The sequence below is a fragment of the Bombus fervidus genome, chromosome 13 (assembly GCF_041682495.2).
Source record: "Bombus fervidus isolate BK054 chromosome 13, iyBomFerv1, whole genome shotgun sequence".
Classification (NCBI taxonomy): domain Eukaryota; kingdom Metazoa; phylum Arthropoda; class Insecta; order Hymenoptera; family Apidae; genus Bombus; species Bombus fervidus.
Genome location: NC_091529.1, coordinates 9,416,672 through 9,993,387, shown reverse-complemented (window position 1 = coordinate 9,993,387; position 576,716 = coordinate 9,416,672). Strand labels below are relative to the sequence as shown.

The following is a 576,716-nucleotide window of genomic DNA, read 5'->3' as shown; positions in this document are numbered from 1 at the left end:
TTCAACATCGTTTTTCTTACGATTCTCATCAGTTCGCATCTTACGTACCTTGTGTACTCTATATCATTATAAAGGTACAAATTTTAAGCGGAAAGTATGAAAAATCGAATCAAGCAACACGATCGTTAAACTAGCCAAAAACTGCGTTAACGAACGGCAACGTGGAACGCGTTTCGGCCGTGTATCGCAACCAAGAAAAAGGAACAAAAAATAAAGAAAAAGCATCATCGGGAAACAAGTACTCGTGGAAAAACACGCCACCGACGGAACGTTAAACGTGGCCGTCTCGGACGTACCAGCGGGACCGGCAAAAAATCGCGGCGGAAAATTCGGAAAGCTCCGTAAAACTTTCCGCCGCTAACTTCGAGGAAACTACGTTTTTACGCTCACCCTCTAACGCACATATACACGCGCGCGCGCATACGAAAAAGGAACGTTTTTCGTGTCGGAAGGGAAAGGGAAGAAAAAACAAAATCAACAGAGCACGAGAGAAGGAATTGGGAGCGGAGTGAAAGAAAGGGACGGAAAGTAGGAGGTGAAAAGAGATGGAACGTGGCTCGCGAACCGCGTAAAACCCGGCTTCGGGTAATCGAAGCCACTCTCGCGGCCGTTTCGTTTCTCGCTGATCGGGACGGGCGAAAAAGCGAGCGTTGGGCGGCGACGGGGGGATAGCGCGGGGGGATCATCGATTTTCAACAGGCGTTCGACGCCAGAAAGGGCGGGAGAGAGAGAGAGAGAGAGAGAGAGAGAGAGAGAGAGAGAGAGAGAGAGAAAGAGAGAGGGAGGCAGAGGAAGGCAGAAAAAGGAGAACAAAGAGAGAGAAAGAGCGAGAGAGAGAGAGAGAGCGGTAGCGCGCGCGGTGGCGCCGCGAAAGAAGCCGGCGCACGGACATTTAAATCTAAAAACGAGCGGACGAAACTCGGCCCTGGGGTAATTGGAGGGTCGCGGAATTTGTTGCCCCGCCGACGTGGTGTGAGGCCGACCAAGAGACGGCCGACGAAATACGAGCGACGGTTAAGCGCGCGGCTCTCGGCTGACCGTGTCGTGGGAGAGAGAGGCCGATACGGCGAAACCACATCGAGGAGAGGGAGACGAGAGTGGTCGGTTAGAAAGAGAAGAAGCGAGATACTGGTGGGTGCGAGAAAGAGAGAGAGAGTGACCGCGCGCGGCTACGAACGAAGGAGAAAAAGGGACAAGTGTACGAGAGGAATTGTGCCGGGTCGTGTAGGAAAGAGGGAGCCTGGCTAGCAGCACCATGGTTGCCGGAGAGGAACTCGGAAAAGAAGGGGGGGAGGCGGTCGGATAATCGGGGCGTACCGCAAATCCGCGTGCGTGTAAGCGAGTTAGAATACAAGTAAACCAAGACGGGCGGAAGTGACGGTGGAAAGAAGAGACGAAGGGTAAGGGAATGGGAGAGAGGAGAAAAGAGAAAGAGGAAGAGAAATAGAGGAGAGAAAAAAAGAAGGACGAGAAAGCCGGAGAAAGAAGCCGTATGGACCCGAGACCACCGACCCTGTGCGCCGTCGTTGGCCTGCTCGCGGAACGAGGCAAAAAAGTCACGGATAAAAACGCTGCGGTGTCAGGCAGGCAACAGCCGGAGCGTGAGATAGAGACGGCCGAACAAAGAGAAAAAGACGGCGCGAGGTAATGGGTCGTAGGTGCGAGGTTTGCGTGTAATTGGATTCATCCCCTAGCTACACGTTTCACCTCTTTCTTTACAGACACAACGCGTTCTCACCCGCCCCTAAGCCAACGTGTGTCCCTCTCAACCGAATTAACCCGCGCACAATCACGAGAGGCAGACGAAACCGGAGTCGACGGTGTGCGCGCCGCTGTGACTGTGGCTGTAACACGGTACGGCGTCGACGATGTGTATCGTGAAATGGTGTGCATCGGTCGAGAAGAGGAGACGCGGTCGCTTGCCGGTGCCCGCTTCGCGCCTCCGCTCTCTTATCTTCCTAACTTTTCCGTACTCGCTGACGTCAGTTCCCTCCCCTTGCCTATCCCCTTCCATGCGATCCGCCGACGGTCGTAGTCGGATCTCCTCCTCCTCCTCCTCCTCCTCCTCTGGCCAACTCCGTGTATAGCGCCGCACACACCGACATAAAGACTCTGCTCGACGGCTTCTCTCGACGACGCGACGGTAGCTACTACCGGCACCGCCAACCCCGTCCCACGTCCCACGTCCCGTGGCTTCGGGCCACCCTACGTGCGAAATTTCAAACTTCCAGCGTGCGGCAGCGGCGGATCGTAAAACTTGAGGTGGCTGTGGGAGCCCGACGACGAGCGCGACAACGATCACCGAACGAGACCGGGGTCGAGGGGCGGAGGCACTCTCGTAACATGTAGCGCGCCGCGGTGGGATCGTTTGTTCGTTCGTGTGTGTGTGTGTGTGTGGGTGTGTAGGCGTCGTGGCGCCGGCTCGCTGTGTGTGTAACGGCGGCGACGACGACGGCGACGACAACGACGACGGAGACCGCGCGCACCGGACCGGAGCGGATGTAAAAGGTTAGAGTGGGGCCCGCCTTGGAATTGCTCGTACTGCACTCTTTTAACGTGGGCGCGTAATGCAGCGATCCGTGAATCCATTGCGCGGCCACCGTGGAATGGACTGCTGAATTTTTTTTCTTTTTACCTCCTTTCCCCGCAGTTTTTTCACCGTTCACCACCTTTTTTACAGCCCGTCTTCCTTCTTGCTCTCGTTTCTTCTCTTGTTAGCGTTTCCTTTTTTGTTGCCTGACTTTTATTGCGCGGCCGTGAGAGCGGCGGGGAAAGGCGGCGCGAGGTTCGTTCCAGCGGTTTCTTCGTGGCGTGCACGTATAGGTGGGCTCGAATGGGACGGAGAAGGGAGGCATCGATAGGCGGCGTGATGAAGTGACGAGTTTTTTGCCGGCACGGTCAATTAAGATCGTTCGCAATAAAGCAGCACGCTCGTAAACGTCCGGCTCGGAGATCCGTCGCCGCCAATAAGCCGCGCGTCCGGGAAAATCCCAACTGGCAGACGGGTGAGAAGGTGTAAAGCGTGCCAAGAGGCGATATGTACCGATTACCAAGACGTTCGCGAATCTCGCGCATCCCGTTACCAGATGGACCGAGTTACCGTTCCGAAACCTCGACGCCGGCCTTTTCAACTCGGCCGTCGTCGTTCGATTCTCTCTGCGGCGGCGAAACGGACAGCTGCGAAGAAAGAATAAACGAACAAAAGAGACGGCAGAGAGAGAGAGAGAGAGAGCGAGAGAGAGAGAGAGAGAGAGAGAAAAGGACAAAAAGATAGGATAGAACGAGTGAAAGTAAGCGTCGGATGATGACGCCGTGGTCTCGAAAGTCGGGGTGGGCCGATCGGTTGGAACAGTTTCCGAACGATCGATTCGGAGGCTGCACACAGTGCAACGAACGCGGCCCTCGGGGTCACCCGGTATAAACGTCGCCGCTTGCGGGATCGTGGCTTCGGGCGTTTAGCAGCCCGCAATCGGCCGACTGGTGTGTTGATTCCCCGTGCCAGCGATACATTGCCAAGCCGGGTGAGAGGCAGGGAGACAGCGCACGAGAGTCAGAGCTGGGGAACACGGGGGGGAAAGCGGGATCCGACCGACCGACAGGCAGAAGCAGGCAGGCAGACAGACAGACGGAGAAAGAACACCGCGCAAGAGACATAGTCAGCCAGAGTTGGTGCGAGAGAGAGAGAGCGTGCGCGCAAGAGCGACACAGAAATAGTGCGCAAGAGAGATAACAACGAGGGTGAAGCAGAGTGGGAGAAACAGAGGTTGGAGCTTGGCCCGGCGTTGCGCAGCTTGGCTTTGCTTGGCCCGACTCGGACTCGTGCTGTGCTCGACCCTGCCTGGCCTCCGTTGCCGCCTGTTTCTCCGCCGACTCCTCTTCCTCCACCTCCTCCACCCTTGGCAGCCGAACGCAAACGTCTGGTTAATGAGGCGCACGCACACACGCTCGCGCGCACGCGCAACGTACGTGTCCCCTCAACGGCGACGCCCTCCTCTTGCACCACCACGCCGCGTACAGTCCTCCTCATCCTCCTTTCTTTCCTCTCCGCCGGCCTCCAACACAATGCGCCACGTCGCGCTGCCTAGGCGTCACGGTAATGACATACTCCCACATGCACGTTATGTCCGATATCGTGCCGCCTAGCAGTAGCGGCTATGCTGCCACCAGTCTCACCGCACTACCACTACCACCCACCATCGCCGTTTACAGTGACACCGACTCCGACACCGACACCAATACCAATACCAATACCGAAGCGCGCGACGTCCTCCTCTCTCGACGCGACCGACCGGTAGCACCAGTAACAGCAACACCGTCGGCGACAACGTCGTCGTCGACGTCAACGACGCGATGCGATGGCAGCAGCTGGGACATAGCGGCTGTCCGGTCAGGAAGCCACCCCGTACAAACTATCCGATATGCGCGACCGTAATTGAACAGGCCGCGAAATTGTCAAGAATTATTTTTGCATGAGCGAATCTTCGGCTCTCTCGCTGCTGCTCTTCGCATGGCCTTGCGTCGCGCGATCGATATCGACAACGAATCCGATGCTCTCCGACGGTATATCGGTCCGATCGTTGAATACGATGATAGTTCTATCGGTTCGATTCTCGTTCGAACAATTCGTTGGATTCGTGGAGAGAAGATGTTCTTACGTTAGATTTTGTTCAAGTCTGGCCGAAACGAGATGCAAAGACCAGAGGAATCTTTTTATTATTAATTTTAAAGAGAGTCACGTTATTTTGCTATTTGTCTGATCGTACGAGGTAGCGTCTCGTGGGTAATTTTCATATTTTTCTATATTTTCGAAGAACATAGGCGAAAGACTGCGTCGCACCCAAAGAAGCGAGAGTAGAACGCGCGGAGTCATGGGCGTGGAGAGATCACATGATTCGAAACGACATTGACGACTCTATCCTGTGTGACAGCTGTGATCGCGATAGAATGATTTAGAAATAGTTATCTAGCCGGTTAACTAATGCTTTACTGCCATCTCGACTTGCGAATCACACCCACCACTCTGCGTTCGCAAAGCTGCGTATAAAACTCTAAACAAAATGTGTCCCGTCTGGCGAATCGTCGGTAGACGCACAGTCGAATCGCCGCAACGCGAATCACTGATACAACCTCTCCTCGTCGTTCACTTTTTCTCTTTCTTACCGGGAAGCCAACGGAGCGCATATTCTAAATTGCGAGCCAGATAATGTTAACGCTGGTACACGAGGGGGCAGAGCGGGAAGCATTTAAAATCCATCCGGCAGCGCGTCGTTACCGGCACGCACCGATGTAAAGCCGGCCCACGGTCCATGGAGATTAATATTCCCACATGCAATCAGAGAACGTGGTACCCGGCAACAACTACAGAGCCGGTGATTACCGTATCGATGCGGCTGATTGCTCGGTGAGGGAGGGGAAAACCGACGTCGTCGAATCTTACCGCCACCGACGGAACCGTGGAAATTCGTAGAAACGCGAGCGTAACGCGAGTGGAAAAGCACCGTTGTTCCGTCTCTTTTCGGTGCTCGTTGTTGCATCCTCGGGATGTGCCATCCCGATAGCTTCGTAATTTCGACAGCGCCGCGTCGTGACGCGCCGAGATTCATGACGGATGCGGCTTCGTGAATTTTTGAGATGTTACGCTCCTACCTTTTTCGCGTTTTCCTTCTTCGTTTTTTCTGTCGCAGTTTCGGTGGCGGAGGTTTATGATTTACGTCATGGAAACTTTTCACGAAATTGTAGAATATACAAGGTGCGAAAGAAAGAGTCGGAAATTTGAAGAATTTGCAACGTTCGTTCAACTAAGATTCTGATCTGCTCGCGAAAGTTTCGCAAATCTCTCGGCGTCGTATTCAGACGTCGATATAATTTGTAATCAAGTTAATTATTTATTATAAATCTGTATAATCCATGGTGGATTACATTTATGCAGATTTTAATACGTGGATTAGTTTGTACGTATTCCTACAGTTTACTTTTTTGATTAGAATTTCGCATCATTTTGCACGATTGTTAAACGAATCGAACCGCTGACTCGTTATATTTAATAACGTAGTGAAGAAGTGGCATAGAAATAGATTTTATCGGACTTTATCTTTATATCTCTGCGAATAGGTGACATTAACGGAATCGTTTCCATGTAGCTGAAACGTTCAAATAAATATTCTGGTTGCACCGAAAATACGAGTTTCGCGTTATAGTCCATGATTTTCGAGAGTCATAGTTTTTTTACTGCAACGAAAGTATCACATATATAAAATTTTATCTACTACAAATTACTACATATTGCATGGACAAAGAATATCGTCGAAAAATTCCGAACCCTTTGCGTATTTCTCAGTTTTTCGAAAATCCCGCAACCTCCTGATCGTCATATTCAGCAGACTGTAATTCACGGAAATCGTTCGAAGCCTTCCGCGCGCGAGCTCCGCCCGATCTATCTCAAAGGAGAAACAAAAAAGTCGGGGGGGAAAAAGAGGCAGGAAGAGACGAAGATACACGGCACGAAAGAGGAGAGAGGCGAAAAAAGAATACATAGAAAAGAGGAAACGCTATTTCCACGATGTTCAGAAAATGCGCCGGAAATTCCTCCTGGGACGGCTTTCCGGCGTATCAATTTTCTTCGTCGCCCGCTTATTCCACGTCTCCATCGGAACAATTTCATTCAAACGCGGCAGTGGAGTGTCGTTTGTTCGTTCGCTCGCTCGTTCCTCTTCTCCTCTTGCCGGGCTGAAAATCGCGCGCGCTCCCGGAAAGTGTTTTAACGCGTTCCTTTTTCTGAGAGACCGCGCGCGGCTCGCCGCTTCCTCGAGCTTCGCGGTAAGAGATTAATTCTGCCGGCGCGGCGGCATGGCGCGGCGCTCCACTCGTCTTCCTCCTTTTTCCCGTATCTACCTCTTCCGCCTCTCTGCCCCCAGCTTCCCGCCGCCACCGTTTCTTCCTGCTTCTCTCTTCCTACGCGTCTCGCGGCCAGGCATTTTCCCCGAGGAAAAAAGAAAGAGATCCGACCGGAGGAATCCCCCGTTCATTACGTCGCGTTGATCCCCGCCTGAACCTGCACGTTCCAACGAGCAGCCGAGAGCCACGATCTCTCGCTATTCACCGCCGTCGCCCCGTTTCTAGGTTATCGTTCCAGGTACGCGCGTTCCGCTGCTCGTCCAAGATTACGCGAAAGTACGTATTGCGCGCGTGAAAAATCGCGGCTTCTTCAACCACGTTTACGTAGAGGATACGGGCAGGATCTGTGCAACGGAAAAGGCTGGAACCAAGTTCGCATTGGTCAAACATTTTGCGTTGACACACGTAATATCAAGATATTTCTGTTTCTTACAAGACACCTAATTGAATGTTTATTTAGTGTACTTTGTGCACGACAAAATTGCAGATGCGACATTCGCGCTACGTTTTGTAGTTCTGTGAATAAATATCTAGAGCCAGGTAAATCTTGTCCTTACGTACGAAACGAGAATAACAAGGAGGAGGTGTGCGTAAAAGTTAACAAGACTATGCGAATAAAGTCATCGGACTAGAATTCTCGTTTTCACTCGCTCTACTTGTCTCCCTGCAAATAAAATCTACGTGCTTGATACGTGCATTCGGAAAAAGATATTAAGTTTCGTTAGAATTTTAAGAAACCTTGGTACGCCTTCTCTTTGCAATAACCATCTGTGAAATGGAGTAGTTCTCCTTACGGAGTAAGTCAATTTCACCGGACAACATACGCGAATCAGGTCTCGCAGATGTATCTTTTCTCCCAGGAATCGTTTCCTTCCGCTGTAGTTCGCAGAAAACGATCAAAAATCGAGTTTCAAGTACGATAACTTTTACTTCGAAAGTTACAGAACGTTTCCTCCGAAAGCAATTTCGACCGCGGACTCTGCATTTGCTTAAAAATCTAAGAAACGATAGATAGAGCGAGTCTGCTCGAGAACCTTTTCGAGCATCGACGTCGTTCGTTCGTTTCTTGTTGTTGGAAAATCAATGAAAAACGAAAGTGCACGATAATGATCGACCATCGACGAGAAAGTGATTACGGTTAAAGAGATTGCGTATGTATCTAAATAGGCCTAAAGATCGGTTTAGAAAGATCGCGAGATTCGAAAATTGTGAAGAAAAATTCCTGCGAGAAGCTTTCATTGGAAAAGAGTTAACGGAAATCGGTACGTGGCACGGCGAAAAGTTGTCGAAGCGGAGCCGTTCGCAACGGGTCGACGACGGGAAGTGAGAAAAAAGAATCGTCGGGACAAGAGCGGCGGAAGGAGCAGCGCGTGAGGAACGCGAGAAGATAGACGCGATGGATCCTGAAGTGGGATGGGCTGGAGTGGAACGGATGAACGGCTGGATGGATAGCGCGATGAAACCTTTCAAGAGGAAGCATGCGTACTGCCGCACCGCGCTGTGCAGTGGCGGTCGTTGCCGCGCCTTTTACGTTTTCCACGCGGAGCCTCGTAGCTTTTTCGAGTCACGCGCAAAACCCGCTTCGATACTTACGATTCAAACGTAATCGTATACTTTGACGATTTCCTTCGACCGTTTCTAAATTCTATAGAAACGGTTGGCATCGCGAAAATCGGGTTACAGTCTGCTTTTTTTTCTTTCCTCGGTGCAATCTAATAACGCAGCATTTTTTGATCAATTTCAGAAAGTGACACAAGCGAACCGTTAGATTTGAACTTGCGAAAAAGAGAGAAAGCGAGAAAGCGACATCCGACAAGATACGCACAACTCGTGACGTGATCTATGGGAAAAACTTCAGCCTTATTTCGCATAATTATCAATTGATCGTGGCATTTTCGGTTTTGCCGAGCTCGATCCGGTTTAGTTACGAAATTCGGTCGAAATTTCATTTTCATTTTCATTTTCGCATTTCGTGCGTTCACGTTTGCGATTCATTGTTTTGAAATTCTATCGAAATTCAATTTTCATTTTCATTTTCGCGTTTTATGCGTGCACATTTGGGATTCGCTGTTAAAGCGAGGTTGCCAATTGCTATTTTGGCTTTCAAACATTTCGATATAGCGTTTCTACGATAATTTCTGTTGCAATTATCGTTCGTCATATCCGACGAGGTATCGTTCGAGCGCGCAACGGCCCGCGTAACCGTAGAAGGGTCCGCCGTCGAATTAATTTGCGAGTTCGGAGATCAAATTCGCGAGAGTAAGAAACGATCTGTAGAAACTCGTGAGAAGCAGTCGCTGAAAACACCATCGATTACACCGATTCGTTTCATTATCGCATAGAGCAAGTCATCTCGCCTTTTCGAGGCATCATCCACCTTCGCGCTACGCCGACTAAACACTTTCGATTCAGCCAACCGTTGCGTCGCGTCACTTCGATGCAAAACGATATCCGTTTAAACGCAAAAAGAAGAAGAACTGCTTCCACCATTCTAGACATCTCGATCGATTAAAAAGGTCAACTTTCCTCCGCTCTTTCCACGAAACTCCCACACGTTCCATCAACCTCTCCGCCTACTCGACGCGCCGCGCAACCCTTTTTCTTCCTCTTGTCGATGTACGGCCGGCATCGAGCTTCAAGTCGCATCTGCTTCCCGGCTGCATTTCTCGAAATTGCTGCAGGTCGGGCTAGGCAGAGATCCGGTCGGTTTTATCGTGAGGGCGGCCGGCTGGTCGTTCGTCATTCGGCCGCGGGCCCGTATCCAGGCGAAAAAGAGGGTTCGATCGATCCCTCGCGCCGATCCTAAATGCCCGTCTAATAATTCACGTAGTCGAAGGCGGGATCAGCCGGAATCACACTTGAGAGGGTCCAGATTACACGAGCGACGCGCGATCGAAATGGAAGAGCGCGGAGGCGTCCAGGGGTGGATAGCAAGGGTGAAATGGTGGTAGCGGCGAATTCGAAGCGACGGGGTTCGATGCGTGACACGGTAACGCAAACAGAAATCCGACACGCCAGCCAGACGAAGAGCGAGAGGGAGGTAAAAAGGACGAGGAATGGAGCGAGAGAAAGACAGGCAGAGGGTTGGACGGGACAGACCGGGCCGGAACAGGGGTGGGCTTATGCCGTTCGTGTTGACTCGACTGTGGATCGTGCTCTCTACCCCCGTGGCCCCTGACTTCCCGTGTCACCGTACGAGGGTGGAAACGCGAATTCGTCCCACAATGGAAGTCTTTTTTCACCGTACGGCAGCCGTGCACGCGCCAGCAAGAATTTACGAAGGACAGAAGCACGGACGCTTTCGTGGTCGTTCTCTCTCTCTCTCTCTCTCTTTGCCTGTTTCTTTGTTGACGAATACGAAAAATTGGAATTTAACGGAGAATTACAGCGGAGGATACGTTTATATGAATATAATTATGACTAATTTTGCCCTCGTTGTTGCAAGTATCGAACGTACTTAATGGAATTTTGAATCTGTTCAAAGAGGGAATTATTTGTGAAATTTCGTATCTTTTTAACTAATCACGCTCTCGCGTCGTGAACGATCGACTTATATTAACGAGTTAATCGAACTCTACCGAGCTTTAAGCAAGGAATCTGACAACATCGACCATCACGAATGGTAACCAGATAAAAATTTGTGGATCCTTTCGGAGGAACCGCTTTAGCTACATGGACTTACGCACAGTTTTTTGAGGGTTTCTGAGGAGAAGATCGGATACGACGATCCAAAAAGCGACGCAAGTAGGAAACAAGCGACAATAGTTGGGAGAGTAGTAGCAATATCCTGACAGACATTAGAATTACGTTGGTAAAACGCGAACGGAATCGAAGGAAACACTTCCACGCCACGAGTCACCTTAATTCCACCTGCAATCATCAGACAGGACTACGTTTCAAAATCGTTCTACGTTTACTCTCTTGAAAAGGAGAAGGACAGATTTCGAAATACCATTGCACAATCTTCGTACTCATAACCATAAAAACAGGTCTAGCAAACTGGTCAACTAAGAAAGACGAGTTAACTCGTCACCTCGATGGCCAATATCTTGAACGTGGTAATTTATTTAACTGGAGATATTCTGGTTTTCAATGCATCTGTACATTTCCATTTACATCTGCAAAGATTGAAATTGACGTAATCGAAATAGTTTTGCCTGTGTCTATGACTAAAAGAGTTGAAGTTGTAAAGAGTTATAAGGTGTATAAAATGTGCGCCCATTTTTTTATAATTTACCTGACAATTAACGATTAACCAACTCGCAATTGATCTATAGCTAGCAATAAAGTAAAGACCTTTATCGAAGGATTGAAATAAAAATATGGGACGAAATCGTAATGCAACGCGGATATACGCACTTTTATATTTCACTGGTACGAGTTTGCAACGTTGCTACAGAGAAATGAACAAACGAACGAGCTCGTTTACTCGAATCTGTTCGCCAAGTCTGACAGATTCCCGAGTACCAAAAATGGCATCGTAACATCGACGGTTGTAGAACGTCGACGCTGTACTACTAGCAATTAAGTAAACGGAGGATTAGAAATCCAAAAGTTTCCTCCTTTGACAGGTTTCAGCCTTCGGCGTTGGATCGCAGACCCAGAAGCAACGACGCGGCGGTAGAAAAGGCAGGAATTGCACGACTCGCCGCGGTTTCTCTTTTCTCGAGCGTTCCTTGGTGCTCGTCCAACATCGCGAATCGTTTCTTGCCAGAATTGGTTTAAGAGTTCGCGACCTTTTCCGCCACGAGATGACCCTACCGCGAATCGTTCGTTTGAGCAATCTTGCCTTTCTTCTTTGGCAAGATTGAAACATCCCCGGCCCCTTTCCCAGTGCCGTTTAGCCGCCTCGAGCAACAAAATTGCGTTTACCGTCGCGTCGATCGAGAATTAAATCCTTGGGATTAATTTCGCCCTTTTCGCTCGCCCCAACTTTCCGAAATACCGGTAGGCATACTTTCTCGGACCCTTGGCAGATTTTTGGAAGGTTCCAACTACGAGGTATGATTAAATTTTAAGCGAGAAGAAGCCCAGTTTACGCCGTAGTTGATAAACTCCGTGTTAACAAAAAAGAAGAACAAAAAAAAAAAAAAAGAAAAGAAAGAGATAAAGCGGAGTTCGGAAATTTTGCGACAACAGGTATGTGGGATAACCTGTATACGTTCGATTGTAAATGAACTGTTGGCAGTTCGATGAAGCCTGTTGAATTATGGATTTTGTAAAATGGTTTTAGCAGATCCATGAACGTATCGTAAACAATTTTCGTTTCATCCCAACAGGTTTTTAAACGCAGTAATACATACTCCATCCCCGATTCTTTATCACGAAATTTCAATTATTTGTCGTGAAAAAGGAAAGGGTTAGAAGAGCGTTTGTAAATGTTCGCGGGTGTTCACGCGCGAAGAAAACGAAAGCTTTCCAACGAAACGGATGGAAAATTCGTCGATGGTAAATTTAATCGCGTAAACTATTTCGTGCCGATTAGTAGTTTCATTATCAAGCATCTTTAATTCCATCGATCGCAAAAAAGAACATTCTCAACGTGCCGGTATCATTTATTTCGCGATATTCACAATGACACCATTATACCGTCCAATCGATACAAAAATCTCAACGAACATTCTCAAAAGGATCTTACACTGAAAAGAATTGCATCCTAGAAATTCAACCGTCTCCCTTAATCGCCCCTTTCAACCGCGGCACGATTGCAACCGCGCCACCTATTTTCACGGAACATTTTCTCCGCGCCGTGAGTTCCCGGCACGCCTTTCTTCGCGTTCGAGGAACTCCGTGCCACGAATTCTCGGCGTTCGAGTATAAAACATAAAGGAAAAAAAGAAGAAAGGAAAGGAAAGGAAAGGAAAGGAAGAAAAAGTAAAGAACCGACAAACGGGGAGAGAGAGAGAGAGAGAGAGGAAGAGAGAGGAAGAGAGAGAAAGAGAGAAAGGCAAGAGCCGGCGAGACGGGTCTCTCTACCGGTCCCGTGCAGAGTCGGCACGGCACGGCACGGCACGAAAATGCTACCGGGTTCCTCTCCGGTCCGGATTCGGTAGCTCTCAAGCACGACGTACGCCTTTCCCCGTGCCCCGTGCCCCGTCAGCGATTCCACATTTTTTTCTTCGGCCACGGAGCCGTTCCGTTCGACTCGGCCGCGCGCGGCTCTAGCGTGTATACTTTTTAGCGTTGATCTTTACGGGACAGCCGTGCCCTCCCCCTGCTCTCTCCCCTTCGCGTTTGCGGCTCTCTGCACGCGCTACCTCTTTCTTCGTCCTGGTTCGGTCGCTCTATCCTACTGCTGCCTCTCGTCTCGTTATCTCTATCTCGTTCCAGCCATCGGTACCCTGTCTTCGTCCGTCTCCGTCTCTCCCATGTCCGGTATAATGCGCGGCGGCGGTAAGCCGGCTGGCAGCTGCCTTCCGTGCAACCAACAAGCCCGGTCTGCCCCGTTCCACGACTCTCCATGCGTGGAATCTCCGGAGATTCCTCTTGCCCCTGTGCTCTGCTGCCGCTCCTCAATCTCACCCTTACTCTCTTCCCACCGTCGTCGTTGACTCCAACACCGAACGATCGCCTCTAGTAGGTTGCTCCTCGTCCCACGCGTGTCTTCCCTCTTCGTTGGTCGTTCGGTTGGCTCGTTCGCTCGGCAAGTCTCACCGTATTTCGTTCTTCGTCTTTCTCTTTCGTCCGTCTATTCGTCTCGCTTGCCGCTGGCTTCCAGTCTGACGCAGACACCGTCTCTCTGTCGGCCCCGTTCGCTGTTCGCGTTCTCGCTCTGTCTTCGTCCGACTCGCGTCGGCTCGACTTGTCTTTGTCAGGCAACCGCGCGCGCGGCAAGCGGCTTCGAGCCGTCGCGCACGATGGAACGGGACGCGCGCGGCGGTGCTTGTACGCGACCGACGAGGACGGAGAACAAACGAACGGCTCGGAGAGTCAGAGGATGCCGAAGTTTTGTCCTTCGCGGACAGGCCAAGTATTGTCCGAATCCCGTCCCGCTCCGGGCTCAGGGGTCCCGTTCGAAGCCGCGGCGGCAACGACGGCCGAGGGAACGACGACGAACCAGGCCTTCCAGTCAGATATGAATCTTCGTGCCTGGAGGGCGGCCCGCGCTCCACGCTTAACGGCAGGGGGGCATCCAGGAGGGCATCCAGGAGGCCGATGGGATGGGATGGGATGGGACGGGACGGGTCGAGGGACGAGGATGCTAGCGTCGGCGACGGCGGTAACGACGACGACATCGACGACGACGACAACGACGACGACGACGACGACGACCAAGGAGCCTGCGTAATAATTTATTCGGTTTAGCCTCGCTGTCGGGTCTCTTCGACGGCGGATCACCGGAACTCTCTCCCCTTGTGACGTATAGCGTCGTGTCGTGGTTCGTCAAGGACGTACACGATGTACGACGTACCGGCTGCTCCGTTACATTGCTCGATCGCACGCACGTGCATCGACTTTTTCTACCTTTTATGCCATTTATGATTCGTTTTTCCTTTTTATCGTCATGGACGTCACACAGATTTCTCTTTGATCTCGGGTCACCGACGTTGTTACGCTGTAACGTCGTACTTGCGCCGAGGATAAAAATGCGCCGGCAATGGAACTTTGTAGAAAAGCGATTGATCACGCGATCGAAATGGAACGCGTAAATCTAAGAATCAGAGATTGGAAATTTTGTATAATCGAGCTTAGGGTCCTAGAGTTTGCTTCTGGCAAAGACGGAAGCGCCTTCTAACTAGCTCCGCAATTACCTCCAGTGACTATAGACTTTCGACATCGACGCGAAAACAAAGCCTCTGTCGGCAAGGTTTCCACTTCTTTATATTCGTAAAAGTATGAATTTGCGTAAACGTTCGCAGGCTAGAAATAAGATTAGACTTTTTCTTACGTCGAATTGTAAGTTGTTCATCGTCCCGCAAATGACATATTTTAGTTTGCTTGGTGTAATTTTTCCTAAACTCTTGATAGAACCACGCATCGTGTGTTGTACTGAGAATACGCTAGTCCTTACGATCGTTCAGTTCCTCGAAGCAATCTTCGCGGAAAAACCGATTTTAATAATTCATTATTTGGATAATATCCTTGAGCGATTTATTTACAATCGGCTTCGTCTATTTATACGATTTACGCCAAGTATAAAAAGTTTACTTGTCGTGTGATCCTGTATGACTTTTTAATGAAAAAGTTGCCTTGGGCTAAATAGTTCAAGTTAGGAGATCTGATTTGCGTTTAAAATCAACGTTTAGATTTATAAATATGGTAAAATCAATTATTCATGAACGAAGAATTTTTCTCGCGCAATTTTATAGAGACGTATCTCTTCTTATAGCCAATGCTTTACGTAAATTACAAATTTATTCCTCCTTTTTCCTTTCGCCTTACGACTGCGTGTCTAAGGTATCGAGCCAAAGGTATCTCCGATTTTCTCAAAACTTTGAAAATCTATCGATACGTAGGGAGTATCCTTTGTCGTCGTACAAAATCTCGTTCGACGAAAAAAACCTTCCCCGTTCCTCGATCGTGAAAAACCTTTCGTAGCTGTTGAAATTGCGGCAAGGTATCCCCGGTAGAGCAACAGGACACTCGTCTCGACTGAGCCGAGCTCGACGGCCATAAATCTGGAAATCAATCCTAGCCGCGCGACGGTAGAAGTGCCGTAAAACGTCCGGCGTGTCGATAATGAACGCGGACAGGCCGGAATACGTTTCCGCGGTATCTTGATAACGGCACGGACGTGCAGGGCGGGGCAGGCAGGCGTAGTGGGAGCAGCCGGAGGTTCCGGTTTTCCGGGATCGGCGTTGCAGACATGCCGGACGCGGCTTTTCGGATGATTGGCCGGCCAGTGCGGCCGACACGATCGGTTTCCGGTCACGGGCCGTCGGATTCCAGGTCGCCGCCTCGCTCGCTGTGAGTCGACCGAGCGCCGCCGGTCCCTTATCGATTCGCGCCTCGTCGTTAGCGATCCATGAGAGGGAAACAGAAAGAGAGAGGGAGAGAGACAAAGAGAGAGAGAGAGTCGACGACTCCAACGACCACGAACGACCGGCACCAAGAGGAACAACCGTAGGAAGGGAGAGATCCGAGATCCGTGACTTTTTACGAGCGAATCGACGCCGCCTGGAGGATGGGAAAGGCCTTAGCGCGATTGTAACTGCAGCGGAGAATGGCTTGGGTTTACGCGAAAACGACACCGAGAGTCGACGGGCTTCGGTGGTGAACCTCGTGGGTTTGGCATGGAATCGCGGCAATGCATCGGGGCTATCGATTCGAGCAGAATTTGATCGGTGATTGCAGCGTAATTTGGAATTGCTGCATTGGTCAAGGTCACCGACAGCTATTCCCCGGGTCAGCTTTTTTTTCAATAGGCAGTTGGTTTTGCAGATTCGCACTGAAACGTGATGTTTACAATACGACACATTTGACAGAAATTCACGCAAGGCTTGTTTGTTTTATTCCATTTTTTATTCGGTCGTTGTCGTATAAATACTAAATAGCATCGATCGTTACGAATCACGACGATCTCTGTCGTCCAAAGAACAGTCTGAACGATCCGATGCCTCTTTATCGTCCGTCTTTCAACCTCCGCTCTAATCACATTGCGCTGTATCTGGCTGCCCACGCACACCAGTTCTCTTTATCCGAAGATAATACGTTCGTCATTCGCTCGAACTTTCGACGAACCTTCCCCCGTCTCACGGATAGGCACTCGACTGCAATTCGTAGCGCCCCGTTGTTACCGTAGGCGCGGAGTAAATCGTTAAAATGAACGAACCTGAGGGTTTTCGGTGGCGCTTCGTAACAACCCGGAAAGGAGGGGGCGTCTATGTCGTTCGGGGCTTCCTAAGTATCTAACGCGAAGGAGGAGGTGTCGAGCGGAGGATGGCCTTGCTGCCGATAAAACCGCGCGATTTGCGACTCAGGCGGAGGCGACGCGCAAAAAACCCTTGGGAACTGACGGTGAATCCGACCGTAGTGCGAGCATCTCTCTTTTTCGAGCATCTGTCTCTCTGCCGTCCCTCGGTCCACGCTGTCGCTTGGTCCGCGATGAAACGACTCGCGAAAGGAATTCCGCCTTTTTCTCTCCTTTTTCCTCTTTTCCTGTTTTTCGTTTCGTTTCCAGCCAGAAGATAAAATTTTAAGTAATACCGTAAGTAACGGGGCCTCAAAGAAGAGAGGCAGAGAAAGAGAGAGGCAAAGGGAGGAGAGAGTGAGACGTAGTATGTTGAGTATCTAAAGCGTCTCGAGGATCGATAATCGGGCGGAAAGGTAACGAAGCGCGTTCCGCTATAAATAAAACAGCAGTTCCTCCGTGAGATCGCCTGCGAAAAATGCTGGAAAGTTGCGCCGAATTAGCGAACCACCGTGCCAAGCTATAACGACTTCCTGGAAAAGTTCCGGGTCGCCTGGGGATTTTTAAGCGAGCCACCGCGATGCGGTTCGTCCTGGATGAATAAGATCAGCGCTCACGGCAAAAGTCCACGAGTCCCCTCTTGTTTTTTAATTAGGTCGATCTCACTGGTAATTTTCGCGTATACGAGTTACTCTTCTTCCGACGTTTTTCAACGTTCTTTAACTTTTGTTACGTGCAAAACGAACGGACTGCAAGAAACGAACTTTGATTTTGTTCTTTTTTCCCACATTGTGGCTGTCGATCTCTATTCGCTACGATACTTGGCTCGCTTCGATTCGCGATCGATCTTCGTCCTATCTTATCGCCATATTCCTTTACAAACCTCCCACGTTTAACGAATCCACGCTTTATTTTGACTGCGTACGATAAAATGTCTTTGTTATCGGTCTACTTGGTCGCAAGAGTCGTTTCAGTCGCATAAGCTGAAATTTTTGTTGGCGGTATCGGACCGTGAAAATTAATATCTGGTTTAATCGTTGCTCCACTTTCGATACATCGTACGAGTGGAGAGTCGCTTGGTATTTTCATACGCTGGCTGGCACCCTCCTCGAACGAGCAATTTCGCCATCTCATCTTTGTTTCGTCTCGAGCAATCGTGGTATTTTCTATAGATTCTCGCGTAGTTAAATCAGCCTCGACGAAAGTTTCGTATCTCTGGAGAGGAATGGATATAAGCGTGGAGGAAGGGCAGGTTTCCGGCAAAGAATTCCCAAGATACGGTGTTCGGTTAAAAAGCGTCTGATTAGCGGGAGGAGCAATTTCGCGAATAACGCAGAGAGCGTTTTCTCGTAGCGAGGCCGCTTTACGAGAACATTCTTCGAAATTCCAGCGGTTCGTGAACAACTGAATACTCTCGCGTCCAAGGGTCTGTAAATGCCACGAGCCCGCAGGAAAGTCGATACCACCACCTCGGACTTCCGCCGGTCAGCTCGTAAAAGAAACACCGCCACGAGAAACAAGATCACCGACTGCTACGAGCCGCTTGAAAAACGGAGCCCGTTCCGAGAGCTTTCTCAGGCGATGCTCCTCTTCGGTCGGTCTTTCGTAGCTTGGCTGAAATCGCAGGCCGATCTAACCGTTAAATTTTTCTGCGCGGCAGAAGCCGAAGCTTAGAGTGTGAGAGCCAATTTGTTAAAAATTCTCAATAGGCGCGCTATTCTATCTTTCTACGAGAACAACGTTATATAATCGATATTTGCATTTGAATATTACCGGAGCATAGATCTTGATCTCCAGTGTTGTCTGTCACTTTGTCGCGTCCCAACAAGCGACGGTCGTAAATCCAGCGCTGACGAGATATTTCGAAACAGGGGCAATCGCGTAAATTCTACGAGATCGAACGATGTCTTTGTAACGTTGCAGGATTTCGGTTACGAAAGTAAATTGAGAATCGAGGGAAATTAAATGAATTGAAAGAGATTAAACGTTGCTCGGTTGAACGAAGCCAGCAAAAATAAATCGTTGTACAGCGAGAAAATCGCATTACCAATTTACCCTATCGGAGCTCGCACCCCATCGCCACCCGCTCTCGCGCTTGCCATTGAAAGCCAGGCAAACGTAAGACAGACTAAACGCCGTCTCCGCGAATTCGGTGAGAAGAATCACAGAGGCAATCGGCGACGGCAGACGTCGCGTCGGTGGGCTCCGAGGCAAGATCAACAAATATCGACTGCGAACGCGAGACGCAGGGCGGAGCGCGGAGGGTTTGGTCAAATAAACGAGAACGCGAAAGTAGGATCCGCAACTGAGAGACTCTTTGTTCCGTCACCGAAACCCAAACACTTTTTCAGGCTACGACCGCTACGAGTCTCGTGGTATGATCTCGTATGGTGCGCCTTCGTGTTCTTCGCCGACTTCTAGGCAGCAGCCTGTGACCGTCTGGAAGCGTGTCAGTCCTTTTCTCCTCTCTCCTTTTTCTCCACGCGTGCATACGTCCGTCTTCGTTGCTCGTTTTTCGTCGCACGGGTATACTTGTTTCCGTGGCGGCGTCCCGCGGCACTCAACGGGGGCCGGGTCGTTTATCTAAATGGCTACTGGGTGGCCTGGCTCCCAGCGCCCTGTCCCGTCGGACGAAAACTAACCCGAGTCGGTCAGAAGAAAGGAGCCGGGATCCGAAAAACAAACGTCGATATAGTTGGGGCTCCGATAGATCCAGGTGTATATACATGCACTCTCTACGTTCCGACGTGGGTCCGCTCCTTTCGGGCCTGTTCCACCTTTCTTCCTCCTTTTTCCTTTTCTTTTTTTCCTTTTTTTTTTTTTTCGAGAAACATTCTCCGAGGGAAAAGCAAGCGTTTCAGCGTCGCTCGAAACTCCTCGCCGCGGTAACGAGCTTCGATTATAGCGCACGACGTGGTAGAACCGCGATACTACGTGGGAAACGAGTACTTGGACGTAACACGCGTAGTACACAGAGATGCAACAGGAAGGAACAATGCAAAACTTATTTGGAAAGGAGAGAGTGTTGGCTGGCGGCGGTTGTACGCTGATCCAGCGAACCTGGACATATCGTGGCTTCGTTTCATTTTCGTTTCACTTCGTTCTCTACGTGGAACTTCCTGGCTAGCTTGATTAGGAAAAAAGTAATTCGCAAACGAAACTGCGGTATCGATTCTAACCTTTCGTCCTCTCTTACGTCTGCCTCCCACGAACAACGCTGCGAAATATGTAACGTTTCCATTCGTCTGACGAACTTTGCGCCCTAGCCATCCGCTGTCCGCTATTACTGGCCACCGATGGTTCGCATTGGCACGGAACCCGTTAAGCGGCATGAAGAAACGAGGAGGGTAGAAGAGGCAAAGAGAGAGAAAGAGGCAGTTCCGAGTATACTCCTCGCGGGCTCTTTCCTGAACGGCCCAGTCGTGTCGTTCCTTCACGTAATGGAGGTAATCCGACCTCGTTGAGAATATTTAACGGCCGGCCGCAATGATACCGTGCCACTTTCGCGCCGCTTCCTAGTATCGTTGTTATGCAACGGACACGCCGCCACCTCAGGACCGTTTCAATGGCTACGGTTGCCCGTTAGAGAAGCCGCCGCGCTGCCTCGCCTAGATCCGCTCGTCCAGCGCGATGCGTGCCAGGACAGCGCGTTACGCGCGTATACTATTTTCAGAACGTTTCCCGAACTTCTTGACGTCAGCCGGCGGCCGCTCGCTTGCGTCATCGAGTCAGTCGGCGAGTCTGCCGGATGGTCGTGTTGCCAGACCGAGATTTTTCGGTTTGGAGCGGAGCATCGGAGATGCTTTTGAGCAACGTCTCAGGCTCGTGACTCGCGAATGGAAGCAACGGATTTCCTTCCACGCCCGCGTATCCTCTTCCTCCGAATGTAGATACACATTGGTCGACTACTTTAAAATTTAATCGAGAACCGTAACGAAACAGCGGCATGGAAAGTGGCGTGGTCGTTTCGTTGGTCGGAGAGGTACAAACGTCGGAATAGGAATTGTAATCGACGCGCAGAACGTTCGTCGGCGTCACGGTCGTCGTTACACGCGTATACACGAATTGCGAAAGCACTTGACGCCGGTGCAGCGCGAGTTACGTAATCCAAAGTTACCGAAACGACGCCACGGTAACGATACTCCGCGGTAAGTTTCTTGCCGGCGCTTCGTTAACCCTACTCGGTTCTTCGGGGATCTCGACCGATCCCCACGCATTTCTGCCTTACTTATAACTTACTTCGCTTCGTTCAACTATTAATTGTTCCGGCAACTTGCGAATCGTTAGCCGACGCGATCGCTCCCTGGCTGACCGACTTTTCGTTGTTCTACTCTGGATGCGGTAAAACCGTGCGCGTGTCCTATCTATCGACCATTCTTCTTAAACGACTTACGCAGTTTCTTTTTGATCTTTCCGCTTGACTGTCAATTTCTCCAACTATCTTCCTTTCTTTTTTTTTCTTTTTCTTTTTTACTTCTTTGCAAGAAATATCACACGTTCCAACGGAGCTACATAGTTGTGCGCGTGATAATGCTAAGGATCGTCGTAAAGGGACAACCGCAACGCGGAATATCTGGTTCGAAAATGCCGAACGGTTAATAGACGATAAAAACGAATATCCTGTTTATTCGATTGTCCGTGCGACCGAGGCGTGGAGCGCTATTCACGGATTGTCTCGGTTTTCCAGCGCGGCCGATTCGTTCAAAGTTCGATGCGATTCAAGCCCCGTGTTATACCGAAGGGGAACGGCTGTAATTCGATTTCGGGGGAATTTGAAACTCGTTCGAAACGGGCCACCCGTTAGCCGATTCCTCGGCCGCCCGTCCACGCACGTTTCACGCGCGTCTCGATGCCCGCGAGTCCCCCGTGAATTTTTTTTAATCCGATTCTCGTCGCCGCGCGTTTGCGTGGCGGCCGCGCGTTGTTTTCTGCCCCCGTGTCCCTGCCCGTTCCTCGCCAAACCGGACGACCGGTCGTTCGTTTAAAATGCAAACTCGCGGTCCGTGGGGTTTTAAAACACCCGCTATACCCGGATTTCGTTGAGCCGCAAACTTGGCCCGTGCCGCGCCTCCTACGGATTTATGCCGTCACCGACTCGCTTCTATTCTCGAGCTCCGTCGCCAGACATTTTCCGGCCTGCTTCCCCATACCTTTTTCACGCGCATACCTACGCATAACGACGTGCTCGTTCAACGCGTTCTGCGAACATCAAATCACGTGGAAGGGGTTGAAGAGGTAGTCGACGATAATAGAGATGGAATGCGGATCGATGCTTCGATTAGAATCCGGTCCATATCGCTAGCGATATGTAGAGTCGGTCGTTTACTTTCAATTATTCAGCCGTGATTTAACACTTTCGTTGCTATTGGCATTTCATTTTCCTTTTGCACGCGCGATGCCTATAGCTACGCGATACGATACACGAAAACAAAAACGCAATTTAGCACGAGCGGAAGCGTTAATCTGGATTTATGGCGATGAGATGTTGTTGGTTGTTTGCGTCGTTTCGCCCTTAAGGAGATTTTAACATCTTCGACTTGTAGAGAGAGAGAGAGACTTTTCGAAAGTTACGAAAATCAGAGAAAACCAACGTTTGGTTTCTATGAAAAAGCTAAAACTTGATAGCCTATCAGTGTCAGTAAACGGAACAGCGTCGATTCGCAGATTTGCAGATATTCAGATTCGCAGATTTGCAGATATTCAGATTCGCCGCTACGTCACTCACGCCGCTCGATCGAGTTCGATCCAAACTATTATCAATTTATCTCGAGCTGAAACTTCTCCGTTCGATGAAAATTCCTGCAAGCTGGTATGCAACCGCGCCAAGAAGACGCTCGAAGGTCCAACGTCGGCGCTCTAACGGAAAACAAAGCACGAACATTCGCGTTCCGCTTTGTATTAAACATTAAAACAGCTCTTAGAACGACTGGCTCAAAGTGGCATACATATTCAACATCGACGCGTTTCCAGACACATCTCCGCCCGTGGAGGCATGCGGCGGCAGACCGTGGACTCTCGTTATATGCCAATACGCACTGCGTGACACGACGGCCATCCACAGGCGACAGAATGCCGAGCTCTCTCTCTCTCTCTCTCTCTCTCTCTCTCTCTCGCCCTCTATTTCTCCTTGTCCGTTGCTCGGCCGTATTCAGCCATGAAACTCACCCCCGTGTGCGTTTACATAAGCGGACGCAAGACACATACACTCCCTCAAGTAGGTTAATCTCCGCCCGTTTCGATCGAACACAGGCTATCTCGACGGGGGTGGACTCCGGACGTTGTCTGACCCCGGTACTCTGCTGGATCATCGACGATTATATTGGGGTTTCAAGGGATCGGGATCGCGGTCTCTTGACGCTTACTGCATGAAATTTCTGGTTGTCGAGAAATTTAGGGACGCGGCTATCTGCTTGGTTTATGGAGTAGCAAGAACGACGATAGGCGGCGAACTAATTTTCACATTGAGTCGCGCACCTTCGAAACTCACGATTTTCAAAAGTTTCGTTAGATTAGAAAGTAGAGCGGGTAAAATAAGCGAGTACCTGTAAAGAGATCTGGTCATCGTACAAATATTTGCGTATCGCGCAACATTATCGGAGATTTTATCCGCCTACGCAAACGATCCGATATCCAAAACCTTTCGTCCGAAATTCCTTTCGTTAACCTAAATTTACCTCTATCGCTACGTTCGTTCATCGCAACACGAGCTATCTGCGTTGCGAATTCAAACGATTGTAAAACATCTAGCACGATTACCACGTATTCATACTTTCGCTCAAGAATTCCGTATTCGAATTCAACCGATTCGTCCAAAAATATTTTTTCACGATTTGATATCAGAGCCAGTCGCGTCTGCACACCAGAGACGTGTTTATTTTCAGAGTAACCCGCTGGCGATAGCGCGAAATATTTCAGTATTATAATATCCCGATAAAATCGGTCGTCGGATCGAACGCGGTCTGCTCCGTTTTAATCCACCTCCGTTCGGTTGGCCGCTTAAAATTGAATGATCGCGTCGCCCTGATATTTGCGAAAGCATCGATTTCCGTTGGCAGCCCGACGAAGAAGAGACGCGCGGGATCGTCGCCACGATTACGTCCAATTACAGCGGAGGCGGAGGAAAACGGAGGGAGAGACGGGGGCGGTCCGTGGTCGTTCGATCGGGCGCACCGCGTGTTATCTTAAGGCGGCGGTCACCTAGATATCGGCATTGTTATCCCGCCTGACCGCAGCCACTTAACCGAGTCGTAAACCCCCCACGAGTTCAACTTTACCCTTCAACAGGTGTTTAGGGAAATACAATAATGTCGCGCATGCGCCCGTAACTTCTTAAGGTCGGAAAGTTCGTCCGAACAATCTGACCGCGGCCATGCCCGCGGACCGTCACGCCACCCGCGTCCCGCGGTTAATCGAGTTTCCGAGGTAGTTGGAATTTTTTCTCTCAACCCTCGATTCCATCGTTTCGATACGAAAACGCACGACGTATTCGTAGAATGCTAGGTATCTCCATGTTGTTTGTCGTAAGTCAGATCAGTTGAGAAGCCGATCGTTAGGATTTTTCAGGCAATTTTAGTTTGTAAAAATCGAACACGCCGTTTATCTGTTTTTTCGACATGAATTGACAAGTTTCAGCCTCTAGATATTAGATAACGCGAAAGGTCGGAGAAACGTCTGTACGACGATTTCCCAAAGTTGCTTAACGTCTTTTAACGAAATTAGGTATTTGCGAAGAGGTGTTATAACGATCTCGAGTCAAGAGATTGGATCCTATAGGAATCTGCATTACCGACGACAGAGTTGGCAAACGCGACGTTGCCAAACTTACCGACCATAGCAAAGCGTGAACATCCGTCGGTAAAGGAACCGTAGATATCTAGCGTGCATCTGACACGAAGGTAGAGACCTTCTTCGTACTTGCTGCGCAGTTACACCCATTTACTTAGATGGCATCGAAGCGCGCAAACATAGAAGACGATCGTCGAATTAAACAGATATTTCGAAATTATAAAGGGAGACATATCCTGTACGATGAAATTTCATGCAGAATGCGTTTGTTCTTTGTTTAAGTTTATCATAGAAACTAATCGATCAAATGGAAAGTGTAATTCTACTTTAATTGGCAGGTGTCGCGAAGTTTAATAAGTTGGTAACAACAAGCATTAATGCGACGTATTCTAATAAATCCCCGCAACTGATCGTCCGTCTTTTTTCTATCTACTCGACTATTTAAAAGTTAGATTGAATTTTTAACTATGTCATACGTTGGTTTCAGACGTTAAACGGCGCCGAGGGTACCGTTCCACCCGGAAGAGTGTACAAGAAAGTCGCGATCGTGGAGAACTTCTTCGACATTATTCATGCTGTCCATGTTGACCTTGAGGGTCGTCCGGGGAAGCATGCCGGTCAAAAGAGAACGTACAGGACGGTAAGTTTCAAACAGGAATATCTACTCGTTACTTTCCCGTAGACTTGATGCGCTTGGATATTAAGCGGTACATCTACCTTCGAAGAGCTCGCGGACTTCCCGTGCAATGCAGTGAAAAAAACATACCCTTACGAGGATTAATCGACTGCGCGAAGGAACAAAATCTTGCGATTCTATCGCATTGGACGTACCGAACAAAAGACCAAACGATCAAAAAATCTCAAAGTCTCTGGCTAATCACGTTCCTGGTTAACCTCGCGGAAGGAAAAAAGAAAACATCGTACCCTTGGAAGAAACAATATTTTTCTCTGCGCTGTCCGATGCGATTTAAATTCAATCGACGAGCAGATCTCCCTAGAGAACGGATATATCGGTACGGGCGGCGATGACCCCGAATCCGTTCGGGATCGTGCGAGCCGAATTCTTGCATGGCCGACCGCGACACGCGATATTTACCGTTCCCGGGGGAGAAGGTATCGAGGCATTCAAGCGTCGAACACTCGATACCACACGTCATCTCACGTGTTCCGGCGCGCGTTTGCGTAAACCTCTCTCCGGAGTATCATATCTGTTCCGTGACACCGTCCTCCGCCCGCGACCCGATCGGTTCGTCCTCTTTCTCCGCTTGTCCGTTCCTCTTTCTCTCGTTCGCAACCCCTCCGACCTTCCCACCCTCGCCACCCACCCTCAACCGCCACCCTATCCCATTCGAGTCGCGTCGCTGTCCTCTTTCTCTCTCTCGACCACCGCGATCTGCTTGTGATTCAAAACCTCAGGACACTTGTTGCATTGCCTGCTTACTGGTGCACCCACACGCGGCCGCGCGCACACGCACGCACGCGTGCACCGCCGGCCAGCCTAGAACCGCGACCCTGCAACCGTTTTAACGTTTAAGTCGCTGTTACAAGGCGCGATTCATCGGCTCGCGGCAACTCACCCTCCGCGGTATCGCGCGCCGTCACGCTTCGCCTCGTCTCGTCTCGTCTCGTCTTGTCTCGTCTCGCGATTCACCCTTCCCGGAAGGATGCTGTTTTAACGTCGAAATATTCGCTCAGTCGATACCCGTTTATCAAATTAACCAGATAGCGGTCTTTCCGAACTCGTTGCTCCTTTTAATTTCAATGCTCCTCTATCGTACGTACTTTATTCTTTCGGCAGGAAATGTTTGAAAAATGAGAAGAATTATAAGGACGTTGATTAATCGAGACATCGACTGGACACGCGTTTGACGAGCATACTACCGAATTATCCTCGTTTAATAGCAAAATTTGACGTTAAAATTAACGTTACAAGAGCTTTTTCTTCCACGTAACGTGTGTGCGGTAACAAGCAATAAAAATCACGTTCCACCAGCGACGTTTATTAATCTCTGTTCGTTTTCCTCGCGGCGAAAGATCTAATCGACTCACGCAAAAGTTCTTGCACGCTATTAAAGCTTAAAATTCACAACCTAACGTGTAATTTTCAATTAACAACAACAATACCTTCAGGCACATATGAAAAATTACATAGGTAAGAAACAGGTGAAACGTTATTTCTCCACTCGTTTCTGTTTTTCCAAGCCGTTTTACTTCCGTTGATGTTCGGAAAGAGTTCGAATTGCGATCGCTGTCTACCGGTCTCATGATCTTCGTCGGTATGTCACGTCGATCCAGAAGCCATTATCCCTGTTTCTTACTTACGGCTCTTTTCTTCGCCTTTTAGACGAGCCTCGAGTAAATCTTATCGAATTACCTCAGCGTGTCGTGCACCTTCACCCAGCCACACGTACATACAGACACATATACGTCTAGTTTGCACACGTGTATGCGGGTCGACCATTGCCTTTCTCGGCTCGCAGTCTCCCATCCTTGATTAAGTTATGCCGCTCCTCCACCTCCTTAGAGAGAAACGTTTCCTATTAAGAGGCAGAGAACATCCCTCCGGCTAAATACCTTCTCGCAAAGACATCAAAGTTCCGTTACTGCTCATGAATTTTCCCTAGTGGGCGTTCCGCGTGAAACGGCTCCACGTGACGCTGACGTTTGACAGCGGAACGAAAGGGGTCACTCACGTTGTTCACGACGAGAGTGCAGGCCCGTGCTTTCTAATCCTGCCTGTATCGCGGCAGGGAACGACGCGTAACGTTTCTCGTACCGATTTCGAGGAAACTAGGACGCTGAATTTCGGCACGAGAAACACTACGGGCGAGATTGCAACGCCAAGAGATTTCGAGATATTTAAGTTTAATAGAATTCCATTCCTTCGTTCGAACGGATCATCTTCTTCTCACTAACGCAAAACGTTCTATCTCGTTTCAGATCACCGAAACGTACGCGTTTCTTCCCCGAGAGGCTGTAACGCGATTTCTTTTGGGATGTACGGAATGCCAACGACGCCCGCGGACCCCGAGCCCGACGAATTTATCCAATCAACCACAGCCCACGTCGGCGACACCGTTGGCGACGACGACGCTAACGTCTACGACGACGCCATTAAGCCCAAATGCCCTCTCAACCACGTCGACGACGGTGCAAAGCAGTCCCAAGCTGCGCGAGGGAAATCACGGCGGTGAGGGCAAGCCTCTGTACAGTTATAGGCACCAAAGGCATCAGAAGGGCAACGCCGTACCATCGACGACGGAGAAAACCGAAAAGGAGAAAGAGGAGAAGTACAATCCCTTGAGTATCACGAATCTGCTGAAGAAGGAACCAGTAACCGGTAGCTTTTTGCCGAGCGCGGACAGTCTACCGGACTCGAGAAGAACCCCGGAATCGGACCGGGCGAGCTCGAGAAGTTCGGCCTCGTCCAAGAGGAAAAGGATGCTGCCAGAGGGTCGAACTCCGTCCCCTCAGCCCAGCCAACCGTTGCCAAGGCCGTGGAGCCCTGGACTCGATCCCAAGAACACGCCCATCGACTACAGTCTTCCCATCACTACCTCGTACCTGAAGCATCAGCAGAGGCTACTGCAGCAGGCGGAGAAGAACAAGGCTGCAGCGATCAAGGAGACCGAGCTCGAGCAGAAAGTGACCGTTTTGCCGGCGGACGAGATCGCCGACACCGTCGAGAGGGACAGATACTCCCCAGCTACCGGATTGATCGACACCAATCTCAATCTATTGGCCACTATTCAGCACCTGCATTGCCAAGTGATGCTGGCCCTCACGGAAAGACTCAGACCGTCGATAACCATGCCAAGCCCGCTCGTTTTGCCCACGGCGGCCAACGTGCTGACCAATGGGATGATGATAGGCCCCGAGGTGTCGGTACAAACCGGCGAGAATCGTACGTGAAAGAAAGGACACTATTCGCAAAAGATATGGAAGAATCCTCGAGCGTTCTATTGACTCCTCCCCTTGTTGGAAACTTCTGTTGCGAACGAGTTTTTGTTACAGCCGTCGCAGCCGAGGGAATGATACGATGGATATATTGTTCTAATCGGACGTTGAGTATACAAAGTATAGTTTTCTATTATATTCCGTTAGGTGGTTTAAGAATGAAAACGTGACAGGGGAAGGAGTCATAAACAGACTCGAGCGATACTAATCTTAATCTCGTCACTACCGTACACCGAATTCCATTAACGAAAATACAGCTTTACGTTCAAGTTTCAGATTTCACGATCTCTTAAGAGACTTTTGAACCATCTCATCAGCTTTGTAAATCCTTGAGACACGGTGGCTTTATTTTACTTCGAATATACTTGATAGAAATGATTGTTGAAAACTTTACGGAATAAATTTCTAACGTATTCGGTATACCTGATAATCAGACCTAACATCCACCGATCCAGCGCTCACGTTCTTCTACGAGAGAGAACGTTAACGCGGCCAATATCCGATCCTAGCTGCCATTCAAACTATCGGCTAACGCGATCATCTATTAAACCGGATAAGATCAATTACTTGGTCGGCGTCGTGGCGTCAACGTCAGTTAAAGTCGGGACCGAGGCTGGATCGGATCTCGTTTCGTGCGCTCGATATAGACGGCGAAACGAGACGAATTATTCGTGAGTCTGTCAAAATATGGGTCGACTCTGTCGCACGTTGTCGATTTATGGAGGGAACGACCGCAAGCCGAGTACCACAGGCCCTTCTATCGCGCAATCGAGTTCGATATTTTGAGATCCGAGTGGAACGCGATCCGCTCGTTAGACAGAGGTCCCCGAAATGGACGGCGGTTTCGACAGGAGCTAGAAGGATAGCTTCTGAATATTTAACCGTCGAACAAGATCGATGATGACCTCTGACTCGTTGACCCGCGGCACTTTTCGGCCTTTCGTTTTATCGTCGGACAAAGTTCGACGAATATGCGATAATTTGGCACGGGAACACAAACGATCTCGTCCAACTCCGAGTTTAGATATCTGATAACAAATATTCACCATCTGTATTGCGATATACGAGTATGTTTATTTCGATTTCACGTTCTTCGTTTTAATCGTTCGTTGACATTTTCAGTTTTCGAACGCGAGACTCGTCATCGATTCTTTGGATACGCGAGACGCACAATTACGTTCAATTCGCAGAAATCCGATTCCTCGTGATGACGATTACGACGAAATTGTGATTATATTCAGAAGAGTAGATTAATATTAAAGGACGAACAAATATAATCTTCGTGTAATCGGGACCTCACTTAGCGCGAACGAATATTATACCAAAGGCATTGTAAAAGGCCACGACGAGAATCTCCTTTTCTTAGGAAATTCCATCGAATCGTTGATCGATGTTTGAGCTATATCGTCGAGAACAAGAGTGGTTCCACGGATGTGACTCGTACGACGCTAAACATTTTCGTATTTGACCGTGTAGACTAGCCTTGTGTATGATATTAAGAAAAAAAAAAAAGTATAGAAGGTAGTTTCTTCGTGTATTATACTATCTTGTCGTTAAAGACGCCGCGCAGGCGTGAACGTGTGATGACACGCGAACGTGTCTGTACTAGGAGTTTGATAATCGTTGTGAAAGTAGAGACAGACGTTTGAAGAAAATAATGTAACGTAAGAGGAGGAATCGTCGAAAATGTTGAATAATACCGAAACTATTATTTTGTATATAATCGTTGTAACATAGCGCAGTTAGTCGTTAAGGGGTAAAAAAAAAGAGCGCGCGGCTCTATTATTATGAATATTATTCCTATTATTATTATTATTATTATTATTATTATTATTATTAATATTATTATTATTACCGTGTCAGTTATCATCATTATAATTAATAATAATTAATTATTATTATTTTATTATATTTAAATTGCACACGAACAAGATGGGAAAATATATAAAATCACAAAATTCGAACGAACAGCGTTTTCATTTTTCCTTCTTCGCATTCATATTTCGTTAGTTTTGCCAAGAGACGAATGCTTATCCAGATTTTTCCAAAAATAATATAAACTTTACTATATCGTTGGTGCCGTGTCAAGTCCGCGCTCGAAAATTAAAGATCCCACGAATGATCGTCGTCTTGGATATGCGTGACGCGATCCATACGAAGATACGCGCAACCTTTCATCCGTCAATATAATCTTTTCACGAGACAAACTGTGGAAAGCCCGTGGAAAGATCCGTCGATCTTACGCTCTATGAACGAACAATGAACGCAATTGACACTTCTGGCTGTGGAACCGAGTATAGTCGAATCGACGGCGCCTTGACGTACTTTAATATCACGAACAAAGAGGATAGAATGATCGAGTCCCCTTTAACAAAGAAGGAAAGGGCAGAGGGGCAAGTTACTCGCTCTCTCTCCTTTTCTTCCTCTATCGCTCTAGGTAAGGATCGTTTCTTCGAGGCACCACAGGTAATGCAGCCTTTTCCCATCTGGCTGTTGCCAACGTTGTAGCGGCCTCGTTCCATCAACCGGTCCTGTCTCTCTCTCTAAGTCCCCCTTTTCTCTCTACCCCTCCTTCTTCGCTCCTCGCCACCTGTCTCTTCCGTTCCTATCCCTCTGCCCTTAGGAAAACTCACCTCCCTCTCCACGATTCCAATAAGGCTGCCTCGCACCACGCTTTCCACCCTCTCTCTTTCTGCCTGTTACTGCTCTTCTGGTTCCCTCTTTCTCTTCCCCTTTCTGTCCTCTCCTAACTCTCTCTCTCACACACACCCTCTTTCTCTCTCTGCCGTATTCCGCTCGTTGTCTCACCCTCGTTCGTTGGCTCCCTCTACCTACCCTCTAGCACACGGCTCAGAGAGTTCCCCTTTCCTCGGTGCCCCTTCATCCTCACGCGAGCCGAGGCCTCGTGCTTTTGCCACAGCATTGTTGCTATCGATTCGGCTCTGGAAACGTGTTTTTCTTCGGATATTTCGTGGCTTTCCCCGGCCACGGTCGGCTCTGCTCGTCTGGAATAACGAGAATTCTAAGAAACCCGAGTGTCCCTCCTTTTCCCGATTCGTCTTCCTCCATGTTACTTTCTTTCTTTCTCTTATCATCCCGCGAGGTCTTATCCGCTGCCCGAGGGCAACGGCGATCCCGTTTGTCGCGATCCTTCCTTCCGAATGTTGACGCCTGCTCGATTGCCGAGGAAGGTAAACTCCGGTTCAAGCAACGAGTCTTTCTTATTTCAATTTCTTTTTCTTTTTCCGTATAGTTTCGTTCGTACGAAGCTCGATCCTATAAGAGTTCATTAGGACGGATAGAATGTGATCCGAAAATATACGTTCGACAGAATTTGAGATTAGTTTTAGAAATTAATTTCTCGTTTGTACTTTTCGTTTTCCACGTCGCTGGAAAACTACTTTTCATTTATGACAACGCGTTGATGATACTTTTGTGTTTCTGTCAAACCATAATCGCTTTCATGAAAAATCTGTCATAAATTCTTGATGACCAATCCAAGGATCTAATATTCACGATCGTCCTTCACGAAAATACTAAATTTTCTATTCGGTTTATTCCCCTCCTTCGACACGATTTCCATTCACGTGTTATCGTAAAATACGATCGTCTTATTCGATGATTTTCGGTAAACGACTGACGAAGCTCTATAATCTGACTAATTTTGCATGGTTGCACGAATGAGAAATCGCCATTATATTCGACGATTACGAGAGGAGTTTCTTCAAAAGTAGATTCAGGCCATTGCGCTGATTGTTCGAACGAGATCCCTACTGATTTGTCTTCAATTATATACCGTAAAAGTCATTATGTAACACGGCAAGTTTGCGGGTGCGACGGTTCTTCGTTCGCCGCTGGCAACGCGATCGATAGAGGATAAGTATCGAAATTGAAGGTGATTTCAACGAACGGACATCTCTCTATTCGCCATCTAACGCTATTAAATCAACAACTATTATTACTACGTTTACGTTGCAGCTAGGAATTTGACTTTTTCATTAAATGATCCTTTAAGAATATAGAACTGAAGCGTTAAGAAATGACGGACGGATGCGCTGATCTAAAAGGAACAGCAACTTTCTACATTAACGAGATGATCGATTAAAATCAAATGCTTGGTAGTATAATATCAAAGTCAACTGTACGAAAGTGTCAAATAATACCAAATTAACGAATAAAAATCTTTCAACAAATAAAAAGAAGAAATCTTCTTAAGATATCAAATTGAATCTGATTTATCGCGTCTTTTCTTTAAACATTTCGACTTAAAATATAAACTTTGGTAGAAAAAGATTCCTATCGCAAATCTTTCAGACTGTTTTATTCACCACCCCTACTTTCCAAAATATTCGTTATCGCGAATAGCTTCCGCGATCTTTGCTTGACGCAATAAGCTCGACGAGCGTCGTATTCTGCGGCAAGAAATTTAAGAAGCGCCGAAACTCAGCCGGAGATTTCAACGAACGGTTACACTTTCCCCGCGGGTAGTACGCGGTCGTCGTACGTTTTCCCGCGGCATTGCGCGGAATCCGTTGCGAACTCGTGATCGAAGCCTATCAGCTCGCCTCCCACCCGTTCTGCACGTTTCTATACGTTCACCCGCAGTACCCGACTTTCGTTTTCAATGGTTCGGTAGACTGATTAAGGCGTCCCTAACACGGTGACTATATTATCGGAGCTTAAGTGGCGTAACTCGATCGGCCAGTGATTTAACATTCTCCTCTCCACCCTCTCTCTCTCTCTCTCTCTCTTTCTCTCTCTCTCTCACGAGCATGCCACGAGTCGTGCGTGACGTCCATTGTTCTTCGTGGAACTCCTCGTGATCTCCTCGTGTCACGGGCTTCCTCCGGCGGGGGAAAAATGTAAATTGCGCCATCGCTCGACAATGCCTGCTTCGATTCGTTCGTCACCGCGGATGTCCATTAGGCTTCGGGGGTATTAAATATCGATATCGAGTCGGCGCCACCGACGATCGACCCATGACAAATCGTAGGGTTTGAAGCCATTCTTCACCCACATTATTGTGGGTGTAACGGGACAGTTCTGCCCATTTCTTTTTAGGTTTACCTGTGACGAGGTTCGATTAGCGCCGTGTGATATTATCTCGAATAAATTTCATCCGAGTTTTTCTTCGTTTCGCGTGTGCATGTGTCATCTATGAGTAGCACGTAGTGCGAAAGATGAAAATAAAGTGTTAAAAGTTTCGTTGCTGCTAATAGTGCTTGTAGAAATTAATCTACATATCGTGTCATTGATCGATATACAACAAATTTCGGAAAAAATTTACGATAAGCAGATGTAAGAAACAATTGTAACTGATATTAAAAGTTGGTAGCTGTTCGAGGTTGAAAAAGGATAAATAGCTCTTTACGAAGGTATAATTTTCAGGAGCGCGAGTTCTCAATCAGCGATTCTGAGCGACTCTAAAAATCAAATTGCCGAGAACTCTTTCACGAATGTTTCGTTTCTTTTTTTTTTTTCTAAAATTATAAAAATAATATCGAGATAAAGTTGGCTAAATATATATCCAGGATATTTCATAGTGAAAAGCATTTTTCTTCTTTTCTATGTCAAGCAGTAAACTATTCGTTTATTTCACTAAAAAATATTCGTACACCCTGTAGATTCGCAAGAGGGAATCCGACCCAAGTTCCCGTGCGCAAACTTGGACGGCTCAAAGCCGACGCACTTTCGCCGGGTGCAAACCTAGTTATTAACAAATACCCAGACCGGGCTGCATATCGCGCAACTCCATTTACCAGTGATCGTAGCGAGCACCAGGCTGATCACGATCTAGCAACGGCTGGTCGTTTTAAAATTCCGACTACCGCGACACGGCTCAAATTGTGTAAGAAACCAAGAGAACTGGTGGCGAAGAGCAGGTCGCACGGAGAAGCAGAGGGCAGGGGGGACGAGGGTGAACGTAGGTCGCCGCCACCCCCGCCGGCCATTGTAATTCGTATCGCGAGTCGTGCGGGAAGATCTCTTATTTTCCCGTAGTATCCAGTATACCTACCTATATCCCGGCTAGTGTCTACCCTCGTTTCAACCTTCCTATCCCTCCTTTTCCCGTCGTTCCCTCGTTCCCCTTTCAGCCTCGTCGACGACGTCCGACTCCGCTCGCTTCTATCCTCTATGGAGGATAGCGCGCCGAGCTCTAGAATGTAAGGGATGATTTTGGAGATAGCTCGAGGGTCGCTCGGTACGTAGGAGTTGTAGGTTGGTGGGTGGGTGGTTGGACGGGGGCGGATGGTCGGGTCGAGACGAGTAGCGTAGCGAGAGAGTACGGCTGCGAGGGTGAACGAGAGAGGGTGAGAGAATGAGAGAGATAGAAGGCGAGGAACGGAAAGAGAGGCGCAGAGAGTGGAGCTAGATCAGAGAGGCAGCACGAGCGAGAGAATGAATCGTAAAACCGGTAGGTGAAAGAGAGAAGGCGGAAAGGAGGTTGGAGGATGTGGAGGAGGGTGGTGTAGGTTTGCGAAACGGGGGCTGCCATTGGGATGCTTCGCCCGCGGGGTGGTTGAAAGGGTGTATGGAAGGGGGATGGAGGTGAGTCTGCAGAGTCTCAGGAGGGTGAGTTCGGCGCCGAGGTGTCGGCCTTTCTCTCTGCTTGTATGTACGCTACGTATGTACGCTATGTGTGTCTAGCTCCGTGGCTGGCTTGTTTAAATCTAAATAAATAATTTCGTCGGTGCCACGGCGTGACGTTGATCTCGCCGATCGGTGTGATGTTTCATGGTTTAGGTAATGCGCGTCTTCGACACCAGCCTGCCGTACGCCAACGGCCGGATCGACGCGTTTTCGCTCGGAGGACAGCTCGTGCAACTCGTGAAATTTTAATCACGCGTGATTTCTCCGCCGATCGAACGCTCCACGTCGATCGCTTTATTTGACTTTTGCATCGTGAGAACCGCTGGCTTGGTCGTGTTATCGGTTAAAACGCGTGATCTATAGGAAATGACAAGATGTGGGTGTTTAATCGTAGTATGAATATTCAGAGAGAGAGAGACGGCTGAGAAACCAAAAGATAATTTACGAGAGGGTCAATTTAAGAAAACAGTTTCGAATAATTCTTATTTATAAATTCAAGAAATTTTTGAAATTGAATTTCACAATTCAAATTTCAGACGTAGAACGGCGGATTGCGGAAATACGTTTTCGTTTTTACACACGATATCCTCGGAAAATAAGAACCAGCGGTACGTTTCAATTATAAATGATTTCCGGCTCGAAGTAAATTTCATCGGGTTTAAAAGTCGACTTAAAGTTCGTCTGGCGTTAGTCGGTGTGATGCAACGATAGAAAAGGCAGACGCGACCAGCGAGATAACAGGGTCAGGGAGCAGCGAAGACGAAGAGGGTGGACGAGGAAACGGAGAGGGGAAACGAAATGGGGTTACTAATTCCCGAATAATGAAGGGATGAATCGCTAACCCCTCTCCGGACGATAAAGGGGTCGGCACTTGGTGCATTGTTGGAGTTTTACCGTGTTTTTTCAACCACATGTCACGCATTAACCGAAACAATGTGGCTTAAATGAATGGTCCTTTGCTCCCACGGCCACGTTCTCGTTGTTAAAACGTCCCTGGTATTTGTCACGCATTTATTTCCCAAGGATCCTTGCTTTTCTTACTGCTCGCCACCCCTGCCATTGCTCGCCACTTTAAATTCACGTGTTCGCGAGGCAGGGAATTCTTGATGCAGCCGCGGATGAAAATTTGCGACGAGATTTTCAGTTTTTCCGGCGCCGAGTAACTAAGCCCCTATTTGCATCGCGCGCGTCGTGATTTTTTCTCTTCTTCTCTCTCCCACTTCTGTTTTTCTAAATTAAGAAGAACTGTCGATGATGGAATCGCCGGAGTAAATTATATTTGCACATGGGAGTACGTAATTTATTCCGTTTAAATAGTTAGAGTTAAACAGTAATATTAAATAGCCAATGATATTTAAATTCCTGGTATTCCGACAAAAGGAACGATTATCTCGTAAACAGACGTTTTCGATTACTTTGCTAAACAATTTGTTAGATTAGATAATCAGACGAATTCTTCGAAACAGTTGAATAGCTACATTTTTAGATGCACATTTAAATTTCTTGAATGCATTCTCTTTTATTCTCGATGCATAACAAGAATGCATAAACTTACTTGAGTTATATTGACTGAATAACGAAAGAACGAATAAGCAAGTAATGAATTCGTGTCGATTTGCATACGTTGAAATATACAAAATACGATATTCACGGAATAAAAATTAAATTTACTTGATATCTTCGAGGGTCTGATTACCCATAAGAAAAGAAATATTCGTCGGAAGAAATCATCTAAAAATTTCTAATATTTTAATCTTGTTATTATCATCAAATTAAAAATAGAAAAATTATACGATAATACGGCTATACATATGTAGGTATATCATTGAAAATTTCGATGGGGAAATAGCGAGAGGTTTTTTCAAGCGACAAGGGCTAAAATACGTTTTAAACAAACGCGACCTTTTTTCGAAGTAACTTTCGTCGGGGTGAGTGAATTCCGTGAGGACTGTTTGCATGGCTCTTTATTCTTCTACCTCCAGGGGTTTTCGCCCCTCCAGGCTCATACTCTCGACGCCTACTTATATTGTTATGTAATTTATCTTGACTACCCCTTGTGCGAAGGAATGCTCACCCTTGGACCGCGGCATTAGCGACACCAAAGGGTGTCTTTACTTTTCACTTTTGCTAATTTCACTTTAGTCATCGGCGCTAGGGGAGAAGGGGCGGCCTATATCGTTATACATCTTGCCAAGCGAGACGATTTATTCTAAACTTTGGAAAATGTTAGGCGAAGATCCAAATGCGTTCGTTACGTTTCGAATGTCATGTCTTTACAAGAAAATTGTTCACGCTATTACGCGAACCTATTATACCTCGACCTATTATTTTTGTCTTACGTATATCGAAGCTTTTAATGTACGTGTACAGTGTGCATACATATATACAGTCGTCAATTTCTAGTATAGTTCTCTCGGAGGAAGCCATACTTATTTAAGAGACGAAGCTATACTTTTTCGTCTTTATAAGATCCTTTTATATCCGTTTTTATAAACGGAATTACGTTCAGCGTTGTATAAAATACGACAGAAATATATACAGGACACGAAAAATAGTAAAAAAGATACTGATTTTTTTCCTAAGCCAAAATAATAATAAAACCTATATCCCATTACGTCACGATAATTAAAATTTCCCGCTGTTGAATTGTTTAACAAGCATAAGGCAAACTTTTCTAGGTACTATAATTACCGGTTCCCCGTCACGTAAGTATCTTGAGATTCAAAATTCTACTTCAATTTTCTTGTTTGCCCTAACAGCCAAGAGAACGCTAGCGTGCAACGCTGTTATTAATATTTAATAGACTTCCAGCTGCACGGTGTCCTAAAAAATATTCGTTACACCTTTCGTTGTAACAACGGAACGGTTCGCGAATACTTGGCAAAGAGAAGTAGGAAACCCAATATTTTAAAGATTGCATGACGATAACAAAAGGTAATATTAAATTTCTTTTCTTATCATAACAAAGAAGGCAATGTTTACTATAAAGTAGGATCCCTGACCAAAGAAATGGGTTACGGTTTTCAAGCTTCTATCGTTATACAGACTGTGGTAATACCCAAACGTGGTAACCGAGTAGGAAGAGATTCTACTCGACAAAATTGTAAACCAAAAATTTAAAATAAAATATCATCGTGCAAGGTTTTTTCTATCGTCTCTTGCTTTTCTTTTTCCTTGTGGCATTCGCAGGGCCTCTGGAACGGCGACGGAAATCTCGTTTTTACACGCGTTACGTGTACACACGAGGTCACGGTGACATTCTCGCATCATTTAGAAGTTATCAAAGAGCTCGGTACCAACTTAACATTACGTTCGTACGGTTTATCGTGGTGGTAGGTTCGCATAAGAACGCGGCTCCACTACGCAAACCTCTCTTACTCACATTTTTCTCGCCGCGGGCAAGGAAACCTATATCTATGCGTCATCCACTCTCAAGTTACCATCTCGACTTTCCACTACCTCAGCTGGTTCCTTCGCATTTTTCCCCTGGATTTTGCTTGCCATGGAATAACCCCGTCTTCGGTGATAATGCGTATGGGGATTCGAGCTGACGTGCAAACTACACCACTGCACAGGGGTTTAGTAATATTTTTTAACTTATTAGTTTTCTTTCTTCTTTTATCCTCAACTTTTCGAAAAAGCGTGGGTTAGTGGCGCTTGTTATGATTTTGTATTTAATGCGATGAAGCGGATTTATGTTATTAAGTTTACAAATTTTGTGATATATATTACGCACTCTGCGGATTAAATATATAGACTGATAAAAGTAATACGAAATAAGAATCTTATCAGCTGTTTAAAAGTTTCTAAATTTTCTGATCAACTTTATATTTTTTCCTATCTATACTCGTTCTTAATTAAAAGATAGCATCATCAATTAGTGAGATCTCCAGTTTCATAAATCTATAGGTCATATAGGTAAATCAAAACGAATCTCATTTGTCCGTCAGATAGTATGCCCACATAAATTATAACAACGATAAGATTACATTTATTATTGTACGTATGTGTTCAACTTCCGTGTCGCACTCTACTTGCGTTTAATGAATGAATTTAACGTAATACACTCCATATATGCGTAATGTTCCAGAATTACAAATTTAATTCATTAATAGAATTATGTATTACAAGAAACACAAAAAATGTTATTTAATTTTAGAGTATCTCGTTTCAGTTTGTTCTTTCTGCTTCGCCTATCGCGTAAAGTACAGAGTACAAATTGATATAACGTTAAATTGATATTATTCCAATGTCGAATAGTCCAACTCGTTTATAATTCATACTAATCCCACTAGAACTCAAAGATACCAGCAAGGAGTTAAAAATATCTCCGTCTCATTACCAAAAGCTCCCTTAAAAAACGAAGAGAACCGTTTATATTCTAACCTTGACTAGACCGCGTATCTACGTAGCCTTATTAAAATCTTTTCATAAGTTCTATCGACTATATCTAACTCTCGGGCGTTTATTTCTGAAATACGCCTCGTATATGCAGATACCTTTTACTCACTTCGCCTTTGAACGAAAGGGGAAAAGAAAAAGACCGTCACTCGTTAGACGTTTTCATTTCTCCTTACGAGTGCTGTTTACCACGCAAGTTCATCCTCCTTGATGCCCAAGCAAAGTTTTGCCCTATTAGTAATTTTCAGGCACCTCGCGATTCAATTTGCAAGCATTGAAGAGGAGAAAGCTGGGCGGAAATGCAAGAACAACGCGCGGAGACACGAAAGGATCGAAACAATTATCTCCGGCAGTTTTTGCGGGGCGTGAGACGGTGGTTGAGGCGGAGGGGCAGCGGGTGCAGGAAGGTATCTTTCCCCGAGCACATGCCATCCGTGCGCAACATAATTCGCCAAAGTATCCGTTAATGAGCATCCAACGGTAATTCATTACATAGTTATTCTCGCGATGGCTGGCAGTCTTGTTCGTCAGAGCAACAAAGCTGGCCCCCTATCCACGCAATGCATTCCCCTCGAGAATGCATCGCGTCGTGCACCTGTGCTGCTGCTGCTGCTGCTGCTGCTACTACTACTGCTGAGACTGCGGCACCGTAAAGCGTGGAAACAGAGAACGAGAGAGAAAAGACGGTGGGCAAACGAATGGGGGAGAGAAAGAGGCGGAGGAGTCGGAGCAGCGGTAGTACCGGTGGAGGAGGAGGAAAAAGAGGAAGAGAACGGACGATCCCATGCGGAGTAGCACGGGAAAAGGGAAAAATAGAGAAGGTGAGAGAGAAAGAGAGAGAGAAAGAGAAAGAGAGAGAGAGAGAAAGAGAGAGAAATGGAGTGAAAGAGGACGTGCGAAGGGTAGAGAGGATAGGAAGGCTTCACGTAGCACTTTTCCTTGTATTACTTAGCCCAGGATATAACCCACCGCGGCGTCGGTGGTGCCTATATCTCAGCCGAGGAAAACCACCCTCCGTGCGCGTATCTCTCTCCCCTGCCTTCCCGCCCCATTCCACCTTCTCTATGCCACACTCTCTCTCCATCCACCTTCTGGCAGCCCGTTCTCCCTCTGAGCTGCACGTCCCCTCGCCCCCGTCAGCTATCCACCCTCCTAGTCCCCGACACACTCTATGTTCTCCTCTGTTCTCCCCCGATTCCACCCACCAACACCCACTACCATCCACCCGTTTTCCTTCCTCTCCTCCTCCTCGCCTTGCACTCTCTCTCTACCCACATCCACCCACCCTCCTCACCTCTGCCTTCATCCGTCGTTCCAACTCACCCCAACACACCCCCTGCTGAAGGTGGGTGCGCCCTACTGGCGCCTGAATCATCCCGCCCGAGGCCACGACCAGGGTGAGCGGACTGCGGAGGACGGGGGAAGGGAACGTAAAAGAGAAAGAGAGACAGAGACGGAGATAGAGTGTACCGGGGGTGGCTGACTGAGCTAGGGTTTTGGCGGTAGAACGGTGGTGGTGGCGGCTGCTGCTGCTGCTCAGGAGGGTGGCTCAAGAGAGGAGGCGGTGTGGAGGAGTAGATGGAGGCCGGGGGTGGAACAGGAGGAGGTAGGAAAGGAGGGTAGCGGAGTTAGAGTCCGTGGGGGGTGAGGAGGGTGATTCGTTGGTTGGTTGGGTTGGCAGGGAAACGGGGGGCAAGGGAACGAGCGAAGAGAGAGAGAATTCGAGCGCAAGGTACGTACCCGTGGGGTTGAAAGGGGGCGTCGAGTCGCCGTCGTCGTCGTCGTCGCCGTCGTCGTCGTCGTAGTCGACGTCGTAGTCGTCGTAACCGTAGGAGGGAGAATATAGTCGGCAAGGGGAGTGCGACGGAGGTGGGAGCTAGAGGAGGCCGTCAGGGTGGCTGGCAGAGGGGTGTAAGGCTTCACTAATTATTTTTTGTCGGTCGCACGACAGGGGTGCGACTGCCAGCAATGACTGAAATTAAATGAATGAGCACCCGGCAGCGTTTCACGGGTGTACGAAGAAACGAGGCCGACGGAGAGAGACGCAGAAAGAGAGAATCCAGAGAGGGTGGGAGATCTGTAGATCGCTTTTGGCGGGTTTTCGGTGGGAGGACGGAACCCCGTCAAGGGAAAGGATTATGAATAGACTGTTCATTTTTCTCAAGTGTGAAATTATTAAAGATGGCGGTTCGTTGAAGAAGAACTTCGATCTCCTTTTTACTGACTGTCCCCAGTGTGCGCTTTTACAGGTATCGCGCCAACTTTTGTCCAGTTTCAAGCAAACGATCTCTTTGTTTGTCTACCTGTTTCTCGGTTGCCTTCCGATCTTAGTTTCGGTCGTTTCTTACGATCGAAAACGTGTCGTGTGCTATTGCTACTAATATCGCTACTATCGCGTCCGTTGCTATTATTATTAGTGTCGATGAAAAAACTTTGGTTATTTTAAAATGTAACGGCAGAAAAATACCATTAATCTTCCTTAAAATAAAAACTTAATGTCGACGTTATGCTTTCGATACGAATAAGGTTAGTCTTATGTTGTACTTTTTGATCTATTCGTAATACATGAACTCAACTATAACTGTATATTCGCTTCCAACATTGCACGATATATGTAGAACTGCTATTTTTTCGGAATGAAGGAAAAATCGTGAATTTGCCAACTTTATCAAGGAAATTTCCAGAAGAGGGTATTTCTGTATGTGACAGCGATCGTGTTTCGATATTTCGTGGAAAAGCCGAATATGTAGGATGACTTGGATATAGGGAAAAGCTGAGTCAAATACTAAGAGTATATCGCATCGCCTACTCGGTGCTTGTCACGAACTAACGAGAGTTTCGTGAAAGAAATTTCTTTCCCTGTTCCATAGAACAAGCGATCGCAGAACGAGGTTTAAAGTGGTTGCAAGTGAAGGGGGTGGTAGTCGCAATTCGTGTTTCAACGAGTGCTACAATGAAAGAGAGGATTCGAATTATCTTTCCTATCCTTGATGCGATAAAAGACTACATACTATCATTTCGGAGATTAATATTTTGTCTATATGTTTAGTATTATTTATTATTATTATATTAGTTATATTACTAGCACTAGTTTGGTAGAAGTAATTCGATAAATGTATTAGTAGTGGAAGATTAGCGCTGTTTTCAATAAATTAGATATTTAAAATAAAAATGAAAGCTTTTAGAATGTCTTAGGCATGTTTTATCCGAAACGAAGATAAAATTCGATCGGATGCATAATCTTATATCCTTATAGCTTTTACTTCGTTCCTGCGATAGTACAAGGGGCTAAGATTTTAACAGATTTTAATTTGTAATTATTATTAAAAGCAACGAATATATTTTTTATTTACCGAAATTTCGTGCGTTTTTATTTTCATATGTACAGACTATTAAATGTTTTGCTGCTTTTCAGACCTATCAATCTATGTTTAGTGTTAGCTCGAAAGCTGTCGTTGATCACTGTAAAAATACTATTTGCAGATATCGATAAATTTTTCTATTGACATTTACGTAACTATACGATCGATTATTTTTAACCATGCTTTAGTTATATTTACATTACAGACGCGGTAGACACGAAATGTGTGTACCGCAAATTAGCTCAGCTGAATGTGTTATCAAAGCAAATTTTCGAAAATATAAAAGCAGTGTTCAAAATTTGTTGCTATCTGTCGCGAAATTTCTTCTTGCATATAAAACTTAATAGTATCCAAACTTTAATATTTCTTGTACAAAAAGAATTAGTAGCAGCATGAACTTCAGTAGCATCGTATCTTGAATTGTACTTAAATTCGTAATACAAAAATCAAACAATTAAATTATGCGAACTATTACCATGAAATACAAGATGGAAATAACAATTATTAATAATTTTATTGCTTTTATTATTGTGCGATCATTGTAATTTTTATTGCTCAGCTATTCTCAGCTATTAGATGCTCAATTGAAATCTTTTCATATTTCTATGAATATTTGATTTCTGCAAATATCCATTTTGGATACACTTGAATTTAAAAAATGTAACTTTGATATATTTCCAACCACAGATATACAAGCAAATTACCGATACTATATCATTCATGCTAATTCAACATTATATTTACATTACCGATATAAAATGTTAATCATCAATGTTATGTTACGAATATAAAAAAAAAAAAACTCGTTGGGCAAAAGGACCTACTTGAGCTATATAAATAATACACAGAGCGAGGAAATATTACTATTCATAAATATAAAAGATACCCCCGATTATTATGCTTGCAAAAAGTTCTACGTAATACAATTCATGTTGATTCGGTCCTTTCGTCCTACGACATGATTGTGTGAATGGAGGGATAAAAAAAATATGCGACTCACAATGCGGAGAAATTCGTCATCGTCATCGATGCTGCAATAGCCCAGGAGCGGCCATAACAGAAGTCATCGAGGAAGAATTATCGGACTTCATGGTAGAAATGAAGACAATGAAAAACCTTTAACAGAACGTATGATATTATAATTTGTTCATAAAGATAGAGTTTGGTATTTGGAAATTTAAAAAAAATAAAAAAATGATATTTATCAAACATAAAACTTTGATAATGAAAACAAGGATTGAAATTCTAATAACAATCTCTAATGTAATAGTTTGAAATCTAAAAATTAAAACTAATAACAATCTGAAGCATAGTTATATATTTTCGTTTTCTAATCCAATATTGAGGCTTTAAGTTAGTTATTTGAAATAAAAGGAAATACAAGGAATAGAATTAATTGAAATACAATATGCAAAGATACTTACACTCTTCGCTTTTAAAGCACCATCAGATTCAGAGAACAGGGAGAAGCCGAGGTAGTGTAAAACCTTTAACAAATTATAAAATATTACAATTTATTCTCAAAAACATACAGTGTTGTTTATTTGAAAAGTTGAAGATAATGAAAAATGGAACTAATGATTACATGAACCACGTTTGCATTCATCTTATAATTCAATATTAATCTTTGAGATTTTAATTCAATAGAAATTCTAATAATAATAATAAAATAAATTGGGCTACAATATAAAAAGTACTTACATTGTTAAGGTTGTGGAGAGGTTGTATTCTGTTGAGCACTGACTCTAATGCCGAAAATGTAAATTTAAAAAATGTATATACAAAAAACGAAAAATAAAAGACTACATGCTCGTTTATGTAATAATCGGCGAACAAACACTGACTCTAATTTCGCGTATGATTATTATAATTAGATTATACAGACCGCATTGCGCGCGGTCACGATCACAAACATTTACTAAAAAAAAAAGCTGTAGTAGTAGAAAAAAGAGTACTATATTTTATTTTTATATTTCACTATATTCATATTAGCTTTTGTAAAGAGAAATGATTGTTGTTTACATGTATTATTTCGAAGTATCATAACCAATATCACGAAAATGGAATATGTCTGGGACAAATGGGATATGAATATTAGAAAATAGATATGAATATTAGAAAATATCTTAAATATTTAAAAACACTGTAAATACAATGTAACTAATTTTTTTACCAAACTTTTCTAACAAATAAAAGTTGCTCGGTTAAACTTATTCGAAAAGCACGATAATATAACGCGTCAAAAGTTAAACATGTTTGTAATGGCGTCGCATTATAGAAATAATAAAAGTTATTGAAAAAAGTCAGGAGATGACGCTACTATAGAGAATTCGCGCGGGAAGTACAGCAAGATATTATTCATAACCTACTATGACTATACAGAGATCTATTTCAGAATAATGAATTGAAACAATAAAATAATCCGTTTAATTTATTTGGAATAAAGAAGTAATTCAATATATTCTAATTTATTAAAGTTAATATATTAAAATCTTTTCTAATTTCAACAAATTGTCTAAGAAAAGGTAGTAGAAGCATATATATATATAAGAGTATTTTCGTTATAATAAACGAAACATTCTAAATCATTTATGAATTAAAACGAAACGATAAACAAACTCAAAACCTATTTTAAAAGTAAATAATAGAAGCTATCGGCAAGGTTAACGGTCAAATATACGTCAAAAAAGAAAGCACAAACAAAAATTGAAAAAGTTATTTAATTTTATCATAATAGTCTTTAATAAACGAATAAGTGAATGTGTGATAATTAAACAAACCTAATAATAGCGTATAAAGGCAGCGAACTAGCGATGGAACAAATTTTGATGCAGTTAATAAGTTTTGCGACGCGAAATGATACATCTCACCGCTACGACTTTCGACAACTGAATGGTTCTCCATGTTACGTTTCGTCATGCGAAACAGTGGTGGGAATGTTTTGCTCGGTGTTAAGTCAAGCGTGTCGGAATACGAATCGGTAAATTCTTCAAAACACTTTACGAGAAAGGTTTTCTAACAGTGAACAGTACGGAAGACAAAAGTAAATGAGCGAGTTCGAAATTATGGGCATATTAGGAGAAAGATATATGTACGTTTATTAATTTCATTTGGCCAAATAAAATTCAACGAGGAATATGGAGAATGAAATGAAGGTATATTTTTGATATATATATTACTTGACCTATGGTGTATTAATTTATTATTTATACTGCTTTTAATAATTGCGACCAACAAAAATATTGCATAACGTAAAGAATGTTTTAGAGAAGATAATAATTATAGCAATACCATAAATCTCAAACGTACGAATTAAACATATATGTATATGTATAATAGATGAATATATATATACGTATTGTAGAACAGATGAAACGAAGGGTAGCTGTGACATGTAATTCCTTTTCTTGTCACACGATTTCGTAATTTATGTCACTAATAGAATAATTTTATGCAAATATCTCAGTTACTTTAACACTAATATGTACAGAATAATGTATATGGGTTTCTTAATGAAGTGGCTTCAAATATTTGAATTAACAGATCCAACCACTCAAATGTACGTTAGTATAGCATTATTTAATATGATTGCATCACTACAAAGAATAATGCAATAGTATCGTCGTTGAGATTTTTGAAAAAATTTGTTATATTTAAGATTCCGTCCCATAATTTTATTGCTAATAACTCTGCGCTATTTACACACTGCATTATTACCTCACGCTATTGAATTCTCCAATTTTAGTCTTATACTATTAATTGTTTCACAAAAAATATAATGACTAATCACATACACGTTGCACCACCTGTCGCAGAATAAAAGACGACGCTGCGTTTTGACACTTGTGGCGCTGTGATCGTATCGATGAGTGATACATCGCGCAGAGAATCGATATTTGAATCCGTACGTTTACGAGTTTTTGGAGATAGTACTTTTATTATTTGTGTATAAATTAATTTTTGATTAGTTGGAATTTTATAACGGATTTCATAAATTTATTGTAGTGGTGTAGTAGCAGTGTGTGTTGTACGATGTAAAAGTGACGCTTCAAGATCTATAACCACCATTTATATCCGACGCCTGATAACCCTCTTTTATGGATTTTTGGAAAAAATTCAACGTGTAAAAAGGTAAGGGTAAAAATGATTGAAATATATTTTCGTATTAATTGTACACACATACACAATGACTTTTATACATGATAATTTTATATGCGTATATAGCAATGATACAATGCTTATTAACAAGTATCATATAACATTTTTCTTTTGGTTGGATAAACCTAACCAAAAAGTTTCCATCGTTATTATAATGTTAAAATTAGAAGGCAATATAAAAATAAGTTGCATCTACGTATTTTAATTTTATAAAAGGTTAAACGATAAATCATCCAATTAATTACCTACTGACGTCCTTCGATACTTTAAACAACTTCCTTTTCATGTTAAACTACAAAATATTTTGTCCTTATTAAATCAATTTTATGTTCTTATTACATATTTCATAATGTCAGTTGACTTAGCAATTTACGTTGCCTAGTACTAGGTAGAAATCAGAAACGGATCGTTCAAAGTCATAATTCTTCGTGTCTTGTAAGACACGTACCGCTACGTAAATTACGGCTAGTTTACAAGCCTGTAAGAAGGATAAAAAGAAAGAAGCGAATGTCCTCGTAATTGCTATCGACGTAGCTGCATATGCTCCGATCACACGGCTCGATCGCTCGCAAGTACGTGCTCCTACAAAATTTAGTGACTAGCGGTTTCCGCGACGATCTCAATTAATTTCCACGCAATTAACTTCCAATGCCTGGAGCGAGTCTCTACGCGTGAACTTCTCGTCGGTAAATCACAGCGATCATGCAGTGCGTGTATGCGTTATCCCCGTGGCTCCGTAGGTGAAAAGCCGTAGGTCGAAGGTGTAAGTGTTCCGCGAGGATGCGGATACACGGGGGTGAGAGAGGATTTAAAGCTCGTGCAAACACGCCGGATCTCTGTGCTAGCATAAATACGAGGAACAAGGTGGCAAATGGCACGAGGGTAGCTCGTTCCTTTCTCCCGTGTCCCATACCAACCCCCGGATCTTCTCTTGTTTCCGTGTACGAGGCGCGGACAACTTTAGTCTGTTCGGAAAAGTAAATGTCGAGAGGTTTATTCTGGCCGTTGTTTTGTTGGAAATTTCGAGCGTGAACGTGTTGATGGGGCATTTAATTAAACCGGCAAACCTTCTCGCTATCTTGTTAATAGGTTATTAATTATTAGACGAAGCAATGTGTTTTGGGTTTAATGTTAATGTTAGGAGTTTATCAACTTTTGCGCACCGCATTTGAACATTTTCTAAATAAGATTTTCTTTAGCGCTATAAATCGTACTAGAATTTCGAAAATCTTGAAAATACATGATTTAAGAATATTTCAAAGCGGGAAAAATGTCTATCTACTCGTTTGAAGTCATACTCATTTTACTTAACTGTCTGAGAATCATATTATATTCCTTGGAATAACTTCATTTTATCGTTATGACGAAGAGAAACATTTTAGACGAGAACGTTAGGAGGCTCACCCCGTACATCGTTAAGCGTATTCATGAACTTGGGACGGGATGGCTGATGGAAGGGAATTAAAATCACCCTACTTATTGTCGGCATGCGGCTTTTCGGCCATTCGGTGACGCACGTTGCTGGAAGATCAACTGATTTGATCGTACACGAGGGGTCGTGCTTTGTCATACATGGACCTAATATTTCTGAGAGGGTCGGTACGCCGCGATGGGTGACGCAAATTAGGTGAACCCGTTTGACTTGGATTTTAGTGGGGTGTCGACCGATCGCTGGTTAATTTAATTATACCGCACGAATACCGTTAGTCTTGTGTTTGTCACATTGCTACAAAAAATATTTCGTACAGGGAATAACGGAAATCGCGATGATTTCTCGTTTTAAATTCGTTATATACTGCTAATGCGATACACTTATCGGGTGTGAAATCGAATTTTACGTTACGTTTGAGTTTCCTGGTATCTTAAGCTTAATTATTTCTTGTTTCACTTAATGAATCGTAATAATTTCCTGTAACTACCGATAGAACGATTTAGATAATGGGTTATACCGTAGGTTTCGATCGTAAATACTTTCAATCGATAGTTCCGTGTTTGTAGCTTGCTATCTTATCTTTTCGTTAAATTTTTATTCCTTTCTAAAAAGAACCGTTTTACAGGGACAAGCGAGTAAACGAGTTATTAGTAAATGTTGTACTATAATGGCAAGATCCGTGTTATCCGATCCAGATAACGCGTAGAAAAGTTAAAAAGCATATCGGTACTTTTATTTCGAAAGGAATCGGACGTTGCTTAGAAGACCAATTGAATGCCATGTCCTATCAGCTGACATTTCCATTTCTTTTATAAACGAGTCTTTTCTACGGGTACGTTCGATCTCCTTAAATCCCCGGAAATCGCCAGGTTCGTCGAGCTCGCCGAAAAACAGCGATTCTCTCTTCTGTGGCCATTCAGCGGACATTTCTTCAAGGTGGAACAAGGCACCGGTTTTTTCCCGAATCACATTCTGCCTAGGTCAGCCGGATCTTCTCTCTTTCCCTGCCCTCGTCTCAGGGATCCTGTCCCTCCGATCCTACGCGGAACGACGATCCACCTCCGAGAAAACATCCCTTATGTAAGAATCGATACGCGTAGGAGAGGAGGATGTGCAGAGGGCAAACGAGGTGGCTGCAGAGATGGCGAGGGTGAAAGACAGAGAGAAAGAGAGAAGGAGGAATGGAAAGGGAAAAGGAAAGAGAGAGGGCGGGAAGTAGCACCGTTTCAGAGTTCCCTTAGCGATCTTACTCGAGCGCCGGAAACATCCCTTATCCTCGAGGTACCTCGAGATTCTTCTTCGCGTTTGAACTCTGCCACGTGAAACGTACCTCCTACCACTGGCGCGTACCGTTCTCCTCTCTCTCGACCTCCTCCTCTTTTCTTTCGGCCGCCGGTGGCGTTGTCGGTGTCGGTGCTTCTTCCTCTTCTTCCTTATTTTCTCTTCCCGGTCCGCCCACCCCGGAAGAGTCGGTAGATCGTCCCAGAGACGACCTACGCGTCCCGTGACGCGTACGTAGAACCTCGAGCTTGCAAGGATGCTCGAAGGTTGGGCCACCGTGGAGCGCAGATGGAGGACGAGGGATGGGGTTGGCGGAAAGGAGGTTGGAGATGACGGTACGGAGTTGAGCCAGGAGGGTGGTTGGCAGGCGCGGGGTTGGAAACGTGGTGTTTGTTCGGGACGATAGTGTAAGACGGTGACGTGCACATCCCCTGCCAGCCTGCCAGTCTGCCAGGCAGAGTCTGCTTGCCTCTGCCTTGGCTGCCACTGGAAATGGAGGGTGGTTTCAACCCTTAGGTCGGGCGTAGCGCTGGGGTGGGTGAATGTGGGAGGTGGTGAAGGCGAGGAGAAACGATGGTACACGACGTGGAAGGAGGAAAGGCGGCAAGCAGGAGAGTTTCAGTCCACAGGGGTGGAGGAGGGTAACGAAGAGAACGAGGGAGAAAGAGAATAACAGACTCGCCTGTATGGCGTAGTAGCCAGGGGCCGAGAAGTACTTTCGAGGTCGGCAGGGCCGCCTTAATTATCGTCGCGTTTCGTGAAAGCTTCCACTTTATTTCGTCGTTCTTCTTCTGATCGTATGCCGTACGACCTCTTGGAACCCGTTATTTTTACACGAGCAACGTTTGAATTTTTCTCCTCGCTATACCAGCGCATTTTCCTACGATTTCATATAATTTTTAGAGTATAATTATCAGTAAGATATTTTTTATGATCGTAACGGGTGTTATCACGACGTTTATCAACCGTTATATCGTTTCGTAATGGACGCCGATTATACGGATAAGCGAAACGTCAAAAATGAATGCAATGGGATGTTTGGTTTGGTGTTGTTGATTGCGTTAGGTCCATCGTCCCATTGAAATGCATTATCCTGTCTTTCTTTCTCCTCTTTCCACGCAACCATCCCTCTTTCTTCTCTACCTGTTAGAGAATCGCGCACTTATTGATAGAACTATTTTGCGATCGGCGCTGAAAAGAGTTCGCATATCGAATGACTAATTCCATTCGATAATCGATCGTCGAAACTTGTTAGATTAATAGAGTAAAAGATGGAATGAAGACACAAGAAATTCTTTTCTTCGAGCGTTCCGCTCGAAGAGTTCGCCGCTCTATTGAAATTATTAATCTTCCGCGTAATTACGTCGGTACTTTCATCGACGTGACTGTACTACTTTGTCGTCGCTGCCATCGTTACTCGAGACTCTAAAAAATGCCCGGAATTTCCAAGAGGGGTCGCTTAACCCTAGGAAGTTCCGTGCAAAAGTTCCGCTTCGGTCCTTTCCTCGGTTTCGCGGAAAGAAGGGGAAAGAGAAGTGGAACAGGCAGGATGGACGGAGACGGAGCTAACAGAGAGGAGACGGAGAAGTATACCGGGGAAACGGATGAAGAAACGCGCGGAAAGAAGAGCAACTAGGCGAGCTTCTCTGGATTTTGGAATTTTACAGCCACATCGTGCGTCCCTGAAGCAAGGAGAAGGCATAGGAACGTACGGTGTTGGACGAGGGTGGTGGACGGAGTAGGGGGTGATGCTCGTAAGGGTGTGGATTGGGGGAGAGAGCAAGGAAGAGAGAGGAAGACAGAGATAGAGAGTCGTACAGGCAGATGGCAAGAGGTACGTGAGAGGAAACGAGACAGAGGGAGACAACTGGAGTTCTGGCGATGCTCTACGGCGGTGGAGGGTGAGTTACCGAGGACTCGGGGACCTAACCCTCTTTTCTGGACTCACACTCCCGCATCTCGACTCTCTGCCCCAACCACCTGCAACATCTCCTCGCTCCACCGCGTTCTACCTACTACTGCCTTTCCTGCCTCTGCTGCCACTTCAACCCCTTTCCACCCCGAACGCCAGACACGGCACATTGCCCGGAGTGTTGCGTTGTTGCCTTCCGAGGCACCCCGACGTTCAATTTTGTATAACTATCCGGCGTGCATTACGAAAGTTGCCGCGAAACTTTTCCTTCCCTTCGCGCTAGCCTGCAATGCCACCCCCTCCCCCTTACGATCCTCCAGCTCTTTCTCCTCCTAACTCCTCTTCACCCCGTACGCGAACGGTCGAGACCGTTCGATTAACTCTCCCGCGCTTCCCGCGATTCATTGAAATTGTTTTTCACTCCTACGCCGCTTCCCTTCCGCCGCTCCACGTTGTATTGCCTGTTTGCGTTTTGATTTGAATCCGTTTGGCGCCACTTTCGCCGCTACGAATATGAGGTTTCGCGAAGTTAGTTGCTCGTTGTTCATTCTGCTGGCGAATTTCCGACCAAATCAAGTTTATTTTTGACGTTACGTATTCTTTTTTTGACTGTTATTTCGGCGCTTGCCAGGTACGTCGAACGATCGCGTCACGTTGACCCAGTTAATACCGGGAACGTCGATCAACGGGTTATCGTACAAGTTGCCCGAAGTTATTCGTTTCTTTTTCGACCGCTTAGCAGCTTCGAATGTAGTTGTTTGAGACTGCACTCTGGGTATTGGAATTCCGCAGCTGGCTCTGATCATTGATCTTGTAGACAAGAATTAATATCTTAGTTGGAGGTGCATGGAGGAACGTTTTCGTAGTTGAATCGGACAATTTAGAAGGATACGACGATACATTTAAGGTAGACCAATCGATACTTTGTTTATAAATTTTCGCCAAACAAACTGATAAGATGGGAACGCGTAATTCTACGATTTCTGATCTAAAAATTCTTTCAAACCGGAGCGTGAAGGACATATATACGGATGGTTAGAGAATCCGCTATTTCTTCATCGGGGTTTCCGTGTCGCGTAAATAAACGCGCCAACAGGCAGCGATATATCGGTCAACGGGATACGGATGCATCGAAAGGTTAATTGTGGCCTTAAAGCAAACTGGCGACTCCTCGAGCATCAACGCATCGCATCGACATCGCCGCTAGATACCCTCCCATTCTCTCTCGTTCTCCCTCTCTGTTTCTCTCTCTTTTGCCCATCAACCCTATCCACCTAGCAAGAGATGAACCCTTTCACGAGAGCCTTAACCCTTCGGAATCAGCTCCATATCCGTACTCCGTAGCAACCCCTTTCTCGCGGTGCCCCTGCAACCGTCGATGCACATCATCTCCCTTGGTGCACGCACGTGCGCCCCTTCGTGTCTATATGTTCGCTTAAACGCACCCTCGCAGCAACATCAGCGACGCTGTCGGTGATAGCAACAGCGACAGTAGCAGCGCAACGCGGTAGCGGTAACAGCAACAGCAGCATGAGCTTCCTCGCTGCCAGTGGAGGGTCTTCTGACAGCAAATCGATTGAACGGTATAATTTATACCACCCCCTACTCATCTCACCCCTCGGTTGCCCACCTACGCTGGCATATACACCCCTGCTGCCGCCGCCGCCGCCGCCGCCACCGCTGCCTCTGCTGCCACCATCAACCCCCTCGTCTCCCACCTTTCTCTCACTCCGATGTACCCATGCCTGTACGCCCCACTCCCCTGCTAGTTTCCCTGAATAGTCATCATGCGAGTATTCTGCCTGTTGGCGGGCGAGTGGGCGAGTGGATAATGGGGAAACCGGCGCTGCTGGAGGGCCCCTGAGTGTGTCACCGTGCACGCCGTGCTGTGTGCGTGCTCGATTATAAGTATTTATAGCGTAGATGTGTAGTGGTGTTCATGAATACCGGCCTGTACCAGAGCCGGAGCACAGATATTGCCGCATGCTTTACGTGTGTGCGGACACCGACGTGCTCGTGTTTGCGGCCGGGGCCGCTCTATAATGAGGACTGTCCACGCACCTGTGCGTGTGCGTGCGCGTCGACACACGTGTCTAGGTGGGCACAGCCGAGCTGCTGGGGCTGCGGTCAGAAGCACCGTGAGTGCGGCGGCCTGCGTCGTCGTCACACTTGACCGAACCCGGCCCCCCACGGCCGTGCATACGTGCGTGCACGCATCCTACTTCGCCGCGAGAACCGTTGATTGCGGTCAACGCCGGGACTGGTCGAGAAAAAACGCGCCACCCCTGTTGCCTCCTCTCCCTCCCCCCTCTATCTTTCCTCTTTTTTTTTCTCCATGCACGCGAGAACACGCCCCAAGATTATATACCCTCTCGACGAGCTCCTCGCTGAAATTGCCCGCGATAGCTTTCAATCGTTCCTCGACCTCCGATCGTTCGGTATTTCGCGGCTCGTCGAACGACCAGCCTGAAAGATGTCACTGTCCGAACACCGTGATCGAAAAGATCGATGTCAGGCGTACGAATGTTCTTTCCATTGTCACGCGCCTTGCGCTATAAACAGGCATTTGTGGAGACGAGACGATTAAAGGAAAAAGAATTTCTATAAAATTTTGATATAATTCCTCATCCTACTCGAATAACACGCAGAAGCACTTGAAGAAGTCGAACGAAACTTTTCCGAATCTTCAAACGAATATCGGACTATTATTACCGTCGTAAATAATCGCGTGCCAGAGACAAATATTTATAATGGCGACGATAGCGGCCGTTTGACGTTTCAGATTTATTATTTCGCTGTGGGTTCGCGTACACACTGTATGCGCGTCCGCGTGCGGATCGTTATTATTTGTAATACCCCGGCCTGCAATGTGTTATCAAGTGCTCGCGCGGCCACCTGTACACGCACGCTCGAGAGCCGGGGCCACGCAGAAAATCAACCTGAAAAACGTTACAGCGACTAAACTGCGAAATGCACGGGAATCTCGTGTGTTTTATTACGCGGAGAACCGCATCGACCTCTCGTTGACTGTCAGCCTGACTGATGACCGATCGAAACTGCGCAACGATACATGTGCCGATTATGAATCTTGATTGCGAGCTGTCCCATTACGTGCACGTGCACGAAACGTTTCCCTTCGAATGTTTCGCACACTCCATGTCGCATACTTTGAATAAATAAACACACTTTTTGACCCAGTTTCTCGCAAGCGCCACGAAAACACAGCAGTTGGCGCACGTGCTTATTTCGACGAGGGTAAACGCTTATTTTTTGGTCGCCTTGGGATTTAGGTGAACTTCAGAAACTTTGTTTTCCCAGGCCCTCTGTTTCTCGACTTGTACGTTCGCTGATCGGTGCGGTGTTCAAATAGGTTTCGAATAATTTTAGAAATTTTTTAAATACGTCCCGTTCCTGAGAATTTCGAAAAGCGTAGAAATTTCTAAAAATTATTTCCAAGAGTTACAACAAAATTACGATTCAACGACTATGTGTTGGCTTCTCTGCGATCGGTTATAATTTTGTTCTTTAAAAGGAAAAATAATACATTTTAATTAATATCAAAGTACTTGTTAAATATGAAATCCACTTGGAAAGTATAGGAGATTTATGAAAAAACATCGTTCAAAAAAAAAAAAAAGAAAAATGCTTTTCTTTTTTCTACTCCATAATCACTAAATATTCAGCGTACTTCTTATTCATCGAATACAGCTATTAACGCGGCTTTGAACGCCCAAGAGCTATGCAACGAATGGAATTCATAATTCTATAGCTGATGCAGTACCATTGCATTTCACGTTGTTGCTGTAAGATAAAATAGGTAACTGGGAATACAAAAATCGATCAGCCATAAGCACTCAAGTCTGGGAAAATTAAAGGTGAAACTCTCGAGCTTCGAACTTTCCCCATTGCAAGCTAATATTCTTTCTATTTAACGAATGGTTAGAAAGCTTGTCGTTATTTTTAATATCGTAATTATTTATAATTAACGTTGATTGCTCGTTACGTTTTGTAGCTTCGCAGAATACGAAACAATGCTCGCGCATTAAAAACTTGTTGCTTCTAATCAATCGTAGTAAATCCAACACAACTGTTCCTCAAGTATAGTGTCAAACATTTTGACAAGTGTAGGTCGATCTAACAGAGAGTGGTAGACTATCTAACATATTTTTAGTAATTTTCTAGTGTAAGATAAAAGGACCTCTTTATTAAAAGACACAAATCAAAGCGCATCACAGTGTACGATTGTAATAGAGTTTAACAATCAATGCTTTACCACAAAATGAAAATGCTTTCTTTCGATTAATTATTTTCAAACTGTTTTGAGTTAGTTTCGTTTCGTATTTGGTATCGTATCTAGAAGAGTACAGTAATTATGTTATTAAGTACTGCTAAAATTTAAATGTTAAAGCGAAGTAGTATAATCTGCGTACTGTGCAATTTATTATTCAAAACTGTACTGAAACCACCAGGGAACGGCCGTAATACGGCTGGTGCTCGTTCACAGGCGCCAAAAAGCTGCATTTTTAAGGCATTTTCGTTATTAAAATATAATGCTACTTGTCGGATACGAAACATTTCTTTCGCTCCGATCCGATTTTCTTCTATTCGTTCTATCCGCAATTACGAAACACCCTATGTATCGTACATATCTATTTCGTTTGAATTTAAGTCTCGAAAATCAATATGCAGAAATATACTTTATAATCCTCCGCATTTATCCTCTTTTGCTCGTTGTACCGAATTCAAATTGCAAAGTTTAGAGCTGGCGAATTGCGAGGTTCCGCGTAACAGGAACCGAGTGGCGAATTCGAGTTTCAGCTGTCGAAAAATTTGTTGATCGTTTCGAAAACGTCACTTGACAGGACGATATCGATCCCGCCGGCACGAATGACGTCAAACAACGCAAAATGTTCGCCAGGCTTTTTGCAACGAACGTTGTTCGCCCTTCCGATCCGTTGGTGTGCCTGGCCCACCCGGTACATGCGTGACGCACATAGGTGAATTCACACGTGCGGCAGTCAGCGGTCGGGCGTAATTCAGATCATCTTTTGTGGGCTTGTGGCACACGTGTGCGTGTTCGTCCGTCGACGTGTATACGTGCGTGGGTGTGTTTGCCACTGCGTGAACGGATGGACGTCGACTGGAACGGGAGGATAGGGATGGCTCTACTGTCTAAAGGGGTTCTCAATCCTTTCCTGCTGGATGATCGTAAGGGACTCGATTCTGGTCCATTTGATTCCATTAAAGAGGTAGTTACGATTACGTTCTTGAGTAAAGTGTGCAAAATCTGTCTACGCATGGTAAGTACACGACTGTGATTCTTGTCGGTGACAGTGGCCTTCCGAGATTCTTTGTTCGCTTCGATGTTCGTGGCCTGGATGCTTAATTCCGTAAGAATGTACAATTTCGTTTCGATGTTTACGACAGCAGAGATAGGAAGATAAATTGTTATTTAAAGTTAAATGTAATTGATATTTGAATTTTTTTTACGTCGAATTTGCTACAGCTATTGGCACCTTTATAGGAAATTGTATTATCCAATATCATGTGACAGCCTCACTGGGGAACATGTGACGTTTGATACCGATCTAGTCCAAATTTTGCAAGTGATTAGTTATACATTGCGTATAGTAATACACCGGATGCGTAGAATATATCGCTTAACGTTCCAAGGGGAAATCGTTTGTAAATATTTGTACTTGCAGTATCTGTATTTACATATATCGAAATACACGCCTTCAATTTACCTGTATTAAGACACTAATTACACTTCTTTTTTAATTCGTTTAACACTTTATCAGACAATTTATCCCTTTGCGTTTCATGCAAGGAGCAAATCGGATACATCCATCCGTCTACGAATCAATCCAAAATAACGACTACAGTCGACGCTCCCCAAGAGAGGGATGGTTGGTTGGAATAATTATTCCACGACGTTGGGCGTCCCGATCGTGCGGCAGGTTCGGGTAGTGACACTTTATGTTTGGCACAGATCTCGACTTTGAGTCGTAGTCGCGAGAACGAAACCGTTGAAGATGAGATTTACGGGGCGTTAATAATTAAAGGAAATTGTAACCCGGAACGTGTTGCGTGTCCGTATTTGCCTCTCATATACGCCGTTATAACAATCTAATAGCCGTAACGTGGCGCTTTGGAATCGCCTGTCTGTTGCCATAAGGGCAACTGTAAAATGTTGCCTAGCTTCCCTCTGTCCGTTCGCTGAAGATTTGTTTGTCGCGTCAATAGCTTTATTGGGTAAATGTTACGCCCGCCGCGGTATCATACGTCAGGTAAATATCCCCTCGCGTTTTCCGGAAGCTGTTATTTCTGTGCTTTACACCGTTTTGTTGGTGTGTAATATTGAACTTGAAATACGACGGGATCGGATAAAGTGGCCGCGGTTCTTGAAGATGTCGAGCCAGTGCATCTCCAGTGTAAAGGTTCTGCTAAGTTAATAACGTTACCGGTAAATACCGATAATACCACAATATTATTGATTGTTCGATGTATCGATAATATCGTTAACGTATTAATGTCAATAAGTATGTCGATACGTAGGTAGCGATGATTTATCGATATTTATTCACGCGCGAATGGTCATCCGATATCATTATTCGAAGATTTTTCTACTTTTAGCCCATTTTTGTAATTTATTCGGTCAACTGCTATATTCTGTTATCTTACATTACATACATGGTAATGCGATTGTACTTTCGTGCGACGAGTGAGTTTTCTCGAATTGAATATTTTTCCTTGGTTTGTTAGTTATTTATTTAGGTCAATGAGTCGCGCCAAGTTGCTGAATTTTTAATGAAACGTTTAAAACAGAAATCGTTAGAGCGCGAAGTTTGGAAGAATATGAGATTTTTCTGGTTAGAGGGGATAATTGACGTAACCTAGTTACACGATAGTAATCCGAATTCTAACGTCGAGGATAGATAGAATAGATCCATTGCGCCAAATAAGTTAGAAATTAGGACACGCTTGTACGAGAAAGAATTTATACATAGTATTTTTTTAGAAAATTACTTTAGCGATTATTCCATGAATTACTAGCTTATACCGGCTAGTTTATACAACTGGGAAAAGCTATATTTTTTAAACGATTAAAGATTTCGGCAAATGAAATTAAAGATTTCACAAATTTCAGCGCAGCATTAAGTATCTGTAATATGAAATATCGATTCTCTTATACAGAGACTTGCTCAAAATCAGATTTCGATGTATTTTATTCGAATTTAAAGCGGCAACGTGTCGACTCACCGTGTTTCGAAATAATTGTACGAAGATACTTAATAACGATACCGAAGTGTTAAAGCTCGAAGTGGACGGAAAATCTCGACAGATTGATTGACCCAAACGTGACAGGATCAGAATGATTCCAATGTTAAACGTTGAGTGAAAATTAATAAAATAACCAGTCGAACTTTGTTACACACTCATAGATACAACGTCCACTCTAACGAGTATTCGTATTTAAATTGATTCAATTTTTCAGCAATATTGCAACTACGATGTATGAACGATCCATCCGTTCTTGCGGCTTTTGCGTGTCGTCTTTATCAAATCAATAACAGTAAACTGTACAAATCAATCTTTGCTCGCTGGCTTCTTATTTCGAATTGTTTTTCTGATTTCGTTTCCGTCATCGAATAATTTTTTATAAGTTATACGGTGCGTTCTTTGATAGAATTCTTTGTTTAGCAGCACGTCGTCATAATTTACCGTTGTTAATTAATTTTCACCGATATAAATTTCATCGTATCGAAATATTCCGATAGCTGTGTTTCTTTCATTCTTCCGGAAGCGAAGCAATTTCAGTTCCCTATACAAAACTTGTAGTAACTTATACAACAGACACTATAAACTATACTTTGTATAAACAGACGCTATAGTTCGAAAATTATCAAATTTAAGCATTTAACGTAGAGATCAAATTTTCCCTAGTCATAGTTTTCAATAGTCGTGTTTACTTTTTTATTGAAAAATAACGGTCTCGTACGTTTACGACACTATTGTATCCCGTGACATAATCCAACCTCTGTCACCTCGTAGACAGATCTATACCTGGAAAAGGACTAGAGAACAGTATTTTTTATACCGACTTTGAACAATGCCAAATGGAAAAATCTAGTTAGGGTAAAAGTACCCCTAACGATGGACGCAATACATTGCTGGAGTTTCCCTACCATTTTGATTCCATCGTCAGCTAATAATCTCTTCAGAGATCCACCCCTGCGAAGCCAGGTGAAACCAGCTGGTGTGAGGGCGCTGTAATTATGAATATAAATCGGCGGGCAACGCTGGTAACAGCGAGAGGGGCTAGCGAGGGTGGTGACGAGGGTTGGCGGGCAGGACGAAGGGCGTGGATGGAAACTGTGAGGCCCAGGGTGGCGCGGCAGGGGATGAAAATGACGCGGTGAATCCGACGTTTGCCGTCTTTTAATTTTAATTAAGGGGAGGTCCGGGCCCTCGCCCACGCCTCCGTCCTCATTCCCGCACGATACGACGAGGGGTTTCGTTCATGAAAAAACAGTTGCGTGGCATTACGTGCAAGGGTTGAACGGCTGCGCTTCTCCTTTTTCTTCGATTTCCTGTCGGGCCAGCGTTCTCCGCGATGGAAATAATTGCAACAGCTTTACGATTCATTTAAGCGACTTCTGCTCCTGTGCGGCGTATGTTAAGCAATTACTGTTTGTAGTCGCGTTTGCGTTTTTCGTAGACAAACTGCAGCAAAGCGTGGTTTTCCTGTTACATCGAAAATCTATTTGACTTTAACGATAGCGGAAGTTGATAAATTTCTTAATTGAACTGCTACTCTTTAATGGATACGCGGATCCCAAATAATTTACATAACGGTGGAATAAGATCATAGAAAGCAGTTTTCTATGAATTTCTAACCGTAACCTGAAACTGTACAAAAACTGTCCGTGCAACAGACGCGCGTAACCTGTAGCTTGTCAATTTATTAATTCTATTAGTTGGTAAATTGTTACGCAAGAATGTAATGGCGATGAATTTCGCAGTCAGAGTACAAATCGGTGAATTTTCTAATTTCAAAGCCGGACAACATTTCTCTGACCGTCTTCCGACGTTAAGTTGGCTCGCAACTGCCGTTATCGCTAACACGGCTACAGTTGGACGGTATGCAGCTTCTAGGATCGTCCCTGGTCATTGCAACCCCCCGAAGGAACAGCCGGGGGTCGAATGCACCCTCCGCAATGACAAACCCCTTGGCTCGAGCAGGTCGATATGCGGTACGTGCACGCGGAGGTGCAGCGCTGCTAGCTGAAGCAAAATTTTACGTTGAAAACGAAACGTACGTTTTTGTTGGATAAACTAAATATTTCATTTGCGATATAAATATTCCGTATGCGAAAATACCAAAAGAAAATAGAATTATCGTTGATAATTTTCTTGCATCGCGCCGATATTTTATACTCTCGATATTCCTTTTGATCTTTGCGGATGGTTTTATTTTGGCTTGTTGTGCTTCCTCTCCCCTGCTTTTTTGTTTCCTGATTGTGCTGTACTTACCAAGTACCTATCTACTTTTCGAACCACATTTTCAACGATTTCGTTGCATCGCGAGTGAATTATAAATAAATTTAACACGTCCAAATACAAGCTTCGAAATGCTTCTATCGCGAACGGCCATATTTGGACGATTGGAAGTTTTATTTTTAATTTATAGTTTCAATTTGAATTCCCCTTTGTCCGCGCCCATACCCGTATTGATTTTCCCTGGTTAATATCTTTTATCGCGCTGTTCTGTAACAATATTCTCCACATAATATTTCCACAATATATGACGTCTACAATGGTACATCTTAAAGACCTAAATCCTTATTATTCTCCTTCCTTTTTACCTTTCTTCCTCTTTCCAAGAATGAAACTCGAACCATTCTTTACGAAACAACACGCGCCCGCGCGCGCCTTCTTTCCCCGTTCTTTTTATTTTAACCTTCTCGTCTTAATATCGAAGCTAGCGTTAGCTATTCATTGCTATAATACCTTGTCAAATACGTGTCAAATATAAAATACCAGAATATAATACGTAATTACGTATTCATAGTTGAAAAAATCGAAGCCGAAGTTGAAGTTGAGACTAAATTTTCGTAGAAATACAATCTACCGTGCGTAATTCGATTTCATAAAACGAAGGATTAATCGTTCTCAACGAGAAAAAGAGGAGAGTACAAATTGCTTTGGAAAGGAATCGATGAAAATGTAGTTTTGATGGGAAAAGATCAGCGGGAACGAGGCGACCGAACTTAACCTCAAACGCAACTCGAACCAGGTCAAACTGGGAAGCAGCAAGAGATAAATGAAATGCTCAAAAATGCATCGCGCCATTCGCGTACACCTGTTCTTGTTCGGTGTTCTCGTAAAACTCGACGGGATCATCCGCTATAAATCCGCAAGAAGGAGCTTCCAGCACCGATGTCGGCGTACTCAATTTCGTTCCGCCCGCGCCGTTCACCGTCCGCGGCAGATACGTTTGGCGAAGGGCGTACGGCTCGTGTAAAAGATAAGTACTAAATTTCCTTGAAACACCGCCTCCTAACGTCGCTCCGCGAGAGTTTCATTCAATTTACCAAGTTTGACATCTGCTTTTGTGCCGATGCGCCGCGCAGAAACGGAAGCGTGAAGCAGAGACGAAAGCGGGACAGAAAAAGAGAGAGAGAGAGAGAGAGAGAGAGAGAGAGAGAGAGAGAGGGAGAAATGCAGACAGAGAACGCTATGCTTTGTGAACGCACAACGACAAATTTTTCGTCAGACGGAGAATTTAATTTTACAATGATAATCCGAGCGATAATCTACGATACGTCCAGTCGGTCTCTGATATTTCGACTTTCGTATATTTGAATAATTTCAATGCTGAAATTTGACGTTCAATAATGTTTCATACAATCCGGTCCTTTGATCCGCCAGGACAAGGCAAAGGGAAGATTATTGCACTTATATTTCGAGGCAATTTGAGCGAGTACATGGTTTGGTTTCCAGTTTCGCTCACTGGCCTTTCTGGATTTTAATAACGGTATCTAGCCAGCGTGTGCGATTGAACCGGGAAGAACCATTCTTGATTTCGCCTACCGGACTCGTTCATCCACTGGGAGATGGAAAATTTACGATGAGCAAGATCGCGTAAAAATTGAAGGAATTTTAAACGCTTGATTAATGTCGATGCGTGGCGTAAAAGAGTGATCCACGGCCGAAAGAATTAATAACGTTCATTCAAGACCCGTCTTCGATCGAGGAACATCGATATGTCAAGCCGGTGGTTAACGCGTTAAATACAGTCTCTCGATACGCCAGATACCATCGGTTGGGAAAATATACGAATCTTCACCGTCTCCATCGTTCATCTCACCACTTGTTCGATCTCGATCCCCGATCTATCGCGTTCCGTTAAACACGAGCGCTGATTTCGTTGGGATAATTCGAACATAAATAGCGCGTCAAGTAGCGGGTAAAGAATCACGCGATTCCAAAGGAACGAGGAAGGAAGTCAGGGAGTCGTTTTCAACCCCTATCACGAAGCATTTAATCCGTAACTTTGGCGCTCGGTGTTCCCTCGGGGAAAGCGTTCTCTTTGGTTTTCCGCGCGCAACAATAAGTTTTCCCCCGATGCAGGCCTGTCAACGACGCACAATTGGCGGCACCGTGGTTGGTGGTGGTCGGGTGAGCCTCGTCATCCCCTGCCTCCGCCGCTGGCCTCCGTTCCCCTGTACCGTCACCGTCCGACCACCCCTGTTCCTCCTCTCTTCGGCTCGATCTCATCCCATTCTCTGTATGCCGTGATTGCACGGCCCGGGGGCGATATTGGGGTGCGTATGGATCGGCACAAGGGGATGCGCCTGTTCACCCTGCGTCTCCCTCTCTCGCAATTCAGTCGCCTGTGCGCTCTTGCTATCTACCACCCGCTCTCGCCGTCGCTCTCACGCTCTCTCTCTCTCTCTCTCTCTCTCTCTCTCTCCCTTCCTCCCTTTCTCTCTCTCTTTCTCTCTCTCTCTCTCGCACACAGCCACATCCGGTGCGTCTATGCTTCTGTCCTTCTCCTAGTTGAACCTTTCTACTGGCCCCACACCGTTCTCGCGTCCTCTCTCCCCGTGTACTATTCGGTCCGCTCGTTCCTTCTGCACGATGGAGACGAGAGAAACGCTTTATGGACGAGGGTGACCCGAGAAACTTCGTGAAACTGCCACGGAGAAATTACTGATATTGGGCAACAGCGTACCGCCACGGATATCTTGCTCCTCCGGATCTTACCTCGCTCCAAGTCACTGAGATCACCTGGTTTCGGGGATGATTAAAAGACACTTGTATCGATGGAACGTTCGTTTTACTATCCATGGGACTGATGAATTTTGAAAGTAGAATCGTTGATCGAATGTAAAAATATTTTTGGCATACGAAGTATTAATAACGGTGAAGCAGTACGATAATATAGACATTTTTATTCGAGATATCGAATATACGTGTACGTGTACGTGTTTGGATTTTATGCGTAGTAGAATCATAGCCACAATTTTTGTAATTTACGTGTTCTTTTCTATAAAAATAAAACTTGGAGATGATAGCATCTTCCTCAAAGGATTAGCAAGATACCGTACCGTTACTTCGAAAATTTTTGCTAGCAAGAAGGCTCGTTAAGGAGAACTTTAATCCCTTCAAGACAACGATCCCCTTCTTTCCATTTAACTTGTTTTTGAAGGAAACAGAACCTAGTGTAGAAAACAAAAAAGGACTTCACTTTTTGTCATCGCCGTCTGTGTATCCTCTATTTTTTTTAATAAAACTTGCCCGTCTTTCTTGCTTTCTACTCCATCTGTACGTTCTTTTAACGAAGCTAAAGGACACTTCGCGTAATTGAATCCAGTTTCGAGATCATTTGGCAATTTATTTTTTTACATAAATTCTACAAACCTTTTCTCTACGATGAATATGAATTTAATCGCATTAATAATTCTCAAGTATCGTTCTGGCCAGCTATTAAAGTATCTAAGAAATCCGTTTTCGTGAAAGATTTGGATCGATATTTGGATGTTTATGACTCTGAACTCTATTTTCGGGAATATTTCGTGGTTGGCGAGAAAAAGAGAAAGATAATCGACATTTCGTGCGTGAACTGCAAAGATTTCAGGAAATTTACTACGGGAACATGGGATCGCGTCAGTCGTCAATTATTTCACAGCGGTGTAGTTTCCTTCTCAAAGGGTTGCACTCACGGTTCAAACATATAATGATTCGATACTTCCTTCAAATGACTAGTTGCTCTCTCAGGCGGCAGTACGTGCAATGGGCCTCAATCGTTCTTTCCAGCCGACATGCACAGCGGGGACAATACATTATCCAGAAGCCCCTTTTCGACTTGTACTCATAATCCCCTTACACGCAAACCCAACTACGAAGATGGAAAACGAAAGGGAGTCAGCGCGAGCGATTAGATTTTCCCTTCCTACTGGACGATAAACATATCTCAGTAATTACTGATATTGGATATTTGCGGATGGACACGCCAGTTATGCAGCGAAATCAAATTTTGCTGCGATTATTATTTCCTTTTTATTGCCTTCCTTTATTGGAAATTATCTGTAGCGAATTTCCATAGATAATACGTAGGCAATTAGCACATTTTTGGTTCGAATTTCTACTGAAAATTACTAATTGAATTTTAAATAAAAATTCAAATCCCAAAGGATAAAATTTCACGGGACAATACGGCGTCATAAAGCATAAAAACTATGTGGCAGACGCAATGAATACGTCACGTGATCCTTGGAAATAAAGAAGAACGGAGATCCTAAATCCTTTTCCCATTATCCAGACGAAGGCCGCAACCTGGACCGGACATCAGTGATATTGTACATCAGCAGTTCCTGCTGGACGTGCAATTTAATCGTTTACTCGGTGACAAAGGGCACTCGCAGCCGCCTCAGGACGCATTCCTGGTTACGTTTACGGCTACGACTACGAAATCATTTGCCAGACACGAGACACAAGCATGGATACAAGTGTACAGATCTGTACACTTGCGGTCCGGTTTCATTTTGACCTAACTGAACCTTGAAACCATCGGCCTCTAACTATCTGCACTTTATGAAGGAAGAGGCGTGACTGAAGAAACCAGACGAAGATGCCTAGAAATACGTAGAACATATTTAGGTGTTGAGTCATGTAATTTATATAATTTTATGATGATCTTTTATTAGTATCTTGCGTTATAAAACGGAGTATTCAAATTGCGTATTCCGTTATTCGACTGCTTTTGTAACGTATATCATTTGATATTTAAATAGGAATATCATTCATGGTTATGATCATAGCACGTATTACGCGATTTATTGTCAACGCAGGATCGTAATTACTCACACAGTGTCGTCGTATGATATACAAGCAGCTAGAGGTTAATATAATAAAATATTTTTCAATTGACAATATTCACGGTTTCATCGATAACGGTATCGTATCGATATCGATAGTGTCCTAAATTATGAAACATCGATATGAAATATCAACGTCTTTCTTTTTTTTAATTTTATTAAATATTTCAAAATACAAACGCGCGTTTTCGCGATTGCACTTTTCTATTAATATTTCGTTATTCACGTTGTTTAAGCACTCGGCGAGAGTAGACCGATGGTCGACTTCGTGCGGACAATTCTTATTTATAGAATCTATATGAGAAAATCGATTTGCAGCTCGTTATTGATTTGCATTAAAATGTTACTTTGCTTGATGCTGTGTCAGATTCTGTTTTGATCGTGCATAGCTTCTTAAAATAGGTATTTCCATACCGAAATCCGTGTCTGTTAATGCGGTTAACTAGTTTAGACCTGTATATGTATCATTACTCGACACGAGCGAATTCACACATACGGGCGTTAGTGTGTCATCTGTGGCTCTCTTGGTGGACCGTAGGACGACCGAGATAGCTCGAACGTAATTATGTCAAATTTCCAGGTAACATGGGCATCTGTGATTTCGGGTAATAATTAAGATAATCGATAATTCTGCATTTGATTATATAAGGTACCATTGAAACATGAACATAGGGTATATCATAGTAAATATCATTAAAAAGTAAATTAAATTTAGCAAAAACTATTTACACTAAACGTGATGTTACTAGTACCGCATCGATTGTTAATTTCCATATTCGTAGGTTAAATGAAGCGACGATCTATTACGATTCTTTTCTTCCATAAGCTAGTAACATTCTAACTATAGAGTACATAGTTTAAAAAAAAAAAGCATCGATCATTCTGCGGTAAGAACGTTTCGAGAAAGTAACGTGCGTTCCCAATAAATAAATACTTAGCGAAATCAGATCATGGCCGCGCGTTTCCTTAACGTACCTACGCGTGTAGATATTCGTACACTTGTGGTCCGTTTCCATTCTAACCCAACCACCCCCTGAAACCATCAACCCCTAACAGTCCGCACTTTATGTGCCGTCAAGGGGGTGAGAAGTGGGCGAGGGGTTGGCGGAGGGGCGGTAGAAGGGCGCCAGGCAACCCTCCTAACTCTCTGGCCTCGGGGGTGAACGTGGGCTGGCTCATGGCTCTAGGACGGGTGGATGAAGAAGGGGAGGTGAGGTGGGGAGAGAGAGAGAGAGAGAGTTGGAAGCAGGAGGGCTAGGGATATTACGGACAGGACGCCGAGATATCCACCCCCTCGTCCGACCTTCTCGAGGGGCGAGTGTTCGGGGGTGGAAAGGCGCCCGAGAGACGGCTGAGGGTAGCGACAGATATAACCGTGACGCACACACGTGTTCAAGAAACGAAGTTGCGGCTCGAATTCCGAGTTGTACGGCGCCGAGTGCAGAGGGTGGGGCTTCATGGAAGGTATTAGCTTTCCTTCTCGTTATTAATAAACGGTTCACGCGAGCCTTGATAACGAGTGTAATGGAACGAGGGTGGGTTGCCCTTATTACCACCCCCCGTGGCCCTTTGAGTAACACAGCGCGATGGCCTGTTTCTGATCGCGTTTCGTTCACCGTACGAAACCACCAGTGCACGTGCTAGCGAAACATGTTTTCTCGGGCCTTTCGTGTAATTGAATTAATATTACTAGTAGAATTTTTCGAGTCACGAGTTCTACGTTATCAGAATCAGTGTAATTTCGTTGTATGATTATAACAAGCGTAGCGATAAAATAAGCGAAGGTCTAGATATACGAATAACAAGTCTGCCGATTTTCTTATTTCATATAAAATACGAAGATTGGAAAAATTATTTGGCTAGCCGAATTCCGTAACCTACAATTTGCAATTTTTCTTACGATGATTTACTAGACGAGAAGGTCCTAATTAATATTATCGGATTGCTGAAACTTACAAATAGAATATGACTTCTGCTAGTAAAATTTTGGTTAACTCTTGGTTAAAACGTTTGTTAGAAATCGACAAATGTTTCTATCAAATATATAGTATGAATTTGATGTTTTAGTTATTTATTTATTTAGTTCACGTGGTTTCTAAATTATTTTTAACTAACGTCCGGAGGTATAGGGAGATTTTGCAGCAGAATCGCAGGTTCATACCCTTTCCTGGGTTGGCAACAGAGTAGAGTGATGCGGTGTTCCGAAATTCCGTGGTCCTCTTCGTCTTCCAAACACCCTGCCACCCTATAGTTCGCATCCACACGAACGCACACAAACGCGCATCGCTCTGACGTGCAGCTCGGTTTTAGCTCAAGATGGAATGCTCGTACCATTTCTCCGTGAGCACACTCAGGGAGGGTGAAAATGTTTTCTGTCCTTCCTTCTGGTCGAGTGATGTCTTCGTCATCGTATAAATATGGATTTTTTTTCCTTCATTGGTAAATGATACCTTCGACGTGATCCCCCGTATGTATAGTACCTGGTCGGTTACTACAATGCAGTTAGAATGTTTCGAAAATTCCGTGAAATGAAGTCTAGTGGATTATGTGCATTTTGTAGCAAGGGAAATTAAGAATGGATTATTTCTATAACTTAGCTGATCGAAGATACAAATACAATTTGTGCAATTAAGATTGGCGAAACTAGGGTAAAACCGAGTATGTAATATATTTTTTGTGTTAATAAAAAGTCACAGGACGAAATATACTGGCGGTTTTAAGTAAAGTTTACACTATCAGAAAGTGAAATTTTTCTTTAAATTATTTGGCTATTAAGGAGAATGTACATACCCGGAGAGTTGTATATAATATATTATTATATAACATACATTTCGTAGCATTTAAAGATATTTCTAATTTAAAGGTATTTTATTTCCATATTATTCGAGTTATTGCTTTAACCTAATCTTATTCTCCACTTATCGAACGATATATTTTGTGCCGTTTCTTTGTACTTTCAAGGCTATAATCTTAGTGTTAATCGCACGTTGAATTTTATTTTGGAAAATTTTTTTAAGATTATCGAGATCTCCTATGGACATCAAAATAATTATTATACCATTGTACGTCACATTGTGTTGCACTTTTCATTTAAAAGAAAGCACGCGTTTATTTGCCATGAACTTAATGTCCCTTAAATTAAGCAGAGTAGCGACGAAGTTTTCGCGGCAACTAAAGTCCTCTCTTACCACTTCAACCCTTCGCTTCGTTGAAATCCCCAATGGTGCCTTGGTGTGCCTAATCATTCTTTAAAGTTTCACTCTGACGCTAATTACCTGAAGAGCCGAAGTAAGAAACTAAGAAGATTAAAAAATCCCTGGGGGAAGTTTACCTGACAATCCTTGTACAGCCTGTATCATTTATCCATATTGTCATCACCTAAGTAAGATAGCCGAAAACATAGGTTGGTCAAAAATTGATTTCCAATCTCTTTATCGTACATCGTTTCCTTTGAAATTCGTTCTGTACAATTCAATCTATTCTTCCGTATTTAATTCAGATTCAATTTTCTATATAAATATAAATTTGGTGAAATTGTTTCAAAGCACCAAGAACGTTAGGTCTTTAACGATGATGCATACGGCGAATCGTTTAAATATTTTACGCGGAAATTTTATTTACGTAAAATTTCCTGCAATTGATCCAAGGATCGATTGACTCGAACGGGAACAGCGGCAAAAAAAGGTTCCCTCCAATTGCTTGGTTGGATTGCGCGGATAAGTAAGCAATCGAAGAAGAACACCGCATTGTGACCGCTAATGGGGCAACGCACGGTCCTTATTAATTTTGACACTTTCGATCTCTTCCCCCTGTGCACGTTGGCGCACAAACCGCAGTCGTCCTTGTTATCGACAGTGGCTGCTGCATCGACCCTGTTCCTTTTTCTTCTTCATCCCCGGTAACTTTGAGCGGTCGGACAGCAAAGAAGATCGCGACGACCCGATGCAAAGCCGTGGAGTGAAAGAGAGAAAGAGTCTCTCGGCGAAAATACATCGTCGTTGTATATCTTCCTTGACCGTCAGGGGCATAACTCCAGGATGAATCAGTGCTTCTTGGACCGCACTGGACCCACCCTCGGTCTTCTTCCACCTCTATGCTCGACCCTGCCACCGACTTTGCCGCCCTCTTCTCACCCACCACCCCCTCGAGCCATCAGAGTAGAAGAGCGGAGCAACCCTCTGGCCTGAACCTTCATCAACGGATCTACCGACCCCACCTTTATCAAGAACCCCCAGTTCTAGAACCCTTTTCGTTCTCCCCTCCCTCCCTCCCTCCCTCCCTAACTCCCAACACCCACTGCTTCTCCCTACTATCACTTTCCGTCGTCTTTGTCGCTCTCACGGCCCTTTACCCGCACTCTTTCTCTCTCTGACAACTTCCCGTTTCCCTTGGTTCCTCTTTCGCTGTCAGATCCTCCGCTTTGCGCCTTCTCTCTCTCACTCTTTCTCTCCTTCTCTCTTTCTCTCTCTCTCTCTCTCTCTCTATATATATATATATCTTTCTCCGCTCGACTCGCCGTTTCAACTCGCATCGTGCTCGCTTTTGCTTCTCCATCAAACCCCTCTGCCGTGTTCCATCCCACGGACCCTAGATTAACGGAACCCTTGCTCTACCGGGAAAAGGGAGTTACCTCGACACACCTAGCACGAAGGTGTCGTCACACGGATGGCAAGATAAAGTACAAGGTAGAGGAACAGCTGAATATAGATACATCGCGTACACCTGTTAATTTTTTAATCCCCTTTAGGGGACGAGCGTCGTCGGTGTAATCTCGGCTAACGAAGTTGGTAAAGTTCGAGGCGCGCCCCGGCCTGGTTCTCCACCGTACATCCGGTACGATGTTAGAAATAGTACGTCCTCCCCTTTCTTTCTTTTTTCTTTCTGTCCTTTGCTCCGTACTGCTCCTGCTTCAGTTTCACGGAACGAGCGGACTTATCCACTTATGGTGAGTTGAAATTTGTTGAAGGAGTAACGTTAACACCGAGTATAACGTTGTCTGTTAAACAAATTCCTTTATGAGGATCGATTCATCGACTCATTAGCAAGTGTTATTCGTTATTCGCGTAAAACGAAGGCAAAAGGGAAATATATTTGCGAGAAGCAATATTCCAAGATGTCATAAAAATACAGGATAGCCAACGTAATCGATAACAGAAGTGAATAACAACGATTTAACGGAAGGAACGAAACACAGATATCCGGGCTCATGAATCCCGGAAGCTCGCAGATCCATGCGCGCTGCTGCATTCAGCCGATGTTTCGTACATTTATCTGGAATTTAAAAGAGCACCCGCTCGCATAGTAACGAACGGTTACTTTTACAATAACGGCATCGGTAATTAGTTACGTTTCACGTGGAATGCGCGCGACCGCACGTATGCGGGGGTGGTATCGGTTTATCGTGCGCATGATACACCCGTGTGTGCGCCAGATCGGCAGCGAGTGCAAAGGGAATTTCAACCAGACCGCCGGATCGATTGCCTCGAAATTGGAAAAGAATATTAGGTTTCTGATTGAAACGACCCTTCCGAAAATGTGTCGGCACGTCGTTGCACTTTTGCCTGTAAATGGCGTTAAAAGCGTTCGCGAATCTGTTCCCGTCTCTGTTACCCGATCCTCCAGCCGTCTTATTGTAATGCTGGTGGTTTCTCATTGCTCACCGATGTCTTTTTTAGTCAGCTGAGTTACGATACGCAACGAGAAAAAGTATTGCGTGCACGACGAACGATCGAATTTCGTTCGTTCGACTTTGTTCAACGACGGAAGAATGCATTCGGTGGAGTTGCGTTACTGTTCGATGAAATTTTTTGATATCGGAGTAGTTAAACTGTTTTATCTAGCGTCTTGAGATTACTAAATCACGAAATACTATTTCTATGTATTTCTATCGAAACAGCGGTTAATTTGTTGTAGCACGAAACATATGTTAGGTATTTATATATCGTATCGTATCCTATCAGCGAATGCTATAAACTCGCAAAGTCTACGACCTAGTTCTCAACACCCTGTGAACGTAATTATCGTTATTTGATCTCAGGTTCATTCCGTAGCATAGGTTTGGAAGGATTGTTTTAACGTGGCATTTGAGGGGTAATTAATTACAGCGAGTCTTCAAATATTTACGAAAGTATTCGGCTCTCTGCTCGGTCAGTACCACCAATGATCACCGATGTTTGCGCGACCTGTTCCCGCTCGGTTGTATGCTTAAAATATGAATAGTGAAATTTTAAATATCGTCGCACGGTGTTTGCAAGCAGGCGTGCAGTTATGCGCGCGTAACGCGCGCAAAAAGAGGCTCAGCCTGGTTTAGCAGATACTCGGAAATAAATTTGCTCAGCTGACCACGCGGCAACCTAGGGTGTTTTATTCGCGAAACCGGCAAAAACCAAGCCTTAAATTACACCTGGCTCGATTAACACGCTGGAAATTGCACCCCTAAGGGCTGATTATAGTCATCGGGTCGAGGAAGACGATATCAAATTCTTGAAATTCCCAGAAGCGCTTGTTATGTACTCTTAAGAACCTTTAATATCTTTTTGATGAAATATAGAAATACGATGGAAATATTTTTTACGAGAGCCATTACGGAGTACAGCGCGCGTGAGTCGATTTTGAGAAGAATTAAAGTAATATTTCATACAGATTGAAAATTATCTTCGAGCCAATGTATCAACGTACTGATTAACTTTTATCACGTTCGACGACGACGATCACGGAGTTCATAGAAAGTCGGTTACGTCCACTCGAAGATTCGAATTCCATCGCACTTGATCGCACTTCATCAGATTTTATCGATACAAAATACGAACATCATTCAGTACTTAACAAAGAGATACCGAGAAGCGTGTACCTTTTTCAAGAGCGACAAACCCTGCGGTTTATTCGCAAATAACCGCTTGTTATTCCCCTTTGAAACGCAAAGCATGCAGTTCGATTCCTAAATAGTAAACGCGCGAGCAAGTAGACACCGGTGGACGAGCAACAGCGTCCACGTTTCTTCCACCTGTATCCTTCGTCGGCGCTAATAAGAACGAGTAGTTGCGACATTTTCACGATCCGCCAATCACGTGGACGTCAATCAGCGAGAGGGCAGAGAGCGACAAAAACGGGTAGCTCTCATCCCGGCGAGCAACCGTTGCCACCAGCGTCTCGTCACGACCGCGACCCGCCCTAAGCTCGCCTCACGGCCCATTAAAATTCCAACGACACACGCGTGACACACACACACATACAAGCAGCAGAGAATAGAGGGTTGGCATGAGCGCGCGCGCCTGCGATCCCGCGCTTACGGTTTCGACCTATATTCGTAGGCGGTGGATTATCGAGAACGACGCGGAGCAGAGGTTGGCGCGTACACGGCTCGACGCGGCGCGGAATAGAGCGGCGTAAAGCGACGCGGCGAAGCAACATCAGGAGAACTCGGTGAAGCTGTGTCGTGTGTCCGGCGAACCGTGACCATATTTCAAAGTCCCTTTAGGGTTGCCAGAGTCCTGGACAGGGGCCCAATTTCATGGCGATGCATCGCTACCTATGATTATCAGCGCGTACCCGTGTTCCCCCGTGGTTGTAGACCGGAGCCCAATTCTGCGTTTACAATCAGCCCAGTCGACGATACCAGCCGGCCTCTCCCTTGCTCGGTATCTGTGGCCGCGCACACACCACGACGTTACGTGTCCTACGTAGGTGAGCCGCGTGTGCATTCACCGACGCCGAGTGCCGCGCGCCGCACATATGCGTCCACGCGTTATAACAGATACCGGGGAGGCGTGCTATCACGCACACACGTCCATTCTACCTCGGCTGGACACGAGGTCGAGCGTGCGGGTGTATTCCGTCGCCGCGTACGCGTATCTATATCTACCGCTGTATCTACCACTATATCTACCACTGTAGCTCCGCGCGTCCATTTTGATACCATACTCGCCTATATACCAGACGCGTATGTAACCGAGGTACATGGGACTACATGGACGTATGTAGAACCGTGCGCGGGTACGTCGGTAGATAGGGTCGGCTGTAGAGTGGTTAGAGGGTTCAGAGGGATGGAGGTCGCTCGAGGGTGGTGTAGGTAGGGTAGGCGGTGTAGGTAGGTGGCGAGGTCGGTCGACGAGGGTGAAATAGAGGGGAAGGTGGTGAACGTTCCACGAGGGTGGGTAGAGGTGTGGTTGCTTTAGAGGTGCGTTGAACCCAACCAACGCAGGTAGGTTGACATCAGCGTGCCTTGTTCCATTGAAACGTGCGAAATCCATGCGAAATTCACCCCCTGCGTTCCTGCTTTCCCTTCCTGTTCCCTTCGTCGACCACGAACAGAAGAGAAGAAAAGAAAAGAGAAGAGAAAAGAAGAGAACAGAATAGAAGAGAAGAGAAGAGAAGAGAAGAGTAGAGTAGAGTATAGTAGAGTATAGTAGAGTAGAGAAGAGAAGAGAAGAGTAGGAAGAGAAGAGAAAAAAAGGGAAGAGAAGAGAAGAGAAAAGAAGAGGAGAGAAGAGAAGAGAAGAGAAGAGAAGAGAAGAGGTTTGCCTCGACGTAGCTCCGCTCCGCCAGCTGACAAGAAGAGTAACGATGCGTATCGCTTCCACGGAAAGGTCTACCAGGAAAAAGAAAAGCTTGATCTTGATGGAAAAGCCGGCTCTCGCCCGCTAAACGTGAAACGAACGATACGCCGCTGAATTTCTACGCGAGGAAACGCCGACTGACCTTTACGGAATGACGTATAGCGTGCAGCGGCTATGGTATTACTGGCTTTTCCGTCGTTCACACTCGTTTCCGTACCCAGGTGTCGTCGGTCTTTTTATACCTCTGCTGAATATGTTATTTATACCCCGGTCTACAGTTTCCACGATGATTCGACGATTTATCCGTGTTACCGAGATATTCGAATTACCTCCGCCTTTTATTATTGATATTATTCGATTCGAAGTCTCCGTTCATCTCGAGGATTAAATGCATGTATATTAGTATTAACGTAATGGAAGTTGGATTTTTGTTTTAGATGATATATAATTTTGCATTTGTTGGTACTCGTTTTAATGCCGACTTTTATGTCGGATGATTTAAGCTAGTCGAATGAAATTTTTTCAATATTTTACTTTGGTCAGATTCGCGTTTCGAAAATTTCTTTTTACATACGTGTTTAATAATCCATTTGTTCTATATCATTATGCTTTCCTTAAAAGTTTCACGTGCTTCTTCGTTTGTTAAAAAATCTCAGAGAATCCTATCGCCAATATAGCAGAAATAAATTTTTCCTGTACGATGTATTCGCGAATTTTTTCTTCATTCACCGTATAGCATGCTATTAACCGTATAGCAGGCAATATTTCAGAAATATCGATTTTCTGTCTACATATGCCTAAAACACACGGTTCATAATTATCATTTAACTCGTGATTTAATACATCAACGTTAATACATTTGCACGATACACCAATTATATTTTTACCACATAATCAACCATTTAATTTTATTTATGAATATTTCACGGGAATCGATTAACTTCGCTTATCGCGGGTAAAAGCTCTTTTTTTACATAGGCCAGAGAGAAAATGTTCACCTGTTTCCTTATAATTTTCCAAGCGTTTCACATGCCACCCTAATTCCACACCGGCATTGGGGTGCGTAATTCAACTGTACCTACCGCTGGCAAGGGTTGGCCTCTGCGTGGATGTGTGTATAGGGTTGAAGAGCGATGTGGGGTGAATTGACGAGCAAAGATATCGAGATAAGTGCAAAGTGCTTTTTCCAATTGACGTGCATTGTATTTTATTTCGTTTAAGCGTCCCGGCACGAATTACTCGCTTTCCACCGACTCGCTCGTTTCCGATTCGCAAAATGTAGAAAAAAGGGGGCAAAAAAAAAAAAAAAGATAAAGTTGATGCATCAAAAGGTCGCATGAATTTCAATGCGGTATTTGCCTCGTTATAGAGGAGTTTGAAAAAAGCGCCGTGAATCGTGCAGTTTCATCTTCATAATTTTCCGTTTTCCGAATTTACTCGGTTTCGCGAACGCTTCAAAGTGCGTGATTCAGCCGCAGGTTGAATCTAATCGTTGATTCGAGACAGCCCTCGCATGGATAAATTCACGATGGTCGCTGATAGGTCGTTTGATGAAACGCGTTGCGAAATATTCGCTAAAAACCGAGATGCACCGACGTGCGCTTTTTTTTTTTTTTTTTTTTTTCAAACATAAGTATCACCGTTAGGCGATTTGAAAACGATTCAAAATTTGTTATCCGTTAAATTATACCTTTACTACCTTACAACCCTATTTGCCTCACCCTCTTGCGAGTTTCTTTGTAAAAATACGAACTTCGACTCTCGAAACTCGACGCGACGACGTCCTCCGTGGGAGTTTGCTCGCCTTTGCTCGACCGCGAGATCGATCGGCGGCCGATCGAACTCTACGAACTTTCGCTCTCCATCTGTTGTCCGCGAGATCCAGCGACCCGTGCTCGCGATTACAGCATGTACAGTCGCAACTTCGAAACAACTAGCACCACCGCGCGTTTCTCGAACACCGGTACCAACCACTGGGAAAGCTCCGGTGGTTTTCTTCATAATTTTCTACACTCGATTCTCTGTCTCGCTCGCGATGTGTAATTCAGCTGTACCTATCGCTGGTTAGGGGTGGCGGGCTAGGACGGGTGGGTTTCACGGGGTGGCCTGGCTGGGCAGAGTCGAAGGAGGGTGGTTGGACAGTGTGGACGAAGGGTGGAGAGGATCGCAGGAGGTGGAGGTGGTTCCGTTGTTTGTGTGTCAGCCGCGTTGGGACCCTCTGCCCATCCTCGCTTCGACCCCTCGCAGCCCCGTTTCCCACCCAACTACCCCTGTACGCTAGTATTCCGTGGGTGTAGTATCGATGCGCGCGTGTGTATGCGCCAAGGTAAACGTGTGCGACCGTATGTACGTCGTAGCCTATGTATTACACCTTACAAACATTCCTTCCATGTACTGTGCTAGGCTATGTGCCGGATACGTGGCTAATACATAGAGAATATTGTAGCCCTTTCTCACCCTTGTCTTCGGCCTTCTCGAAGCACGCATTGCGAGAGTTGGCGCGCGATTTCGTATGCGTGCGTGTACGTGAGCTCGTGCGCGCATAGATTTTCTCCGTCTTTTGTTTCTCGCCTTTTTCTTCCACGAGGATAGATGCCTGAAATGATTTTTATTAGGTGTTATCGGAATTCGAAATACTTTGAAGTTTTCGGAATCTTGGGGATCGTTAGCATGGCAAGAGGGCTTGAGGATTTTAAAATTGCGCAAGATATTGGATCGCCCCGCTAGACTGGCTTGCGAGCCTCGCGAGTATGTGACGTAACGTGTAAACAAGTAATAAATGTAACGAAGCTGTTATCATGCATGCGTACGGAAGTTACGTTATGTATGCAGGTATGTTTTGAGTTGAATAATAAGCTTGATCGCGTCCCTTTAAATCCTGCGTTAAAGATTTAAGTTACTTTTATATGAAATTTATTTAACGAGCACCGATCTTTTTAGAGAATAGAAACTCGGACACCTACACAGAATCGATGGTAAATTTGTATTATTAATTGGAATAATCGTATTTAAGTTTGAGGTGAGATTAATAAACGAAGATATTCGAGATCGGCGTGTCATAAAACATTCGTCGTTTTCAAGGTACTTATGTTTATTAAGGCGGGACTTCAGTTTCTGAAGATTTTCAAGGGCTCCTAATTTACAATAATACGTAAAGTAATCGAGTTGCTGGGAAATTTTCAAGACGGTAGAACGGAACGGCTGTCGCTGAACTATCGCATATTTCCGCTACGTTAAAGTTCCCGAACAAACTCCATTGTCTCGATTCTTCCAAGACTTTGAAAAACTTCGACAACTACCACCACGGTGACTCCGCGAGTCGCTAAATATTTTCAATTACGTTTAATCATCCAATTATCTAAATCCAAAACTATCGTATATTTCTGCGATGTAAAATTCCATCGCTCGCGCGATTACCATCGAAAACTTTCGAATTTATTAAATCCTTCACGGTTTCTCAGCTTTTTAACGATATTTATCTGCAATCCCTTTCCACTACTAAATTACTCGGCTATCTGCAAATCTACGCTGCGTCGAGTAACAGACGAAGACGGAGCGACAGAGAACGAACAGAACGCCCTCCATCTCTCCGACACACTGTCACATCCCACCCTCCCGTTCGGCCTTGTAGCCTGACTATTCCGTCGTTGTCGCTCCGTCTCCTATTCTGGCCGCCCTCACGGGGGTGGCTCGACGCAAGGTGGGGCTTAGGGGTTACGACGTACACACAGGGAATACAGTTTACGGAGACAGGTATTCTCCGCGACATGCACACGGTAGCGGGTAACGGGTACCGGTTGCGTAAGTACGGTGAACCGGAAGGGGTGCGCAGAAAGGGCTGCACTACGCGCTTGAACGATACCGTTAAACGCACATATACGTAGGTTTCCACGTGTGTATTGGTTTACAGAAGGATAGACAGGAGGACGTGTAGCGTACGTAAGTCGTCGGTTGGCTTTGATCGATACCGATCGAATCGTCGTCCTATCCTATACGTATTTCCACGATCGCGTGTCCCCGCTTGACACTTCGTAGTGCTTGATAGTCCCGAACGAGCTTGCGAAATTATTACGCAAGAATCGCGTCGCTACGGCGTGCCACGCGGAAACGTTGAATTCACCGGGGGCTGTGCCAGCTCGCTCTTTACTTAATTACGCAAATGAGCGATTATTAACGCGCCGCACCGCAACGGCTAGATCGCCGTGGAACCCGAGGGCTTCACGTGTTGTTTGTCCGCTACCGACGCGAAACAGAGACACACGCAAAAAATTTGTTTGCATAAAATAATAAGGAATATAGAGTGAAACGGCTGACGCCGCCGCACAGCACTAAATAGAAACTAGCGCCGCCGGTAATGATAAAGATAACACGGCAACTTCGTCGGTCGGGGACACGCAATGCGCGGCCTAGTGCTAAGAGCACGGAGGGAAAAAATGCGAATGTAATCACCGTCTGCGGAGACGACCCGCGAAATACCCCTTTTACCCTTTTACGGCCACGGACACTGCTCGCGCTCAAAAGAGTAGGTAATAATACTATAACTAGGTAAACGTGCGTCGAGGAACGTACAGAGAATATGAATGTTAATGAACAAATGTTCTGCTAAAAATGCCTTTGCGAAGAACAACTAGTAAATCGTGGAGAGTAAACGATTTCGTTTTTCATAGAAGAGAGTGTGGTGAAGTTTTGTATCGTTCGATCTACGTTTCGATTCTATATCTGATTGAATCGTCCGAATGTGAAATAAAACAAAGAATATTTAATTTATATCTTTTACAAAGATATTTATTTCGTTATGTATCGTTCACGATAAAGGCCTGTATTAATATATCGATGTTTCGAAGAAAAGAAACGAGTATTTTACTGCTAGTTATTTTTCCAAGTATTTTGCTTTTATTCGAGTAGTAGAAATTCTGGAATATATTCTATATTTTAAAGGTCCGGTCTAGCGGAAAAGCGGACACCAAGTATAATCGACCGCGTGGATAAGTTTAGAGTTTCCCGCATACCTGTCCGTCGTAGCGGGCACCGGTTTCGTCGGGAAATCCGAGAATTATTCATTGAATGATAAATGCGCGGCCGACAAAGAAATACGGGCCACCGTCTAGATGCAAGTGTCCTCTGGATTTTCCACTGCAGCTAACGACACAAACGCTTTCGCTCGGGGTAGGCGAGCAAACCTTTCGACTAATTAAGAAACCGATCGCTTCGATGATCGAATAAACATTCCTCCGACGGCCAGTTATCAACGACCACTCGATGACACTCGACGAACTTTTTATCGGCCACAACCATCCCCCGCGAACCCATCCTTAACGTAGATCATAGCGAAATCAAGACGAAACGCAGTCGATCGGTGAAATATTCGATCTGCGACTAAACTTCGATTTGGTTGACCGATAGAACGAACGAACTGAGACGAGGCTCGGATATCAAGGGCATGTAAAGTCGAAAGTTAGATGCCTTCGATTATTTTATCAGTTATGCGTTTTACTATGTTCGGTTGAGAGGGAATGGCAACGTCAGTGGTAGAAGGAAGAACAGAAGGGTGTTGGAGGGGGCGAGAGCGAGCAGAGTAGCGAGAGAAACGGCAAGGAAAAGAGGATGAGGACGAGGACGAGGCGGCGGTGGCAGTGGCGGTGGTGCGGTGGTGCGCGCAGAGGGCTGAAGCAAGACACTCTTCCCTCTGAAAGGTGGAAGGCATTTCAGCCGGAGAGCACGTTGGCTCAGCTGTGTTTTCTGTTCGGGGGTGGTTGCGGCGTAGCGGGCAAGCCTGTGTGCCATGGGATGGGGCGTAAAGGGAGCAGAGTGTAGGTGGTTGGTAGCGTAGTTGGGGTTGTAGGTGGGTAGGATGGGTGGTTAGGTTAGGTGGATGGCTGGCTGGCAGGCAGGCAGGCAGGCAGCCAGGCAGCCAGGCAGGCAGGCAGGCACGCAAGGGTACGTCGAGCTACTGCGAGGGGGTGGTTGGTAGATGGGTGGTTAGAGAGAGGCTGGGGGTGTCGAGGGGCTGCGGGAAGAGTAGCAGGGTGGTGGGCTGCTTTGAACTAAGCCGGGCTAGAGGTGGAGTACGCTCAGTGGTTGGCGAAGGGCAAAAGGGGACAGAGGAGGGTGGATGGTTGGCTGGCATGGGGGCAGAAGGGCGGCTACGAGGGGAGAGGGTGGTTGAACACCGGCCTCAGCCGGTGGTGTGGGGTGGCAAAGGTAGGGTGGATATGGGGTGGTAGTCCTGGACACCGCAGCCCACCTAACTACAACGTGGCTAGTATCCACTGTTCTAAATAATTCCGCGGTACGATTGCTGCGGGCTTCGGTGCTCCACCTGCTGGCGAATCCAAAATCCATGTCCTCCTGTGTGCGCTACCGAGCGGGACGAGTCTGCCTCGCAGGGCTCTATCCGCTGTAGAGGAAAAGACCGCGAGAAACTGTCGCGTTGCCGTCCACGGAGTTACAGGCGAAACTGTTTTTAACTATTGGGATCTGCGGATTACCGAGAGGATGGCTGCCTCTAAGTGCTCGCCAAGAGTGTATTTAGCAGCGGCTGACGCGCGAGAAGAATGGCGAAAGAGTTTACCGTGAACAGCCTCGCTTTTTGCTTCCTTTGTAACTGACATACTATTTATTAAGACGAAGAACTACGATTTCGTGGATAATATTTTCGAGAACGCGTCGAGCGGTATCGCGTTTCGCAACCTAATTAACAGTGCCGTTCCGCTAGTCTCTGTATTTGCTTTATCTCTTCTTTTAGTTAGGTTCGTGTCAAAGGTTTGCATAATTAGAGAATTTCAAAGCATACGCGATAGATACGTTTCACGGATTAACTTCGAGATCATTAAACGATAATGTGCTTTCTTGCTGGTTTCCATTACAGCCTATAACGAAATCAGTAGGAGAAGTTACACCGAATCTAAGTCGATATGAATTCGTATTAATAAAACATCGTAAAACTTCCATAATGGTTTTAGATTTAGTTAGAACATTAAAACTTTCAAGCAAAGTTACCTTTGTAATGCCTTCGCTTCATCCGCATCTCCGACTCGATATTTTATTCGTACAGTTAAGTTCGAATTCCATCTCTAAATCAAGCCAATCTACTTGAAAACCATCGTTAACTCAAACTCACTCATGACACAAATTTTTCATCGCTTGCTCCCTCCTCGACGATCAAATCATCTAATTGATAGCAAAGAGGAGTTCGCTTCATCGCGTTCCCAAGTACCGTAGATATTCTCTGCGTTTCGATCGAATTGCTTGCGACTCTCCTATTTTCCGCACATGGACTAGGTAACGAGCCAAGCGATAAATTCTCCTACGTACCCTCTTTCCCCTAACCCTTTCCTACACAAACGTATCTACACGTACACGAAATACAAGAACTAACGATTTGTGGAAGCCGTTGCGTTTGTTTCTGGTTCGCTGTTTAAGTTGGCAGCCGGAATTCACTTCCGGCGCGTTACTCTTCCGCGATTTCCAAATTAACGACAGTCCATGGGTGTGACAAAATACGGAAAAATGGGTCAGTGTGTCGTCGCTTATTTTCAAGGTCGTTGGAGATCGATGCGAGCTCCGGTTTTTAGGGTGTAGCCATGTCGCCACGTTTTTCACCGATTGCTCGCCGCGTCTTCTCGCGACGGAATTCGCCGAGCATCTGTCGTGCGTGTCACCCTTAATTCCTTCGTTGCTCAACCCTTTTCGCATCGTCCCAAGCTCCGCCCTGAGTGCACGCGACTTACGAACAATAAGCCAGCTCGGTGGAGAGAGGCTTTTTGCAGATTGAATACGCCGCGAGAAAATAATATATGGTCTCACGTGTTTTTCTTTCTTCTCGCCTTCTTTTTGCTCTGCTTTCAGGAGGGGCAGGAAGGGGTTGCTGCGAGGTGGTGCGGCACTTTTAGCGATTCTTGTTACTCTGGATGTGCGTTTCAACGGATGTTGTTGCCTTTTTCTGCTTTCCCTTTTTACTCAGTTTTTTGCGTTTCTAACTACTTTTCTTTTTTTCCTGTTTTTTATTGTCTCGCGTGGGGAAATATTAGCGAGCGTAAAACGTTTCGTTATGCGTTAACAGGTAAAGGGCGTAAGAGCGTCTCATCGAAATACGCGATATTTGGACATTGATCAAACCCGAGGATGCGTTTATAAGAAATAGATTTTGCGTAAGAACATCGCGTACATTTGCGTGTAACACGGTAGATAGTGAAACTTCGATCGGTAGAATACACCGAAGTTGACGCGTTAAGCGATGGATCGGATAGCATTTCTGTAAGCGTTGTTGGTTACAGTGGACAGTTACATTGGACGATACGAAAATGCAAACCAATCGATCTTATTCGTTTCGCAAAGTTGATTAAAATAATTAAAGAAAAGAAGAGGAAATGGAGTGATGAAATATCTGACGGCGTATAGAAGAGTTACGTCTTTCGTATTAAACGGACGGCAAAGGACTATTACGCGCGTATGGCTAGCGTGGCGTTCTAGCGTAGACACCCGTGTACACAAAGAACAGAGCAAACGATTTCGCCAACTTTACGCGTTCGTACATGCAAGAGGGCCGCGTATGTAGGCGGCAAGTTGCGCGCAATGCCCGGAATGGTTCGGAGAATAACGTACGTATACGTTCACGTAGAGTTGGAAAGGGAACGGAAACGGGAACAGGAACGGGGAGTGAGTTAAGGGGGAGAAGCATGTTATATATGGTTGCAGACAGCCTTGGTCCAGAGGATATTTCGCAGAGGAGTTGGTCCAGGTCGAATCCTGAGGGTTGCTCGTTCTCAACCCCTCGGAATCCCTCGTGCTTGCCCCCCTCCGCGACGGCTCCAAGGCAAAAGCTTCTCCTTTACTCGAGCTTCGCAGGAACAAGCCTGCAACTCGAACGAGATCCTCTCTCTGTTCCTAGTTATCCTGGCTCCGAGTCTTCGGTGAAAGGTAGAAGCCTGCTCTGTACGTGTTCAACGACCGAATCTGTCGCTTTCCCTTTGAGGCGCGACCGAGCGCTACTGGGACTCGATGTTTGCGCTCGCCCGTCGTTGCACAGCACCGGCAGCAGATGAGAGCAGCGTTTTGCGCAAATTATGGATCATGCGTCTTGCGCGCAAGGATGCAGTTTGCGTCGGCGAGGAAATGATAGATGCAGGTCCGTGAGAGCCGCTTAAACGTGTTCGTCCCTAATCGAATTTCTACTATACGTCAACGAATGACTTTTGCGAAAGATTTATCATTCATTCAGTCTGTAGCTTCTCGTAGAACAAAAGTATTTGGCTGACTGGCTGGAAAATTCGATACTAACGTTCTAAGAATGTTCTTTTAGAAATTTCAATCCTTCGTATTGATTTCATCGGCTTTACGATCTTCGAACGTTTTATAGTTTCTGCAGGGACTTTACATAATCTTGCTGTAAGAAGTATAATCCCGATAGTCTCTATAATATCGCTATAAAGGACCTAATCTCGTGCAGTCACGAAACCTCTATAATCTCTATAGTCCCTGCAGTTTGGCTACCGTCGATAGGCATTCCATTTGTCTTCGTGGTTCACAAAATTTTTAAACTTTTGTCTACATTTTCCTACAAATCTAACCTATTTCCTATGACACTTTTTCTTTTTCCTTTTTTTTTTTTTTTTTTTTTTTTAATGAAAATATACTACCTACTTTAAGCGTAGAATTACACGTGGTTATAGTCCGTTTTCCTGTACAGCCGGAAGTGCTGCTCCCACTCGAATCCCCGGGCACAACATTTACTGATTGACTCGCGTCCCCGCGGCGTAAGCATCGTGCAGCCAGTGAACTGAAATTAGCCGAAATGAAGTTAGAAACTACGATACAACCGCACCTATGTTGCGTGTTTGTCGCTGGCGAGCGTTTATGGCTGGTCAGGGATGGCCTCCGAAAAAAAACGAATGAAGCGAAAAAGAAAATAATGGGAAAAGAAAATGAAAGAAAGGATAAATATTAATGTTCTCACTGATGGGACTCGAACGCGTTTAACGAAGGGACAATTTGCACGAAATGAAGCGAACGTCTGCGTGTAGTTCCCCCTCTTTATTAATCTCTTGATTGTTCGTCGTTTTATAAACGGCGAAATACGCCGGAGAGAACAGAGTACGAGCAGCAGAAGGCAGAGTGGAACACTGTCGTTCCGTCACACCCACGAATAGCGTGCGTTGTACACATTATCTGCATCATGTGCAAAAGCACGTACAGAACGCACACAGCACAGGGACGGTACACACTGGTTTGTGATTATGGTTATACACGGAGGAACGGAATATCTGGCCCGGAACTCGTTGGTTGAATTAAAAAGGACACGGTGGCCGAGAATAAGACGCGCGAGGATGCACCCTGCCGCTCGTGTTTCGCGACTTCTTCCTATCTTTTTAACGAAAACCGGACGAGTGAATGTAGTTCCGGTGGAAATGTCGCAGATTTTGCGTCGGTCAAGATATTTACACGAATTATCGAAGTTCCGAGAAAATTAAAGTTGCGATACATTAAACTACGGATACATAGTTGCAACGTACAATTGACGTAACGTAGTCTGTGCTATGTGAGAACTCGTTTACCTGAACGCGGTGATACGTGGCAAAAATTTCACAAATTTTTCAAATTCAACGTGTAATTCAAAAATCGGCGACAAACGGTCTTCTTTCAAAGTACCTTTTTACATAAACTCAATCTGCTCCTTTTCTACCCGATCGTTTACAAAGATCGTCGATGCTGAGCGAGGGAAGTCCGTGAATGAGATTTTGTCGAACTTCAATTATCGTCCTTTCTTGGAAAGGCCGGCATTGCACGGACAATTTCCTTATTTAAACACCGTCGAATTATCTAGACTTTTTAAATTGTACCCTCCTGCTGCCTTTGATAACAGAGATATCCGGCACAACACTCGCCGGCTAGCTTCCGCTTCGACGTTGAATGCGGGTAGGAAAGTTCACGGGGTCGCCAGCCGGATGAAAATATGAACGCCGTTGGACTCCGCGGCAAATTTAATATATCACGGCGCAACGTATCATATTTTAACGCGGTCATGATACACCGTAATACACTATTACCTGTACGCTGCCAAAAATAACGCGGCTACGCGCAGAAAGCCCTACGTATGTTTCGTGCAGACCAGAACGTTCAACCGCAAATATTATCATATAGCATCGTTATGGCCATTCTGCGTACCGATCTCGATTACCATTGTTCGATTCTTCGCGGTATTATCTTCCAGCATAACGAAATACCATCGACGATGAGTGCCGTGATTCCAAAAGCTTGCCAAACGATACTGGAATTGCTGTTCTTAGTAATCGGTATTAGCACGAGAATAGGTTGAAATTCTGCATCTTGTGGTAAACTCTTTGAGATATTCTTAAATACAAAACTAATATTAGGACTAGGATCGAGATTAAAGTTTCGAATCTGCTTTTCACGCGGCAAAAACTGCATCGCCGAAAGAATTAATTCGTATTAAAGTTATTCTCTATGTAAAACGTAGGAAATCTAATAAATATGGAAAAGTCTAAAATTTCGCGTAGTTTTCAAAAGGATCGACACGATCAGGCATCAATGAGAGCATGAAAATGTACATTAGCTCGAACGGCTTCTCGAGCCGCGTATAAAATATTTCCCATAGAGGGAAATAGGGTGTGTTGCTGAAAAAGAAAAAAGGAAAAGCGAGGAAAAAAAAAAGAGGGAGAAATTGTTGCCGCTCCGTTGTAACGGAGCTATTGTAAACAGCGCGTTATGTTACAAGCAGCGAGGTTGCGATGGTCTTATTTACTTTCTAAGCATGTAGGTAGGTACAGTACAGGGCGTTAATTATGGGGACGTCGAAAGAAGCTTGAAAGACCGGATGATTATTATAAATATAGCTAGAGAAGTTACACGCTCTAAAGATGTTAAATGTAAAGTAAAAATCGCTTTGAAACGCGCTACACGAAAGTTAAAATTTAAACGAACGGTGATACTCGTTGACACAAAACAGTTATAACGTATTTTGTGGTACCTTTATTTCTTTCTTCGTACTTTTAATCGTTTCTATTTGGGATAAAGAGAACGAAGGGGAAAACGGAGTTGCCGTTGCTTTATAAACCATCGTTAAAGTAAAAACTTTAAATAATCAACGAATATCGATTGTCGTTTCATATCCATTAGCACTTTTTTCATAATATCTTTCAGATGTACACCGGTACGTTTAAAAAGTTATTGCGCGATGAATTACCTTTTTCAACTGCAACGCAACGCCATCAATGTACCACGTAGGTCATTGAACTCACTTCAAAGGGTACTGTATAATGACAAGGAAAATGTAGTAAATCACATATGTATATGCGCGTGTACAATGACGCTGAACCTTCCGACTATACTTCGTCATAGTCAATCCGAAGAATAAATTAAATAGAAATTCAAATGTCGTTGTTTTATCCGGCAAAAGTTTGAAAGTAGCGAATTTATTTTAAATCTCTGCTCTTGCATCGGTCGTATGACTCGTTCGAGGTACGTTTCCCACTTTGCAGCCATCCTTACCTATCCATGCCAAAAGTTCCATTGCAACGCGATATGCACCTACGGTTACGTGCCACAGGTTCGAAGATCCAAGTAAATCACGGCGATCTACTCGGTAACGGAGTGTCATCCAGGCCGTGGCCTTTAGTCACCATTAACGCGTAACAAGGCGGGTTGGTTTCTATCCGACGGCCGTGCAGCCCCTCCGCGTCCATCGAGTGTAGTCTGATAAGTTCACGAGGTCGCAGGGTGGCTTCTCGGTGACCAACAGCTCGGTCGTCGGACGAAAATATGAGCACCGCTGGGTTCGCCATGTTGGCTACCATGCCGTTGGTTGAGCTCGGGACGGAGCTGTTTCCGGTACTGGAGGGCAGACCAGGTATATCTATATGCCATATGTACTATGTGTACATATATACCACGCGTATGTACAGGCATATATACACATATACTACAACTTGCAGGCCTTCACCCTCGTTCAACCCACCTCAGCCACCCCCTGGATCTCCCCTTTCGTACACTACTACGCTCTAGGGGCCGTTAGAGGGTTGTGCGGGGTGTAGAACCCGGAGGGGTCGAGAGGGAGGGGGGAGGGAGCAGCGAGAGGGAAAGAGAGAGAGAGAGAGAGGGAGAGTGTGAGAGTCAGGCAGCGAGGAGGGTGAGAGAACGGGCAAAATGGCCGCTCCCGACCTCTAGGTGGATCATGGTATCACGGAGGACCTTCTGTACTTCTACTTCCCTCACCCTCCTCCTTCTTCTCCACCTTCGCCTTCTATTCCTCTTACCCGTTCCTTCGTTCCTGGACTTAAGCTCTCTCTCGCAGCAGCGACGAGAAGCTTCAAGGACATCGACTTGCGACATGATTTCGCACGAGTCGCACAGCCCGCTGTCCGAGAGGTATCGAGAACCTGTTGTACGGAACAGTAGATACTTGTCGAACCGGGCCAACTTCCGGCCAAGAATCTACAGCATCCTACGATCTATGGCGAGTCGATCGGTGAAACTGTACCGAGTCCTGTTTCGAGTAGCTCGCTTAATCCGAACTCCGGAAGGAGCCAACGTTTCGCTCGGTTGCACGGAACTCGACGGATCATTCGATGATAGAGTGTCGTTCGGTGTCGCTGCCTCGTTCCTTTTCACGTGGTTTTAACCACCGAAGAACGTACAAGTTTCGCGTTGCTTCCTGCTTATTGACAAGGTTTACTGGTTCCCGAGACTCGGGCTGAATTCGATAAATATTTCACGCAGCGATGATCTTTTTTGCAAATGAAACTGCCAGAGCGATCGGAATCCGCGTCCGAAGATGCGTTTCGATTACTTCGAACATGTAAAATAGTCTTTTACATTTTTGCAGACATTCTTTAGATACTTTCGAGACACGGCAAACGCGAAACATAATTTTCTTCAATTTCACGAGTTTACGCTCAAGTAGATTCAACGACAGACGTTTCCATTCGACGTAATTTCCATAAAGTCGCAAGGTTCCCGTAATTAATCCTGACCGATAGCCACGAGCCTAATTACGAATTCGGATCTAATCGAAACCAGCTGAGAGATACCGGCTGTCTATAACATGAAACAATTACGAGATCAGTAGCCACCCCCTCGAGCATCGCGAAGATGTTAAATAACCAATAATCGAGCCACGCTCGTAAAATCTTCATTACACGCCGCCGCTCTAATAAAATCATCCACGCACTAATTTCCAGCCGCTCATCTCGATTTACTCCATTTTCGCCGAAGGGGGTGGTTCGCCCCTCGGCTTCCCGCTAGAACGAAACGGGCGAAACAGGAGGAGGAAAACAATCGTGTTACCATATTGTTCGAGGCTGTCTCGTTATGACCGTCGACCTTCCGGCGAGCAATTAAACGATGACTTTTGTCCAGCGCTCGATATCGTTTAATGCGTCTCAGGAAAGAAATTAATGGCGATTAGCGGTTTGTTCGATGGCCTGAAATTACTCGAGACGATCCACTCGAGTAAATACAGTAGATTGAGAAAGTAGCTTTCGTATGCAACGTTGTAAGTTGTTATCCTAGTGTCCTGTCAAATTTCTGTATGGATAATTTTTTAATTACTTTCCTGCGGCGTATCCGTTCCACGTTTGCAAAATGTCCATTAATTGTAAGCTAATAGTAACTTTTTCTTTGTCGCTGGAAAAATAATTGGGATACTCTGGGTCAATACTAGAACATCAAAGAGTATTCGTTCTGTTTTGTCGTCGTTTGTTCAAAATGAAACAAATTTTATTCAGAGTTTTATAGTAAAAATGGTATTTTGAATTCGAATTTTATACGCCTTTGTATCTTCCAATCGCAGCAGTATTTTCAACAGGTACATATGATATCGCTACAGACTTATTTCGAGCGATAGATAAAGTCACGGTTTCGTGTCCTTGTTGATACAAATACTTGATGTTTTAAAAATAATTTCAAACACGGATATTTTCGATCATCGTGATTTGCCATTTACGTTTTTTAACACCATCGATACCACGACCGTTGTTAAAAATAGCCGAGTTATATTTCCTGACACACTTGTCTATACTTATCGCGTCTCTATTTCTGCTCTAATCGCAAAGCTTTGAACGGGAGTATGCAGCATCCCGAATCGATTTTCGCATATTTGCAGTCCTTCTTTCTCTCTCTCTCTCTCTCTCTCTCTCTCTCTCTCTCTCTCTTATTGCTTGTGTTGTTTTGCTTTTGATCGTTATAATCGTGTCGCGAGGAGAAGGTGAGGCAGTTTGATAAATGCAGGAAACATAAAAGTTGGTAGCATATGGCGAAGTGGGTTTAGTGGCATCGTGTGTCTAAATTTAAGTCTCGAGGTTTCCGTGCCAAGAAACTGCTTCGAGCACATCATATTGTATACACCTTTTGCAAATCGATTTAAAATCGCTCGATAGACGGATGGCAGAAAGTTTCTGCGTCCATGATATTTTGCAACCAGCGTCGAGACGAACATAGATCACCGACTCTAGCGATTTGCTTAAGCGACCGAACTTGCTGCTCGATCTTCTATTATTATTTGTCGTTGCATTTTCATTTTAACGAGTCAAGAAACGTTAGCACGATTAACAAAATTTTCAGGAAAAAATTTGCTTGTTTTATTTCCACGTTAAATTCACGTTATGATACCGGTGGAAAAAAAATCCCTTGATTTTCAGCAGATTTAATCGTGATATTAATATTCATAAACTTGTATTTTTATCGTGTTCAATTTTTATGATAGTGTATTTAACACACCGCACAAACTGACAAGTCTGGCACAGCGATGAAACGGTATTTTTTTCAACTAAAGTACAATTGACGCGAAATGTCATTGTTTCAAACTCCTGATGCGGTGCCAGTTTCGCGCCTCTCCATCCGCCCTTTGTTATTCGTTTCATATGTACGTCAATAAACTCAAATCAACGATCTCATTACTCAACTGCCGTCACAGGGCGATACGAAATAATCATAAAATAGAAAGAAAAGTATCAGAACTTTCGATTCAGTAATCGCGTTATTTCTTTTACAGAAGTTCGAGTTATTTATTGAAATTTATTTAAACAGTTTAAAAATCAAAAGTAAAAAGACAATTTTAACAACACGGAGTTGCTTGATATCGCAATGTAATTTTACGATTGTTTCCCTGTGAAGGATAAAAAATACGATTTATCGCGCTCTTGCTCTTTTCACTTTTACGATCTTCGATTGCTAATCACTCGGTAACTTTTACTCATTTGGAAGCCAAATTTTCCAATTCCACTTCTGACATCGTTTGCCCTATGTATCCTGTGCCATTAATCGAACTTTCATCCATCGAAAATGTTCTCCAACCCCGTAACAAGGTGTCGCCGTTCGTAACATGCTGCTCTTTTCAAAACACCTTTTCCTTCGTTGGTAATTGGAAGTTTCCGAGTCCCCTTGCTCATGGGGGTACGTGCGCGATTCTCTCGTCCAGTGGCCTGCAACCCTCTCTCCGCCATTCCATCCACCCTCATTTCGTACGCTAGCTCGTTAGCAGAGTTTCCTGGAGGTTAAATAATTAACATTTTGGTCAGAGTGTACTCCCACCAGGTTCATTCTTCTCTCTCGCCCTTAGAAGTCCCAACCCCCGCCATCGTTTCTCGCCCTCCAACCCCCCGGCGAGCATATACACTACGGTCAGGAAGTTTGGTCACAGGGTAATTTTTGAAGAGGCGCGTTTGCTTGATTTCAATGTAGATAATGGGAGACAATTGGGAATCGTTTGGGGGATCTTTTCAATGCGCGATGAAACGGAGTGGAAACGTCGAGTCGGATTTCGCGAATCTTTGAAAGTATACTAATTCGTGATCGAATGAAACCAAAGTCGGGGAACGTAAATTTTGATACAGTCGTTTGAACGTAGAAATAAACGAACTAATGAACCGAATGGGGAATATAAATAGATTTGAAATAAAAAAGAGACACGTAACCCGAAACGAAAAGGTATCGCGTTTAAAGAATTCGAAGGAATCACGCTTTCTCGATAGCGTAGCGCGAGCCTCGATATCAAAATTTGGTGTGCATCCGTGTTTGCAGGTCGATGTTTGGAGTGGAAACACATGCTGTAGATTTTCAGCTGTTTATCGCCTTCACGAGCAACTGCTCCGAAAACTTTCTGACGATGGTATAGGTGCGCGCAAAGTCGCCTCTCTGGAGCGTAACACGAGCCCCAGTTAGTCCACCGGTCTGTCCACTATAGCGCGCACTAAACCCACCCTCTCTGTTCTCTGGCCACCCTCTTTCCTCTCTTGGCCCCTGCACTTCGAGGCTTCGAGCACTATAGCTGCACTCTCTACGGTGTGCATATTGCACGCTGTACTGTAACCATGCCCGTAGTCCTGAAATATACAACCCGCTGGAAACGCGTACGTGTGCGAGGCATCCGCACGCGCGTGTTCAACCGACTACAGTTTGCTTCATAAAACGTAGTCGCTGCTTCCAACCTGGATGATAATTGATCAAAGTGATACGACCGGACCTTACGGCCTAGTTCTTACCTGCTGTTACGTCGTCTCCAATCGTTACATGCTTTTGTCTAATTTAATCGTGCGACTGATTTCATTTCGTTGTTTATGAGCTCGTGAAATATCGGCGACGACTATCTCGAGTATATTGCTGTACAGTATTTTGTAAATACGCGATGAACTTGGGCGATGAAGTTGTTTAACGGAGTCTGTTAATCTGGTTATAATTTTACGATGGTTTACGTTTGGCAAGCGGCGTTGCAAGTTACTTTCGGGCTATTTTTGGTAAATCGTGATAGGTTCGGAATAATTCGAGTCGTTTAATTCTATACGACGAACTGCAACTTTTTTACAAGCGTTCGGCTTTCAATATTTTCAGTGAAATACTTAGTTGTTGTTTGGATGTGGTGTATCGGTGAAATAAAGCAATCGTTATTTTTATCATACGATCATTCAGTTACCACGGTAATTACCATAATCTATTGATCCTCATTTATAACTAGTAATTTCAGCTCGTTACACCGACCACTGTAAGTTATTAATAGTTCGCGTCATAAAACATTATTGCCTTTCCCATTGTGTTTATAAATGCTACCAATGTTGATGTTGTTGTTACGAAACGTTTAATGGGCTCTCGCAATAAAAATTGTACATGTTCTGCCTTAAGGTTCTTTCTAGCGTAGATGACTACCAACGTGTCTAACAACTTAAATCCCAGGGCGTTTTAAAGGTCAAGGTTAGTAAGGGGTATATCCGGTCCAAGGACGATTAAGCTGAAAAAATTGAATTTTGTTTCTTTCTACCATACGTTGAAATACTCGAAAAATCAGAATTGAAATTTCACGTGCCACGTTCCATGCATATCGAAGTGAAATCCACCTTGAAGCATCGACAAGCGGATTATGAAACAGACTGTACGCGCGGCCACGGCCCGCTACGACAGAGATAAAGAGCGGTGGGGAGTCGATGGGGGTGCGGACGAGTGAGAGAAAGGGTGGCCACCCCTCTTTGCGCGTCACCACGCTGAAAGGTATACAAAGATAGGCGGACGCGGCCGTAGCGGGCGTCTGTGTATGCGGGCGCGCACGTGCACCTATAGATGTACCCAGGCACGGGCATGTATCGCCGGTGTATCGCGTTAATGTACGTAGTAATGCATTATTAAATAATGTCCGGCCGTGTACGCGCGAAGAACGTTCACCTCGACCAGAGAGACGAGTCCAGTCGTGCGATCGAAGTGGCCTGCGTTCACGGTTTCGATCGGCGCCGATCCACCTGGTGAACCACTGTTGGCCGAGTTCGGCTTGCACCGCCGCGCCGCGACCTGATCGATTTCCACGCCACGGCCGCGGCCGTTTCCTCGATTCGGTGGAGCCGCGATCCACCGACCACACACCGGGTGTTTCGGAAGTAGCGCTTCCAGCTTTGCTCCACCAATTCGGGTTTCGATGCGTGAAATCGTCGATCCACTTGCAGCAGTTTCTTCCATCTTCTTGGATTATTGCCTCGGTCCGCATTGCAGCGAGTTGGCGGAGGTGGTGGTGTCGGATAGGTAACGTGTTTCGAAACAACAGGTTTTAAATAGATTGATATTTTCAATGGTAATGCTTTCAGACAGACGGCTGAAGATCAGAGATTCTATTTAGCTATTCGTTCTATTTATCTTATCGTTCGAGAAGATTATTTTGGGGGATGATGGGTATTAATGTCGGAGTGGTAGCATTGAAACAATAAAATAGGAAGAATGTATGTTTGAGAAATAGAATATTAATTTTCAAGATAGATTATAACCGAGAAGAAGGATTACGTGGAACACGGAATTTACAAACTGAAGTATTCTTCTCAAAATTATAACTATCCCTGTGTGGTGGTATTTCGTAAGGACATCTGATAAAAGCAGCCTTACGTTAGTCGAAGAAACATGGTCAATTGAGAAGTCTGGATACCTGGAACAATTCAACTACCGGAGAGTTTCTTGACAATAACTGTAGGGTGTCCTGCTTTAATCAATGCCTTGAAATCTCCACTTCTGCCTAACTGTGCACCGAACCTCTATTATAACGCCGCAGAACGTGCCATTATTTTCTTAGTTTAGTGAAGATTTACTCGTAAGCTGACAGCGTATGTCGTTCTTCGTAAAGATATCTTTAAACATTCTCATGTAATACGAGTTAGACGTTATCTTGACGGGAAATTGTAGATTTGTAATAACTGTCTCTGCATAAAAATTCTATAACTTGCTATACGTCGAGTCGACGACGTTATTAGTTGATAAATTATCGTCCAAGGAAATCCAGCTACTAGATCACTAAACAAAGGAGTAGTAAAAGCAATAAATCCGTAAAAATTATTCAAAATGTACGAATTTACAATTCAAATCTCAACATTCGGTCAGTAAATCATGAAACCATCAATCACGTTCCGAAACTTCGACTCTCGAACGCTATGACGCCTACGTACAAAGGATATAGAAAAGCGTGGCGAGTCGATTTTTCACGCGATATCGAGCACCGACGAAATATCGTCTCGTTTAACGGGTATTCCCTCTATTAACGTTGGGGAAGCCGATTTTTAAATTCGTACATTATCTTTAACCACGTAAGATCGCGAGGATGTGTTCCACGACTTTGTAATTCTACGTACATTACAGCTTGAATTATCGAAGAAACGTCCATCTCGTTTTAAAGTCGAATAATTGCAAGTAACAGCGTTTCGATTACGACGAGTGGAAGTTTACTTGGGACGCGCGAATCGCTGGATGTTCTTTGATTTTCGAAGCTGGGACGTCGGATTTGAGGGGGTGTGATCTTCTTTCTGGGCGCTCGGCTTTAATCGGTTGCGCGGAGATGGTGACTCGGCCGGCTTTGAGCGCTTGGAGCTTCTACTTGAAACGACGACATGCTCGGTTTTGTCATTTTTCTTTTCTTTTTTTTTTTTTCTTTTTTTTAGGACAAATTACAGAGAGATTGTTTTGCACGATGAGTCGATGACAGAGTTCTACGAATAGGTATGAATAATTTGTTTCTTTCCCTGTTCAAGATCCTATAGAAGCGCTATAGAAGTTCAGTCGATAATTAGCGGTAAATAACAGTAACCGATCTTTAATTTTGGTAACATCGAGTTCGAAAGTACATCGTAGCGAAAGAATTGTTGTTGTAGTTTTATAAATTGCAGATTGCCACCATCTTCGCAAACTTCTCGTCGACACATGGCCACGTCGAAGCGTGCGTGCAGGGTAGCTAAAAATTCATTCAGTAAAGTATCACGCGATAAAAGGGGGATCGCGAAAGAGCTAATAACCATTGTCCCGTAATCAAGTTCACGCGGATACACGTCGTACCGAACAATCGTACCATCGTCAGTGAGAGGCAACGTTCGGAGGGGAACGCCTGCTGTCACCCCTCGAATCGAAAACCTCCGACACCCTGTGTTTCGCTCTACCTCCCTACGCCTCGGTGTCTGTCGTTGGAGCAATCGAAGCAAAGTGGCCGCACTCTGTCGTGTACTTCGAGGTTGATTTAATCTTCAAACAATTCGACTCGCGGCCCAGCCTCGAGTCCGGTCGGTTTGTTTGTCGAGTCACGGTTGTTTGCACCCCTCGCTACCTTACTCCCTCTCTTGGCGACCGCCGCCTACGCCGTCAGCCCCTTCCGAGTCGGCAAGCACATGCCTATAGCAACTTAGGAGTCGCCAGTGAGTCTGGACCCTAACAAGAAACTTACCCTTCCGCCCAACCTCCCTTTCTTGGCTCCACGGACGTCCTTCCTTCGTTCCTGCTGAGAGAACGAGCCCGATGGCAACATGGCGGCGAGGGGTTCAGAGGGGCGCGGTGGGCGGCTCGTTCGTTGGATGGAAACCGGGAGTTTTGGTCTGCGAAGGGTGGAGAGATCGAAATTGCGGGGGTCTCGACGTTCGAGTCCACGGGGTGGCAGCCACGATGGCATTACCTAAGGGTCTAATACGAAGGCAAAGAGGGAGGGACAGGAATAGGGAACAGGAAGGCGGGGAGGGGTCAGAAAGAGAGGTTTTCTTGCAAAAAGACAAGACCGGAGGACAAAGGGGTACGGACAGACCGGACTGGCGACTTTGGCTCGAACGAACAAAAGGAACGTTTAATCCCGACGTGTTACCCTGAAGAAACCATTCGAGCCCGGTCATCCGGCATTGTTCCTCGTCCCTTCTTTTGTCCTACTTTCTTTTCTTTTTCTCCTGTACAATTAGTCGTATGTGTCTTCGTTCGATGGAAGGTCGACGATGTTGGTCGCGATGACTTTTGGCGTTCTCATGCTTCTCCAATGATAAGGCGTCCCTTGGGACCGATATATCGGTCCAGAGGTTTCCTTTTTGGTTTCGCGAAATCGCCCGGGGTTGTGGGTAATTGAGCGTGTAAAGTGGACGGTGGGCGAACCGGCTTGCGAGGGGTGATTAACGGAATACCGATTAGGATGGATGATCCGTTTCGAAAAATCGTTTGTATCATCGTGTAGGACTGCGAGTAGCAACTACTCGATTCGCGAATCTATGCGTTCGTTCGTAATTTATTTGGTCGATCGTGGTCGTATAAATTCGCGGAGCATTTATTTCGAACTAACCCAAATTAAAATTACGATTTCAAAACTACTAAAATTCCAATCCCAATAATTTAGGAATTACGTCGAAGCGTAACGATCGTACGTTCACGGATATTATTTAAACGTCGGTTTACACCTTTCAGACGCGTCACGTCAAATTCCAACGATTAACTTCACAGGGGCGAGGAAAAAGGTCGAGAGGGTGGTATTGTTCGACAAATTGAATATCCCTGGTAATTAATCCGTTTAAGGGGTCGTCCAAAATTCAAAAGTTACCTTAATACATGTTTTTCGATGTACGATGACGAGGGTCAACCGGCGGAGCCGCAGAACGAGGGGGATCCGGGATCATGATCGAGGGCCACTTTCTATAAGGCTCGCCGAACCGTTTGGTGGAAGCCTGAAAAATATCTTTCCATATCAACCCTCATCCTTCGATACCTTCTAACCCATGCGTGCCTTTTTGCATTCTTCCCTGACGTGCTTCGTCCTTTGTCCACGACTTCGAAAATATCGAAGAGAATTTACTGGCAGGCCAAGGGGGAAAGAAAAAAGAAAAAAAAAAAAAAAAAAAGAAAACCTTATGGATTTCCCCTGTTTCGAACAGGTGTTCCGTTCTTACGGGGGTTGTTCTATTTCTCTATAAAATATTACGAAGAACGATATCGCGTTGTCGTAATATATTTTCTATTCCCTTCGATGATAATCGAATAACATTCTAATAATTCTATAATATTATAGTACTGTAATCGTTGTTTTAATAATATTTTAGCTATGAAATATGAGTAATGGGAGGGGAGGATTAGCGAACGTAGACTGTAATTGGAATGCTGCAAAGGTTGTGTTTGCAAATTAACGTTTCCAACATACATAATCTGACGTTAAATTGATGTTAATTAGATATAACTGTGTCGATCGGAGATAAAATATACGCGAAATATAGTTGAGTTAAAGTTCTACTACTGATAGATTACAGAACGTATATACTATGTAATGTACTATGTAAGGTATAAACACTTTCGGTTGATTTTTCGGTTTTCCACTGTAGCATTTATAAGAAATATTATTTCGTTCTCGTGTTTCATTTTACAACGTTTCAATCTGTTACAACGGTATCTTCGAATTTCATATTATTAATTTTCTAACGATTTTTTTACACCCAGCCGGTGAACTGAAATTCGAACCATTAACGATACGTCAAGTAAAAATAGAATATTCGGCAATGATTTTCCATCCGCGGTTCCGCCAACATCTACCAACGTAATACACGCACACGCACGCTCTTTAATAATACGCGTACACTCTCCTCGACCACTACCATCATGACGAAAACTGCAACACAAGTAGCGATAAATCTGGAAAAATCATTGAAAAACGATTCACGCGGAAACCTCAACATCCCGTCGCGAAATCACGGTGGTATCGTTCACGTCGCAAAAGCGTCACCGCTCAAACGTTATCGCGCGGCCCGGTATTGATTTTCCGCGCGATATCGAGCAGGGACGAAAAATCATCGTCCCGGAGCTCTCGAAAAATAACTCTCTCCACCTTCATCCACTGGTACAGACCGCCACCCTATTCCGCCCCCCGTTCCCTGTGCTCTTCCCCCGTTCGCCCACCCCTGACCGTACAGCTCGGTGCCTGGCAGGGGCTGGCAGGTTTTTTGCCTTGGGCGATTCGAAAGGGAGAAGACTAGGGACCGTGAGGGGGAGGGAAACGGAAACCCAACCTAAGAGACTCGATCCCGAGAAGCACGGCAAAGGCTAGAGAGAGAATAAGGGTGGCACAGAAGCCGGCGGGGTGGCAGAAGATGAAATGGGGGTAAAGATACGAAAGGAGAACTCAGCCCTAGGATCCACGGGGACCACCTAAGGTATAAAGGACGACGTTAGGTCTTTCTACCCCCATATTTGTCCCTTCCACCTTCTTTCCTCCGTATATTCGTGCGCGCGTGTATATAAGTACGTAGGTGTATGTGCGATCGTAAGAGTGGATGAGCCGGTGTATGTACGAGCGCTTTCATAGCCGGTGCTGTATGTACGTTGTATCCGCAGCTAGATCGACGAAGGATCTATGATAAGAATGACTGCAAGAAAAATTGCGGATTAAAGCATCGCGAGGGGCTAATCAATTTTAGTTAACGCGTGATTAATGTTTGAACGGCCGCGGATGAAAACCGCCGACTCTCTTCACGGTCGGACAGACTTTGCGCTCGTGTTTCTGAACGTGCCTGTACGCCTGTTTTGCGGAATTTGTTAGAGGATTTTGTGTACGAGGTGTTTTTGGCAAGGATGGAATAAATTTGTATTACTCGACCAGAGTTTGTTTACTTTCAGTGCTGGTTTTATGGTGGCAATTTCAATTTACCGTCATATAATTAATACCGTCAAATATTTGACGGTATTAATCTCGATTTATCGTGATTATCACGTCGATACAATCTTTTTCATAATATCGAGAAGTTTCACGGGGGAAGAGTTTTAGGGATGACGCAACGACAGCTCTAACACGAATTTTCGGATTGTACGAGAGTAAACGTGCACGTGACTGACTTTCATGAATTTTCTTAGAAAAAATACATCGTGAATTTTGCTTATCGCACGCTGTAATACTTTATTAGTGTTACACGATCGTGATAGCGTCACGTCAGTACATTTCGTGGCGTGTACTTCATTTCGCGTGAAGTTTAGAAGCACCTCGATATATATAAAATATTAAGAGCATAATGCAACCACGCTAAAGTTCTGTCCAAATCTTGCATTTCGTCGTATTAATTTTGATTCGCCTTAATCTCTTAAACGAATTCGTACTTTGGTCGTATAATATTAATGGCAAAATAGCAGTAACCTGCTTTTTCCATAGAACAAGATTAAATTCAGCCAGAATCTTCTCGAATTTAAAGATCCTCTCGTCCGTACCATCTACCTTATAATTCCCTCGTATGTCAGCATCGTCGATCAATTCTATTCAGCAACAGCGTGATCCCACGAACCAAAGATTCCCCTCGTGACGCGTATACAATTTAGCCGGTCCGTGTGGTATTACGCAGCCCAAGATTCGACGATATTTCCGCGATACATCAAGCCTCGGTGCCAGGTCCGTGACACGGTTCTTCGCCAGCACTTGGCGAAGAAGCTCCGCGGCGCAAAAAGGATGACTAGTTGGGTTGAAAAGGAGCGAAGGCAGAGAAGAAGCCGGCTAACGGCAAAAAGAAGAGGAAAATTCTGCAGAGGCGGTAGTACAGCGACGTCGACGGCAGTGGTGGCGGCGGTGGCGGCGGCGGCGGCGGCGGCGGCGGTAGTGACTGCTGGAAGGGGAACATTGGAAGACTACACCGAGAACATATCCCTGCTTGAGAACTTCTCCACGCCACTTTCCGCCTCTATTGTGATTTATGCGCGCGATGAGGGTGGCTACGGGCCACTATACGGGTTTTAGACTTCGGGATCTAGCGGCAGCCGCCGGATGGCCCGCGATCGTCTTCAACGAGATTACAAAGGATCCTCGACTCGCCGGTCCATACCAAGCACCAGAGTCTCTCTGAATCCTTTTGAAATGCTCCACATTCCGACTTCCACCGATGCTAGTCTGCTTTAGAGACAGCGAGATTTCGTGTCCTCGGTGATGACGCGGAGGCTCGCGTCGTTCGCTCGAATAAAGTGAGATAATGCGAATGATCGATGATGATTTTTGTGGGTTAGTTTGAAAGATAGGTGGCGAGGCAACGGTTTGGAAAAAGAGAAAGAGTACGAGAATATAATTTGAGAAAGTAGTTTGTGGCGAGATCGGACAGTTATAAATAGTTTTTAAATCTCGAATACCGCGTTAAAATATTAATATTTTATGAACGAAAATGTTGGAGGTTTTAAGATTCCAAAATCCTTATATCTTTTAACGTTATTCTGGCGCTTTAAGTCGTTTAAACGTTTCGTCGCGTCTTTTAAAGGTTCGTACAGAATAGAAAATGGGAATCCCGTTTTCTACGTGTGGATTATTCGCGTTTCTGTTTTTTCCTTTTACTATCGATCACGAGCAAATCGCATATTCTTCCAGTAATATCCTAAAAATTATCTTTATATCTCTATCAGATTTGTCGACTAGTCGCTCACTCTGATATGCATTACGCAAATTACACCTGTCGTTGGAACTTCAATGCTTCGATTCGATAATGGCGCTAGATAATCAGCTCGTAAACCGCAGGTCAAATCCGTTACAACCGATCGGTCCTATATTTCTTCCCGCTTGAACAAAGTCCGATCTTATCGATCAGTCTGTTTGTGTAGCCGACGACACGTGTTGAAACGAGCCTATCGGCCCAAAGTAACGTTAAATGGGTCATTTAGCGATTTCTTAACTGTTCCAAAACTCACAGATCGTTTAGATTGTGTCGTATTAATATGTTATACAACAGCGTAATGGTTTTAAACGTACACCAACCTCGGTTTCACCATTATATCCGATACTTTAGTCGTTCATAGTCATTTAAGAAGCTTTAAAAATACGTAAAATTAGACTTATTGGATTTTAACAGAGGAGGAGTCATTATTAATGTCATTCATATTTAAATTCGTTCCAGTCGATCTATTCGAGATTGATTTCAGGGATTCGGTTATTTTTATTTGAAAATTTAGCTTCCATTGATAAATCATTTGCCTGACTTAAATAAGAACAAAGTCTCGTGCAAGACTAATAAATGAAAAAAGGGAAAAGGGAGCGTAAAAAATAGGATATAATTTATTTATCGCGTATTGTTGACAGCGACAGAAATTATTAAATATAACTTATCCAACTCTAACGTATCTTCGAAAGCGAAAAGAATTTCCACGTGTAGCGTATTCCGAAATAATAAATTCTGTTAAACGAAGTAAATTGAAATCTTTCGAGCAGAGAGCTATAATTATTCGATCATCGAGATATTAATAATTGACGAAAAATGGGAGCATAAAATATTTAATTTCAATAGTAAAATCAAAGGAAGATTATCTCGTTGTCGGCGCACGCGTAATAACCTCGAAATGGAAATGAAATAAATTGAAACGTAGTTAAGAACACGCAAGGAGCTAGCAAAGTTCAAAATTCAGTTCGGACTAAAAAATTTTACACAAGTAGAACTCGAAGAAACGAGGGAGAAAATTATTATTTTAACTTAGCCGTACTGATCAACTCGATCGAGAGAAATCGTTCGGCTTCCTAAAAATTCCCGATCGATCTTTTTGTGCCAAAATTTAGAAATTCTTAAAACGTTTCGTTTGTTAGCTCGACTTACGCGCGGCTGAAATAATAACCGGGTGGCCAGTTCTGAAATACTATCTACCTGCTCGGTAAACTACGTACAATACTAGAAAACACGGTACGATATATACTTCATCGAAACACAACTGCGAGTACTCATCAAGCTAGCTACATGGTACAGCGCCACGCCTAATGGCAAACCATCAGCTCCTAATCGCAGGCCACCCTTCACCGAACACGTTGGAATTTCAAGGAAATCCTGGGTTCCCCGAATCCTCTGTGCTCCCACGCGTTGTATATCTTTGCCGCTCTCAGAACAAACAGACCATCACACTTGTCCACCGTTGTGATCCAGGCTACGGAAGGAAAGGACGGCTACCTGCACATGGGATTTTCCATTCAGACCTGGCAATCTACGTGAAACTACCACAAGCAACGAGCCTTGCAGCCAGCAACGAAGCGGAGAAGCTACCTGCGAAGGGACAGATAGGGAGCTTGGTAGAAGAGCCAGGGAAAAGGGGGACAAAGGGGTCGAAGCGCGAGGGCGACACGAAGGACAGGGGTTGGGAAGTTGGCGTCAGTTTGAAATGACCGCCGAAAGTCGCAACTCGGAGCGTTCTTGCGCGCGGGATCACGAGGGGCCTGGCACAGTCGCAGCGGAAAGGTACTTACGTAGACGAAAGCCCTTGCAGAGAAATTAATATCGCCTAGCGGCGGCGTTCACCTATACTGTGTGTTTGCGCGTGTATCGGTGTGTACTGCATCGTGTGCACTGTACACGCACGCACGTGTATCATATAGACATGTACCACTCGGTGTACACGTATCCTTATACAGGGTGATTCCTGTATTTTGATCAGCGAAGGTGTTTGGAGGAGTTGATGCGAAGTTTGTTTGTCTGGAATTGGAGAGTGTAAGATCGGAGAGGCAGGATCGGTGAGTATAATTTAATTGAATCAGCATATCGTACGCGAATTGCAAGATTACGTTACGTTTCGCCAGTTACGTATACCCTTTGGAAAAAGATCTGCATAACTTGAAATCTTAATTACATTCCACACTTAAAATGCTAATATCATAAACGCGCACAGAAGGCAGTTTACTTGACCTATTTACGAGAAACCGCATATCGCTTCAACGTAACTAGAATATGACAACACACGGATACCGGTAACAATATACAGAATTCTCTAGCCAAGTTTTTCCAACTTAAACTTTGATTTTCAAAGTTGAAATAATTACAAATGTAAATCTACGTAGGAAATACATTTGCAAAATGAAAACTTGTCGTTACACGCGTGCCTCGAGAGAACGGAGGAATAGGGAAAAGAGGGAAAAGGAGATAAAAGAGAAGAGAAAGCTGGAACGTTCATAAACAGCAGCGTTGACAGAAAATATTTCTTCGTTCGGTAGGAAGTAACGACGTCCTCCGCTATGCTGGAGCCGAGGTCAAAATCACCGGATATATTCATCGTGATCATGATATACCGAGCACCCAGTATAGGGATGCTCCTCGGACACGTTTCTCTCTGGCCGTGTCCTTCTACCTTCTCTGCACCGATGTACCCGTCCCGTTTCCCGCCCGTCCCGACCGCCCCCGCGCCCTCGATTCAACCCCAAAGGACTCCCTTACTCTTCTCGACAGGGCATAGCGAGAGCGAAGGGAAACGGGGCTGAGAGGCGAGGGGCTAGCCGAGCGAGAGAGTCGAGGTAGCAGAGAAGTTGGGTTTCATCTCGAGGGCTCGAGGGATGAGGCAGCCGAGTCGTGAGGGGACCCGGGGGCAGGGTTGGCCAGGATAGAGGGTGAGACTTCGTAATATAGGATGGCCTGTGTGCGCTGGAACGAGTCTCGCAGCTTCGTTCTCTCTGTATTCGAGCATCTCTCTCCCTCTGCCGAGGTTTCATCGTCGCCACCCTTCTCCCTCGCTTCTGCTACCCTCTTTTCTCGTTCCACCACACTCTCACAAGTTCTCTACGTTCTCTACGTTCGCGCGCTTCTCACGTACGTACCCATGGCTGCCAGGTTTTTGCTTGTGGTGGCCAATGCTCCCTCTTTCTCCCTCTATCCCTATCTCTCACTCTGTCTGTCTGTCTGTCTGTCTCTCTCTCTCTCTCTCTCGTTCCCTTTACGGCAACGAGGACGTACTCTTCGTTAAAAGGAGAGGGTTGCCGCCCCTCTGCTTCAAGGGAGAAGCGGAACGGGGGCAACGGGCGGCGAGGGAGATACGATTTTACCCAGCTGCCGTGGCCGAGACATTTTTTCCCTATCTAGGGATAACCTCGAAACTGGAGTAGCCCCGTAGCTCCACAGAGGAAATCCACCCTCCCGCCTCTTCTTCTCCCGTTCCTTGGATCCCTTTTTGCCTCCCCGTGCTCGTTGCGGCCGGAAAAGGGCGAAGACCTTCTCTCTCTCTGTTTGGTCGTAGTGATTTTTGCGCTTCCTGCAGTACCGCGCGCCAGTCTTCGCGGATATTAGCGAGGGGGAGGGGTGGCGAAGATAGGGAACACAGATACGCGGGGAATTGGTATTGTTTGATGGGAATAGTTGACGTGTTGGAGATTCTAAAGGGGATAATTGCGGAATGCTAATGGATACAGTGGGTCGGAAATGTTGTTGTTGGAAAACTCCGATGCGCTTAGGGCTGTTTCGGTGTTCCGTGTAACGCGGCACACAATTCGAGATTGCATTCGGTTATACTTCGAAGCAAAACGTTTTATTTCGAACCGGGTTCGATGGCGTGAAAATCGTTACGAATAGGGCGGACAGGTTTTACGATTGATCGTGACATTGTTTCGAGTAGATTTATTCGCGTTCATCGTTGCGATAGTGTTAATCGTTTTAAGTTTATACAATGGCGCAGTAACTTGTAACTGTGGTTTAACAAACTGCATATTCGAATATACATATATATACACACATATGTAATAATAATATTACATCGTATATATTTCAACATAGACTCGGATGTACTTCTATTTATAATATGAATTCTGGTTCCACAACGAGCTTTTATGGACCTTATTGAGGGATCTCAAGAGAAACTACGTATTGTGTCGAGGGCGGAAAAGGACTATTGCCACTGAAATAATGGCGGTAACTTTGCGATTGTCTACGAATTTACCCACAAAAACATTTACATTTAACCTACACCGTTGTTCGTAATATTAGCTTTCTACGTTCCTAGTTAGAACGTTACAAGAAAATTGCGCGGAATTTTATAAACAGTAGAAAAATTCGTCCATCTAACCTAACACGATTTTTTCGTCAAAACAATATCATTATCCTACTACGTATTTAGTAGACGCCAAAACGATGTATCAGTTTCTATCGAATCCTATTATCCAAATTCAACTCCTATGTTCTTCGACGTTTCCAAATTTTCAAACTGCACGAACAACTCTTTCGTATCTTCCGACCCGTATCGTCTGTAAGTTCGTGGGAGCGTCTTGACCGAGATAAGGGGTGAAGGCAGGCAGCCGTATCGGTTCCCTCCGAGAAAAAAAACGCTTTAGGAGAACGTCTTAGCGGTGGCAGGATGACTGGCTGGTGCCTGGCTGTCGCGCAATAAAAAAATACCCTCTGGCTTGGTGGCTGAACGATCATCAGGGGTGGGGCTCGTGCTAGGAACGAGATAGGGTAGTAGAGGGAGACCTTCTTCCCTTTGCAGCCCTTTGCACGCACCAGAAATTCTACGACCAGTTTGTTGTTACAAATTGTTATCCTGGATCCTCGTATCCAACTGCAAACAAACCTCGATGCTCGGCTCCGACCTGTTTATTTGCGCGACTGTATATCTTGGCCAAAAATGCCCTGTCGGTTCCTTGGAAGAGCGCTTCGCGTTCCACTGCGAAAATACTGTTGCGCAACGCTCGCATATGTTTTCTCGCGGATGTGTATGTGTGGCTGAAGATGGGGAAATGGGTTTGAAGATTTTTCGACATTACAGTTTATTATCGTAGTCTTCCTATTTTTTCTTCTTTTCCGAATTTTTCCATTATTAGAGAATACTCGAACATTCGAATATTCGTTTTATACCATTATATACCTGTTTGGAACTTGCTTTTTGAAAATTCAAGCTTTTGAAGAGTATTACAACGAATCGTTCAAAGTAGACTAAAGAATAAAACATGTACGTGTATTATGTTCAAATACGATCGTGTCTCGAGTTCGTACATATACGAAGAATAACGCGCTATTACGAATTGATGGAGTTAGGGAACTGTGATTTATATTAATCGTTCTTTATGTTATTCATGGGTGAACACAAAGGCAGAGGGGTTCGTAAACTTATCCTTTCCCCTCTTCGAAATTCAACAAGAGTCAGAATCGAAAATCAAAACGAGTGAAAGTTCCGTTGTACGAACTTTTGCATTTGTTTCAACGCGTGCGATCTAACCAACGTTTTGAAACGCTCTGTACACACATGTTTTCCTTCTTCGGCGACCTATCGCCCGAAGACTGCCTTGTCTATTTCACGTCCGCTTCCGGCTGTACAGTATCAGTCTGTCGACTGCCGCCATCGACCGGATTCCAACAGTTACAGCTCTTTTTATCGCAACGGCACCGTAGTCCCGATGTTTACCGGTCCTTCTCCCTTTCTCCTTTCGTCGAAATCCCGACGACTATTCCGCAGGAGCAGCCAACACGCCGTGGATAACAGATTCGAGGCGTTCTGCTATCTGTCCTGGTCCGGTAGCAAACACCCTTTCGTGCCGGAAGTGGGCGTGAAAGGTGTCCACGTCCCTATCTTCGGCCAGCTCCGTGCCAGCTATTTCGTATCGGACCCCGGTGAAGTGCACGTAGGTGGCGACGTGTGTGGCTCTGGGTTGCACGCGGACGCAATTTTACCCGCTTATCTACAATTCTGACGATTTCTTGGGCGACGGAGAACGATGCACGTTCCAGCCAAGTTACAAAGCGTGCGTTTGTCGGCCACGCTTTTCCCTTTTCCTGGAAACGAGCAGCTTCTTTTTTGCGGAGGTGTTCTACGAAGCTTCGGTCGATCGAGGTAGAATGGAGATTATCGGAGGGGTCGTTGGAGGGTGTTTAACTGAATCGAATCGATTTTGAATTATGCCGAGTGGGATTGGATAAATTTTGTTACGGTGATGGAGTACGATTGGAATTTGTGTGGGTATTTTAGAAGAGAATAATATTTCTTGATAGAGCCAGTGAAGTATACAGGATGCTTCAGATTTTACCGAACAAACCTAGGTATATTACCTGTGTGAAGAGATTTTATTAATTGAAGGTACATGGAAAAACATGTATCGTTATGGTGCGTGTAGTAATTCTAGTAGAAAGTATTTCCAATTTCTAACTCTTTGTATAATCGTTCTAAGCCCTCGAACAGAGTTTATCTTCTGAAATGATTAACGACGTACGATTTGACTCGCATTTACGACTACGCATTACGCGTAACTCATTTTATGCAACAACGTTGGTCCTGATTCTGGCTGGCTAGAGTTCAAAATATAACGCGTCCTTATGAATCGAGTCTCCATTGTTGCCTACGTTATTGCATAGAATGTGTAGCTTTATTGCCCGAAAGTACATAACCGTATAAAGATGCATTTACGAAGTTTTATTAACCTATTTATTACCTATTTTATACGTTCCTGTCGTATACAAAATGTCGTAATTACAAAATTCTTCTGATCAACTTTCGCGGATGCGTTCGATCCTAATAAGCTCGCTGCATCGTCGTTGGATCGATAAATGCGATACGCAGCTCTATTCTTTCATAATCGCACCGCGTTATGGTTAGTATCGTACATTGGATTTTTGCGCGCAAATTATCTTTACACGTAATGCGTGCGTGACCATATTCGCCGGAAATTCAGCATGAGATCGGATTGGTATTTCAGGTTTAGAGCAGGTTTGAACAAGGCTCTCCTAATTTCATGTATTTGACCCTAACATGCATTAATTTCCCAATGACCTCGATTCAGACGGCACCACCTAGGGCATCTCACTGTCTTATCGATTCCTGTTTGATTGCATTGCGTTTGATATAACATTTAGCAAGGATAAACACCGCTCGAAGATGAAACGCAACATTCAAGACATCTTCCAACTCGTTTCCGCGATTGAATTAATTCCATGACCGTATTAACGTACGGAATTTTTAAATAAATACCCGCCAGATATTACTCGAAATTTATCGATACTCCCATTTTATCCAATTTCCCTATACGGCAGAAACTTGGCGAGATCGATGTAGCATTATTATCGAAATTTTACAAATTACAAAGCTTCGAGTTACCAGCCCGTATTCGGAAACTGCTGCGCATAGCAGGAACAGAATTCTACTCGCATCGATGTCGATTCTCCGCCAACAGCGAACGATCCGCCACAAAATTCTACCCTTCGTACTTCAAAGAAACACCTTCCATCTACAATTTCGTACCGCACTTGCACCTCGATTTTTATCCCACGGTATGCTATCGCGGCGATGCAGGTGTACATTCGCGAGCATAGGCGAACAACTTCTTTCCTATCTTCCTAATTCAGTGGCGATGGTTTCTAGAGTAGAAGAAGCATCGATAATGGGAGAGATCGTAGCGGGTGAATGGTGGCAAAGGTGCAACAACAGGACGTATAAATTACTGGACCTATTTTAAGATTTTAAGACGAGTTTATGCTGCCATTAGTCGAGCTCGGCGAGACGGCACGTTCGCAAGACGCGTTCAATCTCCTCCGCTACACTTTCGCGATTTTCGTTTTTTTCTAGCCTAGCGCGCGAAGTGGTCTCTCGCGATATAAACTGGACTGGGAATATAAATTGTGGCAGTTGCGCGCGTGCCAGCCTCCTTTAAACTCTGCCTCACCTAGCGAGGGTGGAAAGCCGGTCAACGAGAGCCGTATTGGCACGCGGCAGTTCGTAATTCAACCCCCTCGCGAGCACCCGTGCATTCTACGTTCCTTTGTCTTATTATTTTTTACGTTTCTCTGTTTCCTACTGCGGAAGATGTTAATCCTCCGTTTTACTAATTCGTTCTCTTCGCGATTCTATCAACGAACGTTGATCGTTCGGGTTATTTTTGATCGTTTTAACGTACAGAGCAACATCTTATCGCGTTATTACGATATTTTTGTATTTATCGTAGTAATAATAGTAATATCGTTGTTGTGGAGAAGGAAGAATCGATCGGTCAATGAATGAACCAATAATATACGTTAAGTAATAGTTTCGTTAATTTCCTCTTTATTTTGTTGCGTATAATTATCTCCTTGTTAAAACAGGAAAAATAATGCTACCGAATTTGATGACAAACAAGTACATATTTACATAGCTTATTTTGTACATGAATTTCCGAGCGTAGTAGGAGCGTGGAAATCTCTATTTGATCAATTTGCATTTGTTTGCGTACAACTTTTACGTCTTTATCTGCGTTTAGATTGTACATCTTTCAGCGTTTATCATTACTCATCGCTACTTATTACGTGAAAGATAATATTTATTTATTCGTCGCTTATTTGATTATTCGAGAGAAAAGAGGATTAGAGTGTTTGAAGATGGTATTTAGACTTCTCTTCTTTGGAATTCTCTTCTACATCTATTTCGTAAATAATTTTCACAGTCGTATCCCTTGCACGTGTAAATTAGCAATTTAATTGAAATTGAAAATACGATGGTTTAAGTTTACCAGTATGTTCGATGTTTTACAACGAAAATACATATTTTACGCAAACATGTAACGGACCTAAACGTAAAAAATGTACAATCTAATCTAAAAGAAGTAATCTCCACTTCTATTATACGTATACAACCCTATGTTATCCTTTTCTTACATCACCCTCTACCGAGAAACCGCAAACTCTTAAGCAACCTTTCCTTATCATTCTCGTAAAATTTCACCTAAATTTCGAACATTAAAGTCGCGCGCGCTTCCCGTCCGTCGTAACGCGACTAAACAAACAAGCTGGTCAAACGAAGCGACGCGAAATCGACCGTAGAACAGCCGTCCTCGGTTTTTTTTCGCCCCGTGACGCACCCCCGGATTTCACGCTAATAGTCACGTATCGAATTAACCGATTCGCTAATTAAACCTTCAGTGGTGGCATCGGTGAGCCGCAGCGCTCCAAGCTACGCATACCTCTACACCGTAGGCTGCGACACGTTCCTATCCGCGAACGGAGAGCCAGCAGAGAGAGCCAGGCAGAGGGCCGAAGGGGGTTGGAAGGGGAGAAGCGTGTACACACGCGCGCCCGGCCAAGTGAAACGTCGAGCGACGCGGAGAGAAAGGGTGGAAGAGGGAAGCGAAATGGATAGAAGCAGGCGAGGGTCGTGCGCTAGGAAATCGTCGCTCGAGGGGGTGATGTTTTTAGAAAAATGTAGGTCGAAATTGTGCAACTGATTCCATCAACCCTTTGATTTTCAGCCATAAAAGGGGTGTGGTTTCATAAATATACAAACATTGGCGAAGGTTAAAAGGGAAACGCGTGGAGAGTCACGGTCTGCGCGCGGACGATTCCTTTTTCTTCTTTTTTTTTTTCTTTTTTGTTTTTGGAGAAAGAAAAATGACGGCAGGATTTTGAGGGAACCAAGAGAAGACGGAAAAATAAAAGTTAGTTTCAAACGAAGGACTCGAGTAGAAGCGAATAACTTTGATTCAACTAGGAAAGACTTTTCGGTATCGCGGTCTCGACCAAAATATCCGTGGCAGCAATTTTAAAACGATGAGAAATTCAGTTCTTCGTCATTTTTGGTATCGCTAAATCTCGTCCTAATTCGATTAAAGCCTATATCGCTGCGTTCTGTTGGTATTTCAGTCGAGGATCGAACCTGGATTTATCGGAAAGGTTGAAATCATCATTCGAAATTTTTAATCTGCTGACATTTTCATGTGTGTTTGGCAAATATTTTCAATTGTATTTGCCGCGGTATTTTCTTTTTTGAATTTATGCAACGTACAATGTTGCGAATGGACTTCGCTCGCGTTCATCAGCGCGTGTCAAACGTCCAATTTAATTTTTTTTAAAAAACATTCTTTCAATGGCACAATGAAAAATTTATATACAGCGAAGAGTACGACGGAAGCAAAAGCGACGCGTTTTATAGAAATTATTGGTTATCGTTGTATACGGTATTCGATAATAGAACGATTACACACGCTATTAGACATCCAAGTTCATTTCTATTATCGCGAGTATATTTCTCGAAATCTATTTGCACGTTTTCTTCATCGTCTTTGCCTCGAGCAAGTTGTTCGCAACGACTATCGATAATTTTTATTTTCCAGATCAAGCATAGAAAAAAAAAAAAAAAAAAGAAAAGAAATGACGATTTAAAGAAGATCGACTCATCGTTCTACGCTCCTCCGAATGAAATACCTCTACGATCTTATAGCCCTTTTTTTAAACGCTGTACGAAGTACATCGAATACGTGGTGGGTATCAGGTTTCGCAGGGGTGGCGATGGTACACGCGTATCCAGCAGGCCGCGGTCCGCGGTTATTTCGACGATTGGTTTTATCGCGTTGGCAACAGTGTGTGCTGGTCCCTGCGACGTCAGGCCGGGCCGGCTGTCGCATTCCCGCGCCGCTTGTATTCGTCCGGACGTTCTGGCGTGGGACGTATAGACGGCCGCGCGTGAATGTGCATACAAATTCGTCAAATACTGGCCCGCGTATCGGTGGCCTTCGCTGGCTCGCCTGGTGGAACGATGAAAATGGGACGCGGTCGTTCCGTGTGCCTTCCCGCGAGCTGTTTGTCCACGATGACGCCGTGCCCTTTTTCCCCACCTCCTCTGACCGTCCGCCCTGCGCTGCTGCCCGCGCTATCGATTTTCCTTTTCCGTTTTTGCCCACGACGAAATGCTACTGTTTTTGGCGTCGCGCTGCGTTGCAGCTTTAATGCGATCCGACCGGTTGGCATATCGTTTCTATCGCGTGTCTCGTCGCGTGTTACGCCTCGAACGATAGTAAGTACCTGCTTGATAAATATCGTGGTTTGGCGAGGTTAATTGTTTTTAACCCTTAACCGCCACGGTGGAACGGAACATCTGTGTTAACTCTTTCATGGTTTCCAGGAATACCCAATGAAAAATTTAAGTTTCAAGTTACAATTACGATCGTAAAGCTCCAGCTAACCTTTTCACGCTCGATGCGACGCGTATCTGTCGCAGTTAGTTACGTAACGATTACACGCCGACGAAAAATCGAAATGATTTTTGAATAACCGAACGATTATATATATACTTCAGGGTGAATTGGAACACCGGAAAAGCAAAAGTACGAAAAATTGCAGTTTCATCATCGAGGAATCTTGGCGATTCTTTTATCCCTCTGCGGAAAGCGAGTTCGTGAACTGTTGAATTTTGAAGCAGCTTTTTGGGGGGAAACTTCGAATACTTCGTTCCCTGACCAGTCGCATCATGCCCCAAAACGCAAATGCACCTCGAAAGTGGAGCGTACGTACTTTTCACCCTTTGCGCAGTGCGGTAGAGCTTGCTTGGTTTGTGTCATCGCCGCTTTTGCAAGGAAGACGCTACCTTTCCGCCACTTTTCTCAAATCGCCAAAGTAACTTTTCTCTTAGCGATGTTAAGTCATCAGGAATGTCGTTCTAGGTAGAGAGTTCTTCGGCTACACTTTTAGGATTATCACATGTGGCAGCAGATAAACCGAATTTGAAATTCTACTTTTAAACGTCTTTAGAGTTCTCGAGTATTTTCAGATTTTCGACAAAAAAAAAAAAAAAAAAAAAAAAAGAAAAAATACTAACTTCACTGAAATATCATATATTCCGCCAAAACGATGTTTACGGCGAGTAGCAAATGGACAACGAGTAAATCGAATTTACTCGTTATCATTTTATCCGTAATTCGATACAAGCGTTGCCCAACGTTGCGATATATGCACATTTTGCAAAATTTTCATACGCTCCTCGCCTTTCATTAGCAGGCGGTTCGAAAAGCTGGATAACCAGCAATGAGCAGGGCGATTCGACGAATTCTGACAGATTACATCAGTACTGGGCTTATTAATGCCGTCGTAAATGCTGCTCCTGACAGATTTACGAACGGCAAGGCGGCCCTTCGCGCGTGCAATCGTTTATGGTGGTCCGCGGAGAGTGCATTCTCGGTGCAGCACTCGGATGCACCACGCTGCAGTGCATCGTTGCACGCACGATGTAACACACGCGTACATGCACCGAGCCCGCTTCAACAGCCTGGCTAGATCACTCCACGTTAAGGTACGTTGTACCCTCTGCCTGTGACCGCTTGATTAAATTTCACTTTTTCATTGTTTTTGCGCCTGCTCGTAGAAGACGTTCCGACTCTAGTTTTACGGTCAATTAAACGGCCGACTTTCTTCTTGTTGTTCCATGATTTTAGGTAAAACGGTGATATCGGTAGTGGGAACGCGATGAACCGAATCAAAAATACCTTACACTTCGATCACCTTTCAGAGTTATTCGTCCACGTACTCGTTTAGTCCGCTTATCTCGGTTGAAACGATATCAGCGCTAGAATTATCGAATCCGTCGGAACGATGCTTTAATCACTAAGAACACGTAGGTGTTTTCGACAAGCACGAATCGTCGATCTACGGCGTATTAATTAAGTACGCGTTGGAACGTCGATCTTACGTTTGGAAGAACGGGCAATTGTTCGAAATCAGCTACTCTTGGAAAAATTATCGCGTTCGACTGACATAGAAAAGATATTTATACGTGATCGAGGATTAAACGCAGAGGCCTAGAGTGGCAGAAGTTGCGGAGAAAAAAGTACGTTCTAAATAACCAACGAGCGATTTTCACGGACTGAAACTAAAAACCATGTCGTTCCAGATCTATATAACCGAGACGTTGGAACATCTTGCCTGTGATTTGGATAGCTGTTGCCAGCGTAGCGTGGCAGTGGCGACGGCGACTCCCATTCGCAGCAATTGAACGTTCCAGCTAAGCCGTTTATGCCGGTCCACGGAGTGCATTCTCCGTACGGTTCGGGATGTAGCGCGGTGCATCGTGTGCAACGCGTTCGTGTGCAAGAACGTGGCCATTGCCCGGTTGCCTGTACTAAAGGGGAGTCGCGGCTCTGGCCGGTGGCTTTACGTTTAGTGGGTGGTACCATCGCACACTGCGTTGCACGATGCACACGCGCAACGGACACGCACACGACGCACACATTGGCGCGTGCACGCACGCGGCAACGCACGCGTGTCATCGAGGACACGCCAGCGTGTTTCGCGTCCCTCTCTACGCCGCGCCGATCGAGTAAACCGAGGCGACGTTTTGCGATAAGCTGGATTCCCGGCGGGACTCGCCGCGCGGAGACGCACTCTCGATTCGACCCGGTGTATAAAAAAGATGGAATCGAGTATACTCGTCCTCGAAGCGGAATTTTATGAACCGACGCGGTACGACAAAGTCTCAAATTGAAGCATCGAATATTTCCATACGAAATGTACTGTTATACGTACACTCGCGATTGCGAGTAATAATTTAAATTTTCCATACTCAGCGAGGTTGTCTGTTCGATCACCCAAACGATTTACTCCGCGAAAAATGCAAACAATTTAATACGATATATCTTTTGGAAACGAAACATCCAACAACGAGTTTTTAGCGTGGCCAAATATCTAACAGCAACGCGATCTAACGCGTTTGTTAGAGTCGCTGCTTCGCTGCCAAACAGTTCATCGATATCGCAAACATATATCTTGCGACGTCTCCGCCGGTGTTCACGATAATACCACAATTTTTCGGAATAATAATGACGATCGCATTAATGATCACCGCGAAATATACGAGAACGAACCAGTGGCCGCAGCGTAATATAATTAATGGTCAAGTTTCGAGGTATTAATTATAGAAATAATTACGTGTGATACTACCGCCTAACGGTGGATAGAATAAACTCATACGCATCCGTAAATCTTACGCGCGATGAAACATTTCCATTTGCCGATAATTTCACTTTTTAATGGGCCACGATGCGACTAATCGTTAAAACGTATGATATTTAATGACATCAATGGAGAGGTATCTGATGAAATTGATCAATGAATTGTGATGAAAATGTGATGGAAATTGGCGATTCGAGTAATTTGAATTGATACGAGGAAGGGAAATGATTTTCTGTTTCTATATATTCCGTTTCCTGTTTTTTTTTCTTTTTTTTTTTACATCAACAATCTAACATTTTTCGTGATTTATTTATTTCTTACTATCTCTTTTTGCCTTTGTCGTATTTGCGAGATTTTTTCTATAAATCTTCTACTCGTGTTGCACGTAATCAGCAAACGTTGACGATAACTTCAGGAACCAGTAACTTTTCTAAAGGAACGCTTCACCCTTCGCATTACTCTGTACTCTGTATAACGGTGCTTCCTTTTGTCCCTTAAGAAAAAAAAAAAAAAAAAAAAAGCAGTAGCAATCGAGTAGTAATTCGCGTGTGACCGAGATCGCCGGTAAAAGCTAGCAATTGCAGACCACGTCACGCATCCGATCACCGAAACGCCTTCGTCCAAGCAATCGTCCCCGGAATCTCTGTCCACACGGATCCAGATCTATCCGGCTGTACGGTCGCCGTCTAATTGAGAACAATGAGCAACTCGTCCTCTTGTTTGCCACGGATATCTTCGTCCAGTGGACAACTTTAGGTATTCCCACGACGCGTCGACCACACGGATGGACAGAGACGTGGAATTCGACGGTGCGTCAAATTGTTCCTTGATACAAACTTCACCTCGGCACGGGATACGTTTATGAAAATCATGGAACTTCACCGCTCTCCAGGGGATCAGGAAGAGAGACACTGTGCAAACGACGGCCTCGTTATCTACTCGTTTGCTTCGTGCATAGGGTATTAATTACGGTGGACGCCGTTAGGTTTAATCGAGTATCGGGACATGAAACGGATGCTGTTCGAGGTACAGGTTCAGCTACAGAGGAATAAGCAAATATCTAGATTTTGGTCGTAAAATTTTATTCTCTCGTTACAAAGAAACTCGAATTGCATTATATTCCACAAATATCGCACAGATCTGATTCGACGAGTATTTCGTATAAGATCAATGATTTATGGACGAGAGCGAATAACCACGATCCAAAATTGTTGCTAATCTTCCTACGTAAGACCGATACCATCGAGACCGATCGAAACCATTTCGAAAGCCAAATCCACAACGCTAATGTCTACATCTGGTTTAAAACTGGGCCATGTATTCCCAGCTCGAGCCACCGGCCCTCGAAACCACCGGCCTCCGTGAACCTTCCTAATTTCCCAAGAAACCTCAAAGTCCAGCCACGTCTAACTACCGAGTCTAACGGTAAGAGAGAGAGAGGAACGAGCAACGGAAGGACAAAGGGTCTCTCTAAGCAAGACACAAAAGACATCCATAAAATCAACGGAGAAAAAGTGGCGTGAGTTGAAAGTCATCCCGGTGTGGCTCTCTGTCACACGCGCGCTCGTGCGCTCTCGTGAAAGCTGCGGATCCTGTTCTAGCACTATTAAAAGAAGCCTCTCACCCCCGAGAGAGGTAAGACAACGCGAAACGTGTCCGCAAGGCGGACAGAGACGGGTGTACGCCGGCTTGGACCTCGTCTTTGCACGTGTGATGGAGACAGAACGGCCTCGGTGAGCCTTCCTCGGGTATTAACGCCGGGGAATACATTAGAGGTGGAGGCGAGCCGTGCGCCGAGGAGGCGGCAACGTGGCCACCATGTGTGATGGCAAAGCTGAACGTTTCTTTCTCGGCTCGTAGCCGGACATATATCTGCGCCCCGCCACGTCCTGCATATAAGAGAGGGACTACGCAGCCGGAGATGCTTCTGCCGGCTGACTCGTACCTGGCCACGGAGACCACGGATACGCTTCTCTTCTTCTTCTTCTTCTTCCTCCTCTTTTTCGTCTTCTTCTTCTTCTTCTTCTTTTTCTCTTTTCTTTTTCTCTCTTTGTGTGCGCTGCTTTATGGTTTTTGAAAGAACCGGCCAGGAATTTCAGACGATGAGACAACATTCGCTCGTGGCGATGGAACCGTTTAGAAAACCGTGGCGCGGCCAGCTTCTGGCAATGGGGGTGGGTGAAAATTTTGGACGGTTTTGTATGTTTTTGTTCTTTTCTCTCTCTCTCTCTCTCTCTCTCTTTCTTTCTTATTCTTATCGGAATTTGAATACGAGCTAATTGATCGTGTAGGGTAATTAATGGAAAGGTACGAGATCGAAAAAGTCTCAAAGAAATGGAAATATCTGAAAAGAATACAATTATATAGTAAGTAAAGGGGTAGAGGGGTAATTATATTCTAACGTTATAAAAGGGACTTATGATCATCTTTTATTATAATATAAAAGTAATCTTTTAGATTAAAGAAAAAAAAAAAAAATAGAGGGGAAGAAGATAAAATAGAGGTTTGGAAAGGGCAGGAAATTGTGAAATTAGATAATTTAATATCCGTAACAATTTTATATCCATTCAAGATTCATTTGTAGGTGTAATAAAATGCTTAAGAGGTAAAAAAATGAACAGGAAAAAATGCCGTCGGTTCTCTACATGACAGCAACGCGCGAATAATTGGACAACGTAACGGAGAATGGGCAAACAAAAATATTTGACGAAGCAAAGGGTGAAACACAGCCACCGCTCGACCTTTTTTTCAATAGAGGGGAGATACAGGAATAAAACGAGAAAAATTGGAACGGAAGAAGAAAGGGCAGAGAAATTGTACGACTCCTTGCATCGATATAATTCGAGGTCGTAAGATAGGAACGATTGAAAAGCGGATATGCTTAAGGAGACAAAAGTGAAACGGAAAAATCGTACGATCCCTTTGCCTCTATCCCTGTACGTTGCTCTGTTCAATAACAAACAATTCGTCAAATGTATTCACGATTCCGAAACCATCGCAAATTGCTGATTAAAAAGAATTCGTCCAATTATCATGCAAAGAACAAATTTCTGGTGCATAGCACGCATAAGGGAATTGCCGACAAAATGAACGAATATGCCATTCGTTAGAGCCATTACGCGAAACAAGATTCCAAATGCGTGAAGAAAATGAATTTTCATTCCCATTTTTCGCAAGATATCACGACGCACGACCAACAAAAATTCCGTTAGCAAATCACCATCGAAACGCGAACATCTACGCGAAAATCCAATGCACTCGTAACTATGCATCCTTCTGTGTTATTTTTCAACATAGTTCCCTCTTAATGCAATGCGTAATCCATCGTTGTACGAGTTTTACTACATCCTTTACCGTACTCTGAAAATAAAATGCTCTCAGTTGAGAGATAAGCCAGGTACGCGCCGCTGCCTACGGTTGCTCATCGATGGAAAATCATCCACTTTCGAACTTGTTGATCCATTCATGGATACTGTTCCACAATAGCGTACTTCCATACTGTGCTGCGAAGCCGACCTGTGTAACTTGAATTTTCTGAACGTTCCTCTTATCGGAGCTAATAAGAAACAAAGGGAATTGCTAGTGAATCATCGAAAGCATTCGGTTTGAGTCGGATTTCGGAGTTGTCCTGCCATGCCCGTCGTGTTCGAATAAACGGAATTCTATCGTACAATGTACATACGCGTTCACGACGAGCTTGGAACGTCGATGAAGTTGTGATCGAATGATCGACGTGTCGATAGTTCCCGCGAAGCTAACTCGAAAACTGCAGGACGAGGGAGGGCGAAAAAAGAGACCGCTTTGTTAAAAGCTAGTAACACGACGGGACAGTTAAACACGCCTCATAGATCGCATCGGCAACGCGAAACAGCCATCGAAAGTAATCGCGTATCTCATTTTTTTTCCCGCGTAAATGGAACAAGGTAATAAGAGGCAAAGGGAGTGGTTGGGATCGAGACGAGAGCGTTGCATCGCACGCGAATCGCACCGCGTCACGTCCACGATAATTTACCAACGCGTTGGCTTTTACCAGCGTAAAACGTGTCTATCCTGCTGCTGATTCTTCGTCGATTTTAATGGGATTATCCGATTAAATGCCGATTCGTCTTAACGGTACGAAGTAATGCGTTTAGCCGGCGTCCGATCTTCTGACACGCGATCCCGTTACGAATATCATCGATACCTCAGATCGATACAATGCTACCGAGGCCGTTCGTGAACCAGTTTCCGCCTCCCTTTTCCGCGACAACCCGTGAAACTTCTCGTTCGGGAATTAGAATGTCCGGGATCATGCCGATGCGGTGTTTTACGATCAAGAATGCTTCTTTTGTCAGCTGCGAGAATCGCAGGTTGGACGAGCAACGTGTCTTGGAATGTTCGACGCAGGTCTGCGTGTATGTTGCGTGTTCGATAGCAAAGTTAAATATTAGCACCGTGGATAAGCGTAATTATCTTTGAATATAGCAAGGACTCGTTTGCTGGTGATTTGTGTTGTGCCAAGCGGTTAAGCGTTTTTGGGCGTAACGATGGTGAAGTTTGAAGTGGGATTACGATTTTTAAAGTAGTTTCATCGTAATGCTATCGTGTAACTGAAGCGAGTGTATCATTATAATTTGAATACTTAATGTAAAAAGGTTGTTGCGATTTATCAACTTTAAGATGTCTTCGATTTGACGATACTTGTGAGGCATACGATCTAATTTTAGTTGCTTGCGCGTATAAAAGAAGATGGTGTGCTCATTTTTTAGTCTTATTCGTCGACTCTTAATACATTCTAAATGATCATTAGGAGTCAATTACGCTAAAAAACAAAAAAAAAAAAAAACGATTAAATTAATGCTGTCGTTGGTAATAAAAATCTCACGTTCGCATATGTGGAGTCATTAATAAGGAACCGAAGCCTGTTCCCCTTTCTTCCGTACGAAGTTATGACAAGAATTATAACGCAAGAGGGGAATAAGTCATTAAGCATACGCGGAGAAAAAAACAACGGAACGACTTTATGAATATGCGAATCCGATTAAGCGGTTTCATTCGATTCAACTCCGATGATCTCGCTTCTCCCTTTCGAACTTGAGATATTTTAATCGGCGTGACGGACAGGCGTGAAACGGCGGCATTTTCGACTTATTTCTGTCGAGATTGTTGAAAATTCACAAAAGATCCGACGGCCGATCTTTGAACGCGCGATACGTGGTTACCATTTAATTCCCTTTTTAATCAAATTACTAGAATCGCGTCATCGCTATTATTACCATCGCCCACTCCGTCAACGTTATTATTATTTACGATAGGACGCTTCGTAACACAATAACACAAGCCCCTGGTTTCCCTGTACGATCACGCAGTTCATTTGCCACCGATATCGCACAACGTAGCGAACACCCCGTGCTCGTGGCCACCGTGTAGAACCGAGAACATTCTCCCACAGAGAGAAGAGACGAGTTCTCCGGTGGAACGAGCGACTCCTCGAGTCATCGACTGACGTAGGTTGAGAGTCACTACCCAAGAGGCCGAAAGACAGGCAGCGAGAGAGAAGGAACGTCAGAGTGTCAGCGTAACTCAGATAGAGGGACGGAGAAAAAAAGAAACCGTCGGAGAAAGCGAGAAAGAGCAGGAAAGGGAGCCAAGAGAGAACAGAACGATCAGACCAAGGTATAGAGCATGATGAGACTTGGCTTGGAAGAGGGACAGAAACGGGAACGGAGGAAGGGGGAGCAGTGGAGCGGCGCTCGGCGGGGGAGAGCGGCGGAGGCGAAGGAGGAACGACGTACGATGGGAAGAGGGTAAAAGAAGGCGAAGGGAGAAACCCCCCGTTGCGCCTACACTGGACTTGGGTTTTTTGTGAAGGAGCAGCGTGCTGGCGAGCGAGGGGGACGCAGGAGGGACGGGGGCGACCGTGAGCCGTGAGGAGCGGCAGACCCATCAGAGAGAACAGGGGGCGGCGGACGGACGAGGGGACAGAGCAGGAAGGCGGCAAGGGGGATCAGCCGGGGGCTGTGGGGGCGGCAGAGGGGGAGAGACAGAACTGGCAGCAAGCAGGGGCTGCTCTAGGGAACGAGAAACATAGATAGAGGATGGAAGGGGTCGAGCCACAGAGAGAGTAAGAGAGAGAGAGAGAGAGAGAGAGAGAGAGAGAGAAAGAGTGAGGGAGGGTTAGGGTGAAGGCGGTGAAGGTGGATGGTGGTCGAGAGAGGAAGGAGGGTCGTTGCGCTCAGGGGGGAAGGTTGTGGGTCGGGTGGAGAGAGATACATAGGGGTGCTGGCAAAGGGTAGGGGACTACCGCCCAAGGCTTCAGAAACCAAGGGTGTCTAATGCCGAGTGGACTTTGTTCGCTCGCGAGATGACACACTGTGTACACACAAGCGCGCATGGAGCCAACACACGCGAAAGACAGCACGACACGGACGTGTAAGTACACACGGGGACACGAACAGGCAGGTTGCACGCGTCGCGTACACGCGCGTGTTCCATGTATACCGTGCTCGTGTACTACGTGTGTGCATGGAACGTTGCGCGAAATGCACGCGCGTATCTTGCGTCGATAGCAGCGTAAATGGATCCAGTACATGGTGCCACGAGCCACCGCTGTATTAGGTACGAGTACCGACCAAACGTCAGGCCGGCGTTGCATTATGGTCGCATCGGAAAACGGGACACACGTATACACGCGCGCGGCTCTAAGGGGGATGGCGGCCGGGTCTGGGTATTATAGATCTAATTCGACCGCTTTCAGACACGGACGGGACGTAGTTTTTTGCCGTGGACGAAGGGAGTAGCAGGGCGAGGAAGGCGGCGTGGTTCGACGCTTCTGAAAGTGTGCGGGGGTGTGCGACGGGTCGAGTGGTCTTTGTTCCCTCGTGGGATGACACGTTGCGAGGGCGCGAGCGCGAGCGCGCCGCTTGCATCGCGATTGCGGATATGTACGTGTACACACGTATACGTCTCTGCTAGACTGAGAAGCGAAGCTCCTCGTGGCTTTTTGCGTCTTGAGAAAGTTCGTTTGGCGTGCTGCCTGGTTGACTCGTTCCGCTCCTAACTGCGTCTTGCTATTCCTTAGAACGCCAGAAACACGAAGACTCACGGAAGCTTTTGCAAATGAAGATATTTGATGGGAGATTGAAACTGGTCGTCGGAGTCACGAGACGTTTGGAATGAAAATGGATGAAACGAGACGTGGACACGTTGAAACTAATGTACAGAGCGCATAAACGTTGTATCTTCGTTCGTACAAGTCGAAACTAGGAAAGATCTTACCTCGCACGTTTTAACCTGACTTTTCTTTACCTATAGCGAGTATTACGCGTTACAAATTATCATGTTACATCGTACTCGAGAATTTTCGGCCCTTCTTAACGATTCTATCGACGTTGTACATTCGGTCCGCGAACGATTCGTAAGAAGTACGACGAGAGAAGGCTCTCTCGCCATTCTATCTCGTTCTTATGGAGCGCTGTCAGAAGTTTTGGGAGATCGAATATTCCGATATGCGTTTATTTTTAGAGACACGCTGCGATTCATTACTGTATAGGAGCCTTACGTTACTTACGACCAGAACGAAGCAATATATCGGTGCAATTGCGAAAACGATACAACCGTATCGCGATCCGCTGATCTATAAAAACACTCTAATATCAAATTCGTAACAGTACTGTTCTTGTATATATAATAGTTTCGTTTCTGCTGCAAGACTAGCTTCCTTTCGATGTAATATTTCCATGGAAGAAACTCCTCTCCGGATGTACGAACACTTCAATTTCAATGATCACGACAAAGTAGCGCAACCATCCAACTTTTTGTATTCCAAGTTTCTCTCTTTTATTACCTACACGTCGTGTTACAGTGTATGCGCTCGATTTCCCGAAATCTTCCCAACCCTCGGAAAATCCGGAACATCGGAACGAAGAAACATAAAAGCAATCGCGTAAAACAATCGATGAACCGCGGTATCGAGGAAGCGAACTAAAGCGCAAAAAGCGGTCGATCGAACGCGGAATCTCTTGTACGTACGCATCATGACCTAGCGGCAGGGTGGTGTCGCCCCTCACCCTCCCCCCACCGACAGCGGCGGCAGTCGAATCGAAAGCGGAAGATCGCACTTTCACCGGAAAGTTTCGAGGTTTTTTATGCGCCGCCGTGTCCCGAAGTTTTCCGCCCCCGCGGCAAACTGTTGCTTAGATCGTTATCGCGTGTACGGCCGCGGCCGATAAGCCTCCCCTCCGCCCCTATCGACGGAGGTCGGAAGAATTAGAAACAATCTCGCCACCGACGTGGGGTCGCGGCTTTATTCCCCTTCCATTCGCTCCCGCGACTTTTCAATTCGCCGGTTAATGAGCGCCGTTTAAAAAGGGTACCGCAGACACGCTTTAATCTGATTACCGATATAAAGAGACGGGCCTCCGTTTCGTCGAGATCGTCGCGAATGAAATATGAACTCGCTAATAAAACGGTGGATGCCCTTTCGGAGCGAAACGGACAGCCCCATAGCGAAACGTCGGCCGATGTAACGCGTAAAAAGGGGCGTAAATCGAGCTTCGGACTCGATTGGTTTCATCGGTTGAAACGGAATGAAAGGAGTAATAATTTTTGCGGTTCGTTAGATTTTTGATCGGACGTAGGTGGCATCCGTTCGACGCTTCTGCTCTCTGTCCAGGAGGTAGGAGATTATAAAAATAACCGACGGTAGAACTTTTCGGTCAGGTGTGAATTTTCGATGCGAGTATGCCAAATAGATTATAGACCGTAAACATGCTCGACTCTAAGCGTAGAATCACAGACATGTTACGTGTTGACAAGAAATATGTCAAGTTTCTATGAACTGCCACTTGCTATGCTACATATTTCACGTTGGTACTCCGATATGCTAGGATCTCGATAAGAGAAGTACGCGAGAATAAAGAAAATTATACGTGTTACTACAATCGAGGCTACTGCTAGAAGCAGTTTGTTAGTAGTTTCTTAGTTTCTTTCTATGTTTGCAAAATTATTTCTAATATGTAGGTAAACCTACGAGGAGTAGAACTATCCACATCCGCTTGATCGATACCGATTCAAACGTTGAAAACATCGTAGCTGGAATAGGACGAGCTCTTATTTACGACGACGCTACGTAACGTTCCATCGAATCGTTTTTACGGCAATTCCTAATGAAAACGTCGTACACGCGTAAGGGACGGAACTATAGAATAGCTCACAGTCTCTCTCTGGCGATTCTAAGAAGCATGCATTTTCTACATATTCCAGGCATCGAGGCTCGAGACTCGAGACACGAGACGAGGCACCGAGAACAAAGTCTCTGTTGTAAAATCGTTGGTTGGACGTTAGCCGTGACCAATGTTCCTAGAGTCAAAGCAGGACACCCTCTCGATCGTATCCTCCCTTATCAACCCGCAGGTGGTCGACGAGAAGGCCGTTAGCTTGGCCGGCTAATAACTCGAAAAACGTACCATTAAAGAGCCGTGGTGGAACACGCACTCGAGACGCGCCTCTCGGATGACTCGTCATCATCAACGACGTGCGTGTAAGTCGCGGTGCGCGCACACACGAGGAGAGCGGAACCGCGCGCAACGATATCGCACACAACGGTGTGCCACGAGAGAGCAAGAGCGAGAGCAAGAGTGAGAGAGAGTGTGAAAGAGAGAGAGAGAGAGAGAGAGAGAGAGGGAGACAGAGATGGACATACAGATAGACGGCTGGCAACGGAGAGCACAGATCCCGTGTACGACCGTCCACGTATCCATACAGACGTATCCATACACGCGGGGACGTGTCCATACAGAGAGAGAGGGAAAGAGAGAGAGAATATGAGAGAGTGAGAGAGAAAGTGAGAGTGAGAGAGTGAGAGAGGCGAGCAGCAGTGGCGTGCACATACCCTCCTAAGCACAAGCCTAACACACCCGTGGAAGCCCCTTCGGCCGATGAGTGCCGACGTCCCTTTCCCCTCGCGCGCAACACTCCTGCCAGTCCCCCTTTACCCCAACACCCAGAGCTAAAGGTACTCTCTCTCGATTCTCCCTTCCCCCGAAAGCCCTGTGTGGATGCTCGTGTGCGGCCCCTTGCGCCCCTTTCGATCCCTCCTTTCCCTCGGAGAGTTACCCGTCCACCGGCCCCTTCGGTGTTCTGATGGTGACAGACCCTACCTTACCGCCTCCGCTGCCGCCGCCGCCGCCGCCGCCGCCGCCACCGCCGCCGCCGCCGCCGCCGCCGCCGTGGGCCGGGGAGGGTCGAGGCGAACCGGCGAGGGCGCTGGAACGGTGGAAAGGAAGAACCGAGACGGACAGTTGGCTGAACAGAGAGAACGCGACGGACAGATAGAAGGAGAAAGAGACAGGAGAGGTATAGGGGAGCGAACGAGAGGAAGAGAGACGGAGGCAGAGACCAGAAAGGAATACCAGGGGTGAAGGAGAGAGGGTTGACGCGTTCGAGGAGGACCGCTCTGGGGAGTGAGAGCGGTACGGGTCATAGCAGGGCGCGGCATTAGGGAGAGACAGAGACGGAACGAGGGAATGGGAAAAGGGGCCGGGGTATGGAGGGGAGGGGGTGTGACAGAGAGCGAGAAAGGGAGAGAGAGAGAGTACCGGCGCGAGAAGGAGAAAGAGAAGGGAAGAGAGAGAGTGGGTTATGGGTGAAACGTGGAGTGAGGTTGGCGTGGTTGGGGTGAGGAGACGTGGGGGAGTCGAGAGGAACAGGGGAGCGGCGCGGAGGCGGTGAGGAGAGTAGTGGAAAGGGTGAGGTAGGCGAAGAGAGGGGGTCGCCGCCGCGTCGCCAGTCACCAGTTTGCCGTGAGCGCTCGTGATGTGAGGACGTTCTATGATTTCGTTCAGGAGCGTGGCGCTCTCTTAGCACTGGCACTAGCAACGGGGAAGAACGCGTTTGTTTTCACGCAACTCGCGTTCCCTCTTCGCGTGTAACAGACAGACGTCGGTCGAGTCCAGTGGAATCGACGATTTTACCAGCAAGAGACGACCGAAGATCGTTGTGCGCCACGGTGCCCGGCCGATATTCGACAGTCAAAAAACCCGCGGCGTGCGCGACCACGCGACGCGTACACGAGGAATACGAGCGTCCCTCGTGCAACAAGGAGCGCAACATTTTCCTTCTTATTTACCTTTGTGTGTCGAGGCCTGTATGTCCTTGCAGTTGGCGGGCATTCTGTTCGTCAGTGTGTAACGTTTCCCGAGACTGCAAGCTACTGATTACCGTGCTCGCTCACCAAAGACGATCTCTCTTGGAACGTTTACGCGGCGTAGCCAGATACTACGTCTGTGCGTGTCAGTGTCTGCGTGATGCGCGAACATTTTCATCGACCAGCTGATCGCGATTCTGGCAGTGTTGCATCGGCTCAATGGACTTTATAGAGGCAGCTCGTCCGTGGAGTATCGCGTACGTGAACGAAAGGTTAGATCGTCGGTGGACGAGGGAACAGTTTTCGCGCGGGTACACAGCCCTTTTTTTGCTCGCGCCCGTCAACGTCAACACCTGCGGTAACCGCGGGAATTTTATCGCGGCGGTTCGCGGCGTCGCTGCTGCGTGGTGTTGTGCGCCAGCTTAAAGTTCGCGGACCGTGCGCGGGAGAAGGACAGCGCGCGTTCTATGTACGCGTCTAACTAGAAGGTGACAGAGTTACCAGTGTTGGACAGAGACAGAACTAAACTAAGAACTCTGAGAAAGTCGAAGCAATACGTGCCACCGTCGCATATACAAAACATCTCGTCTTTACTCCGTTCTTTCGATACCACCTATCTATACGATTCGTGTTATCGTTTCGTGATTGAATCAAGTACAAGGACAGGTCGGAAGATCGAGCAAGGGAAGTACGATAAATAAAGAACATCGGCCAATCTTTTGTATCGCGAAAAGCGTCCGTGCTTTCGTTGTTTGGAGCGCAGTTTGTCAGTGAGGGTAAAGCCGATAGCACGAGCGAGACAAAGAGCACTCGCGGAATAGCGACGCGGCAAGAAAGAGACAGAGATATACGGTTGTCGCTCCACGAGGAAGAAGAAAGACACGCGCGCTGCAATTGAATATGTCCGCCAAGCGAAAGGCCACTGCTATCATGCAGCATCACAAGGTGAGTCGATCGAGATTGCCACCGTATCACCACGTGATCCGACTTTTTTCGCGACAGGACTCCGTAAAGCGAGTCGTCGATGCGTCGATCTAGTAAAAACTCGTTGGAGTCAAAGTTTAACTCGTGGGCTATAATAGCAGCTCGAGGTTCAAGGTTGTCATTTTCTTTGCTACGAGTCGTACGTACCGTGTCGTCGTCGTGTGTAACTGTGTTGCGCGAACACGACGTTTGTCGTTGTTGAATCGCGATACGATAATATCGTAAAGTCGTAAAGAGGAGTATGAACGGAGGGGATGTTTGTCGCGTAAGCGGAGCGAGGATGGTGCAGGAGGAGGAGGAGTAACGGGGGGAGGGGGGGGGGGACCTGACGGTACTGGGTGTTCGGAAAATTGGAGTTTTCTGCCACCAGGTTGCGTTCCTTCCTCGTGCAACTCATTATTCCGTTGCAGTCTAATTTTTTCTCTCCGTGTTTTTTGGAGTTGCGAACGAGGCAGTCGGTGCGAGAGTGGGCGGATGAGAGGGAGGAGGGGAGGGAAGATGTACCGCGCGCGAAAGTTTTAATTGAAAGAGTTACACGAATTTCGTCGGAGGGGACGCAAGCGCGGAAAAGTTGCGAGGCTAACACTTAACGCGTATTGACTCATTAACCGTTGCTTGCGTCGTTATTCCCAATTTTTGTTTTTCGAACTACTGGAACCCGTACGCGGACGGGTACGAGTACGAGTACCGGCTTCAACGTTTTCCTGTTTTTTTTTTTTTTTTTTTTTTTCGATGTTCATTGGTACTTTCGTATCGACCAGAAATTTAGCGGCAACCTGAATTTCATTTTTAATCTCGTTGTATATCGTAATGGATACTATGTGTACGTCTTTTCGTTTGTTCTTTTTCCAAAGTTTCAAATTATGTACTTGGTACGTTTGTTGCGCAACAAATTTGCTTGAACAATTTTGTGTTTCATATCGAAATAAGGGTACATTTAGTATCGTGAAGAGAAAACTGCGAATATATCGAAACTTTTTATCGAGAACAACGCACGATTAGACGACGCTTCCCAGCCGTTTTTTCGTTCTTATATCATCGGGAAAGATTAGAAACAATTTATACGAACTGTTTGAAGACATTAATCTTTTTTCGAATAATCTATTAATGTAGCTAATAAAATATGAAAATTCACGAATCTCGTATGAATAAATTGTCGTTGTTTTATTTTATTTCCTTTAGAAAAGGTGGAATTAAATTTTGGAGTCGCGTAAAAGCTTCTATTCGTTATAACTTAAACGTACATATTATTAATAATTTTGCATGAATCGAGTAATAAATTAACGCAATTTAAATAACTTTGTGTAATTAACCATTTGTACTCTGATTGCATTTTACATTTCACTTGGTATAACCAAGTTTAACTTGTACAGCTGTACGGCGATACAATGAACAACTATGCGGAAGAGCTTTGACAACTTTTATACATCGTGAAATATTTTACCAACAATTCTTCGCACTTTCTAATAGTCGTTATAAATTTTCCTCTTTTATTTTACCACTTTAACATTCATCTATTCGAAGAGTATGCCATTTTCTTATAAAACGAACACGTTAAAATTAGATTTTGTTGTCGCGGTACTTCGATAATATGTAGATTGGGAAAGCATCGCAAAATTCCCGGATATTCACTCGACGACACGCAAATCGCAGAAATAAACGATACTCGATGACGAACTTGTCGGATCGGACTTATCGCGCGGGGCTTTTTCTTCTCCTTGGTTAGATTAGACCTGTGTATCTTGCACGAAAGATAATCCGTGGATCGCGTTTCTAGGGAGCTCGGTGAAGCACGTGCTCGATTCAAGAATCTCCGTGACTAGGCGCATCGACGCGACGTGGAATTATGTACCTACTCCGTTTCCTTCACTCGCGCGTTATTTAAATTTTAATATACGCCAGATCGTTTTATTCCTTGTAAGCGATCATTTTTAGCTTCTTCCTTGATGTAGAATAATTTAAATAAATGCACGGTAATTTCTTACTTGATGAATTTAGAAAATGGGACTTAACCCCTTGGGAAGTAATATCTTTATTATAATACATTTAACGCAATAACATAGTAGGACAGGCATACGCATGTACATTTTCTTCTAAATAAGACGGTTTGTAGTATTTCTCACGCGTTCTATACGACGAACATTATAATTTCTGTTGTTTTAAAACGATAGGATCTTGTTGGGTTATTTTATGGCATATACGTATTATGTACAGAAAATTGAGAAAATAGAACTCGAGAATATTTTGAACAATGTATTCATTTATTAGCACACAAACGTGTTAAGAAACTAGGAGCCTTTAATGATTCATTTATTTGCGAATAATATCTTCCTCTTTATATTTTTGATCCAATTAAGAGGTAACGATTCTAAGATAGTAAGTATATATATTCCGTTCTTGTTATTCACCCAGAAATGTCGTCAAACGGTCTCGTTATCTATAAAAGGAAACGTAACGTAGTCACGAAACGAATGGAATTCAGTTTTAATTCGTTGTTTGTACTTCGAACTCATTACCATTCGTATTTCCTGTAATTTCATTAATATTTGAGGTGTTTTAAGTTACGGAGGCGTTAAAGGGGTGTCGATCGTAACCGAGCGTTATTTTATTATTATATTTGCATATTTTCGATTCGTTCCCCGGATATCTATTCTAATTATTCGTGCCCGGGGTAATTGACGCGGAAATGTAATTTTCAGGGTGGCGTGCAGATAGGGTGACCGAAACATCGTTAAAATCCGCGATTAATTGCATATGTTGCGGCGATGGGGTTCGGAGGAATGTTTTGGGAGAAACGAAGGAAACGAGAAAATATCGAACCCCTCAAAAAAATATTGTTCTAGGGCAAAAAATGTTTTTTCCGATACTTTCTTCTTTTTGCTATTTTACAGTCTGCAATCTATCCTCACCCTCGACTGCAATTCCTTGTTCCATCGATCATTTCTCTACCGCGAATTTCTTTTCCAAAACGTGATCCTCTCGCTGGGCTAAAGATTGCTCTATATTTCGTTTCTTTCACCTTTAGTCCCTGTTCAATCGTTTATCTCTTTAAAGCACTTTGTAAATTTTGTATTAATCGTTTCCATAACAGGCGAAGCCATAATAGCTTCGAGTATATTTAAGATCCATTTCTTCCACGATTAAGGGATATTTCGAACGTTTTCAAAATTATCGATTTAAAAGAGCCAGTTCCTTTTATCCGTACTGTTCAACCGTGAATGAAATAAAATTCGTGGAAAAGGATCGCGAGCCAGGCCTGTGGATATATTCAACCCTGTGAACTCCATTAGCCGATCGATCGTCCGGTTGCATAAATTAATCCTGGCTATGCCGACCGTATTTAGCTCCAAAAACCATATACCATCCTGTTAGCCTACGCAACGGTGTAACAATGATCGATTCGAAAAATGTACTCGTTTTGCCTTTGAATCTTTCGCGCGGCTGCAGTGCCCTTTTGTCCACGTTGAAACGTTGAATTTCCAACAATTCGCCGGTCAGGAAATTTTACTGGATAATTCAGAACAAAATCGAACACCAGCGTTTGTCAATCGGAACAAATGTTTTGGTTTTGCGTTACAATTAGAATTAACAGCGTCGCTGGTTTATTCCGTGCCCGGCTCTATTTTTATGTTCTTTTTAACACGAATAAGAGATTATAGAGAGGTTCGATGCACTTCGTATTTAGTTCAATTTCAGAGTACGATTTATCGAAAACGTCTGGATGGGAAGTGCGTTTCGTTCGAAAGTAAAATTGCCGGAATAATTATTCTAACTTTATTCGTGTTTTATCGTGAATGAAATACAGAATAAACGAGTTATTTGTATTCTTAAGGATCGAGTAATTTATTTTACACAAGTGAAGTAACTTTGAAATTGTTTTATGATTTATTTCGATAAAACGGTGCATTCGGTATTCACAAATTGGAGAAAAAATAAATTCCAGCTATTGGTCGTTGGTCGATCAATTATGAACAGTCGGTGTGTGAAGCGTCGAGATTATCTGCTTCACGTTCGAAATACAAATTTTATATGATATCGGCTGGTATTCACTCTCCACTGGCATTCTTAGGTACTTTTTAACGAAGAAATCGTATATAATAGATTTGATATTTTTAATATTTAATTAAATTTAAGCGCTTTTAACGTGGTTAAGTGCGTGGTTTAAGCGCGGTGGTTAACGTTTAAAAACTTTGTTCGGCAGATCTGTTACATATTTGTTTTTATAAACTTTTTTTTTTTTATAAAATTCTATGAGTTTTGTATCTTCAAATTAAAAACGTAGTGTCTAGAACTTTTATTTCACGGAACACGTAACTCGCCGCTACACGTATCTCCTGCAGTTTCTATAGAAACTTACAAACAGGATATATCTACAGTTGTAAAAAGTTTGGTAAATCTATTTCCGCCTTTACGGAGACACAGCGGTTTCGATGTAAAGAAAGCACGATGTATCGTCGCAAGTGAAAAACAATTACAGAATTTTTTACTTCACGCGATACTCCAATTACGTACGTCCATTGTCCGACGAAAGCAAAGTTCCCAATGATATCTCTTACCATTTGAAAATCCCGTACTTTGTCTAACCTAGAGGGATGCGATCGAACAACCTACGAAATGCTACAGTTACGTATTCCCAATACTGTGCAGTTTCATTTTCAAGGAAACTACGAACAAAGCAATCCGCTATCGGCTCTCTAATTCTTGCAATCTCGTCCATCGCGGCGATGCGTCCATTCCGACCGAAAGCAAAACAACGAACAGGACGAAGGGTAGAAAAAGGAAAAGAAAAATGGCAAAAGGAAGGACAAATGGTCCCGGTTGAAGAACGATCGCGGCTCACGCCGATCGAACGCGATGCAACACATGATAAACGGGCGGAGAAGGCGCGTGAGTACAGCGGCGAGCGCGCGCACGACGAAGAGAGCAACAGTAAATACCGGTGGCCGGTTTGCTTGCCGGCGCGCTAGTTAGATCGATCCGATCAGAATCGAACCGCGAAAGTCAAGTTGGAGTTGAGGCAGGTTCGGGACGTCTGTGTCCTTCTCTCTCCCCTCTATGCATAGCCGCTCCTTCTCTTTCTCTTTTCCTCCGCTAGCACTCGCTTCTCGAGTTCCCCTCTTCTTGAACTAACGAGGCTGTCTCGCTTTGCCGCCTCTCTTTTCTTCTCTTTCTCGCTGTCGTTCACTGAATCGTTCGTCCTGTTCGCGCCTGCGCCTCTTCGCTCTCTCTCCCTCACGGTCCAACAGGTTATATTTTTCCAGCTCTCTCCCTTGACCCGTCTTCCTTCGCCCGTCTTTTTCTGCCCCTTTCCTCCACCTCCTCCTACTCTCCTACTCTCGCCTACTCTTGTTTCTCTCTTTCGGTCGCGTACTCGCTGTGGCCAATCAATCTTCCCTCTCGACTCCCTTTCGTTCGTTGTCGCCTCCACGACGACCCGACCGAGCTTTCTTCCCGCTACGTTCGAAAGTTTTTCACGCTTGCGCCCGCCGGATACGCAACGCTCCGACTCACCCCACCGTGCTCATTCGACCACCCTTTCAGCTACGTCGATCGCGCTCAGAACCAGGTAATTAGGAAGCTACGCGAAGCATCGCGCTATTTCTCATCGTCGCGATTCCACATCCAACGATTCTTCGTATAGTGTCGAATAACTCTGACTTTTCCATTTCGCGCGGTATTCCGCGCTTGGAAGAATCGAACTTTCGGAAGAACGTTGTTATTTCCGAATGGAATTTAGAGGTTGTTAAATCGTCGCCGATTTAGAAGAATTATCGTTATTCAAACTTCGTGATCGTACCCAAACGAGCTTAAATTCTGTACATTCTATACATTCACATGTTTTTATATAATAAAAACACCGATGCCGTTTTCCACACAACGAGATTAGATCAGATAGGCTCGTTGCAAGCGATTTCGATCTTAATAATAGAATACCAGCTTTTCCGGCATTTTTTCATCGTGTATCGCGCTTCTTGCGTTTCGAACGCAAACTCATTACGTCTGATTCACGTTGTCCGTTTCCACTGACGTCAGACGATTGTTCTCTAACAAAATACACCGGCATCGAATGATTTTTTGCGAAATCGAATGATCCCAGGTAAATGACGTATGGCTCGAACTTAGCTGGGAAAATATCTTATTCTACGTAGCGTTGAAATTTATTCCACTTCGTTGCGACAATCGACGATAACGTAGAATATGCTGATAGTATGAAAAATGCAAAAAAGACGTCAAAGATTCGGAGAATCGTGTCTTCCCTCGAAACTATAACTATCTTATACTTAAATATATAGATTGTTATGAATAATTGGATCCCCGCCCCCTCCCCCCTTAGTACTCTATTTTATACACTGTACAGAAATTCGCGTTTCGTGGTAATGATTTAATTTAGAATTTGTCAAAGTATTCGTTATAATTCAACCGTGTTACGTACGTACATGATTTGCTATAATGCGCCTTTTAACATTTCGCACTGTTAATCCCACCATCTGTTCTTTTAAATAATATAGAAGCACGTGCACGTTTTTCATTTAACACGAATTGGATTAGTATGGTAGATTCGCGGCGCGTATTAACCGCACCGGTCTCGGTGTTACTTAAAAAAATTATTACCCTTTATGTTTCCGTCTGACCGTTATCCACGGATATGGAATTTTTAAAAAACCAGAGGAGGCCGCTGAAAAACCAGGCTTTCGAAAAATTATCGGGGATGAAGTATAGAAGCGAATGGGCTGCGCGCACGGCTTGTAAAAGTTTGCCGCCCAAACGTGTGCGTATGTGCGTATTAGAAAGATGATGGCGTATCTAAATTAACGATATTTATATTCATAAAAGCGTAACATTTCCGTGAGTCCCACGATAGTAATCACGCTCGCTGACAGAAATGCGTCATTAGCGATTATCCTTTATTAATATTTATCGTTACGAACGGGCAATATTTAGAATCGTAAAATGGCCTATGTGTTATGAATGGAAGACAGCGTCAGCGTCCACGGAATAACAGAGATTGCCTAGACCCTAGAGATTACGAAATAGTATTTGCAGACACGCGTATTTTCAGCGTAAATTCATGCGTGATCGCAGCACGGCGGCGACTATTCCCTACGTTTGGCATTGCCAGCCGTGTAAAGGAATTTCAGTTGCAACGTAACGCTACTTTTAAAAACATAGTTGCTAGGACTCGTAAAAAGCTCGCGGAGGAGAAAATAATAAAATTTTCGGATGTTGGAACGTAATAATTTCTTCCCTCTGATGTTACACGAGGCTGAACCACATGGATCTATATTGGCCACAATTATATCACACTCAACGTTGATAAAATACCAGAAATGTTATTCTTACGTAAAAGAATGCGCAAAGAAATATCGTTGTTGACGTTCTCGTATAACGAAACGCGTATAATACCTTTCGTTCCTCTGTCTTTGAATAGAACGGCAAAACATAAAAAATGATGCAAGCGGGTGTGCGTTCCTTTTAAATTTTCCCGATTGATCGACGGTTGGGAATTCCCCGACACGTCGACGTTGTTGCCAGCGATGCGGTGGCGCATCAAAATTTCTTATCGACGTCGTCCGCGGTTCGTCGACGATAATACGGACGTATCTGTCACGGAGATGCGAATTGAAAAATATTTAGCGCATGACCGAGCGAGCGAGCGACCATGTGAATCAGCCAGTTAAACGCGAAGGAACGGGACGCAAGATGAACGCGTAATTCGATACCGACGTATTCGTCGCGAATACATTATACGATTATCGTTTCCCCTTGTATTTCGGCCAAGTAATGTGGCAAGAGTTAAGCCGGATTAGCCGGGAATGGACGACGCGTTTAAAAGGAAACAGCAAGAAACGTTTGTAACTGGGACGCTTTTAGCGTATTATTGCCGCCTGTTCGCGATGTAATATTTACTCTGTGTCCTTGCTGCTCGCCTACTTGGACGATGGATGCTATTTATTTGCGTCGTTATTCTTTGGTTAAAAAAAGACAAAAGAGACAGGAGACGATGTGTTCCTGCCGTGTGATATAATCTATGCGATGCGAGAGTGAAAAATATGGAGTTAAATTTTTTTATACGTGGGTGATGTAGCATGCAGGCGTTAAAGGTTGCTCGGAATTCTATCGATTTAACGCGATAAACGTTTCATTTTCTTTACAACAGCGTTTTTCCATCTTCCTATGGACGCACGATCCTTCTTTGTAACGATCGAGCAGTCGCCGGTGAACGTGACGGCTTCTTGATATTTTCGAATATTCGCCGCGATATCAGCTAAGGTCGTACATACGCTTTTGATCAGCAAACGGCTGATTTCTACAGGCTTGTACACGTACGAGTAGGCCATTCGGAGCCAAGAGTTAATAAAGAATTACTTGAAGTATTTAAAAAGGGGTATAGCGTATAGAAAAGGTGGATGAGTGGAAAAGTATATGTAAAATTATATTTGAAAGGCCGCCTCCTCGAGTGTCTCTTTAAAGAAAGGTAAACACTCGAGGGTAATCTTGAAGTTGTCTTCCTGAAAGAAAGTGACTCGAGGTTTTATTAAAATCGCACGTAAATCAACATTTTTAGTCGCATTCGGTTTATTTTTGTACTAATGGAAATGTAAGTAGCAGAATTTAGTTACATAGTCACGAAATTTACGTAAATTTACAAAACAAATTTACCCGATCACACATAAAGTATGTATGTGCAAAATTGATGTTTAAGTAGGTTTAAAGTTCGCCAAGTTAATTTGAATATAAAATTTACTTAATTACATGGAACACAGAGTGTGAAACTTACTCGATTACACGAAGTGCGAAATTTACTTAATTAGGCACGATCTAAAGTTTGATATAATCCGAAATGTGCTTTGTTGCTTCAACGTTGACGCGCCGTACAAGGTGTGATACCTACGAAAGGAATTATTTGTTCGTTTCGTTCTTTATTTATCAAATCTAAATATTATAACGTTGCGCGAGAAATTGATCTTTCGCGTTGTCTTTGTAAGATCAACGTACATGCGTGCGTGTATGTACGAAAATAATCGTTGACTTGTTTTATTCTGGCGCATCGAAGGCGAAGTATTCAAAATTCAGTTCTCTCAGACAGTCGCTGGCAATATAAATTCTTGAAATCCTGCAGACAGAACTCTTAAAGGCTGCTTTGCAACGCTTCTCGTGCAGAATCCTGGGGCGCTAATGAGGCGTGCGATTCTCTCTTTAAAGGATTAAATTACTGAACGTGGAAAGTCGCGGCAAAAGGCTGAAGGTTTGGCATAAGAGGTTTCGTTCTTTAACAACGATCTCAAGGGCTTAATGGAGCTTGTAAATGACGGAAAATCGATTTGCGAGCAAAACGTTATTTTTCAATATGTCCGCTTTTTCTGTTCTTTTTCTTTTTCTTTTTTTTTTTTGTTCTTTTGCCCCCCAGCTCTCGCGCTTTCTATCGAAACACGCATTTAGCATTTTGTTTTTAATTTTAGTATTAAGATCGATAAGGTTCGTGGCATAAATAAGGAAAAGCAGTGGGTAGAAAGACCTCAATTATCAACTTGTTTTATTTTAAAACGAAAGAACAAATTTTTCAATAAATATTTATATGAAATAAAATTGCACAATTATCGGCAAGTCGAACGGCAAGTTCATCTAGGAAGAAGTCTAAATTTTTATTCTGATTTCGCGAAACATATTTCGTTGTGGAAATAACGCCCTTAATCGTGCCCCGTTGATACATCGCCACTTCAGTTAGTCGGCAAAGGTACTTCTACCATCGACTTCGAAGTCTCCAGTTTATCATTCACACGATCGTTCCCATTCGTTCAGCCAATTAACTCACCTACACACGTGCCAGCCTAACACGCAACTGTTGACGGGTGTTCTCTGCCTTGCGAATTTTCGACTAGCCTGATATACCGAGCTCGAACAACCGATCATATGGTATTCATTCTTTTAACTTTCACTCGCTTTCCAAAAAATTCGAGCTCGAAAGAATTTCGCACCAAGTTTGAACGACTAGATTATGTATGATAAAGCGAAAAATATTTTGACGCGTTGCATTTTCCGATTGGACAGTCTTCGCAGGGCGAGTTCATCGGCGATGGAAGGGGGCGTTAACGGGGAGCAGTTCGTCCCACGACAGCCTTGCAAAAGAGGAGAAGGAAAGAGTTTGAGAGCGAGGGGTGTCTCGCACCCCTCGTATTCCCAGCGAGGTAAGGGCCAGTATGGATTTCCCATAAGATCAGGTATGCTGGTGCCTGGAACCGACAATAAGGGTGTGTCAGTGTGCTCGTTCGCTATACGCGTTGAAAGGGAACAGGCGCGAAGGGGTGAAAAGGGAAGAACCGAGGCATCCCTTCTCTTGGCCCGTTTCGAGCGACCCCTGCGCTCTTTTCTAGCCCCCGTTTCATCATGTCGCATGGTACGTTCCAAATATATACACGTATATTCGCTCGTATATTTGCTATCTTTCGTTATATTTCGTGGACCAAGGGTTTCAGATAATCGTTTGACAAACGCTGATAACAGAAAAGGGAAGACATTTTCTTGTTTCGTAGAGCGGTACTTTCAACTGATTAGTCTAACTTGCGTAGCAAAGAGAACAAGATAAACTCCGTGCAATAATATCGCGGATACTTTTACGGTATCGTGTAATTATGTCGAAAAAATTTGCGAACAATATTTGATTCTTATCGTATCGTCTAGGAAAACTGAATTTTAGCAAATGTGCAGAAAAAAAGAAAAAAAAAGAAACGGCCTCGTCGTACCTACTTTACGTAAATAATAAATTGGAAAACGCGTTCCTTTGACCAATGAAAATTTTCTCTTTGGTATTCACGGAGGACCATCGATGGCGCACGCGGCACAAAACGTGTTAACCGATTTCCCAAAAGCAACGATGCAATCGATGGATGCTTTTGTTCCTATCCATGACGCGAGCACCCGAAGTGGAGTACATAGAGAGAGGAGGCTATTTCCACCCCTCCGATAGCAAGCGCTACCCCAAAAGCGGGAGCAGCCGATGTTCCAAAAGTATACTCTTCGGTAATGCACTCGGGGTGGAACCACGCCCTCTCATCCTTCTTTCGTGAGCGAACCGCGAGCCACGTTGTTCACGTTCCAAGATCGCCTCTAGCCCTGGCTCCTTGGCAGAGTTGCTTTGCGGTTACCTTTATAGTCTGTCGGAGCCGCGGTAAAGATTCTGGGTTTACGTACCGTGAATTCCGCGCGTGAAGTATTAATAGGCGGACCGATCTTGGGGGCCGTCGTTGGGCTGTGGCTTTTCTAAAATCTCTTCTCAACTCGTTTTACCGTCGTACTTGCCTCTTAGGGATTAAATTTCCAATAGAATTTTCGACAAAGGAGGAAATCTTTTTAGAAAAATCGTGTTAAAATTTCTCGATACATCGATATGCCGATTACTTTAATGACCGTTTCTTTTTTCAACGAAACGTGGCTTTGATATAAATACAAACCAAACTAGCGGGTAATAAGTGCGTGCACTACGTGTAAATGATGCTTATTTGCACGCGTTGATATTTAGTCTTATTAGAGTCGTGCGTTATAGTTGCACTCTTGAAAGATGAATTTATCATATTCGTACTAGAATTCGCAACTTTGTTTTTGCTTCTAAATTTAACGCCTCTATAAATAATACTATCATATATATATATATATATTCCTTTTCCTTCTAATATGTTTCGAAACATGTACAAATGATTCTATATTAAGGCTATTGCTCTCGCATTTGTCATTTCGTGAGTAATATCTCAAGGGATTTTGATGAAAGCTGCGATGCATAAAGTAGACCCATCATCCTGCTTCTCGATAAAGCTCTACGTCCAGCGATTCACCTCCGAACGAATCCTTGGTGGGCCGGTAATATCAGCGGTCCGGCTCACGGCTCGAGGAAATGGAATTTCCTACGGAGGCAACGGTGGTGGTGGTCGTGCTCATCGTCGTTGGCCAGCCTGATGACGAGCTTATCGGCACCGTTCGTCAACCGGCACACACGCACGCACACCGCTTGCCAGCGTGCATTGGTGATCGTGTACGGTCGGTAGGCGTGTGTGATAGCGAAGTGATGTTTGTTGCTAGCTGTCGGCTGATTCAGGGAGCCATCCGTGTCAAGGTACACCACATCGACGTCCACATGCAACGTCCTGTGTTCTTTTTGCACCAGTCACGTGCACACGTACCGACAGAACGATCGACTCTGTAGCTTGCATGGCGCTCGCCTCGCGGTGTACAGGGTGGATTGGAAATCGGACTACAATTAGGGGTGGAACGGAGAATGGTAGACGTTCGAGCCTGATGGAAAATTATCGAACTAGAGTGGTTTGAAAGCAGTGGAACTGATTATTGGTACATTAATGAGATACATCGAGTATGAAAGAAGTTGGGATTTAAAAGTGGCGGATATCGCTGGTATCTTTGATACGCGAGGATTCACATTCGGATTTTCGTATTTTAAAAATAAACTTCTTAAGCGAAATCGAATCACGTAGGAAGAGTTAGAAAAAATACAGTGTTATCCGTTATTATCTTAAATTATAGCTATTGTAGGAAGGTGTACCATTAACTCGTTACACTTCAGACGTCCGATCGAAACGTGTACATAATTACTTGGATCGAGTGCTCGTTTGCTTTTATCTGCAAGCAGATGCAAGCGTTCGAGAGTGAATATTTTATAAAGATACGTAATAAAATTGTTTTACGAGTATCATCGCTTTGTCATCGAGTATCGTTGATGATTTCTCTGTTCTCGCGTAATCCACCACTCGTTCGGATATCGTTCTACTCGCAAAGCAAGCAAAAAATGATAAATGACGATTAAATTCCATTAACGTTTCCTCTTTTCGAAATATAAGATGATCGTTACAAAGAGAAATTCGCGCAAACCCTGCTCCCTCTTATTCCGAACTGGAGAAATGGGACGAAAATTCTGCAAGGTGCCAAGTGTTTCGAACGGCGAATGAGTTACTCGCGAGATAATTTCGCTCGTAAGAAACGCTGCTATATCGTCTTTTTAACCGACGATTCTATTAGCTGGAACACGCGATTCATCGATAAATTACGCGAAACGCGCCGCCGGAAGGAAATTACGAAGCGATCGAGAGCGCCGCAGGACAGGCCGGTTTTCTGTGTTGTTACGAAAACGTATCGACACTTGGAATGCAGCCGATCGATATAATCACGCGGCTGGTGACATTGTGAAATAAGGCTCGACCTGACGCGTAATTTTAGTCGCGCACTCGAGCAGATAATTAAGGCAACCGCGAGCCGATGAGTTATGTCGTTTCTGGATCGCACGATGGCTCAACCTGGCCGATTGGATCTTTCTTTTCGACTTCTGACCTGGTTCCGATACTTTTCGTGTTTCGTTCTTTCAGTTATTGAAACCGCGCGAGCAAAACTTCGGTATGCAGAAGTTGTGGAATTATCGCACGTACAAATTAAAGTTACCAGTAAGTAAGAGTTGCAAATTTAAGAAAAATTATGCCAGTAGTTTCTCGTTTCTTTTGTCGAAGGAGAATGGAAATGGCCGAGCTTTGCCTCTACTTTCATTCTTTATTCGTGTTTTGGTCGGTGTATCGAACAGTTTATGCTCTTAAATTCTAAATATAGCAACTATCGGTCTACGCAATTTTTACACGCCATTATCATAACGTCGATGCCATCATCGACCTTAATCGCGTAGATTCTAAACAATCTCGCAAATCGAAACACTCAAACCCGTTATGGGCTCTTCCTTCGAGGAGAAATTCAAGCGATAACCGAATTATCGTCGGTTCGAAGGTCACCTACTGAGAATCTACCTGACCTGCCTCGTACATAATTCAACCATCTGCCCTCTCTCAGGCTCGTGAAATACCTGTTCGCTGACGACACTGTTTGTAATCCACGGAGAGCCGAAACTGGCTAGCGACTGTTGTTCGAACGGTTAGCTTGTTACCTGAACGCTATAAACAGCGCTTAAAAGATACGTCGTTCGAATTTATGGAACAGTGCTCGTCCCACCTTTTGTAGAGGTCCCTTGGTACGTTACGGGACTTTTACGGGCGTGTACTAGGAACACAATTATGCGAGAGGATTATTTGTGATGTTCTCTCTGCGTAGTTGTTAACGACGTTGTCGAGGAACAATTCTAAGCGCAATCTAGAGGCTTCGTCTTTAATTTCGGGGATAAAGGATAGAGACGTAACTGTTATTCGTTAACCGGTCGGAATATTTAGAGTTCCAGATTGGTCGGTATTTTCCGAATTTATGAACTTAGACAATTGCGGATTTTAAGAATGAAATGTTTGTTTTAGACTTTACGGTCTTATGGATATAAATCTTTACAACGTTAACAATCGGAGTTATGGAATTCTATTGGACGAAATAAGCTGCTATATGCAATACCTTTATTGGTCTGAGGATGTGCTATAAAGTATGACCTGCCTGTATGAATGTAAAACTCAACGATCTTTAAATTCAATAGTTTGAAACACACGAAAAGCTCGTCAGAGGCGAACGCGAAGACAAAAGAACCGGCTGTACGCGCTGTAGTAAATTCGTTTTGACATTCGAGGGAAGGATTCCCGTTTTACTTCAATTACCGTGCAACCTGAGAGGCATCTCCGGTGATATCGTTCACCCGATCCTCTTCCTCCCTTCCACCCTGTCGTCCTTTCTCCATAGCCATTTGTTCCTCGTCCCGTGTCGCTTGTCAGTCAAGCAGAGCGGCGCGAATCGACCGAAGCATGAAAGTTTTACTCGCGATTACTCCTGCAGTCAATTAGCGGCGAGCGGATTCGATTATCGTCGAGTAATCCCGAACCTAGGGTAAGTAACGTGTCGTTGTCCCTGTCGGAAAACGATTCCGGTCGAACAGCGTAGTAGCTAGGGTATCGCGAGTCAAAGGTACACACCAACGACTTTCCACCGCTTAATCCAATTCTCCAACTTTCTTCTCTCCGTCCTTCTCCTTCCGTCGCGTCGCTAAAAATAAGATTGGATGATACACAAATGGAATTTCAACGCAGAACGAGCAATCTTTCGAAGCTCGCGCTTACGTTCAATGTTGCAAGGGTTAATTCAGAAATTGGACGTAATTGGGGAACGATGCGCTGATAATCTTCACGCGCGATGAACGAAGATACGCGGAGAAATCGTTAACAACCCGACAGGAATTTTAGACTTTGTTCTTTTGTACTTAATTCTTTGGGATCGCGGTTAGTTACGGTTATGTGAAATCGAGACGGGCAATACAACACAGACTGTCTCTGCATAGCGATGTCTACCTTTGTTCGTTCCGTGGCCGAAAACCGAAAAGCTCGACGACAACGATCGTCTAAATCGAGGCCGGATACGACGTTCCGCCGATAATTATACCGAGTCTGTGGATTTTCATTATACATGCGCATAGGTAGACGACCGAGCCTCGAGGTTGCCCTCCCACATTTCGTTCCCCGGGACAGAGAGGATCCAGGAAATTACCGATGAAACGGCCTGTCAGACAGGCTGGGACTTGCAGGGCCATCACGTACGGAAACGTTATTTCTTCGTGTATAGAACCACACCGGCCAATAGGAGGCCCCGTTTGTCGAGCTTTCAATTTCTTTGACGGCTCGAGCGACCGCGGAGACTACATTTCTTGGCTTACGACTCGACGTTTCGTGGAAACGGGTCGATCGGGATATTATATCGCGCTCTTTTAAGGTCCTTCTCTAAGATAGATGTTATGGCTTTGTTTTTTGATCAGGTGGAATAGGTGGACAAGAAACGGCGTAGAATTTTCTTTATATTTATTCGCAGATCAATATTTTTGTACGGCCTGGTAGAATATATTAAAACTTAGCTTTCTATCCGTTTGACGACATAGTAGTTTCGATTCGTATTCTTCGAGGATGCGGTGTTCTTGCCGAAACAACGTTTTAAAACGCAAAAAGCTGTACGTAGTCCTCTTGAAAAGAAGAACCGCGTATGTAAAAGTTACGTACTGATTTCTTTCGTAGCCTGGTCGAACAATTTTAAGATTGGAACGAACGTTGCCGTCACCGTGTCTGTGATTTCGTGTTTCGAGCGAAGATTCGGTTTTCCACGGTGGAATAAAAACATCGGGAAAAATTTATTGGACGCGTTCGCGATACGAGCCCTACAGCGGTTTGTAGAACGCCACCCGGTACCCAGACGCATATATGTGCATATATCGCACATATACGTGTGCACATACCTGTCCGATTTCCAACAAGAGAGGACACAAAGGGGGTCGACGATGGCGGGCTACATTGGGGGTTGCGGTGTCAATAATACATCGTGCTGTTCGTATGTAGGTGACTCTTGGTAGCGGATATTCGAGTCGCGTTCGTGCACGAACAAGAATCGCGAATATCGTCTTTTATTCTCACGAACGAAGATATTCTCGGAGATCGTATCTTTGAGTTTGAGTCTCGATTATGCTCGTAGAATTCGAACGATAGAAGATTTTATGACTGTAAGAAGATTTCGAGTAGGAGATATGTATCGAGAACTAGAGAATTCGATGTTCTTGCAGTCCCTTTTCAAGCTGAATTCCATTCTAATTGAATTTAAATAATCTTCGAGTAATTCGTGTAGATACAAAATACATAAATTACAATACGCTGTATCGACTCGATGCGGCTCAAACAGCGTCGTACGCATTTACAAAATTTTATCGGACCGCTCGGATTACTAGCTTTACACGCTTCCTCGTTCGATCAGATATCCAAAAAGCTCCTCTAAACTGTGCGATGTATCTTTATAAAGGAATAACGTTGGAGGTCGTAGTATCGGACGAATCGATGTAACGATATTTATGAAGAAATAAGAACGCAATAACGATCGCAAGATATTGTCTGTTGGCTCTGGGTACATTACAATTTCTCCGTCTTCTGGAGCCACAAATTTCCCAGTTTGACCGAGCATCGTGCAATTGGCGAGATCGTCCATACGCATTCGCCATTCGACATTTACATTTTCCGACGGTTTCGCAAAATACCGTGGTTATTTACACGGCATCGACACGTTCGACGGTTGCAGGGTGCGGCGGTCGGAAGGTGGCGGCGTCAAGCGCGCAATTTCCACGACGGAATTTCGAGCGTGGACAGCGGCGCAGCAAAATTATTATTTTATTCGCGGAACTTTACTCATTTCCTCGGTCGTAGCCATCGTTGTATCTCCCTCGTGGCTGCTCTCTGGTCGAGTTTACGGCTCTCCCGCCTCCAACCCCGGCGTGGCCGCTTCCCATACACGGTGACGCGCTCACACATACGTATTCGCGCATATACGAGAGCACACGTAAACATTCGTATGCACGGAGAGACGTATACGTGTATGGAACGCGGAGAGAAGGTGGAAGCTCGTGCAGCCGCGCCTGCGGTACATATATTAGCACGTTCGACGCACACAACGCCGTGAAACAGCGTCGCACGCGCGCACACGCCACACTCGTACGTGATATATGTCTGGCTGTACGTGGCGGTTGAGTGGAGTTGTGGTGGACGGGTGGGTGGCCGTGTGGGCGGGCGGACGATAGTTTATTCAGCGGATTATTGACGGGTGGTGTGTTCGGGTCCTACATGCCGTACGGCACACTCAAAATAGCCCCCGGTTAACCCCTGACGCTGGCATTTGAAATATCGACCTTTTCGAATTTAGTCGGGATATGCGGTTGCTGCGATCGACCGGCCATCGAACGGGGGACGCCGCTCGATCACCGCAGAGAGATCGTCGATCTCGTTCAGGTGTCTCGCATCTTCCCTCCTCTCGCGAAATTATTCTATTTCGAGGAATCCTCGTTCTTCAACGTTCCTTCGTTTCAGGGCTAACGCGACTCTGTTTTGGCTGGAAAATTGTTTTACGTTTTACTTTGCGGTGAATCAAAGTCGCGAGAAAGTTTCTTTCGCGTTCTTTTAAAACGACCATCTAACCTGCTGCAATTTCGGCTTGGTCGATCTACGAATTTATTCTTTTCTTCGTTATATTTTCTCCTATTTGTATCCTCGAGATAAGCGACGAAAAGTGATCGCACTGATCCAGAGGCAAGTTAAATATCGCGTATTTAGGAAGTAGAGAAAATATTCATTTGTCGACTGACGTTTATTTCCGTAAAGAGCGTGAATCACTGCGAATCCCTTGTTTTACAGCGTTGTTCTTTCAACGAAGCGATGCTAGATTTTAAAAGTGCCGTTAAAGTTGACACGAGCATCGCCGATCCGAAAGAATATAATGACAATGTTTCACTATGAGTCGTGGATTAGTTAAATTGAGATAGTTAGGTAATTAACGAGATAATGGTAATTAATTGCGATTAATTTCAAATATAAATCACAGGGAGTACCAACTGAAAATTGTACGATTGAACGTCGTATCGATTCTCATGAAGTGCCGTGTACGCAATCAATTTTTAATGAAATTTTCACAGATTTCTATTGCGTTCTGGGCGAAATGAATTTTGCAACGGTACGAGTAGTAACAGCGCATTGGTTATTAAACTAAAAGCGTGCAGCGATGTACTCCACGTATATACGAGAGGTCGAATTTTTAATTTTTAAAAATTGTTTATGCCATACATGCAGTATTTCGTTGCGTAGATTTTACTCGATTGTTTTGTTTCGATACGTTTAATAATTTCTCCACTGAAATCCTTCTTTAGAACACTAAACACCTACGCAGATACGAATATTTTATACTTTAAGCATTGAAAAAGGATATTTTTTATAATTATACAACATATCGTTTCAAACATTGTGCCTTTACGATACTAATCGTTGTATATTTCTTTCGATCCGAATTAACGACGAAAAATCATGAAATCACGATAAAATAATATTTTTCAACGATAGATTCCTCTTGTTCCCAGCATCTTTGCCCACGCTAAAAGCTCAAAGTACGAAACAACCGAATTCCAACATAAATTATTTTTCTTTTTTCGACATCAAATTCCCTTCCTACTCTACCAGTTCGGTTCAGCGAATCAACAGCCAGTAATGCGTTCTGCGCATTAACCGCTATACACCCCGAATCAACCCTCGGTGGAAAAGAGCGAAGGAAAATTTGAAAAACAGAAAATTTCGTGTCAACGATCGCTGTTGTAATATTTAATTTTCCTCGTAGGCCGCCATATTCACGCGAACCACGGTGTTCAGTTACAGATACCCACTGGCCTCTTCTCTTGCCCCCTCCGCGGCTCTGCTATTTTTCCTTTTTTTCCTTTCCATATACACTCTCGTTTGTTGGTGTACTCGCGTGATATCTCGCATTATCAAGGTGAGCCGACCGCGCCGCGCCGACAGAAGAAGAAAAAAAGAACGGCGCGCTTTTTTCATCCGGTGAGCTGACCACGGGTTCGCGCGGCTAAAGCCGCGTTTACACCGCGAATCGTCGGCAACGCGTTGCCATGCCGGTCGCTTCCTATCGGCACGGCCAGTGGGTGTTATTGATAATTCGATCGCGTCGAACGCTATGATGCAATTGATACAGTTCTGTGTTCTGTTCGATGAAATTGCATAAGTTCCCGGTTCGTATTGCGTAAACCGGAGGATTAAGATTCCGTGTTCCGTTGCATCCATCCAAGTACGATGTAAAAGTGTTCGATCTCTCGTAACTGCAGTTTCATCTGCTTACGAAAGCGAGTAATTGTGATCGATTAGAATTCCTTGAAATCTAGGAAATTATCGACATAAACGAGCGATTGGTATCGCTATAATAAAATGCCATACACACGTGCGATTTACGAACGACTCGGACGTGTATCACATGCATATGAATATATATGTTTTATTCATTTTTGTTATTTCTTTGAATCGGAACTGGCTTCGTCGATAGGTTTACGATCGCGTTTAAAAATTAGCGAACACAAGGAGTTAAATTCGTACGCTTTGTGAACCTAGAACGCCGTAGGTAAATTAAATTCAACTTCTTGGTGGTATGTGAACAGGGCTTAAGGGAATACTTGAGGAGGAGTATAGCGTGTGCGCGCGCGTTAACACACACGTACATTTTCCACACGGTCACGTGTGGACGAGCTGATAGGGATAGCCATGCAGGTCTGCGTAATTGCCGGCGCGGTGCTACCGACCACTTCCGGTCCACGTATCCGCTCCTGCAAGCACCTTCCTTTCGCCGGAAAGTAACACGCGCTTCCGCGAGAATGTAAAACGTTACGAAGGACTCTTATAGCTCCTTGCCTGTGTAAATCCCCTTTTACTAAAACAATGACATATTTTAACTGGTTACCCCGTGGACATCGAGGAAATTTTATTTTATTACCTCCGATACGCGACATTACAAATTTTATATAATTCTTGACATTCGGTTTTCCACGTTTTGAACATCGTTAACGCATCGATCTCCTCGCACGTTTTCCCAAGATCTTCTACAGCAGGAAACAGAAGAAAATCGCGTTCGTCTAGAAAATATTTACGTGGGTACTAGTAAGTCTAAGTTTAACGCTCGAGTTTTTTGCCATTTCGCGTCTGTCACTGAATTAACCTTGAAATTAAATAATTTGCACGATTCTTAGTCTCTTTCTATAAAAAGGGGATCACGTTCCTACCTCTTGCCATCTATATACACACACGTATGTAAGATATTTGCGACACGCGCGATCTGTTTCGAGCAAAAAGGTTATCACTGGCGGCAAAATTGATTCACGTATTTATATTTTGCTGTGTTCCGCTTATCAATGATACGACTTAGATGTGCAGAACACGCGTTCCGATTATATTCGCGAAAGAATATAACAGTTATAGCGAGTTACGCGTGTCGTGATCATCCTAACCGTGAAATTTATTACGTACAATATAATTGAAATATAATACACTTGCCGTATTATTTGTTTACGCCGTATGTACATTATGCCGTGGTGGATTTTATGTTTCTTTAATTGGGAAACATCGATTGTACGGATGATTATGAAAGCGACTTAAGTCGTATATTTCTTGTTTCGAGCTATTTCAAGTTATAGGTTCGACGCATGAACTGTATTCCGTTTAATGACGCAACGATCAACTCGGTCCAACGGTTCAATTTCTACTACTTTGCGAAAACGGTTTCAGATTATTGTAGTGTAAATAGACGCGATGCAAAATAAGTGATAAACTCGGTCTTTTTTTTTTTTTTTTTTTTTTTGGATTCTTGACTTCGACCACTTTCATAATCATCGGCACAATTAAAGAGCAGACAGTGTTTACCACGAAGCGAGGAAAAACTCGCGAAGGTGAACTTTAGTTAAATCAGAACCAGTTTTTAAGAAAAAAGTTTCCAGTGGTTCGACTGATTCAGTATTAAAACATTATATAACAGTAAAAGAAATTTTATAGAGCGCGACTTATATAAGTTTTTAAACGGGTGTATTGCTCAATCCGTATAGTATACTATCTTCATTTTGTATTTTAATATAGAAATCCAAAGCAATAACATGTTTACAAATTTGATAATCTACCATTAAATAGATAGAAAGCTGGCGTTTCACCATTGGCAATTTTTATTCAATTCCGTATCACTAATAAAAGTAGATTTCGTATCGATCAGAATCGCAAAGTATTCTCTATTAGCCCGTATCTACGTGGATTTCGTTATACGCGCGTGTCGTAAATCCGGAAGACTTGAACGCGTGTGTAGGAAACCTCTAAACAGCAACGTGACGGTGTACGCGTGCGTCTATGTACACGGAAACCGAGAAGAGAGGTAACTAGAGAGAAACGAGGTTTCGCGCGAATCGATGGCTAATAGTCTCCCCGCTGTAATTAATGCAACAAGTTGATACCTAACACTTATCTTTGCTCACGCGGCTTTCACGGTTAACCCGCCACGAGTTTCGAAGCGAGCCGCGTGTACGTGTCGTCGTCTATCGAATCCGAACTTTTCGATTGCCCGACGTATCATTCGTTCCCTTCTTTATTCCCCGTTCTTTGAAAATCTTCCTTGCCAGATATACTCCACGGACTTTGCTCGCGTCTCGATAATCTCCGATACGTTCGTTTCGTCACCGAGTCCTCGACCATAGATACGTTCGCTTCCTCTAGCGATTGGTTAATTCCGTTAGCATTTGTTAGATATCCGAGATCATTGACAGTAATCGAGAATGCATAGTGATGCGGGATTTAGAAAGTTTTGGCTTGGAAATGTGATATTATGAAAGTAGTACTAGAAAATAGAGAAACTGTGGACAATAAAGGTATAATCACGAGGATCGTAAAAAAATATAAAAGCAAGAAGGATATAGCAGCGATTCGACGGAGATATTCGTTCGAGAAGATTTATGTTTTGGAAACGGAGCGTCTAAAGCGTTTGAGCTTCGAACGTAGATAATTGTTTCAAAGAGGAATCAGGATGCCGTATCGCCATATCGAGGAGCTTGCGATGTCAGCAAAGGGGGTTTAAAAGACGAATGTGCGTGACGATCGTTCAGAGTTCCGTTTACGATTCCGATGGAAGGATATACGAGTTGTCATTAGGGGTGAGAACCCCTCTGATCTTCGTCCAAGTGTTTTACGATCCTGTTCAGTTTTATTAACCCCCCTTTACACAGCTTCGGTTACAACGTGTCTCGACGATTTAATCTTTTAATACTCTCTTCCACAAATCTCGTATTAAGCCTTAAACGTACTTGTTTTTCTGCCATGAGAAACCATTCGACGCGAAAATATAGCAGTTAACTAAACACTGCTAATTTGATCGAACTTTTCTCCATGGAACGAGAAATGATTGGTCGGACTCGGTCGATTTTACTTTACGACAACTCTTTGGTTACGATACGTATTGTACAGGTATTTCGGATAGCGTCAAAAAGCATTTAGATAGCGTTTGAAGGTTTAAAGTATTATTTATGAGCGATTTGTCCTCTCTATCTCTCTTCTTTTTCTCCATTCTTCTCTGTTTAGAAATTCTGTTTTCGAAGGGATAAAGGTCGAGTCTTTTTTTCCATTGAACTCAAAAAATAAAGCGCGTTACTAAAAAAAAAAAAAAAATTGTCAAAAAATCATTCGAGAGCCGGGACGCACTTGTTATTGCGACATAGAGTAAATAGGAATATAAATCTGGAAATTCTCGTATTTATTGCCGCTCTCGTATTTCACAAAATTTCGGAAACGTGTATCGTTACATGAAACAAAATGTGGAAAGGAGTATAAATTTCAAAATTTCATTAAGATCTGTCGTTGCTAAATTCCTGTTCGTTTTACGCTCCATTTTTTCCTAGTGCCGATAAACTTTAACGTTAACTAAAAATACTATTGAAAAAAAAAAAGAGAAACATATCGGTACAAAAATAGAGAAATGTTACGAGAAAGGAAAGATTCGACCCTTTCGAAAGAATGTAACTAAACTAGAACATTGGATAAAAGATCCTTCCGTTCGCCGTCGTCTATAATCTATGATACGTAGATATTTCTATATTTTCTCATTATCGTTATATTTTACGTTTTATCTGTCGAAACGAGGCAAAAGATCGATCTCTGACAACGATAAGGTGATGCATAAGGATAAAAGGAAGGGCAAACAGAAACGTGGCACGATCCTAGAGTATCGCGATTGGCTGGTGGACCAGTGGCGGGAAACGAATGTGTTTTGTAAACGCGATGAAAAGGTATTCTGACGGTCGTTTCCCGCTTTTTCGATTACGCAGGATTGGTAAATATTCGACGAATTCCGGGCCGGCGACTGCTGGAACAGATATAGGCGGGCATAGTTATTGGTTACGCGTTTATAATTGATATTACACCCCCGCGCGCGCGGAAGAGAGCTCGCTCGTGAAATTTACTGACGATTGCCGGCCGTTGTTTCGGCCGTTCGTTCGTGTTTGCCCTGGCAAAAAATATTTCCGATTTTAAAAGCTCGATGCCGGTTAAATGAAAAATATCCGCCCGAGCTGTAGAAACTACGGCCGTTGTTAATCTGCCGTTTCGGCGGGCGTGGGCCAGTTAGGACATTTTTCCTTTTTTTTTCCTCTTTCACCTTTTTATTTTATTTTATTTATTTTATTTCACTCTTCAATTTTCGCGAAAGTAGTCGCGGTCGGATATCTGTTGAGTTTAAATAGCAATTTTTCTTGCCGTTCGTCGTATTTCTCTCTGATCTTCCTTTTGTATTTTATTTCATTCTATTTTACCTTTTTTTTTTTTTTGTCATATATATATATATATATATATATATATATATATATATATATATATATATATATATACTTTATTAGTATTCCATAACATGTAATCGTAGAACAGGGTGTAATAAATCTTTTGGTGTTTTCGATGGAAATATTTGAAATTACTGACGGTGGTGGCAAAGCGTTGTAATAAAAAAAAAAAGAAAAATGATTTATCGTTAACCGCGTATCTTCGCTCGGAGTCTCGCACGATTCAAAAGCAGCGATTAGAACTTTTTACGATTAATATCATCGTATCCAGTTTATATCTCACGCAACGTAAATGAATTAATCGGCTTCTCAAATGCTCCTCGAACGAAACAGTAAGCAAATCGACGAAGATACCCAGAAGCTCCCCTAAAACCGTCAGTCAAAGCGGGCACACCCTTTAAACGTTTCATTCGTCGAATTCGAAAAAGATCAACATCGTAGTACCCCGACTATAGGCAGATCTGCCCTTTGACCGATCAAAAACCCACCCCTAATTACGCAACGCGGCTGTAATTCACGGGCAGGGGAGAAGAGCTTTTATCGCGACGGGCAAAAAGAAGGTCCACCGGAGCAGGGCTTAAGATTCGGCGAGGTTGGCAGCCAGCCTGATGCAGCCTGGGGATAAAAGCTACCACCCCGCTCCGCAAACTCCGCGGACACACAATTAGGGGATCGTGCAGCCACGGATATTTCTGCCAATTCTTGAGAACCTTCCGCCAGTATTAAATGCAAACCCCTTTGCTCGAGGTGCTGGGACTGGTGGCTATGGCAATGATGGTAGTGGTTGGCGGATAAAGAGAAAGCAAGGAAACGAAGGAATGGGAGAAAGAGGGTTGGAAAGAATAGAAAGAGGGAAAGAGGGACAGACGGGGGCTGTTGCCTAGTTTTAGCTTTCGAAATGGGACTTGGTAAGAAGTTTCTGGCAGCCAGTTTTCTCTGTGCACACCGTGGATGCACCTGCGCGAAAGAGTCGAAAAGGGTTGGCAGAGGGTTGCAGGACCGATTGGTGAAAAGTAACGAGGGTTGGGTCGCTATATAATTACCGTTAATTGAATTCTTAGTGGCGACCGTCCAACGTACCACCTACGACGCGGCCAGGCCCTTCAGGGTCTTCTGCCTGTCAGAGGACACGGTGCATGTACGCGAACGTTTGAATACGTGTTTGTACGGGTGTGTATACGTTGGAACTCGGGAGTTCGCGTGTATTCGCGAACGCCTGTGACTCGGCGTGCCTTAATGGATCGGGAAATTATTGCGCGAGATCTCTCCGGAGGACGAGATCGTTTTGCTGCTTGTGTTTCTTTCACCTGAAACTGGGTGTGCGTCTCTTATACTGGGTGTCGCGTTTTAATCTGTAAATGGAAGCAGCTTGGCTAGGGGAAATTGAATGTATGGTCTCGTCATCGAAGAAACGACCGGAGGAGAAGGCGTTTTTTCGGGTTGTTGCTATATTTTTTAGTGTTTTGTGTTTCTTTTTCTTTTTTGTCTTTTCTTTATTCTTTCTTTTATTTTTTCTTGTTTTTGCAACTCCGTCGTACAGCTAGTAGTTTTTGATATTAAAATCCGAGACTGTACAACAACGGATGAAAGTAAGTTAAGCGTGTAAAGTCAATTTGAAATTGTATAAAAATTAATCAAAATACGCTCGAACGGATACCCGTTAAAAAAGATGATCTTCCGTTTATATTCCGAATAAATCATATTTTACATCGACTTCTGCAAAACATCTACACCGGATGGTCCGAACTGTATGTACGGTAGAGCTATATATCAGAGAGCGACCGTAATAGGTATAAAATCGAATGTACATAATTATCGCGTGCTGAGCAGAATTGCCAGAGCCAAAAATCAATCGTCATAAAATCGGGTCCGATGCGTTTCAATCGGTAGTCGGGGATGTTTAGCCAACGAATTCAATAACGAAGATTAAAACGCGGACATCGGCCTTATTATGCCAAATTACACCGGCAACAAACGCTAATAGCCGGGATACGTTATTCCTCTTTCCCATTAACGAGCTGTCGCCGTGGCGAGGCAGCTTCGAGAGGGAATATCGTTCGCGGTGAACGCGACGGGGTGCCAGCCGAGCACTCGAACGTTTATTCATTAAGACGAGGCACATTTGTTTGGCGAGCATTAACGTTTAATTAGCAAATTACAACCAAAAATTGACGTTTTCCGAGTCGGCAAGGTGCGAACGAAGGTTCGAGCGACCGGCATCCCGATGCTCGCGTGTAACTCAATTATCATTTCAATTAAACGAATTGTTTTAATTGATTTAATTTTTTGATGTGCCGACGCGATGATGCGCCCGAGTTTAAATCATCGGGTAACCGGGGACCGTGACCGCTTGTCGATGGAAAATGTAAAATATCGTTGCACTATCGACCGGTTTGCGAGGTAGGAAAATTTAATTTATTTGCCGATGCATCGGCGAAAACACGTTGACGTGTGCGCGAGCAGTGTATACGTTTCGTCTAGGGGATGATTTTTGAAATTGTACGCCCCGCTACTGGGCTGGCTCGATGATCGTTGTTCCGCTTGAGTTTTATGGCACGTGAATGTTTGTGAAAGTTAGAGGGGAACGAAAAGAAAAATCGAGAGGCAAATACGATAGCGATAAAGTTTCTTTGAATTATTTTTTTTCTTTTTTTTTTTTTTTTTATTTTTTGTTTTAGAAAAACTTTCGTCAGAAAATCGTTGGTATTATTTGCGAACGAGAAACTAGAAATGTTAGCGCGGCGGTGATCGCAAAAAAAGTCGAAGCTATGATAAAAGACGCAACTTCATTTTTTGTAAGCATCGTTTAACATATACCTACGTGATACTCATAAATGGTAAAATAAATCGAAAAATCCATATTCTCGGACACGGTATAAATTTCTTTATCGCTGCATTCTTCAAACGTTCATTTTCATTCGCGCTATCTAAAAAGTAATAAAGCAGAATCAATTAGCAGTTAAACAAGTCTTTGAAAAGAGACGAGTGTCTCCTCTTTCGCCGTGGTCCTTTTCCCCTCTTCTCCTTCTCGGCGATGCTTTCAACGGCTTTCATTCCGCCTCCGTCCGGCTCGTATCGCGTTCGGAGCATACTCGCAGCGAAAAACCGTCGGCGAGCACGGCACAACGTTACCTCTGACATTCGCCAAGCGAAATGTACGGCTCGGTTGTAACGTCGACAAAGAAATCGAGGTACGGTCTGGGATGGGATCGTAAACCGACTCTCGATGGAATTGCTCCGGGAAACAGCGAGAATTCGGTTGAACCTCCGCCATCGCGTTCTCCCTTACTTCGCCACCGTGTTCCAACGAATATGTGTTAAACGAACGTGCATGTACGTTAGAAAAGAAAATAAATAGTCGCATGGATTCTTTACGGGCAAATAACGAACAAACAGTGAAATTTTGTAGAAAAAATAAGCGACGAAACAACGTAACGCTGGATTTTAAGATCGTGCAGTTACCTTTCGAATTTTTCACGCTTCGTGTATTCTTCGAAAATTGCTCCAACACTTTCACAAACTACTTTCTGATCACACACACACACACCATGTATAAAATCATCTGTCGTTATCAATTAAATCTATACACCGCAGTGGTTAATTTATACGATGCGTTTCTCGTAGGAAAAGGTTAAATAACGAGGGAATGCTTCTCCTCAAGGATCAATGATGCACGCGTCGATGTAATCGCGTTCCCCTGACTCAGTTCGTCGTAGATCTCGTAGATCAGGATCCTTGGCGGGCAGAACGTCGAGCATTATCGATCTTGCGCGATGAATTTAGCTCGATACACCTGACGACCTTTCCTGCCATCCACTCCGTTACCTTCGCCAAAGAATCCTCGCGATCCTCACCGTTACTTCTTCGAGCAGTCACGAACGGGCGCGAGCAGAACGAGCCAACGAAGCTGCGTCAAATCGCCTCGTTTGTCGAGCGCAATTTAGAACGTGGTTTCTGCACGCGTGTCGCCTCTTCGTTTTTATCCTTCTCTCTTCTTATTTTTTCCTTCTCTTTCTTTTTTTTTTTTTTTTCCACAAGGAATTCACCGGGACTAAAGAAGGTTCGCTCGCGGGGATTTGACGACTCGGTTAAATTGACCGCGCAAATCCGACAACCATGCAAAAACGCGTGTTTGTATTTGGAATTTGTATTCTTACGGTTGAATGTTTCCTGCTTTTTTGACCTCTTCTTTCATACAGGATGTTACATTTAAATCGATTCCCGCGAATATCTTTGAAATTGTTCACGTAGGACAAAACTTGTCCGATGAGCAAATTCTTAAACCTTTCTGCAACATCATAGGTATATAAAAGTGGAATCGAACTGGTTTCACCAGTTTTTAATTACACTTCATCGATGAATGAAAATGCTTTTCAAAGATAAACGCAACGTAATTGTACTCGTTACGCTTGTAATTATATTTTGAGTAATTAAAAATTGTTCTCTATTTCTTTATAGGTGAGTTGTAATTACTGAGTTCGCCACTGTGTCCCCTACACGACTCTTTGGAGGGAAAACGAACAGAAACAGTTTGAAGGTAGTTGCAATCTTTCTTAAATTATATTATTTACGAATATTTGTTTAACTGCTTCGGTTTAATTTCGCTAGATAAATATGGAAAAATTACACTCGTTTACAATCTTTCTCGCTTCGTATTGATTTTATAATATAAAAAGTTTGATATTGGGTTTTATTTATCTTTCGCAACTAAAAATGTATTCTTTCGAAGTAATTTTATACGCAGGTAGACATTTACAAAATTAGACGCGTAAGTTCGATTCGGTTTACGCAAGAGAATATCGCTCTTGTAATGCAAAAGAGTGCAAATATTGGAAAAAAGTTCGCAGACACGGGACGAAATATTAAAAATTCTAGAACGTCTCTGTTGGAAATTTGCTCTTGTAACTATAACTGGGATATTACTGATCCTTTTTACATCGATCAATTTTTTGCATCAATACGGTCGAAGAGAAAAGAAATTCTACCACTCTGCGATGTCCGTCGGATTTTTCTTTGGTTGGCATAGTAGCCGAGTCATTCGGAGTGGGGTCGATTGAGAGCGCGGCAAAATTGAAAATTGCCATAATCCAGCGGCAGTTACGGTAATACCCGGTAATATCTGCACGCGCGCTCATACGGCATCGTTTCAAGGAGATTTTTATGCTAAACTCACCACCCGATGATGCACGTAACACCTAAGTTTCGTGGCAGTCAAGCTGCTGCCCGAGAGAAAGTATAGTAATCAACCGGTCGATTGCTTTCTAGAGTAGGATGCCTGAAACGCTACTACTGCTGCCAGCTCTCGGTCGCCGTGAACCTTCGATTTTTCGTCTCGTACTATCGATCGAAGATCTCTTTACGTTTATACTTTTCGCCTGTTTTTCTGCCGATATCACCAGCAACGATATAACACGATACGCGTCATACGAAAAACTATACAATTGCGTTTAAACACTCGCCGTAAACTCGTCTACTTTGTATCTTCCTTGCTATCTGAGCGTCTAATTGCTTCGCTTATTATATCGTCGTAAAGTAACGCGCAAAGTTCACTGACAAAATCCTCCTACGATTAAAGTGAAAAAAAAGCACGGCCATCGATCAGATCTCTTGATTCGAAACTACAGGCAATCTCGAGAAATCATGAACTCCGATCGAAAAGAGATAATCCGAAGCCCCAAAACCGATCGCTCAGCAGCTTGTGCCATACTCTTTGTACGCGCTGAGTTAGGGGAACGATAACGAATTAGGGGTGACAGGCGCGATTAATTGCGCAGGCCAGGCACCAGTCTTATTCCGTGTACGACTGCATCAATCACGGTGCCGCGGAGGCCCGTTGCCCTTCCATTATCGCGACGAGTCGCAGATAAGCTATCACGGCTAATATCATCGATCTGGCCGGTTTGCATTTCGATTATGAGCGGCGGCGCGTTCTGTCGCAGTCTCTCCCTCTCTTATTTCTCTCTCAGCCTGATGTGCTTCGTTGCACCGGTCAAGCTAATTGAAATCTACGACTTTGAACTTGCTCCTCGTCCTCGTCATGAAAGGGGGAGAAGAGTGATATTAACGAGCGAGCCACGATGCTCGGCCAAGCACCAATAACGGACGATTTGTCGCTCGATCGCTAATCACTGATTACAAGCGTCTCGGCTAACTATCGCGCCAACACCTTCCCTTGATTTGTGTGCCGGATAATGGTCCGACGTAGAGATTTTCACCTTTACGAATCTCATTTCTGCGTGTTATTTTATGTAATATCGTTCGCGCGGCAGAAGTTTCTTCGATTTTGAAATGATTTCTACCAAATAAATTCTGACAGTCTCTCAGATTTCTAGTAATTATTACATTTTGTACAGAATACTGCCGAAACGGTGGTACAAACGGACTTTTACGTTTACGTGAAAATCGAATTTTAATATTCGTTAAGTACTCGCGCGTTCCCTTGCCGATTGTTTAGTCGGTTTCGAAATGATCGTTGCGCGATTATTTAGATCGGACATCAGAAACTCTAATATTCTATCCGATCTTCTACGTCCTACGTCTTACATCTCACATCCTACGCGATGTATCCTAATACCGCGTTCTTCGTATATTCCATATTTTCTACTTTATTTTCTTTTTCTCACATTCGCGTTTGTCCGTTACTTTTGCCATTAGAAAAACGATCGAACTTTACAGACTAGTTTATCCTATTGCACTGGCTACTCGCAATATCGTTTCGAGAGTCAGCGAAGCAAAAGCAATTATAAAAATCTTCGATGATTCGAACGAACGAACGAAATCGTTCGCCTCGAACAAATCCGCGAAGAATCGCAACCAAGCCACTTTCGATAGATCGATCGGTGTACGCGTGTGATCTCGGAAACGCAGTGTGGGTGCAACAGCATTCAGCTCGTATTCATTGGCCGGATCGTGACTGCACCCGATGATTGGACTGCCGAGGTGTACGCCGTATACGCAGCAAACTCGCAACAGACGGTGACGCAGGTCATCGCGCATTTTTCGAACACCGGGTACATCGACCTGGCCGTGCCAGACGACGCACCGGTCGAGTGCAATTTGCAGACAATCCGCGACGATACCACGGTGGGGGACGAAGAGTATTTTTTTACTTATCACCCTGCTGGATTTAGCGATGGGCTGAAAAGACCTCGGCCACCGCAACCGTGCGCCGGAAACCACGAATTGCCTCGGATTGTGCTCGAAATTGAGAGTTTTCGAAGAGTCTCGGAGATTTTTAAATCACTCCGTGTATCTTCAACTTGCTATTGAGAATATCGTTGTTAAAATTAAGAGGATAATCCCGATAATTGAAATTTCAATAATTTCCGTTCGTTCATCGATTGTACTTCAAGAATTACGCATGGTGAGAAGTTTGAAGGAATTTTAATTTTAAGTACGAGACAAGAACGTGATCCTTGTTCAATAGATGCGAATATTTATGTCACAAAGCGTAGTAGTTGCAAGAACATAGGTTTTTGCTAGCGGTATGTATTCGGAAATGGAACATGTCTTGGACTTTGCATTCGATGACGCATGACGGCGTTACGTCAGGTCGTTCGCTACGAATGCGGGTTCCGTGGACGACAGTGTCTCGTAAAGTTTGCAAAAATCCTCGCGGTTGATTAAACGTACAGTGGCGAGGTTCTTTCCTGATCGCGGAGCGCTATTTGTGCAAGAAAGTTTCGTACAGTTTCAACGTTGGACGAATTCGTTCGAAAAGAATCTTGCTTTTCCGTTCGATGAATTTCAATCGCCACAAAAAAAAAAAAAAAAAAAGAAAGATATCTTGGAGTACAAATATTTTTCGCATTGAAATCATTTAGGAAAAACTCTTTAAACAATCGTAGAACGTACTCCGCTATTGCTGCCACGATCTCGGCAAAAGATGACAGAATCGCCTCTACCAAATCGAGCGGGGCAACGTTTCAACGTTGAAATGACGCAGGATGCGTCGATCTGGCGTGCATCTACGTAGGTAGTAGGTGTGCATCCGCTCGCATAAGGTGCGTGTGGTTACGTGTGAACCACGAGCATTGCACGCATATTCGCACGCGCATGTACGCACACATACACAGACAATACGTAGAGAGAAGCGACGAAACCATGAGCTACCGACAGACGTTCCATCGCTAGCGACGCCCACTCGCACGAGAGATGCCAAGACTTCTGACAATGAGTCCCGACCTCAGCAGTTCTCATCTGGCTGGCCGTGGCAATAGAAGGGGGTAGATATTTCGAAACGGGTAAATATTTGGGCGTCGCTGCGTTATGCACTCGCCCGACGAAAAATAGGATCGATATTCTGGCACCTATCGCGTTGTTCCGAATACGTGGAAAGAATTTCGTAGCAACGTGTTTTAAGGATAATTTTCTACTAAAACGAATTCAGATTTTTAAAGCGTCAGAAAAGAAAGAGAGAGAGAGAGAGAGAGAGAGAGAGAGAGAGAGAGATTAACGGAATTAGAATGGATTTGAAGCGATTAATGGATTAAAGAAGGAAACCAGCGATTCTTTCCTTTGGAAGATAGAAGACTTGAAATGAAAAAAGACGTAGAAGTTGATATTCGCGTTACTAGGTGTTATCGCTTAAATTAGTCTCATCGTCGATCTTTTAGTGGTAATCTAAATTTTTATCAATTTACGTCTAACGTCTGATAATCGAACAACAACGATAAAGTAAAATAATCGCAAGATCTGTTTATCTATAATTTCTTAATTGATTTACATCGTGTCAGCAGCTGAGCAAACTCGCGGCAAACGTGCAGATACTTTTAAACGATAGCGTACGTAGATACGTGTTGCAGTCGAATTCTATCGAGCGATTCGGCATCGAACGCAAGGAGGAATCGAGATGGCCACTCGAAAACAGCTGGAACGTTCGGGGAACGGTCTATTTCCGAGTAAGTTTCGGCGCAACAGCGATCGTGCATCGCGGTAAAAGTCGTAGAAAGTGCGCGATTTCCCGTGCTTCTGGGGATCTTTTTAGCGATGACCGAGAGGTTTCTGCGAGCGACTTTCACACGTGGGCTTCCTGCAGTCGCAGCCGTCTACCCGTCTAATTATATCTTACTTTGTTTGAGTACAACGCACCTTTCGACACGCGGCCGCCACCTCTTCTCTTTCTTCGCCCGCTTCCAACTCTTCGTCTGCCTCCCCCGCGACTCGACTCTCCTCCTGGTCTCCCTTGCTCGGCGAACGAATACAATTGGATGCGGGCCAAATCGAACGATCGCTCGTTAAGTCGAACCGCGAATTAGCCGGATTTCTCTCTGAAACGATGATTCTTGGTCATTCACGTGAGAAGTAGGTATTACGTTGGAGGCAAGGGGCAAACTAATAGAGGAAGTCCTGTTTCCTTTTCAGGTACGACTACGTTTGCTTGACTTTCTATTGAATTTTCCTTGATATACGATTATGGTACGCATTAAGTATATATACACATTAAGGTATAATATTTATAGTACACGTTAGGAGCAAAAAATTATTCGATACGTTCAATGGAAACTATAATTTTATGTATACGTCCTTTTACGAGTATACTTAGATAGTCAACGTAATTTATTCCCCCAGAACGCGATCATTCAGTTGAATTACAATAATGAATGAAAAATGTATGTACATGTTAAATAGTACGAAGATAGAAATATTTGAAAATATATATACGACTATTTATGATTCATGTATATACATGTATTCGGATAGAAACAAGATACAAGAAATATCAATATGACTTTTATCGATGTTAATGATAATTTTTATTCGCAATATTAATTAACGTCCTCGTTCTATTTTTGTACTAATCACTAATGACATCGGAGAATCTGTATTTTAAGACATCCAGTCGGAGCATCGAAGCAACATATGGTTGTAAAATGTAACAAGTGAAAGCCGTTGGTGATCCATGATTCAACACCCCGGTTAATTACTCGATTCTATGCTTACCGTTCGCATAAATTTCATTTTAGGACGTATCTACTATATGCAAGTGGTAATAGGTTTACGCATCTGCTATAAAAACTTCTATAAATTGTGTTCATACCAGTTTCCAATTTACGACGAAATTACTTGGTTGGAAATATGAAAATGGGAGTAACGCGTTTAATAATCGAGAAGCTAAAGCAGTAAATGACGTAATTGTCAGAAGTAACATAAAATCTGGTTTGTTCATTTTGGCACTGGAACGCTATAAACTTCCAGCATTCACCTTCATCGATTCGAGCAAAACTACTTAAATTTATTTATTTGTTAGGTACACTGTACCTGGTAAGCTATATATTTTTTCCCCACTTACGTCGCCGATCATTTTCAAATCTGCAAAGAAACTCGATCGCAAACCCTAACCATCGTTCTACATCGTGGAACAAATGCACGCGATTCCGCTCACCGCCAGATCAGAACCGAGCACCGGGGGCCCGTTATCCAGGCCCAGCTATTTAGAAAATCACGTTCTTACCGCAGCGCGTGCTGGTCAAGCTACCGAAGAGAGGAGCCTATGTAATAGCGGAGGACACCGTAAAGCATCCCGCGCGACCTGCTTTCTCCGTTTTGTCGTTTGGCGGGGAAAAAAAAAGCCGCGCCGTGACCCACTACCCTCGTGACTCGGTTCTCTACCCCTGCGGGGAAAAAAAAACGCGAACGACGAGAAGCGACGACGGGACGGCCAGAGGCGAAGAGGGAAGGGGTCGGAGCGTTTAACGAGTCAGCCGCACGAACGCGAACGAGGAATAAAATGAGCAACTAATCGATAGCAGTTCATTGAGTTTTGGTCGTGCACGCGTGTGTACCACCCTCGCCTACCCTTCCATTTTTCGCTCGCTTCCCCTCTTCGTTACTCTCTTTCTCGCTGCCGAGTCTCCCCTGAAACGGTGGCGGCCCTTCGATCCGCCCTGTCAGCCCCGCGTCTCGCGTCTCGAAGCGTCGCTTCTTGCGGCACTGACAAACGCGGTCCGCGAACGCGTCAAGGAGTAACGGTGGAAAAAAGATCACGCGACTCGTGTTCGAGTTTCGCTCAAAACCAGCCGTTCGGTACATCACCTTGGCAGATAGTTCGTCGTCTTTGCCTTTTTCCTGAGCGAAGTAGAATTCTTTGGAAAAAGGAAAGCAGCGATAGCGGATAACTTTCGATTGAATTAGAATCAATTATCTCAAGTTCCTTGGCCTCTTTAATTCGCGCGTACAGATTATATTTCAACTACATCGTAAATTACGTTTTCAACCAAAGTTTCTAATTTCTACATCAGCTTCGTCCACACGCTACGTATCGTACGAAATAGCAGATCGTTTAGTATAATAGGTGTTAATCTAATTCTTTCCGTATCGAAACGACGAATTAGTCGATCCAGCAAGACGGTGGTCGTGTAACGAGTTACGCGAAACGATGATGTCTCGAGTGTACCGAACGATTTGACGAGTTCGCGTCAACCTCCAGGAGATCAGCGCGATTGACGAAGGGGACCTTGAATATACCGAGACGGTTCGTTAAACCAGGAATGTGTGGGACTTCGTTACGGTGTTCTGGTTCCATTACTAACGGCTGCAGCCTCGTCAATGACTTAACGCCGGAAAGCTCGCGAAGTCTCTCCGAGATGGAAACTTTCATCTGGTTCTCTCGACGGCTACTTAGCCTTGTTAATAAGTCAAGCTATGCTAATACTTCGCAGGTGTTCACAGCAATTTTAGCAGGCCATCCTCGCCTCCTCTCGTCAAAGAAGAATTCCATACCAGCTGTGAATTCGCTTGGTAACGGTAAAAGGTGCTGGATCGATCGGGATTCGGCGGCAGATTTCAAGGAAATCCTTTGATTTCAAGTTTTCTAGCTTCTCTTTCGAGATCGGAGATCGATGAAATTTTGGTTGAAAGTCTCGACGATTAGTTATTTAAAAATATAAAGAAACTTGGTGGTTTTTGCTCTGCCGTATCCGCGAACTCTATGCCGAACTTCAGGATTTATCGTAGGATTCAAAAGTTTCAAGTTCAAGCTCGAGATTTGACACGTCAAAGTACCAGCTACTATAGAATTAATAAAGTTTCAAGCTCGCAAGTTCTTGCATATTTTCAAACTCTCTAATTTGCATAATCTTAGATCTTTAGATCGCCGAGTTTCCAAGACTTCGAGCTTCGTAACAAATTTCTAAATTTTCCAATTTCTGAACTTTCGACGAACAACGTTCGACATTCCTGCTATCGTTACGTTTGCAAAGAGAAATCTTAATCCTCGAATCTTCTCGGAAAAGTGTATCAGAGTCGCAGGCGTTTAGCTGTGCAGTGTGAATCCGCTTCAACGACGTCCTTTCATCTTTCCTGACATATCCTCGTCCTAGAGGTCGTTCGATCTTGTCAGTACCCTTGTTCTACCGTAATTCCGGTTCCTTGGCATTTTCCACGTCCTCGTTGGCCACGGCTACGGCCAGAAATTCCCAACGACTTCATTCCTATACAACACTCCCATCGCTGGAAGGATAAACTCCTATAAAGTCTCACTGGCGTTTTAAGGCTTGCCCAGCCTGGCCACCCCACGGACTAAAGCCCCAAGCCAATATCGTGCTCCATCGCGACGTATAACTCCCTTTTCGGACGATGCTTGGTGTTAGATGCGATACTGCTTTTCGTTTCTTATCCATTTCCCTGCGATTCTCTATAGCCTGTTTAAAAAAATGCCATACCATACGTCTTGCTTTAACAAGATATCGTCTTCGTTGAACGCTGTCGGTCCTCGTTTTGGAATTTCGTAAGTGAGATGTCGCGTTTATTTCGACTTTTCAACGCTAAAGTTTCTTAACCCATCGAAGTCCAAGCAGCGAAAGAGTAAGAATCGCGTTAATACCATATGGACAGCAGAACAGAAAAACGAAAGAAATTATTTCAATATGGATAATTATATTTTCGTACGTTATTGCAGAATCAGACGAAACTTCGCTAAAAATCATTAGAGAAGAATCGTGATTTTCCGAGAACATTCACAAAATCCGTAGAGAACGAACGAGAGACAATGCCGATTTAAAAAGCGTCGGACGAGCTGTATCACCGTTTCTCGTGAATCGCGGAACGAGCAAAAACAAGACCAGACGCTGACGCTTCTGCACCAGTAAAAGTTTAAGCCTTCGTCGTAACTTGGCGGCCCGTTATAGCGCCGCGACGCTGATCGTCCAGTGTGCAAACTGCCCCGCGATCGCTCCGCTTATACGACTCTTACCGCGTTCTGGCGTGAAGAGGTGCTTCAAAGACCTGTAACGAGTCGGCGTCACGGCGCGGCGGGGTACAATGCTTTCAAAGGAATACGACGATTCTTTGCCACGCATCGCGACTAAATGGCAGCATTTTTCACGCCTTCTCTCCATGACGAACTCTTGCTCGAGTAGCAAGGAGTCCAAGCTTTATGCGACTCGTTCCGACGTTCTTGGTTTTTGATTCTGGAGAAGAAGATCGTAAGGGAGTCAGTTGACGAGGATGTGGGAGGAAAGCAAATGGAGAGCAGGGTGTGGTGATAAAAGAAACGACTGAAAGCGGGAAGAAATTAGTCGAGGATATGGGACAGTGGCAAGAAGGTGTAATATATAGTGATTTTTCATAGGGTAAAACCGGTTTTCTGAAAAAGCGTCTGTCGTTCGAACATCGTGCTTCTTTTATCATTTGGTAGTGAAAGCGGACTTAGAATTTTTTATAATGTTGAAAAGAAATTTTGATGAAACGCTTCCTTGTTCGATCAATGACTACATTTAAGTAGAACGAGTACAGTGCTGTTACGGCCAGACCAACGATCGTTTTCTGCTTAATATCATGCTATAGAGAGAATTTTATAGTTTTCTAAATCGAACAGTCTTCCAATTGTTTCGGAGTATCGTATAAATGCTCTATCGTCTGTGTTGACGTAATATAAAAAGAAAGAATTCTTTTGTACGGAATATTTAAAGAGCAATGAAAAAATTCCCGAGAATTTCCACGAGAAGTTAGAGGCTGCTCGACAAACGTTTTCAAACGCATAATGAAGTAGCGTGAAAGTCGCTTACTGAAATTTCACGCAGCAATGGGACGAACTGCCGTCGTCTCTTCGGGATTCAGTAAAACAGATAAAAACCTCCGCTCTCGCAAACACACGTTTATCCGTTTAAACCGCCGGTAAATGTCCACGGTTTTAACGATATTCCAGAGAACAGTTTCGTAAATTCCCGTGCTCCATTAACCAACACCGTCTCCCACGCACCTCGGTCTTTCGCTCGTCCTAAGCTATTTCGTGGAAAAAGGTTTTGACCGCAGTAGCCTCTTGAAAACAAAACCCGGTCGTTCGACCCCGGTCGCGTTACGAATTCTCCACTGTCGGTCGCTCTTCGTGGATTGGAACGAGGCAGGACCCTGTGACGTTCGCAACAGAGGGACGAAAGTTGGAACGCGGAGGGCCTCTCGTCCCAGGCAATTTGGCGCCCGCATGGGCAAACTGGCGAACGTATTAGCCGGTTGATTGGTATTCCAAAGATCCCCGGTGTGGGAGAGTCGAGGCACTTTCCTCCTTCCATTCCCCGCTTCACGAGCCATAGGATCTTCATCACGGTGCCTGTTACGAATAAGCTCTTAATTCCTTGTAGGGTTCTTGACTCCCACTTCTGGCGTCTCTGGTTCTTTCTGCCTCTCTTCTTCCCGCCCCCTCCCTTCGACCCACGCCTCCGTCGCCCTATCTACTCCTCCTTTCTCAATCCGACTCCAGCAGTTCTCTCCTACCGATTCTCCCTTGCTCTGTCTGCCTGTCTGTTTCTCTGTCTTTGTCTGTCTGTTTCTCTCTCTCTCTCTGTCGTTTCGCCGACGCTAAAGCCAACGTCTCATAGCTTCTTCGTCTAACCCCTCGACCCAACCGCCCAACGACCCCCACCCCATGCTTCGCCGCTACTTTCTTGGCTTCTCTTGCTGGCTTTGTAGCCTCTGACTACGTGTGTTCTTCTCTCGTCTCTCTTTTTCCCGCTCTTTTGCTCGTGTAAGTACGAAAGCCGACGTGGCCTGTGCACGGACGTGCAGATGTGCTTAGCATCGCTGGGCCCGAATGACTCGCAGATAAGCGTATTTCCCGGGGACGACACGTGGAACGCCGTCTCTCGAGCCGCTGGCGGTCGCTGTTCGAAATAGGTTGCCAGCATGGAGCTAGGATGACCAACCAGGTTGCAACCGACTGGTAACGGTGACTTTTATGTTGCTGACGAATTAGCACGACGAGCGATACCGCGAACGAGCAGAACTTCCGACGTTGTTTTCGGTCGGTGACTCGGATTTTGTTCCGATTCGATTCTTGGCTCGCTGTCAAGCTGTTGTTGCTCCGGTGATGTTGGTTTCGACGATGTTAAAAATTTTCCTAGCAATCAGCCAGAATCAGGTACACAGAAGTTTCTAAGTTACTCGCGTGTACACGCGTTTTATCGTTCGAGAGTATCCTGATTATAAATAGTTAAAACAGAATACAGAATTTATCTGAAAGAATGTGTATTATTGAAATACTTTTCCACCTCGTGGTGCATATGGAAGTTCTTTACTTTCCGTGAAATTTTTAACGCATTTGCGGTCAGAATTTCCATTAATGTCGTCTAGTAATTCGTGTGACGCGATAAAACGTGGGACGAATAAAAGAATAAGTAGGAAGCGGAACGAAAAAGAGAAGGAAGAAAAGACAAAGGCTGTAAAGATACGAATAAACGAAATATATTCAAAAATGCCACGAACTACTCTTACGCGGATACTTATTAGTGTTTTTCAAGGTATCCTAACGATATTATTTAAAAATCAGAATTGTAAATATCGAAAGAGGTTTCCTCTATGTGACAAGATCAACTTAAAACTCGAAGCACGCAGAATGGATGGTATGAAACAGTTTCCGATACTTGAACTCCGCGGCAATTGAATTTGAAGCACAAGCAGCAGGCAGATAGTCCATGGTTGTTAGACTCTTCAGCGTTGAGCACCGTTGTACGTATACGTTACCGTAGAAAAATCGCTTCGACAGTCACGTGGAACGACGTTTCGCAACTAGGAGTGCCTTAAGATTCGTTGCAGCGTAGGCTATTCCGAAGCATTAAATTTACGTTTGTGAGAGTGACAAACTGTATGCATAACCAAACACGGTAATCCATCGAGTGGAATAGATCGATTCGGCGAGTTCGATTGATCGGACGCTAAATAAGATTTCGTTTCGGTACGTCGAGCTTCGAGCGCAAAATGTACTAAGTACGATAATATATTAAATTCGACGGAAAACAACTATTCAATTTAGCCCATTACAGCAGGGTCGTGCACGACTCGTAAGTTAAAATCATACCTAATTCATCCGAAAGGCCTCGTCTTCCTGCTCCCGATAACTCTATAAGCTGTTCTAAAGCGATCAAAATACCGTTCGCGCAGGCAATCGATGGAAACGGATCGATAAGCCAGACAAGATCGCGAGGAATAGCAGGCTCTCGAAGCTGTTCTCCTCGCGAAGGACTTATCTTATCTGTCGGCCTTGTCGCACCGGTTGTCAGTCGATTTCGGCGCGACGGCTGATTCTCGCGCGTATACATACACCTAAGGCTGTCTCGCTCTGTACGACGCGTCCTCCCAGGAGCGAGTGAAGCGGAGCGAAGCGAAGTGGAGGAGCGCGTGTATCGACCTCGACGACGAGGCCCCGTAGGTGTGTGGGTACGTACGGCCGAGAACATTTGCCAGGCCGGCGACTACGAGTCGGCTTTCTCTCTCGCTCCGTTGGCCAAGCCCTCGAAAAAATCCCCCAATGCCAGGGGAAATGGGGGCAGGAGTGGTCCTGCGGGGCGGCAGAGGACCGAGTCTAGCTGAGAGAGGATGATGCCTGGTAAGGAGGAAGGAGAGTTACACCGTGGCTCCCCCATCGTGCAGCTCCTCCTCCTCCTCCTCCTCCTCCTCCTCTTCTTCTTCTTCTTCTGCTTCTTCTACTTCTTCGTCGTCGTCTTGGTCGTCGTCGTCGTCGTCGTCGTCGTCGTAGTCGTAGTCGTATTCCTCTTCTTCTGTTTCTTCTTCTTCTTGCACGCCGTTGGTGTTCCTCCTTTCTTGTACGGCCCTCCTCTTCCTCTCTCTCTCTCTTTCTCTTTCTCTCGCTCTCTCTGGCCAACCCGTCTCCGGTCGTATTCCATTTAGCAGGGGCGCCGTTGAAACCGACGAACCATCATAGAATACCTTATAGCGAGCGTGGCTGCCAGTGCTACGGGAGAAATAAAAAGGATCCTCCTCTCTCCTCGCGGCGTGCCAAAATAAAACGGGGACCGACCCTCCACCGTCTTCTTCCTCTTTCGCTCTTTTGCTCCGTCTGCCGCGTTTCTTTCAGCTTTTTCGCTCTGTCGGGAGATTCGCGATCAACTCGAGACCTCGGCAGCTGGTAAGAGCTGGCAAAAGAGTGGAGAAAGGGAGGAGGATGGCTCTCGTTCTCTTTCTTTCGTGGAGTGCGCGCGCGCGCCGTTGCCGTCGATGCGGACCAGGTAAAAGACGGACAGAGACAGCGGCTCTTTATTAGACTCTGGGAAACCGATTCCCCTCGAGGGCAATTAGCGAAGTACAAAACGGAGGTAGCTCTCGATTTATGGATTGGACGGCGAGAGACGATCGAGTTGCGCGCACAGTCGCGCTCATTGTGCTCCCTGTCCAACCGAGTGTCCCCGATGGCTCAATCTTGACGATTCCGTTGCCCCGAAACTCGGCCCCGGCCGATCGATTATCGAAGACACGGGCCGCCTCGCTGTGTCTGATCGAGAGCTGTTCATCATTCAAGCGTGCCGGATGCGTGCTCGTGTCGACCTCTCGCTGACACGCTTCCTCCCAAGATAGTCTTGATGGACTGTCTTGCTGTTGGCTCGATCGACGTAATAAGGTGCAGCTTGTATCTGGAGCGTTGCACGAGATTCGAACGTCTTATAGAAACGTGTAATTAATATTTATGATCCTCGTGATGTACTTCCTGTCGTTTTATCGTTCAACTAGTTCTGGTTTGTTGTTTCGTAGAGTTAACTCGAAGATGGAGCGGGTTTTCACCTTTTCTTCGATTACGATCAATGCCTCGTCTGTCTTAGAGCAGCGGAGGCCTTCGTTTCACACGTATCCAAATACACGTACGATACGAACGTTGGCAGAGTTTAGAAAACTTTCGACATCGTTGCTTTCGATTCGTTCGAGAACGAATTGTAATGCACTTTATTCGTCTCAATTGCCGTCATCTCGGTAACGTTGTCGTTTACGTATTCCTCCGGCAGGTCGACGAAAGGTGCAGCCTAAAAGAAAAAGAAAGAAAATCCGATAATCGGGAAGACTGGAAGCGGGGCCCTTGAAGATCGTCGATGTTTGGCTATCAAACTTGGATTAACTTGTTGATCTTCTTCTTTCTTTTTTTTTTTTTTTTTAACGATTTCCTGCTTGGAATTGTTTCGAGGAGAAATACTGAATTCTGATGAAAGATATACAAATTGACTTGGTGCTGTTTATTCTACTTTAATCGTGGGACGGGCGCGATCAGACTGCATTTAATTCCATACCTATTGCGGACTTTCATCGAGCAATATCGTCCCCGCTGAATTTAAGAAAAGATTCGTTCGAAATAAAAGTTTCGTAACTGCGATTTAACTAGAAATTCGACGTTCCACGGTAATCATCGCTAACAACCGTGATGCGTGGTTGATGCAACGTAAATAAATCCATAAAGCAGAATTCAACGATCCAACGGTCCTTTCTAGCTACGTGTGTACTTTCATTTTCTCCTAATTACATCTAATTACCATGTTCGATCGTTCTCACTCGTATCTCTATCGATCACGAACCTCGGTGGTATATCTCAACGCCGTGCAACCACACGCAAACACGCTCATACGCACTCCACACGGTCTGCGCAACATTTGTCACTCGAAATCAGCTCCGTAGTCCGGCACACGGTATTTATATTCCCTTTGGCGAACGCTTCTCTCGGCAGCGCGTGCCTCGCGGCTCGCTGAAATTCATCTTCATCTGTGCGACGAGTACCGCTCGCTCTAAAGATCCGTGCGGCGATTTACGAGGCTGGTTCGCGACGCCTCGCGTTCCGTTATCGAGCACCGGCCGAGAGAAACACGAAGCAAAGGGCAAACGCTGATAAGCACAGGCAGAATTGACCTCTGGTAGCGTTCGCTTTCTCCTCTCCGCGAACGTTTCCAGCCAACGGCGGGACCGCAATCGTGTCGCGATCTCCCCGTTTTCGAGGTCTCTCGTGTCACCGGCCTGGCCGTGTTTGGTCATCCGGCTCAAGGACAGCTTGCTTCTCGGCTCGTCAAGCACCGGCACACAACACGTGGCCAAGCCGGCCTAAAAATGCGTCCGGATGTCTTGTATGATCAGCTTTTGAGATTTCTGCGGCCGAGTCGTCTGACGGGACCGGGGTCAATGCAAGAGGGGACCCTCGCAATTACATACTCAGTGCGCCAGTATATACCGGGTGACACGCGGTTCTCGCGTAGCTTTTAATTGCGCAATCTATGGTTGCGATAAGGCGGGTCTGTATTAAAATGTTTTACCAACGCTTGAACGATCGTTTAAGATAATTTTTTGTTTTTTTTTTTTTTTTCGTAATTTGATATCGCTTCTTCAGAAGCGGAATTTTAAGTAAAACGTGTTAATTATTTCAGTCATTGCAAATCACGTACAAAACGATTTCGTTGCTTTAACGAAAAACGATTAGTTTATCACGAAAAAGTAATGGGAACGACTAATAAAAATATGACTTAACCAAACGCTATTTAAACAAATAACTGTTAAAATAACTGTGTTTATTATACGATATTTGTCAAAAATTTCATTCGTATTATATGGCAACGTCGGCGTTGAACTTGACCGAATTGCTAGTCAAAATTCCCTAGATCCCAATGGCCATCGGTGCTAAAGCGCAGACATACCGGCATACCTATGTATATATCTTCAATCGTTCGAATCGATTAAAGCTACCCCGGAAGTCCTTGGCATACCTTGCTGCCAGCGATAAGCGACGGTGCGATTATCAACGGACACATTTTACTTTCTCGCCGTCGGATTTCTACCGGGAATTCTCCGATATCCCTGGGACCACCCGTGGATCTTGCTTGGACGTCGACTTTTAAGGGACATCGGTTCCGCTTTCAACTAACGATTCCTTCGTTTGCTCGAATCTACGCGTACCGAAAAGATTGATGCGAATAGTCCCGTCTGATTAAATCTTTGCTACGTCTATCTCCTACTCTTTCTCTCTTTCTCTTTCACTTTCCCTCCCTTCCTGCGCATCTTTTCCCTGCATTTTTATCGTTTTTATCGTTGCAACATGGCTCGGCATTAAAGAAAAGAGTACGATAGATTTCTTCTTAACCGATCTCCGCGGAATCAAACGTTACATGTAATAAACTCTATTTTTTTTCATTAGCCTGCGTCTTTTATTTTCATCTTAGAATTAAATTCTCAGATACTCATTTATTTAATTGGAATTTTCTTTATGCTTTAGTTAATTAGTTTTCTTATCCGATCTCTGTGGAATCAAATATTATATGTAATAAACTCTATGTTTTTTTCTTTTTTCTTTTTTATTAGCTTTCATCTTTTATTCCTATCTTAGAATTAAATTCCGAGACGCTCATTTATTTAATTGGAATTTTCTTTATGTTTTAGTTAGTTGGTTCTCTTATTCATCTTTTCGAATCTAGCGATGAAAGTAGGAAAAGAAAATATGACGGCGGTCGATCATCAACATACAGCTAAATAGGAAAGAATTCGTTTCCTAGATTCGAATTTTATCGTGCTTGTACATTTCCTTCCTTAAATTCTATATTTTCCTTCCTGTTTCCAGCCGTTCTTTTGTTCTACGCCCACACACGGTAACCACTTTTTCTACGTTATTATGTTCTCTACTCTTGTTCCGTTTTTTTTCTTCTTCTTGATCCTTCAGTTTAACCGCGAGCTACCCTCCTCTCGCTTTGTTCCCTTTTAAGTTTTCTTGCATTTTGCTTAATTGCGCCAATTTTTCGCTCTGTTTGCCCCTTGTCTCTCCAACTGTTTTCGCATTCTCAATTTTCATTTCAATTTCTCATTTCCCAATCGTCCCCTCCTCCTCCTTCTCGCTCCACGGTCTCCTTGCTCTCTTCTTTTTGCCACCACTGCTCGGTCTCTTTAGCCTTCCTTCTTTTTACTCCCGAGCCCTGTTGCCCTCTCGGTTCGTCTCTCTTCCTCCTTTAAACTCTCAGACTCCTATTTTCCTCCCCTCTCTTATCCCTTTCCGCTCGTTTTGTCTCTGTCGAAAGCTCGCTGTCTCCGTCTCTGTTCCTCTTCGTGGAGGTTCCTCTGCTCCGACGCGGAGGCGAGACAGGCCTCCTCCTCGCGGAGCGGAGCGTACGCGTCATCGTCAAGTATAATATTCCCTTGGCAGGCTTGGGCTCTGGCTTCTCTCGCATGCGAGTTCAGCTCGAGGGGCCCCTCGACGCTTGCGACGAGCGCGGAGAGAAGTTTCCCTCGATGGGCACGACGGATTTCGACGTCGTCGATGCTCCGAAAAGGGATTGCCGGTTGCCGACGACTAAGAACCAGGCCATTCGCCGTTTTATTCGCTCGCGTAGAAACTATCTTTGCGTATCACGTCGAGACACGGTTCTAATAAAAATTAATATGATACTCGTAGTTCCTAGCACGTTGGCAATTTGTTAAATCGAATATTATTTGTTGTTTAGATTTACGTTGCTATCGCTTCGGCTTTTAGCGTAGACCAATATCTTTTGACAGCCTATTTGTCAAAGTAGAATAAAGAAAAAACCTCGAATGTCACGAGTTTTATTTCGTTTAAATGGCCACTCTTCGAGATCTAGGTACGGAAAGTTTGGAATAATTTTCTCATCTGGAACTTCTCCGTTCGCACAACTCCAGCCTTCGCGAAACTATTCTATCGTCGAAGGGTTAGGGCAGATTACAGTTAAGAAGAAACTGAGATTCGTGGTTTTAGTTAATTTCAAAGCATCCGTTACATCTTTCTATTTTATTTCGTCTGTTTTCTAGATAACGAGCGAATTATGTGATACAGACTATTTCTTTATTCCTGTAATTGCTTGTAATTATTAGTTAAACACTGGTTTAACGTCGGTAAGACACGAAAACAAGCGCGAAGCTCGCACAGCGAAAGAAGAAAACCAAATAAAAGGCGACAGCAAATGGAACAAAATTCGAGATACGGAAAACAGTCGAGTTATTTTAACGCTTAAGCTATACTCACAATTAATTGAGCGTTAATTGAGAACCGACAATTAATTGAGAATTATGTGTCAGAATTACAAGGAATCGCGTTTTACGTCCGATAATGTTCACCGTTAACTTACCTACGAGTATTGTATCTCATTTTCTTCTACTCAGATATATTGAAACATTTAAAGTCGAAGATTGAAATTTTCTGTACTTTTTATGAATCATTTTATTTCACGCCTATTGAAACACGCAAAGTTATTTGCCATTTTATTCAATGAACGCGTTAGAAACTTGGCAGAAGAATTTATCTGATCGATGACTTTAGCACGCAACTGTGCAAATTTGATCATTAATTTCGTGCTTATTATTTTTAACTCCCCTTCAAAAACATGTATCTCTTCAATCGCATCACGCAACAATCTCACATACTATCTATATAGTTAATATGTATACTATATACAGTTCTATATTCCTATCTGTTATATAAAATCTACTTTTAAATAAAATTATTCGACATCTGTGATTTTAATGGTTTTTATTTAGCTTACTTTTCTGTTTGTCGATTAAGAGAATCATTTCCTTCATTTTAGTGCATTTCGGTATAAAAACCGTTTTCTCTTAATTTTTTTTCAATTGATACATCTTATTTCAACGTCAATTTGTTTAGTCGAATTACTCGCTGCTGATCTTGCTCGTATGCTTTATTATTTATTCCATCCACTATCCTGTTCAATTTACACGTTCTTAATTACGTTACACCATTGATTCGACTGTCTTTGTCGAAATACGCACAACGCGATCTTATTTGTTATTCGACGAATGTACCTGAAATATGAACAAGCAATTATATACACGTTGATTAAATAGAAGAAAATTAAACAAATAAAACACGTGCACGATAGGACCGAGAAACATTGAGATAATATCGCGCGTAGAAACGTTGATCTTCGAAACGGCGTGTCCGCTTCTAGACGATGTCGATTAACGTAGTTGGATTAGGTGTGCGAAACAATGGTGTCGACCAAGTGGTCGCGTAACGCGCGGTTGCCTTTAATAAGAATATTATACGTCTGGTTAGAAATTAGCATGAAAGCGACGCGATGAGCTCGTAATCGCTCATCTGTGCGGTCGCGATGCGTTGCATAGATGCGTCGTGATTAATTTATGGGAAGATTAAATTAGCCCGTCCGTTTGTTCGCTGGGTTTCGCGCGGGACGAGAAGGCAATTTTTGACTAACACGTTCTTCCGATCGACGAGGATCAGACGTTTCTCCGAGCGACACTGTTGCATATATGTTATAAAAATTGATACGAAATCCTTGAAAGTCAGAGAAATAGGATAAAATAGAATGCCATTCGATTCGAGCCAAAGCAGCTAAGAACCGAGCTAGCGTTATAGCTACGGCATCCTTGGAAGTAAAAGCGTTTCCGGTGTGCGAATCGAGACAAGTTTTCTTGACACGAAAGAAACACGAACGCAAACATTGCACAATGAATAATTAATAAAGGCATAACGCGTGTAAAGGAAAGTAGAGATGCTTCTGTGCTACAGTGAATAAACATGTTAGATTTCCGCAAATTGTACGCATATCCTTCGTAGCGAATAGATAAACGAATAGGAACAGAGCGAAGCACGCGTGTGACACTCTTAATTAACAACGAAGCCTCGAAAATTGACGAAACGTTGCATTTGCAACGCAAGAAATTTCGTTATTTTCTGTAGCACGCCAGGCTGCGTACAACGCTAACTCGAAGTCAAGGAATTATTAAAATTTTCAACGGTTTCAAACGTGCATATTGAAGGTAATCTCGATGCTTGAAACGTAGCAGATTGATAAACACGTGGGAAAGATTGAATAAACATTCGTTCGTTAAGATGCTTGCTGGATGCATTTTAACGTTGGTTGCCAACTATTTTTAGTAATTTTAAGCGTGTATGTATGTAGACTCGCTTCACAGGCACAACATGGTATATACGTTTCAGCTATGTGAATTTTCTGCGAAGAATTGTCAGAATTGAATGAAAACGTTGCTACTGCCTCTATATTGATTTAGCATTGAATAAGACTCGTTTGATAGCGCTGTATACGCTCAAACTGTTCTTTATTACACAGATAAGACCGTTATTTGTTGAGTGACACGGTGCATCATTATTTATAAGTCTTGTATAAACGAATCTTTACGGGCGCAATTAACGGCAGGGTATAAAATATAACCAGCTTCGCTTTGTTCGATGACTCAGAAAGCACTTGCTCCATGAGCCGTCTCGATTGAAAAAAAGTTGCACGATCGCCAATTCACGTTATCACATTTATTTATATCTTTCCGAGTGAAAGAAATATTATAAGCATCGAGAAAAAGAAAAACAAATCTAGACAATACAAAGCTTAACAACTTTGCTTCCTTTGTTATTAAACTTGTTACTCTGTTGTACAAGACAATCTATTACTAGCGTTAACTTAGAACGTGTGCTTCGTAAAATTTCGCTAATAATATTAGTCGAATCGCGTGAGAAAGAATTCCAGACTGTCTTTAATTAATAGCACTCGAAGAATTCTATCGGTTGGACGGAGAAAAGATACTGAAATAAAAGTTCGAATAATACCGATCGAAAGGAAGGATCGTCTGGTGATCCCAGCGATCGATATTACATAATCGGTTTACCGCGTGTGTTTCAACGTTCCTACGTCGTCGGGACTTCTCGTTAACATCAACGTTGCCGAACCTCGAATCTTGATCACGTACTCGTCGACACGTCATGCAGGCGAGAATGGAAAGAGGAAAAATTAAAAAACGAGCAAAATATTAGAATGATCTAGCGACTGCTATTGTTAGAAATCAGCGCTAGAATCTTAGGAATACCGAGATGATATCGCGTTTTTTTATCTTCCTAATCGATTATCTTTTTCCGTCAAAAGGTGACACGATTAACGCGTTGTACTTAAGATTCTGTGTACAGTGAATCGCGATATCGAATTACAGAGACAATGTATCTTTGCAAAGTATTTAAACGAGACGTATATTTTAAAGCGCGGATCGACGAGTTCCGGAGAAAACCGGTGACGAGGAATGCACACTCCCTGCTCGTGGCGTGAGACGCGACTGAAGAGAACGAATCGAACGCGTCTACGCGGCGGAAGCGGATAGAGTAGGGCGCGTGCTCGAAACCGAGGTTCTATTCTCTTCCTCTTTTTCGTACGTTCGCCTCCCTCGTGTTCTCTTCCCTCGTGGCCAAATGCCGCGAATACTCGATCAGGTGATACGTACCTCACGCACAGGCATGCCGATACGGGTCTTGTCGATTGATGTTCGATGCAAGGGGCGCTTCCGAAAAAACAGGAAGAAAGGTTCGAGCTACGTTGAACGTAAAAGCGAAGAACGTTGGACGAATCTATGGATGGTCTCTTTCTTTTTCGTCATCATTTTCGTGGATTCCTTTGAAACTTTTTTAAATACACGATCTCGAAGTTTCACTAACTTCTGGAACGTACAATTTTCTGTGCAATGTACTGGGTGTCCCGGGAACCTGTGCCGAGTCACAGTTTCAGAGCGACAGAAGAGAGGAAATTTTTATTCGTGGACGAAACGAAGTGATTTTTCCTTCGTCCTCCTAAAGAAAGGAGATAAGAATAAGAAACGATATTCTAGCGGAATTCAAAAACGATCAAAGACAAGCGACGGTGAAAGAGAGAAAAGAGAAGGATCGAAAGAAAGAGATTGCACGCACACGTATCTACGTAGACGAGAACACGTTCGCAGACGCGGCTGCATCGCGGGCATAATGGACGTGTTACACGGCCGTGGATTCAGAGAAACACGAACGGCCTGCATGGGACGAACAGCTCGTCGGATGGACGGACGGACAAACGAATGGGAGACTGTTACACCCAATTGTCCCTCGTTGTACGGGGGTCAAGTAAGGTAGCCAAGCGGCCACGCTGTGCACCGTTGTCATCCGTGACTTGTGCTGGATAAACTGCAGACCAGCTCGAAAATACAGCGACAGCCCGGTGGGAAAACAACGACGTTACTTTACGATATCGTCACGCCTGTCGCCTGATATAGTAACAGTCGACGTCGCCTCCGTGCCGTTTCAAGCCGGGGCAAGCCTGCCCCCGATGATTAGGCCATCAGCTCGAGATACTTGTGCCTGACTTAGCTTTCTGTCTCGTTCAAAACCTTCGTGGATTTTCCAAGCTTCTTCGGTGTTTGAAGTGAGACGTTTCAGACGATTCGATGAAATTTTCAGCTGAATAACAACGTGGTTCGTTCGAATTAGTTTTTTTATTTTTTTTTTCTTTTTCTTAAGAGGTATACGAATGGTCATATTTTTATTCTTATCTACTAGCGAAATAGCGAGCTAAACCAGTTTTTACGCACTTTAGACAATTTAACTCGAAACGTTTCGATACTAGACTCTTTTAATCGTTGCACTTATGTTCCGAGTCGTTTGAAATATCATTCGATATCACTGATTTAATGGTACTGTACGTTGCTCTAAATTTTTAAACTCTCGGAAAAGAAGCAGTCGAGTTAAGCTCGAGTTAATTAGGATGTCTCAGTTATTAACGCAAAACTGTTCCGTAAAACCAACAAACGTTTCAAAATGAAGTACGAATTAAATTAAATAATCCCTATAGACAGCCATTATACCAATCGTTCCAAGATAATCGCGATCCGTTAAGTTACATTTGAACAAGAATCGAGATAATTTACAACGTTTCTCTCTCTCTCTCTCTCTCTTTTTTTTTTCTTTTTAAATCAACTACCAGACTTCGCGACTAGCTCGAAACCAGTTTTCTCTGGATACGAATGGAAAATTTTTCACGTCCGCAGTAGCCCGTCCCAGAACGTCGACGGAAACGGTCGTTATCACCTGGGTTGCGCGATTAACTGACGATCATCGACGCCGCGGCCGATAAGAAAACGAGGATCGGCCTCCGTTCGTAGCGAGTCGGTTATTTTTCCGCGGACCGTCCTCTTCTCTTCCCGTTCCTTCCCCATCGACGAGCTGGAGCTCTTCGCCTCCGGCGTCGCCGTCGTCTTTCCTTCTTGGCCTTTCTTTTTTTGGGCCGCACACGTGTGAGGTTATCCCGGCGACGGTGACCCCGTCGTCCTCTCCTCCTACTCCGCGACCGCTTACCAGATCAGAAGAGCTCCGACCATCATCACGGATCCCCCTGACGCAACCTGAACGACGCCGCTTCAGAGCATTCGTTCCCGATGACGTCAGACCAGCGCCGCTCCTCCGTTCCTCCTCGTACTCGTCCTCCTGTTCCAGCTCTCTTGCAACGCGACGAATATGTTCCAAAACGGGCGTGCAAAGATCGGTATCCTTGGCCAGTCGGAACGTCCACGGACGGATATACTCTACGCGAATGTAATTACGCGATAGTACGTGAGTTTGATTAAATTGTGAAAGTTAATCGTGAATTATGGAGTCGGTAGATCACTTTTAATTGGTACGAGGTATAAATTAGCTCTTTGTCGCGCGATAATATATTACGCTACGCGTAACGGTATCGATCGTAAGGAATTAAGATCGCTGGATCATTTTCCATCTTTTTATAATTCTCGTTAAATCGTGTTTTCTCGAAGCGCACGATAGTTTTGAGCGTCAGTGTATACACTGACGCGCGTTCTCGAGCGACGGAAACGTTGGAAACGGCCGCCTCTCTTTTTGCCTCGTGCGTAGCTGATGGCTTGCAGGTGTGTCCTGTTGGATTGGCTTCTTTCTTCTTTCTGGCTACAACACGGTACGGAATCCATCGGCGGAACGTTTCAATTCCTCGGTTTTCGAAATGGGCCGTTAGAGGATGCAGTCTTGGTTTTGTTTAGAGAAAGAAGTGACTCGTTGTATGATTCATTCGTAGGTTGGCTACGTGTATACGTTGGAGGGAATTGAACGACGTCGTGTGAAATTGCTGTGGTGGCTTTGATGCTTGGGCCTCCCGATCGGTGGTCTGGCTCGCCTTCTTCGTTCCACGTACACATAGGTTTTGTCGATTTATTTTTCGAGGTTAATGTATCAAGGGGAAATTATTCAATGAAGCCGACGTCCTGCGTTTGATAGGTAAGTGTCTTTAGATGTGTTGTATCGTACTCGCAATCAGTAATTTCTTTCATCGTGTCTCCGGTTAGTCTATTCGTTATGGCACCCTTCATAGAGATGAAAACGTATAGACAATTATAAAAAGTATCGCCTCTTTCTATAATTATCTATCGATACGATTGATATCTTTGTCTGAACAAAATTAATGTAAGAAGAGAAAGGAACCCGGTAACATGAACCGTGAGAAGAAAACTCGAAGATTAAGCGCAACGAAAAGGAGTTTAATAAAGGCCCGACCGAATACAGCGGCAGGAACGATAAAAATCGAACGGAGCTTAAAAAAAGGCGAAAGAGAAACGTCCGTACAAGGGCGTAGCGTCGTTGGTGAGGTAATTACCGATGACCTTGAGACCCGGTTCACCGAAGGAGTAGCCGTGTATTTATAGGCCGGCGGATTTGGTAGGCAAATGAGCCGAAATTGAGAGACGCTTACCCAAGAGGCAGAGTGACAGAGATGGGGAAATAGATAGAGCGAGAAAGAGCGGAATCGTCGATAGGTGCTTCACTCCAGTCAAAACACACGGCCCTGAAATCACCGACAGGCGACGATCATTTGCCCATTATCCAAAGAGCGGTCAAGCCACGGCAACCTAAATCAACCGGTGGACCGATTCCCCGGTTCTAATGGCCCGATCTCTTTTATTCCTCGGTCGGACGCAGGACACGGTCGCTCGAGACGCTTTGCAAACCGTGCAACCTTTCGTCAACGATTTACAAGCGGGCCTGCTGTACGCGCGAAACTTCTCCGCGCTGCAAACGTTTCTGCGCACCGTCTAAAGCGTCTGGCTGCTGATTTCGTGCGGAAAAGCACCGTCGAAGAGCACCGTGTTCGATGTTCGAGAATGTCAGGAGATCGGTTGATCGATCGAAGTTAAAAAGTCAAGTTCACGCATGAAAATCGTACGCGCGTACGAAGAACGAAGCGGATCCCACGAGCGCAGCGCCAACCGTGGCAATCGATCGGCTGGCGCGGCGATCGGTCGAAGCGAATAAAAATTCAGAGCAGCCGGTCGGCGGGCACGGTCGGTCGCGTGACTTCGACGTACAATTCATCGACGTCCGTCTTACGAGCAGCCGAAGACAAAAGACAATCGTCCGACTCGATCTCGCGAAGTGTCCGGCCGGTTGCCAGTCGCTGATTGGTTGGACACCGGCTACTGGACCCGGTTGACCTCTAACCCCGGCAACTCGCTCGGCTTTATCGTCTGGAATTGCGGTGTTGGTGGCGAGTTGGTACAACACAAGGCGCGCGCGTTTTATGACCGCGTATCCGCACGGTGGGAGCGGAATTCTGTGCTGAGCGACAAACAATTGCCGCCAAGTGGCTTAATTGCAGCCAACTAAACAAATGTTCCAACCGTATCTCCCTGGCCGTGTGTACCTCCCTCTCCCTCCAGACTCTCGACAATTTCTTCTCCCTTATAGGCCGGGTTCCAGGTCCATAGTCGAGGATAGTCCGGTCCTGCGCCAACCTCGTCCTTTTTCTTCTTCTCTGTCCCTTGGTATTTTCGATTTTTCTTACGCGTCTCGTGCCGTTTCGTCGCCGAGTATTCCCTCGTCGGCCGCTCTTACGTGACAATTGCGAGACAAAGTTGTTCAACCGAGCAGCCGGACAGCGTGACGCGTTTGTCACGCTGTTAATGTACACGACAAATACAGATCTCGGGATGAGAGCGTTGAAACCGCTATATTAGCCGTCGGTGTGAACGAAGCAGCCACAAGGAAAGAGACGCTACGTGTCATCCTGTCGTAGGTATCTCTCATCAGCGCCGCTCTATTTTCAGCGGCTTGAGCGGATAATCGGTGAACTACTACCGGAACCAGCTGCCCTTTTTCCAAGAAACGCTTGTGATTTAAACGGGAAACGGGTCCAACGTCTCGCGTACCATCTCCACGACGTTATCTAGTCGCTGATAGAGTTTTCTCGGTGACGCGGCAATTGCTGCCAAAAGAGATTCGACTGGGTAGCGTGAACTCGGCTTTCGTACCCCTCATTCCGGTGGAATTAATTTCATCGTCACGAAGTAGACATCTGCCAATTCGTTTATTTTTAGCACTCTTTATTAGGGTGTGACAAAGTTGAAAATATTTAAGGAAAGTCCCCTAAGAACAGCAGGGCGCATATTCAACGTGTTTCGTTTAAATGAAAAGTGTACAGCGTTCACACGATTGAAATTGATAGCAGTAATTTCACTAATTTGAAAGTTCGAATAAATGGAAATTAATCAAAGAAGCACAAGTTGACAGAGATCTCGATGTAAAACGTCGACTTTCGCGTCAATTGGAAGTTTTGCTCATATTATCTGGTACTATCTAACTTGGGCAGTTTTTCAGGATTATGAAATCTTTTTTCACAACGCCTTAGAGTAAACCAGGGAAAAACTAACGCGCTGGAAATTTTATTATCAACATTTTTATCGGAAATCTTGCGGAATATCGAAAAACTGAAAACTGTCATTTCAGTACACAATCGCAATGTGTTAACCGGTCGTTTCCTTCTGGCTAGTCGGACGGCCCCATGGTGAGCTCGAGGGAGCTCGTCCCCTCATTTTTCTCTTTCTGCCTCTTGTTGCCGGCCTCGAAGACGAGCACCGCTCCCGGCTCGTTTCTCATTCGGCGCGGTGCGCTATGTCGTAGGTGTATACGGCCGACTGGCCGCGCGCTCGCCGAGATTCCCATTTATCAGGGTACATCCGCCGGAAGTGGGGCGGCCCGTGCGTAGGTGAGACGGGGAGAAAGAGAGAAGATAGACGGTCACCAGAGAGAGAAAGCCAGAGGACATTGTTCATTACTACCTGCGACCTCAGGATACCTCGTCTCTGCTGTCGCATGATTTACGAGTCGGTTTAGGTCCGACGATCGGCCACAGTTGCTACGAACCGTCCGATTTTTGCTCGCTCGTGTCCGCCGAACGATAAAAGTAAGTGACACCCCACGAAGATACTCGCAAGTTGATCGAACATTTCGATTTTATAATTTTGTGTTTCACGAAGATGTCGTAAATTTATCTTGATCAAACTTTAAGACGTCGAAATGGAAAGAAAGAAACTAGCGTCGTGAAGTATTTAAAATTCCACAATTCGAATCCGTGATCGAAAAATGGAAAAGCAAAAAGTGCTGTAAGCGCCATTTAAAAGAAAATTCCTTTTCCCTAAAGAGGGTTGTTTATGCGAAGTTCGTTATCAGCAGGAAAGCGTTATCACAATAATCGACACAGTCTTTAGCGTTTCATGCGCGATATAGAATGTATCTTACACGATCAGGTTTCCAAATTAGGATGTAACTGGCATGTGCCACTGGCATGTGTGATCATTCCCTCCTGCTCGAACATGTGCGTTCCGTCTTCGATTTCAAAAAGACGTTTCCGAAAATTGTTATTTCCATCATTCGTCACTTTCTGGATTCTGACACTTTGCTACCTTTTTATGGAAACTACATAACGAACTTACATCTTTTCTTAAAATATAAAATTCTTGTTATCGCTAACTGACAACAGATCGTCGAAACATTGCGATAAAAATGTTGCAAAGTTATATAAAGCACACGTAACAGATACGTTTTGCTATAATTTGACAATAAATAACATTGTTTTTGCATAAAACTCTAGTAACAGCCTTCTTTACTTTCACGTTTTCTTCAATTATTCTATTGTTTGCGATTACGTAGCGCAAGTTCCAAGAAGATGCAACGTTTTACATTATTTCTCTATACGCTGAAATAATTAACACAGTCATCCACGTCGATCGGAGATCAGTGCCTGTCTGTTCGAAGGAAATACTCTAACAAATCGAATGCGACAAGTTGCTCGATTTCTTGGTGCGTCGGTATCGCGCGTCGATTCTAATCGACGTGCCGGTTGTCTGCTAAAAATTTGCCCGACTCGTACTTCCCGGATGTCGGCGAATTTTAATTGCGACAAGGATCGTGGAAGGCGGGACAGGTCGTAAGAGATTGAATTAATTAAAATTCTAAAACGAATTACCCGTATTAAAGCTGTCCGATCGATCGATCGTCGTAACCGGTTATGTTTATCGCTGATAACGAACGGATCGTCTAAAAATTCGACACAGATCGCTACGGATTCTTTCGTTTACGATATTCGATCGGTAGACTGGTTTTCGAGAGGGGTGAAATAGCAATAGGACGATTATCGGCTTCTCCATTTCGAATACAATACAATGATTTCATCTTATTGATATTTCCACGATAATAGTATTTTTTACAGCCTGATCATCGATAAATTATTTAAAGATATAAAAAGGTGAACAGCAGATAATTACTATCTCGCTTCGAAATTGATAAACTCGCAATGTCCTTGTGTTCATGGTTTTTCCCCCTTTACATTAGCTAGATACGTAGGTCATTCTTTTTACAGACAGCTGTGGAATCTGTGGAAAACCAGAAACACCGTTGCGAAATTCTCGCGATATGGACGAAGCGCGACGCGGAACCGGCAACAAAAGTGGCGCCTCGCAAGCGTGTACCAATGATTAGCCGGAACAGAGTTATATTAAATTCTTAATGAAAGATTCTTAAAATAGCCCGTGCCGCGCAAAGTCGAAGCTGTAGTCGGAGAACGAAGATACGAGCTGTTAGCCAATAAATTCCACCGATTATTAAACGCAGAGGTCTCGGTAGCCAGCTATCGGATCGTTCGATCGTGCGATTACGAGAGGAATGCGCGGGAGGATTGTAACGGTAGACCCTCGAGAGGACGGTGTCTCGTTGTTCTTGGCGGAACGACGGGAGAAACGATCGGTGGTGGGTGTTGCGATTTCTCAGGATCGAAGAAACGAGAATGGCAAATCACCGACCTGTCGTTTTTCAAAGGAAGCTATTCGTGTCAATGATCCTCTTTTTTTTTTTCCTTCTTTACTTCTTCCGTTTTTCCCTTTTTTTTCCTCGAGCTCGAGAGGATTGCACAATTCACGCGATACCAGTAGGCGGAGAGATTTATCGCGGCGGGTATCCGGCAAATGGGTTAATGGATTCACCTTTTATTCGTGATCTGGACTATCAATTCGCCAGACGGCCGCGAGATTTCTATGGCCGCTTACGTGTGCCTTTTAATTGTTTCATTCGTTCTTCATTCGGCTCGTATGATCCCATCTACGTTTCAAGATTAATGAATTTGAAATATGACTGTATGCACACGAGACGTAAAGATCTTTTAAAGGATCTTGATAGATGACTGCGATCTTGGTCTCGATGTTTGTAAGGATATAGGTGTATCTTTACACCGGTAGTAAGGTAATATTCACAACATAATCAGCGGGACTTGTTGATTAATTAGAGGCTTATGTAATATATCTTTTCAAAGATCTCTGCTCGAGCGCTTTTGCCAATTAGATACGATGGACGCGACATCTGACGAGGCGCTACGTACTTTTCAATCGCTGGTTAATAAAGCCGAGGAAACGAAACACTCGAAAGTTGGAAAGTATCTCGGTAAAATAGCGAAGGAAACGATAGAAAATTTATAGGGGAAGAGAAGAAAGTAAGAGAAGTAACATTAAAACCAACGGTGGCTAACACGTTTCGCGTCGCGCTTCTTCCGCACGACGTTCCATTCAAGTCACATGTACCACCGTTGGTGCATGTCATCGCTTGTTTTACATACGTTGGAAACGTTCGCGTGCACCGAAAACGGTACACGTGGTACAGATCGTGTTAAAGCGGGTGGTCAAATGACGTTACGAAGCTGCAGTTCGAACATCGCCAAGTTAAAATCGTGACTTCCTACTATGCTTCTCCGAGCATTCGCAATCGCTCTTTATGGTACCGATATAAAACGAGTTCTTTGCTTTTTCTCGTTATCTATCATTTTTAGTTCAAATAATAGGACACCGCGTTCAGACACGTAAATTACGAGCCATCTTGAGAAACGCAAAGACCGATGCACGCGGTTCCATTCACGCGACGCTTTTCATGTTCGCATCGCGTCAGATCAGGTCGGGGTAAAAGCTCGTTCGTAAGACGATATCCACCGGGTCGTGTTCCGTTCTGCCACGGGTCGATTATCCGATAAAACTTATAGTATCTGGCAGATTTTTTCGTAGCCGGATTCGATGGAGCGGATCGCCGAACGGTCTCGCGCACGGTACGGAATTTCTCGGTTACATCAGCGGCAGTTTTTGCGCCGGTACAGCGCGGTATGCGCGTGCAAGTCGGTCGTGCCGGTCGTCCTACACCGCCGGACAAAATTGCGGCCGGTATCAATTGGCCGTGCTCTCCGCGTACACCGGTCGACCTTCTGCAGTTGCAACACGAGACCTGACACAGATAGGAGAGCCGCGCTCGGTCGGTGTGACAGACCAGCCGCGCGCACACTGTGCACACGCCTTGCGAAACCGAACGCCGTTCGTTTCAACGGGAAACCCTGGATGACGAGAAAAGGACCAACGTTGCCACGCCGACTCGGTATGGGAGGATACCACGACCTCGTGATCCTAGAATCGATCGAAATGCCGCTTCGATCTAGAGTGTGCGAATGCGAACGGCAGTGTTTGAATGAACGCGTGACGGGACTTGGTCGACGATTGGATAGTGCGATATCGTTTATGGGATATTCGCTGCAGAAAATTATTCGAAATTACCTAAACTGACAATCGCATTCGTTATTAGACTGATTAATCTTTCACGTTACGATTATTCGAGGAAAAAAGGGAACGACGTGTGTGTCTTGTTCGTAACTCGTAACTTGTAACAGCGATGAGACATCTGGGAATACTTACGCGTTACGATGATGGTAGTCAGCTATTAAGGACTTTTAAAAGTGGTTAATTGGAAACCTTCTATTCTCGTTAAGTAATGAGGAAATTATCCGTACCTTTTAGTGTCTGTATATTCTGTTATTATAATAATTATATAGATATCACAGGGAATATGATTATTATTCGTAGAGAATGACATTTGAATCTTGATCGAGAGATTAAACGGCCGTGCAATGCCGCAGACAGGATCACGAAGAATCGAAGAATGAAAATACATTGCACAAGATTCTTTTTTATCGCAGCCGCGTCTAACGATATAATACATCAACGAACATTCTTCGTTTTATATTTAATTACTTTATGCAACATCTTCAAGCGCAAATAAGCGATACGTTTTACGTTGCAACGAAAAATCTTATCTACGAAGTTTCGTTAAAATCGCTAGGGATCACGTCCGAAGCAGCCATAGTCAAACTTGCAAAAAGTACGCACGTTCGAAAACTTGTTCCCATCGGACGTAGGAACTTTCGTGACGAAAAGCTGTGGCTATTCTTGGTGACATGAACGCCGGACAGTCGGGTGGCAGGCGGGTTTCGGTTTTCCCGCGACTCGCCGTCTTACGCTATCGATCGGAGATTCTCGACGTGCCACGATTCTGTCTCCCACGGCACGTAGCGTCACCGAGCCTAGCCGAGGCGTAAGTAATTTGCGTTCGGACGAACCACAAGCCGCCACAGCCAGCTCTCGATCCGGGACAATAAAGTCCACGGCCGTTCCGTGGGTGTACGGAAAGCCTTGTGTTGGTGTGTTTCAACGTGGCGCAATCGCGGATGAAGACAATCGCGATTCCATGAAACGCGTCGGACACCAAGCGTGCACGTTCGACCGCGGAACCGTGAGGTTCGTCCGAGGTTGCGGCCTCTTAATTTTTCAATAATCGAGTTCCCGGGAAGTCGACCCACTTCGTCGGTTTCTATGGATTCGCGTTAGCCGCCTCGTGTTTTTCCGAGACGACGCGTTTTAGGTTCGAGCTTGATCTCTTCTAGTTTTAGTCGCAGGTATCGGCTTTTCCCCATGCGAAATTTATAACGCTGCGAGCGTTTCAATAAATTCAATTAAAAGTTATACGTGAAATATAATTCAAATCATTTAGAATTTTTCTAAATATTTATTTAACGAACTTCCCAAATCCCCCTTTTCTCTACAAATTCCATGGTAATCCTTCCTGCCGTTTCAGTAGCAGCTTGTCAATTTTCGATTAAACGACGATTAAATCGCTCCATTTGTTTAATGTTCAATCAATCATGTACCGCGTTTTGAAATATCATTCGAAACAAACTGAAACCGCTTCTCTTCGCTGGCGCCTAACAAAACGTTACGTATTACGATCTCTAATCCAATATATAATGCTATAAAGACACTGCACTTCGCGTTAATCGAACCTCGTGACACGTATAATAAATACACGATGATATCGTTTTTCCTGCGAAGTAGCACGCGTCTCGTGGAATATTCAAAAGTAGCATAGCGTGTGTTTTCGTCGCGTCGTTTCTTATTAAGAATTACCGACAGTGAGAAAAGCACATGGAAACTATTTGGGAGGAAGTTGAAAAGCTCTTTTGCACCTCTCGCGCTCGCGCGAGAAGATCGTTCGACTACGCGCGACAAGTGGCAATGTGCACGCTGCTAACGACGCGTTTGCATCTTGTTGCAGGAAAACATCTCGACCCCGGAGCCAGCCGACATATCCGAGGAGGATCACTACTCAAGTAAGCAAAACCTTTCATTACCCGTACACTCGTGGACCTTGTTGTTCTTCCATTCGTGTTAGAGGCGATCAGAACGCGAGACGAGGTTTTTAACGTCACGCTCTTTCTATACACGCGTTCCCGAAGTCGTAGAAAAAATTATTTAACAGAGGAGAATAAACCTTTTGTTCGTATTCTTTGATTATAATACGAATAGACGAATCGGAATAGAAGTTTGCAAGTTTCGAAAATAATTACCGATCGCAAGTAGCATTCGATACGTTTAAAGTAATTTCGTGATTTCATAAAATATCAGAATATACATTTATCGTAACGTTCGAATCATACAGCGAACTTCAATGCATGTGTTTCATGTCCAATTAAATGTGTTTCCCTTTTCCTATAATTCTACTGTTCACACACCCTTACGTAATTTTGTCTCCTTTCTTGTACATGAAATATGTATGGAGCAATCTACGAATGATACATAACCATCCTAAATCCAAGCACAATAGTTCTTCGCTATACGTAATATATCCGATCCATTTTTATTTTTTTTTTTTTATTTTCGCACACATTTTTATCATTAACTAATTGCATTCCAAACAAAATTGTCCAAATGATCGCAACATAATCACGCGGACGAAATATTAAAAAGCGCCATAATATACAACGAAACGATATAACAAATACTCGTTTATTTTCGCTAAATCACTTTGCTGCACAATTCCATTTTGGAAGGGTTCATACCTTTCTAAAAGAACGTACGACTCTTTCAAACTTCCATTCATCGAAGCATCCGTACTCGCAAACCTTTGGAACATTCTCCGCGACCGTACTCGCACCTAGACCGTTGTACGACTTTTCTGCGTGATCAAATGTTTTCCAAGAAAGACGCAAGACAGTTGCGTAAAGGTGGGATTGTCTGGAAGCGAGCATCTGGACGTAGGGCACTTGACTCTTTCGATTAGATGCAACGTCGGTGTCGTTCGCAATAAAACCGATGGCGATGCGTCAGGCCGAAGCGGTGGATCTTTGAATCAGAAGAATTCAGGAACAAAATTGTTCGATTTGACTGTGGTATCGTTCTATTTTGGAAATTCTTCGTGAGAAATTTTAATTGCTTAATTTCAAAATTAAATTTCTATCGAGATACGACCAAGTTTGAGATTCGATCGATCAAAATGTGATCAGCCTAAAGTTATCCTTTTCTTCTCGTAACAGACGATGATTTTAGAAAATCCCCCTCTGCCCCTGAACGCATCCATGAAAACGCGTTCACTATTTCTGCGATCGAGCGTCCGCTCGGAGATCGACGAACTCCAGCAGAGGAATCGTTCAATTTTACGTTCGTTGTCCCCTGGACGGGGTCAGGTCGCGGCCGTTTCGAGAATCTGACCCAAATCCTACGGTGGTGGCGTCGCGTTTCTGCATTATTGAACGGACTGAATGATTTAGACGTCACACCGTCCCCGTCAGCCGCCAACTTTATCCGGCTGCTAATAAATCTCTCTCGCTCTCTCGCTCCGTATGCTTTCGTTCTGGCGCGACTCGAGTACCCTTCTACGTGTCACTGCTAATTCTCCCGCTTGAACGAATCGACGCTGCAACTGGAGGGAAATGTGGAGTGCAGCGAGCTACTCAGCCGATCATGGTTTCGTGGCAGAGACCGATCATGGGGTGCCAATATCGATTCTCATCGGGCGACGTGCTTCGATTTGCACTGCGACTTACTTTGTCTACGTTTCGCTCGTCGTATTTTCGTTTCCCACTTCTTTTTCGTTTCGTTTCAGTTGGTTCCTTTTTATTGGTGGATGGGTTAATTAATCCTTAACTGCGGAGATATATTTAAATGTTGAGAATAAGATTAACTCGGAAGCGATAAAGTAGCGAAGAAGAGTAATTTCGATTATGTAGATCGATCGTCTTTGAATTTATATCACTTCTGTGTGATTGATTCATTAACTTGAAAAAGTTTTAACGTTTAGAGTATGGTTTCTCAACGAGTCATTAGCAACGTGTCTTTCAAATCGGCAGATCGTTTTTATATCGTTTATACATTTTATTATTACGTATATATACGATTCTGCGTTTTAAGTAATTGTAAGTCATTAACGATTGAGTAATGATGTCTGGATAACGGCAATTTATTTCATACCGACTGTTTTTCTCTAGAATCGGATATCCACGTTCTCTACTACTAATGGCAAAAACGGAGGTGATAATTGAAATTATTTTTCAATCCTCGCTTTGCCAGGCAACGATGTGTCGTTCTTTAACAAATTACAACTTTTATTCTATAATATTTATGATTTTATATCGTATAAAAGAAATTCAGGTAGCGAGTATTACGAACTCGTTAATGCGAAAGTAAGCGGACTTTGCTAACGCGTTGTATTCTTGAGAGTTTAGTGCCTGTGGTTGGTCCAAGTGTCAGTTTCATACAATCCGAGTAAATGATATTTCTAAGCTGTGCGATCGCGGTTTTAGGTAAAAAGGGGCGTGGCGAATATTTTTCGTCGCTAGGGCGAGGTGAATGAAAAATCTTGATACGTTAGTTTTACCATTGTTGTCGGCAGCTGTGAAACTTGTTACGCTAGGACCCAGTTGCCTACCATCGAAGATCTACTAAAGCGATACAGTGGAACCAAATTTCTTTTTAAAAGTTCACCATAGGCGAAGAAACTTTTCCCAGGGCACGAAAGAGATAATTTTAATCCAACCTAAAGGGATACACAGAAACGTATGCCAAGAATCATGTATGCAAATCTATACGTATCTTTGAAGTTCCCATTAATTCAAGCAATTTTTTCTCAACGTGTTCTTCAAAGGTTGCATGAATATACAGGATCCGGCAATAACGACAGAGCCCAATCTTGCATCGGCTGGTCTTTTTTCCTGCGAAAACTAAGTCTAAACTTTGGAATAATCTCTCTTCGTACAGGGCTTCATTTTCGAGGAGGTCGAGATTGGGTATTTAAAACGGCAAAGGCACGGACTAAATGAATTTTAAACAATTGAACATTGCAAACGAATTGGTCGAAATTCAAATGGTACCATAGCACGTTGGTAAGACTCGCTTTGAAATACGTTTTTCGTTTCTGCGTAAAGATTGCCAACGAATAGTATGAAAATAACCTTCGAAAACAGATCTCTGACTATTCGATAATCTGCGTTATTCTTCAATTCTGCCTGAAGTTTCTCGAAGAATCAACGATAGCGTAATTTTTATTGAAAGAAATACCGACTTCTTTGAATGCGCACGAGCGTTCATAATTATGCAGCAGTAGAATATTTTTCATCGCATATACATATGTCATCGTGGGTCAAGAATATGAATTCTGCTTAGGGGCATACAGCCAGGTGTTCGTAGAATCGAAACGAGATTGATAATATTTTTTACGATCATGCATGGCGTTGTTACAGTTGGTTACATTGGCAATGATACAAACTAAAATAGAAACATATTTCTACGAGGAATCGCACTTAGTTTGCACTTAAGTGCACGCGTACTTGTACAAATCTGAATCGATTTTCTCGAAAACGAAGCCTTATACGTGACCCGTGGCTGCACTGTCACTGTCGATGTATTCTCTATAGCGATTATCGCATTCGGTGTAAAATGTGTCTGACTATAGACTACAGGCAATCCACTGTCACTCGTTCGCCCCCACTCTTCCGTTTCCCCTGCCTTCTGCTCATAGATCGAGTGCGTTCGCTCATAGGTTCCTATATTTTTCAGTTTGTAAACTGTTCCGGGAATTATTTCTACGAACATTACTCGGTTTCATAGAATTTTTCAAGATGCGCTTCATTAATTGTAGTACGAATAGGTATACTTGAGTTTCGTTCGTCTAGAAAATTCGCATCATTTTGTGGAGAGCTTAAGCGACTGCTATTTTTTTGCGTTTCAGTAATTTGTAATTCTTCTTCCAAGTATTCCTCTTCAAGGAAAACAATTTTTCATCCATTCCTATTTTCCGATAAGGGTCTACACTCGACGTCAATATGCGAAAACATAAAAAAATGCATAATTTTACTATACGAGTCGTTAATCAGTTTATAGACGTCATTATAAACGCGCGTCTAACGATTTTATTGAAATAACGATCGATTCGAACGATGGAGGCTCGAGCGTGTAAAAGGAACTTTTTCAAAAACGCGTTGGTAAAAGCGAGCCGATTCATCCGCGTCACGAACGAGCTACGTATTTATTAGCATGTACCGACACTTCAACCTCGTAATCTCGTTACCGCGGCCTCTTACATAAAAGAACGGGATACACTCGCGTCTCACGCGCGATGACGCTGCCTCGCGGTTCCGAGAATCGACCGATTAATCAGACGAGGATCTTCGCACCGACACCGTGGCGTCCTCCTTCGATCACGATGCCGCGGCTATTCGATCAGATGAAATTGTACGTAGCACGTTCCCGATCTCCTAGGATCTTCGACTCGCGCTACGCGATGTTATACGCGATGTTACGCGATAGATGTAACCGAGTGTTTACGTCTCGTCGTTACTTCTACGTTCGTATTTACTTTGGACCATTATGAAAGTGATTCGACGAGTGAAAAATCGCGATCTAATAGATTTACGTCGCCAATCTTCGTCGTTCGTACGCAAATGGTCTCGCGATTAACCTTTCAATATGGAAATGAAAAATTTGTAGTCACAATTTTCAAACGACTCGTATCGAACGAATTCTTTTCGAAGCTTGTCGTTGTTCCGTCGAGAGCGATCATCGAGTCTTATTGTTGGAGATTCGTGTTACGAGGCTCTCTTCGGGCTTCGTTAACCACACGCAAACTTTCCTCCGGTGTTCCAAGTTTGAACGCTACTCAAACCGACGCGACACACGCGGCAACCAAAAAGGTGATCAAATTCCAAGTATTAGGATGTTACGCGAACTTGGCGTTTACGTAAACAAATTTTCAAAGTGATATCTATCGGCGGCGATAGACTTGTCTGAAACGATCAACCGTGAACTGTCATCGTGACGCTCTTCTTATAAAGATTATATGAAAATGACAGTTCCGTGTAATTTAATTAAATTACACGGTGATAACGTAACGTTCCAAGTTTTACACGCTTCGAACGAAAGCTTGTCGATCGGTTGATTATACGCAGTCGTTGTACGTGTTTGTATTCAATTTTGTTTACTATACACAATGATTTTTAGATAAATGAAACGCGGTGAAATCTACAACGGCAGGCAGAATCGGATTAATCGTATTTAATCTGATTTCGGGCTGATTAATTAAACGGAATTGCATTTGAAACATTTATATCATCACATTTTATTGTAATTACGAAGTATGATGTATACATTCGATACGCGAAACGTGGATCATCGATTTAGCGAATTTTATAGTCCTCTCGAAGATTTAACGCGTTGGAACTTCATTCGTTTTAATATATTCGTAGTGGCATTAACATATCCATTTCGATTAATTCCAAGTGTTTTAATTTTTATTTTACGGTTATTTCATTTTCCAAATATGATTTCAGACTTGGGTAAAAGGACGAGGTTGGCTGTGCCAAAAATGCTTCGTCGAACTATTTCTCGTTGTAACTTGTTGCAGCGCAATCTGTCTTCGGGCGTAAGGGAATCTTTACTCGTACGAAACGACGAGAGATCGATAAGCGCGTGCACGATCGAGATGGGGCTCGTACTTATTGGGCATGAGGTTTTAATTGACACTCGACGAACTCACTGTCGCCTTTCTGCGTCGTGTTTACCACGCATCTGCTCTGCTTTCTCTTCTATCTGTACCACTTACACGACACTTTTTCTTCCAGAGTTCCCATACAGGATATTAAAAAGCAAGAGTTAAGCATTTTTAAGGCTTATCGTGACCTGTGAGAGAAAACTCTACCGATCAACAGTGACCGTTCTATATATCTAAAATTTCTTATTAGAATTGTTCGTACGAAATTTCTGATAAAAACTTCTCTATATTGAACTCTACAAGATTATCGATAACTTTTACCGCGCCCATCAACGATTTCACGAGTCACGAAATTCGAATTCCAAATCGGCACTGCATCCAAATCCAATTAAAAAAGGGAGGACCAGGCGGAAAACGAAAAACGTCACGCATGAAATTGCTCGGAATGGTACGCATTGTTCCGAGAGTAAAAATATTCGACGAAACGCCTTCGCTGTTCGTCCAAACAGTATGTCCGTTCTTTGTTCGTGATTCGAAACGTTTGTGCGTCTATGTGTGTGTGTGCGTGTGCGTGTGTACCTGTTGACGCGATCGAACGAAAATCCTGAAAACGCGGCATCCATGCGCGATCGGTGACGAAACTGTTAACGTAGCTGCATTTTCGCGCGAATGAGCTCGGGAATTCGTCGAATGCCGGAGAATTTCGATGGTTGGACCTGTTGCATCGCAGAACCCGTTCGAAGGGATGGGAACGTCGATCGACCGAGAAACGAATCGACGTAGATGCCACTAAGGAATTCTCGCGCGAGAAAGACTTTGTTCAATGCTTAACACCTTCTCTGCTGATCGGATTTTCATTATTTACGGTGCTATACGCGTCGATTATTATGCAAACAAAATAGTTCACCGAATTGTACAATTTTATAATTGTTTTTTGATCAGGAATATATCGTTGAGATTACTCTCGATGATAGCAGATCGAGTTCTTTTAATCACGCAGTTGGCAAAAATGATTATCGAGGATATTTCTGAAATATTTTCTATCTTAAATTTGAAATTAGCGTCGGATGTGTTAGGTTTCGCGTTTGAAGAAAGTGAGTTTGAAAGTCTGTTATGCGCATGTACATTCGGCGAATGACCAATTAGTAGTTTTCTATATAGGGTGACAATACCGAGACTACATACTTTTCGAGTATAAGTATCCTGAGTCGAGCAATTTAATACACGCCGAAGTGGCGATAATCTGTTATTAGTGCGAAGAAAGTTTACGTACGTGGTTTATAATTTTCCATATTCTAAAGTATTTTAGAGAAACGTAGGGAATCACTTTAAGGAGCATGGATGTAATTTAACTAACGTTTTAATTCGAGGCTCCTAACACTAAAATATATTTGCCAAAGATCCGACGTTGTATTTATAAATAAGTAATTTGTATAAACGATACGAAGTAATTTGTGTTATTTGCATAGAGATTACAAAACAAATGATATTTTTAACAAGAGTTACAAGCATGCGTGATCGTCGATAACCGTTATCAGGAATATACGAAACGAAGGAGTTATCGATTACGCGATCATTAGCTCGTTTATTTTCATTGAAAAGTAATTCATTGAAAATTTTCTCTGCTGTTCACTTTCTCGATCTTCGTTCAGACGCTAGAAAATAACGTCGACCGTAGGGCAATTTTTATTATCCATTAGTAAAGAAAAGTACGAGAGTCTTTAGATATTACGATTTTCACGGATATTCCATCGCGAAAGACCAAAAAGGAAAGACAAAACGAACTATATTTCCCAAAGGTTACCCAAATCAAACTCAATGTGAAACGCAAATCGAAGCATCGAATAAATCACCATATCAAAATTCTCCAACAAGTATTAAACGATCATAGAAACTACGGTATCACGATCCTTAACGATCTCGATCGTTCAAGCACCACGTCACAATCTAACAATCCCAATATATTATGTATGTTATATGCAAGTCGCACTACCAGAAAGGTCCGGTCTCCGGTCTGGCCTCGGCCGGGCCGGAAGTGGGCGCGAAAAATCCGACTCTCACCCCTCCATCGGCACCATTCACCGTGTTAATCATGCCCTGAGACCAATTGGCACTTTTAATTTCGGCAGGCGCGCTCATGAAAGACGCGGATAAGCTGAAGCTGATGCTGCTCGCTTGGAATTATAATCTTCAACAGCAAGCTCAGGCTCAGGCCCAGGCCCAGGCACAGGCTCAGGCCGCCAACGCGGCCCTCTCGCCAAATAACTCCTCGACAACCACGGCCACCACCGTTGGCACACCTGTCACCAGCCAATCGGCCATTTCCACGGCAAACAACACCATTAACAACTCCACACTTACAGGTAACACCTTATTTCATCGACCGCGAACGACCGACCGCGAGCTTCCCGCTGTTTCCACGTTTTTTCTTTTTTTTTTTTTCTTTTTTTTTTACAAAGAATTAAGATGATCGTTTCTTCCATGTGACCGTGGATCGCGAGTAACGAAACAGTACAGAGGTCTTTTTATTTGCTTGAAAGATCGATTGCTGCGACGTCGGTAGACATTCCAAGTTTTTCAACCGGGGTTGATATATATATTTTTTTTTCCTTTCGCTTTTCTTTCTCGATGGGAAGACTAAAAAGGACTTCGAGAATTTGATAACGTGTGTTGTTTATTAGCATGAATATAGGAAGTTGGTATTTTCGTATAGTATATCTTGTTTGGTTGGTAATATTGTTGCAATATTTCGTTGGCATTATTAGTTGTTATATGTACTTTGTGGTTGGTATGGAGTGTTTCTTCTTTCTTTTTTCTTTGTAATTTGGATATCCGTTTGAATCGTATTGATTCGCTTGCCGGAGGGAGGGAGACGGGAGCGGGAGGAAAGGCAAGCGTTTAACGTAGCGTACTCGTTGTACGGTTAAACAATTTTTAGTTCGAGAAGTTTTCGTCAGAGCGATTCGTCTTAAAAACGATGGGAACGATACAAGGATATCCTTTGAAATAACGTTACGCGGTATATAAAGGAAGAAAGGCTTGATTCCACTTTGATGACGAAACGCTGGACGCAGTCTGAAAAGGATCTCGCGGCAACGACGGCATAAACATGGAGACTTCAATGCTCGAGTTTCGCGTCCTTCTGCGGCGGCCAGTGAATTGCAGGTTTCGCGGGGCCAAGGTGTACCGGCTATTTAGCTCGCGCGAGTTTTGTCGTGGTGGCTGACGTGACTAATGGATTGTCGGGCCGTGACGTGCCGCGCAGGAAATTCAGACTGCGCCTTCTTTGGCCCGCGAAACAGAGCCGTTTCAAAGGCGACATACTTCTCTCTGTTAATCGACCGTGATTAACGCCGCTAATTAACCGTGCTTCATTTCTCATGTCACCCACGCGTGGCCCGCTGTATCGTGCGGTACGTACTTACGCGATGAGGAAATTCGCTTTTGTCATTCGGTTTTCAACTTTACATAGAATGCTCGCCGGAGACGAAGAACGATCATTTCGCGGTTTTAAATTGTGGAAAAAAGATTTAGTACTTTTGCGAATATTAACATTACTTACGGTTGTATTCCTTTACTGTACCCGTGATCGCGCATTCGACGATAAATCATCAGAGCGAAGGAAAATCTTCAAATATTAACGAAACGTAATAACAATTAAACTTTGCATCAACACGGTCGAACGATTCGCAGTACTCGGAAATCCCTAGCGTCGTTCGGCGAGCAGAAATAAATCGCGGATATTCGGGAACGCAGGAGTACTTAGAGATATAGAATGCAGAGGAACGTTGAAGAAAATGCTTCGATCAGCCGTGGACGGGGATTGGAATCGTTCGTTGGAATATTTTCGCGCTGGGAATCGTCTCGGGCTCGTGTCGCTTTATCGTCTGACGGAATCGCTCGACTAATGCTGCGATGTTACGAAGATTCGTGCATGGGATTACGCGGATCGATCGGTTGACGTTTTATGTTGGATTATTTCGGGAACTTTCGTTGTCTGGAAAATCGCGACACAGAAGAGAGAACGATGTTACCTTGCAACGTAAAAATGAAATGTAATTACGATTAAACGATTTTACAGCCCGATAAATGGATTCTGGTTCTTCGATTTTTATATTTCACATTTTTCTTCGAATTGGCTAAATCGTGAGATTCTAAGTTTTTAATTTCCGATTGTTAATAGCACGAAAACAGCGCTACGTTTAAAATCGGTTTCGCTACAAGGTCGCGACAACTCACGTTTATTAATGGAACTAATTTTATCGTTATCCGAATGCACGGTACGGCACGTGTACGTATTTTTTTAAATAACACCTATTTAACGTATCAGTTATTTCAAACGCTCTAGTACGTAAGCAACTATTTCTTATCTTCCATTCAAGGTGGTAAGAATCGATACAAGCGAACAAGCATTAAAGCCATTCGGATACACGAGTACATAGTGATCTTATCATATCAGACATCGGATACCCGGTTTCTTTCTCGCAAGAACGAATCGATTCAGATACGCGACTGCGTGCCGACGTTACTCTTTACCGTCGAATTAGACATTGAACTCCAAAGCAGTCCTTTCTCTTTCCTCGCTACATCGATCTGAATCAATGAATGCATTCAATTGAACGTTGATCGTCGAGATTAATATCGAAGGATCTCTTTCTCTATCTCCGCGATTATTCATTTAGATAAGCGACTCTACAATAAGGTTTAAATCTTCATAGTCGAATTAAGTATACATTAGGCATCAAAGCGATGAATCAATTTCGTTCTGACAGCCGATTTGCAAGTATACATTGAGATTAATCGTACGATTAGCAACGACCTTACCATCGCAATCTTTATTCTCTCTCGATTCATAAAACTTTCATCATAATATTTTTTAATAAAATAAATTTCGGAATTTTGGAATCTTAAGCAGATCGCTTCGCCATGTAATTGGCGAACGACGAGATAACTCGTCATCCTGATTAATATCCACGCTCGCAATTAAGGTTGTCGTAAAACGGTAGCATTTTTAGGGCAACTCGGCCGTAGCGAAAGAGTTAAATCACGATGACATGCACACCACCTCCTGTCGGAGACCGAGCAGCCTTCTCTTCTCCTTTTTCGCCGCTGACTCGATGCCGAAGCGGTTCAGTTAGGCGAGGTTGCGGAAGGATAATTCACCGTTGCCCTCTGTCCCCTCCTCCGGGATCTTGGTCGGCGGCGGCCGTTTCGCAAAACTGGTTTCGAACCGGGCCTCCGCATCTCGGACCTGGTCATTGCGTAATGAACCAGCCCGACGAAGACGCGATGGTACGCGCGCAAACCGGAGGATCGTTCCACGCCTCCCCTTCTGCCTCTCTGCGCTCCTTTACCGGCGGCGGTGACCAGCGCGCGGATTCTGCGTTTCACGCGGGACAGCTCGTCGTCGTTCTCTTGTCCCCGGACGCGCGTTTCGCAAATCGATTTCGCGATAAACACGCGCGGCCGCCGTTTTACGATCGCCGCGGAAAATTTGCTGGGAAAATGGCGGACGATATTTTATACCGGTTTACCGGTGTTTCGCCCCGTTCCAGCGTCCCTCCCATCCCGCTTGTCGTTCACGCCGGTTCCAGCTCTGCCTCCGTCTCGTCCCGTCTCGCCTGGCTGCGTGCACAGGGTGTGTTAATTGAAATGTTTATCACGCTTTGGGAATTCCGAGGATTTCGAGTTTGTCTGATTTTTGAATTTCGTTCCTGCGATGTTAGATTGTTTCCGATAAAAAACGAGGAACGTATTTTAATCGCGTCTCTCTAGGTTTCTGCTTTTTGCGATGGCGAAGTGTACGAATCTTGGATTTGTCCTTCGCGACAGATGTTTCTACCGTAGCGACGCTCGTAATTTAAATACATTGACAAATCACTCGACTACTCGTTAGCGTCCGGTCCCTGTATAAGCTTCGAACTACCAATAAAGCTATTAACAGCGAATAGAATTTCGAAACAGTAGCCGGTAAGATAAATCGATATTTTTTTTTCCTAATAAAAGTTCTCGTGGGCAACGATGTATCTTACGGGTGAATTCTTCCAAGAAGGCTGCGCCTGTCATCCGACGTCGACGGAACAGCTTCGAGAGAAGAACGAATAAATCTTCGTCCTATCATCGTGTGGTTATCACGATTTTTAATCAGTTAATATACTCCTGCTCAAGTTGTGCCTTAACGGTAAAGAATCTTTCCTCGACGATGTTTGCCAAAGAGAACACGTACCTACTGCACGGTAGATGCCTGATGTCGTGCGATTACCAAACCTGATTTTGCATAGCAAAAGTGATTCTCTTCTACGACTGCTTTGTTTCTTCGTTAAATTATCGTTTGACATTCGCGAGAGTTGCCTCGCGATATATAGAAAATAGGCGAAGTAATAAATTTTTAGATGAACGCGCCTACGAAGTAGAATTTTTACCAAAAGTAGCCAGAAATGACTAAAGCTTTAGAGATACAAATACAATTGCTTGAGAAATATCGTTTAACGAACCGTTCCTCATAAATCGCCGAAAACTCTTTCCACCAAAGACGTTGGCCATCCGTACGAAGCAATTCCACGTTCTTTCGCGTGCTATTCGGCCAAAGAATTTATTAATGTCCCAGGAAAATGAATTCTCGCGAAACGTTGGACTGCCAACGCGAACACGAGGTCGAGGGAAGAAAAAAGGAACAAAAGTGCCGGTGCGGTATCAGGAATCTCGGGGAGGTGTGGGGAGACGCGCGGATTGTTCCGTCATCCTCGCAAATGTCACTGACCATTAAGGGAAGGTTCGTCCTTTCTTTCCTCCTTCTTTCTTTCGCTCTCTCTCCCTTTCTTTTTTCCTTTTTATATTTTTGCAGAAAGGTGAATTCTCGTCGGATGATTCAAAAGGCAGATAGCAGCCGCGCTTGCGAAACGAAAGTTCGCTCGTTGTATATTTTCCCGGCGATCTTTTCAACGCGATCGCGGCGCGGAATGGCGGGGCCTTTATCGGGAAATCGATTTTGCGAAATACTCGTAGGCGAACAGACGTTGGTCAGAAACACGGCCGCTCGTGACAAAGGATAGTCATGGCTGTTATGTAAATCTATTAATCGGCCAAAGAAATCTGTTTCCATGGTGTACGTTGTTTCTTTGGTTTTGTCTCCGTGGGAATAGAGATACGTCAGGTACGAACGATCGTAAAATTTCGAGTCGATAGATGCGAGCAACGCATTGTCATTTTAATTTGTACTTATACTACTTACGACTCGACAGTTCGTACGCACGTTCTTGCTTCGATCGTACGATAAATATGAAATTTAAAATTTTCCGCCGACTGTCTTTAAATTATCTACGAATATCTCCGGCTCGTAATAAAATTACAAGATACGAATTTCGTTCATTCGGAGAAGAGCGTACACGGCTGTTGCGAGATACGCTCCGTACAGAATTCTCTCTTTGCCACGGAAAAACGTCTTTTCGCGATTTTTCATCTTTCGAGCGAATATCGAGATTTGAAATCTCGCTGTTTCGCAGAACCTGCGGTCGGCGACGCGATAAAGAATCTTCGCTTTAATGGCTGGTGACATTTACGAAAGCGACGCGAAGTAACGCCTGTTGCGAGGCGAATCGTGTCCCCGGTGATTTTCTCGTATGGTTATTAGCTCGGTTGCCACGGATACTTTCTTTCTCTCGTCATGGCCGTACGTGTCGTCAGGCGATTTTCGGATAACGCGAATCTTGATAAGACTCTGTGCCAGCGAATCTGTTCGTATTTGCGTTTACCACGGAATTACGTGGACGCTACGAGTTTCAGAATGTATTATACTTGGTGATTCGGAGAATTTTAACGTGAAAATTGACGCGAAGAAATCGCGAAAGTGTAGGGATAATCTCTTTCCTTCTTTTTTCAAGAATAACAGTAGCTTCGAGTCGCGAAGAAGTTTCTAACAAGTTCGTAATTGAATTAGATTGCAAATAGTCTTATAATTGAAACAAGGGTATAATTCTGTCTAATTACGAAACGTCGCTAACTCGATCAATTGTATTCTCTCGTGCAGAAAATGATACTACAATTATGTATCGAGATATAATATCGAGGGAAGAGTGAAAGTCATCACGATTCGTTAAACGTTCATTAAAATATATAACGCCTATATAAGTTAAAACAGAACGAAACATCTATCTATGGGACGACAAGTGGTGCGAGCATATCGGCATGAGATATGAAAATGATATTACGATTATGTACCGTCAGAGAAAGTGTTGCCAGACTACTTTGTATGCAGTAGGATTCGATGCTTGACAGTTTATAAGATAGTTCTAAACGACCGTGCACTTACTCCGGTGTCGGGCGAATAGCATCGGATCGATCGAACTGGAAATTTCTGAATTTCTGTAATCTAGCACATATAGATATTTTTTTATCCGTCTAGATATATTATCGAAACAAGCCGATGGTCGAAATAAAATGTCGAAGGAAAACAAGAATGGGTGGGCAAGCTGTTACTCCAAAATCATCGAAAGAGAAAAATACCGATAGATTGCGAAAACAAACGGACGAACCACGCATTCGCATTACGTTAATATAAAATTTTCTATCGGCAGAACCATGTAAAGGGTAAAGTAAAAAGACGAAAGATCCTTATCCCTACCCTTAGCCGAACGAGCATCGCACCAACGCAACAAAGTTAGAACGAAACGCGTAAACGTCCGGCGGTTGGTGCGGTATCGCGGCAGCGACCATGCCGTTAAAATCCACGACATCCTCTCGGATTCAAGCCCCGGCGTGTTCCACGCTATATCCCAGGCAACGTTCTAGCGTGTATCGTTGGCTGAACGAGATAAAACACACGCTGGCTCGGAGTTGGTTTGCCGGTATGTATTCATAGCTGGCCGGACGGGGCCGTGGGCGTGCGCCAGCTCGTCCGTGAATTTTGTTGCACGGCCACGCATGTAGCGGCTAGAAAAAGAGGAAGTCGCCTGGGCCGGGTATTAGTTTCCTTTTGCGGGAAGCGGTTGAAAGAATGAGGAGGACGAACTCTGCCGGGTGGGGTGGCGAGGCGACTGATTTCAGGTTCAGGACGGCCATTCGAGTTCAGGAACGGTGCTGCCTGGTGGGATTGGGATTGCTAACCGGCTTTCTAGCCGAGCCTAAGCCGGGTTCCCCTGGCCCCTCTGCTGCTTTTGCAACGCCGGCATCCGCTCGCCGCAGGCCAGAAACCCTCGATGCCTCGGTGTAAGCGTAGTACCGTACCCCGTATGCGCCGTATACCGTGCGTTGCTCCTATCCGCTGCACGTTGCGTGCGTATACCCGTACACGTACTAGTACCTATGTACATTCGGCTCAAACGACTCGCCAGCAGGACGAACACCGATGCTTCGATTCGTTTTGCACGCTTTTTCACCGACGGCTGTCGAGACGTGGAACGGGACGGGGGATGAAGCAATGGCTGGTTTTAGTAATTTTGTTTTGGGCCTGAAGCAGCTATTGACTATCGGAGAGGAGAGTTAATAAGAGGCAATGGCGAGGGTAATATTATATTACGTTTTGTTTGAAATAAATATCAAAGCGAAACGTTGCATGGCGAGAGAATCAGGAAGTGAGAGTGAAACGATATTAGATACGCGATATTATATTAGAATTTTAGATACGCGAAATTATCTGTTATTTACTACTTCTGTGCGTGGAATAGGAATATTCGTTCTCGACAGAAATAAAAAATTATTTGTCACTTTGTGTCGTAGCGTGCCAAAGCAGATAAAATATAAACAACACACCGAGAGGGTGCGGCGTAATTTTCTTGAGTTCACGGCATATAGGTTGGGTTCGAGTAGGTCTCTTATTAATCGTAATTACAGCCCTATTGTAATTCTTGCTGAATCTGCGATTTCTTCGGTCAAAGAACATCGTGGCGGATTTGTTATTCCTTTTGAAGATCATTAATAGCTTTATTCGTTGTCCTCGACTCGCTGCGTTGTTAAAGTATGCCCTCATGAGATCATCTACGTTCACACGGACTTTTCTCCCACATCGGACAGCTATTTATCCTCGCTAGTTAATTCGCAGCCTGTAAATCGCATTTGTGATACTGCAAACTCATATTGCACTTGTTCAGACTTATTCGGTACTAGTATCTACGGCTTCGAAAATCCGATACACGTATGCTTTCGTTCTACGTTAACATTCTATACTCGCACTTACATCCGCTTATCGTCTCGATTAATAAAAATGACATATACATATACATGTATGTAAATGTAAAAAATATATCAAGGAAGCGTGAAACCGGACATGACTCTTCGATATTCTTCCTTAAGTTACGAAACGGGAGTTCGCTCTACCCGAGCGATTTCCCTTCTCAAAATTATCTTCGATTTAATCGAACTTCAATTTCACCCTAAAAAGGCCGCAAACTCGGTCGAAAAATCGAGCAACGGTCTTTGTATCGCATCCGCCGCGAAATGTTTCTGCAACACAATCGAGCATGACCAAACTGGGAAATCGTTCCCTGACCCAGGACAAGGGGTGGGGAATAGGGAAGCCGTTCCGCTCAGCGCGTTCCTCGTGGCCACGAATTGTTTGAGCCGAGTGTACGGGCGCAAGAACCAAGGTGCAGCAACCTCGGAGCCGTTTCAGTCGTAGAGAAAGAGGGAAGGAGAGCCGATGTTGCGCCGCCTCCTGGACGAGGGTCCAGTTTCCTGGGTCGTCTACTCGCGCGTTCAGTTACTGGTTCTACCGGAATCTTCCTGGAAGCGGCATGCGTGGTTGCGTGCGCGCGATCGTTGAACGCGCGGCGCGGAATTAGAATCGGTAAGCGACTCGGGGTGGTCAACGATGAGCGGCGCGGCGCCCGGCTTTCTACCAATGACATCGCCTTACGACGTAGACGCCACGCAAATCTCGAGTCGAACGGCTTCCGGGATGATGTCGCGTCCTGCAATTTGTCCCTCGGCTGAACGAGACGCAGACGGCATTGAAAACGCGATTATTTAGCCATTAATCTTGTTGTTTTCGACGCTCGTGGCAGCCAGTTTCATTGTGGAGCGACTGGTCAGACTACTCTGCTCGCACCGTCGAGCGCCTGGTCTAACTGTGTAAGTTTAGTATTGTGGTGGATTTTTTCTCTCGGTACAAGAGGGTTGGACTTCCTGTCCGATGACTTCTGCTCACGTTGCGCGCTGCTTCGTGGGAAACGCGGCAGAGAGTTTCTCGCCGATCGAAGCGTATGCGTTGTGCGAGTCTTTCGAGTCGAGTTCGAGTCGTCGAATGCGGAATTTGGTAGGCGATTAATTTTTTCGAGAGTAAAATTATCGAGGAATAATAAGTAGCTTTCTACGCGGTTTACTATACGTTCGTTCTCGCCGCTACTTTAACGAAATTGAAAAATTCATGCGATCTAAACATCCTCCGTAGACAATTACGCTTTCCTCCCAATCCTCGATTTTTGTTTTCCTAATGCAAAATCGATTATCGAGCAGGTAGAGTGGAAGAAGTGGACGAAGCCGAGGTAGCCTCTTTACGATTCCCCCGCGGCGCTCCCTACCCATGGATCCGCGTCGGTGTCGGTCGAGTTCGCGCGTGTAGCCTCTCTCGCCGCGCCGATCCGACTCGTACCTGTCCTCGGCAACATCCTCGTGAAAGCACCTTCGCCCGGTACGTTCTCTCCCGGGACCGCGGTGGCGTGCCTCTTTCTTACACCCGGTGGAAGGGATCTACTTAGACTTATTACGGGTTTTGGAAACAGGTCGGCCTTTTTGCACGGCGGAAAGGATACGTTCCTAAGAGACGCCTCGAGACAAGCCTGTAAATAGCGGTTGGTGCGGAGACAGAGGCCCGTATTCGGGACGCCGCGCTCCATGTTGCACGCGTACTCGCGCCAACTTGTCGACGATGTTCATTATTCGAACGAGCGCGGGTCGCGGGCTGCAATTTTTCTCGCCGGAACCCGATCATTCGGAATAATACGGAGCCGTTAAAAGGCGAAGATGAGTCGTTTCGTTGCCTAAGAACGATTTTCTAATAGGCATCGCGACTTAACGCGGCTCGACGCTCCAACTTTGCCGAGCGAGTTTCTTCGGGAACCGTTAAGATATCCTGTTGTTAACGCGACGACAGTGTTCCGTTCTGTTATGTTTTATTCCCGTGCCCGTTTCGTTGGCAATTGGTTGAACTCGGCCGAGGAGTGATTATACCAGGAGCTACGAACCGAGATGCGATGGTTCGGGGCAGCGAAGAACTTTAGAAGAGTAATTTTGGTGTGTGAAGAGCCGTTCGTTAAGTTTATGGTTTTCTAGGTGGAGGATTGTTAGACAATGTGTGTTTTTAGTGGCGAGTTTACGAGGAACCGTCGAACGGGGTTCGATAAACGGAGATCTTTAATTTTCGTGCTACGATTTTTGCTTATAGTGTGTTGAGATTTTAAGGAATCGATTTATTTAATTAATAATATAAAACTTTGCTAAATATCGCTGTATATATCGATCTGATAATCGTTCGTTGAAAGGAGAATTTATAATAAGTTCGTTTAACGATAAATGCCGATACAACTGCGGATAGTATTCTTGTTTGATCGTGCCAGTACAACTGAAATTATCACATCTCCATCGTAGACTTGAATAACTGTAATGCTAACAGCCCCGTTCTCAGATACGATGCATACGGTAGAGCGAGCCGGCTCGCTGTTCCTTCGATCGTCCTTAATCAGTGGCGTCACGCAATTCAAACGTAGCATCGTTATTATATTTATGCCATAAATACCACCCACATGCTCGTTGTCAGTTGGTTTATTTAACCGGTTAGTGTTTTCCAGTTTAACCGTGGGAAGAAAGGGGATCGTCCTTCTCTTCCGCGAACAGGAATTCAATTGAACAGGAACGCCCCATCAATCTTCCTCCAGTTAACAGCTTGTATTCCGCGTTTAAAGTCATCCGATGTATCTTTGAGATTTTCAAGCGTGTTTTACTCTGCGTAACAAAATCGAAGAAAACAGAATTAGCATAGTTGAACAACTGTGAACCACATATAGCACGATTGCTTTTTTAAACGTTACGTCCTTCCTAACTCTGTATGCAAATTACATTATTATTTATACGCAAGCCTGATCTTTTTATTTGCAAGCTTCCAAAAAATATGGAAAAGTTGTACGATATCGATCGCATCGGCGCTAATATTCTATTCGAGTCGACATGCTATAAACGCGAAAGCTTTCCTCTCGACTCGATATTTTGTCCTTAATAATTCTCTTTGGCGCAATAATATTTTCCCAATCGCGTGATTCCGAACGAACCTAGTCGTCCTAGTGATCTATCGCTTCGCGAGATCCCGAGAAACGGGAGAATCGAGGCTCGAAGGGAATTGCTAGATCGCCAGATGAGAACGAGTTCTACGGAAAACCGAGAGGTTATTTGAATTGTCTTCGCGGGTTGGCTAGGCGCAACAAGTTGACAGACGCCGTTCTAGATGCGGCGATAAAAACTTCACGGTTTAATGCCGAGCTACGCGACTGGTCGTTGATGTAAATGCGAAATTGGACGTTTCGTTTCACCGTTTCGCGTAATTCGTGAACGTCGGGCGAATTGTTTGATGGGAAGATTGACGACACAGGCATGGTTTTCGGCTTTTAGCACTTTAGTCGAACGTTTCGGGCCAATTACGTTCTTGTTTTTGAGCACAATTATGGTCGGGGTCAATTGGAATGCCTTTCTTCACAGAAGGATACGGCGGGCCAAGAATTCCTTCGTACTTAAAAACAAAACCAGAACGAAGACCAGTGCCTACGGCGTTGTTCTTTCTTCGTATGATCCGTGTGTTTGCTTTAAGTTTGATCTTCACTATAAATAATTCCTATTCCTTTCCAAGGTCTTACCTAGAAGCGTTTCGTTGCGGCGTAGCGAACATTCGATGATTTATGGACAGGAACGTACCTCAGACTGCTTCAAACCTGTCATCGAACATCTAGTACCACCAAATTCACGCGTTTCCCGAGTCACGTTCGAGGAGAAATTGACTCCTACTTTCCGAATTTCCCGCGTTTTCGACGATTTATGTGCTAAAATTCCGGAAGGTTTGATGCAGACGAATCTACGATAACGACCAACCATCATTTGTTCGAAGTTGTCTTTCAGCGTAACGGCTATGACCAGCTAAAATTCGTGATCTTTTCCACGCTAACCCCAGAACCTAAATCCGCCTATCCACCTTTCTATTCTCAGCGGATCAATGATCGATATAACGACGAATAACCACGCTCTTTTATCGATATTGCAGACTCGCGAAACGGGTCTTCGGATTTGGTAGATATGCCAGCCGGGACCGTTCCGAATTTGGGAGCGGTAGCAGGAGTCGGAGGCGAGGATATGGCATCCTTGTGGGCTTCCTACGCCATGGGACTAAAGAAGACACCGCCGCCAGCGTCCGCTGCCACGCCCTCGCGATCTGATCGCGATCGCGAGTCCAGTCCACCTGGAGAGGGGACGGGCAGCGCTCACGACGAAACGAGCAGCAGCGGTAATAAGGAGGACGAGGACGACGACGACGAGGATGCCGACGAGAGGTTGGATCCCAGACACCACGACCCAGAACGCCAGAAGGCTTTCAACGTAAGTTCGCGATTTACGTAATTCCCTTCTGCCGGTCTTTTTCCTTTTTCTTCTTATTTTGTTTCGGGGTGAAGACGAAACGCTAGGCTACCCTGTCGCATCGTGGCGACGTGATTAATGACGCGAGACGGAGTTGAGAGTAGGTTTCGTATCTGCTTTTTTTCCGAATCGAGGATTGGCGAGAACGATGAATTTCAGCTGAAGCTTCGAGTCGAAGCGACTCTCTTTTCGCTACGTTTAGAGACGAAGAGCGACGCTGCGATTGAGATTTTGCGGACAAGAACGTAGTAACTGGGCCGTGATAAGTCACCTACATTCGGAATTAACGTTTCCGCGCTTAATTTTTACGCGTGTTTTTCGACGCAACAAAGGCGATCCATTCCAAAGAATATCTCTAGCTTTTCCAAATATGTAGTTGGAACGTTACATTCGCAAGAATATTCTTACGATTATGCAAAACACCATTACCGTAACACGCTGAAACCACCATTTTCCCAAGTCACTAGCACGATCGTACGATCGAAAGAGAAACTCTGTTCTTCGGTGTACGGTGCATCACCGGCGAACGATCGTTTTCGCGTAATTATCCGCGCTAAACGTCCGTAGGAACACCTGAAACCGTAACCCCGGAGCAGCGTCTGCCGTTACTACCGTATGCTGGAGCAGCAGGCCGCATTAAACCGAAAACGGCGAGTTTATTGCGGCTGGTATTAGCCGGGGTGCTCCGTAACCGCGTAAAAAGATACGAAATTGTTGTTCGCGCGTTCGCAACGGAAAGGCTGAGGTGGCAGGGGGAGGGGGTGTTCGAAATGAAAGCTAAACCAGACCGGTATTGGACTTTTTCGCCCCGAAAAAGCCGCAATTATCGTAAAGTTTTACGAAGGCAACGTCGCGGCGGCACGCGGCCTCCCTTCTGCCCTCGCGGAACCTGAAATCCAAGCGGGTCCCGCAGATGGCCGTGAGTCGGTCGGCTAGCCAGCGTCTCCTTAATTAATTACAATTAGTTTAATAGAGGGCCGCGGTACAAGCTCCCACCATCGCAGAAATCCTTAATTCCTGCGCCGGCTAAGTTGTACGTGCTCGTTTAATTCATTCCGTGGCGGTCTGTCCGCGTCGCGTCTTTACAGATGTTCGTCAGGCTGTTCGTCGACGAGAACCTGGACCGTATCGTGCCGATCTCCAAGCAACCGAAGGAGAAGATACAAGCCATCATCGACAGTTGCACCAGGCAGTTCCCAGAGTTCGCAGAGAGGGCCAGGAAGAGGATTAGAACGTACCTGAAAAGCTGTCGGAGAAACAAACGTGGCAGGGAAGGTGCACCCTGGGACGCGGTGAGTCCGAGTTTATTTTGTCGTGTGAGCTCAGTGAGAAACAATTTCGAGCGATACGGTGGGTGGGTAGGTATCTGAAGATGTAGTATCAGTAATCGAAAAGAAGACGAATATTGCTTATTTTAGTAACTTGCTGTGTTTCGCTGTCGTAAAAATGTATTAGCGTCGGTGTGTCCTCGACTGTGTCGAACGTACGAATATTCCACGGGAAAAATTCTCGAGGAACGTTCTCGGCGCGGACCACGGAAGATCGGCCGCGAAGGCTCGCGAATTCCGTAGGTCTGAGTCAAGTTCGAGCTTTTCGGTATGCGACGATCACGTGACCGTGGGATTTCTTTTTAGGCGAGGCCCACTCCGGCACACTTGACCTCCGTACAGGCCGAGCAGATTTTGGCAACGGCATGCGAAAATGAGAGCGACAACGCGAAACGCATGAGACTCGGTCTGGAACCCGTCTCACAACCCATGCCAACTCTTCCGGCCGCAACGGTGAGTAAAATTAGAATGAAAAGAGCACGATCGCGCTCGTCCACGCGGTTTCAAGCTCTCTGCTTCGTGTTCTGCCTGTCGCGGTTTACGGTTCGTTCTCTTGACCGCTAACTTTTTTATTTCAACCGAAAGTGCCTGTTCGAAAATGAAGACTTTTCAAGGTTTCTGTTTTCCGTTTCAAATTATTAATTTAGCGACGAGGAGGGAAATAACGACGCAACGACCACAGCGATAACAATATCACAAGATCGATTCTCTAAATATTCTATATCACGTTTTGATATGTCAACGTCAGCGTAATTATGGTTATTGCGTGTCAAAATCGAAAACTGGAAGAAACGATAACGTGTTGGCACTTTTGTTTTCTAATTCAATGCGCAATGCAACGTAACTCGATACTATTTCACGACGATACGGTATCGTTTCAGCATAGGAAATGGGAAATTATGTACACACGTATCATCGTCAGCCTTCTCTATTGATGCTGATAAAACAAAAATCATCGTGCGTTAGAGACGCTTGCCAAACCATCACGTGATTATTATATGATCCTAACGACGCTTTGCACGTGAATGGTATTGCAACAGCATCGGCACTCTATACTTTTTCTTCTAATTGATGCGTACGTTCCACTAAATTATCGAAGAAATATCAATCTCTTCTATGAAACGTATCGATCGTATGACATCACCTGACGTAACTTTCTAGCTGCGTATCTAGCTTTTCATTCTAGGAAAAGTAATAAATAATTTATATCGTTCAATACGTTGTCGATAACCTCAAACGCTATTTTGTCGTAATTTCGACGTACGAGCGATGGAAAGTGCGATGCAAACAAAACCCGACGATTCAAATACGATACGACTAAAATGCCACACTTTCTTTTCTATTACGCGAATCGATGGACGATTTGTCAAAAGCGACGTCTTACCATTTTTAAAAACGGAAACGTGCGATCGAATACGGAGATATTTCGCTAAAAGTGACCAAGTATAGGAGCGGAGATCGACGGTTCGCGACAGAGGATCCCGATCGTGTTGGTGACGCAACCGTGTACGATAAAGTTTTCCATGAAAGTAGCTCCGTCCATAAAATTATCGCGCGTCGAGATCCGAGAGAACGTCGCGCGGCTCCTGCGCAACGCTTCGGAGCGTGATACGTGAAACGAAGCTAGGATTGATATAGGTACACAGAGAGGCCGATGATAACCCCATGGGTCGCGCACCTCTCCCACTCTGATACAACGCACACACGCTGACCACGTTCCACGCGTGGTCGTGTAACGACGGAAAAATCGAAATATTCTCTCTCTCTCTCTCTCTCTCTGTCTCTGTCTCTCTCTTTCTCTCTGCCAGGCCAGGAGTCGTCAACAAGCTACGGATAGCTCGATCGAAATTTTCACCGAGATTCCAGCCGTGAATAGCTTTCCCATGGTATGTTCGAAGAGCGGACGAAATACCATGTTCGAAATCGAAATTAGTCTTCGCGTAGCAGAGTTTGTTTTTGCGGCAACAAAGCTCTCCGGCTACGATCGATAAGCCAGTGAAACAGACTTTTCGCGATACTTCAACAAAATTAATTTTTTTAATAGACGACGCGACAATTCCAAACTTTCGCCTCTACGAACATAAACCGTTCCTCGATTTAAAAAAAAAAAAAAAAATTATATCGTAGAAATCGTTGCGTTATCCAACACCGCGTATCGATGCTCTTTTCACAACGAAGAAATCACACGAGAAAAAGAGTTAACCTGAGGTTTGATTTTTTGTCGAAGCATCGCCGCTTCTTCTATATTGTCTTAGATAAAAATCGAACGATACACATGTGTCAAAGGTGGTGATAACAAGCCCGAATCACCATCGGTCTCAGCTTTTTTTTGCGTTAGTCATCGTCGCGCGTCCGTGACATCGTTTAAAAAGGGCCACGGCTGACTCGCTCCGCCTTCCGATCAAGAAAATCGCACATTCTCGTTCGTCCAACCGCCGTATTCCAGCATTTCAACGAATTACCTCGTCCCTTGGTCGTATAACTGTATGACTGATGTTCTCTGCGGAGGCCGTCATCCGTTGGATCATGGCGGCGCAAAGCCAGCGACATCTATGCGGCGTTTACTCGGCAGTCGATGATGCCGCGAATTCAACACGAATTTCACAAGTTGCAAGAGTTCGCACAGCGAGTCGTTTTGCAACCGGTATCCTTGGCTACCGTGGCACTGCTCTGTTCGTTCACCCTGCAACAAACGTAGAATCGCGCGACGTGTTCACCGTGTCGCGCGTCTAACGCGTGGGTGTCAGCAGCGTGTCACTGGCGCGCCTAATCCTCCCTTCTGCCCTCGTGAATATTACATACCTACTCTGGAGGATCCCTGCTCGGATCAGAGGCAAGAAGCTAGAACCATCGGAGTTTCTCGTCTCGAGGCTTATCTACTTTGAAAATCCCTAGCGAGGAGGAGCAAGATAGCGTGGCAGCTTGGCGAGGAGCAGAGAGGGAGCTCGGAGAGACCGATAACCTCTGCGGCGACCTAAACCTAACCCATTAAGGAGAAGACCGGGGTTCGTGTACGGACGCGGCTATCTGCCGTGGCCACCTATATAATTGACGTCAACGCACACTGCTCGCCTTTCATAAAAACACCTCCCTACATCCGTTCTCCTCTCTCTTGACGATTTCATTCCTCCGTGCACGCCTGTGTGATCACGTTCTTCTCCCTTACCCCTCCCGCGGTACGCGCCCCTCTGCTGTCTCTCTACGCCGCTCTTTCTTTCCTTCTTTCCTTCTTTCTTTCTTTCTTTCTTTCCTTTCCTTTCCTTTCCTTTCCTCGGTTCTGTTTCTCCCCTTTCTTTCGCCACTAGCACGCCTCTCTTTCCACGAATTAATTTCCTTGGCCACGAGAGAGAGCTTACTCACGCCTCGACGTCCCTGTCCGCCACATCTGGCCGCCTCTCGATCTCGCTGCTCCCGTCCCTCCGCGCCTTTTTTGCCACCGTTTTTCGCCGATCCGTCCGAACCGTTCTCGCGCCAGGTGACCCAACCCCGGGCTGTCTGCCCGACCAGAAGGATGATCGTGTCGCGGGTTCATCCGGCGGATCTTTCGTTCGACCGACGATCGGTGGTCCGTTGATTCGGCCATCGCTGGCAACACGTGGTGTTTTGGTGACACGGTGTATCATCGAGTTTCAAGGATAGTCCGGTTCAGGAGGCCATGGTGTGCTTGTCAGTGACGAGTTGCAAGTGACTTTGCGAACATCTTCTCGTCGAGAAACGACCAGTGTGCGTCCGTCACGATGCATCGGAACGAGCAAGTGCAGGAAACATTGGCGAGTTGACGGTGACGACAAAGAAACGGACTAGAGAACGAGGGTCAAACATGAGGAAAAAGAACCTAAGAGTGATGCACAAGCAGGTGTACGATCGCGTGCAGGTCCAGCAGGTACGAAGGAAGTTTACGGCCACGTGCTTCCATGTTTTATTCTCGAAAGGAGACGTCGCGTCCGATCGATTTTCGCGTACTCTCCGCGCCAAACCGATTCTCAATCGCCACTGGCGAAAACTGGGTCAGAATGCTTAAAAATGTGGAGCGTCGGATAATGGTTTCTCATGCGTTGGGGGTGGAGGGGCGTCCAACAGAGGAGGGATACAGCCAATCAGCAGAGGCAACAAAATGTAACGATTATGGTCCATTTATCGAGCGATCCAAAAGTCGTGCCCCGTCTCAGACACGAATAGACTCGATTGCGATCAATTTACGTGCGAGTCGAGCTTGTTCGCTGAATTACGGATTCGCTACGACCGGCAACCTTTTACATTCATCTTGTAAAGTTTGCTTACAAACCAGCTGCTTTATGATACTCGAAATTACGTATATGACGATGTATCGTGTATCGTGCATCTTCAAAAGTAACTTGTCTAACTACGTCGGTTGTCGTTCAATCTCAGCTGAGAATCGGTGAACTGGCTGTCTCGAGTTACTAATTATAGACGGTCGTTTGGAATACCATTTGTTGATACAGATACTCGTCGAATACGGAGTTTTCTTAATTATACAGAATTACGTGAATTGGCTGTTTATCGATACGCGTGATAGCGCAGAGAAAACGTCGTTGAGAAGAGCTTCGAAGAAATTTCAAGCACCACGAGAATCCAAACTATGGGACTGTCGCTATTATTATTATTATTATTATTAGCTCACTTATAACACGATGTAACGATTGTAGTTATCGATATACAGAAATAAAATATCAAAGGATTAAACGACGAATTACAGGCGCTCGTTTGTGAATTTTATAAACGTTTATATTTTCATACCAATGAAAATGTTTGAAGATTGTTTCCAACAAGATCGTCATCCCTTCAGCCATCAGTTTTAAGATTCGGAAAGTATGTTTCCAATCAAGTTCGTTCGTTACCGAATAACAGAGAATAAATGGAAGTTCATTTTTCTGTAATTTAGCGAAAAGTTTGAAATTCAACGATCTTTCGATTCTACTACCGCTCGAACGAGAGCTAAGACGCACCGCTTGTTACAGCAAACGGATGTTCGGTCAAGTTTGGACCATTTCTCCAGTACACCGGTGAAATCGCTTCCTGGTAAGAGGGAGGACACACCACCGGCATCGCTAACGTCCCTGGCGCCTCTAACCAGTTTGGCGAACTTGCCGAGCAGCACCCTCTCTTCTACACCCCTGTCTCTCGCACCCGCGTCGAAATTGCTCGCGCCAGGGGACAACAAGGGTCTCATGAGGTCAGTATAAATTATTTAGTTTCGTTGGAGCGATTATTTTTGATAATTCGTACAATCAGTAAATACTACAGATTCACAATTCCAGATTACTTGTATTTACACCGTTATCAGTTTGTTTAGTAACTGTAATTGAATTTATAATCGTTTAGTTTCTAAAAAGCGTAATTTATTAAATTGTTGATTAATAAGTTGAAGATACTAATACCATTTTTAGAACATAGTGATAGAGCGAACTCTACGAAGGCTACGAAATCTTCGTTCACGCTACGAAGATATTTTCATCTTGAAAAAGAATTCAAGCAATAACGGTTTTGGAGAAATCTGTAGATTACGAAGTTGAAAGTTACTTTTCTTTTTTTTTTTTTTTTTACCGTTTCTACCGAATCTTTATAAAATTATGCGTTGAATTTTCTTGGTACTTTCAAACGTCAAATATAACACGTCAGATCAAATATGCTTCGTTAAATCAAAGTTAAATACATTGAAAAATGAAATAAACGACGAACTTCAAGCGACTAGATCATATTATTTGGTCCGGTAATTCAACTTCGCGTCAATTACATCGCTACAAAGATAGGCAATGGCTTTAAATTCGCGAGAATACGTTTAAAGTCAACCGTGATGCTGGATTTTATAAAAACGAAGATAGCGTCTAGACGAGGTGACCGGATTTAGATCAGTGAGAAATTCGATTTCAAGTAAAAGGATTTCAGTAGACACAGTTATCCTTTCCTCTCGGCTAAAAATAGCTTAACTTAGTATAATTAGTTCGGTAAAATTTCAGTCCTAGCTTTCGTATTAAATTAGAAGAAGAAAGGCGAATAAATATTTCTCTCCTCTATAACGTTAAGAACGGAAATTTTTTAAACGTCACGTTCGGTTCGTCGTAGTAAGAGAAATACGAATAGAAACCATAAAAGCAGCGTCGATGTAAAATGTCTTCCACAACTGGATCGTTACACGCCTCGAGCTCGCGCGTCGACACGACGTTCGATCGCTATGAAAAAAAGCACGTTCTCCTGTCGTAATCGGTGGCTCGACCGCCCATTCTCACTCCGCGATCGACGATCTCTCATTCACAGCGAGAGCCGAGTTAGCCGCGGCGAAGGAAGGAGCTCGCAGATAAAACGTCTCGTAGACGGTCAAAGATCATGGAACGAAACTAAAAGAGAGACCGGAGGCGGAATCGGGCGGAGCTAATCAATGCTACATGGCGTTATCGTTAACACGAATCTCGCTCGCGTTTTTCAGCCAGGCGACGATAGTCAGCTCGTCGACGGTTAACGGTGTTGCCAGCGGCGGTGCACCGACGGCGATGTACAGACCGAACTTCAGCCAAGCGTTCCAGCGAGCTGGACCGACCACAGTGCCGCCAACCTTGTCAGCAGGCCTCTACCCCACGCAGAGCTTCACGTCGGGTCTATTGAGCAACGGTACACAAAGTAATATTACTTATCGGTGTTCTTATGAGTTTGCTTATGCTGCGCTAGTTCCATTTTATTTTCGTTCCGCTATATATTCCGTCGTTTGCGTATATGAGATTCGAGTAATCGCGAAGCACTCGTGACGAGATCAGAAAATCTTGCTCAGCATCTACCGACAGGGAATTCGGTCACGTGCTGCACGAGTTTCATCCGCAGGAATCGCTCGTACAAAGCAGATCGAAGTTAATCTCGGAAAGATACGCGTTCTTTTGACAAGTTGTTTTAACGTGTTGCCTATTTCACACTGTTCGATGATCCGCGGAACGAATGAGATGTTTCTTTTTGCTTTCGTTTGTATATAATACGGTAGTAGATAATCCGGTCGGTGTAGATTTTCCAGTAGTAAATTCGAACGATGCGTACGCGTAGCTTTTCAAATAATTACACGTTGGGATTATAATGGAAAAAGAAACGTTTATTTATTCGTTGCTTAGAACGAAACTGTAATACAGTAGAGAAAGATCTGTTCCCTTTTCTCTGCACCAAATCGTTCATATATCATTGCGTTATAACGTTTTCATTCGTTTGCCGCGAGGTCTGTATTTTATAACGTAGATTAACAGAACGTATTAAGAAAAGCCGATTCTATGGTCCGTCCAAGTATATATCGAGAACGCTTTCGATTCCGAAGATACCGCGACGAAAGGATCAATTCGAATACCAGTCGATGTGTCGTAAATCGGTGGACGATGTTCGCTTGAAAATACGCTTAAAAGCCCAGCGCGATAGGAACGATGAAACCTCTTCCAACCGTGATTACTTTTGCAGGACCGACGGATCTCAGCATGAAGAACACGAAACCGCTTCTCAGTCACAAGTTAAACGCGACGGAGATGACCGCCGTCAGGCAATTGATCACTGGATATCGAGAATCAGCAGCGTTCCTCCTGAGATCTGCCGACGAACTCGAGCAGCTGTTGCTTCAGCAACCATAGAGTTACATTTACGTAGCCAGTGGCCAACAGCTCGGCTCGTAAGTCTTTCCTAACGAGGAATCAGACTGCCATGCAACGTTAATACACCGACTAAACGGCCGATCCTCGAATCCGGAGACTCGAATGCCCGCATACGAACGAAGCCCGTTTACCTTGCTCTAAGTCGAAATTACCGACTGTTGGTAACGAGATTCCGTTATCCACCAATGGGAAACACGATTCCCGAGAACAGATCGCCCCGAGGAAGCAACGAACGATGCAACCCGGCGAAACTTACACCGGAGGACGTCGGACGATAGAATTTCCTATCGTTCGAGCATGACAGCGGTTAGCTTCTTCCGCAGACTGTAACGCCTCGAAAGAATAACGAGAGACGTCCATCCGGATCGATACGACGAAGTGGAAGCGAATTTTATTCGTGGAAAAGAACAGAGTTCCAAGCGCCAAGCGAGGGGATCGCCGGAAAACACGCGCGGTTCTTCTAGGGCTAGGTTTAAGGGAACTATTCAAACAGGGTGTACATAGAGAGGATTTACAGATATTTACTTAACTATCGATAAGCTTAAGCTTAAGAGAATACGAGACGATGCGTGTTGCGTGCGTGCGTGCGTGCGAGAATGCATGGAAGAGGCTTTGACGAAGAGCGACCCGGCGGAACAATCGATCGATCGTTACTCGAAAGTACACTTTGGCGTATCTTTTTAGAGTAATTCCGCTAGCCACGCGAATCGATCCCCGATCGCAACGACCGCTTGTACGTTCGAAGCTGCCGTTTTTGTTCCATCGATCGAAGCTCGCTGCTTCGAACGTCTATCGTGTAACTTATCAAACGTCGCCATTGTCGTTTACCCGAGAACGTCGTTATGTACATACGAATCAACGTGAAAGAAACAGGATCACGTACCATAATTACGTGAATGAAAGATGAGAAGTCGGGGAGACGCGAAGGGAGTAGCCTGAAAACGAGGAAGAACGCTCCAGCCTTTACGTGTATATAGAGCCCAAGCGTAACTACATGTACGTCCGCGCGATTAAACGTGTGTACTACATTAGGTCGCGGGACAAGATGCAGGCCGTGCTTTGTTACGCGAGAAAACGGTCAGTGGATCGAGACGATCAATCGTACACAGAAATCGTGCACTGGCTGAAAGCATAGTACTTGAATCGTGCAGATTGGCTTGGGGATTTCTAAGAATTTTATTAGCAAAGTGACCAGTCTTGTTTGAAACTTATAGCTTTCAAGGAAAAGATTTTCGAGGCTGTTTCGACTCCGCTTCGAACGCGGTAAACGTACTTCGCGATAGAACATTTCGATGTATTTTTATTTGTCGCATTGGAAATACGATTGTATATATGATTTTTAAATAGTCGAAACATTCTAACGATGTTTGTAAACGATTCGTGTCTAATCTATGAAAAAACGTGTTGAAATATTTGTATTTAGTATGGAATTTTATTTGTACCTCTGAAACTTTTCCTTCAAAGGTAGAGCCCCTGCGAAAACAACAAGTACTTGGAGTTTAATGCGCTTTATCATAAAAACATGTTAAAAATTACGATCCTCGACCAACGCTGCATATATTTATCGGGACCATCTTGTCACGATCGGACAATACGTTGAAATCGTATTCGTGGTCTCCGGACGCATCACTGTGTTACCAAAGAACACTGTTTTATTATTATTATTATTATTATTATTATTATTATTAATATTTTTATTATTATTATTATTATCATTATCATTATACGATGATACATGTAGGGCTATATAGACACGCGTTTATTCCTTCTTCTCTCTACATTTTCTTTATTTGGTCTCCGTTTTACTTTCTTCTAAGGCAAAATCGTTGTTTTATCGTTGGGCCAACGAGTCGTTCTAACGTGTTTACGAGGAAATTAGAAGAAGAAAAAAGAAAAGAAAGATTCCCCGCCACATCCGATATCTTCCGCCACGTAAGCATTATTCTTATTATCGATTCTATCGATTTCGTTGCGTCTACCTATCGCTATTCGTTCACTATTACGTTTCATTATGTTTAACGTTACCCTCGAACCGACGATTCGAAAGGGAAGCTTTCTAGAAGAATCTTTCTAGTTTATCGCTAACAGTCTTCGCGCGTTAATTCAATTCTATTTTTTTCTTATTATTTCTTTTTTTTTTTTTCTTGTAAATAGTTTATAAAAGTCGTATCGCGACGCTACGACGGAGAAATCGAGAGATGAAAGAAAATTTCGAAAATGTGAATTGCTTTTAACGGGATACGAAGAGAGAATATATTATTATTATTAATTAATTAATTATTATTATACATATAAATCCATATATATATATATATATATAAATGTATATGTACCATTGTAAAATATATTTTACGGATGATTGATGGCCGTGACGCCGTGAACTCGAGCTTGAGAATGACACGGAGAAACATTCCATCGGCAGGGATGAATGAACAATTGGAAAGAAGGAAAGGGTTGACGAACGACTCTCTGACTGGTTTTACGATCAACCGACCCCTGTACACGATATCGTACTTCCTTTTCCCTTCTCCGTTTCGACAACGACCGTTTTATCATTGAATTCGATCGCGCATTCAATTGCTTTCGTCTCTCGACAAACGAACGTATATACTCGTTTTCAACTTGTCCCATCGGTCGGCGATCGCTCCGTTTGGAATATCTCTAGAAACAAGCGGGTTGCTAATTGTTCGAGTAATTCGATCAACCGTATACTGGAACCGAATCGAACGTTGCTGAAAATGGAAAGGCTTTAGAGAACCAGCGAGAAGTCGAATGGTTTGGAAGAAAATTGACGGTCTATTTAAAATTCTAATAATTTTTAGTCGAAGTACATGGAACTTGCACGGTTCCTAAGGTTACTAGGAATTGGAAAATATTTGAAATCTTGGAGGAGATCGAGATCTCATTTCGAAAGGTTTTGAACATTGGGACGAGAGTTTCAAAGAATCTGTAAATTTTGAATCGTTTAAATGTTACAAGTCTATGTAATAAATGAATTCGGTGTTGAAGAACTTTGTCTTATGATTTTATTCTTTTGCGTCTGGCAAAGATTGTTATCTAATTTGTATATAGTTTGATTAAACTTTATTTATTTCATATACATTTGGATGATAATTTGTACAGTGCAATATTATAAGCCATAGGCAAATAGATCGAACACATAAACGCAATTTATATGCTGCATCGAATAATTCGGTCGTTGGAAAAGACAAAGTAGCAGATATTTGAAAATTTATTGTTACCGAGAGGATAAGAGTAGTAGAAGTAACTGGAATATTACAAAATAAATACGAATCGTCACCTTAACTTTTTCTTCTCTACATTTTATGACTGAACAAGACGAACGATCGAAAAGTCACTTTACCGTGTACGACAACCTTCGGAAAATTCGTATAAAAATTCCAGTTCATGCTGAAAGCCGCCAGATTTCTATCGATAAATAAATAGTATTCTCCAAACTTTCCCCAATAATTTCCAAGCTACGTTTCGGCAACGTTTGAAATGATCGAAAACTTTCGTCACACGTTCGAAGTGATTCGAAACGCTACGAGAGCCCACCATCGAACGTGTCTCGTTTGTGGAATCTCGACGAAACGCTGCCGCTGCCTAGTTAATCGAGCAAGTATCGTGAATCTGTATAGTGCAATAGTTCTCTACAAACACACAAGTGCTACTCTTTTTCTCTGTCTCTGTCTGTCTGCCTGCCTGCCTGTCTGTCTGTCTGTCTGTCTGTCTGTCTGTCTGTCTGTCTGTCTGTCTGTCTGTCTGTCTCTTTCCGTGTGAGCATAAAGTAGACTTCGCTTCGCGGCACCGTGGAACGCCTCCTTTCATTCGAACGTCTCCTCTTCGCGAAATGTAATAATCGTTAGGATCATCGTATCATACAGGATAGTTGTACCGCGTTAGATCCGTGTCTCTCAGACTTGTACACTTGTTCCGTGTGTAATGGGACCGCGTGTATTTTGCATCACGGTTTCTACGGTTAGTCGCGCCACGATCGAATCGAATTTAATCGAAAAGCAGAATTAAAGAAACTTATTTACCTCGGTGGAGTTGAATTATAATAGATTTCGAACGATTTTTCAGCTGAACATAGAAAGAAATGAAACTCTTTTATAGTTGTCGTAATACGTACGGTATTCTTTTTATCGTCGTGGTTAGACCGAGTTAGCTGGAAATTATACAGAATAAATGCAATTTTAAACGAAACTCGATGGAAACTAATTGTAGTTACAGCTGAATTATATTTAATTTAAATAGATTTCCATCTTGTATATGATTCAATTATCCTTTAATCGAAGAAATTGGATTGCGTTCAGTCGTTGTTTCTACGTCGATCTACCGACACGAAAATCTTATTATTTCTAGCCTCGAACGCAACTGTTTCAAAATCATTCCTCGTCTTGTTTCGATTAAAATCGTTCATAATTAACACGGTACAGCGAGTTCGGTTCGATTTTCTCCGCGACTGACCAAACCCTCCGTAGTTCCACTCGACGATGATCATCGAAAGGGAAACTGAAATCGATCGAAGTCTCTTGAAAGACGAATCGCAACTACGATTCCATTAAAACATATAGTAGATCGAATCCGTTCACGCAGGGAAAAGAGCATCGAGTCAACGATACGCCCGACATGCGATCGAAAGGAAAAGGGAAAGACGAAGAAAGTAGCGAGAAACTTGGAAGGAAGAAACAATACAAACACACATTTACGGTTTCATTTATCTCTCATCTTCTTTTTCATTTTCGTATGCATACACGTACATATTCTATATATACATGTAACACGTATAATTTGTTTGTTCGTTCGATCGTCTACGAACGCGTGGAGGCACACTTCGAACAACGTGTCGAAATAATCTTATTTGCCTACACGGGGTGCAGTTCTAATACCGTTCAATGTAATCGCGAATTGATGTATATTGATTAAAGATTAAAGCAACAAAAAAAAAAGGTATATATATAAATATATAAATATATTGAAAAGAAAAAAAAGAATATGTATTTGTTCCTGAGAAAGAATTAATAAGAGTAGTACTACCGTAATATTAATATCGATAGTAACGATAAAGATAATTTGATGGTACATACTTTCTTATAAGTAAACATTATACAATTATTACGATTATTGTAGAGTTGGTACGGTCTTTGATGATGCCTTGCCTGTAAATGTAACGTTAAATGAACAAAAAAAAAAAAAGTCTTATTACCTTGTAAATGTTTTACCAAATATAATCGATTATTCAACTTATAGTCCAGCCTGTCTTTCTTTCTCCGGTCCTGTTTAAGATTTTGAGAATCGAATTAGAAGCGTGATACTTTTGAAACGAACAATCTCCGAGAGAAATCTCATCGTACGAGAAATATTTATTCAAGCGCAAAGTGAAATTTGTTTCGTTGCTGGATAATTCCGACAATTTTAAATCAGATTCGAGCGAGGCTGAGAGAAAAAAGAGGATCGGCGGCTCTCCGTGGCTCCGCGCCACGAAATCTCATAAATCTTTTGGTTGGTCGTCCTCAGCCGGGTGTGATTAACGTCGGGCAAAAATAAAAATCGGCCGAAGTTCCCGCGGCACATAAATATCCGAACGCATGCATAATCAGCGCCTTAAAAGCGGCGAACAAGCAGCAGGGTAATGTATTATGTGCGCGGTGTATCGAACGAAATGGAAAGTCGAATGAGAGCCGCGCGAGATCACGATCTTATAGTTCGATTGTGAAATAAGAGTTGCCCACGAGCGCGGCTCACAGCAACGAATGAAAGTAACATCGGGCCTTGTTCTTTTATTTGTCCCTTTGCCGTGTAACCGAGCCGAGTGCTCGAATCGTTCGATACCAACAACGAAAAACATCGATATTTCGGACAATGGACTTTCCTCTTACACCGGGCTATTCCCGTTGCAGAAAGAATTTACAGGAACTTTATTCCAAATCCGTAACCAGGTCGTTCCAGGTCTGTGGAAAATGTTATTCTTGGCGAATCTATTTTTATCCTGGTCGAAAGATTTTCGTCCGTGCCGCTACGGAATCGTCAGCTACAGAATAAAATCTCAGGACAACGAAAATTCAGGAAAATTAGTCACCGGGTTTACGAAACGAGCTGGGACTTGAAAGGCTAAAATTTCCGATAGGAGAACGCGGCTGTCGTAACCCAGTTTCGAGGATAAAGTGTCCCGGCGAGATCGATCAAAGCCGCGCAAAATAATGGGTCCGGACGCAGAGAAGACCGAGCGGACCGATCGAATTTGGCGCAGCCGAAGGCGACGACCCTTGAAACGAGCAGCCCGGTCACCGATCGACCAACGCCAATTATACCAATTACGACGTGGAATCGGCGCGCGTATCGCGCCAACCGAAAGGCGAAACCGCTCATTAAATCCGGCTTTAATGCCCTTCCACCGCATCCCGTAATGGGATGGACTCATCGCAGGCCTCCGCGCCGCGAAATAGGGAACGTTGCCCGGCCCCCGCTGGGTCCGGTGCGCTTGTCAGGGTCATTCGATTCAAAGGAAGGTCACGTCAAGGTTATAGTATAGACTCACCAGCCAACGATTACGAGCCGCGATTTCGCTGGCATCGAACCTCCGGCTACCACTGCGTGCCTTAGGTCTTTGCTTTTGTTGCATGAATATATTTTCGTATCTTGTTGTTGTTTGCCTGTTTATTTTAACTGCTTGACGATGACGAATGCGTAATGGAAATCCCAGCTGGGATGTCGGCTAGCATTTGACCGACTGTCTTATCGTACGGTAGTGGCTAAGAAGAATTGTCTTCGGCTTTTTGATACATTCTTTTATCTTCTTGCAATGGGCTTTCAAGTGACGAAGATAAATTAGAATAGGAAAATGAAGATACCTTGTGGCTAATATATCTCAAATCATTCTCAGGGTCCAGGTATGGCGAACAGACAAAGGATGGATAATTTTTGCTCTTGTCTAAGTAAAATTCTGATTATACGGCTAAATTTGGCATCGGTTCGACAACGAAGACCGCGTTTTATCAATTTCGAATTATAAATGGAAGATTCCGGAGGAAAAATGAAAGCTTAGTGGATCGAAAAGGGGCGTCTGAAAATTGCCTAGAAATCTCGAACGAAACGGAGAGGACGGGAGGAAGGCGAGAGGTGGCGCGAGCAAGAAGGGTTTCCGTTCTTTTATTTCCTTGCTGGCCGAATGATTTACACGACATCGTGGACGATCCTCGAACTTTCACCTTCGCTAAAGAATATCTCTTTCGTGACGATTACGTGATGCGACAGAAATAAATCGACGTTTTTTACGGTGTATTTAAACGAATTGAAATCGAAGATTGCTGGACGTAGCTGCACGTGCGAACGCACAGTCACGAGCGTCCATCCCTGCCGCGAATTTCTCGTCGATTTTCGCGGATTCTTGTTAAATTTACGATCTTTTCCTCCGTTTCTATCGAACGTCAGCCCCGCGCCAAATTGAGAACCAAAGTAAAAGTACTTAATATTTTAACGAGAAAGCAATTTAACGCGCCATTTTAGCTACATGTGAACTCCCCGGAGTTGGATCCGCGCGTGTACTCGCTCGACACGCAGCAGCAACAGAAACAATGTACGCTCGAAGCTCTCGAAAAGTTCCCTGCGATCCGCCGATAAATCATCTTCCTACACTCGATCAACCTGGCGCGATCGAGGAGCATCCGAAGCGTCTGAAAAAAAGCGGAGGGGCACAAAGAAAGAACGTGAAAGATACGAAGGAGAAAAGAAAGAAAAGAAGGGTAAATTCCACGGTTGATCGGCAACCGGCCCCGTGTTTCAGAATCTTCAGAAGCCTGGATCCCAGCCGGTGGCCGGCCTTCGGTGTGATTTAACGCGATCAAGCCGATATTTATTAACCGCGTTAATTAGCTTTATTAATCGCGACGGCGCGAAAAGTGTCTTTCTCGTCGTAAATATCGCGCGGAGACCGCGTGAGAAGCGCAGCTCGCTTAGAAATTCACGGAATACAACGTGAACGCGAACGGGAACAGACTGGATGGCTACTCGCAAGTATAACTCGCGAGATCGTGCTCGGTACGCGCTGGTAGCCAACTTGCGGAGAAGATTAAGGGCTTATTACCGGCGCGACAGAGGATTAATGACGCGGACTGACTCGGTATATTGCGGCTACGTACCGAATAAATTCGTCCGCCTCTGATTGCGAGCGAAACGACGCGAGCGGCGCGGGGGCGTTCCTGACATTTATCAGCCCTAATTCGAGCACCCTCGTGCGCTCTAATTGCATCGTTAAGGGCCGACCGACCGCGATCTCTAACGACCCGGTGATTGGGGTTATTGATACTGGCTCGGCCACGATCTTCGATCACCGGTTCGATTGATTTCGTGTGCGTGCCACGCGTGATTTACGCCGTATTTGCGTTCACCTTCTCTTTCATTTCGGCCTCCGGCGTAGCCTGCCTCTCTGCTTCGCGCGTCTCACCGCTTCACTGCCTTTTGCTTCGCCTAGGTTAAGGCGAGCTCTGTTCCTCAGCCTTGCGGATATGTTGCGCCGTGTTGCGGTCAAGGCGTGCACGCGTCAGTGAATCGATTCCAACGATCGTCGGACGTGACTCGAAAGCGAATCCGGTGGTGCGCGGTTTCCATCCGAAGGATTTATATTCGGCAAGGATTAGAGAAATCGATTCCTTTACGACGAGCTTTAATCCGCCACTGTATATATCGTTCGATCGGTAGATACAACAGTTTAAGCAACGTTTTTGTCGCGATACTTCTTCAACTTCGTTCTATCGACGTTCTATCGACGCGTCGCGATTATACGCGATTGTATTCGTTTAATTGTTTAAAAATTTCTCTGACTTTCTATTGTGTTAAGCATAACGGTTTCATTGTATGCAACCGAGATCATAAATAGGATATGTAGGTCGACTTATGTTAAAGATACGTTATTTTCGATTTTATTTCTGATAAAGTCAGCTGAGAATTTCAAATACTCGGAACCATTAATTTCTTCCACCCGTTCCCTACCTTATTACACGCATGTATATGAAATTTCTGGTATTCGGTATCGAATATCTTTGCGATATTACAGATAATAAATAAATTCCTATGGACACGCGTGAAACGAGACATGTAATACCAGTGGAGTAACGGAGTAATTAATCCGACAAGGTCAATCTAAAGGGTATAAGAAATCGAAGTACACGTAGAGGTAACAAAGAGTGGGCTTGTATGGGTGGACTAGAACAAGTTACTTGCTACAAAAAACTACCTTATCGTTGCTGGAAGAAACTCTTGTTCCGAGCAGACTCTAGCGGACTAAGCGAAAAAAGGAGACTGGTTCTACGTTTTAAACATCAAGATCTTAAAATAGCTGTGTGTCGAGTATACGCGGAACACGTATAAATAGTTGTAGCTAAGCCTTATTAAAACTTATTGTTTCCTATTTCTCTATTATTATCATACAGGAACATTTTTCTTTTTCTTAGAAAAAAAGTTGCAGAGGTTTATCGCAAAACATGGTCGTTAAAAAACCGCGTTGTACAGCAGAGGTAAGGCTAATCGGACATTAGATAAGGCAAAGTAAGCAGAGATTTTTAGCTGAATCCGATAAAGAAGAAAGGAACGGGCCGAAGCCGCTGTTAATTATCGATCAATCGCGATTATACGATAGGCGCTAGTTGGTAGAAGCACCTGGCTCTGTATCATCGCGACAAGGATATCAGGGATACTCTATCGGGTCTGTTCGGTTATACGATGCACTAGGAAGTGCGCCTTGTCCTGACAAATGTGATTAATCGACACCAAACACGGCGGCGGGTTGCTGCATTCGCAATTAAAGCCTGTTAATAAAGCACCAAGGCAAATCGTTTCGCGCTCGCTGGAATGTGAAAGTTAGATAAGTCGATGGGCTTTGCTTTGCCCTGTGTACATGTATACGTGAAGCTAGCGCGCTGGCACGCCAACACTAAGTCACCTCATTATCGGATTCAGTCTTAATTGAGATTAGTTTCGTTAACGAGTTGGCGGCCGAACCAGTTCCGTAAACCGATACCGGGTCCTATGTAAATGTCATTATCACGATCAACGAGCTGGTATAGAGGTCCAATTAGGCGTTCGAGAGCGGAAGCTGGCCCCTTTTGGTGTCGATCGGTTCAAATCCACCGCGTGCCGCTCCAGTCTTGGCTAATATCGCTGTAGGTGTTGTTTTTTCCTCCCGTGATTGATTTTTGTCTTCGCGTTGGTTCCTTTACGCGAGCAAAAGGGGCCAAAGGTTGGAACGTTCTTACCTTTAAAACTGGATAAATCTCACGGGTCTCGCTACACCGGTGATTGACTTTTATTGCTCCGCGATTACTACCGAAGTTGCAGAGTTTATTATCTTTTGCTACACGCAATTAGCCGAGGTAGCCTTTCGTAATTCTGGTAGTTTGGCTTCGTTCTACGTCTCAGATCGATGGATATACAATGTTATTTCTCCGCAGGTTCAACCCATTGGACCGACTAACGCTACCAATTACGTTATGTCCTATCGTCGACCATTATCAATCATATCGAAGAAGCATATCGAGGTGCGAGTAGCGATCCGACCTCGTTCAACCGAAATTACATCCACAACTAGCCCTTAAAACCTTCTGTACGCCCCTTCGTTTTCTCCTTTCGTCGTACGTCGCGCGTCAACGCACACGCACGCGATACTAATATGAAAACGCGAGGCGTCTCAAGGACGATTTTTCCGAGTGCAGCAGCACCAGCCGGTAGACAGAACGAACAACCGTCGCGAGTACGCGAGTGCGTGAGGTATCTACGACCGCTTCCGACGTCGTAAATCAAGATGACCGATTCGAGAGGAGGCCCTTAGTAGCTCGGCGTGTCTGCGACCTTCTCGCACGCTCCCTCTCGACTCGGCGAAATAATCGAGCACGTTCCTGCGTTCCACGTCCACACGGGAGCGTGTCGAGGATGCTGGCCCCTTGGGCGGGGTGAGTGCATTGTACAGTTAGGATTTCGAGCGGCCGCGGCCAGCATAATGAGAGAAACGTGCTGCCCCCTGGCCTGGCCGCCCCGGCCTCCATATATATTCTCCCATCGGGACCTCGCGAAATCTCGTTATTCGCAGGCCTGGGGAACCAATCTCCATCGTAGGTACGAAAAATCGCTCCTACTAATTGTTTCGAAAAACACCGCAAGGCCGCTGACCGGATCGACCAGTCCCCTGGATTTCGCTTCGCTTGGAAAACGTACGCGTTTCGTCGAGAATTCCTATCTACCGTTCGAACCGGCATCGTGAGAACGAGGTCGAAGGATTTTCCAATAGCGATCTTTTCGTTCGCCACGTTATCGTTATTAGTCGGAAACCGGCTGCCAAGAACGCGGTTTTACGAGCTAGCGTGTGTCAGTTTTGTTTCGCCCGTATGCGCTTGTCTCTTTGGATTTATTTCGTTTAGAGCGGTTGATTGGACAGGCTGTTTGGCTCGGTAGTTCGATGGAAATTACCACGCAGAGGAAGCGGAGGGAGATTCGGCTTGTGGGAGGCGTTCTCGTATACGAAACAAGGTGTTCCAAGGTCTAACGAATAAAGATGGGAAGGGTGATTTATTTTAGGAATGATACAAGTTCGATCGAAGATTCTACTGAAATTGACTTTTGTTTCTTTCAAGTCGAACGCATACACTAATCGGCGAGAAGTTAATTCGAACCCTTTAATGGAAAAGCGATCGTTATCCGAGACGATAATGGCTCCTTTGTCTGAAAATAACAAATGTTTGAGATAGATCGAGGCGAGCGTACGCGAACAGAAATACGCGAGAGGGTATCCGAGATTAATTGAGAAATCGATTGTACTCGTCCGACACCTGTTGACGCGTAGGAACACCAGCAAATCGGGCAACTTAATTAATCCATCATCGAGAGAATAATCAAGTGTCGGATAGTCAACTAGAAAATAATGAGGGGCTCTCGATTACTTCCGAGAGAGGGTCGTCTTCCAGACGACGAAGGTCGTGGCAACGAGAAGAAGAGAAGCGATAGGTATCGAGAATCACGTGTCTAATATCGCGATATAACTAGACGCGTTCGAAATGTAGCCATAAATGGATAACACGTACGGCGGTTCAGTTAGGAAGAAAAAGATTGCGAATAGGAATTTGATACTGAACGGAGAAGCTTGAAAAATGGTACTTATTACATTGATCTTCCAGCACTTTGATCCAATAATTTCGAAACATATTTTTCCACAAAAATTGTAAAAGATCATTGTTGTATTTCAAAGGAAGATTCCTTGAATTCGCAAGATTCTCTCGAGGAGAAGATGCAACGATGTTGCTTGCGGTTATACGAATCGAAAGACGAAGCGTAGAAAATAATTAATTCTCGTCGCGAAACGAGTCGCTTTCGCCAGGTACCGCCCCGCGAGGAATTCTCGAAGAATGGCGCTCATTGTCAGTTTCGTCGTCGACGGGGCGAGGGCAATTTCTAAACGAAGCGGCGTGGGTTGGCTATGATTGCGTTGTGCGAAATGTCGCAAGGAATCGTCACGCCCGCGCAAGGACTCTCACCGGGGGCGGGCCGATCACGAGGATCCTCGCGGGAGAAGCTCTAACGAGCGTTGCGTAACCGCGGGCGCTCATTAGCACGTCGAGATCCAATCCCACGGCTGAGCGAGCCGACTGACTGACTGACTGACTTACTGACTCGGTCCGGAACGAGAAGACTCGACGTACGCGTTGCGAAACTATTCTTGCGCTTACCAATTATGCCAACGATTCATTGTTGGCCGCGCTTCCGCGTGGAAACGCGTCGAAAATTTCCCACTGGATCGCGTTGCTGCATCGGAAGGCGAAAACACGCGAGCGAGCGAGTTCACCGATGAAAGTTTCGACTTTTAAAGAAGATCGCCGGTGAAGGGATTGCTTGTGCTTACGTCGTGCGTTTCCTCGAAACTTTTTGGAAAGTGCAGTATCGAGAAACTTTGAATAATTTTAACGACTTCGCAGAAACGAAGAAAGGGTCCTGTAGACGCGGTCAAGAAGTCTTTTAAATTTCAGCCATTCACGGCGTATTGAATCGACCACGAACTCGGTCCTATCACACACACACACACACACTTTGTAGGGGACGGTTAAAACCGTTTTCCTACTTTTCTTTTTTTTTTTAGGAAAATAGTTCTCGCAAACGCGAGATCGAGAAAGAAGATACAGATAGCCTTGGACGGATGTTCCTTGTTTAACTCGTGGAAAGTGGACAGGTGGGATGCGATAACAATAGTCAAGGACAAGTCAGAGTTGGTGGAGGTAATTTACATTCATGACAGGGACGACGTGACACGGAATTTGATGCGTAAGCTACAGGCTTGTGGGTCGAGGTTTGGGAATAGGAGACTTCTTTGTACACAGGATGAAAGGAATGCTTGTAACGCCGACACGTTGAATTCGACAATTTTTTAAATGAATAGCAGGTTTAACTTGCGAAAAGCATGTCGACTTTCGAATCTGCGAAACACCTGCGCTCGCAAAAATATAACGCGCGTCGCGTCTCGCGTATCCTCGAGCAAGTCGAACAAAGTTTTCGGATAGCTTGGTCTAAGCTATACCGTACGATGTAATGCGCATAGAAAGTGGCATTCGGCGGAGGATGAATCTAAATTCACGCGACACGTGGCCAAAGTCGAAGACAAGTGACTATGCGCAGCTGTGAATCGTCGGCTGGCCGGTTCGCGTGTTATCTAGCCATTCGATGAAACAGCACGCGGAATATGGAGCGCTTACCCTGATCACCGTAACGGCGGTCCACTTAGCCTGGGTAACGACCGACCCGGGGCATCATCAGACCGTCCGGCTAGGTTGGCGTGCATGGCGGTTGGCGACCTTTACGCCATGGGACCACTGTGTTCTATTTGCCGGCAGATTGAAATTCCGCTCGTGGCTCGGATTGCAGTGACGCTGGCTGGACGGTTTCTCGTAGCTCTCCCCTCGGACCGCGAGTCCGCCGGCCTCTCTTGAAAGCATTCGAATGTAATGGCGAGCTAACGACTGTATTTGCAATTCATCGGACCGGCTTAATTGCGTATCGTGCGCGGCGTCGACGTCCGCGGAATAATTCATACGCGTTTAAGCCATTCGCAGCCTTCCGAGTTTTCGTATTTTTCCGCGCGGCTCGTGGTCTGCGCGCGGGTCGCAAGATCGTCGCTTTGTTCGCTTTGGCTCTGGCTCAAAACGGCTTTCTATATCGCGGTAGGACTCGAATTCGATCACGTAACCGTGTTTCGCGATCGTACGCGCCTGATTTCTTTCGTTAGAGTACCATCCTCTCGGTACGACGAACGCGCGCGTGCCTTGTAAAGCCTCTGAAAGGCGAAAAGTACAGAAGAGTTAAATAAAACGTCGGCAAACGACGTTCATTATGGCATGACGTAATATTACGATCGTCTGCACGAACACAGTATACACGGCTATCTGTAAAAGAAAGGATACAACAAATAATTAACATACTCTTAACGTACGTAAGTAATTTACCTGGCCTTTTAAGTTCGAACAAATTCCCTGTCATGTTTCTCGAGAGGATTACTCGTATCTCGAACCGCCCACGCCAATTACCGCGGCGGCCACGAAAATCTTTGCTCACGATCTCCGGGTCCATTTTTCGTCACGTGTCAATGCTGCACGCTCCCTTCGCATTAACGCTCGTGTCAGCCCAATGGAGATTAATTGCTCGCCCTTCTCAGCTGCAATTACAACCGATCGCTGACGTACTTTTTACCCTAACGGCCACGAGGCGCACGTGAAAACAGCCTTTCAAGGAACGCGATATGGTTCGGTGCGCGTACGAATTGCCGGCGAAATAATGGTGCCGTGAAACGAGCTACGCGTCGATCTGTGGCTGCCAGAAATCTCCCGTACGAATTAGCGATGGAATTCGATTACGCGAGCGTGCGGCTCGAGAGGGATACGACGATGAAGATTGATGAAAACGACGATTGGATCGTTCCAAATACTTCACGCTTAGAATACATTGGCGTCGTTAGATCGTACCGATAATTCGATCCTCGTATTATACCGAACTCCTATTTCTAAATAAAGCGTGACTGAGCTTCTTTCTTTTTTATAGCATAACCAGTGAAACTATTCGACTACCTGCCTTTGAAACCTACCTAATATGTATCTGTTCGTATCGCTATTACGTTTGGACCTGTTGTAAAATTCTTACCCATTGGAAGAGATATTTTTTCGATGTTGTAAGGATTGGAGCGAGGCGTGAAGCGCTGCATCAGTTCTCAATTAGCGTCGGATAAAGCTACCGGGGAAAGCGAGATCAATCTTTCCCGCTAATGGACTTTTGAAATTTAGATATCTTCTTTCGACAGATTGCTCGGAATACCAACTCTTTCCGAAATACGAAATCTGACGCACGAATTACATTGAAATTAGTCGATCGTTGAACGTGGCTGGTATCAATTTTCAACGTTGTACAACTCCGGTCTCGCTAAATTCCGCGCTTTTATCGATTTCTATCGTGCAACCGTACGAAGACAGCACGATCCATTTTGCCTAGGATCGGCCCTTGTTTCCCTCGGCCGACCGATGACGGGTTACAATGTCGAGTTCGCGTTCAACGTTTCCGACGATAACTTTCACTTTCTTTCACCACTTCCCTTTGAAGTTCCCGGAGACCACTATTTCCTGTTATAGTTTCCTCGCAACGACCGGCGTTCTTGTACTCGAGAAGACCAAATATCGGCGTTGCGATCGAACAGAAGTCGGATTATCGCTGCGATCGCGATCGTCGGCGATGTCTGAGATCGCCGACTGTTGGAACAACGGCATTGCAAACGGATAAATCGCCGTGGAACCACGACTTCGAGTACCTTTTGTTCGTCTTTTCTCTACTAGTTGTAAAGCGAGTAAAACTGTGTCGAAGTTGTCAGATCGATATACATTCGTGTTATTATATAAATTCATTTCGTTGTTAATAACGCGTTATAGGCGGTGCACAGCTATTGTAATTATCTCGAACGTGAATCGCGTGTGTCATGAAAAATGTAGAAAGAAACGAAACGGTGTCGGAATCTTAATTAAGCCGTCGCTAGTGTGAAATAATTGGTAAGCGAATTTACTGTTCCTCCGATGTCAGATAACATAGATTTCTCCTAATTAAACTTATGGCAGCGAGATTTGTCTATCGAGTCCTTAAAACATGAAATTAGGCTGATACTTTTCAGCAGATACGACACGAAATCGATTTCCACGTACTCGTAGATTTTTACGTAAAGTATCGTTTAAAAATGAAAACGTTGCCCGTAAATTATTCAAATTTCCCCGCGTACTTTCCAAGCAATCCGGCGATATTTTCTAGCGAATATTCTCGCGTTAGAAAATTCCGATACGAGTCAATGATCGATCGAGGAAAACACGGAGGTCACCGTCCGTTCCGACCGAAAGGAGACCTCCAGGATCTCGAGGGGGACAGGCACGGCGACTTCAACAGGGAATGGAAGCGTCGTTGATAATTATCGACGAGGCTGATCGTGCGTGAGAGCGGAAAAATAGCGAGCAACGGGACAGGTCGGCAGCGGCGGGCAACTGCTAGACCGCGGCCTGCTGTCGATGTCGAATGAAGACGTCCTGGCTACGTTCCCTTGCCTACGTACCAGCGGGAATAAGTGTGGGTAATTTGCTCGACTGGCTAGACCACTTGTTTTGCGGAGAGCACCGATGCCGTTTAAGAGACCGTGCCAGCCAGCTAATGCACGCGGTTCGTCCCTGTGTTTGCACGCGACCACGCGTGTTACACGCGTGTGTGCGTGAGATTCTACGTTCGACTGTGTCTCAGCGATGAAGAAGGAAAACGTGGAAAGTTCGGAGGCTAAAGGTCGTACGAAACGTACAAACAAGAAACGAAACAAAGCGTTGCTTTATAACTCTAACTGAAATGTCAAATGGTGGAACGTGGATTTTTAGAGAGCAAGTCGTGTCGTGCGGCCAGGATCGATTAAAATTCGCGATTTTCGAGAACCTCAAGGTGGTCTAGTTTGTCAGGACACGCGAAAAACGTGGTTTTTAATCGAAGTACTCGATAAAACGCGATCGAGGTGCATTCTTTTTTCGAAAAACGAATTAGCAGAGACCGTTGCGTGTGACACGCGAAGTAAGAAAGAAGAAAATAGGTGTCGAACATGGAATAAGAGTAACAAAATATCTAATTGAAATTCTTAGATCAGTTGGACACGATACCAAAGGCAATTGGCATGTAACGATTTCGCGTTTAATAGAGCACCGTGAGGCACAGCTGGTGGAGAATCATCGTTGAGATTGTTTTAAGATAAAGGAATAATTATTTAAGGTCAGATCGCGCATATAAAGTCGTTCATTTTGAGTAACGCGTACAACGGGTAATGCGAAAGTGAAATCGAAAAGAAACTATCGATACCGCGGTATAGCGTATGGCAAACGCGAGCAAAGAAACGAGAGCGCGCAGTGTTCCTGTTCGACCTCTGGCGACTCCCTTCGAGCACGCAGAGAGCCATGCGTCAGGAAGACCGGTTAATGGACACGGAGGATCTAGCGGCAGGTTTGCCTTCCCCTGTGCCGTGCATTTAAACAACAAGGGCCGCTGGATAGAATTAATGAGGCACCAGTTTCCAGTAATGTTAGCCATGATAGGATCAGCGGATCAAAATGCAGATTTGTACGAGCGAAGCGTCCGGTACCGGTTCGATCACCGCTGAAACCGCGTGTACGTTCTTGTGTTTAATGGCTCGGAAGCTGCTGGGTGTCACGAGGGTCAACCTGGATGCATTCAGAGCTCGCGATGGGGCGTTCGATCCTCCATTCCGCGATTCTTCGACCGATGCCGTTCCAAAGAAACGAGAATCGCTTTGGACGTTTGAAATTGGACGTCGATTGAAATCAGAGTTCGAGAAACTCGCGTACCTGTGTATTTTTATATTGGAAATCCGATGCGTCTGATAAGGCTTTCAGCTTTGAAAGTTAGGCAGCCCTATTTATTCGTATCGTTGGCATCGACAAAGAAAATCAAAATAATTGATATTAATTAAAGCGGCAATGGCAATTCTACGACGTGCATGATATATAACATATGTAGGTGCGTGGTATCTAGCGGTGTAAGTACCTACATAGAAAATTATACGATGTATTGTTGTCATTCAAAGACTCGCAGCACTCTCTATTCAAACTTGTCAGATATGTATACGAAGTCTTTCTAAGATTACGAAGAACCTACAGTTTCGAACGATGCTTCGAATGACTTGACGGTTTTGTATCGAGTAACCTGTGATGTGCCATTTCCATCAATTGAATCCTGTTTCTCAATGGAAATATTTAATGATTAATTAATGAGCGTCATCTCCGATGTAATCTCTACTCGTAGTCATCTTTCTGCTCATCGTCTCGAGTCTGATTCGCGTTGACTGTACCGCGTATATTAACTAGATACATTGTTGCACGTAGACAAGAGCCAACTGTTTAAAAAAAAATTGAATTCATCTGATCTAATACATGAAACGCAACCGCGATACACGAGTCCATGGTACAAGAAAGATTCTTCGAGCTAACCCTTCGACCCGTTTCGCTTCGACCAAAGGCCCTGTCCGCTCGTCACGCTGCATTTCAACCTCGGTCAGCTCGCGCGGCAAGGTTGTTGCATCAGGAAACTTTGTTCGGAGTACAGAGAGCTGCCGTTGACCCGTGAAATTGCCCGTTGAAAATTTCCCGAACGCTCGTCCGCGTTTTCCTTGTACGCGCACTATCACGCAGCGGCGCGCCGCAGCGATCAGCCGCTCCGTCTACGTGTATAATGATAGATATCACCGCATCATCTATTGTAACGCGTGTAATGAGAATCGCAAATAGGCGTGCAATTTGATAAGCTTGTCAACCACCGTTACGGTTCGTGCGTACGCAGAATTGAATAGGGACTACAGTTAGATCGAAGGGCAGCTACGCGCAGACAGACAGAGACACCAAGAAAAGCTTCCTCGTACGTTACTAGCCGTATGACAATGAAGACGGACTAAGAAGAAACGCGTTTGAATATAAAAGAATAGAATAGAAACAGCTCTGACTTACAAGGCGTGGGTGGATGGTAGGACCAAAGAGGAAGTAAAAGTGCGCCAGAAACGTAGAGAATAAAGCAATTCCTAGAGAATTCTATGGAAGAATTTCGAAAAAATAAGAGAAAACGGAGGAATGAAAGCGAGTTTTATAATTTTAAACGAAACTCGCTAGCGAAAATAGAGGAGATCTTGTTGAAAGAACTTACTGAAACAGAGTAGCCTTTCACTGTTCGCGTTTTAACACCGTCTCTTTTTTCTTCTCTTTGTTCGTGAATAGCAATATCTCAATTAAACAAATATTTCATACGTAAAACGTTGACAAGAAAAATGTTCGTCGGAGAAAGTGATGTAAATACGTGGTAGTAATAGAACGGCTATCTTGTTCTAAACGTAATTGTATTCAACCTACTCGCGTACGCTTGGTACACGCATTATTGCATCTGTCCATTAAATAATGATTTTATAACGCTTTAAAAGGTTATCTAAAGATCGACGTATCATATTCAGGAAGAAAAAGAATCGACTTAGCTGTTCAGATCGTTGGACAGGTATCAAAGAACCCGGATCTTTCGTTTATTGGGTGATCATAATAATTAACTAGTAGGTACACACCACTAATGAATTTCTATTTTTTTTTTTTTTTAATAATGGTGAATTAATCGTTATATAACCAGCGTTTCATTGCTCGTTATAGCAAATCGATACAGCAAACACCTCGAATGACTAAAAAATTAATAAAAAAATATGCATCTTATAAACTCTAATCCGTTATAACAAACCGAGCTGTTGATTTTACGGCCAAAGAAATTATTTAATGCGACGGATGTTCCTCGTGGAGTTCCCTTTGGCATTAGTTTACAAAAAAAAATCTCTCGTTACCACGTTTCGCTATCGTTCGCAACTTGAAGCGATATCGATATAAACGCGCGATCAAAGAAGGAAGAACGATGGAACTCCTCCGCGAGACAGCAATAATTTCCGCGCGAGCTTTTCAGGATCTTCGTTAAACGTTGCGAAGTGGCGTTCCCGTTAGAGGAATCCAGCCGCTATGAGGAAGCAATGTCCTTTGTCTTGTCAGACGCGTTTCCCCGCTGAAGGTTCGGACTTCTCGCGTCCCGGGGAATTCATAGGTTTGTTATGCGCGCGATTCCCTTCCGATGCAATCTCACCGCGTTTTATGTTCTTGCGCCGGCCACCGGAGAAAAACGAATCGCACGAAACGTGGCCTGTCCGACGCCTGTAAAAACGTGGAAACGTGAACGCGCTACCGTTTCCCTCTTTCTTTTTCACGGCGTGCTTCGTTTTCCAGCGGTCTTCGATCGTACCATGAACGATCCAGCGATTCTGCGGCTTCCGGAGTATCACGGAAACCTGGTGTGTAACGTCACGGGGAAGAACAATGGCGATCACTGGTATACAGGGTGTGTACGCTGTTAGTTAGCAGCGTTTCTCTCGCGAGTAACAGATTTGTGAGAAAACGGATAGAAGACGAAGTTTTTTCTACTTCTCGTGTACAAAGCGATGGCCTGAATAGATTTTCTTAATTATTCGCCGCGCAATCACCACACCATCAATGAATAACTTTAGATTCATATACCTATACTATTCTTTATAAATAATAACATACGTATGTATTTAAAACAGGATGTACGTTCGTTCGTACGATGTTTCATGACTCCCTGAATAATCTTGCAAAGATTTTTCATACTCGTTCGAGAGATTGCGACGATAACGATAAATATTAAATTCCCATTGTACCTATTATATTTCTCCATTTTCTCTTCCTGCGATTTAGAAATTAACATAAAAGCGTTATATCATCGATCGATGGAATAACTCTACAGGACAATCCGCAGTCGAATTAATTAACCTTTAAACGCGTTCGATAAATTAAAAATCTCATCGATCTGTACAAAGACGGAATTCACCGAACTGGTACCATATTTTACTCAACTTCCAGCGGCACATTTTTTTGTTCCGGTAGCTGCAAAGAGTTAATCGAATCTCATACTCGAAGAATCGCGAAATATCGCAACCCAAAATCCTCGCTTTACCTGATCCATCCAAAAAAAAAAAAAAAAGATGATATCCTCGAGCACTTGGTCCCACAAATGCCATAAATATCGTTCCTTTCAAGGCTCTCCTCTTTTTACTAAACTACGTCGAGCGACCTTTTCCTGCCGACTTGTAACTATTATCATGTTCGCCGAACAAGCGAAAATACGAAGCAATAAAAAAGCAGGAAAACTCGGGAGAAACTCGTCGATCGTGGAACGTGCAAGAAAGAAATTCGTTCGAACGGCGATCTTACGTAAACTTCGGAACAAATCTGTTGCTCGATGGTATAGTACGGGTATGTATAGTCGACCGTCACTGTGTTTCCAGCGTCGATGTGAAAGCATAGAGCGAGTATAGTCAACGGGATGAGACAAATTTATGAAACGCCGGTATATTCATTGTACACGGATCAACTTGCAATGAAATTCCACCGAGTTGCATAAGGATTTCCTGGCTGGAGAATCGGTGAAAGCCGAGACAACGTTCTCATTATGACCTTTTAGCGTTATAGTGGATTATTTTTATGATAATTATCACCGTTCCTATTGCTACGAGATGCGAACGTTCAATGTATTCAGACAAGTTATACGTGCAATTTGCAATTATATGTGCAAGTTAGTAGTACAGGGTACGAAGAATAATAACAGCGGAATATGTGTTTCGATACTCAAGGTATTTCAAAAGTATACAGCCATTGAATTTACATCTTTCTATAGACGGATATAATTTAAATTACAAAAAGTTGTCACGCACGAAACTTCTGTTCGATTGTGCATATATGTTTCTTTTTTATAGGTGACGGCGTTTCAAAATTTATAGGCCCATTTCCATTATCCGAAATAAGATATCATACTTTTTAAGTACTTATAGATGAGCTGTTAAAAATAGAAAGAAGCAATAAACTTTCACTCTGTTCTAATAATTCCGTTCTCTAAAAGTTTCCCAACTTTTACGCGTAACGTTATTGCAAACTAGAACGATTAGTTTATCATCTAGCCAATTGATATTCTATTCGCAGCAGCGTACAATCATTTTATCGTCGTTTCCGCGTATTCGATGGAAAATATATAATGACATTAAATGCCCCGATAAAATCCAATTGACATCGAATATTATCAGCTTAGGAAAAGAATTCTCGTACAGAGAATTTACAATCTCATAAAATTCTTTCGAATTTCGATGCCCCGGCCGTTTTATACGAACGTTTACGACCAATTGTGTAACAGAATCCGTACAATCTAGCGAACGCCGGTATAAAATCTGATCTCTCCCGGTAGAGTTTCGTTCATCGCAATCGCGAGCGAGTCAGAGCCGTACCTGTGTAGAGCAATTGAATCTCTGGCTACGTAACCGTTATATGGCGCCACTAATTGTCTCTGGAGCTGCAGAAACGCGAGGATCGCGCGCAAGAACCAGTTTCATAATCGAGGTGCCACTTTGAAATCAAAAGTGATTCAAGTACGCGTGACCGTGAATTGGATTTGAAACTGATTCCTTCTGGACGCTTATAAAGCAAGAATCGCTACACGATTATTTTCGCGTAAAATAGTCGGTACTTTATTTACTTAATTTTTACAAGAAAACGGTAAAACGCGTTATTCCCGGAATTTTATTATCACATTTCCAACGTGGTATTTCCTCATTGACAGAGTCCAGAAGTCTGTCTGTTTCGTGTCTAGTTCGCGTTTGCATTATAAGAATTCCAATTTGTTCTACGGATAATAGATATTCTATCTATCTTTAATTATATGTACACAAGAACACCGCTAAAGAATCAGGATCTCAATTACAAGAGCAAAAACGCGCGAATTCTATCTCGAATCTATCCCACATTCTATAGAAGCTATTCTTATTCCATCTATCATAATCAATGAACAACAAATATTTTAGCAGGTTAATTAAAGTCAAGAAAGATCATTGGAAGAACAGTGTCTAAACGGCAAAAAGAGAAGAATGCGACACTGGGCAGAGGGAACGGAGACGAAGAAAGCAATTGGCGTGCCAGCAAAACTAACCGCGAGCGGATTCTAGCGCTAGTGGTACAAAGCGCGCGTTAATTACGCTGATTGATTTAAGCTTAGTCGAGCAGGATTTAAGAGGCTCACCAAGGCGCATAATACGCCAGATATCCCCGTGTCTTACAGAGTGTATTTGCACGCGAGTGTGCAACGCTGCGCAAGCATAATTGCACCTTCCGTAGGAACGCGCGCAGGGCGTGCCTTTTGAATCATGTTCGGTTTATGCAAGGAATTATTAAAATGTAATGTACAACAGTTCGACGTGATAAATCGAAGGTGTTTTATTTACAAGCCACCGGAGCTATGCATCGTCCCAATGTTACAAGAGATCCATGAATTTAGAACGTTACAGCACGTAGAATGCGCGTAATAGGAAAAATGTCAAAGAAATATTTGTCCGAATCGCGTGATTTTCCAAACCGATCTTGGCAAACGTTTGATTTTCTACGTGGCAGCTCTCATTTTAAGAAAGGCGAAATTCTCTTGTCTCGAACCTTTGGTATTCTACAGGGTGTTTGATCTAAGAGCATCTACCATTTTTGTGGCACTTCCGATACTCCAACAAACGGAACGTCTCGTATCTGGAGAACGCGTTAGCCAAGAAATCGGGCTATATGTCCCTATCCATCGATTTCCGATTACAAAATCGAGTTATTGTCTAATTATTAAGGCATTATGTATGGGCCGGATATTCATCTTGTTGGAAATACGTGTCTACGAACGTTTCTAATTATCGAGCTATAATTAACATCAGCTACAAGAGTATGCGATGAAAAATCCAGGCATCCGTTTAAAAATGTTAATGTCACCTTTACTAGCCTTTTCGAGGTCATCCTAAGGCCAAATAAAAAAAGACACAGTATGTCTCCCTCGATAGGGTACGATGTTTATGGCAAAGTTAGGCGAAACACTCAGCATATATATATATATATTCGAACGTTTTATTATGCAAATATGTTTAGCAGGACTGCGATTGGGAATGGCGATTAGGCCTGTTCCGATCCATGTTCTCTTTACAAGAATGCAACGAATAGACCCGAAATTCCGTTAAGCGTATCCAACCGGTGACATCAAAGAGCAGCGAAGAGCATCCGACTGACCTAACGTGCTCGATCGAAAGGCTCACCCGTCAATTTGCATCTGTTGCGTTCGTCTGGCTTCCTGCGTGTTGTCTCCGCTTCGGCGAAGCCCCTGGATGGTCAGAACAGTCGGCGGCGCGGCGACGCAGCAAGATCGACGACATCCCTGAATTTTTAGATCAGCCCGATAAGCAACTCCGCCCACTGAGAGATCCAGTTCGGATGGATCTCCTGCGAAGTTCGAAAAGCCTGATCTCTTTCCGACCGATCGCTGGAGGCCACAGCTTGGATCGTTCCTTTGCGACGTAAACTTCAAGCCCTGGAATCGCGTTGATAGTAATTGAGATGTACGCGTCCTTGGGGTTGGGACGTGACGCCGCCGCGCTGCGCCGCGCCGCGCCGTGGGCATTATTCGCCACGGTGAAACGAGAACACACGGTCTTCTTAATTAAGATCTAATGGCGGCTTCGGCCGCTGTTATCTCGCACCGCCGATCTCAGGAATTGATTTCCCCGTAGAGGCCGGACCAGTTGCTATCGCCTCTATCACTGTTAAATCTTGCTTCTTTTCGAGGCAGATATACGTACCTGCGGAACGTTGTACCTGTAATTGGTCTCGCTGGCTCGTGGACGCTTCTTCGGCGTCAAGCGACTTCGGTGTCACGCTGCGAAAAACGTTCCGTCGAATCTTGATCTCTGATCATAGTTCGCGTAGTTGCGTTGACTTGTCCTATGGTTTCCATGGTAGAACTTGCGTTTACGCACTTCGCAGATAGTTTGCTAAGTCTTGGTGCAAAGAACATAGCTACAGCGCGTTCTCTGTACGTACAAACCCGATTCGCTGTTCTTTTCTTCGTACGTTCTTTAGCCTCGACCGCCTTTGCCTCGGAACTTGGCTCGTTTCGATCCATTTGAAACTTAAACGATCTTCATCGATAACGCGTAAAAATTATTACTCCGACTGATGCTCGTTACACATATTTCTTCGTGATAATTGCGAGGCCCACGGAACGAAACCAGCAGGCCGAACCAAGGCGAACTGGAAGCAACCAGTTCTACCTCGTCAGGCAAAGTTTTCAGTGCAAGTGACGCGGCACGATTTACGATCAACAATATCGCGTCCGCCCTTGTATTTATGATTTACAGGTGGTTCACTTGGAATACCTGTAAATCCGCACCGGGTTCAATAGCTATCACCCTCGTGAGAAGGAGAAGAGGAAACGCGAGAACCTCGAGCGTCGCGGAATCACGTTCGATGAAAATTCACTCGCCAGATTATTTGTTATTCTCTGTATTTCATCGCTATACTCGTAGCAAGGCTAAGCTTCCTGCCACGCTCCATCGTTGGGGAAGGAGAACGATATCTTTTACCTTTAACGATGAAGACGTAATCCTCGATGCAGAGGTATCGTATAAATGCAAATTCCAGCCGGCTGTTTCGATGACGCGGTATCCTTGACAGAACCACTGGTTTTCTCAGATCAATACTATCCAACCTTTCTCGAGTTCTGATCTTTTGTAAAAGAGTTTTTAATCGGCATCTAAGCGACCTAAGTTTCAAAGTTAGCGATCGGACGTTCTGAAAAAATTTCAATTTCACCACGATCTCTTGTGCGACCCAACAAAAAGCAGAGGAATAGAGAATAAAACGTAATAAAATTTTTCCAACGGGACAAAAGCTCGGAGAACGCTTCCAACAAAGAAAGGAACGGGCGAGCAGCAACGAGTACGCGAGTACGCGAGCTGAAAATGCACGGCGAAAGATCGTACTTTTTCCCGGTCGACACACACGCGCGCGGCTTGTTGCGCCGGTTATTTACGACCGAGCGGTTTATTGAAAGTGAGAATACGATTGTTACCGTGAAAACGTTTGGTTGGTGCGGCTCAAATGGCCGGACGTCCGCGTGTAAAGCCGCGTTATTGTTTTATGGGTACGTGGATTTCTCGCCCTCTAAACCAGGCATAATGGAACCAGTCACCATCAGTGACAGATCTATGAGCCTGCCGGGACATTCGCGAGTTTTCGATGACCTTTTGTCCCGAAGGGGAAATTCTGATTATGCGAGTACCGTTTCACGCTCCCGCTGGCCAAGTCTTTCACGACGATCGACCGTATAGAATCTACTTTTTCTCGAACTTGGGAAGTTCCGTCGAGATAACGTAGGAAATCGATGTGGAATCTTTGTTCGGGTTCGATCACGGAATTTCTAATTCCCGCTGATCCCCCAGGCGGTAATAATGAAAATGATTTATGACACAAGAATACGTATTTCGTTCTTTTCTTTGCTGTGCGTGCTCGTTCGAGCCGAAGATTTTTGTCGGCAATAGATGGGAATGGAAGATTGCGTATGTAATTGCGTGTGGCTTTTGGATCCTTTTTGTTCTTGCTTCTTAGCGTGAAATGAAATTCTATGGTATGATATCGAGACTGAATTTAAGGGATTCCTAGAAATTATCTAAACTTTTCCGTCACGCGATGAAATTTCACGGATAACATCGAACTCCGGAACGGGATGAGACCGATTAATATTTGGAAAGACGTAAGGTTTTCCATTCCATTCCATTCCTTTTTATTCTATCCGTTTGAAGTTGCAAAAAAATTTGAAAGAGTTCGAATTTCATCGAACTTTAGATGGAACGATAGCGACATAAACTGGTTAATATCCAGTTAACCTCCCTGCATTCTGAATACTATCGCGTGAATGTTTTAGCGATGAAGTAATTCTTTCCCATTTTTTTTTTTTTTTTTTTTCTTTTTTTTTTTTTTTTTTTTTTTTCAATGAAATAAGTGGAAACAAAGTTACGCGACTAAAGATAACATAAATTTTGCTAGTTAAATTTTATCTATTTCTTTTCATTTGAAACGGAACCGTGTAATTCTCGTGAAAACCAGGAAATTTCCATTCGCGTAAAAATAGATGTAGAAATTTTACATCATTTAGGATCCAGATTAACTTAAATTCCTCGTTATCCATCTTCCAGAAGAATTGCGCAACACACAACTGGAGATAACTCCTTCAAGTAAGCTGAGCTATAATTTTGAAACGATTACAAAAGGAAAATAATTTTATGAGGCAAAATTAGATGGTTTCACAATGGATTCTGCATATGCCACTATTATGCATTTCGTGCATCTACGTAGTTGCAATTGCGCTCATTTTGGATGGAACTGTATACTCTCGAATGGAATTTCGCTGGCAACATTGCCAAGATATTGCTGCCGAAAAATTACTGGTAACTGATAATATCTTTAAATTTACGAAACGATATCGAAACAATATTAATTTTTACTACGATTATTAAGTAAATCGTCATTATATGAGTTTATTTCGTTGTAAGATCGAACTGTATTTAATCAAACTCGTATAAACGTTTCGTTTGAGCAATACCAAGGCTCGAAACAACCCGATACTTGTCGTTCCTTCGTTTCTTTTCAAAGCTCAGAAGTCACCGTAAATAGTTAACCCGAGCAAAGCATAAACAAAAGGCGAAGAAGAAAAGAAACTAAACTACTGCACATTAGAAGATCTGAAAAACACTATGCACACTATACACTCAACAGCCATTAGCAACTCGAACATCTCCGTAGTTATTTATCCGATGGCAGCTCTTAAGTGTAACACCGTTGTTGTCTAGCCAGCCGACTGTCAGCCACGATTGTTCGGATTCTTAGCTCGGTAGAGGCAAGCGATAATGGGTTCAATGAACTTTCCAACATTCGTTAAAAGGCTTCTCTATCTGCCCGTGGTGAAACACACGCGTCTCAAATGTATTCAACGTTCTTTGCGTGTAGGTGTAACTCGCTTACGCAGTGGCGAACGTGTATGCATTACCAGCGGGCAGCTTTTTGCGCTCGTATCAGTAATAGTAATCAGGATTTACTATCGTGCGCCCCGTTATTGCACCATCGCATCGGCTCGAATAACTGCGACAAATGCTTTGAACGCGCAGCTCGTACCAGCGAGCCTCCGAACGCCGATACACGAACCCCGAAGGCTGAATCCCTAGCCACGGGCGTTAACTGTGCACGAAATTGTTCACGGGGCTAACCGGTAAATCGATGACTCGCGCGTTATTCTTGCCTTAGAATCGGGTTACCGAATAACGAGACTCTGCTGCTCCTTCCTTCTTTTCCTCGGACAACGATTCCACCTGTCGCGTTGAAAATGTCCGCGCAGACTGCAAATCTGCCATCGTCTTTCCGATAAATGGTGGTAGAAAAATATTTGCGACTGTTTGCCTTACAACGGTTAAAAAACCAATTCCTTCTCGAGCTTCCTTCGCTACCACTTTTATTTTAGCGTTGAAACGAAACAGAGACATTGCTATTCGCTTACCGATCGAAATCAGTATGCTTGCATTTTCGTACGAAGCGTTGAATTTCGAAAAATAATCGTAAACATAACGGATGCACGAAGCAGCAAACAGCTCCTGTCAAGTTCGAAGTCGGTTCGAGCGTGTCGTAAAACGGTGCGAACCTCGCGTTTCGACTAGCGTGCTCGGCAATAATTCCATCGCGTCGCGGCTCGAAGACGGAACGAAACGACGCAAACTGCGAGGGGTCGATAAAGATTCAATTTCTCGGATGACTCCCGGAACGGTGAATGGTTGCTGCGCAAATGCACGTATTATCGGCGGAGCCGCATTCGGGGAAACGTTCCCCCGGGAGCCAATAATTGTTGATCAAAGCATCGGCCCCGCCGTTTATTACGATTCTCGCTAACAGAATAAAGAGGCTACATTACGACTGTTATGTAAGCCATTTATCATAGCCATGCGGCACGATAAGAGGTGTTAACGTCCGTCTAGAAGGCTAGCCGCGAATCAAAACGCGCGCATCATCCTGGAAAGGTTTATCCGGCTAGAAGCTACCGTCGGCGTACCGTCATTTGCCAGAGTAATTTTTTTTATCGGCGAACGATACGTATTACTGTGGTTAGACTGCATCGATTTTCACGGGCCAATATACGGGCTGGGTTAGATTCGAACGAGGATGAAGCACGGTCGTACAGTAAAGAGGAGATGGATGTTTTCTCACGGGTTTATCGCGTGATTGGTGGATACATCGCGTGATAGGGGCTGAGAGTCCGCACGCCCACGAATCACGCGGAATGAACGGGTTTTTCAGGGAGCACGTTGAAAGGTTTCTTAGAAACGGCGATATTCTAAGTATACGTGAAACGTTTGTATACAATAGCGTACCGATGCTTTTATGGCAGAAACAGCGTACTCCAATAAATTGAAATATAACGTAGGAACAGTGGAATTTCGTTATAACACGAGAATACGTATTATACCGGCCGAAGAACCAGATACCAGGTTCCCCTACCGTTGCATCTGTTTTTCCACGTTCTACGGTAACCCGACGTGCTTATAATCTTTAACGACGCGTTTGACACGGATACGCGTAATTTAGCGAGCGCGCTCGCGACTTCGCCAAAGGTGTAACAAAGCCGAGGCTCGGTACGCTACGCCGATCGTGTACATACATTTCGTCGATCAACGGCGATTGCACGGTATTCTGGCCACAAGATACGCCGAGCACGCGGAACACATTGCGAAAGTGTCGATGCCCGTGTGATCGCCGCTGTGACAAATACTATACGCTCGTGCATCGTGCTCGTGCTCGTACTCGTACCCGTTTTATCCTTGCTACCCACGAGATATCGATCGACCGTAAGGATCGATGGATTCGTTCGAACGAAGGTCGAAGGTCGATCGTCGGGGTGGTACTTGCGGAATAGGATGCAGCGGTACAGGTTCCGTATACGTATCCAAGTGAAACGGATAAAGGGTTGAGCAACGATGCATCGGATCAAGGATGAGCAAGGCTGGTTAAAGGAGAAAATCGATTTGACGATTCATTAGTTCATTGGCTTTCTCCTTGGTCGAGAGTGTATTCATAGGAAAGTCGAGCGAGCAATTTAGAAACCAGTCCGTCTAGTCGTTCGTTTCTAACAGTAGTGAAATTTATGGACGCATGGAAAAAGCTTGCTCGCTTTACGTCAGGCAATTGTCGGCCTTTTTTCTCTGTTTGTTTATTCCGCGGGAAATAGATGAGCCCAAGTACCAGATAGAAGTCAATTTATCGCTGCTAACGTAATTATTTGGACTTTCTAGCTTTTTGTTGCTCGCGTCGATCCTGAACGATTAGTCTCTAATTAATAGTCCACTAATATCAGAGTTACGACACATCGCGGTCTTGTTGCCGCCTTCGCGTAACTCAGCAACGTAACTTAGATTACGTCAAAATTTGTTTGTTGAATCTTCCGACAAGCCATTCTTCCGAGTTATATTAACTATAGTGTCCGATGATACTCATACGGGGGCTTCTTTGTAAAATATGAGTCGTAAAAGATACGCGGCGTACGTCAACGACTATGTACTTCTCATACATTAAAAATTTCATGGCACCAGATGATGATATTCTAACGTGTTATTACCAGAAAATAAACATCAAATAGCCATCGTCAACGCAGTAGACATAATCAAATCGTCAGCGGATAAACTTATTACGCTATTTCACCATAAATTACATCGCTAAAATCCTCCGACAATTTCACACTTTTACCAGTAAACCTGGTCCTATCTCGTCGACTTTCTTTTCTTTTTACTTTTCACTTTAATTCCTTTTCCTTGTTCTTTTTTTTTTTTTTTTCTATAAAATAGATTCAAACTATTTCCTATCTTCTGCATTTCGCTTCCGCGTACATATCGGTAGATAACGTCTATAGATCTGTAAGTAGGCTTTACCTGTCACGACATCGCCTAACTCCATCGAATTCGCCGGCCAACAAAGAACGTGTCTGGAACAAAAAAAGAACATGCAAGTACGTATCCGACCGTGATCCGACGAACGAAGAGTTCCGATCGTTTGCCCGACGCGACGGTGAATTCCGGTGGAACGTTGGTGTTTCGTTGTTGAAGCAATTACGTGGCTAAAGGGTTGAGCCACGCGATCCACGTTGGCCACGCGTGTTAAATCGAACGATTCGCAAGAACGCGTGTAATACGCGGCTCGCGTGCGATCGTGGCCGATGCGATGCTGGAAACGCTTCGATCGTGAAAAATCTGCTCGTATCCTGCCACCTCGTGGCCGCGTATATACGTGGCGAACGCGCGCGCAATCGTTGCAACAGATACAAATGAACGACCGACTGGCACGGCGCACGGCAAATCCTACATCCACCGGTGCACAAGCAGAAATAATAGTTTGCCGCGTGGAAGCATTGCCCGGCCTGTAACCGGTATTTAGAGGCATTCCTTGGCTGTCCCGCGATACACTCATAAACCCGGTATGCCTCGAATTATCTCCGTTCGACGGAAAAAAAAATCATCGAACAATGCCGTAGTAATATTAACCGGGATCGACACCGGTCGCGCACACACGCTAGCGCGAGCACGCGCTGCTTTTATCGTCCACGAAACCTTCCCCAGCGGATCTATCCTTTTCTTCTTTCCTCGATGCCTGATTTTTATGTTCCAAGGTTGCCAGCTTTCTGTATTTTATTCCTTTCCGCTATTGTTTCCTCCTTTCGTTATCTGATACGCTGTATTTTCCAATTTCTCACTGGATGCAGTTAATCTTACGCACGGTAACGCTCGTTCGAACGATTTCATTTTAATCATCGTGCCGTTTCTTTGCCCGTGGTCTCTCAATACGGTCTCTTCGTTATCCACCGTCTCCCTTCAGCCTGAACAATCCAAGTGACCCAGTTCAGGTTCAACGGAGGAGCCTGGAGGCTCGTTACTCGCTCGTAAAGCGTAATCGGCCGAGGTACATTCGCTCGTCCTCGAGCATCCGTCGAACGCACGGAAATGACAGAATAACTGTACAGAGCCGAGTTGCTTTGCGGTCGCAAGTTCGCGTCCCCTATGAAAAATCCACGAAGCAAGTGCTCGTTAATGGAACATTTGCCGCGCGCGATCTTTCGAAGAAAGGGTAATTAAAATTCTTGCCGCGAGATACCAATTACGGAACCAACCGAAAAACAATTATCCGCTCCGTATTATCGTATGAATAAGCAATACGGTGGAAGTTCATTTATCTGAACTCGTCGATTAACAAATAGTTCGTATAATTGGAATTTATATGTTTAATAAGAGTCCATTAATTCTTCCCGCTGGTTGCGATTTCTCGTTCGAGTAACGACAACAGTTCGCGTTTCGATACGTGGATTTAATCGACGCGAGTCGGTCGATCGAGGCCCGTGTGTCGTCGGAATAAACGGAGATCACCGATTTTCATGTTACGAGACTTTGATTAATTACTCGGATTATGCAACGCTAGGAGCCCCTTAAATGAAGTTAATTCTAACTGTAAGGCGCATTAGGGTAAGATTTCCGAAACAAATGAAGATAGATGAGGTGTGAAATATGCTTGCATATAATTAACTAAAGAGCAAGGGGGAAAAAAGAGCGAACGTAGGGTACACCAGAGTACACAGTAGGTGTTTGTTAAATGTTATTACCGGGTAGAATCTATGGAAAAATTAGGGTGATTAAGGAAAGATACGAAGCGGTATTAGAGATAGTAAAATGTTAAATTGCAAGATGCTAGGTTATGAAAGATGAGCTATCGTTAATCTATCTGTTGAAAGTACTTCAGCTATAATCTGCCGAAGCTAATAACCTAATCTAGCTAGTTATCCAATTATAGTTTTAATCAATATTAATGGTCCTGTACAAGATACTAATATCTACAAATATCTAGCATCTAGCCAATCTATAGCAAACTCTTAGTAACTACCAGTTTCACGTACGGACTGATGTAGATCATCATTACTTCTTCAGTTAAAGATCTAGTCTTACACGAAGCCCACGTTTCCCACTGCTTTCGACGTATAATCAGAAAAAGTTTTTCCCGATTTATTTAATAGAAACCTTCTTGCTTTCAACATTTTCTTCGTCTTTGTTTTATCGTATTTCTTCCAGTAAACATATTATTACTTTGATTAAATTTGTGTGATTATCCCTATGTACCGTAATAATATCGGCCTTCTTTTTCTTCCTCTTACAGTGCCTATATTAAAACTCTATTAGATTCCGCTTTTCGTAATTACCGTTTATGGCATAGGTCGATATACATGTACCGACACACCTTTATATTTATCTCTTAATTACTATTACTTTCTCCGTGCGAAAATCTCCAACTTTAGTTAAGTTTAACTCATTAAGTTTAGCGTGTCGAGGATTTATACAAGGCGTGTGGAAATAATGATCGAAGGAAGTGGCTTTGCAACGTTCAGGAAAACTCGCACAGCTTCGATCACCGTGTAAAACAGTTTAAAATTTTAAATGGCAAATGATCAAAGATTGGCCGCGTGCATGCACATGCATGGTCAGATGTACGTCCGATGCATCATCGCCGTGTTGCACAATTTACCGCGGCTCTCCAAGCCCAAGATGGCGCGAACATGACTATAAGAGAAATTGAGAGTTTAATATTTATGAATGGTTAAGAGGAGCAAGGCGACTTTGTATCGCCTGTATTTTTATTATACAGAGTGTTTTTCGATACGATGGAACTACGGCAGTACGAAGCCGTTTGTATTCCTGTGTCAGCTACGTCTTTCGCAACCATAATTTTACTTAGAGACTTTCAAAAATTACAAGGCAATAAGAATTTTCTAATCGAAGAAAATTTGTTCTTCGACAACGATAAAGACGCAAAAAGTATTCCTGACTTTAGGCTAATATTATTTATATCTTAAGACGGTGTTAGCCGTTCCAAATATTTTATCCAACGAGCGAACGTCATAACGAAATAGAAAAATAAAGTTTAAATTTAGTGTGTTCTATCCGCGAAGAAATATTCGGTACATATACACGCGAGACCCGTTGTGCAATGTCTTTTCTGGAACATTTATCTTGGTCCAGCTAGGCAGGCCGTAAGTGAAAAGAATTAATTGCATCGTTTTATGCTCGCTAATATGTCAAAAAGAAATTTCAGCGTGCGTATTTATCGAACATCGCTCACCAGGATTTCTCCATGAAGAATGACGAATGTTAAAACGTTCTACGTTGAATCGTATCGCGAATTATTCCTGCGTATTTTTCTTCGCTATAAAAATCAATGAAATAGATAAATTGCGTAAAACTTTTTTCCAAAGAGATTTTAAATAAACAGATTAATGAGGACCGTTGCATACCTCTTCCTTTTTTTATAGTATAACTCAATTAATCGTATTTCTAAACTTACTGACAGCCGCGAGACGAGATATTTGCTGAGAATCGTTAGCTGAGAAAACCATTTCGCAATCTATCGAAAATTCAACTTTACGTTGCAAAGATCTTTTGAACCAAACGTCGTAAGTTCGTCAACTCGACCACTTGCAACGTACAACGCGAAACCATCCCCTTGCGTGAAACTCGACCTGTCGCGTTCAAAGCCAGCGACGATAGTAAAAATCGTCGTTGTTTGACGTAGGCGAGAGCCTCGCCTCGTTTCGATCCTCGTGTCGAGAAAACTTTGCTCGAAAGAGGTGACTTTGGAGTAACTTATTAGCGTGATAGAGGCTTTTTGCGAGGCTACGGGGCGCGTTACGACAGAAAACAAAGTAGCCACACTGTCAGATGACTCACGTATTTGGTATTCGTTGGCCGCGTATATGTTCGCTTCGCTCTCTCTCTTTTTCTCTCTCCGTGGACGATATTTGTAAAAGTACCGGGCGAGTGCAAGCGTGTAATAGAGCGAACGCGCGCGCACGAAGGCCAATGTAAATTTGTCTTTCGACGTTTATTCGTTGCAAAGCGTTAATTTCTGCGGGTTACCGCGGCCCGTTGCGACGCCCTTAAATGGCGACCAGGTGGTGGCAGCGGTTTCCACCTAGCGCTATTTGCATTGTTAAATATTACTAATAATCGGACCTGGGGCGCGACGCTACAGCAGGGGTTGCGCAATTTACGAGCTAGGAATAAATACATCGCATCGCCTACAGCCTTGGACTAACGAAGTTGGAGCTGGTGAACCAGTACGAGACCGTAAAAACGGAGACCACCGGGAGGCTTCTACTTCTTGCGACGGTCTCTACGTTTCGCGAGCCAGATCTCGAACGCGAGATTGTTTCTCACTAAAGCTTGCCTTTTTCGCCAGAGCTCTCCAACTATGTTAATCGATATTCTGGCATTCGATGAGAAAGTTGGATCTGGAATGACGTTGTTTGCGAAGGAATCGTCGGTCATCGTGAGTAAGGTACCTACAGGAAATGATGGGCTGAAAATCAGGAACGTCTATGTAAAATTCGTTCTTTAGTACGTTCGATAACTATTTCTTGATCGAATCGATAATCGGAGGAAATGGAAACCGATTTAACGTATCAACGATAGAACGATAATTTGCTTAATTCGGATATTTTGCTGCTATCAAAAGTTAAACGAGAAAATTACGTCGTTCTATATTCGAAAGGTAATTTTATTTTATAGACGCATCGCGATATGTTTTAAGAGGCAATGCGTATGTTTAGGAAAGGTTATAAGGAAATGATTTACTCTGATGGATCTATGATTGGATATGGGACTTGTAAGAAACAGAGGTTCCGTTGTCACGCTAGAAACCCCATGGTGGCGGCAACTAGAAGTACCGCTACGAGTATAACTCGCTTCCCGCTTGTCTCGTCGTTGTTACGAGTAAATTGGCAAGTGTTTATACAAATACCTGTAATTATACACTGTATCGAATAAAATGTACACGACACTGTGGAAAATTCTTAATCGATAAATCGTAAAATTCCACATTTCGCGATATTATTGTTATTAAAATAACAAGAACAACTTGATCGCATCACGGGCAACGTTGCGTAGGATTTTATAAAGCAAAGGAAATCCAAAGTAACCGGGAACGATCGTTTCGTCTTTCCGCGAAATACCTGACGTTCCACCCCAAAAAAAATCAGACGAATCAAACTCCCAATATATATTCGATGGTAACGTGAAAAACATCGTAAACCACAACGAACCAAAGAAGGCAAGGCAACGAGACCCACGCTTTCAATTCATTTATACAGGTCAAACAGGCAGTAAAACGATGCCCAAAAGGAAAGAGCAGAGGAAAGTGGGAAAAAAAAGGGGGAGAAATAAGGACGGGAGGGAAAAAGCAAAGATAAAACGGGACAAGAGCGAGGTAATATCGCGGCGGAAAAAGTTTGGACTCGGAGACAAAGCGGAAATAAGCGTCGAAACCGCGATTCGATGCGTCCCCGGTGGCGAAACGCGGTATGGCTCGCTTTTTTGGCCGTGGTGCGGTCAAGCGAGGTGTCCACGATGACGAATAATGCCCAGCGCGCAAATCAACGCCGTGAAAAAGAGCGTGCAATCGGGCAAGAAACCGCGCCCGTGTCCCGATCGATCGCGACCGCGTGCGACCGCTGAATGACGTTGTTCCGTGGCAGAACGCGAGTTCCGTTTTTGCGGCATCATTGACATTTTCATTAAGCCGCTTCCCTTTACAGAGATTCATGATTATTTATAGACCGATTAATGACCTCCGTGACGCGTCCCAATCGATCTTTTTTCCACCGGGGACCGCTGATTGAGAGTCAACGCGTGTTTCACCGACAGATAGCATGGCGGTTCGGTTGACGTGGAATGCGAGTGTTGACCGGTGATGTTGCCGTTGCTGCTATTAAAGCGTCAAAGCTGTATCGCGCGTTGAACGCGATAATTACATCTAAAATATTTATTTTGTAAATCTGACAATCTTATTTCGCACGTCGGTTAGAAACTGTTCCGAAGTTTAGAAAAGAAGTATCTATCATCGAGGCTGTATTTTTCAAATTATTCAAACTATTTCGTATAATCCGAAAAGGACTACTCTCTAACATACACGCTCGCTAAATTCTGTGCCTGGTAAAACAAATTGCGATCCAAGGAAATAAAAGTTTCGCGCGTCTCGGTTCGCGTTTGTAAATTGTAAAGCGCCATAGAAATTATTACCATCGTCTGTTTAACATCGCGCATTCCTCGTGCAACGTGTGGTACATCCATAACATTGTTGCAAAACAAGGTCGGCAGTACCACTTCTGGACGGGATTGCCTCTTAACATGGAGGAGGACTGCGTGCCGCAACGTCGCGTCAACCACGATGCAATCAAGCTTAAGCGTGCAAATGCGACGTACAAACAAACGCGAACTGGAACGGCAATTATTTACGTAAGCATCAGGATCGTGGGATCTTGTCGCTGAATGACACGTCGTTAGCTGGCAGGATCGATATCCCCTTGGCGAAGAATTATGACTGGTCATCCTTCGGACTAAGCGAAACTTTTAAAATCGTCGATTGACAAGTAGATTTCGATCGATCGTTTCGGTGATTTTTGATAACTGTAACCGGAGTTAGCGATGCGGATAGTACGCGAAATGGCACGAAGATCCATAATTCTATTTTTACAGGGATGGATATCCGTAGGAGAAAAATTCGATCTTAAAGATGCAACTTCTTTTTTACAACTTCCCTCGGGCTCGTTCTGTTCGTTAAGGAAAAAGAAGGAAAACGCTTCGATGGTGTTTCGCTCTACGCTCGCACGAACTCGAGGCGCATTAATAAAGGCCTGTATCCTCAACAGTTGTTAATTATTTGCATTACTGCGTTCGTACCTTATATTATTCTACCGAAGCTGCCATTCCAACCGAAACTTAATTAAATGCATTCAATTTGTTACACGTACAGGATTATCGACGGAATAGTTTTGCGTGCAACTCCAGCGACGTTGAAGAGCAAAGGCGCTGACCTTCGGAAGGTCATCCGTCTTGCAGCGATAGACGATATGCTTCCGTGTGCCAGCAATGGCTACGCTACGCTCTCCTCGAGAAATATATTGACCCACGGTTGAATAAAATCATTATTCCTGGCTGTTTGACGGCTGGTTAGTTGATAGAAGCGATTAAGTTGTGAAATTATTTCGAGAAGATACGTTTCGCTAAATTTATAAATCAATGGTTTATTGATAACGTTGTTTATTCGCGGACGATGCAAGATATGGTTCGAAGATATATGAAATTTTACCAGAGGATGATTACGTATCGAGCTTCCAACCTATAGATGCGCTGTACGATTCCGACCGGTGAATAATAATTACTTCTTTTATTTCATTCTTACTTTTTATCTAATGGAAGTTTGTCAAGAGCGCGCGATTAAACTGACATTGAATGTTTCTTTGGAGAAAATGATTAAGCAGGGAACTGACGCGACGGTTCTCAATCTTTTCCCTATCCGTCGCGATATCTAAACTTCGTCTATTAAGCGAATATTCCTGCTATTCGATAAAACTTATCTTCCTGTCTTAATGAAATCTTCGCAATAATTTAACGTCGATCGTTTCAATAACAAATTGAGAGGTGATAATATTTTTTCCATATACTTAAGTCTGTTTCCACGCAGAACGTCCTTTTCATTTTTCCTCGGATCAATTTCATTCCATGGAAAACGATGCCGATACTACGTAGACATTTTTCTTCGATGACAGAACGATTGGAGACGAAGAATTCTATCGAAGCAACGACGGAGAACCACTGGGTTAAGGCCAGTTCACGCGTGTATGCGAGAGCGAGTGCGAGAGTACACGCATGTACTCGCGTACTTACTAGACTCGTGAGCGGTGTACAAACCCGGGGAATACGTACGGCATGTTTGATGACACTCGTCCCTTTGAGCGGCGCGGAAAAACCGACAGGCAGCTCCGTCGCTCAGGATGTCACGCAAGTTAACACGCTTTGATAACGTCCGCATTAGCACGTTCAACCGGACGTGAATCGTCGATGATTAACGCCGTTTCTCGACGATCCGCGCCGCGCAAGATTAGAGATTCGCGGAAACTTTCACTCGAACGACCAGGTAAAACGACCACGCAACACGGCATGCGTATGGTAATTAATGCGATGTGATTCTGCAGGCGATCGACGTGAGTGAGCCGGAGATCAGTGGCGACGAGGCCGTGGGGCTTAGTCCGAGTTAAAAGCTTCTCCGAGTATTCCAAGCGTTTTCGACGATAACGCGAAGAAAGAAGAGAGAAGATTTAAAATAACGTGAAAAAATATCGGGACTATCGTCTTTATTCGAACGATTCGCTTCGAAACCTCTAAACAAACCTGCTACGGACAACGAAAGAACCAGAGCTGGACGATCCTACATCGACAACGACCGAAAGAAAAATCAAGGCAAGTATACTTGGCATCGACTACTATCCCACTCTCTTTGTCGATCAACCACTCTAAAACAACAACGTGACGAAACAACATAACCGGACAATGCGTATAATCACGGGGCGTTCGTCGAATCTATCACGGGGGATAACGCCAGCGATAAAGTATCTGGCAAATGCGTTTCTTCGTTGAAAGACAGCCGAGAAAACAGGAAAAAAGGAAAGAAGCGAAGAAACAGAGAGAATATGCAAAAAAAAATGCTTAGCAGGGTGTGACTCGAGTCAAAGGCAAACAATCACGTCCACGTATCCTTAGCACAATGCCAGTCGCGATTCCAGACGAGGCACAATGAGGCATAATTCAAAACGAAGATGCACGGTATAGGGGCGCTGATGTTCTCTCTGTTCCATCCATGACCTCGGTCAACACGCTTCGAAGAGAAGAGAAACGTATTAATAGGCCGGCGCGGCGCGTCTCCAGCCTACAATGAACAGAGCCGCTGCTCGTCGTTGTAATCAGCGTTGTGGCAAGTCAATAATCATTCCGCGACCGGTAATTACGGGGACAATGACGGCCAAGTAACAATTTCTCGTCTAAACACTGCCATCAATATTCTCCGCGTTCCGGAGTAATTAGCAGGTGTCGGGACGTGAAAGCGTTTTCGACACCGTAATGGACGATATGCGCGTATACGCGAGTGTGTTTGTACAAGGGGGCAAATAATCAAGGGGGAATTCGAAGGAGGAAGCGACGAAAGGGAGTATACCGTGTGATTTCTTGCGAATTTTTTCTTTCCTTTCAGAAGTCGAGGCAAGAAAAGTAGATGAAAAAACACATTCTAGTTGGCTGAGTTATTGGCAGGTTGGACGAAAGGAAGAGACGCAGAGGAAGCAGAAGATGTTAAACTATGCTGTTAGTTCTAATTAAGTTAGAGGATAATATAGTTAACGATAGTTGAGCGATGGAATCTATAGATTTTACGGTGCTTTTTGTACAGTGAGATTTTTATCGTTGCTCGAATAATTTTTCTGAATATGCCACGATAACCACGCAAACTTTACGATTTTTCTTCGTCGCTGAATCTACGCTGTTATTGCGTACGTACAGTGTCTCCTATAATTTAGTTTTTCTCGATGCAACGACAGGTAAAAATAAATTTCAGAATCCTGGCCATTGGTGATCAACTGGCGAACGAGCCGAGTTTCGCATCGACCAACGTTAATACACCATAGAAACAGTATCGGTAGCGGTGCAACGTTGCACAACGATCAATCGTGTTGCATTATTGCTTGCATACCGATACGCAGTTGCTCGTTTTTCCGAGAAACAGGCACGTTCGATGAATAGGGTACAAGGAAACCTTGTATCGCAATGCCCGAGCGTATCGCTGACATCATGAATATTAATAATCCGCTAACGGTACCTGTTTTTGCTATCACGACCGGGCTATGCTCAGGCATTATTGTTCATCTAAATCTTGATCGGACGAGCTCGAAGACAAATTTTGATACCTAATGAATATTTAAAATATTTCAAACCGACGTGTGATTAATTATTTTACCGAACATTGATTATTACGAAACATTTCAATCTTCTAATTTATCTTTTATTATGATTACTATTGAGAGACGATCTTTCAAAATTAAAGAACCGCGCGATTCAACGAGTAAGAATCGTTATATGTTTATTCTACCGGCTATCAAATACACACAGAGAATCAATTCTATTTTCTACGATAAAAATAGAATTTTTTACCTCGTAAGAATAAATTATTAAGGCTTCGTAAGGTCAAGTAAGCCAATAATTGACAGCGATGATATGTAGTTATTTACTCATCAATCAGTAACTATAATGTAGCTATGAAATGGAGAAGCATTTACAACAGTACTTAACGGATGGTTCTCCTTTGCTCCTTGTACGTCTTCAATAAATCATTTTTAGACTTGTGTTCGTTTGTACTTTTTTCATCCACCAGAGTTTTTCATCCGATCGACATGCTGTATCAGTTTGGCAACGATCTATCGAAGCATCCTGCGTATTATAACAGCGAATGTATTATTTTCCTATGAAAGATCGTAGTTAGCAAAGTTTCACGATTGAATTTACGTTGCGTAACGTGCTTAACATTGCGTAACGCGTGTCTAACGTTATTCAAATATCAAACGTGGAAGATATTTTGGCTATTCATATTCATATTTACATAGAGCGGTTGAAGATCTAGTTGACAAATCCAGTCTCTGTTAAATTTGAACGTTACGTGATCGAAATTAACTATTACAGAAAAAAAAAAAAGAAAAAAAAAAAAAAATAAAGCCGAAACGATGTCGATAACTGTAAGTTACGAACTAGGCAAAAAATCGTCAGCTAAAAATTTCACGCGCAAAACCAATACTTTCTCCGTTAAGTATAGAGTAGCGTAGAAGGTAGCGATTCGTCCGAAGATCGACGACATCCTGTGATGTGTTGGAGGTTAAGGAGTAATCATCGGTAAATTCGTGTTAATTGTTCGTATAGACATAGCGAAGGTTAAAGACGATCTTGAAAACGTAAACGGATATTGCGATCCTATGAACGGGGTACGGAGGTCAATGTCGCAGAGAATCGCGTTGTATAGCGGTTCCTCGGGAATTCAGAAAAGTAGCACACCATATGTTCGAGCAGCATCTGGTGAACAGGATTTATGAATAGTTTAGAAGTGCAGCTGAAATCATATATGTAGCAACGCGATTAAATCAAAATGAAATTATAGAAAAGTAACTATGGTACAAGTATAGTAGAGTAAAAAGTTGAATAATTTGAATCGCGTTAGAGCAAACATAGTGAAAGAAACGCGGAAGGAAAAGGGGATATCGAGGAAAGAATACGGTTCTTCTATGGAATGGAAAATATCGGTGTCAAAGAAAATATCGAAAAAGAGTATTGAAAATATTTGAAAGATCACAAAACTTGGCAGGATGTGTATTCGATGAATCTGCTGGTTGCCTTCGAATGGTTTCAAGTAACGACTACTGTTACTATGACTAACGCAGAAGTCAAGAACAAGCGTATTCTAAAGAAAAATTACAGTAAAATAGCAAAAAAAAAAAACCTGCACGTCCTTTGCGTAATTTTTTTTTGCAAATCTCGTTATAAACGAACAGAAATGTAAGAACGCGTGCAAGGTCTTTCTCACGGAATACCTGTTTTTACTGGCAAAACGTTTCTTACTCGGTTTAGTATGTATATATTTCTCTTTGCATGATTGTATAATCAGTTTCATGGAATTATTACTTCCTCGTTCTTTTCAAATTTTTCAAAACGAAACGTAACGACGATCTCTGAGAAACTGTTGCACAATCGTGGATAAATAACGTAAAGGATGGATCCACGTAACTCGATCATTAAAAAATTATCAAACGTAAATCACGCGGTAATTGTAACAGCGAACAAGCAAGCCAGAAGCTTATTTTACGTCTGAAGCTAAATTTGGAAACAAAATTTTTATTCTCCTTTAAATTCATAAAAACGATAAAAAACAGATTCTACGTTAAAGTATATATACGCAGGAAAGAGAACCTAGAAAGTAACGAGCTGGTTCACACGAAGAATGACATACCAAAACCGCCTAAGAAAATATTTCTTCCACGACTTTTCCTCGAATTTAATTACAGAAGTAACGCGTGGAATTATAATACCGTAATTACACATGCAAAGGAATCCTTTTTTAATGAAATTGCAGTCAATTAGACTCTAATTGGATTTGATGATCTTGGCAGAAGCCCATAAATAGATTTTCCAACGGAATGGAAAATACGACGACTAGTCAAATCGAATTATTATTAATAAGTCAATCGTTTTACAACACGCTCGAAGTGTTACAGAACGCATCATCGCCCAAGGACAAAATGATCCGATGGCCTTCGTCGCTCAATGAAGATCGCCACTTGTTCGCTCGTCTAATTTTTTCGAAATTAGAAAACATACGCGACGAGAATTAATGGAATCGATAATTTATGCCGCGCCATCCAGCGAAACATATTTAAATGATCGCCCCGTTGCTTTAAACTCGAGGAATTTATGCGAGCTATACAAACGCGTTACAGTTTTCTCGGTTACATCGCGAAATCCTAAATTAATACGATGCAGTAATCTGTGTTAATTACACGGATAGGTTATATAATACACGGTTGTTTATTAGACCGCGAACGCTGCAATTAAACCGTGGTAGTCGACATCGATTCGGCGATAATCGAGCTAACGTTGAATACTTATCCCTGTAGATGATCGAGGAATTTCGCATAGATATTAAAGTATTGGTGCGCATCGATAGCTTCGAAGCGTGTTCGAAGCTTCCAAGGAATCGGCTTTTAATGGTATTTTAATTAACTTGACCCTAACCCTAAGCCTAATCAAACGCGAAATATGAGTCGGAATTGTTCAAACTGTGCCTTTCGTAATACGAGAATCGAAGATTATATTAATTCTTAAATTAATATCTTTAAATAATGTTCTTCTCGTCTATGTATACCGTAAACCACGTTTCTCCTTAGCTTCATGGGAATACACGAAGATGCCTTAAAAGCGGTCGGAATCAACGTGTTACGCAACGCGGTACACCGCGAAGCGATTGCCCGCCTATTAGAATTTCACATTAATCGCGTGGCGCGATAGAAAAGCACGCATGCTTAAGACCGTGTCGAAGCGAGAGGAAAATCGGTTGGAAGAGCATGAAGAGAAGGGTCGCGCAGCGGGAAATCTGGCACGGAACCGGAAACGGGCTAGTTAAAGCCGCGGAAAAAAGAAGGCAGGACCGAAAGCCAGTCGAATAGAAAGGGAGTGTGTAGAGAAAAGGCGGCGGCGGCGGCGGCGGCAGCGGCGGCGGAGATCCTCGGGAGTCGGCCGGTGTGCCCCCGAGTCTGCGCGATACAGTTTATTTAAAGCAAAGTTGGAAGGTGGGGGTACGGTGGCTCGGTCGGTCGGTCGGTCCGCGGCGCGTCCTCGCGGAACGCGCGCGAGCTTTAGTCGCACGATCTCGTCCGGAGCGTCGGGCCGCTCCACGTCGCGCCTCCAAGCCTCGATCGATCGATGGATCGATCGCGCCGCCGCGTCCCTCTTCCTGCCGCCCGATCCTTCGAGAAGTCGACCGATCGTCCGTTCAGTTTGTCGTCGATCGTCGATCGTTGATCGATCGGTATCGATCGTTGGCCGGTCTCGTCGATTCGAAGGACAGAGGCGAAGCAGGATCGTCGGTGATACCTGTCCAGGTGAAAGTTTTCGATCGAAAGCTCGATCGTTTTCGTTCGTGGCCATGCTCGTTCTCGTCGCGAGTTCCATGGTGCAGGTGAACCGCGTGCGTGCTACGATCCGGGCCTATGTTCGATCTCGTGGCTCCTGAGAGATACCACGCGTTTACCGGATCTCAAGGACCTGCAGATATCGTTTTCGAATCGACCGAGACCCGAGTGAGAAAGGTGCGTACGCCGTGCTACCCAACGCAGGTGCCAGTACTTTTTTTCGTTTCTCCTCTCTCCTTATATTTTTCTTTTTTCGTTTTCTTTCTTTCTTTTTGGCTTCCTTGTTCGCTCCTTTTTTCGACGTGATGCAAGGAGATCGTTTTACTACCGCGGTGTACCAATATCCAAACGAGCCTGTCGATTCCGATGGGAATTAGATGGGAAAGATGGTATTTGGTATCCGCCTCGGTAAGCTACGGAATCGATCGACCGCTGTGTTGTTTCACAACTCGTGTTGTTTCGCCGTGCAACCAATCTATGGACGAATTGATATCGCTTCACGATAGAATACATAATAGACATGAATCGAGGTACATAAAACATTGGCCGAGAGCAAGTTAGTGTTGCTCTTGCGGTCGTGAGAACGTTTTTTTTTTTTTTTTTTTTATTATTATTATTCTCATGGCTGGCGTATGAAAATCGGAACTAGAAGGATCGTGTGGTGTAACTAGGTGAGAAAAGATTACGAGCTCATGGTCACCGAATCACGGTGGAATTTATGGCCGCGAAAGATTAGTGTGGCTTATGAAGAAAATTGGTGACAGTACGATACAGAAATGGTGCGACTTGCGATCTTCTATAATGTGGGAACTTGCGATTTATAAAATTTCATCGATAATATTAATTCGAACGGTCTATGCTTTTTACCGCCGCGATTTTCAATCTGTCATTCGATATTGATAAATACGATTGAAATATGACATGGAAGGACTTGAACTTCGAGGAGGAAAACATAAAGATGCAATATTAATCAGTGTAAATGAGAAAAATTATCGAAGGTATTCGCATTATGACGGAGGATACTTGGTAAAAAAAGAATTAGCTACTGTGGTTTGCCAAAGAAAAGTAAACAAGCAGCACTATGTGTATATTTATACGACGGCAAAAATGTTGCACGACGGCTTTTAACTTCTCAACCAACCAGAACGAGTTAACTCGTCTTCTATGAGAAACGCTTGCGCAGCGAAGTTTGCACTTTTATAAGGATAACACTTAATCAAAGCCTGTTGACGAGTTTATTTGGAATTTTCTAGTGCTGCGAAGCGAGTCTCGGGTAGTTCGAGAAAGAACACGATCGTTCCAGCGATAAAAATTCTACCGAACCGATGGACGTGGTATTCCTTTTTAGCAACATTATGCGAATGACGGATTGTTAACTGCTTAAACGTTGATCTATAAACTCACCAAGAATTCTATTTGTATAAATCGCTCCATCTCGATGTTCAACGAATTTAGAATTAATAGTTTCCGACGTATAAACGATTTTCTACCGATTTGTTCGTTCTATAGTTTGTCTCTGATGAAGTATGCCATGTTTCTTAATATTTACGTTCGATCGTAGTCTTATAAGGAAAGTTAAAGGAAACAGAAACGGAGGAAAAACGCAAGACGAACGAGTTTTGATGAATTGAAGCGAAAATGCGAAGCAACCTGGTTGTGGATGTGTGCGATTAATGTAAACGTTTGATAATTTCTTACGATAATTTTTTTTCAACTTTTTATAGAAAGATGCGTGCGTAAAGATCTGCATAGATGCAATGTTATTAGAAGAGGGCATATTAGAACAGGTATAATCAAACATTTTCATGATCTTCCCTTCGTTAGTCGTATATATTCCCCCTTCGAGTCGAAGAAAGATTTCCATCGAGAAAACTAGCGCTTTTAAATCAGTAAAGTGGCTACTTATACTTTACACACGCTGGGTACTTCATAATGCCGATCGCTATCTATGCTAATTACATTCTAATAACCTGAATTCTTACACGGAAGAAATTCGCCGCCGTCAGATCCGATTTAAGCATAACCGAGTTCGAACTCGATTTCTTTCGCTTCCTCCGATTCTTAAAATCTCAGATAGCACGAAGGTTTCATCGATTGCCGAAATACTCTGACGGCGATTCCAATATCGATTTCACAGAGAAGAGAATTTCCATAGTTACGAGACAATCTGGTCCATGATTAAATAGTTTATAATTTAAAATGATTTGATTAATCGATACGATCGCGCTCTCGCGTACAGAAAAAGAGGAAAGAGAAAAGGACGAAGATTCGAAGTAATAAAATTACGCGATATTTTAATTTCAATGTCAACGTAAGAAATGCCGATGGAAACGAAAGACATTAGAAAAACTAGTCGAGATATCGAGCAAACTGGCGGTGAATCGCGATGGAAAGGACGGGTAAACGCGCTAAAAGGCCGCAATCGCGGCGGTGGTTTCGTTCTCACGGAACTCTGTTGCACAATGCCAAACGCATCGCGATCATAAATTCAGATGGTCCGCCTCTAAAAATAACCGTACAGTATTTTTTTTTTCTTTCTCTTCTCTCGCTGTCTGAGCGCGAGCAAGCTCGTTAATTACAACTGCGACTCGTAAGAAAGTAAGACGCTGCACGATGCACGCTGCCGACTTTCCTGTATGCTCTTAATTAAATTCGTTGGAGCGTTTCGCGCGTAGAACCGCTCGCGGACGCGTGCGGCGTGCACCGAGTGGAATTACGTCAGGGACGCGGCGGAATACCGTCACGCGGAAAGCATCGAGCGTTTCCAGGTCGGCGTGCACCGCTAATGGGCAAATTGCTAAATCTGGGACTTTCACTTGCCTCGATCCATTATGCGCTCGCTACGGAAAGCCTCTTTTCCATCCACGTCCTCCTTCGTCGCGTGTTCCGTTCGTGCTTCGTCGTTGGATTCTTTTCGTGGGCTATTTTTTACTTATTAACAAATTAAATATAATTAACAATGTAGGAGGAAAATAGGTGTTGGCGTGATACAGTCACTGTGAGATAGTAAGACAAACGTGTGTATAAAACGCTGTACTGGAACTACGTTGATTCTCCGCCCGAGTTAGCTAAGTAGCCTACGTAGACCTTCTTTCTAAGAAGATTGTTCGAGGTGGAAAAAAGGTTAATAATATCGCACGAAGCGTTGCCTGACAAAGGGTAGAATAAGGAGGGAGACCTACAAAAGTACAATAGCATGACGCGTGCAAGTTGACAAAGCTATGGACCTGTATCGTAATACCCGTAAATGTAATTGCAGTTTTATATTCCACGTATATATTTTTCTAACAGAGTACGTTTTTTACTCTTTTAGAAACGGACAAAAAGTTGAGAAGAATTTTTCTTAGGGATTGCTCGATTTTTGTACAAGCGATCCGATGTTTAACTTTAAGCTGTGAAGGCATATAACGCGAGAACCGTGACGCAAAACGAAAAACGTTACCGCCACTGCAAATCGATAGCGAGAGTTTTAATTATCGGCGTAACGAACCTCCTCTTGTAATTAATCTGGTTGGCGCTTCACGGCAATTTTACCCAATGAAGCGACGCGTACCGGCGATTACGCGTGTTACAGATGACAAACACCGTTTGATTACACCGGTCCCGGCCGATACCAAAAAAGGAACGCGTTCGAAAGTGAAATGGCGCGCGGCCCGGACGGCTTCGCGAACGAAAGAAAGCGTTTCGAAAGTTTTGCTTGTCGAGGACAACCGGCAGCCCCTGTTTCTCCGAACGGAGATCGAGAGCACGCTGCCACTTTGACCTTTGGGCCATCTCTCGTACCTTAAGGAATCGTAACTTTGGAATTCAGCCGAGGGACGTTGAAAATGGCCACTTCGATCTTCTTGCAATTTGTCGGACGGTAAAGCCCAAGAAATATTTGCGTACAAGGATATCACGGTCGTGATTTTACGTTCGTGCACGGTGTAGATTCGAGGGATGGAAGTTTCCTCGACGATAAAAAAGTGCACCGTGTTATACTAGAAACGAAGATTTGCAAGTTGGAACATGATAAAATTCATGAAGGAAAAAATAAATTTAATCAAACATTTTAAAACAGAGGATCGCGTATGCGGGGGCAGAAGCTATTTCCCGTGGCGGAATACAAAACGTTTGACCGAACACGGCAGGCATACTGAATCACGAAACGAGCGGAATAAAGCACGCACTTTTAACCATAAGTCTTCATATCCTTGTCATTACGACACGATAAAATTTAAATAAAGGTACGAGTCAACTACGGTCTCTCGATACTTGCAACGAAAATATCAAACTCAAATTATACAAAGAGCCACCTAGTTTTTAAACCCTTTATAAATAACAGCAGAGGTTATCAACGGGATAATATAGCAATCTCGATAATCGTCACTTTCGCCATCGATATTTTAAAATATCGTGAAATTTCCACAGCGCTCGAGCTTATCGTAATTTCTTTCGTCACGAGCAATTAAACGTCCATTACGCGGCGATTACAGTAACTTGGAAGCAAATAATCGAAAGGATCAAAGACGGTGGCAGATTGTCTCGTGGGTTTCAGGGAAAAAGGAAGAGAAAAAAGTGCTTGCTCATGCGTATTCATGACCGGAACCATGGATAATGCCCGGGGTCTCTGCACATCATATCTTACACAGCTGGAATATTAATTCTTGTCATTCGTATGCGATGTGAGTGCAATGTTGCCGTGAACGCGCGCGCAAGGCTGAAGAATGGTACAGGTGCAAGTCACCTAAGAGAAACTGCGTTTTTGCGTATCCCGAGACATGATCGAAGGGAATTTAAATTGGCTCGATCGAAGTAATTATTTCAACCTAATTTGGATCAATTAACGGATGATAAAATTTGACGAGCCGGGGAAAGAAGTTGATTTCTCTGTTGGTGGATCTCGATTCTGCGATGGATTGCACTGTATGGTGTAGTTTTTCACGTGTTTTAAGAAAACACGAGACGTCCGAAATGAGTCCAACATTAATAGATCAATGTTCGTGGAATTTCATTTTGCGGAATTTTTCGACGTCGTTTTGCGTCATGATTATGCGAGATATTATACGATACGTCGACAGCGAATTAAGGCACTATAATTTTTATCAGAATAATATACGTGTAAGATTTTCAATGGAAAATATAAAATAAGTCGCAAGATTAATAACGTTGCCATTGAAAAGTTTGGAAAACTGGTTGACAGAATGAATTACTAGCATTTATTATACTACGATATGTCATAATTATCATATAGGTATCATGATTTAGCACAAAAAAAAAAAAAAAAGAACAAAAATATAATACAAGCAATTTTGAAAATATCGTCTCGTCGTTGATCCGTTGCCGATTAAAAGCGCATCTTTCCACAAGTTGTGTTCGCGTCAAGCCCGCGATAAAATATCGCGCGACGAGCATCAAATAACAAGTAACAAGAAACTCGGGGGTTGATTTATAACGGTATGATTTAAACTGACACGGTAAATTATCGAGTCATCGAATGCAAAAATCTCATTTGTCATAAGCGACTGCTAACTAGGCGGGGCAATTTGTATGGTTTTTCTGGACCAAAGAAATTGCAATTGTCGTCAGGTTTTTGTTAATGTAACTTTATAATTATGTCGGTAGACGTCGGCGGAGCGTTTGCGGTCGCTCTTCTACGATGTCCAAAACTTTCGCTATTAATCGACGGCCTCTTTCTTTCTCCCACAAATACTATTTTCTTGTAAAGTGACTCGCGAATATATTCTTCGCGTACTTTCCACAACAACGATAATAATTTCCAATCTTTCATTGCCGCAACATCGCGGACGCATCTGTGAGTAGTCGTGCGTAATAAAAACGGCGTTATAGTTTGAGTTCCCATTGAAAGCAGCATTTCGTTCGCTACGTAATTTGATCATCTTGAGTTGCAAAGTTCGTGTAATCAATCATCCACCGCGCGATGAAAGTAGTCGTCGTTATTTCGATATTATTCCAGTTCCATAAACGCGTCGATGAAGTACCATATGGAGCAAGAAGTCAACGACAGCGCTCCGAACACCCATGTAAATTGGCGTCCCGCTAATCACCGACAGTGATTCGAGTTATAAATTTTACACAGTCGCATGTGTCCCGACGTCATTCATCGGAAAGAAAGTGGATCGTTATTAACTTGTTCTCGATCCAATTTTGTAATCAAATTATCGTGTCATTAACTGGATCAAAAATCAACCTACATCTTTCTAGGATCCCATCAATCACCTCGGATTGCGAAAATAGAGATACCTACTCTACTTACTTTAAAAGAAGAATCGCTTCGAATTTTCAACGCTCGTATTTATCTTGAATTATAAATAATTCCACAGCTTTCGCCTCTCGATAAATCGAAAACTTCGTCCCATTGAAAAGGTTCATTCGCTATTACGTAGATCCGATAAAACGCCGATAGACGAAGGATTTTCGAAAGACGGGAAAACCGATAGAACGATATGCGCCGAAGCGATACACGCGGAAAAACCTTACACATCCGTGGCATCGTCCGATTCGAAGATATCAGAGTATAATGATTTAGACGTGGTTTCGAAACTCCGACGATCAATCCAGCTCCGTCCCAATCAATTAGGACTAATTTGTCAGCGTTGTTCGTCGCGTGTCAACGCCAGTCGCAAGAACAATCTTTAAACGACCGCGAACCAGACTCATTCCATCATTCCTTGGCCGTTTTTTCACGCCACTGTCTCGTCGTCTGAAAGACAAACACCGGTGGCGACACAGCGGTACGCCACCAGAGATAATCATCGTCATAAATTCATCATCATCACCATCATCGTCAAGCCAGCCTGAGGAGCATAATCACTCGTTAGCCGAGGCACACTTCGCCGCCGGCGAATCACTGTCAAGGCTGCCACGCTTCGTGGAATAACGAATTCCTTCGGAACAACCGACTCTTCCATGCTTTTCTTCGTCTCCCTGATATCGTCTGGATCACGGCATAAGGTTTTTCTTTGTTCTCCGTAAGAAAAAGTACATACGTTTTGCGTCGTGTTTTCAGGTTCGTCGGATTCGCAACAAGTAATTCCCCGCCTTACGTCCCGTTCGGATATTTATGATACATGCATCCCTCTAATGATTCACAGATGCTTTGAATACGCGTTTGCAATCTTGTTCGATATCTTAACGGACTTGGCCAGATAACAGAATCAAGTATATTAATTCGTTTGTCAGGAAGTAAAAGGAAATAAGAAGGGAATAAAAATAACCGTAAATCTAAAACATCAGATATAGAGCATGTTTGCACGGACTCGGCTGATTATCTATTTGATTAGTTATCTCATTATTAGAGATGATTATGACATCTGCTATGCGGGTTATGCTCGTTAATATACGTTTCATATACAGTTACAACTAGATGCGAATCGTGGATATCCCCGACTGCTTTTCCAAATGCCTGTTATCTAAACGTTGAGCGATTGATATAATTTCGTTGACAAATGCTGTCAAAACAACGTCGTTCTTTTCAAACGATAATTGTTCGTTTTATCGTAAAGGAATCGATCCTAAGCGAAAAACACTAATGTCCTGCGTATTTTTGTTTTCAGAACGGACACGTTATCGTGGTGAAACTGCCGATCCGCCGTGATTAGGAAATAACCGCTCGCGAGTCTAGTGCGTATGAAATCGTGGAAACCGAGCCGTGTGTAACGATGTCGTCGAGTGGTGAGTTTTCGACTTTGTCCAGTGGCGAGGCTACCGGAACTGGCGACGATTCGTTGCCCAGTTCCCGGGAGGCTACCGCGGAAGCTGCGAGTTCCGGAGCTGGATTCATGCCGTTGCGCGAGTTTCTCGACAGATTCTCGTTACCGAGGGTGGTAAGGGTGGAAGGTGCCGGAGGAAGGCCGATATTATTGTACAAACAGCAGCAACGATCGCTGAGAGTCACGGCTACCCTGTTGATGCATCGTTACCGCCATGACGTGAAGGTTGGGCCTGAGATCGTGATTCCAGAGGGATATCCTGGTGAGTCGATTGGCTTCTTAAATTTTCTTCCTTTTCTCCACCGATGGATCATAGCGGCCACAGCGGATTCAAATTAATCGATTCGCCTTTCGAACGTCGAACGACCTACGCGCGAGAACTAAAAAGCGTTGTATTGTTCGACGCTGATCGTTCAGATCCTTCATCGACGATGTCCATCGATTCTACGTTTTCGCGTTAATTTCCAAAATGCTAGAAGAGCGAAACTACCTTGGATCGCTCGTTAATTCGACACCCGACTAACTTCTATTCCGTTCAATTATCCGGGTATCGTATCTGTCGCGCTATCGATAATACGATCGACGGGTAACTCCCTCGGAACCAGATTCCACCACTACAAAACGTTTCGTTATCCGAGCAATCTGCAAATAATAGGTACAACAGGAGAGACGGAGTTGAATGAGTCTTGTACCATTTTCGAACCCGTCGGTTGGCATTCGAGACAGCTGGAACTTTCCCCCCCTCGACCGATAAATCAAGTCAAGGAGAACCGTCGAAACGCGAGGCATGGAAAAAGCGAGAGCCAATATCCGTGGCCGGCCAGAAATTCATTAAAGTCCGGTGTGCCGGTGTGCTGGTGGCACTTAATGGACCGCGAGATATCCGCAACTGCATAGAATTGACCGAGCCCAACCGTAGTGTCGATATATCGATCACGTCGCCGGCGATGATCGATCGTGCGCGCGAATCCTATCGGGAATTCGATCTCGGATTAAAGGCACTGGCGGCTGCTTGCGCAAGATCGCGACCAGGAAAGTGGCCGATTAATAAACGGCCTCTTTGATCGATGGAAACGTTTACATTCCCATCTCGTTTCTTTTTAACGAGTTTTATGAGCTTTCTGCAAAACGACTGGGGCGACCTGGAGAATCGCCTGTACACCCCGAAGCGCGAGATTGCTGTTTGATTTACCGATCGAGCTTTTATGCCAACGGTACCCAATACCGCTCTTGTATACGTCTTCGTTTATTTGAACAGTATTTGAGAAGCAAGGATAATCGCCAAGCCGAGTGTACCGCTCGGACACGAGAAGATGACCAGCCGAAGGAATGCGGTTCTGATTGGATACAACGTCGTAGTAGACCGGGTCTCTCTCGCGCGACCGTAGGTTAAGGTACAGCGATTTTTGTCACAAATCGAAATTGTCATACGTCAAATCGCAGCGCGTAACATCGCGTGACGAAGAACGCGAACGAACGCGAGGTCTTACAATTAAAGTCCGAACCTATTAACACAAGTACTCGTACAGCCACCTACCACCGTAGCTCGCAAGGAGTAACGTAGCTATCGTGACGCGAAACCGAGTATCACAATTTCGTAGGCACTACCGTAGTAATTCCGAGATTAAGAACCCACGACACGCAACGCATCAAGTCATGCCATCTCGAGGGTTAAAAAGCCCCCCACACAAGCCGGTCCGAGCGTCGCTTGCAACATTCTCGAGATTTCCTGTGCGCCGCGATACATAAGAGGAAGGCGCATTTGTTTGCTTATTTACCCGCAGCCGAGCGTGTACATATGTAATCAGGTTGTAGTAGGCACGGTGGTGATTTAACCGAGGCCCACAGAAAGAAAGTAACAGATGGTTGTAGGTGGCAGTGGCGGTTTAACAATGAAACCGAGCGCTGGAGGAGCTGGGGGAGCGTTCGACTTGAACCGTGCTCGATCCTGACCAAGCGTTTCGTTACGCGTCAGTCCAATTACCGTACGTCTTTGCCAATCGAACGGCGAGTTTCACCCGTGACAAGCGACGTTTCATCGTAAATCGTGAATTATGAAAAAAATCTCTTACGCCTTGCGCTGTATCGCGATACGATGAAAGAGGTGAGATTACGATACTGATTGGAACGACGGCATGACACGTTCCAACGGATTATGAAAAAATGATAATCATCGAGCGCGATGGTGCGTATTATCGGTCGTCCGTTCTTTTCTTATTTTTTGTCTGGCAAAATTGGCGGCAAAGACGACTCGAGCTCCGACAAACTCGAAACTATTTTGACTTTGTACTCGACTATCGGGACTCGACTGCGTCAAACTCCGTCCGAAGAGCTTATACCGTGTAGTTTCGCGGATCGTTCGTAGTCGTTACTCGATCGCAACTAGAAACGGGCGAGCGTCAACCTATAAATAGCGAATGAAAGTATGAGGTAACGCGGCAGAGCGTGCCGTGAATTATAATTTAATATCGTCCCGAGTCGTACATCCGCTAGTGTCTACGGCAATGGTGGTGAACGTACGAATCTCTGTGGCAACCTCGTTCCCGAATACGTAGTCCCTGGTCGCCGTGCAACGACCAACAGGGCGTCTATTATTCAACGGTGGAACCGCGGTCGGCCGCGGCGGAGGTGGTCAGTGACATATGGCCGCGTGTAACGGCCCGGCCTCTCGTATTAGCATAACGGCTGACGATACTTTTTCAATGAAAACGCGCGAATTACATATGCGCGGCTGGGTACAGCGTGGGTCGAAATTACGCCGATACCGTGATTCTGTTGAAACGGTGCAACAGTTTCGTTGCAAACGCTCTTCCTGTCTCTGTCTCTTTTCATTCGCCGCGTTCTTTCGCTCCTTCTTTGCCATACTTTTCGTTTCGTACGGTGATTCCTTTTTCTCGCGTATTTCGTGTTTCTTTATTTTATCAAGTGAAATCAGACTTTGATCGGAGAGAGTGGTCGTTTTCCCTCGTCGTAAAAACGTTTCTTTTATAGAATTACGCATCGCGATCGTTCCAAATTTGTAAATCGCATGCGGTTCCTATAGTCAGTCCACTATCGCGCTAGAAACCAACGTTAACTCGTGTACGCTCCGGCAACTCTTTCCTCTTTGTACCTTGGCGCACCGTTCGTTTCCTGCTACCCTTATCCATTTTCTCGTCCTCGCCCGACGGTCCCCTCCCACGCAGCAGGAACTTATGCAAACTAGACGCATAATGATCGCATCTGTTCACAATGGGTCGCTAACGAAGTCTCGACTGGTCTAATCTCGGCGCGGGGAGCAGCGCGTTAGAATCGCCGCCGCCCCTTTTCAGCCACATCGCGTGCTCGCTCGCGTATTTGTTCCAGCAACGAGCACGCTCTCTCGATTCGCGTCAACGAGATCGATAGACTTTGAGGATTTAATTACACGTTCGCTACGTACGTACTAAGCAGCTAGGGACCATAAATCGTAGAGAAAGAAGGAGGAATTCGAACGTTGGAAAAATCCAACGTCGAATGATACTTGCTACCCTCTGATATAATATTTAAGAAAATATTGATACAACACACGCTGTAGTATAATACCTACGTGGAAAAATACCACGAAACGACCTTACGCCACGAAGATTCCAGTTCATGAATTTCCACTCGGTACCCACGCTTTTTCGCCCGAGAGAAAAAAAAGAACTGGTCGCGCCGTGTTCTTTGTTCCGCGTGAAACGTTATCAAGGAGTCGAGCGAGATCGGCGTGTCTATCAGGTGCAGCCAAGACGAAGTTTATGTGCCTAGAAATTCAACCACGTTCCTCTCTAAAGCTGGCAGAGAGGAAGAGAATAAGAGAGAGAGAGAGAGAAAAGGGGCCTATCTTTATAGGGGCGGTTGTGCAGATATCGCGTGAAAGCGCGCTCGTGACTCCGCGAAACACCGTGGGAGTGCCGCACCGATCGAGGGAATCGCTTTTCAGTCGAGATTCCTCCGAGCGAACGACTCGATGTCTTAAACGTTTATATTATGCGCGTAATTTCGCGCGCGCCCCTTACTAGAAAAACCGGTGTCGTACCTTCTTCTGCGCAAGTTCCAGGAACGCGAGTCGTCCACGCGTGGGCGTGGACCAGAGAAAATGACCGCCTTTTTTAAAAACATACCGATGTATAATGTTTATCAGTCGTCGTGCATCTACAGGTTCGTAAAGATTTCGAAAAGTATAATTACACGAGCCGTTTCCTTCCTTTTCTCAAAGCGAAAGTACTCCTTCTACCATAGAACTTTGTTTATTGAGATCCACTTGCCTTATTTTAGCTCCAAGTCATCGCGAATATTCCTCGTCTCGCTTAACGCTTTGTACTTTGCTGGAACGTCGTCTCCACCGTTGATTCCTTAAATACATCTCGCGAGATTAGCTTCAAAATTCTTGCGATCGACTCGAGATTACCCACCGACCACCGCGCGCAGAGAACATTCCCACGAAACGCAAAAAATCCATTCAACATGGAATTTCGATAACTTCTCGGGCATCAAAGCTGAAAGCTGATACCAGAAGAGGTAAATGGCGCGTTGTCGGGCGGAAGTGGGTGCCAGCTCGATTCCCTCGGCATAACCCGTTGATTTACAACCAGAAACGCGTCGTGCACGCGGATTTCCAAGCGGCTTCTAGCACGGGTGTTAGAGTTTCGCGCGCCCCTGGATTTGCATAAATCTCGGAAACGCGAGGGAGCCGCGAAATCGAAAGTTGAGCGTCGGCCAGGCGGTGAAGCTATTAAGGGTATTCCCGGCGAGTTCGCGCGGGCGCGCGCGCACAACCATAGCGTTTACGATGGAGGCTAGTCGAAGGAGGTTCCGTGGTTCCTTCGAGCCATCGAACGCCGTGGACGCGCGATTTATGGCGGACCAAGTCGAGGAATTTCTTGTTTTATTTATGGCCCGATGCTCGACCGACGATCGTCTAGAAAATATGTTTATTCCCGCGTCGGCCGGTCTACACCTGGTTGACTCCGCGGAATCGAATTCTGCCCTCCGGGGGATGCTCTCCGGAGGAAGAGCCGGATTCTTCCAGGTGAACACTGCTCTGCCATTGGAATCTTATAGGAAGCGGAGAGGGTGTTGAACCGTCGGCCAGATTAGCTATCGGGGCTGCTTATGAAATTCCATCGTTTTCTAAGCTTCGTCGTTCGATTTTTACGTCGATAAAATAATTCCTTCGATATAGGCGTGCAGCATTCGCGAGTTTAATATTGGCATCGTAGATGTACGTATATAGCAATGTACGTGATACGTCGTTAGAACGCCAAATTTTCAACGTATTTACCGCTGTTACAATTAATAGAAAAGAAATTAAAATAAGAAAGTAGGATAGCTTCCAATTCGAACGCTAAAATTACTCCGTGTAGATCTATATCGACCAGGTAAGTAACAACACAGAACTAGTAATATGATACGAATGGTATCTACAACGATAGTCGTGAACAACACTTTATACGATATGTATCTGGCCATGATGTATCTTATCGATAATTAAATCGGTTTTACTAAAACGCATTCTGTTTTAAATTAGGTATAGAATTTACCAACGAAATATCTTTTAATCTCGCCCGATCACGGTATGCAAATTTACCGCTTTTAATCGGTTTCTCGATCATCGAATAGCTACGTTAACTTCTTTCCGAGTCAGATTAAAGTAACGACGCGGCCGGCGTTAAACGGTCGAAATCGTGGCTCTGAATCTTCTTAAAAGCCAAATGTCGACATTTTTAATGCTCGTGCAATTAGGAAGGTAACCGTGAGATATCGTTGTATCGCTTCCTTTTTCGATGGAAAATTGCCGAACGTTAATTAACATTTATTCGCGTTTTGCATTAGTTGCCTGTCGATAGCCGCGTTGCTCGCACTTGTGCGCAAGAGAGAGAGAGAGGAAACGAAAGGAACGAGCTACGATCATATGGCATTATGGACCTTTTAGATACTACGTATCTCGAAGCTCCATACTTTCCCGTTACTTTATTTCCTTTCCTGTTGAAAGATACGCGAAAAATACTCGTAACCGATAAAAATTAGAAAGAGATCGCAATCTCTTGCGAGAAGCGCGTTCTATTCATACGTTCGCCTTAATGCAATTATCGCGATCGAAACTTTTTCACCTCGGTTTAATTCAATCATCGGCATAGTACGCAGAGATCATGGTAGTTTGCTACGGCTACCGCTCGTAGCAATCCTCGAGCCGAGCTGCGAGGCGAGAAAGAAGGAAAACATCGTGAACGGCTATTTTTTAACACGGCTAAGTGATCTACAACCGGAATACGCTGCGAGAGATCGAGAGTTGTCCGCGATTACAGTCCACCGTGCACATACATTTCGAGTTTTCTAAATCAGACGTTCCCCAGGCAGAGATTTACCAGAGAGTAGCAATCTGGAGGTTAACAGGAGCCTGGCAGAGATTCCTGGTTCCGCTCGGCAAGAAGATCGTTCCAATTTCAGCCGGGGAATACGTGATATTAAATCGCGAACGAGCGGCTCATCCCTGCCAGCTAACGCTTAATCGCTCGAGGAAAGCTCGTGAATTCATTCCGGCAACGAGCATGTAGATTTATTACTGCCAGGGAATATCTGTTATCACTATTCTGTTATCATCGTTCCAGGGAAATACGTTTAAACGAGCCATGGCGAGAACCATCCTTGGCGTTTTTAATAAATTCTTCCGGATACCTAAAAAATACTAATAAATTATTGCGTTGGGCATATCGTACTCGAAAGGGAGCCGAAACACGTTTCATGGAAATGTTAGGTGTTGCGTGTAATCACGGAAACTCGGCATTTTAGTCGATGCTATTCGCACAGCGAACAGGTAGATGCTGTTCCATAGGTACAAACGAATTTTCTTCTCGGATAAAATATTCGAGTTAAAGTATGCGAGCGTAAGATAGACGATTTTCCTCTTTTCGTAAGGGCGCTGTAAGATCGAAGGGAAAGATCTTTAGCCAAGAAAAGGGTAGACAATTGTTACCTCGTCATAACCGTTCTTCCAAGTACACCGCTTCTAGATAGCATTTGTCGATAATTTCTCAATAGTCCGTTCGAATCGAAAGAAATCAGCGTTTTACGCTGTAAATCGACCGCGTGTTTCCCTTGAAAGCGGTTTTCCTAGAAAGAGAAACTCATTGTCGTACGAAGGCCGTAGAATGTCACGCGAAGAGAACTGGGGAGATCCATTTTGAGGAAAGTAGGAGTACTTTCATTGAGAAATGCTTTCCAGGGGCGGAATCGTTTCCGGTTTTCACAGCACTTTCAATCGATTCAAGCAAATGGCAGTGACCCGATGTCACGCCAGTCGCGTCAAATTTATTTCAACTTCTGTTCGATGACAAACTCTCTGTTTAGAAATTCATAATTCCATAAATTCTGTTGTTCGAAGAAATCGTGTATCCAATTACCGAAGTAATTTCCAGCAAAAGATTATTAACGAAACAATCGCTCACGTAGTAGAACGGACACGAACGACGAGACTAAAGATTCGACCAACATTCCAGCATCTGTTTATTCAACTATCGAACAATCCGCAAGAATCCGTAGACCATTCACGGTCTCGCAAACAATACACGCAAGAATCGCGGTGAAAAATGGTGACTTTCCGAATTGAAAGAAGCTTTTGTGACGGCGTCCAAGGTTGAAGCGGTAAAAGAACAACGAGCTGTTGATGGTTCTTCGAGTTCTATTGGACGGTGTCCTGTAATTAGTACTCGTGCTCGATGTCCGCCGTGCAGAAAGGAACCATTGAGAAATCTACTTTGCATAAGCGTGAATTTCAATCATCTACGCTCGGAAAGAATAAATTTCGAAGGTGTCGCCGCGACTGGCTTCGTGGATCGACAAATATTTGTAAATGTGAGAGAGCATCCGACGTCCGCTTCTGCCAAACAGGATGTAATTTAATCAGAAAACTAGGAACAAAAAGGGTCGCGATGATTTCGTTGTCGGTTCGTCTGGCTGGCAACGAAAAACTTCGTTATAACGAGCAATTTTTCACCGAGTATCGCATGGTAATATTCCATGGTATTTTAATAAATCTCTCCGACAGAACGGACGCTCTGTACGCGATGTACGAAACGGCGGCAATTAAAATAAAATCCAAAGAAGAAATATTTAAATTGAAAGTTTAATGCGAGATCGCGGTTGCTTTATGGGGTAAAAATAAAACAGGCTGGTTTTATGGAATCTGCGGATCGTGTGTCTTTGACGGTATCCTGTAATTAACACGTGATCGATGCTTTGCATGTAGAAGGAATCCATCGAGAAATCTGATTTGCATAAGTATGAATTTTAAACTTTAAAGGTTAGCATTTAAATGGGAACGCATGTATATTCTTTTTTTTGGGAACGAACGTCCATCCGGTGGAACACGTCGAATGCAATGATGATATCGTTTAATTTAGGATCATTTCCTTCGACGTGAGTCTCCTAGCTGCTTTTAATTGTCGACGTTTTTCTTCAGGCGATACACGCGCTTCCTTTGTGTCTGTTTGCCAGACGATGAAACAGTAAAACGTGTTTTTCATCTCCATAATATTCAAACTTATCGCGTATGCAATAAAGGGAAAAATGGCATCGACGAGTAATATAAAAAGAGCACGCGTTACGAGCAACGATGCTCGAGTCTCGGCTAAATTAATAAAGGTGATTTTTCTTCCCGTGAACGTAGCCTTGAACGCGATGCGAATAGTGAACCACGCTACGCTATTGTTCATTCGTCAAACCGTATTCGTTTCAAAGATTTTTTCCGATACTAATATTTTCCAGATATTCATCTTCGAATAATTGCGCCGTAATTCCTCCGGAACAGACTATAGAATAGACTAGAACCGAGCATATTGTTCGAGCACGCGAACAATAGAATTTGGCTACGAGTTCGAATAGAAACCGATCTTGCTTTTTCTCCAAATTCTAACGAGAACGCGGTGGCTCGACGCGAATGTCAACGAGATCGTACGCGAAGCACGAGCAAACAGGACTCGGCCCGTAATCCCGGGATAATTTCCGACGTCCCATATTACGGCCGCGGTATTCGCTACAGATGTAAATACCCGTGGGGCCCGAAGAACCCCGTGGCTATTAAATACATAGGCTCGCCGGTGTTCGACAAATTGCTCGCATGAACCAGAATAATTAGCATCGCCAGCCTCCGGTGGTGGGTATATCCGCGGCCTCTGCAACAACGAACAACGACTCTCCCAAGGCGAACGGAAACTGCGCGAAGCGACGTGCAGCGGACGAGGAACGTCGTCGTCGAAGAGGTGAACGCAGCGCAGCTCGGCTCAACGTAGCGCCGCGACGCGTCTCTCCCTTTCCTTTCACTTTTCGTTCTACCCTCGACGTCTGTTGTCGTCCCTGTCGTTCTCATCCGTAGCAGGATTCTCGCCATGACATCACGGCATGGCTCTCGGTTGCGTTTAATCAGACTCGCTGACTTGATGCAGCCCTCTGGTGCGCGCCGGCTGCTGCTTAAGAATGTAATTTAATATGCAACGTTACCGCGGGCCCCGGCGTGTCATATTTATAGGTATTTATGCATCAGCTTCGTGGGCACGTTTACGCCGAGCCGGTGCAGCCGGAGATCATTGAAATTACCCCCGGAGAGGCAGCGACGCGAAGATGCTCGGCTACGTGGGAGGAATTTATCGTTGTTTATCACTCGTTAGTTTCACCTCGAGGCTCGACTTTACGCGCGTCCTGCGTTCGAGTTCGAATCTTCTACGGATCTGATCGTGTTCTCCACGGTTTTATACGGTTCTGCTCTCTGTGCTTGGCCCTGCACCTGTCGTTATCGTAATTCGTCCCCGATTCGTACCTTGCACCACTCTCTGCTCCTATCGCGTCGTTTTTTACGACTTCCCTCCGTTCTGGCCAGATAACCGCACTTTCGTAATCTCTTTTGATTTTGTTTCCACCTGGTCTATCCGCCAAGTTTACTCCTTCTGTTGTATAGATAACGCGGTTTGTTTCCTTTCTTACGAAATTTGTGATTTTGCGTTTCCGCTGCGACGATGGCTAGAAAATTTAGCCCGATTCCAGTCAACTTATATCTCGCTCCTTTACGACGATCTTTATCGTGCTGATATTTCGCACGCTAAAACCACGTAAATGAAAGTTAGGTTTTCATATGGATTTCTAGGGAGACGAGTTTGTGTCTAAAATGAAAATAACGAATTTATGGTATATAGTATGGACAATTAAGTTAATTGGACGAATTAGTAATTTTATTTACTTCCATCCAATTCGCATTTATCTCTAGGATTCCTTAATTGGAAGAATATTCCGTAAACTAATTCGTATGTATTTTTATGTTTCCATATTTTATTTGAAACGTTTCACTATCTTCGTTTGTTAGAAAGATAACTAAAATTTATGGTATTGGCCTTCATCAAATTTCTTAATACGGCGGTCTCATATCCTTTCAGCATATACGTTCGTATAGATATAATTATAGAGTAGCGGAATATTCGACGCGATCCGTGCAACGTTTTCAAAATCCAATTCCCAGGAATGAGAAAATTCATAGGTGCAATTACACGATAAACTACACGTAGAAAAGTATCGTAATTTGTACGAAAATTCAATCTTCGACTGTGAACCGGTTCCACGCTGCTAAAAATTCTCGTTCCTATCATATTGGGATCGATAAATGTAGCGCGATTAAACGTAAGCGTTTCGGTAATCGCTTCAAAGTTGAAAACGCGCGGCTCCAGAAGGTGTACAATAAATATTAGCCGCTGTCAATTACGGTGAGCTATTATTTTCAGGTAATTCGCGCAGCAAAAAGTACCTTAATTGATATCCCGTGAAATAATGAACGCGAAAATCCATTCTGAAGCCGAACGTGTTTCAAGGGATCATGTAACGAGTATTGATTACCCGGTAACCGATGGGGAAAAAAAAATGTAGATCGTCGATCGATGAAAGGTTGTCGATTAAACTGAAATTAGAATGTGAATCGAAAAAGGACTCGCTCTCCAGGTATCGATAAAAATTGCAAGTTGCTAATTATACGTAACTCGTTCAAAGTGATATACTATATGTATTAATCTGAAAACGAAGATCTAACTACGTACTGTTGGCAATTTACACAGCTATATATCTATAAAGTATACTTAAATGCCTCTACTGCTTTTAAAGATAAATTATCAGGAATAATGAACGCGAAGATAGTAATAAAAATCGTAACAGTTGGTTTCGCGTTGAACTAGATATGTATGTATTCGATGATAAACGAATTAAAATTGCAAATATCCCTACGTCCGTGTATCGTATGGTACGATGCATTTCAATTTACGCCGAAGACAATGCCATTGTCTAGCGATATTCCGTGAAACCAAACACAGGCAGAATCCATTACCGTTAACAGAATTCTTTAATTCAAGAAAGCTCGGCATAAGAGCCAGACTTCCTAAGAGCCGCGCTTTATCGATACTCCGTGAAGTCATCAATGCGCCAAACACACGGTGCGCAACGTGCTATTACGGTATCTTGCTTCCGGCGGAACGTTTAACGTCGTCCTGGCCCATGGAACGCGTAGAAAATGCGGAAAATTGTGTCTTGACGGTCCACCGCGGGAACGTGTCGTTTTATAAATAACGCTGTTACGTAGTAATAACAAATTGCAACAACTTTGAGCCTCGGCTAGCCGACCGTTTCGTGAAACTCGAACGTGCAGAATACGGCTATTACCGTGATTGTCTTTATCATTATTATTATTATTATTATTATTACGTACGTTAGTGGTATTTTTTCTTTTTTTTTCTCTTGCTTCTTCATAATTTTCCGAGGAACGAATATACGAAACTATCTTTGCGAAGTTACACTATAGTTCTGAGATACACAGTGGCTGCGACAATTTCGTGCCTGTAAGAGACTGGCGAGTAGCAGGAAGAGCAAAAAGCTTGACTTTCCTATTCAGAATTAAGGGACAGTTTTGCTTAGCGAGTCAATCAGAGGGAATGAAACGCGCAGGAAGCATTGTATTTTCACACGTACTTCCAATCCATCTGTAACCATAATAGCTTCCTGACAACTCCCTGACGTATTGTCTCGTTTGCAAATATAATAAGACGCGTTCCTTCCTAGTACCTTCGTGTATGGAATATCTTTCGGACCACCACGGCGATGTTTCGAAAGTCGCACCAGACGTACTTCTCTTCTTTCCTTTTATATTTATCGTATTACGAACAGAGATACGTACATGTTAATTCAAATCATTCTCGCGATGCATAACATTGAAATTTATAAGGAAACATTCGCCAGGCGAAATGATTAAATATAGAGCTTTCTCCCGATGAATTATTTTCTTATCTTTCCAAGCACAACTCGTAGAATACAAAACGTAGAATAGTCTCGTAGCTCGTAGTACTGTATATCCTAAGAAACCTTATACGCGTACTCGTAGAACTCTATATTCGCGGAACACCGGATCGATAGCGCGAACCGCATCGCGTTAGCGTCGATCACGTTGGAGAAGCTCGATTAATCGAAGAATCGACTTGTTCGATATTCGCTGTACCTTCGGTCACGCCCTCCTTGTCCCAGAAAAGGGAGTGGTTATGCTAATACTGGGATCTGTATTCGTACTTTGCGACACTCTTGGTATTCGGTGCACGCGATCGTACACGTGTTTTCAGAAATCGTTTCTGCGTTTCACGAATATCCGTTAGAATCAGCTAGAATCAAGTATCTATCCTAGCTTTTGCCACTTTTTATCAAACGCGTGAAATTAAATCGCAATAAATGGCAAAAGTGCGTTTGGTAATTCGCGTTTAAAGATATTACGTGTATTTATACATATATGCATTGGTATGCGTTTGTACGTATTCGTGACATGTATGGACGCGACATAACCAACTCTCATTCACTCTTCTGCTCTTTCAGTCCTGACAAGAGTAACTAAAGACTAATTACAAACTGACTCGTGCAAGCATCCTCCACGGCATTTATCCTCGCGCCTACACGTTCTTTCTCTCTTTCGCTCAATCGAGGCAAACTCTACGAACATTTCTAAAAAAAAAAAAAAAAAAAACAACATTTGCAAGCATTTAGAAGCATTTGCAAGCTGCTTTGTATGTAACCATTTTGCTAGTTGTTCCATGCTCTTCCTCGATATAGACTTCCTTAATAGACTCGTGGAGTGCAGCAGGTAAAGATCATCTACGACTTTAGCGTTAAATACTCGATGAATACCCACTATTATACTACTCGTTTCTTTCTTACGTCGCAGTGAAAATATCGCAAAGTAATCTGTACTACGACGTTCTACTAAAAATATCGCTCAGTCGAACAACAACGTCGAATTAAATTTGCTAAGAGGCTGGATTCGAATTTAAAGGAAAGAATTCTTGAAATATGGCAGAAATTCAATTTAGTGGGAAATATCGCGAGTCATCTCTTCGTATCGCATGCCACAGCTTTGTGAAACATAACTTAACGCGTTGAAATCGCGTTTCCTCTCGTCTCTGCCAAAAGGAACAACGGGAAATAACACAGTAGAGAATCGTAGCGTGCATTGGAGCAGAGTGAGCTTAGCATTACTCGGTGAACGATAAGCGGGTGAAGGCCCGCAATAAAGAAATGATACGAACCTGACGTTCGAAGGAATACATTGAATGGTAGATCGCCGAGAGATTGCCGTGCCTCAAGGTGTGACTATACCGCACGATTGATGATCAGCGTCAAAGATCTAGATCTCTCTATCAAAAATAAAAAGCCGCTCGTCGAGAATATTAAGAGCCGGCGAAGGGCTGATAACTTCATATTAAGGCATCTGGTATTTCTGTCTTCTCGTTATTCCTTTCAAATCTATAGAGATTTACATCGAAAATCGTAACTTTTAACCATCTGTAAGTAAACACGCGTGTTTCAGATTCGAGTAATTTACGACGCATTTCTCGCGATGCAATGCCTCGCAGGATTCGAGTTCGTCTATCCGATCGAGCCACCCTGTACATGGTGACAGAGGGGTTGTTGAACCTAGGGAGTAGGCTCGTCAACGCGGCGACGTTGAGTGGCCGTAAGGAACTCCGAAGCGCCTCGTTTCAGCAGTCATAATTTTCAGGATTCCTGATGCAATGCTATAAAACAAAAGGCTCTGGTCTGGGCAAGGCGGACGGTATTGCGACGGCTCTAAAGATATCGTCGAACGGTGACGCCGTGAGAAACGACACCCTGCGTTCTTCCTCTCTTTGTTCCTTAGCCACGTAGGTGTGTTATCATTCCAAGAAACGTTGCCAGCGAACGTGTTCAATTTCAAAATGGAAAAGCTTCGGCTCGTTCAACTTTCTTCCCCATAGAGTCGAACGGATTCGCCAGGGCAAACATAAACGTCTCGACGTTTCGAAATTATTCGGAACGTCCGTATGGAAATGAAACGCGTTTCTACGTTTTAGTTGGACGCGGACGAGTATCGGCGGATTCATAACGTAGCAACATTTTGAAGGGAGACGATAAGTTCTTTGGTGAGAAGCTGTTTCCGTCTCGTCGAAAAGGCGATCTCGTTCAAAGCGCGCAAAGTCGTTGCGTGGACGTGTTTTACGATGCTGCTAGGGTGGAGGATTTAAAGCGAGTACACATATGTATGTGTGCATGTGCGCAGGACGCGTCGATACGGCTGTGATAGCGTTTTCCACTATTTCCGAATGTTTACTATTATGTGCGAAGTCTATTACGTGGCTTGTATAATAGGAAGGCAAGAGGAAAATGGGGCGACTTGGCGAGATTTCAAGCATCGTGCTCCGTACAGACGCGCGATATTAGAATATTTCTTGCAAACGTGTTTTTTTCGTCGTTCGGGATCGATTCTATTATCAGGTTGCAATTCTACCGCGACAAGAAACGTTTTACCTTGACTTTCAAGATCAAGGTGAATTTCGTGGCAAATTTTTTTGCTCGCAACGTATCGTACTACTTTACAAGTAGATTAGGAAAGAAACGATTTATTATTCGTGAAACTCTCATGGGTGGTACCGGCGAACTCTATGCCGCGTTGGAAAGTTTCAACAGATTGTTTTCGCCAGTAGGAAACTTCGCCATGTTACTTCCTTCCTGCAATACTTTCCATTATTTCAAAACTAATCAATCAACACGGTTGCCAAACATCCGCGAAGAAAGTCACTTCCTCGAGTCATCTGTTTGATAGATCCTAACACTTTCCCTTTCTCTTTGTATTCCACTCGTCGAAATATTCGATCGTCCGATTCATATACCTGATGGTATAGACGAACCAGGCGTTGGCAGTTTCGCGATTTTATCGTTTCGCTTGCTGCAATCTCTCGAGAATATATTTTACGCATAATTCGCCGAGTCTTACGCAGAAACGCCTGTGATACACTACCTTCCTTGCACGACGATATCGCAACACCCGTTTGTGTGCCATCAAAATTATCAATCCGACAAACTTTTCTATTTCACTATTGGTTGTATCGGTCCATTTCAAAGTCTCGTAAGTTTTATATAATTTTTCATCGCATTGGCAAAATACGACTTTGTTTGGAAAACTATCGAGTCGAGAAAGTCGTTATCGATAATCGATTCTGTTACTCCATCGACGCTCTGTGAGTTGTTAATTTCCATAGTTATACCTAAAGTCTTCTAACCTTTCGTGAAACGTTGTTTCGAATTCATTGACCTGCGAAAACGAAGGAGCATTCTTCAGCACCGCGAGCGTTATTTTCACGTTCGGTATCAGGATCGATCGCTAAGGTTTTCTGTGCTTCTGTTCGTCTAATATTCGCGTCGTCTGAATCAGAAAAATTCAGCAAAAAATTTCTTCTTCGAGGCTAACAAAATTGCGAGGCTAACAAAAGGCGAATGATAGTCACAAATTTTATAACGCTTCACGAATTTTAAGCTCTAATAACTTTGAACGACGATTTTGTCTGCTTCTCTCTGTCTAAACTCGTCCGAATACGTTTGACCCAATAATATTGTTAGATTTTAATCTATAAGGTTAATAAGGTTAATAATCTGTGGAAGACATAATGTTTATGTTGAAATAATATTCAGTAATGTTTATTAAACAGAACTACAGAACCTGACGTATATAAGAATTGTTGACTGTTGGCCAGTTACTCTCAGACTAGACTTAGGTAGTGACCCATGATCCCTTAAATACTTTGAACCCCAATCTCTATACAGTAATGAGTATGACCTGTGTAAGTGTCCTGTTCAAATGCCTGTGTGGGTGTCTGTGTCTGAGTACTTATCCCTAAGCGTGAAATATCGTTGTTACGTCGCGTGAGTCGGTACCTGCGACGTCCCTCGTGGTCAGGCCGCCGAGGCCTGCACATCGTCACACTGACCCGCAATAAACCCAAGGAACCACCATAGCCCACATCTGTTATCCATAAAGCCCCCAAATAGTACGAGACGGGTCAATCACTGTTCTAATATCCCTCGGACAGTCAAGTTCACTGTTCTAACACTCATCGGGCCGTCAAGTTCTAACATAACTCAGTCGAGTTCTCGCCGCTCTAACGATCAAATCGAACAACCTTCGGGTTCATCGCAACGCTTTCCGACACGACGAATCCAAACACGGTCTGTTCTAATATTGTAATCCAGTGTAAATAAATATATATATTATATAACTGTGAAGTCCAGTTATATTCCAACCCAATCACCCCTTATTCTCCCAAACGAAATAAGGAATAAATAAATCGCCCTGTTCGTGGTGTCGATTCGTGCAATCGTAGCGGGAATTTACGACTCCCGTTGACGCGCTATAACGCGACCGTCTCCCCGCTACTGGACGAAAATACAATCGTTGTATTCCAAAAAATATTCGGACGTAACAAGACCCAACTACCAATTCGCTTCGAAGCAAGATCTAATATCTATAAAAAAATGCTTCTGTTAAACTTTCTTCAACGAAAGATTCGAGTCTAAGCAGCCGACCGGCTCTAGCCGCTTAGAAAGTCGCGAAGCTTCGTTGAACAAGTAGTTTCGATCGTAAAATACAATGAAGCGCGGATTAACATAAAGATGCCACGACCTATCAGAGATTCCTCTTCTCTAGTTACGTTTGGCGTTCGCGCGTAGCGAGCGTCACGCCGAGTCACGTGCACGTCCCGCATCGTCTTGAACGAGTTTCTCGGTGTTCAGTTCTCGAAGAATGACGTGCTTTCGAGCGAGTCCCCTACGGGCGCTCGCAACGTCTCGATCGTAAATAACCACCCTCGTGGCTGGATTTCTATTATAATAGCCACGCTGCACGCCGCGCAGTCGTAATAATTCACCGACCAATATTTATAAATAATTCATACTCCGGCGTGAGAATTTCCGCGTGCTTCCCGCGGAGGTAGCAAACGGTCTCTGGGCTTCGTTGATCGAAATTTGAATCGATTTACTACCAAGACTGCGCCCGTTTAACGAGACCGCTGTCGCGCTAATTTTCTTACGCGCATCGAAATTGTTTCTCTCGAAAATGAATATGCGAAACCTTGGTTGTACGTTGTCGACGTATTTCTTCGCGGAAGGTAGTTAGAATGCAATCTATTGCCAGCTATTTTGATTATACTCGTACTTCTTTTTATCGACTGAATGCCTGCACCGATTATAGTCCCTAACATGTTTCGAGGTGTGAGTTTATGCGCGAGACGTACGTACGTAAGATTTAACCGCGTGACTGTACAATTTCACTAAAAACTGGTCTCGTTGATTTGCATAGCACATTTCAACGCGTTTGAAATTATTCTTCGGAATTGTTACATATCTATGTTATTTCATGATTTATGGATCAAGGTGCTCGCGCTCGGAGGATTAAGGCTTGTAGGATAGTACAGGTGTTTTTACTCCTATAATGGTGTTGTAGATAGCTCGTAAGGACTGGTCGATTTGCACAGGCACGAAACACTTCTACGATGAATTATTTGAGTTTGAAATGACTCGAACTTTGCGAGCATTAAAGGAGTAATAAGATTGTTAGCTGTTGCTACATGATTTGCAAAGCTATTAGCTGTTATCTACCGTTGAAGCTTGTTATAGACTGTTGCCGCAGTAGATCACACATATATCAACTGTGATAAATTTTGAACTTTCAACATATTTGATAGACAGCCAGTTATAGATACGTACAGTTTAACGTGAGAAATTTAATTCGCAATGCAACAGCACATTTGTTATATCCTGGAATAAATTGACGTACAATTGCGCTTGTCAAAAAACTCTAAGCGATCCATTCGATTCTCAGTCTGAAGAGTACATTTTCCTTGCTTATAATCGAGTAGCAAAGTTATTCCCAGTGTTTTGGCATTTTTCTACAGATTCACGAGGATACAAGGCAAATATCGAGTGAAAATCGCGAAACGAGTAAAGAAAGGACACCATTCGCTCCTTCTTTGAAGGCAAAAATAAAGACCAACGTACACGAAACCGGTAATTTTCACGCGTCGGTAATGAACAGTTTCCCAAGAGAACCGCAGCTCGGCAGCCGTAAAACAATCATCGGACGTTTCTTCAAAAACAAAAGGAGAAAAAAAGGTGGCGCTTCCAAGGCACGGTAGAGTCGGTCGGGCGGCGAAACGCGCATTCCCTTAGAAAATGACACGTAACAATGTTACGCTAGCCGTGGGTAAAGCCGGAACGAAGCAGAAACGGAGTTTCAAAAATTCTCTTTGGATGGCGATCGAGGGAAACGGGTCAGCAACGTATCAGCCCAACCGCGCTCCCGTTGCGCTTGGCATCCTGTAATTTCGTAGTCGTCTCTGATTGCTTTTCTAGAACGCCACCGTCGGTCTGCCTCCGTCAAAGTGGCCACTTAGGCCACACAGGGAAAAGGAAGCTGTATGGATCGCGGTCGAACAGTGACGGATGAGAGAAACGGATCAGGGATACCGCAAAACTTAGACTTTAACGCGCTTTAAAGATTACGGTTGGTGTTGCGTTAATTCAGCGAAGAATTTGCTTTTACTGGAAGCGACACGAAAATGCCCGCAAATAGAACTGAACGAAGAATAAAGTCCGACCAACTTTCGAAGCTAGTAAAACGCTTTCGATCTTCAAGTTTACGCAAACAGAGACGCGCAACGAACTGAACACGATTCACTGCTATCGCGTTTCGCGTGTATCGGACATTTTTCATCGACGTATGGGAACTTTAGAACTAGTCTGCTGATAATAAAAGCTGTTAAACAGTGAACGCATTACATCCTGCACTGGTTAATCCAATTGCATTGCGGCCGACTAATTAGATCGTTTAATACGACTAGATGACTTTCTTTACTGTCTGTGCGGGAGCTACGGTTCATCCACCTATTACTCTTACTTGTACTTGTCAAAGCAACTGTTAAATTCGACTCTATCGGGCGAAGGAAGAAATAGAACAGACGCAGCTTTACATAGAAATTTTTAAACGAAACTTTATCCACGAGAGATCCTTTCGACGAGTAGTTGCCATTGTGTCAAGAGAGTAGACACGCAAATTTACTCCGACTAGTAGAAAACTCGTTTCTTCTTATAATATTTTTCTTATCGACAATTGGACTATATCCCTGATTAAACAGCAATTATAATTAATTTCCGACATAATTTCTCGTCGTGAAACTCGATCGTTCGAGCAGATAATTTCGTTGCTAGAGAATTTCTTTGAAATTACCGAAGGTGTCGTATCTGCTGAACGTAAAAATGCGTCGATACGTTATCGCTTAACTCCTAATAACTTCCTCACGACGCTACTGTTACGTAAATCACTTAAGTAAATCTCTTGGTCCGTACATTCCTCCAAAGCCCGAACGGCGAGATCCTTTCCATCCCGAGTTCAAAAATCCTGAGAACGTTACCAAAGAATAACGGCGAATCTACTTTTTTGGACAAGCTAAAGTCGCCAGCTAATCATTCGTTTTTACGCGATTCTTTTCCCAGTCGAGCTTATAGTACCAAAGCGATCATCGGTCATTCTTAGCTACCCAATTCCTCAGCGCCGATTTCCACCTTGTTCAGGCACGGTTGCTCGATCATTCACAATCAGAGTTCGTTCAGAACTACAGTTATGTACTGAATCATCTAGTCGCGCCACCATCCCAACGTAATAGTACTTACTGGCGTCTTTTTGTTGGCAAATTTTCTACTATTAAACTTTTTACGCCTAATTGTTAAGAGCGTAACGCAAAAACCCGTCCAAGACCGAGCGATTCTCAATTTTATCCAGATGTTCGGTTAGCTTCCCTTCATTCTGCTAATCGTGTTAGAGCGGAGCCACGCTGTAAAAACATCAGGCGTGTTAAACAGTGCCTACTCGCACCGTTTTGCGAGAACTTTCAACCTCGCCTAGCTCTACGACAAGCTGGCACACGTAAAACCTGGCCAAGTTTAAGTCCATCGCGTCGCTCTTCCGTCCAAGCTAGAAGCAAAAGGAGCCGCGAGACGCATCACCGTTCTAGCATCGTGCCATGTGAACAAACTCGTAGCTACCGGTCCAGCGAGTTGACTTAATCCAATGAAACGAGTCCCCGGACGCGACTTCCAGGACGAGCCGACGATCCAGGGGGGACCAGCGTGTATACGTGACTACCGGTAGCACATGTACACACCGAGAGACAGACAGGGAGAGGCACGCTTAGCGCGGCTCAGCTTCGAACGGTGCCTCCGATCACGTAATCTGACTAATCGCTTCCGGTTTCGCGGACTCGCTTCCAGTATTATAGCCACGCGAGCTAATGCCAGGCCATGTTCGAGGCGCTGATGATACGGCTGTTGCACGAGCACGGTCCACTAAACAGAGATGGGCGAACCGGCGAGCCGAGGGAATGAAAAGAGAGTGGACCACGTGATCCACCGCCAACAGCCACGAAGCCGAGGTTAAACGAGTCGTTTAACCCTTGGCTCGATGGGGGGCCGCGGCCAACAGGGGGATGCACGTGGCTGCGCGCAGGGTGCTTTCGGTGGTTCGCTCGGCTGCATCGAAGAAAATATCCTATGGCGATGTCTGATGGAACGACTCGTTCCCGAAAGGGGCAACCGAGGAGTCGCAATTGCTGCGGTTACGGCCACCGTGCCACGGATCCTTCGAATAGCGCGCTATCTGCTTGGTCAATTAATAATATAATTTGCGGCGATAATGAGATTCTATTCGTGGATTGACCGAGCCCCAACGACTGGATAGGAAGTCGTTGCCACTCTTGGTGCTCGTGTTCAGCACCAGGGGTTCGCGAGAGCCGTTTCGCCTAGATGGAAATGAAGCAGAGACGGTCCTGGCTCTCTTGGTTCTCGCTCTCGGCTCAGCATCGAAGAGCTTAGCCGCGGACCTTCGACGGTTGCTCCTTCTCTATTGGTTATCGTGGTGTTCGCATATTCACCGACGTCGTGGTGGTAATGCGCACTGCTGAAAACGTTATTGCTTCCTACATTATTCTATTGATTTATTTACGTCCGAGGGGGCTAAAGTGTGTAATCCATTCCAGTTGCGTATTCAAAGTTACGTTGTACTTTCTAGCGAGTATGCACGTAAACGCAATTTTCCCAACTAAATCGCTTGCGTATCTCGTTATAAGCGTTATTTGCATTACTTGAACAGAATCTAGACAGTTGTTTCGTTGCAGGTGATTTTTAAGCGTGCGTGCCCAATTGTACGAATATCGTACGATGTTTTTTTCTTAGTAGAAATGTAAAACCAGCTATTTGTTCGAATTTGGATCGTTCTGCCGGTTGTCAAGGAGAAACTCGAAGAAACGTCGTCGATCGGGCGTAACCGAAACGCGTTCGACGATGAAAGTCGACGAATGCGCGGTCTCGCGAGCGTAACAGTACGAGAGCGAGCGACGCGTTGTATCAACCTTTTTCACGCGACTGTGACTTGCAGTATCGCGTCATCGACCAGCTTCCTGGATCTCCGCGGGTCTTTAAACTCGTTGCATCGATAGTAGCGTGCACTGAAAGACCTTGACCTACGGTAAAGGAAACAGAGCCGATGGTAGAGGAAGTAATAGCGGTCCAGCTAGTGGCTGAACGATAATGCCGAGCCTTGCAAGCCCCGTGCGCGTTAATTACAGGTTGCGTTGTTCGTTGGCTTTTTGATTCCCTCGCGATCCCTGCCTCACGGGTTGATCGACTTTTTTCTTTTTAAAGAGATACACCAAGCACGACGGAGAAAGAAACGGACAAAGACGAAGAGAAACGCTCGAACTCGAAATTACTAGCTACCTGCCGGTCAGCGAGGCGTTCCATCGAGAAATCGACAACGCGTCGAGTGATACCGTATGTTTCTTCCTCCTAGCGACTGTTTAAGGGACAGCCTGTAATTAAAGATGCACGGTTAGCGGCTGTTCGAATCTTACTTTTCGTGTAATAAAGGATTCCGGAGTTCGTGCAAGAACAAGTTGTAGCGGTGTTTGATTTATGGTAGCGTTTAGGCTGATGGGCGTGTCGCTTAAAACGAAATAGTAGAATAAATGAATGTTGTTTACTGTTATCATACAGCGCGTTCGAGCGAAAAGGCGATGATTTTTTTTTTTTTTTTTTTAATAGAAAATTTTCGTCTGTCCAAGGTTCCGGCTAATTCCTCTGCTTCTCGACTTTTTCTCGTACATCGAGTACGCGTACGCAGCGAGCGAAACAGCGTTCGGAAAGAGCCGACGAGGACGGTGCATTCGCTGACAATCGTTACCGATTGCCAACGCGGCTAATAGAACGTCTGGCATGTCCGTGGGTATTGTTAGCGCCTAACCGGCGCACTTTGTTCCCTTTCGAAAGAATGTGCAGCCGTGTGCACCCTTCTGACGTTGCAACACGACGATGCACCTCGCGGGTCCTCGTGACCGGTTTGCTCGAAAGGATCGTGGTATATCCTGATTACTGGCACAACCTTGCGATCACCGGGCAACGGAGCGACTCTGAGAATCGTTGGAGTTACGATTTCAAGGCTAGAGAATGTTGCAACTCGAGGGAAACGTTCTCGCGCGCGCTCGCATTCCTCGAAAAAGTCAAATCGCGTCCGCGTCTCCATCCGCGTCTCGGACGCTCGTTTAACATTCTGTGTCTGTCTTTGCGAATATTTTCAATCTCCGGTGGTATCATCTTTCAGTTGTATTCAAGAAAGAAAGAACGAGAAACAAAAAGAGAGAGACGAGATCGTTGATCGAACAAGATCTTCGTCAAACGAGACGTTCGGCATGTTGTTAGAGCGCCTACAATTTGAGCTCTGAAAAAGATGCATCGCTATCAGGAAACCATTACCATGGGAAGACGAAGCGAAGAGAAAAAGCTCGTATCTGCTGAGAATCGTCATTAACGCAGACGGTAGATTGAAAACAGATGTTGCATAGACGGATGAATCGAAACTCGAAATTTTTGGTAATAACACGCGCCGGTATGCACGCGAATGCAAAGAAGAGAGGTACGAGAAAACACATTTGAAGCCACAGGCAAGAGATGCTGGAGAGTCGGTAATGGTCTCAGTGATTATTTTATCATTATCTGTAATGGTTTCTGGGTATGGGAGATTTGGTTTGTATTTATGGAAAATTAATAACTGGATGATACTTGCAAATTCTGCAGCGGAATGCAGCGCCGTCTCGGCAACGACCAATCGAAAAGCCGTTTATTTCGCAACGCGATAACGATCCCAAGCACGCTATCCAAATGGTAAAAAAATATTCGAAAAATCTGATTTAAATGTCTTTGAAATTACTGAAAAATTACGCAGGAGTCGCGTATAGGAGAATGGAACTCGATCCTCTGGCTATTTGCTATTGCCGCATCCGCAATTACGCGCAAAACGAAGCGCAATTCCAAAATGTCAGAGCGCGGAATAAACAGCACGAGTCCATTCTACTTTGGTACTTGGCAAATCGATCGGAACGCGAGGAATAGTTGCGCAACAAAGCACGAAATATCACCGAGCGGATCCGTTCGGGTAAATCGGTAATCGGTTTCGAAACGGGCGTGAACAGAAGAGAAAAAAGAAGCGAAAAACGCAGCAGATTAGTCGGCGGTAGAGACTGGCTGGTGGCTGGCCAGCCCGGAAGAAATCGAGAGTGGCTCGACAAGAGAGCCGGGACAAGGTCGTAATCCCAAGGAGGTTGGAAAGGAGAGAAAGCATTTAACTGAATCGGTGTGCTTCACCGGGCCCCCGTATTCTCGAAAGTATCGACGCGGCACGGTTGCATAAGCAACGATCCTAACCCGAGGCTATGGGCGAGGGATCGATTTAATTTTTCGTCTCAGCCTACAACGTACGGTTTACGAGTGAATTTACGAGGATCGTGAACGTATCGGTCCAGGGACGCCGTGCAACGATCCCCCAAGATAGAAAGTCGAGATACTACCTACGTACGCGATATATAATTCGATATTTGTTAGAACAGACTGATCGTGAGCTTGATTAATGATCGGGTAGCGACCGCGGCCCGCGTCGATGTTACTTACGCGCGTCAGATTGCAAAATTTGTCGCCTGTGCTGCTTCGGAATACGATAAGGTGGTGTCCAAGATACCGTTTCTTCCTTTTCTTCGTTCTTTGTTCTTTTTTTTTTTTCCATACGAGTAGCGAGCAAAGGCGATGCAGACTCGTAAATGGTTGTACAGACTCTGTTTCGCGTTGTATCGCGATTACAAATCTTTGACATTCGACGTCTTAATTTGTGAATTAATCTGCGATTGTAATCAAGGTATTTAACAGTCTCTCCCCAATGCTATAAACGTTTTAGAATACGAATATGCTTTCAAAGTGGGCACTCGTTTCACGGTCTCTCGTGGTACTCTTGCAATTGTCCGACTTACGCAACGTCTCTCTTGTTTTATATCCTAACTATCACAAATTTCCTCTTTGACGTTGTTACGCGTAAAATGTTAATCCGTTTAGGAAAGAGTATAAGAAAATGTACACTGTTAAGATAATAGGACGTTTGAATAGGAGAGGTTGATGGAACTTTCGATGGTACTTGTAACTTGTTACTTGTAATAGTCGTAACGCATCGAAGACGATCGAGCGCGTTACCGCGAGAAACCGACCGATCGTAATGAACATTTGTTTATTTTGAATAAAATTTAAATCACGACTGAATGATTTGATAAATTAATCGCGTCACGCGTACATTACGCGATACGAATCGAGATGGCAATTTGAAATCGAACAAAGGTCCTTAGAGGATCGAAGGTATCGAAACGCTTCATTGCCAACGCTAGAAATAATACGTCACGACGATTTCTTTCCATTGAACAAAAGTCGCCATTGATCACGGTCGAGCTGACGAGAAGATGAAAAACGATCGTATCGATTCAGTTGCAAATTGTTACGCAGAGCGTGGTGAATTATAGCGTTAAATAACCAGGTGTGAACGACCGTGGTACGTACAGATCGTATACCGGATTAACAAGGATACACGTGGCGATCGTGTGTCACCCATTTTGTTCAGGGATATGTTACAGCGATTAACAGGAACTAGCGATGGAACTGATTCTAACAACGGTCGGAAGCCTCGAAACAGATACTTAACGACAGCCATACGCCAAAACGTTAGCGCGTCTTTTTGCTTCTTCGAGGAAATAAAATAAATGGAACTCGAAGAGCCGAAAGATTCTCTAAATCCGTGCGAGTATCTTGTTTCGACGTTTGAAACAACCGAAAAGTAAATTACGTTCGTAGGATGCTAAATCAACCACCCTGAAGAAACGCACGCTGAACGAAACTCGAAGAACCAAAAACCTCTACTGTATCCTTACGCGCATACCACGCTCGCAACGTTCGAGACAACCTGCAAATAAATTACAATTAAACCATACCAGCCTGCCAGTAGCTAGCTGAAAAGGAACACTAAACGAAATTCCAAGAACCAGCTGACGGAAAAACATCGACCGGCGAATCGAAGCGACCGTAGAATCGTAGAATGGACGGCTTGCTGCGGCCAGTGTATAAGGAGGCTCGATACGGATACGTTGGCCGAGGTGTCAGCTATCGGACACGCACGACGGCGCGACGTACGCGAATGGAACGAATAATCAGCCACGTTGAAAAAGCGGTGGAACGTTTTCCGCGAAACTATCGCGAGGGTGTCGTTCCCATCGCTAACAGGAACTCGTTCCACCTTGAACGGTGTCTTCCGTGTGCATAACTGTCGCGGCCCGGTGTGTTACGCTTGAAAAACGAGCCAACTATTTCAGCCGGTGATTATTACGGTGGAACTATTCAGGCGGGAGTTTAAAATGACGGAAACCATGGCAAAGATATACGAGTGAGAGGAATCGCTGAATGCGGTTGAGATTGCGCGTAAACGTATGCCGTGGTCGGACCGGCTCGCCTTCGGATTGATTAATTCGCTTTTAATTGTAAATCGTTGTAACGGAGCAACACGCAGCTCGTCAACGGATATTGCACGCGCGCTATTACAGAGTGTGCGGAACGTTGGATACCGGTGAACCGTTGTTTGCATGATGAAAAGCTCGATGATATACGGTGACGATAATTACAGGACGGGTAATCGAGCAGCTCACTGGGAAAGTGGAACGTACAACTGCGTTTCTTCTAAAAGCGAAATAAGTACAAGCAACGTTACGTGATATCTGTATTTATCTGGAGTATGACGTATAAAAAGTTGCAGAGCAACGTTAAAATTATTCAGAGTACTGTTGACAACTAGTTCGAGATGGACGGTTACGGTATTCACGAGTACTCTTCGAATCAATTAGAATGCCTGACGGGGCACCTAGATACATCCGTATTGATTAATTATTCCGCTGATCTTTTATCAAGGAAAGAGAATAGAAGAATGATCTGAATCGGCAGCTAAGTGCTTCGAGAAAATTGGAACGTACGAAAGTCAATTTCAGACAGTCATACAACGTGATTGTTTCCGTTTCAGGTTATGCACGAAATCAAAAACTATTACACGTCAAATATCATGTACCTACGAACGAAGTTATTTCATTGCGTAGATAAAGTTACTCTAAATTTTAAGTTAATACGTTGCGATATAATAACATTGAGGTTTCTTTCGCGCTATCCACGAACGCGTTCAACGAATCTCTCGCGTATCGAATATTCGACGAGCTACGCTTTTCACCGTTTTACGAGCAGAATTTTCATTGCTACTTTTCCCAACGAACAGGCGTTCTGCGCATTGTTTACATAACTGCAAAACCACGTAATAATTTTCTAAAACGAGCGCGAGTTCACGAGTTGCGAAAAAGCCGTGTTAGAAAGCGCACCGTAAAGCCGACGTAAATGTCAACAATTGTTTACGGAAAGCGAATTAAATCGGTATTTTTGTTTGCTATTAACACGGTTGAAAACTCGCCTGTACCCACATAGTAGCGCAAACAGCGCAATTTTATTACCGTGAAATCTAAGATTCGGTCTTTACACGTCCGCCGATTAATGGATAACAAAAAGCAATAGAAGTTTCTATTTTGGAAAGTGGGACACCGCACTTTGAGTGTTTTCTATATTTCTATATTTGGTCGACCACGTTCAATTACGCGATATCATTTTCCAAGGAAATTTCTATCGTTTTATACGGTTAACGATAGCTGCTCGAATATTATTTTAATCGGTACACGCATTTATCGATACTCGATCCAATTAACAATTTTATCGTCTATCCTCGCTAAGAAATTCATCGCGGCGAAGCAAATAACAGGATTGTTACGACACGAAGCTGTCAACGTATCGTCGATCACGATAACTGCGAGAATAATATACGTATACAGAGTGGAGCGCGTTAATAGCGCATCTTCCTGGAACACGCGGATCCCTCGACTTCCTAGTCTCTGGCGGAGCGATATGCTGAAAAATTGCCTTTCACGCGGCGATGTTACGTGCGACGAGTCTCATCCGAGTCAGCGGGTTTGGGAACGAGGCGAGCGTCCTTACAATACCGTTTGAATTCCTCCGTTCGTTGGAACAGAGCTCGGCTGGAAAGTGCAGTCACGGAAGCTTCCTTCGTGTATAACGTAATGCGTTTATCAGATTCGCGGTAATATCGCGCTGATTATGTGGACCCTGGGAACATCGGCTACCAAGAAAGTGTTTCTTACGAAAAGGCGCGACCTGGAAAGTTCTGGTTACGCCGAAGTATCCTTATCGTCTAAGTTTAAGTACATGTGCACGTACCATTGACTCGGCTCTGTTAGCTCGTATAAATCTAACAGAGAAATAAAATTGTTGGTAAGATCTTCTTTCGCGTGCCGACGCTTTGATCGATAATCGTCGTGCAGGATAACAAATATCGTTATATCGGTGGTAATTGATCGAGACAATGGAAATTCTATATTAATGACAACTAATTGCGGAAACGAAGTTCCAGTCTTTCGGTCGTTCGTGATTGTAACAAATATATCGATAAATACAATACAGACGATAAAAATAGTAGTAATATATTTACGAACATGTTTCATTGCACCTAAATATAGCTTTTCTAAAGCTTCGACTTTCTAGCTAATCGTAAAGGTACGAGATAACAAATGTGCAAGTATTAATCACGTCCGGCACAACGTACGTTATCCACAGAAATTTACTCTCTCGAAAGTTTAAACCTTTTCGATAAATCCAGTTACGCGTACGACGACAAGACGCGCGTCTTTTCACACAGAATAACGAATAAGCATATTTTTTGAACAAAATCCGCGAGAAGAAACTTGGCCTGGCAGGCTGAATAAGCGAGAAACAATCCAGTCTTAATCGTCTGCGCTCTATTCGAGGGACGATTGCAACACACTCTCCGAATACAAATATGGAAAATTTCTCAACATTTAGCGATCGTTGCGTTACAACGATTTATCTCGTTTATTCAAAGAGATAAAGAAATAAAGCAGGGAAAAAGGGGGGAAGGAACGCGCAATTCCTTGAAACGGCCTGCCGACGCTAACCACTGAGAAATTGCATGGTCCAGTACGATCCATTTGCAAAAACCCATTAATCCCGAATGATCACGCGTGCATGTAACGAGCAGCACGAACAGTCGCGTAACACCAGGGAAAAAGTACGACGATCATGAAGAGGCAGCAATTTGCCCACGGTGATCGTTATTTATCGTCGATCCCTTGGATAGGGACTTCTGAGGAACAGAAGAAGAAGGAGGAGGATATTTGCATGGAAAATCGACGAAAAGACGAGCGACCGTACCGGCGGACGAAGGCCGGCTTGCGCAACAACGCGTTGAGACGATGCGATGGTCAGGGATCGGTCATACGCCGTGGCACGTTGACACCTACCATTTATATCTCATCACGTCCGTGGAAATTTAGCAGCCGGCACAGGGGGAAACGGGCCCCAAGACAAATTGAACGCGTCAGCGTGGATGGAATATGGACCATGGAATATGGCTGACGCGTCGAGAGTGAAATCTTGCGTCGGGTAATTTGAAAATAAAGTCGGATGGGCTGCGGTGTAAGTCCAGGGATTTTGTTGGACGATTTGGACAAGTCGGATCGTGAACGACGTGGCTGGAAGTAATTTGAAAGGAAGATTGAAATTCGGTACTGTACGTACGTATAGTGGGGTTGGAGGCTGGAGAATCCTTCCTACTAGATAACGTAGCTTTGATACGCGTTTTGATCCGTTGAAAGCGAATTCGAAGGACGAGAAGGTAGATCGTAGTTGTAGGAAAGTAGCGATTAGTTTAACCCTTTGCGATTGAAATATCCTACAATTTTTAGTCGCGATCAGCGCTTGCATTCGCCGGATAAAAACTTGCTCTCCTTCTCATTCGTGCAATTTGCTGGAAAAAGTGAGTAACACCTATTTCATCGTCCATCCACAGCTGTCTTATCTCTTTCAGTTTCGTTTTTTACCAGGCGAGTATTACTCGATCCTAAAAAAAAGAAAAAAGACTGGCAAATAGCATCGCCTCATTTGGTAGCTAAATTCATTTGCTCGTAAAGCAGCATCAATTACGTGCTGATGCACACACCGGGCCAGTGCGTTCACGCGTGTCCACGTGCACGAGAGCGAGAGAACGCGCGAACGAGAGAAAAGGAGCGAAGACTCGTTACGCAACGTGAAAGTCGTCGACTGGAATTCATTCTTACTTCCAGCTTGCCCTGACCTCCGAGATAATGAGAGTGATCTGAATCTGAATAATCTGGATCGGTATGTATTTGGCAATGTTCACGGGCCTAATGAGTATCCGTATAGCCTGATTTCTTTTTCATTTCTCGTAACGAACGATTAGCATACGTCTCCGTTCCTCCTTGCGTAATTTTTGCCAATGTAATTGCTTGTGTACGTACTTTGTATACGAGAGCCGCGTGTGCGTGGGTAAGTACGTGCGAAAGATTAAACGATATTATCCGGAGGTGACGTTACGCGTGTACGAGTACGTTGTCTGTCTTCGCTGTATAAAACTCTGCGGTAAAAAGAAAGCTACGTCGATTTTTTTGTCACACCGTAATTGACCGGTACCTTTGATCCAACCGGTACGGTAGCTCGAGGGGCCACCCGATACATATTTCGGCCATTGCTTTTGACGCAATTTTGCGTGCAATCCGTGTGAGGTAATACGTTGATTAGAAATTGGGTAGCTTTCGTACCTTCTTGTCGTAACATTTAAATAGGATAATTTACGCAATTGCACGGTTGCTTCGTAAAGGAAATAACAAATACCTAGGGCATCGATTTTAGGAATTTGCAGTTCGGCGTAGAGTCGCTAAATTTCTTTTTCTTTTTTTTTTTTTTCTTTTCGACTATCGTTATCCGTCTTTGACTTCATCTCGCTAACAAACTTTAACGATCAACGCTGTTACCGTTTCCACAGTGTCAGATCCAATTTCCATACAACCGTACTTTCCTCGACATCGGAGTCGGATTCGAAGGAAGTTAGAAACAGAAAGAAGAAAGAAAACTCGCCTGGCTGTTGGTCCACGAGCCGAAACATCGTGGAAGAGCCACGACTCGACTGCATTGTTCACGGGACACAGGTTAATCGAATATTAATGACGGAACAGTACCAGCTAGCTGTAATAGAACGAACTGCAACGGCGATGCATTAATGTATATCATCGTACGGTGGCTCTTTACTTATCTGGATGTATCGTGTTTGAGTAACGGATCGCGTCTTGATATATCTGGAATATCGCCTAGTTGTCACTACTATTCCAACTATAAATCCATCGAAGCAACTTGACAAAAAATTTAACGAGAATCCTTCGAAGATTTACTCGACATAGTAGATAGCGGATGTTTCTTTATTTTCGTAAACGTGAAACGGATCTACGATAGTAAAATCGTAGGTTGGAAGGTTGGAAATCCGATGAACGACGAACAAGGTGAAAATTGGTCGGAATGGAAGAACGTAAGAAAGTAATTAGAAGTTCCTGCTTAAATTTATTACGCGGCGTTAAGCGTCGAGCAGCCTCTTTGTCTTTGGGAAACGAGATTGTAATTTAATCTAACCTGACAGTCGTGGCCTATCGACGATAAATTCCGAGTGGCTCATAAAACCGAACGTGCTGTATCGACGATAAAACACCCACGTTAATACATTCGTGGAAAGGACGTTTCGCGGAAAGGACGAAACAATCATTGGAACTCGCGCATTAGTACCAGCTGTAAATCAATTCAAGATGGCGGAAATACGATGTAAACCGCTTGCAAATCGATTCAGCGATTTATACGCCTCCATTGTACGCGAAGCCGGGACAACCGGCGGATGTTTTTACATTCGACTATAAATTATCGGAAGAATCGCGCGTATATTCTGCAAATCGTCGATAAATTATTAATTTAAGCCTGGAACCTCGCGCGGCATGATCTATCGCCGATTTTTCCAACGTTACTGGATCCTGTGGTTGTATCGTTTAACACTTTGCTCGAGATCCTCGAACGATCGATCTCAGCAGGCGAAAAATCATTTGACCGGGTAAGACGAATGATATCGCTGAATAAAACGGGTCAAGTCCACGTTGCGATTTCGCGAAAAATTATAGATCGACGATAACATCGATGTCATAGACGTGAGTTTACGAAAGGCTAGTTTTTCATCGGCAAGTGGGACGGCCATTTCCACGGTGCAACGGTAACGTTTGTCACGTCCGTTTCAGAACGAACCGCGCGAACGCGTTAACGAACCGCTGCTCGACGAAACGAGCACCGTGGAACGACGGTGCATCGAGCCTCTGACACAGATGCCATCGCTTGCGTGTCCTGCCTTGCACGAGAAAGCGAAAATTACTATGCCAACCGAGTGCGACGACTGAGTTTCTCGTAGTAATAAGCGTAATAGATATATCGTACATACAGAGTTATAAAATTACTCGACCTAATGCAAATTACCATCGATTACGAACGATCGAAAATTTATAGCTCTCGATCCTCGGATATTACCCGATACATTTTCCACGCGTTTGTAGCAAGCTAGGCCTTTTGATCGTTCTAGCCATCTCTCGAGCTTTATTACGATATCGTATCTGCCCCCAGGATCGTAGAAAATATCCTGCGAGCAGTTTGAAATAGACGTTGGCTAAAGAAATACGCATCCGCATCGTGCCTTTAGCCATGCATTTGCGCTCCATGAACTAAATGTTAGACGTGCATTAGACGGAGCGTTCTGCGCACGCTGATAAAGTTTAGGCGAAAAGATCGGAAGCGAGAAAATTTGTATAAGAAAGAAAAATCGGAAGAACGTTTACGAGAAGATTTGTATTGGTTGCAGGCTGGTTCTCCGTTGTGTCGAACAACAGTGGTACCGGAAGTGCCAGGGTGTACCGAAGAGTGGGAGCGTTAGTTCGTGCCGGTGTTCCGGCGTTTTTGCTTGCCAAACCTCTGAGAGCTTACACGCTGACACACTCGAAAATGGGTAAGTTTTAATAATGTTTAATCCACTTGTACAGTTACTTTGTAAATGACACGTAATTGCACGGCTCACCAGGAAACGTTTCGTTCGTTCGCTCGTTACGATCGTAACGTAGTTGAAGTAAAACTATGTACGAGGAGTGCTACAACGCGAATGCATGATAATATAACATAATGATAATGCGCGTTTGTAATAGTTGCTCGTTTATGATATTATAGAAGTTTTCAAACGCGATGATCACGCGTACAATTTCGCCAAGTTCCCGGCGAAAACGAACGCGTTAGCCGGCAGCCACCGATCGCATATGGTATTCACGCGTTACGCCGTTTCCAATGAATCAGCTGTTTCGTTAATTACGACTTCCGTTGGTCGTATCGGCGCGGTAAAACACCAAAGCCTTTTTTGTTCGAATCCAAATAGATGACCTTAACGCGATGTAGCGGTATCTAGGGAAGAAAAGTAGCTGAGAAATTTATGAGGAAACCACTCGTTTATGAAGTCATTATCTTCCGTACTTTCGTTTGCTAAAAGGAAAACGAAAAGTTCGCGTCGTAGAGAATTAATGGTAGTGTATACTGGAAAGGTTTCGCTGTCGGATGATTATTTTAATGGTGAATAACGTTCCTACGTATGGAGCTTAGGAGGCAAACTAATAAAGGTTGTTGCATAGACAGGGTTATACCGTTTTCGATTAAGTTTTTACGCGAAAATTAATAGAAAATCGAAAAATACTTAACACGGTGTATCCTGTAAACGTTGCTTTCGAACTACCGGATCCACCGTCTTTCGTACGAAAGCGTATATATAAAAAAGTAACGTTTACCATGGAATGATTTAATATCGTACCATTGACAGTGCTATAAAATACATATAATAATAAATAAATACGTGATTCATTCCGCGTTCCTATAATCTCTCCCTCGCATATCCAGTGGTCGAATAATCGGCGTTTCCCCACAAGCAACGTTCGAGCAATCAAGATTCTAGCGTAAGAAATACAATTCCGTAGAAGAATTCGAAAAACCCTCTTTGCGCAAAACCTTCGGTAACCCTAAGGACTTAATACATTCATCATAACGCTACGACCATCCTCCAACACCGATACCATCGGCAACACGGAACACGATCACGGACGGATCCGTGTGAGAAGCCCACGGTCTTCCTTCACGGGCTACGAGCGTGAAACCGTGTCGAAGTCAGGATTGTCCCTATCGAGTCTCTCGTCTAGGACGTGACAATGCATCGAGGTCCGGTGCGTGCACACAAACACGGCGCGTGCACTCACGCACGGTCCGCGCGAAGGATTATTCCCTTGGGTGCAGCGACTGGCCGTGACACGAATGTCAATGTGTCTGTTAATGCGAGTGGCCGGCGCGGTTGTTCGTGCGTTTAAACGTAGGCGAGGAGCACGTAACGTAATAGGCACGCGGCCCGGTGAAAGCCGCTGGGGTTCTTACGATACGCACGGCCCTCGTGCCATTATGCACCATAACGATTATGGTCGCGCCATATTCTATCGCCAGTTCTCTCCTGCTCGCCGACTCTCGCGATATTCCACGTTCGAACCGAGTGAAATCCCGCGAAACTTCCAGCCTCTTTTAACCCAAATCAATCCGCACACCTACTTAGCGTACGAAACAAGGGAGCAAGCGATTTCGTCCTGCGGAGGTCGCGGATCGCTCGTCGTTCGTACGAGCAATACGAGTCTTTTCGTAAAGATTTTTCATCGGATTATGAATCGTCTATGAAAAGTAGCTGGTATACGACACGTTAAATCGGCGTTTTGTTCGTCCTCGGACACGAACGTATACGGAACGACGAGCAAATCTGATCTTAAAGATAACGCGTAAGGTACATCTGTATGGTATACTCGACGTTTTAGCAGAGAATGGTTAAATCGGGTATAAAATTAGCGAGGAAAATTATAATGGATGTTAATGGACGAAAAAACGACAAATACGATAATAGTAATATTTGTTCAAAAAAAAAAAAAAAAAAAAAAAAAAAAGGACGCACAAAATGGAGAAAATCGTACGTCGCCGGGGTTCTGGCGTTAATACTATTATTAGCTCGGTTGGTTAGCCTAGGAAGAGATTCATTAGACAGAGTACTGGAATAGACTGGATGGATAGAACGGTAAGAAGCAAGGTGGAAGCTGGTTTGTTAATGATAGCGTGGGTAGAGGCGAGTTAGGTAATTGGAATAACGAAGTGGAAGCTACTTTGTTGTAAACTGCAAGCAAAGCTATGTGTTAGAATTTCTAACACGACGACTTTCACAGTTATTAGAGAACACGATGTTCGTGATAAGATAGCGGTACGCGAAAGTACTGGGCCATAGAAATCTATCGTTACAGTTACTGGAAATTAATTAACCCTGTAAATATTTGTTTCGTTGCTCCACTGATCTCTTGCAGAATTTATAAGTACGAAAAGAAACGATACTTCGTTAGAAATCTTTCTTTTGTCAGAGGAACGGATCGTCTAGGCTCTAAAGAAACCGTTCGTAAGCTGAACTCTAATAACGGGTTAAACTCTAGTCGTAGGCTAAACTCTAAATAGATCATCATTATCACAGGCTTGGGACGTAATAACGATTCAGAGCAGAATGATAATTTCCGTTTCAGAGAACGGTAACCTGAGGGCTCACTATACAAAAACGACGGTACGCGCCGGGGAAGTTCTGCGACTGGCCGCGGTTTTCCAAGACACGCGGAGGGCACCGGTTTCCAGTGGTATTTCCGGTGTCGTTAGTGGTGTCCCGGAGGGCAAGAGTTCAAGGTCGTCGGAACGAGATCAGTACGCGCAGTGCCTGGATTCTCACGGCCACGAGTTGTTCGCGCCGCTTTCCGCCAGAGGAGAATTCTACGCGACTTGTCAAAGCGGAAGCCTCGACACCGGAAGCGACGCCGTGCTCTACAGGGTTCATCAGCTTGCCAGAAGGGATCTTCCCCTTAGGGTAAGCTCAAGCAAAATATTTTCTTGGAAAAAGTGGATAGCGAGTTTCGTTCGATCGTCGCAAGAATCGCAAAGCTTGCGACGCATAATAACGATCGAGTTCGGAAATTTCCATCGATAGGTACGGCTGGTTGCCGGACCCTTGCCGATACCACTGCCACGAGATTACAGCGGCCTGATGCAGCTGGAAGGTGCAACGAGGGGTCCCATAGTATTAGGATGCGCGGTACCTCTAATGCCCGAGAGACCTGTACCAAATTCCACGGTCCCCGAGCTACTTGAACTCGTTGCCACAGGGCCAACGGCGCCCCGAGTGAAAAGGGCGCGATTAGGCTGCCCTTCCGAAGCACGGTTGCTGGCGTCGCCAAAGATGCAACGGTTACTTTCGGCTTGCAGGTAAAAATCCGCCTGACAACGATCCAACTACTCGTTTCTTTGCTTTGTATCGTTCTTTCTCTCGTCTCTGTCGCGAATATCTTCGACGATTCGTAGATGGTGAATTTTCGTTGAAATTCCAGAAGAGCGCTCGACCAGAGAGCAACGGAACCACGCGTGGCGCCCCCGAAGCCGCCCTGCAGCGGCGGCCAATTAAAAGAACTGCATCTGAAGGAGATCAAATCCAAGCCAGAAGCGAAACCGATTCTTCAGAGTCTAAAGGAGGGGCTGGAGCACATTAAACGAACGACCATCAGGGATCGTAGCAACAGTCGAGCGAGTAGCAACAACCACAGCTTCCTCGACCGGATCTCGAGGATAGCTCAGGGTGGCAGAAGCAGGAATCCAGCCAAGAAATCGGCCTCGTTCACGTTCGCTGTTCGGCCGGAAATCGGCATGAGGTCCGAGAGATACGCCAGCCTCGAGTCAGAAACGAATCTACTGCAAGCATCCCCATCCTCGAGACAGCAAGTTCAACGATCGGTTTCTACCAGTGTGTTGGAGGTTCAGACTCAACAGGACCTCGATCCTCCGTATTCCAAGGTCAGGGACAGTTTAACTCCATTACCATCAACGCCGCCATCGAAGACAGAGGAGATCTATGCGGAGATTTGCGAGCCTACGAACGTTAGTTCTCCGGAACAGAAACCTCCTCCTCCTCCGCCTCCAGGAGGGAAGAACGGGACCAGAGAGAAAGACAGAGGTTACGTAAAGCTGGCGTTGCCACAATCCGAAGTGTCCGATTTGAACGCCGCTGACGAGGAGGAAGGAATTTACAACACCGTCTGCTGATCGTGAACCATTCGAACGAGATATTGTGCGATCGAGAAAAAGAAATCGTGTATGACGAGTGACTAAGAGACATTTACGGTTCGACGTGATGGAATGCAATTTCTGGTGTCGATGGTTCACGCTGCTCGAAATAATCGAGCGTTGCCTCGTACCGAATCGAGAAAGGAATTGCTTAACGTAGAATTTCGATATCGGGAAGCTCTAAAGAGAAACGAGGTAGGTACAAATATCGAGAAATAATAAAATACTTGTTTGATTCTGACGACATTCTAGGATATAACGAACGCGTATCAGTTCATCGATCTATCTGTAATCTCTGGATCGATCTTAAAACTACTAAATCGGAAGTCACTGTCGAGTCTCCGTTGCGTAAAAAATGAAACTAAAAGAGAAATAGCGGAGAGGAACATCCTGCTAATTACAATTTCCCTTCTGCGAGATAAACAACCTGTTCTTGAACGGAACGATCTTTCGAAAAGCTCGACTCGTAAACAGGATCAGAGTCTCCGATGCACCTGGTAAAAAAAATCGATCAACGACAGTCGCTAAACGACTGACAACAACCGGCAGGCGCATCTCGAGATTTTGAGTCACAACGGAACGCATAAAATTTCAATTTCTATCGCGACCGATGCCTAAATCGATCTCCAACGAGCCAGTGCGAGTGACGTTCTAATTGTATCGAGCAGGTTGGATCGCGATTCCCGACGAATCGTTAGGATGATCGCGCGGATTCAATCGCCAGGACTCGTCGACACATTCATTAACACACGATGTACATTAACCATGGATACGCGTCGAGCGCAGTCGTTGGTAGTCCATTGACGGGGATAACGTGCCACTTCCTGGGTCGGACCGGAGAACCGTTGGGGCAGAAACGCCGCTGCGGCGCACCAGCGGAATTTACAACGCCATTTGCCCAAGAAATTATCCTCCCGGCATCTTTTTCTACCCTTTTTCCACGGCGAGAGAGCGGCGGCGTCCTCCACGGGGAACCGGACGGAAGATTTACAAGGCTGTTGACCGGGGAAAATGATCGCGTAATTGCGGTCCCACGTGTGTGCAGCGGATGTAGCGGGTCTCGTCGGGACGCCGCGCTACTTCCGGTACACCGAGGAATCTGTGCTGTGACCGATCGATATTATTAGAAGCGACCGATGACCCGTATTCCACGATCGACACGAGTGTTTTGCGTGCGCGTCATCGGTGAAATTCGATGATTTCTTCGAAAAGAACTGCGGTGGATGAAGCGAAAGATAACGAAGTTACGGAAGAAATAGTTCCTTCTTACTTGGATGCGTGCGGACGACTTATCTTGCGACGTTTATATTTTAGAAACGAATCGTTTTGATGCTTAAAGAAGAGAAAGAGGAAAAGAGGCGTTGCGAACATTTTTGTACAGTTGTTGGTAACGTTTCGGCGTATGACGATGGTTGCGACGACGACCAGCGTTTTGTACATTTGTTGATACTTTGCGTACTAGTTGCGAGCGCTCACGAGAAACGATTTGTAATTTTCTTACTGTATAGTTATTATTTTAAAATACACTGATTTCCAGTTAACACGTGTCATGTTCTATCTTTAGTCATAGAGAGTGAGATAATACCTGTTACCAATTATAACGGCATCCGAAACGTTCCGACTTCTCGCTATACGTACGAGTAAACTAATCGAATACTTTAACATCCGCGGTACACGGCGAAATCTATCGATTAATCGTTATACCGCAATTTTCCTTTGAGAATAAAGTTTTTCGTTGAAAGAAATAAATCATGTCGAGAACAGTCGTACCTGATTAGCTTTGAGAGTTGTACGTTAATTAGAGATAATTTTGAATAGATAATGTTGTAAAGGTACGTGGACTAGAAAAACCGTGAAAAATACGTAATAATAGCGTTACTGATGAAGAGAGTAATTTTTTACTATATCCGGTTTCAATTACGTATCATTAGCCTTTCGTTCCTATCATAATAGAGCATGTCTGTTGATTTATGGTACATCCAACCAGGATATATCATTTGCGCGTGACTCTTTTGCGACAGAAGCAAAACCATTTGTTACGCTTGGCAATAACGTTTCGTCCGTACGATTTAATGTAATATAATTCGAGATCTGCTCGTAGAAAGGAAATTGAAAATTCTATTCCGACTAATATCTCTGAAAATTTATTCTCGTTGCGTGTAACAATCGCGTCGCCATTTGCGTCCAATAATCGTCGGATAAAATCTTCGCGAGTTGTCCATTCGAGAAAAATCCTACGGATCCTAACCCGCGTCGGATGCTCCATGTCGTCGAAATTCCCAGTAGAGAACATTAGCTCGAAAACGGGCAGAAAATCCAGTTCAGTCCGGCTTGCCTCTAGCTTCCAACGATTTTCTACGCGACGATCGTATCAAGCAACAAAATCGTCGAAGAATATGAACGAGTAGATTCCGCTAACGAACAGTTCTTCGGCGGATCGTGAAGGAGCCTGAACGTTCCGAGAAAAGAAAATTAGCAACGTCTTGGGAAGGTCTAGGTCGTCGAAATCGGTAGGAGTAGCCGATGGGCGAGGATTCGTCTATTAACCCCATTATACAGAGTGACTGGTTGCCTGTTCGTGGAAGAACGACGAGGGGGAGTTTCTTGGGTTCGCACGACCGATCGTTGCTTTTAAACGTGTGGTTAGGCGAATGTAAAAAACGCTTCGAGGAAAGTAGAAAGCCACGTATGCCAGGAATACGAACGAAAAAGTCCACGAGGAACAGGATCCTGTCACGCTCGAAAATCCCTGACAGGCATAATCTTCTCCCTTCCTGATGGTTTCTGTGTCTACGAACGCGGATTCTTCGTTTCGCGTAAAACGGAATGCCCGAATAAATAAAGGAAGAGCACGTTTTGGCAGTGCTGCTGGCTTTTGATTAAACGACGCGTCATTTTAACGACGATCGTCGTTCGATAGACGCGTTCTTTGATGTTTGATGACGAGTAATAACATAATTAATTTCGGTTGAATTTAGATCAGATGGATAAAAAAAAAAGGACCTGCAAATTCGATTGCTCGTTAGTTTCGCTTCCGAGCTAACATTATACCCGACAATTCAGAGTCGTGAAAATCTCTTGCGCGTGTTATTTATCGAGCTAGTGCAGATCTCCTTTGATCCATCGTTCTCAGTTAAAACTGGAAACCAAAAGCGTTTCAGACGCACGATTCCCGCAGGGGAGTTCCTCTCTTCGTTCTATACAACGCGTTTTAACAAGAGTCCCGTTTCTCGAGAGCACAATCTCTCGAATACAACTGTCGTCATTACATACGCTTTCATCCCGTGCGCGCAGCAGCCGGTTCACCCACGATCAAGAAAATTGAAAATGCAGAGATAAACACGCCGGCTGGCTCTGACTTTGAGGAATAATATAACGTGAAACGATCGTCAGCGGCTATAGGTCATTAATGTTTTACGAGCACGTAGAGCGCACAGCTGCGTCCGTTCAATTACAACTAACAGGGAGAGCCACGAATGCCCATCTCTCTCTCTCTCTCTCTCTCTCTCTCTCTGTCGATCGTTCTTTCTCCCTCTTTCTCTTTCTCTTTCAGATCGTTTCCACCGACCAGCGCAGCGATACGCGTTTATGTCCATTAATATTAACGGCTCGAAACAACGATAATAGCGAACAACTATAGGGATCCCGAGGTGTTTTCCTTGACCATGCCGACTGAACTCTACGGTGGTCTCTGAGTCTGCGTCCAATGAGATACGCGTTGTTGTCCAGCCTTTCGTTCCATCGATCGAACACTGCCAATGATTGGTAACCAATACCCGTATCGTGTTACTGAATTTTGGATAAATCATTAAACGGACAACGGTCACGTCTATAGTCTTCGTATAAACATTTATGCGATGTACCGTGAAACTTTTCCTTTGAGAATTCATTACGCGGCATGATCCGCGTAACGCGATCACCGTAGATTATTTTCCTGCTACCGAACGAGATTTATTTTACGTCGCGTAGTACGGTGGAAAGAGGCGTTCGAGATGATCGCGATACGCTTTTCATCGATTCTTCGCATTTCGTCGTAGCATATTTTAAAAGCTCGTTCGGTTTTATACAGATAATCCGACGATATTCTACATTTTTTAACAAAACGAATCGAATCTATAAACGATATGCCTCGTTTCGAAGTTTTAGTACCGTGACCGTGCAAGTACTGACATCATGGTTTCTTAGTTTTCGATACTTTTGAAATTAAGATGTCTTCGTCGTTTAGAACAAGTGAACGTAGCTATTCGAACGTTATTACTACAGGAAATACTAATTATTACGTCAATTTTCCAGTCTTCAACCGTGACTTTAAAATCTTTATTTCATTTTCATCTTTACTCGCTATCGCTCCGTAATCAATACTCAATTTCACGTCAGATCGATCTATCACTTCTAATCCGCGCAGTCCGTGCACTCGCTTCATCCGTTTCCCATTGCGAAACATATTTCTAATTACTTACGAGGGCAATCAATCGTTCAACGACCAAGCAGGATGAATAAAAGCGGAACGAACAATTCAATTGGCGCGTTACACGTGCGTTCACGTTTCAGAATAGTTAATCAAAGAAGCGAGACAACAGGTACCGGACATGAGTACACGGATTTCTGTAATTACCATTCGCCGCACATATCAGCCGGTGAACGTGAAACTCGGACAAACTGGCTACCGTTCGTCTTCCAACAGCTGGATGCTATCGTCGATTTGTTGTTTAGCGAAAAACATAATGACGGAGACCTAAAGTGGAATCTAATCGAAAGTTAATCAAGACGCGCAGAACTATTCCCATTGTCCATCCTACCGTGAAATCTACATGAAACCTGTACTTTATTTCTACTTTTAGCCGGCTCTTTTCTTTATCGCTCGTTCCTCAAACAATCGACGAAATAAGAAAAAGTTGCTCCAAAGAATCGATACGATTAACTTGAATCTCTCGGCTAACCTATGGGTCTTCGAGTTGAGAAACTTTCGACGGATCCGTCGAATCTCGTATTCCGTTTACCACGATACAAATACTTTAACACCCCGACTGATTTTCCTACCCACTCTGGATTTCTTCGATCGATAGTACCCGATCTCGAGGAAAAATCGACGAAATGGCGAGTAACGAGCAAACCTAAACTCGACTAACCTCGGTATCCACGATCCTCCTTCTCGTTGCCTCGGTTCTGTGCAAACAGTGAATCGCAAGGACGCGATAGGCTGGTGGATCGATCGAGACAACGGAGCTATCGGGGTCCGGTAATCTTGGTCCACGGGTGCATATTTCAAGATCGGCATGCGTGAACGATCTCATGGCCGTCGGGTTGCCTTGCGGTCGTGTAACTCACCTTTACAACGTTAATGCGACGGCCACGGAGAGCAACCTATCATATTTCGCAGCCCTGCTCGCCTGATCGACGAGCCGTGTTTTAATATGCAAATTAAAATGCAAATAATCCGCCTACCCTTTCGCCCTGCAGCGTCCTCTCGCCGTTTCACCCTTGTTGAGCCTTCGTCTAAGCTCGGCTAGTTGTCATCCCTCACGGTAGAATAGTTTTCGGCCATCCATTCCGTGGATCCTCCGCGCGGTCTTCTTTCTTTTTCGCGTCTCCGCGCCAACAATTCTTCGGATGCTTCTAAATTACCTTTGCCAGGGAACACGAGCACGAACGAAGCGAAAATCTCGCTCTGAAATAAATTTTACAGTTTAGCGCGAAGCTATTATCGATGTAAAAAAAAAAAAGAGAGAGAGAGAGAGAGAGTGAGAGAAAAAGAAAGAAAAGGAAAAACAGGAGAAATATCAAAGTTATTATTCCTATACGACTTTTATGTTTCGCTTTAGACCCTTGCGAGAAGAGAATATAATATCGAAAGCAACATTTTATACTTATCGTTCGACGAGGATGATATTTCGAGATTACATCCAGCGATTAGATACGTATTTGACACTGTATTTACGATTAATTGTGAGGATCGCGTATATTACCGCGGGTCTTCAACGGGGTAAGTAAATTAATAGCAGCACCGAAGAATAATGGCATAGAAATTAGAGTTGGTAGTAGCACGTGATGGAGAGAAATGAAGCAGTCTAGATAAATGTGTGTCCAGAAACTAATAGTTTTAGTAGTCGATTTTTTAATTTACAAATTGATTGTTCCCAGTAAATAATATAAGATTTAACCGTAAGATAGATTCAAGATGATCGTTGTCTGTAATTACGATCCATTAACACCGTTACTAATAAAATCCACTATTAGCGCTCCTTACCAAATCTATGTAATTAAGATACACAGAGAAAGCATTAGGCTGCTCGTAAACAGAAGTCTCATCGTTAAAGTCTCGTTAGAACCCTATATTTTGTTACACGATCAGCCTACATAGGTCCCTAAAGTATTAACCATAGTAGTTATTTTCCAAAGCATTATTCATTCGTACGCTCGATATTTCAAAGTCTAAATTCATGTAAAATACCACTGAATGGTGTAATAATTGAAGGCAAGTGCAGCGTTAATTAGACTTTATATTTCTTTATGACAAATGCAGCTTTCCGACGCAGGAAACTCTAGTCTCCTTTTACTTATTTATCACGAGGAGGAGGTGGCAATTCCAGAAACATTAGAAAATAACGCGTTATATCGTTTGTAAAAACACGATGAACCTCGAGCACGCTGTCTCGAGTAACAATTGCCAAAATATATTCCGCCCCTACGATGCTACTGGAATTTCCTATCTCTTGTCCGTATTCCAACGATCGTTACCAGTCGACCATTCGTATAATTCGTTCGGATCTCTTCGTTACGAAGTCTGGTAGGGAAAAAAACCGGCAAGGAAGACCGCACGAATACGCGGTAATTTAGCAATTCAAAGCGTTGATCCCGCGAGGTCCATAAAATTCACACCGCTGAATCTCCTTCTCAACCGATCCGTAAAATACCGGGACGGTAGTAAAGTTTCCTTTGATTACTTTCGACGCTCATCGACAGTCGTTGATCGAGTTAAAGACACCTCGTTGCATAGCCAGCCGACGAAAGACAATATTATTATGGCTTTCTCCAGTCCTGCGTATTCAGGTTATATTTACCATGCAACCTAGACACGGTGATCGAACGTTCATCGATATTATTATCGACAAGTGGAACACTTTCTTTCGAATTTCTTTCGTAGATACGATCGCTCGTCAGACGACGCAATAGGCAGCCTTGAACTGAACGAATAGCTGTCAAAAGACAGCCTGATACCTTTCTCGTCGTTGCTTAAATAAGCAAAGAATCGTAAGGATGCAAGGAACAACATTGTTCGGGTGCCATTCCGTGAACCATAAGGGGTGAAACGTTCGACGTAACGTTATTTGATTCGTGAGAGCGATTTGAAAGAGCTGAAAAGATTGAAAAGGTTTTTGAAATAGTACGCGAAGGGGAATTCTCTTTTGTATGTCGCTCTGGATGATCTCAGATTTTACCAAGGAGATGTTTCTATCGATGACGTGGCTAAGAATTAACGTGGGATTTAGAATACGTACGAATAGGTCAACGAACTATAACTATAGATATTTTTTAATCGATATCGACGTAAGATATCTCGAAAAAATCTCCATCCTTGTTTCGCGCTAGTCTCTACGAAAGATACTCGAGACGAATAACAACGAACGACGGAACGTGCGTAGATTCAGACGCGTAGCATTTAATAAAATCGTCCGGAGCGAAAGTGTGTCACGTACACCACCCTTTTCTGTCCAAAATGTCTTACTTCCTTTTCTATTAGAAGCAATTAAATCGTTAAACAGTGTCGGAATTACGGAACACGAAGATCGAAAGTACGTCGCCACGGAGAACTAGCTAATTTACATATAGAGACGAAGGTACAATATATCGAGGCGTTGTCCGAAGAAACGTCCGCTGTAGAGATCTGTCGTAAGGATTAGAATCTCGATTCATGAATTTACATGCAACGTTATAAAGCGTTAAATCTCTGAAGGATGCTTCTGTAAAACGTGGGAGACATACGGAATATGGAAATATCGAACATTATACAGGAGGTATGGGATATCAAGGAACGGACGTTTACATGTGTTTAGAAGAAACGAAGGATGTAATACGATACAGGTACGTATGTACGCGGCAAGTTAAAAGAAATTATACGACAGATCGAACGTGTACTATCGGCTCGATCAAATTATTAATAGTCTCGCTAACAACATATAGGTGCACGTTACTGCGCGTCCATAGTTTCGAGCTTCCATCTGCTTAAAAAGCATCGAGTTGCATTGCTCTTAGGACAGCGAGATATCACGAATAGAAGGTCGTTGGAAAGGTTGCAGCGCTGCGAAAGAAAACTGCAACTCGAACAAAACTCGGAACGATCTAGAGGCCTTAAGATGAAAACCGCGTGCAATTCCACCCCTGAGAACGCTTTATCTTTCTTCAGAGGCGATTCGAAAGGCCGCAGGCTGCCGGTTCGATTCATCGTTGGCGAAAAAAATCGCTGGCCGATTCGCAGATTGCGTCTCAAGGCGACTCTGGTCGGCACAATCGCGCTCGCTCGTATATAAGCCAAGATGAATCCCCGAGCCATCGTACGCGTAATGTCTTCATTGAAGCAGCCTCCTATCATAATCTCGCTATGATGGACGAGCGGTCTTTATGCGGGGACGCAGAATGGAACGAGATTAAACGAACAGTCATCAATAGCGTGAAAGGCGAAGCTCGTGGAAGGAACGCGAGAAAAAAAGGAGGGAATGGGTTGAAGGGGGTGACGAGACGGCTCAATTAGTCGCGTCCTACCCGTACAATCTGTCACGATATACGCCAAACTCTTTTCTCCGAGTCGGTTATTGCGAGGATCGCGCGCCGCCGGCGAGAGAGCCGTCGCGATTTGCACCGGTGACAAATAACGCGTCGTCGCGAGAGAGCGAGAACGGTATCATCGGGCAAATCTCACGAGCGATTTCCACTTTGTCGTGTATAATTTTCCTTCGTTGTCTCTCTTCGGAAATCTTTATTTACAATCTTATCGCTTGTTATCGCTAATTCAGCCACGTTATTTCTCATGAACGGGTAAATCGTACGCGTGAAACGTCCTTACGGACGTATGTTCGATAAAATTCAAATGCTATAAAACCACAGAGTCTTGCTTCTTTCTTAAGAGAGAAATAAAAGGTTTTAGCGATAGACTGACGGATTCACGGTGAGCCTTTCGTAGGAAAAGTGTTAATTACGGTTAACAAGCTTTAGTCTGTTTCAGCCGGGCAATATCGCTATATTAATTCGTTCGCGCGCAAAACTTAATTCGCTGCGCTTCCCTTTTGCTCGTGCACCACGTATGTAATTAAATTCCTACGGATGGAACGGTGGATGTGCAACAGCGGCAGAAGCTCGATCGGACGACACCCTGTCGTATACGACGTCGTTCAATGCATAGCAAGTAGTGGTAGAAAATCAGTTGCCGGTAACTCGGAACGTTCTGTCTACGAAGGAATTGAACGAATCTACTTATCTCTGCTGTCCTAGCAGCGTTACGCTGCTAATCCACCCTGTATACAGTGGGTCACGAAAGCATTCGTACGTCCGTGATCGAGCCTTTTGTAATTCATCGTCGTGACAAACTCTTTGTAGTCTCGACAAACGGCGCTGGATATTCCCAGTATGAAATCTCATGTTTATTCTGCGATATATGTAGGTTTTATCGTTGTTAAGCGTTTAAATTCCTTCTTAGAATTTTTGTCCAAGTTTCTGATTGTAGTACACGGGTAAACGAAACCTGAGATATTCGTTACGTCGATTTTAACCGGCAAGCGGTTATTAAAAACGACGAAGATTTAGTTTTTGAAAAGGTACGAAAGCTGCGAAAGGTTTTAATTGAAAAATATGTACGCGAAGCTTGACGTTAACTTATTCGTTATACGATACGAGCTTTGAATGTCCGACTAATGACACGAGCACACGTTTACCTCGCTGTACACGCTATCTACTATTACATCGTTAGTTAATTGGACTAACAATGAATCATTTACCTAGTAAGGCGGATAATTGGTAATTTACTGGATTTACATTTGTACGTCTAGAATATTCTGATTGCGTTTCAACATTCGCAAACGAATTGCATTTATTCATACGGTTAATTAACAACTCACATAAATTTTCGTTTAACTCCATAGCAGTGACTATAGGCTATTAAAATTTGCATAGATTTTCCAATTCATCACGAGTTCTTACGAATGATTTACGAGACGTCCTTACGCGAAACAGTTGTTTAGTCGAAGATGTGGCACGAAACCTTTCCTATCCGTAACTTTCTTCAAATTTACCTCGTGCTTAATCGGAAATTTGTACGGTATCGCCTGAAATATTGATCGGTTCAAGAGAATTGTTGCCGAAACGTCGAAGCTCGCTTTGTCCTACCATGTTCGGATTCGGTTGAACACGGATGAAACCCTCGACGAGCGTTGGCCATCGTGAAAGGGGCAAAAGTCCGCATCGGACGGTGAAAATTAAAATTTCTATAGAGTTTTACGTAACAGTATCGGTGGTATTACTCTCTCCTGCGGCACAGTAGTCCAGCTATGGTTTGTCGATAACGCAACTGCATGCAGTTGCATTATTGCGAGGCAAAGATGGGAGAGGTTCGTTGGGGTGGCGTGGAGGGGCAGCGAAGAAGGTGGCCAAGCCAGAGAGAAAAGAAGAAGGAGAAGAAAGACAAGGTGGAGGAGGCGGAGGAGGAGGAGGAGGAGGGCACGTTGGCGTCGCCTGGAATGCCCGCGGACCACGAACGGTGCCGGTACGACGGGTTTACCTTTTACAGCCTACCTACCGGTCGTTTCACTGCGACTGCACCTTCCACGTCTGCGTTACCACTCTTTTTCGCCGTCGAATTTCACCTGGCCGGATAAAGAACGCGGATAGCTACGCGGCTTCTCTCCGACCTTTGCGTTTCTTTCGGTTTCCTCCGTGACTACCCTCGCTTTTTCCTTCTCTTTCTTTTCTTCGTTTTTTTCTTTTTTTCTTTTCTTTTTTTTTTTTTTATTACAAACAGTAGGTGCGTTGAGAATGTTCGAGAGAAGAAGTTGTATCCAGCGTTGTATCTAAATTCCTTTGTAAATTTTTTATAAACAACTGCGATACGAAACGTTCATTTTTACGATCGCTAACGAGCTTCCTGATCGACGCTTTCAACGCGTATTGGATATTAAAACAGAACTTTAAAAAGATTCAAATCTTCAAAACGTTGTCCCAGGTGTATAAATTGTATACAGATGTCGCATTATCTTCTCCCGAAGGAGGAAAGGTGCTATTATTTCGCACTGCTCTCGGTTTACATCGGTGGCTTAATTATTAACACTCCGGCTGGAATTAATTAACCTAGCTCGACGCGTTTCGAAAGAATGGCAAAGAAGGACAGAAAGACAGGCGAACGGGGATGAGGTAACTGCAAGTATCATCGCGTAGATGTCACAATTTCCACGATAATGTTTATTCATGATCACGATTAGCCACTTACCACGCAGCCTATCGCTCCGTGCAGCGTGGCTCGTGAATTTTCATGGGCCATTACTTTCTCGTTCTTGAGAATCGATCCGATCTTGATGCACGAAGCCCAGTCTCTCTCCCTTTCGAGTCAGGAGAACCGTAGAATCGCAGATCCGTTCTACGATCGCAAAAAAATTCCCCGCAATTGAGTAAGTTTCAATCGCTATAGTCGTTGCGGCTATAGCTAGGGGATGGTTTATTCGAGAGACAACCTTGGATCGATGGAATCTCGTCGACTGGAAAATAAGATCCAATAATTGGAGTACAATATTACTCGCAGGTAATAAGAAGATGAGCAACTCGTACAATTTTTCTCTTTGATCGGCGAACGTTTTCAAAATCTTATCGTTATCGCGTAATATCTTCGGCTACCCAGGCGATTCGCGATTTTCCTTCATTCGAAATTCGACTAGAAAAAATGTAGACGAGATCGTCATGCACGTCGAACTAACGTCTCGATCCAGAGTCCTGGCACGCCACCCACGTGCTCGCGGCTCGTTAGATGACAGACGCAATTTGACCCATTAGCACAATCGCACAACGTGGCTAACGGAACCGGCGGAGGCGCAGACCGGAAAACAGCGGCGCGATTCAGAATGCCAACGCGTGCCGCATCGCGCTCGCCTTGCCCTGTATGTCCATATACGCGACCAGTCGCCTCGCTCACCTACGAGTACTCGGGCGTGCGTGCACGCGCTCCCACGAAAAGGAATTTCTCTTGGACCAAGAGCTGGCAAAAGCTTGGTACCGACGACAGGATCAGCCTGGCTGTCCGATGAGTCTACCATTAACATCTACGACCTCGGCCAAGCGGAGAGATCCGACATCGCCACAGAGGATACAATACGTGGCAAGCTAACGATCGTTTATCGAGATGAAAAGTGGGCAACGGCTCGTTTCGCTATTAATCGGGCCGAGGGGCCGGTGAAAAGGAGCAGGTAGCCAGAGCGTCGAATGAGAAACGCGGCCATCATGGGCAGACGCGTGTAGAAAAGAAGAGCATCGGACAGGTCCGGTTTGTCGAACGTGGGCGCGATGCCCTCTTCTCGCAATGATCCCCGCGATCTACACACAGAGAGATCCTGTACCCTTGTCACCGGCTGCTCCTCCAGCCCCCCTTTCAAGGATTTCGGATGAAAGGTTGGCGAGCGGCCGAGCGGCCGAGCGGGTGAACGCACCCTGAAAGCCAGGACGTTGTCCCTAGACGCCTACGTGGGTTTCGTCTGGATCTGTACAGGCCGGCTATAGGCTAAACCGCGGCAAGGACCCGCGGTGAATTTCTAAGAAAGGCTATGCAATTTTCGAGGCCTGTTCCGGAGCGGTCTTGTTAGCCGACACGCGAAAATTTATCACCCCGTCGTCGTTACAAGCGGCTAACTATCTCTCGTGCTCCTCGCGCCGACCGGATAGGGTATCATCATCAGCGCGTGATGAGCGCCGTGGATGTAATGAACGGAATTACTTCGATGGAAAACTTCGTGTATCATTCGAGCGCCGTTGGACGCGGCGAGATTGAGTTCTTCTGTCTGCGGATGACGCTGTAGGTCCTGGAAGATCCAACGAGAACAGCAGAATTTTACAGAGGCGTCTCGAGAAATTCCTTTTCTCGCGATAACCATAGCGATACGTGTCAACGACATTGTCTATGTGCGACTATTTTACAACGCTTCTCTATCAATTACAACATCGGTCCGTCTTTGTTGCATTATTGCCACGAATCGCATCAGCCAAACTCACATACCCGGACGATATTTTATTCCTCGCATTTTCGTTCGAACGAGAGGATTAGCTGCAACTTGTTAACAGACTGTCGGTCGGTCACGACGATTTGGCCACGCCAAATACGATTATTCACCCCGAATAGCCCGTCCTTCGTGGACGAAGATGGCCTCGCGAGACTTCGTTTCGACTTATCGTTTTATCTCAATCGGCGAGTCTAAGAAGCCACAAACTAGCACTTCGGCATGAAAGAAAGCCGGATCAGCCCGAGTTCGTTTACCAAGCGGGCCAAATTAAGCGAACGAGCGACAAGCAAGGAATTCGTACGACGAAGACGTCGCGATTCTCGTCGTCCTGCGTCTTCGCTCGTGTCAGATTGAACGGATGGGAGACGAAAGAGAAACGACGAAAACATCCCTGCACGAGGGAATGCAGGGATCAAGTTGTCTCGGGACTTTTCTAATCCCGCGACACGTTGGAATTAAAACGACTTGTCCGAGATGTCGTCTTCGATTTAAACTATGGTCTCTTTGGAAGATGGACGACGCGACGTGGACATAAATATAGAGCATTTCCAATTCCATTCTCGTTTCTTCTCTTTCCGTTACTAGACGGACGACGTTCTTTGCTGCGGATCGAACTATCTCGCGTGCAAGTTCTTTCATTTACAAAACCATCGAAACGTCAAAATATTTACGCAACGTTGGAACTCGATAAATCATCGTCGAAAAGAAACTTGGAATATCCTATTCTTTGGATAATTTGCTGGGAACGATCGCAGGTCGTTCCGAGTTGCGATCTATCGTTATCGAAAGAACGGTCGATGAATTACGTCTATTAGAGAACAATTAAAAGAATGAAACAGGTAGCCAGACCCGTCGGCTTGGGCGAAGAACAATGCGGCAGGGCGAAGTTTGCGCGGTTCGTGTTCAGGTCACTGGTGCGCAGGCGGACCGTTAGGAGTGGAACATTGTGCATAGCCATGGGCATAATCTTAACTTCTAAGAAACGACCACTCATTGATCCTAGGCTCCACTATAGACGACGACATAGGTCACGTCCACATAACGGTCACCACCGGAGAGGACACGTGCCTCTAAACTCACGGCTCGGGCTAATCAACTTGACACCAGCAGGAACTGCTATTGTAATCGGACCGCCTGCTGCGCTTTTCTTATACAGAGACTCTTGTCCATAAGAGAATTTAGTCGTCCACACGGGTTTGAATACCTTCGTGGAAGGCTCTCGACGGGTATTGTCTTTTCAGTGAGTAATGCAGTAGTACGAGGTAGGTGGATTTGTTCGAGGATGTGAAATTTATATTTCTCGATAGCTTCTAAAGATATTGGCGTAATACGAGAATTGTTCGGAACTTGCGAGCAACGATAGAAATATACAGCGTGGCATAGATAAGAAACCGATCGGAAAAATTTAAAAGTATTGGACGTCTGGTTTCTGTTTTAAAACTACACACGCGTATCGTAGATACCAAACGCGTTCGCGTCTAAGTATAATCAATTTGAGCCACAAGGACGAGCAAGCTAACAAGCTTTTTTATCACACTACTCGGACAAGCTTCGACACAGTCGATATCCTGCGCGACGTACTACTGACCAGTAACCTGTCGACGGATCGAGGATTCACGATCGGAAGATCATGTATCAAGCATACACGTTTTCCCATCGTTCTTTACCACGAGACCTGAACAGACCTCTGACGGCAGGGCAGCGCTTGGAATGATACATAACGTGTCACGATATAATAGGCCTTCTCGACCGTCTATTTCTGTTGCATAAAACGATCCACTCGAGCCGATCGAGTAGATGCCATAAGATAACGTGTCTGCCTAAAAGTCGCAATCGATCAAACCATTGTAAACCTATTTTTGAGACTCGACGTCAGCGGAACGGGACAAGGCTCGTAGACCGTGTACGTTCGCGCGTGTGATTGATGGAATACTGTTGCAAAGTGAGACGCGATACTTTGGTGGTGGTCGGTGGGAAATTAAACGCGTGCGTGCTCGTAAATTTGCCGTTAGTAATATAAGTTTTTGTTAATTCGTTTTATAATTTCTGCACCAAGCATTACCTGCATCCTATAAAGTTATATTACCCGTGATTCGCATAACTTAATCGCAAACAAATACCCGTTAACCGTTAGCCTGAAAAGATGTACCAAGTACGATCAAGATGCAAGAACACGAAGGAATTATACATTTTCCGTGAAACCCATTTTCACGCGTGATTAATATTTTACAAAGCAGACCCGTATCCCAGTTCACGGCGTCCGTAGGTCGCGTATTCAAGCATGCACGTAACTTAACGCTGATTTCTTCGCGAACGAGCGAAAAGGAACAGGTGAAACGACAGCCGGCATGGGAACATCCTGTCCAAGATCGCCCGGGGTCGATCGCGTTGCAAACCGCGTGATCCATGAAGCACAATCCATCAAGTTACAGTTACTTACTGGCGGGCGACGTGTTATCAATCGATAACAGACGATAACACGAGCAAACGTCCTGACCACTGGCAATTACCGGCCACGGTTATTTACCGAGCCTTTGACGAATGAAAGGCATGCAAGATGATATTCTACGATGAAAAACTACGATAGGCGGTGCTCGGTTTTACCCACAGACGCGTTTCGTTAATGATAGATGGACGTCTGTGAGTCGGAGCTTCGATCAAACGATTTAGGATAACCTTTTCCCGATTGGAACGCGAAAATTTTCTTACTTTTCTTACTTTTGGGATACGATCGAACGAATAGTATAATTCGTAGTTAGTAACGAAGAATTTACCGTTGGTTACGAAGCTTAATTGCCTCGAGATTCGATCGCTCGATCGTTTAAAATTACAGCACGATCGAATCTGAAGACTCACCGACCTTGCGGAGGTCCGAAACTTGTGTTGCAGAAGCGCGATACTCGTCCCGGCAGTTACGTCAACCAAGAGATTTAACGAAAAAGATGGCGCGTGCGTAAGACGGAGAGTCTAACAGACAGAGGCCAGATTTTCCGTGTAAACTCGTCCACCGGCGTTAAGTAGCTGGAAGTACGAGCGAGCGCTATCACCGGATCTGGCATAATGATCCATATCGCGCTAGGACGCGGCGCGCGATCCTCCGGACGAGGCTTTATCGCGGAGGCGGACACGCAGGTACGCTCGCTACGCGTCCTTCGAACTAACCAAGTTTCCCGGCGTCTGGTTATGCTAATTATGTATATCGTGCACCGCTATTACTGGGACACATTCGCGTGGCTCGTTAAACGGCCGTGTGTCCCATAAATAATAACTTTATTTTCCACAGGTGGTGGTGTCGGGACCGCCGATAGGATTCTCGAGTACTGGAAACACGGTGGCTGCGTGGGAATTCGAGTTTCTCTGTCGATTCTCGACCGTGGAAAGAACTATGTCACGGGAGGAGGCGAGCTGCGTTTAAACAGCCACAAATTCAGTCTATCGGTGTGGCGGGACCGCATTCCGCTCGGGCAAAAACGCGTAAATTACGCGACGAACGGGCCGTCGTTATTCGAACGAGCGGCTAGCCAACCACGAGAACCCAGTCGGACGGTATTTCGTCTCTTTCTCTCCCTTCGCTCTCTCATAAGTACATAAATTAGCCGCGCGGCCGGCCGGCAAAAAGCTACACGACGGAAGAGCTAACGGGCGACGTCCACGACACGCGAGTGAATCGCGGCTGCACGTGGGAGAGCACAAGCAAATAAAGTACGAATAAAGAATAGAGTCTACTACTGTACTACTTGGACGGCCGTGCAGCATCATTAGCCGCGACGTCCAGCTTCTGATTTCCTTCCTTCGCTCCCCTTTGCTCCCTTTCCAAGCGAAAACCGCTTCCCTCCTGGTGTATCCTGGAGACGAGCCTCGACGTTTCCTATGTTAACACGCCATACGCTTTGCTCGTACTGCCTACTGTTCGCCTAGATACGCCGCTTGTTTGCGATTTCCCTTCGCGACATTTGCGTGCGAGTTATGAAAAGAGGGTTGAGAACAAGCAGCGTGTTTGATTTTTACCAAGCCTCGGGTTCGTCGTAGCTTGTTCGCGGTTGCAAGATTTCGATTCGATTGACCTTTTTGCCAAATGCATACACTTTCGCTCATCCCACGCAGCCGACGCCGATTTCTCTCTACACGACGGTGTCAACGTGTCCTTTGACGCGAACGGTAATTAGATGCTTTGAATTAGAATTTCTTTTCTAGAGTAACATTCCTGTGTGGCGGATGCCCCGCGCTCGTTCCGTTTAACGAACGAACAACTATTTCGCTTCTATTTTACGCGCGAAGCTAGTTAACGCAAGGAATTCTTTCGTTACACTCTGATACTTTACGGTTTCTATCGAAACGCATACGGATACCTGAGCGTTCCTAATAAGCGCGTATGCTAACGTCCAGCTAGAAGAGGGTTAAGAACTAAAGGGTCAAACGTACGGCAAGTTGCGATGCAACGTCAACGAGACCGCTGGAGAGGCTCGTCAGTGCCAACGTGCATCGCTACGACGAAAAGTAGCCGATACTCGGGTCGTTGACTCGAAGAGGACGCAAGGGATCGACAAACAAAGTAAGGGATAAGCAGGGATAGGGAAGAACGTGGCCAGTGGCGTATACGTACTACGTAGCCACGGCTCGTAAGCAGAGAGCGGCCAGCATCATTAGCCAGAACGTCCAGTTGGCGATTTCCGTCTGCTCGTTTGTGGGACGAGACGCTCACGGGCTGCAACGTGGCCTCGGCGAAGGTGGGGGCTGATCGCCCTTATCGGGTAAGGGGGCCCCCGGACGACGCTCGATGGTTCGTACGGTGAATGGATACCTGGTACTTTGTTCTCTGTTCCCGGTACTCCTGTGCAGCCGGTGCTCTCTCGCCGAACATTCGAACACGAGTTCGATGACCCTTCGACTTCGCAGACCACGGACCGCGCGCCCCGTCTACGTTCGAACGCCGCGCCGCGCCGCACCGATGGCCAGGGCAGCGCCCATCTGTGACTCTCCGAACGACCAACACCACCCCGTTATCCATCTGCCTCCGGGATTCCGCGATTCGTTAACATTCTTGCCGAATCGCTCCCTTCGCTTTCGTCAAACCAGAGCAACGGAACGACGCGCGATGCGAGAATCGAACGGGAACTGGCACCGGAGATCGTTTCGGTTTGACGAAACAGGTTTCTTATCTTTCCTGCTTCGCAAGTTGTCGATCGTAAACGACGACCGCGTTTAATTATAATTTTCGGAGATTTCGAATTTGTTACTATCGGAGAAGATTAGCGGAGTGTCTGATCGGAGCAGGAGATCCTTTGATCGTAGGTTGTTCAAGATATCGGATCTTAACGAAGTAGAAGATACGAAGAGACCAAACAAACAACTGGTATCGACCATACATCTAGAAATTAATTATAAAGTTATTTAAATTTGACTCGTTCGTTGCTCGAAGCTTACCTCAGCTCTTAAAATAACTTGCTTTACATGCATTTCGAGTATCGCAAACGACGCGAGGATATATTAAACATCTATGAGAGAAAATTAATCACACGCCGCGTTAGATAACTTTACTTAAACGAATCTACCTTTCGATCACGATAAGGAACTCCATAAATACGCACGTAGAACTGAAACAACGAGGACTTTGAGACTCCCGAGACGCTGTACAGACAAACGTACACCCCTAAACGCAAAGAGCAGCCGCTGCTAAACTAAATGTTGAGCGTTCGCGAAACCTAGATTTCGCGAGAACATCCATCAAATAAATCTTGTAATTTAGCGATTGAGCGGACGACGAACGCGTTGAAAGATTGCGGAAAGTAGTTTTCTATTCGAAGGAACGTCATTGATAAAGTTTCGCTCGGATGAGGCCTGTACATTGTCTTTTAAACCGAGCATGCCATTAGGAGAATAGTGCGCGTAGTCGAACGACTGCGATGTTAATGTCTAAAGTATGTTTCCTCTCGCACGTACCGCTTAATGGCCGGCGTTCCTAAACTGGAAGAAAGGATCGAGCTTGGAGTCCGGCACGAAGCCAAGTATCCAAGCTCTCCAGACCAGACCTTGCTCGATTCAATGGCATCGGAGTTATCGGCGAACATCGTCCGGCACCATTGCCACGAAAAAGCGTTCCACGATTAACCTTAAGTGCCGCTTTGATCTGCTGATGCCAATAGACAGCGAAACTCTCGTCGGTGGTTTGCACGACGAGATACCGGGTGAAAGCACGTTTTTCCTGCGCAGCGACAAAATTCTTTTCGAGTTCTATCCTCGGGTAATCAAGCGAATACGCGAAAGGTAAATTTTAACGCGCCTGATCTCAAGGCTATCTAACGTTTATAATTTGCGATTCAATTTCCATTTTCATCGACTGGGTTGTGGTTTTAATCGAGGCAATCGATTATCGCGATATTCGATACAACTATATCCGTTCCGATAAATGAACAAGCTGAGCCACGGTCAAATTATTCTGTTAGAAAAGTAACCGTATTTTATATGAAACAAAATGAAGATCTTCCGCTTCGTACCTTGCACAGCGTACGATTACGAGGTTTATTTGTTAAATTCGAAGAAACAAAAATACCGCTCGAGTCGATTAAACAATTTCCCATTTGTACAGAGCGTTAAGAAGAAAATGAACACGGTACGCTCAATACCTCAAAATTTTTAGCGAATCGACCGAACAACGTTCCTTCGTCGACGATAACTCATGCAGTATGAAACTCGAACTTCGAAATCACGTACACTTGCGTAGCCAGAGAGAATGGAACGCCCCTCGAATAACATTCTCGCGTATCGACGAACGCGCACCCTATCCAGCCTGCGAATCGCTCGGAACGCTACCACGACCCGATTACGTACGACGACGCTATCTAATCCCCGTCGAACGATAACGTTTCGTAGGAGTAGTCGAAAATATGCGCGCGTGTACCCAGCACCGACGTACCGATCGTTTGAAAATCGGAATCGGGCGTAGAATCGAGTCGATCGCGCACCGGACATCGGGCGATCGCTGTCATCGCGCGTAGTCCACTCGTAAATCTCGCCGAAAGTAGAAAAATCATGGCGTGCAGAGGAGAAGGTGCGTGAGGCTAGTGAATTTTGTATGGGCGTGTCAGGGCCGTAAACCTTTAAAATACGATGTTCCCGCAGTGGACACGTTAATTGCTACGTAGAATCGCCCGGATGAAAGCGGCCGTTGATAAATTGCGTTGTTAAGCCATCGTGTACGAAGTACAGCGTTATCCACGCGATACGTGTTCGTGTCTATGATCGCGCGTGTGTTGCTCACCTGGCCTGATCTTTCGGCTCTGATAAATCGTCCGCCGAAGGACTGAGAGGTCCATCGACGACCTCGAGAAGTCGCCTCTCTCGCCGATGCTGCCTCCAACGGGCGAATACGCGGTTACACACGCGCCGATCGCGCTCTCTCACCCTTCCTTCCTCCCTCCCTCCCTTTTCCGTCAGACTCTTTTGCTCCGACAACGGCGGCGCGGCGGACCGATCGAGGATTCCTACGGGAACACACTCTCGACGTCGCGTCGCGGCGCGCCGTGCTCGAGAGCATCGCCGGCATGGCCGACAGATAGGCATGCGTTGAATGCATAACATTTTTATCTGATCGGAAGGAACGTGGAGACGGCGAAATGCGAACGACCGGGCGAACGCCCGAAACCTGGAAGTAAAAAGGATTCAAGGACGCCGGGGATGCAACACGACATTCAGGGATTCGGAGTCGAAGCGGTAGGAGGGTTTCACTACCTCTCTGACTATTAACAGATCGCAACGATCAATGATGCGAGTAACAGTTTCACGACTCTCTCTACTCGCGTCTATCACCGTTTTTCTTTTATTTCGTTTTTCTTTTTAATCGATAAATTTTCTCTTCTAATCCTAATCGTCGATTGCGTTCAACGGATCTATCGATAAAACAACATTATCGATTATAGATCATTAACTTTCTATTCTTCGAATTGAATTTCATTCCGGTACCTGAAATCAATTACTTCGCGAAATAAAATTTATTTGGCATTTCTAATTGATTTCCTTTATCAGCTATCCCTTATTACACCATCTCATAGATCGCATCTCTAATTACTCGCATACTCTGCTCCAAGACGGTAATTGATACGAGAAACGTAACAGAGCGTAATTAGAACGCGTATCTTGTATATAATTTTCGCTTTTATACCATAATATCTATTTTCCTATCGAGAAATATCAGGAACATCAGGAAGGAAAAGGCTACCATTGAGCCGTGCTCGGCGGAACGGCATCGACAGAACCGCGCTTATTGCCTCGGTTTCTCCTTCAATGACTGGCAAACGCAACCGACCACCATGATTTACACGGAACGCCAACTCTTTCCGGAACATTTCGTCGGGAATTCCGCAACGCGGTAAAATTCAAATCGTCACGCTTCACCGAGAAAAGTGGGAACAGTGAATTTTCACCGAGAAACTTTCACTCGCGTTAACGCGATGCTCTACGAAATTCAAAATCAGAATCGTCCGTCTTCTTGAAAATCAGACATCTTACTCGGATGCAAATTCAACTTCCGATACGTAAGATATCGATTTCACGAATGGCATACGCGTTACTTATACATTTACACAACGTACAAGGCGCGTTGATCTTGCTCAACCTCGGCTACTCGGTATATGTGTCGAGGTACGTTGGCACAATAGAGTGCAACACAGTCGTACGGTTCTAGATGCAAAAACGAAGGCAGAAACGAACGACGAGATTGGTCGTCAACGTGGAGACCGTGACAAAGTGACCGAGGTTAATAAACACGGTGAACGGTCACGGAGGACTGGTTAGGATCTCAGCTTGCCACCAATCTCGCCAGCGAAATTCCACTATAATAGGAGGATGACCTACCGCTCGATGACGTAATATCTTCCTAGACTTTTAATGGAGCTTCGTAACTATGTGGTCTGCCGTCTGATACTGCCGACACCTGCAACCTTATTCGTGCTGGCGCGCGCCCCCTCCATCGCTCGCAGATAACTGCAGAACGTTTCCTTCGATCGAACGTGACACGATGTAGAAGAGCTTTGCGGCACGCAAGATGAACGGGTTATCAGATTTGTTCCTTCTGCTGCAAGCTCCGATTGTATTCCGTAGCGCGTGTATTCCAAAGTGTTGCAGCGTATTCGTATGCGCTCGTGCGTGTACTTGTCGAGAGAGGATTTACGTTTGAAATTTTTTAGTAGATCCATCGAAGTCCGTGTTGCGCTTCCATATCTTCGAATCTCGATAGTCGCTTTTGCGAGAAAGCATACTTTTCTCAAGTTTAGAGGCGCAGCTTACTTCGATGCGATTTCTTTGCAGGCGAATCACAGCGAGGTTCGTGAGTATGGTGCGAATTTCAGTCCTACCTGGATCCATTTGTATTTGTTGGAGAAGATCGAAGACGAGATGAACGATCCGCGATGTTGTCAAGTACGATTATACGGCAAGTAGAGTTAATAGAGGTGTCGTTGGGGATTTGCGAGTGATACGTCGATTGGAATTTACGAGAGGAATTCTGTTGTAACTTTCTGACGTCGATCTAATCTGATTGGAAGAGACGATCGAGTTTATTGGATATGCGACTTTTTTTCAATAACGATCTTCTTTCTCAGAGATTCGTATACCGATCAGTGGTGCGTTTCTACCAAATCGTACAAGAAATATTCTCAGTGAATTATACTGCCGATTGTTAACTAAATAGATCACTTTCCTAGTGTTAAACGTTCCCAGGATTCATTTCGCGTTGCAGCATCGTCGCGATCGTTATCGTCCATGCGAAGAAACACGTTTGATAAAATTGAAAAACTATTTAACATGGAACAGCGTTTGGAAATAAGCAACGACTCCGCAACTTTCCGTGAGATATTTATATTGCAATTTCGTTCTCACGAAGACGTATAACTTTTAACTGAATCTCGAATCGACTGATTTTTATTACGCTATTGTTGAAATTTACTAGCTTCGAGTAATTGCCAATTAATACACATTCAAATCGGATGCTAGTTTTAGTTTTTTATCGGATTTAGTTTTTCGATATTTTCTAACGCTCGAGTCGCTTTGGAAAATATAAGATCGAATGGTTCCAACTTCAGCGACATTTTACGTTACGTAACATGTGACAAGTTGCGCGTTCCAGATGTAATCATGAAATTCTCTAGAAATAATTGTCACAAATCACCGATGACAGTATTCTACGTTATTCGGCTTTTTAGCGAATTCAATTCTACATTACGTCCACCTACTGGGTCACGAATGATCCAGTAGAATAGATCTAATACGCGGAATATTAGACTCGGGAATTGCCATTCCTCTGAACCGTTGGCTCCAGCTGCGTATGTATATCGTGAGTTTATGACACGGCGCGTTAAACGACAAAAAGATCGGCGTTAGGAAACCCACGGAATCGACGGAGATACAAATAAACATTATTGATCGAGTAAGCTAAAAAAATGACGATATTCTAAATACCAATAATAGATACGTAATTCTATGTGCTTGCAAACTAAAAGATATATGCAATATATGAAAGATATATAAAAAGAAATACATTCAAAGAGAAAGTCAAAGCGTATCCGAGTCTATTACAAATTCGTAATTATCAAAATTGCTCGGATCAAAAGATTCGCCATCATTTGCACGTGGTTATTACTTAAGAATGTTCATGGAGCCAGAGTTCGTAATACCATCTCGGTTAACAAGCGATACACGCGATTATTACTAATCGAAGGAAGCTTCCTTGTAGCAACGTTTAACTGTCCAGTTGAACCATCGACGATTACTACCAGATCAGAACCGCGGAAGGACGCACTTAGGCGATTGGTCTCGGATCCGTCGATTGACCCATACTGGATAAACGTTGTTGCCCCGTGGGTACCGTAAAAACGACGTTGCACCGTTAAAGGGATCCACGGGACGCGCGTTCAATCGGTGTGGGACATCGAGCGCAACGTCGCTAACGACCCGATAAAGCCCCGTTGATGAAGACCGCAGCGTCCATCGAACGTAATGAAGTATAATTGAACTTGGCCAAGTAACTGTCCAGTCGCTTTAATCCACGAACCCGCCGCCTGGCGAACGATGGGTCAGTGACTTCCATTATTTGGACACTACCGTGTAACAAGAAAAGAATAACGGGAAAATTTTATTCGATAAAACGGTCGATAGCCAAATGTTTTCTTGCCGGAAATTCGTTGCGTTTCCATAGGCGTTTCTAACTAAACGTATCGTACGTGCGTACCTACTCAGAAGTTGCAACAGACACCTAAGCACCGTATCTAATCGAGTACGCCGAACATGCACGATATTTGCACGTGTCTAGTCACTGATAAGAAATCTTAATTCAGGGTGGAACAGATAATGTACGTTTCACGACCGTACCGCGAATCGAATGGATAGGCTACTTGTTAATCTAACACCGAGTTAATCATAATTAAAGCAAAAGATTCCCGGTTATAGCTGCGTGTCTTCTTCGTCTCGCGACACCGTGTTTGATATACGATGTACATATATATTCGTCGTTAATTTCTGCGACAGTAACTAATACTCTGGGCGAGAAGGTGTGCGCTAGTCGGTGCGCATGATACGGCAAGGAAAAATTCCTCGTGCTGCTGGCAAGATTTACCGACAATCTTTGCGAAACGTTGGTTTCCTAGACGCTGCAAGACTTTTACGCAGCGAGAAGCGTAATCAATTTCGAAGTAAAAACTTGCGCCTGTACATTGATTTATTTTAGGATGATCCGACCGTAGCGGTTTGATGAATTTCGATAGGACGCGGTTATGGATACGCCTCTATCGATACTAGATTTTGCGACGTAGCGTCCATACGCAGAAGAAAATACGCATTTCCCAAGATCGATGTGAAAATCCAATGGAGGACGACGGCTACGAAACGACAATGCGAAATTACGCGATCGATCCGCTAAAGGCGAGCCAAGAGCCAGGCTTATTACGAGAATCGTTGCTCGGCTCGATAAATCGTTAGAAAGTGGAACGGTGAGCCACCGGCTGGCAACATTTCCACTTTCGTGGAAGCACGGTCATTTGAAAAAGGAAAGGCCAACTACTCTGTCGAGAATTCTAGTCGTCCGAGGAATTCGGACCGCTGCGCTGTGGAAATTCGGGACGGCTGCGATGGAAGTAGCAGAAGGGTACTCTATGCGAACTAGTATGAGACGAGATCTCGCGAAATCTCGAAACCACGTCGATTTTCGATCAACTCCTGAACGAGATTCGCAAGCTGCGTGCCTTCGTCCTACCACTGCCGACGATCGATGCGTTTGCTTTTGGTAACTCGTGAACCGAGATTAAAAATCGAAATAGAGATTCGTTTTAATCTCTTATCGTGTAAAGAATGTAAAAACGGTAGACACATGTTTTCGAAGCTATAGAAATATTTTTCATCGAGATTATTCGACGTTCTGATGTTTGCCGATAATTTACAGATATGACTATCTCCGTATATAGTCGACTTTACAGCGGCGAAGCGTACCTGTAAATTGTAAATTGTAAACCGTGCATAGAGGTCGTAAACGCGGCCCCCGATAGACTACCCTCGGTCTCGTGTTCTCGTGGACGAACCGCGACGTCGCGCCTACTGAAATTATCGTTACTCGCCGCTGCGTCGCGAAGTAATTAGCGTGCACGCGTACGCTAGTACATAAAGAGATGAGTCGTGCCGGGGCACGGTTAAAATGATTATGCGGCAATTAAGGTTAATTGACTCGTTTGTACGTGGGGTCCGGTGCCGTGGTGGAGAACGGTTCGGGATTATCGGCCCACCGCGTTTCCTACGATTAATATCGAATAAACCATGCAGCCGCTCAAACGATTTCTGGAATGCCAGGCCATGATTGACGAGCTCTCCGCCTGCGAGATTAGTCTCGTCATGGTAATCTCATCAGCGTAGCATCCAAAATAATCAAATTGAAACGAAAAGTAAAAAGAAGTTCGAGATTGGCTTCGCGATTTCAGCGAAAAGGTTTTATGGTAAACCGATTAATTATTAAGATTATTAATCAGACAGAAGCTATTTTTCAGCGAAAAACGAATTTTAGCGAATCTTGGTTTAGTTTCTATATTCCAGAAGGTTTGTGAACAGACAGAGGTTTTGGTCATTACATTAACAGTTACACAAAACCGAATCAGTTAGAAAACTGTTAGGGGAACGGAGTCAGGTTCATCGATGGAGCAACGACGCTCGACATATGTAATTGGTCGTGAGCAATGGACTTGCTAGTGTGACGTACGAAACAACAGGGACGAGCAAACTGTACATCGAAACAACGGGCCTTCGCGATAGATTCACAAGGAAGAAACGGCGGTTTCTAACATATGCGGAATTCAGAACCTCTGGATCTTAGATGCAACATTCTGAATAAAACATCACAGAAACACTGAGCGTTGATTGAAATTATAGTCAAAAGAATAAATGAAGAGACATCGGCGATTGTTCAGCGGCATTGGATACAACCTCGCAACGCACGATAGTACAACCAACTTACGCTATAGCTATTACTATTAAATTAAGTCAAAGGTTGCCATGGTAAAAAACCGTAACTAATTTGTAATTAGTTCTTTGGCCTAAAGTTGTAGCGAATCATCTCCGTAGTATGTACCTATCTCTTCTTTCCCTCGTAGCACCTCTACCGAAGGATGATAATAGAATTGTACGCTTCGCATCGGATTGACCAAATTAAGACACCGAAAAAGGGGTACTTATCTAGGATTAGAATCTCCTACGTAATTAATGATCTTTTGTACGTGCGATGAAACGTCTAGTCTGTTCGTGTTAAAGTGGCAAGTCATTTTATGGACAAACGACTCTAACGTTCAATTTTCTCCAGCCACGAACCGTAATAATAGATTCCAACTAAATCGAATCAGAAGTTAGGAAACTGTTTGATCTGTAGAAATAACAATTACCTTGGCAGGATTTTTTACCTATATAACGGAAATACTTTTGAACGATCGTTCCGAAAGCTCGAATAACCCAAGAACGATATCTGGGTAAGAATTTTTAACGAGTCTGCCAGGTATTCCTTGCCTGTGTACGTACACGTGGACAAAGCTTCGTTCTATGACCAGGTTGCACGCCCAACAAGAACGCCAGGTTGTGTATAATAGAAAAAGTTAATTGCCAGTTCGCCAAGGAGGGATTTAAACTTCGACCACAGGCGATACTTAATAATGTTTTCTCAATGGTCGAGTTGCACATCCGTTCCTAACTTCAAGACGTTTGCCTTTCTTATAGTCAAAAAAAGATATCAACGAGGCGCATTGGATAAAAACGGTTAATTGTTCATTATAGGTGTATGGAAAAATTTAAAGAAGCAAACAAGACGATGCTACGAATGGTTGATTGGTTTTCATGTTTTACGTTGTACGATGTTCAAATAGCTTGGAGCGCTTTATAAATTAAGATACGCTGACCCTGAAACGAGATTTAACTAAAGCTAAGTATTTGGTCGATACGCAGTTTCAGATCTAACAGTTCGAAACAAGTTATTCATAGGCGGTTACTCCGTCGATAATTCGATAACGTATCTGAAATAAAGTATAACCTCGAAAGATTTTAATATACACGTTTACCTCAAACCTTGTCAATCTTAATTGTCCGTAGTCCTACCATCCTCGTTAGTTGGCTGCGGCATCATTTTTTCGATCGGCCGATCGATATCGTGTAATTGCAGGCAAGAGGGATGGACAGCACGCATAAAATTGCTACCTGCCCTTGTTGACCGGGTCGTTGAGCGACTATGAGGCTACTCGTAACGAGTCACCGTAAGAATTTCACCTCGTTCCACATCGTACGCGGATAAGGTTAGGTCAGGGAGTCGATTAATCCGACAGGATGGAAAAAATGAAATTTCCTAGAAGCGGCGCATCCAGCACGACCCCGAGACGCCGCGGTAAACGAATAGAACGGTGGTGCGGAGTATAAATTATTTAAGAAACTCTATCGCGGCATCGCGTAATGGCCGATCATAAATAACGCGCGGCGAAAATACGGGCGTAGTCGTAAAAAAGGACGCATGCGCGCGCTTGCGCCCGTGCCATGGTTGCGCGCGCACCCGGGATCTATTCCTTTTGCCTAATCGCGCGCGCTCGTTTATCATGTGGCGCGCTGTATAAAACAAATATCGCTTGTCACGTTCCCTCAGCCGCGTGATTCGCTCGTCACGGAACTGTCCGTTGGCTGGTTGCGTTCGCTCGTCTGTACCAGTCGGTCCGACGCGTCGATGCGCATCCAGGATACACGAATCAATCGTTTACTCTAATTAATTTCGATCGATCTACAGAGACGAACGGTTCCCTTATCGTTACCGCAGTCCCTTGCGGTCCTTCCTTCCTGCACTCCGATTTGTTGCGTTTGTTGTGATCGGGTTTGCGATGGATGTGAGTACACGAGCTTGAATAGTAGCATTATCAGTGGTAAGTTATAGCTCTACATACCTAAAGACTTGTTTGTCAGACGAGAGCTTTAGCGATTTGCATTAGCTTTCATTAGGGAAAATACTTGTCATTGGCTTTTATGTATTTTCATTTTCACGTTGAGGCAAACTTTCGCCTTGTCAGTGGCTTTTGCGTGTTTTTCTTTTTTAAGTTGAAATAAACTTGCATACCGTGATCATCTATCGCGTAATGGTTATCCTACGTTGTTAATCGTTTTCGACCTATAATTTACTCGATAAAGAACTACCTGAAAAATGTTGAAAAACGTAAAAGCTTACATCGTGCGAACCAAGGTTTTAGATCGTTGCTCGTCGAACGGAATACCGCTTTTATGCGCTTCACTACCTAACTCTTGTTCGTGGCGATGCGTGTATATACTTGAATCGGCGGATTTAACGAAGCTATGTAAATTTAGCGACGTTCGTCAAGCTCGTTCGTAAACAGGACGCGCAAGCAGTCAGCCAGGTGAATTCCCTGTTTGTAGCGAAACGGCGGCAGCGCAGCTATTTTAGGAGTTCTAACTACGAGGACGCGGATGATTACTGTAATCGAGTTTGCGGCGAATTTATTCAGAGGCAGCGGACCTTTTCAGTGAACCTCAGTCTCTTTTTCTTCGTGGACAGGGCATTTAACCGAGGGCGGGACGGGGTAATTTGTCTCTTATGATGAATAGTGGCGAAACGAGGTTCGTACGTTTATGTGGGGCTACCGGTTGAAACTGCAAATGCTGGTGAAATTAGCGTCATTTGTTCGGCAAAATTAATGTCGTTCATTCGCCGAGCACTCGTTTACATTCCGTTTTATCTTGGGATTAATAGGAATGTTCATTAGCGGTCTAATGCCTTTTTTTTTTTTTTTTTGTCCTTTCGGATAAGAAATGCCGCGAAAGCACATTCGAGTAGCGAATAAACGTAATTTCGCAATTCTCATCTAGGGTAGAAATTTTATAACAGCGATCGGTGAGATTTAGAAGGAGGGCAGGTACGATTTGTAGAGGAATTCTTCGAGAGATGCTAGTTAAGATTCGAAACAAGATAATCGACAATTTTCATGCCGAACGAAGACCTCGTACGCGTTAGTTATTGAAGTTGTTAATATAGAGCAAACGGTTTAAGGGGATCTTGAGAGATATTTTATATACTTCCGAACAAAATTAAAATTCCTTCTACGTATAAATACTCTAAACGCTATCTACTAACAATCCTTCCTGCATCTACAGACGATAGCAATCCTATTAATTAAGAACATTTACGGCTCACATGTTCACTTTCTACACAAGTTTCTTAACTCGTTAACGCTAACTCTGTGGAATACAGAAATAATTGTCTTTCCTTCCCTACAGACGTGGATATAAGATTCTACGCTTCAATAGCCATCGTTCGCGATACATCGTGCGCGTGCTATTTTAGATTGCACTTCGGAATTGCGGATTTTTAACAGCGTCGACTGTGCTTGCTCGGAGCCCCGGGGTCGCAAAGCCTAGTAGGCCCCCTACAGAGACAAAGTACAGACTATACAGGCAACCTTTAAATTAAATAGCAAAGAACAAATTAAATTTACCATATAATTTAAGAATACTTTATGCAAAATTTAGAAACATAAATTTTCATTAGCGTTCTTCCAACGAGCGAGGGTAACAACTTACTTAGTCGATATACGAACAAAATACTAGCGAAGACTGCACAGCTAGCGCTTCTAGCCGTGACTCGAGAGGAAAGCTGCGTCAGGATGCTCGAAGGACGAGTAGGTGCCAGGATCGAGGGTATAAATTCAGTTTGGCATGGTGGTGGCGTGCAGAGGCCGCACAGCCCCGTTCTATCTCGCCACGACACCCTTCCTCCCCGTCGACCGATGTTGTATCACGGTCGTAGCCGGGGCTGGCGATAGCGTGCCATACCAGCCAGATACCGACCGGTAGACTACAACCATGCAACTATCAATAAGTTTGTATCTGACAAGAGAAGGAATCGGAAAGGGCCTTACATCAGCAAAGCCCATAAAGCCACCCACGGCGAACAATATTTTAGTACGGTAGCAATGCGCGAAACCGGCTCCAACTTCACAGTCAGCTACGCGATCTGTGAAGCCATCCGGCTCTGCCGATCGAGCCACGAGCAATGCCCGACCACCTTCCAATTATTTATCAGATTGGCCGGCTGCCCGAATTATATCCCAATAAATACGTATTCCCAAATATTTTATTGGCCTCTGGCTAAATATGCTTTCCCCTGTGTTTCTTCGCTCGTGACGAAGAATACCGACAAGACACCGAGTGTACGATACTTTGATTCCGTAGGATCTTGACAATTTTTCCTTTTTATAGAACAAGCTTCCTATTTATGACCGTAATGGAACTAACCAAGCATTCTCGCACACGCGCGACAGAGATCGGTGAAAATACTCGCTAACTTATTTGCGAGGAAACGCGTAGGTATCGTTCGATTCCCTCGAACCTATGGCGAACCACGTTATCGGTCGGCAATTGTGTCCACGGCGACGCGAGTCAGCTGCTGGCCGCTGGCACGACGAGAACTCGTGCCTTTTCACGAGTTTCTGCCGGACGCTCTTAGGCGTGTCGGGCCGATAGTAAGCCGACAAATCGCGCGGCCATTGTGATATCCTTGTCAAACTACTGTTCCGTGGGTTTTCCTTTGATCGCGTGGAACGAAGCACTTGGGCGTTCGGTTGTAACTTTGGCAGATAAGATCTGGACTGCCTGTTACCGTGTGGACGGTTTGCGAAAAATTTTTCTTTCGTCGCGACTATTTTAGTAGCTCCGCGCTGGACTGTTGCTCGTTGCAACTCAAAGTGGGTGTTAATGGAATTCAACGTTTTTCCCGCCGTTTCTCAGTCGACGTTTAATAGAACGATCTTGAGAGAAACGGTCGCTCGTGGACAGTTTTTATCGTCGTTAACACATTTCTGAAGCTTCTACGTAGCAAAGGCTGATTTACTCGCCGGGACGTAGGTATCGTTCGAAGTAGGTGTCGAAGAGATTATACGGCATTTTTATTTGTTTCTTTATCGCCATTTAATAGATGAGCGTCGAATAACAGTTAGTTTTTGCTGCCGCGTAAAATATTTGCAAAATTTCTCCGTTACAAAGAGACTGTTGTTGTGCTTGTTCACAGCGTCGTCCCAAGAATTTACAAGTATTTTATTTGCCTCTTTATTGGCGTTTAATAGGGAGCTAACGAATGGTAGTTAGTTTTTGTTACCGTATAAACTGTTTCCGGAGCGCCCACATTGAAAGGACTGGTTTCTAATCTGCGTAGGAGCCTAAAAAGGCTGAAAAAGCACCGAAACGGACAATGTTCACCCAACTTCGAACAGTTGAAAAACAATTCACGATGTGACATTGTTGTCGCTTAGAGAAATCGAAAAACGTTAATTCGCGCGAATGAAACTAATCAAAGAGCGATCCGACTTTAACGAGCAAAGCTAGCGCACGGCTAGTACAAACAAAAAATCACCAACGAGAACAAACAGCTCTCAGAAAAGTTGTCTTATTCCTCGTCTGGAAATAGCTCATACCGCAGGCGTTGTACTACCCTTTCTCCCTCTTTCTCTCTCTCTCTCTCTCTACCTCTTCTTCTTCCTCTTATTCTTTCTCTTTGCCTTTAATTAGCGGGCACAGATTTTTTAAATCGTTTTACACGTAGAGAACGTAACCGGTTGACTGCACCTAAGTACGAGCACATCGATCTCATCCAAAGTCGACAAATCACGGCTGCATTGTGCGAGATCGCGCTCGAACTACCGTCTAACTACCAGATCGTATCCCGGCTGGCTGGTCGAAGGGGCAGAACAGCCTAGGCCACTCGCGGAATGTTCTTAACGAGTGTTCCAACGGATCTAAGGATCTGCTGCTGGATCCCCGACTACCGTGCCGCAATTCGATCTCAGAATCACGAATAGATTAACGTGATTTAATTCGACAAATAGCGGTAGCCTTACAGAATCGTTAAGCCGGCAACGGTGTTGCAACTCATCCGCAGCCTTGACGAAGGCGAAAGCGATCGTTTCGATGACTGGCAGTCGAATTGTGTTTCTCGGTGTCGTATTCGTGTTTGATGATCTTTTGAAAGCTTGTTAAGCCGTATTGTGTAATGGAATACCGAAACGCGAAAGGTATTTTGGTTTCGGAAACCAAATGGAGGTTCCCTCCATCTCGCCCTCGATTTAAGGGGAACTAAACTAACCGCTGAGATTCGAAATTAGCTTTTTAAACTGTCGCTACTCTGAAAGCTAATTAGGAATATCATTCTTCGAGCGCAAAAAAAAAAAAGCAATATCACGAGAAGAACGATCAATCGGGATTATTTCCACTGGACTGCTTCTACGTGCCGAATACTTTTCCAATCGATTCGAAACTCCTAAGTATTAAAGTTATGATAAATTATATAAAGTAACCGAGACTACGGCCGAGATATTACTTGGAACTAATTAAAGATATTATATATTTAGCGAAAGAAAAGCAGGTTAGCGGCAGGGCGGTGAGTCGAAGCTACGGACTCGACAACGATAATCGAAGGGGCAAGAGTCCATTTCGGTTCAATGTCCAATGAAAGCATCGAAGGGTCGAGAAACTCATAGCAGTACCATGGAGCGTATATGTGCAGCCACCAACTAACTGGCATGGGACCACCGAGGCAAGTTCAGGTTAGGTGATGCGAGATGAGGCGAGGCGAGGTGAGACACGACGCTGTTCAGACTTCAAAGTATCCCTGCTGGACCCGTGTGCTCATATCCAGTAGTTCGATGACCTTACGGTTTCAAGGTCGAGCAAAACTCATCTGAATACATCGGGCCGCGACGAATCCGAGCAAAAAAAGAAACGCCAGACGGACTGGCTGACCGAACGATAACGACCTGCTGGACGATTATGAATGAGAAAGGCCGTGCTCGTGTTCTGGGTAGGAAAGAAAAAAATTACAGTTTGTTAGCTTCGATGGGAAAGAGCGTATTAACCATCTTTTTTCTGTTCGCTGAACAAAGGCGGCGATTCGAACGGTGTTTTTATGTAAATCCGCGAATAAAAGAAGAACTTGGGAATATGGACTTTTTCGACTAAGTACATCAATACGGCGAATCGTTACGTTTCCTTCGTTTCATCTCCGACGAAATTTTTTCTGAAATTACATCGGACGAAGGTGACAATTTAGTTTGATTTGATTCGAAGCTTGCACGATTTTCGATAAATGGTCGTAAATTGAAATTTTACTAATTAACTTTTTCGTTGGATGGAAGGTGATGGCGAAAATGTTGGTTAATAGAGGAGGAAGGATCCTCGTAACCAAGTCGTAGAATATGGTGTTAATTAGATACAATTAAACTACGATGTTTGAGAACCGAGAAGGTGATAAAAACAAATGAACATGCACGCTGCATACAATTATACATATATAATCAGTTACGTGGTAATTAAAATAATTTGAAGCTGTCTGCCGTATGCATTACAATAGAATTTTTCTGCGAATAATTTAATACTTTCGATGTTCGCGCTACGTGTTACGCGTGTGTCTACAGAACGAGTCGTCGAATAAAAAGACCATCAAACTGTACGCGTATATCCATAACCAGAAAATAATCGATCGAGTTCCGGCTCTGTCTGGCAACCGAGTCGTATCGTGTCCAATTCGAGACCTATCGATGCTCGTACATCAAATTGAAACGCAAAGAATAAGTTCCGGAATGTCAGCCGATCCTTTGGACTCTAAACTTTTAAACAAATCTGAAATTCTATCCATAAATAAAGCGTATCGAGTCGTAGAATTAGTCAATATACGATCTACAATGGATTTCGATGCAGGAAGCCGAGGTTACGCAGCAGATAAGTCACGGTTGGCGCGAAATGAGAAATTCGCTGACAATAATCGTATCAATGGCGTATCGGTGACCAGCGGCGGATTCAACGGACCGTGAACGGTCTATTATATTTTCTACGATCCTAGGTGAATTTATTAAGCGATTTCAAATTCATCTGTGACCGCGTACCAGTTTACGTCTAAATCGTCGGGTATCCGAACGAACAGCTGACCAACGAGCAATTGTCACCGGTCGATAGCGAATAGGCAGCCTAAGTGAGACGTTGGAAATAAATACCCGGCGAGCAGGATACACGTGTAAACGCGCGAAACTTTCGAAAAAAGAAAAAAAAAAAAAGAAAGAAAGAAAAATTGGCTGCGGCTGACAAAAAGAGGTAGACGCGTACACAGGCGTACACGGGTTGGCGCGGCGACGCCGGCTAGCAACTGTCGATAAATTACACGGTCATAGGTTATCGAGGGGCCAGATTATGCGGATGAACAGCGTCGACAACGAGTCGTTGGTCCGGCGTGGCATTTTTTCCCCGTGGCCAGTCGCACGGAACATCGCGCGAGGGCTTCGAATGCCTTTCGACGATTATTATCGCGGCCCGCGTCATGTATCACGTCACAGTACACGCTGATAGCGGCTCGGTCGCGTTTACTCGAGAGAGGATGCTACCTCGCGATACCGAGGAGAGGACCCGTCCTTGCAGACCTTCCTCTCCGGCCGCGGCGCGGCGTCCGCGTCAGCGAGACAGGAGAGGCTATCATATCGACGCAGGAATAAAAGCAAACGAAAGACTCGCCGATCGTTATTCGATCGCCACCGAGAGAAAGCTTCGTAAATCTGCTCGAGAGCCGAACCAGCCCTCTCGCTGTGCGAGGACCATGCCTGGCTACCATCGAGGAAAGTGAGAGTCCGCGTGGAACAACCGAGTCCTCCCTTCCGATAGAACGCGACGGCTCGGTAATCATCGTTACTTGGAAATCGTGGACCGGTGAAAGGATCATCGATTTTGTTTACGGAAATCTTTACCAGGATTAGACGTTCCCACGATGTGTGATAGGAAAAATGAACGGTGGACTGATGTGGGTTGCAATATGCGAGGGAAAAGTTATTGTACGTACACGTAGTTACGTATGCGATGGAACCACGAGGCTGATAAGCAAGGATGAATCCGATGAAATGGCGAAATGACCGATCATTATTCTTCTTTGACATTAACGGTTAACGAGACTAAAGAACCGACGGAGCATGATTTCGCTGTGTGCACGAGAAGAGAGCGTCGGTTGAGACGATGTTTAAAAATACCGTTCGGATCTCGATACCGTTCTCGATCGATGTATCGCCAACCGTACGAGTTACAAGACAATGTCAGAACCGGTATGTCCGCGAACGTTTCTAATTTATTTATATCGTAACAACGGTAATTTCTTCTCTCACACGAATCCTTTGCAAAATACTCGCGGAGACCTTAAGGGTAGCAATTTCAAATGCGATAATTTCCTACGATGCTCTTTTTCTTTGGTAAACGCTTTCGCAAAGCCTGAATAATATGGTAATAGCTAAAGAGAAAACAGCGACGCTTCATTTACGATCGTTCCAATTGCGGTTTCAGCGGAATCGATTCCATTTATGGCTTGTTAAGCGGAGGGCGACTTTTGCTTCGCTCGCGGTTACAGGTCAATACGCGTCGTGTATTTGTTAAGTTTCCCTTTGTGTTTTGACGGGGACGTTGATTAATGGAATGTTTAGAAATCAGCGTGAAAGATCGTGAATATAATTACATAAGAATAGAGAAACGTACGGATAGGTCGTTGTATCTTTATTAAACACAGCTTGAAAATACAATACAAAATAGTCTCTTAAGAGCGACACGAAGTTATATAAATAGAACGAAAGAGACGTTGATCACCGATTATTATAAATTTCGCGGTTGTATTCGATACGTGATAAAAAAAAAGGGAAAATCGAATTAATAGCCATTGATTTTCCACTCGATGCCATGCAAGGTCACGAAGGAAAACATTCTACGACTAAATTTCGTAATCGTAGCTTGCGCAAGATCGAAAGCGAAAAAGGAAAAAGATAGCAATTCTACATGCTAGAAGTCTTGTAATTGTATTTTGCAAAATGTTCCGGTAAGTTAATCTTTCGTTACAAGGCCGTTAACTTTTCATGCACGGCCTTCTTCCGTCGCGTTTGCACAATGTACAATTAGTTACGATTCTCACGTTCGTTTTCGTTCGAACATCAAACAAGGCAAACATTGCACGCAGGATAAAAAGTATATTTATTGCACGCTGATCTAGGATTAAACTCGATCGCGCGAATCACGTTATGAAAAAGAGGAAACTTCGCGATTATTAGACCAATTGGATCATTCACTCGCTGTTAAACGCTTGATGTAATTATTTGGATTTCGTAACGTCAAACAGTTAGATTATACTTTCAAGTTAGAATTATTTCACGCGAGACGATTCTAAATCTTCGTACGGCATATTAGACGTCAAAAGCAGATCGTCCGAGGCGTATGGTTAAGCCATCTTCGAACTTTTCGCGTATCAAATTCTAATCGTGTGGATTCCTATATGCAAGCAGACTCCATCCACCTTCCTATTTCAACACGAGCTGCGCTCCACTCTTTGAATGCGAAACGATGCAACAATGAAACGCGACGATTCTCTGCATACCTACGCACGTATCCGCAGATCTTCCAATACATTCGCAAAAACGTGCTTACCACATTTTCCTAAGGAAAGAAACCGACGTTTCTTCACGCGACAATCGGTAGTCGTTGTTAGAGAAAAGTGAAACTCTCGCGTGGCACATGGTTCCCAGCAACGGCATGCCTAATCAGCCACCAGATACCATCTACGCTATTCAACACCTTCGGACACGTGTGTCTACCGTCTTACGTAAGGAATTTTCGCTTACGCCGTTTTTCCTATTTACGCAAAAATCCATATTTCGAGGTGGCGTGCATCGAGCGCGGCCACGGACAAACCGCGGTCTACCGGCTGGTTCGTTTCTTCGTTTGGCGTTTATTCGTCTTATCTCGGTGCAATCACGGAAAACGAGCGAGGCACGCTTGAGAACAAGAAAGTTCCATTTCCTATTTGCCCGCGCGAGGGACGCTGCCTGGTCCCTGTTGTTGCGCGATTTGCATCGGACTACAATGCGCCGCATGTGGCTCGTTTCGTATGCGGCTTTGTCGCGCGTAAGTACACGTACGCGACCTGTCCGCGTTCACACGACGCCGATTCCCATATCAGATACTCGTCTTTCTTCCGGCGACTATCCGCCATCGAACGCGACAACATACCGTGAACCTTTCTGTGTACTCGTGGTATAATTCGAAGGATGATGAGTCGCCGTATGGAACGCCAATGGGTGGAAACGTGGGTTTCGATGGTGAATTGTTCGCGATTCCAGTACGAACGCGAGATTCTTCTTCTTACGAACGATACATCGCAAGCGGATTCGTTGTTGAATAGAATTTATCACGTAAGAGTCGAAGAGAAGAGTCTTCGGTAAATTAGAGAGAAATTCTAACTGAGAAACCGATCCTTTGGAACGGCACGCGAGTGAAAATTAAGGACACGGTGCAACCAGAAGCGTTTCCCGGCTTCGATCGCACGATTCGATTTCCTTCGGCTAACCAGAACGCGAGAATAAAAGAAGACACGTAAAACTGAAAGCGCATTGCGTGCGCAGGTACAACGCAGCCGCTGCTTAGGTTGCAAAAGCTCAGAGCGTATGACGCGTTCTAGCCAGGACGCATTGGGATCATAATGTTGCACGACAGTGACATACCGTCAAGAATGTCTCGTGTACGTGCGGTTAGGCGCGTATCGCGGAGCAAAGCTGATTTATAACGATCTTAATAGAAATAAAAGTGACTGCAGAGTCGCGAGCATTACACGCCAAGATAGCACGCGTTCGTTAATGCTTGGCGACAATGACATATCCTCGAGAATGCCAAGAATACGGCAGAGGATTCTAACTTTCTCGTGGAAGAGTTGGAAAAGTTTCTTCGGCGGGATAAACCATGGGTACGGTGGTTTCTACGCGCTTACGATATTGCTCGCAAGTATCCGGACGCTTTGCTTCATTTGTATCAGGTCGTAACGTATGAAACGTTCGTTTCTTTTGGTTAAGCCTTTACAAGGTACTCCGCAGTTTTTCGCGCCAACTTCGCCAATATGTTCCATGTTGCGAGATTACCAAATTGGGTTTGAAGGAATGTGAGTAAAGAAATATGTTGGCGCGCGAGATGGTACTTAGTTACAAAGATACAGCGCGAGTGAAAAACGGATAAACAATAATCGTGGAGTCACCGGGCAGCCGTGTAAATCGTGTTGCAGTGATTACGCTTTAATCGCATTAATATTATTCCCACCTGCTGCTTTTAAATATCGCTACTCGAATTAATCGCAGCAGTCGTTCTATCGGTTGGGAATTTTTCTCGTTTCGCTTGTAGCTCGTAACGTATCCATAAATGAAAGAACCTTTCAAATAATAAAACAACTTCGTCGATTTTAACGCCTACGCGACACGATTTTCCATATTGCGTATTAACCACTGAGGATAAATATTATCGTACCATACTATTCTATACGCTGGTGGCATAATATCCATAATTATAACGACGATATAGACGAAAAATCGTTGCAACTTGTTCCATCTGTAATTTCGCAATTAAATTACACTATGTCAAAAATGATCAAGCGTCTTGATACTTTTGATAGGTAGTGTACGGGTATACGTTCGTGCTCGCGCAAGTGGAGTTGCTTGGACAGGTAGGCTGGCCGGGGCGTTTTTGCCATTGCGATTATGTTGCAACTTGAGTCGGTATGAACTCGTCTCGCACGATGTTGCTTGCCGAGAGGCGTTTCGATTGACGATAACACAGGTTGTACGATGTTTAGTTTAGCGTAAACGTTATACTCGTTTAAGGTGTCGTTGGTCCTCGGTTAAGTCTTGGTGGTTCGATTATAACGAGAAGTGGCACGTTGCTTAACGAGGCACAAGAGCATCGAAGACGAAGAATATTCGAAACTGCATTAATTCGAAGGATTCGATACGTTGCTTCTAACGAATGGCGAACGACGCGATATAGAAATTCCATTACGAACCGTGTGCTTTGGCCGTTTTATTCTAAGTTATTCTAAGAATCCTAAATTATTCTTTTAATAGTACACGTACTGATCGTTATACTTTAGTTACGTAGGTTTGCCGCAATTTCTCAACCTTTCTCTTTCGCTTGTCGTTTTTCGACATCGTTATTATTCTAACTGTATTCCAGAGAATGATAAACGAGAAGACACGGAAGCAGCCGTGTCATTCCCCATTCTGTGACTCGTTGCACGATTACCTGTCGCGAAAAATTGGGCCAACTGTTGCTTTGGCAGTACTGACACGACGTCCATCAAGTTGGACAACGTAGACGAACGTGTATTCGACGTACGTGTGACCTACGTCTGTCGAGTATACTCGTAAAAAATATAATAGGACACGTTGGTATTGGCCAAGTATCGAAATTAAAATTTTAAAGCATCAAATTATTTTATGAAACTCGCTATTTATTTACTCGATATCGCGTTCGGCAATATAAAACAATAGTAGCGAAAATTCCATTGGCGCTGTTAAGAAAGTACGCGGAAATTTAATATTCAACGATAACGTCGCTGTCGTGTCGTAAACGTGACACGGTAACCTTACTTTCTCTGGTTTTACAGGAGAAAGACGCGTATTAGCCAATTTGTAGTCGAATGGAACAACATGTGCGAAAAAGGTGGTTCGCTGACCAAGAAATGTGCACGCGTGACTATCGTTGAATTTTGTTTAGAAAAAGGCGCGGGCGTACGAAAAAACACGTACCTACACACCGGTTGATTTAAATAGGAACATCGAAATCGACCGTACTGAAAATTCAGTTCACGAACGAAAGATTCACTCGGGTTACGATAATTTCTACGCAGAAATCTTGGTTCGACTAGCAAGAAACGATTTCTCGTACAAAGAGCAAAGTCGAATAAATTTACACGTTCTAATAATTTATCGAAATAAAAGGTCTTTTTTTTTTGCAAGAATAGGTATATTCGCGTATTAATTTCTTTCGCACAGCCCATTCCCTTCGCGTGGATATCGCTGTGACAAGAAACTTCCTACTTATCTCGATAAATTCGTATCTTCGCTTCTACGCACGTCGGGAACCTGAATAATCTGAACAACCTTATAATCTCGTCAAGCTGCACGCAAGTGCGCGTTTATTTTTACCAGAGATCCACTTCTAGAGAGGAAATCTTGAGCGCGCGTAACTGACACGCGGCGTGGCGGTCATCGATCAATCGACGCATCTGATTAATTAATTCGCAGAAGATATCCCTCGCACGTTCGTTAACACGGAATAGTCCTCCAACTCTGAAACTCGGTTGCGCTCGCGTGTACACGCCACTAAACACGCCACTCTTTCTCGCAAAACGTCGAACTAACGACTCAATAAAATTAACCGGCACACGGATCTCGGAAGGAGATCTTTCACGCATCCAGACTATCTCGTATTTAATTGCCGACTTATGGCTGGTCCGTCGATGCGAGTCAAAGCGGCTGATCGCGCTGGATCGCGCGTGGGGAAAGTGATTCGCCCACGTTTCGCGCGTAATCGGTAACTCGACTCGAGATGCCGCGTTTTCCAGCGGTTTCTGATCCTACGAGCAACGGAATAAAGGAACGACGTTGAAACGAACAAGAAACGGATATCGTGGCGATCGTACGTAAGATGATCGATGAACGAGCCAACGGAAAGTCCAGTTAGAGTTCATGAGAATCCCCGTAATAGAGTGGAAAGGTACGATGAAATTACGACCTTGAGTGTTGTACACGTCTCGTATTGCCGGGAAACTTAATTCGCGGCCGATGGATGGACGCGACAAGCCAAGGATAGAGGGGTAGTAGGAGGACGATCGCGGATCCTCCACCGCCAGACTATAAATCGCGCGATCGCGTAATATGAGCGCGAGTATTCGGTTTCGCGCATAATTCTAACTAGCGGCGCTAAATTGTCGCTGTAAGCGATATCGTGTCCGGCGTAAACTGCTTCATTCACGAAAGCAACGCTTCATCCCGCGATCGAACACCGAGCTTCTTAGTTGGTTAACAGAAGGATGGGGGGAGTGGGTGGGTTATTGAGCGTTGCAAATATTTGTAGAGGTGCTGGTAATGGTCAGGGATAAGGTGTTGCTAAGTTATTGGCGATATCGATACGGTATGGGTACCGCGAGAGAAAGGAATTGAAACTGAGCGGAGAGAGCGGTGAGACGTAATATTCTACCTAATGATCTGTCTTTCGTTCTTTGTACTTTCTCAGGATGGAACAGTCCGTAGCGTAGATAATCGTCCATGCTAACGAAATTTACGACGCGATCGTCAACTATTGGTTTCTTTTTCAAAATTAACTCTCCGCTGGTATCGTTGCTTTATAGGTAATCACGACGATAAGCGTAAGATTCCAGTTGTCTTTCGAACACGTCGAAACGAACTAATTAAGGAATAAGTCGACGAGCGTCGAGGTTCATCCGCCACCGACTATCTCCATTCGTTTCGTGGCTTTTTCAGTCGCGCGTAACGGCTTAGAATTACGAGTTGCTAAGAGTAGCGCGAGTCGAGAGATTATAACGACGACGATTATAACTGATTTTAATCGCGAACACTCGTAAAAGTAGATTAAACTATAAGAGACTTCCGTGTTTAGAGGCGCACCAAACGTAATGGAAATTACGTAGCAATTTTTTCGTTTCAGAGATCGAAACACGCTTTACCACGCAGAATTCTGTTGCTTGACATTGTGCAAACTCGTAGATAGCTTTCAAAAACGTATCCATTCTGTTAAATCGAGATTCGTCAGATACTTTGTTACTAATTTGCGTGTATGTGAAAGCGAAATAAGTTTATCTTCTCGCGAGAACGTATTGAGAAGCTTTAAGGAAGTTTATGTCATCGGTATCACCGTCGGAATGGCTCTCTTTGCGAGTTCCTACCCAACTATTGTTCCCATCAAATATATCATCGAATAATAACACTAAATACCAAGATCGAATATCACGACTGTACCGATGTCCACCAGCAATAAGCAGTATCCGGTTTAAACTACCCCCGTGCATACTTCTTGCGACGTGCACTATCATTTACACCGTTTATCGCATCATCGGATCTAAAGATAAAAATAAGAAAATATCAGCTCGATATAAGGAGCTGCGATATTGTCACTCCGAAGGCGAGCTTTCTTTCTTTCTAGTTTTAATAGCTTCGTTTAAACGTACGCTTAAAGCAATGTTTATTCTCGTACGTAGAACGTATAATTCTCGGTTATCGAGTATATTATTCGTATAATTATGGTAGCGCTGTACGAACAATGAACACCGACAATAACAGATTTAAGATTAGCCTGTGTAATTTAAAGTTATTAGGAAATGCATTAACAATTGTTAGAAAAATGATCGTAACCTCTGGAATTTTACACGATACATATACATACACCAGAGTGCAGCGAACTGAAATACAACCAAAGAAGTACGTAACGTTGCGCACAGTCGGAAAATTGATCTGGAACAACCAATTAATTTTAAACGTGCAATATCGATTCGTCGCGGCGTCAATATCGAGCAAGAGAAGGAACAGGGAAGCCTTGAAACCCGACTCTGCAACTTCTACATCGAGCAGTTCCCTCGACTCTCGACTAATACCTGCAGCACCTACGGAGACAATTACCGTGCGCCATATACGTTCATCCGTGGAGTTCATCTCGCATAGATACCAGGAGCTAGAGAAAGAGAGATTAAGTCTCGCAGCTCGGAGTTCCGTCCGTAGAACGTAGAATCTCTGGCGGTGGCGCAAGTATCCGGCAACACAAACGGGACTACCATAGCCGACTACAAACGCGTACACACAACAGATACAACAGACCACGTACAACGTTTCCTGTTAGCTGTTATTCTTGCGCGCGCAGCGCGTAGCTCCTTCTACGCGTCGCGTTCTATCTCTGGACCGGACAATTTGCAACCTCGAGATTTATGCGGTCCCCGGCGAACGCCGCCGAGCGGGTACTGTTACTTTCTTCTTTACGGAATTGCCAGCGGAAGGGAAAACTCCGCGAGTCTGTCGTCACCGGTTTCTCTATCTTTTTACCTTGCCCGTTCTTCCGCGCTGCTTCCACTACGTTCCACACGTTTGAAATTAAAATTAGTTTAACGCGTTTGCTTCCAAGTCAATTTCCTTCTCGTCTTCGACGTTTATAACGGAATTACGTATATTTACGACTAACGATAAAACCGATGCACAGCGATTTAACGCGCTTTATCGACGGAAGCAAAGACCTTGCTCCACATCGATCGAAACCTGACTATCTCGCACACGGCACGAAAACAACCGTTCGCAACCCTTCGGATATCGCTTCGTAAGATTAACTCGTCGCTTCCTCGTCGTTTATTACGCGTTAGAGATCGGTCGCGTACCAGGCCATTAACTCGTAACAATCGATGCCCGGACGATACGTAATACGATTGGAACGTCGTTTGAACCGCGTTACACGATCGCTCTGGCCGATGAATAAACGATCGATTTGGCGACGGTGGAGGAGCCTAAGGATCCACAAAGTTACGATCACCAGACGACCTATTATAATAAATTTGCGTTCATCGGCATAATGATAAGATCCACGCGAGATAATGGCTGGTAGAGGGGGATGGAAGGAATGGCAAGGATGGGGTGGCTTATCAGATAGTTATCAGATACCAGATTGCGACGAGAGATTATACGGTGGAATTAGTACAGGAAAACCGTGGCTATCCTGGATCTACACCGGCGAAACACGGCTCCGAGCGAACGGTAAATCGACTGTTTCGAGCGAGTTCGTGGTCGAGATACGCGACACGGTGCAGAATGCGCCGGCGGTTTTCCTGGGCGTGGGATACGTATTACGCTAATAGCGATAATACGACGTTAGTCGGGCGTACGATGCTAGGAAAGTCGAGCAGACATCGTTCGACGACGCTCGACTATGGTCTTACCAATGCTACGTATGGATACTCTATCTTCAACCCCTTCGACAAATTCATCGAACATTTGACGCGAACGAATTCCGTGTTAGACAGAAAGTTCTCGTTAAACATAGAGAACTTCGCGAATCGTCTCTCGCATTGTTTCAAAGTTTCAACGACGTCCATATCACGGAATACGACGCGCACTCGCGAAATAAAATTTATCGCGATCAGTCGGTCGACCAAATGGCCAAGAAAAATAGAGGTGCGTTTATTATCGACCTGTTAGCGCGAATCGCCTCGTTGTTCGCGTTCCCTTCGCAGTATCGTTACCGCTACATTACGCAGTTGACACAGCTGCGTTTTCCTACACTATTGTCCCCAAGCAATGGGGAAACCACGATACGAAAAGCAGGATCCTTCGCCCGGTTGATTCATCGACCACTTGTGGCTCTTCTGACGAGCGTTTGAGTACGAAGGAACGAGGGGAGCGAGTAAGAACGAAGAGACGAAATGCTGTGCGGCAATAAACTATCTTAGAAGACCCAACTATAGATAAGCCGTGATGACGAACGAAAGAAATAATACAAAATCTTGTCGACGACGGCTAACAAAGTGCTGTGAGGAAAAAGCGTGCGCAATATCTCGAACGTGACGAACGAAAAACGTAAAGCGTAAAAGCGCAAACGAACGAGTCTGTCGAGACTCTTTACTTGTGCGTCGTAAAGCAGCGTTCCGTACGGTTTTGCACGGCGGTAAATCGGTAATGTCAGCAAATTTAAGCGGCGAAAACGCGTTGCGAACTGTCGTTGCGTTACGAACGACACCGCGTCGATCGAGATAACGGGCGTGATGACGGACCAAGTACAAGGTTCTGCGCGCTACCGCTTCTGTCAGTCGCCGCTTTCCTAACTTTATCTTCGATTCGGAATTAACGCGACGGCTCGTTGATCCGGGCAATGGGAGCAGAGTGTAGCGGATGGTGTAGAGGATTGACGCGGAGCTAGTTGGTAATGACACGGAAAATTATGCGACCGGTTTGCTCCGAGATGTAATTTTCGTGTTTTTCGAGGAAGTATCGTGTTTTTCAATAGGAGACGGAGTAAGATGGACATTAAGCGATGTTCAAACGTTTTTGACTTTACAAACAACATTCAATAAGAGCCGGGTAAAAATACGAACGAGTAAGTTGAGTCACGACAGAAATTATCACGTCGAGAGAAGACGCGAAGAATCTCGCCGGATGAATGAGGAAAGTTTCACGACACGCGACAGGAACCGTGTCGTTTATTTTTTACGCTTAATCAATCGGTACAGGAGAAAATGAAATTCTTAAAAGAAAAGAATTTCATATCCTGTGCTATAAATCTGTTAGAAACAACCCGAGCGAGCGAACCGATGTCCATTTTTTTCTGCAACGGCCGGTTCGCTTCGCCTAACGCCAGGTTTCTGCCGAGTTGCTTACATCGCAAGATGCAGCGTGGATATTCTGTAAATGGTATTCCAGCGTATTTCCATTTCATCGATAGATCAATTTCACCGACACGCTTACGCTCCTTTAACAGTAAACAGCTCGCCGTTATTACTCAACGGAATAATGTTAATAAACAGGAGCATAATTAGCGCGGAGAACGACGCAACGCCGTTGTCTGCCGAAACAATGGCTGGCAATCGGAGCAATGATAACGACAGCGGTTTCTTCTACGACGTGGTTCCCTCGAAAGTTGCGTAAATGGTTGGTCGATTCGCACGAGTCATCAGCCCGATGAAAGGAGTCAGCTGACGAAACAAAAGTGACTGGTGCCTAGCTCCATGAGAAATGTGAAAGCTGCCTCAACATCGTGGGTGTAACCTATCTCACGCAGGATTCGCGCTGCGCGCGTTTCCAACAGTTGCCAGGACACATTTGTTTCCGACGATCGCGAACAAATCGAACAAACCCTATTGGGAAATTTCGGCTCGTCTACGATGGATTCGCGTGATCTCGCTAACTTCCAGGATTACTCATTTCCGGTCTTGCGATTCGTAGCGGTTATGGATGGTAAAGTCGCGGAGAGATGAATAACGATTAAACTTTATCGAAAGGATGTTTTGTACGTAGACAACCGTGAATCATAGCCGAAGAAACGTTGTTAGTGGCCAATCGTGACTTCTACCGTATCGTCTATACGTAGTTGTTATATAATCGTCGTAATTCGTCGTATACGGTTTTTAATTACAAAAAAAGAAAAAAGTTCGAACGCGATTAGACGAAGAAAAAAGAAGCAAAGACCGTGAAAGAGTTGAACGATGTTGTAACGTGGAATTAAATTCTTCAATTAGGAAATTGTAAATTTTCAAGAAATCGTAGATATCGGATAGATCTTCTTTCTCTTGGTCTCCTGGCGCCGTCTACGTTCTTCCGTACGCCTCGTACCTTTAGCCGGTGTTACATATACCCGATGCCTGCGCGAGCAACGTATAACGAGGGGCTACAGCCTGTATACAAATAAGCGTCGCGTCTTCCGTGCCCACTTGGCAGGCGACGTTATTTATCACCAGGAAGCATAGAACTCTGATTAACGAAGGTCAATGCCGGTGCAGAGTCCTCGGGCCGTTTGCTCGAGGGTTTAAAACCCTCTGGTCACGTACACATGTTCGCGGATAGCGGTCTGCACGCGACGAATTCGAATGGATTTCGTGACAGCGTCCTCGTCGCGGATAATTGAGTCAATCACTTCGAGAGGAGCATTGGTCAACGTCGTTAAATTTTATGGGAATCAATAAAGATGGTCGGGCGTCGAACGGTGCTTTTAATCGAAACAGTCGCTCGGCTCATGCTGCAACGTATCTATAGAAAACAGTTCTTTCCTTTGTCGTGCCTGTTAACGTCGCATCGGAATCACTACGAGACTGGCATTTTTCCAATTGCAAATTAACGTGTTCGTACGTACGTTGAAAGATCGTGTGGCGAGGCAATGTTCCCTGCTGATTTAATCCTTCGATGAATGGATGAATGGACGGATGAAAATTTACAAGCGAACTTTAAGAGACATCGTAACGAATCAAAGAAGCATTCGTACACGCGCGCTTGATTCTTTCAAAATATGGAATTACGTAAATAGAATGGTAACGAGGTTCCTCGAACACGTGGTTTCCTGAGCGTGCATCGATGCAATATGCATCCCGTGCCGCGGGCCAGGAGCAAAAAACGGCCGGTGCAAGTACCATTTCTGGCGAACGTGACGCGACGGGCCGATCGTTGATCGCACGGGCGCAGCTAAGAGGCACATTCGAAAACGCGACGGGTTAAGACTGAAAGCGAGATTGGCCATTAAACGAATCGGCGCACGGGTGCCTTTGATCGACCGCTTCGTGTACCTATGCGCGTACCAATAGGATGCTGACGTAACTTCGTGTAATCTCCGCTGCCGATCAACCGGACGACTCTGCACTCGCCAGACTCACTGCCATGCCACGGAAGGGGTTACCCGAGTAAACAGATTTTCTTCCCTTTTCGCTGTCGCGAGAAACGAAAAGAGAGCAAAGCGCGAAGAAGAGCGGAAAAGAAGAAGAGAGAAAAGATGGAAAGAGAAGAGAAGAGAGGAGAAGAGAAGAGAAGAGAAGAGAGAAGCAGGCTAAGATCGGAGCCCCTGTTCACGGTACCGTTAGTTCCTCGGGGGGCTCCCGGGTCCAGACGTGTAATTTATATATCGCCCCGTGGACTCTGCGAAAGTATACAGCCTTTTTTACGACTACTCTCTGTGCAAGAGCAGAGAAAGAAAAGGAGCGAGCAGCAGGGATGGCGGGGGTCGTTTCTTTGGCCGCGCTGCCAAAGCCAAAGCGGCGCGGCGCAACTCTCGCGAAACAGTGTGCGCACGTCAATTACGATCACGGTAGCAACTCGCCTCGCCAACGATGTTGCCTGTCATTATTCTCTTACGTTCTTGCGCGTTAGCCACCGTTTCTTACCATGCTCGTCCGCCAAAACGACCGGCCCGCGGACATTTATGATCGGTCAATCCAGGCCTTGGTCCGTTTCCTACGAACCGGCTTTTTGTCCTTAATGAGATGGGCTCGATCAATCTCGTTACAAAACGCGACAGAACCGGGTTCGTGTTGGTGAGTGCGTGAGCCGTGCGTAAGCCATGCGTAAGGCACTCGTTGACAAATTGGCGCGAGGGAAGAACGTGCAATTGGTCGGTACAATTACCACCTCGACAAGTACCGAGATATCGCTTCTTCTGCTGTTGGATGAAGCTTCGGTAGCTTCGGCTGACTTTCCTCGAGTAATGGGACAAACATCGAATACGGACAAAAATTGTAAAAAAGAATTTATACGAATTTGTCGAGGCAAAGCTCGTAGATCGTTTTTTATACGTGTATTTCGACGAGTCGACGCGCGTTCGTTATCGTACGAATCGTAAAACGGATAACGATTTAATAAGGCAACGTTCGTTTCGTACGGTATTAAAGCCTGCTTCAACCTGGTAATCCTAATCCTCTTACGTACGTAGGTATTATTCAAAATTAATAGACAAGACATTCATTCGTATTTGATACCTACGATCCGATGTTCGTGATTATCGTATTAAACGACTATTGATTATTCAAGCTAGAAAGGAAAATCATCCACATATAATTTCCTAATCACTGCCTTCCTCCGCTTAAGTGAATAAATTGAAACGCGAAGAAAAACCGAGCGAACGACGATCGGTCTAATAAATAGCAAAGCATCCATATCGTGAATCCAGTTCACGTTCGCCATTTTTATCAACCGGTTTCTCACGCTGGAAAATTGACTAGATGCGTTACACCTGTTTTTCTCGGTCTCGATTCAACAGACGATTAATTCGAGGAAGAAAAGCTCGCTTCGAAGAACTAGCATGACTATCCCGGCGACTCCTTCCCTTTTATCCTCCTTTTATCCCGTGACAAACTAGGCAACTAATTCCGGAACAGAAGTTCCCGGTTACGCCTTTGATGAGCTATCATGGCCGACACGGCCAACGCAACGCGATTTCCTAGCGTTAATTATTGTCATGTAGTCGTCTCCGTGATATTTCGCGTTGATCAAGCGTGGGAAATCTTTATTCGAAGAAACGATAAAACAAGAACCTGTTTCGTTCGATAGCTTAATTATTTAAAAATTATTTATATCGTCGAATAAGGCGATACGTTGTTCGAATAATTCATTCGGATACTTTAACTAAACTGTATCTTAATAGCACGGCAACGTTTGCAGACTAATCGTAGCTAGCGTTCGTCTAAAACGCTCGAGACTCGGTAAGTGAATTTCTTGGTCTACGCGACTCACCCGAGGCCTATATCCGCTTGATTATCACTCGCAGCATCATTTAAAACTCATTTACTAATACGAAACGTACGCTATTAACATCAGAATGCCCCGGCATCGTGCAAAGCCAAAGGTTGCGGTTGAAAAAAAAAAGTCGAAGCAGCCACAGGCTCTCAATCATCCCGCCGACCCATGAGAAAGCATATCCGAATTTTTACTCGGAGCTAAAAGCAGTCGTTTCAGACACTTTCTTCGATAGTAAATAGCCAATTAGACGTAATTGAACTATAAATAAGCAGTTAAACGTAATTGAATCGCAACTAGCTATTAACTTTTCATTGAGGATGATCCCCTGACGGTGACGGGGAGGGGGCAGGGGTTCAAATACCATTCAGATACCTCGAACGCATCAGGATGATTCCTTTTCAGAGTAAACGAGCGATCGATGAAGAGGAAGCTATGATCGTTCGACAATGCTGTTTGAAACGTGTGTTTATCAAAAACACTTTAGCCGTGGCAGGCCAAAGAGGTTAATCTACTTGGTAATTACACGTGCTTGACTGCAGTTCGTCAAACATGAGCTTTTTGATACGTTACTGCGCTGGATATCGTACATATCGCGCGAAACCAAAGATTCTTTTGACGGATTAGATTCGCGAGAAGAAGTAAACAACCGTAATCGTTATAAAATGGCAAGAGCGAAGAATACAAATGAATAAGCGAGGTAAAATAACAGCCGAATCAGTGCTGAACAATCGGAAATACCGTTACACACGTGGGATATATCCTGTGCCAAAGTTTATATACATACTCGTAAAACCAACTCGATACAAATCTTCTCAGCCGTATCCTAACTTCATTTATCTCTCGGATTAAAGGCAATCTACGGCGACTTCTAAACCGATGACTTATCAACGATCGGCCATAATAATACGTGTGCCAAGCCGCGGCTAGAAACGCGCATTAAGCAAGAAACACCCTGTATACGCATGCAAATGCACGCGCGGCGCTGATGCGAGCACGTCCATTAAAATTGATCGGCAACATTAATACAAGTTAGTGGCGACATGCTCGGAGCTCGTCGAGGTTCGCGATTCGTTCTCTCTCTCTCTCTCTCTCTCTCTCTTTCGGTCCTCTGCCTTTGGATTCTCGTCCTTTTCCGACGCTCGCGTGATCTCCGATCTCGAACGATTCCATGGCCGCGGCACGCAGTTCCGTAGCAGTCTCCTCGTCGACATGGTCCGCATCTCGAGACGCCAACTATCGACCATCAATGTCTACTTCCGACAATAGATACCTTCCTCTATCTTCTCTATCCGTCTGTACACACCGGAGACAATCGTGAACGATCCACCGAATCACGCGGATTTAACCCAACCACTGTACGAATCGTGCGTATCGACCGGATTCCCAGCCAAGGAAATTGAATTACGCGTTTCGTACGTTTGTTAAACGTATATCGAACGAAAAGATTAAACGGTAATTCGAAATAGTGGAAATTTTCAACGCAATCTGATCCCGATTTTCCTTTGATTCAACGTCCCTAACGATCTGCCATTCATCGGCGTTAATTCCGAACACAACGATAATAGCGACATATGATCTTCCGTGGAATAAATCACGAGCGAATAGGTACGTATATTCCAAGCTGGTATCGTGGAAGCTTAAAGAAGACGGAACTTAATCGCTTGTCGATGAATTGAATTGTTTTAAATCGTTGTTTAGCAGCGAAGCGGACGATCGGTAGATCGACCGTGACCTGGCTGAACTAGCGACCAGGGAAAATTATAGCCTCGAAATCGCTCGGCTCGCTGCCTCAACGGTGTATCGCGGATCTTTGGTTATTTTTTCACGGCAACGCCGAGATGCTGCATACCTTGATTGTTTGAGGGATTGTCGAAACGGTAATCTAAGTGGCCGGTATAAAATTCGTTCGTAAAAGTATTCATTTCGTTTAGATCGTTGCAGCGTAGAAAACGAGCAGTAGTAGTAGGTTGAAAAGATAATGACAGACCTTCCAAGTACCAAGGTGCGAACATTCGTCGAATGTTTATGCGGCGTGGGCAGAACCATCGCGATTGTCTCAATATGTTTAAACGGATGATCAGATAGAACAAATAGAAGCTTCGTGAATAATAAATGGTGGGCAGTTTCGTTCAAATTAACGAACTTGACCAGCGGCGACAATTTGCCCCACAGTTTGACGAGAATTCCGATTTTAAAGCTACCAAGTCATCTACGAAACTCTTAAGAATGTCGATTTACTGGGAAAAAGGAGCGATATAGGAAATCCGATACTCTTCGTCGTATCGCGACGTTCTGTAATTTCCCGCGTTAACTTTTCTCCGCGATCGTCGATACTTGGAAATTCGCGCGGATGAAATACCACGATAGAGTCTAAATTGGTTACGTATCATCGCAGGACACCGAAAGAGGCGACGTTCTATCGTCGACGGCGAACGGACGTTAACAAATTACAGTGTTCACAAATTATATACAATGTGGCAAAATCGGCGTAAGTATCGGGGGTTAAACATAAAGGTTAAGGTGCCCGCGCTCTCGCCGCCCCCCAACGTTGAGTAGAAATAATTGAAGAAAGGCCGTGCGATATCTCGGAAAACAGTAATTTCGAGGTCGTAATTTTTTATCAGCGCTTGTTTACCGAGATCGAAGCATAGATACGAGTTTGATGTACGTACGCGATATTTCGAACGAGTTTATTAAAAAGAACGAGCGTGGGCGTCTCTCGTTGAATTGTTCGAATTCTCGGTATAAAAAAAACCGAACTTGACTAGTTCACCGTCGATCGAGTTATCACCTATGCCGTGTAACAAATTATCTGCTAACTCCGAGCGAATATGAATAAATCAAAGGGAATATCGACTGATTCGATTAACGGGCAGATTTTTCAAGAAAAGCGAGGCCGCTGTATCGCATTGCGTCGTAAAAGCGTACGAGCTATCTACGGGGAGACGTGGAATCCTTGGCAGTGGATCCGAAGTGCGAAGAGACGTCCAGTGTGGCCGCGCGCGCAGGACCGAGCGTTGTACCGTTCACCTGACAATGAGTCACGTCAACGAAAAACGTAAAACGTCTCGTCATCCGCGAGAGCGTGTTCCGCGGTCTAAAGAAACGATGATCCCTCTCGCTAGGATGCGGACGGCACAAAAACATAGTTTGCAGACCGTTACGAGTCTGTGGCTCGTAACAGCGGCCAGGAATCGACGACGTTCAATCAACGACGAACAGTGTACCGCGAGAGAGCGTGTGGCACACGTGTGTCGAGTCACGCGGCACGCTGGACCACACGTTCGACGACGGGAACCTGGCAGCTTTCTCAGAGTCGTGCCAAAGCCGAGTCGCTCGTAATCGTGCTCCAACGATCTGTCGTACGGCTAAGCAGATCAACCGTGTTGGCTGGCATCTTCGGGGAACATCGTGCCAGATCGCACGACACACGTGTACGAAGTTTCTTCTCCGACCCCGTCCTTTCTGTCGAGTGATTTTCCATAATGGCACGTTTCTTGAACGAAGATCGCGCGAAGAACGAAACGAGAAGAAAGATGGAGCATTGAATAGAACTCGACATCGACGCACGTCCATCGAGTTTAACCAAGCAAGTTTTATCTAAAACCAATTAAACACTCGTTCGATTGAAACCAGTCTTTTCGTGTTACGAACAGAAGCGCGTTTGCCATTCTGATTCGTCATTTTATCTGACGCCGCGATTGTCGACTTTACACGTGCAAGTGTACGTTCGAAAGATCTGCGGTACGATATCGTAGAGAGCACGCTGGACCAAGGGACCTCCCGTTTTCTCTGTGTACGCCGGTGTCGATGAGTCGAAAATAAAGGCCGTGGAAGAGGCAGCATGGCGCTTATTATACCTCGACTCCCTTAAGGACCACGTACGTAACCGTGCACCCGCAAAAATTACGACTCGGTGAAACGATAAAAGTTTCACGCCGCACATGCACGCGTACCCGGGGCGACACGGGGCTTTTGGGCAACCCAGGCTATTAAAGTTAAGGATTGGCTACGCCCACCGCAATCATAGTGATTACCCGACGCGTATTACAATGCAAATGCTGGTTAATTCTCACGTGCCCGTGCGCCTCCAAGATCGTTGCGCTAAACCGTTCCCTCTTCCTCGGCATCCTCGTTTTCTCTTTCTGTTTCTTATAATTCTCACTCGTCGGGGATTACGTCCCTGTCCGTTCTTTCGAGGAAAAAAGAAACGCACGACCTAAGTAACCGGCTTTTTGTGGGCGTCCGGGAGGTTTTTGTTGGACCGTTTGCCGCGCATGGCTAATTAGCCCAAGTGCGGTTGGTTAAAATTTGCGTGAGCTAAAAAAACCCAATGGGCTGGTAGTTGTTGGTTGAAAGGTATAAAATTTTGAAGATGTAAGTGCCGGCTTTGTAATGTTGTTTGAAGTACTGTTTGCCGAAAGTGGACTCACCGTTGGCTGTATTTTTCCTGCGTCCTATGGTTCATCGTACGAGAGACGATATCGCTTTCGTATTTTACAGAAACGATGTTGAAGCTCCATTTGTAAAAACATTTTTCTCGTATGCATCATCCTGACAATATACGCGAAACAATGCGGGACCGTAAAAAGAAAGCGTCGTTGATAGTTGCCCGAAAAAGGCTACTACGAAAGCAAGTTGGAATCAGGTACATTCTTAATAGCATAAGGTACTGAAATTAAAATATTTTCATAATTAACGAAACGAACCTCAGTTCTCGATTCGCCTTTTCTTCGAGAACACGACGTCCACGATCAATGTACGAATCCACTAACAAGCTCGTTCGCATTATCGACTTTTTCAAACTCGTTGGCACATTCGCGCCTCAATTAGCCGCGCGCACAGGATGAACGAATGCGATCCGGCATGCAATAATTTGTTCCTAATTCCGCGGTACGTCTAATCTCGATAAGCGATGAATTATTCGCCGCTGCTACGTTTTCTTTTAATTAGATAGGACGAGATAATGAAAGGATGCTTAAGCAGCCGCGTTTCAGAATAGCTGTCGCTTATTATTCAACGATAAGTCGTCTTGTTGCTTGCGCTGAGACGGTCGCGAGCAAACGAAAAATCCTGCTGTTGGGAAATTCTGAAACATGTCTCGTTAATGATTCCTGTGCGTTTGTGATAGCCGACATGTAAACAGCGGGGATAGTTACATCGTGTATACGTTTATAGTTGTATTAAGATGGCCGAGCTCCACCGAGCCGTTGCGCACACTGTTCTTACACGCCGTGTGTTCCTTTTGCACATCTTAACGCTGACTTTTATGATTGAGACCGATGCGGCGATAATAAGCAGCTTTATCGTATAGGAGACATCCGTAAAAAAAGGGGAATTAATGTTGTAAGGTAATGCATCCGGATGGAGAACCGATGATCGACATTAATCGATAAGCTCGTTAGCGATAATTCCCCGGGACTACTCACTTCTACGGACACCTATGCTTCCTTCGTTTGTTCTATTTCTGTCTCTTCATATACGTTTGTCTTCTTTTTCTTTTTCTTTTTTCTTTGTTTGTTATGCTCTACTGAATATTCCTAAGGTGGAGCGCGGCAATCTCCAGGAAAATCGAAATTTATCGAGAGAATTGTAAACAGAAACTCCGTGCTTTTGCGAGTTGTTCGAAACGCTTGCTTAATCCCTGGCAAAAGGTCGCGTGCAAACCAGGTCGAGAAACGTTCTTCCGCGACCAAGGTCGCTGGTCTACGGATTCCGTAGAACAGGTTAATCCGTGCTCCATAAATCTTAATATCAAAGAACGAGCCGGTGCTCGCTAATTACGATGACTTCAAACGAACGACCATGAAAGAGCACGGTATGGCGCGGCACCACGTGTACGCCGACGTGTACGAGCAGTGTCATAAACGACGATGTTTATGACTAGGAAAAAAGGCAAGCAACGTTTACCGTGCGATTACGCGGGTCGATAGGGTATCCGAATAAAGTTATTACTCGGCGTGTCGCTCGAGTTACATTAGCCGAACGAATCGCCTGGTAACCAAACCTAAGTAAGTACGTATCCCTAGGGACTATGTACGAAATACGTGTGCGTGTGGGCGTGTGCGCGTGCGCGTGTGTGCACGTGCAAAGTATGCGTATACAGTATGTATACCGAGCGCCGTACACGAATGGTCAGGCCGAGCAATAATAATCCGATGCTGATGAGCGGAGGATCTTGGTTCTCTCGGTTGACCCTACGATCTCGACTATTCCCAATGCCGAGCGTCACGAGCTATCTGCCTGTTCGATGGCTGGTGGATGCATCTTTCGGACGTGTCCGGTGAATTTTATGGGAAACTGGTTTGCACTGTCACGTCTACAAATGATACGACTCTTTTTATCCTTTCCTTTTTCCCCTCCTCTTTCCGTTGAGAAAAGAAGTTTCAGGAGGTGGTCTCGGGAAGGTCGATAACGAGGCAACCGGAAAGTATTGCTTTCTTTCTGGGGGTTCGCTGATTGGCAGAGGAGAGCCTCGATACACGCTCTGTGATCGTTCGTAAGTTTGGGGACGGTTCGACGTTTTTCTTGCTCGTCAATTCGAGGTAAGATACGAGCAATTTGCAAAAGGTTGGGTATATAGACGTAGCAGACAGGAATCATACACAGGGTGGTATGAAATGTTTGCCTTTTAGTTGCTATAGAAGAGAAGATAATACGAGCTTCGAACTAATTGGAGAATCGCGTTTCTATTCGATTCGCGGCTAGGAATTAAATATCCGAGATAACAAGAGTACCGTACCCGGGATGATAATACAAAATTACCATATGCAACGATTTTGTTATAAGATTGATAGATATAATTTATATATGGAAAGTATTCGTCGAGCCACGAGTTATTTGCCTCCGAAACGATGTTTCTCCTCGGATAACGTTATTTAAATATAATTACCATTTTCCACTCGTTTTTCTTTCCTCCCAATCGCTCTTACGCATCGTACTACGAGCATAATGGAACAAAAACTACTGTCCTTGAAACGAAAGCTTTTGCCACATCACGTTTGTCCCTTAAAACCGCCGACTACTCGCTAATGTACTTTTTGCAGCATTATCCGAAGAAAAGATGGGCAAGAATTTCTTTAATCAAACAAATGAATGTAAAATTAAGCAGTGTACAGGATGTTCTTAGAGGAGGAAGAACTACAATAAAAATAGACAAAGAGATAATGACCTCCGTAAAAGTATAGCTAAAATACGCTCTTCCTCGTACAACGTTATAAGAAAAGTAAACAAGCACGCGCTGTAACCATGCATTCCGATAATTTCATAACAGTACTAAAAAATTTGTCAACTACGTTCCAACGCGTTCCGAGTATCTACGAACCTCCTAATTTCACCAACAAACACACCAAATTACCGAGCTTCGCCAGTCTCACCAAAATCCGTATGTCCGCAGTTTGCTTCTTTTACCGCGAGAAGAAACGTTTCCATGTCGTAAAAACGTTGACCTACGAAATTTCCAGTTGATCCAGTCGATCGACGCGTTCGTTACATCAACCGGACGACACCCGCGGATTCAAGTTCGCCGATTGCGTATGCGGTGTCGAAACAGCTCTTACGTATCAAAATATCGGAGGAACCAGTTTCGTTCTCGTTTGTACTTTCATCGTCGATTTCGGCTGGCCCGGATACCCGGCTGCCTCGCCGACTTCGTTCCCTCTCCTCCTCCCGCCCTCTCGTATCCACCCCCACCCTGGTAAAAACTGGTTAACCCACGCCTCGCGCAAAATCCCCGAGGGCTGCAGCTGCATCGCGAGGTGTCGTTGCCACCTGACGTGCATGTAGCGTCGTGTGTGACGTAAGCGGGGAGGAAAGTTTCGTCGAGTCAGCGGCGTCTTCGGGTCCTTCGTGTCGTCGTCATCGACCGGCAACCTTGAAAAGTTCATCGCCGCCCATACGCAGGATCCACGCTACCCGAATCTCGCGAACGCCGCTACTCCCGCCGAAGCGCGTATTCTCCGGCTCGCGCTCGTATCCACCAAGTTCTGCGAGTCGATCGCGAGGAAATTGTTTCTTCTATGCCTTTTACTCTATCTCGTCTTTTCTTTTTTTGCCCTTTTTTTTTAATTTTTATTTTTGTTAAAGAACTGCGGATACACGCGCGGATCGGTAGAAAGAAATACGCGGAGTAAACGTAAAATTGCTATACCGAGGCTACCTCGATCTATTACCAAAACTATACAAAGATGATAATCACTCTGCTATCGTACATTTATTTTCCCGAGTGCGGTATTTAATAGCCATTAACGAAACACGACTAAAAGGTCGGTATAATTTTCTCCAACTTATTTCAAGAATATCACTTTAAACGCTTTAATAGGATCGTTTACCTATGTACAAAAAGCATCGGGTGCATGAGATGAGATTTTTTATGACTAGTCTTATGAAATCACGCATGACACGTTATCATATCGGAGGAAGATCAAAGACCAAAGAGAAAAACCAAAATATATAAACTCATTACATGGATCTTATCTGGATAACACACGGTGCAACTTGCCGCGCACGACGTGTTCCAATTTAGGTTTGAAAGGATTCCTTGCACGCGACGAGGAAAAACGAGGTGGTCTAATTAAGACGACAGCCGTGTTTCGATACCAGACTTTTAACAATGTGGGTCAGTCGGTAAGAGACATACCTGCTTAATCGAAAGGCATAAGATAAGAGCTAACGAGTTTCTCTTTTCGTTCATTTTTTTTCTCTTTCTTTTTTTAACGTTATATTCCTATATTCCTCGACTTATTTATAGGATCGATCTTCTCTCGGCTGTTCCACGAATTCTTACTTGTCTTATACGTATAAGAAAAATAAATGATTTCACCAAGAAATTGATCATTATATTACCAACTCATGAAGTCAAATCAAGAAAAATGTTGTACTTTAAAGGTAGGATGGTTTTTACATGGGCTAGCCGCGATATTTCATGGCACTTCCACAGATATTATGCGAAATACTGGCGCTAACGATAAATCAGATGCAGCAGCATATAGTATGTCCGAGGATCCCGACCATATCGCAGAAATTTATGCGCGAAAAGTGAAGATGAATTGAACGCATAATTCAAGATGAAGAACCAAGGTAGAGAGGCGCATGTAACGTGTTTACACATTGACTGGAAAACGTATTCGGTTCATAAAAATGATTCCTCAGCCCGTAATAGCCCCGCGGTAATAAATAACTATTTTTCTTATTTGGAATTCTTTTTCCATCTTCTGAATTACGTTAAATTCTTCGTTATAGTCGTATTGGGATTTCGCTCGTGAAAATAATTATTATCTTCAATATAATATGAAAAAGAATCTATAAAGAAGACGATAACCGATTACTCAGAGATCCTTTACGAGTAATAAAACTCGATAGGGCTGAGGATAAATTGTAGTTATTTGGGCTATGCGAAGATTAAATCTGGCAAAGTGACTTTAGAGAAACCGGCTGTTACAATTTATCACGCTAAAAGTTTTTCAAAGCGACTATGAATTCAAATTTATCGTCCGTCTTATTCTTTCCGTGCGGCAAGAAAGGAACACGTAATATGGATCGTTGCTTCTACGTATATTTTATATTCTATACATTCTGATTGATACAATCAATGAATACGGGTAGCTAAGGGACCTTCCCTACAACACAATCTAGTCGTAACAACGAAAGAAAGATCTTATCGTTGCGAGGGAAATAAAATACATATTTTCAAAGGTGTAAGTTACTTCTCAATAACCAACTGCGTGCATAGAGACTATGATACGTTAGAATAGCATTCGTTACAAAATGCTACATTGTAGTGGCATTGTATAATAGGCACGCACTCGTAAAACGCTTTGCATATTCAGTAAATTGTGCGCTTAGTCAGTCGTAATATCACGATATGCCTAAATTATAGAAGCGACAGAGAAAATTTGATAAGAATTCTAAGAAATGGAACGATCATCTAACGATAACGATATTTAGACTTGCATTTCGATTTAAAGAAATTCTCACGTACATACGTGTGTATGTAAGAGAATCTTTTTAATTCAAATTCATGGCAAAATTTTAACGACGAAAATATATTCTTTTTTTTTTCTCTCTCCGTTCAGTATAGTATAAAAATGTCGCGACAAAGTTTAATAATTTATGGAATAAAGACATTCTTGTGTGATTCACTGTAAATATACCGTTATCGAAACGCTATATATGTATATACGATATGGCAATTTTATAATTGATTCGGCGAAACTAGCATTCAATGTGGATGCCATTGACTTATTGATATTCCTGTCTCGGTTTGTTGTTAGCAGAACCACCGATTTACTTCCTGCTACGAAATTGTCAGCGTCGAATCGATAACTCGCAATCCGATCAACACCGTTGCAATTCTTTCGTACGATCTTTGATAAGAGGCTTGCAAATGTAAATCAATTACTTTTTGCGAAGAGAAATATGACTCTATAGCTCTAGCGCGTACAACAAATAACCAACCAGCTTATGAAAACTCGCTGCTACAAGTTCCGTGTGCTATTTCTGAAAAATCTTTTCATTCTTTTTATAACGATTTATTCCTTCCGGAATATTCTTAGAAACGCGATCCCCTCGATTGTGCGAAATTATGGAAGCAAATTATGAGAAATAGTAGAAAAGAAAACTGAAACGTTTAAAAGAGTTCTGTAACTCAACAATATTTTCCGTGCGCTATTTCTGAAGGAAGTTTCTCGCATCGTTTTTCCACTACCCTTTGAACGACAGCATCTTTCTTAGGTAGCACGCTACTGGAATCGTGTGACATGCAAAAATAATCTGTTGCAAGTAGCACGAGGAGGCAGCCGACGTCGACTGAATGTTAATTAGACGAGGAACAAAAATATCGCTTGGACGTGGCAATTCCGGTGCTTGAATTGGCATGTCCCGACGTGTGCTTCCATGGCTTTATGCTAATTCAAAACACTGCGTGGCATCGTGCATTCGAACGTCATCTTTCTCAATAAGACAGCGTGGCAGCTAATCCCAGTTCCCTGATGTGGCGTCTGAAGTTTAAAGCGTAAAACAACACCAGAAGAAGCTGTAGTTGCTGGTCCCAGGAGTGAAATTTTACATTTGAAACATTGTCGCTTTCGCGTTTGCAAATGGTAATCATTCTTTTCTTCTTCTTTTTAAATATAACTATGAAAGTCGTCGGATTTTAAGAAAAACGATGCATTCGTTAGAAATTCGTTCAACTTCATCAATCCTATCCATATATTTCATTATGAAACATGTTCGAGCGTCAACCATATGCGTCAATACAATGTTGCAATCTGTAAACTGTTAAATCCTCTGCATGCTTGTCGTATTAGGATCTATTACGGCACACGTTGCGGTAACTCGTTGCATCATACTTTACGGTATACTTATTGCTTCTCTATGTGCGTATAATATTTTGTCCTTGAGAAAAATTTCGAGTATACTAATTTGAGGAATCGGGCAAAGAGGCGATGATATATTGTCGTCCTATCCATCGATTTATGAAAATTTCATCCGGACGCGTATACCCACGTCGTACAGCGAGATCGACGTCCTCGTGGGCGCGTACAAACGAAATTTTTCGCAATGACACATCCTGTTGTACAGATCGAAAGCGTTTTTACGAGCGCAACGTAACCTGTCCAACGTAACCTGCTTTATGCGGTGGCTTTGAACGATAACGTTCGCGCTACCATACCGGTCCGTCTTATCGGCTTCACGACTTGTACACGGCACCGTTTTCTTTTAATAAGTCTCCTCGAATTTAAAACAAAATTTCTATAGATACGTTTCGTTACGATCGAAACTATAGCGATACCGTAAGAATAACTGCGGCAGAAATACCAAACAACGAATCATTGCTTATATTTTTTCAAATATGATTCGTTTAATTAGCACCAATTTCAAAGTAGGAAAATTTGAAGTAAATTTAAAGCGAACGAAAAGAAATTAGAATGGAAGGAAAATCGGAAAAACGCGACCTAAAAGTTAGTTTGAAGATAGCGGTACGCGGCATCGATCTAATTTACGAAACGGAAATACGCCTGTTGATGGAATTCAGATTGTTTTCAAGCAACTGCAAGCAATTGACAGCGCAGACGATGAAAAACACGCAACCTCGGTCATATGTATATATTGTCCTTTGTCCATTCCCATTTGGAATTCTTAAAAGTGGCCGTACCTACCCGACGTTCCTTTTTTTCGTCATAAAAGCGAGAACACCAGACAACAATAAGATGAAGAGTGTTGGTTCGGTTAAAGTGGCGGTGGAGACGATAAAAATACCAAGTACCTTGCAATTACATCTGCAGGTAAGCAAGGTACATGAGTAGTAATGGCTACGAACGATTCAGAAGAAAGCTTCTGTTTTTTGTCTCCGACGAATCCTTTGCGTTTATTTCTACTTCAATGCCAACTAATATACACAACCAAATCAAAATCGATCCGATAACGATATTTCCTATGAAAACCTCTGATACGAGTCTCTTTCATCGACCTTCCTCATCGTTCCTTTCTCATCAGCCTGCTGTTCGCGGCTTTTTTCTTTCTAAACGAAATCCAAGAAGAAAAATCGATATGGTCTGGCACAAGGTCCAATTAAACCGAAGAAGTTCTCGGTATGGAGCCGATGAGCAGCACAGAAATGGAATTCCCAGTACGGCGGAGTTAACCTCAGGAACAAATTCCTGCGCTTCGATTACGCTCATTTCTTACGTTCGACCAATCAGAGAAAATGACCGTATAATTTCTGACAGGTAGCCGGAAAATAAACTCGTAATGTAGGAACCTTCCGATCATCGTATTTAGTCATTACTTAAAATCGCTGTACTTATAAACATTATTACGTGGTGAACAACATCGAGTACAATATGCTAACAACATTGTAAGTACACATAGCTACGCGTAAATTGCTACTGAAAACGAAACCAGTACGTTTCTCGTCGATCGTAAAAGTGTTGCTCGATATCTACCTTTTTCGTATTAGTATGTTAAATGGCGATGCAGCGGTCAAAGTACCGAACCTGTTCTTGCTTGATAATTTACCATGCTAATTTTAGTTGGAAATTTTAGTTTCTCGCTTGTTTGAGGAAAGTAGTAGAAGACTCCGTGGTACAGGTACGACGGACGTTAAAAAGGAAAAACCAGTGCCGAAAGTGTCGGGAACGGCATACGTATTGGTGAGAAACGAGTCGCATAATAAATATCAATTATTCGATCGAACCACTTTGCGCCTGTTGATATCTAAAGCATTGTACGCGAACGCAACCGAACGAATATCTGGCGTGCAATCTCTTCATGAACGAGGATCGAATTTATCGGTTGCCGGGAGAGTGGTGGACCGTCATCGTCATCGTATTCGTGCGGTGCGCAAAGGTGCGGTCGCCACTTTACCGTGACACTAATGAGCAGAACAGCCGGTCCTGTGGCCCGTCCCGCTGTAATTGGTTAGTTAGCACATTTATTTCATATGAAAACGCCGAATGAAAAATGCGAAGCGCGTGCGTCCTAATTGGCGGCCGTGCCATTCTCGGCGTGAATCGTGAACAGATCGATCCGCACGATATCGGATCGTTGACACCGGTGACCGAATAACGTTGCCCTTAAACATGGCGCTCCGATGCGTGTTTTCCGTTTGAATGGAACACAGCCAGCCTAGCCATCGACTAATTAGCGATAAATCGATAGAACCAGTGGTATTTGCGAATAAACGGAATATAATGTTAGCCGAACGAGGTTATATTTTACACTTACGAGGTAAGTATGGAAACAAATTGAAGGTAATTAAAGTTTGCGTTTAAAAAGATGTAAACGAGCCGTATCTTTTGTTTGATAAAAAGAAGATAAATATAGAGAAAGACCTGGAAATAGCAACAAGTCTAAGATACGTAGATTTTGATAAAACGAAGCGTGCCATCTTCCTATTTCTTGAATCTCAAATTGCTCTATTATCGATAACTCGATTACATGGCAGAAACGCCTGAATCCGGAATCGCGGTCCATCAAATCCTCTAGAACACCGTAGAAAATGTGAGCGCCATTCGAGCATAATCGTTGCGAGTACAGGTGCATTCGGTGGAGAGCGCACGACGGCTCAAGGGACAAAAGCATGAAATAATTGTTGCACTCTATTACGATTCTTCGTCCCTGACCTTGACGCCCGTAAAAGTGCTTAATCGCGCATTCTGCATCATCATGCCACTCTCCAACGTATTTACTCTCTCTCTCTCTTTCTCTCTCTCTTTCCCTCTCTCCGTCCCCCTAATTCCCTCTCGGCTTTCTGCCTCCGTGTAGCCGTTGCAGCTTTGTCTTCAGACAGAAACACCGAAGCCGCCACACCCTGGGCTCTCCGGGTAATAATAATTGTTTGCGCGCTTACATCTAAAATGGCGTCCTTGTCCTTGCAAGGCTGCGCTCACACCGCCTCGACTCGCTTCTTTCCAACGAACCTCTGGCCAACACACCGTGGGAAGATAGCCGGTTCGCGATCGCAATGGACCCTCCGGCTTGCCTTGACTGATCCTTTCCACAGATTAGTCGTTATCTTCGCGTACCTACTAAACGCGACCGCGATAAATATAGAATTAAATGGACCGAGACATTGCAACAGACGTTGTATTAATAAACCCCAAGTTTCACGCATAGTACGCGTCGTACCATACCGCTCCGCCATCGTCGCCGATCTCTACTTCCAAGATGCTCTTAGTTTCGCCCAAGAAACTTTCGCGATGATAAGGAAACGCGAAAAATCCATGGTGTCGCCAAGCACTCCGATCGCCAAGTGAAACGTTCGAAGCTGTCTGCTTTGAAACATCCTGTACAACGACGCCAATAGTCCGAATACGATCGAACGAATGTTAAATAACCAAAAGGTAAAAGAAACTCGACAATGTAATAGGCGAGATTCAGCACAGCCTGATATTACACGGCGATATTTTACCATTTGTTTTATTTGGAAATTCTCCTACACCGTAGCAACGTTTTTCCTACCTCGAGCTACGATCAACATTGAAAAGCATTTGAGACAATACGAATGACCATTTTGCTGGTAGTGCCACGGCCTATCCGTTCGAACCCTTGTGTTATGTGGTCCCTTCTCGGATACAACGACCACGATACGCCTTCAATAGTCCAGATTTCATGGGTACGCCCAAGGAAGCTTGTCCAACAAGCCGTAAAGAAGTGTAACGGCCAAATAAATGCTACTATAATGCATTTCGAGGATACGGGACGCCAGCGACTTTGTACTCGTAAATGTTTATCACGATGAGCTGTCCCGGTTTTGTCTGTTCCATTAATAGCACCGTTTCAGCGCTTCGAATATCGCGACTGCATGCCAACGGACGTGTTCCTCCACCGAGATCCATTCGTTTCGATTAAATTTTTCTCTGTCCAACGATACCAGCATATTACGGAGGATCGTCGTCCTCGAAAAAATGAAGATCGTAATTAATTTCAGAGCTGCGAAGCAGAATCGCGGCTTATTGCGTCATAAAGTTGAAATGGAACTTTTCTCCTCCGCGAGACGTTGAATCGCAGATATTACGCGGTATCATATCAATGGATGCCTATTCGTTTGAGTCGTTGCGACATTTGCTTGGTAAATTTTCGGAAAATAAAAACTGAAATTAAATTTACTAAAAGATATAAATTGACACGAGTCTAACGTTCCAGCCTGCCAAAAATTCGAAGAAAATTCAGAATTATTTCCTAACGTCGTTGCGTCGTTATCCGCTAGATTTTTAAACTAACCGTTCAATTAGCGCTCAAGTACTTGCCAACGGCACTGAATAAAATTCCATAATTTCTCGCTGTGCAACGTGCACTCCTAAGTAAGACACGCGCTCCGTGCCAAACTGCAAAGTGGAATAAAAGCGAAACGAAATAAAACAGGGAACAAGTAACACGCGGTAGACGCGTGTTACGAATACTCGCCAAATTTGGAGCTCGCTAGCACGGATTTAACCGTACGTACAACGTACGCTACACCTTGTTGCGCGTGATGTCATCTCGAAATCGTAAAAAACCGAAAAAAGTAAAATCCCTGGTTGAAATGTTTTGTACTTTTTGCCCGCGGTGTCGTAATCAAGAAAGACGCTGCGTTTTGTCGCGCACTTTGGTTCGCACAATCTTTGGCGACGATCTGCGAGTCCGACTTAAACCTCTAATACCCCATTGTGAAACATCCAGCGAGATTACGTTTCAGCCGGATTCTAACAATAAGCAAGTTCAATCAAAGAATTCATAAATTCGCGTGGATGTGACAACAGCCTCTAATGTGTTCCTATTACACAACAGTTCTTATCTGGCTGCTCCACGGTATTACAATTTCCTCCCTGTCCGTCAAGCAGAGAGAAGCGGTAGTGTAAGCACACGCACGACACCAGCAGGATATCTCGTTGCTCGGTGTAGCAACGATCTCTCGCTGTACTGTACGTCGTCGTTAGTCGTTACACGTCACGGCGCGCGCAATCGGCGAACAAAAGAGTGTGATTCTCCGTGATGGAGGGAAGAAGAAACTGAAAAAGACAGCGATGTAAAGAAAAAGATGGGAAAGAAGAGAAAAGAGGCATCGCGAAACGATCGTGCGAACTCATATCACTAGACGTGATGCAACGTGTACACGCTTGTTATTCTTTCGCGAGGAGATTCGTTCGACAATGAAACTCAAGGTCGTTCCACTTTCCAAGCTTCCCAGGAACCATAGCCGTTCCATCGTGATTTTTATTATCTGTGGCGCGCATCGTTGAGCAACGAACGAGGTGAATAAAATGATATAATTAAATATACATCCACCGAGACCAGGTATGTATCATTTCCCTTTAGTGTCGGAGATAACTGTATAAGGAAAGGTATTACGGGTACGAGTTTACGGGCGAACGTAAAGTTTTACTTTGGACGATCTTTTATAAGGATCGAGCTGCCTCGCGACTCCTCGCCTATATATTTGCTAGTGAGATTGCTTTTTAAGGCGTCACAGTTAGAAACATCACAGTTGCAACGAGCCTGAGATTCCAATTAAAATATATCAAAGTACGAACGTTTCTCGAACGATGAAAAATCATATATGTACAATACAGCTTATTAGAATGTAGCCAGAAAGTTACTCTACTCCAGAATACAATTCCATATCGTTGCTACAATTACGTATTTAAAACCGATCGTTATCGATCAACGTTAGAAAGATCGGAAGCTACAAATATTTCTAAATAATTAACTTATTATAAATATTATAAATATCGTATAAGTTTTACGTAACCGAATTACATTGCCGTTAAAACCTTGTGTAAGAGATATCTGGCGCAAATTTAGCATGGAATCTCTAGATAAGTACTTATGTAACGCGTCTAACGTATCCAGGAAAATATCAATAGAAATCAGAGGAACGCTCTTACGATAACGGTACCAGTCAACCAGTACGTTACGCGCATAGAAACGTGAAAGAACAAAAAACAAATTACGCCTAATCCACTTCTCTACTGGTAGTCGTCTTGACAGACCCCACGCAACGTTAATAAAACCATCGATTTCAACTGGAAATCAAACCGCTTGGCGAAGCACATCGAACCTCGCATCGGCGATCGGTACCAGCACGAAGTAATCCGGATCGATTCCGCTACGATGATTCGCTAGTAACGAATATCATCGTCTTGCTCGTACCCTGTCAAACTATTGATGCTCGTACACGGAGACGCATACACGCAGCAACTCCACTTACTACGGCCGATTACGTTTCTAGAGAAACTATTAAGGGGCGGTTCGCTTCTGTCGGAGAGCAACAGTTCAGCTTCGATACAATAGAGGACCCCTATTGAATAAGCCCAGATCCTTCGTAGGTTGGCCGTGGTATAGCGTTCGTGGTATAGCGTCGGTGAGCCTATGGTATAGCCATGTATTCTGTTAACCTGCACTTCCACCGAGAGGACTTAGAGCGAAGTTCGCAAAGCGCTGCTGGTAGTACGGCCACTGACAGTGTTGCGTGTAGTAGAGGCGGTACGACGAATCGTACGATACAACCAGTTGCGAGCGTGTTAGTGTCAGTGGGCCTCTTACGCTGGGCCTCAGTCACGCCGGGCGTCAGTGACTTCGCGTCCGCCGGTTCGATCGGTTCTTCTTCTTCCGAGGCTTGGGCAACGTCGCCTCGTCCCACCGTGAAAAGCGTCCAACGAATTTCGCGCTCGCGACATCCTCCATGATTCTTCTTTCGTCCTTAGCATGCGAGAAACTTTTTCAAAAGGAAATAAAATTGGAGAAAAGCAGCGCGAGTCTTTGCCGATCGTTGTGAATCGAACGGAGAAGGAAAGTTTGCACGTGCTCCTTGAAACGTTCTACCCCAAGTATTCGATGAAGATTTGAATTTTGAGACTTTATCAAGCTGGTTTCTTGCCATCTTCCTTCCACGATAGATTCTCCTAAAGGCTACCAGGATGCGGTAGTTCGGCCTCGGTGATAGAGGAATCCGAGGGTGAGGATCGCGGAGGCTGCGAGGCGATAAAACTAAAATACATGTTCCGAGGCACGTGAGAAGTTCCATTAAATCGTAAACGCGACGGGAATCGAGCCACAGGAGATGCGATTGCTCCCACGCAGCCGGAAAGAGTGGACAGCGGTTGACACGTCGGTCGATCGATCGATTGATTTGTATCAACGTTTCGCGATTAGTAAATGGAGCGGAATTTTCGAAGCGAAGGAATGCCAATTCTGCAGAGCGATTGGCGTTCCCTGTGATCAGTGAGCTTTCAAGGAAATCGTGAAACCGATCCACGATCGATCGAACGAATCATCAGCTGTTTGGAAGAATGACGCAACGTTTTTCCCTAGCGATTGTCGTCGTCGTTGAAAAGGAAGGGATCGTCAACCTTGGTGAGCAGTGCGATGTCGAAGATGGGTCATTCGCGAAGGACACGAAGGCATTCGAGAAGAGAATTTGCACGGTGCTGAGTCAAAGGATCGGTAACGCGAAGGATTAAACGAATTATCCCCGGGTTTTGCAACAACGACCATCGAACCGTGATCGTTAATCTCACTGCGTGCTGTTGCTTGCGGTAACAGTTAGTGTCCAGTGAATGAATTCTTGGTCGCGCTCGATGACTGCAACGATCGGCTTTCAGCTTGATCGAGATCGATTCTGAAATCTTGCCCCGCCCGTTCACGATCCGTCTATCGTCGTTCGTGGAAATAATTATCCGCTAGCTTCTCCGTAACGTTGAAGTGAAAAGTGACAGTGACGTCCAGATCCAAGTGACATAACCGAAGAAAGTGCCTGCTGAACCTGTTACCGATTGACAGCCAGTTTCCGTCGACGTTCTGGAACTGACCAGATGACGCGGGGATAAAAATGCTGTCAAAAGTAAACGCGGGATTCGTTCTTTCACGACTACGATTCGATGACGTGCCGCTCTGGAAAGTTCTAAAGAAACGTCTCAAAGGCTTTCTTCGTTACCGATACGCGAATCTCTCGTGAAATTCCTAACTCTGTCCATGTTGTAACGATGCAGAATCGTGTCACCGATTGGCGAAGAACGAACGGAACGTAGTGTCTGCGATCGAGTTAAACGAGATCAGTGAAAAAATAATATATAGTGCGGAACAATGTCGTCGAACGGTGAGTTTTCGACGATGTCCAGCGAGGAGGTACCTTCGCTGCCAAAGTCCCTGCCCAGTTCGAGGGAAGCGACGGCCGAGGGTAGTTCCGGTTCGAGCGGCGGCTACATGCCCCTTCGAGAGTTCCTTGATCGATTCTCGTTACCGAGAGTGGTCAGGCTCGAAGGTACTGGCGGCAGGCCAGTGTTGCTGTACAAACAGCAACAGAGATCGCTTCGGGTTAGTGCAACCCTATTGATCCATCGTTATCGGCACGACGTTAAAGTAGGGCCGGAAATAGTCATTCCAGAGGGATACCCGGGTAAGTTTCACGTTCTTATTTCATAATAATACGGATTATATATTATATATATATATATATATACGTATGAATTAGATTCAAGTAGAGTACGTATCTTCTTCGTGATATCATACGAATATCGTTGATTTCGTAGAAGAGATATCTATACGCGTTAATGCAATTGCGATTTCATCACGTGTCGTTTTTAATTTAATCGATTCCATAGACAAAGTCGATCGTCTTTGACCTCCTTTACCTGTTTAGGATACCTAACGAGCATATTGCACACTCCCTCGTAATTAGACTCGAGGAGATTCGTTTGAACGTTGCGTCGGTTTCTTTCGCAAGAGGTTTGATTGCTCTCAGTTTTTTTTTTCTTTTTTTTATTGAACGCAATTACTGTCATTTATGTTTGCATAATATATAATCAACATCTTCCATACCCTAAATTCGAAATGAAACTAATAAAGTATACAAGCTCGGGATTACATCTATGCCCTTTTATTTCTCCCATCGTACGTCAGGTATTTTTCACGAATCTCTATTTCGTTCGCAAGATTCGACGCGATATCAGTTTCACTAACTTCCTATTCATCGTTTAACAATGTAAAATCAACGCCACTCTCCTCCTTTCCCGATTTTTCACCCGGCCAAATGAGTCAGAGCTCATGAAACCTGTTCAATGGTAAACGATCGAAAAAAAGAACAAACTATTAGAGAAAAGGAAAGAAAGGAAGGATGGAAAAATAAAAATGAAAGAAGACATCAGGGTTGGTTATAATTGATAGTGAACCATAATCGTCGGCAGCCAGCGGTTAGCTCTTAATGGGCCCGGTATCCGGTAGACATTTTCAGGAAAACGTAAATTATGCCCGGTAAAGCAAACGGGAACGGTTGTGATAACCAGCTTAGATCACTGAAACAGGTTATACTGTATGCTCCGCGAATGCGTCGACAACGTTTGAAAGAGGTCGCTAATGCTTCGCGGCGAGAACCCGGTTGCTCGCTATCAGAAGTACCAGAACTTGTCCTCTCCTCCTTTTCAATCGTAAACCACTTTGTAGCAATAAGTTTGCAAAACGGGCACAGAGACCACGACCACGATCACGACCATGGTCTCGACCTCTACAAGGTAGATTTCTTCCCCCGAGCCTTCTCCATATTGGTTTTCTGACATTTGCAACGGAAATTACGAGGTAATAAACCGGAGTAACGCGAACCTATTAGTTTCAACCGATAAGAATAAAGCAAGCAAAGTTTAAGATCAGGGTGGTTGCTTCTTCCAACCACTGTCCCCGTAACGACGTCGGGTTTCTCAAAAAAATGATCGTGAAATAAATCGATTCTTTACCCTGCTCTTTCTTTTTCCTTGTTGCTTTAATCGCGCGTAGAGTTGCAAGTATATTTATCGGGCCGTACCATAAATAATATATCTCTCTTATTTTCTACGTTTACCTGTAAATAAAAACATTTTTACAAAAATGTCGAGATAACGCGTTTATTAGAATAATCATGTACGCGTACGTCCAAACGATTTCAAGCCTATTTTAACCCCAGTCGAAAGCGATTATCCGTCCTCGACCTCTTCGGACGATCTAATGAAAACGTCACGAGTGGGCAGTGGGCATGGTGGTTAGCATACCTGCCTTGTTACTCGATAGTTGCAACACGACAGAGTTATTGAAGCGACGCCTAACGGATTAACCTGTCGATTGCTGGCCGCGACGAAAGGAGGTTGCAACGACGGTGACGTCAAGCGTCGAAGAAACCAGCTACGAATTTCGTTTTTATGTATGTGAGTCGCGTGCGCGGATCGTTGATTCATCGGGGAAAATTGCTACGCCGATTGCCACACTTTTACTATTGACGCTGATCGTGTTCGGCCCACGTTTCCAACCATCCGTCAATGAATCACTGTTTCCAGTACTTTAAAACATAATCGAGAAATTACGCTTGGCTCTACACTGATCTTTCCATCTGAAGTAAACGTTAATGCATACGTATAACCAGAAACATAAAACGTCGTTCACTAACGAGACGATGGAAGAGCACAATTTGAAGCATTTATCTTATATTATGAACGCTGAGATCTAAAATCTAGTTCGATCTAACGGATTGGAATTTGTATATTATACTTGATAATATATCGCATTTCGTATAAAGTCATTGCGATTTATTATACGACATAATTATTACGTGATATTATCGAGCTTAATCGTTCATTGGAATAGATAGACGTTTACAGAATTTTAATATCGAAACGAATCACGTTGCCTAACCGTCTAACGACCATGAAAATTTCAACGTACACGTACGAGATACGCTGCAAAAGACGTAAGACATTTTCTCGAAAACGATAAATTATCGCTCTAGACGCGTGCCACGAGAGGAAAAACGCTCTTCCATATTATCACGGGACTTCCATACCGATACGGTAAATTATTTCAACGAAGGATCGTTATCGTCGACAATAAGGATGATCATTCCGTGGAACCGAGAGTTCGAGACAAATTGGTCTGCTCCAATTTATCGTAACAAATAGCGCAACGCACACGCCTAAGCGAGCTTTACAGTCCGATCGTAAATATGCGGTTCGTGCTGGCCAGCGCAGGTTATATCGAACAGGCACTAACAATAAATTGACTAAGGAAACATTATTTAACGCCTACGAATTCGCTATAAGTGCGGCACAATTCACGATGAGCCCCGTGAGCATAATAAAAACTCGACCTATGCCCACGTGACAACCATGCTTCCATTCGTCCTTCTCTGATCGTTTAACACGATATTGTACACGATGCAGTTCATAGTATTGCGATGTCGTGACATTATGTAACTGAATGGTTTATCAAATGGAAAGTACGAACCATTTATTTAAAAAAAAAAGAGACAAATATTTCTTTATCGATATTCTATAAAAAGAAAATCCGGATAATTCCTGTGGTTAGCATTAGCTAAGTATTTTTATCGAATTTAATCGAAGTGAACGTTTATATCAATTTACGATATATTGAAATTCCTCGACGAAATTGATTTCTCTTCATAGAGAACCGAAGAAGACGGATCTCTTTAAACGGGAGAATCGGAATCGCGTTTCGTTCTAACCAGGTGGCTTCATTAGGCGAATCGATCTCGCGTCAGGTCAATCAGCCAGCAAAGACTCTTTGTGATTCGCGTGCAGCAAGAAATTCTCAGGTGCCATGGCGAACAGAGCTGTGCTCGCGGACCCGGCTAACTGTTCCACCGGCCACCACTTTTCCTTCTGCGTCATCGTGGAATTTCAAGCGGCACGATCGGTTCCGTTCCGAGCGGACACTTTCGTCACCCGACTAATCCCATTTGTCCAACGCACGTGCATGAAATGCACGATCGGTGCACGCTGCTACGGCAATCGAATCGAATTACAGTATTTACAGTCAGTTATGCGTTACTCGCTCGGACGATCCTTCGAAACCTTGTTACTGAAACGGTACGAATCGATTTTTCCGCGTCAAGGTTGCTCGGTAACGATCCTTACCGAACAGGATAGTTTGATTATTACAGTCGAGTACTCCGCGATGACCGCGGAGAAATTTTCTCGTTCTGTCTCGACTAGTTTAAAGCGAAAAGTAAACCCTAACGAATCTATTGATCTTGTTTTAAGAGAATTCCATTCCTGATGAAAAAGTGGCGAAATGACGCTAGAAAATGATGAAATATAGAAGGTCGAATGCCACAACCGTAGAAAGTACGAATGAAACTCCAGGGAAAACTGACTCACTGGGCGACTCACTGACAGCCCACGCGGTTTGCAATTTATGTTGAATTTTTTTCCATTATTAGCTAGGTAGCTATCAAATTATAAATTATTATAGTATATAGTTAGGTTGAACCTTATAAAAATACCATTATGTAAATACTATTCACGTGCTATTTAACGATGCGTTTGAAGGTAGTAATTCCTCACGCTTAATGATACACTAGGGTGTCGTTATATTAGAACGTGTATTTCAGTTAGTCTCATTGCTGCTGCGGGATCTTTTTGAACAAGTTTTTCGTCTTGTTTACGATATTAGTTAAATAAACCAGTTGTACGAGTTGTTTCATACAGCTAAATATTTAACGTACATCAAGAAGAGATCCATCTAAACGATGTCAAATATTTAATAAGTTCCTAGTCGAAGAATTCGGACTACGTTTGATCCAAAATCTTAATCGAAAGTTAAAATATCGATAATGTACGCTAATGTATCGCTCCATCTTAAAATCGCTTTCTTATAAAAAAAAAAAATGTTATATCTATACCGTGTCTTTTACGATATATATCGTACGTCGCTTTACGCGTTTACCGTAAAAATGCAAATTGAATGAAATTTGATTTACCCGTTAAAGATAGATTATAGGAGAAGAAAATTGAATAATGCAAAAACGCGTAAAAAGAGGATTCGCGTTAGCATTCATTGGCCAATTATTAAAATTAGCTTCGTCCTATTCCCTATTTTATACTTTCTTTATAGGATCTATTTTACTTTCATTCGCGAGCAAGTTGGAAAAAACGAGCGTAAGCTGAATCTTAAATGCGTTACAACTTTTATCTAACGATGCTAGTAAAATAAGAGAGGCCGTTCATAAGAAACGAATGGCTGCTAATTAGGAATATGGTTGTGAAGAAAGTTTATTATTTTGCGCGTTGTGTCATAAAACGACGGAGAATGTAGCCAAGATAAAACCTGAAAAGTAGTTTATGGCAGTAGAATGAGATGACTCGTAAAATAATTAGAAGTCAATATACAAGCTTTTTGCATACTACCATTTGTAAAACGCGTATAAACACCAATCATGTCCAATTAAAGGAAGTGAAAATAATTGAGTCTTCAAATTTTATTGCAAGTTTATAAAGCTCCTATCATTAATACGATTTTATTCGCCGCTTTAATTCATTTTATAGAACATTTATAAATTATCATTAGCCCTGCCGATAATTTCTAAAAGAAACGCAACTTTGTCTTTATGTCTATTGTCTTCAATGACATCGATTTCTTTTTAATTGTAATTATAATCATGATCGTCTCGATATTTTAGTCGATGTCGCAGAAAACATTTCAGAAGGATATTCGTTATAAAAAAATTTCCTTTCTACGCTTTTTATCGATATATGTTTGTCATCGATAAAATATGTCACGATACGATGAAAGCTCTCCAAATTTTCTTGCAAAAATAAAGGAATTACGAAACGTCCAGCTGGCCGTCCAATACAGACCGCAAAGTGCTGACGAGAAAGCAACAGGGAGGGAAAAAGTTGGGGATTGGATGCAAGAAATAATCCACTACGAAGCCTGCACCGAAAGCATGCTTCGCGTTCACCATAAATCATCGTAATCAGCTTACGACAGCGTGCAAAAAGCGGCGAGGATTTTTTCTAGGTTTTTCCTATGGACACGCGGCGTAACCAGGGGAACGAAATGAAGACATTTGAGACGGACAAAAAGGGGCGTCGCGGTCTCCGGAACGTATCTCAAGTCCGGGAGGGTGCATCAAACTCCGATGAGAGTAGGAATATCCTGGTACACCGGTGCTGCCTCTCTACCCGTGGAAGCTGCTTATGAAATTGTAATGGCGCGCGCGGTCTCGAAGCTCCACGCCGATCAACAAGGACGAACGGTGTATCGATTTTAATTTCAGCAGATGGGAAAAACGACAATGCACCGATGCACCGAGGCAATTCCAACCCTACCCCTCCCCTCTTCTGGACCATCGAACGAAGCCTCCGTCCCATAGATTCCATAGACTATAGACGACCGTTGCCTCGATCCTCGCTTCGGAATCGGTAGTAAGGGGGAAATGGAATCTACGTCGAGGGAACTTGAACCTTCAACCGGGATAAAATTACTAGGGAAGATTCAACCGTGCATCCGATTCCAGGGGCTGATAGCGACGATGGACGATATCGCACAAATCACCGGCTCACTTAACTACTATTCGTGCAAACCCTCGGCTACGACTCCAGGCTCCAGTTTACAGTAATTTATTAGGCGTGTAAACCTCCAGCTCTGCACCGGGGTCGACGGCCTCGTCCCTCTCATCAGGAGACCTTCGGCTCCTTCCATTTTTTCCCCCCTTGTGCTCGCGACGCTGCTCAAATGCTTCTCCACCAAGAATGCTTTAACTCCCCTTCGTGCTCCACGCTTTTTGCAACATCGAAAATCATCGGCCGCGCTCCTGTCATGAAATTTACATTCCACGGATATGGGGAAACCATGTGGATGGTAAGAATAACGATCCGTTGGACAACCTGTTCCTATACGGATCTTTCAACAGATTCCATGTACAAGCGGAAAGCAAAATTGAAATCCAACGGAAAAAGTTGCATCGGTATTTTTAGTTAAAGAAGAATAACATGTGCCTTAAATTCCTGATACCGCCGCTTAATACACGCCGTCTCTAAGAATTCTGTAGCCTCGAGTCACGATAATTTAACGTTTTGATTAATAAACCGCCAAGCAAATGTGCTCCATTTGCGAACATTATAAATGATAGAGGAACAGGTTCAATAAACTACAACAATGAGACTTTCGAATGACCCCTGGCCTGGAAATTTCTGGCGAATTAAATATGATTATGGAAGGTCGTTGCGAGTCTCCTCCATTCTCGTTTGTTCCTACGCTAACATTTTCTCAAACGTCTTATGATCGTTTCGCCTGAACAATACACGTTTTCCCACGTGGTTAATCCACGAATCTAGGATTATATAAGGAATTAAAAATCCACCGAATCGTACATTCCCATCGCATAAGATACTCGATATTATTTGAGATTTAATGGAAAAGTGGCACGAGTCTACTCTTTCTCGGCGATATCTTACTTAGTTTGATACGTCCGCTTAAATTCATGCGCGAAGAACGTGCATAAGAAGTGGACTGTAAGCATTTTGAAAACAGGCACGAGAAGGGGTACGGTAATCATAAGCCATTATCGCATTTAACCGCTATCCTTAATTACAAGTTAATTCTAACCGGAGTAACTCGAAAAAAATGAAACGCCTAAAGGATATCTGTTCTACCTTCGTTAATTGAGAAGTGTAGATAAAATGCATAAAAAGTTCAGGAGAAGCTTCTTACATAAATCGATACTCGTTTTTCGGAACATGTTCGGTCAAAGGATGAATTGAAGAGGCGTATAAAATTTGATATTCTTTCGATTGAAAGTAATCAAGTTTAGTAATTCAACAGTTGCGGAAATTACGTTGATTTTAAGTAGAAAAAAAAAAAAGCGAAACTAAAATCGTCCAGCGATAATTTGTTGTTATAATCCTTCTCCTTTATCATTAACATAGCAGATGCTTATCGAGACTCGAATACTCGCTTGATCAAGATATTAAAGGAAGTAATCTAAGTTTTTGTCGTATAAAGGAGCGGTACAATATAATATTTATACGTTAAAATATGAAAAGGGGGAAACTTTAAATTGATAAGCCATTGATCGACGTTCGGTTTTAACGATACACGTTATTTACACATTTATTATATGTATTTACATATTTATTGGTAAATGATACTAGTAACACACAGGTTAACGAACCGAGATTACATGCTCTCAGCTTGATCTTTCCTCGTTGTGGGAATTCTATAGCCTCGTGCGTATATTTAAAAAAGAAAAACTACCTTATTTCCGAATAAATATCACAATTGACATTAGGTTCGTTGAATAGTCTAGAGAAAGGTAACTCAACGTAATACAAATGAAACTGTAAGCCGAAGATAAGGATCAAGTTACTTTGTTGTACCGTTTCGCGGGCGTAAAACGCGTGTCTTTCTAATTCTGGTCTTTTGCGAAAGTGGCAGATCTTCCAGAACCGTGCGGTCAGACGTGGAAAAATTCGTATTTGAACCTTTGTCGAAAGGCAGACCTTCGAAACAGGCTAAAGCGCGAAGGGAAGAGTTCTGCGACCACAAGTCACGCCAATTTAACCTGTCCACTGCAAGGTCTACGCTCTACGGCTTTGTTCGCTTGACTGCAAATCAAGCTAGTTTTCTCTACTACAATGGGCCTAGCCATTCAACACAATCGAGAATCGAAAAGCGAACACAAGTTAGCTGATTAGAAATGAATTCTCCGTTACTTATCTTGGAATAGAAAACCGGATAGGAACAACACGAGAAAATAGTTTACAAACTGCTTGTAGAACTCACCGGATACGTGCTAATTCTAAACGAAATATTCATTAAGACAATATTCTAATAATATTTTAAAACTTTTTGAAAAAAAATTGTAATTATAGGAATTATATGAATTATTGATTCCTTCCCATAGCATAATCGTGAGTTGATGGGTCAATGACCATTATATTTATCAAAAAATTTGCTTCGATAAAAGAATTTACTGCGCTAATCAAAACGTACATTTATTTGTTATTTGGCAGTTTATCGTAGATGCTAACGCAAAACGATCTTGGAAAAACATGTTTTATATTTCTGAATATCAAAGCTCGAATATCTTGTCGGCTACGTGCATTTATCGAAGCCGTTGCACAGGTTAGAACAAAGCCTTGGCCAGAAAAATATCCAATACGTTATTACAGTCTCTCGTAGGTTTTCTAAACATCCTTCTATACGAGCAAAGTTATTTTACCGATCGTGGTTTCGACGATAGCTATTCCCTCGATTTTTAAATAACAGTCATTATATCCTAGACATAGCCGTATATAGATTTCGTGAACCCACAGAAATGGACGACGATGAAGGAGCAAGGAACCATTCTCCTTCGATTCGTCCGTCTACGGTGAACCGTCCAATTTCTTTGAAAGGGTAGAATCTAGAAAATGTAAGCTTCGAACGAATAAAGGTTGCTAGAATCGAATCATTGTTTGTATCATTCCCTTCTCTAATCATTGGAACGATCACAATGTTACTGTCATTACAATTGCATATTTCCTGCTGAAATTATCGACTCATTTCTTATTCGTGGAAAAATATCTTTTATTTTGAAAGGCTCGTAATGCCATGTTCACGCCGACAAGAGATCGTTGCTCACTGACCATAACATTGCGAAATATAAAGTGTTCCGTACCTTGAAATAACGAGTAATATTATCGGTCGATCGAAATAATTATCATCGTCGATGTTTTACAATCGTTTCACGAAATTGCGTGTGAAAGCGTAATCGAGATCCCACATAATTAAAAAGTTATTCGATGAGGAAGTACTAACTCGTTTGCCCCATGTAAAAGACGTTTAGTCGCGCCACCTTCCCGTATGTGTGTAATTATCATCTCGGGCTTATTCACTGGTTCAAGCACTTTCTGCCGTGATTAATGCGTAAACTACGTGTAGTATATAAACCAGTATGTTGTTGCATCGCCGATCAATTTTTTTCCTACCGTAGGAGAAAATATTCGACCATGAGCCAAGTTATTTACAATAACGATAGTAAAATTTACATATCTTGGATCGATTTCTTCCGACCTATATCGTTATTTGTTTTAAGATACTACTAAGAAATGCTTAAGGACAAAAAAAACTGCGATAATATTGTTGTGCAACGTTATTCCCTAACGGTAAGAGCGCACAACGATCACTGTCGCTGGCGTAAAAGAGGCCTAACGTTCTCTGGAAATCTATCAGCGACGGAGATGTAGAAATGGTTTCGAAGAAACTATTTCGAATTACAACCGGCATTCTGGTGAAACACAATGGTCCTTTGACAAGAAGTAAATGACAGGCGTTGAAAGGTAAGCACGGCAAATATGAAATATCACGAGGATCCGGTTGAATATAGTGAAATTACGAAAAATCGGTAACATTATAAAATCAGGAAGACACGTAACGTATCAAGATGTATCGATTTTACGGCGCATCTTACGTATTATGAAGTACGAATCTTACGGTACTGTGCACCAAGAAATATAGATCTTACGGTGCATTGATGATTAACGACGATGATATGGGTTTTAATTGCAGGATGTTTCGATTCCACCGTATTGGTATCGAGTTGCTCGTAAATAAATGTTTATTTTCTCCCTGTTTAAGTTTGAAAACGTTTTTGAAATTTCAAATGGATAATTTTCTTAAACGCGACAATACGTACGTATTAATTTCAGTCTTTCTAAAACTAACGTAGCTTATACGGTAATTTATTTTCTCTGAGGCAAAATTGAATTTAGAGATATAAAACTTTGGGCCAAACATTTACAGGGCGAACAGTTGCAAATACGATCAACGTGTTTGAACAACGTTGCCTCGACAATTTCTACGAGCTTCTCCCGATAAACGGATATCTCGAGGCCGAATATCGCAAAAAGGGAGCGACGCTAATCGTTAGAACCAAAGGCAAACTCAGCGTGAAAGCATTCCAGTGCATGGGCATTCCGAGACGTTTAAAAGTATCCGATCCCAAAGAGAAGATAGCATCTGGAATCGCGTGGACCATTGTCGATTTCATTGAAAAGGGAGGGCTCCTTTCACGAGCCGAGGAAAAATCCCAGTCAGAATTAATTCCTGAAGAGCGTTACAATGTGACGTGGACCTTGTAGGCGCACCTGGATCACGCGAACATCTGGTTCCTCAAGGGGTAACAACCTTAAGCATGGTTCCTTCGCTATTCTCCAGTCCATTCGCTACTTCAGTCCAGTTCCTAGAAAAGGGGAGGTTGCACGACACATAGCTTTATTCAACACCCGCGTTTTGAAAGTTGAACCTCGACACGTGCTGTAAATGGTTCTGCAATGCGCACTGTTTTGCAATGCATCGCCTCGTACCACGCGTGGACCGCTAATGTGTCACTTCTGATTACTCGAGCGAACGTGCAATAAAAATGTGGACAAAGTGAGTCAGTTAGACTTATGATCTTTCGCGTAATGTTTTTAATTTATTACAGAAACGAGAGTGAATCGTGTTACGCGTTATAAAACTGTTCGTTTACTCCTTAAAAATCATACTTGCGTTACTTTATCACTAACCGTCGAATTATTCAGCAATTAAAACATACATACGTGTGTATTCGCGTCACTTATTATTACTGGCCATTAAAAATTTCCTTTCGTACTAACTTTTACTTTGACCGACGCTAACGATCTTCGTAGACGTCAAATCGTCGCTACTTATCCACGCGATCTTTCAAACATTCGAAACAGTTTAATAGCCGTATAAACAGCTTTGTATATAAATGTAAAAGTTCCGGAAACGATCTGCTCGATTAATGAATGCGGAATCGCCGAACAAAAAGCGAAGCATTATCGTAGGCTATGCTGACAATGACTTTGACACGGCCGTTCCGAGTGCTTTCTCAGAGGGAACATTATTCTCCTTGAATAATTAATCGAAAAGCTATGTAATTACATCATTAATTGCGTAACCGCGTGATAGCGTAGCATAATTAAGAAGTCAAGGAAGTCGATGCGAACGAAAGGAACTGCTACCGGGTTCGTGCGACTCCTCTTTTCCCTCGTTCGAGTTGGCTTTCCATTGGATTTTTCCAACGGATACGACGATCTCTTCGATTGTAATCTGAATGCAACAGAAACGGCCGAGTCGCGTTAACTATGTCGGATGCGGGCGTGGAAATGGAAAGTGGAGGAAGCTAGCTTGTGCAATTCTCCGTTGATTACGAGAAGTACGCGTTTGCAATGTTTCTTTTCCGGAGTGAACACTCCCGAGTTTAGTATTATTCCGTGCTGATTGTGCACACTCGAGAACGATCACGCTCGATTTCTATCCGTTGAAATTTCCTCCGACCTATTTTACCTAGAGAATATTTTCTCTACAGAAGAAATTAATCAGTCAGCAGAGCGAGTAGTCGCGCTTCCACCCGAACTATCGCCAATACCGAAGGAAACCTTTATCCTTGAATTCGTTTAACTCGATAAATAATCTCGACTCGCAGCGCGTGTCTCCGATTCCGAAAAGGACCCCATTGTCCAAATGCGCTCTTCGTGTTCGCTTAGCCGTATCAAAAACAAACTCCACAGCAATTACAAGGGAAGAAAGAAGGAAGAAGAAGATGGGCCAAAGATTCAGATCTCCCCGTGGCTAGGGTCGTCTGGGATAGCCATGGTGGCATTCCAGGACGAACGATCAGCGGACGAAGGCAGTGCAGTGGCGCGCTACGCTGCGCTGGTGCGCTCACTCGCGAGCACACGGTCCTTAAAGGCCGGATTCGACGCGCAGCATGCGTGCATTCGCATCGTAGCGGCATTCTTAAATCAATTAGCGACGACCAAAAGAACCAGCCGACCTTCGATCAGCCGACCACTCGGCTACCGTGTCCCCGTTGCTGCGGATCGCTGCTATTACCGCCGCGGGGCGCGCGTCTATTCTATCGTCGTCCAACTTTCGAACGCTTTTTGCCGCCAAACCGAAACACGCCGCCGTGTATTTCCTTCCTACTAAATGGCTACATCCTTTCGTCCTTCTTCGGAAGACCACCGACCGCGAACACGACGGAACGCGAATCCCCGATTTATTTCAAGTCTCTAGGCCAACTTTTTCCCCGCCTCCACCGGGGACCCCAACAGGTAACCTACGTTTCTAAGTAGGCTTGGATAAAGGGATGCTGGGATACCTTCTACTCGATGATATTATTACGATCTGAATCGAAGGAAGATATCTCCGCTGTCTGGCGTTGATATCGAACGATACCTCGACGATTGGAAATATTTCAATTTTTGTAAAAATTGACAGAGAATTTTTGGTTCCGTGGCCGATATAACGTACGTAAGACGGAGTAAACGGAATAAAACGATTTAATTTACAACGATTTAACCCCACAACGAGTCAAAGGTTTGTGTCAACGTGATTCCGAACGAACGACGACACGGAACTCTCGTTAGAATTTAGAGGGTCGTAATTTTATTTTACAGGCCGAATGGCACACAGTTCCGCGTAATTCCTCCATCGAAGCGGAATACGTTACTCCCCGTGGAAGTTCGTAAATTAACAACGATACTAGAACGGTGTATTACACGTGTTACTTACGATCCACAAAACGAAATGGAAAATACGAAACGCGGAAAGCGTAAAATTGCCGTTTGCCTGTAAATCGTACGTAAGTTACGCACGCCCACCGATTCGAACGTTGCTAACGTCGCGCGAGCACCAGTTCCCGAAGACGTAGCATGGAAGCCCGTTACGAATGACATAACGGCAACTTCGATCTTGCGCCAAGACGGAGAAAACGAGGCAAAACACGGATAATGCCGTGGACCGCGGCAATACCAGGAAGGGCAGTCGATATTTCGTTTCTTTGTCGGATCGTTGCGGTCGATTCCTAGATCAGCCAAGGGGACAAATCGAAACGAGAAACAAAACGAACGGTGCTCAGCATCAGGTAAAAGGCCTGAAGAGAAGGAACGGTCGCAATCGAGTCACAGTCACAGGAAAACAATCCTGCCCAACAAGGAAGAAACGCGGTGAAGAAACACGCAAACCCAAGCTACTTCGACGATGCATCGAGTAAACGGGGAAAAATGTTTATTACTTTAGGAATAAAATTGTTTTGCGTTCCGTTACTGCTCTCCCCTGTCCAAACGATCGTTGCATATATGTGTGGGTATCTACTTTTATAGATACTATAAAATATTATGTATTTCCACAAAGATAATTAACACTATGTATAAATATGTACATCCATAAGTCTGATTGTATGCCATATTCTTGCTAATTATTGGTTTCCGCGGCCTTACTTTACAAGCTATAAACATCAATTGCGAGCGCATTACGAAAGCCAATATTATACGCAATATTAAATACCTCTTTCACGATTCAAATCACTTAAATAGAACGTATACCCATCGGTCTGGGTAACCGTTTGTTAAATATGTATCTCTACGTCTGTTTTAAGAACGAAGGATTCTATTACGTGGATCACAAAGCAGACTAAGAATTTATTTGACTTTCACGAACTTTGAGGGATGTCTTCTCTCTGTTCAAAATACCTTTCTATGCAAATGCGACGAGGGTTAGGTTAGCTTGAAACTTTAGCACGTCAGTTCGTAATAGAAAAAAAAAAAAAAAGGTTAGAAAAAAGTGTATTGTCCCAAAGAATAAATGAAAAGAAAACGCAATAATCTGTCACATTCCGTGGTCGGCGGCTCTCGTAAGTGCAGCACCAAGGAATGCGACCAATTATAGCTAGAAGAAAACCGAACGGTTTCCGGCGTGTTCCATTGGAAATTACGCGAGGCATTCGCTAATTGCCCAGCAGAAGCGCGCGCGCGCGCATCGATTCCTTTCCCCCAAGTTGAACGCCGGCAGAAATCAAAAGACAGCGATCTCTCCGGCAACATTTTAGGTTCGGTTAAACTGTATCATAATTAGCCGAATGGCCGGCGTAACTCGCAGCGGCTATAATAACAACGCGAGATAATTTTATATGCATAACGCATATCGGTTAGCGGATGATACGAGGCCACACACCGTATTCACCAACGCGGTTAACTATAATTTAAAAGCGTCTTGTTATATTTCTTCTCACGTTTCTCCTTACCCATCGTACAGTACACCGGAGCCGTTTTATACCCGTGCACAGTTCGGTATACAGCGACAGGGTAGTAGAAATCCTCGTCTGGTATACGTTCACGCGCTATCGCGAACCAAAGAAGAGCGTGCTCGCGCGCATGAGGGTGTAATATAATTCAGTGCCTCCATGGCGATGGCGTCCTTTCGTTCGACCGATATAACGCGCGAATTACTTGCACGTAATATACTGCGAAACAAAGCCCGTTAACGTCACGAAACGGTGAGCCGCAAGATATTTTGTTTAGTGTCCCGTAACTTATACTGTCCACGCACGACTTTGTAAGAGGCAGGGTAATTGAGTACTCGTACGAAACGACTGCTAATACGGCCGGCCGTTTTTACGCGCGCCAAACCTGAACGTAAATCTGTTCGTCCAGGGCGATATCTGAAAATGCCCTGGCTGATTTATGGGCCGGATCAGCTGCGCGAATATATCAGCCCAAGCAGGCAACAACGTACCGACCACCGCTAAACATAACGTGAAAACTCAATTTTTGCCAGACACTTTGTGTCCCGCCAGTATGTAATACATACTTGCTCGTACAAGTAGATGGAAAACGTTCGACTCGTGTAACTCCACGGATTAAGCTTGTTCGATCAGCGTACTACTTTGCTTCTATTTGCAATCATCGTTATACGTATACTTGCAAAGATACTCAAATGGATCGTGACTATCTTATCTTGTCAATGCTTTTCGTTGTAAAAATTGGAGCAATTGTACGATGCAGAGAGAACAAAGAAAATTTGTCTAATAAGAAATATAATTAAAAGCGAGGAAATAGTACGTTCAACGTTGTTTACAATATTAACGTGTCGTTATGGATATACATTTTGCAAACTCTGTCATTATCAATAAAATATTAATATCTCCTTAGTTTAGTTCTATCGAAAATCGTTACGTTTCCATTTATTCACTAGTCGTAGTTATATCAACTTTGATCGAATATTATTTACATCCATATTTACTTCAACATTCTCTTTGTACTTGAAATTATACGCTCGTAATTTAAGCAGCATCACCGAGCCAGATTGTCTCATTTCATTAGCATAATCTTCATAAATCTTGGATAAAGCTTTTATCGCGCATGTAAGTAAATGCTGATTCTCTACGTTTTACACATTTCTGTTTCATCTAACTATTATACGAAAAAAACGAATATCGAAAAAAAATCAGCTAACTTTAAAAGAAATAAACCCTCTCTAAATACTTTGTTCCATTGGATAAATAAAATAAACGTACCTATGATTTTCTACACACGTTGTGTACAATTTCTAATTTTCTCGTGTCATTTTTACCAATACTCCTAGTTTTTATCCATAATTATTTGAATATTCGTTCACAATTTGCAGTTACTTTGACTCGATAATTTTATGTAAAATATATGTTGCAGAGTAGGATGATTCCTCTACTTTGTAGAAACTAATTTAGTCTACTATTTCATTACTGACATTATTGCTACCCGCTGCATCATCCATTATTCATAATGCAGCCTGGTGGACGATATATTTAACAAATTTTTCCAAGCAAAAAAGTTCTGCCACTCAACCTCGAAACATTTTTTATAGTAACGATAGAAGACCTACGATTTAAGCGATTTGAATATTAAAGTGAAATACAAAGGAAAATATCAAAGTTTGGTATCTTTATAAGACATAGAAGAATTAATCTGCAAGCGTATGAGAAAAATATCCAAGAATAATGAAACGTAAATGTCAGTTCTCTTATTAATAAATTACATTGGCACATTACGAACAATCATCAATGGTCGTTCCCGTGTCTGAATATCATTACTCTCGAAGCAATTGAGCAGTGAAATTTGCATTCAATCGTAGAAAGTATTATCCTACACGCCTAATGCTTCTACACAAACCTCTCCCCTGAAATATTATCATAGGAAGTATACGGTCTGACGACATTCCCCTTGCAATTCTCTTTGCAATTTTCAGTTTTTTCAAACGAATATGATCAAGTATAAGATAGTTTTGTCGAAAGACAACGAATGTAAGATTTATTATTTTCACAACTATACAAACACGTATAAAAATGAACTTCCATTCTCCTCAATTTCAGGATGGTTTTCTGTGATATCTGGCAACAATACAACGGGTAGTGCAAGAGTCTACAGAAGAGTCGATTCCTTAGTACGAGCAGGGGTACCAGCGTTTCTTTTGGCTGCACCTTTAAGGGCATATATTCTGACCCACTCGAAAATGGGTAAGTGAAACTATTGTGAATATGAAATACGTACTAAACTCTAAATTCGTTCTTCTATTACACATACGCATCGTTCTTTAACTCATTAATTGTACGGTGCATAAATTAACTACTTGGAATGTCGCGTTCGTATCCGTTCATTAGTATCTCTTTGGAAATTTAATTAAGGATGTGAAGCGAGAGTACCAAAATGGGAAAGGAAGAAACGAAGAAAATAGCGATAAGAGCGTTAAATACGTTGAAAACGTAAAAAAGTCTATTAAATATTTAAGACAAAAGAGCAAAAGATTCAGAGTCTAACAGGATATAAAATGTATCGTAAAGGGAAAAGAAAATAGGAGATGATCTTAATACAGAAAGAAAGAAGTTAAACGCGAACGAAGAGAGTAAAGTGAATCAATAACGTACAAAACAGTAGCAGAGAAGGCAAAGAAAGCAAAACACCGAGAAAGGAGAGAAAAAAAAATAAATAATGACACACATGAATGTAATATCGTAATGACAAGCAGCAACGTTCTTGACCTAAATGCATATAAATATCAATGTTCGTACCCTGATCTGGTAAAAAGAGAAATATGGGAAATGCGCAAATTATACGTTCCAAACGGTAGCAGAAAGTTAAATGCGGTAAATAGAATACATATATATGTGTGTGTGCGTGTGTATGCAACGGCGGAAATACACAAAGCAGTGATATAAGAGGCATACGGTGTGAGCATTAAAGTCTCTGTCTTTGTCATACACTTAAAATTGTTGACATTAATTCTAAGAGGTACTATATTACATTTTCTATTAAACAAGAAATTATATTGTCATCGAAAATTAATAGGTAGGTCAAAAATATTCTTAACGTTAGTACCTCTGATAGTACTTCTCAAGACAAATTCAATAATCTTTCGTATGTATCACCGGTTTCAATTAGTTATTGAAATAATGAACTTACTTTACTGGTTTTTGAAGAAACTCCACTGGATTAGGAAAGAGGGATGATGGTCTTGCTCGCGCCTGAAAAAAGAACGCGTAAGAGGTTATTTTATATTGTAATAATATTCAATAATATTAATAAATGAACGTGTGTTAATTAGACAAACCTTAAGTAGCATAGGAAGACGACAAAATAGCAGAATATGTAAATGGGAATAATACGCATAATAAATCACGCGAAATAAATTAATACGTCTTAACACTACAATTGTTGAGATCTGAATATTACTCCGCGCGGCAACTTCGTCTTACATGTTTCGTAGTGGTGGGGATGTCAACACGGCGGCAAGTCGAGCAGGTTTGAATCGACGAATTCAGCAGTAAACACACCATATTGCATACAAAAAAAAGTAAATACATTTAAGAGGTGGATATACAAAATGAATGTATTAGAAAAGAAATATTCGTTCACTACTTTAATTTAGTTAAATATATAAAATTCATTGATGAATAAAAGATGTATATATGTATAATTAAATACAATGTCTTTTAGCATGAAATAAAACTATATTTCACGATATAATATAGAAATATGTATTATCTATATGCTTATTTTTATGAACTATTGCTTTTTATGATAATACTAACATGTATATACATATTATATACAATAAAATTAATCATTATTACTCGTAAATTACATTACATTGAATTACTATGGTTATTATTATATATTATTTAATTATTCATATTGTTATTGATAATCTCTGTCAACAAAAATTTTGTGCAATCAAAAGAGCACTGTAGAGGAGATTGTTTTATATTTCAAAAGTTGACACGTATTGTAATTAATAGAAAAAGAATGAACAAATTAATAATTGACGATTAATATGATTATTAACTAATTTTGCACTTACATTTCCATATTTCCTTTTATTCGCATTAAATTAATGATTTTGTACTTTTCATGTATCTCAATTTCGTCTCTGTAATATTTCTCAAGTACCAAAAACTTTGTAATTAAAAGTTCTTTATTTATTTGCAGAAAATGGCAATTTACGAGCTCACTACACGAAAACCACGATCAGAGCTGGGGAAATTCTACGATTAATAGCTGTTTTTCAAGACACAAGGAAATGTAGTACGGTTTCCTTCGGAATTTCCGGCAGCTCTTCCGAAAAGGATCAGTACGCTCAGTGTTTGGATCCACACGGTCGGGAAGTGTTTGCTCCCTTATCCGCAAGAGGCGAATTTTATGCTATATGTCAGAATGGAAGTATCGATACCGGAAGCGATGCAGTATTATACAAAGTGCATCACCTTGCGAGAAGACCATTGCCTCTCAGGGTAAGTTTATTCCATTGTTTTCTTCTGTTCGTGTTTCTTTCCATCGTTGCTTTCCTTTAATAATGTTTTGTCCCCCGCATCTACTATGAGATCTTGTATATTTGAATATTTACAGAAATTTGTAAACTTATTAAAAATATAATGCTTGAAGTATATAAATAATCAGCGAGTAAGTACTATAACACAAACAATACCGTTAATATTAATATAAAGACCAATGAATTAATAATGATATTAAAATTAAATTCGTCTTACCATTGCCGCTTGTTACTGAATTACATACTTAAAGATTTTGCCATTTTCAGGTCCGTTTGATAGCCGGTCCACTACCTGTACCATTGCCAAGGGAATATGGTGGTTTAATGCAACTGGAAAGTTCGACTCGAGGGCCAATTGTTTTAGGATGCATCGTACCGGAAAGACCAGTTCACAATCCTGAAATGCTTGAATTAGTTGTAACCGGAAATGGAGCGCCAAGAGTAAGAAGAGCTCGACTAGGTTATCCGTCAGAAGCTAGACTTTTGGCATCGCCGAAAATGCAACGATTATTATCTGCCTGCAGGTAAATTAATTTTACATTGATTATCAATTATTTATACTATGCATGTTTATGGTATATTATTTTTTCAAACTGCTAACAATCAGATGCACGAGAAATTAAGCGCATTCTCATTATTAATTAATCAGATATAAAATTATTTGAATTATTCAAAGAATAAATATATATGTTAACACAGAATATAAATGTGTCATGTTCGCACAATTTGATTTATGATATTACTATTTCCGTTGTTTGAACCTAGTTCGCAATCTAATTGATTGGCCAAAGACTCAAGCAGAATATTAATTATAGACGATTATTAATATACACCTGCCTAGTGAATTTTTTTATTATAATGTAATTAACTTCATATTTTATTTTATTCGTAGATTGCAATATCAATTTTTTATAAATCGATTGTTTCTAGACCGATGTATCCGGCAAAGATCGATTTCATGTACAATATGAGCACGTATATGTACTGATAGGTAAAAATACAGTATATGCAATCACTGTTAGAAAATAATATACCGTACAACGTCCCGTATTACCGCGATATTCAAAGGATGCAAAACATTTGTAAATATATATTCTATGTGGCTTAACCTGTTCTTCCACTTTAGCCGGGCTGTCGGAGATCGTGCAACGGAACCAAGAGTGGCACCTCTGAAACTGCATCCAGTCGGTGAAAATCTTAAAGAGATGCATTTGAAGAAAATCAAGCCGAAACCGGAAACGAAGCCAATTCTACAAAGCTTGAAAGACGGACTGGAACAGTTGAAGAAGAGCACCGTTAGGGAGAAAAGTCAAACTAGACAAAATTGTCGGAATGGATTTCTAGATCGAATTTCAAAATTCGCCCAAGGTGGTCGTAGCAGAAATCCTGCAAAAAAATCGGCTTCGTTTACGTTTGCAGTAAAACCAGAAATTGCGATGAGGTGTCAAGAGCGTTACTCCAGTTTGGAGCCAGAAACTACCTCCCATCCGAGTCATTCGAACTCTTCCAAGCAACCTGTACAAAGATCAGCGTCCACCAGTGTTTTAGAAATGCCGGCAAATGTTGAATTACAACCCAATTATTCTCGTGTTAGAGATAGTCTTACACCAGTGCCATCCCTTCCCAAGTTAACCAGGACCAAAGCTGATGACATTTATGCAGAAATTTGTGAGAATGCGGCTGCGCAAGTCGAGAAGTGTCCCGGAAGTCATGTGATGGCTAGGATCAAAATTATTGTTAAAGGCCGTGATTCGTCCACAGCTCTGCCAAACAAGATTGGCGATGACAGTAGATACGCAAACTCTATGGTAACGAACAATCAAATTGATTCGATTATCAGCACGGAAGACGAAGTTATTTACAACACAATATTCTGAAAATGAAGAATTTTACTATTATAAGCTAACCGGCTGTGTTTGATGATCGAGAACCCGTTGATTATTTTCATCAACGTACCATTAGAAATTGAAACTGTATCATATTATACAAAAAGCATTACGAAATAATATGTAATATTCAAGAAGTCGTAATAATTGCAGGTACATATGTTTGCCATACGTACTAACACTAGTAACGAAAACGAATAAAATTTTAAGAATAAAAAGCTCATCTTTTTTCTAAGAAGAAAAGAAATTAATCGAAGCGATGTAATATGTGCAGAAAAATACCTGACCAATTTTTCTTAAATTTGTTTTACTGCAAGAAAGGTAAGATGTACAAAATAAAACAAATATATGAGAAAAGTGTATGACATCTTTATTTACAATTCATTCCCTTTTATTTTAATAAAATAATTCATATTATACTTTATTTCTATTTTTTTTTCTTAGAACCTTGGTTTTAAAAGAACTTCTTTTTATATGAGACTTGCTATTCCTTTCTTTCTTCTTCTTTGGAATTTCTTCTATAGCCTTTTTCATTATATCAATGGCTTTCTGATTGTCATCATTTAATTTAAGCTCAATATTAACATCAGGATACTTTCCAGAAAATCCTTTTGGAAATAGCGTTTTCGACATAAGCAATGCCAATTGATGCTTCTTTTTTTTTAACTGATGCTTTAGGCTTGCCTTTTCTTCCATTTCCGCTGCTAAATTTCTAAGAAATAAGATCGTTTTTGTCATAGAATAAAACATATAGTAACAATCATTATTGATGCTTTTAACTAAGTTATATCTTACTCTTCGTCCTCCTCTAAAACCAAATCCATTTCTTCAACTGCTTTACGTAACCAACCTTGTTTTGAATTATCTCTACGACATTTTAATTCCAACTTATCAATTTCTCGAGCAATCTCAACTCTCTCTTTAGTTGCAATTAGCAATCTATCAACTACAGGAAACATAGGTAGATCTTCCGCTAGATATAAAAAGATTGTATTCATATTAAAAGTTCAAATTATCAAACAGTATATCATTGTTTAGTTTATTCACTTACTACGACCAAGTGTTTTACACAATTTGCTATAATATTCCTTTTCAGATGGTTCCATCATAAGAACTGTTATACCATCTTTTTGTGCTCTTGCTGTTCTTCCACTTCTGTGTACATAACTCTAAATAATAATTACAAGTATAAAATTAAGAGAAAAGCTTGTATTTTTTCAGATATATTATAATGCGATGCAAGCGATTATTTCATCTACATTACGCCGTAATGTTGCGTTTAATTAACGCTAATTTATATCCATTGACACATACCTCACTTGTTCTAGGAACTTGATAATGTATTACATGCTCAACATTTGGAATATCCAAACCTCTTGCAGCTACATCAGTAGCTATTAACAATCCGTTTTCATCAGCCTGAAATCTAATTTTTCTTATTATGTATCTCAAAGTTGTATATGTGTTAAAGAAAATTTACCTTTCTAAATTTTTTAATCGCTGTCTCTGCTGCATACTTGCATGCAATGGTAAAGGTTTACAATCAAGTATCCCTAGAAGAGTAGCTAAGCGTTTTACACAACCAATACTATTACAGAATACCAATGTTCTACCAGCATATCTTTTTAGGAAGTAATAAAGATAGTAATCTTTATGGTCTATTGTACATGCTATTCTACATTCTGTTAAATTAGTTGCGGTACCTGATGAATAATTTTAGTTATATTATGCTAAATTCATTATCTTTCAAATACTTAACAAAAAAGTTTGCAACCTGATTTTTTTGTAACATCAATAATTTTTGGGTTCTTTATTCCTACTAGTTCCATAATCCTTTGTAATTTTTGAGCAGGTGTAAGCTTTTGTATCTTGCTTTTAGCATACTTCCTTTTTTTCTTTTCCAAATACTCTGGAATATCATGCACCATAGTTAATGTAGCAGAAAATACAAATGTTTGTCTTTCTTCCATTTTTTTTTCATTCATATTTATTTTTTCCAGTAGTTGCTGCAATTCTTGGAAATGTCCCTTCTCTAACATTCTATCTGTTTCGTCAATAGCCAAATACCTATTTTATATTGCATAATATGTATAAAGTAACATTATTTTCATAACATTGCAGATAATTATGAAACTATTTAATAAAGAGGAAAAAACTTACTTAATAGAATCCACTTTACTAAGATGTGGATTACCTTGTTGTATCAATTCCCATAATCTACCAGGTGTTGCAATTACAATCTCAGGTCCTTTACTTAATATTCTTTCTTGTTTAACTGCAGCCATTCCTCCTAATACTACAGCTACCTAAATAATATCAGTACTTAATATAATGAGTATTTAAATAATTCTCAAGATTTACTAATTAGTAGTACTTATCAAAATAGTTACTTTAATGTCTGTATATTTTATTGCTTTAGTTAGGTGATCCTTAATTTGAATAGCTAATTCACGAGTTGGTGTCAATATTAATGCATACAGTGGCTTCATATAATTCTGTGTTTTGCTCATTTTTACATTATTAATTACACGTACACAACCTATACCATTTTCATTAAGATTTTCAACATGTTCTTCAAAATCAGATTCAGATGAGCTATTATCATTTTCCACCATTTTACTTTCGGAACAAATCCAGCCTTTGTTCTTAATAATTCCAGTTATTTCTTTCTTAGGTTCCATGTCTGACTGTTGGGATTGCTTATTTTTTAATTCCAAAATACCATTTATAATTGGAATTCCAAACGCCAATGTTTTTCCACTGCCTGTTTCAGCTGCACCTAGTATATCTCTATGTCCCAATATTGCTGGTGGCAAAGTTAATGCTTGAATAGGAGTTGGTTCATGAAATTGTTGGTCTTTTAATGCTTTTATTACAGGAGCGGGTACACCTAACATATACCATCGTTGGGCATCATTGTCATATACATCATTTTTATCCTTGTTGCATTCATTAGAAAATTGATTATTATTATTAGGATTAATATCTAAACCATTTTTTGAAGACAGACATTTTGGCATCTTTTTAGAATTTCTTCCTTCTAACTTCTTTTTTGGAGATTTTGTCTTCTTAGCTTTTTTTAATAATGGTTCATTAGCAACTATGTCATTTTCTACCCATATAGGGGAACGTTTACGCTTTGGTGATACCTAGAGATTAAATAATAAAATACAGAAATATACCAAAGTTTTGCTTTTAATGATAACAAATATTATCATACTAATTTAAAATAGCAATATTATTGGAAAATATAATTTATAAGTTACCTCAACTTCTTTGCTATTAGTTTCCACATTGTGGATTAAAATCTTTGTCTTGTTATTTTCTTTTGTTAATTTGTAATCAGTTAGTTCCTCAATACCAATCAAATCTTCAACATTACCAGCAAATACAGAACCTTCCAATTCCAGTGGTTTCCACCCACTTAAATTATCGTGTCTCTTTTTTGGCATAGCTATGACACGAACGCTCTCTATAATTAATAAATAATAATTAACGAATGGTAGCAATATTATTCTCAAATGTACATAACCATAAAACACGTGGAGAGTCGGGTGTTTAACTCACTAGAAACAACAATACTATATACATATATGTATACAGTACATACTATCTCATACTATGTATATAGGTACATACATATATGTGTATAATGCTCGTTCTCTATTCCGGATACTGGTTCTGGCTGACCACTTCTGGCGGCAGAAACCAGACAGGGTGAAAGAGTAATAGAGCTTGCATCCTGCACTCAGAAGAGGGCGCGGTGCACGTAAGCACCTGTTTCTTAAGCCAACTACTACATCCGTCCTGGTCCGTCCGCTCATTGCTCATTCCTGCGGCTGCACCGCCAGTCGTCACACCATACCATAGTTAAAAAATTACTATTTAATATTAATAAAATATTTAAATATTTTAAAACAATATATAACTTGACATAATTAGTCATGTAACTAACAAATTAATTGTAAAACTCCAATAAGTATAAAGGAAAATGTTTTTAGGCGTACACAAACATCTTCAGAAAGAATACAATATCTATATACCAAAGCAAAACGAGACTGTCATATGTTAAGAATGCGTTTGAAAGCACAAGAAAGACATTTACAGGAAAAAGAGGAGACAAAAATATTACAAATTTATTTACAATGTTATTACAAAAATTTCGAAGGTTATATTAATAAAATGTCTAAAGAATATTAAAAAAAAAAAGTAAATTGCTTACGTTTTTAATGGATGTAGAAGAAAAGAAAGATGAAGAATATGAAAAATTACTTTTAGAAAAATTACTATTAGAGAAATAAAAACAATTAAACAAGATGTATTAGATAATGAAATATTAATTTCTGAAGATTGTTATGACATAATTTTGACAGATACGTGATAAATAAAAAGAATAATTCTAAAGGAGTTTCGAGTTTTCTGTACAATATATGATATAGATAAAAATTTCAATTATATAGAATGCACAACATTTACCACAACAGGAAATTGTTTTTATATTCATACAGTTAATCTAAAAAATTATTTTTTATTTACAATATTTTTGTATACAATAATATGCAATGAAACATAAAAATTTACAATTATCTTTTTTGATTTTCATCATTACCAGTTGAATTATTTGTAAGAATGTTACTATCTTCAATCAAATGTGTATTTCTTTCTTGTGAATCAGTAGATACAGTTTTCTGTTCTAGAAATAAATGTGACTGTGACATTTTTAATTTCTCCAATTGTGAAGCAGTTCTATCTATTTCTGCAGTTTCGGGTAATGATGATATTTCAGAGGAAGTTCTTTGTAACAGTAGCGATTGTACGTCAGACACTGGCAGATTTTTCGAAATTGGTAATAAAGGAGCCAAAGGTTCCAAAATAACGTCTCTGTTTAAGTATGTTATTCCCTATAAAAAATGCAGATTATTTGTTATGTATATATAGTGTACTATGTGATTTGTTTAAAAATAATTTTGCACACTTTCTTACCTCTACTTGTAACAAATTTTCTGAAATGCCTAAGTGAATTGCACTTTGATTTGGTGGAAAAATAACATGAATGCAGTACTGTACATAAGGAACTAATTGTTCACTCAAACATTCTATAAATTTGAGCATGTTCTCCCTTTCTGAAGCTGCAAAAGCCTGAAAAAAATATAAATTGTATTAGATATATATCTATTTAATTTTAAACAATTGGTAAGATACAAGTTAAAAATATTAATTTACCTGCTGTTCTTGTTTATAAAAAAGTAATATTGATTTTGCTACATTATGTAAAGACTCTTGTAAAATCTTTGTACAAAAAACAGAAAGTGCTACTGGTGGACAAAGTCGTATTTCATTAAAAGCTGATATAAGTCCATTACAATATTCAGCTAATGGATAAAATTCAACCAATTGTTCTGGTGGATTTTCCTGCAAAACATGGTTTTCATTTGTATTATAAAGCGTAAATATGATATATAGATCCATTTCATTAATTGAAGAGAATATGGAGTGTCACTGACTTATTTTTTCATATAGATTTACCTCCTTTTGGCTTGTACCACCAAATCGGTGATACTCTGTATAATAAAAAGACAATTACTTACTGATTTAATTGTAGTAGTTATTTTAATAGTAGTTTTTTGTATTTTATTAATTAAGGTAAATGATTCCATATCACTCTCAAACTTTTTTGTTGTCCTGCGAATACTAGACTCAAATTTTTCCCCAATAACACGTACAAATATATCAGACATTCGGCCTGTAAAATCAGCACCTACTCTACCAAATGATAAACCAAAATATGTACATTGACCCAAAATAGAATCTATTGATGTCACACCAGGTAAATCTTGTTCTAAAGTCATTAAAAATTGGGATATCTAGAAAAAAATTAATTACACTATATTGAAGATATATTGTCAAAAAATACATAAATATCCAAGATACCTTTTCTTCAACCCAATGATAAAATATAGCACACTCATTTACAGTTAAATCTCTTCCTGGTGTTATTAGTTCATCATCATTAAACATGGCTTTATATTGTGTTATTATATTGAATAAATGTATTCTGGATAATTCTATAGTTTTTGTGATATGAAGATTAGCTAAATGGAAATAATATACATTATTAAATTGTCTATTTGATATAATGTTTTATACGAAATCAACCTACGGTCTTCTTTGGGAATAGCATTCAAAAGACTTTGTAGCCAGCTATCACGTGCTTGTAGAAATTTAATACGTAATTCAGGTTCTGTGAAAGCATCCATTGATCGTAATAATCCAACAAGTTGTAGACATCTTGCGAGTGGTAAATCACCTCTTAATGAACCAACAACTTGTCCTACCATGCCAGACCAACTGTTTTCAATTTCTGTCACTATGGACTAAATCATTAATAAACAACTTGGAATATATTTTGTTACATTCTGTAAGTATGTTAAATTATACCGATATAATTGGAATATCTCCATGTTTAGTTCCTAACTGACGTGCATATTGAGATAATTCTAATGCTTCATTATATTGATTACTCCTTAAACAAGATTCCATCAACTGAGGCATTTCAAGTACTTCAAGTAATTCTGCATTTCTTGTTAGTGTTAAACTGTTTATTCTTCTATGTGTATTTATGTCTTTTGATGTATCACAAAATGATTGACACTTTCCCACAAATTTAGGTATCTCTTGTACAAGTCCATCAAGTCGATTTTCAGTTTCATTAAACTTGAAATTAAATAATATATTTTTATTAATGGATAGACCAATAAAACTATAAAAATTACTAAAGTCTGGAACATTATTACTTGTTTAAATATTTCTCTAGAACTTTCTGCTGTCTGAATAAATGTCTTATAATTTGCAAACACCAACTCTTGTGTAGTTTGCAATACTGAAGTTTTCTCATCATTCAAATGACCAGGCTCTTTATCTAAAAAGAAATAGACACTTTATATTCTGTTTTAAATTAAAGAATTACATATTAGGAAAAATTGCCTTACTGAGCTGATCAACATCGTAACCACCAAGTTTTGATAAGTATTGATAAAAATCTGGATTTTCCTTCCATAATTCTGTAAGAACATATAACAATATATAATTATAATTAAAGATTTACTTCAAACAGGTAGTTTAAATGCGATATATCAATATTGAGAAGTGAGTTTATTACTACTGTAGAAATAAAGATGAGTTACCTGGTATGCCACTTGGAAATACGAGATTTATTACATTTTCAGTTTCGATATCCATTGTTCATTTAAATAATACATTTGTACATATGACCGAAATACTTAAACTATTATTACATACTGCAAGTTGTATATATATCTATAGGTTACACGTCTAGAATATCGTTTCGTATCTTGACAGAATACCTCGATTGTAACAGTACAATTATTGGCTGTTCGTTGAATGAATAGTATACAGGTCCTACAAGGAAGATCCAATGAATTTAATTCTTGACCGGACTATTGTTTAATGTATTAGTCTTAACTGTATGAAAAACTAAATTGTGACAAAAATAATTTAATCAAGAAATAAGAATGTATAAATAAAATATATTTAAAAACAGAGAGTTAAAATAAATTGAAATAGCTATATTAAAATAGAAATTTTATAAAGAGTTTCGATAAAATTTAATGATTATATACCAATGTTACCGTTTATTTTTTATGCTTTTCAATAATAAATGACAATTTTAATGGATTTTATAAGATATTTTAATATAAAATAATTTTTCTTAAGTATGTATATCATACAATAGTATAATAGTACCATAGACATACTATTGTGGACATGTGATTATTACCTGTTATTTCATACATGTAATATTCGATATTATCTAGTTATTAGTTATGGTACAATTTAGTTAAAATAAGTGGTTATAGCTAAAATTATTTATACTGAAACATTACACAGTAACTTTCAATAATTCTTTCATTTAATACAAAATGATATTAAATGTTCTCAAACAGGTAAATACATCTCTTTTTCACTCAAAATGAGGTTATATAAATCTACCGTATTTGGGAAAATAATTATTTAACCAAATTATATAGGTTACAACATACTGTCGACGTCCTTTATTTAATGAAACAGTGAGATTATATAGTATATATGAACCGCCGTATTTAAAGGTTTTCTATGAATAGTTTATATTTATTAAATTATACTTTATATTAAATTTGTACTATGATTATGTTTAATATTTAATTTATTTGTACTATTATAGCAAAAAGAATTTGTGATACCAATTTGTCCTGTTTTAAACATACAAATTAGAGGATACAATTATCCTGTACTTGAGAGTTATCAAAGCTTTGTTCACAAAATAGCAAATGTATTTAATTTTACTATTGATCAAAGGTAGTATTATAGCCATATTTTTTAGTATAAAGAATTATTTGGTATTATATTATATCATAATGATGTGTTCTGTTTTCATAGCTTTCCTTTACCACATAAAGAACATAAGATAAAAAGATATAAGAAAGGAAGTACTATAGTTGATGCTGAATATGATTTAAAAATTTATGAGAGAGATATACAAATATCAAATGTGTCATCCACAAAATATCCTATCCTTATTAGAATATTAGAAGCAACTTTACCGGAAGGTGTTTCATTACATGTTGATAAATATGATCCATCATTAGAGAAGAAACGTTTTATACCAAATAGGGACTTGATTGATACCAAGAAAGAATTAGAAGAATTAACTGAAAATAAAGAAAAATAAGAGTAATGATTACTAAAATATTATTAATTTATATAAGAATAAAAAATTAGTTTTGTGTTGTAACTAGCAAAATATTGAAGTAAGTTTTATAATTTATATAGCAATAAATAAATAATTCAGTTATGTAATTTGAAAATAATTTTTATTGTGTAAAAATTATGTACAATATAAAAGTATACATGTGTTTATTCAAGTTTTATATATATGTAAGTATAGAAAATATACATACATATATATATTTTTGTATTTAAATTGAAATCTCCTTTTTATAATAGTCCAAAGTGTACAACTTTTATTTTTGAACCTTCTTCTTGTCTTGAAGATTCCTTTTCTTTGTCATTAATAGTTTCTTCTACAAAATATAATATTACATATTTGAACATTATTATAATTATTAAACTATATCACTTACTTGGTAGAGGTTGAAAATCTTTAAGATAATCTTCATTTCCAAGGCACAATGGAAGACTTTCTGCTAACTCCCGTTTAGGATCAGTTAAATGTACTTGAGTAATTGTGGAACGTTTTTGTTTATGTGATTGACTCTAGAAATATAATAAAAAAAGTGAATACCACATATTTTTGATATCTTTAATACTTTACTTACGTTTATATACTTACTGTACCAGGTACTAAAATATGTGTAACAGTATCTGAAAATTTAACCTTTGGTTTTTCATTTGTTGTTAATGTTGTATCTGTGAAGGTAGGGAAGGAAGAACAGGATGTAGAACTAGAAGTAGATGGTGATATGATAGGTAGAGGTGGAATGTTGGAAGATATCTTAGATTCTTTACTAATATTAGTATTTGTACTGTTTTGTGATGATACTAATTTTGAATGTCTATCAAATCTGTTTTGTGCACCATAAGTAGAAGAAAATTGTGAATTACCTAGTCTCGTATTATTAGTAGAGGAATGCATATCAATGTTATCACAACTTCCATGAAGTGAAATGCAATCAAAGTCATAGTTAAATCTGTACCTAGATTTAATATTGGTATATTTAGGTTGATCTTGTAAGATATTGGATGCAGAATTTTGTCTTTGTAATAAATACGAATTGACGTTTCTTGTTCTGATAGACGAAAATTTTTTAATCGATTCATCAATATCAGCTAATCCTGATGTACTTCTAGATAAAGGAAGATTTTTTTTTGGAAGACTTTGAAAATAATTCGTAAATGAATTTGTTAAAGAAGGTGGTGGTGGAATATTGAAATCTACTTGCTTTTTTCCCAGGAAAGGTTGCTGTAATTTCATAATACTAGGATTATCATCATTATTAAAATTATTTGAACTGCCATTGCATGAATCTGTTACTTGATTTTCAAGAAAATTAAATGAAGTAGATGCTAGATTACTATGATTGTTATGTAAATTGCATGTTAATTTATTTGTTACAACAGAATCAGAAAGCGTTTTAGACACAAAATTACTGATTGTAACAGATGGCTTAATACTCTTTAAAGGAGATGAAACAGTATTTGAGTCAGATTTAGTAGTTACTAAATCATTAAAAGATTCATCATATGGATTTGAAATATCTGCACCAAGTGTACTAAATGATGTAGACATAATATTATTATCTATGTTATCTAATGAAGATTTTAATAGATTAGAAGGAACATCTGATGTAACTGATTCATGTGTCATACTGTTAAAAGGAGTAGACATAAAACTATTTTCTTGTACTAGATTCGTTGTTATTGTATCATTAGGTATGTTATCAAGAGGCAACTGCATTTCACCACGTAGGACTTTCTTCAATGTGGTATCTACAGAGTTCTCATTAACTCGATTAGATATTCCAGTTTTTCTTTCATTTAAAGACAGACTCCCAAATGAAGTTGTCATTAAATCATCAGAAATGTTATTTAAAGATTGTGAATTACTGGTAGAAGACATTGTAGATACTAATGTTGGATGTGCATGAATTTTATACAGTGGTTTGTTGAATGATGTTGATGTAAAAAATGTATTTGGAAGTGAAAGGTGAGATGAATGATGTAAGGAGGTTGTGGTAAGAGTATTATTAGATATACTGAAAGATTTTGTTTCTAGATTACAGTCAGTTTTTTGATTAGGTGATATGTCGGTAAATGAAGTAGATAATAAATTTTTATGAAGGGTATGTGGATGGAGAACTGGTAAAGGTGGAATTTGGTTGCTAGACTCTTTCTTATAATTGTGACTTTTTGATTTTATATCAGTTTGATTCTCCTTTGAAAAATTGTCACTTTCGTCACTATAAGATACTTCTCCTTTATCACTTATTGAATCAGAACACAGTGAGCAGGATGCTCTAGAACATGTAGAATCTGAAAATTGTCTTTTATAGTATATTCCTTGAACTAAGATGTATAATGGGATATTTCATTTATTCTTACGTGAACTACTGCAACTATTTGATCTACTTAATATGCGTTCAGCATTTTCTTTTGCAGCAGTTGCCATTGCTGTATCATTTACAACTATTGCATAAAAGTGTATATCCATAAAGAGATCATGATCATTCAAGTCTATAGCAAGCCTAAAAGCCTTTTCAAACATATGATACCTACAATATCTAGAATTAGTTTTGTGTTACACGAACGTTTTTGAAAAGTAAATATATGTAATACCTTAATAAGTGATGGAAGAAACGTCTTGTTAAATCTCTTATTTCGTCTCCATATTCTTCTTCAGTAGCTTGACTTATTGGTTTAATAGGTACATGAAAACTGCCTAATGCATTTTGTATAAGATCTAGAGAATCAAATTATATTATGTTTACGTTATATTAAACATTACAAATCAATTAAACTACAGAAGTATATCTTACTTTCCCGTTCTGTTGTCAATGGTAGTTTAAACAAATAATTTACTATCTGATTTAATGCATGCATACATGCACGAGAATGAGTATCCCAATTCATAGCTAATAGTAAAGAAGTTGCTTGTTCAACTTGTGATAAAGATAAATATCTCTTGACTAATACATCACCAGTAAAAGAATTTCCTTCCAACATTTTAAGAACACCAAGAGGTCCTCTATAAATTTATTATATTAATAGCATTTTTACTTGTTACTTGTATTATAAAAAGAGCTTATATAACTTTATACCGTTGAAAAATTAACAATAATAAAGAATTTCCGTGATTATGTAAATTAATATAACAATTTAAATCAGTTTTTTTATTCCATTCCATGCGAAGTAATGCTGGTTGAATTCTACAATGTAAATAGATGTTTTGTATTGTATTATATGCGTAGCAAGTGCTGCTATTATATCTTGGTAAGAAAGTAAAGTTAAAAGAATACCTGAAATATGAAGATAAGTCAAGTATATTAGCTTGTGCTGCTTCTTCGGTCAATGTTTGACTTTTAATACAGGATAAAGCAATGTCGAAATGTTGAAATTGACCTTTATCATTTCCAACAACAAATATTATTCCATCACTATGCCACGATGCCAATGTAGGTATCTTAAATATATATACATATATATATCATTTTGAGCATTTTAGAAATCATTGTTTTAGTATTGGACATATATGCATAGCTTACAAAAGCTGCTTTTACACTAGCAGTAGTAGCTCTAGTCTGGTCATAAATTATAACAGAACCATCTATACAACATAATAACAATAATTCTTGAGTTGGTGAAAATTTTACACAACTTGTATGTGTAGGCAATGATACAGAAACCATTGCTATTCTTTGAAGTTTATCTTGTTGAGAAACTTCATACGTACGCCACTCTATAGTTACTTCGCCCTATAAAGTACTCAATTGTATCTATTGTAACATTATAGGATACGAATGATACAATATCATTACCTTTCTTGAAACTTTTTGTTCTACAGAATGAATAATGTTATCATTACATGCATCAAACATTATACATAAGGGATCAAATTCACTACGTATATAACAAATTAATTCTAATTTTACTCTGAAAATAAAAATACATTATCTATAAATTAAATTTGGAAGAAGTTAATATTTTTATTAAACAGTGGATAGAGATAAAAGGATAGAATTAAAATAAATAAAATTAAAAACAAGGGAGAATCTCTTTTTGAATACCCTATTAAACGATAAAGATGTATGTTAGCACGGTCATGTTCTTTTACAGCAGGACTCCAAGGATAAACTTCATTTATAGTAGATTTCCACCAAATTAAAATCTATAATTTTTAAAAGTTCATTACAAATTCAAGAAAAGATAACTGAGAAGTTATTAGTTACAATATAAAGATAAAAGATCCTAATTCGATAAAATTTTTCACAAATATATTTACCAGATCACCACATTTATTGGTTTGTACTTTTTTGTCCAATCTGCGGCCATTAGGGCCAAAGAGATCAATCGTAGATAATTTTGGTTCAAGTTTATTAATTTTATCGAAGACATGTCTTTTCGATCTTGTAAAATGTACAACAGAAACTTGGTTATCGTTATAGATGCAAAGAATATAATTTCTTGTGATTATCACTACAAATATAAATAATAAAATATCTAAAACTCTTTGAATAAACATATAAATGTAAATCATATAAAAGTATACAATTACCATCTGATATATGTTCCAACAGTTTTCCTATGAGATACTTATCAAAAGTTATTTTACATACATCACCAGTGGCAATATTAACTTGTATTTGTATTAATAACGCATTGTTTAACATTAATTGTAAAACACAGTCATCATACCACTGACAATGTACAATTGTATTATCCTTCAATTGTTCCTATAAGGATATAATTGTTCTTATATTATTTAATATATAGAACGCAAAACTAATTATATTTGTTCTTAGTATTTGATTAGAAGTTTACCTCTAAGTATTTGATAGAATCTTTTAATTTATTTCCTTTTTTATTTGTTGGTACATATATCATACCTCGTTTCTGACAATAAGATTTTTTTGCTTCTTCGTGTAAATGATCAATACGTTTATCATGATATCTATAATAGTAATATAAAATTTGTTCTTGTTATAATAATAAAAAGTATTGTATAAAAAAATTATTTATTTGTAAAACTATTACAATATTTTAGAATGCAAATGTTTTATACTACTATTTTGTACACAGTTTTATTAACATATTTCTTTATTAGTATAATTTATAATACGAATAAATTAATTTGTCTCACCGAAATGCACCAAAGTCTGTACTCTTTATATTAATATTGTCGTCAAAAGTCCATAAGTTTACTTCACCCAACAATGTAAACATTATAAAACATAAAACACTACTACTCTAAAAGCATTGAATATTCATATCAAACTGTATATAAACAAAGTCACGTTGGGTCTAAAAGGGTTATGTTGCGTTACATTAGAATCAAATATAGTTTATTCAAATATATATGAGAAACACAAAAGGCACGCTATTTTATTTACTATTATTGGAACTTGTTCATCACCATTTTGTTATAGAATACTGTATTACCGGTATGTCACTTTGACTGCAATTGCAATGTCATTCATAAATCATACGTATCACAAGTATAGGATCATAGACTTATAATATAAGTTCATGTATAGGATGGACTTAATGCACTTTTATGTAGGGAACTCTAGAGCTCGTTTACCATTTTAGTATCATTCTCAACGTTACCGATTCAGCATGTGTCAGGTGACCCTCTCAACATTTCTGTATCACATGAGACATTACCGATTCATTATAGTAGTGTAAATTGAAGCTACATAAATTTCCTATGAAATTACAAATAGGGTATACGAAATACAAAAATAACAAAATACAGAATTCTATACTTGTAGAACATTTATTTACTTATTTATTTTTATTACGAAATAATCGGTGATTCCGAATAGGCTCTATTATAGAATACAGTTGTTGAACACAATAGAAATTATTTTGACGAATAAAATTATATTTAGCAGAGAAGAAACATTATTTCATTGCACCAGATCTGATACAATTTTAGAAATGAAGCTTCAAACTAACTATGAGTCTTAAAATTAAGACTTAAAACTAAAAGTAAATCTTGTATCGTCTCGCGTCGTCGATCGATTGATAAACCTATTGTTTTTGAAGTTAGAGCTTAAAATAGGGAGCATAAAATAAAGGAGCATAAAATAAATTTCAAAGAAACGATATTTAGGGTGATTTTAATGATAATTGTTTAAATTACACTTGGTTTCGAGCTTGGAAACGAATCGAATTATGTATTAGGTAGTACTGTTTCGTGATTGCTGACGCAACTGATAAACCGATGATCTATCCAATAAATTGTGAGAATACACCATATGTCCAATAATAATACTTCGATTCGACACGGATAGTATACATGTGATTACACTTGTTGCTACCATATCACGTAACAGTATTAGATCTCGTATTTGCAGAAATAGAAAATTATATTTCAGTCATTTCGTTTTAAATTTCACTTTAGTTATATCTTCGTAAGTACATTTGGTAATTATTCGTAACGAATCAAATATATTATTAAATGAAATTCTATATTACTTTCGTTGCAATAAATAAATTAAATCTCGCACAGTATTACAGCGCGTAAAATGTTAAATCAGTTGTTAATTTTATAGAAACTGGAAATTAACGCGAGTAAAGTGCCCTTTTCAAATTTATACAATATTTACGCATGTCTCTATAGTTTTAATTTCTATATATAACATTTTCATGTAAAATTACCAATTCTTTTTTAAACGCATGCCGTTCTCAATCTTTCCATAATATTTGTACAATTCTATCTTTAGTGCGCCAAATAAAAAGAAAGTCAATAAATGAGATTAACGCGATAGTCGTTGTAATAATAGAAAAACTACGACGACGTTTGACACGAAAGATTCATCAGGCATCGAACTTGCTTTCACAAGACTGATTTCTTGTTATCGGTTGTTTCATTTGCAAAGAAGCAAGCGAAAATATAGATTTCATCGATAAACTTTGTCTTATTTATCATTGTATAGATATTGATGTCAGGATTTGAATTGTTGTTGCGCGTGTTTAGACTGATTTATATATTATTTGCTTTATATGTTATTTTCCATTGCAAGTAGAATAGAACAGGAACAATGAGGATCATTTCCTGCCGGTGTACGATTAGAATTTCGATTTACCGAACCATTATTCATTGCATAATGAATAAGCTCTTTGCATGAAACGTTTGTGTGCGACGAAACTTGTTTCGATACTATGTACATACATTTAAACTTCTTAGAAGTAAGTATTCGTGGCTAGGTATCAAAGATTTATCGTTTTAATTATGTACTGTTTCAATTTCTACGTCCATCGGAACAAAATATGTTACTTTCGACTGATATCGCGTTAAGTTGTAATTAAATTCTTAAAAATGTTAATTGCAAGTGTTGGGTAAAAATGTAAACGAAGCTGTTGAATCCTTTAGTTTGGAATTGAAAGTTTCTCGTGCTGTTATTAGCTCTATCTAGAAATGGAAAGCATTGTTAAAATTTACATTGTATAAAGGAGGAAACTTACGATATTAAAAATTTTTCTATTAGAAATCTAGATTTCTTTGAAGTGATTTAAACGATGTACAATTTTTATTTCGCACACAGAAAAAGAGACAAAGGGATAATCAAATGAAAGTTACACTCGCTTACATATTGCACTTTAGTCTATAGATCGATGTATATATAGAAAAAAAGGCCATACAAACGATCCAAGTTATAGAAAAATCTTATTTTTTCTTAGAACAGATTATTGGTTTTTGGAAAGTATATTTTTAATATTTTTTCATATATCTCAACAGAAAAAAAATTATATTTGTTCGGGATAGGCATCAAGACTAGCGATCACTTTACGTCTTCTTTTTGTTGGTGACAAAGAGGGTTGATGTTCTTGCCATAATAGCTTGATTATAAAAACTATATCCAAGATCGTTGAATATCAGCCAAATAATGTTCTTCTCTGCTCAAATACTTTCAAAATGCATTTTTTATATACTCTAGTTTCTAAATATAATAGAAAGTATACCATAGAAATATAGTCCTGTAAAGATAATCAGTAGGTTACGTGGAATTACAGAAGTGCGAAAGCACAAAATAAATTTGCAACGTGAAAGCAATTCCTGATAATTGTATTAACCTCTAGAAATACGTTATTTCCAGAGACAACAATAAAAAATCGGTATTGCATTAAAAGATAGTTTTACGAAAAAGTTGAACAATTTCTTCGCAAAAATTTGAAGAGCTCAACTCGGAAGATTACTCAAATACAAACGTATAGGATGCGATCGAAATCCCGCCGAAAGATTTTCAAACTGAGAGATTCCAGCAATTTTGAAACTTCCATTCTTCTAGCGAACTATAAATAAAATGTCAAAAAATGTCCAAGCTTGAACTCACGACATACACTTAGAATCAAAATTGAAATCTGTACACCCTTTCTAACGAGTTCCATCAACCTTCAAAGTTACACGACCATATATATATATGTAACGTGTATATGCATACGAGGTACAAAGGAGTTCACTAACGAACGAGTTAAATGTCTCCGCGATTCGTGTCTCTTTCAATGAGTTTTATCAACCCGCATGTTCACAACATATCAACACCCTGTATATAACCAGTATTATATACCACCCACAGTGTCTGCGTAGTCAGCGTGCTCGACTCAGCAATGTTCGACTGCGCCACTCTGGTTTCCGCTCTCGTAAAAGAAGGACCGCGTAACGTCTCCTTCGTTCATTCACAACCACCTGCTCGTCAAGGAAGCATCGGATCTTTTGCTTCGTCTGCCAGTTGTCGATCAAGTCATCGGACCGGTCAACAGGAACGACTTCCAGAGATACAACTTACACGAGAAGAAAATGAAGAGCAACGCGACTTCCGGTCTTCCGCTGTCGATCTGTGTATCGGTCTGCACGCTTGTGATTCTACTGTCTGTCAGCGAGCCAGCTTACGCTAAGCGTGAGTAATTGTTTATTTTACATTTGCGGCCGTTTTAGAAATTTCTTATTCGACGAAATACATTGTCAAAGAGTACCGTTTCCTGGTCGTTTATTTGCGCTTATCGAAGATACAAAAAGTATCGCGATTCTTCTCTATACGAGTTCCTATCGGTCATTTTTGTATTAAATATTTTTTACTGCGAATCGTAACGTTCTTTCGTAGGCTACGTATCGCTGGTTGTCGCGCTTGTCAATTATAACTCTGTTTTGTAAAACGATCATATGTTTTCCTATTGCTTCAAACTTTCTTTTATTCGTCATTCCATGATATTTTAAAGAGGAGGGTGAGTTACGAAATAGAAGATTTTGATTAGAACGATCTCGACATTTACTTTCAGAGTTTAGATATTATCGTCAAACGTGTTGTATCGTTCATCTTTGTAAAAATTTTCTTTTTTTTTTTTTTCTTTTTGAATTCTGATAAAGAAGAGAGCGAAAAGTTAGCGGTTTAAAGCGAAGCGAACGTCGTGGAACAAAATGCTCTCGTGCGAATGATCCAGACATTTTTGTTTTTGTAATGGAAGTACTCGAGTATTATTAAAGAAAAAAACTTTCTTCTTCCATAAATTTCCTTGAATTCTGCGTTATACGAGAGTTTCAGGGGAGGGCTAAATATTTTCTCATTTTAGAGAGTAAAGGTGATCATAAAATAAGGTACATCGATATTTATCGCTTGTTTCGAGTAGATAATTTGTTTTTTTAGACTAAACGAAGGAATGTTTCAAGCGAAGTATTTCGAAGTTAGTAAGTTTGAGTTTAACGTTTTTATTTAAACGTAACGTAAAGGAATATTAAGACTTCGAAAGCGAAATACGAGAATGGAATATTATTTATTTTCCTAAAAATATAATGGTAGGAAATTTCGAATCTACTCGAACAATTTTATTATCTATTTTATTAATAATATTAATTCCCATCACACACGCTATCAGGTACATTTCCATTCCGTACATTTCCCTCCTTATAACCTGCTAATTTTCCACCTTTACACCGCATATTGTAATTAGACCTTGGCGAGTATAATTTAATTTGTTCCGATCGAAGTTTAATAAAGATCTCGGTGGTTTCGTGTTTCGTATCGTTTAACTCCCCGTTTCGCGAAGGATGGTGGCGTGAAACGGAGAAAGGGACGTTCTCTCAGTTTTTAAAAGAACGCGTCTGCCAGTAGGCAAACGTACAAGAAATATGACAGCAGCTGTTACAATTGTGAACGAGAATCTTTGATATTCGCTCTTTGTTGTTCGCAGAGAACGAACTTTATTTAAAAGGAACTTTACTCCGTGCTGTACCGCAGAAAAGCTACGGTATAGTTTAAGAGCAATCGAACGAATACTTAATTCTCGGTCGTTCGGCGTAACGTGAACTTAAATTAGTTTCATCGTGATAGCAAACAAAGATTATTGACTCAATGTTACGCGTTAATCCGAATGTTTCATTATAAACGAATTACTTTTTCCTTTAGTTTGTTGATACTCCATCCCTGTGATCGTTTCATTGCGTTAAGAAAGAAAACTTTCATACGGCATGCCATACGCATAATCGTTCGATTTAACTTTAACGTTTAGATTTCCAAACTAAATTGTACGCAGTAAACCAAGCGAAGATACACCGAGTTCTATCGTACGATAAAATTGCGAAGCAAATTGAATCGAATACTTATTTTTCTTGAAAATTTCACCGTGGTTTCACCATTCTGTAAAACGTCTACAGAAAGATGATCAAAGAATAACGCAAGAACAATCACTGTTATATCCAATGTATTAGAGTTTTTCTTTTCTTTCTTTTTACGTATAATTAAACTTGTACGTTTCTTTTTTTTTTTTAATTGTAATGTTAGTAATTCTCTTTCAACTTCCTAATTATTCAACGTTTTCTTTAATCCAGTAGTCGCAACTCCGTCGAATCTATGTCCGTTCGTCATTTTGTAAAATACTGAACATTTTGTAACATACTGAAAACACAGTTTAAACTTACGTAACAATTGATCCGGACGGTAAAGACACGAACGAGCGTGCACAGTTTTACATTATGCCTTGGTGTTCGCGCGTAATTGGATTTGTTCATATTTGTCGATACTTCCGTTGCTAATTAATCGCGCACTCCCTTCGATCAACTCGATTCTACATTTAAGTGAATCGCAACTAATGATCACTTTAATCGACGTGACGCGAAACGGCTGCAAGGAAGTAAATATCCCGTGTTGCTGTGAATAAAACGATTTCTTTTTGTCAGAAACTTTCCTCCCTTCGTAGGGGATAATTATGTAAACGGAGTAGAAAATATGGTTATAGAGAATCTTTGAATTTTCTACCGATCGTGCGAATTATCGGAAGTTGGTATAGAAATTAGATCAATTTGCTGAAAAGCGATTTGTTTTCTGTCGAGCGCCTGTTGAAACAGTTATCAGTTCTCGATGATCCTCTTGATAAAATAAGTTACAGTTAATTGTGAACGTGCTGTTGATTTTCATCTTTAGGCCGGTCGAGTACTTTTGTGTTTTTATAAGCTCTCAGTGAAAATGTTCATCGGTATCCCTTTAATATTTTAAAACGAGACTTACGTTTCGATGAAATTAGACTCGATCCTATCATTTTCGCAATTCTTTTTCGAACGAAAGAGCTTTTTCATATGTGACTAATTACACATCAGAAAACCATAAGCGATTATCGTTGCTTTTAATGGTGTTGTCGGATAGATTTCACGAATTCACCGTACATTATTTTGTAGACGGACTATGCGAAATTGAACGATCGATTCTCCATTATTATACAAAATCCCCTAACTCGCAGGTATTCGTACTCATCTGTTTAGTACACGTTTTTGTTTCTCAGTGGCACAATTGTTAGATCACTCGTTAGTTTCCAATGATAGCAGAAATCGAATTATATCCTTTGACGTTTCTTACCTGTTATCGTCACAGGTGTAACCAATACGATTACTAATATAACATACGATGAAACAGTGTTAAGCAGGCAAAGTAATATTCAGTAAATGTTTTACGACGCTATACGTACAAGATCGAAATGCGAGTAAGAGAGATCGGAATTCGAACGTATATGAAATGTCTAGACAAATGAATAGAGAGGAGGATATCGAATAGAATTGCTTTTGTTAAATAATAAACATAAATAATAAACAACATAAATTACGTAAGGTTTATTTGTTTCACACAAGTAAATCGTAGAAAATTTAACGAACGTAATTGTAAATTGAGTTTATTCGCGATTTATTCGTGCGATTGTTTGAAATTTGTGGAATTAATGTACGTTGGAGAGTAAATACGAAACGCTAGATACAGATAAATTATTTTATTGCAAGGGTATGTAAATTATTTCGCAATCATTAGTTCCAAGCTTTCGATGTTTCTTTGTCTCACTTTTTCTACTTGTTTTATCATATTTAATCGGTAGCTAACGAATCTGTTTAATTAGTCTTTAAATACATTTTTAACAATAGGTTAGCGACAAAAGAATATAATCGAAAGCTTTAAAGACAATTCTCTTATATTTTTGTTTCGTAATAGTAAAAACCGATACATAGATATAACTGAAATGTTAACATCTGACAGATGTACGGTGCGCGTATCATGTCCGTACCGTATGACCGACCCACGTTTTATTTATCTTGTTTTGTTTTTTTTTTTTTTTTGCAAGTACGTGGCCGACATTGTAGTTGTTATATCACTTGGTTATCGGTGACTAAAGAATCGTAGAAATTGTGATCTATCCTTTTAAAACAATTTTTTTCCATGACGTATAACATGATTTCTATGGTTAAAGTTAATCGAGTGTAATTTAAAGTACCGAGTCCGATTCGTAAAATATTGTAACACGAAACGTAAAACGATGGAAGCTCTGTCGATCAGAATTTGTCTGACGATTCTAGAAAATACTACGTGATAAAATTTTACAGCGATTTGTTCAATTAGATCGCTTTAAATTGGCCGTAAATATACTTTATATTAAAAAGTTGACAAAAATAAAACGTCGCACGACGTCAAGGGATGTACACGTATAATATGCTAACTAGCTTCTCGTAACTTTATGCCGTTATCGAGATGCGGAGATTGGTTTGGAATTTTTAAGACTGGTTTGCAATTTTTTGAATCCGACGTTCGATATTCTCTTCTAAATATAAAATGGTACACGAAGTCGTGTAAGATGCTCGTATAGAAAACATGTAACACGTTTTACTTGTTCAACAACGCGTCGAGAAATCCATAAATTTATAAACCATTAATTCGTAAATGTAAACGTTATTCGTTGAGCTATCGCTGGCTATCTCTGACCGGCTTACTCGTCAAATTCAACGTTACTTAAACGGAGCTAAAGAGCTATTTGGAAACTTCGTAGATGGATAGGAAATTGGAAATTACTTAAGCATCCTATATATTGATAAGGTAATTTATAAATATTTAATAACAGAATAGATTTTGGTATACTGGTAGCGTTTTTCTTTTCAATGGAAAAGAATAGCTTAGTGGGAGTGGTTCTTACGTTCGTAAGTACGTAGTTGCGTGATCCTAGTTTTAGTTAACTGAAGATGTGCAAGATATTTTATAATACACGAGACATAAATAACAAAAGGCAGAGAAGTAATAAAAGTTCGTACAAGTACGAGTTCTATTCATAGTTATTTGCGTGTTTGGACAATATGCAGCTGCTTGTCATTGTAGCGAGTAGTCTAACGAGCATTATAATTTCAATGTGAACCTGTGGTTTTCGTATTATAAGCATGTTATACGTTTAAAAAATTCCAAGTATCCATTTATATTTTAAATAATAGCGAGTAATTTTCTACAAATTATGTTATACTTCGTACCACTCTGAACAAGAAGGTTTTAATTAATTTTTAACGAAGAAATTACGTTTCTAAAGAAACAAAAAGTTATTAACGAAGAAAATGTATTTCAATTATATTTCCATTAAACTTTACGATTCTTTTATCGAAAGGAAATATATATCCTGAAATTGAAAAACATTTATATTTTATGCATATTCTTATCTCTAAAGCTCGAGTACAGGGATATTTCATTGCAATTATAAAGAATTTTACTTCCTTACATTGGTTCCATTATTATGTACCTTTAATCGTCTTACTCGTTGCAGTTCCATCCGATCTAAATCTTATTACTCACGATAATTCGATGTATGGAAAATATGATGGGGATGGATTTTACTTACCAAGAACTCAAAAGTATCGTGTACCACCTCAATAACGTCGATGATATATCGGCTTATAATACATATATCTATATATATAATCTAGCCCTTTACTGCAGTATGGAAAAGTATCAATATCTGATTAAGTATGAATTGATTCAAATAAGAAAAGTAAAAGAACTATCTTCTTTTTTTCTTCGTCTATAATCGTAATAAATACGATTACGATTTAACGACACGATTCATTAAGATAAATACGTTAAAACGCTCCTACACAAATATTATTCACAAAATATCGTATAAATAAATGATTACGCGACTTTAGTATTTTGTACGGTGAGTAGTATTCCATTGAAAGTGGATTAACAGAGTACGCGATTATATCAAATGATTTTCTACGAGTTAGCGTAAAGATCGATCAAGGCAGGCATTCCTCTATAAAGGTTTTCACGAATCGACAGTTATTTTACACTAACGAGCTAATCTTGTCCCATCCGTGTATAGCGCAAAGTATATTGTCTATATAAAAGAATTTTCACAAATGAGAAATTCGTTCTTAAGTCTATAGTCCTATATTTTCTATAATTTTAAACAAAAGACGTTTCAAAGAGATCGATTAATCGTGTCATCGCGGAACTTTCGATTCATTCGCCAACCTTATCTTTAATTTAGGAATTATGTTAAACAGACGTTCATAATTTGTCAGCAGATACGTTCTTTGGACGCGATTCTCCAAATTTCAAAAATCGACGGATAGACGGACTTTCTTTCAAGGTTCTTCTATTTAGAAACCTTAACCAAGGGATTAAAGCATCTTTCTCGTTACTTCGGAAGTACTGTTATTTCCCGAACATCTGGTTCATTAACAATCGCTTTTGTTAGTAGTTCGTGGGTAACCAACGTGAAAGCATTGTTCCAGCCAGGTGCAGTACGATCGAACTTTCATTTGCCCTTTACCTTTAATTGGGCGAGCGTTACGACTTTCGTTAGAACGACTAGGATTGTACCGAAGGTAACCTACGATTCAATTTTTCCAACAATTGGCTTATTAGTAGGGTTCTGAACATACCGAGACGCGATTATCCGAACAATATCTAGCGTGGTGTAATTTCGATAAAACCTGCGTATTGTTTTACAAATAAATGGAGGCTCCAGCGATATACATATATGTATTTGAGCGTAATTTTTACAGCAAAATATCGAATACAAGTGGACGTAATATTGCAAAAATAATTAGCATGATAAAACATTATTGAGTAGGGTGGAGAATGTATGCTTCGTTTGATTCATTTTCTAATTAGTCAGCTTGCAAACAATAAACTAAGGGGAATTTGTAAAATATTTATAAAACATTAACACACGGGTATATGAGCAAAAACGACGATATAAATCGATATTCAATAAGGTATAGTGATCAACAAGAATTTTATTTTATTTACATACGTAAGTCGATTATAAGTTTTCTCTTCATATAATTACTACGAGAAAGATCAATTATCTATCGACTAATTTTCTGTTTTATTATTACACGTAATTTCAACGTGTATTAACAGAATTAAAAAATAATCAGCAAATATATAATAAAGTCAACGAAGTTACACCTTAATTACGTTAACGGTACTCGTTCCCCATCAATTGAAGTTCAAAGTAATTTATAATGTATGCATGGGTAATAACAAAGAATCTACGTAAATCGACCATTCAAGAAACAAAGGAAGAATTAAATCGTTTAACGAAACAGTTTTTCATGCAGTGAATTAAATTCGAAAGAAAAATTACCTACTTTCTCGGGTACATTAAAAGGTTTTCCAAATGATTTCCAACGAAACGTAAAAATAACGTATATGCATCGTCTTGTATCATCTCCATTATATTTTCCAACCTCGATTACTTATTCAAGCGGTCGAGCATCGATGTCAGACAGCGGGGCAATCTCGCGATGAAGAAGAGACGGTTTCCGCGAATTTGCAAGAATTTTGAAATTTCGCGAAATTCTAGAAATCGGAAAACAATGGAATACGCTATCGTTACGCAATAAACGATAACAATCATTAGATCTCTAGAAGAATGCGAATACTCTGCATCAGCGTGTTCGTTATCATCGTTATTTAGTAACGTGATATTGTTTCACTCATTACAAACTGACAATGAGTACTTACGGTCGATCGTAAAATTAATGAACAAGTGCGTCGTGTTTTTCCGATAACGCCGTTGCGTAACGTACGTGTAGCTAAGATTTTTTTTTTTTTAGCAAAAGTATATACTTGTTTTTTGATTTGATATTTTAGAAAGAAAAAAGAAAAAAAAAAAGAGGAAGATTAAAAGAAGTATGCATGTAGCTAAAACACCTTTGAAAAGTAAAATAGTGGACGACACGTATAGATATAGCAGGACACAGTCGTAAAATTAAACAAAAGAAGGTAATACGATATTCTTTTTGATCGTTCCGATGTAGCGGTTCGAAAATGTATAAAAATTGGATAAAATACAAAGTATTCAGCGTGCTTTAAAACGCGAAAGGCAGATTTCTACGGAGACGAATCGCTTTTATTAAATCACTTGATCCCAGAAATAACGACGTTTCTACCTACAACGAGGTCGGCAAGTTGCTCCTCTTTTACCGTTGCCTTTCAAGAACGATGTTTCATTTTACCTGCGTTGACACTGTGACTCTGGGAGGCGAACATCACTTTGAAAATTCAGTACGCGTCATGGAAATGTTTTGCATTGTTATTCGGGACAATATTATCCTTGGCTGCCCAATTATTTTTGGAAATAAGGAACGAATCTCGCGTTCGTTTCACGAAAAAGAATCGAACGCGATTTTGAGTCGATAAATCGCCTTGCCTGCATTTTACAACGATTTTCCTGCTTAATAAATGCACGAATTTTATTATTTATAGAGAACCGAAGCGGATTTTATTTTGTTTGAGTGCAATTTAGGTTAAAATTTGCGTTACACGTGAACGAAGCAAATAGTATTGAGCCAATTTCGATTTTTATCCTATGTAAGCGTCGTAGTATTTGTAAAAATTTGTAGGCAGTTTTGTAAATATTTGGCCAGCTTTATTTTGCAAATATTCATAACGAACGAGGTAGTGTTTGCTTCGTTTCTCCCTTAATCTGTGGATTAAAGTTGGAGGGAAGTTAAAACGAAAGAAACTGAATCGATTCAAGTTTCGTTCTTTATAAAGACTCGCGGTATTTGTTTTACTTGTTACATAATGATTGGAGACTACGATTTAAAGTTGAAATTAATCGCACGATCGAAAGGTACAGTTACATTAAACGTATTACATGAAATTCAGCTACGAACGACATCGATTCGTTTCCTTCAAATGTAACTTTTTTATATTGTAAAGAAGTTTCGAAAATTTGTACATTTACGGGCGAACCAAAATTCGTCGACATTCGTTGTATAAAATGTAATTAAGTTTTCTCCAATTGTTTCCGCTAGAAAATGTTCACGGTTAATATAATTGTTTTCCTTTTGTCATCCATTCGTATGATACCGCGTGCGCGCGCGTACGTGTGTGTATGTATGTGTAAATCTATAAAATTTCTACCATTCTGTCTGTCACGGTATTTCAGTCGTTGGCTTTAGTATCTAAGTAAGAGCAGCATTTGATCGACTTCAACTACTTTCGTTTCGTTTCAAAATTTGATAGAAACTCATAGAAAATAATCCCCTTCCTTCGACAAATATGGAACAGAATAATCGTTTGTTAAAGACTGGAGGAGACTCGTCGATCGATTCAAAAATATTTAATGCGAAAAAACACGGTAAAAATACGCCAACCTTTTCTAAAAGTTAAACATTCGTACGATCGTTCGAACGTTGATGGTTGGTTACAGAGCACTTTCGAACACATTCAACTGCATTAAAAGCGAACATTAACAGTGCTTGGAAAACAGTGGAACAAACTTTAACAGCATAGCGATTTTATCACGAATAAATACTGCCACGATAAATCAGGGTACAAATAGTAATAAAAACAGGCTACCACGTGTCATTACATTTTGACGCATCCGTAATCGGAGACAATGGAATCGTGCAAGCTGCCAACCTCGTTTACTCTCGTGTTCGTACGTGCAATTGCAGTTGGGTCCAGCAGAATAGGCTGTCCAGTCGTAGAATGCATTTTCTCGGCGATCGTAAACACAAAGTGCGAATGAATCGTTTGTCGAGATCGCGTTGCCCGCAAATATTTCTATTTTCCTCGGCTCGAGTAAAAAGCGATTTATCGCGAGAATGTACATATACGCGAGATATATTTGCACAGAACTCGAAAGGACGTTGTTCGTGCCTCTCGTTTTCGACTTTTCAACGGCCTGCTCTTGCTCATCGATGTTCAAAAAAGAATACGTCGTACGATGTACATTAGAAATATAAGTATTGGCACAATTTTTAGTTTCTTCAAAACGGAATAATTTTCTGCTTTTTAGATTGGACCAAACGACTTTTTCTTTTTTCTTTTTTTTTTTGAGAAGTTAGTTAGAAGTGTAAAGAAGATTTTGAAAAAATGACAGCTGATCGGAATCGCGAAGGAAATAGTAAAGCTCGCTTATCGCAACCCTTTCATGTGAAACAAAAATTTTAAAAATACGTTCCGTAGATTTACGTAATCTGAAAATTTCATCGAACTCGGTTAACGTGACTATTAGTTGCAAACGGTTAAAAACGACGAAAGTCGCAGTTTTCTACGGCTTTCGGCCTACAACTGTAACAAACCTATATATTTCTATATATTTCATTTTCGGTGCCCATAGTCCGTTTCTGGAACCGATTCCGATGGAATTTTTAGCATGCGTTTAACCAACGTAGATCTACAAAGTGTACCTTTAAAATTTTCATTACAGATAAAAGACTCTTAAAAATTGCCCTTTACTATTTTCTTCGTGTTTCCAAACCAACCGCAAAACATTTCAACTTCTTCTTTCACACGTCCATTTAATAAACTAATCCTTTCAACTCGTCAGAAAAATTCAAGTCGTCTGGTCCAATTCTAAAAAGCTTATTCTGTTTTAAAGATACTTTTGTTCCTAACTGTACATGTAAAGTATGTATTTGCCTGTTTGATTTCTGAAGGACTCATGCTCTTCGACGGAATAAAACATCTTAGTCGATGATCGTAAGAACGTTTGCCGTACGACCGCGATGGGGAACCCAAATGTCTATAAAACGTCACTGTCCCTTTCTCGTTCTTTCTTTCTGAAAAAATATTTTTATGCGTGCGTAGGTAAGCTAAATTAAAAGACATACGTGGTTATGTTCGCCTCGCTACACTTGCTCGGTTTATCTAGACACGCATTTACGTAGATAAAAGCTGTTCTTTGATGATTTTATGACTTTGCTGTATCTCCTCCACGAATAGCAAGCGCGCACAAGTTTAAACATACGGTTGCCTCTGATGTCCGGTATCATCGCGCAGTTCCAACTATATCAAATACCAAAATTTTCCAGCTGTTGGACACAAGAAGGTGGGCGTGTTGAATTTTCATTGACATCATCCGATCTAGTACGTGTAGATCGTTTCTTCTCTTATCGAGGATACTTAGAAAAGCGAAGTTTATCAAGAAGAATGTTCAAAATGCGTTAATCAACCCTTTCTACAAATATTCGTGCGAACAGCTTGAACTTTATCTATTCCTTATCGAAAACTTTGATATATGTTAGCAATAGGAACTGTCAGAAGCGTAGTTAAATTAATCTAGCGAGAAACTGAATATCTGCTTTATTAATTTCACCGGTTCTATGACGAAACAACCGGTTGACGTTGTATTCTGTTTCCTCAAGAATTAGTAATTTCTATTTTAAATTTAATGTAAAGGAGCTAAGTACGCAAGCCATAATTGCATATAACAGTTACTACGCTTTATGTGTTATCAATTTTTAATATCCACTCGATGTACTTTTATTCCTTACCTCGTTATCAACGTTACCTCATAGTTTATTTTCTTCTAAACCCTCTCACAGTGTTCTTATCCATATTTTCATTTTTAAACGAGAATTTTATTTCATTCAAATTCTTCTAATCTAAATCCATATAATAGTAGATATTATGTTCTTCGTGAGAATGGAATGTCTAAAATCCAAATTAACCTTCCATTCTACTTCAACTAATATCTTTTGTTAGAACATTTTATCATTTAGCGCGTCTCTAACGCGCGTTTATGCAATCGCAACCTTTAGCAAAAACGAAAAGAAACGAACGTTAGCGAACCATCGCTTGCCGCTACAGACAGTACAGTCTTGTTTGTACGATCGAAGAAGAGAATTCCAATTACTTTCGCGTTTTCGTTTGAATCTACTTGACTTTCAACGCTCTGTTCGATCCCTTGACTCTTTCACGTTGTTTAAAAAAGTATTCATATTTTATATTGTATACTATATGTAGCTATTAAAAAAGTTACAAGTCAAACGATAAACGATAGAGCTTTTTTCATATAGAAGAACGTAGACGCCCTCTTACAAAAATAGTTCCTATATAATTTTTCTATTCGCCTTCCCTTTTGTTGTAGCTAACTAAAAACGAAGGAAAAGCAAGAAGAATCATTTTTGCGATCTGTGTAGTTTGCTATTCACAGAGTAACCTTTGTGTAAGAAAAAAAGAAAATCCTTGTTGGCAACGAGCTCTCTGGCGATCGAGTCCCTTTAAAGAGCTTTCGAAGCTTTTAAAACGCGCGAACAGGACGCGGTAGGGGAAAGAAGCTCGAAACCGTTGATCGATTAGAGCCAGCCTTCGTTTAAGATAATAATCGAGCGAATAAGTTCGAGCCCTCGTTCGATCCATTTGGTTTTTCATTTCTTATCACGTACGACCAATCACGTCTCGTGTCACGCTTTTTAGTTTGTCATTTAGTTTGCTCTCTCGCGCGATACATTCTTTTTTCTTTCTTTTCTGTTCTCCTCCTTTTTCTATTCCACTCGATTTATGATTCGCTTTCAGGAGATTCGATTGATTCATACCTCGTAGGTACATTCAATTTTAAATTATTTAAGGACCACGTTTTATTTCGTCGTAACATGGAATACGTTTTATATTTGTGAATAGGTTGCGAATGGCAGGAACGAGCGTGTAAATGGTGATACAATTTCGTTTATGATTTCTTATTCGTATTTCTGTTTTAGTAATCAGAAAATGAAAACTTACGTAGCATGTAAATGTTAAGGGGTAATAGATTGCTCAAAATATTTTAATGATTCGTGTAATTGTTATTTAAATTGTACAACCTGTCGACAGAGTCTCTGCGTTTAAATCGTGTATACGCATATCCACGTATATCACATTTTATATCGCAAAGTCGTTCGGTTTTTGTTAAAACGTTTATTTCAGAATAGCATTTTTCTAATTCTTCGTGTAACATTTCTCGCTTACAGGTTGAAAACGCGTTATTCATCTCGTTCCCTTTCTCTTAATAGTCGATTATATTTCTCTACTTAAAAGATGGTACTGCACATTCGAATTTATGGGATTGCGTATTTATTTTTACATCTGCCGTCTCTTGCAGGCCCGTTATTTTTCAAACTTTACATCGTCTAAGAAATATTAATTACTAAAATGGATCATAGAGCTATGTATGTTCTATAAAGTATAAAATCTTTCTTGTTCTACGTTCTATAGAATCAATTTCGAAGGTTCCATATTACGAATTCCCGATCGTGATCCGTTAAAAGCATTTATTTTTTCCACTTCGTATCACGGAAGGAGAAAAGTAAATTTGAAAGTGAAATTAGATTTTACGCTTCCGTTTATCAGCTTCTAACAGTTTGACATTCCACGCGATATGCATTTTCTTTTATTTTGCAAATGTCGTGTCTTAAATTTAACGAGATTTTTATACCCCAAAATAAGCTGAGATACAAATTATGTTTTTATGATGCTTGTAGATTGTTCGAAGGTTTGACACCTTGTCTAATAAAAAGTTTGCTCTTGTTAGCGAAAGGTATAAACCCGGATACCAGAGGTCTGAAATAGTTAGAAAATAGTAAAATACGGCCGAGTATTTTCAAATTAAACAATAGTTAAATATTCTGTTACGGGTTAGAAAAGTACCGCAGCTATTTTCTGCGGTTAAATCGAACGAACGTACGTTAGAATTCTAGTAACTGTGTATCATACTCTAAAAGTAACATTTATATTTCTATACATTTATGAAAACTACAAGGAGTAGACCGTAATGGTAAACTATATTTTATGACAAATGTCTTTCATTATAAATGTAAATGTTTATTATAAATGTATTTGATTTAATCGTTTCTTCTCTTAAATTAGTTTAATCGTTGTTAAATTTCATAATCCAAAAACTAATTTCGTTTCTATTTTAACAGGTGGTTGTTCCGCGTTCGGACATTCCTGTTTCGGTGGACACGGAAAGAGGTTCGATCCGCATATGCGGGGCAACGTTCTTCAAGAGAATCAAATAGACGCGGTTACCAGTGACAAACGCGAAGAAATGGAACCTCTACGCCTGCGTAACGAGTTCGTTATTCCTGGGAAGAAGTTCGAAGGACAAGAAGAGACGCTTCTTCCTCAGACGCGCAGGCAGGATTCTACGAGATTCGACCCTTTCACTTTGTCGTTAATCGTACGGCAATGGGTATGCAAATATTTGATTTCATGAAAAAGCAAAAACGAACGAATAGAATCGTCTATCAGTAACTTCGACAATGCAGGTACTATCGAGTTGCGGAACTTCGTTAAAACGCGAATCTTTTATCTCAAGATCTTGTGTTGTAAAACTATACCTTCACCTGTATCCATCAGTAACTTAAGTATTTTAAGTTCTATCGTTATGCAAAACCTCATTAAAAAGTTAACTTTCTTCGCCACCTTCCTTTGTAACTTTTATACTGTCTATAATGGTTTTGTATGCTAATTAGGCGCAGGATTGGATCAGAGTATCAAGCTTCTCCCTAAGTCACACTTCTATTTCCGTTTATGTCTTTCCTTCCTTCCTTGAATTCGTCTTCCTCTCTTTTCCTCATTTAAATTTCAAACGTTCTTTGTATAAACGTTAGTTTCACATTATTCTAATAAATACTACTAAAGGTACTGTCTCTTAGAATAATTAAACGAATGAATTATGCGTTTAACGAATAAATGGAGAAGCACAGTAAGAATTAATATGAGATTCAACGATAGTAATGAATAATGTAAGCAAATTTTATTTTATACGATAGATGCTTCGTTGTCCGAAAATCTATTTATGTAAAACGTCTTACTATGCGTACAGCATATTTCTTTCATTATTTCGTATGAAATTAGCAAACGCATTAGTAATCTTGTATAACGACGATATGCGATATGCGATACCAATGCATTATTACGGAAGTATTAAGTTTATAAAAGCATCGTTCATTCGTTTTCACGCTTTATTCGTAAGAAACTAAGGAACTCGATTAATGGGTGATACTAACGATTCAATTAATAATTTCAGTTGACGTCGCAACATCGCCTTCATCAGCCGGACGTGGAGCTTAATAAGAAATAAACGGATAGGCGTTTCTATTATACTTTGAATTCGAAACGAAGAATTTGGAAAATATTAGATATCGAAAATATGTGAAATTGATAAGTGAAAATATTTTAACGAATTATCTTGGCTGTTATCGTATTATAATTTTACCAATTCTTTATGTTACGTCTTTTTACACATTTCACAAGTAAGACGAATTTTATTTAAACGATTCGTTAATATGTAGCATGCGTGTATTTTATTTTTGTCTGCATCGAACGAAAATAATAAATAGAAACTATCGTACTTTAGTATTTCCACGTATATTCGCGGATTTTCGTTTTAACATTAAATTATTTAATATAATTGTTAACGTTCGAATTGAATTATATGTAAGCATAAAGTAGAACGAATAAAATGTTATTCCTTAAAACGATTGTTTATTTTATTTAATGTATTTTAATGCAATGCGAATCTTAAATCTCTCCAATCTTAAAATCTCTCTATAATACTATGTGACTTGGAAGTTATATACATACATGTTCATATTGTATTTTGTAAATTTTCTTTCAACCATTTATTACTGCGCTATTCTACCTTATACATTGTATATTACACGCGTTGCTACTCCGATATCAAATGATATATTTATAACAATTGGGTATCGGTTTTCATCTTCTCTTTCCACAGTCTGTTATTCCTAACACTCGTTGTGAATTAATTTATCAAGAATTTTAATACGAATGTCGCAGAAGGTGGTTAGACTGTTTCATAATTAATATCAACTTGTTGATTTTCAAACGAATATATGTACATTGGTATAGATACGTTAAGGAGTTGAATTATTTTGAGAAAAACTTAATGATAAATGAATGCGACTAGTGCAAGCAGCTGTGCAGTAACGATTAAGTTGTATAATATACATATATTCCGGACGATTAATCGATATGTCCATAATTTATGGAAGATTTCATCGTTTGTTCGTTTAATTTTTATCATTTTCTAAGAATTCTCTATGTTCTGTCTCAATTTTCATAGCGACCATAAATAAAAATGTTACGAAATAGACAGATTTATTATCAGCATTTATTTTATTTGTTATTATTTACGTTTCTACTTCTTACAGACATTAAATGAAAATTACAAAAATAATTAAGCTGAAAACAATTATTTATTTATCCTATTTAATCGCAATTCAAATTCTGACATTTAATTTATCATTGAATAATAGAAAAATTATTTTTGCTTGCATTTTGATTAGGATTGGAATTAATTACATATGCGTTTAAAAGATAAAATTAAGGTTTATACGTTAAGTTAGATAGGACAGTCGTTTGATCTTTATTCGAGAAACAGAATCTCTAATAAATTAGCTTAAACAATATTCTTATTAGTCCAGTTACAATACGATTATGACAATTTCTATTTTACATTATATGTATTTTATAGTAATGCTCGGTTGTTTTATTCGAAATCACCATTTGTATCACTCTGCAAACGAAAATAATGTAATTAATTATGCATAATAATACGTAGAGTCCTGTGTTACAGCTATGTAGAATTTTATATATCATAGAGGTTCACGATAGCGAATCAATTCACCAGAAACTTGAACAACTCTACGTTCTGTGGTTTACTACCATGTTGATTGTCCTCGTTATTCGATATCAATAGTATCTCAGGAATTTCCCTCCTTTCGCCGTTGGTATTTCCAGTTATATCTTGCATGTTGTTGGTTTGTTTCCTTTTTCCCAGATTCATGTCTTCGTTATTATTTTGATCCCTGTGAACGTTAACGCAATCGGATAAATCAAGGCGAAAGAACTTTCAAGTAATAGATAAGAAATTATAATATTTTATATCGGTATTTACAATCCATACGTATGAACAGTTGTAATTTACACTACTTACCGGTAATATACGACTTATATGTATATTCTAATTATCATAATCACGATTAACATATCGAAAGTAACTAGTGTAAGGAAATTTTCGATGAAACTATTTGTCTATTTTTATCTCTTCCAGTCGAAAACTTGTACATCACGTTAGTGATAAATATTTCCAATATTTATCGCGTAAAATACAAGCTAGCCGAATTAGAAGAAAATACTCTAAAATTTATAGTGACTGAACTCAAAATATCATAAGCCACTTTTGATTCAAAACTGTCGTTTGAAAGTTAAGAATCAAAGTACCAGTTCTCTTCTTCGTGTACTAAATCGTTACAGTTATATGTCTACCTTTACGTATATTCTTACCGACTGGGTTCATCGCTAATAAGTTGTGCGTTAAACGCATCACCGTCCCAACTCTCTGGAAAACTAGTTTTTAGTTTGAGAAGTCTGTCCCATCTTGCTTTGTATTTATTAGGTATCGATGGTCGATCAATCAAACGGGAAAGTATGAATTGTTCTTTCGTAAGCGACGGTATCTCTTGTTGTATTTCGTTCGATGTCTTTGACGGTACTAAATATGCATTGTTATGCCCTCCGCTTCGTTTCCCATGGCCTGTAATCACGAAAAAAGGAAATTAGCGTGGCAATACGTTCAGCAGTATATTAAATTAATATTTAGTTAGAATTGGTAAATATTTAATAAAATATCGTAGACATCTAAACTACGATAGTGATACAGACAAAAGGATTTTATCACTTTAGACAATAAACGGCGTTATAAAAAGGTATACATATTTTACGTGGTGGAAATCGTTGTATTAACAGAACGCAGAAGGAAGCTCGTTTACTTCCTAAATTGAAATGTAAATTTTATTCATCTGTCTGATGAATTTGTGTAAAATACGGTTTCTATGGAACGAAATCGTGATGCTACTTCGTAAATTCGTATATTGTCAGAAATATCAAAAGACTAGCGAAGACTTTATTCTAATGAAAATGTCCTTGTAATTAAATAAAGATGAGCGAAGACATACCTCCCCAACACGAATGTCCATACTCTAAACAAGATCCTGTAACAAATATTTTATGATTAATTTATGATGCAGAGAGATTTTTGATTATGCTTATATCCGTAGATTAAGTTCTTATATTAAGTTCGTGAAACGACATTGTTTGTTAAATTAAGAAAGTCATGTGTCGTTTTCGGGACCAAAAAGTGAGTTTCTTTCATACAAGGTTCTCTGTATTTCGATCTCGCTTCTCGAAACCCTATACCTCGGAAATCGCTTGAACATTGGCTTGAAAGAAAATGCATTATTAAAGACACCTCTATATCTCAAAAAGAATTTTTTCGAAATTGAAAAATTCTTTGACAGTGTATTTCGTATTCAAAGTTAAAGATACATATAAATATAAATACATGTAATAATAAGATATATTTAAAAACGCAACAAACGCGTAAAGATTTCGTCGATTGCGTAGAATCGATTAGTTATTCGCCAAATGGATGAAGCAAGTGTAAAAGGAATACAAGTAGTTTCGATCAAATTTATGGAAACCAGTTAACTATGCGTATATATTGCGTACGTGTAATAAATGTACGATACGATATACGATGTAATAAGATAATCTTTATCTTGTATTTCATTCTGAACGATAATCTTAGGTGGGCGACTCGATCTCATTAGGATATTCTAAATGAACGTTAGAATAGCGCGAACGTAGTGATGGTATCTACAGGATGAACTGGGTTAATTAAAAATTCAACAGCGCGTCTGAGTAGCTTCTATATGTACGGAAATGAAAAGCCTCAGAGATACGATTCGACCCTATTGAAAATGTGACATGCGAATGAATCTATATTCTTAAATATCAATAAAATCGCTGCGTGCATAATATTTCATCTTTCTACGCATACTTTGATGGAACTCTTTGACTTCGATTTATAACTTGCAGGCAGATAATTAATGGGTATAATAATGTATCGTATGAAGCGATACTTGGTTCTCGTTAAGTAATTAATAAAGGATTATAATATCACGAAACCGTTGCCCTTAAGCATTTATCGCGAAAAAAAAGCGCAGAAAAAGAATGAAAAAAGAGAAATAAGAACGTACCAGCGTGGTATTTATAAGAAAATAATTATGATAAGGTAACTGGTTACCAGAATTTGACGATGAAGTAACTATACAAAGATGTAGCATAAAAAACTAATTAATTCAACATAGTTCCTTATTAAGCACACGAGGCGAAAAGCATTTTACGCATAGAAAAGAATGTTCTTCTTTCTTTCTTGTTCACAATAACCTACATTCGTTTCAACTTTCATCGCAGGTATTTCCATCGCGTAATTCCCGAAAGGATGAAAAGGTGAGGTTACAAAAGACTAAATAGTTTAAACACCAAGCAGAACTGCAAGTAAACGTACTGAAAGTAATTCTTAAATATCAATTTTAATAAAACGGCAACTTATAAGAAAAGTACTTAATGATGCAGACTTTCGACGTAAATCGTAAGAACGTCCACTCGGAACCTTAGGAAATCGTGTACTTTTCCTTTTATATTTAGTATAAATCACAGCAGTATCGTAACAAATTGAAACGCGTTTAAATTCATCCAACATTTTTGAATGATAAATTCATTATTCATAGCCTACAGAAGATAATATCGTAAAAGTTCCGTGTATAATAACAATTTCCCAATGGTAACAAAACGTCCTCTCGTATATGTCTCTAGTGTGCCTTTAACGAACCTCTGTTTTATTATTTTAAACGCGCGTTGCCGACTATCGCGTTCAGTACGATGGATACGTACTATTTTATTAAGTTGATATTTCTAATATTACGAATTTTAATTAAGATCAAATAATTTTACATTAATAAAAACAACGATTATGGCCCAACTTGTGCATTTCGAAAAGAACACTCGGGTCGAATATTTGGCATTATCTCTTGATTATATTCGGATACAAATTCGGGTGTCGTGTGTAAAAACCTTAACTGCTGTAAATACTCTGGCTTTATTTTCCAGCAAGCATTTATTTTTTACATCTCTTTTCCTCAAAACATTTTTCCATAAAAATGAAGAAATTCAGTCAAAAATAGTTTACGATTGAACGTCAATAAATTAAAAAACCGTATCTACTATAGATAGTAGATCTCTATTTTCGAATCTAAATTTTACTTGAAAATTACGAGAGTACTATAATTATATTAAAAAGTATTAGAACAGATTAGAAATAATAGTATTAGAAATAAAAGGCCGATAATAAAACAGAAGAACGAAAGAAGAAATTCTATTTCAATTCACGCACCTATTGAGATTTAATATTTACTCAAAAATATTGAATCGGTTAAAAAATTCGTAATCTCCTACACCACGACAATTTGATTCCTGATTTTTAAACGATAACATATTCAACGAGTAACGAATCAAGCCCGGAATATCTAATTGACATACCAATACCGATCTAATGAAACACATACGTATCTACACGAGACATACGGATTGAACTCGATATTATACGAAATACATTGAACTGACACAATGTGTAATTCGAATATATGTGCAGAAGAAGGTCGCGAATGATAACATCCATTTCCATATCTAGTTGCATCGGCCAGCTGACAAAGGCAGCAATTGGTTTTCACGTTTCACCGTTCACAAACGGATCATCGTCGTTTCTTTTCTTTCTCGTACACTTTCTTACCTTCTTTGCACCGGGGATGTACATCTCTCTCAGGCAGAAACGATACATTCCCTTTATTCTATCAAAGATATTCGCCGGACATGTAAAAAGATATTAGAACGCACAGGACATATCGCAAAGGAAAAATCAACCGGCCTGGTCTCGCTCTGTGCTAAAACCAGTTTACCAGGTGTATTCTGCAAACTGTTCAAAGATTTCGTTGATACGTTGTTTCAATTTTGTCTAACAGGTTTTAACATTCGACCACGTCTTCAAAGTATATTTCAAAATTAAGGGAATATCGCTTTTCGGTGTTCAGATTATGTCGGTCGTTATCCGTATTACACGCGACTATAGCGACCTACGACTCTACCATCGACTTTGCATTAACCTACCACGCGAGCAATTTAAACACCATATTCACAGGTTATATATTTAAAAGCACTGGCAATCCTAAATGTTAGCGTGAACACGAACGAAGGCGTTTTCTACGCACTGTTCTGATATATTTTGTATTTCATATTTCATATAGTTATTTGCGCAAATCTTATCGAAGGGCGTTATGTAAATGTTAAGACGTAATTAAACGTTAATTCGTGAAATTGAACTCGCGGTTCTCCATTAGGAAATGGGCACGAAAATACTACCGGTGATAAATTTTCAAGAGATATTACTGGAAATAATCCAACAGAAATAACACTTGAAACAAATAGGAAAGTAATAGGGGATGGATAAATGGATTTCGCACGAGTTGAGAGATACCTACGTAAAAGTTTGTTGGACGAATGCGAAAAGCCATGTTGCTACTTCAAAGGACTAAAGAGGGATTCATTTTTTAAAAATGTATATTGTTCGTTGCAACGTATAGGGAATCTTGTACGATAATCGAAAACAATTGAAAACGCAAGATTTAATCTTTTAATCAGTTAGCTGTTGCGACTTCCTTGAAAACTAAATGCGTCGCAAATAGTAAGCGATGACGAGTATACTCGTCAAACATAGAGTATGCGTGGCTGTTATAACGTAGAATTAAGTTGCAACGAAATGACTGTTTTATTTTTTAATTTTATTACCGACAAGGCTCGTCGTAAAAAAATATTTCCATTCCTTCGTGACGAGTGTGAGCGTAAAAAACACCTAACTGATTAATCGGTGAACAATTTTAAATTATAGAAGATTATGTCCAACAGTTCTTCTTATTTCATTCCGCACAGTATCGGGTATCTACTGGAATATCGATCAACAAACTCGCGAGGCAACAAAACCTCGGCTCCCGAGGATTAGCTGCAACAGGTTACCACCACGAAACTGTTGGAACGCGTGAAGTTGTTAATCTTATAACCTGTAAATGCGGATTTTCTCTATATATATAATTAAAATTTAACGCGGCCCGATGGAAACGAGGATCGCTAAACTACAGATGATCCCATTATCGAAGTTGCACCAACTTTGTTATTATTGTTCGTGTCAGATCTTCTTAAGCCATCCTTTCTCTTGTACGTGCGTTTTGCATTTAATAACAGTCTCTTTCTCTCGACTGGAACTTTCAATCACGGTTAAATAATATTCAGAAACTTGTACAAAGCGTCCCACATTCATTTTCGTTATTTATGTTTTTCGATATTGAAATAAGCTCACAGTACAAAATTCTAGGTTTTTCTTCGAATTACGATGGTAATATTTACGGATTACAAGCACGATAAGAATTACATTTCCTGTTATTTTCTTTTTTTTTTTTCTTTTTTATATAAAGAAGAAATTTTAAGCAGAACACTCTCAATCCCACATTACTAAAAAAAAAAAAGTAAAAAAGAAAATAAAATAGAAATATACTTTACAAAAGTCTGTTTTATTATTAGCGTATGCTGATAATCGACTAATCTACTCATCAACGTAAGCATCGATTGTCTGTAAACACTTGTCGTAACGAGGTGTCGATTTAAGCTTCAAAAATTTACGTTCAATTTCCCCCGAGTATCTCGAAGTTGCTTTCTTCGTTTCGTTATTTGTGCTAAAATATTTTTCAGCCACATCATTTTATACTAATCGTTAGCCAGAAGCACGGACATTTCATCAAACTCTCTATGAATTGTTCACTGGTTATGATTCTTTGATCATCAAAATTGGACGTATTTTTTGTGCGGTGTTCCATATTTAACATACCGTAATATACGACTGACTGATGCAAACGAGTGGGAGAACGTACTTCGCATTAATAACCACGATTTATCCGGGTAGCTCCGAACTTAATTATCGACTAACTTAGGTTTAATCTCCATTGTATTTCGGTGGTAAATTCTAGGAACTCGCGAAGAAACAAAGTTGAAAAAATGAAAACCATCTCAATTGCCAAGCAAATTAATTACAACGGAAGTATAATTAAACGTAGTGGCAAGGAATGATTTTAAAAGACGAATAACAAGCCGTATAATAATTCCAATGTAAATTGAACCGGAATTTTCAGATAAAAGTTGAAGAAGTCCCGCTAGATTATTTTAATAACGTGTAATCAAAATTGTAGTTTGTACTTACTGAAATATGTAGTTCAATATTGAATTGTTAAAAGTACGAACCTGTATTACTACAAAGGTGCATTCATTAAGTCAATTAATTAATCCTGTGATATTAAATACTGAACGGTAAAATCTACAAATTAAATTTGTTGCTTTACAGAAAAATATGGCAGCTTCTTAAAGATCCGTATAATAAGCGACGAATATCGTGTGAAACATACGTGGTAAACGTTACAATCGTAATTTTACGTGATAGAAAAATCGTCTTGTTTAATGTAAACAGTTTATTTGTCGCACGCGTAAATCAATAACCTCGATTAAAACATTTCAGTTTGTTTGCACGTGAATCAATATCATAATTAAACGTACATTTATAAACGCAGAAAACGTGTGATTCTTCGTCTCAAATAATTTCTACGTCGAGCCAAATATAAATATAAAATATAAAATAGAACAACGAACAGCTAACGTATTTCACGTAATTCATCGTCAGGATTTTGGATGATCTACGAGCGTTATCCTGAAAATAGGTCATTAGTATGAAGTTTGTAATTATTGTAATTTTCTATTTACGAGTATTCTGTAATATATACGAGATTTCTGGCAGCGTGTTAAGCATAAATAAATTTGGAAAATAAAAATAAAAAATTCGAGGAAAAAAAATCGTTACCGATATTAGCAAAGAAATTATATCATCGCACAGAGGAACATCATTATCTCTGCGAGAGTCGAATTTTGTCATATGCGTCTTTTTTCGTTTATAGATATAAAACATTCACGAATGTGGAATATAAACTGACCTACATTTTTAAATATTCCAGGCATGTCTTGTATTACGTTTTTATTTCTTAGTATAATTTTTGTTTCATTATTTATCAAGCTGGCATATTCTCGGAATGATTTGTTTATCGCGTTCGACGTATAGTTAAAACTCTTACCGTACTATCACTTGTAGATAGGAAATTACATTTCACACTGAAACAAACGAATTTATGACCTCGTTAATTAAAACGTCCTTCCTTTATGCAAATACTGTAGCTACGGTATTATGGATAACGCATTTTCCTAAGCACGAATAAAACTTTGTTAATTGATTTGAAACGTGACTCTTATTATTATAAGCAGACGGTATCGGATAAACATATTTTTGAAAATTGAAGAAAACGACATGTTTAATCGAAGAATCAAAGACTAGAAAAACCGCTTGAGAGAAGATCGAGAATCATATAACTTTTTCATTTGTACATCTTGTTTTTTCTTCGTGGATCAAAGTGTTAGTTTGTTTTCATAATTTTTTGGTAAAACTTGTGCAATCCATGGCGTGTTTAATAAGCTTATACCAGAGGAAAGGCAAGACTGGGGTGTGCCTTTCGTTCTTGTAATTACTTCCTACGTCGGAAATAGGATTAATTGCGAGAACTTTTTCTGTTGAATGTTTCATTTCGATATAATGTTGGCGAGTACTAGATAAAGTTTTTTTTTTTTATCGTGTCACACCGTGCGATCTTTGCGATTTCATCGCAAAGATCTTTGTGATCTTTGCGCGTGTGCCAACTATCGTTTAAATAAAATATTTCGTTGTTGTAAACATTCTACAGACTTTGAACAAATTTTTAACGCACGGTAACGATATACAGGTTTTCTTCGTCATTGCACGGAACATTTTCGAGCGCGTTAACAAAAGCCAGAAGTCGTGCACTTACAATCTTAAGTCCTTTAGCTTTGAAAAGGAGTGACATTTCAAAATGACGAAGTGGCTCTTAATGATCACGAGCGATCAATTGATTTGCGACATAGAATAGTTCGCTATGCAAGAGTTGACCGTTAGGAAGCTTCTCCGATTGTTTTATCATAGCAACGAAACAGCGAAGTGCAATAAACTCGAATCGTTATTACTTTTTCCCGTGTTACTCTTGTAATAAACTGAATAAATTGCACTAATCGTTTACAGACGACATTGAAAATTATATTTTGTTTCGGGTGACGAAGTAAAATACGTTATTGACATTTGCTCAAATTGAAAATGTTTCTGTTTCTACCACACGAGTCGCACGAAACTATGCCTTTTCTGTAAAATTAATAATTTAAAAGATAATTGTATCAAGCATTTCAAACATTCCTAGATATTGACATATTCCTAAAGTCAATCTCGAAATGCAATAAACTTCTTAAAATGTTATACGCAAATAATTAAAGGCTTTAAACGGCCATTGCCAATAGAAAATTTGCAACATTTTTCGACAGCGTCGTTTAATCTAAACGAAGGTCAGCTCTGATTTTGATATGTTTAAAACGCAATACAGCATGGCTTTTAAAATAACAAGGCACAGCGTTAAAAATACAGTTGGCAATTTATAAACTTAATTCCTTGGATTACTATAATACAATATAACTATGTTTTCCGTTATACATCTATAGCACCTACGTCTGTTCCATGTGTTCTGTCACTTTCTCAAGCCCCATCATAAGAAAACGCTTCTAACATATTAAAACAATTCGCAGTTATACGTATTTTTAAATACAATGGCATTTATCTTACGATTACCAACATCAGAGAGAAGCTACTAAAACAAGTACGTAATAACGAAACGTGGATTTAAAAAATATGAAAAATCAACGATACTTTCGAAACAGTCGAACTTGTGTTCAAATTTCGATATCTTGCTTGTTCGTATACACGTAAACATGCGATGTTTCGAACTCGATTAAAATAAAAGGTACCTATCCTCGATTGTGTTCTTTTGCAATACGTTTTTTCCGATATAGCAAACAAAAAAAAAAAAGAAGGAAAATGTTTAATTACTTGAACGAAAAATAGCCGGTAATAAGGACTTTGATCTTTTGTTCAAGCCTTCCATCTGTCCTGCGTCATCTCGCCGGTAGTAACTTATTCCCCGAGGAATAAGACAATATTAAGGAATCAAATTGAATGTCTGATAATTTTAGACAATGAATATTAACTATGATATTTGCTATAGTATTAACTATGAACGAATATACGATCGAAAAATTTGATAGATTTAAAGGTTTATACATACCTGCTGCATAGCCCGCGAAACAAAAGATTATCATGAAGGTCCAAGTGCGTATAAGAACCGCCACTGAGTTTTCGGAACCGATCGCCATGTGACCAGTGGTATTCTACATTAGCGATAAAGAAACAGGTAATTAAATGTTATGTAGATTTATAATGTATATATGAAGAAGCTCAAGATACTATGAATCGTGGCATATATTTTCGAACGTGTATAACGATCCACGATAAATGTACAGAAATTTTCGCTTGATTCGCTTTTGTTGTTTGTTCGTTCATCGTTTCGTGTAAATTGAAAAATAACAGAAACTATTCTGTACATTTTGAGCAACGACAAATGTCATCTTATGTGCATAATAGAAGTTATATACATATTTTCAATTTAGAAAAAATCATTTCGCGTAACCTGATTCGAAGGCAAAAAGAAAAGATGACCGAAAACAATGAAAGCTTAAAATTGTTTAATACGTAAAAGGGAGGAAAATTTTTAATTAATTTGGTAAAAATTTTTTCATTAAAATCGTCCGCGTTAAAACAAGGTATAAAATATTAATAACAATTTGTCGGTTATATCTGATAAAAATTTAAAATTAATTTTGAAGGAACAATTCGGCGCGTCTCTTTAAAAAAAAATCAACGAATTTAATTAAATATAAACAAAACTTATGATGCACATTGCTATCAGTTGGCGAGATTTTCTATTCGTCACTTTTCTTCCAATTCTTTCGTTTCTCATTCTCCGAAATTAACTCTCTCCGCTTGGAAAACGCAAAAGATGAAAATTATTTAAATAATCAGGCACTTGTTTGTATCGCGTTTGATTCGAAGCTCGTTCAAACGTAAGCGAAAACAAAAGAAGAAAATGCGACGCGAATGACAAAATCTTTAATTTAAATTTTCAGAAAACTGAGAATACAATTGAACTCCGATACAGAAAATCCGTATTTTTTACCGTACGATAAACATGTTACTATATGTCGTGATAAGCGTTTGGAAGCGTATAACGAAACAGATATTGTTTATCGTTTCCCGTACTTATCTCGATTCTTAAAAAAGAAAACAAAAACTACACTTGTACCACTTTTCCACTGCGTCCCTTCTCCTCGATCGACGGAAAAGCAACTTTTCTCAAACCGATTCCCTGTTTATCACCCCTTTTGTTACTCATGTATATGTATGTAATGCCAGTCTTTTCACCTTCGATTCGGAAACGGAAAAGACAGGAAGTCCGACGGGAAACGTGCTTCCAAGAAACCGGTCCGCTCGCACAGGTTCACCAAAATGACCGAATGTTTGATCCGTGCAAGATCCCGATCGAAGAGCTCGCCAAGTTAACTCGAAGCCAGCAGGTCGTACGATGAGGGCTTTTATACACGGTGTGTGGCATCACGGTGGAGCATGGTGGTGCATGGTGGAGGGGTTAACTCACCGCGCGCCTTCGAAGCGCGCACCTGCGTTGGCGGATAGGGATGTTCTTTCCTCCGGGATCAGCCACTACCGCCGTGTGTATACGTACGTAAGAATTACGGATTCGTGTATTCTAAATTACGTGGTAACCCTGTTACTCCAATAGGGGAAATCAAATATTTCGTGAGTCGATGCAATGCATAGAAGAAGATAATAAATGCGCAATATAACGACCTGGACCGATTTTATGGATTATGCGTTAATTTATCGACGAACGAACTACGTTAACGGATCATTTTTCGTATACGCAGGCGAATGTTTATTTTCGGATTATCGTGCAAGATGTATTTTTTAAATTTCCTGATCTTATCCTACGTCCCATGTTCGCGCCTGTATCACGCTACTCCTTGCATCGTAGACGTACACGATGGATGCGTTAGTCTTGAGTTTAGTTAAGTTTAAGTCGCGCGAAGATTATCTCGTAAGAGCTACCGGTGATTCGATATTTTAATTAAGCGCGAAATTTTTAGGAGCTTGCGGCAAACTCTTGTTGCGTTCTACGGAATAAAATGAAAGTGTAGTAAGAAACAGTAAACAAAAAGTGCACGTGTACGTACTACAGCTTGTATCAGTAGTCCGGAATATATGTTATTTTACGTTAAAATAAAACGACCGTTTGGCCTTCCTCCTCATTTATGTAATTTCTGGTGAAAAGGTTAAACAAGAAGAGAGAGGTTGATATATGTGTTTAAGGAAATTCAATAATTTCTTTGCTCTAAAAAATATCTTTACCGTTGTTTTATTTACTTAAAACTAGAAAATCGTCTCGTTATTCTCGGTATTGTTTAAACGTTTAATTCTCTGGTTTCAAGCAGAATTTTTGTACGATGAAACGTCTTGAATCGAATAGAAACAAGAATTTCCTGCGTTATAGAAGCGTGAAGCGATGGTAGGTAGGGCATGGATGAGTATAAGCAGTGTTTCATTAAAATTGAAGCATTCGTTCCTGATTAAAGGTCTTCAATGATCGTACACGAAGATAGATATTTGTACGGAAATATACAGGAAATATCACTCGAATTTACACACGTCAGGAATTTTGGAAGTTCAAAGATGCGAATATTAAACTTTCATACGTGTTTCTGCTTTAGCTATTTAACGTAGAGATGTTAATGAATTTTGATCCATAATTCGTTTCATACTTTATATAATCTCGTAACGTGTTCCAGGTATCACAGAATATCACGCAATTATTTTATACTCCAAAAGTTTCAAAACAGTGCAAACAGATCGACTAAATCGGGTTATTTCTACATTAAATTGATTAAATGTTTCAAGATTCTCCTTCGTTTCGAATAAGATTTATAGATAGAGTATGCTTGGAAAAATTTGATTAGTAGATAACGATGCATCTATTTGGTGGAAAGTTGCAAGTTCGTTGAATTGAAATTTTATGAGCAGTACAGTGCGGCACACCGAGGAAGTGGGAAAGTTACGCGCGGGAAATGCCTGCGAAGACGCGTGAAGTTACTTTTAAAGTAGAGCTATTATCGGATAAGTCTATTAGGATGATTGTTTTCGAAGTTAATGTTTGATACAAGGAACGTTTAGCAATTACTTTGCTGGACTGTAGTTCAAGGGATTGTTAATAAAATAGCATTATGCGCGTGCGTGGGCGTGGAATTTCTTAACACGAACTAAAAGATATCGTCATATTCGTCGTCTCTTTTTCCAAATGCAACGATCTGTTACAAAAAGTTGCAAAAAGAAAAGAAATTTGCCGATAGAATGCGCGTTTAACGATACCGACGATAAATACTAATAGAAGAGATTATTGCCTGGGTTCTGTCGACAAAGAAAATTTTCGTAAATCTCATACGAATTCCGCTCGGATGTGTTCCAATTAAAATATGGTACGAATTCGCTGAAGCTATAACGCACGAACGGGATGAAATTTAATTACGCGAACAGAGTAGGTCTATCGTCGCTCTTAAACTGAGCGTAATAAAGGAAAATCTGTATGACGCGTGTCATCCTTGATGAAACTATGAAACACACATTCCCCGAACACCAAATTAAATCGTACGTGTTGGTCGAGGCTATCTTCGCAGTTTCGTACCTGAGAAATAGAAATCAAATCTCGCTAGAATTAATTCTACAAACCCATTAGCGTTACGTCTAAGAATGCGGCACAAGGAACAAGAAGTTCTTCGAAATGATTAATTTGAAAAATTTACTGTTCGCGAACGAGATGGAAAGTCGTTGCTACCACACACACACGCGCGCGCGTGCGCACACACACACATACACAGACAAAAGTGAAAAAGATACGGAGCATAGAATGGTAAAAATTACCGAGGAATATCTTAAGCGAGTTAATAAACGTAGTTACATAAAAAAGAAAAATGTCATACGAATATACAAAATGAAATATAGCTCGTATCGGGGAAGAAGAAGTTTTATAGAATTATCTTCTCCTTCGAGAAGGTCGTTTGAAAATTTCCAGAAATATAACACGTCCATTCGACTAATTGTAACTTTCGACAGACGCACCTGCTGCATCCCTTCTATTTAATTTTGTCTTTCGAGACACCGTCGCAGAACTTTTCCAAATTAACAATATTATACATACATTTTTTTTTCCTGTCGTAAATGGAGTTTAAACGCGAGTTATTAGTCATTTTCGTTAAGCGAGGTAAAAGATAATTGTTGTAAAAAGATTCTTACTTGGTGAAAGTTTGTAATTAACCAAGTACGGAAAGGAGCATGGCTAGCTTCGTAAACTTTTGTCGATGAACCTATCCCTTAATCGAGCACGATAAATAAGGAAAACCGTGACTATCAACGTTTGTAAGATTAAAGGTGTTGCCGTGTTATTTATTCGGACCACGAGTTACAAAAATTCATCATCGTTAACGGTGATAATGAATCGCCGACATCCGTTAACGTCAACCTTCAGTTTACTCCTGTGTTATAATACTTAAAGCGTCTATGGTCACGGTAATTATGATTTCTTACTGAGATTGAAGCGGTCTTGTCAGTAGGTGTCGTTCTTGGTTCGTTTCTCGAGGATAATGAAACATTGTTTACATTAAAGATTACGTAGTTATTATCATCGATGTTATTATTATGGGTTACAGCGCATGAAATTGCCGATGTTAAATTATATCCTTAAATTATAAAATAGATTTCATTCGATGGATACTTGTACATAATCGTTGTGTATTTACGTAAAATTCTGTTTTCTATCGAAACGCGAATTTGGCTTGCAAACAACAGGAATTCATAGAACCATCGATAAACACGGTCGAGATGGATTACACGAATTTATAATTTTCGTTTCATTCTGGTTAGAATACGTTTTATTTAGAGAACGAGCAAGTGGTAGAGGTTTCGTTTGACTCGGCCATGTGGTTCTAAGTAGTAACGGCGGTTCACAGTCCGACCGCGTGACATAAAGTCGCGTAGTTGCACACCTGGATCCAGTTATTTTAAGCCAAGATCGTTATATCTATGTGGATCATAAATCTCCCTTATTAATATTTCATCTGGTTTTATCCGAGTGTGTCATCCTCGTATTCGCTGTAATTTAACAATGCAAAATGGCGATAACTGTTGCGACACATTCGTTTAAATAAGATGAATCGGTATTTAATGTACGATAGAAACGCTGCTTGCTTTCCATTTATAGCAATTGCAGGTATCTACGATCGGATTTCTCTCTACCGATGTTTCTTCGTTTCGAAGAATACTGAAGGAACTTTTTATTTTATTGAAAATCTTCTAATGCTTAAGGAAGGCTAAAGTCGCGATCTTGCGGCAAAGAAAAGTTCAGCTTATAAATCAATTATATCGATCATCGTATCGATAAATAAAATATGACTCAAAATTCCGGCTAGAGCGATAACGTATCACACAGTTGCTATTGCGTCGTCAATGTTTGATTAAACGACTTTTGTAACGATTGTGTAGAACATAGTAACGTTACACACGATGTGTCCGGTGCACGAAACGCTTGAAGATCCGCAAAGTAATTAGATAGTTTTCATTTCTCGTTTTATTCTCTCGAGTAAGAAATATTTATTACACCGAATCAACATTCTTATATCGCGTTAAATCGTAGTTCGCCGAGAATTAGCATTTTACCAAACTTTAGGATTTTATCGTTCTCTTGTTTGATCCTTGGATTTTAGAACTTCTAAATTTTGAACTTTCAAACTTTAAGTACGTGGGAATCAGCACCTAGAATCAGGCGACCATCCAAATACGTAGAAATTTTGCCGCTTCGATAACATATGCAGAATATGTTAGAAAGTTGCAATGCGATGTAGCGCTTTTACAGCGCGAAGCTGAACGTGAAAATTATAATTTGTGAAATATGAATAGCCGTACCCGTTGGTTGTATGAATATAAACCGCCGTGCGAAATTAAAGGAACGTTCAATTTACGCCGAAAAGTTGTAAATATTTAAACTGTTATAACTTTGTAACAAAAGGAAAAATATATATATATATATACGCGCAACCTAATCATGTTAGGTTCGTTTCAAAGTGCCAAGCCTCTACTCTCAGGATTCTCGGTTAATTTTTCGCACAGAGGTTCCTGTATCATCCTCCGTCGTAATTTTCGAATATGTGGTGATTTTAGTCTTGAGAAAAATTGTTTGATGCTCGTAGAATCGGTTGAATTTGTAAAATTTTCGAAACGAGAAAGAATTGCGAAAATAGAGGGTCGAAAACGAGCCCAGAATGATCGTTGTATGTTTTCTTGTTATGAAGTTATAACAGGTTAAATATTGGCAATTTTACGAAGAAAATTTTCCCCTTTAATTTTCTACGCTACAGATTTCTGCGCATATGTTATATGTTTTACCAATGTACGTTCTAAGCCATACGTGCAGTTTACATGGCGAAATATTATCGAAACAAAGAATTTCTTTTTAGAGAAGCTTCGCAATAACTATACATCGATTGCCACTAGTCGAATAATATCGCACGAAAAAGAATATGAAGTAAAATTTCGAACGATCGTTGAATAAACTATTATATTGTGGTATCGTGGACAAAAAGGCCTAAAAATATCGGGTAAACCGTAAACATTGTCGCGAGCCGAGGTGCCGACAGGCCCATCAACGTGTCGTCGGTCCTTTAGCCGAAGAGTTTCGTAGAAAAAAGGCCCACGTGGCTCTGGCCACGAGCGGTTGCGTAACACGTGCGTGATGAGACTAAGACAAAGGGACAAAAGGGTTGCTAAGGCAGAAAGACGAATTCGTAGTCAGTGTCAGTGGAGAAGTCAGAGAGTGTGAATCGAGAAGTTAGAGGGTGCGAGTTGCGTTGTCGAGAGAGCGTTGGATCCGTCGTGACGAGAGTTGCAAATTAATTATTGAATTGTCTAAAGCATAGTATCAATCCATTCTTTGTAAATAAACCATCATTAATCATTAAGTAATTAATTAGTAAGTATCCTCCGATAATACAATATGATATATATGCGCTTGCGTGTCCTCGATATTCTCTTCGTTCTTCTGCACCGAAGAAGAAGTTCGATCGGTAACGAATAACTCGAAGGAACATCGTAATTGGTAAAGCGAAAGCCATTGAAAAATAAAAACGAACAGGATACCTTTAGATCGTCATATTTTCGCGATGTAAAAATTTGGCAAAGAACAGACCAGATCGGATGTAAGAGATTCTCATCACGCGAGAAACGTTGTCAACAAGGTTTTATCGTAGAGCACATTCTCGCGATAGTCGTAAAACCTAAGTCATCAGAAGGAGGAAGAGCGGCAGCTTGACTTTCGTCCTCAATTACTTCGTCACTCGTGAACAACGCAATAAGGAACGGCGTTCTTTTCGTTTAATCTCTTTCGAAAGATATTTTAGGAGTCGATGCGACGGTTATACGAGCGTAATTTCTACCTCTGTCAGCCGATGGCAATCCTGTATTTACTTAACATATCCGAAAGAAGATTGCTTTGGAATTCAGAATTCGGAAAAATAATTCCGAATCGACTAATTTCTTTTCTTCCGTGTCGATTTTATATGAAACTAGCAAATACCTCGATGCTTACGAGTGGCAGTGTACGTGTGTTAAAAAACGTTCGACGTTCGAACGAAATCGAACGTGTTCCCTGAGAAACGAGCGTAATACGTAAGTCGCGTTAAAGGGAGGAAGCGTTCTAATTGGCCGAGATACGTTGCCCTCCGGTATATTTCTCCACTATTTCTGAATCGACGCGATAACGAATACCATTCGTTTAGTCCGGAGATTGCGAGGCGATAATTGGAAATTCAACTTGAATCCACAAAATGAAATCATATAAATGTTTCTTCGATCATTATAGCCACGATTAACGGCTATTGCTTTGCTTTTGTCATTCTCGTCGGATAATCTTTTCACGCGGGGTCATGTCCCATCAACGATCGAACGCGTAAAAGCCACCTTTCGTTTCGACGTTATCGAAGAATTTTTCCACGCAAGAATCTGCATTTTTTTTCAAACGCGAAAGATTACCGTCGGCACGAACGATCTACGAAAAGCATACAAGCTGTCGAAGAGCTTCGGATCGTTTACGACGTCTTATTGGAAGAACTTTTCGTTTAAAAGTTACTTATACTTGGGACAACAATCGTAGACTTTACCATCTTCGTTTCGATTATCTTTCGATCGAATCGTCAATTTTCCTTTCGCTGTCTTCTAATCCCGATTCAACCAAGAGTTAATCTCGAGTTTATGATCCTACTGACCCGGTACAAACATAGAACACGGGGGAACACAATGGGACGGACGCGACGCGGGTGAAGAAGCAGGGAATTTCGTCGAAGCGCCGGACTACGCGCTTTGGGCGCATTACGAGCCATTGCACCGCAACATTCGATATGCATTTGCAATAAAAAAGGGAGAGAAACGAGGCGCGTGAAACGTCGCGGCGCGTCCATCACCGTCGTGGGCGGTGTTTCGCGCCGTTGGCTCTTTTATTTTTACAAATGTACAGGATTAAACGGGCTTCTTCGTTCGCGCGAATTCGACTTTGCGCGACTGATCGCGCGGATGGGCCGCGTTTTGCATAAATTTATCGTTCGAAATCGCTGGAAAATGACCGAGAACATGAATATTCAACTTAACACGTATCGTTTAACGCGATAAGCTTGTCATCATTTCAACGAGAGATAACTTTATCGGTCTGTCAGCGATCAACCGAATACGCGTGTCCTCTAGCTTTTTTTTTATTCCACGACCTTATCGAGTCGAACGACGATAAGCTAAATTTATTTTTGCTAATTTTCAATTGGAATCTTCTTCGTTTGATTTCTCGATTAACCTCCGAAGCGCGTGTCACTGCCAAGATATAACATGGTAGACTTCTCCGTCCAACAATGATCGATCATCCGATCATCAATCAGAAGGAGAGTTGCGTTATTCGATGCTGGAATTCCTCGACGCATATACGCGAACGCTATTAACTTTATGCAAGCTAACTATCGGATCTCGCGTCCTTTATTTGGATTATTTTATTGGATTTTATTCGAGTTACCTTTGGAAAATAAAATGGGAAAGATGAAAAGTTCCGCAGGCAAGAAATTGGAAAAGGTATAACAATACGAAACAACTGCAATTTCCAGGTATATAGTTTCCAAGAGAAAGCTTCATAAATTAATCATCTATGCTTATCGAAGTAATATTCTATGAAAGTTTAAAAAGAACAGATCCCTTATCACGTTTCAGTGACAGGAATAACTTGTGTCTCAAAGCAACGAGCACGATTGCGCATTAACATCGTAAATTATCCTCCGAATAAGAGACGTCTTCGTCGGATTCGAAGTTGGCCGTTCAAAGGGAGAAAGTTGGCCGTTGCTTTTTTACGAAATACTCGTGCTTTTATATCTAGATTAGGTTTCGACATAAAACTCGTTTGGTATTGGCAATAAGAATATAACGCCGTTTCGATTCTTCTATTACTCGGAAGGTAAAAATATTATACCGAGAAATATACAAAGATTTGCGTAATATCCGAGTTAAAGAAAGATCCTCGAATTCTTAATTAACGATTAAACAAAAAAAAAAAAAAAAAAAAAAGAGAAAGGATTTCAGGTACTATTTGGGTACTGCTTGCTATTACTCTGGCCAGATTGCAGAGATTTTTGCATCTTTTAAACATCCCAGAGGCATCGTAAAAGACAACAAGCTAGCGCGCAGAGTCGATCGTACTTATTCAAATTTTGCGAATACGTAGAATGTGAAATCAGCCATGGTGAGTGAAAAGTGATGTCAAAAGCGTTTCTCGCGATTTCATTCGGCTACATATTCCGAATGACAATCTGGCAATGAAAGTACGTGACCTGTTATTAACTACGCCCATCCTTTTCACTGATCTATTTCAGGAAACGGTATTCTACTTTTTCGATTTTTAGCAACGGATACGTAATTTTCGTCCGACTCTTGCTCGACGTAAAATCTTTTTCACTTTCGATACGATGTAACATTGTTAAGTACTTCGTATAGAACTCGCGATATTCTTAAGCATACCAATAAATATTATAAAACAAGAGTAAGAATTAACGTTAAAAGATACTTCGCAGGTTACGATTTTAGTCACAGGTTGCTTCTAGATTAATAAGGTTTGTATTATACGTGGACTTTTTTCATCGCTTTGTGGACAGTTTAAAATTAGAACACCGTATCTGTGGACGAATATAACTGAAAAGAAAAGTCTAGGATTGATAACGATGATTTTAGTTGCATAGACTCTGTCACTCGATAAATTTTCTTCGCATTTTTCGTCAAATTGTAAGTATTCAAAAAGCAACGTCGGTATTTCCTAAAGTTGCAAATGTAAAGAACAAAGTTTCAGATTTTGATCTTGTTACTGGCCGAGTACGTATTCGTTGTCTAAATTCACTTGTTGACGCTACAGTAGCTCGGCTCGATGCTAAAGCATGCAGTAGTATAACCCGCAATTAACAATACACGATATCTTCGCTATTTTACTGCTCGGTTAGTAAAAATCTTCCGTTTGTACATAATTCTTGTTTAGTTACCAACGATTAATCGAATTTATCGACGGACGATACGTAAAACGTAAGACACCATCGCAGGCGTGTAACGTTATCGACACGTATATAGACGTTTGAATTTCCTATATCTGCCGTAAGAAATCGTAGAGGGCGTAAGAAACACTCCGAATTTTTTCGAGGTCGGTATTTCAGAACTCGACTCACGAAGTCCTACAACTATAGCGTCTATCCTATATTTAGTCAATGGTTAAATCTCTTGCTAAACCACTGAAGCTTCTGAAGTGCAAAATGCTATTGTATAATCGATTAGTAGCGTCTAGTATCAGATATTATTGCAGCGAATTGGTAACGTTTATAAATTCCAGTAGATATAAGATACATCAGAAAGCTTAATCTGTCCGATGTAAAACAAGCAAAAAAAAAAAACAGCGAATGATAGTTTCAAAGGGAAAAATCGTTACTTCGCCTGCAACTTTACCATCGATTTTCTACAAAATTGCGTATCTCTGAAAAGAACAAAACAGATCGCGTCCTGTCTCGTATCTAATCATCGTATATTCCACGCGAATTTATTCGGTTTAATGTGGTTGAAGCATCGAGATAGCGAACGGATCTCTAATTTGTAATTCACATTTGTATTACCACCGGTGGTAAATGTTCGTGACACGTTTACCACAAATTGATTCATGGCGTGACGCTTGTTCTATAAAAGCTAGGAAAATCCTACATAACAGATAATTCAGGATGAAAGGCGAAATCCTATAGTTGCACATTCTGTCGCTAAATACGAGGCGGCGATCGATGATCCAGGACAAGGAACGAAAAAACATAGCGCGACGTTCGCGCTTACTGTCGTGAAATATCGATATAAAAAAGGGAACGAAGTCCATTATATCCCGGAGGCGACTATATAAGGGGGTGACGTTACGATGGAAAGTTGTGAGCCAAGCAATTTTGTTCTTAGGAGTCTGTATTACAGCGCTGAATAAATCTCGAGCCCCGGCTACCCGCACCTTACTTTACTCCGCGAACCTGCTTAGAGATTATTATCAGTTACGATACGTGACAAAGTGCAAACTATATTCCTCTTTACCAAACTTCCTATAAAGGCAAACTGCACTCTGCGAAATACATTGCTCAGAGCAGTTTGAAGTTCGCCTGTACGAGACGAGGCGAATATCTGCGACGAAGTAACCATCTTACGCTATACCGGCAAGAAAGTTATTAACGGCGAACCTGTTATCATCCGGCAAGAATCTTTTATTCGATTTATGATATTCTATCAAATTAGTTAGACGTCTCCTTCCTTTTTTTTTTTTTTTTTTTTTTCTATCTAATTATGCAGAATGCAAATACTTATTTGAATATCCGAGCACCAAGTAAAATGAAAATCGATCGTCCGGAGTATGACCGAGGATGTAGCGTATCTCAACGATCTTTTTAGATGAAAAAAAGCGTTACAAAATTCCTATATCGCGTCTTTTCGTATTCGTGCAGTCGCAACTAGCTTACTTTTCGAAATTCACTCGTCAACGATGACGCGATACACCGATATTATGCAGAGATTGGTGGGGTGGTTACGCTCGTCTGAGATTATTAAACGATCGTAAGATTCATAACAGAAACGTTAACAAACCAGAAGCGGGCATTAATCTTTTGCCAAATACAATCAACAAACTCTATTTCTGTTCGCGTATTTCCATGTTAAATCGATCGTTCAAGTATTTTCGTAGCTTATCGTACAATTTCTTACGATTCCTAAACACGGCACGAAATAAACGAAGAATAAATGCGAAAAAGTTGCGCTCCAATTCTCCTCTACTTGATGTAACGTTCTTCTTGCCGGAAAAACAAGCAATAACAAAAAGCTTCACCCTTTATCCTAAAACCATCAGCTCTCGAAAGGTGAATCTCCTCGTAGGCCGGAAGAGAGCGTTCGAGGAAGAAGCAAGCGAAAGACCGCGATAAAAGATCGGTCGAATGAACAAAAAAAAAAAAAAAAAAGAAAAGAAAAAAGAAAAGAGAAGGAAAAGGAAGGAAAGTTGCTTACGTAATTTAAGGTGAAGGGGTCGGGAGCTAGTTCTACTGCAGGTTGTCGACAAGCGCGATACGATCAGCTGTTCGCTGAGACGAAAGCCTGTGGTCAGGAAGAATTCTACGATTTGGAAATATCGTCGATGTATGCGACCGCTGACTCGACGACGACGATGCGACGAAACGTAAAGCAATTTCGAGGTGGAGAAGTAGGCTCGAGAACTAACGGCAGATCCTTGATCCACTCCGACGGTTTCTCGCCTGTCGTTCCAATGCTGATTTGTCGGATCTTCCTTAGCTGTTCCGGACCTATAGCAACCAAAAATAGTTTGCATGCGACGTCCTGATAAGAAATATGCAACGACGAATTTACGCGAACATAGAAGATCGTCGCAAAGAATTATCCGCAAGGAAAAATCGTATTTTATTGGTCCGTTGGCTATTTTCTCGCGTTGTATCAGGTTCGGGATCGTCCATCGTAACAAAATTATATCGCGCGGCTCTAATTAATAGATCTTGGCATTACATACACGGACCTGTCGCGACGATCGCAATTTATACCTCTTATAAATCAAGTTAACTCGACGTGCACCGAAACCCATGAAATCCGCGATCGAAGGTGGTAGGTAAGTTGCGGTTTGATTGACGGAAGCCAGCAAACCAGAGCATCGCTTCCCGGAGATGTCATACACAGGCTTGAAACCTAGATCGGTCCAAGTTTCCTCTGCCAATGCTTTTTTCCAGTCGGCATTTTTTTTTTTTTTTTTCTTTTTACAATATCCGCGAAAACGATAGAACGTTTCACGATGGTATTCTATTTTCGCTTCGCAACGATCGTATTCTCACTAGCATAACGAGTGGTCTTGCGTTCGTTCCACTGGTACATCGGTACAGGCAGAGTTTCGTCATTTTTCACAGGTGATAATGGAACGTGCAAATAAATTAAAAATTAACAGCAGAGTATGCGACTATTTCTACGTTACGGCATAATTATTCCTGCGCTATTATAAATTTCATACAGCGAATTTAACTGTTTTCTGTGTTTTTTGATATTCAACGATAGATTACGATACTTCGTTTCTTGGTATTATCAAAGTACAGCCGTTCGTCTGAAAACGGAGATTTTCTCTTGATCCTTGGTAAGCTGCCTCGTATTACGTTTCCAGCTTAAAATAAGTTTGTCTAATTGGTTCTATGAAGATTCTCCAATGTATAGATTCTCAAATGACTATTAACAACATTATAATACGCTCCATCTGTAAAGGAGAGTTCGGTTCCTCGATATTCGTTATTTTTAAATTCTTCGTTGATTAAAAGTTCAACTTTCGTTTTCAAATACCATGTGCTATCCGAATACCTCGCGCAATAAGAAGAAAGCGCTGTACAGGTTCCGTTAAAAAACAGTACGATCGGAACGTTTATAATTTGTTGCGGAATATTTAACTTTATTCGATAAGAATTTAGCGTATTCGAAGTTAGGAGAACAATTTCCGGTGAATTGTTCTGTACAGCAGAAAGAGAGAGGGAGAGAGAGAAATTCTCATAGCTGTTCTTACTTTGAAGTATTTATATGCGTCGCATATTTGAATCCGACGACAAAATGTGGAAGGAATAAAATGCAACGGAGAAATTGTCGTACGAAAAATGTCATACGATCGAATTTTCTTCTTTTCATTTATTGGTATCCTCGGCAAAGAGCGTATTAACTACGATGTTAAGCTTCTAACTTGAAAAGGAAGAACGAACTCGTTGCCGAAGTTAACGCATAATTTAATAACAGCGATATAAAGCTATTTGTATTAGCTTCGTGTATATTCGCTTTCTTAAGTGAAATTACGACCAACACACTTATGTTCTTGACAAGTGCGTGTTCACTTGTATTTACAGCGTGTGTTATAAATTTATAATATACGCAGAATCTTGTCGTTCCTAAATCGTACGTAATACGACTTTAATCTCTTTCATCGTTATGGATCGTTTCCAAATTGTTGCACTTTTACACTCGAAAAACATTAAATCAGAATCGGGAAATTTCATTCGCGATTAACCTTTTGCTTTATAATGTCACGCACGCGGCATGGATTGTGATTTCGATCACACATAAAGAAGAAAGTTTAGTTTAAATTGTAACTTTAGTTTCGATTTTGTAGTTTGAGAATTATATTCGAGGGAAAATAAATTGGAAATTATAAACGTCTGCCGCGTGAAAAGAAGAATATCCATGGCTGATGCGTGAAAACACGCTTTAAACATGCTGCGTTTTTTGCGAAAATCTTCGCTAGCGATCGGCAAATTTTTAGCCATTCGAACGACCTCGTTATGATACCAATTAGTTTGTTTAATTGACGTTTCATTGTACATCTGTCTACGTATCAATCAACGTATCAGCGGCAATGCATAACCGATCGATCCTCCATCTGGTTCCATTGTTCTCGATGCACGATTTCAGTTACACAGGTCTTTCTTAACAAACATTTCTATCCTGACATCGTAACTTGTTAACGTGGCTCCGTTCCAACTTGTTCGTCCTTTCCCGCCAATCTTTTGTCGCTTTTTTTAATTCTACCCAGTCAATATGGTCACCGTATTCGACACAGAAGACGCTCTTACGTAATGTTAATTGAGTTCCTTTCTTCCTTCTACCTTTACATCCGGAGAAAGGAATTAACTGAAAAAGTGATATAGACGCATCAACGATAACGAGAGAGCTGCATTTGGAATTGTTCTGAATAATTCCGGAGAAGATGATTTAACATTTTCACGTAATCTAAAGCGTAACTGAAAATTGCGATGTTTTAAATATCATTCGCAAGTAAAATTGGAATGAAATTTAGAAGAGGACGAGCTATCGAAAGTGTACTGTTTGAAACTAAACGGAGCAATTACGGCAGATTTTTAATAACGTAACGCGATATACAGCCCAGCTATGTTAATTACATTAATTATCGTATATTTTGCTTTAATTTTAAATTTTAGTCGATCTTCGGGGTGCCGCGAATCTATAGCCAGCTCACATTATTTATTCACTCGGTGTATTAATTTGGGACGAGGCCAAAAAAGGGTGTACGAAAAAAGTACACCTTAAAATTACAAAATAAATTCTTTATTTTGCGCTATGCTGCAATCTGATAAAGCATAAATATTTAGCGAACGAGAATCTCGAGCGATAAAATGGCTTTTGATAAAAAGAGAAGCTTCGAAGTTGCCGCTACGTCGCCTGTTAACTTTTACACGGAATAATACGTACGGATGAAAAAATTGGATATCTTAGGTATATTCGATGTATCTGAACGCATTGAAATTAGGATAAAAAGAACCGTTGCCAGAGGAGATTTATTAATATTTACCACGAGAGGTGCTAATTCGGAATAAATGAAAGAATAATTCCTATGATAGTCTACTTTGAGCGTGAAATACGTGTTCTCGCGTGCAGCCATCGCGTTTCTGCTTAAAATCTTAAACAGCTTTGCGTTGTTCAAAGGGCTATGTTTTATTTGGTGTTTAGAATTTTAGAGTCGGCAAGACGTTTATATATTCCGTGTGAGCGTAATCGAAAATATGTGTGGTGGTACGGTGTGCAAGAAGCCGCTATTAAACAACAGACTGGAAATTATGTGCGTATCGTGGCGCACATTGCCTAAAACTGGGTCCTTGGCTAATTGCCCATCCTGGTCCGCGAGGTCAACGCAAAGAAATAAAAAGGAAAAGGTGGAGACAAAAAAAAAATTCTAATTATTCATAAACTTAGCCACAAATTGCCAAAACACAACCTGCGATTACTTCTACCTACTTATCTAATTAATTTTTGAATTTTATCCAAATATTATCTCGTTACTCGAAGAATTTATCGAAGCGGACATCGGTCGTACTGAACATTTATGCGTGTAAAAAGATTTACTTCGATTCGTTCGGATATGTTTCTTAAAATTTGTATTTTATTTTATTTAAAAAAAAATTCCATTATTTTCGCTAATTTCCTTTGATATTGATTTATCAACGTATACGTTGAAACTTGCGCCGGACTCCACACATTATCCAGCAAAACTTCTCGATTATCATGCCACCCTTGCTTCTCTAAACCGATCGCTTTACTTTCTTATTCGCTTAATTCCAGTCTCCCTTTGTCATCAAAGTTCGCTGAAATATATAGAAAAGTCAAACAGCTACTCGTGGAAAAATGGAGAGCACTGGAAAGCGGAGAGGAAAGCAACGCGAGGTTGAAAGATGGGGCGCCGTGCAGTGGTCGGTGGTAAATGTTGAAGCGAGAATCGAGGAATCGTTGAAAAACGTGAAAGATTCGATTCGAAATATCCACGAGGCATCGATACACGGCGCGTTTAGTAGAGCACGTGGTGGCCCGTGCCGAACGGACGAAGAAACCGAGTGGACGAAGCTTAAGAGGCCGATCTGCGCAAGCACAGGTGCAAGTTCGAGGGTATAAAGAGGAGAAGCTGGAGCTCGCTGCGCGCACTTTGTGCTTCATCTGTCCGTCAATCGCGTCGTGCGCTCGTTCGCTGTTTGTTCACGGTGATCAGCCCGCTCGATTCGTCTTTTTTTTCTCTTCCACTCGATCGCGAATCGGCCAAGTTGCAGCTTCTCCTCGTTGTCTTTGTCGTCGTCGCAGTATCGTCTTGTCGCCCTCGTGTGTTGACTCCTTCGTTTCATCGCGTTTACTTCGCGACTTCCACTTCGACGATCCAGCTCGGCTCATCCAGGTAGGTGCAGAGAATACTTTTATCAAAGCTTTTGAGCGACGTTCGTTCGACGCTTTTGCGTGGAAATCGCGCAAACCTGCGACGATTGTTCCGACGCGTCCGACGATTCGAATTTCGAGACATTTGAAATCGTACACGAATCAGTGATTTTGTGGTTCCGAGTGATACAACGGGGAAAATAGGTTTATCCTAGTTTCGCACGATCGGAGCAGAGAGTGACGTTGAAGAAATCGAGGAAGTGGAGGGATTATAGTCGGGAAAAGATTTTTCGAACGGTTTTAACGCGGTGGTAGGTTTGTTGGTAAAGAATGGAAGCTAGTTTTATCTTTTGTTGAACGCAGCGGAATTAATTTGATTTATTACCGAGCTCGTTTCGAATCGAAAGGTGAGAATAGCGTTGGGATAGCTGTAGAAATGGACGTTGAGTAGCGAGCAAAGACGGAAAGATATCTGAAAAGCGTTTAGAATAATAGACGGATATGTTCTTGTGTTATATTCGATCGAGACAAGATAAACTTTTAATAAGTTTTATCCTACTGTTTCTTACATATTACGTACACGCCGATGAATTATTACTTTGATATTTAAATGGTTTTTTATCGTACTTGAAGTAATTGTATACGTTTTCGATGCGAGCGACTATACTCGTCAAACATAGTCGAGTAGTCTTGAGATTACTTTATCGCGAAGAAAATTTAAGAACTCTGCAACGTTAAAGCGCATTCCAGACAATTTAACCTTGCAATTGGTTAATTAGCCAGTTTATTAAGTCAAGAAATCATGTTTGCTACGTGACGGTAGTTTAAAAATTGTGATGTACCTACTTTAAGGAAAAAGTCTTTTGGAAGAATCGAAGGAATTTAAAATTGAAGAAGCGTAGTTTCTTAATACAAAAATTTATTGAAATATAAACGAATCGGTGGCATTTGACGATATCGACGCAACGATAAAATTAGACGATTCTAAACTTTGTTTGGAAATTTGTTTGGAAAATTCGCTATCGTCGCTGAAGGCTTTTAAGCTTCTAGAAAGCCACGAAACTGCCATATTTTGTCAAAAATTTTGCGATCCTTTCAACCTTCCACGCATATATGACGTTACTCGAACACCTGAAATCACCAAAGCCACTTATCGCCTTTGCCATTTCGAACCTTCAATTATGGCAAATACTTCAGTTTGAAAGTTGTCTTAGGGCGGCGAAATATTGGAGCAAGTTAACGCGTTTGAAAATTCTGCATACTTCGAGCTAATGGTCGTCTTTGCCGGAGTTGCGCCGCAATGAGCACAGCGATCGCTTCCGGTGATTCTTTTCCGGTCATCGGGAAAGTCTCGTTCTATTCGAAGTTATCGTGGTAAACGAAGCGTTGATTTTCTGATTATCAGATTTAGTTTCACAGGTTTTCCAACGACTGCACAGTCGATTAGCCTCACCGTATTTCTTTAAATCGAAAAATTACAGTCGTCAAGATGAGAACGTTCGTTGGTCCAGGGTTTCTGAGACGATTAATTTTACCGTGTTTTATATCTTCCTTTCTTCCCCTTGAATAAATTTTATTCTTACGAACGAGAAGCTGAATCTCGAAATTTAAGCTGAAACTTTCATTTAACTGGAAAGGGTTTCACATTTATTTGACAACTTATGGGCCATTTAAAGTCTTGAATTTCGTATACTGCAACTTAATAGTTAACGATTTATTGTCCGCGTATAAATTTGGAAAATTGTCAATAATAAACGTGTTTATTTTATATAAAATATATAAACGCAACGTTTGATATTCAAAACTTATTGACTTTATCAAGCTATCGATCGCCATCGATGGCAATATTTTGTAACTTAGGATTATTCCTTAGGATTATTCCATAGGATTATTTCCTTGCAATATCTCAGCGAGAATCAATTTCCAGTTTTTCAATAAATGTTGTTTCTATTACGTTTAATGATACGGTGCTATCGTGCGTGTGGATAATAATGAACAGAGAACAATGGAACGCGTTTTTTCAATCGCACTTATTAAAGCATGATTGTCAATAAATATCAAACGGCGATATTCTATTATGAGATGTGTATTATCCAGTTACGTCGCAGTAGTGGATTAAAGAGATACAATTTTCTACGACGTTCAGCGATGAGACAGTTACGCTATTAATTTTTGCCGAAGCTATAATTTTCTCGAATTTTATCAAAAGAATATTTGCTTGGTATTTATTAACAATAGATTATTAGAATTTTCTATTTGAAGCGTTGTGTTAATAACGTTATAAATTTATAATATGGAAAGATGCATTTTCCTGCGACGTCTAACCGAAGAAAAAGGTGCTGAAGTAACAAGATTGAAGCGTCATAGTGAATTTCAGTCAGGCAGTAACAATCTAACGGTTGAGAAAGTAGTTTCAACGAAGAAAAAAAAAAAAAAAAAAGAAATAGGACAGCATCGAATTAACATATTTATTATTAGCAAAATTTCATGTTTAGTTTTAATAAAGTTGTGCATATCACTCAAGATAATTGAAGATTAGGCTGAATTCACGAACTGGATAAAATATAAAATACTAAATATAAAAAGTAAATATATAATATTATTAAAGTTTCATTTTTTAGAAGCATTTGGTTTACGTAACGCAACTTTCAAAATATTGGACATCTCGTTTATGCGTATGATGATATAGTTATTTTAAATAGCGCATAAATTTATGTAACGCAAGGATGCACTTTGCCGTGACATTTAATAAAGAGCGAAGATGGCGAAGCGGAAGTATTCTTGTTAATTTTAGTAAAACTATAGGCACTCTATGAGAAAAATAGCTGTTTCGAATATTCTTTTGATTTTAACGAAAGTATGTAAAATCTTTGTAGAAACGGGGTCATCGTGAAATATGAATATTTAGAAAGAAAAATAATCGTAAATTCGTACGCTAAACTGCTCTTAGGCCAAAGTGTACGTACTGCTGTATCTCCGGCTGATCATAATTATGCTTACATTATAGAGCTTTCTTATAGAAGCGGCCTAGAAAGATAAGAAGAATATATCGTAGATAATGTAGTAAATACGTTATTTTCAATTTTTCCACATTTTTTGATACGGCCGTAGTAATTTTAATTCGCGTTATCCGTTATCCAATAAAACACATGACAGTTCGATAAGCATGATGTACGTACAAACTGATACTTTATTTTTTCGCCGAAGTCGTTAAAACTGTGATCGATATAAACGTAGAATTAATTCACGTAATTTCTAATATAATTTCGATAAAACGATAATGACGTTTAACAATCGGATAACAGATTTAATTAAACTGATTCATCGCAATCCCCAAACAAGAAATATAAATATTCCCACTACTACAATTTCATTAATTTAATGGTCATTATATTTTGTGTCTATAGTCATTTTAAACAAATCTACGCAAATATTTCGGACAACGGATAATTATATTATTTCAGCAGTTTCTATCGCGATCATCGAAATATTCTGTTAAAATGTTGTAAAATTACTAACGAAATCGCATCTCGCTCGCATATTTATCGGGTCGTACACTTGGCGAACACGAAAGTAACATGGTCGATCTCCGTGACGATAATCTTGCCCGAGATATAAAAGTTCGATAAGGGAACGCCACTTTGACGTTGTCTGTTATGCAGCTTATCAATTTAATCTTACTTAATTCTTTCTCCCCGCTTTTTTCTGCTGGCTCTACCCCGTTCTCCTCGCCACGATGCACAATATCGCGAAGGTATAAATGGCCGATGGTTGGACGTCATGCGCTGCGTTCTTTGTTTCCACCCCTTCCATCGTTCTGCAGCTTTTCCAAGTTTCATTGAGCGCGTGGCTCAGGTACAGCGGGGTTTATTCCCCGACTTCCGTTGCAAAATAATAATTTAACTCCACGGATGCATTTGCGTCTGGCTGCAGCGAATAAAAAGTGAAATTCGGCGGCAAAGTGTGAGCACGACGCGGAGTCCCCGCGGCACGAACCGACAGAATTGCTCCGGTCCGTGGAACAGTCGACCATCGGAGAAACCTCGGCCGCTGTAAATCAACTCTGCCCGACATACAACCGAGAAATTTTTTCCGCCAATGGAAAATCTATCCGAGTGGCGAAATTAAAGGCAGTATCCCTTTGGTTAACGCGCGAATTTTGAGAATTTTTCGAGCGATCTCACGAGATTTTTTGTAATCTTCCAACGTTTCACAGCAGCAAATTGCGATATTTCCGTGGTGTGTAGTTGCCGGTCGTTTCGAATGCGTTTAGTGCAACGTCGATGTTGCGGTTCGTTCTGAAAAATGAAAGTGCAATTGGTGTTCGGTTTTTGATCTTGTTCTTGATCACGGAAATTTCTTGATATTCTTCGCGTGGTTCATCCCTTTTGAGTTTGAGAAGACATATCGTGGTGGGTCTTAAAAGATCAGAATTTCTATTATCATCCATCTCTTCTTCCAGCGGAAGCAGAATTTGAATCGAGCGAAGTAGGTCGTAGAGAAGGAAATTTTGTAGCAAGTTACTTGAAATTTTTTCCAATATATTATTTCGATGTGGCACGAATTTAATTCGAGTTACACCTTTCTGAAAGTGGAATACGAGCTCGATGTATATTTCGAGTAGAAAGGGTCGACGTTCTTGACGTGACGAAACGGAAACTCACATCTACGCTAAACAGCTAACAATACAAAAGTATCAATAATTTTGCAATTATTATTTCAATATCTTTTATATTTTAATCTTTGACCACGAGTAATATCAACCCGAGTTGTTGATTCTATATTTGTAAAGTAAATGTGGATCCTAAATACACTTTGGATTTCAAATCTTGGAGTTTCACCGATATTTCTCAATGTCCACATTACAGATCATACATATTTTTCAATTTAATGAATCGCTTTTAAATTCTCATCAAATAGAGCGTAATACACAGACGATCTGTTCGTTTCTTCATTCATACGTATTGTTGGAGGAATGACGATTATACAATATTGTTTCGTTAATTAGTAGACTACTTTCTAACGTGTGTAACATGTATAAGAATATCTAGAACGAAGCGTGTCTTTGTATATTACAAGCTGGACACCTTTTCCCACGAAGTAATACTTCATTATGGATAGAATACTCTATTACCTGAACATTGTTATCTAAATTTGTTAGACCATTATTTAAACACGTTTTTTCTCTTATAGTAGAAGACACGGTACGTTGTATTCCCCGGATTATACACGTAATATATATTTTACTCGGTGTCTCTGGAAAAGATGATACGAATGATTAATAAAATAAAGTGAAAAATGATTCCACGAACATAATGCAATAAATGCACACGTACGGAAACCGATGTAATTTTATAAAATGGTATTACATCTGACAAGAGCGATATATTAGAACAGAACAGACGACTATTACCAACGTGATAAAAAATGTCATTAATATTCCAAACTTTCTTTTGTCTATTACATACTGCATTTAACTCTGTAGATAAACGTGACTAATATTATCTGATAATGATATTCGAATTGTTGTGAATTTTACGATCGCCACAGGTACAGCTCATTCCGTGTACATAAATGCGAATTGGTCGCGGAAATAATGATCCAGTGAAACGAAGCAATCGTTTTACGCAAACATGTTCGAAAATCAAAAGGGACCGTGGCATTCTGTAGTAGCTGCAGGTAACGCTGTCTGTCGCTTCAATTGTGTTAAAAGTGTTGCGTTAATTACTTTCGTATTATACTATGCGTCGCTATGCTAAATCTCTTTTGTAACAGACATATCGAGTAGGTGAAATATTTACTCTCTTTCCACAATTTCGTTTGCTTTACTCGTTTAATGTTCGAATTATTTTTTTAAAAGAAAATCAATTTTTCCGAGAACTAATTGTGAAAATAATTGCAAAAGGTATTAGTAAATTGTTGCTTGTAGATATTGAAATATAAAAGGTTTGAAATAAATTTTTATTAAAATATTATTCTTGTAATAGGTGTTCTGCGCGTAATTGCTGAATGCTGTTAAATGGAAATAATTTTGAAAAATTAAACTTCGGATACTGCTGTTTTATCGATGACTCGAAAAACATAACGTGGGGAAACGAGAATATCGATACCCGAGTGTATCATATTCCAGAACAGTCTGGAATTCAATCACAATATTGAATGAAAATATAAAAAACATATTTGTCAGAAAGAAGAAGGGAAACTCATAATTTATATCTTTCTTTGTTAAGTGGATTTATAATTTTAATATTAGTCATCCCTTTGTGCGGAAAGATTAATATAATGCTTAATAGGTTTTTATCTTTTCCCCAGCTAACAATTGCAGAAAGATTGAGAACAAGTAGAAGAAGTATTCTTATACGAAACCCTATATTTTCTACGGTTTTTAAAAATGCTTCTTCTGTTCTCCGTCTTCTTATTTTAAAAATCCTATTAATGACATGACGGTGCGACGAGAATGCGAAGGTTCTTCTTAGCGAGCAACTTCTTCCGTTTTATGGCGATTATTCCTACTTGTCGATGATCATTGTTAAATACTTACAAAAAGTAAGACTCTGAGTACATAATCGGATAACTTTTAAATGGCGCGGTTTCTATGCGACCAGCGATTTGTATGTTCGACGATATACTAAAATACCTTCCAAACGTATTTTCTTTGCCATGATGTTTCCAATCCGCTGTACTTTGAGGATTCAGACAAGATAAGATCTTTTGTAAATTTCGAAAGGATGACATTCTAAAATTTTATTAAAATTCTTATTTCTTTTATTGTTTTTATTTGTATTAAAACTTTGAGATATCTACAATATTTGACGAACGTCAACTTGCTTAATTATCTTGGCCTAATTATTCGATATTATATAACGAAATAATTTAATCATACAATTGAATAAATATAAATTTAATAAATCATCAAATTCAAATTATAAATATATTGTTAAAATAAGATGCGGCTATTCCTCCGTTTTAATTATATCCATTCCAAAACTTGTATCTGTTGAGTTTTCCCGAGGAGACTGCGGAAAATTTCAAGCGATCATTTCTTGTATACGTTCTAACAATTGTTCCGTTGTATCTGGTTTAGTTAAACGATACACACAGTGTCGTTCAATTAACTCGGGACGATAGAATCCATAGAATTTAAGTGAGAGAAGGGAAAGAGAGAGCGACGTGTGACGCTAATGTTCAGACGTTCTCTACAACTACCGAGGATCAGCATGAGCCGATACAACGTTGCTCGTTCAAAATTGACACGATTCGCTAACTATACCCGTCGAAGTTTTCACGCGTTCTACGTAGAAGACTAAACAGTTGTCTCGTTCATAACTACGTATGAATTTCATTCTGATTTTCTGGACTGGATCGAATGTAGCTGTGAAATGCAAAGTGTTACGATAGCCGAAGGAGGTTTATGCAACGAATTGTGCGAAATGTACTCTCGAGTAAGCAACGTAATTTGATCGAGCTTCTGCGCCTGAGTTTCAAAAATTAAGCGTTAATCTGAAACGATAGTGAAATTGTTAACCCTTTCGGAAGAGATTGGTTTTATGCCATATATCAACATCGACGAAGTATTTAAAGTGATAAAGCATGTTCCCAGCTTGAACAGGTTTTTGGTTCCTCCGTGAAGATCGCGAATAAATAATGCAAGAGTAATGTTGGAAAGCGGAACATCGATGGTAAGTATAAAATATTTGGAGCTCTGTATACCTTGGTCCGAGTAACAAATATTCTCTAGAAATCCAAATTAAGAAGAGGACATTACCGTTACCTCTTGCATCCCTTTATTAACGCACGTATGTGCATGACTTTTACGAACGTATATTATATCAAAAGAAAATACAGGATCTACGTTAATTTAAGGATCGAATTGGTCTCGTTTTAGATTAAACGTATACTTCGACTTTAACATTTGCATACGCGACGAAGCAATTAGAAATTTGATATTAATAATTAGTATTGGAATCTTAATCATTTGAAAATCAGGGATAATAAGTTTACAGCGTATAGTGGATTTTATCGACAACTGTAATTACAGAACTATCAGATCACAAAGGATTGCAGAGCAGAAATATCTATGTCGTATCAGATCATCCTTTACTGCAACGAAACAAGGAATGACCTCATTCTACCTGCTTCTACTATTTCCGATTAGAGTAAGTTTACGTTACGGTATCGATAACAAGTCTGGATCTAATTAAAATTTAACTAAAATGGATTATAATAATTTAAAATAATTCTTTTATTCCCAATGAAGTTGATATCATTGACGATACCGTTAAATTCACCGAATCTTGTTTCCTTATCGGTAGATTAAAGTACTAATATTCCATTTTTGTAATAAAACTGACTTTAACGATACTACCTTCATGTAATGTTATCCGTTTTACGAATTTACAACGAGATCAATTCCACGGTAGTACACGCCATGAAAGTCAAGACCAGTTTTTTTTCCGCCTGTTTCGAATGGAAATTCGAGTCCACCTGCGAAGGTGGCTATAACCAGGATGGCTAAAGTTTCCTTCAATTTGCCGAAACGGCGATTACAGCCTGGCAGAGTGTCGTTTAGCTGCTACGATCAGTTGAACTACACACTGATTGCACGTACAAATATACAATTAAGGGTTCATTTGAGAGGCGAGGCCCGCGAGATTCGGGTGAACATTTTGTTAATTGACTATTGGACCGACCAGAATAGGCAAGGTTAACGGGAAAATATCGCGGAAAAGTTCGCTCGAGCCTTGACTGCCTGATACGAATCCGACTCGAGAAGCTGGATATTAAATTAGGTGTCGTGGTAGGTAGGTTGCTGCGCTTAACACGTTTAAAGGCTTCTACACGCTTTATCTTAGTTTTCTTTTTTATTGTTTCATAAACTTTTATTTACTTAACTCTTCGAAAGTTTTATTTTTTGCCATCTCCCGTATCTACGCCTCCTTCGTACATTTTGTCACGTTAATCATCAGATTACTTAAATTATCGCGCCGCTTATTTGCCATAATTCGAAAACCAATTCTCACGTCTAGAGTTCAAATATTTCCGAATTGTGAACAAAAAAAAAAAAGAAGAAAGATAAATATCTTAGACCGTAAAAGACTGGAAGAAATTCTATTCCACGGTTTTATTAGGCTACCCTGATAATAATATCATTGTTATTGCACATTAACTTCTGATACAATAAACCCGATTCTCTGGTAGTGTAACCGATTGCTTTTCTTCCTCGTGTGGGTTGCGATGGGTAGGTCGACACGACGTGACGAGACATCTGTCCCGATGCCTCCGGGATGATTTATCCGCAGGAAGGCCAGATCTGCCCTCGAGGATATATCTCGGTAAGACGGATGGCTTGATCGCCATAAATGTTGGATTGCAATGAAGGACTTAGTGTAAATAAACCCTCGCCGATATAACGTAATTATTTCTTTTCTCAATTTATGAGAAAATATTAGCTTCGATTTAGATTTCATCACGCGACTCAAGATGAAATTTAAGCTCATGAAAATTTTTTATGATTTCGATGTATCGGTGAGAAACTTCCTTACGAAATTTCCTTAGTGTACGATATTTCATTCATAAACTAGAAAATATTTCATTAAGCGTAACATCGATATCTGTAACATACGATGTCTCTATCATCGATCTGATACTTCGAATATTCCATCATAGTTTCCATCCTACTGCTCATATCGAACTTCTAGTTCTTAATTTAATCGCAATTCGGATAGAAATTTCATTAAGGGCGAGTTAATTTACTACGTTTACTCGACAAAAGCAAGTTTCTTTGAAATTATAAAAATGGCTCGCATACTTTAGATATAATTAATCGTCCAGGAATAATTTAAGAATGTTGGAAAAATCGGTTGTCGCCAGCGACAGAGGAAACCGACGATTCATACTTATTTGACGCGTATTAATAAATGGAAATAAATTATAATCCAAGAAGTTATAAACTAGAAAGAATCTTGGCTGCAGGGACGGTTCAAAACTGATTTCGAATATTATCTCACCACGGAACTAGCCAGCTAGCTAAATTCTAACGCATGAGCAATTTCGTAACCGAGCGTCTACACGTACCAAAGCGTTTTGGAAGAAGTCTCGAAGTTTCATAAATCTTGCCGCGAAAGTTGTGAAAGTTCGCTCTTTAAATCTAGACCGGGTAATTTTTTAAATAGAGATTCCTTTGGCGGAGTGTTCTTCGCTTTAAAATATGCCCGACATTTTTATCTGTAAGTCACATTCTTTTGCCACGATTTAACGTTACGAGGATCGATTGATAATAAGAGGTTTTACCTGGATGATAGGATCGTGTTAAAAGATGCGTACGTGTCATAGAGAGAAGATATACAAATCTAGATAAATGATAGTGCGTCCACTAAAAATGTTTGAATTTTAAAAAGTGTCAACAAAAGTTTAAGAAGCGTGAGAATCGCCAGAGAGAGAGAGAAACCATTATAAAAACTTTAGACGTGCACCGGACGACAAACAACAAACGCTATAACCAACATTTTGCAACAGTGGTGAAATCTGCTACATCCGACACCGAGTGCGTTCTACGTGATATATTGCGAAGCCAGCAAGAGATCGAACCGTTTGTATCCCCCATAAATTACCGGCGGTTTGCTCTCCAAGTTTTCTAACAGATGCAAGCTACTTGAGAAATCTTTGCCGGAACTCGTTCTTTACACGCGTGGCGACAACCGATGCTATTAATATTGGGTAATATGGGCAACAATATGTCACCCTTTTCAATTCTATTTCCGCGAAACTATAACAGCTATGTTTGTGAACGCGTTAACTGGAAGGGGAGCGATATCGAATAAACCGCGGAAGTTGTAAAAGAAGTAAAGTGAGAAAATTTGTACGGTTCCATTTTGGTCGTTTATCACTCTGTATTTATAAAATCATGAATCATGTTTATACATAGTGAATCGTATAAACGCGTCACAGCTAATATCGTGCTGAACTAATTGTGATTAAGGCTTATCTACCAAACTAATTTTCATTCCATAGTCATCTCGTCTGTTAATTTACTTTAATTTAGTATCTACCCCGGTTTGCAATTCGCGCCGTATTGAAATTTCATCATAGATCCAGGTATATACGGAAACCTTTGACCGAATATAAATGGCCAAAGGGAATAGAGCGCTCACTGAATGGGACCCTGGCTGGTCGTTAAAGCGTAGCCGTTTCTAAACAGCGAAACTCGTCGACTTGTGATTAGCGAGACGACGCAGGATTCCAGTCAACTGCAGGGGAAGAACGTAATTGCGTTATCTTTTTTGCCAATTTTTTCAACGACCCGTTTTCCTCCTCTCATTGTCAGACGATGCCCTTAAGGAGGACGACCGTTCTCGTGCGAATATTGCTGCTTGCAGCTGCTTCGTGCCATTGCTACTTGTTTCGAACTCGGTTGCTACGAAGTTAATTGTATCGGGATTACGCGGCGAAGCGCTTGCCGTTTCGTAGCGCATTCTTCTTTGGCATTTCAATGTGTTTGTGCATTTAGTACATCTGATGACGATATCGGTGGTGAAAATTGGCAATTATTTAGTAATCGACGATAGTGATATTTATGCGATTTAATTTGGTTAATAAGCTCCTTCATAATTGAACATCGATGGGATAAAATTCGATGCCTATAATATTAGTCTGCTAATATTCTAATTTTGTAGAAGATCCAATATTTACGTATGTAAGTTTCAGAAGAGTTACCGATTGAGAAAGTTCAGATTCACAATGACGTTTTTCGTAGTTCGTAAAACAAAGCTTCGTTTAAAAGAAGCGAGAATTTCATTTCCTGCAGCCTAAAATAACGAAGAGCTATCTTTATATTTCGTACTTCTTTCCATATTATGATGCAGAATATTTCAAACTGACCTATAAATGCACCGAATCATAAAACGCGTGAATAACACGAAACGACAATTTTATTAAAATATGCGATATAATTTTATAAAAATATTCTTTAGTTTCTTTATCAAATTAAAAAAAGAAGGATAGAACACGAAGAATACCTGCAAACAAAGAAATTGTATTTTAATCAAATTACAGTCTCATTTTTTTCCTTTCTCTTTTTTCGGATTCTCTAATGGATATTCAATCGATCCGGTTTTCATCTTTCAATATACGTGTCTTCTCCCAGTTAGATCAAAACTGCAACTCGCATTTACTCAGTCAATTGTCATCAATTGCATTCAATTATCTGCAATAATTAATAATTATATACCTAAATGAACTAATCTGCAAAACCACAGTAACACGTTACTATTGCTGTACCTATGTACGTGTATTCTCGTTTCAATTTCGAAACTAAATCGTTATATGCATTTTTTAAAATAGAAGGGCTATTATATAAATTTGAATTAATTATGCACATACGTATGTATGGTAGTGTGAGTTATAGAACTGATTTCACTGGGAAATGACGTATAATACAGAAATTCATAAGGTTTCACGTTTAATATGATGAAAATGACGAGATGAATGTATTCAGCTATACACATATCTATAGATATATCGTTTATAATATATTAAATTTGGCAAATAAATTGACTCGAAATAAGGTTACAAATTTCATCGTAGCTTTAGTTAACAAATAAAACAACAATGCGCTATTGTTACGCGATAATGTAAAATTTCCTACGCAAACTAGAATTCATAAAATTTTGGAAGTTTTCAATAGAGAAGTTCAGCGTAGATTAAAATATATTTTATAGATAAAATTCTTTCACAATTTAATTATCGATGATTCGCAAGATCGTCTTTAATCTTAAAATTCTACGTTGAATGTACCCGGTGTAAATTTTTTTTCAGTTAAAAAAAGAAAAAGTTGCCGAGTCATTTTCTAAAGTATCGATGACCTCGAAGTAACTCCTTGCCGGGTTGCTAACCTGCACTTTATCACTTTCACTTTGCTCTACAAACTTTCCTAAATCTCCTCAATATCGAAATCTATGAACTTTAAGTTGAAAACTTTCGACGATTTTCCACTACCCTGCATCAACAACTTCAGAAATTATTTTCTTCGACTTGCATCATACCGAAAACGAAACGCTTCCTTTTACTTTTAACTTGTTTTATTCGCCGTTACTAAGCTGCAGAAGCACGTTCTTCAAACCAGGTAGGTCTTTATTTGAAGTAATAATATTTTTTATATAACTATATCATCGTTCATTCATTCGTGACATATGTATCTTGAAGATCACGCGGCAGGCAATTCATCTAGTTCTTTAAAATACGTTAACAGCTTGCTTGTACTTTATTCAGCTCGATAAGATAGAAGCAGCGAGCGCAACACGTGTTCCATTATACCCCTTTATCTAGGGGATGCATATAAGCCACCATACTAGATAAATACCATCAGTCACTTGTGGCGAATGTAATTTAGGTATTGAAAAACAATGATTGATCGTCAGCTTTCCCACAGAGAAAATAAGCTTCTGTCAGCGGAGAAAGAACGATTTCAACTTCTACAGAATCTCCCTGTAACGTTATTTCTGTATGGTAGTTACATTATTAAACTTTTATATTCCTCCCTATATAAAACAATTTCTTTTCATGAAAATTGAGTTTCTCCTTTATATAGAGAGATCGATTCGTTTCATACATTTAACCATAATTTTTCTACTAAATATAGTAGGATCAGCTTCTAACGCTAACAGTTTGTGCTGCGCTTACTATATGTAACGTTGCATTATACGAGATAACGTTATCATTGCTTATTGTCATACCTTATGCGTCGTGCTATCATTTACATCACCATAACGTTATTTATTATCTTTAAATTCAACGTTTCTTTAGCGATTATCATCGATTGATAGAGAAAAGCGAAACTTCAACTGTAATCATGCTTCATCCGACATGGTTCCGACATGGAATTACAAATGTTTGACCGAAATAATCCAAACGGAATTTCATTAATAATTTCCATGTTATCGAAACCTGTCCGGTTTATCATTTTCTCTAATGCTACGTGCAGTGACACAAATAACCTGTTTCTCAGAGTTCGTGTCCAGTCAATTCCATTAATTGCTGTAACTAATGAAGGCTTGCTTCCTGTTTAGCACGTTTCAAAACGGAATTAGAACGCAGCGACTTCGCCAAATACGTTTGCCAGTGAAATGACAATTTGAGGATCTGGCTGATGAAACGACGTTAATTGCGTCGTGATATGTGTTTGTAGGATTTTTACCTTTAGAGACAGTCGTGAATCGTTCTGTGATTACGCTTGTCGAGGTACTTTTTCGAGGATTCGATACAATATTCTTGATGTAAGTAATATTGGAGCAAATGACAGGGACGAGCTAATAGCCGATGGTGTTATTTGATCTGAACTAATCAAACTCCGCAAATCTTCGGCTCTAAGAAGCGTCTAGGGAATTCGAATTTTGGCATTGTTAGTTCACTCAGCTTCCCTGTGATTTGTATGATTTCACGGTTGGCATTTTGTAGTTATCGAATCAATTGTGTTCGATAGCTGTATCTGTTTGAATGAATTCTATTACCTCGTAATCATGGCTATTAATTACCCAATGATCACAGGCATCATTCATTCCACAAATTATTTTATAATCGTAGTCGTTAATTATTAATCACATCGAATTCTGCTTAATCATATCAAGCATTATGCGTATATGTATTTGAGATTTAGTAAAATAAAAGTATTACTACGGATAAATACAATTTACACGTTTCTCGATACTAGAATGTAATTATCATTAAATGTTATTTAACGCTAACAAACAAAATGATCGTATAAAGGAAAGGGAAAGGAAATGGAAGAAGGAATTCTTTCAATCGATATATTTGGTAATCTAATTATCCAAAATTAAAATAATTGGCATTTTTTGAACAGTATTTTTGAAGGAGTTGGTTAGATCGTAAATCGCAGAGAATTAACAGTTATATATGTGATTAATACAAATAAAATTTACAAAGATGGTAGAACCTACTTGATACAGTCCATTTTGGTACAAATGAATAATGACCGGTAGATGTGAAATTCACAATGGCTTTTCGCGGGTGCCCCGGTTTTATAAGCTTTTACCATAAAAATTGAAAATTCCTTTCTGTGTATTATGTACACTTTTACCATAACGACACCTTTTAAGCGGCACTTTATGGGCATTAAGCAACACTTTGCTCATAGCATTTAGATAGATCATCGATAAAATATGGTAGTATATATGCCACAAAGATAGACTTATTTTATCAAGATAAAGTGCGTGAAATAAATGGAACAAGGGATGAACGTTTTCCGATTTCTCAATTTTATTATCTCTTTTAACGCAACAACAACGGTTCACGTTGTTAAGAGGGAGAAAGAGAGATCTGAACGGTATCGATGTTTCACACTTCACGGTTTCAGATAGCCAGCGACGGTGAAAAGTTTATACTGCATTAATGACTTGGCGCACATCGTAGTTAAAAATAATTAAACACCACGATCGATAAAGCAAGCCAACGTGTAATAAATGCACGGGCGGCCATCAAAATTCTTGGACCTATTTAAAATACAGCATAATATCGAGGTTTAACGTAGCCGCGGTCCTCCATATACCGGATACGCTTAATTTCGCTAATTAACGACGTATGTACAAGCTGATTAATTTCTCCACAGTGTTATCCGGACTGTCTGGTTTTAAAACAATTATGTCTAATTATGTCGGCAATTATCGTATCGCGTATATACGATATTTCAACGGCGGACGTTTTATTGGATTATACGGATTAGTTTTCGATTCTTTGGAAAATGTTAGAATTTCGTGTAATGTCCGCTTCACGATAATAGAATAATTTCTTTCGTAACGCGAAACAACAAACGAATGATTTCTAAAAAAAAAAAAAGTATTTTCCGAAAACGGAGTTCAAAATTTGAATATACCTCGTAGACTGTTATACAAATATAAAGGGAGCGACTAAATCAGGATAAAATCATGCCATTCCGCTTTAAACGAAGTCATGGTTTAATGAAACTGTTCAAGCCCTAAGGTGGAAAACAATAATTGTAGCCGAATCGCATTCAACCATTAAACGTAATTACCCTTGCTGTTTTTTTTTTCGTATAAAGTGGAAGTTTCAATAGCGTTTTAGAAGTTTAACCGAGATAACAGTTGTATCAACAGGTTTCCGCGTTGCTTTCAGCACTTTCGTCTTCCATACCTATGTTGTATCATGTAAATGGCGAGTAGTTTGAATCATTCTGATTTTAATATAATACAACACGGAGATAAATTCGAAAAGGTTCTTAAATCGTATAAAAAAATATGAATAGTTAATATTTTATACAGTACGTATAAGAGTTTGTAGTGGATTACTTTTGGTGATATTAAGCGTTCCCAATACCTAATGCCAGGAAAATGTGACCAAGCATCATCGTACATAAATCATGTCTACGTTTTACGAACATAAAGAAAGTGTTGTAGGAGTATCTATAAAATTTTGTGAAGCATTTTAGGAGGCGTGTTTGCAAAAGCCATTTTCATCTGTTGAGTTCTCCCAACGTATTACGTCATATATTTTAGCCGTATATTTTATACTTATTTTACGTGTCGTTTTATCCTTTTATTATTCGTTATGAAAGTTTAGCGAGAAAAGCTAGGCTATGGAACGCAGAAGCCAATGAATTCGGGTAAACAAGCATAAACAAATTTTCATCAACTTGCTATCGCTTGGTTGCAATCTAACAGCGTCTGCTCTCTATTGATTTGAATATGAAACGTTTAATTCTAGATATTTGACTTGCTTTGACGATTTTACTTGTTTGCCAACAAAAACAAAAGCGAAATAAAATACTTTGCATTAAAAGAAAATAAATTGCGTTTTTTGATAATTAGATGTTTCAGAATTTCCATAAAATGACGATAGAAAGACGAATAAATACGATCTTCGTGTTATATCTGTCAATTTCATTTGTGAATTATTAAGCAAAATAAAATTATTCCGAGGATGATGAAATATTGCGAAAAAATTACTTTTCTTTAATATAATCTATTTTTCACCGAGCACAAAATCCAACTATATTGCAGCTCGTGTTTTTCTTTTAAATGGAATTATGAGAGAAATCAATTTTGTTTATTTTTCTTTATGCAACGTAAAAGTATAAAAGTACGTTTATTACACGCATGTTACAGTTTATTAAAATCGTGTAGTGAAATCAGCATGCTTTGAAAGCACACACTGAGAATTCTTGAAAAAATATAAAGCTTGCCATGGAGAAATGCGATTATATATCATTGGTTTAAGAATATATTAAATATATTAAACTTTGTCACACACGTTCTACTTTACATTACATTTACTCTACATTTACATTGCATTTGAATTGAAAGGTAATATCCTGTTCTATTTTCGTGGTTTTTGGGATTCATATACCAAATGCAGTTATGCATGAAATAATTTCGCCTCTCTGCAAAATTCGAAACCGGTGCGTCACAAATGCTTCAGGCTAGAATTTCGAAAGAGACATTTTAATTTTATCGACATGTCAATTTTTATAAGTCTGATATTTTTTTCCATGTGCCATTATTTTATATTCTTGAAAATTCACTGTTATAACCGGTAGCAGAATATAATAATTTTTCATATTGAAAATCTTAAGGATACAATTTTTTTATAAAAATAATTACGACTAAAAATACACGTGACGACCCCCTGGAAAAAGCTCTGCGACCCCTTTGGGGATCGTGACTCTCAGGTTGCGAATCCAGGTTATATGGAAACCAATCTTTCTATACACATTCCTTTCATCGTTTATGGTATTTGCTCGTATAAATTTTTTTAATAAAAATCTAACCACCAGAGCTTCCGATGAAATACTATGAATATTACGAAACACGTATCGCTTTAATAACGTAAAGGACGTCTCGTTAAAATGTCGAATATTACAAATAATTAATTACAATACAAAGTTAATTACTTTAAGGTGGTAAAAGTATTTGCGGTATCGCAGCATCTACCTTTTGAAAGGATAATAGACGAATTCAGCACAGAATTTGTATGAAAATCTTGGGACCTTTGAATGTAGATATTCGAAGATGGAATATTATGTCAAAGTAATGACCAGAGTGGAATTAGATGGCCGCGAATTCCTCGAGTACTTTAAATTCCTTCAATATATGACATTTTTGCTTTCGACAAAATTTGGTCCTCTAATCAATTTAACGAAATTTTCACGAAGTTGTAGGGGCGAAGTTAAAGTTCTCAATTTTTGTAAAATTGCAAACGGAGTTAGAAACCACGATCATCCGTTAACACGTTATCTTTGTTAAAACGTTAATATAAATTCAATTGGAAGAGCTTTCTAAAACGGCGGTTCATTTAAATATATAATTAAATTAGACTGATCTTTACTGAACATTTTTTTCAAAGATTGCCTTGCAATCTCTCTTTTGCGCAACGCTGAACTCTGTATTCTGTTCGTCCTTAAAAATTAACTTCTTTTACAATTTCTTTTTACGTCGATCATTATACATCGTAAAAAGACGAATACTCGTCTGAACGAGCATGAAACATGGCGTCGCTCTCCTTTAAAAGTAACAAAAGCGACGTGGAAAATAAGATTCTGGTCGCGTTTCTGAAAGCATCGTTCAATAACAGAGCCAAGGCACAATTGATTGTTATAACAGAGGCTACAGTATAACATTAACTTCGTTAGATGCTGCACAATTGTAATGCAATCTATGTAACTCCTATGTCAAACGATCACGAACATTGAATTGATAATAAGCTCTTAAGCCTGTCTAATATTAGATTAAAAGCAATCGAGAGATGGCGCAACGTACTTCGTGCATCTTTATTGCACTCTAGCTCCACAATAAAGAGGAAAACGTAGGTTGCAGAATGAATGCAACGTAAAAAGGTATACAAGTGGTATTCTTAATTATTCAATTGATGGTTGCGCTCCATCTCTCAATTGAAATCTTTGTCCATGAAATGGAAAGTTGTTGCACAATCAAACGGCTACAATTTACATGTACGTATGTACAAGCTGTTGGATTATTCTTCATGAACGGAATGTTCGTCGGGGAATTTGTACAACAGGAGATTCAGTTTTATGCATATGTGGTATTGTCATTCGCTAAAACGAGAATCTAAAAAAACGAGAATAAAAATCAGTAGTTCGCGGCAGTGGTATTCGAAATCACACTGTTGTCCATTTTTAAGCGATGTTGTAGAACCGACCAACATTTTCTCTGTCGTTCTGAGCGTAGAAAAATATATCGGTCAAATAAAAGCAGTCAATCAAATCGATGAACGTTGCAAACTGCGAACTACAGTGAAATAGAAAAATAAAAGAACCTATGACACGAACACGAGTGACCGATCGTTCTTTCATTTTAATTTGTTTATTACGATGAATATTTCATATCGAAGCTGTACGACAACCATACGCGTCTTTGTTTTCTGAAATAGACCGGTAGGGATGAAAGTTCTATGCAGAAGTTTTAAATCGATCTTCAAGTTTAGCTTTCCTATATGATTATCGACAAATTATTTTGCCACGAACTTTTGACACACTTTTCTGGCTGGGAAATTTACAAGGTAAAACAGATTTAAACCGTTCTGACTAAAAATGCTTTCAGTCCTGAATATAGAATGATGTTAATGATTCACCCACGAAGGGTGGAAAAGTTAAAAAAAATAGTAGACATATCTGATAACTGATTAGGGGAAGTTATGATTCGAACGAACATTTTTGAAACTTCAAGTTCCATCGGTAGACGTGTACGTATTTTAAAACATTAAGGGTAAACGAACTGTTATTTTTATAAAAATAAAGTGAGTGACTTTAAGTAAAAAATGTATGTCTGCGAATCATCCACTCTGTCCACTGATCGCTGTACACAATCAAAACCTTGCATTGTAATTTTCTCGTCCAAGAAAACTCCGGAGAATTAATGGTTCGTGGAAACTAACAGATTTGTTCGAGAACTTACCATTTTAGCATAATCAATCTTAATCTTCGCTTCATCTCTACAAAATAAAAAACCATTCCAATTTTTCCGAGTCTTAATTAAGATATTCTTTGTGCTCCGTCTTTTCAACTTTTCTTTATCAATCGTACTTCGTCACATTTTAACGTGACTCTTTCAACTTCCAAGATATTCTTCACAAACAATCTTCAATTTCTTCGTCTATCTCCACCTGGCTCTTTCGCGTTTCCCCAAACGATAGAAATATTTAATTAAAAATTTCCAACTATAATCAGATCATTCTTATATCCTTATTATTGTAAATTATTTGAGAAGAAGATTCCATCGGAACGCTTTATAGTTTTATCGCAATAAATCGGCTTGTTTTTTTTGGGGGGGGGGGGAGTAAAACCATTCCTACAATAGCGTTTTCGTATACTTGAATTTCTTGTTATTCGTGAAATTAAATAACGTTTAGGAAATTACGATAATTCCTAACACGAGCCCCTGACAAAATGATAGCCTTTTTCACACTGGACAGACTAACTGCAAGAACATCTAAAGGCCTCTGTAATTAGAGAAGCGAGCCGCGGAAGCGAGGAGTTAGAATACCGGCAGAGATTCATCCTTTTTTGTCGCGTGAGCGAATTGTTCGGAGGTCGTGGGGAAATTGTACGCTTTGCATCTGACAAGAAGAGATCTCGAGGTATACATAACGACCGCGTTTAAACGAGTTTTAGCACGGCATTAAAGCTTGGAAATAAGAAAGAAAGCTAGTAATGTTTGCTTCTCAAAAACAAACAGTGATCGATTTATGTGACGCTTGTGTTAAAGATTTTGGTAATCTTTATTCTTTCCTCGTATAAACTTCCTCGTGAACGACGTTCCCTTGACGTATATGATCCAGGCGACCCCAAGACTACTAAAATTAACGAACGTGATAGGATGATGAAAAAGAAAAATGTACCAGTCCATATCGACTACAAGTATTCTTTTTATTCTGAAAAAAAAAAAAAAAAAAAAAATGATATTTAGCAGCCTCCAACTAGTCGATAATTATTTCACAAAATGACAGACAAATTATAAGAAACTTGGCATCGTTGTTTTTATTCTGGAACGTGCGAACAAAGTAGCGGTGAACGCCTTAGAGGTTGGAGAAACGCCACAGTGTCCCCGTATTGTGTCGGAGACATGGCCTGGGTCAATGAAGGTACAAAGGACAAGGCAGTTACTCTTTGAAGGTTGCCGACTAATTTAACGGTCGAACCTCGTCGAGATATACCTCGATCGATCATTAGGTGCAGAGACCGCCGTTTGTTGCACGAGTCGTGGTTCGTTTGTGCAACAATGCACAATGTAGACCAACGTTCTGACCATTCCTGGTCAGCAGACGTTACAGCATAGTTTCAATTGCTTAGAAATCCTCCGTGGGATTTCAATGCACAACGGAAGCTTAGAAACTTGTTCCCGTTAGGATACCATCCCGGGCAAGACACCCGTGACAGCGCCAATAATTAATTTCGAGCGTTGCGTTCGAACAATGACGCTTCCGCTTTGCCAAAGAACTTTCGATGCTGCCAATAAAACATGTCTCGCGTCATTGTCTCTGGTTGTAAGGAGAGGTTCGCTTGTCTTATTTTTGCTGCGAGGCAGAGTATGTGCTGTTCGTTGAGTATTTTCGAGATAATTTTTTCTTTTTAACAGAGAACAGATGGTTTTGCAGAAGATGGAAAGATGAAAAGACTCGTCACTTTTGTATCGAGTGATAAATGGTAGAAATTTCTTCGAATAAAACTTGCCAAACTGGAGCCGAAAAATGAAACGATCCGCGTAGAATATCTTCTGGTGCCACTTTAAAATTTTAAATCTTCGAACGATGGAAACGTTAAATGTAATATACATTTCATGCAAATCAAACGTGTGGTTATAATTCCGGGAAATTCGAAACTCTAGGCTTTTGTGCTCAACTTTTAACTAGGTACTTAACCAAAGCGTTTCTGTTTAGAAATTTTACGGTTCCTTGCCTTTATTTCCTGCGTGACGCCAGCTAATTCGCCTGTGTCATGGCTCTGCGAATCGTGATTAATGGCGCTGACTGCTTTATCTCCATAATCACGATTAGCATAATTATCTGCGCGGCAGAATGTTCACGCGCTAGATTTTCGTGCAAATCTGATCGACCAACTATGTCAGTCACGTGCACAGTATCTGTATCTCGGATATGTTCTTGCCCCATCATCGATAAATGACTTAGAATGTTCGTTGTCTTGTAGCTCTCTTTCAGAATAATAATCGATAAGAAAGTACAGTGTCCAGATAAATGATTAGTGCAAAATTAAAACGAAGGTAAGGGAATGATGGAAGAGCGTGTACTTCTTTAGAATTAGATTAGCATAATTCCTATTTGTATCGTTTAGGACCGTGACAAGGTTCGTTTCATAGTCAGTCGATTAAAGTATTTTTAATGCCATGGACAAAGGATGTCGTATGAATGTTGGTTCACAAACTAATCTCATTCGGGTAAAAGCCATAGCAATGCTCTATCGTGTAAATGATTTTATTCGTTCCTATTATTTCAAACAAAATATTATTGTAACTAGTAAAATAACATTTCTATCGTAGTTGTATTTTCGTATCTTGAAATTAGATTTAATCGTATTAGTCTTATGTCTCATGTTTTGTTTCGATTATTTGTAATTCTTATTTGCTTGTAAATCGACGTTGTTACAAGCTTGCCGTTTTTATAGGGACAGTATCGATTTTATTTTGCATTAATAAATATTCGATGTGTCATATACTGTAATTTCCATTTTCTTGATAGAGCTTTAACAAAATAAATTTGACGGGAATTTTTTAGCGATATCTACCAGCAAATTCGCACAACTAGTGAATTTTCGTACATCCATGATACTTAAATCAGAAGTAAACAACGTTAAAAAGGCTTCTATCGTTATTTTAGAAATCGAGGGCTTAGACTTCCTTTAAACTGTATTTGACAGCGTTGAGGAGAAAAATGCGGTAAAGTGCTTGAGCTGCGAGATATTAAACATTTCTGTCTAACAGAGATTTCCAGAAAAGTTATATAAATGCTTAAGGTAAGAGCAAACTGGCTCTCAAAAATAGCTTCTTTGAACTAAGCCTTTGTTTGAATTATACCCGAGACTGGGTTTGACAGAACTGATTTGTGACCTCCTATGTTTAGGATCTTTTTATTCGTATTTAAAAATGTACCGTCTAAGGAGCACTTTTTATTATCATGTTTTAAATATAACTTAAAATAGCATTGTACGATAAAAAGTTATAATAATTTTAAACGATTAACAAAATGTTCCCGAAACTGAATAAATACTTGAAACATTTAGCCTCTTGCTTCTTCCGAATATTTTTATTCTAGGATATTCGATTAAGTACATCTTTTATGTTCAGGATATTTTTTCCTTTAAATATCCAAATCGCTTGAACAATATGATTTACAATGTGATCCCCAGGGATAAAATCGAAATATTTTACAGTAAGGATTATTTATTATTCGCATCATTTGGCGATTCAATACGCCAGAGAAATAAGCATTTAAATTCAGCACAGAATCAACCTATTGATTTTTACTTTTTGTGTTATAAAGTTTTTTATATTATTCTATACGGATGTAACAATATAGTTCATAAAGTTATTGACATTCTATTATTGCACCTTCAAAATTGGATATCGTTTTTCGTTTAATCGTTCACTGTTCAAATAACAGCGACCATCGCTCAAATAAAGAAGGTATAAAATATACGTGCGATTGGAATTTACTGGAATTCGAATAATCGCCTCTGATGCTATGTCGAACAAAGGATTCGGCGTTGCATTTCAAACAGCACACGCGAAGCTTTCTAATATTTTTACCAATTTTTATCGATCGGTGGTGTCGTTTGACGCAAATATGAACAATAATGCAATTTTGTAAACGTGCCACTGAATAAATTACCGGGAAATTGATAGTCAGAAGGGAACGCGTGGATTATGTGCCGCAATGGATTTTCCGCTTCTCGGAGGGAATTTTATTCTTTTCAATCTTTACTGAAATCCACGTGAATATTCTTGGATCATGATTGCTTTGAAATTTAAATAACATTAAGAGCTCTATCTATGAAAACATCTTTTTTCTCGTGTATGGTTCACCAATAAATCGAACGCGTAGAATAGAATCTTTTTCGTGTCCAACTTCGCTTTCGAGGAAATCGATTTTAAACATACAAACGCGCGCACTCTGTCAGAATTCAGTGGATTTTGCCACAGCTGTCTACCATGCAAAAGAAACAGCTTGCAAGTAGCAAAAAGTGCCACATATCTTTTCTTTCTTTTTTTTCTTTTCTTTTTTTTTTGAGAAAGTACTAAGGTATACAAATTTGTTCTTTATATAAAAAAAAAAAAAAATAAAATTGTTAAATTGTATTAATCTTAACATAATTCGATAAGTCTACAATCGCCGTGGCAAACAGGAGTGTGCACCAACCGATAAGATTGATGAAAGAATACAGTGGAACTCAATGCACAGATCTGCTTCATTAAAGAGGTATCAGGTCCGTGGAAGTTCCATTTTTCCAATATTTTCAAAAGATAGCACCCGCTAAGTGATAATACCTACGTATTCAGCGTGGAAGGAAGAACGAAAGAAAATTAGAAAATTGGAAAACTATAGAATTAAAAGCGGCGCAACGAACGTGTCACCTCAGCGGCGTACAAACTTTATAAGAGTACTTCGATGTAATTTGATACGGTTGTTCAATCAAGTTTAGCTTCGCGATGAAAGCGAGCTTATTCTTTTCTAGCGGGAAAGCGAAAGCTTCGCTCGTACTTCCTTATAAAACGAACATTAAACTATTTATTATCATCGTTTATGTAATAAAGTATGATATAACGTAAGAACTGCACATGCAGATGCGAATGTAAATGATCAAACGAAGGAAACAATTCTCTATTTTGTGAACAATATCGATATTAGTAAATTCCATCGCAACACGAGATCGTATACGATGGCCGTAAGGTGCGAAACTTTTCTGCTTTCTTCTACGGTTTGAATGAATAATTAAGTCGATCTGCGTGGCAACGGATCTTTGGCGGTGCTATCACGTAAGTTTTCGGAAAGTTAGATTGCAAGCTTTAAATTGAAAGTGTATCGGTTGCAGAGCGACGAAGACGAAACGCAATCGGCCGAAATAATTAAATAAGGCGATCGTTCTTCACTCGTACTTGGTGCGCGCAACGAAACTCTGCTCGAGCGCCGACTGGTTAATTTCTGGATAATTAATTTCTTCCAGCGACGACAACGAGTTCGAAACGCGTTTCGTTAATTAGTATCTTGCTTTAGACTTTCTCGATTATCGTTTGTAAATCAACAGTTTTCTCCAGCCTGTAACTGATCAATCAGCCGGGCCGTGTAATTTACCTTTCTTCCCAGGAGCGTGTCTCGTAAAGTTAAATTTTGTAACTTTGTTACTGCCTTGTTTAAAACTTGGGAAGCTAATCTTTAGTCAAATCGTCTCGTTGAAGCATTATTTTGTCGTTAAACTGTAAATTAGTGATGTTTGGTAACAAGTTTAAAATAAGATAATTTCCCTTTCATTTTCGATCATAATGATGTCTTTTTATATCCTGAGTAGAAAATAAACTTACATTTCTGACCCTCGACAAATACCGTTGAGTCATAAATGATCGCTATGGTTCATTTTATTTAAATTTGTATTTTTCGCTTTAGACGACAAAGATCATTGATAGTCATCGTTATATAGAGTATAAAATACAAGATAAAATTAGATATCCTATAACGTAATTGAAGCTGTCAGGTGGTCGCTAATAACGCAAGCTAGAGTTAAGGTAGATTTTTAGGATTACAGTTGTGAGTGACGTATAAGTGAAATATACTTTCCAGTAGCAAAGTATTAATTTTTATTTAACATGTTAGCAGTGCAAATCTTGAAAATCACTTGTTACTGAGATACGAGTGATTGCCTTGCACTTTATTTAATGTTACATTGTTATTTTAGCTCATTCAAAAGTAATATTCTAGGCTGTTATCAACTTCTGTGGTAAGATCCCGGCATAAATTTTCTTTATCAGATGACCTCGTAAAAATGAAATCTAAGGCCATTAAATTAGGTGCCGTTGTCGGGAAATTAAAAGTACTAGCCTGTTCCATCGAACGACCTATAAAATATGCCACTGTAATATGTATGTTCCTAGTCCATAGCACGTAATGAATTCATCGTAGTTGATATTCATTTCGTACATTAAGAAAATGTTACGATATAAATGGTCATTAGCGTGTATAGATTATGTAAACGAGGCTTCATCGTGCGAAGAAACCATACTTTCCACCTTAATTAATCACTGTAACTTCATGTAAGAAAACATTTCTCGTAGGTATATCTTCGATATATTTTTTTCATCAAGAATTATCACTCTCTTCTCATTTATATCGCCGGTTCCAGTGTTACAGGATGCTTTGTATATCATATGTATATTTCGAGACATTCTCTCCACTCAGGATTATAATTTTTCGAGTAAAAATTTTCAGGTAGCTACACACGTTTACCCTATTTACGAAATTGCTTCTTTCCGGTTTAAGACCAAATCACTGCCCTTATATTCATGAACACTCTTGCGCGTAACGTAAATATATATTCAAGGGGGGATAGAAATATATATCCTACGTTATTGTTACTCGCGTCGCGTCAAGGGAATCATAATTTTTATACAACTATGAATTTACATTCTTGAGTTTCACTCATGACGCTTCTCCCAAAGGACGATGTATTTTTACACCATCTGTTTCTGAATGAAGAAATATGATTGAATAAAATCTTTGATTACCTCTTGATCGGTCAATTTCATCTACATATTTCCTACGTATTTTACTGTAGGTTATGACCTTGTCCTTGTTAATTTGACGAATATTTATTTACATAGTAATACGTCTTCGCACGTATGGTAATACGTTCCTCCTATCAACTATCGAAGTAGTTATGTAACACTAATTCGTCCTACAAAATTCGATCATGTATCATCGTTAGCCGTGAAAGTGAAGTTTATCTCCTCGGAAGTAACACGAATTACGATACACGTAGCCAAACGTAATAACTTATTTACAGAGTATATCGTACTCTCGTAATATTCCTTAATAGATACATACATAGAGCACAAATATTTATAAACAAACGTATACTATCTCTGACGTGATTAAGAACATTTACTGGAACAGCGTCTATATTGAGTTAAGGGTAGCATCTACAAGGGAATAATTTTTTAAATCTCAGAATGAACGATCAACCTCAGCATGAAAACTGCATGGCACGTACAAATTCCCGTTCATCATCGAGCTGCAGTATAAACGACAATCCCATTTCTTACCGCGTCTGGAACATCGTGGAAGGAGAATCGAGGGAAGTTTGGTAGGGTAGCCTCACGGTCGGGGGTGAAACAACCGAAATCGTTAGCTCTCGTTTGCACGTAAATCTCGTGCAGCTGTCGCCTGGTTGCTAGTGAAAAGAGAGCCCTTAACGCAGATTCGCAGTTATCCTTCGACACTTGGTGATGCCGTAGCGCTGTGCCAGCGAGACACGGTCGCCCCGGATAAACGCAGCGAATCGCAGGGCTATAATTTAGTAAGCTTCTTAACTCAGAGCCAAGGAGCACGTGCACTTTATTCACCGTCGCGTCGTTGCCAGCTCGGCTGGTGACCGATAAACACGGCACGATTCAAATGAAACTTCCGGCTTCGTTTGTGTAGAACGACAACGATTGGGCTCGTGCTCTCTCGGTCGCTCCATTTAAGGCCAATAGCTATTCCTGCGACGCTTTAATACCCTCAATGAGAGCTAATGCCATTCCGCGAAACGAAAAATGCTTCCCTCTCTCGAGGTTACGCCTCGAGGACGATGAATACGCGTGCGTTGTTTCAGGATTTTTGTTCCCTTGTTTTCGCTGATGCCATTTTTTAGAACGACCGTACAGATTATACGGGCTTCTAGAAACAAGAAATTCTAGATTCGAACGACAGATTCCTTTATTCGTCGCTTAGAATTTGAGAAGCTTGTTGGAAAAATCGTTCGTTGTACAAATTATTGCAGGAATTGTTCATCGATGATGATGAATGACGACGATGTTGATCGTACGAATATTTCATTGTTTGAAAGATCGTACTGGATTGTCACGAATATAATTTTTATACAGTTTCATCTTTTCCTTTTATCGGAACATGTTAAAACAGATAGATAGGTTTTATAGTTCTCGCTTTTTAAACAGCACATCATTAGCTGTTAATAGCTTTTGCGGAAACTAGTGATTGCAAAGTTTCACCATCTTCTTATTTTGTAACTGTCAGCTGCCAATATCACGACCGCCTCGTGTAAACAACTTTCAATTCTTTTATCGCTCAAGGGATTTCTTTAGCCGGGAAGCAATCCCTATAAAATTGTTTATGAGGCTACAATAGGAGAGCGATATCTAAAAAAATATCGTATGTAATTTTTATTATGTTGTTAAATAAATCACAATAATAATCTTGGAAAGTGCACGCGCTTTCTTCCACAGAACGGATTTGCGAAAATGAAACAGATATAATATAATTTTTATTCTCCTATAACGGACCTATGATGCTTCCATAACTCTGATATTTATCAGCAATGGTGTTAGGGTAACGCATTAAAAAGTCAAACTAATTCTTCTTCCGCTAGGATCGAAGGTGCAGTATATTGAAACCACTAGAGGTTTGCTTTGAAATATTGTTTTCATGCGAGAAACCAGTGGATACTTCGAGCTAAGACATTCTTCTACATGAAGAGAATATGAAGTTCTATCATTCACATAAATGCGTTGATAAAGACTTTCATCGCTTCACTGTCTGCAGATTCTTTTAATAACTAGAATATGAGCTCTTCACTTGGCATATTTATGAAGACATATAACGTGGAGATTTATTCAAAATTATTACTTTTTGGCGACTACGTATTAGCTCGTTCACATTTATACATACGTCTATCTATTCCTGTGAAATTTATAATAAAATGCGATCAATCCTACGCAATCAAACCAATCCCATATCACTAGGAGTATGGCTCGTGATATTACGAACTTCTGCCATCTACATACTTCCGAAATTGTCTAATTATTTCTAAACTCTAATTTTCAATATTTAATTCGTCTCGCTAATTTAAATTCTACCAATCACACACGGAGACGTAGAAACGTTCCATATCGCAGGATATGTTTGAAACGAGAAAGGAGTATAAATTCACGTTGTCCCTTGACCATGTAGACAAATCATAAAACGTTCGTTAACGCAATCCAAACTGGAAATGAAATTGCTCGGAACGTTTTGCTTATTTTGTTTGTCGAGTATTAATGGCCGTCGGTGATTTATTCGACACGCCATGGAATCCAGTTCTCATAAGGATCGTCTTGCGACCCCTTTCGTGTTTCTTTTCGCTTTTCCAGTTTATAAGATACCTGTTTGAAGAAGAAAGAACCTACGACGCAAAGCTATTTTATTAACGACAACGTTTCTTCCTCTAAGAATAAGTTTCCATCTTATTCCAATTGTAATAATCAGTAGGATAGGGGAGAACCGTAGCTCGACGAGACTTTCATATTTTTTATCGTCTGCAAGAGACGCAATTTAATTTGCACTTTCATTCCTTTGCTAGCGTTAGTAAGACGTAGCATGGAATAAGAGGCTTTCTCGTTTGAAATTTTTCATTTGTCGCTCGAACCGGAGACACGATCGTGAAAACTGCCCTACCGAACACAACGGAAAGTGTAGGTAGCTCCGTGAAAATTCTGCGAAATGTTCTTTCTCCTTACACGCACAACGATTATCGTCGGGAAAATTGAAATTCTAATAGTCTCGTCGCGACAAATATCCGCGTCGTACCTAAGTATCGACGCGAGATTTTCGTTTTAAGAGGCGTTGCAAAGTTGCTAGCTCGCGCGCAGTGCGAGATTAAATTGCTGAAATTGATTACCATCGACGAGATTGAAAGTTCCAGGGAATTCGTTCCGTATAAACGAAGATTTGCGTGGTTTTAATGCAAATGTAATCGAAAAGTTCTTGCTTCGTATACGACACTAGGAATTATTTGTATCGTGCAATTATCGCCAGAAAAAATTAAAATATAGCAATTTTGTTTCGTATCGATGAAAGTTTACGACGTACTAAACTATTAATGCATAATTTCGATTTTAACTTTTATAGAAACGAAAAGTTTTTAATTTACGTATTGCGATTAAGCAGCTTATATCGCGGTTGTCACTAGGGATAATTAAAACGTAATACGTAGTTTGAACATTAAAAACACATTTGATTTAATCGATGGTATTTAGATATAAAATTAATTGTGTATGAAATTTTGTTTTCATCGCCACCATATAAAAAGAGCGTGAAAGGCATTAAATATGATATTTTAAAAGGAAATATTACAAGCTATAATCCTTTATCAAAAAAGCTTTTGAAAGAAAAAATGATCAAATTAATTTTTTAAACCAATGTACATTAAAGTTACGTATAAATGTTTAAACGTTTATTTTATAAATGCAAAGGAGAAAAAGTTCCACTAAATTTAGAAGCGATGAAAAATATTAGGTTCAAATAAAACTTTTTTTGTTTCCTTTACTCGAGTAAACTTACTGTTAATGAAAAACAAATTGATCCGAATTTCCTAGTTTTCTCATTAAATCGTATTTATCGACATTTCGCGGTAAACTAACGATATCTGTGACGTTAATTTCAAAACGAAAACGTTAAACATATCCACGCGCTTCATACTTGTGTGTTTTATGAAAATTTCGTTATACCAAGTCCACAGTCGTATACGAAGTCGCAGAGGCGAACATACATAGCGTTCTTAACGCATATTTCTTTAAAAATGGATAAAACAAGTGCACCTGTAATTTCCACATGTATGCGATAAAAATTAAATCACATTAATAACTCAGTCGCATAAGGAAATATACGGAATCGAAAAATTTCACTTTAGACTTCCTGTCTTGTATTTTATTATTTTTTAGCGATTTCGCGCATGCCTTTGGATTTTCCGCATGACGCAACGAAACTATAGAGACAATACGATCATTCTAGTGATAACGGCCATGCATTCTACACTAAATTGAACACGATTTTAATTAAACACTGAAAGCGATTGATGAAAGAAATAGATCATGCGTTATGCGTCTCTTGCTAAATACGGACACAATTAATAAAGAAGACAGGAAATATATTTTAATATTTTCTATCCGAATCCATACGGTAAAATTTTATTTCTCCCAACTTATTTTTTGACATCTAAAAGAAAAGAAGTAAAAAAGAAACAACAAAATAAGTTTTACGTTGTACCGCTCTACTTTAATTTCCACAACGTTATCCAATATGTATAACGTCTAAACGTTTGCTTTGATCGACATTACAAGCCGCACGCATTATCGTTTTTCCGTTTCGCGGACTTTGCGTAGAAAATCCATAATATAGTTCGACCTTTATAGCTCTAACTCTCTCGACCCGCTTATATCTTTCATTGCTCGTTATAATATCCATACAGGTGGCGTGATACACCTTGCGAGCGAATCATCATGCGACTTCTGATCGGTAAAATTTTATTTCTCCGAGATATTTTATTCCCTGAGATATGTAAATCGTATTACTGGTAGCACAGAAATACGTGTACGTATATTTACGTATTTGCACCTCTCGTCCAGTTTCGACGGTTCGTACGGTGATCGAGGAAAGAAGTTGGAAGTGGGAGAAATTGGAATTTTTATTCGCTTAAGGATTTCTTTCAAAGAAATACTATTGCAAATCCTACGTCATAGAACTTGTGGTAATAAAGAAAGAATCTTAAAAAGTAATCCCGAAATATATGGCTCGTTTGAAAATTTCTTGGAACGAAGTATAACAGTAACAGCAGCTTTGGATTTTTTTACTGCAACGGATATTCATTCGCCGTATGAATCGCTCCGGTGGTAGATTCTTCACAGGAAAACGATAAAAAGAAGTTCATACAAACACGTAGAACTATTTCATCCTGTTTTCGAGTTATGGCGAGTTTCTTCTTAAACAAACTGTATCTGCATACCTACACAAGAGGCATCCGAACACGAGACAAGATTGGAGACGTTTTATCAATTATGTTAGACTCTCCATTTCTCCACGTATTGTTCGTTAGATATTGAATTCTGTTTGTAAACGAGTAGATGAAATTACTTCAACTATTTCCACCTTTCGATGGAATTATTCCAATATAAAACTCGCTATAACTCGCAAACAAGATCGACCAGAGTATACGTTTCTACGAACTTCTCTTATTGTTTTCGTGTCCAGAATACATCGTCGAATCGGTTGCCCGATGCTGCGGGACACTCTGTATATGTATATTAAACATCAAATAATTTCACCAAGTTTAGCAAAGAGAAACGTCATCTTCTATCAAGATAATGCATGCCCCTATACAGGTGTCATATCTTAAAATACAATTTATTACCTCAGCAACGTTATTTGCCAGATTTATATACTTATCGCTGATTCCCATCTATTCTCAGAATTGAAAAAATTCCTCCGGGAAGAAATTCTTGTCAAGCGAGATTATTATTATTTACTATTAGAGATATATTATATACTATTAATTAGAATTTTACAGTGGCGAAAATATTACAAAGTGAAAAAATAGTTTACAAATAATATTACCATTTGGAACCTTTCTAACTCTGGTATTAAATATTTGTATATAAAAATATTCCACCATGTATAACGTGTCCTTCGCTTTTATTCAAAGTAACAGGATAGTACGTTTACTTTTTGGTTATAATAATACTGAAATTAATAATAACGTGAACTCCCATTTGGTAATTACGAGTTTCTGCTAACTTGGGCCATAACTATACCGGGATTAGGTACTTTTACCCTCCACCGAGAAATATTTTAATCCAGAGATTTGAATAATGAGTCGTAAAGCTAATTTGAAACTGAATTTTTATATCAATCGTTGTACAGCAACGTAAAATGTTACTTGATAGGAAACTTTATTTGCTTTGTTTTAATAAATATCGTAGGAAAATAAACGCATGTATCCTAAAATCAAAGTCACTCGTCGGATGGAAGTACAAGTAGTCGTTGCATTTTCTACTTAGAAAATTATCTATATCTATCTTTATCGTAACTTATCTATTATATTTCTCTTTCGATTGATGACACAGTATGTTCCTACGTTACTTTATCTTGTAATTGCTCCACCAATAAAATTCCATATCCAGTGGGCTAAAAATAAACTATACCCTTTCAATCTTTCACGGTCGCGTCTTTATTTAGCGATAAAGGTTTACGATATGCAGATTTAATACCTAGTTTGTCAAATCGTAAAGGAGCCTTCGATATTAATTATAATATTAATTATACATATCGACGTATGATGCAGGTTTCCATTGAAAATACGCACAAACAAGCTCTTTTGATAACTTACGTTTCAACAAGTCTATAATCGATATCGTCCCATTTTACTCATATCCATTCGAAGCTCTAAAATATTTTATCCGACGCGTCAATTTCAGTAACAAAAGAGCAGCAAATAAAAAGCAAATAAATGAACGAAAAAAAAAAAGTGTAGAAAATAGTTCGATATAGTAGCCAAGTTATAGTACACCCCACGAGAATCATTGAGATGGTTTTTTATTGGAGATCCACGTATATACATGTATATCTCATCAAATCTGTACAATATTTAGCGTATCGACAGGTTGATATATTGGCAGGAGCAGATAACAAGACTGCAACGTAGGAGCTGGTTTCACGTATATTTTACGTTGCTAGAGAATCGAGGTTGTTCATAGTGTTAGTGGAAACAATAGACTTAAAGCTTACTCTGGATCTTTGTGTTGCATCGCCATATTGTCTGACTGCCTTATCTTACAGACGTCGCCGAATTTCAAGCACAACGATTTATCGGCTTATTATCTCTTTTACTTCGCGCTTCATTTTTTGCTTATAACGTGTATTGAAAACTTTTATCGATTTGCGATAATTATAATTATTAAAAGTTTTCTCTTTTCTCCATGTTTTTATTTTTTATTTGTTTTTTTTTTTTTTTTTTTTTTGGTGGGAAGACTTTCACGTTGTTATCAAGTTTCACAGTTATTGATCAGAATTGACTGGAAGTGCAATGCAGGATAATAGCTTGACCGAAAACATTTTTTCACGAAGTAATTTTTTTCAATTAAATTTCTGTATGGCTGTTGGAGGATCGAGAATAAAAAAACAAAAATTGTTCGAAAGTATCTGTTATTTTACACACGACATAAACGGAAGAAAACTTCAACCATACAAGTGCGCTTACATTCAAGCAAATTGATTATCTACGATTTTAATTGACCCGCCATAATACACACGAACAAACCACGCTATTTACCAACTTGTTAATTAATGAATTTGAAAAAACTTGCGTACAGGAATCGACACGAACTATTTCAGTTTACAGTCAAGTTCAATCAATGAGGAAATTGCCTACAAGTTAACCAGTTCCAAGTCGTGGCGAACTGTTTGCAAACCAGCAACACTTGCACGACCAATAATGGCGACTAGAAGTTGCCATTAAACTATTCGAACGATGGCAGAAATTCGCTAACCGTTCGACTTCAACAAAGTTTGCGGTCAATTTACTTATTATCAAATTAGAAGATAATGTATCATACACCATCAACGGTGAAAGAAGCTCTTAGATCGTAAAATCTTCGCTAGTGTTGATTGGAAAATTGATAAACGACGAGTTACATGGAAACGTTCACGAGCACGGACATTTTCAAATGAAAAGATTACCGTGCAACGTTAATCACTTTAAAGATTGACGTCAACATTCACCTTGAAGCGATACCACCTTCTAATGATATACAGTTATACACGATTACAATGTTGGCTGTAGCTACTTTCTCGCGGCTCTTTTCGATAGATAGCTATCACAGCTGATTACTTGTTATTATTTTTTATTTATTAGAAATCATGCGACGATTAATAATACTCACATCGTGCAGAAAGATCGTTGCTCGGATTTTCTAGCGCAAGTTAACCACGAACGTCCTTATTATATAATAGGTGGTAATTGGATTACGAGGTTAATTGATCTCTGCTTTCTCTAAACTGAATATCACGCCTGTAAATTACGGTGAACGATGATTGAACATTACGAGAAATTGGTAATAAGAAAGACCAGAAAAAAACTAATAGAGAAAGAAAAAAGTTTCCATTCTTAAAATAGGGGATTTATGGCTTACGCTTTAAAGCGTAAACGTAGAATTGCCTCGATTTTGATCAATGTCAAAGATTCTACTTTTATCTTGATAAATTCTAAAATATCTTACTATAGAAATTATTATCGATACTCGCATATGTTCTACGTATAACGAGTTAAAACGCTATAAGTCATGAATGAAAGATGAATACGATAAATATCGTAGAAGCTATTTCGACAAGTTTATTATCATAAACTACTAGATATTCGTTATACAGCTGAAGGAAATAGTCAATAAAATATGTATACGTGAGATTCGAGGAAGCCGGTAACCATAAACGTAGGAAATTTATTCAGCACACGTGATAACTTTACAGATGATGAAAATTGTGTTTCGCAACCAGTAGATTTTTCCCTAATTGCTTAATATGTTTACGACAAAGCATTGAGATATACTTCGATTCTTCTTAAATACGTCAGAGGTTGATTAAATATTCGATAAAGGAGAGTTACCATTGTATTTTACATAGGAATGCATAATCGCCGTAGGCACATAAGAGTTTCTGAACCTCGATGGAATCGTTATTAATACGGTTAATATTATACCGCAAGTAAAATTCGATGGTCGATGGTGTACCATGTACGTACTATTCGACGAAAAGGGAAAGAACAGGCTCCAAGCAACGTTTCGTTCTGTGTGAATCACTTGAGCATAATTTACGTCACGTTACGGTCAATAATACATTTCTGATGTTTGCAGATATCTTAAATTACATCTACAGTATTATTGTGGCATTATAGCGAAATGTACGTCATTAAACGCTCAAATAGACGCGTTATCTTCGGTAAGGAAAGGCTTTTAAATCTTATTATATAAAGGGTTGCCTTCCGTGAGTATGTCAGTTATTTCAGCTTGGGGCAAAAGGAAGGACCAGCAGCTTTTTTTCCAAAATTTCTCCACCCAACAAACGTAAGACCATATTTCGTAAAATAAGAGTTCAACAATTTGTAAATTCCTCGTTAAAGTTCTCATATCTCGCTTAAAATAATCAGCGGACAATTCGTTTGATCGAATTTTTCTCTTTTCTTGAATAAACATGTTCGATCCTTTCGTTGTAAAGATATCGCTGCTGTGCTTTGACAGTGGCACAACTCGGAAAAGTTCATATTTGCTTTCAGCGAAAAGAAGAATTCTACCTTATGTTTCTACTTTTATCGTGTAAAACGGTGTATCTATAATTCCATTAGTTCCGCGCCAGGGGGAAAAATGATTACTTATGCCGCCATCAATCTGGCTTTAGTTTTGCTCCAAGGCCAATAAGTAACAACACTGGCACATCTTCAGTTGTTTTTTGACGCTACAAGTGGAAGGTATCGTTTTCGCGAATAGTGGCGTATCTTGTGTTAAGTCAGCCTTACAATGTCGTTGAAATGACTCGCGAAGATCTCTTCCTGAATTTTTAAACGCGTTCGTTCTAGACTTTACATTTTTTGAGTTGTGTCATTGTGAAATCAAAGCAGCCATATATATAAGCATAAATTATACACTTTAGATATCAGAGCCTTGCAATTATTTCAATTCCTTTATTAGTAGAATATATCAGTACCGCCACGACAGTAGATAATTATGGAATATAGAATATGAACATTTTAGTAACAATGAATAATTTTCACAATTACAAATTCAAAGGTCTGAAGAATTCTCATTATTATCTGAAGTAGGTCGCATGTGTAAGAAGGCTCGTTGGCGAATCGAAGGATTGTCACGAAAATAAAATTCGAAAGTTTTTAATTATTGTCCAGATATCGGAAAACACCTGTCGATGTACCTGAATTAAGCTGACTTTGTGTCTTCACGACGGCCTTGTAAATATCGAGGCGTTGTACAAAGCAGCTCGATAAAAAGCAAGCCGCGGTTACTTTTTACTGACGAGATAAAATAAGGGTCGGTCGCTCGAGACAATCGACCCTGATCGTCATTCGATCGGAGAATGAATATTAACATGACACACACGAACGTACGGACACGCTTAACAACTCCCTTGTTCCTCTCTGTTGCAGATTGACAAGATGCCACTGTCAGAGTTCCGTAAAACGAAATTACTCTACGTTTTCAACACCTTTTTCGGTGAGTACACTACGTTCTGTTTTAATAGCCTTCGTACTTTGCGTCGATTTTATAAAATCTTAATTTTCCACAGTGTCAATTCGAAAGATCCACGTCAATTATCCTCGTAGTTAAGTTCTATTCTGTTTTATGCTTATCGCTGTATTATCTTCGCCTATTGTTGAGCCGTCGAGTAATCTATTTACAGAAGAAGCTCTTAGCTCTTAGTCTTTACGTTAGAATGACAAATTTTAATTAATTTGTTGCGTATAGTCTGACGTAAAACCTGGTCGACAATCTAGCAAGACGTTTGCTTTCAAAATTTCAAAGCAATTTATTTCAAAGCCACGTTTAAAATTCATTTTCATTTACATTCCCTTCGAAGTGATCGCCGTCTAGTACAAAGAACAAATCAATACGTTCCACATTTCTTCGGCACCAAAGCAAATTTATCAGATAACAGCTTTAATTGGATTTTTCCCCAACTAGAAACACTAAAAAAAAAAAAGAAAGAGAGAGCAAAGATCGGGGAAAAATCCGTTTAAACGAATTCATTCCACGCATTCCGCGTTCAAAGTTTTCCTCGATATCAAACATGATCGTTAAGCTTCGGAGTAATCCGATTTCATGCCGATCATCACGCATCCCTAACGGCACTTAATTGTCCCAAGAAAATTTCATGGCCACCTTATCAGAACTAACGTTCACGACCATCAACCACGAGACTGGTATAGTTAAGCTCTCATCGCGAATCGGTTACGATTTTTCCCCAAGAAGCGTCGTCAGTTGCCTGGTAACGAAATAACAAAACCGATTGTCGTTCCCTGGATCTTAACGCGTTTCTCGTAGCTCTTCCACGAATCGAGTCGGGTCAGCTAACAATCTTCTTCCATTGGTGGCCCCTTTCGGGGCTATCGCGGAGAGCAGCGCGAACATTCACGCTGCTTCCAGCGAAATGAAATACGGTCCGGAAAGGTTGGAGGAGGAAGAGTAGACGACATCCTCTCGAGGGTATTTTTGGGGGCTGAAAACGGAATCAAGGCTATACAGAGCCGTTTTGTTCGGTCTCTCTATGGCACCTATGTGTTGGCGTGGTTGAGCAAAAGTGAGTCAGTCTGGACACCTATTTATGGTATGAACAGCAGCAGATAAACAATGGACGCGGTTAAGGGGGATGTCTTGTCGCGTTGAAATTACACGTTCACCGTATACGCCTATCGTACCGGAGCAATGTTTCTATGTTCGTCGTGTGTGTAACGCGCGGGCAATCATTCATACGACTTATTCGCAGTTCTGTGTATTTTCGAGAAAGGCCATTCACGTAGACGCATACAGGCGCCAAAATTTCTGACAGGGTATCTTCCAGCGTTAAAGTTTTGAAAGTACCTTTGCATGTGTATACAACACATGGATACTTCTATACGGATGATGACAGTGTGGCGGATGCGAATAATAGACTGACGTAAATTTCACGCGTAATTAGAGAACGAAACTTGCGAATAGAATCGGTAAGTGTAGTTACGTGCGCATCGGGAACTGCGTTAGCACGATCAGTCGCGCTATGCGATGATGAGGCTGCCTGTGTGGAGCGTGTGGAGGTCACAGGCGTGTACACGCTTCGTGGCCCTCATTAGCCCCTTACTTTCTTCCCTTCTTTGACCGTCGATCGACTGCTAAACATATCCTGCAGGGCTGTTCTTCGTTGTCGATACGGTATTTCACCGTGACCCAGAGAAGCCGTGAACGGTGCGATGAATTGCGAACCTTCGTTTGAAAACTAGTGGTTTATACGTATGGAGCAGAATCGGCCGATTTTATTAAATATTATTAATTGGACAGGCTGCTTTGGAATAATAAATCTTTACGTAATTTACGATTTCTCTGTGTTTCGTCAAATAATTCTCTCTGGACTTTTTTAGTTATCGAGGTAAAAATTTATATATATATATTCTTCCTTGAGAGAAATGTTGTTTCGTGTGTGATTCGATAGAATTGTCTTTTTGTAAACTTCGTACAATCGCTGTAGATTAAAGTATATATTCCAAATTGTACGTTATTCGGGAAATCGTTTAAACACAAAGCAGCAAAATAATAACGAAAGGTTGACGAGAATTATTCCACGATATTCCGATACTAGGTCAAAACGTAGCATAGAAGCTATATTAGACAGATACACGTGCCTCCTAATCAATTTAACATCAGATAAAAGATCCCCATAGTTTAGCGTCGTACGGAACCACCAGATATCTAGCGTGTTCCCAATCGTTCGTTCTGCTAAATTATTTCATCGTGACCTCGGTAAAAATTGACTGCCGTCGGGTTTCGGAATTGTACATTTTACATCGTTGAATTGTAATCACTATTTGATAAGACGAACGAGGCAAAACCACGCAGAGGAGAATATAAACAAAGAGCAGGAAAAATAGAAGAAAGCGAGAAGAAGAAGAAAAAAAAATGGAGACGGAAAGGAACAGTAGGTGAAATAAGTAGAAAAGCATCGGAAGAGAAAGGGTTCGCTCGGCAAAATTGGAATTAATAAACGGGATGAATCCCGGAGGAATCTAAGGATAGTAGGTGTCACCTAAAAAGGGGCAGAAAAGTCGACTTGCGAAATTGGGTCGACTTTGCGAAAACTAATGACGTCCGATTCAAACGTCGCGAGGACGACAACGACCTTGCTCTGAGCGATGAATGGCACGATCGACGAGAGACCGTCCTTTCCACCGGTCTAACGTCAGATCTTGCACACAGCTCTTGCTGGATACAGGCCAAAATACCATCCCTCTGGCTACCCTTATCTTATTCATGCCCATATTTCATTACATCGATTCCTTGTCACGTGTTCTGCCTACGTGATCGAGCCCCTTTTTCCTTGTGAAAAGTTTTCAACGAGGCGCGGGAAGGTTTTGTTTCGATCATCGACGCGTGCGAAACGATAAGCTGACGAGGCTAACGCTACCTCAAATGGCCGGTGTCAACTTAATGTAGCGATGACTTTGACACTATACTGACATAGACGTTGAACGTTCCACTACCTTTTTTTTTTCCCTCGGTCTCATGCCAAATACCAACTATATACTTCTTTCTCACCTTGTCCTTTCCCTCTGTCTGCTCAATTTCTGAGAAGATTCAGTCATGTCGTATATCGAGGATCGTAATGGCTCGCGCCAACTGTACCAGTCGAACGAACTACGAGCTACGTCGTAGTTGTTCACCATAGCTTCGATTGATTAAAGATTAATGGAGTGGACAGAGTCGGATCGGAAGGGAATTTTCGCTATTTTGTTATCTTACTTTCTACTTAAAATAACATTTATATCTATGCTTTCTTTTTATGTTCCCAGATTTCAATCAAAGTGGTGCGATTGATAAGAAGGATCTAGATCTTGCTATACAAGTAAGCATTCGATATTTTATTATTTAGCGATTTTCAGCTTCGACCGTCGAGGAAACGATACAGTTAGTTAAAGAGTAATGTTGAAATATAGTAACAAATATTCAACTGTTTCGTAGAGACAGGAGTTACATTTTTCAAACTTATTTCATATTTTAGAAAACGATATCTACACGATTCTTTTCACTTTGTTTTAGCGAATCAATGAAAACAGAGGTTGGTCTGCCGATAATCCCAAAGCTCAAAGTATAAGGGATACTTTGCTTAAAATGTGGGATAATTTAAGGCAAGGAGCTGATACGGATCAAGACGGTCAGGTAAATGAATTTCTATCGAATATAAAATTTACTATAGTTGTACCGATCTTCTATCTCAATTATATTTTAAAGATTTAATTACACGTATTTCGTTTCGTTTCGTCGAGCGATGTAAAATTGTCGAAATTCCAGTGATACTTTGCTGTACATATTCGAAAGAAACGACTCAAAGCTGCTTTTGTTAGAAGATCTGAGCAGAAACATTTGACTCATACTTTCTGTTTCTCCTGTTTATTTCAGGTTAGTCGAGATGAATGGTTTTCACTGTGGGAAGAATATGCAAAAAATCCATCGAACCCATCCGAATGGCAACAAGCATACATGTCTGTGACGTTCCAGTTGTTCGATGCATCTGGTAAGTTTATCATACTTTTAGTTCCCAGAATCATGAAAAAAAATTGGGATACACTTTTTCCAATATCTTCAGAAATTTCGTTAAATATTTATGAAAGAATTTCGCAACCACGCCATACAGAAACTTTCAAAATAATAAATGATGATCAATACAAAAATATTCGAAGCTTGTTTACCAAGTCCTGCGATATTGAATTTCAGAAATACCTTCGCTTCTTACATACGAGTATACTCGTATATACTTATTGTGATTTCATTTTATATATTTATTTACAAATGATAGAGCAGAAAACTATGATTATTTAACTAGAACTATTTCTTAATAAATTAATGTATTACAACTAGAGCAATTAAATTAACTCGTAACGACTAACGACGACAACAACCTTTTCCAACAAAACGTCCCTTTTTAACGATTTCCGTACTCCCACCACACGCACGTTTTTACAATCGTCCTAGAACCAAATATGGTCACGTTGGCTTTCCCAGGTACCCTTTTTCCGAAAGGGCCACGGGCATGTCGCTGGCACTGACAAACCGTGAGGATTTCCCATCCCTTCTGACCCGTCGGCGCTTTCCTATTTTACTTGCATTGTACTCCGTACTCCTTACAAGTTGATCAAGTTTTACACGATTATTTCACGATACTACGTATTACGCTCTTTTTCTATATCGATCTATCCACTTGAAAAAAAGTCTTCTTATTTGAAGAACGTTCTAAGGAATTTCTACGTAGCTACAAGGTATTTGTCGCTTCGAAATAAACGAATCTTGTAACGTTACTTTAATGTCACTTTCGATGCGGAAATTGACGACTAATCAAAAGAATGTGCCGTTTTCTGTTGGTCAGGTGACAAATCGATCGACGAGAACGAATTCTGTAACGTGTGCAGATACCACGGTGTCGCAGAGGCTGAGGCCAGGGAGGCTTTCAAAAAATTAGGAGTCGTAAGTGAAAATCACGCGACAGATTCGTACAAAGGATACGACGCTCAGGGCGGAACATTAATTCCATTGAATCGTTTCTCTTTGTACAGGGTCAGGAAATTACCTGGGATAAATTCACCAACCTCTGGAAGCAATATTTCTCCTCGGACGAGCCGACCGCAGCCGGAAACTTTATTTTCGGAAAAACTTCCTTCTAACTCGCTTTGCCTCGCGGAAAACCGACCGACGTACATAAATATATACTATACTCCCTTGCGTCGCATTCTACTCTTCATTCAACTGATTTCTCACGGTCAATTTACTCGAGCCCCAGATTACGAGACAAGCCAAGCTCTTTTTGTTCGACAACGAATAATAAAATGCAAATATTTAATTTCTTAAAAACCATTCGTAGGATTACCATCATCTGCACAGATCGATTGTTCTTTCATTTCCTCCCTTCTTCTTTTGACGATTGTAAATAATCGTCTGCGCGATTCCAGTTCACGAATCAAGATGCGTTTGACAAATAAATATCATTTCGTTCGCGCAACAGCGAAACTCCTTTTACCGCGCGCGATACGCCCGCGGTGATTAAAATATAATCTCATTGTATGTTTGTATCTGTAGCGTATTTAAATGTAAGAAAAACGAACTATAATGATCGTGACCTGTGCAAGTCTCCTTCACGTCCAGTGGCAAGATCGTTGTGCTTTCGAAGTGGTGAAAAATCGAACGATCGATTTTCGTTCGACTCTGGCAAACAAAATATCTCCCTCCATTGTTAAACAGACGGTATTTTCAGAGTTTAAAAACGAAATTTGTTCGGAACAAAAGATACCCGCATATATATATATATACATATAAAAATATAAAATAGTTCCAGCGTTTTTGTGTAACGTTGAAGAAGAGATCGACGTGGAACAGTGTTAAAAATAATTAAAAAGAAAAAAAAAATGAATATGTCTTCTTGTAATCATTGGCAGAAATAAACTAGAGACGGGTTTAATCAAACAAATGTTGGCTTAATTATCGTGTAAGGAATATCACTGAGATGAAGTATTATATTTTAAACGAGTTTCAATATTGCCCTAAATGTGTCTTGTATAGACATTATATACGCTGTTATACCGAGGAATACACACGTATATCAACAGGAATATACACAGATATATATATACATATATGCGTGTATGTGTATGTATATATGTGTATATATATTTGAATGACAGAGTTTTCAATAAATCATAATTAATGAGGTTTTTAAAGTTTAATCGATGTTGGCTCGACGACGCAGAATCGAAGAATTAAACAATGCCGGTACGTATTTGAGTTTTAAACCATTCAGTCTTCTATTGCCCGATACTTTGATATTATGTTATTGTACAGTTTTCCCTGTATTACCTTCAATTCTTCAAATAACATTTCCATAGTCGATGTTATTGAATAAACATTAAGGAGAAAAAATATTCGACATATGCAACAAAATAATAGCTATAATATTAATAATAATTTGATGGGCACTAGGAGTTTAACGAATTTGAGTAAAATTTCAAATATTCGCGTTCGTATTTGTACACATGCTTTAACTACAAATTTAATATTTTCATATTTTCTATCTAAATTAACAGTTCGTCGGAACCTTTTATTTAAGCGAAATTGTGAAAATAAAAAAATAAAAAAAAATAAAAAAAACATGAACGTGTATATGAATACGATTGTGAGACGTTTAGTTATATCTTTGAAAACTTTCTTGTGCTTGAAAGTATTGAACAGCAACGTTGTTCCGCAACTTAATATAGTCTGTCATGTAACTCTGAATGTACAATAAAAGAAAATTGAAAACGATAACACGGCAATTGATTTCCTCGATTTTTAATCAACACGAAATAGATACAATGAAGAACATATTATTAAACTTTATCGTTGCGCAACACATTCGTGTTAGTTATTAATGCAAAGTAATTTATGTTTTTTCTTGGAATATTTAAAATATGATTTAACCGATATATACGTAAAATTTCTTATAAATGAAGGAAGGTATAATCGGTAAAGAGATAATTTTTCATGACGAAATAAACAGAATGCAAATCATACTTTTTTCAAAATTTCAAGAAGAAAAAAGGCAATAAATGGGACGTAAACGATAAAGAATTTAAAAGAACGAAGATACGTCACATAATTTGCATCGAATGTGTTAATGACTCGTCTGATACTTTATCAACAAGTGCACAAGCACGCCTTGAAGCCGGTTCACTTGAAGATGAAGATTCCAATAAAAATCAAAGAAAATAAAAAACAGAAATGTAGCAGATTTTATCGCCAATAATCATTTTCTGTTTATTGTGCCATTAATTAAAACCAGACCCCGATAAATCGCATTACAATAAACATTATTGTTATTGAAACGCTATTTGTTATAGACTATCGTAGTAAGAATGAGTCGAGACGTTGCAAGAAGGTCCAAATTGCCTCGTAGGTGATTTAAATTGTACGGGGGAGTGGAGGTTGTGAGTTACAGGAGCGACAGAACGAATGTTTTATTCGTACGGCCTGTCGCTGCAAAATTTTCAAATATTCGTCATAAATTTCACCGTAGAAGGCATGACGGTATTGTAAAATTCGCTTTGGCGCTTGCTTTCATTATCAGTCACTGCCCGTTGAAAATACGCGTGCAAATACACGCGTCAAAGTGTTATGAACATATAAATAGAGTCGGGCATAATCTGTTACAGGCAACTGCACTATACACGACGATAAATCCTGACCTATTGTTTAATATAACGATTATTCTAACGAAAGAGAATAATCGACGAAAAAAAGACAAAAGCCTTCGCTAGACTTTTTGTCACGAATTTTGTTCGACAAACGATAATTATGACAGCCGATTGTCGTCAACACGTGTGATACTGTTGTTCGACATATAGCTTATATGTAGATATTAATGGTGTTACTGACTGTCTGTGAAACGTGTCGATAACGATACGAGCAATGTTATGTAAAAACTAAATGCACATTAGCTCTTTAAATAAACATGTGTATGGACTTTAACTCTATAATGAATTATTGTACCCATTATGTTTTGTTTGTATTTCGTTAGCATAATCTCTCTGGTGTAATATAATGTTGTGGTTGTGGTAGATCTTTGTGATTTATGATGTATTTTTCAGACGTCAGAGAAAGATGGTTTTACATGTCACAGGTGAAAGGATAACTGGACCCCCCGTTGGAATCACTCGGAAAAACCTGAATACTGTAGCCATTACGAAACAACCCAAACACAGTTATTCGAAACTTGAAACAATGAGCTTGGGCTCGAGGCGACGACCAATCGCCGAACGTAGCCACGACCACAGGATGAACGTTTCATCTAACGGACACGTGGAATTGCATAGCCTGCCTTTAATGAATCGGCCGTACCGATACTTGACAATAAACGGCCCCATACGGATAATCGCCAGAGGGTAACGCATCATACACAATTAGCAGGCGGCCTTTGTTCTATCAGCCCGTATACCTGTCGCCCCTTATGCAATTTTCCCCCACGAATCCGATGATCCGGTGCCGTAAGGACACCTCATATAGTTTTGCTCAGTAGCGACGAGGGATTCTCTTGCTTGCAGTCTGACTAGCCAGAGACCTAGTGTGTGAGTAGTGAAAAATGAATCAAGCGAGTAGTGTATTACGAGGAGTGAGTCGAGTCCGACGTAGATTTTGAGGGAAAGTATATTCGTTATCCCGTGGACCGTGGATTCGTTATATCGACTCTAAGATCATTGTCAATTATTGTTTGGTTACTGTGGACAGTTGTCTATCTTCTATTCGTACATTACATTGATACAAAGGAATTATAATATTATTTGCCGTAATATACAGGTAAAATAGATATAAAGGTTAAGGTGCGTGTGTGTAGATGGTAGAACTTAGCAGAAGTGTTATTTTTCTTGAATTAAATTTGAAAACGCTGACACACACATAATATAAACGAATGTCGTAATTTTTATATTACGAATAAAAATATGAAAATTCTAACCACAAATTCTACCACAGCCATAGCATTCTAACTTAAGATCATGGTCTTAGATCATTAAATATGTATCTTATAAACGTAACTTTATTTTTACCTTTACGTTGCTGAAGAAATTAATGAATGGATGGAAAATATAAAAATTTACACTTTAGATCACAAATTTTTATATAATACGCATTTAAACAGCAATAATATACTTGTTTCAGCACGTTCCAATAAAAAATATAATGGTACATGACGCACGATTACCGCCAAACTGAAAAATACAGAACGATAAAACGATTAATCGATGTCGTAAAACGTTTCGTTCGATTCTCAACCATATTAACAGTTTACAAGCATCCGAAATGGTAAGGCAGCACTATCTCACTGCAATACAGTGTTTGAAGTTTCATAATCTTCGGTGAGAAGATATGAAAATGAGATATGCAGAGAAAATCGGTAAGTCCTTCGTATTATATATTTTTACTTGTTCATCTTGGCTAATGATTGACATTTTACTTACGTTGTTAATACATTACCTAGCATCTTAAACATTATGTAATGTTCTATTTCTAACCTCAATGTTTCCCGTTTCGGTTCGAACCACTCACAATACAGATAGTATTTTAATTGCGAGTCGGTTTTGCCCATATCTTATCGTTAACTGCCATCAGATAAACGATAAATTTTATGTACTATCTTCGCGGATGAGAGCTCAGTATCGTTCAAACTGCAGGAAGACTCACTATGGTTGACCCAATCACTACATGTATTGCATATTACACTGAAGCCTTACAGCCTTACATGATCTTCTATTTACGCAATATTATCTTTCAATGCAAGCTGTAGCTTTAACCGATGTTAGGGTGAATAGTATAGGTAAATGTAGTGAGTGAAAAGTGTATTGCATGATCCTAACGCGTTGATTGTTCGTTTGAAGTTACTGCCCTGTATTGTGATAAAAGTCGAGGCATAATGTAAGTAATATGATTAAGTGTGTTTTCGTGAGACATTTTATCAGTAACTTATTAATCATTCCAAGATGTCCATTGAGAATTTATATACTTGTAAATTTTTTAACACGGATACATTAATACAGGTTTCTTAGTATTAACGAATGAAAATATTATCAAAATTGGGTATGTGTAATGTAACTTTTAGAAATTTCGTATTTCATAAGCTAACGCATCTGTGTTCAAAGAAATGTATACTAAAAAGGGGAAAAGAATAAGTTGCCTGAAATAAAATGTTCACAGTGTTAAATTTTTACTAATGTTAATAATCGATATTTTTGTAGTTTAATGTTAACTTTTAGTCATACATATACTAATATATAATTTTCAAATATAAGTTGTATACATTTTATATCAGAGAATATCTTTACATTTCTTACCAGTTATTGAAATGTTTTAAAAAATATTAAACGTGCAAAAGAATTTTCTTCTCCTTAGTTCTTCTGTGAATCAGAGAATATTGGATGTTATTGCATTAAATAGAATAACCTCTTTGCAGGTTGGATTACACTAATGAGTTAGAATTGCAAAAAGAAGCAGACGAAGTGGAACAACTTGCTATGACTTCCTTAGGAAGACTAATATTTGTAGATTTACATTGTAGACATTCAAAGTCTTTATCTTCAGATAAACCATCTGTAGATGTTGTTGATTCCTTATCACTTGCTTTTGAAAACCTTTTTTATATGCCGTTTGACATTATTGAAAATTATAGTAATACTCTCCATACACTAGATATTAGTCATAATAAGTTTAGTAGGTATGTATTATTTGACATATTTATGCATGTAATACAATTATACATGCATAGGTTAATGTTCAAGTTTAAGTGATCAAAAGCCATACGATCAAATGAGATTTCTTTTCCTGTTATACTTTTAGAAATTTACAATTTTTGGCAGAATTTGAAAATTTATCATCTTTAAATCTAGACCATAATAACATAGATGATCATACAGTTTTTCCACATATGCCGAAACTTCAGCTTCTGTGGTTAAATCATAATAACATAGAAGAATTGTATCCATTTATTAAGAATCTCTATGAGAGTCTACCCAACCTCAGATATTTGTGCCTTATGGGAAACAAGGCAGCACCAAGTTATTTAAATGGTGGTACCTTTTACGACTATCTTCAGTACAGGTATGAACATAAAAAGCAATTAGAAATATGTCAACTGCTTTAATAATAACATAAATAATAATCACATACGTCGAATATATGCAAATTACATATACTTTACTGTTATAAATATTTTTATTAAAAAAAGGTTATACGTCATATCTTGGTTCCCTCATTTGGTACATCTGGATGATAGAGCTGTGACTCCAGAACAACAACAGGAGGCGAAAAGGCTTTTCAAGCGACCACTGTTAGAGAATCTAACCGAAAATGCTCCTCTTCCAGAATGCATTAAACATCTACATAACAAAATTGCAAATATATTTTCAAAACCTACACTGCCTTATAAGTTGAAACCAAGGGGCACAAACTTTATTGTTTAAGACAGTATTATCTTAGTAATATGGTCTTGTTTGGAAGCTGTCCATTTTTGTCACAGTAAAAAATATTTGTGGAAAGATAGATATACATTTTTTATTTTACATAGGAACAAATACACAGAAGCAACCACATAGGGCAGTAACAAAACAAGTGTATCGTATAATTTAATACAGTATAGAAGAAATTGTGTACATATATTAATCTTTTTCATACTTTGATCTAACTAATATGATTGGTTTGTTTACATGGTAAAAGATAATTATACAATAATTGTTATTAATTAATAGAACTGAACTACTATTCAGGAATTACATACGTTTAATTTTGCAATAAATTTTTGTAAATGTTACATTACGTACTTATGTAGCGCATACAGTTGTTGTATTTTTTCAGAAATATTTTATACCAATACCTATAATAAATAAAAAGAAGTCTTTATTACGAAACTATATACAGCTTGTTTTTAATCGATAGCTTTCTATTTATCCCAATCTTTTGTTTTTCAAAATAATTTTTAGGACATTTTAACAATTCAATTTTTTTATTATTTAATGATTTTGTATAATTCATATTTTGTTCTCTTCATTTTTTAGCCCTTCTTGTTGAATCTTTATTCAATCAGATACGTTTAAATATGTGAATATCATGAACATAAACGATTCTGTTCTTATCGGAAGAATAGATTATCGGAAAAGCCCTTTTGTTATATACATCTTCCAATGATTTCATTCGAAGGAACTAATGTTCTAAAATTTATTTATTAAAATATCCATGAGACTTTCCTATTTCCATTCCATATACAAGTATTCGAAGATTATATATTAACCATAAAACGCCTCAAATTTCTGATACAGATTTACGGCACACCGTATTTCATAATATCACACACTATAATTAATGTTATGATTAAATATGTGAAAAAAATAATATATCATATCAAGTTTTCTATTTTTCAAACGACGCATTTTGATTAAAGTTTCAATTTCACGAAGCTTCTTCCATGACGGAAGATTTTACCGATTTGTGACATAATTTTTAATTAATTTCGTTATCTGTGAAATAATTTGCAAGCGACGATGCCGATCTATATTTAACGCCTTCATTATATGTGATGATTAATCGAAACAATGTATATGTATGCGCATGTAATTAGTAATAATTAATAATAAGAAATAGAAAGATAATAGGAATTCGACGATTTTAAATACTATCTGTATTTAATTTTACATGAAATCTTACACACTCGAAATAACGTATTCTCGATAAGAATTTTGTTCCGAAAATTTTTGATTGTGAACCCTTTGAGTGCGATCGTTTCGAGATTAATTCGATATTCGTTCCTTAATAGGAAACGTTGCTCAGACGGTCGTAAACATGTGTAAGATAAGAAAGTTTATTGAACGTGTTGGGATAAGTCGTAAATTCCATTTTACGCCAGAATATATTGCAAATAAACGGTGACTTGATAAAGCATACAGTAATATCATGTGGCAAATTAAAGCATCGTAACTTCAATAAATCACGACAGAATGTTTCTCTTCTTTCATTACGATGACTTTACGAGTCAAACATAAGCATCATTCAATTTTCTGAATCGTTTCTTTTCTAACAATCTATGATATTATAATAATAATCTGCTCGACATACACAATTTATGATGTACATATTAAATCCACGTTCGTTTTATTATAAATAAGCTGATAATAAGATAATTATGAATATCGTAACATTATATGTTACAAAATTTCATGTATACAAATTTTTCACGTAATCGACAAACAATTAGTATCTTTTTTTCTGAACTGAAAAAATAGTTGAAATAAATTGAACTATGTCAAGTTTTTTTTTTTTTTTTTTGGAAGTTATCTTCATCTTAAGTTTAATCTCTTATCTATCGCCGATACCGATATTTGTATGATATCGTAAATTGTTTCAGAGATTACGAACGGGAACCACCGATATTACACGACATGTCAATTCATTACTTGCAAACATTATTGGAAAATGTCGATTTGCCGGCGATTTCAAACACGTAAGATCACGCGTATTTTTCCCCATTGCAATTTTGTCATCTGTTATATCGGATTAAACGTTCTTTAAATTTAGCTGAAAAGACATATAGGAGCAGTACGAATTTTTGTTCACTTAAAAATATGTTTAAGCGTTCAGTTTGGTATAGCAGACAGTAACGTTCTGTATCTACCAGTAAACGCATTACCAACGTTAAACAATGTAATAAAAAATTGTAGACACCGTGTTCTACGCTGTACATTTACAATATATCTTTTCCCTTGTGAACCGCTTTAATCTTCCGATTTTTTGAAAATATCGAAGCTCGAACTAAATTAAAAAAATTAATGCATTTAATTAATAGGACGTAAGGCACAACTCGTATAATTACATAAACTGTTACAATTTTACGTTAACTATCAATAATACTTCAGGCGTATGCGTATCGTTTAAATTGTATTTAACGGATTGATATTTGGTAATACGAAAATTATTCCGTCGAGACTGTCGATTATTCCTATTTTTTAAAACGAGGGTATGGTGTATTTTTGATTTGTCAGGTCCGGGGCGTAATCCTTCCACAGCGAAAGATCTACCGACGGAATGTTGTCGCAAATCGTGATAGGATTACTGAAATTAGCGAAAAGACTTATTGGATGGGGCAGTTATTGAACCACGAGGCGTATCGTGATATAGAAATAGAAAACTTACGATGCAGATACTTGCTGGAAGCCTCTTAGTTGCATGCTCGTGATGTGATCGCCATTATCACAGAATAATCTTGATATACTGGCCTTTCGAATCTCGTTCAATTGTTCTGCAAAAGCATAGAAGTCGCACGCTTGTAAATCTTTGAAAGATCTTTCTCTCAAAATCGAGAATCTTTATCTATTAGCTGCGAAACAGCGAAATTGAAATGAGAACATGAAACATTTACCTATAGTGAACGCTGCTTGGTGATCACCTCTTTCGTACCAATAACGATCACCCACTCGTGTTTTATAGAATTGTCTGACAAGAATACACAAGAACGTAGGACCGGAAAGTGTGCCCGGCACGTGTTCTTCCAATGATCCTCCGACAGTCAGTTCGACGTCATCAGGACTGGAATACAATTCGGACAACTTTTCCACGTTCTACGAATAGAGAAATTATCGTATGTATTTTTTACATGATAATATCGTTCCAATATCAATTCACAATGATAATTGTATCATGGTGACTTTTTATTAGAATTTATCACGGCTTCGTTATATAATATGTGTAATTCATCGTGAACTTCTGCCCTATTACGCAATAGAAATGCAAAGAAATATAGCGTGAAATCCTACTATGAACTGTGTAACAAATAAATTATCTTGGATCTTGATTATAACTGTTCTTTGTAAGACCGAACAAATGATGTTGCACGATTGTTTCGTAATTCCGGTAGTCTCGTTAAAATATATTTATTCCGACGAGAAGGGAACACGCGTTTATTTCATCCGCAAACAACGAACATTTCGTACGTTTCGAACTAATATTTGCGTTTTATCGTATTTCGGAAGTTTCGAACCAAACTTATTGGCAATTTTGGATCTCCTCTTTGGAAAATATCTACCTACCGAGGGAGAAATATAATCTGTGAAGTCAATAAAGTTGTTCGCTCTGGGTAGACCGCAGTATTCGCGGTAGCTGTTGTATGACGCGAGGCCGTGATCGCGATCCCTCTGAATATCTGTTGCGCGAAGGTCAGATCCCAGTAGTTTGTCGTGTCTGAATAAGAATTCCGTGATCTGAAATACGCGAAAGTTGAAAGGTTTCACTTATCTTGATCGCGATTCGTTTAAACGTTTCACGTACCTCCGCGTCAAAGAATTGATCGCTGGCTTTTCCTGGCTGATAAGACATGCCTCTTGTCAAATCGTCCATATTGTTGCATTCCTCGATAATTGCTGGTCTGTTGAAATGATCGCTCAGCCTCAAGGCACCGTTCGAAAATCGGTGCTCGTTCAACAAACTGAGATTCGCGAAACGAGTAAAACAAAATTTTCTTAATCTTTTTCGCTTCCCAACGAATCTATTTTGTTCCAATCCGATTGGAATATCGTTATACTAACTGTGATAATACTATCGAACTTACTTGAGGTAGCCAGCGATAAGGGAATGGAAATATCTAAAAGCTGCGTTCGAATGTTCGTTCAGAACACTTGGATTTACATTTTTATCATAGTCGTTTACATAGCCCTTGGTATTGTACAAAATCTTATTACCATACGTGGCCTGAATGCCTAGAAACGCGATATTTACATAATACTAATTATCGACTAATCGGATATTTATTAATGTAACGAACATATAACGTTACCTAAAAATATTGGCAACCATTCGTAATAGGAAATGTGTTGATGTTCTGCAATTACAATACGCCGCGCCTCTTGGAATATCGTCTCATCCGTCCAATGTGGATTTAAACGAGCTAAAGCATCAGCGACGCGATTATGCTCCCTAAGCAGTATTATTTGCAAAATAGTCAGCTGGGGATTCTGATTAACTCGCGTGTCTCCTGAAATAAAAATCGAATCGTTCGTTAATAACGAACAACGAAGATACATGAAACGCGTCTGGCATGTTATTAACTACAAGCGGAATGTTTTAATACGCGTTGGGTTACGATACAAAGTAAATAATACAATAACGGGGCAAAGAGGATAAATAAAAATTTCAAATCTTTTAATTATAGCGTTATTTAGCTTAATAACAAACAATAGGATTTTCTAAAACGACTTATATAAGAAATACATACTACGGTTACCACTTATGAAACCGATTTAACAAGGAAATCTTTGTTTTAGAAAGAACAGCGTGTCAATGTAATGCAATAGAGTAATCACCTAAAAGAAGAATTTTAAATAACTATAAATCCTTACATTTGTCTAATAAAAATTTCTAACGTGATAAAGAAAGGGTATATTTAATTGCAAAAAAAAAAAATTGATTTAAAGAATGTAATAAATAATCAACGGTGCCAATTACACCGTACAGCTGTCTAGGAAAATATTTTACTCAAGTAACAAGAACCACTTTCACTAACATTATATTGATAGTTATGAATTATGAACTCATAAACGCTGGTAATCCCAAGATAATTAATTACTTCTGCGCTTTAATTATTAAATGCGATATACTAGATTTTCAAGATAACAAGTTTACCATCAAGCTATGTATATAATATTTTTTTCTTTCATTGACCAATGCTCGCTTAATAATTAGTGGCTATAAATTTCTTTATCTTCGAAAGGTATCTTTTAATCAGAACGTTGCCTCGTACAACGTTGTCGCTCAAAACTTGGCCATTAGTCAATGCTTAACAGTACTTGACGTATTAAAGATTATGTTTAATGGTCAGCGAGACAACCTGTTCGAGAAGTTAACAGTCTTAGTACATAAGCAAATGACAAGACGAATGACACGCGAGCGTTCAATCTGAATATGAAATTACCCGAATACAACGTGTCATTGAACGTGGTAACAAGATGTTAATGAATTTTATTACACAATTAACGCTATCGACCATTTTACATCTTAATCGCTACGGGAAAATAATTATTATAATCATTTGTTCGATCTGTTATTTGTTCAATTTTTGATCAGTTAACTGGATATCGGTATAATACCCATTAATCGTTCTAATTGAAAGCTGTCAGTGATTTTTTAATGAAGATAATTTCTTCGTTTTTCGATAACCCATTGCATACCGATTTCTTGTCCATTAGACACGGACATTCGATTACAAATATTCATTGCAATCGTATTGCCGTAGCATGATTTCGTCAATGCTTACCGGCTTGATAGCAAATTTCGTTAGGATCCGTAGTTTCGCAAAACTGGCTCCTGTTGGCTGCCATAGGTGGCCATTCTCTGTTGCGTCGTATCTCGACGTTCATGCGGCCGCCGACACCGGCTCGCAAACTAGTCGCCAGCTGATCACTGGGTCCATAAACCAGAGAGAGATCCAAGAAATGCGTCACGGCGTTTAACTGAAAGATTTATTTTACGACATTCTGAAATTCCACGGGAGACCGAGTAGAACGCGCGCTTAAAGAAAAGAATTAAAACGAGTTTTCTGCGAAAAGAGGTTTAAAGTTTCTTTAACCAAATGTTACAGCCGCTTTGGTCGGACAAATTAAAAAAATTGTAATTTCGAGGTTTACGAGTTTAGAGGAATTTTTTTTTTTTTTTTTTTTAGGACAAACATGATTTTAATCCAAAAACTAGTTTCCCTCTTCTTTCATTTTTCGTTTCTTCGATTCCTGAATCCTCGATCAGATACACATTGTATTACACTTAAATCATCGACAATAGAATCAAAATAATTTGTAGACCGTCAAGGATAGCGCGACACGGTGCATCGGTAATCTATAGAACGATTGATACGTTCGTTCGAGTAAAGATAATTAATGCTTTCGTATCTATGTTTATACAAACTCGTTACGTTTCTCAATATTTTCACGAACCGAACACGTCGTTTCGTGTTCCTGAGGATTACTTTCGATTTCCGTGGATGAAGTAATAAATGAAGCAACGAACGACTAGACCTATCAAGTATAAGAAATAGCAAACCTGTTCTGCTGGTTTGTATCGAGATTCACAAGTGTAGTCAAGGTCGGTTGTACTACGAACGAAGTTGAGACATCTTATATTGGCCTTGCTGTAGGTGGGATCATCGTAAGGTATAATTATGGGATAACATTGATCGTGAAGCAACGACGGGTCTACCAATTGCCCATCCTCGGTACAGCATTTCGTCGTGTGTGGTTCTGTTGGATAAAAGTTAATTAAAAGTAAGGCAATTGGATATCGATAAGGTCGATATAATTTTGAAATATTCTATTAATATTTCCTATACGTAAAAAGGCTACTATGAAAAACGTGTGGTGATAAAAAATTTTTAATATTTTTGCCTTTTCCTTTTTTCTTTTTTTTTCTCTTTGTGCTTTAACCTCGCGTTAAGATTAGAACGTAATTTAGTCGCAATGTTTTAGATTAGGCGCCTACGTACGCTTTTAAAAGTAGGAAAGCGCTCTATCGAAATGTAACATTTAACTTTAAACCAGTTTTAAGAACGATTTAACAAGCGGTGATTTATCGCCGATTAATCGATACCTTTGCTTGGTAATTAAACGTTCATGTTAATCACAGATGCTCGATTAATCGGACGCTAACTAGAATTTTATTTCGATGACTGAAGTTTCAGCAAGGTAAAAGCAAACATAGAAATGAAAAGTGAACTTATGACGAAAAGAGATGATGAAAAGTTGAAACTTACTTGATTGAGTAGTTCCGTCGACCAAACCCATGTCGTGAGTAATAATTTGTCCCCATTGCATCGCTACCAGCGTCCATACGGGATCATCGATATTGACTTTGGGAAATAACGTATAGCTAACCAATCGAGAAAGTGGTAATTCTGCTCCAGTTACTGATTTCGTGGGCGATCGTATTCCTGCATAAATTAAACGTTTAATAGCGACTATGGTATAGTAACAGAAAGCGCACGAAGGTGATATATGTATGCGTGTAATACGAATTCCTTGCTTTTGGAATTCTATTCGATTCACATCGTTGGCAAAATCGAACGCAAGCTTCGTTGCATTAATTTTTACATAATTTTTAATCGACAAACATTCTCCATATTTTGCGTCCAATTTCTGTAAATATATTTCTATACAGACTTTCTTGCCTCTAGTCGTTGTTTCTTTCACGATACTCGATATCCTCTTTTAACTAACGTTGTTCCAAACCTCGTACCACGTATGTAATCCGTTATAAATAAATATAAGTTTGAAGAATATAAAAGTTTAATAACTAAAATAAAGTTAGATAAACCTGAGGACTAACGAACGTGTATTTACGAGCGTGTCGTAACTAGCAGGTGTCGCGAACACTTTTTCATTTAGACACGAACGATCGTAAAACACTGTGACTTAATTAGTCGCTTCGGCGTGGGTAACGTAGATCGCACACATACTAATTCCTTTTAGGAAAGTCGAACAATTGTAAAACTTGTTTGTCACTCAATCACAGTGTTCACCAACGATTGTGTAATAAAACGGGATGCGGTCCATTCGTCATTCTTGCGTCGATACTTCCACGGTATTTCCACTACATCGCGATTTCATATTTCCTTGTACAGTTGTTTCCCCATCCACCAATCGAGAATGTTAAAACTATCGTCGTAAAGGTTAATATCATTATCCTGTATGACATTCTTAAGCAATTTCATCGGATTAGCGTGTAAGAAACGTCGTCCCTGCGAAGCTTAAATTTTACGAAATAGCACGCTGATCGTTAAATTCTCTCCTTTGATCAACGGTTACTAAACGATTAATAATTACGACAGAATGAAAAATTGCCGCGATACACGAGTATCGAATGCTAGCGATCTATCTATAACGGAAATATTCAGACGAGACTGGAAGAACTCGAGGTGAAATTTTAGGATGATTGAAATCGTTCGAAATAACAGCTTGATTTTGATGGAAAGAGTCGGTGGCACGTGGTAGTTTTCACGTAACATAACTGTTCAAAAATGTGATAGGGCTATAAATTACATACGATACGAATCTAATTTCCTGTTATATAAATTTCACCTGGATGTTTAATTAAAATATTTCATCACGCGGATAGATAAGGTTCTAAGCATTTATTGGACTGTCGAAAATGAAAGGGTAGGGATACAAGTGTATGAAAGTTTCAGAACGGTTTCATACGTTCGTGCGTATCAACGTTGTAAAGTTTATAAACGAGAAAGAGAACTAATTCCTACCGAAGCGTGCGAATCATATTTGCTGCGTTTATATCGTTGAAATCGAAACAAGCTTGTGTGAAAGTCGGTATTTGTCATGGGAGACGTCGTTGAACGTTAACCGTAGAAACAACAGGAAGTTTCATTGCCCGTGCACCGAATTATGTGTATAAAAAAGAAAGAAACTCCATAATGCAAAACGATATTTCCGCTTTTGATAGAAGCAAACTATATCACGTAGTTTATGTTTACAGCTGAATTCTTTGACGAAAATAATAAAAGCAAAGTGCCAACGTTGTTGTTATCATACTATACAAAATTGGAGTCTGTTTTCGCTTGCCCTGATCAATGGTACGATCGATCAATGGAAGTAATAACAACATTTTTTTATATGAAATAATACCAGATTTTTTTTAAGGATAAACGTAATCAACACCTAATAATCCAATTTATTAGAGAAGTTTGTTAATTCCGTTGATAATGTGCAACAATCTCGAAATCTAAGCAAAAAGTAAATAATAAATAAGTTGTTACCGATTTTATCTCGGTTTACTTACATTCGTACCAATACTGTACCATAGAACTATAATTTTGCAAGAAAATATTAAAAAAACATTTTTACTTTTTGCGTCATGCTCGTTTCTACGTGTAAAAACGTGCACTATCTGAAATCTCACCTTCCATATCCGAGCAATCGCTAGTGAATTTGTTTATCTGTCCGAACGCGTTACTTGAAAAATAATCGAGGTTGCCAGGTACGATACGGTTTTGTTCCTTCATAAATCTCGGTAGAAGGTAATCTTGACGTAATTGATTCAAATGAATATCAAAATAATGATATTACTCCAGATTTTGTACGTGTCTGGTATCAAAGATTATTACGACTATGCGAATCAAGTTCGAGTGGCTAAAGGAAATCGAATCGTAATTTCGTATTTCCCTTTTTTATCTTCATACGCGATAAAAATCTATTCACGGATGAATATCGTTGATCCGAGGAAATCGCAGATTTTGTATCACGATCCACGTAATACGTCGTCAGCGTGGAATAATTTCGTCGAGTCTTTTGTTCGTTTCGTTAGAAAGCGAAGTGAAGCGTGACTGCTGGAAGGAATTGTACCGATCGACGTCAGTTTCGAAAAAAGTTGCCGAGAATTTGCCTCGACTGCAAGTTCTCCGAAGCATTAAGTCGATGGAAATGAAAAGTAGCACGATATTTCGAGGATTTAATCATCGGCAAGTCGTACGATTCTCCGAATTACGTTTTCATTTGTACCTCGTCGACTATACTTGCGTAATTATGTCATATTTTTGTGTGCGTGAGAAAGTATCTTAAAACTGTAAACACAAAGGAAACGAACGTACGAGAAAAGATATTTAGCAAAAGACCACTTACGTAACGTAATTGGTTAAAAAATGCGACAGAAGAAGGCGTTTCGATTTCGTCGAAACCTTCTCACGGTCGTCGCAGAGCTTTTTGTTTCGAACACGCCTTGCCAACGTTTGACAGGGGAAATCGACCAACAGTGGAGAAAAAAGCGTTCGTTATGGCAGCGTAATAAGCGGATCGTCGTGAATAATTGTTCGTAGTTGTCAAGTAAAACGTTGACTGACGGCGTGCGTCAGAACGAATTAAATCGAACTGTAGACAGTGAAAGTGACGTTCGCTGAATTTTATATCGTTTACGGAAGTACATTTTTTTCTCTATAAATCAAGGAAATAGCGATAAAAACGATTGAATAACGCATAAATATAAACCGGCGAAAGGCGCGTTTAAAATTTAATTTAACGGTTCGTTCAACAATTTTATCCAATGTTACGTGTCGTATATCTTTTTGCTTTTTATAGAGCGCACGAAATCGCGACGTAAAGAATTTAACGAAGACAAACAGCTGAAAGGAAGAAATGGAATCGTTGCGAATTAAGTCTCATTCGTTCTTACCATCTCCGTAATTTGGTGGCAATAGCCGGCCGTATCTCGTATTTGCCATACCCCACGTGGGATTCCGTAGATTGTTGCAAGAGCCATCGTACGTTCGATATCTCGTTTCTTCACAAACGCGCGGGAAAGCGTCTCCGCATCTGATCTCTCGTTGAATATCAAACGTCGTGTTTCGCCCAATGTCGAACGGTACGCTTAAATTGCACGGATAAAGTTACTCTTTATTATAGTTGCGCCAATAAGACACGAATTTAACTATAGTCGTTAACGATTCGTTTGATGCGTACCTACTCTGTGGGAAACTAGAGGAATACGTATGGGAAGAATAAGGAAATGAATCATACGCATTTTCAAAACCGTTCGTGTAACTAAAGGTGTAGGTTGTTTCCGATCCTTCCAAATCCGACAGTTTCTCCTTGTTTCCTGAAAGAAAGATGAGATACCGATTAGAAACTGAATTGGCTAATACGTAGGTTACGTGACTCTGTAGATCCCTGGATTTTATTTTTCACGACTACTTTAAATTAGTTAACGCGATCCATTTGGATTTAACATTAATTAGTACGTTACGTAAACTTCGACCATAACGTTAGTTGATTTTAACACGATACAGCGAGACACGAAAATCGTCCGCGTATCGCCGTTACGCGCATTTCCTTCGAGAATTCCTTCCAAAATACGAAAGGAGAAAATGGAAATATTATAACGCGCTAAACATACTCTGACACTCTCGTTCGCGAGTTACCAGTTGCCAGTGACCCGCGGCATTTGCCGGAAGTACAATTTTCAATAAAGAAATCAAGATATTTTGCGATACGATCGAAATAAATGAACAGAATCGAACGATCGTTACGCGATAATTTTACTCGGCGGTTTCAACCGTATCTAGATCGAGAACACGAATTTTACATTAGCCAATACGCATCATGCGCGTTCTATATTCGCCAGTGTTTCTATTACATTCGACGCTATAACGACTAATTAATATTCTGGTTGATATAGCCCTATTGATCAATTAATATCCTGTGCATTGGCCATCTCTCTGTGTTGATCTGAGAGCGTGTTGTAATTAAATCATGCCTTTCGATCCGCTAACTTGTTTCCCAGCTCGTTTACCCGGAACCTCGGTAACCAGTGCGTAACAGTGATCATTCTAATCAGGATAAAGGGATTTATTAATACCAGCTTTATCGTGTTCTTCGCATATCCACATGTATCATGTGCGGGTAATCCCGTTTTCTCACGACGAAGATGGCACACATGGATCGGCGTTCGATTTCTATCTATTTCTACCTATTCTACTTACGGCGATGTATGCAAGTACTTGTTCGATGACTGGTGAATTTCTTGCGCGTTTATCTCGCGCATAACATCGAGCCGGCAGCTTGCGTTACATGGAAAATCGTAGGGATTCAATGTCGACGTAATAGATCGTGAAACACGCTCGTTGCTACGGCCCGATGCCTTTCACCGCTTTTAGCCGGAACGATAAATGTTATACCAACGAGACAGATCTTATCGATGCTGGCACAGCCGACTCAGCAAACGAACGAACCTAGTCAACTGCGTACGCTGACTATAGGGCACTTGCTAAACTCTTGGCCGAATTTGAATTTCAATCAGCGCAGCAAGTATCGCTTTGGACGGTGGCCAAATTGCTCGCGCCCTGTTATTTACACCGTTGTGGATGCTGCGCTCCTATCCCGTGTCCCGGCATCGGTTTTCTAAGTAGCGCTTTGATTTGTCAGCAACGAGTCGCGTGAATCTGCTCCTCCGGTGGTAATATCGAGTTGCGTGTTAAGGATACCGCGAGGTAAATATCGTAGGAACGATACTTTCGCCCGTGACCACAGGAACGTTTCTCGAAAAAACAAATTACCGATATTCCGGCATGCTACAATACTCGAGAAGACAATCGTTTTCTATCTGGCGAACGGTTTTCTCGTTTTTAACTTCCACTTGTTGCACAATGAACAAGTTGCCCTAGTTCCTTTCGCTGCGTGCTCTTATCCCTTGCCTTGATTTATCAACGCTTTAATTGCTATTCGAGAAAGCAGACACAACGTACGAAGAAAACGTCTAACGCTCTAAAGGAACGCGTACAAGTGTGTCGTTTTTTCCCCTCTTTCTTCCTGTGTTCCTGTCCCTTGGCCCGATTCACGCTGTCGTTTTAATTGATTATTAGGAAAAGCTGGAACCTCGTAGAGACGTAAAAACACGCTGAGCATTGCGAAACGCGCATAAATGTTTAGCATGTATCTAGTATTCCAAGAAGTAGAATGTCGCTTCATTAGGCAGACACGCTATATAATTTGCCTGACCATATACGTATTATGAATTGCGGTCAGTTTAAGTATAAGTATATGTTACGATAAATTTGGGTTAATTCCGATATCGATCCAGGGGTTTTTTCTTTGCGTTGCACGCGTGCTCTTGATTATCGGTATTTTATTCGAAAGTATCACTAACCAAGTATCGATTAGTTATTGAATAATCATTCGACGCAACAGGAATTTGTATTAGCGTCTACATACGAATACGTATGCCGTTATTAACGTTTACAATGTTACGTAGCATATAATATATTCGATGTTTTCTTCATTTTTTACTCTCTTATCGCCTTTGTCGATCATATTTCAGCTTCCGCTTAATATTATTATTTTAAAGAATTTTTTGCAAACAATTAACTTGATTTAACAAGATTTCCTGTATTTTTTTTTTTTTTTTTTTTAATCTCAATGTCTGGTTATTTGCTATTTGCTAGTAATTCTTTTTCTATCTTTGTTCCGGGAAATATAAGAAATTAATGCATAATAGAAAATGCTTGGCATTGTGCAGCACATGCACTCGAGTGTTTAGTTTCTTTCTCAGTTGAGAATTCCTATCGTTTAATGTGCAACACCTGGTTGTAACAAATAACGTATAGCACGTAGTTTTCAAATATTTGAAAGTGTCGATAAAACGTTATGTCAATTTATAGTAACTCGTGAAAGGATCGCGGCGCAAATATAGGCTTACGATGCTGAATTACGCTCATTGTGCGTCTAAAAAGTGACTATCGTTTGAGTTATTACGATCGCAAGCTCGCGATTTTAAATAGTTGAGAAAATGCCGCGGCAACTGTATCGAAGAGCCTTACCTGTATTTTCTGAGAATTTCTCATCTCGGGGCGTGATATTCTTGCCATTCGCTACGCTTGCTTCTTTTGTTACTAACAGAACGAGGAAAGTCGTTACTGTCTGCCATTCTCTTCGTCCCTTCATGTTTCTGAAATATAGGTCGAGATCGTATTAAGAAATTAGTAAGATGGAAGCTGAAAAATGTCAAAAATTTCCATCAATTGATATACTTGTTCAAAGTATTTCTTAATTCTGTACTATGGTAGCAAATAAAATAATATCTAAGCAATCTAAATTTTTATCAAACATCGATACGATCAAACGATAAACGAGATATCGAATTCCTTCTACGAATCTCAATTATTTTCGAGGCAACTGGTTTACGACACGTTTAGTTGATAGTTTTCAACAGGGTTCGGTGCGACGATGAACGTTGTCCGAATATAAGCAAAACATTCTACTTTCAGGATAGCAAGATGCTTATACGTATACATAGATACGAGATGATGGATCTCGTGATAGCGAGAGGAAGAAAGACTCGAGTAAATTTAACAAAACAAATTTGTTATAATATATTCAAGGTGTACGCTTAAGGAGGAGTAGGACTCGCGATTATTAAATTAGCGATTCGCGATTACAAGTTCGACTTCTGGTCGACGCGTTTTTGATTCGCGCTGTAGGTTCGGATGATGATCGCCTAAGATGCCGAGCAACTCTGAACAATTACCGTGACTTGTCAATGATTGCTTCGAATCGATATGCAACGACTGACTTGACTGTCGCGATGATACCGCGAAGGAAAACTACGACGAGGTGAGTCTTAGGACGCGAGATCATCGGACTCGTTGAGGAAAATCTTTGTTCGGAAATTTAACAGACCTATAAGGAATATTTATAGCATTTTAATCGTTTTGTTCAAAACGGTAAACGTTTGTCGTAAATATTAAAAGATATAGACGTTACTCCTGTTCAACGTTATTTTCATCCGTCTCGTGAAACGTGGTTTTGAAAGGTTTACGTCGTATCCCTGTCGGTTATTTCAGACCGATTTGTTACTAAATGCATGCTATTTTATTATACGTACTTCTTTTATTAATTAAAAAAAAAAGACACCTTCGAAGGTAACGCGTGTAATGCCTGAGACACGTTTAGGTGCGTTTTGTCGCGAATGTATGCATTCCAGAAATACGTTCAAATCATGTACGATACTATCCTTTGCGTGTAAATAAGCAAGCCAATTACACTTTGCACGATCTTTATTCTCCTGCCATTCTATGAAACCATAGTAGCTTCTCATCTTTTTGAAAATCGAACATTTAGAAATTACTTTGGATTGTTGCAGGATTGCTGTTCAAGCGCGTAGGAAGAGCAATCTGAATGTGCATATTAATGTACGTAGAGACTGACTTGAACTGCTCTGAAATAAAATAAACGATGAATTGTGAAATTTGTCAATAATTAAAATTTTCTTCCAAGCTCTTATCCAATCTGTACGTACTACGCGAAATAACTTGAGAGATTTTTAACATAGCCATATTTTATGTCACGTATCTATATGAGGTTGGAAAACTGGTTTCATTAATATTGTAATATATCTCGGTTTACGTGACGGAAATAATTACGAGATTTCAACCTACTAACCAACTGAATATGTATCCTAATTACGCGCTTACATTGTTTACGTTTCTGAAAAAGATATAATATATCGCTATATCCAATTAAAGCTCTTTTATCATCCAAATCTACAGAATAGAATTTTAGAATTCTTTCGTAATTTGAAAAATATTTCGTTCGTTAATTCTTATATATTAAAGACGAGTGAAAATTTTTCTCGATCGCCACAGTTTGGACAAACGCGATTTGCTACTGAAATATTTTTTTTTTTTTTTTCTTTATATTTGGTAGACTATTTACAATCAATTCTTGTTGAAGTGGTTATCACTTGTAAAAAAAAAAGAAAAAACTCTACATGATCTGTGAAGTCTTCTCGTAGCATTTTTTTAGTAATAAATTAATTTGTATGATGAAGAGAAAGGCATTGACGAAATTAAGCTTCAAATATTTACAAAGGGATAATTGCATGTAAGGATGTAGAGTTTTAGGGAGGGTGTTGAAGTGATCGCCACTTCTAAGAAAACTCTACATCTGGTCTTTAGTTTTCTCAAGCACCGAAGCCATCGACAGCGCATAGACAAAAGACTGCGTCGAAGGCAAACCATAAACGGTACATATCCAACGTTGGCTTCAGGGTTTTTCAGTCATAGCGTAACGCTGCTAGCGTGCGCATCTGGACCAGCTCACATTGTATTCCAAACTTTGTACTTATACTTTTGTATTCAAAATATATATATATATTTTCTACCTTACAATTTATCCACGCGTTCCTTTGTATTCACACACATCCAATAACAATTCTCATAGAGAATTATAAATAAATTATTTTGGCGTGGTACTGTAACTTGGATTATAAGAGTTTATAGTATGTTTGATTCTAGTTGAATCTAATGCTTCGATCTAAAGGGTACTGTCTTTAGTCTGCAGATCTGGACCAGCTCATATTGTATTCCAAACTTTGTACTTACACTTTTGTATTCAAAATATATATATATTTTCTACCTTACAATTTATCCACGCGTTCCTTTGTATTCACACACATCCAATAACAATTCTCATAGAGAATTATAAATAAATTATTTTGGCGTGGTACTGTAACTTGGATTATAAGAGTTTATAGTATGTTTGATTCTAGTTGAATCTAATGCTTCGATCTAAAGGATATTGTCTTTTTAGTCTGCGGATCTGGACCAGCTCATATTTTATTCCAAACTTTGTACTTACACTTTTGTATTCAAAATATATATATATTTTCTACCTTAAAATTTATCCACGCGTTCCTTTGTATTCACATATATCCAATAACCTTAAAAATTCTCATAGAGAATTATAGGTAAATTATTTTGGCGTGGTACTGTAACTTGGATTATAAGAGTTTATAGTATGTTTGATTCTAGTTGAATCTAATGCTTCGGTCTAAAGGATATTGTCTTTTTAGTCTGCAGATCTGGACCAGCTCATATTGTATTCCAAACTTTGTACTTACACTTTTGTATTCAAAATATATATATATTTTCTACCTTACAATTTATCCACGCGTTCCTTTGTATTCACACACATCCAATAACAATTCTCATAGAGAATTATAAATAAATTATTTTGGCGTGGTACTGTAACTTGGATTATAAGAGTTTATAGTATGTTTGATTCTAGTTGAATCTAATGCTTCGATCTAAAGGGTACTGTCTTTTTAGTTTGCGGATCTGGACCAGCTCATATTGTATTCCAAACTTTGTACTTACACTTTTGTATTCAAAATATATATATATTTTCTACCTTACAATTTATCCACGCGTTCCTTTGTATTCACACACATCCAATAACAATTCTCATAGAGAATTATAAATAAATTATTTTGGCATGGTACTGTAACTTGAATTATAAGAGTTTATAGTATGTTTGATTCTAGTTGAATCTAATGCTTCGATCTAAAGGATATTGTCTTTTTAGTCTGCGGATCTGGACCAGCTCATATTGCATTCCAAACTTTGTACTTACACTTTAGTATTCAAAATATATATATATTTTTTCTACCTTACAATTTATCCACGCGTTCCTTTGTATTCACACACATCCAATAACAATTCTCATAGAGAATTATAAGTAAACTATTTTGGCGTGGTACTGTAGCTTGGATTATAAGAGTTTATAGTATGTTTGATTCTAGTTGAATCTAATGCTTCGATCTAAAGGGTATTGTCTTTTTAGTCTGCGGATCTGATCCGTCGTGTCGAGTAATTGGGTAACTAACGGGTTTTCGTGGTTGCTGACTCTTATATTATATCTGTTTCTCAACTTGGATATTTCTTCTTTGACCGTGGGTATCTTAAGATCGCGAAGTATCGTTTCGTCGGTAATATATCAAGGTACATCTATTAAAGATCTTAGAGTTTTTGATCGGAATCGTTGAAGAACTTCTATGTTGGAATTACTCGCTGTTCCCATAGTTGGATCCCATAGGTCCAAACAGAACTACTGAAATATCACACGCATATTCACGTGTTTTATTACAATCAATTATATTGCATACCAATGAATCGCGATAACGCTTATTTGGAAAACAGCTTATGATACTATAACTGCGGAACAAGATCGTATCGGACATACGTTTAGGTATAATCATTCTCTGTTAGGCTTCCTACATTCAAGAAGGGATCTCTTTCTCTCTCTATGTATTATATTAGGTCGTCCAAAAAGTTTCTTTCGTTTTATAAGGAAATAATAGACGCACAATGTTTTTTGTTTTATATTAGTTTATTGAATTAATGCACGAACGTAAGAATAGAAATAGAAGGAAACGAATCATACCTACTTCGATAAAATAATATAAAACAAATTGTCGTTCATCTATTATCACCTTACGAAACGAAAGAATCTTTTCGGACAACCTAATACTTAGCACGCGACAAAAATACCGATCGATTCTCTATTCTCACTTTCATATCGAGCATTTTTCTATCGAAACAAAGTTGCATAGCTGACCAATTTTGCAGTGACGGTGCACGAGAAACTCGGCAACTTGTGCGCAGTGTGCCGCGAACGCCTTCCGGTTGCGTGTCACCAATTTTTTCGCGAATTTCTATCGAAACGTTCTTATATCTTTCGACGTACAGATATATTCGATTGGTTTGAAACTGCAAATTTATAAGCCTGTAATCTAATATTATTCCCATCGATTGGGAGACCAAAACTAGCGAGGATGGTCATTACGATCATGTATAATTGATCGCGTTACTATACATTTTACAGGAAATATGAAGCTGGTATTATTCCAATAATGATCGCAGAGTAGAGTACAAATCATTAGGATTTAAAGGATTCTTTATAGTTTTCTACAATTTGTATAATTTAAAGAAAAAGACGGAAGAGGTATCGGCTGAAGCGATCTCTGCTATAGGAATTCCCTGATTCTTTTTGTTGAATCACTGTTTTGGCAATGCCATGCCGAAGCGAAACCTGTTCTCCATTTATGGAACTCGATCGTTACGAGTTTCTTTTTTTCAAATTGTTTTTTCTAATCGATTTCCCGTCTGATTGATGAAACCAGAGGTGAACCGACAAGGTAATTGCGACCAGGTAATTTGTATCACGCAACTGGACACGCTAAATTACTGCAGTTGATTCGTAATCCGACTTACTGTTTCTATGATGAGAAATACCGCCTCAATTTGTTTGTCCAGACTTCGGAAGGTACCGCGAAGTTGCAGTACTAAAATGAACGACGGCAGTAACGTCATTATGAAAATTATGCAGGAAAACATTTGCCGAGTCAGAAGTCGGAACGAAATCGAAGCGTGAAACGGTCTCTGAGGATCGTGAAGCATTGCCAAAGAAAAGAAACGCGATGCTCTTACGTGGAAAAACGATGAATCGTTCGTTGCATTTATTATCGGATAAATCGCGCGAATTTGACTCGTTAAATTATGTTTGCGCCAACGTTCCAACTTCGTAACGCGATCGTTGATAAATTACGTGACTTCGTCGGAGTCAACGTACGTTACTTTGAGCAGCGACTGCGTCTAAGATAAGCACAAACCATGTCCAACCTGTGTACAAATACTTGGTATGTTTCATCGACTAGCAGAGTTACGGCAAGCTTGGATCAACTATTAATCTTACGAGAAAAAAAAAAAAAAAACATTTTCTGCTAATTCATAAATATATCAAGCGTATTATAAATTAATTACGTTTTAAATCACCGTCGCAAAAGATAAATCTTCGACTTAACTATAGAAGCACGACACTGGCACGCGCGCCGGTAAATTCCACTTTCTTCGCTCGCTTTTCCGCGAGGAAATTTGCCACGCGTTTTCACGCTAATTAACAGCTCAACAGTTATGAAGTTGCATTCGGCGTAATTGCGCGATTACGTAAAGCGATTTCCATTGCCGCGAAGGTTACGAAGTTTCACGCTTATTATCACCGTGTTACGATCAATGTCGTATTCGTGATTCGGCAACGTCCGTCCGTGGAACATGTAAATGTAGTATTTTTCACGTTTCGTGAACTTTTCCGAATCGTTCTAACTTTCTGATTAATTAACGTCGCAGCGATACGAAGCAGGAAGGCAGAATAAGAAAGTCGATCGCTGATTCACTGTTTCCGTCCACTGGCATTGTGCAATCGCTTTATCGATATTCTCAAAGGAAGTCACGAAATCCTCGAGTACTTTTGACTTATTCAGAAGCAAAGGAAGTGGACTGTTAAAGGAAGAGAACCATTTTCCGAGGTATACACGTATTGTGGAAAGTCGCCGGTATACCGCAGAATCTTTGATACGAAAAGTGGGATAAAAGCTGAAAGCAGTCTTTTGAAATTGTGGAAAGCATCGCGATGAGACGCAAATTCTTCAGCCGTTGCGAACGTATCGCGCGCAACGTAATGCTGTGCATTCAAAAATTCCAAGATTTAATAATTCGCGGATGGTTTCGATAGCGTGAATTTTTAAAATACGATATTACGTTGCGATGGTAGAAACAGAAACCAGCTTGGAAGTTTGTTCGCTTCGCTTTAACGATGACTTGTTGGAAAGGATGTTGCGCGAAATAGGTCTGTGATGTATAAATTTGCATCGAGGCAACGTGGTTTCTTAATCGTCTACCTAAAAGGGATTGCGAAATTGAAGAGTTCCATGTGTGCTAGAAACTTTGCGTGAATTCGCAACCTTGTAATATTATTATCTCTGCTATCGAAATAAATCATTGTAATTATTATAATTGGAATAAATTATAATAAATTGTTTAAGGATGAAGGACGCGAATTGGTGTCCTCGACTCGTGATCTAACTCTTCCACGAAGAATATAAACGTTTTTATTAAGCAAAAGTTAAATACAATTTGAAAGATGAAGTACGAAAAGTTGGAGTAAATTGAAAGTAAGAACGATTTTTTCTTCGAAGCTTCATCCGCGTTACAAAATAGTAAGTTTATCTGATAATCGAGTAATCTCGAACGAACTATTCGTTCGACGCGCATAGAATAGTACGAGTTCCTAAGCGAAATGAAAAGTATTCTTTTCCACGAAGATTTACAAGCAATTTTCCTGCCATCAAGAATTACACTTAACTCTTGCATTATCAAGAGTTACAACTATCGCTTCTGATAAACGCGTCACGCAAATTCACGCGATGAAGATTAATTGCATAACCTTAATTTTGCATTCACCGATCAAACGAAAGTCTCTGTTCTCTATCTGTTTCGATAAGGGAAATTGTTCTCGCGAAAAAATTAACGATTTGATAATTTCCAGCTGCCAGCGACTTTATATCAGTTGATTACGCAATAGTAAAGCTAAATTTCTTTCTTATCGCTCCAAGATAACGCTGCATTTTATTATCATATATCGGAACTTTAATCGTATCAGAAAGTATCAGAAAGAGTTGCCGATTCTCTTCGCAAAACACAAAATCTCGTCTTCGACAACATACGCTTTCTAACAGATGTTCGACGAATCGAAACTTTACACTTGCAGGTGTAAAAATCTTCGGACAATCCACCGTTAGTTATCCATTTAATCGAGAAGATAATTAAAAGATCCGATCTCGTGGCTTGTCTGCCTGAAACCGTGCAACTAATTATATACTTGTCGTTATAAGCAATTACGTTCATCTACCAGCCAGCTCACCGCAACATCCAGCTGTTTACTCGAATAGAAGCATTCAACACCTCGTGTAACAATGAAACGACTAATTACAGGTCGTCTTATTGTTAATCGATCGATATCAACTACGCGATTATTACGAGGTATAAGTACGCTTGTTTTCCTTTATCGTTTAATTAGAAATTCGGAAAAAGAACAAGCTAGGAGCTGGCCATTTCCCACTGAGATTTAATCTCGCGATATCCATCAACGAAGACCAACGGGAAGGTAGCGATCAAATGAAAATCCAGATATCATTTGCGCCACGCCTATACGACCAACAACCGACGACAATAAAATCGAAGAGCGCTCGTGTTTTTACGTATCGATCAGTTTCGATTGTTACGAACGAGTTTTGCCGATAACACAAACGAGTCTGGCTTCGAAACCGCGATAAACGGCAAATGATGTCTGATGGCAGATCGAGAATCCACCTGCTGAATTTTCTGCGGTCGGAAATCAGAATGAGGTTCTTCGATGAGAAACGAGGTATCCATCACTGATACGCGATACGTGGCGCGATTTGTGTCCCAGTTTCTTTTTTCTTTTCTGCTGGCAGTTTCACGATTTCCCGTCCGTGTGATACTTAATTACGAAAGGATGTAATTACCAGTTGACAAATTATCGATGGCAGCCATTGTCACCGGGTGTATCTGTTCTTTTCAGGTGGTTACACGTCTTCGGCTCGAAGCTCTTAATACGTTCGTCGCCACGTCGCATACTTCCGTCACCTCGGGACCCCGTCACCAAATGATGGTGACGCTCTTCTTGTTCGAATTAATTAAATATACGATATTATATATAGGATATACAACATAAAAATCTTAAAAACACATTATACCATACTTTTTATTAATTTATATTCTGGATAATATATTACGTTATATCGTATGGTATTCGTTAAAACATTCCAAACACATTTGGGGTGATTTTCGGCACTTTGAAAAATAGTTAGACTTCGTCATCGCTACTCTCCTCAATTTCAAATATATTTTCACGCTGTTTACCGAACATTTTGAGGAGGACAAAATCACCGATGTACGTCTCACAAGTATGCTTCTCGACTAAATGAAAGATCTCAGATATCTGCCATGAGGTCCCTCGGAATACTCTGGCTGGATAGCTTATCGTTTTCTCCATTTCAGAAATAAATAATCTTTTCTTTATAATGAATCGAAGGGGACGAACAGTCGGATTTGGGCCCCGCAGGGAACTTAGCCGAATCACGCTGGACGACGAACGCGTTAAGTTGGAAATGGATCCAAGTTGCGATTTAATTGCTTGTTCGCAGTCCTGCTGTTTGTTGTTTTGCGTGTTTGTGCCAGTGCCGAATAATTTTAAAACAGACAGCTGAAATTGTGAACGTAATAGCCGACTGTTCTAACGTGTTATTTATTTAACGATCGTTGAAACGTCTACGAGCAAAGTCAGGATTTTTCAAATAAAAATGCCATCGTAATTTCCAAAAGTCACAATTCTCGCAGCTATGTGGCTGTCGTGTTTTTATATTCCGCTATTACTCATTCGACTCTTGCAAAATTTGTGCTCGAATCGAATCTCGGGATTAGCGTGAATCATCGATGGTGCGTGTTAATTTCACCTTCGAAAGAAGCGCTCTGACAATTTTGTTTTCGATCGATTGCTAACTGATTCTTAGAACACCTGAACAGTCGTAACAGCTATTACAGAAAATGCAAATTATGTAAAGTTCACGTAATCACTTCTCGAAATTCGCCGTATATAATCTAATCTCATCGTTCAAAGGCCAACAACTTTCACATTCGATTAACCACCTTCGAAAAACGAGACATATGTATAATAAAGCACGAATATCATTGGTCGTTCACGTGCAACATCCCGGAACTAACGCGAATTATCAAAGCATTTTAAAAAACAACTTTCACAGAGGTTTGACCTTCAAATCGTACGGAGAAAAGAACACGTTTTATGTTAACTCGAAAACCGCTCTAGGAATAAAATTCTAAAATCAACACGAGGTACTGTCGTTAGAAAACCAATAGTTTCTCCCATAGAAAGACTAATCTCCTGTCAAATCCTATTAACTACGCTTACGACACTGAAACTAATAGAAAAATGATTAAAACGCACGCGTACTGTTGCGTAAATATTTTCACAATAACTTTATACCTATTTCGTCACAATATCGTTCGAACAACAGTCAACGAGCAGAACGCGAGCAAGACGCGTGTCCACGGTGAACGTGGAATTTCCTTAATGACAACTGCTCTGCGAAGATCAAAGAAATGCTAATTCGCTGGTATAATAGGAAGAGAAAGTAGAGATACGTTTGGCTATAACTTCGACCACAGAAAATCAAGTGCAATACTATGGCTAATTATTTCACCTGTTTTTTTTCCCTTTTTCTTTTTTACGATAATTACACAAACAGATGCGTAGGAAACTAATTTATACGATGGAACTCCGTTGGACGAATCAGTGCTTTCCGCTTGCTTCGAATAACTCAAACGTTAAGCGTAAATTTGAGCCGAGTCAGGTAGATAGCGACTAGTAGATCGAGCACGTAACTGGTAATTGCAAATTGGGAATTAGAAATTATTTATTTTTCCGTGAATCTTGTGCGTTGTTGGTAAAATGAAAAATATGAAAACACGATAAGCAAGAGTTCGTTAATACATTTGTATAATTGCAATCGTGATCGACATTGTAATGAATAATAGACCAGTGAAATAGAGTAGATACATATCAAAGGAGGGAAGCGATGAAAAGTAATTAATGTTCCAAGTACGTTCGATATGACAGTTTGAAATATTATTCTTCAAGTAGTATTTAATGTGTTTCGCACCGGAATTACATTTTCAGGGGTACTCGTATTTCGGCGTAAACGTTTGTTTGTACTCAACGACAAACTTATTACGCGATTTTGGATGTCCATTTGAAATACTATATATTCTCAGAAGAGTACAAATCCTTTACTTAACTAATTAATTAATTCACGATAGCGTTACGTACATGTACTTTTTGCCATGTTGGTTATTTAAACGGCCGGTAATCTTCTTTATTAATCTGATATTGTTGCGTTATATCGCATGTAGTGAAATATTGATTTTGCAATTTTATGTAAATCAAATTAAATTTTTATATATAAACGCAGAAACTAGATGTTAATTAAATCATCCAAGCCTAATGTTTTGGATGGAAATTTGAAATTTTGATAGAAACATTTAATTGCTATGTAAGAAATACGTTTGCAGTTGAGCGCGTTTCCTCTAGGATTGCGATCATGAAACCAAACGATGCATCAAAAGTAGACATGCAACGAATCGACGCGACGCTAATTATAAGTGTAGGAAACGAATTACGAATGTTACACGAATCATACAAATTTCCAATTATATAGTAACAAAAATTGGGCAGGACCTAAAATTATAGCAATAAATTGCTCTGTACGTTATATTTATATGCCATTGTGTTATATCTTACGAGCAGTAACAAACGCTTAGGATTCAAGAAGCTCGAAACTTTTGAGACCGCGTTACAATGTTACGATTTATACGAAACACAATTAACTCTTACAATATCATTGAAAAATAAAATAAATCGATCGTTACACGAATATAAATAAATTGCGAAATAATTTCGAATAGCTAGAATGAAAATCATCGCTATTATCGATATCGCTAGATATCGCTATTCTTGTATTTCACTTTTAAGAGAGAAGATAGGAAATAACCTGCTCAAAGAAGAATTTGAGCGAATACGACTAAGGCGTCGAGTGGAATGCACTCATAGTTGAGCTTCGGCATTGTTTAACCTTTAATTGCTAGAATCTTCGCACGGTAGCTGCTGAAATGGCAAGTGCAAGGCGTTTTCTTTAGTATCAAGTATACGCTTGAAACGAGAAGATTCTTTTGCGCCGTTTCATCGATCTTACTTAACAAACACGCTTACTAAACTCTGATAAAAATAAAGGCGAATGTCTGGGACGTTTTTCAAGTACGCGAAATGCTACAAGTAAAGAAAGAGTTTGTAACGTTTTATTGAACAAACGTATTACTTTATGAATTCCTAGTGGTTGTTTGCTTGAAAAAAATAGGTCTTTGATTCGACACGTCTGATTTCGTATTAGAAAGTAAACGACTGTAAATTTACCAGTCGTTCTATGTTCCTTTCAATAGGTTATCAGCTTCTTGTAATTACACGAGGTCGTCTGATGTCATAACGCGACAAGTATGAGGGAGTCATTCAATAGGAAAAAAGGATGTAAAATAAACCTGTCGCTTGACATCGATGGGACGTTCTTAGGTTTTTCCCTATTCATTCGGAACACCTCTTTCCAACGCTAATTTAATTATTGTGCTCAAACACTTACACGACGAATCCTTGATACGTTAGCGAGTAAAATTGATAAAAGTAAAATAAATTACAAAATAAGAAAGAAATCTGTATGAAAAGACACGTATTACCTTCGAACGCCAGAAGGAAAACTCTACCCTCTATCTCGGAAAGAAGTAGATTCTACCTGATCGAAGCTTCCACTGAATGATACGCAGATGAGAAACTTAATCGATCTTGAAAAGCAGTGGCGTAAAATTCACCAAAACGATCAATTTTATCCATCAATTTATTAGCAACTTTAATACTCGAGAAAGACAATTTGCAAACGAAAAGTGGTCGCATCGGTATCGAAAGTCGAAATACCGTTGATTCACCGGTACAATGAATAATCGGTCGATCCGTACGAATCTGCGGTCGCGTAATTGAGAGAAAATGAAACTTGAGACCCACCGGAAGATTTTTGGCTGCTCGAAAACACCGAACTTTCCAGACCAGCTGGAACCTCGTTCGAGACGCACAAAATCGATAATATTAGAGCGGAACTTCACTTCATACGCGATTTCTGCCAATTCTCGGCCAATATTCCAAAGACGTGTTGGCAAGACGACTGAACGAGTGCGAGATATGAGCCGAACTTTATAAATGGTGGGAGAAAGTGCAGGAGTTACGATCGTAGATCGGCAGGTACCCCACGCTGTCAAAAGCTCTCGGTCTACAAAGATTTTTAGCACCGCTCCAACCGTATACCATTCCAATGATTAATACTCGTGTTTAGAAAGGATCACAGTTTCTTATGATATTATTTCTTAAACAGATCGCGTTGTAAAAACGCCGAATAATGTAACGATTGACTTTTCGACCGTGCGATATCGCTCGATTTTTGCCAGGATAAAGGCGCGGATCAAAGAATTTCTTCGTACTTGCTCTTTGCTCTTTAAACGTTCTTTTGTTCGCTACTTTTTTTAGGCAAAAAAAAGTCCCGCCAAGGCTGCTGAAAAATTGCCGACATTAATTCGAGCAGTGATATTTAAAACCGGTAGGTACTTGGAGAGGCGATTGTACGCTGTACGATCGTAATATGTTCCCGCCAATTCCACTCATCGTTTGCGATAAATGTTTTACAATCTTCGGTAGCCGTGAATGCTGTAAGAACTTACAAGCTTCGCGTTTTCAAAGAGTCGATCGATCAACCGCGGCGTAGGAGTTCGCTCGATCGATGATCACGTTTGGAGAAAAGTCTCATCTAACTATCGTTGGAAAGATTACTATTTCGAAAATAAGATTATTCGCATTTAAAAGCGGAAATAGTAACTAAAATGTAAAACGAAAACTAATATAAACAGGTTACAGGTTTCCTCGATGCGCTGGCAGTGCATGGAAGGATACGCGAGACACCTTAGAAGCATGTTAATTGGGAATTTCAATAAATTAATCAAAAAGTAGATTTTAAGGTGGATGAAAGATGACGTTTTTGTTGACAAATATAATGTAGGACGATAATCGAAGCGAAGATAACGTTGCAACGTTAACAGAGAAAACATGAGGTTACAAGTTTTGTGCAAAGGAAAAGTCGTATAATAACATTCCGTTTTAACAAGACGATAAACATATTTATCCGCGGAGAATCGTATAAAATTTTCTGCTATTGCGAAACGTGGAAATCCAGTCGACTGTATTGGAAATCTCTATTAAAGTATAATGGGGTTGTTTGTTACGCGGTTAGATCAGGACGATATATCAGAGAGAATCATAAATTTAAAAAATGTTCAATGTATATGTATGCTCGATGTAAAATTCATACGTTCGTTATTTAATATGTGGTAAAAATGAACTCACCTTATTGTTCCCCTGTCGACTATGCTGAGAAAAAAAAGACGCGATCGCTCGAGCAATTCCCTTTCGTCTTAGGATTTACTCCTTCTCGTATAAGAGCCGATATCCTCGCTTTAACAATTGAACGTAATAATAATCGATCTAAAGAGAAATTGAGGGAATAGAAACGAGCCGATTGTAGAAACGACGTTCCTTCCACGCTTCTCACCTCCCGCGCTTCCACTTTTATGAAAATCGTTTTCGCTTTGAATCAATTTATAGTCCTTATACCAGTCATAAACATATGCACGTGGTGGTGGTATTTTAGCGAGACAGAGTCGCGTAGTTCTTAGATATTCATACTTACCATTTCTCGTACGAAGTAGCTACGGATTTTAGGAATTGACGGATCGTCCTTGATACGAACAAGCGCTCGTCAGACGAACGACGATTAGTATTTAGGTCTGTCTCGTGTGCTCGAGCATGTGAATATTTCGTTTGCGATTGATATCTCGATTCGTTGTACGGATTTTAGTTTCACGTTGTATTAACACTTTGAACGAGTAAACTGATCTGGAACGTGTAGCGCAACTGCAAAATAAATCAAACCGAGGAAGCTTATCTAGTATGCGACGAATAATAAGCGATGCAAAATAATGTAAAAGATAAAAATATATTAAATCGGTATAAATTTGTATATTTTATTCGAATTATCGTTACACTGGCATACTATTATTTAAATTACGGTACCAATGGCATTAACGTTGGTGATTGTCTAAGTTGCGGTGCAGAATATCTATTACCTAACCCCATTATTAAATTAAAACATACGCGATCTAAAATTTCATCTAATAAACTAAAAATTCATCTCGTTCTGTACTAGTTTCTGTCTTTATACGTTTTATAGTTTCCCTCTCATTGCCCATGTTGTTCTTAACGCAATTTATTTTCGGTTCTGGAAATGAGAACCTGGATATCGGAAGTGCCGTGCTCATACCTGGATTTTCTCTGTAGACCGCTTTTACGGAGAAAGAGTCGACGTTACTCGATAGTTTATCCTCTTGAACCGTGTCCTTCTATAAACAGCAATAATGGTATTCTAACTATTCTAGGAAGAAGAGGTTTGTGACGGAAGAGGGGTAGGAAGAGATAACGCATATTTTATTCTTGAAAAATTGAGCGAATTCCTTTATCTTTCCAGCAGTTCGGTCAACATGAAATTGATACACACAAAAAGTAATTAATCGCGTTTAAAATCCTTCGGAAAAATAAATATCCCCGAACGTAAAATTCTATTTATTCCTTCCTTACCTTTGTTTCGCAAAAATCAAACTAATTCATTCTTAAATAATAACGTCATTTCAATCGATACACATACTTCCACGTGTTGCAGTAGAAATAACAATATAGGATCCACTTTTGTTTAAATTCGATGATTTTTTGTGTTCTCTTCGGAACTGACACCTTAGATTGGCAATTTTTTTTTTCCACTTCGCTGACGCTAATTTCGTATTTACTTGATAAACGCTCTATCGCGTCGCTTTTTGCCTTTCGATTTCTATACTGTTCACTCTTTATATTCCATAAACACTCGTTTAACTTCAGATCCTTGATAAACGATAGAACCTTTTTATTCGTCCACATGGTAAACTGTGTTCGCAGATACTTTGTAAAATGGTGGACTGTTTCCCTAGATACTACGTGCAATTGGTGCATCGTTTCCGTACATACTGAATGTACGTGGTAGACTCTTTTCACAGGTAGTCGATCGTCATTCCCTTGCCCTGTACTTCAATCATAAACAAACCATTGTTTCAGCGACTGTGTACCATTTACGAATTATACCGCTTCTATATCTTGTTCGTGCACGCATGTTCGCAGAAACTTTACAGTTAAATCTGCAACACTGATGGGCGATGATCGTCCGCAGGCGCGTATCACAGCCAATCAGCGTCTGTCTATCAATGGATTTTCTACCAACAATAGATGCCGATTGGCTGAGACACGTGTCTGCGGTTAGTTTTTTGTCGATGTAGATTTAGGTTAAGGTTAAGCCACGAATCTCGTCTAGGCTTAAGCCTAGTCCTGATGACAAACGATATTTTATCCCTAACCCCCATACATTGTTCGCGGACAAAAGTTTGTGTACGCGTGTATATGCATCGTCTTGGCTGTCAGTCTGCAATGTACGTAGACCGTTTACAGACAACGTGTGTTAGTCTAAACTGAACTTTATGAATAACTGTTTGCAGTCTTTACAGATTGTTTACAGACTCTATCGATTTGTGGATAAAACTCACGTCCAGACTTCCGATAAAGTATCGTTGCTATTTTTAACGTCGAATTTCCAACGTAATATGTATTCCAGTCTATGTATATTATCACATGTATATTCAGTCGCAATACATATTCTGTTGCTTTCAAAAATAGTGGTATCCTTTGTACGAGAGTAATGATTATTCTATGAGTCATATTTCTCAATGGGTATATACCTATGTTTGTATTATTAAATGTATATATTGTACGCATATGTAAGTATACATCCGTGGAAAAATATCCATTCTGCCGATGCATGAAACATACGAATATGAGAATTATATAAAAAGGTATACAGGGAAAATGCGAGTAATAACAAAATATAAAAATACCGACACATTAGGATAAGATCTTTTATTTTCGAAATTTGCAATACGATTAATTCCGTTTTTAATCAGCTCTGATCAAACTTTGAATCGTATTGAATTCCGTAAGTACAATTAATTCTAATTACGTACGAAACGTTCAACAATATTATTCTCTTCTTAAAAACTAATCAGTCATACTCCGTATATTCCTAAAAATAATTCAGTCGTTACAGTCATGCAAATCAACGTAAACGCTGAGCAGAGTTTCGTTAAAATTCATTTTCGGTAACAATAAGCATGATTAGGAGAGAAAAAAGTTGCGAGCAAATTCGAAGAAAGCGAGAGATTTGAAATGGCAGGCAATCGTTGTAAATATTAAGAGCTATGCGTATAATTTTCTCATATGACATAATCGATATTCAAGAGTACCGGTGTTATCGACTTGAACGAAAGACCGTAGAGTGATTCAAACTCATCGACGAATGCTTCAAACCAAAATTTGTAAACGATGAATCTATCAATTTAAAAACGATACAGCCGTAAGAATTATCATGCGAAAAAAGGATGTAATTAAACTTTAGCTAATATATTATAGTAATATATTACTTAAAAAGTTTGATTACACGATATATTTCCTTAAAAGTATTATACAATATCCTAAATCTTATTTCACGATATGAGTAAAAACCTCGCACTACATAGTTAGAAAGATATTGTGCACCAGATGTATTGCTATTCTTTTGTAATTACGAAATGATCTCGCATTTTCTGTACTTTTGTTCCGCAACGCTTCGATCCTATGATAAACACGTTAAAACCCCTGAAACACTACTTCATTCAATACATCTTGTAGAAGAGTACTACGTTCGTCTGTTATAATATCGATTATTCTCCCAGGACTTATTGCTCGTTCTAACTCTCATCGTTCCGTATTTTAATCAATCCAATTAAACTTACTCGTATCGTATTACTGGATATCGCTCGTCGTCTTTTCCTTTCTTCCTATGTAGATGAGTGCGATAATTCGATTAATTTGAAATTATTGGCGTGTTTTACTTGATATATTCGATCTGCTCCACGTCGTTCCCTTAATATTCTATCGTGTTACTCCATCGTGCTATCACGTTATACTTTTATTTTTAAAGAGTTTGTTCGTTAAAAGTTTGGAGCGTATGCAGGGGCAAATTAAGCTTGACGCTGATAACACTATAAACGTCGGTCCTCGGAACGCTATAGAGGCACCAAGAGTCCTTATCAAAAAGTAAACTAACAGAATTACATAAAGTACATTTGTTGCTATGCAAATAAACTGCGATAAAAATTTCAGCTTGGCTAGAACGATATTTGTCGAATATTCTTTTCACTCGAGTTATAGAATATTTCTACGTTTTCTAGAAACAATTGAATCCAACGAGACTCTCTTACCACAAGAGTATTTTAATCATGACATTATGGAATTAATACAACTCACCACGCGATACAATTCACATCACATGATAGATTAGCCAAAGCGTATCTAATAATCTGAATATTAATTTCCTATTGATTTAACAAACATCACTTTAGCCAGGCAATACCTTTAAAAATTTAATTTAGCTCAAGGGCTCCAAAAGGATTGTTAGCTTCAGGCTCCCAAAGACTTAAATCCGCCACTGCATGCATGAATAGCTAAACATCGTACAATGTTTAAAAATGAAATAATGCTTTGCTATCAAATATATGAACTTACCAAAAAGTATGATTCTTTGAGAGCTGGGAGTTTTTCGATGATGTAGTCGAACAATATGGAAATTATCTTATTTTTAATAAACTAGCATCAGTTGCTACTAGTTAATTAGTAGTCAATTATTCTAATTAAAAGTCCAATTCAAAAAATCGCTAATAAATAAACTGTCTTCGATATCGTGATAAAACGAAGAAAGAATATTTGTTTTTATTTTCCAATAATTTCCATGATTGTATTAAGATTAATTACCTTTAATAATATATACGTTAAAATAAGAGTATATATGTAAAGTAGAAACATTATCTCATACTAAAAAAATGCGACCTCGAAGTATATATTCAGACTTTGAACTATTTTGTGATTGCAAATCGACTTGGACTTCTTAACGCCAGATTATTTGAAAAATAGAACGTCAAATCGCAATGGATTCGAGTTCGGTAGACAGAAAAACTCGCTCATACATTCATTTGCATATCTCATAGAACATTCAAGATATCATGCCGCTCTGGTTTACAAAATAAACTTTATCTGTAGCGTTTGCATATGGAAACATGCGAAAAAAAGAATATGCGAAAATATAAAAAACGAATTCCTGGCTTTTTTAGTTTTTTATCATAAAGAAGGATAAATTGCAAAGAACCAACAAATAAAACACGAACGCAACAAATAAAGCATGAACTCATCGAACAGCCAGGAGCGGTTTACCATGACGCTAATGGCACTATATGCATCGGGACCTAGAACACTATCAGCTTGTCAGAAAGATCGATAAATGATTATTAGAATTATATAAAATACATTTGCTAGCGTGCAAAGACTGGAATAAAAATTTTCACTCGGATGCCCATCAAACACTCGAGTTCTGAAAGATTCTTGCGTTTTCTAAAATACGTGAAAAACAATCGGATCCAATGAGACTCGCTTACCATGTAAGTTTTGAAACGCTGTTTTAGACTGGCCATTGCAGTGCGCGTATTTCGATTAGTACATACAAAGTCAATAATCACCGTCTAAATGAATATATTTTGACAGATTAGCCAAAGGATCTCTAGAGGTAAATATTAATTTCCTACTAGTTTAACAAACGTCGATCTAGCCAGGCTACACTTTCTTAAATTTGGTTTAGCATAGGAATCTTAACATAATTATTAGCTTCACGCCACTAAAAAGGGAATCAAATACGTCACTGCGAGCAGCATGATCTGTGAACATCCGTCGCTAAGAAACAAACATACTCGTAAGCGTAGGATTAACAAGGTTAGCGTATCTACGACTTCTAGGTTTTTATGCGCGTGCATTCTCGTGTAATGATAGATAACTCCGTTCCATTTTATTCCTAAATTATTCTAAAACGCCTTGCCGTAAGATTTAAATGTCTATCTGAAATCTGAAGTCATTTCCCCTCTATCGAACGGCAGTTGTTTTTCTATTATTCTTTCCTCTCGATCGATTTCACATATCATAGCACAGCCTCCGTAGCGTGCCCACTTAATCGACTAGTCACGTCTATTTGATGCATCTTGTTTTACAGTATTGTTTATTTGTTTAATCAATTTTCGCGTAGTGTGCATGCTACTAAATTGTCTTATTTCCCTTCATCGTGCCCGTTGTTCGATGTTCGACCGCACTGATACACGCAGCTCTTCAGCAAAAACTCTCTGCCTCTTTTTCTTTATCCCGATCGCGTTGATAACATCACATCGAGATTAGGATCGAGTCAGTCGCCGGTATTCTCTTGTGACCTCTATATTATGCCCGTCCCGCGATCCGGGCAAATCGATGCGGCAATGTGACCAGCCAATTAAGAGGGAAAGTTCAACGATAAGCCTTGGCTCTTTCTGCCCAGGCAAATAAGTCCACGCTGGGGATCGCTTCAAACATCGTACAGGATCTCAACTCGTTTCTGATGAAAAATGTAAAAAATGCATGTGTTACTTGTTTGTCGAGCATTGCACAAGCTAAACTCCAGACTTTGACAATTTGTTATTCTTTTATGACATTATCCTAAATTCGTAAAATATACTTAGTAAAATAATTGGATATCAACTTACCCTGCTTGTGGTCGGAGGAATACATTCGGTTGCATTTCTGTGATGTTGTTACCATTATCGCAGAATATTCTTGCTAATGTTACATTGCGTATTTCTGCCAATTGTTCTGTAACACAAATTTCATCGTACTTAAAATTTGTCCTCTTATAATTATATCAAGCGTTAACGATAATTTCAGAAAAATGATTTCTTACCAACTGTGAAAGGTTGTGGCTGATTTGCAGAATCGTAGAAATATCTATCGGTGCGACGAGTTCTGGAAAATTGTTCGGAGATCAAACAACGGAAAGTTAAACCTAATAACCCATCCTCCGTTGGTCTCTCAGCCATACCACCAATGATAAGATCAACGTCATCTGGATGGGCGTAAATTGTACGCAATTTCTTCGTCATCTGTTAACAGAATAAACGACAAATATTTAAAAAGTTCAAGTAATTTAGAAGTTGAAATATTTCTTCTCTTTTCTTTTTCTTCTTTCGCCAAAAGATTTTATATTTAGAAAAAATTCATCGAGATAACGAATATATGCGAAGCGTAAACATTTTGTTGGCATATTTACCTCCATTGGAATGTAATCTAAGAAATCATCGAAGCTCTTCGCAGCTGGCAGGCCGCAATATTTGCGATAATGATTATATCCGGGTAAACCGTGATCACGGCCACGCTGAATATCCAAGCTGATAGCATCTAAACCTAGGCTGTCCTGATTTGTAGCGAACAGTTTACTTGTTACCTACAAAAGACGAATAATTTGTTCTTATCGACTTCGTTTTATACATCAAATTTTCGGCTTTGGATAGTTTATTTTTTATTGTTTTAAAATCGATGGTTAGATCGACTAGACTAGAGGAAGAGCGCATACTCACGTCTTCAATTATGCTGATATCCATCTTCTGACTGGTCTGAGTAGCCATACCACGCAGTAAACCATCGAATATTTCATGCGACTCGATTATATTTGGTTTATAAAAATATTCCGCCAATGAAACTGTTTTGTTGATCTGACGTTTATTGTCTGTCAAGCTGTAACATAAAACCGTAAATAAAACCATTAACATGCTTGTTATGTCTTGACTCTGATAAAATATTACTACATTAAGTATTTAATGATGCTTTTATCTCCAACTAGTTCCTTATCGTTAACTAACTACGTTTTCTGGTATTCGCTATTTTCCTGTATCTACGTATCTGTGTAATAAACAACATAATCTCTTAACGAGTAGGACGTACATCCCGCTACATTAGAATAACTAATGGTGTTCGACGGAGAGACGCGATCGCGAAGAGACGAGCCAACGAGAGTCGTAAATTCCCGTTACGATTTGATAATCGACGCCACGAATTGGTCGATCCCCTATTTCAGTTAGGATGATAGAGGTGGTTGAACTGATGATAACACTTAGTTAACAAATCAAAACAAGTGTAAATAATAAGTTAAACCGATGACCGATCAATAAACGAAAAACCAGTCAAAGAGATGGTGACTGATCTAAGTATGAAAAACCAGTGAAGTTCGGTGACGATGTCGTCGCGGAGGAAAGCTACTGGTGGCTGTGTCTAGCGTAGGGGACCATCGGATTCGTTGATGGCAATTTTGGATAGAAAAATGAGGGCGACTGTCATTGCTTCTAATTGAATAAGAAAAAGGCTGGTGGGTATGGATGGGTGCTGGTCGCCCGGAATCAAAGGTCGCCCGTGAATGGTATTGTACATAGGAAAACCGCTTTCCCGTGTTTTCTCGGAATGGACAATAAATCTAACGAATACCTCAATTTAAAAGACACTTGTGTGGTCTGAAGGATCTTAACTATAAAAATGCGAAGATTTATGATAAAGTCCTTAAGATTATCGAGGATCCGCAATCTGGCAGCCATCTTGGTCGCGGTATGAGATGTGGTTTGTGTAGAGAGTCACCGGACGTAACAAATGATGAAACGTTTCAATTTCTTAACCGAAGCATAATATTTGTTCTTGGATTCATGGATCTGAATAATTTAATCGGCATCGTACGAATGACGATTACACGTTCGATTCATTTTAAAGTACGATATCGACTCACCTTATCTTTCCTTGCAACAAGGAATTCATAAAACGCAGAGCTGCTGTCGCGACTTCGTTACTGACTGCTGGCTCATCCTCGGAGTTGTAGTTACGGCTGTAGCTATTTCCAATGGCGAGACCAATCGCCCGAGTGTACCTCTTGCCCAGTAATATCGGCAGCCACTCTTTATACGTGATATGCTGAATTTCAGCAATTACTATACGCCTGGCTTCCTGATACAGCGTCTCGTCTGACCAGTGAGGATTCAACTCGGCGAGCTTTTTGGCGATTCTGTTGTGTTCACGGTGCCAGATAGTGTGTATCGCAGCAAGTTGTGGATGCGTATTTACACGATTATCACCTATAGCGAAGAAGTATTTAGTAGTAGAAGTACTTTACAAAATATTTAGTTTCGTGACATGATCGATACTGATTGTACGAACGATTCGTTATTATTTTTTATCGCAAAACAAATACAAAGTAGGAATAACTACCAGAATCGTAACACCCATCCTTGCATTCTGAAGAGTTTTCAGCAATTGGCAAGAAATCGTGGTCGTTGCCCCTGTGAACGCGCAGCCGACCTCCTTCGAACTCACGAAGCTCGCGAGATTTCTTCAACGTAGAACCATAGATCGTAGAACCATCCAAGAAGTGACTCGCTTGATTCATCTATCATTGAAAATCACACTGTTGTATCTGGTACGTTCTAACGTTAACGATTTCTGTACAGTGTTTAATGGAAAAGTTAATTTACCTGTTCTATAGGCCCGAAAGTACAATCTGACTTAAGGACCGGTAACGATCGCACGTAATTCATACATCGTACGTAATGTTGGCCATAGACGGGATCTCGATCAGGTACCATAATCGCGGAACAATCAGGATGCATGTATCGAGGAGACAAGGCATTTCCGTCTGATCGACAGCATGAGATCGGTTTTCCCGACGATACTGTAAATAACAGTAAATCAAGTGAGAACTTAAACGAATATTTCCAGTTATAAAACATACATGCGTTTAGTCTGAGAGTTACAGATTTACCATAACTAAGAATATGTTGCAATTTTAAGATTAATAGAACATAATAGAATGGATATTAACATATAATACGTATTACGGTGTTTTCAGTGCGGTATACGTTAACACATCGAGCTTATCGATTAATCTCATGTTAGTCTCGTCGATGCGAGGTACACTGCTTTGTAATTTCCTCCTGTCGTTTTAAAACTCGATTTCCTAATCTTATAGAGCTTCATGCTAGGTCTTAAGGTCTTCATGCTTTTACAATTACTTCGTCTTAAATATCGCTGAAACACTTACCCATCTTACGCATTGGAGTATGCGAAATATCATTGGCGATAAATTGCGCCCATTGCACGACCGTCAACGTTCTGCTGACATCCGATAGATCGTTGGGTGTCGATAAAGCCACGCTTACGCTTCTGGCACCTGGCAGCGGCTTTCTCATTTGTCCCATGCGTCTCGGTTCTTGAATTCCTGGTCGCCAAATGAAGCATTAGCCTCGCGTTTTTTCCCGCGATATGTCGTCAAATCGGAGTAATACCACAGTTACGTTTCGCAAAAATGATATTCAAATTTACCAACCGGCACCGATATCGTACAAATTTGCTCGTTTCTGTTCGAACAGTATCGGTCGACGAACAACGAAGCCGAAACGACGAAACAGTTGGAATCGAGACATTACGATTACTCCGATTTCGACAAGGTTTTTGCATGTGAGCTTCGCCTATGCATGTGAAAATAGTGTTCGTACAGCGCGAGAGCGAGAGACAATTCGCGACTGATTTAACAATGCCTGATTCTGTATACCGAAATCGAGCTTTCAAATCCCTGCATACGAGAATCCCAAGCCTAACCGCGCCTATAAAACCTGCCTCAACTTGCGACCAATTCGTCAGAGACCAATCAGTAGATGACATCATGGAGTCTTCTGTCTACCGATCTGTTCGACGATAATTGCTTTACAAACGCGAACCGTTCCATCAGAATGTCCGTTTGTTTCTTCGTTTTCGTTATCACGCACGTCCCAGCCCTGATTGGTCCCTGGATCTACTAAGATGCGGCAGCTCTCGCGCTGCAGAGCAGCAGTACAAAATACTTGTCTTCTACTTATTTTGCTCGACATGACGTTCTGATGCGTTATCGACGAAAACACGCGCGCTGAGAACGAATTAAAAAAGAAAAACCGGCTCACATTCGATTCTCTGTTACGACTACTGATTCTTTAGTTTTGCTTATTTATTGTTCTTAAAACGATCACGTCGAGAACGCTCGCAGAAGGAATCAAGTGACTTATCTAGGTGATAGGCTGATGAAGGTGCCCAAGTGAGAAAATCAAACTGGGAGCGATCGTCTCAACGTCCTATCGTGCTTTCTGTATACCGCGTATCTTTTAGCTCTTTGATGCGCGATACATCGTGTCCATATTCTTTACGTCTTTAGATAAAAACTTTGATAAATACTAAGATCGTCAACAATACGTTCGATATACTACGTTTCACCCTATCGCAAGATCCTAGAACCGCGAATGACTCCCAATTCTCATTCGCTTGTCTCGGACACCTTTAACGAGACCCGTATACCGCAATCAACAGAAAATATTTGAACTAGTGTTACAATAATAAATATGATACATTATTAGGTATATCCGAATTAGATTACATACACATTCTACTGCTGGATAGAATCTCCCGACCGGGGCACCCTATTGTAGGCAGTATTATTCACTGCTACACTCAGGCATTTTATGCTCTATGTGCCTTATCGCACAACAACTGTAATGCAAATCACAGAATATAATTTGTTAAGCCAATCGACGAACGTTTTTTTTTTTTTCTGTTTTCCATCCATTAGCGCCCAAGGATCAGAGAGTGTGTTCGTTTTCATATTTACATATACACAAATGAGATACAATATATAGATTCTTTAAGCTTTGCTTTGCGTCTGTCATCTGTGTGATAAATATGTATGCGTGTATGATTCTCCTGTTTCGTTGTTTGTGATCGTATATAATTGTGCAAGGTGTCATTGTGAGGACTAGGTGGGTTAGTAGGTCGAGGCTGGTAACTCGCGTGCACCACCACGCAATTTTGTAACGATTTCCAGTCGTCAACAGGAAACGGTCGCCCGTTTCCCTTCGTTTCATCACAGAGTTTACCAATTTTTCGACTTTGCTCGACATCAACGGCCGACGAATGAAAGGAAGAGTTTTGACAATGCAACGAACATGAGATGCGATGATACCATTCTACGTGTATTCTTGGTAAATGTAACGTGTCTTGTCTAAAAAGCGAGCAATTATGCAAGAAGCCTGTTTGAAACCAAAGTATAGTTGACAGTCCTGTGGTCGATTGAAATTCAATTAATTATGGCGATATTTTTAATTCGCCCTAAGAATTATATAAGAAAGTCCAGTGTAACGTCCAAGGTGTCCTAGAATTATCGTCGTAAAATTAACCAATATTACTTATATGGAAATATAAGAGCAACGTCCTTGAATTATTCTACAGAAACGCGTAACGGCGAAGGTTCGAGTACAGCGAAGCGAGATGTACAAGGTACTTCGCGCGTCTATACTACGTATGTCTCTCGTCTCTTCTTGGTAAGCCTCGAGAATTTATCGTATTACCGTTCCTGTTCGTACTATTTTATTAGACGTTTATAATACCGTGTTCCGAAAATAGGAAAAATTACGAGAGACATAGGTTTGCCATGTTCGAAGTTTACCGCGCTACATGAAATATTCAGTATTGTAACGAATATCACAAAAGCGTAGACCTTTGGAAGAAGGAATTCTTTAGGAATTCTCGTACGCTTTGTACGTACATTAACGCGTTCCAGAAATATGAAGTCACGCTGCGACTTTATCTCAAGTTTTGACTATTCTTCTTCTAACAAAAGGTACCTCCCTTAGGCATATAGATATCGTTAACGATACGACAAATGTTTCAGACAGAAGCTAAATGACTGTAAAATAATTTTTGCTAAATTTTTCCAGCTACGTACGTACATAGATGCGTGGAGGATATACAATTGTAAAAGAAACTCTACTCAAGTGTAACAGGCAAAATTATAAGCTTTCGTACATTTTTTGTCTACGATATACGAATAAAAGAATCAGTCGTTGAAAGTTTCGTCGATCCAAAGTATAATTTTCTTCGCAAATTCTACCAACACAGCGACTTTTGTCCGTAAAATATTCAGTTTTCGAACGCATTTGCAGCAAACAGTTTGCTCGACGCAAATTGCTTTAAGCGAAGCGTTCGCACATTGTCTTTTACTGCTTTCTTGCAGTATCGTACAATTTGTGTATTATTGCGCGAAAGTATTAAAATATTTCTAATTTGTTTATACGTATGACTGTAACAATGTAAACTGAAAGTCAAGTCGATAGGCAGACAGAAGTAAAGATATACTAAAACGTTTCTAGGACACCCTGTACACGTTCCAGCGTTACAGCCAAAGTGCACAGTTTCGTCTTCTCTGGACGTTCGTAAAGATGATCGGATATGATGCGACACGTGCACAGGGACCCACGACGCAACAGATGAAAGTGACACATTCCGCAAGACGAAAGATGTAAATGCCACATTTCGCAAACACAAAAGATGAAAACGACACATCCCACGTCGCAAGATGCGTGTCCAGCTTATATAATATGTATAATTGGCTAACTGCATCTCGCATTTATGCAGACAAATATTACTCCGTTTCGTTGGTAAGTTTAATGGAAGCGATTGCGCATCGCGTACAATTGGAAAACGTGGTCGAAAGCATTCTTGGATCGTCGGCCGTTTCGACGCATACCAGATACAAAATGAGATCGTCTCTGGAAGAATCTACCACGAGAAAACCGGCAACGAGAAGAAACGATCATATAGATAGACGACAGAGGAATCAGGACGGATACGTGAGAGGAGAACAAGGAAGCGCCAAGCGACCAGAGGCTGCAAATAATTGTACCATTATTATTCCACACAAATAACGACGAGAGGCCACGAAACACGGTATGGTGAAGTCAAAATATATCTCGAACCGTTCTTTTGTCTATTTCCGTTTATCTCGTCCGTTCGAAAGCCCGAGCAGCGTACGAATGTTAAAGACAAGAGAAAAGGACGCGTCTCGCGCTAATAACCGAAATCGTGAGAGCCAATCGAAAAACCGACGGTTTAAAGAAGGCCGGCGTAACAATTCGAACGTAGCGGCGATCCCGATCGTACGAAATTCTCGCGACTTTCCATCGCGCAAAATGGGGACGATATATAACGAAATATGATAGACAAGTCCTTCTATTTTTCTTTTTTTTTTTTTTTTTTCTTTCTTTCTCTACTGATAGTCACATGGTAGGAAAAATCCTTACCATCAAAATATTGGGGGAAGAGAATTCTGGTGTACGCGGTCATCGCACTACCCCAGCTTGGATTTTCGACGTTGTTGCAAGCACCGTCGATGCTTCGGTACTTGGCCGTGAGATCGCAAATCGGTTGTCGCAACGTCGGACAAGCCGAGTCCAACGAAGTCCCCTGGAGCGACAACGTTGATATGTAACGAGCGCAATCATCTTTCTCCAAACCAAATCTGTAACAAACGCCAGTTGTTTCTTATAAATATATCAAGTACGCGATAGTAGAATGTGGACAGACGTCCACGGACTTGTTTACTATCCGTCATAATAACATGCTATTAAACCAGATATTATCCTCTATAATTTATAGAATGCTTAAGGTATTACCGTTATTAATCTTTGTAATAAGACAGACAACGTTCTATCGAAGATTTCGTTCAGAGGTATGTTGTGGTAATATTCAGACGAATTCTTGCGAGCTTAATATTATAATGATACGTAATACATTAACCCTTTGCGATCCTACGTCGAGCTGACCTCGATACTCTATTTCGTTCGATTCTAATTATAATTTAACATAAAAAGCGAACCCTTAATCCTTACGCGTCGTAAATTAATCAGACAATTGAGATAAAACGTGATATACAATTTGGATCACAAAGGGGTAAAGACGTGTAAATTACATTAAAGATAGTTCTTCACTCAAGAATTGGATTCACTCGGCGAGAATAAGTTTTAAACTTTATATCAGAGTATCTTAATCGATATATAGTATGTAATAATTCTCTTGCAAATTAATAATGTCGATTGTAAAAATGCCAAGGAACTTAACCCCTGCTTGAATTCTCCCGTTAATGTTACGTTCAAGTACACAGAGATTTACTCGAAACATTTCATAAATAAAAATAAAAATCAATTTTCGTTGGTAACTGCCATTTTCATATTTTTCTTTCTTGTTGTATTCAAAGAAAACACGTTTAAGAACAAAATTACACCTGCATCTTCTTAAAATCAATGTTCAGATTAATATGCATCGTATAAAGATCAGCGATGTTAGGTGAATTTACAATAATAAGATTAAAAGTCCACAAAAAATTGAGAGAAAAGTGAACGTTCTGCTGATATTCAAATTAAAAAGTATTTGCAGTCATAGCTATTCCAATTCTCTTTAAAGATGAAGAATGGACTGCTGTTGGGAGTTCAGAAGATGGTTTCAAAGCATTACGTAAATATCATTTGTTTCTTCGTTCAAAACCATCTTCCGATATCTCCATAGTAAGCAACTTTCCGAATGATCTTTTTATTGTGCAAAAAGGCATTCTTATTAATGCAACGTTGCAAGCAGAGTATCAAAATAAAATAAGACTCAGATTAATAGTTTAATTGCAAATACAATGAGAACTTTCGTTAGAAGACCAAGCAATAAACGATACAAATTTACTAGTATTTTGTTAGTAGTTTTCAATAGAAAAATTGTAGCGAGAAATTCTTCGATTATACTAAGAAGAATTTATAACTTTAGCTTTTACACCACTTGGTATTGCACCGTTTCGATAGTAATATAAATTACGATAGTAATACTTGATTTGATCGTATTACGATCTGAAAATACGATAAAGGAAGATGTTATTTATTTTACTTACTATGTAAAATAAAAAGTTATTTTGAGATATCCCACTGGACTTATTTCGATCTCAGACTATGGTGTATAGAATATGTTATGTTTACTTTGCATCCGGGATAATGGGTATGTATTCAATGAAATGAAATGCAAACAATTACCGTACATAGATAGCAGAGTAAAATTCAATATTCAATAAACCATGTATACCATATGTATATACCAAGTGTTCAAACAGTACGAAACCATTTTCCTTCTAAAAATAGTCTTCCTTTTGCACAATTTCCTCCTTTTTTCAGATAATATAGCAAATACAGTGATTCTTTACGAACGAAATCCACTTTAACGAAAGGTTCAGCGTTGAAAAGTAACGAGCAGCGGATATAATGGCTGAAGGCAAAAAAATAAGTTTAACGCGTTTGAAAAAACCAATGTTTAAATAAAAGTTTCAGAGATCGAAACAACGATAGAAAATTTCAGCTCCAGCTAAACGTCCTACGCAACGACTTGACTCGAACCTCGCTCGAAAAATCTGCGGAAGATCGACTCGTCGGATCTTATCTTTCGAACTGCCAGAGGCGTCGACCGGTCGATTGACACTGAACAAAAGCAAAGCCTTTAAAAATTTATGTAGAGGGAACGTTTCAAATACTTTTCAACGCTGAATTCATGCATAAGTGGACTTTCACCAGTAATGAAACATCCTGCAGAGTCGTAACAGTCAATCGAAAGGAGTTTTGACCTAAGAGGTGTATGTTACCTGCGACAGTTCTGATGAAGGAGATAGGACGAAGCTTTCATCGCCACAATGGCGTCGAGGCCTCTCTCGAAAGCATCCTCGGAAGGATATGAATCAAGGAATTGTTTTCCAGCCGGCGTGTGAGCCATCAATTCGACGCCAGCATTCGCGATATTCCTTTCGAGGGTGCTCATACGATCGATCAAGCTTTGCGCGAAAGTGATCGAGTTGTTCAAGACCGCCTCGTCAATGTGAGGGTAACGTCGATTATGGAAACGACCTGTGTCTACGACGCCGCCCTCGTAAGGGTCGTTCGACATCGGCAAACCTGAAAGGATACCTTTAAAAACGTCGGTGAAATGGGTTCAGTCGATTCAACTGTGTTGGTCGCGACTTAACGGGGTCGAAGCTTTAATTTAAAGTGCAAGATTTTCAACGAATTTCTTATCGAAGACACATAAGGAGGAAAAGTACATTGTATATTTCTCTTGTATTTTGTCTTTTTCTGCAGAATTTTGCAAATATAATAAACTACGTAGGTGTAATCGTCAAAGAGGCTGTTTATGTTCTGATAATATTTACGTGTGGCATGATCGTGTATTTTCTTTTTTGTAATCGTGAAGAGATCTAATGTAGAAAATACGAATGTTATAGAAACAATTCTTTGTTGATAAAATATTATATTACATAAAAAAGATTGGAATAGCGAAGTTGAGTAATCTTTAATTTTTCAAAGGTTTTCTAAATAGTTAACATTTACATGTATACACTATAAATTGATTTTCTAATGTAACTTTTATGTATAGACTCGATAGAATCTCAAACTGTAAAACACAGATATAATTTACTGTGATTATCGTGTTCAGTGTATATTTGTTTAGAAATAGAGAAGAAGGATAGAATCGTTATTTGTTAAAATGCTTATAAATTTATTTTAAAAATAGAGTTCATTAAAACCAATAAAAAGCGTTGCAACTGCTTGATAATAGTAACTTCGTAAATGCATATTAAAACACCGTAAGTAGTTTTATATAAGAAAAATTATGAACACAATGGTTAAAAATGTTTAAGTATTAAATTTAATGTACGTTGAACTAAACGTTTGTCTGTAATAATCGATCTTACCTAAAAATGAAATAATTGATTAAACAGTAATAGCTGTAAAATTATTAAATACAACTCTGTACTAATGTTTCGATAATGTTTCAAAAATGCAATTCACAACAGCATTGATCAATTTTGTTAAAATATATTTACAAGACATTCACCTAGGTGGGCTAAGTATAGCCGTACTGCTCGACGTTGGCGATAATCGAGGACAAAATTCACCACCGAAGGTATTGGTTACTCGATCGAAGGATCAAAATTTTCTTCGTCGACGAAAAGAACAAAAGGTAGAAAAAAAAGCTGTGGACGACCTACCTGTGTAACTGGCAAGGTAGTTCTGCACAGACATCGGCAATTTATAGGCACCGATCGCGTGCGAATTTCCAAGGAATCCCATGGTTTGCAGAGAGACCCAGAGAATCGCCAAGGTAGCCACGGAACCCGCCATTAGTCCTCCAGCTGCACAGAACCAAATGATCTTTCGTCATTTATTTGCTACAAAAACATTCTTGACCGATTATTCAACGCATACACGATCGTATTTACAGAACTAAATGAAAACACTGATTTTTTTTATTGCGAAAATACGTTGCAAAGTGGTCAGTCGATGGTAATTTCGTGCAACAGGGTGTTTACATTTAGAGCAATAAATCTCGTTTATTGGAATAGCTTAATAGCTTAAGGTTCGTTGCAGAGATTAATTGATCGATTGGTTGAAACGGCTCTGGCAAATTGCCCTTCTTATGAGATTGTCACTTTCCAGTTCTTCTATATTTGGTAGACGTGATTCGATCGAACGTATACTTTCAGCTTGACAATCGTACGTCGAAATTGCGCGCAGATATTTTCTGCGCGATATAAAGATCGATGTCGTCAAAAATAAATTGAATTCGCAAAATATATTAATAACTACAGTTTTAGAAATTATTTACTTCGTGTCTTCGTTTTTCTATTTTTTTTTTTTTTGTTTTTTTTTTTTTGTTTAAGATAAGAAAATAAAGATTGAAGGGGCATTGACGTCATTGATAGCGAGGTTATCAAAAGATGTACGCCGCTTAATTCTGCGTAAACACGTAAGCACGAAGTGAAACTCGAAGCTGTCGGCATAATTATAGAATGTTGTTTTCTATATTAATTTCCAGTTGTTATGAGCTCCAATGAGCGTCTTTTTTTTTTATAACATATGATAAGGGACTGAAATTAGACTTCAAAACTTGATTATCAAATACACTGTAAATATCAAGCAAAATAGGTGACACGAACGAAATAATCTCGATATGCTACCAATTTTGTGGCTCAAATAGTCGCAAGTTTAGAACTTAGAGGACTAGAAGCTATTATTTACCAACGAAAGCTCGAGGTTCGATCTGCCTTTCGAATTAAAACGCTCGAAGATCCTATCGATTAAAAAAATTAAATTGTAAATCCGTTTTATTTAAGATTACCTTGCGTCTACTATTATTCTATATAATCGCTACGACTTAACGTATAAATAGGTTAAAAAAATTAAAGAGAAAAACAAATCATTATCAGATTTCTTATCGTCGCCACGATGATGATGTACATACAGTTTTCGCTTACAAGAAAATATAAACAAAAAACGATGGTAATTCTCGAAATGTTACTTACGACTTTTGAAATGAACCGAGCAAACACCTTCCTGATGAAACCATAAATAATTGCGTAAGACGACCGTTTACTTTGAAACATACGGATTTCCTAAGAATCAAAGTCTTCTAATTTATTTAAGTTCGTCAAACTCGTTGAAACGTTCGCTATTTCCACTAGCAGTAATTTTCAAAGAAAAGAACGAAACCCGCACACTGCTGCCTCTATTGTCAATTTTGTTCGCTTTACTATTCACATAAAATCGATGCATCGACTGTCTAGGTGGCTTGTTTTCGTAGAACTACCATTGAAACATTTTTTTCTTTTCTATTTATACCATAGAGAAGATGGTCGTGTAAGATTTATGTGGTTGATTACACGTTTATCAGGAAAGCGTAGGTTCGAGATTCGTGAGATAAATACTGCGTTTATTTTCCAGTGGAGCATTTTTCATGCCACGTTATTTCCAAGACTACGCAGTCCGATTTTTAATTGCACAGTTTCTACGTTCTTGATACTTCCTTGACTTTAACGACGCTTCATAATCGACATACATACGAAACAACAATCGCAAATCTGTGGCGCCTTTATTCTATTTGCGTCTCGTATTTTGCTAATATATTTTCACAGCTTGAAGTCATTACGCATCCCATTTTTTCATTTATCTTCCTGCCGTTTCGTAATCTACAGGTGATCCGACTCGAACGAAAATAGAATCCGAGCAGCGCGTTACGATTATAACGCTTCCAAATTGTTATAATTGCGACTACAATAGATCCCGTGCTGGGATGATGACATTGATAACATTACCGATCAATGATTCATTCACAAGTGGCTACGTGATTAGCATAATATGCAAATACAAAACGTTAAAACGATAAGTGTACAAACGTAGTCGTACGGAATCACATATGTATATAGATAGAAAGTTTGGCAATTATTTAGAAGTATTATCGCCTCACCGATTTGATGATTTTTTAATATGTTCCAGAGATCAACGTTTTCAACGATTTTTTCTCGCGCATATAATTCCCCGCTCAGCCTTAGTTTCCGAGATATTCATGAAAATATTTTTACGTTGTAACCTTGATGCGCGTTAGATGTCGCTTAGGTTTGGATTAGACTTATCTACGGACGTAATTACATATACGCATTATATGCCTGGGTCGCGATGAATTTACATATCTCGAGTTTCAATTTGTGAAAGGCAGATAAGAAAGAAATGCGACTGTAGTTAATGTTGGCTCGTACCTAACCCAAACTTAATTCAATATAGATCATTATGCATGCTGGCTAGCAGTTAAAAAAGTTTCGATGTAATTTCCATCGAGTAATTTCAAGCGAAACGAAGAAGCTCGATATCTATTTTACTACGACAACCTTTTACATCGCTCGAATATCTATTATGCGTAACTACAAATTTTCTCTTGACTCATTCTGTGTTTACGGATTGAAACGCGAGATTGTAAACTCATGGCGTTGTAAACACGTAATATAATCATGCCGGTATATACGTAAGTCTAATCGAGACCCTAAACGGCACTCAACGCGCATCAAAGTAAAGATATCAAAAATATTTTCATTTATATGTGGAAAGTCGTTGAAAATGTTGATTTCTACGACATATTCAAGAATCGTCAAAGCCGGTGAGGTCTTCTAAATAATTATAGAATTTTTTTTTTTAATAATTTATAGATACTTTAAATGTTTGCGCGCTTTCGAGATTTTCGTCGTAATATTTATGTATATCTTAAAAAAAAAAAAAAAAAACAGAAAAAGTTCTACAACCGCACACTGATCTTGAGAAAGACGAAGAAACATCTCAAAACAAATAAAAATCTAAAATTATCCCCTTCGATTTTGACTGTCCAACGCGTGCGTGACAATAAATTGTATTTTACATATAAAGTTTGAAAAACAAAAGCTCGTGTTGAAGTTAAACGTTAAATCATCCAATGTATTTTTTATTTCATATCTTCAAAGTAAGTATTTTTATGTCAATGTGTATTTACTAATACCTAAACAATACATTCTCCAAGAATACGTATCTTTTATGATATACTGGAACAAAGTGTATTTTTCAACTTACTGATATCGCTGCTATCATCAAGATATCAATTATCCTAGAATGGAATTAACCATTGTAAAACCAGAGCGGAATTTACCATTCTAATACGTACGTATATTACTCGATGTTAGATGCGGCAGCTGTACTATGTATATAAATTGCACACAATAAGCACGATCGATGATCAATAAGACGCACCGATGAAACGTATCTGCTTGTTATACTTGTAGCGATAACACGGAAAAATTTGAACGATTATAAAAATAAAAAGAAATATATAAAATTTATCATTTTTAAACAGATAGATATTGACACGATGAATTACTTTCGTAGGTATGTATCTACTTGATTTTTGTCTTCTTATTCAGATCATACGGATGCTAATTCACGCATTTGCGTAGACAACTTGCACGGTTTTCACTTTCACTTTATACTTCACGGTTCTAACGTCTGGCTCTGACTACTCTTGTATAGCAACAACTACTTTTTCTAGGACAGCCACAGCTGGAAAGATTGAAATAACACGTTCCGTGTACGAAGAAGGTGTAAAAAATGTAGAATAAAGGTTAAGCATCTTCTCGTGCGAATGCCTGAACGCCTTAAGTTTTTCATAAACAATTGATAGATAAAAGTAAATTTTCTCTGAGGAAAGAAGACAAATATTGAACTTTCGTGATTATGAATGAGCTACATTACGAATTCTATTTTCTTGTTCTATCATACGTTACAAGTGGGAAAGATATATGATTGGGATGAATGTGTACGAAGAAATGCAAACCTAATCCTATTTCTAAGCCAAAATAAACTAAGATGCATACATCGGACATAAATTTTAAGCGTTAGATATAATTGGCACCGATTCAGTTTCGGCATCTCGCTTCTCTTCCAGGAAATAGCAATCTTTTACTGGAACAACGTTATAAATAAGCGTAAATTCAGCATTTTCCAGAATGAACGATTTAGGTGTCTCTTTAAGATAGAATTCCAAAAATAGTTTAGCGTAAATACCATAATCCACGTGAAAGAGCAGCGAAAAACCTGAAATCAACGATCTTCTTTCTCGCTACTATCGCTAATACTGTTCGCTAGTATCGTCATTTCGTAAAACGTAAGTAAAATATCAAAGTTTCAAGAAAAGTATCTCCGTCATACGTATACATCCAAATTATTATCTAATCGCCTCTATTTTCCTATTAGTGCGAATGTAAACTCTGAAAACATGTACCATGGACCATGTACCATGGTACTTCTGAAAGAAACTATACTTGATCCTCTTCCTTCTCTTCTATCCCACTCTCTAAACGTAAATATATCCTTATCATTAAAATAACTTTTCAACGAAAGTAGTCGGGTTTAAATTTAGCATGATCATAGTACAGGTTGATTCGTTCGAAGCTACGCACCCTGATCGCCACTCTCGCCGCCCTCGCGAGAACGAAAATAGAGTCGAACTCGGAAGTGCTGTTTGGAATCGAGCCACCCTGTATCTCCGCGTTTCGATTCGCAACACGGGACCGAAAACTGACTCACGAGCCAGATACGATTATGTAGACTCACCTTCCGTTCTTTTCATCGGTTACCCCGACCTTTAAGAAAATTTCGCGAGATATTTATAACTTGCGAGACGCCTCGTGTTCCAGTAAAACGAGATCTCCACGCCTGTTTTCCGTCAAACGTTTTAAAATCGAGTCTCGTTACGTCATGGCGTGTTACAGCGAGTAAATATTGGAAATATCTGACAATAATTGCGTTATAACGAACCATCTATGCTCTATGCATACAGTTACTGTTTTGTTATTAAGTAATTTAAATTAATTCCATAGATGGTATTGTATAACGCATATTGAGATAACTCGTTTGTATTGCTCGACACATAGAATCCAGCGTATTCTACGACGTATTCAGCGTAATGAATATCGAACGACGACTGGCATAAATATTTTTCTTATATGCAAATTACTGAACCGAACCATCCATCATATTCTCTTTATTTATTCCTTTTCCTTCTTTTATCATACTTCGGAAAAGCTTGTAATTCGACCACTATTAAACATATAGAATATGTTGAAAATTCGAAGCTCCAAGGATAAACGAACAAACAAATGTGATGCCTACTTGATATTACAGTATCTTGCAATTATTCGTGTCACGTAAAGCCTCAATCGTGTAATTACTTGGCGATTCGTTCATTAAACGTAATAAAAATTATCTTCGCTTGCTTGAAATATTCGTAGCGAATTTCTCACATTTTTTATTATCTACAATTACCATAATCGCCCATTAAAAAAGATATTGTAAGTTTACTTTGTATGAATTGTATTGTACGTGTATTTAGATTTCTATATAATCTAAAGATATTTGTTCTTCTGAAGAGATCACTTCTTATTCCTATACAGATAAGAGCTACGTATTATCCAAATAAAAAAAATGTCTGAAGCTTGAGAAAAAGATCAAATAAAACAAACTATTCTATGAAGTAGATTACGGTTGGAATAGATCTCACATTTTAATGATATCAACAGGGAAATACGCAAGATAATTTAAAATAGTAATTTGTGAGATTCGAACGAATAGTTACGTACTATCGCTGACTAGCTTTTGAACATTAATATCAAGAGAAATTAATTTTTAGAATCATTGAAAATTTCTAAAAAAAAAAGCAATGGAAAAATACATACCCAGTCGAATAAAAACAAGTCATAGGTCACGTGGTAAAGACCACCTGTTAAGATATTCTTTTCATTGCATGTTTGTATATCGCATTGAAATTGCTTGGCTACATATTTACTAATGCAAAATGAACGTCAGATGTATTTCCAAATTTTTTGTTTAAATATCTTCTCCTATATACTTCTTTCATATTTCAAATTATATTCTTGCACGTGTGTATATATAATAACGACAGGCTGCACATATTTTTCATTCCAAATGTTATTAATTTATATGGTCTATACGTTGTAAAATTAATATTTAAAACATTTTGTCTTTGCTACTACCTCATACCAAAATAAATATTCCATGGATAAAATATTTAGTCGTTTCTACGGTGCATCTTGTAAAAATATTTTGCAAATCTTTTACATTACTCCGCATTTCTTTTACATTTTTCTGTTATCCAATAGTGTGCATCGATAAATTTCTTGCCACGTATTTTATTTTTCCGCAAAATTATTTTCACTTTCTAAAAATAACATGGCAATTCACTTCTCGGCTGAGTGTTCCATTTAACGGTAACATGTCACTGTTTTTATTACGTTTAAACTAGTTAAACAGATAATTAAAAAAATGGTTAAATAGTTAGTTAATTTTAAAACGGTTCAATAATTAGATAATTTTAAAACAGATAGTCAAATGATCGTAATAGAATATGTTGTATCTCGTACTGAATTAAGCAAAAAATTTCAATTTTATTGCGCAATTAGTCACAATATTTTCCTGCGAGTGAATCATACGAGTCAAAGATCTTATTTTCTACGTCATATTTTGTATTACGTTAAAATCCTACAGCCATAACATTGATAAACAATCGAGTGTTTTAAAAATTTGTAGCTTGACCTAGATAACACTGCTGATAAAAGCAATCAATATTACTATTCATTTTCATCCAGCAGGCTTACGTCTTAATACGTATTTGACATATTCTAGATAAATTGATATTCCATTTTTACTTGCTATAATAATGTAAGTCATACTGATAATCAATTTACCATTTTGGTGACTCGCATTCGATAATACGATGGCAGTGACTGTTAAAATAATGTAAGCACAAGGTGAAAGAGTGCAATTACCTAGAAAATAAGTAATTATGTTCCATGTAAATGACACATTGCTAACAACTATGTCTCAAACCGTAAGAATTATCTACACCGGTTACGCCTGTCTGAATTTCTTCACGCAACAAGCGTGCTGAGGTCATAATTTGAAACTTTGAGTAAAAGCATCGATTGATTTAGCCGCAGCTAAGATCTATGCGCTTTGGCCATCAGTGTCTCCTTTTAGATCTGCGGAAATTTCTGTTTCGGCGTTCAAAAGCGGTGTATGTATCCAAGCCTGGTTAATTTTATGACCTTGCTATGTACATACATATATCTATCACCGATAGTACCTAAAATGTTATTTACAATTTTTGTTCGTTTTCGCATTAAACGCCGCAAAAGGAACACTGAGAGCCATAAAAATTTCTTACATGTAGTACAATACGTAATATGTATGTATATCGGCTGATAAGAATCGTTTATGATCGTCGGATATGAAAAATGTGAGTAACACAACATTACCGGACACGTGATCCATAGGCTTCTCCAATCCATGCATCGTATAGGCCCAACGATTGTTGTCGGCCGGCACAACGAGGAACATTTTCAACACGCAAAAGCGGGACAGCTGTGTTCGCGTTAGAAACGATATTTCCCACACATTCAACGCGTATCTTTGGTAATTCTCGCGCCAACACGAATCCGATTAATTGAAATTATTTATTGACGAATTGAAAATATTTATCTTTCGATAAAGTGTCAAATTCAACGAATTAGAGCGATTTCTTTGATAAACATTCTACGATAGATTCTCGTTGAAAGCTGCTCGTACAGGTGCGTTCACCTCTGACAACTCACACGAGTGAAAAAAATATTTGCGGACGCGCTGCGCTCACGAAAACTAGCTGCTGAAGATGAACCGAAGATTCAACGGTATCCAAGTTAACGAAGGAAACTGAACGCGAGCACGACACCGCGCTGCAGACTGCAGAATTCTCTCTATCGTCTCTCTCTTTTCTATGTTCCCCCCTCTCTTGTGCCCGCTTACCACATTCAGAATCTTACACACTCTCACAGTGTTCCATCTTTCTCATTCACACTCCATACGAACGTCTCTCTCTCTCTCTCTCGCTCCTTCAGAGTTTCTGTACGTTGGACTGCACGAGAACGTTTCTTACAGTGGACTGATCCAAAGCTCTTTCATTTGTCGAAAGTAACGCATCTAGTTGAACGCTTGTCTTGCTCCGAAGTTCGTATATTTATGGGAATTTTGTCCTTTTTTCCTTCACGAAGCGTTCTATACTCTCGCAACAAGCTCATACTATTTCCGTTTCATTCGCTCGTACAGGCGCGCGTCTCTTTCTTGTTTGTTCGTTCAAGTGCGTGCATTAAGGTGTGTACACACTGATAAGATGACTGCACTATGCAAGTTTGTGCTCCTAAAAATAGTATAAATTATAAATCAAAAATCTTCCCATGCTCTATGATGCTATTAGTTAGAACGCATAATTATATCCCGTTTAATGTATTGTGCGATAGATAATGCAGGATTGTTCGCGCGTTATGTAACTGCGCATGTACCTTCACGGCAAATTCATGGCATCCTCCTCCTCTTACGCTCGCCAGCTTATGTGACTTTTTTGCTTTTTTCATTCTGCGTTCCATGCATTTGCACTGTCTTACTCTCACCTCCGTTGGTATCCCGCACACCTTTATACTACATACGTCTTTATATGTCTCTTTTTTACCTAAGAAAAATTTTGTGCTCCTACTATCTTTCTTTACCTTAGCGATCTTCGCAAGATCACTCTTATTATACAAAACCGTGCATAAATCTCTTTCCATCCTTCTTTAACCCCTTTTTCGCTCTTTCTCTCTCTCACTCTCTCTCTCTCTCCCTTGCTCTCTTCCCATACACATGCGTGCGCGCAGACGGCACACGTACGATAACACAACCTTCCACATTTTATCATGCTTCCACTCGTTCGCTTGTGTACTTCGATTTCTCTCTTACACACGGTACATATACAAGCGATGATCAACTCCCACTACTGCTATACCTGCGCTCATCTATCTGCACGTTGCATATTTCCATCTTTGTTTAACTACAATCTCTAGATTTTTCTATTCCTTTCTCTCTCGTACATACATTACGGTACAACATAAATTTTCCGTCTTCGTTTCGTTAGCGCTGGTCATTCTCTTGATTTTACGACTTGCCCGTGCAAGTGTGTATGTGTTTACTCGCTCGCTCGTTCATTCGCCAGACCCCACTATCAGGATAGGGTCACCTTATTCGGTCGAAGAAAAAGACTTCTATCACTCGATGAACACGTGCTCGTTCGGCTTCCCCACCGCTCGTTTCTCGTTGCATGCCAACTCGTAAGCGTGTTCCAGCCGTTCCAGGTTATCGCTGGCCGATTCTTCGTCGCATGATTTTCTGTTTACCAAACGGGGATGTGGAAACACGTGTTCCGTATGATACGACGTCTTCGAAAAATGATACGAATCCTTAATAATTGAGAATATTCTCGCGTGTCATCGATCGACGTTGGGTACGTAAGTAAAGTAGCGATAATCGATATCTTTCTTGTTTCGTGAAATTGAGAGCGGCTTTCACGTGGTCGCTGTTATTGCGAGCTCTCGAGTTTGAGCTTAACCGAAACACTCGAGTTTTTACAAACCTAATAGTTTATCGGTTCTTGTTTGAAAACAAAGTCGTGAAAAATTACAACTTCCATAAGTTATCTTTCAACATGGCACGAAATCAAAAGCTTGCTCGTAAATGTTCGTTAGTATGTTTTCAATTTGCACGAAAATACCGTTAGAAATTTGTTTGCGTTCGATCGATGAATTGGAAATTTCTTTCAGTCCCGTTAGAAACAAGAATTTGTAGATTCTCGAAAATTAGTGGCAATAAATCGTTGATTTATAACAAATGGATGATTATTCATCGTGGTCGGATGATCATTAACCTGCTACGCCCTGTATTAAATTTATTTCGTCGCAACATAAATTCCTAGAAAATTGTTCAGTAGAAATACATATTTCAGATTCGTGCAAAAATTTTACCATTGTATTCAACTATCACAAATCAATTCATTCCTCTCACGATTTCCTTAATTTCCCATATTTAAAAATACATACATATTTGTTTGAGAAGATGTTTGCATTCGGTGCAAAATTCACCGAGGAATTTATAGATACAAAATTAGGGACAAATCAAAACCAAATTTCTTTTATTTGTAAGCTGCCCTCCAAACCCTTAAACTGTATATGGCAAGTGTGTGGTACCCTACCAACAGCCCAGTACTTTTCCACTGCTTTCACTGTGGCCTTCCTGTCCTGCGCAGTACCGATATTTACACAAGGGAACGATATGTAAGTAGAGAAATGGATACTCGCTATATAAATCGATCTATTAGGTTGTCCCAAAAGTTTCCAAATAATATAAGTCCCAAAACTATTATAAAACAAAACATGTTGTGTACCTATTATTTCCTTACAAAACCTAGTACTTATTATACAAACGATACAATGGTTACAACCGATACTAAATAATAAATCTAATATCTCTTATTTCGATCTTATTATATTCTTCTTATACAAAATTAATAGATTGTGATATTTGTTTTGTGAAAAATAAATTGTTCTGTAAAATTACTCTCGTATACGTTATACGTGTATTTTAATAATTATACATAGACAATCTAATAGCGCAGAAAGATCTATTTTAATTTCTGATTGAATTATTATCGTTGGACTGGCACTCGAATTAAGAATAAGGATTAAGGACTGTGTTACCAGATCAATGCGTCTATGAGACGAACGCAGTTATAAATAAGAGGGTGTTAAATCAATTGGAACTGAAATAAGTACAGTCATGAATCACGAGTGTATCTATCAATTGAACTCTTGGTACAAAGGCTACGGCAATGACGTTCAATTAAGAAAATTGAAAAATTTATGGAATCGTTGGTTAAGAATATTTCTAATCAAATAAGAACAGCAACTAGTTTAACGGAAGTTCATACTCAAATTGTAAATGAATTTTATAAAAGCACGTTTATATACGTTTCGTTACTTGAAAGACCAGACTATTTCATTTTGAAAATATCGTCGTTTGATATTTTAAAAGTTATCCTTGAAGATATCATAAAACGTTTTCGCGTGTACTCGCGAGATCGTTATACCGTTTTTAGGATTCCTCTTGGCACTTCCTTTTTCGATAATTCATTAACAGTCGAAATACAGAGAACTACTAAGATCCATCGAATGCAAAGAATATGTGGCAATCAATTTTATCTCGAAAATCATATATACATTCGAGAGATTTACCAATTAAATTTAATTCTTTACTTTAATTCTTTGTATTCAATGAAAGTCTACTTTCTGTGAAAGCGATATCTGAAATAGAAATCTTGCACGTTTTCCGTTCGAATAACCTAGCGTTTAATCCTACAGCTATTAATATTAATAGGGAAATTACAGCGACATCAAAATCGATGACCGAAAACTGAAAAAACTATGTGGATTACGTGGTCTCCTTTATCGGCGTGAAATTTTCCATAAAAATGACTCAGATCGACTTTCATTTCTCGAATTTCACTTCAAACAATTTATATAATGAAAATAAATTGTAAAAGTATACAAATTCTTATCGGGTCGATTCTGTTTCGATTTTCCTACGCTGCTCAACGACTCTCGTGATGATTCTAGACTCTTCGAAAAAATTGAGAATTTATATTATACATTTTAGATCTTCAGTCAAAGATTAAATATTGAACTTTATGTTCAAAACTTGCATGTTTGCCCTTTCGTATTATTAAACGAGACTTTTAACCTTCCGTTTCTGACGTCAAAGCATCCTTATCGGAAGTTTAACGTCAGAGTATTGATTAGAAATTCGGAGCAAGTGCAGATGCAGCAGCACGATATTCCCAGCAGGATACTTTTTATATATAAAGTTAAGATTTTAATTACCATGTCGAATAACAAATTAAAGTAACAAGGGTCAACCGATCAAACGTTATTGATAATATAGGTATTCCTTTATCAATATTTACAGTGTAAGTTTTCTAGATTTTTTTATGTAAACATTTATACGCGTTATTACTAAATATTTGATTTTTGTATATAATCATTAAATCCACGAAGATACGTTGCGGTAAATAATTTCTAACATTACATTAATACAATCAAATTTCAAATCTGAAGATGTATTTTAATGTAACTAAAACTAAATAATTGAGAATATAAACTTATACGTGACAAGAAGGATATACGTAATTGAGACGTATGTTTGAACATGTTTATTAAGAAGATTAGAATTTTATTGGTTTGATTCTGTTGTGTAAGATGTAGTAATGTACTAAACTTTGTCGTATTATACTTCAGAATTCCTAGCTTCTAAACAAAGTTGTTTGAATACACGAAAGTCTGTTGACGTAGGAGCGATCAAATGTCAAACCCATATAAATATCTTGAGTTAAATGCAAACGTTTTTTCTTTCAAGTAATTTTTCCAAACTGATTTGTAGTAATACGTATATGAATGGTACAAATTAAGAAAAAGTAAAATTAAAAGAAAACAAAACGTTAAATCCTGTCAACAATTAACCGACATTTCTCATCACTTAGTAACTAGTAACACTTTCTTGATTGCGACATGTTGACCAACTTTTAAATGTTCACTATCCCTATAGTAAAGTTAAATATCGTAACATCTGTTTATGTCAATCAACGAAGACGATATACATACTCGTTTCTATCCATATCCATTTGTCATTACTGTTAAATCGATTTGAAAAAAAGTTTTAACGATTACCCGATCTACCGTCATAAAATTACAGTTTCGCATCTATCTACTTCCTTAATTATTTGTTTTATCACGTCATATTTTCCGAACCGGGACAACGCCGTTTTCGATATATACTTTTCACATAATCAAATTTATACTATCTATAAAGTTTATATTAAACAAATATTCCTAAAATTACATTGAAAAATTCAATTAAAATTAGAAAAAGTGCTACACTTTACGTATGAACGTAACGAAGTTCGCGCTTTCATTTTGAATTTCTTTTTTTAATGGCTGCTCCGATTTTCTGCATAATTCAATGCCTACACGACATTGGCGACATTACAGCTAATTATGACTTACCTAAATATGACTTCTTGAAATGATCGACTCGCAAGTTTTCATACAGGAAGGTGAACACGTCCACGCCCATTTTTCCGTTTGCAAATAGAATAGTTGGGCTGCCGGAGCCCTACGCCAATTTTAACTTTTTGGAAAATTGGCGGACAACAACAGAGCTAATCTTCCGTGCGATCGATAAAACGTTTTTCGGACGCGACTCGAAAATTCTTGACCACTATTTACCAACTGATTACTGGACTAATTATTCGGAACGATCGGTAGGAAAGAGAATCGGTAAGTGACGACCAGAGGAACGTTGAGTTTAAAAAATAAATAATCAACAAACTCTCACAATTGGGCGTGCTTCCTGTACGATCGACTACCCGAATTCGACTCTCCCGGTGGAATACTGCTATTCCCCTCTACCCGCCCAGAACGTCATCCTGCAGGGCGCATGCGCTTGTCCCTATGGAACTACAGTATGCGTCTATGTTCATGCGTACCAACGATAAAAGATCATTGTGCAGAGGGCGATAAATGTTCGATTCGATTTCTCGTTTCGCAGGCTTTCAAACGAATTAATTAGGCACGTTAAACCGCGAACACTCGCAAACGATCGTACTAGCGATGACTTTAAGCAACGATTAAAGTCTTGCATTATGGTAAAATTGAAATCTCGCGCTATAGTATTAACGCAAACACGAATGTAGCTTGGAAGCTTGAAACGAAATCTTGCAATTTGGTTATGTCAATCATAGAGCAGTGTTTATGGATTCTTGTCGAACTAAAAGTGTTTAGAAATCGATATAACTGTTCGTTTTGTTGTTTGCTTGACACAGTTTGAAGCGGTTCGAACGCATCGCTAACTGTAAAGCATCATGGACCATGACTTATTTAATAGAGTCGAGGGTCGCATTTTAACTAGAGTATTAAACTTGTAAAGAGCTTAAATATTGTCTATTAATTTCAAGACGAACTTCGCTTAAAAGGTATTCTAATTTCTTAAGAACTCTTCCGATTTAAATATAACAATCACATCAACAAAGTTTCTTTTCAGGACTCCAAGGTCAGAATTGTTTTCTGGAGAGAGTAAGATTTATAGAATATACGCTTTGTTGCGACAATAATCTATTATGTATTTGAAAATAGAACTTTCTATGCGTTAACTCTTCGTGAAAGTATCTAAATTTTAACGTGTCTTTAAAACAATATCGCTAACGTAACTGCATTTCTCAAAGTAATTTCTTAATTTTTTCTTAAAGTCGCATAAAATACAAAGTGTTTAATTGCACCATTCTATGTAGATAACTTGAGTCTGCGTATCAATTACAAGCAAGAGAATTAGAAAGAACAAAACAGAAATATTCGTATTATGCGCTATAGCCTACATTCTAATGAAACGCCTTACTAAATGAAAAATTCGCATTCCTCGGTGAAATTCCCATTCTGTTCGAGTTGCTGCATTTCGCGAATTCCTTCCATACGATTGCAAAAATGAAGAATATAAGTTCGCTATTTGCCAGGTGGCGTACTTCTTATAGTGCAGAGGATAGTTCGAACGAAAACGAACCACGATTGTTCTACCTGTATTGCTCGCTCTTCCACCTCGCCATGAAAGCCAGTAAAAACCGAATAGTGGGGAGCGGAATAGCAAACTCGGCCGTTTCCCTAGGAAGGTAGGGGAACGAGAGGAGACGAACCATACGAAGATCGTGCGGAATGGTTATCCGTCACGCGTGTATCACGTGCTCGTTCGACCGGCCGGCATCTTTACCGTTTCTTGTCTGCATCCATCGCTGAATTTCTTGTGCGCTCGAACGAAATTTTCAAATCTGCCTTGTTTTTATCGAAATGCACGAAAAAGGTCGAACGATTGATAACAGCTGTTTAAATAAAACTATATTTGAGTTAAATTTTTAGTATGTACATAATTTGAAAAAGCGTGCGCGTTCTATTTCTAACGAACCTTGAGATAACTAAAATTTAGATACATATTGCAAATGTAGACATCGTGGCATAGTCATAACCACAAGTACACCGAGGATTGACTCATGGTTAACGAATTCCTTTTCCGTATCCGAGTTTAAATCTAGTTTTTCACAATGCCATTCTGTCGTTAAGATTGTCACGTAGTCAAACTCGAAGATGGTATCCCGCTGGGTGTAGTCATCCACATACAATTTAGCAATTAAGTTAGAAAAATGTACCAAATGTTCAGCTGAATAAATTGTAAAGTACAAATTAAATAATAAAAAAAAAAAAGGTTGTCACCGATCGGCTGATCATTAAGGAAATAGAAGTATATAATTGACTTTTTGGTAAATAATTTGACGTTGAAATTTTATCATTATATATATATGTATATATATTTTATAATGAATTTTACTGAGTTGCAAAAATAATATAAAAAATAAGCTTCTAGTTTGCCTCGTGTGTTATAAATCTTTATAAGATGACATTTCCTGAAGGTGGCCAGGAAAATCCGTACGATAATATGTGCATATTTAGTCATCTATGTCGAAGAAGTTGTATCGACGTTTACTTTTAAAAGCGTTATGTAAAGTGTACTGCGTGTAACTATTTAACAAGGCCGAAAGATTACAGCAGTATCATAGCGAGGAACTTTAGATCGAGTTCAGAAGAAGCTTGAAGAAATATAGTTGCGATTAGCTAATCAGTGCGGTTTATGACTGTCACAAGACATTTCCTGCTTGTACATTGTAAAACTGGCACGTGACAAATATTACAAACACATAGCACAGGTCGTTTTATTATTGTTCGTTCGTCATAGTAGAGATCTATTGACTTTGCATAGCGCGTTGGTATTTTCCAGTTTTTGGCCCATTTCGCAAGGCGTAAGATCTTGTGGAATTAAATCGTTTGAGAAATGAAGAAGTATAAGTATATTTCCAACTGATGTTACGAAAAATGATATCTCAAGAAAAGACCAATCTACTTTAATCCATTTTTTTCACACAAATATATTATTTAGGTAATAACGTCGTTCTTAAGAGACAATTAATAAATGAGCATTATTTCCAAGCTTAAGATAAAGCTTTCTCGAAAGTAAAGTTTTATCATATATTTAAATGGATTCGTTTACGATGTTGTTTAACACGAATCATCAAGTTGTGACGAAACTGTTATAAAAATTTCCCAATCAAATATTACGGTTGCTTACGCAGGGAACACACATAACGGGAAATGTGCCTATTAAGCGAATAGTTAATTGAAATAAATGGAGAACTATCCTCTCTTCGATCGAACGATGTTTGCAAAGAATTGAGTTACTTCGAGGCACGTGTTACACGCATTACATCTGTTTAATCATTCTGTAACAAATACCGTAAGCTAGATGTGTGTGTGGACGTTCACCGTCTACATGGCCTTATTTTCTACCGCGTTATTTTTAGTAACTGGAACGGGTTAAACTTTATTAATTCAACGATAATCATTTATTTTGACGAGAGAATGAAAACCTTTAATTAAATGTAAAATTTTATAGCGCGTCGATGTTATCCAAATAAAAATTTCGACAGGCAGTCGGATAAAATTTCTACAAGCTCAAATTTTTTTATTTATTATTTCAGAACATTATACGAGCATTAACATCGTTGTTTGATTATTTCAGGTAAAATTAAAATAGCAGATAATAATTGTAACAACTTTAACATGTATGCTCCTGCCATTGTTTTGATTTCATTTTATTGAATATAATTATTACTGTTATTGCAACATAATCAAGACTATTATCTCTGAGCCAACTGAATCACCTTGTTAATTTCTAATGGAAGCATTATCGCACGAAACAATAAACAATTATCTATGTTTATGTCTTATTGATACATCTTGTTGTTAAACTAGTAGAAACATCAGAACACTCCGATGTTTTCAAAGTATGAATTGACGCTGCCAGTAATGTATTCTGTTGTTTGCCCTCGTTTATCGAGAAGCGTTCTATTCGCTATTGCATAACAATGTGCGATGACGACCGAGAAAGTGCCATGAACGCGTCACCTATTATTTACAGCATAGAACTGAACACCATACTGCTCGTTCGATAAAAGCGAATACAATGCTGTTAGCGGGAATATTTGATTTGAAAACGAATGCGAAAACGTATGTTCCAACGTGATTGCGTGAAAATTCCATTTTCTAGGTCACCGAAACGCAAAACAGGAAACTATCGAAGGAAAGTAATCCTTCCATCGAGTTACGAAATGGTTCTACGAGTAGCGAAACGTAATTACAATTAACGATATAATTCGAACATTAATATTTCAAGCATCGCGTGATAAAACCGAAGTAACAGAAACAGAAACGTGACTAGAAATCATCTTTACAAGCTTTTGTCCCGTTCGATGATTCTAGTTTCGATTACGATTCATTCGATCGTCACATGTCTTCCATCTACGGTATTGAACTTTACTTGACTTTCAGATACGTATATATGTATTATTCGTAATTGTTCGTACTCTGATATTAAATCGATGTAGATCTTCGATTAAATCGACGTTAGAAAATTTCTTTGCTTAAAAATAGTCCATAAATTTTGGTTTACAAATTGAACTACACTCATGAAAATGATTGTATAATACTATATAAATATGTTTCATCGTAAAAGACAAAACGATAGCGATGTAGACCTTCGATTAAATCGACGTTAGAAAATTTCTTTGCTTAAAAATAGTCCATAAATTTTGGTTTACAAATTGAACTACACTCATGAAAATGATTGTATAATACTATATAAATATGTTTCATCGTAGAAGACAAGACTATAGCGATGTAGAATTGTTTAAGCGTGATCAATTGCATTATTGCCGAACAGGAAAACATAAGACATATCGTCATTCATAATGAAACTGTAATGTATCGTATTCCGTTATCAACGTTCACCGTTGCTTCACTGTTTTTTTAAAAATAACTATTAAATCTAGGTCACTCGACGGTCGCTGCAAAATTGATATTCGCATTCCTACTACGCCCACGAATAGTCTAGCACGGTTTTGCCGCTCAGACATGTAACTTTTCTGTCAACTTAAGAGGAATCTGCTTTCACCGACCGAAAAATTTGTCCACTAAAAGCCGCACTACGAAGAGACGATAGATATCAAACTTAAAGCAAAGTCGAAAATATAGTTCATCGCGATTTCTACAGCCGGTAATGTGTTTCCTACGTGATGATGTTAACCAACTAAGAATGACAAATATTTTTGTACGATATAGGAACAGGTGTGCCACGAGCAGACACGCGGATACGTGATTCAACATTGTATACATACAATATAAAATATAAAGCGTATCGATCATGAATAAATAAATTCACAAATAAATTTCTAGCACTCGGGACGAAATCGGGGAAAATCAGGACAAAATTTTAATCGCACATCGATGGACCGATCGAGAGGCGACAGGAGACGCGGATCGTCATCTTGTAATCTCTCGTAAAACTTACGATAGTAAACAGTACGACGACGATGATAATACCGCGATATACGAACGCGTCGATAGTTTCTCTAAGTTTGTATAATTTCGATTTACCAGCAGGGGAGGATTTTTTAAAAGCGCGGGAAAGATCCAGTCGATGGTGAATCGACCTGATCCGAGCAAAAGTGCTAAGGCGATCGCGTTAAGATTCGGGGATGAATTATAGAAAGGGTACTCACAGTCGTACGATAACGATGAGGTTTGAAATGAAAATCTTGGCGATTGGTTCACGACGACGTGCTCATCTGCGCCACCGATTTCAGCCACCTTGGTTAGCTTCTATTAGACTGCAGCTCGTATTCGTGCCACCTCTAGTGCGCTTCTGGCTGATCCTCGCTTTTCAACTGCAACTATATACGAAGACGAGCTCTATCGGCCAACAAGTGATTCTAGATAGCGGGGCCTCTGCCTGACACTCTCATTGGTCATTGGATCGTGTACTTACTCGTCTTTTAGCGTGATCGTCGCGGGGTCGTCGCGGGGTCGTTCCGGGTCGATCTCCACCCCGGATAGAAAGTTCATGTACATCGAGGAATTCAACGATCGCCTTACCATTCGCGTTCATGGCTCTTCGTCTTCTGTTTGCGTATTTTCACACGGTAGCCGAACCCTTGTCGCTCGAACCAGGCTAAGCTATTGCTCGTGAGCGAGGGAGAGACGGTGAACTTGAACTTTGCTTCGGGATCGTTTTCGGCGATGTAACTATTTTTTCGCTCGTTTGCTCGGTGGCACGATAAAAGATCGTTAGTCAATAGATAGCGAGAATGTATCTGTATGAGTGCAAACTACGTACACGATATTGACACGACGCTAGACATTTTTATAATTTTTTATCGGCGAACATTCCGCACAATGATGTTTTCATGGTCGTAAGGAGGAAAGTGTGCAAATATTTCTATATTTCTTCTAGTTGCTAATCATTCTGGAAAATACGTCCGATTTATTCGCTTACGGCATACACGAGGAAGAGATCGTAGTTACGAAATTGAAAATTTAAATTAACAGTATTTTAATTCTACAATTAATCGTACCTTTCATCGACACGTTTCAGTTCCACGAGATTAACGTGTCGGTTTTAAGACTGGAATTTTAATGCGAATGTTGCATATATCATTTTGTGCCATTTTTATTATATCCTTGTATGTGTATACTTCTCTGTTGAAATACGCGTGTTGTTCCTGGAAAAGTAGGAAAACGACGAATTGTTCCCTTGCGGTGTAGAGAGTTCTCCTGAAGATCGAAACAGGATAAAAAATATATAGCGTCTTGTTTTCTAGCTTAGATTTATATCAGTTAGAAAAAATCGTTAATATACCTATGAGTGGATACAATAGACGTATGAAATACATTGACTTTTTCTGCAATACGTTCGATGTATATCAACAAAAAAGCAAATTAATTGAAATGTCAATTATAACGATGTAATTAATACACTATCTGTAAGTATGTAATAGTATAAGTATGTAAGTAAATAAATCTGCCTTGACTCTTCGATTTCGATTAGCGACAACAACAAAGAAGAACAGCATGACAAAATAAGACGACAGAACGCGTCAAAACACTGCGCAATTCGAACAAGCTAGAATACAGTCCGCGATAAAAAAAAAAAAAAGAGAGAAAAACAAAATAGCACACTCTGTAATATTTGTAATAGCGTAGGACAGTATAGAAAGAGTATAGAAAATATTTGTATACGTATTTAGCTATGGATTAATATGACGATAACTTCATTGATTCTAGCATGTAACTATCGTCCCTTGATTCTTAGAATCACATTTCATGGATGACCAGCCCGACACAATAGTAGCAAATATCGCGTGTTCTCGCTTCTCGTTTGAACGCGAGCAAGCGACGATGTCTGCAGTAAGAAAATTGACAATATAGCCTAGAGATATTATACGCAGTTTGTAGAAACTGGAGAAAGACTAACGGATACTTAACATTGTCAAAAGAAAGCTACTCTCTCTCAAGGAGAGCTAAAGCTGTCGATACAAGTCGAAAAGTTATTCATTTACTTCGAAGTGCATACAATTGCATGGCGGGCGATCTGGAACTTTAACGGCATCGAACTCATCGCTATCGATGACTGCAAGGCAGATTGCCGAAGTTGCTGGGATAAAAGCGAATATCGTAAACGTCCAAACGTCTTCCAGTGTTCCGAGACAACGCGAGTCAGCGTCGTTCGGCGTGCTTTCAGGCGAGCAAGGGCATTAATCAGAGCGGAGTAGGAGAAAGATAGGCGATTGTTACTTCATATTGTACAAACAGACGGCCTGTTTTATTGTCCGTCGATTTGTTTACGCCGGGAAGCCGCGTACGAGCGACGGGCAATGACTGAGACCGGCAGTGAAAGCATTTGCAGCGGAAGAAACTGCAAAGGAAACCTCCTTCAACAGAGGTAAATCAAAAGTCGAGATTGCAGTTTGCGGTAGAAGATATTCATTGGGAAAGGAAATATTTTAAATTTTGATTTTTACCGGCTGTAGCTCAAGATATAACGCAAAAGCTTAGAGTGGTCGATACTGCTCGACTGACTCCTATATCCTGTTTCTTTAAGCCTGTAGAGTTGCATAGTCCCTCAATAACACTTTTGCTACGGTCAGACTTCTCGAACTTTCCCAAACAACTATCTTATCTAACGTGTCTCTTCCATATCGCACGACCAGGTAGAAAATATCATTGCAAGTGGCAACATCAGAATATCTTGTGACATGTTCTTCCTTCCAACGGGAATACACGAAGCCGGTTTTGTACACGTTATGAGCTTCAAAAGACAGATATTCCTCAAGGCGAAGATACCTGAACCTTTCCAATCATCCGCGATAATATCCAGTACAGAATTTTCTACCGGCGAAGTTAGACGCTTCTCGTGCAAAATAAGAAGAACACGTTGCAAGCCAATCTGACAACTTCATAAAATCACCAACGACAAATAATAACGAAAATGTACAAACAGTTGAGTCGAACGACATCGATACCGATAGCACCAAATGCCTCCTTACGTGCTTCCACCTCTAGCATCGCGATTCAACCAGATTCTTCCCAACAAACGGAGATTACAAATACAGATACATGTTAAAAGAGCATTATATCTACATCTACGCAGACGTCAATTATTCTCAATAATCCTGCAGATAATCCAGTGCAAACAAATTCAAACATCGCCTTATCAAAGAGCGGTATTAGACAGTACTGTTAATGAAGAAGGTAAATAAGCGTAGGAAACTTTCCAAGGATGCCATTAACCATATTAGCGTTATGATTAGACGAGCAAAAAGCAAGATTAACGATCTTTAATTAAATATTCTTATGGATCTCGTTCAGTTAACCGCTTTTTTGGAAAATTCATTCGGAGCTGTAGTAGCTCAAGAGCATACGATATTAATTACATATCGGTGTTAATTGAAACGTTAATCGAGGCTTACCCTGTACTAAAAGAACGAAGTATCAAAAATAGAATTATACTGTCTAATACTTTCAGTGTCTGACGATAACGATTGACGATATATCATGTCGCTCCACCCTCGGTATCAACACGTTGTGAATGTGAACCTGGCCTTAAAGAATCATCTCTGCTGTCATACATTATATCTAAGTTATTACATATTAATTATTAATCACGGTATCAATTACGCTAACGACTATCGTACAATGGAACGTATAAATGGCTTTTTTCCCCATTTACCTCAACTACGAGTCTTGTTGAATAAATATCAGTCGGATATAGTTTGCTTGCAAGAAACCAACTTTGAACTCGCCATCAGACGATTCGAATGAAAAATTATAATTCATTTGTCACTAATCGTAACTCTCAAATCGTTAGCGCAGCTATGTTAATTAAAAGTTCCTTGATTACTAAAAAATTTCAAATCACCTCTAACATGAAAATAGTAACAATTAAAGTACGTACATATTCCTAACAGTTGCCGATTAAACGAGCTTGAAATAAACCAGCCAACCGACGATTCACCGAAACTCTTTATCATATCCGATAACTTATATATGTCGGAGATGAAAGGACATCATTCTTTTGAAATGTTTGGGAAGGTCCCCGATACTTTAGTCCAGACTTTTTATTATAGCCGTACTTAAACAATAAAACAATAAAACAATTATGTTTGCCCGAGGTTAATGACAGTGGGCCTAGGCTCAAAGTGATATAACGAGTCGCTGAACGTAGCCACGGTCACGGGAGGGACGTGTATCTAACAGAGGTATGAAGCGATTAAATAGCTTTTCTTAAAAACAAAGATTGACCTGAGGGATACAGAGAGATACGGAGAGGAGTATACAAGGCCAGTTCCACTTGGACCGAGGCTCGATCCGATAAGTTCGACTAGGCCAGTGAACACGTACATCGAGTTCCTAATCGCAATCGTCATCCCGTTGACCGTGTATTCGTTATCGAACCTAAACTCGTCGTCACCGACATCTAAATTATTCACTCACCGATATCACTTGTTAACCTTTGCGATACATTCGCTTCGATAAATATCATCTGGTATACAACAACGATGGGCAACTCGCAAAAAGATTCATTACGCGCCCCGACTTACAACGTTACCCCGACACATAGTTATGGCACCTTGTGAGGCTCTGGGAGGACAGATACCGGAGGATAAAAGATTTCGAAAAAATCATCCTCAGTGACAACATAGTTAGATCGAATGATTGTAAACCAATGAATTTCAATGTAACCAATGATGACCTATGGTACGATCGATCTAACCTTATGCAGTCCTATCATAGCATACAACTGTGAATATATCGCATTCTCTGAATTATACGATAGCGATAATTTTCCTACTGCAATTAAAATTAATACAAATGGATCCACGAGTCATGAGAATCTTTTTCCTCGAAAATTTGACTTGGCAGATTGGTATGAACATAGTCGATTAATCAACCTGAATCTACCTCCACCAGATATAAGTATTAACGCTGATACGCATCGAATTGATAATATAATCGAAGAAATTATCGCTGCATTAAGGAAAGCAGGTGACCAGTCGATTCCTAAAACAACCTAATGCCATGCGAATCGAAATAATTTTTATAAATTATCTTGGTAAAACAACGATCGCGAGTCTGAAGTTAAAAACGCTTTAAACGGGCTGTTGGTAGGTACAAGAGGAATAAATGATCGGAAAACTTGATAATATTCAAAAAATATAGAGCAACAGCAAGAAACATAATAGGACGATATAAGAAACTTCTTCTTGGTTAAATTTTCTGTCGTCGTTAAATACATCCATCCATTCTAAAGTTCTGTGGAATAAATTAAAATCAATTCGAGGATCGTCACACAACTCTCGCTCTAGCGAGGTCGTGCTAGGCAAACCGAATAAACCAATAATTACTAATCTAAATAAAATACTAATAATTAATTACAAAATTAAGTAAAAATAATTACTAATCCGGATAACAATAAATATGGAATCATTTACTTGTAACAGCTTAATAAATAAATTGCAATAAATGATAAATACACACAACCCTAATATCCACCGCTATCGGAGGAGCCTATGGTATAGTATGTAAGAAAAGAGTTCTAAACATCTTGAAAGACGTAGGAATATCCATCTATTCATCGAAAGCTTCCTTAACGCAAAAAGTATAAGAGTAAAAGCAAATAATATCTGACCTGAAAATTGTTCGAAACGGTGTTCTCCAAGACTCTGTTCTATGTGTCTGCTACGTTATTTTTAGTCGCGATAAATGAAATCATATCTATGGTAACCTCAGCAGCCAAAACTTATCTTATTTTACATAAAGGAAAAAATGAAAATGTGACGCAAAACTTTTCTCTGGATATCTGAAATAGATTTTAAAACTGGCCGATTAAATCAAGTTCCAAATTCTCCGACGCTAAAATCAAATTTATCGTCTTTTCCAGACATAACAACTCGACCAAAAATGAAATTGCATCTTGGCAGCTCCGAAGTTGAACAAGTGGATAAATTCTACTAGATGTTCAAATTTTCGCCGTTGTTTGTGACAACAATTTTTCGCGGCATACGTACATTACAAAACTTAAAAACAAGTATAATACGCGTAATAGTAATAGATGATACATCGGCGGCGGATAAACATGTTTTAATAAACACGTAAAAGTCCATCGTCAGGTCTAAACTGCGCTATGGTTCGATCGTATATGGCGCAGCAAATAAAATCAAAACGAAAGCTGGCAGCCAAAAACTGGATCCTATAGAGAACGAACGTTGCTCTGAGAATAATATCAGGTGCGCACAGAACGAGACTCGCTCTTTTACAATTACGTTAGATCGTCTAATCGTACGCTGTCCTAAGTATAAGTTTCTTCGTGACAAATTTAAATCGAAACTCCCGCTTGTAGAGAATCTGGAAAATGATAAAATTCACGCCCACTTGAGTTCAACAAAAGAATTCAAACTAATTGACAAATTAATTGAGTACCTACGCAATTGATCTTAAGTTGTAGCTAATAACCCTGTAACTAACGCGACGTAAAATTGTAATTAAAAAAAGGAAGGTTCACGATAACAGCGAA

General features: G+C 41.4%; 17 protein-coding genes and 3 long non-coding RNA genes across 46 annotated transcripts in view; 11 read left to right on the top strand and 9 right to left on the bottom strand.

Moving 5' to 3' along the window:
- The window catches only part of LOC139993429 (uncharacterized), a 71,262-nt gene extending 40,798 nt beyond the window's left edge, over window positions 1-30,464 (top strand). For all 7 annotated transcript variants that reach the window (XM_072015148.1, XM_072015151.1, XM_072015144.1 and 4 more), the window contains exons 3-4: window positions 25,017-25,169; window positions 27,470-30,464. In XM_072015148.1, coding sequence (XP_071871249.1) covers window positions 25,017-25,169; window positions 27,470-28,441 — 1,125 coding nt within the window. In that variant the 3' untranslated portion in view covers window positions 28,442-30,464. The remainder of the gene's footprint in view (window positions 1-25,016; window positions 25,170-27,469) is intronic.
- Window positions 30,465-38,246: 7,782 nt separating this feature from the next.
- On the bottom strand, window positions 38,247-45,256 carry LOC139993689 (uncharacterized). The gene is made up of 4 exons (XR_011801432.1): window positions 44,542-45,256; window positions 44,261-44,327; window positions 43,841-43,925; window positions 38,247-38,644 (listed from the first exon to the last, which is right to left on the bottom strand). It is a non-coding gene; the product is annotated as an uncharacterized lncRNA (long non-coding RNA).
- Window positions 45,257-125,451: 80,195 nt separating this feature from the next.
- Window positions 125,452-220,215, top strand: LOC139993750 (nucleolar protein 4-like). 3 transcript variants are annotated; one of them, XM_072015759.1, is made up of 9 exons: window positions 125,452-126,753; window positions 187,635-187,689; window positions 195,470-195,703; window positions 207,577-207,908; window positions 209,036-209,239; window positions 209,582-209,728; window positions 214,255-214,469; window positions 215,721-215,902; window positions 216,722-220,215. In XM_072015759.1, the coding sequence occupies exons 1-9, from the start codon at window positions 126,709-126,711 to the stop codon at window positions 216,886-216,888; spliced, it is 1,581 nt and encodes a 526-aa protein (XP_071871860.1). In that variant the 5' UTR covers window positions 125,452-126,708; the 3' UTR covers window positions 216,889-220,215. The 3 variants fall into 3 exon arrangements, with proteins under 3 accessions (XP_071871860.1, XP_071871859.1, XP_071871861.1); XM_072015758.1 differs by having other exon boundaries at window positions 215,721-215,911; XM_072015760.1 differs by lacking the exon at window positions 195,470-195,703 and having other exon boundaries at window positions 215,721-215,911.
- Window positions 140,289-393,775, bottom strand: LOC139993754 (uncharacterized). Of its 3 annotated transcripts, XM_072015766.1 has the most exons (5): window positions 393,640-393,775; window positions 393,492-393,553; window positions 247,853-247,905; window positions 159,998-160,176; window positions 140,289-141,750 (listed from the first exon to the last, which is right to left on the bottom strand). In XM_072015766.1, exons 1-5 carry the CDS (start codon window positions 393,649-393,651, stop codon window positions 141,667-141,669), a joined length of 390 nt encoding a protein of 129 aa, XP_071871867.1. In that variant the 5' UTR covers window positions 393,652-393,775; the 3' UTR covers window positions 140,289-141,666. The 3 variants fall into 3 exon arrangements, 1 of the variants encoding a protein (XP_071871867.1); XR_011801455.1 differs by lacking the exons at window positions 140,289-141,750; window positions 247,853-247,905 and having other exon boundaries at window positions 153,684-160,176; XR_011801456.1 differs by lacking the exons at window positions 140,289-141,750; window positions 247,853-247,905; window positions 393,492-393,553; window positions 393,640-393,775 and adding an exon at window positions 211,738-212,468 and having other exon boundaries at window positions 153,684-160,176.
- Window positions 261,217-307,354, top strand: LOC139993748 (uncharacterized). Of its 3 annotated transcripts, XR_011801452.1 has the most exons (7): window positions 261,217-261,687; window positions 269,067-269,484; window positions 301,807-301,950; window positions 304,574-304,905; window positions 305,026-305,300; window positions 305,423-306,347; window positions 306,405-307,354. XR_011801452.1 is itself a non-coding variant. In XM_072015754.1 (6 exons), exons 2-6 carry the CDS (start codon window positions 269,172-269,174, stop codon window positions 306,129-306,131), a joined length of 1,773 nt encoding a protein of 590 aa, XP_071871855.1. In that variant the 5' UTR covers window positions 261,217-261,687; window positions 269,067-269,171; the 3' UTR covers window positions 306,132-307,354. The 3 variants fall into 3 exon arrangements, 2 of the variants coding, with proteins under 2 accessions (XP_071871855.1, XP_071871856.1); XM_072015754.1 differs by having other exon boundaries at window positions 305,423-307,354; XM_072015755.1 differs by having other exon boundaries at window positions 261,217-261,714; window positions 305,423-307,354.
- LOC139993820 (uncharacterized) lies at window positions 317,327-324,856 on the bottom strand. Its single transcript, XM_072015896.1, is given in 4 exon segments — window positions 317,327-317,741; window positions 324,054-324,111; window positions 324,113-324,244; window positions 324,824-324,856. Coding segments are annotated over 4 exon segments (351 nt in total). The 3' UTR covers window positions 317,327-317,613.
- LOC139993749 (uncharacterized) lies at window positions 373,248-397,100 on the top strand. The gene is made up of 5 exons (XM_072015757.1): window positions 373,248-375,865; window positions 392,405-392,548; window positions 394,518-394,819; window positions 395,125-395,381; window positions 395,984-397,100. Exons 1-5 carry the CDS (start codon window positions 375,553-375,555, stop codon window positions 396,732-396,734), a joined length of 1,767 nt encoding a protein of 588 aa, XP_071871858.1. The 5' UTR covers window positions 373,248-375,552; the 3' UTR covers window positions 396,735-397,100.
- On the bottom strand, window positions 397,091-400,492 carry LOC139993746 (ATP-dependent RNA helicase DDX24). The gene is made up of 10 exons (XM_072015752.1): window positions 400,383-400,492; window positions 400,010-400,211; window positions 399,134-399,892; window positions 398,904-399,049; window positions 398,518-398,810; window positions 398,224-398,446; window positions 398,058-398,169; window positions 397,795-397,912; window positions 397,539-397,716; window positions 397,091-397,455 (listed from the first exon to the last, which is right to left on the bottom strand). Exons 2-10 carry the CDS (start codon window positions 400,193-400,195, stop codon window positions 397,158-397,160), a joined length of 2,313 nt encoding a protein of 770 aa, XP_071871853.1. The 5' UTR covers window positions 400,196-400,211; window positions 400,383-400,492; the 3' UTR covers window positions 397,091-397,157.
- Window positions 400,493-401,258: 766 nt separating this feature from the next.
- Cog8 (conserved oligomeric Golgi complex subunit 8) lies at window positions 401,259-404,132 on the bottom strand. The gene is made up of 10 exons (XM_072015753.1): window positions 403,928-404,132; window positions 403,733-403,804; window positions 403,538-403,662; window positions 403,182-403,457; window positions 402,904-403,117; window positions 402,675-402,835; window positions 402,332-402,607; window positions 401,967-402,155; window positions 401,727-401,882; window positions 401,259-401,644 (listed from the first exon to the last, which is right to left on the bottom strand). Exons 1-10 carry the CDS (start codon window positions 403,980-403,982, stop codon window positions 401,327-401,329), a joined length of 1,842 nt encoding a protein of 613 aa, XP_071871854.1. The 5' UTR covers window positions 403,983-404,132; the 3' UTR covers window positions 401,259-401,326.
- A 240-nt stretch (window positions 404,133-404,372) lies between these two features.
- Window positions 404,373-406,046, top strand: Mrpl48 (mitochondrial ribosomal protein L48). The gene is made up of 4 exons (XM_072015763.1): window positions 404,373-404,707; window positions 404,792-404,869; window positions 404,965-405,098; window positions 405,180-406,046. The coding sequence occupies exons 1-4, from the start codon at window positions 404,684-404,686 to the stop codon at window positions 405,469-405,471; spliced, it is 528 nt and encodes a 175-aa protein (XP_071871864.1). The 5' UTR covers window positions 404,373-404,683; the 3' UTR covers window positions 405,472-406,046.
- Frtz (WD repeat-containing and planar cell polarity effector protein fritz) lies at window positions 405,595-411,033 on the bottom strand. Of its 2 annotated transcripts, XM_072015750.1 has the most exons (15): window positions 410,617-411,032; window positions 410,298-410,427; window positions 410,032-410,209; window positions 409,759-409,952; window positions 409,544-409,644; window positions 409,295-409,409; window positions 409,022-409,231; window positions 408,776-408,939; window positions 408,578-408,685; window positions 408,296-408,504; window positions 408,096-408,219; window positions 407,862-408,031; window positions 406,093-407,792; window positions 405,884-406,016; window positions 405,595-405,823 (listed from the first exon to the last, which is right to left on the bottom strand). In XM_072015750.1, the coding sequence occupies exons 1-15, from the start codon at window positions 410,697-410,699 to the stop codon at window positions 405,738-405,740; spliced, it is 3,705 nt and encodes a 1,234-aa protein (XP_071871851.1). In that variant the 5' UTR covers window positions 410,700-411,032; the 3' UTR covers window positions 405,595-405,737. The 2 variants fall into 2 exon arrangements, with proteins under 2 accessions (XP_071871851.1, XP_071871852.1); XM_072015751.1 differs by lacking the exon at window positions 405,595-405,823 and having other exon boundaries at window positions 406,079-407,792; window positions 410,617-411,033.
- A 3,039-nt stretch (window positions 411,034-414,072) lies between these two features.
- Window positions 414,073-429,789, top strand: LOC139993753 (uncharacterized). The gene is made up of 3 exons (XM_072015765.1): window positions 414,073-414,379; window positions 427,915-428,183; window positions 429,024-429,789. Exons 1-3 carry the CDS (start codon window positions 414,280-414,282, stop codon window positions 429,075-429,077), a joined length of 423 nt encoding a protein of 140 aa, XP_071871866.1. The 5' UTR covers window positions 414,073-414,279; the 3' UTR covers window positions 429,078-429,789.
- Window positions 429,790-430,358: 569 nt separating this feature from the next.
- Window positions 430,359-441,530, bottom strand: Ccha1 (neuropeptide CCHamide 1). 2 transcript variants are annotated; one of them, XM_072015762.1, is made up of 6 exons: window positions 441,372-441,530; window positions 440,179-440,281; window positions 431,974-432,009; window positions 431,303-431,552; window positions 430,644-430,824; window positions 430,359-430,532 (listed from the first exon to the last, which is right to left on the bottom strand). In XM_072015762.1, exons 2-6 carry the CDS (start codon window positions 440,264-440,266, stop codon window positions 430,506-430,508), a joined length of 582 nt encoding a protein of 193 aa, XP_071871863.1. In that variant the 5' UTR covers window positions 440,267-440,281; window positions 441,372-441,530; the 3' UTR covers window positions 430,359-430,505. The 2 variants fall into 2 exon arrangements, with proteins under 2 accessions (XP_071871863.1, XP_071871862.1); XM_072015761.1 differs by lacking the exon at window positions 441,372-441,530 and adding an exon at window positions 441,253-441,366.
- Window positions 441,531-457,085: 15,555 nt separating this feature from the next.
- Scp2 (Sarcoplasmic calcium-binding protein 2) lies at window positions 457,086-501,430 on the top strand. Of its 3 annotated transcripts, none has more exons than XM_072015311.1 (7): window positions 457,086-457,344; window positions 494,542-494,608; window positions 497,932-497,984; window positions 498,179-498,298; window positions 498,539-498,653; window positions 499,503-499,600; window positions 499,690-501,430. In XM_072015311.1, exons 2-7 carry the CDS (start codon window positions 494,551-494,553, stop codon window positions 499,795-499,797), a joined length of 552 nt encoding a protein of 183 aa, XP_071871412.1. In that variant the 5' UTR covers window positions 457,086-457,344; window positions 494,542-494,550; the 3' UTR covers window positions 499,798-501,430. The 3 variants fall into 3 exon arrangements, with proteins under 3 accessions (XP_071871412.1, XP_071871413.1, XP_071871414.1); XM_072015312.1 differs by lacking the exon at window positions 457,086-457,344 and adding an exon at window positions 493,354-493,450; XM_072015313.1 differs by lacking the exon at window positions 457,086-457,344 and adding an exon at window positions 493,833-493,851.
- On the top strand, window positions 459,227-493,348 carry LOC141445869 (uncharacterized). Of its 2 annotated transcripts, none has more exons than XM_074112019.1 (3): window positions 459,227-465,001; window positions 465,326-465,478; window positions 493,241-493,348. In XM_074112019.1, exons 1-3 carry the CDS (start codon window positions 464,978-464,980, stop codon window positions 493,247-493,249), a joined length of 186 nt encoding a protein of 61 aa, XP_073968120.1. In that variant the 5' UTR covers window positions 459,227-464,977; the 3' UTR covers window positions 493,250-493,348. The 2 variants fall into 2 exon arrangements, with proteins under 2 accessions (XP_073968120.1, XP_073968119.1); XM_074112018.1 differs by lacking the exon at window positions 493,241-493,348 and adding an exon at window positions 465,872-469,026.
- A 2,530-nt stretch (window positions 501,431-503,960) lies between the features above and the next one.
- On the top strand, window positions 503,961-506,240 carry LOC139993514 (leucine-rich melanocyte differentiation-associated protein). 2 transcript variants are annotated; one of them, XM_072015310.1, is made up of 4 exons: window positions 503,961-504,050; window positions 505,104-505,364; window positions 505,487-505,747; window positions 505,875-506,240. In XM_072015310.1, exons 2-4 carry the CDS (start codon window positions 505,165-505,167, stop codon window positions 506,107-506,109), a joined length of 696 nt encoding a protein of 231 aa, XP_071871411.1. In that variant the 5' UTR covers window positions 503,961-504,050; window positions 505,104-505,164; the 3' UTR covers window positions 506,110-506,240. The 2 variants fall into 2 exon arrangements, with proteins under 2 accessions (XP_071871411.1, XP_071871410.1); XM_072015309.1 differs by lacking the exon at window positions 503,961-504,050 and adding an exon at window positions 504,141-504,568.
- Window positions 506,241-508,448: 2,208 nt separating this feature from the next.
- LOC139993510 (peroxidase) lies at window positions 508,449-534,415 on the bottom strand. Of its 4 annotated transcripts, none has more exons than XM_072015301.1 (14): window positions 534,215-534,415; window positions 519,987-520,114; window positions 517,135-517,270; window positions 516,848-517,041; window positions 513,426-513,602; window positions 512,720-512,916; window positions 511,941-512,136; window positions 510,465-510,662; window positions 510,240-510,387; window positions 509,960-510,116; window positions 509,722-509,892; window positions 509,055-509,253; window positions 508,829-508,934; window positions 508,449-508,747 (listed from the first exon to the last, which is right to left on the bottom strand). In XM_072015301.1, exons 2-14 carry the CDS (start codon window positions 520,108-520,110, stop codon window positions 508,642-508,644), a joined length of 2,109 nt encoding a protein of 702 aa, XP_071871402.1. In that variant the 5' UTR covers window positions 520,111-520,114; window positions 534,215-534,415; the 3' UTR covers window positions 508,449-508,641. The 4 variants fall into 4 exon arrangements, with proteins under 4 accessions (XP_071871402.1, XP_071871401.1, XP_071871404.1 ...); XM_072015300.1 differs by lacking the exon at window positions 534,215-534,415 and adding an exon at window positions 533,872-534,068; XM_072015303.1 differs by lacking the exon at window positions 534,215-534,415 and adding an exon at window positions 532,486-532,781.
- Window positions 534,416-534,705: 290 nt separating this feature from the next.
- LOC139993520 (uncharacterized) lies at window positions 534,706-535,045 on the top strand. The gene is made up of 2 exons (XR_011801400.1): window positions 534,706-534,887; window positions 534,960-535,045. It is a non-coding gene; the product is annotated as an uncharacterized lncRNA (long non-coding RNA).
- A 1,457-nt stretch (window positions 535,046-536,502) lies between these two features.
- LOC139993509 (peroxidase) lies at window positions 536,503-570,529 on the bottom strand. 6 transcript variants are annotated; one of them, XM_072015297.1, is made up of 15 exons: window positions 570,367-570,529; window positions 551,441-551,584; window positions 550,601-550,645; window positions 550,040-550,346; window positions 547,674-547,891; window positions 543,614-543,790; window positions 543,048-543,244; window positions 542,785-542,962; window positions 542,309-542,651; window positions 541,116-541,272; window positions 540,809-540,982; window positions 540,443-540,641; window positions 540,249-540,354; window positions 537,936-540,100; window positions 536,503-537,889 (listed from the first exon to the last, which is right to left on the bottom strand). In XM_072015297.1, exons 2-14 carry the CDS (start codon window positions 551,571-551,573, stop codon window positions 540,013-540,015), a joined length of 2,322 nt encoding a protein of 773 aa, XP_071871398.1. In that variant the 5' UTR covers window positions 551,574-551,584; window positions 570,367-570,529; the 3' UTR covers window positions 536,503-537,889; window positions 537,936-540,012. The 6 variants fall into 6 exon arrangements, with proteins under 6 accessions (XP_071871398.1, XP_071871395.1, XP_071871394.1 ...); XM_072015294.1 differs by lacking the exon at window positions 570,367-570,529 and adding an exon at window positions 564,719-565,085; XM_072015293.1 differs by lacking the exon at window positions 570,367-570,529 and adding an exon at window positions 559,079-559,246.
- On the top strand, window positions 565,451-566,262 carry LOC139993519 (uncharacterized). Its single transcript, XR_011801399.1, has 2 exons — window positions 565,451-565,875; window positions 565,977-566,262. It is a non-coding gene; the product is annotated as an uncharacterized lncRNA (long non-coding RNA).
- Window positions 570,530-576,716: the final 6,187 nt, after the last annotated feature.

Excerpts from the sequence above, each read along its gene's own strand:
- LOC139993754 (XM_072015766.1), bottom strand. Across the intron at positions 247,906-393,491 it reads TTTCTTCAAAAACCAGTAAA|ACACGTTCTTTGTTGGCCGG; the intron begins GTAAGTTCATTA and ends TTTTTGTTCCAG. Across the intron at positions 160,177-247,852 it reads GTTAGGCGATGTCGTGACAG|AGAGAAATCCGGCTAATTCG; the intron begins GTAAAGCCTACT and ends TCATCGTTTCAG.
- Cog8 (XM_072015753.1), bottom strand. The coding sequence starts at position 403,982 with ATGGATATCGAAACTGAAAATGTAATAAATCTCGTATTTCCAAGTGGC. Across the intron at positions 402,836-402,903 it reads TGCTATTCCCAAAGAAGACC|CTAATCTTCATATCACAAAA; the intron begins GTAGGTTGATTT and ends ATTTCCATTTAG. Across the intron at positions 401,883-401,966 it reads TTTATAAACAAGAACAGCAG|GCTTTTGCAGCTTCAGAAAG; the intron begins GTAAATTAATAT and ends TATTTTTTTCAG.
- LOC139993509 (XM_072015293.1), bottom strand. The coding sequence starts at position 559,160 with ATGTTCCTCGTTGTGCCGGCCGACAACAATCGTTGGGCCTATACGATG. Across the intron at positions 547,892-550,039 it reads CTTCATCAGAACTGTCGCAG|ATTTGGTTTGGAGAAAGATG; the intron begins GTAACATACACC and ends CGTTTGTTACAG. Across the intron at positions 540,983-541,115 it reads ATATCAGCATAATTGAAGAC|GTAACAAGTAAACTGTTCGC; the intron begins GTGAGTATGCGC and ends CGTCTTTTGTAG.
- Mrpl48 (XM_072015763.1), top strand. The coding sequence starts at position 404,684 with ATGATATTAAATGTTCTCAAACAG. Across the intron at positions 404,708-404,791 it reads TATTAAATGTTCTCAAACAG|GTTACAACATACTGTCGACG; the intron begins GTAAATACATCT and ends CAAATTATATAG. Across the intron at positions 405,099-405,179 it reads AATTTTACTATTGATCAAAG|CTTTCCTTTACCACATAAAG; the intron begins GTAGTATTATAG and ends CTGTTTTCATAG.
- LOC139993749 (XM_072015757.1), top strand. The coding sequence starts at position 375,553 with ATGTCGTCGAACGGTGAGTTTTCGACGATGTCCAGCGAGGAGGTACCT. Across the intron at positions 375,866-392,404 it reads CATTCCAGAGGGATACCCGG|GATGGTTTTCTGTGATATCT; the intron begins GTAAGTTTCACG and ends CCTCAATTTCAG. Across the intron at positions 395,382-395,983 it reads CGATTATTATCTGCCTGCAG|CCGGGCTGTCGGAGATCGTG; the intron begins GTAAATTAATTT and ends CTTCCACTTTAG.
- LOC139993510 (XM_072015299.1), bottom strand. Across the intron at positions 517,042-517,134 it reads TCTAGTTTCCCACAGAGTAG|CGTACCGTTCGACATTGGGC; the intron begins GTACGCATCAAA and ends GTGCAATTTAAG. Across the intron at positions 509,893-509,959 it reads ATCAATTCTTTGACGCGGAG|ATCACGGAATTCTTATTCAG; the intron begins GTACGTGAAACG and ends CGCGTATTTCAG.
- LOC139993748 (XM_072015754.1), top strand. The coding sequence starts at position 269,172 with ATGTCGTCGAGTGGTGAGTTTTCGACTTTGTCCAGTGGCGAGGCTACC. Across the intron at positions 301,951-304,573 it reads GCTGACACACTCGAAAATGG|AGAACGGTAACCTGAGGGCT; the intron begins GTAAGTTTTAAT and ends TTTCCGTTTCAG. Across the intron at positions 304,906-305,025 it reads GAAGGGATCTTCCCCTTAGG|GTACGGCTGGTTGCCGGACC; the intron begins GTAAGCTCAAGC and ends TTCCATCGATAG.
- LOC139993750 (XM_072015758.1), top strand. The coding sequence starts at position 126,709 with ATGTCCGCCAAGCGAAAGGCCACTGCTATCATGCAGCATCACAAG. Across the intron at positions 195,704-207,576 it reads TAACAACTCCACACTTACAG|ACTCGCGAAACGGGTCTTCG; the intron begins GTAACACCTTAT and ends TCGATATTGCAG. Across the intron at positions 207,909-209,035 it reads AACGCCAGAAGGCTTTCAAC|ATGTTCGTCAGGCTGTTCGT; the intron begins GTAAGTTCGCGA and ends GCGTCTTTACAG.
- LOC139993514 (XM_072015309.1), top strand. Across the intron at positions 505,365-505,486 it reads AGTCATAATAAGTTTAGTAG|AAATTTACAATTTTTGGCAG; the intron begins GTATGTATTATT and ends TTATACTTTTAG. Across the intron at positions 505,748-505,874 it reads TACGACTATCTTCAGTACAG|GTTATACGTCATATCTTGGT; the intron begins GTATGAACATAA and ends TATTAAAAAAAG.
- Scp2 (XM_072015311.1), top strand. The coding sequence starts at position 494,551 with ATGCCACTGTCAGAGTTCCGTAAAACGAAATTACTCTACGTTTTCAAC. Across the intron at positions 497,985-498,178 it reads ATCTAGATCTTGCTATACAA|CGAATCAATGAAAACAGAGG; the intron begins GTAAGCATTCGA and ends ACTTTGTTTTAG. Across the intron at positions 498,299-498,538 it reads ATACGGATCAAGACGGTCAG|GTTAGTCGAGATGAATGGTT; the intron begins GTAAATGAATTT and ends TGTTTATTTCAG.
- Frtz (XM_072015750.1), bottom strand. The coding sequence starts at position 410,699 with ATGTTTACATTGTTGGGTGAAGTAAACTTATGGACTTTTGACGACAAT. Across the intron at positions 410,210-410,297 it reads ATTCTATCAAATACTTAGAG|GAACAATTGAAGGATAATAC; the intron begins GTAAACTTCTAA and ends ATATCCTTATAG. Across the intron at positions 409,410-409,543 it reads CATCTTTATCGTTTAATAGG|AGTAAAATTAGAATTAATTT; the intron begins GTATTCAAAAAG and ends TTTTATTTTCAG.
- Ccha1 (XM_072015761.1), bottom strand. The coding sequence starts at position 441,342 with ATGAGTAACAAAAGGGGTGATAAACAGGGAATCGGTTTGAGAAAAGTT. Across the intron at positions 440,282-441,252 it reads AGGGACGCAGTGGAAAAGTG|AATACCACTGGTCACATGGC; the intron begins GTACAAGTGTAG and ends TCGCTAATGTAG. Across the intron at positions 430,825-431,302 it reads ATTAGCGATGAACCCAGTCG|GGATCAAAATAATAACGAAG; the intron begins GTAAGAATATAC and ends TAACGTTCACAG.
- LOC141445869 (XM_074112018.1), top strand. The coding sequence starts at position 464,978 with ATGTTGGAAAGCGGAACATCGATG. Across the intron at positions 465,002-465,325 it reads TGGAAAGCGGAACATCGATG|CGTATAGTGGATTTTATCGA; the intron begins GTAAGTATAAAA and ends ATAAGTTTACAG. Across the intron at positions 465,479-465,871 it reads TTCTACTATTTCCGATTAGA|CCTGGCAGAGTGTCGTTTAG; the intron begins GTAAGTTTACGT and ends CGGCGATTACAG.
- LOC139993753 (XM_072015765.1), top strand. The coding sequence starts at position 414,280 with ATGAAGAGCAACGCGACTTCCGGTCTTCCGCTGTCGATCTGTGTATCG. Across the intron at positions 414,380-427,914 it reads CGAGCCAGCTTACGCTAAGC|GTGGTTGTTCCGCGTTCGGA; the intron begins GTGAGTAATTGT and ends CTATTTTAACAG. Across the intron at positions 428,184-429,023 it reads CGTTAATCGTACGGCAATGG|TTGACGTCGCAACATCGCCT; the intron begins GTATGCAAATAT and ends TAATAATTTCAG.
- LOC139993746 (XM_072015752.1), bottom strand. The coding sequence starts at position 400,195 with ATGCCAAAAAAGAGACACGATAATTTAAGTGGGTGGAAACCACTGGAA. Across the intron at positions 398,170-398,223 it reads CGATTAAAAAATTTAGAAAG|ATTTCAGGCTGATGAAAACG; the intron begins GTAAATTTTCTT and ends AAGAAAAATTAG. Across the intron at positions 397,913-398,057 it reads AAGTTCCTAGAACAAGTGAG|AGTTATGTACACAGAAGTGG; the intron begins GTATGTGTCAAT and ends ATTATTATTTAG.